The 576,716-nt window shown below is 44.2% G+C and overlaps 5 protein-coding genes and 1 pseudogene across 20 annotated transcripts; 4 read left to right on the plus strand and 2 right to left on the minus strand.

Annotated features, from left to right (window-relative positions):
• The first annotated feature begins 80,568 nt into the window (after nt 1-80,568).
• On the plus strand, nt 80,569-387,226 carry PROM1 (prominin 1). 15 transcript variants are annotated; one of them, XR_005746346.1, is made up of 32 exons: nt 80,570-80,946; nt 118,371-118,769; nt 238,953-239,011; nt 242,504-242,530; nt 246,050-246,255; nt 250,733-250,853; nt 258,871-258,934; nt 263,509-263,598; nt 270,694-270,717; nt 281,399-281,631; nt 281,806-281,880; nt 282,375-282,438; nt 286,454-286,462; nt 288,462-288,621; nt 293,391-293,543; nt 301,268-301,391; nt 309,951-310,054; nt 312,677-312,761; nt 314,978-315,124; nt 317,767-317,838; nt 319,013-319,105; nt 323,084-323,101; nt 323,924-323,977; nt 330,918-330,998; nt 335,330-335,398; nt 351,951-352,043; nt 354,041-354,156; nt 366,961-366,984; nt 367,385-367,453; nt 378,737-378,835; nt 382,189-382,225; nt 386,786-387,226. XR_005746346.1 is itself a non-coding variant. In XM_040335214.1 (31 exons), exons 2-30 carry the CDS (start codon nt 118,553-118,555, stop codon nt 382,205-382,207), a joined length of 2,670 nt encoding a protein of 889 aa, XP_040191148.1. In that variant the 5' UTR covers nt 80,570-80,946; nt 118,371-118,552; the 3' UTR covers nt 382,208-382,225; nt 386,786-387,226. The 15 variants fall into 15 exon arrangements, 4 of the variants coding, with proteins under 4 accessions (XP_040191150.1, XP_040191148.1, XP_040191149.1 ...); XR_005746347.1 differs by having other exon boundaries at nt 118,374-118,769; XR_005746349.1 differs by having other exon boundaries at nt 80,572-80,946; nt 281,399-281,616.
• Nucleotides 85,135-89,693, plus strand: LOC120924330 (protein ALP1-like). The gene is made up of 3 exons (XM_040335218.1): nt 85,135-85,533; nt 85,618-85,719; nt 88,704-89,693. Exons 1-3 carry the CDS (start codon nt 85,319-85,321, stop codon nt 89,581-89,583), a joined length of 1,197 nt encoding a protein of 398 aa, XP_040191152.1. The 5' UTR covers nt 85,135-85,318; the 3' UTR covers nt 89,584-89,693.
• Nucleotides 387,227-396,790: 9,564 nt separating the features above from the next.
• Nucleotides 396,791-425,550, plus strand: FGFBP2 (fibroblast growth factor binding protein 2). The gene is made up of 2 exons (XM_040335219.1): nt 396,791-397,540; nt 425,249-425,550. Exon 1 carries the CDS (start codon nt 396,946-396,948, stop codon nt 397,531-397,533), a length of 588 nt encoding a protein of 195 aa, XP_040191153.1. The 5' UTR covers nt 396,791-396,945; the 3' UTR covers nt 397,534-397,540; nt 425,249-425,550.
• A 40,834-nt stretch (nt 425,551-466,384) lies between these two features.
• FGFBP1 (fibroblast growth factor binding protein 1) lies at nt 466,385-470,175 on the plus strand. 2 transcript variants are annotated; one of them, XM_040335220.1, is made up of 2 exons: nt 466,385-466,483; nt 469,268-470,175. In XM_040335220.1, exon 2 carries the CDS (start codon nt 469,288-469,290, stop codon nt 469,993-469,995), a length of 708 nt encoding a protein of 235 aa, XP_040191154.1. In that variant the 5' UTR covers nt 466,385-466,483; nt 469,268-469,287; the 3' UTR covers nt 469,996-470,175. The 2 variants fall into 2 exon arrangements, with proteins under 2 accessions (XP_040191154.1, XP_040191155.1); XM_040335221.1 differs by having other exon boundaries at nt 466,390-466,486; nt 469,270-470,175.
• Nucleotides 470,176-503,251: 33,076 nt separating this feature from the next.
• LOC120925221 lies at nt 503,252-503,380 on the minus strand (annotated as a pseudogene).
• A 16,357-nt stretch (nt 503,381-519,737) lies between these two features.
• On the minus strand, nt 519,738-559,052 carry CD38 (CD38 molecule). The gene is made up of 8 exons (XM_040335222.1): nt 558,755-559,052; nt 550,886-551,015; nt 547,209-547,344; nt 542,423-542,505; nt 537,065-537,141; nt 535,032-535,124; nt 532,116-532,202; nt 519,738-519,959 (listed from the first exon to the last, which is right to left on the minus strand). Exons 1-8 carry the CDS (start codon nt 558,967-558,969, stop codon nt 519,890-519,892), a joined length of 891 nt encoding a protein of 296 aa, XP_040191156.1. The 5' UTR covers nt 558,970-559,052; the 3' UTR covers nt 519,738-519,889.
• Nucleotides 559,053-576,716: the final 17,664 nt, after the last annotated feature.

Below are 576,716 nucleotides of genomic sequence, written 5' to 3' on the forward strand. Positions count from 1 at the left end.
TCCAGAATATGAGAGTAAGATAAACCTGGAAATAGAAAAGTTTTTTGAAATAAATAAAGATGATGAAACACCGCCGCTATGTAATTGGGAAGCACATAAGTGCTATTTGAGAGGAATCCTTATCTCACTTGGTGCGCACAGAAAGAGTTCTCACAGTGCGAAGCTGGACCGCCTGCTTGGAGAGATCCGAATAGCTGAAAATGAACATAAAATATCGCAAACGGTACATATCGAAGAGAGATTGACATCTCTCCGAGATAAACTAAATTTATTACTTACGGAGAAGGCAAAGGCCAAATTAAGTAGATGTAGGAGGGCGTACTATGAATATGGGAACAAACCAAGCAGGATGCTGGCGAACGCATTGAGAGAAACTAGAGCGAAAAAACATATTGAAAAAATAAAAACACAAAGAGATAAGCTAGTTAGTTCATCGCAACAAATAGCGAAAGCTTTTAAAGAATATTATAGTGGTCTGTACCAATTAGAAACCCAAACCAAACTAGCAAAGACTCAGAGAAGAGAGGAGAGAGTAAAGGAATACCTCAAGGCGTCAGGGTTGCCTAAAATTCCAGAAGAAAGCATTGCCAATATGGAGGGGCCGATTACATTAGAAGAACTTAGGAGTGCATCTAAAGAAATGAAATCGGGTAAATCTCCAGGCCCAGACGGTTATACTTTATTTTATTATAAAACTTTCTACGAAAAACTGGCACCTAAATTTCTGGAGGCCTTCAACTCGTTAAAAGGACAGACGATGCGTAGTGAAACATTAGGGGCACATATAACCATTATACCCAAGGAAGGGAAAGATCCTACTCTATGCCCAACCTATCGACCAATATCTCTACTGAATGTAGATCTGAAGATATTTTCAAAAATAATGGCTAATAGATTACTGCCATATATATCGTCCCTAATACACCCCGATCAGGTGGGTTTCACCCCAGGGCGAGAAGGGAGGGAGAATACACAGAGAGTATTGGGTACTATATATCTGTCACAAATCTATCAGAAGCCAACAGTAATAATATCAACAGACGCAGAGAAGGCTTTTGATAGAGTTGACTGGGGATTTCTAAGAGCTACATTACAACATATTGGGCTGGGGGAAGGGATGCTAAATTGGATAGCTAGCTTATACTCCTGCCCGACGGCTAGGGTGAAGGTAAACGAGGCAATATCTGAATCCTTCCTAATAAAGAATGGAACGAGACAAGGATGCCCACTCTCCCCAATAATTTTTATTCTCATCCTTGAACCGTTTTTGAGAACTGTTCGGGCAAATACAGACATAAGAGGGTTTTGGATAAAAGGAACTGAGTTTAAAGTAGCCGCATTTGCGGATGACTTACTATTCTCAGTAACGGCCCCAGAGCTGTCATTACCAGCTTTGTTGAAGGAGATAGGGGAATATGGAATTCTGTCCAATTTTAAGGTGAACTACAGTAAATCAGAGGCGATGGGAGTAGAAATAAACAGGAAGACACAACAACAATTAGCAGCAAACTTCCCCTTTAGGTGGACAGACTCCCATATACCTTATCTGGGTGCAAAAATACCCAAGAATCTGAATAGAACCTTTGAGTTAAACTTTGTACCCCTGGTGAGACAGATCAAGGCAGATTTTCAAAGATGGGACAAGGAAGTCTTTACATGGTTCGGTAGAATCAATATTATAAAAATGAACATCATGCCAAGATTACTTTATTTATTTCAGACCCTACCTGTAAAGATTCCCTTGGGATTTCTGAGGGATTTAAGAGCTAGATTTGCTAAATTTATCTGGGCAGGAAAATCGGCTAGATTACGTCAAGATATTCTGATGTTACCAAAGGAAAGGGGAGGGGTGGGACTACCAGACCCAATGAGTTATTACGATGCAGCCCATCTAGCAAGTGTGGTAGAATGGTGCGCCCTCCAGAGGACAAAACCGTGGATTCTTTTGGAACAAAAAATCACAAAGATCCCGTTGGAAGGATTGGCATGGATTCAAGAGGCAGATATCCCACAAGAGGTTAAAAAACACCCTACAATAGGTGCCACAATACGAGTTATAAAAAGGAAGTTTAAGAAAACTAAAATTTCGGAACATCTAAGCCCACTTGTACCGGTTTTGGGAAATCCTAGATTTCAATTAGGTCTTACAGATCGTCATTTTAACAATTTAAGACGTTCAGGAATGAGCAGACTAATACATTTTGAGATGGAAAGTCAAGGGATAAGTAGGGGGGACACCGACGAGGCTTCTAGAAGTGAACTGGACCTAATGAGACAAATCCAACTAAAAGCAGCGATTAGAGCATTGAACCCACAAGGCACTCCACCTAGAAAGCTTTCAGGGTTTGAGGAATTATGCTTGAAGGGGGAACCGTTGAGACATGGTTTGTCGACAATGTATAGCATGTTGGTAGATTTAGAAGCCCCGAAAGAATTACCATTTCTACAAGCATGGGAAAGAGATCTGGGGATTAAACTATCAGAGACACAGAAAACAAAGATTTTCTCCTTCACGCATAAGGCCTCGATAGCTACTAGATACCAGGAAGGTGGCTATAAGATCTTAACCAGATGGTACAAAACCCCTGTCGCTCTAAAACGCTTTTTTCCGGATGTTTCAGACTTATGCTGGCGCTGTGGAAAAGAGAAGGGTACAATTTTACACATATTTTGGGAATGTGAAAAATTTAAGGAATTTTGGAAAATGATTGAGGATATGGTAAAAGAAATTACTGAGGTGGAGCTGGGTGATAACCCAGCCTCCTACCTATTATATGACTTTCCAATCTCCACAGTAAAGTTTAAAAATTCCCTTCTTAGACATCTGTTGACGGCAGATTTGTAAAATGATTTATTAAGAATGAAAATAAAATAAAGAATTAAAAAAAAAAAAGAGTCTCCTTTTGAATTTGGCTTAAATTTAATAAAAAGATCTATTTAAATTTGCCAAATTTACCAAAAGTGATAATTAAAGATAAATAGATTTAAAGCCTGGCTCTTGGAGACTTGACCATTAGTCTTTGCAGGGGGTCTGCGCCAACACTGCAAGGGTTAATTGCTTGTTTAATCTAGGGGTGAGTAAAAGAGCTTTCACTTACCTGATCCTCCATTCTTCTGGCAGGGGGTGCTCCCCCTAGCTCCAGCAGTGGACTGTCCCACCACGTCATTATGTCCAGTGCAGGGCTCATCGGTCTTGATGACATCAGGACCTTAGGCTGCTGCAGGGTGGGGGAGAAGACTCTGCAGGGATCAGACGACAGCGTCCCCTAGGTCTAGACCTAGTTTTCATGCTCCTTGGAGTTTTATAGAAAGGCCAGATTGCGCTAGCTTAGCCAAGAGAGGATCTAATCTTGGCTTGTAATTGTAACACTAGCTTTGTTTTCAAGAAGTGTCCGTTATTCAGTGACCTTGAACAAACTATGAATAAATAATAGAATTACAGTGTTTTTTATTTCACAGCTATGTTTGTCGATGGTGGCGATTCTATCTGCTCATTAAGTGAAAAGCCGGACACTTTTGCTGTCATGCAGCACAAAGCTGTTGTAGTAAGTTTATTAAATTGCTCATTTCTGGGGGATCTATTTGTAGCGCTACCCCCGAAGGAGCCGCTGTTTGTTGTTGGGATCGGCAGATTAAGTTACTTTAATGTGGCATAGGGGTGTAGTTGGAGAACAAAGCAGTGAGCGAAGGTCCAGACAGTGAATAAAGGTTTTCCAATGCTTTATTTCCAGGCCAACATCAACATCAAATAGGAAGAAGGTTGATGAAGGAAAGGGAGAACTTTGCGGTATCAGGCCTGGATATGAACCGAGCAGTCCTGCTCTCAGTAGTATCAGATTATGGTTCGTCGCCACTCTAGCCAGAGTGGGTGAAGTGCCCCCGGACAGACCCCTATCATAAGCCTGGCAGCCGAGGTGTCACTTTGGATTGCTGGGAGGAACAGGTCACTCTCACAGGCCTGGCTCTAGGGCCTCTGCCACAGGCCTATTACTTTAAGCGAGCTAACTAGGTGAATGGAGCGAATCCTCCCAGTAGGTTTTAGAATAGGTCACCGGATGACAGCAAAGACGTACCTGTCAGCATTCCGGTCACCAGATCCCCGATTGGTTCATTCAAGCCCTGTTGGACAACCTGCCTCTGGGTTCTCCTCAAGCCGACCCCCCAATCGAGTGCTACCCAGCCTGGGATCCTCTCAATAGAACTGGGGACCCAGCAAGTCACTGGAGTCCCCTTTTACCTCCGGATGAGGTTTTGCGTAGCCTGTAATTTTGGCCAGGTAGGCCGCGCCGGCGGGGTCCATGGATGCGCGCACCCTGAAGGTGGATGCCGCACCTGGAACCAGGACCCCGCGAAGACTGTTGAGCACATGACACCTGTCACAGATATACCCCTCCTCAGCATGCCCCGCGAGGGAAAAACTCCTCTAATTGGCTGCTGGGGAAAACTTACTCTGCCAGAACCCTTTTGGTGCCAACTGCTGGCCAGGGATGGTACCGCATCCCTGGAGCACAGACTGACCCAGTGGACATTGCTGGAATGACAGAAGTCCCAATTTAGCAAATTGTGAATGGGAGCAAAATAACTCTCCCATTCCCCACTAACTTTAGCGTAGTGCCCATACTGAAAGTAAGGGGGGCGCTACATATTAAATGCAATATACTTTGTCCATCTCTGGCTGGCTGAATAAATGAGCCTATGCCAGTCGGCAACAGGAACCAACATCACTATTCGCATTCCACAATACTTATAGATGTCAATGGTCCCAAAACTTAAAGGACACTTCCTTATTTTAAAATTCATAGCTTATACGGCTTCATAAATCCAAATAAAATCTCTCCCTGGAAGCTGAATCTTAGGTATGGCAGTTACATTGGTTCAGCTCCCCTGTGGAAGCTTGAAATCACTGTAGTAGGCACAGCTACAAGAGTGATCTCCATTTGCTTTCGGACCCTGAGACCTGCTGCTTAGTGAACACAGGGTGTTGCTCGCTTGGCATGGTCACCAATCAGAAAACACTTTGAATTTTCTCAATGAATGCAAAGTTTTGTCTGATTGGGCAAGGTAGAAATTGTGACGTCACCTCCCCACTTTGTCCAATCAGAGAATGATTGCATTCATTGAGAAAGTGCAAGGTGTTCTCTGAATGGTCCCCATGCCAAGCGAGCGCTCTCATGTATTCAGTAAGCAGTAGGGTAGCCCCTTTCGGCATAGGACCTGGAAGCTGGCAGAAATCACTGCAGTAGTGGTGCCTAATTCAGTGACTTGCAGCTTTCAAGGGGATCCCACAGGAAGGATCAACAACTATTTTTGCAAATAGCAAACAGATGTAATCAAATACTATCAATTGTATATTTAGTAGACATGTGCATTTGTTTTTGTCCGAATGCATTTTCGTCCGAATTTCGGGTATTTTTGTTATCGTTTTAACAAATGAAAACGAACGTGCAGAATCCGAAATCCGAAATATCCGACATAAAAAAATGCTTTATTTTCGTTGCTACAACAGTTCTATATAGATAGGAGATTCGACATGACGTTGAAAATAGCAATCTGTGTCTATCGAACCTGTGGTCGAATGTGCCTAACCTTAACTCTATTAGTCCAAGATTATTCTACATAGAGAGGAAAGATTCGACATAGAGAGGAAAGATTCGACATTATAGAGACAGTGTTGGGGTAGATAATTTGTCATGAACGACGAAGATTCGACGAAGCAGCGAAAAACATATAAACGTTGAATCTGTCATTGAAGGCTTATGGTGTCGAAAGTTCCGACAAGCAGCTAAACTGTACGACGCCGAAATCGTACATTTCCAGTCAAATGCTCGGCACATAGGCTATAGAAGAATTTGAATGTTGGTTGACTAGTAATAATAATTTATAAATATAATTATTACTAGTGTCATACAACATTAGAATTCTTCTATAGCTTGTAGGTGGAACATTTGACCGGAAATGTACGATTGCTGCGTTGAATGTTTTAGCTGCTCCGTCGAATCTTCTTGGAACATTCGACAGACACCATAAGCCTTCAATGACAGATTTGACCTTAATTCACTCGGATTTTCAGAAAAAAGGCATTTTTTAACAAAACAAAATACATAAAAACGAATTTCGGGAGTAACTAAATTAACCACTTAAGGACCGCCTCCTGCAGATATACGCCGGCAGAATGTCACGGCTGGGCACAAGCACGTACCTATACGTCCTCTTTAAGTGCCCAGCCGTGGGTCACAGGTGCGCGCCCACGACCCAGTCCGCAGCTCAGTGACCGCGGCCCCAATCGCCGCTGGAGTCCCACGATCGGTCCCCGGAGCTGAAGAACGGGGAGAGCTGTGTGTAAACACAGCTTCCCCGTTCTTCACTGTGGTGCTGTCATTGATCGTGTGTTCCCTGATATAGGGAAACACGATCAATGACTTCACACGTCGAGACCGGCCCCCCTACAATTAGAAACACAGATGAGGTCACACTTAACCCCTTCAGCGCCCCCTAGTGGTTAACTCCCAAACTGCAATTGTCATTTTCATGCATTTTTTGCTGTGAAAATTACAATGGTCCCAAAAATGTGTCAAAATTGTCCGATGTGTCCGCCATAATGTCGCAGTCACGAAAAAAATGTCGCCGCCATTAGTAGTAAAAAAAAATAATGAATAAAAATGCAATAAAACTATCCCCTATTTTGTAAACGTTATAAATGTCGCGCAAACCAATCGATAAACGCTTATTGCGATTTTTTTACCAAAAATAGGTAGAAGAATACGTATCGGCCTAAACTGAGGAAATTTTTTTTTATATATATATATATATATATTTTGGGGGATATTTATTATAGCAAAAAGTAAAAAATATAGAATTTTTTTCAAAATTGTCGCTCTATTTTTGTTTATAGTGCAAAAAATGAAAAAAAGCTCTATGTGTGGGAAAAACGGACGCCAATTTTGTTTGGGAGTACGACCGCGCAATTGTCAGTTAAAGCGACGCAGTGCCGAATCGCAAAAACTGGCCAGGTCCTTTACCTGCCTAAAGGTCCGGGTCTTAAGTGGTTAATCAATTTTTCGGACGAAACTAAATATTTCAGTGTGCACATGTCTAATATTTAGCAGACCAAAGGGGATCAAATAAAGTGGAATTGAACTTCAAAACTTTAAAAATACTGACAGGTATTTATTTTTCCCTGTCTGTCTGCCAACATTAATGTGCACTGTCAAAAAAAAGAATATTCCCAGTTCAATTTACCGACCAGCCTGCAAACAACCCAATTGTCCTTATTAACGGTATGCGTTAAAAACAGGGGCTTAAGCCTCGTACACACGATCGGACTTCCATCTGACTTTCCGCGGATTTTTGTGCAAAGGGGCGTTGGCTGTGAACTTGTTCTGCATACACACGGCAAAACATTTTCAGCCAACATTCACCAAACCACATGGTTTTTCAGCTCTTTACTGCCACCGTTTGGGCAACTTCTACTATTGTTGTCTGTTTAGCATTGGTTCGGCGCATGCATGTTTGTACTTTGGATTTTAGTCCGACGGATTTGTGTACACATGATCGGATGATCTGACGGAACACATGTTTTGTCAGAAACTTTGAGAGCATGCATAGCCAACATTTGTCTGTGGAAATTCCGACAACAATTGTCCGATGGAGCATACAGACAGTTGGAATGTCCGATAAAACATGTCCGTCGGACCATTGTTGCCGGGAAATCCGATCGTGTGTATTCGTTTTCACACCTTTGCAAATACATGCGCAAGCTGCAGAGCCACTTCATGACACCCCAGTATTATCTGCAGTCCTAACTGGAAAGCCTCCATAGTAGAAGCACATGCATTATTTGACCATTAAAATAATCTTTGGACTATTTTAGATCATTTTGGTCTGGCGCTCGTTTCTGTATTTCTACAGCTTCACAGAGTGACCTACTAGACACCCTAATACCAATATAAATGGGAAGCTGGAAATTGTTGCATTCGGTGATTTGCAGCAGTGAACAAGCTTTTAAAATAGGTGGGCCCTATAATGAAGAGAATTATAATGCTGATCTCAAAATTTGTAATCTTACAAAGCAAGCGTGAAAGAGAACCTGGTTGATGGAGAGTGTGATGAGGCTGAAGCATTATGGGTGGCACTGCATACAGATGTGCGTAGTTCAAAATTAATCATTGGAGTTTGTTATAAACCACCCAATGTTAATGAGGAGGTGGAGACTCAGCTCCTTGCACAGATGGAAAGGGCTGCAAGGGCTGGGACGGTGATAATAATGGGGGATTTTAACTACCCAGAAATTGACTGGATTAATGGCACTTCTGGGACAGTTAAAGGACAACAATTTAAAAACCTATTGCAGGACAATTTTATGGTGCAGTTTATTGAGGCCCCAACTAGGAATGATGCTCTGTTGGACCTGATAATCTCAAACCATGCAGAGCTTATTACTAGGGGTGCACCGATATATCGGTGCCGAAACATATCGGCCGAAAACAGCTGTTTTGGGCACATGCCGAAACAGCTTTAAAATTGCCGATATGACTAGTGGCTGCAGAGCGGTAAAACACACTGAAATTGTCTTCGCTTTGCTCGCACACAGCCCCGCCTGCTCCTAACCACGCTGTGTTAAACAGAATGCTGTTCTAATGCTAAGATGTTTTCTGTCTATCGCAGCGTGGGGTTAGGAGGAGGGGGGCTGTGCAGCAGAGCGAAGACAGTTTCATCCTACGGGCGGCGGTGAGTTTCTTTTCTAACCGGCGGGTCTCTGTTGCTGGAATTCCTGGACTGCAGGCCAGCGTGTAGAGGGGGAGAGAAATAGAGCACAGCCTGGCATCCAGGAGCCGTCCATCTGCCTATCTGGAGACCATCCCCCGAGTCGGGGCCGCGCTGTATTAAGTAATGTTGGCTCAGGCTGCGGGCTGCTCCAGCTCCTGCACGGGGCTCTCTGCACTCCGCACACACATCCGTACCAAGGCTGAGAGAGACAGCCTATACACAGCAGCACTGTGCCCAGTCCTAGTGCCATCCCTGTGTACTGCTAGAAGGATGGTGGTGGCACCAGGACAGACCTGCTGGATGCTGGATGCTCCTCTTACTGCTGTTACAGGAGATGTATGCTCTCTGCACTTAGTGAATGGGCAGCAGGTTGTGCTCATTGTCTCCTCACCACACTCATACAACATGTTTTTGGAGGTGACAGGGTTAAAAAAGAGAACCTGTCACCTCCAATTGCTATCACAATTGCTAAATTGTTAAAATAAGTAATTAAAACGTAAATAAGAAAAATAATATTAAAAAGAAAATTATACAAAAATAAAAAAAATATACAAAAATAAAAAAAGTAAAACAAGCTACAAAAAAAAAGTGATAAAGTAATAAAAAAAAAAGAAACAAGAGGCGGCAATTCGGGGCACAGTGAGACGGTAATGGGGGGCACAGTGAGGCGGCAATTGGGGGCACAGTCGGCAATTGGGGGCACAGTGAGAGTATGTTTTAACATACAATTATTTTAAAAAAATATGTAATTTTCGGTTTCGGTTTCGGCCTGACATTTTTTTTTATTTCGGTTTCGTTTCGGTTCTGAAATTTCCATTTCGGTGCACCACTACTTATTACTAATGTTCAGATAAAGGAACACCTGGGTAGCAGTGATCATAACATGATTTCATTTAATGTTAACTATAAGCAAGAAATACATACAGGAAATATTAAAACACTAAATTTTAAGAGAGCAAATTTTCCAAGGATGAGGGCTGCTCTCCAGGACTTGGACTGGAAGGGACTATTGACACAGATGAACACAGAACAGAAATGGGAATTTTTCAAAAAGACTGTGTGGAACCTCACTGCAAAGTATGTTCCCATGGGCAATAAGTTTAAAAGGCTAAAAATAAAACCTATGTGGCTCACGGGCAAAGTTAAAAAAGCTATAAACAATAAGAAAGTAGCTTTTAAAAAATATAAAAATGAAGGAACACTGGTGTTGTTTAAATGTTACAAAGAATATAACAGGATATGTAAAAAGGAAATCAAGGATGCAAAAATTCAAAATGAACGACAGATTGCAAAAGATAGTAGGACAAACCCCAAAAAATTCTTTAAATATATTAATAGTAAAAAGGTGAAGTCTGAGCATGTAGGCCCCTTACAAAATAATCTAGAGTGGGTGACTGGGGACAAAGAGAAGGCAAATTTATTAAATGCTTTCTTCAGCTCTGTGTATACAATGGAGCATGGGGGAGCTCATGTCCAAAATGGGGGTGGGAGTGACACAGCCCCAAATCCACAATGGCTCAAAAGTGATATGGTCCAGAAATATTTAGACAGAATAAAGGTGGATAAAGCACCTGGACCAGATGGCATCCACCCACGGATCCTAGGTGAGTTGAGCTCTGTCATTTCAAAGCCACTGTATCTAATATTTAGGGACTCATTAATGACAGGAATAGTACCACTGGATTGGCGTAGAGCCAATGTGGTGCCTATATTTAAAAAGGGAACAAAGTCTTTACCAAGTAACTATAGACCTGTTAGTCTAACTTCTATAGTTGGGAAGATACTGGAACGTTTAATAAAAGACCATATGGATGAGTTCTTGCAGGAAAAAAACTATTTAAGCAGCAGACAACATGGATTCATGAAAGACAGAAGTTGTCAGACAAACCTGATTTCCTTTTATGAAGAGGTAAGTAAAACCCTGGACAGAGGCGTGGCTGTGGACGTGATATATTTGGATTTTGCAAAAGCGTTCGATACAGTTCCGCACACACGGCTCATGTGTAAGGTAAGGTCTACAGGATTGCATATATCAGTTTGTAAATGGATAGAAAATTGGCTGAAAGACAGAATTCAGAGAGTCGTGGTTAATGATTCTTACTCTGAATGGTCCAAGGTTATCAGCGGTGTACCCCAAGGTTCAGTGCTGGGACCCTGACTTTTCAATATATTTATAAATGATATTGGGTCTGAGATCAAAAGTAACATTTCTGTCTTTGCAGATGACACCAAGCTATGCAGTGGAATAACGTCCTTGCAGGATGTCGCCAATTTACAAGCCGACCTCAATGCTCTGTCTAATTGGGCGACTGAGTGGCAGATGAGGTTTAATGTAGATAAATGTAAAGTTCTGCACTTGGGGGCTAAGAATATGCATGCATCATACATACTAGGGGGAGTACAACTGGGGGGATCTGTAGTGGAGAAGGATCTGGGGGTTTTAGTTGATCATAAGCTCAATAATGGCATGCAATGCCAAGCTGCGGTTTCCAAAGCGAGCAAAGTCCTTTCTTGTATTAAGAGAGGTATGGACTCCAGAGACAGATAATTTTGCCCCTGTACAAATCATTAGTAAGACCTCATCTGGAATATGCAGTTCAGTTTTGGGCCCCAGTTCTCAAAAAGGATATCGGAGAACTGGAGAAAGTGCAGAGAAGAGCAACCAAACTGATAAGAGGCATGGAGGAGCTCAGCTATGAGGAAAGATTAGAAGAACTAAATCTATTCACTCTTGAGAAGAGGAGAATTAGGGGGGATATGATCAACATGTACAAATATATAAGAGGTCCATACAGTGTACTTGGTGTTGAGTTATTCACTTTACGGTCAACACTGAGGACAAGGGGGCACTCTTTACGTCTAGAGGAAAAGAGATTTCACCTCCAAATACGGAAAGGTTTTTTCACAGTAAGAGCTGTGAAAATGTGGAACAGACTCCCTCCAGAGGTGGTTCTGGCCAGCTCAGTAGATTGCTTTAAGAAAGGCCTGGATTCTTTCCTAAATGTACATAAAATAACTGAGTACTAAGATTTGTAGGTAAAGTTGAACCAGGGTAAATCCGATTGCCTCTCGGGGGATCAGGAAGGAATTTTTTCCCCTGCTGTAGCAAATTGGATCATGCTCTGCTGGGGTTTTTTGCCTTCCTCTGGATCAACTGTGGGTATGGAGTTGGGTGTATGGGATTGTATTGTGTTTTTTATTTTGTTTGTTTATTTTTTTTGTGGTTGAACTGGATGGACTTGTGTCTTTTTTCAACCTGACTAACTATGTAACTATGTAACTACATAATAACCATAATCTCCTTCTGGAATCGTGTTGAATTAATGGAGCAAGCGTAGACTTTCTCCAAACCTTGGGCTAGATTCAGGTAGGGGCGCGCAATGTTACGGCGGCGTAGCGTATCGTATTTACGCTACACCGCCGTAAATCAGAGAGGCAAGTGCTGTATTCACAAAGCACTTGCCTCCTAAGTTACGGCGGTGTAGCCTAAATGGGGCCGGCGTAAGCGCGCCTAATTCAAATGAGTATGAGGGGGGCGTGTTTTATGTAAATGGGTGGTGACCCGACGTGATTGACGTTTTTTACGAACATATCCCAGTGTGCATTGCTCCAAAGTACGCCGCAAGGACGTATTGGTTTCGACGTGAATGTAAATTACGTCCAGCCCTATTCGCGAACGACTTACGCAAACAACGTAAAAAAAAATTCTATATTCGACGCGGGAACGACGTCCATACTTAACATTGCGTACGCCTCATAGAAGCAGGAGCAACGTTACGCCGGAAAAGCCTTACGCAAACGACGTAAAAAAATTCCGCCGGGCGCACGTACGTTTGTGAATCGGCGTATCTAGGTAATTTGCATATTCTACGCTGAAATCTACGGAAGCGCCCCTAGCGGCCAGCGTAAAATTGCACACAATTATACGCCGGCGTATTCAAGTTACGTCGGCGGAGGAAGCCTATTTTTTAAACGTATCTGCCTTTGAGAATCGGCGTAAAGATACGACGGCACAGATTTGAAATTACGGCGGCGTATCTGGAGATACGCCGCCGTATATTGTTGCTGAATCTAGCCCCTTGTCTTTACTAGTCTGAAGGAAGAGAGCAGCATACTGCCTGGCCTGCAGTTGGAGGCTTCTTACATAGGCATCTCTTTACACACCACCAGGGCCGATCCGCCCTATAGACTCACTATGCAAGCCGCTTAGGGCCCCACAAAGCTGCAGAGGGCCCAAATTACTAGAGGCCCCCCCCCCCCCTGGTGAGAAGTCATTTTCGGCCCCTCACCCCGCTTCTCAACTCGCTGGCTGCATGAGAGAAGAGGTAAAAAGTCAGCAACCCCCACTTCTCACTTAAATGTAAGATGTAATTTCCGACAGCAGAACACCCCCTCCCCCCACTTCTCAATTTTAATCTTTAATGTGACGTGCCACTGTCGGCAATGTCATTTTCGGCAGCCCCCCCCCCCCCACTTCTCAACTTTAATTTGACATGTCATTTTGCTTAGGGCCCCAGGAAGGTCAGGATCGGCACTGCACACCACTGATGGCCAGTTAACATTCAGGTAATCGGGGAAATTCTCAAATGTACTTCTAATCTCTTATCTTTCCATATAACAAACCCAGGGCCGTTCTAAGACATTTGGGGGCCCCAAGCAAAAAAAAAGTGACATTTCAAGTTGAGAAGTGGGGGGGGGGGTTGGCATCTTACCTCTATCCTCCGCCTCACACGCACACGCCGGCATATGTTGGTGTACGCACAGGGGACCCAGCAGGGAGGGCCCTTGCCGCATCGCTGCGTCCTCCTGCAGTCCGGTCGGCCGTGTACCATAACCGCGCGTTACAGGAGATTCAGTTTGCTGTTCCCGGGGCCAGACTGAAAGGAAGTAAACACTCAGTGTGTGCACTTCCTGTCAGTCCGGCCGGGAACAGGAACCTGATTCTCCTGTACCGCGTGGTTATGGTACACGGCCGACCGTACTGCAGGAGGACGCAGCAGTGCGGCAAGGGCCCTCCCTGCTGGGGCCCCTGGCCAGCTCAGGGGCCCCAGGCAAATGCTTGCTTTACCTGTCGGGTTCCGACGGGCCTAAACAAACCAATAGGACAGTGCCAGCACCACCAAAAAAAAAAACTCTGTTTGACTTTGGAAAGTTAAAAGCTAGTCTGAAATTCTTGTTGCTGTTTTGTTTGGGTCCTGTATTTCCCGCAGCTCACCAAAGTGAGTGAGTGATTTTCCAGGAAAGTAACAGATGGTAATAAAACACAGTTGTAGCTCTGTACGAGTAAATTACACTGTAATGGGGCTCGATACAAGCAGAGGTCACTTATGGTCAAAACAGCTAAAACATATTATTACGTCAAATGGAACAGTGGAAGGAGATGGCAGAAATTGCTCTGATACTGGGGTATTCGCATTTCGTGGAATGATAGGACTTTCTTTTATCTGTAATTTCCCTTCATAACGCTGGGGACACAGGGCCATTAGCACATCTCAAAAGACATCTCCGGGGCAATATCCACAATTATACTTAATAAAAATCTATTTACCTATCTCTGCCATTTGTCTTTGCTTGTTTTTTGGAAGAAAAAAAATTCAATTTTAATGACCTGAGGGGAATATATCAAGCATCTATTTGCTGCTGTTTTTGTATATATTGCATTTATCTTAGTACTATTTTTTAATTAGGAAAAAAATAAAAATAAAAAAATAGTCTCGTTGCGCTCATGCTCATCAAACCTTAAATGCGGGAATAAGGATCCATGGTCAGAAGGGACCTCTGACCATGGTATAACAGAGGCTCCAAGTCCAGTCTTGGATCCGGTGGGATGGATCAGGGCAGAATACATCAATCAACACCCTTAGTGAAAGGCCTCGTACACACCATAGGATAGCCAGAGGAAAACGGTCTGAAGGACCTTTGTCTTAGGTTAACCTATGTGGCTGACTGATGGTCCGTCGTGCCTACACACCATCAGTTAAAAAAACGATCGTGTCAGAACCCGGTGACGTAAAACACAACGACGTGTTGAAAAAAACGAAGTTCAATGCTTCCAAGCATGCGTCAACTTGATTCTGAGAATGCGCAGGTTTTTAACTGATGCTTTTGCATACTAACGATCGGTTTTGACCTATCGGTTACCAGTCCATAGGTTAAATTTTAAAGCAAGTTCTCATTTTTTTAACCTAAGGTTAAATAACCTACAGTGGGTGACCGCGATATTGTGTCAATCTCGCTCCCTTTCTCGGCGAGATTGACCACCTGCGAGCCCCATCGCGGGAGCCAGCGCCGAGCTGGCTTGCCGCGATAGAGACAAAGCCGTCATAGAAGCGACGGGGATCCGACTTGGATTCCCGCCAATTCTAGCGTCGGCATTTGGTATGCATTCCTGAGAGGGAGAATTCCACGCCAAATTTTAAATAAAAAAACGGCATGGGTTCCCCCCCCAGGAGCATACCAGGCCCTTGGGTCTGGTATGGGTTGTAGGGAGACCCCCCCTACGCTGAAAAACCGACGTAGGGGGTCCCCCTACAATCCATACCAGACCCGTATCCAAAGCACGCTACCCGGCCGGCCAGGAAGGGAGTGGGGACGAGCGAGCGCCCCCTCCCCGTCCTGAGCCGTACCAGGCTGCATGCCCTCAACATGGGGGGGTCGGGTGCTCTGGGGCAGGGGGCGCACTGCCGGCCCCCCCCACCCCAGAGCACCCTGTCCCCATGTTGATGAGGACAGGGCCCCTTCCCGACAACCCTGGCCGTTGGTTGTCGGGGTATGCGGGCGGGAGGCTTATCGGAATCTGGGAGCCCCCTTTAATAAGGGGGGCCCCAGATACCGGCCCCCCACCCTAAGTGAATGAGTATGGGGTACATCGTACCCCTACCCATTCACCTGCAAGTAAAGTGGTATAAACACAAATAAACAACACAGGGTATTAAAATATTTTATTAGTCTGCTCCGGAGGCCCCCCCTGTCTTCTTTAGCTCTTTTAGCAGGGGAGGCTTCTTCTTCCGCCCTCCGGGGGGGTGTCTTCTGCTTTCCGGGGGTCTTCTCCGCTTTCCGGGGGTCTTCTCCGCTCTGGGGGGTCTTCTTCTATCTTCGCCGCTCTCCGCTCTTGACTCGGCGCACCCCGGTTCTTCCCCCCGCTGTCCGGTGCCTTCTCCTTCAGGGCTAGCCGCCGCTAGTATAGCGGCGGCCAGTACGCTGTTCTGTGACGTCTTCTTCTTCTCTTCTCTTCTTCAGCCTTTTCCCGATGTTGACACGCCGGCTCTTCTCGCTGCAATGACGGGTGCGCGGCTTGCATCGGACTTATATAGGCCTCACAGTCCCATCATGCATCGGTACCTATCCACGTGTATGGGGATAAATAACTCAATATCACCACAATGAGCCTGGCAAGGAAAGAGCTTCCGCTGTACCTGTCAGATGGAGAGGGATCATATAATTCCGCCGTACGAGCCGTCACGTCTGTCCATCGTTAGCCGCCGCAGCTATAAATAGTGTCATTCGGATGCCCGCACATGCGCAGAAGAATGACCAGGCGTAATGACGTCATCGCGACCGTGTCGCATAATGATGACGCATAGCCATCAATAATAAACATAGCGTTGTCCCGAAGGACATGATGTATACTGCACATGGGCACAAAAAAGCACTGACACAAGTCAGATTGCAAAGTATTCAAAGGGAAAATCCAGCAATTGGAGCCAAAGTAACATGCCACATCCAGCAAAAGGACAGACACCGGGCATTATATGGCAAAAATAGTTTCACAAGGGTAATAATAAAAGAAAGACAGTTTGTCTACTTGGACGGAGGACATAAATGATCAATGTCCCTAGAACAGGTAAAAATGCTAGATCAATCAACACACTTTAAATGAAAAATTCAATGACTGGCATATTATTGAAAAAAAATGTACGTAAATGGGCGGGGCCCATGGGCTTGAGCCCAGTCAAGCCCAATGGTAAGTCCGGCCCAGCTGGCAAGGGATTATTTTTTCCTAGGTGCATTATCTTACATTTAGAAACATGGAACTGCAGTCTCCACTGTTTTGACCAATCTTCCAGCAATGCCAAATCATGTTCCATGTTACAGACACCTGCAGGGACATCAACCCTATTACACACTACTGTGCCATCAGCAAAAATAGATCTTACCCAACAAACCTTTAGTTATATCACTTACATATAGATTAAATAGAACATGACCTAGTACAGAGCCTTGTGGTACACCACTAGTTACAGGTCTCTGTTCTGTGTAAACCCCATTTACAACCACACTCTGGTATATATCCTTTAGCCAACTGCATATCCACTAAACCACCCATGGATTAAGTCCTAGCTTGTTCAACTTTTTATTAGATCATTATGTGGTCATATCAACTCATTCCCCAATCGCCTTTTAGGACAGCACTTGGAGAGAGCGCAGCTCCACCCATTATCCCAGGAAACACTGCAGACATTTAAATCCCTCCTCCTCCACCATGCCTTCAGTGGGGGGGGGGGGGGGGCTGGTGTTTAGAAACCTCTGACCCTTCCAGCTCAGGGAAGCAGTGGTCAACTGGAGAGTCCAGTCCTGTGTGCCCAGAGGACGCAGGTCTTTGGCTGGCAGGCAGCCTGGGTGGGAAGCCATGGCTTGAGGCAGTTTCCCACATGTCGGCCCCAGGTCCCAGCTGGTGAGTAACGTTGGTTCTGGTAGGTGGGACTTCTGGCATGGGCATGGTGGCAAAAAAAAAAAAAAAGTCTGAAAAAAAAAGCAATAAAAAAAGATGCCAATCAGTGCCCACAAATGGGCACTGATTGGCAACATGTGTAAATCAGTGCCGCCCCACAGTGTCCATCAGTGCCACACCACAGTGTCCATCAGTGCCACCCCACAGTGCCCATCCATGCCCAGTGCCCACCTATCAGTGCCCATCTGTGCCACCCATAATTATCCATCAGTGCCGCCCATGAGTGCCCATCTGTGCCACCTACGAGTGCCCATCAGTGCCGCCCATGAGTGCCCATCAGTGCCGCCCATGTGTGCCCATCAGTGCCGCCCATGTGTGCCCATCAGTGCCGCCCATGTGTGCCCATCAGTGCCGCCTATGTGTGCCCATCAGTGCCGCCTATGTGTGCCCATCAGTGCCGCCTATGTGTGCAAATCAGTGCCACCTATGTGTGCCCATCAGTGCCGCATACCAGCGCCGCCAATCAGTGCCACCTCATCTGTGCCCGTCAGTACTACCTCATCGGTGCCCATCAGTGCCGCCATATCAGTGCCCGTAATTGAAAGAGAAATCTTACTTATTTACAAAAAAATTAACAGAAAAAAATAAAAACGTAATTTTTTTTCAAAATTTTCAGTCTTTTTTTAGTTGTTGCGCAAAAAAAAAAATCGCAGAGGTGATCAAATTCCACCAAAAGAAAGCTCTATTTGTGGGAAAAAAGGGACGCCAATTTCGTTTGGGTACAGTGTAGCACGACCGCGCAATTGCCATTCAAAGTGCGACAGTGCTGAAAGCTGAAAATTGGCTTGGGCAGGAAGGTGCGTAGGTGCCCTGTATGGAAGTGGTTAAGGAGGAATCTTCACAACAATGTAAAGATTTATTTTCTTCTGTTAAAGAGTTAACAGACACCTTAAAGCGGAGCTCCACCCTAAAGTGGAGTCCCGCTGATCGGCACCCGCCCCCCCTCCGGTGTCATATTTGACACCTTTCAGGGGGAGGGGGGTGCAGATACCTGTCTAAAGACAGGTATTTGCACCCACCTCCGGCCACACGCTACAGGCAAAAGACGGGTTTTTCTTACTTCCCGTCTGTCGCCCGTTGTGTGCTGGGAACACTCGGCTCCCAGCACACAGCGTGTGAGCCAATCAGCGGGCGCAGCGCGACTCGCGCATGCGCCGTAGGGAACCGGGCAGTGAAGCCGGAGCGCTTCACTTCCTGGTTCCCTCAGCGTGGATGGCGGGGGGAGCAGCAGAGAGACGAGCGATCGCTCGTGCTCTGCTGCGGACGGCGCTGGACTCCAGGACAGGTAAGTGTCCTAATATTAAAAGTCAGCAGCTGCAGTATTTGTAGCTGCTGGCTTTTAATATTTTTTTATACTGGCACATCCGCTTTAAGCTCTGTCCACACCTTGTTAGTCAAAAAAAACAGCAACACAAACAAATTCTCAGCAGAGCACATTTTCCAGTTCCCTGGCATACACCTCTAGGTCTGCGTGGGTTAGAGACTCAGGGGAAGAGAGGGAAAGTACTCTAACTTCCATCAAGGATTCCGATGACGAAGTGGAGGAGGATGTCAGTAGAACATCCAGATACAAGCTATACTTAGAGGAAGTGTTTAAAGTGGAGGTTCACCCGGAAATGTTAATTTTTAACATTAGATTGATGCTCATTTTGTGAAGGGGAATCGGGTAGTTTTTTAAAAAACGAAGCAGTACTTACCGTTTTAGAGAGCGATCTTCTCCGCCGCTTCCGGGTATGGTCTTTGGGACTGGGCGTTCCTATTTGATTGACAGTCTTCCGACGGTCGCATCTATTGCGTCACGATTTTCCGAAAGTAGCCGAACGTCGGTGCGCAGGCGCCGTATAGAGCCGCACCGACGATCGGCTTCTTTCGGCTACTCGTGACGCGATGTATGCGACCGTCGGAAGCCTGTCAGAAGACTGTCAATCAAATAGGAACGCCCAGTCCCAAAGACCATACCCGGAAGCGGCGGAGAAGATCGCTCTTTAAAACGGTAAGTACTGCTTCGTTTTTAAAAAAAACTACCCGATTCCCCTAGACAAAATGAGCATCAATCTAATGTTAAAAAAAAATTTTCGGGTGAACTCCCGCTTTAAAGCAATCTATACTACCCTTGAAATTCAGGAGGAGAAAGTTCAGCTCTCCATACATGACAAAATGTATCAAGGTCTGGATGAATCCAAAGGCAGGGTCTTCCCAGCCCATAAGCTTCTTTCAGAAAGGGGTTAAAAAGGAATGGAAAGATCGGGAGAGGGGTCCTTTCTTCTCTAAAACCCTCAGGAGAAGGTACGTTTTCGGAGAGGATGAGGCTTGTGTTTGAAATAAAGGACCCAGGGTGGATGTGGCTTTTTCACAGGTTACTCATCGCACGGATCTCGTGTTCGATGATATGGGCATATTGGACAAAAGGGTGGATTCTCTTCTTAAAAAAAACGTGGGATTCCACATTGTCCAGCCTCAAGCTGGCTATAGCATCCATAGTGGTTGCCAGGAATTTGGAATGCTGGTTGGAGCAGCTAAAAGGTCATGTAGAATTTGGGATCTTCTAGAAAAGGTTTGCTAGAGTCCTTTCCAGTGCTTTTAAAAGCAGTAAAGTATATGGCAAATGCCGCTGCAAAATCAATTAAAATGTCTGCAAGATCCTCAGCATTGGTCAATTCTGCCAAACACGCCATCTGGCTTAAAACGTGGTCTGGTGACTCTGCATCCAAGTAATGCTTGATACTGCTTTCTGGAGATATTCTTTTTGGCCCAGACCTGGAAACGATGCTGGACAGAACAGCCAATAAGAAGCCTTCCCCTCCAAGAAACCTCTTAAAGAAAAATGTTTGTGCTATAAATATGCACTGATTACTGTATAACTGTGACTGGCAGGGAAGGGTTAACACTAGGGGGCGAGGAAGGGGTTAAATGTGTTCCCTACTAGTGATTCTAACTGGGGGGGAAGGGGACTGACTGGGGGGGGTGATCCATCTGTGTCCTTATGTACAAGGGACACAGCATCGGTCTCCTCTCCCTGACAGGACGTGGATCCGTCCTTGTCTGTGTAACGGCCGATCGTGACGCATCGGGCACGCGAGCGCGCCCCCCCAGTGGCCGGAGGAGCCGAGGACGTCAATAGACGTCCTCCCAGCATTTGAGAGCCACCTTGTGGCCGTCATTTGTCTATGGCCCTGGCTCCAAGTAGTTAATAAAGATTTTATTTACAGTTTTATTTTGTGGTGCCAGTAAAGTCCCATTTTTCTCTCCACTATTTTTTTAATTGAGCATGAAGAGGGCCCTTTGGTGGTGGTGGAGTCTGGCCAATCTGACAAAGGATCTCTCTTTGCCTTTCCCACTGAACAAACGTTTGACCACAGATGCAAGCGCATGGGGCTGGGGAGCCCTCTTAGAAGGCTGTACGGCACAGGGGTTTTGGTTAAAGGCAGAGGCCAGGAAGTCATCCAACTGGTGGGAATTGAAGGCCATTTTTTCTAGGTCTCCTGTCTTTTCAGCAAGTTGTCAGGGAGTAGCATGTACAACAGGGGGAAATGAGGAGCAGAGGTCTGTTGGAATTGGCCATGCAGATCTTTACTTGGGCAGAGGAAAACGTGACTTTTCTGACCACGATCCACCTGAAAGGGTCCCAAAACCAACTAGCGCATCTTTTTAACAGAAGAAAGATAGTGGAGTCAGAGTGGAGCCTGAACCAGGAGGTCTTCCTGATGGTTACAGAGGTCTGGGGTCGTCCACAGATCAACGCATTCCTAGTCAAGGAAATGCAAAGACTCCAATATTCTTTTCTCTTCACAGGGAAGATCAGGTCGTTGGGTTCAGGGCTGATCCTAGGCAGGGTGCACCGCACCCAGGCACCTGAGGTGGAGGCGCCGAAGCTCCAATGTGCTCCCCTCCCTCCTCCTTGTCTGTGTCCAGAGGCGGAGCGCATGTAGCGGGTGCTGCGTTTCCCCATCCCGATGGCTCTCTCCGCTGGCAACTGACAAGAGCCCATACCTCCCGCTGTCCCCGGAATCCAGTCTGGGTACCCCAGCGGAGCAGTCTCCTGTCTGCCCCGCCCCCTCTTTGTGTGTCGGCTCTTCTTCCATAGGCGGTGTGATGAGAGGCTTCTGGGTTGGCCGAAACTGCTGCCAATCATCCCATGCACTCCCAGAAATGCTCTCCGAGTGCCACTGCCATTTTTTTCAGGCGATCGCTGCCAGCAGCTATAGCCACCGGCAGTGATCATTCAGTCCTGCCAGCAGGGAAAGCTCCCCGCTGGCAAAACACAATAGCACTATGGGAGGGATTCCCCCATCTGTGTTGATGGGGAAAATCGAGCAATTTTCTTTTCCATCCACCCATTGTGGATGGAAAGAAAATTGCATAATCTATGTGCTGCTAAAGTCCCTAAGGTTGGCCATAGAAGAGTTTTTATTTTTTATTTTTTTTCAATCCGCCAGTGGGCAGATTGAAAAAACAAATGGAACCCCCATCCCCATCTGTCCACATAAAACAAACACTCTAAAGATCACAGTTATTCAGAAATGTAACAGTACCACACCAACAAGTATTGTTAAGTAAAAGTAGTCAAATTTTATTACAATATCCAATAAAAAAATCTCACAGATGGGACTATATTGCAAATGTAGAAAACACTATACAGTAAAGAAAGGGGAACTGTCGGTCTAGGTGAGTGCACTCAGCAATCAGTGTCCTCTCAGAAGCGTGGGTGATGGCAATGCACAAAGCGAAGACCGGAGAAAAGACTGGACAGCCGCACTTCCACGAAATTCTTAAAAAGTTGCTTTTAAGTGTAAAAAATGGAAACAGCACTAGTCATTCGCACACAGTGGGGTGGATAGCTGACGTGTTTCACACTGGGGTATCAGCGCTTAGTCATAGCTCTATACAGTAAAGGGCATTGCCACTCTTGGTTGTAGATGAGTGGGTGTAGCTGAGCTTGAGAGGCATTGCCACCCTTGGTGGTACAAAAAAAGTGGTTATTGCCCCCACCTGTAACTGTTCACTGCAGCAAGGGGCATTGGAAAGCAAACACATAAAAAAAAAACAAAGACATTTTCACGCTCAACTTACCGACCGGCCTGCGACCAACCAAATTGACCTGTCGAGAAGTAAGTGTCAAAGACAGGGGTTTAGTTGCACACATTTACAAATAAATGCATGCGTAAGCCACAGAGCCACGGCAAGGCACCCCATGTTCTGTGGTTGTGTTGTATTGTGAGGCAGTTGATCCAGAGGAAGGCGAAAAACCCCAGCAAAGCATGATTCAATGTACTCCAGCTGGGGAAAAAATTCCTTCCTGATCCCCCGAGAGGCAATCGAATATTTCCTGGATCAGCCCTGTGTGTGGGGTGGGGGCATTATAAGTACGCTGGGCGAGGGGGAGTGAGGGCAGATGAAACTTGGGGGGAAGTTCCACTGGCCACACAACCCTATACCCAGGGTGGTAGCATCCCCTCTTGGTGGTAGATGAGTTCATGTAGGTGGGGGCAACGGGTATTATAATTATGCGGGGCAGGGGGTATTATAAGTACGCTGGGCATGGGGGAGTGAGGGAAGATGAAACTTGGGGGGAAGTTCCACTTGTCACACAACCCTATACCCAGGGTGGTAGCATCCCCTCTTAGTGGTAGATGAGTTCATGTAGGTGGGGGCAACGGGTATTATAAGTAAATGGGGCAGGGGGTATTATAAGTACGCTGGGCATGGGGGAGTGAGGGCAGATAAAACTTGGGGGGAAGTTCCACTGGCCAAATAACCCTATACCCAGGGTGGTAGCATCCCCTCTTGGTGGTAGATGAGTTCATGTAGGTGGGGGCAACGGGTATTATAAGTATGCGGGGCAGGGGGTATTATAAGTACGCTGGGCATGGGGGAGTGAGGGCAGATGAAACTTGGGGGGAAGTTCCACTGGCCACACAACATTATACCCAGGGTGGTAGCATCCCCTCTTGGTGGTAGATGAGTTTATGTAGGTGGGGGCAACGGGTATTATAAGTATATGGGGCAGGGAGTATTATAAGTACGCTGGGCATGGGGGAGTGAGGGCAGATGAAACTTGGGGGGAAGTTCCACTGGCCACACAACCCTATACCCAGGGTGGTAGCATCCCCTCTTGGTGGTAGATAAGTTCATGTAGGTGGGGGCAACGGGTATTATAAGTATGCGGGGCAGGGGGTATCATAAGTACGCTGGGCATGGGGGAGTGAGGGCAGATGAAACTTGGGGGGAAGTTCCACTGGCCACACAACATTATACCCAGGGTGGTAGCATCCCCTCTTGGTGGTAGATGAGTTCATGTAGGTGGGGGCAACGGGTATTATAAGTATATGGGGCAGGGGGTATTATAAGTACGCTGGGCATGGGGGAGTGAGGGCAGATAAAACTTGGGGGGAAGTTCCACTGGCCACACAACCCTATACCCAGGGTGGTAGCATCCCCTCTTGGTGGTAGATGAGTTCATGTAGGTGGGGGCAACGGGTATTATAAGTATATGGAGCAGGGGGTATTATAAGTACGCTGGGCATGGGGGAGTGAGGGCAAATGAAACTTGGGGGGAAGTTCCACTGGCCACACAACCCTATGCCCAGGGTGGTAGCATCCCCTCTTGGTGGTAGATGAGTTCATGTAGGTGGGGGAAAGGGGTATTATAATTATGCGGGGCAGGGGGTATTATAAGTACGCTGGGCATGGGGGAGTGAGGGAAGATGAAACTTGGGGGGAAGTTCCACTGGTCACACAACCCTATACCCAGGGTGGTAGCATCCCCTCTTGGTGGTAGATGAGTTCATGTAGGTGGGGGCAACGGGTATTATAAGTACGCGGGGCAGGGGGTATTATAAGTACGCTGGGCATGGGGGAGTGAGGGCAGATGAAACTTGGGGGGAAGTTCCACTGGCCACACAACATTATACCCAGGGTGGTAGCATCTCCTCTTGCTGGTAGATGAGTTCATGTAGGTGGGGGCAACGGGTATTATAAGTATATGGGGCAGGGAGTATTATAAGTACGCTGGGCATGGGGGAGTGAGGGCAGATGAAACTTGGGGGGAAGTTCCACTGGCCACACAACCCTATACCCAGGGTGGTAGCATCCCCTCTTGGTGGTAGATGAGTTCATGTAGGTGGGGGCAACGGGTATTATAAGTATATGGGGCAGGGGGTATTATAAGTACGCTGGGCATGGGGGAGTGAGGGCAGATGAAACTTGGGGGGAAGTTCCACTGGTCACACAACCCTATACCCAGGGTGGTAGCATCCCCTCTTGGTGGTAGATGAGTTCATGTAGGTGGGGGCAACGGGTATTATAAGTATATGGGGCAGGGGGTATTATAAGTACGCTGGGCATGGGGGAGTGAGGGCAGATGAAACTTGGGGGGAAGTTCCACTGGCCACACAACCCTATACCCAGGGTGGTAGCATCCCCTCTTGGTGGTAGATGAGTTCATGTAGGTGGGGGCAACGGGTATTATAATTATGAGGGGCAGGGGGTATTATAAGTACGCTGGGCATGGGGGAGTGAGGGCAGATGAAACTTGGGGGGAAGTTCCACTGGCCACACAACATTATACCCAGGGTGGTAGCATCCCCTCTTGGTGGTAGATGAGTTCATGTAGGTGGGGGCAACGGGTATTATAAGTATATGGGGCAGGGAGTATTATAAGTACGCTGGGCATGGGGGAGGGAGGGCAGATAAAACTTGGGGGGAAGTTCCACTGGCCACACAACCCTATACCCAGGGTGGTAGCATCCCCTCTTGGTGGTAGATGAGTTCATGTAGGTGGGGGCAACGGGTATTATAAGTATATGGGGCAGGGAGTATTATAAGTACGCTGGGCATGGGGGAGTGAGGGCAGATGAAACTTGGGGGGAAGTTCCACTGGCCACACAACCCTATACCCAGGGTGGTAGCATCCCCTCTTGGTGGTAGATGAGTTCATGTAGGTGGGGGCAACGGGTATTATAAGTATGCGGGGCAGGGGGTATCATAAGTACGCTGGGCATGGGGGAGTGAGGGCAGATGAAACTTGGGGGGAAGTTCCACTGGCCACACAACATTATACCCAGGGTGGTAGCATCCCCTCTTGGTGGTAGATGAGTTCATGTAGGTGGGGGCAACGGGTATTATAAGTATATGGGGCAGGGGGTATTATAAGTACGCTGGGCATGGGGGAGTGAGGGCAGATAAAACTTGGGGGGAAGTTCCACTGGTCACACAACCCTATACCCAGGGTGGTAGCATCCCCTCTTGGTGGTAGATGAGTTCATGTAGGTGGGGGAAAGGGGTATTATAATTATGCGGGGCAGGGGGTATTATAAGTACGCTGGGCATGGGGGAGTGAGGGAAGATGAAACTTGGGGGGAAGTTCCACTGGTCACACAACCCTATACCCAGGGTGGTAGCATCCCCTCTTGGTGGTAGATGAGTTCATGTAGGTGGGGGCAACGGGTATTATAAGTATGCGGGGCAGGGGGTATTATAAGTACGCTGGGCATGGGGGAGTGAGGGCAGATGAAACTTGGGGGGAAGTTCCACTGGCCACACAACATTATACCCAGGGTGGTAGCATCTCCTCTTGCTGGTAGATGAGTTCATGTAGGTGGGGGCAACGGGTATTATAAGTATATGGAGCAGGGGGTATTATAAGTACGCTGGGCATGGGGGAGTGAGGGCAAATGAAACTTGGGGGGAAGTTCCACTGGCCACACAACCCTATGCCCAGGGTGGTAGCATCCCCTCTTGGTGGTAGATGAGTTCATGTAGGTGGGGGAAAGGGGTATTATAATTATGCGGGGCAGGGGGTATTATAAGTACGCTGGGCATGGGGGAGTGAGGGAAGATGAAACTTGGGGGGAAGTTCCACTGGTCACACAACCCTATACCCAGGGTGGTAGCATCCCCTCTTGGTGGTAGATGAGTTCATGTAGGTGGGGGCAACGGGTATTATAAGTACGCGGGGCAGGGGGTATTATAAGTACGCTGGGCATGGGGGAGTGAGGGCAGATGAAACTTGGGGGGAAGTTCCACTGGCCACACAACATTATACCCAGGGTGGTAGCATCTCCTCTTGCTGGTAGATGAGTTCATGTAGGTGGGGGCAACGGGTATTATAAGTATATGGGGCAGGGAGTATTATAAGTACGCTGGGCATGGGGGAGTGAGGGCAGATGAAACTTGGGGGGAAGTTCCACTGGCCACACAACCCTATACCCAGGGTGGTAGCATCCCCTCTTGGTGGTAGATGAGTTCATGTAGGTGGGGGCAACGGGTATTATAAGTATATGGGGCAGGGGGTATTATAAGTACGCTGGGCATGGGGGAGTGAGGGCAGATAAAACTTGGGGGGAAGTTCCACTGGTCACACAACCCTATACCCAGGGTGGTAGCATCCCCTCTTGGTGGTAGATGAGTTCATGTAGGTGGGGGCAACGGGTATTATAAGTATATGGGGCAGGGGGTATTATAAGTACGCTGGGCATGGGGGAGTGAGGGAAGATGAAACTTGGGGGGAAGTTCCACTGGCCACACAACCCTATACCCAGGGTGGTAGCATCCCCTCTTGGTGGTAGATGAGTTCATGTAGGTGGGGGCAACGGGTATTATAATTATGCGGGGCAGGGGGTATTATAAGTACGCTGGGCATGGGGGAGTGAGGGCAGATGAAACTTGGGGGGAAGTTCCACTGGCCACACAACATTATACCCAGGGTGGTAGCATCCCCTCTTGGTGGTAGATGAGTTCATGTAGGTGGGGGCAACGGGTATTATAAGTATATGGGGCAGGGAGTATTATAAGTACGCTGGGCATGGGGGAGTGAGGGCAGATGAAACTTGGGGGGAAGTTCCACTGGCCACACAACCCTATACCCAGGGTGGTAGCATCCCCTCTTGGTGGTAGATGAGTTCATGTAGGTGGGGGCAACGGGTATTATAAGTATATGGGGCAGGGAGTATTATAAGTACGCTGGGCATGGGGGAGTGAGGGCAGATGAAACTTGGGGGGAAGTTCCACTGGCCACACAACCCTATACCCAGGGTGGTAGCATCCCCTCTTGGTGGTAGATGAGTTCATGTAGGTGGGGGCAACGGGTATTATAAGTATGCGGGGCAGGGGGTATCATAAGTACGCTGGGCATGGGGGAGTGAGGGCAGATGAAACTTGGGGGGAAGTTCCACTGGCCACACAACATTATACCCAGGGTGGTAGCATCCCCTCTTGGTGGTAGATGAGTTCATGTAGGTGGGGGCAACGGGTATTATAAGTATATGGGGCAGGGGGTATTATAAGTACGCTGGGCATGGGGGAGTGAGGGCAGATAAAACTTGGGGGGAAGTTCCACTGGTCACACAACCCTATACCCAGGGTGGTAGCATCCCCTCTTGGTGGTAGATGAGTTCATGTAGGTGGGGGAAAGGGGTATTATAATTATGCGGGGCAGGGGGTATTATAAGTACGCTGGGCATGGGGGAGTGAGGGCAGATGAAACTTGGGGGGAAGTTCCACTGGTCACACAACCCTATACCCAGGGTGGTAGCATCCCCTCTTGGTGGTAGATGAGTTCATGTAGGTGGGGGCAACGGGTATTATAAGTATGCGGGGCAGGGGGTATTATAAGTACGCTGGGCATGGGGGAGTGAGGGCAGATGAAACTTGGGGGGAAGTTCCACTGGCCACACAACATTATACCCAGGGTGGTAGCATCTCCTCTTGCTGGTAGATGAGTTCATGTAGGTGGGGGCAACGGGTATTATAAGTATATGGGGCAGGGAGTATTATAAGTACGCTGGGCATGGGGGAGTGAGGGCAGATGAAACTTGGGGGGAAGTTCCACTGGCCACACAACCCTATACCCAGGGTGGTAGCATCCCCTCTTGGTGGTAGATGAGTTCATGTAGGTGGGGGCAACGGGTATTATAAGTATATGGGGCAGGGGGTATTATAAGTACGCTGGGCATGGGGGAGTGAGGGCAGATAAAACTTGGGGGGAAGTTCCACTGGTCACACAACCCTATACCCAGGGTGGTAGCATCCCCTCTTGGTGGTAGATGAGTTCATGTAGGTGGGGGCAACGGGTATTATAAGTATATGGGGCAGGGGGTATTATAAGTACGCTGGGCATGGGGGAGTGAGGGCAGATGAAACTTGGGGGGAAGTTCCACTGGCCACACAACCCTATACCCAGGGTGGTAGCATCCCCTCTTGGTGGTAGATGAGTTCATGTAGGTGGGGGCAACGGGTATTATAATTATGCGGGGCAGGGGGTATTATAAGTACGCTGGGCATGGGGGAGTGAGGGAAGATGAAACTTGGGGGGAAGTTCCACTGGTCACACAACCCTATACCCAGGGTGGTAGCATCCCCTCTTGGTGGTAGATGAGTTCATGTAGGTGGGGGCAACGGGTATTATAAGTATGCGGGGCAGGGGGTATTATAAGTACGCTGGGCATGGGGGAGTGAGGGCAGATGAAACTTGGGGGGAAGTTCCACTGGCCACACAACATTATACCCAGGGTGGTAGCATCTCCTCTTGCTGGTAGATGAGTTCATGTAGGTGGGGGCAACGGGTATTATAAGTATATGGGGCAGGGAGTATTATAAGTACGCTGGGCATGGGGGAGTGAGGGCAGATGAAACTTGGGGGGAAGTTCCACTGGCCACACAACCCTATACCCAGGGTGGTAGCATCCCCTCTTGGTGGTAGATGAGTTCATGTAGGTGGGGGCAACGGGTATTATAAGTATATGGGGCAGGGGGTATTATAAGTACGCTGGGCATGGGGGAGTGAGGGCAGATAAAACTTGGGGGGAAGTTCCACTGGTCACACAACCCTATACCCAGGGTGGTAGCATCCCCTCTTGGTGGTAGATGAGTTCATGTAGGTGGGGGCAACGGGTATTATAAGTATATGGGGCAGGGGGTATTATAAGTACGCTGGGCATGGGGGAGTGAGGGCAGATGAAACTTGGGGGGAAGTTCCACTGGCCACACAACCCTATACCCAGGGTGGTAGCATCCCCTCTTGGTGGTAGATGAGTTCATGTAGGTGGGGGCAACGGGTATTATAATTATGAGGGGCAGGGGGTATTATAAGTACGCTGGGCATGGGGGAGTGAGGGCAGATGAAACTTGGGGGGAAGTTCCACTGGCCACACAACATTATACCCAGGGTGGTAGCATCCCCTCTTGGTGGTAGATGAGTTCATGTAGGTGGGGGCAACGGGTATTATAAGTATATGGGGCAGGGAGTATTATAAGTACGCTGGGCATGGGGGAGTGAGGGCAGATGAAACTTGGGGGGAAGTTCCACTGGCCACACAACCCTATACCCAGGGTGGTAGCATCCCCTCTTGGTGGTAGATGAGTTCATGTAGGTGGGGGGCAACGGGTATTATAAGTATATGGGGCAGGGAGTATTATAAGTACGCTGGGCATGGGGGAGTGAGGGCAGATGAAACTTGGGGGGAAGTTCCACTGGCCACACAACCCTATACCCAGGGTGGTAGCATCCCCTCTTGGTGGTAGATGAGTTCATGTAGGTGGGGGCAACGGGTATTATAAGTATGCGGGGCAGGGGGTATCATAAGTACGCTGGGCATGGGGGAGTGAGGGCAGATGAAACTTGGGGGGAAGTTCCACTGGCCACACAACATTATACCCAGGGTGGTAGCATCCCCTCTTGGTGGTAGATGAGTTCATGTAGGTGGGGGCAACGGGTATTATAAGTATATGGGGCAGGGGGTATTATAAGTACGCTGGGCATGGGGGAGTGAGGGCAGATAAAACTTGGGGGGAAGTTCCACTGGTCACACAACCCTATACCCAGGGTGGTAGCATCCCCTCTTGGTGGTAGATGAGTTCATGTAGGTGGGGGCAACGGGTATTATAAGTATATGGGGCAGGGGGTATTATAAGTACGCTGGGCATGGGGGAGTGAGGGCAGATGAAACTTGGGGGGAAGTTCCACTGGCCACACAACCCTATACCCAGGGTGGTAGCATCCCCTCTTGGTGGTAGATGAGTTCATGTAGGTGGGGGCAACGGGTATTATAATTATGCGGGGCAGGGGGTATTATAAGTACGCTGGGCATGGGGGAGTGAGGGAAGATGAAACTTGGGGGGAAGTTCCACTGGTCACACAACCCTATACCCAGGGTGGTAGATGAGTTCATGTAGGTGGGGGCAACGGGTATTATAAGTATGCGGGGCAGGGGGTATTATAAGTACGCTGGGCATGGGGGAGTGAGGGCAGATGAAACTTGGGGGGAAGTTCCACTGGCCACACAACCCTATACCCAGGGTGGTAGCATCCCCTCTTGGTGGTAGATGAGTTCATGTAGGTGGGGGCAACGGGTATTATAAGTATATGGGGCAGGGAGTATTATAAGTACGCTGGGCATGGGGGAGTGAGGGCAGATGAAACTTGGGGGGAAGTTCCACTGGCCACACAACCCTATACCCAGGGTGGTAGCATCCCCTCTTGGTGGTAGATGAGTTCATGTAGGTGGGGGCAACGGGTATTATAATTATGCGGGGCAGGGGGTATTATAAGTACGCTGGGCATGGGGGAGTGAGGGAAGATGAAACTTGGGGGGAAGTTCCACTGGTCACACAACCCTATACCCAGGGTGGTAGCATCCCCTCTTGGTGGTAGATGAGTTCATGTAGGTGGGGGCAACGGGTATTATAAGTATGCGGGGCAGGGGGTATTATAAGTACGCTGGGCATGGGGGAGTGAGGGCCGATGAAACTTGGGGGGAAGTTCCACTGGCCACACAACCCTATACCCAGGGTGGTAGCATCCCCTCTTGGTGGTAGATGAGTTCATGTAGGTGGGGGCAACGGGAATTATAAGTATATGGGGCAGGGGGTATTATAAGTACGCTGGGCATGGGGGAGTGAGGGCAGATAAAACCTGGGGGGAAGTTCCACTGGTCACACAACCCTATACCCAGGGTGGTAGCATCCCCTCTTGGTGGTAGATGAGTTCATGTAGGTGGGGGCAACGGGTATTATAAGTATGCGGGGCAGGGGGTATTATAAGTACGCTGGGCATGGGGGAGTGAGGGCCGATGAAACTTGGGGGGAAGTTCCACTGGCCACACAACCCTATACCCAGGGTGGTAGCATCCCCTCTTGGTGGTAGATGAGTTCATGTAGGTGGGGGCAACGGGTATTATAATTATGCGGGGCAGGGGGTATTATAAGTACGCTGGGCATGGGGGAGTGAGGGAAGATGAAACTTGGGGGGAAGTTCCACTGGTCACACAACCCTATACCCAGGGTGGTAGCATCCCCTCTTGGTGGTAGATGAGTTCATGTAGGTGGGGGCAACGGGTATTATAAGTATGCGGGGCAGGGGGTATTATAAGTACGCTGGGCATGGGGGAGTGAGGGCAGATGAAACTTGGGGGGAAGTTCCACTGGCCACACAACCCTATACCCAGGGTGGTAGCATCCCCTCTTGGTGGTAGATGAGTTCATGTAGGTGGGGGCAACGGGAATTATAAGTATATGGGGCAGGGGGTATTATAAGTACGCTGGGCATGGGGGAGTGAGGGCAGATAAAACCTGGGGGGAAGTTCCACTGGTCACACAACCCTATACCCAGGGTGGTAGCATCCCCTCTTGGTGGTAGATGAGTTCATGTAGGTGGGGGCAACGGGTATTATAAGTATGCGGGGCAGGGGGTATTATAAGTACGCTGGGCATGGGGGAGTGAGGGCCGATGAAACTTGGGGGGAAGTTCCACTGGTCACACAACCCTATACCCAGGGTGGTAGCATCCCCTCTTGGTGGTAGATGAGTTCATGTAGGTGGGGGCAACGGGTATTATAAGTATGCGGGGCAGGGGGTATTATAAGTACGCTGGGCATGTGGGAGTGAGGGCAGATGAAACTTGGGGGGAAGTTCCACTGACCACACTCACCCCATACCCAGGGTGGTAGAGTCCCCTCTTGGTGGTAGATGAGCGGGTGTATTGGGTTGCGAGGCAGTTGATCCAGAGGAAGGCGAAAGCATGATCCAATGTGCTCCAGCTGGGGAAAAATTCCTTCCTGATCCCCTGAGAGGCAATCGAATATTTCCTGGATCAGCCCTGTGTGTGTGGGGGGGGGGGGGGGCAATTGCAGCCCCACCCTCCGTGGTAGGTGAGTGGAGATGTGGGAGTCAGTGTGTGGAGAGCGGGGAGGAGGGACCATCCCCCGCACAGAGCTCCAGAGGGAGGAGCCAATGTCTAGACTACAGGCGAGTCACGGCGTGTCTGTGTAATCTGCCGCCTCTGCTCAGGCTCTGAGGAACTACAACTCCCAGCAATCTCTGTCCGCATGGGGAACAACAACTCCCAGCATGCACTGTGTAAGTAATGGGGGTTCAGCTCCCAGCCTGGAATAAGATGCTGACGGACTACATATCCCAGCATGATTTTTTTCTAGTGAGATATTACAGATCCCAGTGATCGCTACATACCCCAGTCTGCTCCCCTCCCCCTCCTCAGGGGGAATTGCACCCCCCCAGTCCCGCCACCCCACTCATCTCCCACTGCCCTATACCCCTCCCCCGCAGGCCCGACCGGCCCACCCTTATCCTGGGGGGGAGGAGACCCACCACCCGTGGGAGAGGAGTGTGGGGTGCAATTACCCACGAGGAGGGGGAGGGGAGCAGGCTGCGGTATGTAGAGATTGCTGGGACTTGTAGTACATCTATAGAAAAAAAAATCATGCTGGGATATGTAGTCCTGTAACATCTTATTCCAGGCTGTGAGCTGAAGCCCCGTTACATACACAGTGCATGCTGGGAGTTGTAGTTCCCTATGCGGACAGTGATGGCTGGGAGTTGTAGTTCCTCGGAGCCTGAACAGAGACAGCAGATCCCCGGACACAAGACCCGCCCGTAGTCCGGATAATGGCTCTCCCCTCCGGAGCTCTGTGCTGGAGCTGCTTCCTCTTCTCTGCTCTCCTCAGACTGACGCTGAACCTCCTCCCGCTCGGCTATTTACCAGCTCAAGCCACGCCTACTCCTGACGTCACAGTCTAACGGCTCAAGCTGTTGCGCGTGTCAGATAGAACTAAGTCACGTGTCATGTCCATGTGATGCCAGCGTGAGAAGATTTTTCCTCGCCGCTCTTCCCTTCTCCCGATTGGCTATTTACTGGGCTCAGGTCACGCCCACCCCATCGTGTGGTCACGCCTACTCCCACATGAGCCGTTGTTCTGTCGAGAAGCACTGTCAACATGGAAAATCCGCACAAGTTGGCAAAAATGTCTTCAGTCGCCTCAGCTGTTCTGCTGTTACGTACGGCGCATGCGCAGTTCGTCCCGGGCACTATTCGCTAGCCCGGGCACTTCTCGACAGAACTGACAGGAGCGCTGAATTAGTATTTCTGAATACTTTTATGTACTTGTGGATTTGATACTATCCTTTACCAATCATTAGATAAGTTATTGTAACCCTTTTCATATTCTTTCATACAGGAACACACTAGAGACCGGCTGCTGTCATTGGCTGACATTACATGCTTTAAAAAACTGTTATAAGTGATATTGTTACGCAAGTCTTACAGGCCCTGCCTAGTGCCTCTAACTTAGGGTCCCTTTCGGGTCATAGCGATGCAGGTTGGGGAGGTTGGAGACTTATCTACTCCTGTTGTAGCTGTTCCTACCCAAATGTTCCAATCATTTATGCATGTGCAGAGCGTTCTTCTATGAATTTTATGGGAAGTGTACAAACAATATAAATTTGTGGTTTTCTAATGTATTTTTGGTCCTCAAGACTATTAAGTATATTATATTTATATAATGTTCTATGTAACTATTGTCCAACTGTATCGAATAAATCAATTACATTTTCAAATTATTTGATATTGGGTTTTCCCTGAAGACTGTGTGCTCCATATAAAGTCCCACATGTCTATGTCCATTCTCCGTTCTCCTTCCCCCCCCCCCCCCCCCCCCCCGTTTTTGTAATCTTGTTAGTGCCTCTAAGGTCTCCACCCGCCCCTTCTCACAGGCTCCGCCTACCATCTTTTACATTGCAGGAGTCTTTTTTCGTTCACAAGATTGACATTTCAACTCCTCTACACCCCAACTTGATTAGGTCCGCAAGCCGGTGTCCTGCCAAAAAATCCCCTGTACTGCGCAGTACGAACCACAACGGAGCCGCCGAAAATAGCCGAAGATGTAGAGCTGTGAGTGATCTGTACACAGCGCCTGCGCAATGACGACGAGGGGCGGGTGTATTACTGTTATGTCGTGTAAGGGGCGGGTGTATTACTGTTATGTCATCTAAGGGGTGAGTGTATTACTGTTATGTCATGTAAGGGGCGGGTGTATTACTGTTATGTCATCTAAGGGGCGGACAAGGGGCGGGTGTATTACTGTTATGTCATGTAAGGGGCGGGTGTATTAGGGTCCTTTCACACGGAGCGGACCATTTTTGTGTCCGCTCCGTGTGTCCGCAAAAGCTCAGCGGGGATCATCCTTCATCCCCGCTGAGCTGTCGGCGGATAGGGCGGTCCCCGTACACAGTGCAGAGACCGCCCTGTCTCTGCTCCGCTCTCCCCTATGGGGAATCGGATGCAGTCGGACCGTCTGCATCCGATCCGTTCCGCCGGACGGAAGAAAAAAAGGGTTTTCTTCCGTCCGCAAAACCGGATCCCGACGGACGCGGATGGTCGCGGACGTTAGCGGATGCTCCATCCGCTAACGGACGCGATCCCATAGGAATGTATTACAAGTCCGTAAACGGACTTGTAATAAACGGACGAGCGGAGCGGACATGTGAAAGGGGCCTTACTGTTATATCGTGTAAGGGGCGGGTGTATTAGTGTTATATCGTGTAAGGGGCGGGTGTATTACTGTTATATCGTGTAAGGGGCGGGTGTATTACTGTTATATCATGTAAGGGGCGGGTGTATTACTGTTATATTGTGTAAGGGGCGGGTGTATTACTGTTATGTCATGTAAGGGGCGGACAAGGGGCAGGTGTATTACTGTTATATCGTGTAAGGGGCAGGTGTATTACTGTTATATCGTGTAAGGGGCGGGTGTATTACTGTTATGTCATGTAAGGGGCGGACAAGGGGCAGGTGTATTACTGTTATATCGTGTAAGGGGCGGATGGCTACAGAAGAGGCCGAATTTTAAATTGATGGGCAGAGCTAATAACTTGGGGGTGCTTTTAGCAATAAACTACACGTCTTTGTAGCCATCCGCCCCTCTTACGACATAACAGTAATACACCCTCCCCTCGTCGTCATTGCGCAAGCACCGTGTACAGATCAATCACAGCTCTACATCTTCGGCGGCTCCGTTGGGGTTCGTACTGCGCAAGCACTGCGCCTGCACAGTACAGGGGGGACATTATTAGTCGGGGGGACTTTCATCGGCAGAACACCGGAGCCTGCCCTTTGTGCGCATGCGCTATAGAAGATCGGGAGCTGGAAGGAGCGATGTAGGTTGTGTCTTCTGCGTGCAGTGCGTGTAAGCGCTGATAGGAGACTGACATGGCGGCCAGGAGTGTGCGGGTGCTAGGCCCAAGGCTGGGGGCGCTGCTGAGGATGCAGAGGTCACCTCTGGGGTGAGTAGTAACAGACTGACATCTATCATCTGTATAATATACACCAACTCGGGGCATGCTGGGACCTGTAGTAGTTCTCGGTCATGGATGAAGGGGGTGGTGAAATCCAAATCCCTATCCACTTGCTGGGGTTTAGTTTTTTTTTGTCAGCTGCAGTCACCTTTGGAGGGGCGATCTTCCCATGTGCATCTCTGGTGTCGGCACAGCGCCCCCTCACCCAAGATCTGGTGGACCGGGGTACTGCACAGCTCTTACCTGTGCACACGTGGAGGAGGAGAGTGCATAAAGCGGCCCATGTTCCTCCGGAACCTCGCCCGGTTGAGGGAGTTTATCCCCTGCAGCTTTTCCTTGGTGTTTATTTCTTCTTCTGTTGTGGTGGCTCCTCCTCAATCTGCATTGATGGGCACTGAACAGGCTGCATTGATGACCACAGGTAAGGCTGATGGGCACTGAACAGGCTGCATTGATGGGCACTGAGCAGGCTGCATTCATGGGCACTGAATAGGCTGCATTCATGGGCATTGAACAGGCTGCATTCATGGGCACTGGTAAGGCTGAGCTGATGGGCACTGAACAGACCGCATTGATGGGCACTGAACAGACTGCACTGATGGGCACCGAGCAGGCTGCGATGATGAGCAAGGAGCAGGCTGCGTTGATGGGCAAGGAGCAGGCTGCGTTGATGGGCAAGGAGCAGGCTGCGTTGATGGGCACTGGTGAGGCTGTATCGATGGGCACTGATGAAGCTGAGCAGATGGGCACTGATGAAGCTGACCTGATGGGCACTGATGAAGCTGACCTGATGGGCACTGATGAAGCTGAGCAGATGGGCACTGATGAAGCTGAGCAGATGGGCACTGATGAGGCTGCATTGATGGGCACTGATGAGGCTGCATTGATGGGCACTGATGAGGCTGCATTGATGGGCACTGGCGAGGTGGCACTGATGAAGCTGAGCAGATGGGCACTGGTGAGGCTGAGCTGATGGGTACTGGTGAGGCTGCATTGATGGGCACTGGTGAGGCTGCATTGATGGGCACTGGTGAGGCTGCCTCGAAGGGCACTGATCAGGCTGCATTGATGGGCACTGATCAGGCTGCGCTGATGGGCACTGATCAGGCTGCGCTGATGGGCACTGGTGAGGCTGAGCTGATGGGCACTGGTGAGGCTGAGCTGATGGGCACTGGTGAGGCTGAGCTGATGGGCACTGGTGACGCTGAGCTTCATGGACAAAATGTGAGAAATAACATGTACTTTTTCATTGATTTATTCCATTGGGACTTTTTTATGATTTGCAATAATGTGTTCTTTAACCACTTAAGGACAGAAGGTGTTTTTCAGATTTGGCGTTTACAAGACTAAAACTGTTTTTTTTTTGCTAGAAAATTACTTAAAACCCCCAAACATTATATATATATTTTTCTAACACCCTAGAGAATAAAATGGCGGTCATTGCAATACTTTTTGTCACACCGTATTTGCGCAGCGGTCTTACAAGCGCACTTTTTTTGGAAAAAAATCACTTTTTTGAATTAAAAAATAAGACAACAATAAATTTGGCCCAATTTTTTCATATATTGTGAAAGATAATGTTACGCCGAGTAAAATGATACCCAACATGTCACGCTTAAAAATTGCACCCGCTCGTGGCTTGACGTCAAACTTTTACCCTTAAAAATCTCGATAAGCGACGTTTAAAAAATTCTATACGTTGCATTTTTTGAGCTACAGAGTAGGCCTAGGGCTATAATTATTGCTCTCGCTCTAACGATCGCGGCGATACCTCACTTGTGTGGTTTGAACACCGTTTTCATATGCGTATGCGTTCGCTTCTGCGCGCAAGCTCGTCGGGACGGGGCGCTTTAAACAATTTTGTTTTTGTTTTCTTATTTATTTTCATTGATTTTATAATTTTTAACACTGAAATAAAAAATAAATAAATGTATCACTTTTATTCCTATTACAAGGAATGTAAACATCCCTTGTAATAGAAAAAAGCATGACAGGTCCTCTTAAATATGAGATCTGGGGCCAAAAAGGCCTAAGATCTCATATTTAGACCTAAATGCAAAAAAAAAAAAAAAAAAAAAAAAATGGAAATTTTGCCATTTAAAAAAATGACAACAAAAAAATTGTCTCTTTAAGACGCTGGGCGGGACTGACGTTTTGACGTCACTTCCGCCCAGCAAAGCTATGAGGACGGGTGGGGGCCATCTTGCCCTCACTCGAGTCCTCACAGGCAGCAGCACCCGATCGCCTCCGCCGCTACCGGCGGCGGAGGGCGCGGGAGAGCGGCGGGAGGGGGGGGGCCCTCTCCCGCCACCGATATGCGCCGCGGAGACTGCCCACTGAAGAGATGGATATCTCGGTAAGTGATTAAGGACCGCCTAACGCCAATATACGTTGGCAGAATTGCATGGCTGGGCACAATCACATACCTGTACGTGATTGTTAAATGCCCAGCCGTGGGTCGCCGGCGGGCGCACGCGAACTGGTCCGAAGCTTCGCGGCCGCGTGACCGGTGGACCCGATCGCCGCCAGAGTCCCGCGATCGGTCCCCAGAGCTGAAGAACAGGGAGAGCTGTGTGTAAACACACTTTCCCCGTTCTTCACAGTGGCAATGTCTTTGATCGTCTGTTCCCTGATATAGGGAAACAAGATCAATGACGTCACACGTCCAGCCCCGCCCCCCTACAGTTAAAAACACATATGAGGTCACACTTAACCCCTTCAGCGCTCCCTAGTGGTTAACTCCCAAACTGCAATTGTCATTTTCACAGTAAACAATGCATTTTTAATGCATTTTTTGCTGTGAAAATGACAATGGTCCCAAAAATGTGTCAAAATTGTCCGATGTGTCCGCCATAATGTCGCAATCATGGAAAAAAAACGCTGATCGCCGCCATTAGTAGTAAAAAAATATTTTTTTATAAAAACGCAATAAAACTATCCCCTATTTTGTAAACGCTATAAATTTTGCGCAAACCAATCGATAAACGCTTATTGCGATTTTTTTTAACCAAAAATAGGTAGAAGAATACGTAACGGCCTAAACTGAGGAATTTTTTTATTTTTTTGATATTTTTGGGGGATATTTATTATAGCAAAAAGTAAAAAATATTGAATTTTTTTCAAAATTGTTACATAGTTAGTCAGGCTGAAAAAAGACACAAGTCCATCCAGTCCAACCACAAAAAAAAATAAACAAAATTAGAAACACAGTACAATCCCATACACCCAACTCCATACCCACAGTTGATCCAGAGGAAGGCAAAAAAAAAACAGCAGAGCATGATCCAATTTGCTACAGCAGGGGAAAAAAATCCTTCCTGATCCCCCGAGAGGCAATCGGATTTACCCTGGATCAACTTTACCTACCTATTTGTGAGAAAAAAGGACGCCAATTTTGTTTGGGAGCCACGTTGCACGACCACGCAATTGTGAGTTAAAGCGACGCAGTGCGGAATCGCAAAAAGGAGCCTGGTCCTTTATGTGCATTTTGGTCCGGGTCTTAAGTGGTTAATGGAAATCACTAGCACATGTTAATAAGGAATATTTATATGACAGATTTGGATGCACTGTTATACATATTAAAGGGCCAGCTACACAACCAAAAGTTTTTTTTACACATCGTTTGGATATCATCTTTTTCAGCCCCTGCACCGTAAGAACAACTGGAGAGTCCAGTCCTGTGTGCCCAGAGGATGCGGGTCTTTGGCTGGCAGACAGGGAAGCCACAGCTTGGGGCAGTTTGCCACATGTCTCCCCAGATTCCGGCCAGCGAGTAACGTTGGTTCTGGTAGGTGGGACTTCCGGTGTGGGCATGGTGGCAGTGGTTCCAGCCGCCGGAATTTAAGGGTCAGGTAAAAATGGCAGTGCTTCTGGTCCCCGAAGCGTGGGAACGCTGGGAGGCTTTGTTTAAAGTGGCTGTATTATAAATGAGATGGAGGGTATGTCAGCAGCATTGGCGGAAGTAAGCCACAAGCACCGGCCAGGCCCAGGTAGTTGGGGTACAGTGATTCCCCTATCTTCTCCCTTTGGGCTCTTGGGTATTGGCTGTCCTTCACCCAGGTGTTTGGGGGGAGCCTGCTACTGTAAGGACTGAGGTGACTGCTCTCAGCCTTAGAGTTTGGATAGGTGCTCTGTCTGTATTAATTGCTGGTTCTCTTGGTCACTTCTTTGGTGGTCTTTTCTATGAGGTGGTGGTTGTTTAGTTTACACAGTGTTATGTAGTCTCCCATCTGGTTAGGGTCAGATTGTGACTAGGTTGGTCTTTTTTGTGTTCTGTCTTTAGGTCAAAGCCGCAGTTATGGCTAAAGGCCCTATCCCAGTTCAAAGGAAGTGCCCTTCCTGCAAAAATCCCCTCAGAGATTCATGGCCAAAACCTCTGTGCAAATCCTGCATCTCAGACCTTGTTAAAGGGGTTGTAAAGGATTTGTTTCCCCCTAAATAGCTTCCTTTACCTCAGTGCAATCCTCTTTCACTTACCTCATCCTTCGATTTTGCTTTTAAATGTCCTTATTTCTTCTGAGAAATGCTCACTTCCTGTTATTCTGTCTGTAACTCACCACCGTAATGCAAGGCTTTCTTCCTGGTGTGGAGAAAGCCTCTTGAGGGGGCGAGCAGGAGTGTCAGGACGCCCACTAACACACATCTCCTTTCTCTATCTGCAAAGTAGAGAGTGTCCTGACACTCCTGCTCGCACCCCTCCCCCTCAAGAGGCTTTCTCCACACCAGGGAGAAAGTCTTGCATTACTGTGTGGAGTTACAGACAGAAGAACAGGAAGTGAGCATTTCTCAGAAGAAATAAGGACATTTAAAAGCAAAATCTAAGAATGAGGTAAGTGAAGGAGGACTGCACTAAGGTAAAGGAAGCTATTTAGGGAAGAAAACATTTCCTTTACAACCCCTTTAAGGAGGAATCTTCACAACAATGTAAAAATGTATTTTCTTCTGTTAAAGAGTTAACAGACACCTTAAGCTCTGTCCGCTCCTTGTTAGTCAAAAAAACAGCAACCCAGATTCTCAGCAGAGCACATTTTCCAGTTCCCTGGAGTCCACCTCTAGGTCTGCGCGGGTTAGTGACTCAGGAGAAGAGGGGGAAAGTACTCTACCTTCCTTCAAGGATTCCAATAATGAAGGAGGAGGATGTCAGTAGAACATCCAGATACAAGCTATCCTTAGAGGAAGTGGATGATCTGCTTAAAGCAATCTATACTACCTGCAAAATTCAGGAGGAGAAAGTTCAGCTCTCCATACATGACAAAATGTATCAAGGTCTGGATGAATTCAAACGCAGGGTCTTCCCAGCTCATAAGAAAGGAATGGAAAGATCCAGAAAGGGGTCCTTTCTTCTCTAAAACCCTCAGGAGAAGGTACCCTTTCGAAGATGATGGGGATCGTGTTTGGAATAAAGGACCCAGGGGGGATGTGGCTTTTTCACAGGTTACTCATCGCACGGATCTGGTGTTCGATGATATAGGCATATTGAAAGATGCAATTGACAAAAGGGTAGATTCTATTCTTAAAAAAGGAGCGGGATTCCACCAGCCTCAGGCTTTCTTTAGCATCCATAGTGGTTGCCAGGAATTTGGAATGCTCGTTGGAGCAGCTAAAAGGTCATATGGAATTTGGGATCTTCGAAAAAAGGTTTGCTAGAGTCCTTTCCATTGCTTTTAAAAGCAGTAAAGTATTTGGCAGATGGTGCTGCAAAATCAATTAAAATGTCTGCAAGATCCCCAGCGTTGGTCAATTCTGCCAAACATGCCATCTGGCTTAAAACGTGGTCTGATGGCTCGTCATCTACGATCAAGTAATGCTTGATACTGCTTTCTGGAGATTTTCTTTTCGGCCCAGACCTGGAAACGGTGCTGGACAGAACAGCCAATAGACTTCCCCTCCAAGAAGAAACAGCCTCTTAAGAAAAATGTTTGTGCTGTTCCACAGTCCCAGAGAGGTAGGGATCAGGACCAGAAGAACAGGTGGTCCTCCCAGAGGGGCAAGGGAAGAGGAGGGGTGCTCTCAAACCCCCGCCAAAAACAAATGACAGCCTCCTCCCAGTGGAAGGAAAGTTATCTTCATTACCTCCATAGTGGGAGAAGACAACCCGAGCCCTTTCATCAAGAACATTGTCGCCGAAAGTTCTCCGAAACCCCTTCAAGCTGATTTTTTGTCACCAGTCTTCCAAGGGACAAAGAAAATCCTTCCGCAATAATGTCCCTTTTAGAGTATCTCATACAGCAGACAGTCATAGTTCACGTCCCCAGAGAACAGGAGAGCCACAGGTTTTCCTCACACATTTTTCTGGTCAGGAAACCCTCCAGGAAGTATTCTAAACCTAAAGATTCTGAACAAATCGATCCAGTCTACGTCTCCCCGCGGCTCTATACGCCTGCGCCGTATAGAGCCGACTAGCAGATCTCCATTTCGGCTTCTTTTGGAAACGTTGTGACTCGGACGCGCCTACGCAATACGGTGGGGCAGGGCCTTATCCGCCGGGGGGAGCTTTTGCTGAAAAGACGTCAATTATCTGGGCGACCTCCCAGATGACATGCCTCCTCAGCTTGGAAACGCCTACTCCCACGGGGAGACGTACCCAGAAGCCGGAATGAAAAGATAGATTATAAGGTATGTACAGCATAAAAAAATTAAAATTGCGAACTATACATGTTAGAATTCTAAAGAAGTTGTTCTGAGAAAAATGATATTTGGGTGAACCTCCGCTTGAAGTACTTCTCTTAGGAAAACACTGCTCCAGGCTCCCTCCGGTGCCAGTCATGTCCAAAGTCATTTGGTCACAGGATCTCCTCTGAAGATGACGAGCAGTCGGATCACGTGAGCAAAAGTCTAAAGAATTTATTGAAGAACTACCGGTATATAAATTTATTGAACTACAGCACCCTACATGAATATTCACCCACCATGCAATTTTCCCATCTATAGTGTTACAAGCAGGGCTGGTGCAAAGTTTTTTGACCCCCTAGGCGAAACCTCATTTTGGCGCCCCCTTAGCTCCACCCTCACCCTTCCCTTTGCCCTGCCCATGTATACAGCGGATGTGGCGGGGGTTGAGATTTTTGCCACACCTCTCCCCTATTTCTTCAGCCGTGGTGCGCCGGCCCATCTCTGGCCAGACTGAAGACAAATAGTGCCTGCACTGGCTCGCTTCCTCCAATGGCCTCCACAGTCACCAGATCTCAAGCCAATAGAGCACCCTTGGGATGTGGTGGAACACTAGGTTCGCATCATGGATGTGCAGCCAACAAATCTGCAGCAACTGTGTGATATTATTATGTCAATATGGACCAAAATCTCTGAGAAATATTTCTAACACCTTGTTGAATCTATGCCAGGAAAAATTAAGGCAGTTCTGAGGGCACAAGGGGTCCAACCCAGTACTAGCAAGGTGCAGGGCCATCTTAATAGCATCATGGGCCCCTGGGCAAAGTAATGCTCTGGGGCCCCTACAATGATGACATACAGGTAAACAGACATTAAGTAGGTAGGAGGCAGACTGCCTCCCCTGTATATCCATCACTCTCAGTGCCATCATGGGGCCCCCAATTTTGGGGCAGCGTTAGCTCAAGGACCAGCTGCTTTGGGGAAAGTGCAGGAGCCCCCCATGCAGCTGGGGCCCCTGGGTAGTGCCCAGGTGTGCCCTCTCATTAAGACAGCCCTGGCAAGGTGTACCTGATAAAGAGGCCGGTGAGTGTATAAGCATGTGCTTTATCATAGAGACCAAGGAGCTATTACAATAAATTAGGGATAAGTACTCATCAAAGCTTAGATTATAAACAAATTCCAATGAGGCACTGAAAAGCAGATTTAACCCACCACTTAAAGTACCTAAAAATTCCTCTATCAATAAAGTACTCAAAAAACAAAACAATAAGTACTAGTCTTCTTTTATGCGGTGTGCTGAGCAAGCGCTGTTGGCAGAACATTGATACTCTGTTTCCTCATCTGACGTCACATTTCAACAATTGAAATAGGAAAATATAAGACCCATAGAAAAAAAAAAAAGATATGTGAAATATTATATAAATTGCCAGGTATATTGGTACATTGGTTGAGATAGCACTTATCAAGCCCTGTACACACGATCGGATATCTGATGGAATCTAATCCGATGGATTTTTTCGTCGGATATCCGAGGAAGCTGACTTTCATCAGTCTTGCCTACACACCATCGGTCAAAAATCCGACCGTGTCCAAATGTGGTGACGTAAAACACTACGACGTGCTGAGAAAAAATGAAGTTCAATGGTTCCGAGCATGCGTCGACTTGATTCTGAGCATGCGTGGATTTTTGACCGATGGATTTCTACACAGACGATCGTTTTTTTCTATCCATAGGAAAAATTTAAACATGTTCCATTTTTTTTAACGATGGAAAACAAACCGATGGGGCCAACACACGATCGTTTTGACCGATGAAAACAGTCAATCGGTCTGTTTTCATCGGACAAACCGATCGTGTGTACAGGGCTTTAGGCTTGGGAGATCAGTAGTGTAAACAGGTTGAAAGGTGTTTGGTTAGTTCCTGCAGCCAGTCTAGGCTGGGGAAGGGGTTAAAACATGTTTGACTCAGTTTCCCAGGCTTTTGGTTTTGGCGGGACTTCTACACCGGAAACTGACTGCATGGTGTGAACTAGAGACAACTAGAGCCATTGGAATACATGGAAAACACTGTGCATGCATTTTTAGTGCAGAAAAAATGCACACAAAACTGTTACGGAACTGCGTCTGGTGTGAACTGGCCCTTATACAAAGGGGAACCACTAAGACGGGGTGCGCGGAACCGAGAGCCGGAGTGGATACTGCAGTGCAGGGAGTATGGAGATCTACCTGTGAGTGCAAGATTGGTGCTGAAGATAAAGGCCGTCATGGACAGCGTCCAAGTCATGGACAATGCCCATATGGACTCTCAACTCATGGAGGTATGCCTGGGCCACTACATCATTATAGTTAGGATTAGGGAAAGAACATTGTTTGTTCTGTATGATCATGCTACATTTCTACAATAAAGTTATCTTAACTGTTCTGGTCTAAAGTTATTCAAAGGGGTGCATGCTGGTTCTGGCATATTCCAAAGAACCAGGGTCTGTAAACAAACTATGGGGTATGAAGAAACTCTACTACAGAAGGTTAATTCAGCAAGACTTGGAAGAGTGGTGTAGTTACTATGAGTAATCAGGTGAAGTTAGGGCGTTAGGCGTGGTACCTAGTAAAGTGACAGGTCCTCCGATACGGTAGCAAGTTGGTCGGTGTTCCGGCCCCCTCCCCAGCAAGCCGTCCTCCATAGCAACCAGGAGCAGACTAGTGGTACAGAGAGCTATGACCTGGTCACATGGTACGGGAAAGACAATTACAGTAAGTGAAAGCACACATGAGGTTTGCGCTATGTGCTTGGCGGGACACCATTCTGTTACTGGGGGGTGAGGTAACAAAGGTACACTGGACTGGTAGAGTGGGACTAGGCTGGCTTTGCGTGTCCCTCCTAATGCAAACATATATTATTAACAGTGTGTAGTGACTTGGGACAGATCACTTTTCAGAGGAACTCTGTACTTTATTACTACACACTCTTCACATGACCAAAGTCTCCATGCAAGTGTTATTACAAGTGCATGGGTGAGTGAGAAACTTATATAGCGCTACACATGCGAACTGAATCGCCTCTGGGCGCTTGATTGAGCACTTCTCCTTTGAGCTCAGAAGAGATGAGTTTTGATCTTTCTCCTAAAGGCCAAGTGGTTCTCCTCCAACCGAATGCTGGTTGGTAAAGTGTTCCAAAGTCTGGGGCCTTGGACAGCAAATCTTCTTTCTCCTTTGGACTTGTATCTGGTTTTGGGGATTTGGAGTACATTTTGGTTGGAGGATCGCAGAACACGATTGGGCTTGTAGGCTTTTATTTTTTCGCATAGATATTGGGGGGGGGCATTTCCCCAAATACATTTATGCGTTGAGTGCTTTGAAAGAGATTCTGTCTTTCACTGGTAGCCAGTGAAGGCTTCTCAGTGATGGGGAGATTGATTCCCATGTTTTTTTTTCCCAGTCACAAATCGCGCGGCCGTATTCTGAACGACCTGCAGGCAAGTGATTTGGTACTTTGGGAGTCCAAGGTAGAGGGCATTTGCATAGTCCAGCCTGGAGTTAACAATTGTTCCCACCACGACTGCTACGTCTTCTTTAGGAATAAATGGAATCAGTCTGCGTAGTAAGCGTAGCAGATGGTGCGATCCGCTGACTACTGACCCTATTTGTGCATCCATTGTCATGTAGGTGTCGAAGATGACTCCGAGACTTTTGACTTTGGTGCTGGGGGTGATGATTTTTCCTAGAATGGGTGGAGGTGTCCAGGTTGTTGCTAGTTGATTCTTCCGATTGGCGTGAAACAGGGGAAGTTCTGTTTTCGAAGCCGTTGAGTTTGAGATAACTCTTTGTCATCCAGTTCTCTATCAAAGAGAGGCATTTCTCTAGATTGAGATGATGATCCTTTTTGTTGCAGATGCGAAAATACAATTGTGTGTCATCCGCATAAGAGTGGTAAAGCAGCTTTTGGTGAGGATTTCAAAAAGAGGGCGGAGATAGATATTAAACAGCACCGGCGACAGCGGGGATCCCTGAGGGACTCCGCATGACACGGTTTTCCAAAAAGGAGGAGAACCAGGATAAATCACATTCCGCGACTTTGGCTACTTCAGCTAGCCGAGTCAGCAATAGTTTGTGGTCTACCGTATCAAAAGCTGCGCTAAGGTCCAACAGTACTAGAAGACAAGGTTCTCCTTCTTCTGCGGCATCAAGAGCATCATCCCATATTTTGAGCAATGCTGTTTCCGTCCCGTGCCCTGGACGGAAACCCGATTGATAAGGATCGAGCCAATTATGGGTGTCTAGATGCTGTTGCAGCTGTTGTACCACCACTTTCTCCATTACCTTGGAAAAGACGTTCAGGCCTGTTATGGGACGACGGTGTTCAGGGTCTTTGGGGTCAAGGGTGCGTTTCTTTAAGATGGGTTTGATTATACCTTGTTTCAACAGGGTGGGCACTATTCCTTCCCTGAATGACTGGTTAATCAGCTGCTTGACGGGTGGTGCCAAAATATCGGCACATTCCTTCAGCAGTTTGGTGGGGATAATATCATAGGGCGCTGATGATATTTTTTGTGGCCTCGATGGAGATGGGTTTTAGAGTAAAGATTGTTGATTGGGCCTGGTTCCTGTGGGGATTGGGTGGGCGACTAAGGGGGTATTGAGTGGGGTACTGTTTTGCTGAATGCTTTCACGGATCCTTTCAATTTTGTTAACGAAATGATCCAATTGTTCATTGGAAAATTCTTGGGTATCCGAATTGTGAGCTTCAAGGCAGGCTGGGTTCATGGTCTGACTGACCAACTTGAAGAGTTCGCGGGGACGGTTTAGGGCATTGGTGATGATCTTGGAAAAATATTTTTTTTTGGCTTGGAAAATTTTTGTGGTATTTTTTTGTTATTTCCTTGTAGATGGCGTGGTTTTCGTCTGTAGTGCTTCTTTTCCAAGCTGCTTCCGCTCTTCTGCGTTCTTGCTTAAGGGACGACAGCTGGTCGTTAAACCAACTGGAGTTGTATTTCCGGAAGCAGGTTTTACGTTTGGGAGCTACCAAGTCGGATGACTGCAGTAGGGCTGTGTTAATGGCATCCAGGGTTTCCGTGGCTGATTGATGTGAATGGATTGTTTTTACTTTATTACCTAGTATTGTTTTGAAGCGCTCCGAATGGAGCTTCTTCTGAGATCTCGTCCAGTGCATTGTCACTGGTTTTAGCGTTTTTGTTAAAGGGGTATTTTTGGTAATCATGAATTTGATTACATGGTGGTCTGTCCATGGTAATGGCTCATTTTCCAGAATTTTTACTTCCAGATCTTGTCTGAAAATAAGATCGAGCGTGTGACCAGAAGCATGTGTGGGTCCACATACTAGTTGCTGCAGACCTAGTCCTTCCAAGTGGGTGCAGTAGGCCTGATCCACAACTGGTATAGTTGCAGGAAGCAGCCACAAACAATTCGTATATGGAATAATGCACTCGGGTGGGCATGACTAGCAGCTTCCTCTTGAGGGACAATGCTGCTACGTATCACCATGAAGCTCTGTAGTCCAACAGCAGCACAACTGAGGGGAAGGTGATAACATTCTTTCTTTCAGAACGTCCATTGCAGTGTTGTCACGCATCAACTGGAAGAGACCTAGGCAGGGCCGGTGCTACCTCTAGGCAAACTAGGCAGCCGCCTAGGGCGCACTGCTGCCTAGGGCGCCCGGCCACTGGTGTTTCTACCGTGTTCTCTCTGCAGCAAGCAACTAAGTCTCAGCATCAGTAGGCAGCTTCCGCTTTGTTCGCACATAGTGTCAGAGGCGCAGCGGTGGCAGAGGACTGTGTCTGTGTCCCGTCTTCCGAATGAATGGAAGCAAACAAACATTCATCGATGGGTGCTGTTAGGCTGCATTGATGGGCGCTGACAGGCTGCATTTGATGGGCACTGGTGAGGATGCATTAGATGGGCGCTGATGAAGCTGTATTCATGGCGCTGGTGAGGCTGCATTGATGGGCGCTGGTGAGGCTGCATTTGATGAGTGCTGGTGAGACTGCATTTGTTGTGTGCTGGTGAGGCTGCATTGATGGGTGCTGGTGAGGCTGCATTGATGGGTGCTGGTGAGGCTGCATTTGATGAGTGCTTCATTAAAAAGGTGGGGTATACATGGGCAGGGCAAAAGGGGGTGGAGTCAGGGGGCTACAAAATGAGGTTTCGCCTAAGATGTCAAAAAGCCTTGCACCAGCCCTGGACCTAGGTACAGGAAAACTGTCATGATCAACAGAAATGTTAAATAAAAAATAAATAAAAATAATTTTACATTTTAAAGCAGACTTTCGCTCTCATCATTGACTAATTGTAATCCTTATGTTGCTAGCATTAGTAAATAGATAGCAAAGTATATCATATTTACTTGTTTTAAACTTTTTTTCTTCAGTTACTTCCTGGTTTCCAGGCCTTGACAAATGATGCTATACATCTCAGGAGTCTTCAGGAGCTGAGCTAAGGGCAGATGGATTCCAGGGGATAAATGTTGCATAAATCATTTGCCCTTACTCAAGATGGCCAGAAATGCTAGGGGTGTGGTCAAAGTGATCGCTCAGCAAAATAAAGCATGGAGACGTGGATGGGCGATTTTGCTTTGAATATTAAAAATTAATTAAATTTGCATTTTTATGGTGTTCAGAGGCATTTTTGTTCTGCTTTAACCACTTCAGCCCCGGAGGATTTGACTGCCCAATGACCGGGCCATTTTTTGCGATTCTGCACTGCGTCGCTTTAACTGACAATTGCGCGGTCGTACGACGTGGCTCCCAAACAAAATTAAAGTCCTTTTTCCCACACAAATAGAGATTTATTTTGGTGGTATTCATTCTCCTCTGCGGTTTTAATTATTTTGCGCTATAAACAAAAAAAAAAAAAAGAGTGACGATTTTGAAAAAAGCAATATTTTTTACATTTTGCTTTAATAAATATTCCCAAAACATATGTAAAAAAACAAATTTATTTCCTCTTTTTTGGCCGATACGTATTCTTCTACATATTTTTGGTAAAATGATTTTTTTTTGCAATAAGCGTATATTAATTGGTTTGCGCAAAAGTTATAGGGCTAGATTCACATAGATCAGCGGATCTTTAGATCCGCGTGATCTATGTGATTTAAGATCCGCTGCCGCAAGTTTGAGAGGCAAGTGGGTAATTCACAAACCACTTACCTCCAAACTTGCGGCGGCAGGTCGTAAAACCCCCAGCGGAATTCAAATTCCGCGGCTAGGGGGAGTGTACTATTTAAATCAGCCGATTTAAATGAGCATGCGCCGTCCGCAAAATTTCCTGGCGTGCATTGCTCCCACTGACGTCGCTAGGACGTCAGTGGTTTCGGCGTGAGCGTAACTTGCGGCGCGCGGGTTTCTGAATCGGCGTACGCAAACGACGTAAAAAAAAATTCAAAATCGACGCGGGAACGACGGCTATACTTAACATTGGCTGCGCCTCATAGAAGCAGGGGTAAGTATACGCCGGGAAAACCGCTACGGAAACGTCGTAACAACACTGCGTCGGGTCCGCGTACGTTTGTGAATTTGCGTATCTCGCTGATTTACATATTTCTCAGCGTAAATCAGCGAGAACGCCCCCCGCACCATTTTTAAATTGCAGGTAAGATCCGACGGTGTAATACAGTTACACCTGTCGGATCTTAGGCATATCTATGCGTAACTGATTCTATGAATCAGGCGCATAGATACGACCAGCCGAACTCTGAGATACGACGGTGTATCAGGAGATACACCATCGTATCTCTCTCTGAATCTGGCCCATAGCGTCTACAAACAAACTAGGGGGTAGTTTCTTTTTTTTTTTACTAGTTATTGTGGCGATCTGCGATTTTTATCGTGACTGCGACAATATGGCGGACACATCGGACACTTTTGACTCTGTTTTGAGACCATTGTCATTTAGACAGCGACCAGTTCTATAAAAATGCACCGATTACTGTGTAAATGACACTGACAGGGAATGGGTTAACCACTGGGGGGCGAGGAAGGGGTTAAGTGTGTCCTAGGGAGTGATTCTAACTGTGTGGGGGCAGGGCTTACTGTGACACGACACTGCTCACGATGACAGGGAGCTGTCACTAGGCAGAACAGGGAGATGCCTTGTTTACAATGGCATCCCACGTTCTGCCTCTCTGTGACATGTTCGCGAGCCGCCGGGGAACATCGAGTTTCCACGGCTTCTTAAAGGGGACGTACGGGTACGTCCATTTGCCTACCGCTGCCATCCTGCAGACGTAGGAGAAGACTTTTGGAGGATGGCCTGGTGTCAAGAAGGGCAGCAAAGAAGCCACTTCTCTCCTGGAAAATTATTAGGGACAGACTGATATTCTACAAAAGGTACAGGGATTTAACCCCACAAAGGACCCGGCTTGGTGGACAAGAGGAGAGATTTGGAGTTTTCTGCCGGGAGGAAGGTGAGATACATCAAACATCACACTGGTCTGATGAGACCACAATTGTTTATGGCTTTAGTACCGAATGCTGTGTGTGCAGAAAGCCAACCTTGCTCATCGCTCTCAGATGTAACCTAAATGTCTTAGAATGGCCTAATCAAATGCTAGACATCAATCCAACTGAGATTCTGTGACAAGAACATTGTTATTCATCAACAATCCTCACAGAGCTGGAACACGTTTGCCAAGGAGAATGGCAAGACTCAGATATGCAGAGCTGGTAGAGATTTACCCTAAAAGGCTACGGGCAAATTACGGCTGGACCAAGTATTACCTCTGGGGTCAAATACTTAAATTCTGAATTTGGTTGAATGCAACCAACAAATTCATAAAAAAAAAAAAAAAATTATAATAAAAAAAAAATATACACAGTGGGGTAGATTCAGAGAGCAATTACGCCGGCGTATCCATAGATACGCTGCGTAATTGCTAAGTTGCGCCGGCGTATCTACTTTCTGTATTCAGAAAGCTAGATACGCCGACTTTAGCCTAAGATACGACTGGCATAAGTCTCTTACGCCGTCGTATCTTAGGGTGCATTCTGACGCTGGCCGCTAGGTGGCGCTCCCGTAGTTGTCATCGTAGAGTATGCAAATTACATACTTACGCCGATTCACGAACGTACGTGCGCCCGGCGGTAGTTTTTTACGTCGTTTGCGCAAGTCGTTTTCGTCGGAACGTTGCCAATTTTCAGCTTTCAGCACTCTCACAATTTGAATGACAATTGCGCAGTCATGCAACACTGTACCCAAATGAAATTATCATTTTTTTCACACAAATACAGTAGAGCTTTCTTTTGGTGGTATTTAACCACTTCCCGACTGCTGCACACCGATATACGTCGACACAATGGCAGCAGTGGGCACATGGGCGTACCTGTACGTCCCCTCTAAGAAGCCGCAACAACAGGTCTCTGTGTCCGCGGGCCCCCGCAAACTCGATGTCTGATGACGGCCCGCGATCGTGTCACGGAGAGGCTGAACAGAAAGATGCCTACGTAAACAAGGCACTTCCCTGTTCTGCCTAGTGACATGACAGTGATCCACTGCTCCCTGTCATCAGGAGCAGTGATCTGTCATTTCACTTGTAGCCCATCCCCCTTCAGTTAGAATCACTCCCTAGGACACACTTAAAGGGGTTGTAAAGGATTTTTTTTGCTCAGAAGTTGCTCTATTTCTTCTCTGTTCTGTTCACTTCCTGCTTGTCTGATTGTTACTGACCACCGTGAAGGGAGGCTTTACTGCTGTGGTCAGTAACGTGCTCACCCCCTCCTGGGAACTACATCGTGTGGCAGGACGCTCTCTACGTGTTAGAGACTTCAAGGAGGTGTGAATTATGCATACTGGGAAATATAGTTCTTACATGAACGAGCGATGCAAACCAGGAAGTGAATGAGAGAACAGAAACTAGAACGCCAGAGGTGATATAGATGAAGGAATTTAATAGGTATTTACTCGTTTTTTAACAGAATCATTACACTATTCTGTCTGTCTACCTTGCAGACATTAATTTTAGGCAAACAAATGTTTTCCTTTACAACTCCTTTAACCCCTTCATCGCCCCTTAGTGTTTAACCCCTTCCCTGCCAGTGTCATTTACACAGCAATCAGTGCATTTTTATAGCACTGATCGCGGTATAAATTACAATGGTCCCAAAATAGCGTCAAATGTGTCTGCCATAATGTCGCAGTCACAATAAAAATCGCAGACCGCCTCCATTACTAATAAAAAATGCCATCCCCTAGTTTGTAGAAGCTATAACTTTTGCGCAAACCAATCAATATACGCTTATTGTGATTTTTTTTACCGAAAATATGTAGAAGAATACGTATCGGCCTAAACTGAGCGGAAAAAATATTTTTTGGGGGATATTTATTATAGCAAAAATAATAAAAAATAGATATTTTTCAAAATTGTGTTTTTTTTCCTTCGTTTATAGCACAAAAAATTAAATCCGCAGAGGTGATCAAATACAACCAAAAGAAAGCTCTATTTGTGGGGGGAAAAAAGGACGTCAATTTTGTTCTGGTACAGCGTCGCACGACCGTGCAATTGTCAGTTAAAGCGACGCAGTGCAGTATCACAAAATGTGCTCTGGCCAGGAAAGAGGTAAATTCTTCCAGGGCTGAAGCGGTTAATCGCTGCTAAGTTTTAAATTTTTTGCTAAATACAATTTTGAAAAAACAAAACAAAACTGTTTCATAGTTTGCTATACAATTTTGAAAACATGTAATTTTTCTCCTTCACTGATGTGCGCTGACGAGGCTGCACTGATGGGCACTAATAGGCGGCACTAATGGGCACTGATGGGTGTCACTGAGAGGTGACACTGACTGTTGGCACTGATGGGTGGCACTGATTACTAATGGGTGGCACTGATGGGCACTGGTAGGTGACACTGATAGGCAGCACTGATCGGTGTGCCTACACACCGATGGTGTGTAGGCACATCAGACCAACAGCCGTCCAGGTGGCACAGAACACAGATCATCTGACTCCACCCAAATATATAGGTTCTCCCAAGGGATTCAATAAAACCCCTGCCCATTGGCTGAAATGCCCCATATAGCCATAATCTAACCTTGCGTCGCCCCCGTATTTAGCACCACTAAGTACCCGGCCACTTAGTGGTAGAAGAGAAAAGTGCAACCAGTCCAAACTTAGGGAGAAATCAATGGATGTCTAACAATTAGCCAAGGTGACTATTCCAAGTAAATTTCAAGGAGCAACCCTGACTGAACTCCAGGGTGCTACAGACGTATGAGTGCTGCCAGCATTGCTGCAGAGGTTGAAGGGGTGGGGCCTGTCAGTGCTCAGACCATACACCGAACACTGTATTAAATTGGTCTGCATGGCTGTCGTTCCAAAATGAAGCCTCTTCTAAAGATGATGCCCCAGAAAGTCCACAAACAGTTTGCTGAAGACAAGCAGACTAAGGACATGTATAACTGGAACCTTATCCTGTGGTCTGAATAGACCAAGATAAACTTATTTGGTTTAGATGGTGTAAAGCGTGTGTGGGGGCAACCAGGGGAGAAGTACAAAGACAAGTGTGTCTTGCCTACAGTCAAGCATGGTGGTGGAGTGTCATGGTCTGGGGCTGCATGAGTGCTGCCGGCACTGGGGAGCTACAGTTCATTGAGGGAACCATGAATGCCAACATGTACTGTGACATACTGAAGCAGAGCATGATCCCCTCCCTTCAGAGACTGGACCGCAGGGCAGTATTCCAACATGATAACAACCCCAAACACACCTCCAAGATGACCACTGCCTTGCTAAAGAAGCTGAGGGTAAAGGTGATGGACCGGTCAAGCATGTCTCCAGACCTAAACTCTATTGAGCATCTGTGGGGCATCCTTAAATGGAGCGCAAGGTCTCCAACATCCACCAGCTCTGTGATGTCATCATGGAGGAGTGGAAGAGGATTCCATGGCAACCTGTGAAGCTCTGGGGAACTCCATGCCCAAGAGGGTTAAGGCAGTGCTGGAAAATAAAGGTGGCCATACAGAATATTGACACTTAGGGCCCAATTTGGACATTTTCATTGGGGGTGTACTCACTTTTGTTGCCATCAGTTTAGACATTAAGTGTGTTGAGTTATTTTGAGGGGACAGCAAATTTACACTGTTATACAAGCTTTGCACTCACTAATTTACATTGTAGCAATATGTAATTTCTTCAGTGTTGTCACATGAAAAGATAGAATAAAATATTTACAAAAAGGTGATGGGTGTACTCACTTTTGTGAGATACTGTATACTTAAAGCTGACCTCCAATTAGCCACAATGTACCCTTGCTGTGGTGCCAAACACACTGCAAGGGTTAAATGTTTGTTAAAGGATCACTAAAGGATTTTTTTTTTAGCTAAATAGCTTCCTTTACCTTACTGCAGTCCTGGTTTCATATCCTCATTGTTCATTTTTGCTCTGATGTTGCTATAATCCTTCTCTGTTCTGAACAGTCTGTTTCCTGATGAAAAAAGTCCTGGGAGCTTTCTCTCTGTGGTCACTAATCAAGGAGGTGTGATTACTGTGTATCCAAAACCCCTTAACACCAATCAGTTTTGTTTTCCAAACCATCACTGCCCTGTATTGGCTCTGAGTCTCTGTTCATCACAGAAGCATTAAACCACATGCAAAAACGAAACTGAAACTGTAGGTACATTATATGATTGACTTTTATCTATTTTTAAAAGGAATCAGTTAACTGTTATGTCTCTATACCCTGTAAACCAGGGGTCTTCAAACTACGGCCCTCCAGTTGTTCAGGAACTACAATTCCCATCATGCCTAGTCATGTCTGTGAATGTCAGTGTGTTACAATGCCTCATGGGATGTGTAGTTCTACAACAGCTGGAGGGCCATAGTTTGAGGATCCCTGCTGTAAACAGTCATTTCAGCAAAACATAATATGTTTCCTTTACAACTCCTTTAAGTCTAGGGGGAGGTGAAGTGGCAGTATTGCTTACCTTAACCCTGCTCCAGCCAGCTCTGGTGCCATCCTTCATTGCATGTGAAGAAGGCTAAAGTGAGATGATGACCGATGTGCATTAGAAAAGAGTCTGCATTGGCCTTGTTGTACAGGTCAAAGGAGCTTGCTGCAGACCAGAATAAGGTAAGCATTAGCCCTTATTCATGCGCCCGTAGACCTAACTGCCACTGCAAGAGTAGATTTTGACACTGTACAGGTAGATTTTGGCCAATTCCTGAAATTTAGCATTAAATGTATTTTTAAATGCAATATTTATCCTGGTATCAGCCTCTTGCAGTCCTCTGTACAACAGAGGACTGCATAGGAAAAAGCAAATCAGTTTATGTATTGACAAGACACATACTGACAGGAAGAGAGAGAGAGAAGATTGACAAAGAGATAAGCTCATCACTGCCCTGCTTCTCTTTTCACTGTCCAGTCACAGTCCTTCTGGACCTGGGCTTAGTGGATTGAATGATGCTGGTCATCCGACTGAGGACATCTAGTGGCAGAAAAACAGTACTGCAGGCAAAGTCTCTGGATTAAAGACTATTGCAGCTGTTTTTTGTTTTATTTAATCTTTTAATGACCTAACTGTAAGGTTCTGAAAGAGTACCCCTTTATGTTTTAACTAGAATAAATTTGAAATCATGTATTTGTATGCCTACATAGAGAAGAGAGCAGAAGAATGTGTAGTGGCATTTAACTTAGTTTGATAAGATTGTAGCCTGCAGTTAGCACCATAAACATAACAAGAATGTGTTTGTTGTCAGGAAATACCAGATTACCTGAAGCTAGTGTATCATTACTGAAGACAATAGAATTACCTGCAGGCAAAATAGTATACGTGTTGCTTGAAACCTAACATACTATTGTATTGTGTAAACATTGTGTCCTGCTGTAATTGGTTGCACCGCAGGGGGGTTTCCTAATGATGAATGCATAAATATGCTGTGTGACAAATAAACCAGTGTTAGTTGAAATCCACAATAATCAAGAGTGGCTTTTAATTATCCGATGCGCATCAAAGGTTCTTCCACACACCCAAGAGTCCAACCCGGGTATAGAGGAACACCACCAACCTTACACTAACCATTTCTGTCTTGTCGGTACTCTGATTAAAAACCTGTGGCTATTTGGCACTTTTGTAACCAAATCAAATTTTGTAATTTTCTTGGCTTTTATACGTTTTTGAGGGCAGATCGGTCTTTTTTTGTACCATACTGTAAAATACTGTAATATATTCATTTAAAGGGTTACTAAAGGAATTTTTATTCTTTTAGCTAAATAGCTTCATTTACCTTACTGCAGTCCTGGTTTCATGTCCTCATTGTTAGTTTTTGCTTTGATGTTGCTGTAATTCCTCTCTGTTCTGGACACTTCCTGGTTGTCTGTTTCCTGATCACCACAGTACTGGGAGATTTCTCTCTGTGGTGACTAATCAAGGAGGTGTGATTTCTGTGTGTAAAACGAAACTGGATTGGTGCTGAGGAGTTTTAGACAAAGTATCACTGCACTCTATTGGCTCTCTGTACATCAGAGAACCAGGAAACAACAGCAAAAACGAAACTAAACTGCAGGCACATTATATGATTGTTTTTTTATCTATTTTTAATCATTTTTAAAAGCTATCAGTTAACTATTATGTCTCTATACCCTGTAAACAGTCATTTCAGCTAAAAAAATGTTTTCCTTTAGTGACCCTTTAAGTTTATTATTTAAGCAAATGCTGAGAACACAAGTGAAATCTAGTAAGCTTACTGTATGCCAAGAACTGCTCACATTTTTCCTTTCCTTGCTCTTAGGTTTATCTCCATTTGTTTCTCCTGATGGCTTTGATCTGTTTTTTTTTTTTTTTAACGGGAGCCAATAGAGCAAATCATTTCCTATATGTATCTTTTATTCTCTTTCCCTTTTCTCTACTCTGTCTGTCAAGGTTGTTCTTGTCTATCAATGTTTAATTCCTGGAAGATCTCACGGTGGATCCGAATTCTAATGCTTTGTGACACACACAGGCATGTACTGCAGGGCCATCTTAATATCATCATGGGCCCCTGGGCAAAGTAATGCTCTGGGGCCCCTACAATGATGACAGTGTAGGTAAATAGACATCAAGTAGGTAGGAGGCAGACTGTCTCCCCTGTGCATCTATCACTCTCAGTGCCATCATGGGGCCTCCAATTTTGGGGTGGCGTGGGTTCAAGGACCAGCTTTTTTGGGGATAGTGCAGGGGCCCCCCATGCAGCTGGGGCCCCTGGGCAGTGCCCAGGTGTGCCCTCTCATTAAGACAGCCCTGATGTACTGGCCATAGGGACTACAGGGTGTTTCCCGGTGGGCCGATGGCTCAGTGGGCCGGTTTCAGTGACAGCCTGTCAAAGTAATGGCTGCGCAGCTCGCCCTCCACTTCATGCAGTGATGTGAGAAGGATGAGAAAATTAAAGAGGAGAATAAGTGAAATAATAAAAGAGGTGAGTGAGGACTTCTTATGTTATGCTACTTATGTTTTTTTTGCACAATTGCGTATAGTTTATATACGTTTTTTGTGTTGTTTGCAAACTTAAAGTGGGCCGGTCTGGATGAAGTCCAGGGACAAATTTTGGTCTCAGTCCAGCCCTGGACACACACAGTAGCTGCTAATAAATATGTAAGAACATAAAACTACTATAAAAATAATCCAACTTTCTATATAAGCAGTCATTTAAATAAACGGCATTTCTGTGCCAATCGGTATATTCAAGAAGCAAATTTACACTAAGCATATCACATTCTGCAACAGAAAACTGAGCTGCGTGTTTAAACCCTACATCAGAAGTGAGGGTGAGATGTTCCACCATGTTCATGTCATTATATACGGTATATCTTTTCTAACATTATCTAGTTCTTTCCTTCTTGGGTTTGTAACGCTCAGGCCTCGTACACACGACAGAGTTTCTCGGCAGAATTCGGCGAGAAACTCGGTCAGAGCTGGATTCTGCCGAGAAACTCTGTCGTCTGTACACTTTTGGCCCGATGGAGCCGCCGAGGAACTCGTCGAGAAAATAGAGAACATGTTCTCTATTTTCTCGTTGTTCTATGGGAGAAGGCGGCCCGCCGAGCTCCTCGGCGGCTTCATCCCTGAACTCGACGAGGAACTCGATGTGTTTGGCACGTCGAGTTCCTCTGTCGTGTGTACGAGGCCTCACACCTGAAGGGTCAGCTGGATATGACCCAGGTCTCCTTTTACCTGCTCAGAGGCTTCCAGGGCCAGACACCAGTTCTAATCACACTGACAATCACAGGCTCAGTTTAGGGCAGGGGTGCCAGACTCCACTCCCCTTACATCAGATGTTAAGAGTCTCCCACCCTCCCTTACATCACAGTGCACCCCCTTTACCATGTGCTGCTGCCAGGAAGAATTGGGGTACAGAGTAGGGTGACCACATTTCCAAACTGTCATTCAGGGACACACCCCCTCTCTCACCTTCCCCAAAAAAAGGTAAAGGTGGAGGTGGCGGGTGGAAATGTAGTCACGGGGTTGATGAGGAATTTGGCGGCGGGTTATTTGCCAGGTGAATGTGCTACTTGCCACCAGATGCAGTGCTGCTGTCACTCCCTCTGTATGAGCCACGTGCGTAGAAGGAAAGAAGTGGCGTCACATCTGGAGAGTGAAGATCACACCAGTCCTTGCTGCTTTCCCGCTAGGTGCCGGAGGAGGTGCCGAGGTGGGTGGGGATAGCATTGCTGCACTAGGCGCAGGCCTCGCTCCCAGCCTCACTGTCTGAGAGTAAATTGTCACCGATTGTAAGATGCCAGGCAGCGTTGGCCATGGCAACCAGTTTCCGGAAATGTAGTTAGTAGGGGATGGCTGTGTCCGCTATTTCATTCTGGGACACTGTATTGTCCCAGAATGAAGGTGCCCGGGACTAGACATGTGCACAGCAAAAATTTTCGTTTATTTCTGTTTCGTTTCTGTTAGTTTATCGTGATTCGTAACGAGTTGTAATTTCGTAAGACGTTAGTTATCGTATTCGTACTCTTTAGTATTTTCGTAACACTCTTTTTTCCGTTTCCGTTTTTTTCTGTTAGTTTATTTTTTGTTGAATCGAGATTCGTATTTTCGTTATATTTTGTATTCTGCCGCGTTCGTATTTTTAAAATTATTTTATTCGTTCCTTCGTTTTTACGTTGGGTTAATTATCGTTGTTTTGCTATTCGTATTTACATTATATTTTCCATCATGCTGCGTTCGTATTTTCGTAAGAAATATATTTTCGTTGCTTTATGATCATTCGTATTTTCGTGTCTAATTTCCTTTGATTGTAAAAACGTACTTTTGTAGATTTTATTGCATTCGTAATTCTGTTAGAATACATTTTACGTTTATTCGACACACTACTCGTCGTAATTTTGTAATTCGTACTTTACTGTGATTAACTTGACTGTCTTAGTTAGCAAACACACCCTGTCTAGAATGAAGTCTGACGTAGAAGAAAACTAAAATATGTCAGATATTACAAATACAAATCTAGAAATTAGATGCACTGCAGTCTAACACAGAAAAAGACACAAGGAGCCAGGAGGTAATGAGAAAGAAGCTCATTGGGGGAAGGAACAAACCTCTTCAGAGGAAAGGGACAGCGCTCAGTGACTATTGGTCAATGTCCAGAAATATTTCAGTACTAACGAAAGCTAATTTACATTATTTCGTATTTTCGTTGTTTTCATTTCCGTTTTCCGAAGATTCGTAATTTATTTTTGGTTAGTTTTGATTTTCGTTTTTTATTCTTTGTTCGGCATTTCGCTCGTTTTCTTTTCGGTCTTCGAATATTAGTAAGTTTACATTTTCGTTCATTTTGTTTTTCGTAATTTTTTTTTTTTTTGGGTTCGGTATTTTCGTTGTTTCTATGTTTTCGTTTCTTTCTTCTTTCGTATCTTCGTTGTTTTTCATATTCGTTATTTTGAAAATATCGTTATTCGTTATTAATTGCGCTAAACCGTTCGTTCATTCGTATGTTAACGAATCAACTAAAATAACGAAAATTGACGGAAAACGTATTCGTAACTTAAAAAATTGCACATGCCTACCCGGGACCTGGGACAGACATGTCAATTGCGGGACAGTCTCGGGCAATCCGGGACACGTGGGCACCCTAGTAGAGAGCTGGAAAGCAGAAAGTGCAGGGTCTGGAGGAGGACCAGAGGATGGCTGGAGTGCTGGAATTCTGAGACCAGGGGAGGCAGAGAGGAGACCTCTGGAGACGTCTGAAATTGGCTTTGCATCAACACTCCCTATCCAACCTGATGGAGCTTGAGAGGTCCTGCAAAGAACAATGGGAGAAACTGCCCAAAAATCAGTGTGCCAAGCTTGTAGCATCATACTCAAAGACTGGAGGAAGTAATTGGTGCCAAAGGTGCTTCAACAAAGTATTAAGCAAAGGCTGGGAATACTTAAAGTGTAAGTAAACCCAACTATCGTTTTGAGCTAAGGAAGCTGCCATCTTTGCCTCTGTTTATTCTGCAACTGCCATGATGCTGCACATGTGATCAGTTATGAAACCAGCCATTGGATGATTTGACAGTTTGGTTGAGAGCACAAGCAAATTTGACAGCTAGCATTTCCGGCATGCCGGGAATGTTAACAGTTTTTTTAAACTATCAAATCGATGGGTTTACTTCCACTTTAAGTACATTTTTTTTTTTTATAAATTTGAAATCTTTGCAAATAAACTTCTTTCACGTTGTCATTATGGGGCACTGTTTGTAGAATTTTAAAGGAAAATAATGAATTTAGTCCACTTTGGAATAAAATTGTAAATAACAAAATGTGGAAAAAGTGAGGCACTGAATACTGTCTGAATGTACTGTACCATCTGCCACCTTGGCAGAGAGATTCATAGATATCACCGCACTTGTAGTCCCTCCAGCCCCATAACAGAAGGTGAGAACCTTCATACAGACCTGGGGCTGGGATATAAACAAAGCAAGAACCTGTGCATTGCACCCACAATCATAGTTGCAATGCTCTGCAGTCCTGAACACAAAAATTAAAAAAATGCACTATTTTAGTTTTATCAATGTGGGTGCATTAATCTTTTTTTTTTTTTAAAAGGTGGACTATGCCTTTAACCACTTAACCCCCGGACCATATTGCTGGTCAAAGACCAGAGTACTTTTTGCGATTCGGCACTGCGCCGTATCAACTGACAATTGCGCGGTCGTGCAACGTGGCCCCCAAACAAAATTGGCGTCCTTTTTTCCCACAAATAGAGCTTTCTTTTGGTGGTATTTGATCACCTCTGCGGTTTTTAGTTTTTGCGCTATAAACAAAAATAGAGCGACAATTTAGAAAAAAATGAATATTTTTACTTTTTGCTATAATAAATATCCCCCAAAAATATATAAAAAACAATGTTTTTCCTCAGTTTAGGCCGATACGTATTCTTCTACATATTTTTCGTAAAAAAATCGCAATAAACGTTAATTGATTGGTTTGCGCAAAAGTTATAGCGTTTACAAACTAGGGGGTAGTTTTATGGCATTTTTATTAATATATTTTTTTTTACTAGTAATGGCGGCGATCAGCGATTTTTTTTCGGTACTGCGACATTATGGCGGAAACTTCGGACACTTTTGACACATTTTTGGGACCATTGGCATCTTTATAGTACGATTCACCATTGGTCAGTGCATAGCGGCTTACAAGTGATTGGTCCCACCTGCGGCTTTGAAACTTTAAGTGAGTGCTGGACCCTAATTGGTGGCGGCTGGTGCTCAAAATTTTTGGAGGGGCTTGAAACTAAAAAATAAAAAAACATCTAGCGCAGCCACTGTGCCCATCAAGCGCAGCCACTGTGCCCACCAAGTGCAGCCACTGTGCCCACCAAGCGCAGCCACTGTGCCCATAAATTGCCACTACTGTACCTATCAATTGCCGCCAGTGTGCCCCATCAATTGCCACCAGTGTGCCCCATCAATTGCCACCAGTGTGTTAGGGAAGCAATTTATTCGCTTCTCTAACACAACACTGTGCAAACAGCGAACGCACAGCATTGCTGTTTTCCAATTTGGCTCTAATTAGGGCACCTATTAGAGCCAAAGGCTCTCATCAGGCGCTTAAAAAAAACAAAACGCCGCTGTAATTCAGATGCCTGGCGCCAATGCATGAATCTATCTATTGGTGATAGAGCGGTGCAGGAAAAACGCACCGCCACTGACTCTAATGTAATTATCAATGATTAAGCACATGAGTGTGAAACTCTTTTGCTGACTTTTCATGGGCTGCATACACATGTAGCGCCCCCTTACTTTCAGTATGGGCACTACGCTAAAGTTAGTGGGGAATGGGAGAGTTACCTTGCTCCCATTCTGAATTTGTTATAATTGGGACTTCTGTCACTCCAGAAACGTCCACTGGGTCAGCCTGTGCTCCAGGGATGCAATACCATCCCTGGCCAGCATTTGGCACCAGAGGAGTTCTGGCAGAGCAACTTTCCCTAGCAGCCAATCAGAGAAGTTCTCCCTCGCAAGGCATGCTGGGGAGGGGTATATCTGTGACAGGTGTCATGTGCTAACCGAGTTTCTGGCGGGGTCCCGGTTCCAGGTGCGGCATCCACCTTCAGGGTGCGCGCATCCATGGACCCCGCCAGCGAGGCCCACCAGGCCAGAATTGCAGTCTACATAAACCCTCATCCTGAGGTAAAAAGGGACTCCAGTGACTTACTGGATTCTCGGTTCTATTGAGGGGATCCCAGGCTGGGTGCCGTTCGATTGGGGGGGGGGGGGGTCGGCTTGAGGGGAACCCGGAGGCGGGTTGTCCAACAGGGCTTGAGCGAACCAATCAGGGATCTGGTGACCGGAATGGTGACAGGTACATGCTGCTGTCATCCGGTGACCTATGCTACAAACCTACTGGGAGGATTCGCTCAATCTATCCATCTAGCTCACCTACAGTAGGTGTTTGTGATATTGTGTTTTTAGCACGACAGCATCGCGCTGATTCTCGGCGACATGGTGCCGAGATCTCGCCGACATCTCGCACTCACTGGAATAGTGACAGCACATCCCAGCAAGCGCGTCATAGAAGCGACGGGAGATCCGACTTGGATTCCCGCCAATTCTACACGTGTGCGGCGTTTGTTATGAATCCTGAGAAGTCCCCGCCGGATTTTAAATAAAAATCCGGCATGGGTTCCCCCTCAGGAGCATACCGGGCCCTTAGGTCTGTTATGGGTTGTAAGGAGAGCCCCCCTACGCCGAAAACACGGCGTAGGAGGTCCCCCTACAATCCATACCAGACCCGTATCCAAAGTACGCTACCCGGCCGGCCAGGAAGGGAGTGGGGATGAGCGAGCGCCCCCCCCCCCCCTCCTGAGCCGTACCAGGCTGCATGCCCTCAACATGGGGGGGCTGGGTGCTCTGGGGCAGGGGGGCGCACTGCGGGGCCCCCCCACCCCAGAGCACCCTGTCCCCATGTTGATGAGGACAGGGCCCCTTTCCGACAACCCTGGCCGTTGGTTGTCGGGGTATGCGGGCGGGAGGCTTATCGGAATCTGGGAGCCCCCTTTAATAAGGGGGCCCCCAGATACCGGCCCCCCACCCTAAGTGAATGGATATGGGGTACATCGTACCCCTACCCATTCACCTGGAGGAAAAATGTTAAAGTCAATAAACACAACACAAGAGTTTTTAAAATAATTTATTAGTCTGCTCCGGAGGCCGCCCCCTGTCTTCTTTAGCTCTGTTTACCAGGGGGGGCTTCTTCTTTGACGTCTTCGGGTGGGGGCCGCTCTTCGCCGCCGTCCGGTTCTCTTCCACCACCGGGGGGGTCGCTTTTATAAAAGCGCCCACTCCTCGGCGGGTTTCCTCCGACGTCTTCGGCGGAGGGTGGTGTGCTTCTTCTTCGGCTATCCGGGGGGGTCTTCTTCGGCTATCCGGGGGGTCTTCTTCACTCTCTGGGGGTCTTCTGCTATGTTCGCCGCTCTCCGCTGTTGACTCGGCGCACCCCGGTTCTTCCTCCAGCTGTCCGGTGCCTTCTCCTTCAGCGCTGAACGTCTATCTTCTTCTTCCGTGCTGTGACGTATTCTTCTTCTTCCGGGCTGTGACGTCATCTTCTTCTCTTCTCCAGATGTTGCCGGCTCTTCTTGCTGAAATGATGGATGCGTGGCTTGCATCGGACCTATATAGGCCTCACAGTCCCATCATGCTCTGTACCTACCCATGTGATACCTACCCACGTGAGTAGGTATCACATTGGTAGGTACCAGAGCATGATGGGATTGTGAGGTCTATATAAATCCGATGCAAGCCGCGCACCCGTCATTGCAGCGAGGAAAGGCGACGTGTCAACATCGGGAGAAGAAGAAAAGTGAAGAACATGACATCACAGCACGGAAAAAGAACTCACAGCACGGAAGGAGAAGAAGACGTACAGCACGGAAGAAGAAGGCACCGGACAGCGAGAGGAAGAACCGGGGTGCGCCGAGTCAACAGCGGAGAGCGGCGAACATAGAAGGAGACCCTCTGGAGAGTTGAGAAGACCCCCCGGATAGCGGAGAAGACCCGTCGGGATAGCGGAAGAAGAAGCCCCCCCGCCGAAGACGCCGGAGGAAACCCGCCGGGGGGTGGGGGCTTTTTTAAAAGCGACCCCCCCCCGGCGGTGGAAGAGAACCAGACGGCGGCCCCCACCCACCCGAAGACGTCAAAGAAGAAGCTCCCCCTGGTAAAAGAGCTAATAAAGAAGACAGGGGGAGCCTCCGGAGCAGAAAAATAAATTATTTTAAAAACCCTTTTGTGGTGTGTTTATTAACTTTGACATTTTTCCTACAGGTGAATGGTTAGGGGTACGATGTACCCCATATCCATTCACTTAGGGTGGGGGGCCGGTATCTGGGGGCCCCCTTATTAAAGGGGGCTCCCAGATTCCGATAAGCCTCCCGCCCGCATACCCCGACAACCAACGGCCAGGGTTGTCGGGAAGGGGCCCTGTCCTCATCAACATGGGGACAGGGTGCTCTGAGGTGGGGGGGGGGCCGCAGTGCGCCCCCCTGCCCCAGAGCACCCAACCCCCCCATGTTGAGGGCATGCAGCCTGGTACGGCTCAGGAGGGGCGCTCGCTCGTCCCCACTCCTTTCCTGGCCGGCCGGGTAGCGTGCTTTGGATACGGGTCTGGTATGGATTGTAGGGGGACCTCCTACGCCGTTTTTTCGGCGTAGGGGGGCTCTCCTTACAACCCATAACAGACCTAAGGGCCCGGTATGCTCCTGAGGGGGGAACCCATGCCGGATTTTTATTTAAAATCCGGCGGGGACTTCCCCCTCAGGATTCATAACAAACGCCGCACACGTGTAGAATTGGCGGGAATCCAAGTCGGATCTCCCGTCACTTCTATGACGGCTTTGTCTCTATCGCGGCAAGCCAGCTCGGCGCTGGCTCCCGCGATGGGGCTCGTTGGTGGTCAATCTCGCCGAGAAAGGGAGCGAGATTGACACAATATCGCGTGCACCTACTGTAAAGTAATTGGCCTGTGGCAGAGGCTCTAGAGCCGGGTCTGTGAGAGAGATCTGTTTCCTCCCAGCAAATCCTAAGTGACGCTTTGGCTGCCAGGCTTGTGAGAGGGGTCTGTCCGGGGGCACTTTACCCACTCCAACTAGAGTGGCGACGAATAACAATTTGGTACTCTATTGAGCAAGTACTGCGCAATTAATATCCGGGCCTGATACTGCAAGGTTCTCCCTTTTCTTCATCAACCTGCTCTTCCCACTTGATGTTGGCCGTGTTTGGCCTGGAATAAAGCATTGGAAAACTCTTTATTCACTGTCTGGACTTTCGCTCACTGCTTTGTTATCCACCTGCACTCATACGCCACAATAGGGTAACTAAATATGCCGATCCCAAAAACAAATCAGCGGCTCCTGCGGGGGTAGCGCTACACGCACATCATGTCTTTGCTTTTAATGGGTTTTTAATAAAGATACAGATTTTATTTGCTGGAAGTGCTTCTTTTTCATGTTAGACTTGGTTTGCGGACCAGGCGGGCACCTGGTCCCATACAGCAGCACAGGATCTCACGGGTCACCTCATGAGCGGTCTTCTCTCACTTGCTATAGTGTACAATAAATAAGGCTATGTTTCCACTTGAGGCTAGGGGGGGGGTGATTAAAAAAACATAACCAAGCCCCCCCCCCCCCCCCCCTTCCCCCTCAACTGCTCTACTCTAAGCTGCAAAGGTAGTGGTACACATGCTGTGACATGACAAAAATGATCCCCACCATTGTGATCCATTCAAAGCAGTGGTACAGGTTTTTAGGGGTTAAAACAGGTGGTGAGGAGGCCTGTCAAGTGCCCCCTAAAAAAGTGAACGTAGATTGCTCTTTAGAGGGTGTTGCCTGTGTAAATGAGCATTATTCATGCGATAATGTACAAGCGTTTTGTGTAACTTGCACATTGCGGCGAGAGCCCACCCACCTAGTTCATGCAGAATTTAGTTCCCACGCTGCCTGCACAGGACGTTTTAACCCTTTGCTGCAAAACTTAGGGGTTTATTTACTAATACTGGAGAGTGCAAAATCAGGCTCACTTCTGCATAGAAATATCTTCTAACCTCAGCTTGTTCAATTAGGCTTTGGCAATAAATCCTGGAAGCTCATTGTTTTTTCTGCAGAAGTGAGATTTTGCTTTAGTAACTAAACCCGTAAAGGCCCATACACGCAATCGGATTTTACGTCAATAATTGTCTGATGAACATGTTGTGTCGGATAATCCGACCGTGTGTATGCTCCATACAGTACAACAAATGTTGGCTGTTCATTCTCACCAACTGTCTGACAATAAATCTGTTATGTAGGAATATCCAATTGTGTGTACACAAGTCCGTCGCACTAAAATCCAAAGCACAAACACGCATGCTCTGAACCAATGCTAAACATCAGACAACAATAGCAAAAGTTGCCCAAAGGGTGGCGCTAAAGAGCAGAAAAAACATGTAGGCCCAGATTCTCGTAGAATCGCGCAAAACTGCGGCGGCGTAACGTATGTCATTTACGTTACGCCGCCGCAAGTTTTACAGGCAAGTGCTTTATTCACAAAGAACTTGCCTGTAAAGTTGCGGCGGCGTAGCGTAAATCCCCCGGCGCAAACCCGCCTAATTCAAATGATCCGGGTAGTGGGCGTGGAGCATTTAAATTAGGCGTGTTTCCACGCCGAACGTACTGCGCGTGCGCCGTCCCTAAAATTTCCCGACGTGCATTGCGCTATATGATGTCGCAAGGTTGTCATTGGTTTCGACGTGAACGTAAATGGCGTCCAGCCCCATTCACGGACGACTTACGCAAACGATATTAATTTTTAAATTTCGACGCGGGAACGACAGCCATACTTAACATTGGTTGCCCCTCATATAGCAGGGGCAACTTTACGCATCGCAAATCTAACGTAAACGTTGTATCTTCACTGCGTCGACCGCGCGTACGTTCGGGAATTCGCGTATTTTGCTTATTTGCATACCCGACGGGGAAAATGACGGAGGCGACAGCTAGCGGCGAAAAAAAAATTGCATTTAAGATCCGACAGCGTAAGAGCCTTACGCCTGTCGGATCTAATGGTTATCTATGCGTAACTGATTCTAAGAATCAGGCGCATAGATACGACGGCCCAGATTAGGACTTACGACGGCGCACATTGCGTTGCGCCGTCGTAAGCCCTATGAGAATCTGAGCCGTCGTTTTTTAAATGTTGGATGAAAAAGTTCTGCCATCTGTTCACGGCCAACGCCCTTTGGACAAAAATCCACGGATTTGTCTGATGGAAGTCCGATCGTGTGTATGATCGTTTGTATGAGGCTTTAGTGTTATAAAAATAAAATAAAAATACCAGTCAGAAGAAAACTCAATGCAGATAACATTTACTGCATATACTCGAGTATAAGCCGACTTTTTCAGCACATTTTTTTATGCTAAAAAAGTCCCCGGCTTAATGCCGCGTACACACGATCATTTAAAATGATAGTGTGTGGGCTTCACATCATTTTCGGGTTTTGAAAAACGACAATTTTTTTTTCCCGAACATGCTGCATTTTTTAACGACGTTTTAAACTATGTCGTTTTTCGGGTTGTAAAAAATTATCGTGTGTGGGCTAAAACGGCGTTAATAACCCACGCATGCTCAGAAGCAAGTTATGAGACGGGAGCGCTCGTTCTCGTTCTGGTAAAACTACCGTTCGTAATGGAGTAAGCACATTCATCACGCTGTAACAGACAGAAAAGTGTGAATCGTCTTTTACTAACACGGAATCAGCTACAGCAGCCCCAAGGGTGGCGTCATCAGCATGGAACTTCCCCTTTATAGCGCCGTCCTACGTGTTGTACGTCACCGCGCTTTGCTAGAGCATTTTTTAAAAACGATCGTGTGTGGGCAACGTCGTTTTAATGATGAAGTTGGAAAAAAACATTGTTTTAATGATGATGCTGAAAAACTTCGTTTTTTTTCATGCTGAAAAATGATCGTGTGATCGTGGATTTTTGTCTGAAGGGCGTTGACCGTGAACTTGTTCTGCATACAGACGGCAGAACCTTTTCATACAACATACACCAAATCACGTGATTTTTCAGCTCTTTACCGCTGCCCTTTGGGCAACTTCTGCTATTGTTGTCTGATGTTTAGCATTGGTTCGGAGCATGCGTGTTTCTACTTTGGATTTAGTCCGATCGTGTGTACAGGCCTTTATACTCGGGTGATGGTCTCCCGCTGTGTCATGCAATTGTTTGGAGGCCGTCCACTGTAACAAAGCCTTGTCTCCTCCTCATCCGTGATAGACAGAACACTGATACAATGCTGGAAAACTGAATCAGTGTCCCGTCTATCATGGATAAGGAGGAGGCGGGGCTTTGTTACAGTGAACGGACGCCGAACAGTTGCATGACACAGTGGGAGACTGTAAACAAGGTGAGGCTGCAAGTGGGCACAGTGAGGCTGCGGATGGGCACAGTGAGGCTGCGGATGGGCACAGTGAGGCTGCGGATGGGCACAGTGAGGCTGCGGATGGGCACAGTGAGGCTGCAGATGGGCCAAAGGAGAACTCTGGCCACAACTATCATCACATGCACTTATGACAACCATCCTTGTAGACATGGACTCAGGTTCCCAATGTGGACACTAGGAGCAGAAGCACCGCCAGCACTGACACAGCAGGACTGAAGCGGATTGAATGAACAAACAGGAGTGTGTGGCAGCCCCGATCTCGGCCGCGTGTTAAGAGACATCTGTGCCGGTTTCAGCACAGATGTCAATGTAAATCGCGGTCTGAAATGGCAAAAAGTAAAGCAGATGCGGCGTCACACCGATTAGGACGGTGCCATTGCCGACAATTGCCGGAAAATGCCGCCGATTTGAGATGCGATTTGACATATGAAATCACATCTCAAATCGTACCCAGTGTGAACCTGGGCTTAAGGTAAATTTTAGGGTAAAAAAACATATTTTTTGTTATTTTCAATATAATAAGGGCAAATTATTTAGTCACATCACCCCCTGCCTCCATCCCCCTCTGCGGTGCCACAATCTCCCCCTGCCTCCAATCTCCCCCTGGCCCCCCTGCCTCCACCCCCCTCTGCATTGCCACCAACAACCCCTGTCTCCATGCTCCATCCCCCACCCTCTGCAGTGCCACCATCTCCCCCTGCGGTGCCACAATCTCCCCCTGCCTCCAATCTCCCCCTGCCCCCCCTGCCTCCACCCCCCTCTGCGTTGCCACCAACAACCCCTGTCTCCATCCCCCACCCTCTGCAGTGCCACCATCCCCCTCTGCGGTGCCACCAACACCTCCTGCCTCCAATCACCCCCTGCCTCCCATCCCCCTCTGCGGTGGCACCGATGAAAGAAGAAAATTTATGGACAGCCGCACTCCAGTAAAATGTAAAAGTAAAAAGTTGTGCCTTTTATTCTAGTATGGGGATATGCAATTAGCGGACCTCCAGATGTTGCAGAACTACAAATCCCATGAGGCATAGCCAGACTCTGACAGCCACAAGCATAACACTCAGAGGCAGAAGCATGATGGGACTTGTAGTTTTGCAACAGCTGGAGGTCCGCTAATTGCATATCAGTAAATAAAAACACTACAAGAGCAAAAAAACAGCAAACAGTGGGGTAATAGAGCTGACGCGTTTCACATTGATGGACAATGCATTCACCGCATTCACCATCACCCCCTGCCTCCAATCTCCATGCGCAGTTCCAAGCCAAACCGATCTTGGCTATTTTTACTGGCACATTCCGGGCAACCACGGACATTTACGAACGGGGGAAAAAAGTGTCCGTTTTTACGAACTGTCCATAAAAACCCGGACGGTTGGCAACACTGCGGTGCTCCTACTCCTCCTAGTCCTTTTTCTTATCTCATCTCATGTATAAAATAGAATGTATTAAAAACTTTGTTGGAACAGATCTGTTAAAACACAGAGGCTGCATCCTGTGTCTCTGTTCAGTTCTATTGCATACCAAGTTTTCTTCTCAGTGTCTCATCCAGAGATATCCATAACAGCTTGCAGTATTTGTATATAGTATAAAACATGAAATTAGCATGTATTGCAGAGATGTACTGAATATGTGTTTATTTCCCGAGGACATACACTGTAATCTTGGAAAATGTGTCATTTAGTAAATGTTTGAGTTGTCACAGGAATTGTGCGATTTCAGATGAATTCGCACAATTTCAAAGCCGCATTCTATGTGAACGAGGGCTAACAGAAGACTCATTAGAGCGGCTTCTGTCAATGGTCCTGCTGGAAAACCATTATTCATTCATCTGCTGCAGCCAATGTGGAATTGTTATTGTGGAACCGGTGTTAACCCTTTCATTTCCCCCTCCTCTACATCTTATCTCTGGGTGACCTGTATATTAACCCCTTCATCTTTCATGCTCCCACTGTATGCGCCCTGTACATTAACTCCTTCATCTCCTCCTCCCTCTGTGTATGATCTATACATTAATGTGGAGCTCCACCCAAAAAAAGGGAAGCTCCACTTATTTGCCTCCTCCCCCTCCGCTGCCACATTTGGAACCTTTTGGGGGAGCCGGTACCTGGTTTTCACAGCTACCCACTCCCATATCCGGCTGACTTTGCCATGGCAACCTCAGCTGGGAGTTTAGACCCCCCGCCTTCTTCCTCTGCTACCAGGCCATTCACAAAGTGCAGTACGCTTCACGCATGCGCAGTAGGCAGCCAGCTGAGAAGCCACAAGGTTTCACTGCCGGTTTCTTACCTGAGATGGCGGTGGCAGCACCCAAGAGTCGATTGAAAAATCGGCTGGATTCCTGGACTAGAGTTGCCACCTCATCCCTTTAAAACCAAACACATATGAATTACACAGGTTCTGAGGCTAATTTAATGCAGATAAGGCACCAAGTGAGTTTAATTACCACCTTAATCAGCCACAGAACCTGTGTAATTAACCACTTAAGACCCGGGCAGCTAAAGGACCCAACCCGGCCAGGTTTTGCGATTCGGCACTGCGTCGCTTTAACAGACAATTGCGCGGTCGTGCGACGTGGCTCCCAAACAAAATTGGCATCCTTTTTTCCCCACAAATAGAGCTTTATTTTGGTGGTATTTGATCACCTCTGCGTTTTTTATTTTTTGCGCTATAAACAAAAATAGAGCGCCAATTTTGAAAAAAAATTCAATATTTTTTACTTTTTGCTATAATAAATATCCCCCAAAAATATAAAAAAAAAAAAACATTTTTTTTCCTCAGTTTATGCCGATACGTATTTTTCTACATATTTTTGGTAAAAAAATAAAAAAAAACGCAATAAGCGTTTATCGGTTGGTTTGCGCAAAATTTATAGCGTTTACAAAATAGGGGATAGTTTTATTGCATTTTTAATAATTTTTTTTTTTTACTACTAATGGCGGCGATGAGCGATTTTTTTCATGACTGCGACATTATGGCGGACACTTCGGACAATTTCGACACATTTTTGGGACCATTGTCATTTTCACAGCAAAAAATGCATTGTTTACTGTGAAAATGACGATTGCAGTTTGGGAGTTAACCACAGGGGGCACTGATGGGGTTATGTGTGACCTCATGTGTGTTTACAACTGTAGTGGGGTGTGGCTGTAGGTGTGACGTCATCGATTGTGTCCCCCTATAAAAGGGATCACACGATCGATGACGCCGCCACAGTGAAGAACGGGGAAGCTGTGTTTACACACGGCTCTCCCCGTTCTTCAGTCCCGGGGACCGATCGCGGGACTCCAGCGGACACGGACAGCTGGGTATTAGCACAGGACGTACCTATACGTGCATGTGCCCAGCCGTGCCATTCTGTCGACGTAAATGTGCAGGAGGCGGTCCTTAAGTGGTTAATGTGTGTTCAGTTTTAAAGGGATGAGGTGGCAACCCTATCCTGGACAGGTAAGTGTCCTAATATTAAAAGTCAGCAGCTACAGTATTTGCTGCTGACTTTTCATTTTTCTGAAAGAGCCTTTAATGTATCTAAAGAGGAGCTCCACGTTTGCAAGCTTTGTGTTTTAACCACCTTAAAGTGAATGTAAACCCACTCTCATTCTTTCTAAACTACTGCCATAGTGCTGATCTAGAAGGATATAGATGCCTCCTGTATGTATCCTTACCTGTCATATGCCTCCCCTCTGACTGTTATAAGAACTGAAAAACTGCAGATTCTGTGGGTGGATTTGTTGTCTGGAGCTCGGTGGGTGGAGTCGTGATGTCAGTAGACTCTCCACCCTCCTCTACACTCCCCTTGTCAACATGCATTTTGTCCTGTGTATTACTTACACTGAATTCTGCTATGATCACTAACATCCAGTCAAAATCCAGAAAAGTAACTACATGACTTCAGAAAAGAAGTGGGGGTGGGAATTAAAAAATAATGCCTGTCTCCAGGCTAGTGCATGAGATATGTAAATTCACAGCAAGGGGGCGGAACGGACTAAGATTTTTCTCTGTAAGTCCGTTTTATCTCACTGAACAATAAAAGAGGATTGCTCAAAGCTGGATTAACTCTGTGTGGCAAGACTGGGCACAGATGATAGGAAATCTTTTACTCCACATTGTGACAGCAAAAAATAAATAAAAAAATTCGGGCTTACATCCACTTTAATACCAGCAGGTTTCTTCATTTCCAAAACATTGTGGCAAAAAAATTAGCTCATCTTGGGGGGTCTACTTTTCAAAAAGTGGTAATCTTGGGGGTTCAGTACGCTGCAAGGTGGGGGAGCCGATGTGCGTGGCCGACGCCTGCGATGTCCGACCGGCCACCTGCTGTCGCTCCATAGAGAGCCAGAATGGTGATCTATCAATATAAACAAACAGATCCCCGTTCTGACAGGGGAGTAGAGGGAGATCTGCTGTTCCTAGTGATCAGGAACAGCGATCTTTCTCCTCCTCCAGTCAGTTTTTCGGGGGGGGGGGGGGGTATTTATTATAGCTAAAAGTAAAGAATATCGTTTTTTTTTTCCAAAATTGTCTGTCTTTTTTAGTTTATAGCGCAAAAAAATAAAAAATAAATCGCATAGGTGATCAAATACCACCAAAAGAAAGTTCTATTTGTGGGAAAAAAGGATGTTTGTACAACATGAGTGATAACATAAAATCCTGTTAGCATTATAATTTTTCAGATCCAAGATGCCAGTGCTGATCTCCTCCGAGTCCTAACAATACTAGCTGCCTGTCTCTACTTATAATACATTCGGAGTCACTGATGCTGAACAAGCACGCAAATTAGAAAGTCACAACTTCTGATCTGCAGGTTTGTTCCAAGTCAGTGCCTTGGAAAGCACCAAAGCCATTGGAATAGCCTAACAGCCAGTTAAACTAGCATTTCCAGAAGAAGAAATCAGCAAATGCAGTTCAAGGTTCCTTTCAATAAAGTTTTTATTTAACTTTAAAAAGATATTTAAGCCCTCGTTCACATTGACTGCTGCTTTGAAACCGTGCCACTTAATCTGAAATGGCACAATTTCAAAGCTGCATGTTAGTTGCGACTTTAGGTGCAACTTGGAAACAGCTATGCGGCTCCATGCATGGGCGTCCGCTCCATAGGGCAAGGGGGGGCAATTGATCCCCCCTAGAAAATCGAGAAGGTGTTGAAGAGTCTCGCGGCTGTGGGCTGTCTGAGCAGTCCCGGGCCGGATGTCACACAGACACAGCGAGCAGAGTGAAGCCACCTCCCCCTCCAGTGTTTATGTGTACACAGGGAACCTGCTGTGCCCATGCCGTGTTGATGGCTGATCTGAGGTACTGAATGGGATGGGGGGGGGGGGGGGTCCGTCTGTGCTAAAGGGGGGGTTTGTGCTGAATGGGGGGGTTGTGCTAAAGGGGGGGTCCATCTGTGCTGAATGGAGGGGTCTGTGCTGAAGGGGGGTCCATACATTCTCTAGGCTATATTTATATGGGCATGGAGTGAAGCTGAATTATCTCAAGAGCTATTTCACACTGCCAGCTGGCTGCGTTATCGGTAAAGCGGCGCTTTACCATCGTTTTAGCTGCGCTATTTGGCCGCTAGCAGGGTGCTTTTAACCCCTGCTAGCGTTTGAAGAAAGCGTTAAATGCGACTGTGTATTGCCGCTGCGGAAGCGCCCCCCCCCCCCCTGAAAAAATGTCAGCGGACGCCCATGGCTCCATGCACAGATGTGTATGCAAGTTGCACCCAAAATCGCTAAAGGTAATGCAGGAACTACTTTTCAAATCGGCGTCACACCGATTTAAACAGTGCAATTGCTGGCAATAGGGTATGACTTGGAATGTGAACAAGGGTCTTAAGCCTCCTACACACGATCGGATTATCCGACGGGTATTGTGTGATGGCAGGCTGTTGTAAGAGAATCCAACCATTTTTATGCTCCATCGGACAATTGTTGTCGGATTTTCAGTGGACAAATGTGGGATAACATGCTTTAACCACTTCCATACCAGGCACTTACGCACCTTCCCGCCCAAGCCAATTTTCAGCTTTCAGCACTGTCGCACTTTGAATGGCAATTGCGCGGTCATACAACACTGTACCCAAACAAAATTGGCGTCCTTTTTTCCCCACAAATAGAGCTTTCTTTTGGTGGTATTTGATCACCTCTGCGATTTTTTTTTTTGCGCAACAACTAAAAAAAGACTGAAAATTTTGAAAAAAAAAAGACGTTTTTATTTTTTTCTGTAATTTTTTTTGTAAATAAGTAAGTTTTCTCTTTCAATTACAGGCACTGATATGGCGGCACTGATGGGCACCGATGAGATGGCACTGATGGGCACAGATGAGGTGGCACTTATTGGCGGCGCTGGTATGCGGCACTGATGGGCACTCATAGGCGGCACTGATGGGCACTCATAGGCGGCACTGATGGGCACTCATGGGCGGCACAGATGGGCACTCATGGGCGGCACAGATGGGCACTCATGGGCGGCACAGATGGGCACTCATGGGCGGCACTGATGGATACTTATGGGTGGCACAGATGGGCACTGATAGGTGGGCACTGGGCATGGATGGGCACTGTGGGGTGGCACTGATGGACACTGTGGGGTGGCATTGATGGACACTGTGGGGCAGCACTGATTTATCCATGTTGCCAGTCAGTGCCCATTTGTGGGCACTGATTGGCATCTTTTTTATTTTTTACTGCTTTTTTTAAAAAAATTTCCACTGACTTTCTTTTTGTTGTTGTTGCCCCCTTCTTTTTTTTTTGCCCTTCCCTGGTGGTCCAGTGTGGGCTTCCCTGGTGGTCCAGTGTGGCGATCCGAGGGGGGCTGCGCTGATAAACAATCAGCGCGAACCCCCCCTGTCAGGAGAGCCGCCGATCGGCTCTCCTATACTCGCGTCTGTCAGATGCGAGTGAGGAAGAGCCATCAACGGCTCTTCCTGTTTACATCGTGATCAGCCGTGATTGGACACGGCTGATCACGTGGTAAAGAGCCTCCGCCGGAGGCTCTTTACCGAGATCGGAGATGCAGGGTGTCAGACTGACACCCCGCATCACCGATCGCCGCGCTGCGCGCCCCCACGGGCGCGCGCGGCATGAAATCCTGCAGGACGTCCATGGACGTCCAGTCAGGATTGTGTAACCACTTCCTGGACGTAAATCCCCTATGGACCGGGCGGGAAGTGGTTAAAATTGTCCGCCAACAAATGTGTGATGTCGGATTATCCGATCGTGTGTACACAAGTCCATCGGACAAAACTCAAAAGTACAAACACGCATGCTCAGAAGCAATGCTCACCATAACACAACATTAGCAGAAGTTGCCCAAAGGGTGGTGCTTAAGAGCTGAAAAAACATGTAGTTTCGTGTTTGTTGCCGTTTTTATGCAATACAATTTCCTGGCCAACGCCCTTCGAACAAAAGTCCGATGCTTCGTCCGCAGAAAATCCGATCGTGTGTACGGCTGGATTCACACCTATGCATTTTTAGTGCTTTTTGCATTTTGCAGATTTGCACCACAGAACGTGTTCCATTGGAAACCATGTTAAATGGATTGTAGTACAAATCTTCAAAATGCAAAAAGCACTAAAAATGCATAGGTGTGAATCCAGCCTATGAGGCTTAAGGCCACATCAGTAGAATTTCATTTGAATATTTTCATATTTTAAATATTTGTTTCATTTTCTAATTAGTTGAGTCAAATCAACATTCGTTTTTGACTATAGTGATGAGAAAATTTGAAAGAGCAGGATTGATTTTTTTTCCTCAAACAGATGAAATGAGAATATGGGAATATGGTTTTTGTTCAGGAAAAATCATACATGTTGTAAATAAAATCTGTATTAAGCTGGGCTCACACGAATGCTATTGCAGACATCGCATGCGATTCGCACCGCATTCCTGTTCACATCACAGTTTGTATGGTTGAAATCGCATTCGCTTCGAAATGGTGCAGGACCCTTTTGTTTGTCCGCACTGGAATCAAATCACATGGGTGTTCAGACCCGATTCCATCCGATTCCACAGTTTGCACTGCGTTCTGCGAACCTATTTGGGGGTGTCATCAACTTTATATTGATACCCGTAGCGGTTCACAGAGCTGATTCTGATGCGGTGCCCGCACAGGAATCGCTGGGGTTGCCACATCGCACCAGTGAGAACCTAGCCTTAAAGCGGAGGTCCACCCAAAAGTGGAACTTCCGCTTTAAGCACTCCTCGCCCCCTTACATGCCAGATTTGGCATGTCATTTCTTTGGGGGGGGGGGGGGAGTGGGACTTCCTGTCCCACTTCCTCCTTCGGGCCGCCTAGGCTACTCCTCCTCTCCACCTAGATGACCCCTCCATCTAGGGGATCTTCTGAGGCATGTGACAGGTCCCAGAAGATTGTCTGTCCACTCAGAGAGTGCAGCGTGACTCGCGCATGCGCAGTGCGTGCCTGGCCGTGAAGCCGAAAGCTGTCACGGCCGGGTGCCCACAGTGGCTATGACAGCGCCGGTGGAGAGGAGGGGGGAGGAGCGACGCTCCGGGCGGCCGCATCTCTGGACCGTGGAACAGGTGAGTGTCTGTTTTTGTAGCTGCTGACTTTTAATAAACCTAAAAAGCCTGGAACTCCGCTTTAAGGTGACAACAAGCGGACCAATTGAGTAGGAACTGGCCGAATTTCAATCCATGTGTGGGCAGTGTGGTTCAACAGAAGTCGATCTATGAAGACACAGTGGGGAGGATTCACCTCGGATGTGTAATTGGGGAATCGGCTCAATTTTTCACGTTTTAAACCTGTTGGTTATATGGACTCATCTATGGCCAGTTTTAAATGTCTGGATGAATTTTTACGTGCTTTCAAATGCAAACACAGTAAAACCTTGGATTGCGAGCATAATTCGTTCCGGAAGCATGCTTGTAATCCAAAGCACTTGTATATCAAAGCAAATTTTCCCATAAGAAATAATGGAAACTCAGATGATTCGTTCCACAACCATTTTTTCATAAATCCTTCAGTTTATAGTCCATATAAAAGATTATAACAATGTGATAGGTTGTGTAACTATAAAATGTCCATCCACAAATGGAAGCCTCCACACGGGAATTAGAAGCAAAATCCAGCAGGAGCTACAGAGTATAAAAGAGAAGAGAGGCGCCTCTAAGTGTAGCAATATGGTTACAGCTAATCTAAGTATGCAGACATCCGAGGTAAAGCTGCCACATAGACCATCCCCCGCACCACCGGCTCCTACCGCTGTCAGTCTGCAATTGCGACTGTGAAGACTACCCTGCAGTAGAGCGATCTAAAAGCGAGACTTGAAGAGCTCGTGGAGCGCATCGTGGACGGGACGACGTTGATGGTGTTGCGGAGGATGGTCTATGTGGACAGCTTTACCCCATAGGTGTGCGCAGCCTATTGCATTAGAGTGTGCACCCCAAAGCTCAAACACACACTACCAATCGCTCACTGTGTTCATTCAAACAGTGAAGTGGTCAGTAAATGACATATTTACCGTCCCCTTCCCCCATTCACCCTAAAACATCCCTGCAGCAACAGCTGCCGGGAGAGGAGGGAAGCCAGCAGTGGTGCAGGAGGAAGGGGGAGGGGGCTAAGGCAGTAGGGGAAATCTATGCTGCACAGAGTGATTAGGGTGTGCCTGGGCACACACCTATGGCTTTACCCCGGATGCCTGCATATATAGATGTGCCTGTTTTAATCATCAACCATGTGAGTTATTAAATGTTGTACCTTCATTAAATGTAACCATATTGCTACACTAAGGCCTCGTACACACGACCGAACATGTCCGCTGAAACTGGTCCGTCGGACCAGTTTCCGCAGACATGTTCGGTCGTGTGTACGGCTGACCGGACAATTGTCCGGCGGATCGGACAGGTTTCTAACAGACAAATGTTTCTTAAGGTTCGTACACACGGTCGGACATCCAACAAAATTTCCCTTGGATTTTTGTCCTAATTGATTTGTCCGATCACACCCATAGCATACACACGCTCGGACTTTTCTGCAAAATTTTCTAACACTTTCCTAACATCACATGGTTTTTTTGCTCTTTACCGCCACCCTTTGATTAACTTCTGCTATTGTTGGTTGAGTTTAACATTGGTTCTGAGCATGCGCATTTGTACTTTGTGCTGTACACACGGTCGGACAAGGCACCATCGGACTTTTGTTGCCGGAAAGTTGGTCCGTTCGCAGACCCAACTTTTTGTCCGATGAAACTCAAAAAAGTTGGTCCGATGGAACGTACACACGTTTGGACAAAGGCGAAAAGTTACGGATTTTGAAGTTGGTTGGGCAAAAGTCTGACCGTGTGTACGGGGCTTTAGCGTGCTAAGAAACATGTCCGCTGGAAGCCTGTCCGTCGGACATGTTCGGTCGTCTGTACGACTCACCGGACATGTCCGCTCGGCCGAAAGCCCTCGCATGCGTCAAAGTGATTCGACGCATGCGTGGAAGCATTTACCTTCCAGGGTCGCGCACGTCACCGCGTATCCTGTCCGCGCGGATTTCTGTTTGATGGTGTGTACAACCATCAGACAGAAATCTCAGAGCGGACATGTCTGATGAAAACGGTCCATGGACCGTTTTCATCGGACATGTCCCCTCGTGTGTATGGGGCCTTAGAGGCGCCTTTCCTTTTTTTATACTCAGTTGTGACATGACGCTACTCTTATATCAAGACATTGCTTGTATAGCAAGGCAAAAAAAAAATGTAGCTTGTCTTGCAAAACGCTCTCAAACCAAGGATTTACTGTAGTTGATGCAATGATGGCAAGAAAGAATGTGAACAATTTTTCTACGAACGACCGAAGGAAAATCTAACTGTGTATGGACAACTTTTTACCGATGTCAGTAATTTCACCCGATTCTGTGTTCCAACTTTCCGTCAAGTGAATTCTCACTGGGTAGAGCAACAAGTGTGATCACCTTGTCAGCCCTGCAGAGCTGTCCTTTGAAAGCCCCCTCCTTCCCCAAGGCACTGATTGAGATTCCGCCTGACTCTTCTCTTATAATGCAGAGAGAGTGAGATGAAAATATCCACCTTGCAGCAGCTAACTGCTTTCTGTCTGGCTAAGCTTTGGATGTGGAGCCCCTGAGATCTGGATCATGAATAATGCATGATGGGTGGTCTTACTACAGGAATGAGGACTGTCATTGGGCTGAAGCAAATTGCTTTTCCCTTCGCTGGGTGCTCAATGAGGATGCAGCAGATAGACGACTCACTGCAGGAGAGCGAAGGAACTAAGCGCTGCCACACATGCACCAAGTCCTTGGTGAGTGACCCCAGGGGGCAAGCCATCAATGAAAGCTAGAAAATCCCACCGCACAAGGGGGCTTCACCTCCTACCTTGATATCCTTTCTTCTCCTACAAAGAGAAGCATTGACTGGCAATGGGCAAGGTGTTGCAGGTAAGTCTTCTACTTATCTGCTCTTGACAGTCCATCTCCATGCTCTACACTTTATTGCCCCAAATATCCTGTGTTGTTTCAACAAATGGACTGGAATCTCCAACAAGTCAACATCTAAGGATGTCCTTGCCGAAGGAGTCTGAGTGATGCTTTGATTGACAGCTTGCTCTGCTGTTCAGGAACCACAGGAGGGCTTTGCTGGGACTTGTGGTTCCTCATCAGCCACAGGTTCTCCATGGCACTTGTGGAGGGATTAATGACACAAGGCTGTGCAGTTGGAGGAATGTTAATTAACCCTTTCATCGTCATTCACCAACAATATCCGTGCCTTTGGGAAACGTGTCTTCCCATTAGGTGAGGGATTCTGTAAAATTTTATTTCCATTAATATCATTTCCACGCTTGCTTTGTATCTGACTTTCAGCACAGTGTGTGGGGTGGAAGCTCGGCTGCGAAGGGCTTATAATGACTAGCTGTTCCCATTGAGATTCCAGCTAGCAAGCCAGAGTGTAGGGTGGTCTATGTGTAACTGAGATCCTGACCTGTGCAGTGACCCCCCCCTTCAGGTATATAGTGAACACCTGGATCAAGCACCCTCTGAGCTTGTTCACAATTAACTCCATGGCTGCCAGGCGACAGGGGATTTTTTTCCATTTTAAATCCTAAACCTTTCGAACATTCATAAGACTTTCCCCTGCTGATCCAATAGAATGCATGTCTAAACACAATGGTTTAATTACTAACCTGACCGCTTGGCACAGCAGGTCAACAATGCTCGCTTTCTGCTCTTTCTATGTAAAAGGCTGAATTAAACAATTAAGTCAGGGCTCATGAGCTACAGAAACAATGCTGCTGGTATAATTGTTCACGCTGCTTTAAGGTAACTTGCTTTAACCCCTTTCTGACCATGCTCATAGGCCGTACACACGATCCCAAAATCGGACGGAAAATACCGCTTTCAATGCGATCGTACGATAATCTGATCGTTAGTACAGAGCTTTCAAGAGCCGATCATGACAGTTCATCCGATATTATTATTATTGTATAGTAGGACATGCACGAAAAAATTTCTCGTACAATACCAGATCGTACGATTTTCATTTAAAGTGGTTGTAAACCCTTACAACACACTATATGCTACAGGTAAGCCTATGATAAGGCTTATAGGGTTACTACCCTTGATATCTTCTAAATCCGGACGGTTTAGGAGATATCCCCTGTATTTGCATGTGCTGATGTAATCGGCACATGCGCACTGAAGGAATTTGGGGGCCCCAAGCAACCCCCCCACCCAAGATGGAAAGCCTACGTTAACGCTACACTAATTTTTTTTTCTATTCTTACCTCCCCTTCTTCCCTGTAGGCTGCCACTGTAGCGTGGCCGAGCTCCTCTTCCCCAGTCCCCTATGAGATAATGCCCGGGCCGGGTATCATGCGGTACAGGAGATTCAGTTTCCTGTCTTCCCAGCCAGACTGACAGGAAGTGAGCACCCAGTGTGCACTTCCTGTCATTCCGGCCGGGAACAGGAAACTGAATCTCCTGTACCACATGCGGTACCTGGCCAGACTGACAGGACTCCAGGTGAAAGGAAGAGGAACTCGGCCACGCTACAGCCTGGGAAGGGGAAGTTGGGGGCCCAAGGCCAGCTCGGGGCCCCAAGCAATTGTTTGTTTTGCCTGTCCTGTAGCGACGGGCCTGCGTGTATGTACCATTGGTCTGTTCCGTGCTACACGTCACTTCCGGTCCGACGACGCTGCGTTTAGCTCCATGCTGAGGCGCACGCCGGCTCGAGCAGCGGCTCCTGTTCCTTTGTGGTCTCTCAGGGCGGTAGTTCACACCTCACCATCACTAGCTCCCCTGCTTGCCGAGGATTCCGTTGTGGATGTTGATCGTTGCCATATCCATCTGGACTTTCTAGTGACCCTGGACCAGATTGCCTTATATATATATGCCTCTTACTTCTCATATCATGTGAGTAGCCATTTGGCTGAATGTTATTCATATCCCTATTAAACTTTCAGTGTTACTGCACTTAGATTGGCGCACCTTCTCTTCTTTCTTGTGTATGTGCCACTGCTTTCAGTGACTGTGCCGTTACCGGCGGGTCCTGTGCGGGTGCGACGTCATCGTGGCTCCGGCCAATCACAGCGCCGGAGCTGCGATACCCAGAAGTTTTTCCAGTAAAGACATGTCGGTGGCCGGCGCTGTGTCGGGCAACGCAGCGGGGGGGGCTTCGATCCCAGGTGAGTATTACATAATGAGCTAGTATGCATAGCATACTAGCTCATTATGACGTTGTCTTTCAGGGGGGGGGGGGGGGTGGATTTACAAACCACTTGAACCACTTGCTTACTGGGCACATATACCCCCCTCCTGCCCAGGTGAAATTTCAGCTTCCGGCACTGCGTCGCTTTAACTGACAATTGCGCGGTCGTGCGACGTGGCTCCCAAACAAAATTGGCGTCCTTTTTTTCCCACAAGTAGCGCTTTCTTTTGGTGGTATTTGATCACCTCTGCGGTTTTTATTTTTTGCGCTAAAAAACAAAAAAAGAGCGACAATTTTGAAAAACAATTCAATATTTTTTACTTGTTGCTATAATAAATAGCCCAATTAAAAAAAAAAAATTCTTAGTCTAGGCTGATACGTATTCTTCTACATATTTTTGGTAAGAAAAAAACACAATAAGCGACTGGTTTGCGCAAAAGTTATAGCGCCTACAGAATAGGGGACAGAATTATTATTTTTTGTTATTTTTTTTTTTTACTAGTAATGGCGGCGATCTGCGATTTTTTTTTTTATTGGGACTGCGACATTATGGCGGACACATCGGATACTTTTGACACATTTTTGGCACCATTCACATTTATACTGCGATCAGTGCTATATATATGTACTAATTACTGTATAAATGTGACTGGCATTGAAGGGGTTAACACTAGGGGGTGAGGAAGGGGTTAAATGTGTACCCTGCATAGTGTTTCTAACTGTGGGGGGAGGGGATTGACTGGGGGAGGTGACCGATGCTGTGTCCCTATGTACAAGGGACACAGATCGGTCTCCTCTCTCCCTGACAGGACGTGGAGCTCTGTGTTTACACACACAGATCCACGTCCTTGTCCCTGTAACCGCCGATCGCGGGTGCCTGGCAGACATCGCGGCCACCAGGCAAGCGCATCGGCATCTCAGTGATGCGGCGGGCACGCGCGCCTCCCCCCCCCAGTGGCTGGAGGCCAGAGGCCGTATATAGACGACCACCCGGCAATTAAGATCCACACTGCGGCCGTATAAAGTCGTACGGCCGTCAGGAAGTGGTTAATCAGTACAGTTGTCGTCTGAAAATACAATACAAATACACCACAACACATGACATCACTTCTGATTTTTTAATCTGTCGTACGAGAATTTTTGTAACTTTAGTAAACTCTTTAGGTTCGATATATGACTAGCATGCAAAAAAAAAAACGGACGATTTGTCATGCGATTTTCGGATCGTGTGTACAGGGCATAAGTTTGTGCCTTTTCAACATCAGCAAGAAGTGTCCAAAAGCATGGATTCTCATCATTAGGCTTTTGTGTCGTGTGCTGGTGACTTTGAAGGGTGGGAGACACTAGCTAGGATTGCAGTTGGGACTAGGGTTGCCACCTGTCTGGGATTCACCCGGACAGTTCGGATTTTGAATCATCAATATGCAGACAGGAATGTAGCTCAGAACAGGGCCTGATAGGAGGGTCAGGGGGCACTATGCACGCAGGGATGGACTGGCCATTGGGACTACAGGGAGTTTCCCGGTGGGCCGATGGCTCAGTGGGCTGGCTTCAGTGACAGCGGAGCGCCGCCCCCCCCTCCGCTCCTCTGTCTCTCCCTCCCCGCAGCACTCACCTCCTCTCCCTCCCCGCAGCGCTCACCTGGGGGGACAAAGAAGCAGGGGGAGGACAGAGGAGCATGGGGGAGGGGACAGACAGCTGACTCAACAGCTATGGCCTGGGAGTTTCTCACTTCTGCCTAATCTTGTCCCATAAGGGGGGGGCACCAAACTGATTCCTTGCCCCGGGTGAAATAATGTCTAGCTTCCCCACTGGTACTGCCTATAAGGCTGCATTCACACCTAGGCGTAGGCAATAGCGGCGTTTTCAGGCGTTTTTTTCAGCGTTTTTTTCGGCGTTTTGTCGCGCGAATATGCGCGTATGCGCGCGTATGCGCGCGTTTGCATACAGCGTTTACCGACGTTTTTGTTCCTCGTATTTTTTCTTATAATCCAATAGGAAAAATGATAATCCCTGACATCACTTGTTGCTATCCTAGGATTTTTATTTTCCTCTTCCTGTGTGAATATACCTCTTCCGGGTCATCATTGTGCTTCCCATTCCAAAATGAACGACGATGAGATGGCATGTATGATGGCAGCAGTCACTGCCACCTCGTATATGCTATACCAGGGACAGAGGAGAAGGAAGAGGGCACGGAGATATTGGATCCACCCTGTTATTGCCGGTCGGGAAGAAACAGGACAGTTTTGGGTCCTTTATAAAGATCTCCGAGAGCACGAGGAGAAATTCCTGGACTACACCAGAATGTCTATGAAAAGGTTTGTAAAAATTATCTGTATTCATTGTTTTTGACATTGTACCTTTCCATGTCCACTAAAAAACGTTTTTATTTTTATTAACAGTTTTGATGAGTTGCTAGAACTGCTCAGCGGTAGATTACAGAGGATGGACACCTATTTCCGCAATTCCATACCCCCTGTGGAGCGACTTATCATCACACTGAGGTAAAAAGTTCCAAAATGATGCTCTAGTGCCCATAACAAAATTCTATACTCACCGTATAACTACCTACCCCCTTCCTACTATTCATGACTCGCATCACGGTGCCACCATTACATGACAGACTGTGCCCCATTACATGACAGACTGTGCCCCATTACATGACAGAATGTGCCCCATTACATGACAGACTGTGCCCCATTACATAACAGAATGTGCTCCATTACATGACAGACTGTGCCCCATTACATGTCCTGACCTGACCCATTCAGACTGTGCCCCATTACATGACAGAATGTGCCCCATTACATGACAGACTGTGCCCCATTACATAACAGAATGTGCTCCATTACATGACAGACTGTGCCCCATTACATGTCCTGACCTGACCCATTCAGACTGTGCCCCATTACATGACAGACTGTGCCCCATTACATGTCCTGACCTGACCCATTCAGACTGTGCCCCATTACATGACAGACTGTGCCCCATTACATGACAGACTGTGCCCCATTACATGACAGAATGTGCCCCATTACATGACAGACTGTGCCCCATTACATGTCCTGACCTGACCCATTCAGACTGTGCCCCATTACATGACAGAATGTGCCCCATTACATGACAGACTGTGCCCCATTACATAACAGAATGTGCTCCATTACATAACAGAATGTGCTCCATTACATGACAGACTGTGCCCCATTACATGTCCTGACCTGACCCATTCAGACTGTGCCCCATTACATGACAGACTGTGCCCCATTACATGTCCTGACCTGACCCATTCAGACTGTGCCCCATTACATGACAGACTGTGCCCCATTACATGACAGACTGTGCCCCATTACATGACAGAATGTGCCCCATTACATGACAGACTGTGCCCCATTACATGTCCTGACCTGACCCATTCAGACTGTGCCCCATTACATGACAGAATGTGCCCCATTACATGACAGACTGTGCCCCATTACATAACAGAATGTGCTCCATTACATGACAGACTGTGCCCCATTACATGTCCTGACCTGACCCATTCAGACTGTGCCCCATTACATGACAGACTGTGCCCCATTACATGTCCTGACCTGACCCCATTACATGTCCTGACCTGACCCATTCAGACTGTGCCCTATTACATGACAGACTGTGCCCCATTACATAACAGAATGTGCCCCATTACATGACAGACTGTGCCCCATTACATGTCCTGACCTGACCCATTCAGACTGTGCCCCATTACATGACAGACTGTGCCCCATTACATGTCCTGACCTGACCCATTCAGACCGTGCCCTTACCTTTGCGAATCTTGCCCGTATGTGTCTTCAAAAAGACGTGCCATCTACATCTTCTGTTCCGTGACAGGCGGAACATTCAGCGTCCTATGAGGCACTGTGTTCAGTGTTCGTCCATCACGGGGGCCCTCTCGTCCTCGGACGAGAGGGCCTCCGTGATAGGCATAAAGCAAACACTACAAACACTATTGCATCCATTACCCAATAATATTATATTTGTATATGCATCTAATATTAAAAAACACACGTTTTACAAGGTCCAATTTTTTTTATTTTTTTAGGAAGTATATTATAAACTATATTCATCCTATTTTTATTTTTTTTTATTTTTTGGTCAAAAAACAAACTTTAAGCTAACGTAGCTCATAGAAAACAAATAATTTGACTGCAGTTGAACTAGAGTCTGATAACACAACATTACAGTTTTTGGAAACTTGGGGATTCCCCTGGGTCATCCACCGATATGCCAGCGTCTATGGCTTTGCCAAAACTAGACCAATCAGATCTAGATGTTGTACCATGCGGCCAACGTGATGGTGGTGTTGCTGGTGGTTGTGGTGGTGGTGGTGTTGGTGTAGGTTGAGGATTGTAAGGTGGGAGTGTAGGCAGGTGTGTGTAATCGGAAGGGTATGTCGTGCGAGAAGGGTAAGTAGGAGGTTGTGGAGGTAGATGAAATGTTTGTGAAGTCGTGGGATGGTAGGCAGAAGGTGTCGTCTGTGGGCGTCTGTAAGGTGACATTGTCGAAGTGTGCGTATGCAGGTAAGGCGGATCAGGGAGTGTTGAGGAAGTGTATGCAGAAGGTGGTGTTGGTAGTTGAGGGTGGGTAGAAAGTGTGGGCGTCTGAGTCGGGTAAGGTGGTGCGTGTTGAGGTAGGTGGCTGTGAAAAGGTGGTGCTGTGAAGTGACGAAGTGTTGGTGCTGACAGATGTTGCAGGTGTTGGTTAGCATAGGGGCCATACGGTGGTGGTGGTTCTGGGGATAGGTAGGGTTCTTCAGGTGGAATAAATGTGTTGATGTACCGTATGGTACCTGCCAGCATATCGGCTTGTAGGCTTTTGGGAACCCTGTCCATTAACTCCGCCAAACATTGGGCCGACTTGTTTCCGTATGAAGGGGTATTAGTATTAGTACCCATTCTGTCCTTCATTTCTGACATGATCTGTAGCATCATTGTCACATTGGGGTCTGATTCCGGAGCTTTTCTTTTGGTCCCCCTCGCAGCTACACGCGGCACCGGCCTTGGCGTTGTCTGCAGCTCTCCCAGAGGTGTTGCCGGCGTAGATTGAGATGAACTGGCCAACTGGCTTTCCGGCTCCAGACCCTCCAGTGTCTCATCACACGAATTTCGGCTGCTGTTATCCATCGCGACAGGGGCGGTCGGAGCAGCTTCCTCCCAGCTGTTTTCAGTCCTGAAAATATAAATGAATTATTATAACTTTTGTATACCAATTGCGCTCACTGTCCTTAGTACAGATAATAGTTTACCTCGCCAAACTCAATGAAGGTCTCAAGAATTCCAATTCCTTAGCATGAATGTATTCTTTGATGTGACATGCCGCCGATCCACTCCTGTTACTTGTTACCAGTCTCATGTATCTTGCATAGGCGTCACGAAAGCTCTTCCATTTGTCTTTTATCTGTTTCACTGTCAAAAACAAAATAAAATAATATATATTATTTTCTTTGTAGATATTTATCAACTGGACAGTCTCTTGGAAGTCTACATTATGCCTTCCGTATAGGCAAGTCGACAGCGAGTTATATTATACGTGACACCTGCTCTGCTATATGGGAGGTTCTCCAGGAGGTAGTGTTCAAGAAACCTACTGCACAGGAATGGGCACAGATTGCGGAGGTATTCTGGCAACGCTGCAACTTTCCTAATTGTGTCGGAGCAATAGATGGGAAGCACATTAGGATTGTGAAGCCCATGAGAAGTGGAAGTGAATTCTTCAATTACAAGAAATATTTCTCTTTTGTATTGATGGCTGTAGCAGATGCAAACTACTGTTTTACTTACATAGACATTGGGTCATATGGGAGCAGCGCGGACTCAACCATCTTTGGAAACTCGAACTTTGGTCAAATGCTGCGATCAGATGATCTTGACCTACCACAATGCCGTCCTCTCCCAGGCACAAATGGCCCTCCACTACCAAGTGTTTTTGTGGGTGATGAGGCCTTTTCTTTGGGGACAAACCTCCTGCGGCCTTATTCGGGGCATAGTTTGACAGAGGAGAGAAGGGTATTCAACTACCGCCTAACCCGGGCACGGCGAGTAGTTGAATGCACTTTTGGAATACTTGCCAATAAGTGGCGGCTTCTGCACACTCCCATAGTGTTAAACATGCAGAATGCCGTCACGGCTGTCAAAGCTGCGTGCGCCTTGCACAATTTTGTGAGGCAGCGCGATGGCTTCGATTTCGAAGAACCGGTTACTGAGACTCTGGAAAGAGCTCAGTGGACTGGTGTCCGTGGGAACAGGCAGGGCTCCCATGTACGGGATCAGTATGCCGCATATTTTATGTCTCCTGAAGGACAGGTGCCATGGCAGCTGGATTCCATTTAATTATTAATATTATTCTTTTTTTGTGAGACTGTCAATGCTTGACGTACTTTTTTGAAGAATACATCATATGCTGTTGTAATAAAATAAAATAAAAATATGTTATTAATGTATTAAGAAGTCTCATGTTTGTTTTATTTTGAGGTTTTTTTTAAATCGGTGTCATGGTGTCAGGATGGGAACAATAACTCACAGGTCCTGCCTCAGTGGTAACATAGGGTTGTTGGTTACTAGGAAGGGGAGTATCCCCCCAATGGGGGCACTGTACTGTATACATAACTGATGTACTGATGCACTGATAACAATGATGGTATACTAATCCTCCTAGGTGGAATAGTATACCATCATTGTTATCATTGAATAATACAGTGCAGTGCCCCATTGTTTGTGTCAATGGGGGGCATAGTGCGTCAGGACATTGGAAGGCTAGCAAACGGCCAAATCTGAGGCCCCGTACACACGACCAAACATGTATGCTGAAACTGGTCCGCGGGCCAGTTTCAGCATACATGTTCGGTCGTGTGTGGGCGCGAGCGGGCCGAATTCCAGCAAACATTTGCCCGCCGGGCCTTTTCCCAGCGGGCAAATATTCCTGGACGTGTTTTAAAACCGTCTGCTGGAATCCTGCCCGCTCGCACATGTACGGTCGTCAGTACAGACCTACCGTACATGTCCAGGCGCCCGCTGTCCCTCGCATGCGTCGAATGACTTTGACGCATGCGTGGAAGCCTTTAAATGGCAGGCCCGCCCACGTCTCCGCGTCAACGCCGCGTCATCGTCGCGGCGACGACGTGGACACGCCCCGCGTATTGTTTACGCGCGGACTTCTGTACGATGGTGTGTACAACCATCGTACAGAAGCCCTCTGGCAGACATGTACGGTGAAAACGGTCTGACGGACCGCTTTCACCGTACATGTTTGTTCGTGTGTACCCGGCCTGACACTCGTGCAGCAGCATAGGTTCTTACAAAAGGTGGTGTCACTAGATATTTTATTTAACCACTTCAAGACGGCAGTCAGCACAAATATTATACGGGCACATTTTGTCTCTTGCAGATAGTGACACAGGTCTGTCACCTCCACCAGTCTACCCTCTTCCCACACGGTTAGAACACTATATTGAGGACACATTCCCTTCCTCACCCCCCTAGTATGACTATACAAACATTGAATTTCCAAAAAAAACAAATATAATATCTACTTATGTTCATTTTACTTTTCGCCGGAGTTTACCTTTTTTGTCTTTATTTTCCATTTCGGTCCAGTTAGGATATATCTGAGAGGCAATTTTGTCCCATGCCCTCCTCCGCACTGTTCTCAAACTGTAGGATGGATCCTTGATGTCATACAGGCAGGTGTGCTCCTTCACCATGCTAATAAATTTCTCTGTCTCCAGGACAGAAAGTGTATCACTGAGGTCTGATGCCATGCTTGCTGCTGGGATACTGATAGGCAAAATGGTGATTTTGGGACTTCCTGTTTGAGATTATGTACTTTCTTTTTCATTTTCAGTATTCAAATATGAGCAGCAAAGGCGCAAAAACGCGTGTACATACGCTTGTTGTCGCGCAATACGCGCGTATCCGGCGTTTTACATTGCTTTCAATGGAAAACAAAAAACGCGCTAATACGCGCAAATCGCGCGAATTGCGCGACAAAAAAGGGTCCGGAACTTCTTTTGACTACAGGCGATGCGCGTTAGGCGCATCAGCGTGCAGATGTGAACCGTCCCCATTGACTAACATTGTATTTTGTCCCTCTGGCGTTTGTTCGCGTCGCGCTACATGCGACAAAACGCGAAGGTGTGAATGGGGTCTAAGAGTACCAGTACCAGCCGTTCCACTCTAAGGCCCCGTACACACGACCGAGTTTCTCGTCAGAATTCAGCGAGAAACTCGGTCGGAGCCGGATTCTGCCGAGAAACCCGGTCGTGTGTACACTTTTCAGCGAGGAACCCGTCGAGGAACTCGTCGGGCCGAAAAGAGAACATGTTCTCTATTTTCTCGTTAGTCAATGGGAAAAGTCGGCCCGCCGAGATCCTCGGCGGCTTCAACACTGAACTCGACGAGGAACTCGATGTGTTTGGCACGTCGAGTTCCTCGGTCGTGTGTACGGGGCCTAATAGTAGAACGGCTAGTGGCTAGTAAAGGGGGAGAGGAGGCTTGGGTGGCCGGGGGCTGCGGGAGTTGTCCGGCCACCATGGGAGAGACCTGTCAAAGTGGGCCAGTCTGGATGAAGTCCAGGGCCAAATTTTTGTCCCAGTCCAGCCCTGTATGCACGCCACGTTACTATTCTCTTTGGAGCGCCCAAAGGTGTCCCAGGTCTTTTACAATCTTATAGAGTATGCTTAAAAATTATTTTTTTGCTGTGCGCCACTAAAGTGTTCGGGTTTTGTTTGAAGAAAAAGTGGCAACCCTAGTTGGGACCGAGGGTGCAATTGTTTGAGGACCTCGCTTGTGTGCTTAGGGAGCTTCAACAAGAACTTGTGTTGTCCTCCAAAAAGTATGGGAAGTTGGCATTCAAGGCATATAATAAGATTCACTTATTATATGCCTTGATATGGTAGTCACTACAGTCTTTAGAGGTGGCCAACTTTACTACAAATTGTTCCACTCATTGAAGGAGAATGTTTAAATAGCCTGATTCTTAAGCCTCATACACACCATCGGACTTCTATCAGACTTTTCCATGGATTTTTGTCTGAAGGGCGTTGGCCGTGAACTTGTTCTGCATACACACGGCGGCACAACATTTTCAGCCAACATTCACCAAATCACGTGGTTTTTCAGCTCTTTACCGCCACCCTTTGGGCAACTTCTGCTATTGTTGTCTGATGTTTAGCATTGGTTCTGAGCATGCGTGTTTGTACTTTGGATTTTAGTTGGACAGACTTGTGTACACATGATCAGATAATCTGACGTAAAAGATTTGTTGCCAGACAGTTGGTAAGCATGAACAGCCAACATTTGTTGTCGTTAATTCAGCCAACAATTGTCTGATGAAGCATACACACGGTCTGATTATCCGACACAACACGTCCATCAGACAATTATTAAGAGTACGTGCAGCCTAATTCTAGTCAGAAAGCTTTATGCTTGATTTGCATCTTTGCTATGTTACCACACTTGGGGGTTCATGTGTGTTTTTACACGCGTCGCCATGTGTTGCGTTAGGGCACCCCTTTTATTAGGGTTGTCACCTCATTCCTTTAAAACCGAACACATATGTATGAACTCCACAGGTTCTGTGGCTGATTAAGGTGGTAATTAAACTCACTTGGTGCCTTATCTGCATTAAATTAGCCTCAGAACCTGTGTAATTCATATGTGTTTAGGTTTAAAGGGATGAGGTACCTTTCATTTGAATGGGCCACGCAATGCACAGAAAGTGCACCAAAGAAGAGCATGTAGATTTTTCGTAAAATGCAGTGCACTAATGCATACCTCCCAACTTTTCAACTTCAGAATGAGGGACAAATGAGCATACCCCCCAAAAGAAGTTGTTGAGCGGGGTGCCGCGAGATCGTGGGACAATAACACTGCTCGCAGGACCGCGTGATTTATCATGAATCGCGGGCTATTCCCGCGAAATCCGGGACGGTTGGGAGGTATGCTAATAAGTTACGTTTTATGTATTCTGGCTATGTTTGTGAGACGATCACTGTCAAAAGACAGTGATCGCCAGTTGGAAGTTGGTGGCCATGGCTGCCAGTAAAATCCTGGGCATGAGAATATGCATACTCATGTCCATACTTCTGCAGTGAGGAGCTCCTTGTATACGCACAGTTGGGTAATGTCCTGGGTACAGACGATTGGCTCATACAGGCAGTAGTGTATTTAGGATTTGTGCTGCCCTAGGCCTGACTAAACTTGTGCACCCCCTAATTTAAATATGACCCACCCCTTTCTGTCAAGACCACACCCCTTGCTGTTTAAGACACGCCCTGAAATTTTCGAGTGTGGACACTAGTTCTGGGGGGGGGGGGCAATTCCCTTTATTTGCATAGATTTCTTCTCACTTCCTGTTTGGCTATGGGGCAAGAAGTGAAGGGAAATCTCTGCAATGGGACAGGGATGGTAAAAAATAAACTGACAGGGGCTATAACCCTCCCTTACTCTATCCAAAATGAAAGTGTTGCCTATAGTTCTACTTTAAAGTGGAGTTCCACTCATAAATATAAAAAAATGTCATTAGTCCTTTTACAAATTTTTTTTTTTTTTTTTTTTTGAGATTCCTTCAAAGTGTTGTTGCTAGGCAGAATAGTTAATCTTCCCACTTCCTGCACCTAGGTGCTTAATGCTTCCTAACCTACACCGCACAGACTCCTGGGAATGTAGTGGGTGTAACTTTCCAGGAGTCTGTGCACTCCCCAGTCTCAAAGAATCATGTGACTTGGACAGTACAGGTGCTGAAACCTGATCTGACACTGCTTGTGCAGCACTGAGCATGTGCGAGATTTGCAAGGCTGAAATCCAGGAAGTCATACAGTCTGGCTTCATGATGCCCACACTTAAGATGGCCCCAGTCAATTTCTATTTTATAAAGTGTCTAAATGCTGTAACAACCTAACAAAACGGACCTTAGTTTACAGACTAACTTTACTAGAATACATTAAGCTTGTGTATTACAGGGGTATTTATATTTAAAAAGTGAAATTGTGGCCGGAACTCCGCTTTAAGCACAAATTTCTGATACTTTTATGGGGAGGACTAAGAAGATATAACCATGCCAATGGTGCATTAGAAAACATAAAGCACTGTGAGGAAGGTTTGTGGTCCAGGAGGATAGGACAGTCAAAATTAGAAGCAGCGCCCCCCACAGTTGCGGAATGCCGGTCGCCCACATACCGGAAGCCGTGTGACCGCTTTATGGGGGCACTAGACTAATTTGTCTCTCAGCCCAGTCCGCCCCATAAGACTGGCGCTACACTAACAATGTAGCGCAAGCCGGTGGGGACTCTTTCCGTGCTGCCCCCCTGCAGAGTGCTGCCCTAGGCCTGGGCCTTGTTGGCCTAGTCCAGGATACAGCGTTGCATACAGGTGACAACTTCCTGGCATGCTCGCACGTGTGGCTTTTGGATCTTAGTCCCAACACGCCTGAGCTCATCACTACTTTTGAATTTACTCTCCTTAAAGTTTAGTATTCTATGTCTGAACTCAAAACGGCCCATCTGACATACCTATGACCAGAGCTTTTTTTCTCAGAGAACAGGTGCAGAAACTCCCCCTTTCAGAGTCACCCCTTGTCTCCACCCCCTACTAAGCACCATCCATGGGTTCCAATCCCTTCCCACCTCCAAGTACCGCCCCTTTTAGAGAATACAGAACTAAGTAACATTTGTGGTGCTTAGTAGTTTGCAGTAGCGGTACATCCATAGGGACGCAGGAGCGCCGCCCCCTCTGGCTCGCTCACAGCCAGTAAAATATACAGATTCATACACTGTATGAATCTGTATATTTTCGCCGCTGCCGCCCACTATTCAGCTGGCCGGAAGTTGAGCGCCGGTCAGCTAAATAGCGGCAGCTGACTGGCTGTGTGGAAGTGCCTATCAGGGCCAGCGGCCCTGATAGGCTGTCTGAGTACAGCCCTGAGGCTGTAGTCGGCTTCCTAAAGCTCATCCTCGGGACGTACCGGCCGTACGTCCGAGGATAAGACTGACAGGCGTCTCAGCCAATCAGGTAACCTGATTGGCTGAAGCGTCATCGAGGGCGGGACGAGGGACATCGAGGGACGTAGAAGCCATAAAGGTAAGTGCCAGGGGGGGGGGGGTACTGGGCACAGTGGCTACAAGTGGGGGCACAGTGGCTACAAGTGGGGGCACAGTGGCTACAATTGGGGGCACAATGGCTACAATTGAGGGCACAGTGGCGACAATTGGGGGCACAGTGGCGACAATTGGGGGCACAGTGGCGACAATTGGGGGCACAGTGGCAACAATTGGGGGCACAGTGGCAACAATTGGGGGCACAGTGGCTGTGTTTGATGGCATAGTGGTGACAACTGATGGCACGGCACAGTGGCTGTGTTTTGATGGCATGGCACGGTGGCTGTGTTTTGATGGCATGGCACAGTGGCTGCATTTTGATGGCACAGTGACTGCATTTGATGGCATGGCACAGTGGCTGCATTTTGATGGCACAGTGACTGCATTTGATGGCATGGCACAGTGGTGACAATTGATAGGTACAGTGAGGCTGCAATTGTTTTTTTCTTTTTCGTTTGCGCCCCCCCAAAAATTTTGAGCACCAACCGCCACTGGTAGTTTGTATGGAATTTGTCAATGTTAACAAGTAAAGTAGATCACCTGTAGCCAGCAACAATAGACCCCCCCCCCATCAACAACAGAAGACCCCCAAGAAACAATGGACCGCTTCCAACAATATACCCCCCCCCCCAGCAACAATAGCACCATGGCAACAACAACAGATCTCCACGCAGCCAGCATCAATAGACCCTCCTGCAGCCAGCAACAATTGACCCCCTCTCTTGACAGTAGATCCCTCCTGCCAACAACTGACCCCCCCAGAAACATAAGACCCACCACAGCAACAATAGATCCCCACCAGCAACAATAGCTATCCCCTGCAATAATAGATCCCCTCCAGTGACAATAGATCCCCCAGCAGCCAGTATCTATAGACCATCCAGCATACCCCCCGCACACCTTGCCATTACATACATTGGACCAGATTCTCAAAAGAGTTATGACGGCATATCTACTGATACACCGTCGTATCTCTGTTTTTGGCCCCGGGTATCTATGATTCCTAGACGTATGATTCCTAGAATCATTTAGACATAGATACAGCGTAGATCCGACAGGTGTAAGTCACTTACACTGTCGGATCTTAGATGTAATTCGACGCTGGCCGCTAGGTGGCGTTTACGTTCAGTTCTCATTTGACTATGCAAATGAGCCTGATACGCCGATTCCCGAACGAATTTGCGCCGCGTCGTTTCCGTAAGCGTAAGGTTACCCCTGCTATATGAGGGGTAACCTTACGCCAGTCCGCCGTATGCCATGTTAAGTATGGCGTCGGGTCAGTGTCGTCTTTTTCCATTGGTTACGTCGTTTTACTAACTCGTTCGCGAAATACGACTTTATGTCAATGACGCTCACGTCGGCGTCATTGACGTTTTCCGTCGTGAGCTGGAGCATGCGCACTGGGCTATTTTTCTGCCCGGCGCATGCGCAGTTCGATCGGTGCGGGGGCGCGCTTAATTTGAATACAAGCCGCCCCCTTTGAATTACGCGGCCATACGCCGGGCCATTTACACTACGCCGCCGCAAATTACGGAGCTTGGAGAATACGGCACTTGCTCCAGGAAGTTGTGGCGGCGTAGTGTAAATGGCTTACACTACGCCAACACGAATTCTATTAGAATATGGCCCATTCAGTGTAGGAGGTGCTGGGGGGGAAAAAGCCCTGCCTATGACCCAGGATCCAGTCAGTAAAGTGTCAGCAAAGTTTTAACATTTTTGGCTAAGCAATGTAAAATGTGTTTTTCCGTCATTTGGCAGCTACGGAGATTATTGAATCAGTGTGAATCATTTTTGCATCCAGCTAACAAATGTGAGTTTATCAAATACATCAGGCCACTGGTGGCATATTCCCCAGTCCTGGCTGTGAACGTGTCTGTGCCCAGCAAGGATTTCCTAGGAAATTATACCGTAGAATGTTATTGAATTTGTGTTTTTCTCTAAATAGTAATTTTGCAGCTGGAAATAACAAAAGATTATTGAATTCCATGCAATGTGTTTAGCTCTAAATATACGCATATGGCAACTAACCAGTTCAGCTTTCAACAATCTAAATGACAGCAGACCTATCACTTAGGCATCCCCCATTATCCCACCCACCCTGTTCTGTCAAAAAAGCAAAAAATGTCCTGAATTATCTTCACTATAGAAACCATTGCTATGAGATCCCATTGAAGAGGAGGATCAGCCAGTCTAATATTAGATCCTCTTCCCGGGAGATCAAATGGTAAAATGTGTGGGCTTATGATCAGATGACAAGCTACCAGGGAGTCCCACACATTGATTTCTACACTGAAGGTGTTTCAGGATTTACCTTATCATTTTCAATATGGGAAAACTAGTGGGAATTGTTTTATACTAAATGATGACTTTAAAACAGACCTTCCACTCTTCAATGTCTTGCAATAACCCCCCCCCCCCCCCCCACACAAGTTACACTATTGGATATTAACCATTTGCTTACTGGGCACTTAAACCCCCCTCCTGCCCAGACCGATTTTCATCTTTCAGCGCTGATGCACTTTGAATGACAATTGCGCGGTCATACAACACTGTACCCATTTTTCCCCCACAAATAGAGCTTTCTTTTGGTGGTATTTAATCACCTCTGCGGTTTTTATTTTTTGTTAAAAAAAAATTTAAATACAGTTTTTATTTTTTATTTTTATTATATTTTTTATATTTTGTTATACAATTTTGCAATCGGGTAATTTTTCTCCATTGATGTATGCTGATGAGGCTGCACTGATGGGCTGTACTGGTGGGCACCGATAAGGCAGCACTGGTGGGCACAGATGTGACACTGATGGGTGGCACTGAAGGGCATTGATAGGTGGCACTGGTGGGCACTTAGTGGCACTAAAAGGTGCCACTGGTGGGTGGCAGTGATGGGCACTGGATGGCAGTAATGGGCACTGATGGGCAGTGCTGCTAGGTAGGCATTGATAGGTGGCACTTGTGGGCATTTTCAGGTGCCACTAGCAGGGGGTACTGGCAGGGGTTACTGCTGGCACATGAGGCAGATGTGCCTCCTTCTTCTTGGGACCGATGTCCCTTTCACACAAGCCGGTGATCGCTGACAGCGTGAGGAGAAGAAAAAACGATTACCGGCTTTTGTTTACATCACGTGATCAGCTGTCATTGGCTGACAGCTGATCACGTGGTAAGGTGTTGGGACCGGCCCCTTACTCGGACCCGTGATCACCTGAGTCTCAGTGACTTGGTGATAACGTCTATTGACATCCTCCCAGCATTTTGGCTCCGCACCGTAGCCGTCATTCGGCTATGGCGCGGGCGCCAAGTGGTTAACATTTTTATAATGGGAAAGTACTTTCTTTGTGGGTCACAGACTCACAGCCTTCGCTTTCCCACCCAGATGAGAATGATGTCGTCGTCCCCCCCCCCCCCCCCGAAGCCTGGGATATGTTTGTCACGTATCTCAGGGGGTTTGGTGCAGTCTTTGCTACAAAGAACGCAATCCTTGCCGACGGAAATCTCCGAACCTCGGCCGGCATTCAAGCTCATTCCTTAACAACCCCGTGGATTGGAGGATGTTAAAAAAAGAGCCAGGAGGCTAAACGAGCGTAGCGACTGGCCACTTACCTCAAATTCCACGTCGCCCTGGAGGTTCAGTGATTTCCGTCGGCAAGGATTGCGCCTGCGCAGTCCTTACAGGAACCATTTTGATAGCCAGAACCATAACATCAGATCACCGGCTAGAGAACTCGGGATAACCAGGGAGGCCCGGAACGGAAAAAGACAAAGGAACAAATAGTGGAGGGCCGGGCATGACAAGGTGGAAAGGAGAAGTCGGCAAAGGGTTAAGCTGGAAAGTTGAAGGGGAGGATTCAGGAGTAAAAGTTCTGAAGGGGGAGGAGCTGTATAAAAGGTGGAGGCGGGAGAATTTCAGGAGCAGTTGCGGAGAAATGACAGAAGGAGGCAGTTTCCCACCCACCCTCCCTATTGTTTGTCTTGTGTGTTTTTTCATTTTTTTTCTTTATTTAAGGATCACTGGATTTCAGGTTGTCATGGCAGTGGTGTAACGGCGGTGTCTTTGGTCTTTGATGGTGGCAGAAAACAGATGTGATGGAAGTGGTGGGGGGCTCATCCTCGGTATGGGCCCCTCTGGGGTATTCCAGTGGACGGTGTCTGCTGGAATACGGTATTGGTTGCACTGCGGAAAAGGGGTTGTCTCCGAGTTGGATACGGCTGGAGGCCTGGTATGGTAAAAAGGTCCCGCAGTGTGGTGGTGGAAAATGTTAAGTTCGGGGTGCCGTCAAAGACCAACAAGCTGTGTGTTTAACCACTTCCGGACCGCCGCATGTACATTTACGTCGGCAGAATGGCACGGACAGGCACAATGGCGTACATGTACGTCCCTGCCTAGACGTGGGTCGGGGGTCCGATCGGGACCCCCCTCCGGTACATGCGGCGGTCGGTAACCCGCGGGGAGCGATCCGGGACGACGGCGCGGCTATTCATTTCTAGCTGCCCCCTCGCGATCGCTCCCCGGAGCTGAAGAAGGGGAGAGCCGTATGTAAACACAGCTTCCCCGTGCTTCACTGTGGCGGCGCATCGATCGAGTGATCCCTTTTATAGGGAGACTCGATCGATGACGTCAGTCCTACAGCCACACCCCCATACAGTTGTAAACACACACTAGGTGAACCCTAACTCCTACAGCGCCCCCTGTGGTTAACTCCCAAACTGCAACTGTCATTTTCACAATAAACAATGCAATTTAAATGCATTTTTTGCGGGAGCTGCGGTGGCTCAACGCGATTGGCACTGCGCTGACAAGCCATTCACCTCTGCAGCTAGGGGTTCGGATCCCGGTCTCGGCTACATGTGAATTGAGTTTGGTGGTCTCAGCCCGGCTCCCGGTGGGTGTGCTATGCGAGGTAAAAGCCTGCGCTTAGTACGCCCACCCCCCCCCACAAAAACCACCCCACTTACACGCACTCGAAATTGGGTTAACATGCACGCACTTTGACCACACGGTCTCTCAAAAGCGAGGCGAAGGACTAACGGGGCTGGTTGAGCCGGCTAGATCCTCTCACTCCCTTATAGGGAGTCCCTCTGCCCCGTTGGGCTTCAAAAGCGGAGCAGGTAGGGCGGGCTGTGTGGGAGGACCCCCTCACACACCCGCCATTGCCACCCGGGGCATGGAGAAAGGTGGCAGATTGCCTCTGGGGGAGGCCTGCCTACTCCCAACTCCTGCAGTCCGGCTCCTCTCTCGAGTACACGCACAAAATACACTTAAAAAAAAAAAAAGAAATTAAAAAAAAAAAAATGCATTTTTTGCTGTGAAAATGACAATGGTCCCAAAAATGTGTCAAAATTGTCCGAAGTGTCCGCCATAATGTCGCAGTCACGAAAAAAATCACTGATCGCCGCCATTAGTAGTAAAAAATAAATAAATAAAACTATCCCCTATTTTGTAAACGCTATAAATTTTGCGCAAACCAATCGATAAACGCTTATTGCGATTTTTTTGTTTTTACCAAAAATAGGTAGAAGAATACGTATCGGTCTAAACTGAGGGGAAAAAAATAAAAACCACAGAGGTGATCAAATACCACCGAAAGAAAGCTCTATTTGTGGGGAAAAAAGGACGCCAATTTTGTTTGGAAGCCACGTCGCACGACCGCGCAATTGTCTGTTAAAGCGACGCAGTGCCGAATTTTAAAAACCCCTTGGGTCATTTAGCAGCATATTGGTCCGGTCCTTAAGTGGTTAAAGTTGTCGTTACAAAGGTTATTTGGAAATTATTAAAATACTTTGGTTAATAAAAAGGCTGCCATGGCCATTTATACCCCAAACTCTTGTCTGGTCTTATCATTTGATGGTGGTAGGGGAATGTAAATGTGGGGAGTTGTGGGGTTTAGATGGGTGGTAAGAAGTTGGGGATATTGGACTACTATGTTGACTACACTGGTCATGCAATGTATCTGCTATTTACATACATTAATAGAATACGAGAGATCCTACTCTCCGGCTTCTAGAAATTAAAGCAACAGTCGCCTTCCTCTGGGGACTACCGTCTGCATAATCTGCTGTTCAAAGTCTGCTTTCCTTACCTTTCATCTTTTATCCTATTTCACGGCTGACCTCCGGGACCATCAGTAAAGGCCCGACTCTTTTACAATTTAATGGGGATTTTTAATTGCTAAGTGGGTTACACCAATCCTGTGCTGCTACTTATAAGAACGATTTACATTCACCTCTAATATGTATAGGCAGATAGTAACAGTGGCTTCTCCTGCTATAAAAACAAATCGTCTGTGAGTATATCTTCTGTTGGCTCGCGTCCAGGCAGATTTATCATCCTTATATATGAACAGCTATTTACCTGTCTCTTCATTGTGTCTTTTCAATACGTCGATTGGCAGTAAAGCCAGCGATCAATATCAGGTTTCAGCCCACTAACAATCTGTGCAGTTTGTTTTGCATAGCAATGTGCATTATTGGTCCTTAAAGTTTACGGGTAATGCGCAAAATAGTTGCACTACATAGTTACAGCTGAAGTTTAACCCCTTCGCACCCAAGTGTAAAACAAATCATTTATTATTTTTATCAAAGGAAAACTGGCCCAATTGTTTTTTTTTACATTTAGCTGTATATTATTTTGTTTCTATCATAACCTTCCACCAAAGATAAAGACAAATTTAATTCTCCTACTTCTGATGATTGCAGTGATACCACATATGTGTATGTTAGTTGTTGTTTGTACCCGTAGTAAAGCCCAGAAACAATAGTGTGCATTTTGCTTTTTTATCCTACCTAAAACACACTGACACTGTTATTTTTATTTTTTTTGTATATATTGCAGTCCCGCTATAAGTCGCTGATCAGCACCATTACTAGTAAATAAATAATAAAACATCCATTAATATATCCCATCGTTTTTAAACGCTATAACTTTTGCGCTAACACATCAATATACGCTTATTTTTTTACTAAAAATATGTAGCAGAATACATATTGGACTAAATTGATGAAGAAATTACATTTTATTTTTTTTATTTTTTATTGGATGTGTTTTAAATAGTTGGTCTTTGTTTTTATAGTGCAAAAAAAACTAAAAACTTGAGAGGTGATCAAATACCACCAAAAGAAAGCTCTATTTGTGGGGAAAAAACTACATACATTTTACTTGGGTACAGCGTTGCACAACCATGCAATTGGCAGTTAACCGCTTGAGGACCGCCCACTGTATATATACGTCGGCAGAATGGCATGGACAGGCATTTTAACGTACCGTATTTTCCGGCGTATAAGACGACTGGGCGTATAAGACGACCCCCTTATTTTCCATATTTTGGGATATACTCAGTGGCCCAGATTCAAGAAGCACTTGCGCGGGAGCAAGTGTGATTTGCGCCGCGCAAGTACTGATTTGCTCCCAGGAAAATTTGCGGCTGATTCTGTAAACCAGCTAAGCCTGAAATTCTGCCTTTTTCCCGCGCACGCAGCCTCGCTGCTCCGGCGCAATTCTTGCGCAATTTTGCGCGGGGTGTAACTTGCGCATTCATGTTATTCCCTCAGCTAATATGCAAATTAGGTACTGCCGATGATTCTGAAACATGCGCGTGTGAGGCGCATCTTGCGCTGGAAGCGCGCAAGCTTTTTTCCCCCGTGCAAACTTGCTCCTTCTAAAAGCAGGGGCAAGTTAGCAACAGATGGCCACATGTCAGCTGCAGGAGCACGCAACTTCAGCAGCACCTAGACAGACGAGCTGAACAAGCAGAGCACCCACATTTTCGGGACCTCACATCTGTGCACCAACATGCCAGGGGCAGCTATGGTTCTTGATATTCTATTGACTGAGCCGACTCGTAGGAGGGCACGGGAGAGGATTTACAGAGGGCGCTACAACCTTTTTGATATGAGTGATAATGAGGTGTATTGAATGTTTCGCTTCAGCCCTGAAGTCATCCTTGAGTTGGTAACAATCCTGCAGGATGACATCAGCAGCCCGACCCATCGGGGACAGGCATTGCAGCCACTGGTGAAGGTAGTGGCAACCCTTCATTTTTTGGCAAGTGGCTCATTTCAGCGCCCAGGTGGAATGGTGGCGGGGATGTCCCAATCCAGCATGAGCAGGTGTGTGCACCAAGTGATCCCTGCAATACTCAGACGCATGGGCACACAATTTATAAAACCAACCACGGCTGACCTGCGGCAGAAGGCAATCAGTGATTTTTATGAAATAGCCAGATTCCCACGCACTGTGGGTGCAATAGATTGTACCCATGTGGCACTACGCCCCCCCCCCCCCCGGCACCTCGAGCATATCTACTGCAACAGGAAGCATTGGCATTCGATAAATGTGCAGGTGATTGTGGATGCACATGGCCTCATATGGCATGTCCGTGCCAAACACCCAGGGTCAAGCCATGACAGTTTTATTTACCGACACAGCCCCATCCCAACCGAGTTTGACCAGAACATGTATGGAGACAGCTGGCTGATTGGTGAGTGACATGGGTGTCAGGTATGACTGCCCCCCCCCCATGATGCAGACATCACAAGGGGCACATGCACGACTAACATCCTCCTGTCTTTTACCTTCCAGGTGACGCAGCATATGCCCTGGGACCTCACATGATGACCCCATTTCGTAACCCTCAAACACCAGGAGAGGAAAGATTTAACGAAGCCCATGCACGTACCCGTGCGGTGGTGGAGCGCACATTTGGCATCCTTAAATCTCGATTCAGATGTCTGGATAAATCAGGGGGGACCCTGTTGTATTCACCCAACTTTGTGTGCCAAATCATCGGGGCATGTTGTATTCTCCACAATTTTGCTGAGAGAAGGGGCATGCACATTGAGCTACGCAATGACCTTACCCCAGAACCACGCAATCCCCCCCCCCCAATAAACACTACCGGATCTTCTGAGGGAAGAGCAATCCGGAATGGTCTTGTGGAACGTCTCTTTGCACATTAAACACACCCTGATCTTGTCACAAGTATAATGCATGTATGCACACCACTGTGGTCCCTAGCACACACACGACACATGCACCCCAAATTGGATTAGACCCAACAATACCACATGGTATTAGGGAGCAGCAACGCCGCGTCAAGGCTCCAATTATGTTGCTGTCCATTCATACACCTTTCACATGGCAGAGGGTGACACCCCTTTTCCAGCAGGAGTGCCACCCCCCCCATTCACACACCAGTCACACTGTAGTATACACTCCTCACCGTGTGTAGGGACTACAAATAAATATAAAAGCTCATATTCTGAGCATATAATAAAAAACTAATAGCTCATATTCTGAGCATATAATAAAATAATAGCTCATATTCTGAGCATATAATAATTTTTATAATTATATTCATTTTTTTTTCTTCTTTGGGCCAAGGGTGCCCCGGCTCCGGCTCCTCAATCTCCGTGGTGCGGAGGAGGCATGGGGTGGGGATGGAGGGGGGGGAGGAGCATCAACCCCTACTTCCAGACTCCTCGCAGGTGGTGGCTGCATGCCCTCCATGGCGTTGGCCAGGCGGGCGAGGATGGTGTTGGTCTGGCCCAACATCCGCATTTGGCGGGTGGTGGTGTTCCGCTGATGACGGCGGGTAACTCTCCCCTCCTCCCGCACTGCAGCGGTGTTGGCCTGCACAGCAGCGGTGTTGGCCTCCACCGCAGCTGCCATCCTGCTGACCTCAGCGGTTAATAAAGCGGGGGCGTTCTGCTGAGCCACCAAGCAGGTGACTATGGCCTTGGAGTTGCCACTTAGTTCATCCAGGCTCCGTGAGACATGTTTGTCCCGGTCTGCATGCAGGGTGAGGGCATGCTGCACAGAGGTGGAGGTGGATGCCATGCTGTCCGCCATACGTTTTACATCTCCCACCATGGCCCCTATATGGCGGCTCTGCAGGGCCTGCTCCTCCAGCAGACCCTGACGGAGGCTGGAGGGTATATCCCTGGTTTTGAACAGAGCCTTCCTGGGAGGAGAGGCTCGGGCACGGACAGAGGGAGAAGGGGAGGGGTCCACAATGGAGGGGCTTGCCCTGGAGGGGCTTGCCCTGGAGGGGGATGACGTGCTGGCCGGGGGGGTGGTGGGTTGATCAGGGATGGTGGTATCCTCCTGGAGGGAGCCAGAGTCCTCCTGGATGATGAAAAAGGACTCCTCCTCCAAAACCACTTCCTCCACCATACTTGTCCCCGGTAGGATCTCCTCCTGGACCAGCATTGCCATAATGTCCATGGGGCCTGACTGGACCCCTGGCTCAGGTATGGATGGCGTGGGTCGCCCCGCAGCCGAAGACGGCCCAGCTTCATCATCCTCATCACCACCTGTGGATGACACCAAACAAAAATTTTTTGCTGGTGCAACACACTTCTCACATGTTCACTTCTACCCCCTCCCATGATGTACAGCAGATATGAAACAAAAATAATAGTTCCATGTTCACTTCTACCCCCAAATATGTTCACTTCTACCCCCTCCCATGATGCACAGCAGATATGAAACAAAAATAATAGTTCCATGTTCACTTCTACCCCCAAATATGTTCACTTCTACCCCCTCCCATGATGCACAGCAGATATGAAACAAAAATAATAGTTCCATGTTCACTTCTACCCCCAAATATGTTCACTTCTACCCCCAAATATGTTCACTTCTACCCCCTCCCATGATGCACAGCAGATATGAAACAAAAATAATAGTTCCATGTTCACTTCTACCCCCAAATATGTTCACTTCTACCCCCTCCCATGATGCACAGCAGATATGAAACAAAAATAATAGTTCCATGTTCACTTCTACCCCCTCCCATGATGCACAGCAGATATGAAACAAAAATAATAGTTCCATGTTCACTTCTACCCCCAAATATGTTCACTTCTACCCCCAAATATGTTCACTTCTACCCCCTCCCATGATGCACAGCAGATATGAAACAAAATAACTTACCAGTCCCCAAGTTCCCAACAGTGGAGTCGTACCCTGCAAGTCCCTCCACCTGCTCCTGCACTAGAGTTTGGGCAATAATCTCCTCCTCCTGATTTAGTCGGATCTTACATCGTGGTCCACCTCCCGTGCCACCGGTATGTTTGCGGATAAGAGCCAGTTTCTCCCGGACCCTGCGCCTCATGTCATTTAGTTTTTTCTGGATGTCATCCCAGGAACGCTCTTGATTACCCAGGGCATTGATGTCCAGGGTTATGGCTTCATAGATAGCCCTCCTTTGGGCAACGGTGGTGTTTGGCCGCTGGGCACCATATAGGACTTCTTTATGGCGCTGGAGTGCAGCAATTAGGATGTCCATCTCCGCAGCCACGAAGTTGGCCTTTCTTTTTTTAGTTCCTTTGGGAGGTGCCATCTCTTCAAAATGGGCTAAATTTCCTTGCTCAGGGGGGGTTGGAAAAAGCAGGATGAAATTCAGCAAAGAACCTGCGCAAGTCTGCTCCTATTTATTTGCTCAGTGCAAGCAGCTGAGCAGGATTTGCCCTGAAAGTATGATAGGCGCAGTTTGACGCATGCGCAGACGGAAGCGGCATAACTGCGCATGCGCGCGCCCGGCGCACACCTCTGCTGAGCCGAAAAATGCTCATTTACATAGGGGCACACCCACTTTCACTTGCGCGGCCTTGCGCCCTCAGCTTTGCCTTAAACAGGAGCAAATTAACTGAAGAAACGATTCCTGAATCAGGTGGCAATTTGGCTAAATTGCCCCAGCGCAGAGACATTCAGCTGAGCAGCTCATGTGTAAGTAATGGGCAAATCTACCTGAATCTGGGCCACTGTATAAGACTACCCCCTTCTTACTAGTCTTTCTGGAAGCTGAGGGGTAGCCAGAACCGCTGACAGAAACAGGCTTTTTTCAAATCTCACTGCACTGTGCGATTACATTACATTCCTCACTGTGCCATTACATTGCATGCCCCCACTGTGCCATCACTTGCCCCTCACTGTGCCATCACTTGCCCCTCACTGTGCCATCACTTGCCCCTCACTGTGCCATCACTTGCCCCTCTCTGTGCCATTACTTGCCCCCACTGTGCCTGAACTTGTTGCCCCCACTGTGCCTGAACTTGTTACCCCCCAGTGCAATCACTGCAAACACTCACTTTTTTTGCCGGCGGTGACAGTCTCCGTACTGCGAGCGCGAGCGTCAATGATTTGAAAGCCGCGCCTTCTCTTCAGAGTGTTCTGTGATATCACGGACGTCTTCTCATCTCGTCCGAGGATGAGAAGGCATCTGTGATAGGAGGAACACAGAACAGAGGCGCTGCTGGGAAGATTTGTGTTCCGCCTATCACAGAACACTCTGAAGAGAAGGAGCGTCTTTTAAATCATTGACGCTCGCAGCACGGAGACCGTACCCGGCGTATAAGACGACCCCCGACTTTGGATGCATGTTTTTGCATCCAGAAAGTCATCTTATACGCCGGAAAATACGGTACCTGTATGTGGCTCTTTAAATGCGCGTGTCCGCGGACCGTTTTCATCGGACATGTCTGCTGGGATCATTTGGTCTGATGTGTGTACACACCATCAGACCAAATTCCCCGCGGACAGAATACGCGGTGACGTGGCGGCGACATGCGCGAACCCGGAAGTTCAATGCTTCCACGAATGCGTTGAATCACTTCGACGCATGCGCGGGATTTCGGGCCAGCGTACATGTTCGATGAGTTGTACTAACCATCGGACATGTCCGACGGACGGGTTTCCACCGGACAAGTTTCTTAGCATGCTAAGAAACTTTTGTCCGCTGGAAACCTGTCCGCTAGCCCAGGAATCCGGTCCGCTAGGCCGTACACACGGTCGGACATGTCCGTGGAAACTGGTCCGCGGACCAGTTTCAGCAGACATGTTCGGTCGTGTGTACGAGGCCTAAGAGCTGTGAAAACGTGGAATAGACTCCCTCCAGAGGTGGTTCTGGCCAGCTCAGTAGATTGCTTTAAAAAAAGGCCTGGAATCTTTCCTAAATGTACATATAACTGGGCACTAACATTTATAGGTAAAGTTGATCCGGGGAATATCCGATTGCCTCTCGGGGGATCAGGAAGGAATTTTTTTTGGATCATGCTTTGCTGTGTTTTTTTTTTTTTTGCCTCTGGATCGACTGTAGGCATAGGATTATGTATAGAGGATTTTATAATTTTTTTATAAATGTATTGGTTGAACTAGATGGTCTCTTTTCAACATAACTATGTAAAGGTTCTTTGCACTCTGCTCTGTTCAGTGGTTTTGCTGGTGCTCCTGGCTCATCCTCTTCAGCTAGTGCCCCCAATAGCATGCTACTTGCTATGGGGGCACTGGTGCATGCTCGCTCCTGAGCCCGTTCTCTGCGTCCATAAGACCTACAGAGCCGCGGCTCATCCCCATCCCCACTCTCTCTCCTCATTGGCTCAATAGTTGTGATTGATAGTAGCAGGAGCCCATGGCTCCCGCTGCTGTCTCAGCCAATGAGAAATGAGAGACCTGAGAGAAGCTCAACTCTCTAGCGCATCGCTGGATTTCACTTTAAGAGAATATATTAAACTATAGATTTTACTGGTGACCATAAACCCCCACCAGTTCAAGCATCCCATTACTCACTGGAGTTTTATTTTTAAAAGCTATAAATGGCTGACCCGGTCACTTTAATTTTTAAATTGTCGGATGCATCAGAATCACATGTTCTTGTGGTGTTTGTGTCTATTTATTTTTACTTTTATTTGAATGCACTCTTTTTCACTGTTTCTCTGAGTTCTGTTGGATGTGGTTGTACATACTTTATATAGCTCCAGAAATAAATTAACAAATACATGCATTGAACACACCTTGCAACTATGTATACTTTCCTAAAGAAAAACTGAAACATTTTTTAGAAGCATTGAATCATAAGCTACGTCAGAACTATCATCAAATCTATGTAACCTTGGAGCTCTGAGCTATTATTGCAGAATTCTTTCAGTTGTATATGTAGCAAGGTCCAGGACCTCCAAAGGCCTAATGGTAACCTCCAGAGCCAGGGATAGCTTACATCCATCTTTGTAGAGTGGGTTACAAGGCATGGTGTGTGTGGTGTTTTATTTTTATTTTTTTTAAATAACAAACATGTCATACCTCCACTGTGCAGTTCGTTTTGCACAGAGTGGCCCTGATCCATGTCTTCTGGGGTCCCTCGGCGGCTGTCTCTGGTCCTCCCCGCAATTAGTCACCACAGTCATGCGAGAGCTCGCATGGTGGTCACTAATTGCGGGCGCGCTCTCGTGATACAGCGAGCGGCCATAGCCGCTCACTGTATCACTCGGCCCCGCCCCTCGGCGCGCCGTGTCACTGGATGTGATTGACAGCAGCGCCAGCCAATGGCTGCGCTGCTCTCAATCCATCCGCTCTAGCCAATCAGTGGCCAGGCTGAGCGGTGAAGAGGATCGCCGGACCGCGCGCGGGACTTTCGAGGGGTCAGGTAAGTATAAGGGGGCTGGCAGTATCAGATGTTTTTTCACCTTAATGCATAGATTGCATTAAGGTGAAAAAACATTTTCCTTTACAACTCCTTTAAGTAGATGCAATGAGGATTGGCAGACTCCAAGACTTCTATAGGTAGACAGCTATACAGTGAAGGCCTCCAGCTGGATACCACTTCTGTATAGGTATGACCGCTGTCTCCTATGGCAAAAAATCTTGTAACAGTCACTAACAGTATTGTACTATGATCAAGAAGGTGTGTCCTCTGATCGGGCCTGCAAAGCCCAAGTGTAGGTGAAACCAAGGAACCATGGGCCAAGTCCAGGGCTGGACGCACCCTCGAGGAGGGTCTCTTGCCGTTTGTGCACATCCAGCACAAGCATTCACATATGTTGTGATATCTGAGTCTACGTTTGGCCACCACACATAGCTTCTGGCCTTTTGTTTCATACGTGTGCCCCTGGGATGACCAGTATGTAGCAAGTCCAGAATGTGTCTCCGGAGGGTCTGTGGAATGATCACTCGGTCTCCCCATAAACACAGTTGCAAGCCACAGTTAATTCCATACGCCTACGGAAATAAGGTTCATACTCCTGTGTGACAGTTGCAGGCCAACCGGACCGGACCCAGGAGAGTATTGATTTCAGAAAGGTATCCTTGGTTGTATGGGCTGCTATATCCCCAGAAGACAAGAAGGACAGGCTGGTGTAACGACAACTCTTGACCGGTGGAGAAGAGTCCATGGACCTCCCTGACATAGTGTCCGCATTAGCATTGGCATCATGACCACGATACTGAATTTTGTAGCTGTATGCCCCCAAGAATAAGGCATAGCGTTGGAGGTGGGCCACAGTAGTCTGGGAGATGCCTTTGTCAGGGCTAGATCTGAAGGAGTGGTTTATGGTCCGTCAGTATGGTGAATTCCCTACCATACAGGTAAAGATGAAACTTCTTAATTGCCCATATCAGCGCAAGAGCCTCTTTGTCAATGTGTGAGTAATTGCTTTCTGCTTTTGTCAAAGACCTGAAGGCAAATACCACTGGTTTTTCTGACCCATCTGGTAAGATGTGGGGTAGTACCGCCCCCCAGACCATAGGGTGAGTCATCACAAGCCAAGGTGAAAGGCTTCTGAAGGTCATAGTGCACGAGCATGCGTGACGCCAACAGCTTCCGCTTATAAACTTTAAAAGCATGTTGGCATGCAGCCGACCAGTCCCATCTGGAGTGTTTCTCCAAAAGCTTGTTCAACGGAAACAAGGTGTGTGCCAGATCTGGCAGGAATTTGTGGTAATAGTTCAGCAAGCCAAGGTATGATCGCAGCTGCTGGTTTGGTTGGGGCTGGAGCTTTGACTAAAGCATCAACCTTGGCTTCCGTGGTGTGTATACCCTCTGCATCCACAAGGTGGCCACAAAACTCCAATTTAGACACCATGAATTGGCATTTTGCGAAGTTCACTTTCAGACCCTGTTCTTGGAGTCTCGCCAACACAAGCTCCACATTCTGCTTGTGTTCCTGGTTGGTCCATCCCGTGATGAGCATGTCATCTAGCAGGCACTGCGTGAAAGGAATGTCCGTCAAAATCTCGTCCATTTTTTGTTGCCAAATGGCTGGGGTTGAGGCTACCCCAAACACCATCCCATTATATTCATACAGTCCTTTGTGGGTGTTGATGGTCAGAAACTTGCGGGAAGAAGGATCGACCTCAAACTGTAAATATGCTTGTTTGAGATCAAGCTTGGTGAACTTTTGACCCCCTGCAAGAGAGGCAAAAATGTCATCTACTCTGGGTAGGGGATACTGGTCTATTTCCAGTTGGGAGTTCAGTGCCATGCGGAAATCGCCACAAATGCGCAAGTCCCCATTCGCTTTCTTGACCAGTACAACTGGTGATGCCCACTCGCTGTGCTCTACCTTTGAGATGACACCTTGTTCCTCCAGCCGGCTTAGTTCTGCTTCCACACCTGCTTGGAGTGCGAAGGGTACTGTCCGAGCTTTGAAGAACTTAGGCTGAGCGTTGGGTTTCAGCTTGAGTCTCACACAGTCATGCTTTATTTTTCCCAATTGGTCATCAAAAATCTTTGGGAACCGCTGCTTCAGGGACACCACCAATCCCTCATTATCTCCTAATGGAATTGTAACGATGTTACAGGGACTTATGGCGATGTCTGGCATACCAAAGTGAGCAATCCAGTCTCTCCTAAAGAGAGGGGGTCCCCCATTTTCTAGGATATATAATGGCAGTCTCTTTGTCTGACTCTTGTACAATACCTTTACTTTTGCGTAACCCAGTGGGTGGAGTATCTGCTTTTGAGTATGTCTGTCTGCAGTTTGGTGTTGAGCGCACAATTTTTCGGGTCTGAAGTAGTCTCCGTTGTTTCTGGGTGATAACTGAAACTGCTTGAAACTGTGTCTACATCCATCTTGAGTTTCTTTCTCTCAATGGTTACATCTACAGTCATTGCGGAGGGTGCTGAATGCATATGATGTATGTCTAATCTGTGGAGCACTTCCTCATCCTCTGACTCAGATGATGATGTATATCTTCCCACCATATATGTCTTTGTCTTGGGGTTCAGAGGTTGTTTATCTCGCACCTTCTTGCTACGGCAAACTTGTTTCAGATGGCCTGTCTTAAAGCAATTATGACAGGTCTGATCCTTAAACCGGCAGACTTTTGTGATCATGGTCTGTATTCCCACAACGGTAGCAAACTGACTCCCGGCTTGGTGATGGTCTGTATTTCCAGTTTGCAGTTGGCTTGACTGCTGTTCTCAAAACTTCCTGCTTCACCTCTTCCCTTCTGCCCTGGGGGTTCAATTCCTCTGTATCTTTCACAGCCATTTCCATCACTGAAGCTATCTCAATTGCCTTTGTAAGGGTAAGGTCTTTCTCTGTTAACAGTCTCTTTTGGGTCGTCTCACAATTCAGTCCCATAACAAACTTATCTCTCTGTGCAGTAGGTAGGTACTCCCCAAAAGAACAGGTTAGAGGCTAGTCTGCAAAGGGTGAGCACATAAGCTTTAATCTCTTCACCTGTCTGCTGCTGCCTCTAATAGAAGCAAAATCTTTCTGCAATTTCTAGTGGTTTTCAGCTGGAAGTGATCCTCTAGCAGTGTCGGCAGCTCTGCCAATGTCGTAGTTGCTGGTTTTACAGGGGAAAGGAGATCCCTAAGAGTGTCATGTGTCTTGGCACCAACCACTGTCACAAATGTTGCTACTTGCCTGTTGTCTGGGATGGCATTTGCACTGAAATACTGTTCCAGTCTCTCAACCCAGGAACTCCAGGATGTCTGTTCTCCATCAAACTCACTTAATGTCCTGATTAATGAAATTTCCTGCTGGAATCTGTGAGTGCTTTTATCCAGGTGACAATCCACAATGTCTTTGTCTCTGTCTCTCTCTCTCTCTCTCCCTCTCCCTCTCCCTCTCCCTCTCCCTCTTCCTCTTCCTCTTCGCCACTGTTATATCCTCTGTTGCAAAAGGAAAATTGTTCTAGACAGCCGCACTCCAAAAATAAATTGCTTTTATTTTAAAATAAAAAAACACACAAAAAGCATGCCACAGCAGACGGGGTAAAAACTGACGCGTTTCACACCAAACTTTAGTGCTTATTCATAGCTTAGTAAGCACCCGTGGCTTTGGATCAGGTGAGGAGACTTTCTAAATAGTATCCTAGAGCGGTGATTTCTCTTTTTCGTTATATCCTCTGTGTTGTGAGAGACACAAGACTCTAGTCTGGAACAATGGATGTTTATTTCAGGTCATCTATACACTGCAACATGCATCTCAGGACAGTACATCTTATCAGCTTCTTTACATGTGCTCTTCCAAGATGGCTACTATGCCCCTTGACCCTTGTCATCACTCCTGGGTGAAGCCAGTACATGTGGAACCCTTCAGGTATAACAGGTTTTCATTGTGCACCATTACACCCTTTTAGCCACCGGCGTCCTAACAACCAGTGATGTCATCTGTTGACAAGGATGACATCGGCCATCTGCTTCCTTGTTTGCCCCTCATCACCCCTCTCCGTCAACACTGGGGTCACATTAGCTGAGCAAGGGACCAAAACTGGTATTGACTAGTATTCCAATGTTTCTCTTTTGCCTCAGTGTGCAAAGGTGTCTTTGATTTGGAAGAATAAATCACCTCTAACGTTGGGTGCCCTACATGTATGAATGTTCCTGAATGGGAATAGGATGCCTTATTTTTAAAGGGTGCCTTGACCGGAAAAAGGTTGAGAAACACTGTTCTGTAATAAACATATTGATCATGAAGCAGAGCAAAACATTTTTCTTTTAATAATCTATCAAACTAACAAAACCACATACATTGTAACATCACTAGGGAACCATATACATTGTAACATCACTAGGGAAACAATTATAGTCCTGACTCACTAAACTACAAAGTACAAAAAATGGCTTACAAACATTTTCCTAGGAAACCTAGGCTGTGTACACATACTTTCACCTGCTGAAATGCCAGAATGCAAGCATAGTAAAGTGATGTCAAGGAGAGTTTTACTGGAAGATCATTAGGGGACTTTGATGTAGCTAGGCAGGCCACCTCTGAGGAGCCACAGTAAGCAGGGGTGTCTATCTGACTTCACTGCTACCCTTTTGATAGGGAAATAATTAATATTGTAGAGAAGTGTAAGGCTAGCCATACACGTTTCCATTTCTCTCATCTAGTCCCTGTGGGGCTGAACAAGAGAAATCAATAGATCCTTTCATCCATGTTGTTTTACGTGAATGGAGAAATCTATTGATTTCTCGCATTCAGTCCCTGCCAGCTATTGTACTCTGATAGTTGCTGACACCAGCAATCAACGGGCACCCCGGCAGCTCTTCTTTGATGCTGGATCTAAAAAGCACTTACCCTCACTAGCACTACTGTATGTAAGTGCACATTATACTGTCAACAATTTGTATTTTTATCAAATAAAATAGTGCTGCACTAGGATTTGCCTGGCGCTTCTCTTCACTTTTTGCCTTCCTTTTCCCATAGTGATCGGGTCCCCCAGCCTGCGCTTGAAGTAGCCTTGCTCCCTTTGCAGCAATAGTTTGAGACTCAGAGTTGAAGGGGGCGCACCCTAGAGCTGCACGATTCTGGCTAAAATGAGAATCACGATTTTTTTTTGCTTAGAAGATAGATCAAGATTCTCTCACGATTTGACGTGGCGTAACATCATCTTTCACATTAAAACAAAAAAAAATTGGGCTAACTTTACTGTTTTTTTTTTTTTTTTTTTTTAATTAAAGTGTATTTTTTCCCCAAAAATTGCATTTGAAAGACCCCTGGGCAAATACAGTGTGACATAAAATATTGCAACATTTGCCATTTTATTCCCTAGGGTCTCTGCTAAAAATAGATATAATGTTTGGGGGTTTTAAGTAATTTTCTAGGTAAAATATTGATTTTAACTTAAACAAGTGTCAGAAAAAGATTTAGGCCCGCATCCACGAAGCAGTTACGCTGGCGTAGCTATTGATACGCCGCGTAACTTCTAGGATGCTCCAACGTATCTTTGTTTTGTATCCACAAAACAAGATACGCCTGAAGCTGGACTAGATCTGGCTGACGTACGTCTCACTACGCCGTTGGATCTAAGGTGCATATTTACGCTGGCTGCTAGGTGGCGCTTCCGTTGATTTCCGCGTTGAGTATGCAAATTAGCTAAGTACGCCAATCCACAAACGTACGTCCGCCCGGCGCATTTTTTTTACGTAGTTTACGTAAGGCCTTTTTCGGCGTAAGGTTACCCCTGCTCTATGAGGCGTATGGACGTCGGGCCAGCGTAGAATTTTCCGTTGTGTAAGTCATTTGCGTAAAACGTTCGCGAATAGGGCTTTGCGTAAATTACGTTCACGTCGTCTAGGCATTGAGCGGGCGTAATTTAATTTGAAAATTTGACGGGATACTGAGCATGCGCCGTACGAAAAAAGCGTAATTTACGTGGGGTCAAGCTTATTTTACATAAAACACGCCCCCCTGTTCATTATTTGAATTCCGCGCCCTTACGCCGGGAGATTTACACTACGCCGCCGTAACTTTAGAGGCAAGTGCTTTGTAATACAGCACTTGCCTCTGAAAGTAGCGGCGGCGTAGCGTAACTACGATACGCTACGCCTGCCTAAAAATACGCCGCCCTACGTGGATCTGGCCCTTAGATTTTATGTGGTTAAACTTCCTGTTTTTACACACAGAAGTGTATCCCTTTGATCTAAGAAGGAAGTTAGTTACAATGTTTCATGTTGTTTAAAACTTGGCAGACTGACATTTTTTCTTTACACACAGAAGTTTATCCCTTTGATCTAAGAAGGAAGCATTAGTTACAATGTTTCCTGTTGAAAACTTGGCAGACTGCCTAGATATTTTCTTTTGACAGCTGATAAGTCTCTCCACTTGTTATATGAAAGAATCGCAAACTCTGCATTGGAGATCGTCAGGGGGGTTGAATCGATTCAAGATCACGATTTCTTAACGATTAATTGTGCAGTTCTAGCGCGCCCCTTGGAACTCTACTTTCAACTCGTTTATTTCAGGACTTTTACATTTTGTTTTCTATTCAATTTTTACCTCTACAATATATTTTTATTGTTGCTATTGATGAATCTGTATACGTATGCATGTCCTCCCACAATCGAGCGTTTCAGCGCTGAGCGTTACACCAGTGCTTCGTGTGTGTGTTTTTTCTAATGTTAATTTTTATCCTCACAACTGCCACTCACTGGATATTTTCAGACCATTCTTTGTAAACTCTAGAGATGGTTGAGTGTGAAAATCCTAGTACAGTGGTGATCAACCCTGTCCTCAGGGCCCACTAACAGGCCAGGTTTGCCAGATAACTGAAATACGTCACAGGTGATATCATTTTCTGCTCAGTGATTGCAGTATTCTAGTCTGCATCTTCCCATGGTAATACATAAAATATAGGCATGTGCATTTCGTTTCGTTCCGAATCGAAATTCGGACGAATTTTTCATTATTCGGACATTCGGATGCATACGAATTCCCGAATTGCAATATTAAATAATTTACCGAATCCGAACGAACGTTTTCGATTCCGAATCGAAAACCCGCGGACAAAATTCGATCGGAATTCAAATTTTTTTTTTCGAATTCCGATCGAATTTCGTCTGCGGGTTTTCCGAAAACGGTCGAAATATTTTCGGATTCGACCGGATTTTTCGAAATTCGGTCGAAAACTAACGAGTTCCGAAAACGAATTTAACACATGTAACGAACCTAACTTAACGAAATTAATTAAATAACGAATTAAAACGAAACTAAACAAAATTTTCCCTTTTGCACATGCCTAATAAAATATGGCCTGTTAGTGAGGACAGGGTTGATGAACACTGAACTAGTAGATCAGCAGTTTTTGAAATGCTCAAACTAGTCCATAAGGTGCCAACAACCATGCCATGTTCAAAGTCATGTGATTGTCTGATTAGAAACTTGTGTTAGCAAGCGATTGAACAGGTGTACCTAATAAAGTGGCTAATGAGTTTGTGTATTAGCAATGTGCAGTTTTTATATTTGTCATTTGTAATTTAAAGCTAAACTGGTAATATAAATAAAACATGGGTACATAGACTACCTACCCATTAACTTCTTAGAGGCAGTTGACACTCTGCACTGCCTTTCTTCCAAAATTAACTCTGTATGTGCCTAACACAGCACCCCAAAGTTTGCTCCAGGGAGATTGTGGAAGATACCCGCAGGTCAATCACATTTCTAATAATATATGTGATATGAAAGCTTTGTTTAAAAAAAAATAACAAACATATCATACTTGCCTCCACTGTGAAGCTTGTTTTGCACAGAGTGGCTCCGAACATCCTCTTCTGGGGTCCCTCTGTGGCTCTCGCGGCTCCTCTCTGCATTAGATAACCCCCTAGGAGAAGCTCTCTGCAGAGGGGGTTACCTTGCGAGCGCTCCTGAATCATTAATTTGGCATCCATAGACACAGAGTGTATGACTTGGCCCCGCCCCCCAGAAACCTGCGTCATTGGATTGATGGCTGAGCTGCTATCAGTATATCCAATAAAAGCCAGGACCCCGTGGAGAGAAGGACGGCGGGGACGCGCCGAGCAGAAGAGGGGGCTCAGGTAAGTAAAAGGGGTGGACCAGTGACTGCCAGGTTTTTTTTCACCTTATATGCATAGGATGCATTAAGGTGAAAAAACACGAGCCTTTACAACCCCTTTAACGTCTTACTGAACTAACAGGAATGCACCTACAAGCAACTGTGCAAATTTCCACAATGTTTTGCAAACAGTTTGCATTGGAATTTTTTTATAAAAAAGTCTAAAGAGTACACGTTAATATTGTTTTTCAAATGAGCATCTGTTAAATTACTGCTTTAGACCACTTGAAGAAGCAGAGCTTACAATCTATGTGACATTTACAAATGATTAATTCCTCCTGCTGTTTTATTTATTTTTTTGTAAATATCTGCAGGTTTTGTGTCATTTCTATGTGTATACATTTATTAAATCTTGTTTAGATGCTCTGTTCTCATATGCTGGAAGACGCCTGTTGAGCTGTTCTCTTAATCTATGGACGCTAATACGGTTTTGTTTCCTTTCTTCCTAGCAGTGACCTGTAATATCCTGTCTACTAAATCCCTTCCTACCTCCAAGTGAACAGACGCTCCGATCACACGCAAGGACAAGGATACTGACTGCTCTACTGCACATTGCAACTGACTGTGAGAAGACCCCATCACTTTTTACACCCCTCCAACCATCTCTGAGGCTGATGTGGCTCTAATACAAATGGCTCTTAAACTTTTTGTTATTCTGCTGCTCTGTGGAAGTACTGGTTCTGAAAGACCCCTTTCTTATAACAGTGCCCCAGAGCCTCTGGATTTTGGATTTGTACCCACTGCAACATATGACACCAGTGCTGATCATGAGCCTGGGGCGATAGGCTTACTGTTTCACATAGTCCAAGGATTCCTGTATATTGTACAGCCAAATGCATTCCCTCAAGGTAAGTACAGATTGTTCACTTTCTTATGTTATTCACTTATCAGTGGGTCCTTTTCGGTTTCTTTGTCTTTAAAAATGTAGGTAAAGATCAAATTATCTGCTACAGTAAACCCTAGCAGTCAACCAAAAATCAAATTTTGTGTATTGACTACTCTAAAAAAATGAATTTGGGAATCTCATTGGTTGAAGTAGGTCACTACTATATACACTATAGCATTGCGCTTTGTATTTAATGTTGGTTTTAGCATTAGGGCAGTCAAATATGCATGCAACAGACATCTAAGAATTGTCTTGTAGAATCTATGGCTATAAGTTCAGATCCTGATTTTAAAGACTGTGCTCTTACCCATTGTTTTGCTGGACAGAATGATTTTTCACGCGTTTTTAATTTATCTGTGACTGGTGTAGAAGAGAACAGTTGGAAGTAACCGTAAATGCTTCACCTACTCTATATTACCTAGTAACTTATTTTGATGCGCGATTCAAATTAATGGTATTGGTAAAAATTGAATAAATAAGGGCAAATCTAGGGTTATGCCACTCCAAATTTCCTTTGTGTTGATAAGCTTGTATCAAAGGTTGTCACAATGATTGTCAATACCAAAACATGTCTCGAAACAACTAAAAACTGGTCTTCGAAAACAAGAGCAAAGTGCCATTTGAGGGCCTAGTAAAAAAGAATTATGGGCCAAATCCACAAAGACCCGGCGTAACGGCGAAATTCTAATTTAAGTTACACTGCCTTAAAATTTCTACCTAAGTGCCCGATCCACAAAGCACTTACCTAGAAATTTCTGGCCGTGTAACTTAAATTCCACCGGCACAAGGCGTTCCTCATTTCATGGGGGCGATTCCCATTTAAATGAGGCGCGCTCCCGCGCCGGCCGTACTGCGCATGCTCGTGATGTCATTTTCCCGACGTGCATAGCGCGAAATTACGTTACGCCGGGCTTTGTGGATTGCGACGGGTCAATAAAGTTGCGTCGGGAAAAAAAAAAGATGCGGCGCGAAAAAAAAATTCAAATTCGAAAAAAAAACGCGTCGCTAGACAGAAGGGTCTGCTTTTACATGGTGTACTAACTTTACACCATGTAAAAGCAGCCCTAATTTTGCGTATGCAACTTAATACTTACGGAGAAAAAACGAAGCAGAAAAGCTTTGTGGATCTTCGTAAGTGCTAATTTGCATACCCGAGGCGGCATTTCGACACGAAATGCCCCCAGCGGTGGATGCGGTACTGCATCCTAAGATCCGGCAGTGTAAGTCCCTTACACATGCCGGATCTTCTGCCTAACTATGGAAAACTGATTCTGTGGATCAGTTCCATAGTTAGGACCAGGGATACGACGAAGTAACAGCAATTACTCCGTCGTATCTCTTTTGAGGATTTGGCCCTATGTTCCATAGCTCTGAGAAACACCTGTACTAAAGTTGATAATAGACTGGTCATTAAAGTGCAATCATTTTAAATACGTTTATCAGATAAGAAGGTAGTATATTTTATTTACTAAAAAGTTGGGCAGTGATCCATCCATAGCAGTTCTGGAAAAGCCTTAGGAAAAGGTGAATATGCTTCAGTCTGTAGATCGATATTCAGATCAATACTTGCTGAAAAAGAAATAAAAAAACTACCCAGAATCTCAACACAAGACACATTAATCTAACAACATCAGCCTGTGCCAGTGTTTCAAGAAAACCCCTTAGGACTTTAACCTATGATGAATATTTATCAGTTGTCGTTTACCTATTTGCAACAGATGTTTCATGGACTGGGTGCAGATCGTATCTATGCTGCTTTTAATCTGACCACAAATTTACTAAATATGTAAGGTAATTGCATAACCCTTACATAACTTTATTTAATTCACTTCTTTTTACAGGGGTTTTACTGTAAGTTGTTTTTGTATCTTCCACCCCCCACCCACACTATACGTAACCAGAAGGAGCTGATCCTGTTATAGCTTATGTCTTCTTGGCAGATTAAAAGCCAAATCCGCTGGACATAATACACTCCTGAAGTGCTATTGTTTTTCACTGTTGTGTCTACCTCCCTGTTTCACCAAAATGTGGCACTGCAGGTGGTATCTGGAATTGTGACTCCTAATCCCAAAGAAACCTACTAAAAAGTGGCCAATGCCTTGGTTTGGGTTTTGCATAATTAAAAAGAAAGACCTATTTCATTTGTTTTGAAGATGTAAAGGGTCCTTACTATAAAAAATTGACATATAATAATGAATTGCACCATTAGGCTTAATCACCAATTTTTTTTTCTTACCGGAATTCCACATGCTGTGGAGCCTGCAGTTGGGTAGCTGGATCTCTGCTTAAACATTTTCCATATTATAATTGTAAAGGACGTAGCAGGCAAGCTAGGAAGTCTCAAGTAGAAACACTATATGGCCAAGAGTATTTGGACACCTGATGCCGCGTACAAACGATCATTTTTCGGCTTGTAAAAAACAAAGTTTTTTTAAAATGGAATTTAAAATGACCGTGTGTGTGCTTCACATAATTTTTCGGCTTCTGAAAAACGAAAAAAAAAAAAATTCGAACATGCTTTTATTTTTTAACGATGTTTTAGGCCCCGTACTCACGACCAAACATGTCTGCTGAAACTGGTCCGCGGACCAGTTTCAGCAGACATGTTTGGCCGTGTGTAGGCACGAGCGGACCATTTTCGGGCGGATCGGACAGGTTTCCGCTGGAATCCTGTCCCCCCGACATGTACGGTCGTCTGTACAGACCTACCGTACATGTCCGGCCGCCCGCCATCCCTCGCATGCGTCGAATGACTTTGACGCATGCGTGGAAGCATTTAAAAGGCAGGCCCGCCCACATTGTCGTGGCGACACCGCGTCATCGACGCGGCGACACCGCGGACACGCCCCGCGTATTGTTTACGCGCGGAGTTCTGTTCGATGATGTGTACAGCCATCGAACAGAAGTCCCCGGGCAGACATGTCCGATGAAAACGGTCCGCGGACTGGTTTCATCGGACATGTCTGCTCGTGAGTAAAAGGCCTTAAGCGTTGTCGTTTTTCGGGTTGTAAAAAATGATCGTGTGTGGGCTAAAACAATGTGAAAAACAACGAATGCTCAGAATCAAGTAATGAGACGGGAGCGCTCGTTCTGGTAAAACTACCGTTCGTAATGGAGAAAGCACATTCATCACACTGTAACAGACAGAAAAGCGCAAATCGTCTTTTACTAACACAAAATCAGCTAAAGCAGCCCCAAGGGTGGCGTCATCCGCATGGAACTTCCCCTTTATAGTGACGTCGTACTGTTGTACGTCACAGCGATTTGCTAGAGCATTTTTTTTAAACGATCGTGTGTGGGCAATGTCGTTTTAATGATAAAGTTGGAAAAAACAACGATTTTTCTAGATGCTGAAAATGTTGTTATTACAAGCCGAAAAATGATTGTGTGTACGCGGCATCACTGTCACGCTTACCCCTAATGCGGGTGGTCAGAGACTATAGCTGGCTACTGTGTTCTTCACCTATAGCTGCCCTCTTTTCCATAAGGCAAGCAAGCCTACCGGTACTCCGTTCCCCCACTGAGCAAACTGGTACTTGCGTTTCACAGACAGGCAGAGTGGTTCAACAACGTCCAGGTAAAAGGCAGGCAGATTTCAGAGAATAGTCAATATCAGATCTGAGGTCACACACCGGGAAATTCAATCTAGCAGAGCAGACAAACAAGTAGCTTAGAAAACATGTTACAAATGCAGGATTGGCTAGCTTATATCAGGTTTGGTTTACACCCAGAGTTTGGCCAAAATCAATTACCTTAAGTAAGTTGGACTCGAACATTGGGTGTTAGTTTGTTCTAGAAACCAACCGAACATATGGGGTGTTCACGGGAAATTCCAGTGCTGTGGAACGCTCCATAATGCACTGCGAAATCACAGTGCATTGCTGTATGGTGATTGGCCAAAGCATGCACCTGACCTGCATGGTGTGGCCAATCACGGCACGTTCTGCTGAGGGAGCCATAATTGGCCAAAGGCAGGGTGCATTTGGCCAATCATGGCCCAGGGGGACAAAGTCCATGTCCTACACTATATAAGGCTGCTTACATAGCTGCCGTGTATATAGTGTGTGGACAGAGATAGTTTGAGCTAGATTAGGCAGGCAGGTTAGTTAGAGGCTCTCCCCCCCCCCCTTTTCCTGCGGCCTGCCAGGTTGCATGCTCGTATAAGGGTCTGGTATGGATTTTGGGGGGGGCCCCCCACACCATTTTTTTTTTTTTTACATTTTGGTGTGGACTTCCCGAAGGGCCTGGTAATGGACTAGGGGGGAACCCTTTTAAATGTTTGTTTATGTATATTGCCAGGATCCAACAATACATTACAGCCGCAAGCAATTTTAAATGACAATTCTTTCCTTGTATAAATGTCATTTTGCTGCGGTACTGTTATAATCATGGGAAAGAGGTGCTACTTTACAGACAGACTAAGGGGACCCCACGGGCAGTTATACGGCGGCAGGTTGGCTCCCCTGCGCGAGAGCTTGTAGCTATACGTCGGCTCTCGAATCGGCCACTAGGCGCTCGTCCCTGACTCCCGTGCGCGTGCCCGGCGGGCGCAATTGCCGCCGGGCACCCGCGATTGCTTGTTACAGAGCGAGGACCGGGAGCAGTGTGTGTAAACACACAGCTCCCGGTCCTGTCAGGGGAGAAATGCCTGACCGTCTGTTCATACAATGTATGAACAGCGATCAGTCATTTCCCCTAGTGAGGCCACCCCCCCTACAGTTAGAACACACCCAGGGAACATACTTAACCCCCTCCCCTTCCCTGCCAGTGGTATTTTTATAGTAATCCAATGCATTTTTATAGCACTGATCGCTATAAAAATGCCAATGGTCCCAAAAATGTGTCAAAAGTGTCCGAAGTGTCCGCCATAATGTTGCAGTACCGATCGCTGCCATTACTAGTAAAAAAAAAATATTAATAAAAATGCCATAAAACTACCCCCTATTTTGTAAACGCTATAACTTTTGCGCAAACCAATTAATAAACTTTTTTTTTTTTTAAGAAAAATATGTAGAAGAATACGTAACGGCCTAAACTGAGAAATTGTTTTTTATATATAATTTTTGGGGGATATTTATTATAGCAAAAAGTAAAAAATATTCATTTATTTTCAAAATCGTCGCTCGATTTTTGTTTATAGCGCAAAAACTAAAAACTGCAGAGGTGATCAAATACCACCAAAAGAAAGCTCTATTTGTGGGGAAAAAAGGACGCCAATTTTGTTTGGGAGCCATGTCGTACGACCACGCAATTGTCAGTTAAAACGACGCAGTGCCGAATCGCAAAAAGTGCTCTGGTCTTTGACCAGCAATATGGTGGTTAAGTGGTTAAGCATTATTAAATTTACTGCTCCTGAAAAAAACGTCCATTTTTAAAAACGTTTTTTTTTTACATTGATACATGTCCCCTGGGGCAGGACCCGGGTCCCCAAACACTTTTTATGGCAATAACTTGCATATAATGCCCCGTACACACGATCACTTTTTATCATGAAAAAAAACAACGTTTTTCCAACTTCATCATTAAAAATGATGTTGCCCACACACCATCGTTTTTGAAAAATTATGAACAAAGCGACGGCACTCTAAAGGGGAAGTTCTATTCGCCTTGAGGCTGCTTTTAGCTGGTTACTTGTTAGTAAAAGACGATTCGTGCTTTTTTGTCTGTTACAGCGTGATGAATGTGCTTACTCCATTATGAATGGTAGTTTTACCTCCCGTCTCATAACTTGCTTCTGGGCATGTGCGGGTTTAAAACGTTGTTTTTGCCCACACACGATCATTTTTTACAACACGAAAAATTACATTTTCAAAAATTACATAAAAAATTGAAGCATGTTCGAATTATTTTTTTGTCGTTTTTCAGAAGACAGAAAACGATGTGAAGCCCACACACGATCATTTTAAATGACGTTTTTAAAAATGTCATTTTATTTCATCACAAAAAGTGATCGTATGTACGGGGCATAATGCCGCGTACACACCATCACTTTATGTGATGAAAAAAAATGACGTTTTTAAAAACGTCACTTTAATTGACCGTGTGTGGGGGAAAACGTCGTTTTATGTCTTGTAAAAAACGACAGAAAAAAATTGAAGCATGCTTCAATTTTATGTGTCGTTTTTCAAAAGTGCACTTTTTACTTCACAGAAATTGACCGTGTGTAGCAAAAAACGTCGTTTTCTAAGACGTTTTTTCATCCACGCATGCCCATGTACGGGGCATAAGCCTCTAAAATTGGCACTTTTGATTTTTCACGTTCGTGTCCCATGGACCTTAACGGTCTTCGCATGTTTGCACAATGTTTTTGTCTGTTCACATCTTCTGGTGGGAATGGAATGGGGGGGGGGGGGGGGCGGGGGTTTTTTGGCTAATCCCCCTAGTTGGTACCATATTCAACAAACTATATCTTTATGGACCCAGCTTTGTGTACAGTCAAGTGGTCTTTACCAAAATGTTGTCACAAGGGTGGAGGCCCACAATTGTTTAAAATGTATTTGAATATTGTGAACCAGTGTCTGGTGCAGCTGTGCATTGTAGCCAATCAGCTTCTAACTTTAGCTTGTTCAATTACCGTATTTGCCAGCGTATAAGACGACCCCCTATTTTTCCAGGAAAAATTTTGGTTTTGGGATATACTCGCTGTATAAGACGACCCCCTTCCTACTAGTCTGTCTGGAAGCTGAGTGGTAGCCAGAACAACCGCTGACAGGAACAACCGCTGACAGAAACAGGCTTTTTTCAGCTTTTTTCTAATCTCACTGTGCCATTGCATTACATTACATGCCTCCACTGTGCCATTACATTACATGCCTCCACTGTGCCATTACATGCCTCCACTGTGCCATTACATGCCTCCACTGTGCCATTACATGCCTCCACTGTGCCATTACATGCTTCCACTGTGCCATTACATGCCTCCACTGTGCTATTACGGACCCCACTGTGCCATTGCCGGCCTCAACGATCTCCCTACCTTATTTTGTTTGCAGAGTTTGGGTTTCAGGCTGCGGGCATCCATTATTCAAAAGCAAAGCCTCTGTTCAGTGTTCCGCCTATCATGGATGTCCTCTCGTCCGAGGCCGAGGATGAGAAGGCATCTGTGATTGGCGGAACAATGAACAGAGGCTCTGCTGGGAAAAATTAGTGTTCTGCCTATCACGGAACAGTCTGAGGAGGAGGCGCGGCTTTTGAATAATGAATGCCCGCAGCCTGAATGAGACAGGTACCGGCGTATAAGACGACCCCCGAGTTTTGAGGCATTTTTTTACATCCAAAAGGTCATCTTATACACCGGAAAATACGGTAAGCTTTGACATTGAAACTTGAAAGTTGATTTCTATGCAGAGCTACACCAGATCTGCACGCTCCAGTTTTAGTAAACTTGCCCCATAGTGTATCTCTTCACTAGAGTGCCTGGAAAAAAAAAAATCAGCTGGTGATTCCACCTGGCGTCAGCCTAAAACCTAAAACATTTTAGATAGTTAGAACATTATTACTATATAATAATTATATTGTATTATAATTATTATTTTTTTATGATATCAAATCATCAGCACAGATGAACAGTACTTGCATGTATGACTATTGCACTGGATGTCTATAAATACAAATACATGCCTTGCCTATTTGGTGCTTCAGGCTTCCTTGAAGATACATTTGGAAAAAGTGCAGCACAATTATATACAGCGCACACCTAACCCATTTAATTATTTAAACTCGATACTTGTTTTTAAGGGACACAATATAGTCCGCTGCTAGCTTATGTAATGCATTTACTTGGGAATTAAATTTGTAGCAATGGTTTTACTATGTATATTTAGTAAATGTTCTTGTACCATAATCCATTCAGAAACCGTACAAATAATTTATCAAATACTCCAAGTTTCATTCACAGAAAAGGGATATTTCATGTTCAGGCTGGTGGAATTAATTTGCTAGATAATTAAAAGATGGCTTGTCCGAGCATCCTCTGACAATTCTGAGGAAAGTAGGTCAGTAGAAGGAACCTGTTTTTGAGGCCGAGAAGAACTTCAGGCTACTTTTTATGGAACTTTTTAGAATCTTTTGAGTTCTCTAAGTTCAGGTTCTTTATACAATGTGACACACAAATAAAAAATAAAAAAAGAATGCTTTCGGAAATGGAAGTGCTTAGAATAGTTTATTTATATCAATAAAAAAATGGAAAGTATATGAACAGAAGAGAAATCCAAACTGAATTAATATGGTACACTTGCACACAGTTTTTGAAGGAATGCAGCAGGTAGATTGTTCTAAACATCTTGGAGAACTAACCACAGATCTTCTGTGGATGTAGACTCCCTCAAATCCTACTGTCTTTTCATGTAATCCCAGACAGACTCAGTGGGGTAGATTCAGGTACATTTGCGCAGTTCTTACGGAGGCGCAGCGCACCGTTTTGCCGCTGCGCCTCCGTAAATTACCTGCGCTACGCTTGATTCACGGAGCAGTAGCTCCGTAAATTGCGTGGGCGCTCCTGAAAAATGCCCGGCGTAAGAGCGTGCAATTTAAATGATCCCATAGGGGGCGTGGATCATTTAAATTAGGCGCGTTCCCGTGCCGAACGTAGTGCGCATGCTTCGTCGGGAAACTTTACCGACGTGCATTGCGGTAAATGACTTTGCAAGGACGTCATTTGCTTCAAAGTGAACGTGAATGGTGTCCAGCGCCATTCACGATTCACTTACGCAAACGACGTAATTTTTCAAAAACGCGACGCGGGAACGATGGGTATATGTAGCATTGGCTGCCCCTGCTAATAGCAGGGGCAGCCAATGCCCTTGCTAGCATTGGCAGCTGCCCCTGCTAATAGGGGCAGCCTTACGCAAAAACCGACGTACGCAAACGACGTAAACTGCGTACGCAGGGCTCGCGTAGGGTTGTGAATCGGCGTTAGTATGCAATTTGCATTCTATACGCTGACCACTACGGGAACCACTAGCGGCCATCGTAAGAATGCAGCCTACGATATGACTGGCATAAGAGCCTTATGCTAGTCATATCTTAGGCTGCAGTCGGCGTAACGAGGTTCCTGAATCAGGAGCATTCGAAACGCCGGCGCAAGTAAGCAATTGCGCTGCGTAACTATGGTTACACAGATGCAATTGCTACCTGAATCTACCCCAATGTTGAGATCAGGACTCTGTGGGAGCCAAGCCATCACTTTCAGGCAGGGCTTTTTTTTTTTTTTTTTTAAATAGGTACAGGAACTCAATTACGACCCACCCCCGCCCAGGAGTGTATTATGTACAGAGTGCATAGTTCAGGGAGGGGGTTAAACACAGACTGGAGAGTTTAGGGTGCGCTATTAAATAGTGCAGTTTTCAGAAGTGCGCTGCATACAGAGTGCAGAATTCAGCCTTCTTCCACAGTTGCTTACCTCTGCATCCCCCATCCACATCTCACGTTTACCCCTCTTCAGCTCTGACCTCTGCATGCAACCCCTCTCTACGGCCCCCATAGACTCCCCATCTCCTTAAAAGCTCCAACATCTTCCACATGTCTTATTTTTGTTGTATTAAGCTGAAGCACCCAGCCGGCTCTAGTACCTCCCTGCATACTGTAGTTGGCTTCACCTCTCTCACTTGCGGGGAGATCATCCAGTGGTGATGTTGGCATTTGCACTGCACCCCAGGTACCTGCATCTCCCTTGTGCCCATCCTTCACTCAGTGGGAGCCACTCAGGAGATGAGAGCTGTGGGAGCTGTTGGGAGACAAGCGGTCACTTTTTAAACATAGAAGCTGGACTTTTGTGTTTTCAAGAAATAGTGGTGAGCAGGGAGCAGAGGGCCTGAGACAGAGGTGGAGGAACGGAGTTCCACCAAGTTCCAGCTGAAGAAAAGCCCTGCTTCCAGGATTCCTTGTTCATCTTTACACCGAAAGTTCTTAATGACATTGGCTGTATGTTTGGGGTCGTTGTCCTGCTGCAGAATAAATTTGGGGCAAATCACATGGCGTTGAGCCATAGTTTTACTATCCCTCAACTGCTCACCTAAAGGATAATATGCAGCCAGAGGTGAGATGCTTTGTGGCCACAGCAAATTTAGCTCAGCTTATCAAGTATGACAGACATCACCGCCTGTAAAACTCGCCCTATATGAAGTCAACAGAATCACACTACAATGGTGAGCTAAACCCTTGGCTTAAAGTGATTGTATAGGTTAGTTTAAAAAAATAAATAACGAACATGTCATACTTACCTCCACTGTGCAGTTCGTTTTGCACAGAGTGGCTTCGATCCTGCTGTTCTGGGGTCCCACGGCGACTGTCTCGGCTCCTCCCCACTAAAGCTAACCCCCCTCGGGGAAGCTCTTCCCCCGAGGGGGTTAGCTTGCGGGCGTGCTCCCGTGTCATACACTTGGCGTCCATAGATGCCAAGTGTATGACTCAGTTCCGCCCCCCCGCGGCCGCGTCATTGGATGGGATTGACAGCAGCGGGAGCCAATGGCTGCGCTGCTATCAATATATCCAATCAATGGCCAGACTCAGTGGAGAAGGGGATGCGCACAGCAGGCGAACGGGCTCTAGTAAGATGTTTTTTCACCTTAATGCATAGGATGCATTAAAGCGGTGTTCTGGCCAGGAAAAAAAATATAAAAGCCAGCGGCTACACATACTGCAGCTGCTGGCTTTTTAATAAATGGAAAGTTACCTGTCCTGGAGTCCAGCGATGTCGGCCATTGTGGGTAGGGGAACCTGGCAGTGTAGCCTTTCGACTTCACGCCGAGAACCCTACTGCACATGCATGAGGCCCCGCTCCTCTCCTATTGGCTCGGCGGCCAGGGAGGAAGAGGGAGCCCAGCGGTGACGTGACTGCTCCACGGCAGGGACTCCCAGAAGTGGGAAAGGATACCTGTCATAGACGTACAGGTATGTCATTTTGTACTAAAGGGCCACCTCGTTGCAGTTTATGTATGTGGGGCAGTCCTCAAGCAGTTAAACTGGTAAAAATCTATATGAATAGAAGTTGTAAAAAAGCACTTGTGGGTTTAACGAAAACTTTTTTTTGTATAATTTTTTTTTGTATAAGTGTCCTATGTCTACTAACTTTTTCTAATAGGTGTCCCTCGTTCCCATCTCAAAAAGTTGGGAGGTATGAGTGTACTTCTACTTTTTAAAGGGATAAACCATAAAGTGATTAGCAACTGTTGCTGTGATGTACTGCATGTATTTTTTATGCTGTATGCCAGCATGTTTAAAACGTATCCAATCAGTGTGCCATTCTATCACAGCAGAACAGCATGTATTGTGTATTTTTTTTTTTTTTGTTTTTTTTTATTCAAATTCACTGCTATGTGTTCTGCTATGTGTTCTAATCTTATCCTAGTATACAATTACTATTGTTATGTAATACAGAACTAATACAACTCATCCAAAAGACATGTTTCAAACAATTTACTAAAAAAACAAACTGAAGCTCAGAGTAGAAAGTGCTAAACATACAAGGTATAATAAAAAACAATCTTCAACAATCCGTCCACTGGGAAAGGCTCCTTTCCCAGTGGACGCCTTGTACGGAGAAACGCAGTATCGGGTGGAGCTAAGGACTCTGACGTCATCACACTCCAGCTGGTTCGGTGTGAGTCGCGGCTGGTAGTCTGTTTTTTTGCATTCGTTTTTATCTGGATGTCAGCAACCCGGTATTTTAATAAAGGGTGTCTTTTTTTATTTACTCCACCATGAAGTTTCCTCTTTTTTCATTTTTAATATGCCCAAACCTGCCCTCTAAACGCCTTTACCTATCACTATCCCTGGAGGAGATAGTGTATATTTCCTGGGAGAAAGATCCAGCTGATCCTGAGATAGTTTGAGAGTAGGGATGAGCCGAACATCCCCCCCCCCCCTTCCGTTCGGTTCGAATCTGAACCTTCGAACAGACCGAATTCAAAAGTGCTCATTTTAAAGCCTAATATGCAAGTTATTGTCGTAAAATGTCTTTGAGAACCCGGGTCTTGCCCCAGGGAACATGTATCAATGGAAAAAAAGTTTTAAAAAAGGTTGTTTTTTCTGGAGCAGTGATTTTTTTATGATGCTTAAAAAAAAAAAAAAAAAAATGAAAAATTCCTTTAAATATTGTACCTGCTGGGTGTCTACAGTATGCCTGTGAAGTGGCACGTGTTTAGAACTGTCCCTGCACAAAATGAGATTACTATAAGAAAAAAGTAATTTAAAACTGCTTGCGACTTTAATGTAATGTCTGGTCCCTGCACTATGGATAAAAATCATTGAGAAAAATAGCACAGACACAGACAGTACACACACCAAGTAGCTTTAGGTGCAAACTACAGAGGACAAAGGCAGTACACACACCACGTAGCTTTATGGTGCACACTGCAGAGGACACAGGCAATACACCACGTGAGAATACTGCAGCTAGCACAATCACCTGCCTGCCAGTAAATTAGGAAGAGCTGATCTAGCTAAACTATACAGTGTATAAATATATATACAACACCTGGGATGTATATATATCCTCTACACACTGTAACTTTAACTGACTAGCCTGCCTGCCTGCCTTTGGCCAATTATGGCTCTCCGTTTTTTGCCAGCTGTGATTGGCCAAGCATGCGGGTCATAGTGCATGCTTGGCCAATCATCAGCCAGCAATGCACTGCGATTCCACAGTGAATTATGGGCTGTGAAACGTAACTCGAATTTGGCGCGAACAGCCCAAAACGTTCGTAATTCGATGAACGGTCGAACATACGAACATGAGTGACTCGAATACGAAGCTCATCCCTATTTGAGAGGTGAAAAAGACCGCTAAGAGTGAAGGATTTCTGCTGTGGATCAACCTTCATGTTCGGAGCCTGGTGAATTAACCCTTATATTCTGAGCCCATTTGATCTCCCTAGCAGAGATCCACCTGAGTCGGTAAGCAATTTATCTATCTTTACCTGATGGAAGCATAAACTGAAGATTTGTACCTCTGCTCCTGTGTCCAATCGAATCTTTGCAGTTTTTGTTTTGTGTTTTGTCTTTTCTTCGACTATAAATTGATCGCTCAAGATTATATTGCTGAAAGTGTGCGGCAATTTTTATATATATTGTTTTCATCACTCAAGCTCATATTGTTGTATGTGGGCGGCAATTTTTATATATTCATTTGTGTTTGCACTAGTCACTTTTTTCCATATATCGCCTTTTAATGCGATTTTTTTTTTTTTTTTAGGTTGTGCATTATTTTAATTATTTTACTATTCAAGCTAATTTAATAATTGCAGCACCTTTTTTTGTCATACTTGGAATATTGTCTCAGTGGGGACAAGTATTATTTATTTATATCGTTTTTTCACACAGTCGCAAATTTTTTTTGCACTATTGCACATTTTTTGGGGATAGCGCGGATCAACCATACTACACACTACACTGACCTACCTTATTCCTATACTGACCTGCCACCCTCCTTCCCCCAAGTCTCTGGACGGTCACAATCCCTGGGATCATCATGGATGGTCTTCAGGGTACATTTACTCACTGCTGTGTCAGTGTCACCGCTGGAGCCTAAGCCGGGACTGCATCGCAAATTCTTTCTCATAGCAAAGCGGAAGAGCTCACAGTCTCCTGCCGCAGCGCCCCTTTAAATTTTGCGCCCGGGGCAACCGTCCCGCTGGCCCCCCCACGCTACGCCACTGCCTCCAGGACTTCTCCAGAGCCACCCCTAATCTCTGGACCTCCCTACCCCATTCTGTCCAGCTATTTTCCTCTCCGTCCAATCTCTGAACCATCATCTCTTCAGAGGAGAATCTTATCTGGCCCCCACCTGAAAACAAAACTATTACTTTCCCCTTTAGACTGTAAGCTCTCATGATGCCCTCCCATCCTTGCTGTTGCACAACTTGTTTTCCACATTTTGTCATGTTACAACCAAAAATGTAAAATTTATTTTATTGGGATTTTATGTGATGGATCAACACAAAGTGGCACATAATTGTGAAGTGGAAGGAAATTATGGTTTTTCAATTTTTTTTTACAAATAAAATATCTGAAAAGTGTGGCATGCATATGTATTAGCCCCTTTTATTCTGATACCCCTAACTAAAATCCAGTGGAATCAATTGCCTTCAGAAGTCAATTAGCAAAATAGTAGTATAAATACAGCTGTTCTGTGAAGCCCTCAGAGGTTTGTTAGAGAACCTTAGTGAACAAACAGCATCATGAAGGCCAAGGAACAGGTCAGGGTTAAAGTTGTGGAGAAGTTTAAAGCAGGGTTAGGTTATAAAAAAAAATCCCAAGCTTTGAACATCTCTTGGAAAACTGTTCAATACATCATCTGAAAATGTAAAGAATATGGCACATCTGTGAACCTACCAAGACCAGGACTTGGCCGTCCACCTAAACTGACAGGCAGGGCAAGGAGAGCATTAATCTGAGAAGCAGCCTTCCAATTTGTAACACTGGAGGAGCTTCAGAGATGCACAGCTCAGGTTGGAGAATCTGTCCACAGGTCAACTATTAGTTGTGCACTCCTCAAATCTGCCCTTTATGGAAGAGTGGCAAGAAGAAACACATTGTTGAAAGAAATCCTTAAGAAGTCCTGTTTTGCAGTTGGCGAGAAGCCATGGGGGGGGGGGGGGGGCGCATGGCAAACATGTGGAAGAAGGTGTTCTGGTCAGATGAGATCAAAATTGAACTTTTTGACCTAAAAGAAAAATGCTATGTTTGGCGGAAAACTAACACTATACATCACCCTGAACACACCATCCTCACCATAAATCTTAGAAGAAAACCTGTTAGAGTCTGCAAAAAACTTGAGACTGTGGCGGAGTTTCACCTTCCAGCAGGACCAGTGGCATCTCCAGCTTTCATATTTAGGGGGGGCACATGGGGGGACAGGAAAAAACTATAAAAAGCAATTATATCCTGGGGCCCTTTTCTACCATCCCACAACGGGTCCTTTCACATGTTCTGCAGTGAGCTACCTTCCTACTATACTGGGCCCCCCCATGGTGGCAGAAAACAAGAGATATATGTCACCAGCACACCAAGAAAATATAAGGGTCCAAAGCAGTGGGAGAACTATCAGGGTTGCAAAGGTTGTCTTGCCACCGGGCCCTGGTGTTCTGCCACTGTGGGGTTCCCCAGCAGTCCTGTCCCTGCTATTGACAGCGCTGGTCTGGCATCTGTCTCCTTGGCAGCAGTGGCAGTCTATTAGGACCTAGTGCTGATGACATTATGGGTGCATGCAGGGGAAGGCTGGCACTATTGGTTATAGAGAGCTGAGCCCCCAGCTGGTCACCTAGCAGCAGTAATGCTGTATAACCTTCTCTGTTGACATGCTGAGCGGGATGTGATCCAGGTGATGCTTCCAGTCAGATCTAATAAACACAGTATTAGCATCAAGAGTACAACTATATATATATATATATATATATATATATATATATATATATATATATATATATATATATATATATACTGTATATATTTATATAAAATCAACCATATGTTCAGCAGCCATGTGGGCTCTATGCCTGTAAAGTGTGGGCTTTGATCAATAAAATCACTGATATTTAACACTAGGATTATCACCTGGATTGCATCCCGATCAGCATGTCAGAGAAGGCTCCACTGCTGCTAAGCAACCTGCAGGGAGCTCAACTGTCTACAACCAATAGAGATGGGCTCGGGTGTGTTTGAAATCCCACATGCCCAATCCTGCCAGAAAGCCGACACACCACAGTGCTAATCACAGCCACTGAGACAGTCCTGATCTGTGCAGCTGCGGACCGGTAAATGTCTCACTGCCTGTGATCAGCGCTGTGCAGTGTGGGCTTCCTGGCAGGCTCTGGCATGTGGAATTTTGAACATGCCCAGCCCATCTCTAACAACAAATTGTGCTGGCCCTCCTGTACATCAGCGCCATAAAGTAACCAGCACTGGGTTCCAATGTGCTGCCGCCGCGGGACGGGACACCAACTCTGGTTGTTCCACCACTGGTCCACACTGGGAGGATTCCCCCATCCACCTATAATGTGTAGATGGGGGAATTGGATAATTTCTTTTTTTTTTCATTCAACCTAATAGTTGAATGAAAAAAAAGTGATCAATGTATGGGCTGCCTAAGAGCTAAGACCAGCCATAGACAGTTTAAATCTCCGCTGGTTCAGCAGGAACTGGCTGAGATTTGAACCATTATTGAGCAGATTCTCTTATGATTATCACTAGTGGTTGCTGTATAGCCACTAGTGATAATCACTGTTTGTCGGGAGAATACAATTGCTGGGCAGGAGGGATATTCCCCTGTCAGCACTGTCTGTGTTGATGGGGGAATCGTGCAAGTTTATTTCCTGCAATCTGTGGATGCAGGAAAGAAATTTGCACCATATATATTACCTGCCTAACTGAAAGTGAAAGTAAATTGTGAAGGTCTTGAAAGAACAGGAGAGGGGGAGGGAGACAGATGGGGGGATAGAAGGGATGGAAGGCTAGAATCTCAGGCATCATTCACACACAGACATGCTGCTGATTTTCATATTTCCCGCCCACACATCCCCTCTCTTCAGATACAGCATGCCGGCATAGTGTGGGCGGGACTGGAAGGAGGAGGAGGAGCTGTATTCCTCCCTGCTTGTATGTGAGGAGAGTGGGGGGGTGGCTGGACTCGCTGGGCTGTGAAAGAGTGTCATAGACTGACACTCGGCTCAGCTTTCAGTCACCACTCTCTAAATCTACAGGCTGGTTGTCCTGTCCTAAGGACGGGAGAAATCAGTCTGTTTTTTTAGTAACTGAGATGAAGGCTTGTGTCCCCCGACCCCCCCCACAGTGCTCGTGGAGTCCTTCCTGCAACTCGCTCTTTTCTGTGCCAATGAGGATGCAGGGGAAGGAGCAGATCGGGGCGGCTGTGGTTGTGTGAGCGCTCGCATTATGCAGTGTCAGCGAGCAGAGGGAGGGGGAACGCTCTCCCTCTCAGGAGAGACGGTGTTACTCCTGCGGCGGCCCTAACAAAATACAAATAATGCACATGGTGGGGCACAGCATAATGTTGGGGGGGCCAGGGCCCCCTCTGCCCCCCCCAGGGACGCTATTAAGCAGGACAACGACTTTAAACATACAGCCAGAGCTACAATGGAATGGTTTAGCTCAAATCAAATTCATTTGTTATAATGGCCCAGAATGCTCCCGACCTCAATCCAATTGAGAATCTGTGGCAAGACTTGAAAATTGCTATTCAGACATTCCCCGTCCAATCTGACAGCTTTGTGTCTATTTTGCAGGAAGAATGGGCAAAAAAATCACTCTAGATGTGCAAAGCTGGTGGAGACCTCCCCAAAAAGACTTGCAGCTGTAATTGCCGTGAAAGGAGGTTCTACAAAGTATTGACTCAGGGGGGCTGAATACAAAATGCATGCCATACTTTTCACATATTTATTTGTAGAAACGTTCGAAAACCATTTATCATTTTCCTTCCACTTCATTTATGTTCCACTTTGTGTTGGTCTATCACATAAAATCCTAATAAAATGCTTTCACGTTTTTGTTTGTAACATGACAAAATGTGGAAAATTTTAAGGGGTATGAATACTTTTTAAGGCACTGTATATTAATCCTGTATAATAACATTAATAATACTGTATTATTTATTACACTGACTGGTAGTGCTTTAAAAAGTCATTTGTGCCTCCTCCCTACCAACAATATCTACCTGAACCCAGTCTAACGTACAAATAAGGATTTCTATCTTTCCTCTAAGGTCTGTTGGGTTCCTGGAGTTAACTGGACTGCTGTCTCGTTAATATCTGTCTCAGGGTTTGTATATTGTATTTATACATTGTACATACTGAGAGGAATATAAATTGCCTGGAAAATGATTTACAAATGTAATTCCTACATGGATAATTCTGCTTGTGACATGGGAACATTACATAACATGTATTTATAGAGTGCCTACACATTCCTCCTCCATTCTGCAGTCACTCCTCTGTCATAACAAGTGATTGCTGGGCCAGAACTGCCATTCTGGATTGCTGGCATGTATTCTGCTATAGATCAGTGCTACTGTATGTGTGCTTCACAGGGAGAGATTTGAGTCATGAGATTTAATTAGCTAATCCTTTAATCTTTTTCTCTACCATATGTCAGTCAATTTACACTTGGCACTTACCGGTATGATTATGTTCAGGGCTGCATGCAGTATGTTGTAGAAAGAAATTAACAATTTGTGCAGGATGTGAATTCTTCACTATAGAGAACCAAGAAAATGGAAATGGAAATGAATAGGCCAATAGCATAGCCCAATTCCTGCTTTTGGATATGGAATGATTGGAGCCTTTGAGGCAGATCCAGAGAGAGAGTACGCCGGCGTATCTACTGATACGCCGGTGTACTTTCAAATTACCCGCGTCGTATCTTTAGTTTGAATCCTCAAACCAAGATACGACGGCATCTGGGTTCGATCCAACAGGCGTACGGCTTTGGATCGTAGATGCAATACTTCGGCGTCCGCTGGGTGGAGTTTGGGTGGAGTTTGCGTCGTTTTCCGTGTCGGGTATGCAAATTAGCTTTTTCCGACGATCCACGAACGTACGCGCGGCCGTCGCATTCTCTTACGTCGTCTCTAGTTGGCTTTTTACGGCGTATAGTTAAAGCTGGTATTTTGCGGCGTATAGTTAGATTTGCCATGTTAAGTATGGCTGTTGTTCCCGCGTCGAAATTAGAATTTTTTTTTTTTTGCGTAAGTCGTCCGTGAATAGGGATGGACGTAAGTCACGTCTAAGTTAAAAAAATTACGTTGTTGCGACGTCATTTCGCGCAATGCACGGCGGGAAATTTAGGGATGGCGCATGCGCATTTCATTCGGCACGGGGACGTGCTTCATTTAAATGAAACGCGCCCCCCTACTCCCCGATTTGAATTACGCGCCGAGAGATACACTACGCCGCCGTAACTTACGGCACAAATTCTTTGTGGATTCGAGGAATTCAAAAGTAAGTTACAGCGGCGTAGCGTATCTCACATACACTGCGCCTATCTAAATGTATGTGGATCTGCCCCTTTGTTTCTCTTGTTGTCTATATTCCCATCAGGGAATCTGTTCCTAACTTCCTGTTCAAGTTAGGTTCCTTGCACATTGGGCCGTCTATCTGCAGTCCATTCCTCCAGGCGCTTTAGTGAACTCGTAAGGGACAGGTACAGTAGCCAGCCCCACTGCAAACAGCCTTGGAATTCAGGGACGAGACGATGAGCTGGACATATCTGAGTATCAAATCCAAATCTTATTGAAATCAATGGTAGTCGAATCTGTAAAACTAATATTACCCATTTTCTTGGCTATAAGGTTAGGAATTGTCAAATAGATGGCAAATGGACATGTTCGGGAGCAGCGTTTTTTTTTTACCACATCAATACAGGGAACTTTCACCCCCTTCCTGCCCAGGCCAAGTTTCAGCGCTGTCGCACTGTAAATGACAATTGCGCATGGAACACTGTACCAATATAACATTTTTATACATTTTTTTTAGTGAACAAACCGGATCGTGAAGGCCAAGGAACACACCAGACAGGTCAGGGATAAAGTTGTGGAGAAGTTTAAAGCAGGGTTAGGTTATAAAAAAAATATCCCAAGCTTTGAACATCTCACGGAGCACTGTTCAATCCATCATACAAAAATGGAAAGAGTATGGCACAACTGCAAACCTACCAAGACATGGCCGTCCACCTAAACTTCGAATAAAGAAAAATAAAAAAAGGTAAATCAACATCACTTGAAGTATAGAAAAATACATGACCAACTCACCCTTAATAAAGGGTGGGGTTCCTAGAGCCAGAGTAAGAAATATGCAAAAAATTCAACTAAGGTTCAGGAGGGAGCAGAGTTAAAATGAACGAGCTCCAAAGAGGAAACTTACTGCAGCATATGTATGAGGCAAAATTTTATTAGTACAAAAATTCCAATATGTATAAAAAAAAAAAATGAAGAGCTAAAACCTTCACCACACCAAAGTAAAAACATTTATGATAACCATAGGTGTGCGCACAGGGTGTGCTGTGTGCCTAGGCACACCCTAATCACCCTGTGCAATTCAGATTTCCCTTGCCGAACACCCCTACCCCCCATGGCACCTGAGGCTACAGAGAAAAGCACTGGAGAATCTGTCCTCAGTCCCTTTCTCTGCTATTTCACCCAAGCCCCTCATGGGGGCTCCTAACAAATTATAAAAAATAATAACACACCGTCCACTGCTTTACTGCACATGTGTGTTTGAGCTTTGGGGTGCACACCCTAATGCAATAGGCTGTGCACACCTATGATGATAACGTTGTCAAGAACAAAATAAAAAAATGTGATCTCTAAATTTTTTTGATACATTTTGAAAATGTTGTCTCGTACATATGCTGCTGTAAGTTTCCTCTTTGGAGCCCCTTCATTTGACCTCTAGTCCCTCCTGAACCTTAGTTTAATTTTTGCATATTGTCCACCTAAACTGACAGGCCGGGCAAGGAGAGCAATAATCAGAGAAGCAGCCAAGAGGACCATGGCAACTCTGGAGGAGCTACAGAGATCCACAGCTCCACAGCTCAGGTGGGAGAATCTGTCCACAAGACAACTATTAATCTGTCCTTTATGGAAGAGTGGCAAGAAGAAAGGCATTGTTGAAAGAAAGCCATACGAAGTCCCGTTTGAAGTTTGCGAGAAGCGGGTGCTCTGGTCAGATGAGACCAAAATAAAAAATTTCGGCAAACTGCTATGTGTGGTGAAAAACTAACACTGCTCATCACCCTGATCACACCATCCCCACTGTGAAACATGGTGGTGGCAGTATCATGTTGTGGGGATGCTTTTCTTCAGCAGGGACAGGGAAGCTGGTCAGAGTTGATGGGAAGATCGATGGAGCCAAATGCAGGACAATCTTAGAAGAAAACCTGTTGGAGTCTGCAAAAGAATACACACTGAGGCAGAGGTTCACTTTCCAGCAGGACAACGACCCTAACATACAGCCAGAGCTACAAAGGAAGCACATTCATGTGTTAGAATGGCCCGGTCAAAGTCCAGACCTAAATCCAATTGAGAATCTGTGGCAAGATTTGATAATTGCTGTTCACAGATGATCTTCATCCAAACTGACAAAGTTTGAGCTATTTTACAAAGAAGAATGGGCAAAAATGTCACTCTCCTAGATGTGCAAAGCTGGTAGAGACTTCCTCAAAAAGACCTGCAGCTGTAATTGCAGCGAAAGTTGGTTCTACAAAGTATTGACTGAATACAAATGCACACCACACTTTTCAAATATTTATTTGAAAAAAAAAAATTGAAAACCATTTATCCTTTTCCTTCCACTTCACAATTATGTGCCACTTTCACATAAAATCCCAATAAAATACATTTATGTTTTTGGTTGTAACATGACAATATGTAGATATTTTCTAGGGATATGAATATTTTTCAAGGCACTTTCACACAGACTAAATAATATACAGTACACTGATTTGGGTTGTTTGAAAGAAAATGTAGGAGAATACATTTTGGCTGGGCCATTCTAATGCATGATTAATTTATTATTTAAATATTTATTATTTAAATAATTTATTATTTAAATAATTTATTATTTATTTGCAAAATTTTATTTTAGAAATTAAGAAAAAAATTTTTTTTTTTCAAAATTCTCAGCATTTCTTTTTATAGCCAAACATTTAAAACTCACTGGTAATTAAATGCAACCAAAATAAAGATTTATCTGTCTCAAAAAATTATTAAAAATTTCATTTGGGTATGACTAAGTAATTGTCATTCAAATGTGACAGCACAGAAATCAAAAAATTGGCATTCGCAGGAAGGGGGTAAAAGTATCTGGTATTAAAGTGGTTAAATAATGAACAGCTGGAGAAGTGATGTGGGCGGCCCGACAACTACAGAGGAGCCAGGTGGGCGTGATGTTCAGTGTCGGGGAGGACGGAGGGGGAGTTGAGGATCGCTCAGGTGCTAAAGGATTGATTCCCCCAGGCGGCTCATGTTCGTGTTGTGGGCATTTCAGACGGATGCGGATCGATGTACGAGATTCATGTGGAATGTGAAAATTTCCGGGAGAAACGAATCGTCCAACAACATCACCTGATCAACGAGGCGTTACAGGAAGAGATAAGGTTGATGAACGGCCTGAGGATCTTCACCTCCGTCCCCAGCCAATGACAAGAGACTTTATAGGACCTTTCCATCCCGGACCCTCCCAGAGGATGTCGGGCATTGATGGGTCAACATGACAGAACTTTTTTAGCAGAACACCGCGCCTGCGCACAACTCACCTCTCTGACTTCCTGTATGAATATTAGAATACATTTATGAACTCGATCGTCAGAGTCACTTTATTTTCTTCATGAAAGTGTTTGTTACCCTGACATCCCCTCCCTGATATGTGTCTCCTCCCCCCCCATGTACTGGTATGAAGAAAAGTCTCCTCCCCCTCATCCCCTCCCCCAGCATTCCTCTTCTCACACTGACATAATGAGAGGAGGAGCGCCAATCAGCGGGGTTTCCTCACAGGGGATCAGTGAAAGAGAAAAAATACTTGGGCCCTGTACACACGGCCGGGAATCCTGTCAGTAAAAAAACTTCGGTTTTCCTGACAGGATTCCTGGCAAGCTTTTCTTGCAAAGCCGTGCATACAGACGGCCATTCAATAGAACCGCAGTTCTTCTGAATGGGAAGAACGCGGTGACGTCATCGACTTACGATGAGCCGGCGCTCGTCGCATTTAATGCCACCGCCGCCATTTTGCTACACCCCACACTAACCTTGTATGCTACCGTGCATGCGTCAAAGTCTTATCGAGCATGCGCAGTTTCTTTACAAGGCAGGTACACTCTGCCGGGAATCCCGACAAGATAATAGAGAGCAGGGTTCTCTATTTTCCCGTCGGGATTCCCGGCTGTTTTCCTGATGGGAAAACTGCCAGGGAGCATACACAGGGCCTGGATTCCTGGCCAAATGCACTCCTGGCAGTTTTCCTGCCAGGAAAACCGGTCATGTGTACGAGGCTTTATTTTAAAAAAAAATCAGAAAAACTTTCTTTATTTTATATTTCAATATTTTTTTTCTTTGTTTTATTTTTTATTTTTTTGCAATAAATATGTACAGTTTTGTATAAAACAATAAATAACTAAATAATGAACAGTTTATTTGGACTGCTGAAGGGAATAAGAGCACTTGCAGTCAACATGAACAAGTGTAGTAATACAGACTAAAAACCACCTCAGAGCTCGTGCAGAAATTATCTTTAATTGCCTGTTCCTGGTCAGGCGCAGTTAATTTGTAGCGGAACAATTTTTACCAGGTCTAAATGGGTTTCAAGAAGGAGACAGGATGAAAAAGGGATGAAAGGGCAATGAAGTCTGTTAAATATAAGCAGACTGGTATTGGAGCTCTAGGCGGGAATGTTCATTTACATTGGCATGGAACACTGTTGTCACCATCAAGGAAGCTCGTCATTGGAAAGGAGATGCAGCCACCATGGGAGTGTGGGCATGCAGACGAGAAGTGGCTGGTGAAACTGCTGTCACAGTGATGGTAATGATCAAAATTCTCTCTACAGAAGCCCTGCATAGCAGAAAAATCCGACAGGGGTTCTAATTCTTTACCAGTAAGGCTAAGTTCACATTCATATGAGCACTAGGGATGAGCTTCGAATTCGAGTCGAACTCATGTTCAACTCATGTTCAACTCGAACATTGCCTGTTCGCTGTTCGCCGAACAATTTGGGGTGTTTGCAGCAAGTCTATGGGAGAAATCTAAAGTGCTAATTTTAAAGGCTTATATGCAAGTTATTGTCATAAAAAGTGTTTGGGTACCTGGGTCCTGCCCCAGGGGACATGTATCAATGCAAAAAAAAACGTTTTAAAAAACTGTCATTTTTTCGGGAGCAGTGATTTTAATAATGCTTAAAGTGAAACATTTGAAATTTCGTACCGGGGGGGGGGGGGGGATTATATGCCTGTAAAGCAGCGCTTGTTTGCCGTCCCTGTCCCTGCACAAAGTGTAATTTTTGAAGGAAAAAAAGTCATTTAAAATCACTCACGGCTATAATGAATTGTCGGCTCCCGGGAATACAGAGAAAAGTCATTCATAAAAAGACCGGAGACCGTGAGTGGATTGCCACCACTGGAATCTTTTTTTTTTTTTCATTTTTTTTTAATGAAGGACTTTCCCATCACTGTTGAATTTTGGGGGACCCCCACGCATTATTTTTTTTTGTATAATTGATTTTTCTCTTTATTGCCGGGAGCCGACAATAAAATATATCATTATAGCCGCGAGTAATTTTAAATGACTTTTTTTCCTTCAGAAATGACATTTTGTGCAGGGACAGTTCTAAGCACGGGAAACAAGCGCTGCTTTACAGGCATTCTATACACCCCCACTACCCGGTACGAAATTTGAAGGAATAGTTCACTTTTATTGTTTCACTTTAAGCATTATTAAAATCACTGCTCCCAAAAAAAACGGTCGTTTTTAAAACTTTTTTTTGCATTGATACATATCCCCTGGGGCAGGACCCAGGTCCCCAAACTTTTTAGGACAATTACTTGCATATTAGCCTTTAAAATTAGCACTTTAGATTTCAAATGTTCGAGTCCCATAGACTTTAACGGGGTTCTAAAGTTCACATGAACTTTTGGTCTGTTCGCAGGTTCTGGTGCGAACCGAACGGGGGGGTTTTCGGCTCATCCCTAATGAGCACACAGCGGCTCAAAGCAGTGCATCCCCGTTCAAGGTTTCAGGTCCAATTTCAGCCCAAATTTGTGGGCTGAATTCAGACCTGAAACAGACCAAAAGACACACAGGTCCAGTGGCGGCTGGTGAAGTTTTAGGATGGGGGGGCGCAATACCCCGCCCTTCCACATTTGGTCCCTCCCACTTCTCATAAGCCACACCCCTTATAGAATCCACCACTCCGTCCCCTGTATTCCACTTGCTTCCACTCAATGTCAGGAGTATACAGCTCAGCGTCACAGCACAGAGTATATAGCCCCAGCATCACAAATCATGGTATATAGCGCAGCCTTACAGATCGGTGCAAACAAACTAAAATATGACACTGTTAGTAATGAAGGACTCGAAATGGGCAGGAGATTACCAGAGACTGCAGACATACTGCACAAGATTACCAGAGTTTGCGGACATACTGCAGGAGATTTTCAGAAACTGCGGACATACTGCACAGGATTACCAGAGACTGCAGACATACTACACAAGATTACCAGAGACTGCGGACATACTACACAAGATTACCAGAGACTGCGGACATACTGCAGGAGATTACAAGAGACTGCGGACATACTGCAGGAGATTACCAGAGACTGCAGACATACTGCAAAAGATTACCAGAGACTGCGGACATACTACACAAGATTACCAGAGACTGCGAACATACTGTACTACACAAGATTACCAGAGACTGCGGACATACTGCAGGAGATTACCAGAGACTGCGGACATACTGCAGGAGATTACCAGAGACTGCAGACATACTGCAAAAGATTACCAGAGACTGCGGACATACTGCAGGAGATTACCAGAGACTGCGGACATACTGCAGGAGATTACCAGAGACTGCGGACATACTGCAGGAGATTACCAGAGACTGCGGACATACTGCACAAGATTACCAGAGACTGCGGACATACTGCACAAGATTACCAGAGACTGCAGGAATTACTTGTCCTGCAACTTGGGACTTAAATGTTGCATGACAAGTCGTACCCCATGATTTCCAATGAGAACCGTTCATATCTGTGCGACTTCAAAGTAGTCCCTGCATTACTTTGGTCCCACATTGATGCAACTTGAGGTCCATAGACCTCCAGAATACACAGGCATTGCTTTAAGTCACATCAAAATTGCAGTAGAATTGTGCAACTTTCAGACTGCATTAGCCTGAAAGTCGCAAGATTCTGCCACAATTTTTTGGTGCGATTTTGCAGCGACTTGAAGCAATGCCTATGTATTCTGGAGGTCTATGGACCTCAAGTCACATCAAGGTGGGACAAAAGTAATGCTGGGACTACTTCAAAGTTGCACAGATATGAACAGTTCTCATTGGAAATCATTGGGTCCAACTTATCCTGCAACTTTCCAGTCCCAAGTCGCAGGACAATTTGCAAGCGGGGGGTGGTGTGGTGTTGACGGCCGATATTTTCCCTGCACATTAAGTATAAAAAAAGTTTTTTTTTTAATAACTGGGGGGGGTGGTCTGGTGGGGTAGTGTTACCGGCCGCTATTTGTGCTGTAATGAATTTTTACATAGAAAAGAAATGTTGTTAATAAGTGGGTAAATGAATTATAAAAAAAGCCGGTTATTGAAAAAAACTTTTTTTATAATTCATTTACACACTTATTAACAACATTTCTTTTCTATGTAAAAATTCATTACAGCACAAATAGCGGCCGGTAACACTACCCCACCCGACCACCCCCCCAGTTATTAAAAAAAAAACTTTTTTTATACTTATTGCTAAATTGAATCAAATCTAAAAAATAAACTGTTAATAAGCTTAATATATTTAACTAATATTAAATCTAGAGACAGGCAGGCTTACCTGCTTGGAGACAGGCAGGCTTACCTGTTCCTCGGTCGGGCGCACTGAGCTCGAGCTGTCCCGACGTCACTTCCTGTTTTTCCAGTGACGTCGGAACGAGCACAGAGACGGGCGGGTGCACACAGAAAGTGTATGCACCCGCCCGGCCATAACAATACACTCCATCGCGCCGGAAGCAAGTGGCGCGATGGAGAACGCCACAAAGCCATATTTTTTTTGCCAGTGTAGCGCCGCGTCTGCAATCCCGTGATTGCACAGACGTGGCGCTACTCCTACAGCACTGTGCCCGGCGTCCGGCGCGCGGACACAGTGCACATAAGGCCCTTTTTTGGCATTTTTTTTTCTTAAAGGGACAGATTTAAAAAAAAAATATTTTTTTTTTCTTTACTGACTGGGGGATGGGGGGCGGCGCCCGGGCGCCCCTATGGACGGGCCGCCACTGCGTGCAAATCGCACCGGAGCCGCTGCAGAGATATGTGAACCGGCTCCATAGAGAGCCAGTCACAATCTCCTGCTGTGCGAATCGGATGCGGTGAAAACCACATCCAATTCGCACTAGTGTGAATCCAGCCTTTAAGAAAAAAAAAATAATCTTTGGTTGGACACATAAATTAGATCTGTCAGTTGCAGTCTACTGTGCTGCAACACAAAGCACAAAGCAAAACAGTTCTGGCTTGTGTCCCCGTAATAAATATTTAATCACCCAGAAAGCTGCTATGTGACAAGAGATGTAAAAGAGTTTCTGGCTGCACATAGACAGCGGATAAAATAACAGGGCAAAGACTGTAAATAAACGACTTTCAATTATGTAGTGGCTTCACTTTAATTATTCACACACACGGTTAAATATAGAACTGTGCAGAGGAGGAAAAAAAAACACAATCCTGTCCTATCAGTGTTCTATTAATATACAGACGTGAGCACGCTATTGGAAGAATATGTGTACAGTATACACATTATCAGCACTGCGGAAAAATACATTGTAAGTGTTAAAGTGGTCCTCATGCTGGCACTTAGAAAAGTGGTGGTATGCAGAATTCCACGTTGTATGCTGATTAGTATAAGGGCCTGATCACACCAGGTGCAATGGGTCTGCTTTGGGCGGCTATTCCAGCGGCGTCCCACCGCAGGGCACGGCAAAAATGCCCTGTCTCCTATGTGCCTGGTGTGCTGAAAAAAAAAGTACAGCAGGTCATACTTTTCTTCAACGCAGCACAGGGCAAGGCAATCCACCCCCTTCACAAAGCACAGTGGCAAAAAAACCTTTTTGAAATGTCACTTGTGACTGGGCACTGATTGGCATCACGGGTGGGCACTAGTGGGCATCACTGGTGGGCACTGACAGGCATCACTGATGGGGCTGTACTGATCATTGCACTGATTATCAGTGCAGATGTCCCCACTGACGAAAACAGCTTATTGGCTATCCTCTCCTCATGCTCTGTCAGTGTCAGAGTAGAGGAATACCGATAACTAGTACTGTGATCAGCTGTGATTGGACACAGCTGATCACATGATAAAGAGCCTACATCATAGGCTCTTTACCTTGAGTGATGATGCGGTGTGTCCAAGGGGACACAACACCACCGATCACCATGCCTGGAGGTGTGTAAGAGCAGCTTGTTCTGAAGAACTTTGTATGACGTCCACTCAGAATAATGAAACTCCCTCCCGACCTTCATTCTGCTTTAGGCCGAGTGGGAAGTGGTTAAGACGGTATTAGACCCCAAACATTTATTCTATTACAAACTAAATCTTAGAAATGAAGGCTGCATTAGTTCTCTTTTTAGGCTTTCATTCTTCTGGTGATCGAGCCAGTAAGTCTGTTGTTTTTCAAAAGAACAAGCTGTTCTGCAGATGTATCAGTTTACAGGAATGAGACAAACCATTCACCACTGACAGAGGTGCTTAAAATTGCCTGTTTTAATTCATGTAAAATATTTATCCTAAAAGTAAAAAAAAAAAGTTTGCTGTAACTGCTAATACAGTGTTAGCATTAGTTTGGATAACTTTACACCTAATGATTGGTAAGTTGCAAAGCATTACATTTTGGTTTTAACCACTTGTGGACCACCGCACGGCGTTACATAGTTACATAGTTAGTCAGGTTGAAAAAAGACACAAGTCCATCCAGTTCAACCACAAAAAATAAACAAACAAAATAAAAAACACAGTACAATCCCATACACCCAACTCCATACCCACAGTTGATCCAGAGGAAGGCAAAAAACCCCAGCAGAGCATGATCCAATTTGCTACAGCAGGGGAAAAAATTCCTTCCTGATCCCCCGAGAGGCAATCGGATTTACCCTGGATCAACTTTACCTACAAATCTTAGTACTCAGTTATATTCTGTACATTTAGGAAAGTATCCAGACCTTTCTTAAAGCAATCTACTGAGCTGGCCAGAACCACCTCTGGAGGCAGTCTGTTCCACATTTTCACAGCTCTAGGCGTTAAACCTAGACAGAATGGCACGGCTGGGCACAAGGGCGTTCAGGTAAGTCCCCTTTAAGAACCCAGAGGTGGGTCACGAGCGCGCCATGGTCCGAAGCTCTGTGACCACGCCTGCGGGACCCGTGGACCCAATCGCCGCCGGTGTCCCGCGATCGGGTCACAGAGCTGAAGAACGGGGAGCGGTAAGTGTAAACAAACCTTTCCCCGTTCTTCCTAGTGGCTTGTCAGTGATCGTCTGTTCCCTGTCATAAGGAACGACAATCAGTGACGTCACACGCCCAGCCACGCCCCCCTACAGTAAGAATCACACACTAGGGCACACTTAACCCCTACAGCACCCCCTTCAGGTTAACCCCTTCACTGCCATTGTCATTTTCACAGTAATCTGTGCATTTTTATAGCACTGATCACTGTAAAAATGACAATGGTCCCAAAAATGTGTCAAATGTGTCAGCCACAATGTCGCAGTCATGATAAAAATCGCTGATCGCCGCCATTGGTAATAAAAATGACATAAAACTATCCCCTATTTTGTAGACGCTATAACTTTTGCGCAAACCAATCAATAAACGCTTATTGCAATTTATTTTACCAAAAATATGTAGAAGAATACGTATCGGCCTAAACTGAGGAAATTTTTATATATATATATATATATATATATATATATATATATATATATATATATATATATATATATATATGGAGGGGGGGATATTTATGTAGCGCTACCCCCGCAGGAGCCGCTGTTTGATTCAGGATCGGCTTTCTATGTTACCTTCTTGACTTGGTCTAGGGGTGACTTCTGTGAGTGTGAATAAAGAGCAAATGTCCAGACACAAATTCAGTTTCAAAGCTTTATTCCAAGGCCCAAACTGGCCAACATCAACAAGGCACACGACAGGAACAAGGCTGATGAGTGTAGAGGAACTTAGTATCAGGCCTTCAGATGTTAGAAGAGAGCAAGCCTGCTCTCAGCAATGATGCAGATCACTTCGTCGCCACCCAATCAGGGTGGGTAAAGTGCCCCTCGGACAGGCAGTTATCTCAGGCCTGGCAACCGGAGCGCCACTTGCAAAAAATCACTGGGAGGATACAGGCCTCTGCCACAGGCCTGCCTCAGGGCCTCTGCCACAGGCTGAACAATTTAGGATTTAGGAAATCAGTTTGAGTAGATCCTCCCAGTTAGTTCAATCAATGTCACCCACTGACAGCTTAAGCATACCTGTCATACAGTGCGGCGACTGGATCCCCGGTGGTTCGTCTAGGCCTTCCGGACAACCTCTGGTTCTCGGTTCTCCCGAGCCAATTCCCACCGCACAGCTCCCAGCTTGGGATCCTCTCAGCAACAGTTTGGGACCCAGCAAGCCGCTGGGGTCCCTCTCTAATTAAGGTGCATGATGCACGACCTCGGCATGGCAGGACGCGGTGGCGGGGCCCATGGATGCGCGTACCCTGAAGGTGGGTACCGCACCTCGAACTCGGGCCCCGCAAGAACAACCCACCAAAAACGGCCGCCACAGATATATCCCCCGTCCCAGCATGCCCAACGAGGGAAAAACACCCCTGATTGGCTGCTGAAAGGAGGTGAATCCCCCAGAACCCCTCTAGCGCCAACTGCCGCCCAGGGGTGTCAACGCAGACTGACCTACAGAACAGATTCTGGAATTGGCAGCAGCCTAAATTTCCATAATTCGTGAATGGGAGTGATTAAGCCTCCCATTCCCCACTAATTTTAGTGTAACGCCCGTACTGAAAGTAGGGGGGCGCTACATTTATTGTAGCAAAAATTTTAAAATATGGAATTTTTTTCTAAATTGTCACTCTATTTTTGTTCATAGCGCAAAAACAAAAAAACGCAGAGGTGATCAAATACCACCAAAAAAAAAGCTCTATTTGTGGGGGAAAAAAAGGAAGTCAATTCTGTTTGGAGCCACGTCGCACGATCGCGCAATTGTCAGTTAAAGCGACGCAGTACCGAATCGCAAAAAGGGGCCTGGTACGGGGCTTAAGTGGTTAATAACACTTTAAGGGGCAGTAAAAAAAAACAGGTCCCCAGGCACAAATATAACTAAGCCTAGAGTTTTTGTTTTAATGTTGAGCTCTGGGAAGCTAAACTGATGTCCTTGAGATGTGAGGCACAGACCTTGAGAAGTCGGCCTCCAAGCTGTGCTATTTAGATTTCTCTTTTTTTTTTCTTATGTGCTCTGGGTTGCCTGCATTTTTTATTTTTTAATTCTCACCAAGTAAAACTTTTCTTTTTTGTATTCTTTTGAGCAGCTAATGAATGCCACAGTCCCGAGGTAAATCATTTTTACCAATCGCCCCCGGGCCCTGTTTACACGCCGCCGTCTCGGTCGCTGTGCCTCACAGGCTGTTGCTGTTCCTATGGAAACCAGGTGTATCGTCTCAGTCTGATCATGTTAATCCCAGATTAATTTGTCAGCAGGATGTGAGCGACAAATCAGCAGCTTTGTCTGCCATTTTATCCCAAAAAGCGAGCAATCTGCAAAGAATAGGATTAGGGGAACAAACGCGAGTGCTCGGCGGCTCTTCCAATAATGGCTGAATGTGCTGGTTGCGTTGCTCACTCATGTGAGGCGGGTTAATCATGGTGTGTTGTCTGCTCATTAGAGCATGGCGGCTAGGTTTATTAAGGGAGAACCCCAGACAACATTTAAAGATATACTCCGGGGTAAAAAATAACAATTTGGGGTAATTTGCGTAAAAATAAATGTCTTTTATTGATGCCTGTTGCATGTTTAGCTTCTACTTCACTCAAAGTATTTTAGGCTGAGCATTGGATTGCTTTTCAGAGTACAGCTACAGTGCCTTGAAAAAGTATTCATACCCCTTGAAATTTTCCACATTTTGTCATGCTACAACGAAAAACGTCAATTTTCTTTTATTGGGATTTTATGTGATAAACCAACACAAAGTGGCACATAATTGTGAAGTGGAAGGAAAATGATAAATGGTTTTCAAACGTTTTCACAAATATGTGAAAAGTGTGGCGTGCATTTGTATTCAGCCCCCCTGAGTCAATACTTTGTAGAACCCCGTTTCACTGTAATTACAGCTGCAAGTCTATTTGGGGATGTCTCTCCCAGCTTTGCTCATCTAGAGCAGTGATGGCGAACCTTGGCACCCCAGATGTTCTGGAACTACATTTCCCATGATGCACGTGCACTCTGCAGTGTAGTTAAGCAACATGGGAAATGTAGTTCCAAAACATCTGGGGTGCCAAGGTTCGCCATCACTGATCTAGAGGGTGACATATTTGCCCATTCTTCTTTGCAAAATAGCTCAAGCTCTGTCAGATTGGATGGAGAGCGTCTGTGAACAGCAATTATCAAATCTTGCCACAGATTCTTAATTGGATTTAGGTCTGGACTTTGAGCGGGTCATTTTACCACATGAATATGCTTCCATTGTAGCTCTGGCTGCATGTTTAGGGTCGTTGTCCTGCTGGAAAGTGAACCTTTGCTTTGCAGACTCTAATGCCATTTTTCGGGTTCTAAAAAATTACGTTTTTTTTTAACCACTTAAGGACCGCCTCCTGCACATTTACGTTGGCAGAATGGCACGGCTGGGCACATGCACGTACAGGTAAGTCCTGTGCTAGTACCCAGCTGTGGGTTGCGGGCGCGCGACCGGGTCCGAAGCTCCTGATCGCTTCGGACCCTGATCGCCGCTGGAGTCCCGCGATCGGTCCCCAGAGCTGAAGAACGGGGAGAGCCGTATGTAAACACAGCTTCCCCGTTCTTCACTGTGGCGGCGGCATCGATCGTGTGATCCCTTTTTATAGGGATTCACAATCGATGATGTCACACCTACAGCCACACCTCCCTACAGTTGTAAACACACATGAGGTCACACATAACCCCTTCAGCGCCCCCTTGTGGTTAACACCCAAACTGCAACTGTAATTTTCACAGTAATCAGTGCATTTTAAATGCATTTTTTGCTGTGAAAATGACAATGGTCCCAAAAATGTGTCAAAATTGTCCGAAGTGTCCGCCATAATGTCGCAGTCACGAAAAAAATCGCTGATCACCGCCATTAGTAGTAAAAAAAAAGAATTAATAAAAATGCAATAAAACGATCCCCTATTTTGTAAACGCTATAAATTTTGCTCAAACCAACCGATAAACGCTTATTGCGATTTTTTTTTTTTACTAAAAATAGGTAGAAGAATACGTATCAGCCTAAACTGAGAAAAAAAATGTTTTTTTTATGTATTTTTTGGGGATATTTATTATAGCAAAAAGTAAAAAATATTGAATTTTTTTCAAAATTGTCGCTCTATTTTTGTTTATAGCGCAAAAAATAAAAACCACAGATGTGATCAAATACCACCAAAAGAAAGCTCTATTTGTGGGGAAAAAAGGACGCCAATTGTCGGGTCTTAAGTGGTTAATATCATTAAAAACGATCGTGTGTGGGCTTCATAGCATTTTTCAGGTTCTAAAAAATGGCCAAAAAAAAATCCGAACATGCTCTATTTTTTAACGTTGTCGTTTTTCGGGTTGTAAAAAATGGTCGTGTGTGGGCTTTAACGACGTGAAAAATTTGCGCATGCTCAGAAGCTTGTTCTGGTAAAACTACCGTTCCTAATGGAGTAAGCACATTCATGACGCTGTAACAGGCAGAAAAGCGTGAATCGTCTTTTACTAACACGAAATCAGCTAAAGCAGCCCAAAGGGTGGCGTCATCCGAATGGAACTTCCCCTTTATAGTGCCGTCGTACGTGTTGTACGTTACTGCGCTTTGCTAGAGCATTTTTTTCATGATCGTGTGTAGGCAAGACCGTTTTAATGATCAAGTTGAAAAAACTTTTGTTTTTTCAAGAGCCTGAAAAATTTAGTTTTTTTTACAACCCGAAAAATGATTGTGTGTACGCGGGAAAACAGGTTTTCTTCTAAGATTGCCATGCATTTGGCTCCATCCATCAACTCTGACCAGCTTCCCTGTCCCCGCTGAAGAAAAGCATCCCCACAACATGATGCTGCCACCAACATGTTTCACAGTGGGGATGGTGCATTCAGGGTTATTGCCCACTTTTCTTTGCAAAATAGTCAGATTGGATGGACAGCAATTTTCAAGTCTTGCCACAGATTTCAACTACAGACTCAGTTCACCAAGATGCATTTAACCATTTCAGCCACGGAGGATTTGGCTGTCAAATGACCAGGCCACTTTTTGCGATGCGGCACTATGTCACTTTAACTGACAATTGCGCAGACGTGGCTCACAAACAAAATTTACGTCCTTTTTAAAAAAAAAAAAGCTATTTTTTTTCTCAGTTTAGGCCGATACGTATTCTTCTACATATTTGTGGTAAAAAAATTGCAATAAACGTATATTGCTTGGTTTGCGCAAAAGTTATAGCATCTACAAAATAGGGGGTAGTTTTATGGTATTTTTATTATTATTTTTTTTATAACTTTTGCACGAACCAATCACTATACGCTTATTGCGATTTTATTTTACCAAAAATATGTAAAAGAATCATATCGGCCTAAAATTGGCACTCTATTTTTGTTTATAGCGCAAAAAATAAAAAAACGCAGAGGTGATCAAATACCACCAAAAGAAAGCTCTATTTGTGGGAAAAAAAGGACGTCAATTTTGTTTGGGAGCCACATCGCACGACCGCGCAATTGTCAGTTAAAGCGACGCAGTGCCGAAAGCTGAAATTTCGCCTGGGCAGGAAAGGGGGTATATGTGCCCAGTAAGCAAGTGGTTAAAGTGGATGTCAACCCGATTCATGAAATTTGAGTTGGGCACATCTATCTGTAGTGTTTTCTTATCTCTCCCCAAAGCACTGAGTCCCATGGCTTTCTCCTGCTCTGTTCCGTTATCAGCATAACTTCTCACAAGTTCTCCATCACAGGAGATAAAGCCAGGCTGAAATTTGGATCAGCTAAACTATTCACAGAACAGCTCTGAGAGTCTCTGCCCATGTGGAGTGGGGGAGATGGGGTGGTGTGTGCCTTTCCTCCAATCAGCTGTCTTGCCTTTATGCCCAGACTTCACACTCTGTGATAAACATCGAACATTTGTTGTGTACGCGGCATAACAGTAGTATGCTGCCATGGATAGGCACCAGGAAAGCCACATTTTGATAAGTGTTTGACATCATTTTCCATTTTTTTGTAGTAAGGGAATGTTAAAACCCCTGTCATCTTTATATTGTTATGCTGTCTGTGTCTCTGTTGTGTGTTGTTGCAGATTTTCCCTCATTTTCTGTCAGGTGAAACAATGGTCCCTGTGATAGTAAATGAGAGGAAATCTATATAACAGAGCCCTGAATAGCAGTAAAAGTCTAACAGAGGTTCAAATCCACCCATTCTCTATTCAAAACGAAAAAGATAAAAAAATAAAACTCTGATCGTGTGTACGCTCGTGTAGAATACATGTGTAGCGCTTACCCCCGAAGGAGCCGCTGGATAGAATAGGGATGGCGTGTTACCTTTGTGAGCGTCTAGGGGTAGATGATGATGAGAGCAGCAATGATGGAATGTCCAAACAGCGTGTGTCTTTCTTGTGCTTTTATTTCTGCCCAACACGGCAAACAGTAAAACTTGAGGTAGATAGATCAAAGATGGTTGAGGAGGAATAGCAGATTCAGGCCTAGCAGTCCTGCTTCCAACGACACTTCACTTTCGTCGCCACTCCAGCCGGAGTGGGTATAGTGTACCTGGACAGGCCTCTCACACCGACCTGGCAGCCAGGGTATCACTCGACACTTTTAAGAGGAACCGGTCTCTGCCACAGACCTGGCCTCAGAACTTAGGATATGGAGACTGTTCTCCTCAGTAAACTTCTTCTTGCCTGAATCTTGCCCAGGTAGTTTAAATTAGGTTACCAACTGATAGGTGGCTAACTTCCACCCCTCAGTATCAGGTTACCTTGATCCCCGGTGGATTGTCTAGGCCCTGATGGACCGCCAGCCTCTCATTGGTGCTCCTCAGACGGACTCCCCACCGAACAGCTATCTCGCTTGGGATCTTTTCAGAATTGGGAACCCAGTCGATTACTGGGGCCCCGCCATAGCTTTAAATGCTCCGGGCCAACATGGTCCCGGAAGAAGAAAAAACAAGATGCGCTATATAAAAAAAAAAAATTCTAGAGATCATGACATAAATCAGTGTCCATGAATGATACAAAACGTGAAAAATCAATAAACATAGTCTTTAGACAAGCCATGAAAGTCCTGATCACCAGTGCAGTGAAGGAAACAGAAAAAACAGTCCATAAGTGTTGATCAAAGGCTGCGGTGACGATCCAATAGACAGAAAAACCTCCACCATAAATCAATATATCTGCTTACCAGATATCCAGCGGTCTCTTAATTAAAAGAAGACCCCAGAAGGCGTGTGGGTAAACACTATGGTAGTTGGAATGTAGAAAGGCTGAATATCATGTACACCTCTGTCTCAAGCCAATGGATGGAAAATTGGGATCCCGATTACCATGGAAGACACATAAGGGCCACAATAGTGTAATAACGTAGGTAACATTTATTAAAAAGAAGACAAAAACGCACTTACATATAAACAGTGTAAATAGGCATGTCAAATTTGGAGCTCCGGCCGGAAGCCAACCAAAAAGACCCGTCCAAGTAGGTAGGGAAAGGTGCAATCAACGGGGGGTGATCCGATGCGACACTCGTTCCGCCCGACCGGTTTCACGAAAACTCGCTTCCTCCGTGCCCCATGAGGAAGCGAGTTTTCGCGAAACCGGTGTAAGTGCGTTTTTGTCTTCTTTTTAATAAATGTTACCTACGTTATTACACTATTGTGGCCCTTATGTGTCTTCCATGGTAATCGGGATCCCAATTTTCCATCCATTGGCTTGAGACGGAGGTGTACACCATTCAAACTCCTAACACCTACAATGGAAGTCCCAGGAGGACAGGTAAGCCTGGGACACCTAATGGGGGCGAGGGGATCAGACGGCTCAGCACATCCCCACAATGTAGAAGTGACTGAATCACTTCTATTAAAGCGGAGGTTCATCCTAAAACATGTATATACCATTCCATCAAGCATACTGCCGACATGTACAGTATGCTGGGGTTTTTTTTCCCCGGGTAGTGGCTCCCGCGGGAGTGGGCGTTCCTATTCAGAGACTAAGTGATTGACGTGATGACAAAAGCTTACCACCGGCGCATAATGCGCGTCACCAGTTTCCGAAAGAAGCCAAACTGCGAGTCGGCTCTATACGGCGCCTGTGCACCGACGTTCGGCTTCTTTCGGAAACTGGTGACGCACATTATGCGCCGAGGGGAAGCTTTTGCCATCACGTCAATCACTTAGTCTCTGAATAGGACCGGCCACTCCCGCGGGAGCCACTACCCGGAAGCCGGGGGAAAAATAGCTATATGAGGGTATGTACAGCGAAAAAAAAACAACATACTGTACATGTCGGCAGTATGCTGGATGGAATGGTATATACATGTTTTTAGGGTGAACAATAAGACCCCACATCTCTCCTCCAGGCTCACAAGCATGAAATCGGTGGAAAAAAATCACCGATCACATGCCGACAGCGGCGATTGCGGCTTTGTTTACTTCCGGGTACCGGGCGTGACGTCATAACGTCGCGCCCGGGCCTCCGACGGTCATAGAGATGACTGGTGACCATCAGGTCAACAGTCATCTCTATGCTTTCCAGGCAGCGCCGACCGATTCGCTCTCCAGGCCCCCGATGGCACGGGAGAGCCCGGAGAAGAATCAGATGGCGGCGGGAGGGGAGGGACGTCCCCTCCCGATGCCTAAAGGAACGATCAAGCGGCGGAACTGCCGCTTTGATCGTTCTTATCGTTCAGAGACGGTGATATCTGAATGATGCCTGTAGTTGCAGGCATCATTCAGATATCATGCACAAAGTCGAGAGACATCCTCGGTTGTCAAGAGGTTAATCGGTTAAATCATTATTTTTTTGTATCACTTTTATTCCTATTATAAGGAATGTAAACATCCCTTGTAATAGAAATAAGCATGACAGGTCCCTTTTTTGCAAGATGTGGGGTCGAAAAGATCTAACATTTACACTTACAAAGCAAAAAAGCAAAAATAATTAAATTTTACATTTACCAAAAATAAAATTGGCCCTTTTACAGTGGAGTTCCACAGCCGCTTCCCTACTGTGCAAGCGTGAAGCGCTCTGAGCTTTCTGAATGGCCTGGTGGAGGGGGGCGGAGGAGGGGGGCAGAACTTCCAGCAAGATCTATTGGAAGTGGGGATGGGTACCTGTCAAAAACAGATTCCTGCCCCCCCCCCCTGAAAGGTGCCAAATGTGGGGGTGGGATGCAGATAAGCAGATTTTCCTCTTTTGGGTGGAACTCCGCTTTAAGGCCACCAGGGGGAAGTGATGTCCGATGTCGCTTGGGTCCTCCAAGGGCATAGAGTTGAGTGGGGGCAATCTTGCCCTCACTCGACTTCTTGCCCTTATGTAGAAGAAGCATAGCAAATGGTGTGACCTCAGGGGAAGAAAAGTCTGACCCTACATATGTTATTGCTTGCCTGCTATCCATGCACACTTTAGGTGAGAAGGCTTTAATAATCCCTTAACACCGCTGTATGAGAATTTATTCCTTCTAGAATAGTGCATTACACAGACAAGGTTGAATAGAGAACACCAAAAACCTGACGCTTCCTATACCTCCCGGCTATGACTGTATATAAAGAGCAGAAGAACTGGCCAGATGTAAATAAATTGGAAGACTGCACACATATTATTTCATTGTGCCTAAGCCATTTGTCTGCCAGATGGAGTGTGCTCCAAGTTATCCATGTGAACACTGATCTGCATTGTGTACAAGAGACAGAGTGTGTGCCTGTAACTCCTAACAGTCAGGAGGATTATTCAGCACATACTTACTCTTTTTATTACTAGTATTTATTATGGACTAAGCAATGTCAGATACAATTGATGGCTTATATATTATTGGTATACATCCTAAACCAGGACTCAACAAGTCATGCTTTATTAAGAGAAAGGGTACCACCAAGATAACCAATCATATAACTTAAAAAACTATTTTATGTAGCGGTACCCCCGTAGGAGCTGCTTGAATATTTGTACCTGGGTCTCTCACTGAGTAATCCACAGCCAGTTACACTGTATTTTTATAGTCGGCTGCACACACTAGTCCGCTCGTTATCTTCAATGACCAGTCCAGGGGATGTGTTTTTATGTTTGTAGCGCCCCCTTACTTTCAGTAAGGGCACTACGCTAAAGTTAGTGGGAGAATGAGAGAGATAAGTTGCTCTCATTCTTTTTTTTTTTTTTTTTTTTCAAATAACAATTTTTTATTTTTCAAAAAAATTTCAGTACAGAGTATAGCAGCAGTTCAAGTACAGAAGATGAGCGGAAATACAAAATTCCAGCTAGGTGGGCTTACACCAGTGTTTCTCAATTCCAGTCCTCAGGCCCCCCCAACAGGTCAGGTTTTCAGGATTTCCCTCAGATGGAAAGGCTGTGGTGATTACTAAGGCAGTGAAACTGATCAAATCACCTGTGCAAAATAATGGAAATCCTGAAAACCTGACCTGTTGGGGGGGCCTGAGGACTGGAATTGAGAAACACTGGCTTACACAGTGGCTCCATATCTATGTCTGCTATCAGTGACATGTAACCCAATTGGAGATCTAAAAGAAAGAGTAAAGAAAAGAAGAAATAGGGAAAGAGAGGGGGTGGATGTAAGGAGGGAATGGGGTGAGGAGGGGGGGACAGGGCGGGGAGGGAAGCGAGAAGGAAAAAGGTAAAGAGGAGAAGGGACAGGAGAGACGGGGGGGGGGGGGGGAGGCAGGCAAGATTGTCAGGGTGAGCAGCGTACCTTGGCGGCCTATTGTCGACTCACGGCGGGTCCTCCACCACGTGCCACCTCTCCCAGACCAGATCATGGGCATCCAACCTATCCTGGATCCTAGCCGTCATTTTTTCCATGAGTTCTACATCTTTGACCCTAGCATAGAGGGCTTCTTGTGATGGGGGGGTTGGTTTCTTCCAATGAAGCGCTATCAAGCACCTCGCAGCTGTGGTTATGTGTCTCAGCAGTTTCTTGTAGGGTTTAGCTATGCGAGGGAGGGATAGGCCTAGCAAGAACAGCTTCGGGGAGAAGGGTATGGGCGCCTCCAGGAGGCGAGATAGGAGCTCTTGCGTTTGAGTCCAGAATGGGACAATCAGGGGACACGTCCAGTAGATATGGAACAGTGTGCCCTTGGCTTGGCCACAGCGCCAGCATCGGTCAGAGGTGGAGGGGTAGATCCTATGGAGGACGTCCGGGGTCAGGTACCAAAAGAACAGCACTTTATACATATTTTCCTTATAAAGGGTGCAGATTGAACTCTTGGCCGCCTGCCTCCAAACCGCCCCCCACTCGTCCTCCGAGAGTACCTCCCCCAGCTCCTTCTCCCATCGGAGCATATATGTATGTTTACCTTTGGTTTGTATGGGGTATTCATTAAGGATTTGGTAAATGTCTGATATGAGACCCCTTCGGGCAGTGCCCTCGAGGATGATTCGCTCAAATGGGGTCGGTTTTGAGAAGAGGAGCCGGGGAGCGATTGTTTGGGCGTAGTGCCTGATCTGTAGGTAGCTGAAAAAAGCTTGCCGTGGAATGTCATGCTTGGCTTGGAGATCAGTGAAGGAGTGTAAGGTGCGGGATCTGGGGTCTACTAAATGACCAAAGTGGAATAGGCCTTGTGAAGCCCAGGGCCAGGACATCTGGTGGGTGAGACTGGTCGGTACTTTAGGGTTGTAGAGGAAAGAGGTCAGCAGGGAGCTATCGGACCTAAGTCGACCGTCTCGGGCTAGCCTCCTCCATGTACTTTGAAGCTGCCGCATGGAGCCCAGTAAGCGTCCGGGCTCCACTGCCGCATCCGCGTTCCACAGGAGGTTGTTGGGGTGTATCGGCGCCAGCCAGATCTTTTCCACCTCCGTCCATCTATTGTAAGACTTCTGGGGGAACCATGATGCCACCGCCCGGAGCTGCGAGGCCTGGTAGTATTTGACCAGGTCTGGAAAGGCCAGACCTCCCTCGGCTCGTGATGCCGTCATAACCGAACGTGGGATCCTGTGGCGTTTGTAGTTCCACACGTACCGGAGGAGGTCAGCTTGTAGGGTTCGCAGATGTGCGCAGGGGACCGGGACAGGGAGGGTCTGGAAGAGGCATAGTAGTTTTGGGAGGACAACCATCTTTATTGCCGCTATCCGGCCCAATAGGGATATCTGGTGGGACTTCTATTTGTGGATCAGTGCCCTTATTGAGCTGTATAGGGGGGGGGAAATTGGCTTGGTACAGGGATGCAAAGCTTGGGGTCAATTGGACCCCCAGGTATTTCAGGGAGGTGCGCTCCCAGTGGTACGGGAAGACGGACTGCAGGTGTAGGGCCTCTGGTTCGGGCATATTGATCGGCATGGCCATAGACTTAGACGTATTAGTCTTATATCCCGAGAGGGCCCCGTAGCACTCTAATTCCCTGTGTAAGTTAGGCAGGGAGATGCGGGGGCGCGTTAGTGTCAGGATGATGTCATCGGCAAAGAGGGAGATCTTAAATTCCCTCCCCCTTACTGGGATTCCTCGGATGTCCGGGTTGCCTCGGATCGTCGCTGCTAAGGGCTCGACGCAGAGAGCAAAGAGGAGGGGGGAGAGGGGGCACCCCTGGCGTGTTCCATTAGTAACGGGGAAGGTGGATGAAGTGGCAAAGGGCGTTTTCACCTGCGATATCGGGTTGGTATAGAGGTGCCGGACCGCCCGGAGGAAAGGTCCCCTAAATCCCATATGCCTTAACGTGGCGAGCATGAAGGGCCAGCCAAGGCGGTCAAACGCCTTTTCTGCGTCCAGACTCAGGAGCAAAGACTCCGGTCCCTCCCTGCTCGCCACGTCAATTAGGTCAATCACCTTCCTCGTGTTGTCCCCCGCTTGGCGGAGGGGGACAAAGCCCACCTGGTCTTTATGGACCAGAGAGGGTAAAACTACATTTAGGCGGAGGGAGAGGACCTTTGTGAAGATCTTGAGATCAGAGTTCAGCAGGGCTATCGGCCTGTAGCAGGCGCATAGTGAGGGGTCCTTGTCTGGTTTGGGGATGAGGGTGATGAATGAGCGCTGCATGTCTTGCGGGATGGGGGTCTGCTGTAGGAAGGCATTGAAGAGCTTCGTCATGTGAGGGAGGAGTGTGGGGAGGAAGGTCTTATAGTATTCGTATGGAAACCCGTCAGGGCCTGGGGATTTGTGGGCGGGTAGGGACTTAATGGCCGCGGTCAGTTCCTCTCCTGTAATGGGAGCGTTAAGGGAGGCTAGGTCGTCCGGTTGTAGCCGGGAAATGCCCGCCCGAGTTAGGTATTGTGTCATCCTGTCTAGCAGGTCGGGGGGGGGTGGGTCATGTGGGATTTCTGGCTTGTTATACAGGTCGGCGTAAAATGCTGCGAAGGTATCCGCAATACTCTGTGGGTGTGATATAATATTGCCCGAGCCGTCCTGGACCTGGTGCGGGGTGGACGCAAGCGAGCGGTCTGCTAGTTTCCTCGCCAGTAGCGCCTGTGCCTTGTTACCCTTGTCATAGTATACCTGGCGGAGGCGTACTAGAGCTTTCTCGACTCGACCCAACGCGAGGTCCCGGAGTGTTGAGCGTACCAGGGCGATACGTTTCAGTAGCGTCAGGGAGGGGGAAGACTGTAAGCGAATCTCTAGGGCCCGGAGCTGCGCTTCCGCCTGTTTTCTAGCCGACTCGGCATTCCTCTTAAGGGCCGAGGATATGGCCATGCACCGTCCCCTAATTACCGCCTTGTGGGCGGCCCACAGTGTGGTAGTGGAGACGTCCTGTGTGTCATTTTCGCTGAAGTAAAGTTGCAGGGTGGAGTCTATTTCCATTTTGGAGGGGGTGTGTTTCAGGAGAAAGTCATTCAGGCGCCAGTTATAGGGCCTGCGGGTGGGGGTGTTGAGGTCAATGGTCAGGGTTATGGGGGCATGGTCGGACCAGGAGATGGGCAGGATCTGTGCGGAGTCAGTAACACGTAATGTAGTATTGTTGACTAAGAAGTAATCTATACGTGAGTGCGTATGGTGGGGGGATGAATAGAATGTGAACTGGCGATCCCCTGGGTGAAGCGCCCTCCATGCATCGAATAGCGCATGTTTCCTCGTCAGCTGACGGAAGAGTTTAGAGTCCCGTAGGGCTTTTGTTTGAGAGGCTCGGGGGTTCACCACCAGGCGGTCCCAGGTCGCCGAATGGGGCAAGTTAAAGTCCCCCCCCACTACCAGTAGGTCGTGGGGGGATTTAGCCAGGCGGGTAAGAACCCGGCTTAGAAATCTGTGCTGATGTGCGTTGGGGGCATACAAGGTGCATAAAGTTATGTCCCGAGAGTGCCATGTCCCCCTCAGAATGATGAAGTGGCCCAGGGGGTCGATGTAGGAGTCTGTGCAAGTGAAGGGAGTTCCCCGTTTGATCAGGATTGCGACCCCTGCCCGTTTGCGTGGACTGAAGGCCTGGTATATTAAGGGGAAATACCTGGATGCAAAGGTAAAGGAATCGCCCTTGGAAAAGTGTGACTCCTGTACCATTATAATCTCTGCTCCTGTTTGCCTGAATTCCCTAAGTGCTAGGTGACGTTTTCTGTTAGAGTTAAGCCCGTGTACGTTTAGAGATAGCAACTTAGCCATACTGTGGGTGGAGAGATCGCGGTTTGTACTTAGCTGGAGTTGGTCGAGCTGCATCTGGTTCTGGGAGGGCGAGTGGGGAGACCGCCGGGGCGACGGCAACCAAGGCGTGCTGTCGGGTGCTGCCTGCACGGGAGAGGAGAGAGAGGTGTCTGAAAAGAGAGAAAAGAGTGAGAACAAAGACAAAACATAACACTTCAACAATCAACAATGGGGGCCCGAATGGCCCGAGGGCCCTCAGGTCCCAACAGTTCCTTAAGGACCTCCCGACCAAAAAGTCCGAAAGCATAGGTCGGGGGGGCAGGGGGGTGGCGTGGAGGAACTCCACTGTGGGGGTTAGGGGAATAGGAACTCTTAGGCTATCAGCCATGGGGGGGTCCGTGATCAAAAGGACAGCCTCTTCGACTTCTCATCCGAGATAGGCCCGATGTGTGGCGTAGGGGTAAGGCTAGGGCAACCGGGGGTGAATGGTGGGGTAAGAGCAAAGAAAAAAGCAAAAGTCCAAAAACAGCAATAGGACCGGAGAGTCTCCCGCAGTGTTCGAGGCGGATTTCGTGGCCGGGGCGACCAACTTAGGTGTGCTTGTGCCTGGGGGAGTTGCGGGCAGGGTCCCGGCCCCTGGGACGTTTAGGTGGCGGGACTCTCTGCCAGACTACTGGTGGAGGGGGCGGCGTGGCCACGAGGTCCCAATCCGGCAGCCGGGGGACGGGAATGTCCAGAGTTTTGCAGAAGTCATCCAGGTCTTCTGGGTAGCGTAGGGTGGCTGAGGTCCCCTGGTGGTTGGCGGACAGGCTAAAGGGGAAGCCCCATCGATACACAATGTCCTTGTCTTGCAATGCTCTCATTCTTAATTATGTTAAATTTGGCTGTCGCCAAATCTGGATTGTTCTGTGGGTCAGTCTGTGTTCCAGGGATGTAGTTCCATCTCTGGGCGGCAGGTGGCGCCAGAGAGGTCCAGGCGGAGCAGCTTCTTCTTAGCAACCAATTAGAGGAGGTTTCCCTCGCGGGGCATGCTGGGGAGGAGTATTTCTGTGGCGGAGGCCATTGTTCTGAGTTCTTCGCGGGTTCCTGGTTCCAGGTGCGGCACCCACCTTTAGGGTGTGCGCACATTGCGGGCCCCACCACTATGGCCTACCTGGCCTGGGGTCGCGCGCAACGCAAAGTTCCTGACTCTGGGCCCACCTGGCCTGGAGCCACTGATGCTACTAAGGGGCCCCAGTGACTTACTGGGTCCCCCTCTACTGAAGAGATCCCAGGCTGTATGCCGTTCGGTGGGGGATCGGCTTGAGGAGAACCTAGGGGCAGGTTATCCAAAAGAACTTGAACGAACCATCGGGGATCTGGTGACTGGGACATTGACAGGTACACTTCTACTGTCAACCGGTGACCCTAATGCTATTTACTGGGAGGATTCGCTCAACCAATTAGCTCATCCAAGTACTAGGCCTGTGGAAGAGGTCTCATTAGAGCCAAGTCTGTGGCAGAGACATTTGTATGGAATGGACAAGTCCCTTTGAAGCAGAAGGGACTCAGTGGACTTTGTTTTTTTGAGACACTAGCCAGTGTACCCAGAATGCCGACTAGTGTTGCTCACGAATATTCGCATTGCGAATATTCGACTCGAATATAGCATATTCGAGAAATCGCGCTATATTTCGAAATTCGCGGTGAATATTCGCAATTCCGAATATTCGATTTTTTACAATTTTTTTTTTGAATCAGATCACATCCTAGATATCTCCATCGACGTCTAAAAGCATTGCTGGTATCATTAGAGACCCTGGGCCGAGTAGCTGAAGCGTTCATTGAATTTTCCAGAAAGATCGCAATGCGATTATTCGGCAAACGCAATATCGCGCGATTATTTTCCTCGCCCCGATCTTCCGCATCAGAGCGATTTTTACAGTTTCATTTTTAAAACAGATCACATCCTAGTGATCTCCATAGACGTCTGAAAGCATTGCTGGTATGATTAGAGCCATTGGGCAGAGTAGCTGAAGCGATCATTTTATATTGCCGAATAATCGCAATGCGAATATTCGGCAATAGGAATATTGCGCGATTATTTGCTCCGCCCTTTTGCATCAGAGCCAATCAGAGTTCTCCTTCCACACTCGTCACAGGTTAGCAACCAATAGGAACCTGCCTGCATGGACATTATATAAGCTCACTCCCAGCACCATTTCATTGCAGATTCAGAAGCTTGCTATAGAGTGTGGAGGCTGTTTCTGTGTTCCTGGTTTCCTGGTTTCCTGTGTCTTTGTTCTTGATTGATTTAGATCATCACCAGCATTGCTATTTAGTGATTCCAGTGGATCTTTTCCAGTATATCAACTGCTTTTTTCAAAGCAATAGACCCAAGAGCTTTTTTCAAAGCTACGTTTTGTGCTGTTTTGTGCTGTTTTTTTCATTTGTGTTACTGTTTGATCCTGCAATCCTCCCTGTTCAGTTATATTTGCAAGAGATTTCAGAACACATATTGATCTGAGCTTTATAAAAGAGCTTTTCTAAAAGCTAAGTTTTGTTCATCTTGTGTTACTGTCAGATCTTGCAGGTTCACTGTTCAGTGATATTTGATAGGCATCTCAGTTCAAATTTTGTTTAGTTTTCCCTAAAGAGCTTTTATAAAAGCTAAGTTTTGTGTTCAGTTTAGTTAAATTTTGTGTAGTAAGTGTACACACTGTTAGTGTACATTTATTTCATCTAGCTTAGCTTAGTGTGTGTTTAGTGTCTGTGTTTTGTGTTTAAAAAAAAAAAAAAAAAAAAAAGTTAGTGTTTGTTTAGTGCTTTTTTTTTTTTTCTTTAATTTTGTAGTCCTTGTCTGGTGTACTACTTTTCTTATAGTTTAGTAGCTGTCTGTGTACGTCTTTGTCTGCGTGCCTGTCTTGTAAAAAAAACACAAAAACACATTTTGTTCACATTTTCCCCCCCAATAAAGTTTAACCCCCCCACACACATATCAGCAATTATGAGCGGCATCCGTGGCCGTGGCAGTAGGGGTAGGGGAGTTACTCCCAGTGCTGGATCGCTGCCAGCACGGGGTACCTCTCGTGCCCCTACTAGTGGTAGAGGATCGGGTGCAAGGGGAGTACGCCTGATCCGGGAGTTCTTCCCATCGGGCAGCCGCCCGATATTGCCATCTCAGGCTCAAGTAGTGGTGGACTACATGGGGCACAGCAGTGCCACTGAGTCGTCGGTCCCGACTCACAGTAGTACCACCATTACACCGTTGCCTGTACTACCCCCCCCCAGCCCCCAAGAGTCCAGCATCTTACTGTTCGACAGCGACAGTGATAGGGATCTCTTGGGGGAGGCCATGCATCAGGCAGACCTCCAGCTCTGTCCTGATGGTCAGGACCTTTTTGAAGGGATGGATGAGGAGGATGGGATACCTGCTGGCAGTATCCCAGAGACATCCCTTCAAACTGGTGCTGCTGTTTTGGTGCAGGAAACAGCAGCACCTAGTCAGACCCAGGCGTGGGTGAGGGGACAGCGGAGCCAGGCTAGAGGCTCCATGTCACGTGGTTCCCTCAGACCAACACATCTCAGCCCTTGGTCTGACATCTCTGGGGGCGAAGAGGGTGACCCATCATGGTTGCCATCTGACGCGTCGGCTCACTACGTCAGTGACGACGGGGAAGGTAGGCACCCTGGTGAAACGGTGCGCCAGGTCACCACCAGGGAGACCATCGTCAGGGTCTCCACTGGTGATGGCAGCAGGAGGTGTCAGGAGGAGGAGCAGCAGCAGCAGCAGCAGCAGCAGGCAGCTCCACCTGTGCGCACCGAATCCCAGCAGGTGCAAGTAAGCGTCACCCCATCTGACAGGAGGGCGGTGCTGAAGTCACCTGTCTGGAATTTCTTTACCCTGGTGGCAGACAACCCTACCGTGGCCATCTGCCGGATTTGTAAAGTGAGGGTGAAGAGAGGGAAGTGTTTGGCTCGGGTGGGTACCACAGCCCTGAACCAGCACCTCAGGATAAACCACTGGGCGTTGTATGAGGAGATGAAGCGTGGTGGTGGTAGCAGCGCCACCACCACAAGTGAGCAGGGTACAGCAGCCCCTGCCACATCTTCATCTGTTTCCAGCAGGTCATGCCCCCCCGCTCCCTCTAGTAGAGGTACTGGTACCGGCAGCCAGACCTCTACTTCCACAGCACCCTCCACGTCTGTGTCCCGCACTGCCGTCCGGCGCCAGGCGTCGATTTCAGACGCCTTTGACCGCACCACTCCCTTCCCCCCTGGAGACCGACGTGTGCGTTCCCTCAATGGGCTCCTGGCAAGGGTTATTGCCCAACATCTGCTGCCCTTCAACATAGTTGACAGCAACCCCTTCAGGCAGATGTTGGAGCAGGCCCAACCCCAATGGCGTGTCCCCAGCCGCCATTTCTTTGCCAGGACTGGTGTCCCTGCCCTACACCAGCACATTGTTCAGAATGTAACCCTGTCGCTGGATCACGCTGTCAGCGACAGGGTTCATCTGACAATGGATGGCTGGACCAGCAGGCATGGGCAGGGACGCTACATCAGCTTCACGGCCCATTGGGTTTCCCTCCGAGGCGTCGGTGAGGGATCGTCGGCAACCGATCTTGTGGTGCCGCCCCGGGGTGTCCAGGGGAGAACTGCTGGTCTCCCTCAAGCCACTGTCTCCGCAGCTGCTGAGCCTCCCAGCAAGCGCCCCCGTAGCTACTCAAGTGTGGGGCACGTGCGCTGTCAGGCCGTGCTCCAGCTTGTTAGTTTAGGGGACCGGAGACACACTGCAGAAGAAGTGCTGAAAGCACTTCAAGCTCAGGTCCAGAAGTGGCTGACACCCCGAAGGCTCCAGCCAGGTATGGTTGTCTGCGATAACGGCAGCAACCTACTCGCCGCCCTCCATGCTGGCAGTCTGACGCACGTGCCCTGTCTGGCACATGTCCTCAACCTGGTGGTGCAGAAGTTCCTGCGCACTTATCCAGGGTTGAGTGACATTGTGGCAAAGGCGCGTAGGATTGCCAGCCACTTCAGGCGCTCCCCAACCGCTACCGCGTCCCTGTCCAAATTGCAGCGGAAGTACAATCTGCCCCTTCACAGGCTGATTGTGGACAGTGTGACGCGGTGGAACTCCACCCTCCACATGCTGAAGAGGTTGTGGGAGCAGCAAAGGGCGGTGAGGGAGTACCTGATGGAACTAGGCACTCAGAGGGCTTCACCACAACTCCCTTTCATCGCCTGTGCGGAGTGGGGGCAGATAAACCAGGTCTGCCAAGTGTTGTCCTCCTTCGAGCAGGCGACCAAGATGGTCAGCAGTGAGCAAATTGGCCTCAATAGCGTGCTGCCAATACTGTTCATGCTGGAGAGGACACTAGATCGCCTGCTCGAGGCTGGGGAGAGTGCCTTGGTGGAGCAGGAGGAGTCAGCAATGCTCCACCGAGACCAGGGCCAGGACCAGGAGGAGGAGGAGGAGGAGGAGGAGGATGATGATGAAGAGGAGGAGGAGGTGGTTGCTGGTGTCGTCCCGGAGTCAGGGCCTGGTCAGGAGGGAGAGCCGGTGTTGGGGGCACCGATAGTCCGGGGGTTGGGCATGTCTGAGTTTGACCAGCAGCGCCTCAGGGAAGAAGAGTCGCACCTCATTAACCTGGCCAGCATTGAGGAGTCACAGCGGGCTGTGCTCTTCCCCATGGCTGCCCACATGCTCAGATGCCTCAGGAGGGACCCCCGGGTTAAGACCATCAAGACGAGGGATGATTTCTGGATGGCCACCCTTTTGGATCCCAGGTGCAAGGGGAAACTGGAGCAGTTCATCCCAGCCAGCCGGAGGCAGCACCGGATGGAGGAACTGCAGGCAGCCATTGTCAGACGGTTGGAGCAGGCAACTCCCCGGCCTCCAGTTGTCCCCCCTCATCTCACCCAGCAGGTGGCTGCACCCAGCTGCAGCCGAGCAGGGGACCTAATGGAAGAGATGAGGATGTTCTTCCAAACCGAGCGACCCAGTACCACCACCAGCAGCAGCAGCAGCAGTCACCACCAGCGGCTGGCCCACATGGTGGCAGACTACATGGCGTCCGTCGGTGCTTCTGACAGTATGAGCACCGACGACCCCATGGAGTACTGGGTTGCCAGATTGGACACCTGCCGCGAGCTCGCTCAGTATGCGCTGGAGTTATTGTCTTGCCCCCCCTCCAGCGTACTATCTGAGCGGACATTCAGCGCGGCAGGTGGGGTGGTCACGGACAAGAGGACCCGTCTGTCCACAGAGTCCGTGGACAGACTCACATTCATAAAGATGAATGAGTCCTGGATCGGCGGTGACTTTCTGGCACCCGTCGTCGGTTCAGGGCGCTGAAGGGTCCCTTGCCATGCATTCCCTGATGAAGCCCCGGACCTGATGTATTTACAGTGCTGAATATAACTATTTCAACATCAGAGAAAATCAATGTTAATATTTGGTACAGTAGGCTTTCTTTGCAATTACAGCGGTCAAAAATTTCTTGTAGTTTTACACCAGCTTTGCACACACTGGAGGAGGGATTTTGGCCCACTCCTCCACACAGATCTTCTCTACATCAGTCATGTTTCTGGGCTATCGCTGAGAAACACGGAGTTTGAGCTCCCTCCAAAGATTCTCTATTGGGTTTAGGTCTGGAGACTGGCTAGGCCACGCCAGAACCTTGATATGCTCCTTACAGAGCCAATCCTTGGTTATCCTGGCTGTGTGCTTTGGGTCATTCTCATGTTGGAAGACCCAGCCTCGACCCATCTTCAAAGCTCTAACTCAGGGAAGGAGGTTGTTGCCCAAAATCTTGCAATACATGGCCCCGGTCATCCTCTCCTTAATACAGTGCAGTCACCCTGTCCCATGTGCAGAAAAACACCACCAAAGCATGATGCTACCACCCCCATGCTTCACATTAGGGATGGCGTTCTTGGCATGGTACTCATCATTATTCTTCCTCCGAACACGGTTAGTGAAATTATGATCAAAAAATTATATTATAGTCTCATCTGACCACATGATTTTCTCCCATGACTCCTTTGGATCAGTCAAGACAATTATGTCAGCAGTTATTTCACACCCTATATACTCTTATTAAGACTGCTGTACATCATGGCAACTCCTGCCCATGTGATATGACTCTGTATCAACTACTACTGTTAATACTACTACTGCTGCTTCTGCTGCTGCTGCTGCCCAGTCAAGACACCTATGTCAGCAGTTATTTGACACTCTATATACTCCTATTCCTACTGCTGTTCATCATGGCACCTCCTGCCCATGTGATATGACTCTGTATCAACTACTACTGTTAATACTACTGCTGCTTCTGCTGCTGCTGCCCAGTCAAGACACCTATGTCAGCAGTTATTTGACACTCTATATACTCCTATTCCTACTGCTGTTCATCATGGCACCTCCTGCCCATGTGATATGACTCTGTATCAACTACTACTGTTAATACTACTGCTGCTGCTTCTGCTGCTGCTGCTGCCCAGTCAAGACACCTATGTCAGCAGTTATTTGACACTCTATATACTCCTATTCCTACTGCTGTTCATGATGGCACCTCCTGCCCATGTGATATGACTCTGTATCAACTACTACTGTTAATACTACTGCTGCTTCTGCTGCTGCTGCCCAGTCAAGACACCTATGTCAGCAGTTATTTGACACTCTATATACTCCTATTCCTACTGCTGTTCATCATGGCACCTCCTGCCCATGTGATATGACTCTGTATCAACTACTACTGTTAATACTACTGCTGCTGCTTCTGCTGCTGCTGCTGCCCAGTCAAGACACCTATGTCAGCAGTTATTTGACACTCTATATACTCCTATTCCTACTGCTGTTCATGATGGCACCTCCTGCCCATGTGATATGACTCTGTATCAACTACTACTGTTAATACTACTGCTGCTTCTGCTGCTGCTGCCCAGTCAATACACCTATGTCAGCAGTTATTTGACACTCTATATACTCCTATTCCTACTGCTGTTCATCATGGCACCTCCTGCCCATGTGATATGACTCTGTATCAACTACTACTGTTAATACTACTGCTGCTGCTTCTGCTGCTGCTGCTGCCCAGTCAAGACACCTATGTCAGCAGTTATTTGACACTCTATATACTCCTATTCCTACTGCTGTTCATGATGGCACCTCCTGCCCATGTGATATGACTCTGTATCAACTACTACTGTTAATACTACTGCTGCTTCTGCTGCTGCTGCCCAGTCAATACACCTATGTCAGCAGTTATTTGACACTCTATATACTCCTATTCCTACTGCTGTTCATCATGGCACCTCCTGCCCATGTGATATGACTCTGTATCAACTACTACTGTTAATACTACTGCTGCTTCTGCTGCTGCTGCCCAGTCAAGACACCTATGTCAGCAGTTATTTGACACTCTATATACTCCTATTCCTACTGCTGTTCATGATGGCACCTCCTGCCCATGTGATATGACTCTGTATCAACTACTACTGTTAATACTACTGCTGCTGCTTCTGCTGCTGCTGCTGCCCAGTCAAGACACCTATGTCAGCAGTTATTTGACACTCTATATACTCCTATTCCTACTGCTGTTCATGATGGCACCTCCTGCCCATGTGATATGACTCTGTATCAACTACTACTGTTAATACTACTGCTGCTTCTGCTGCTGCTGCCCAGTCAAGACACCTATGTCAGCAGTTATTTGACACTCTATATACTCCTATTCCTACTGCTGTTCATCATGGCACCTCCTGCCCATGTGATATGACTCTGTATCAACTACTACTGTTAATACTACTGCTGCTGCTTCTGCTGCTGCTGCTGCCCAGTCAAGACACCTATGTCAGCAGTTATTTGACACTCTATATACTCCTATTCCTACTGCTGTTCATGATGGCACCTCCTGCCCATGTGATATGACTCTGTATCAACTACTACTGTTAATACTACTGCTGCTTCTGCTGCTGCTGCCCAGTCAAGACACCTATGTCAGCAGTTATTTGACACTCTATATACTCCTATTCCTACTGCTGTTCATCATGGCACCTCCTGCCCATGTGATATGACTCTGTATCAACTACTACTGTTAATACTACTGCTGCTGCTTCTGCTGCTGCTGCTGCCCAGTCAAGACACCTATGTCAGCAGTTATTTGACACTCTATATACTCCTATTCCTACTGCTGTTCATGATGGCACCTCCTGCCCATGTGATATGACTCTGTATCAACTACTACTGTTAATACTACTGCTGCTTCTGCTGCTGCTGCCCAGTCAATACACCTATGTCAGCAGTTATTTGACACTCTATATACTCCTATTCCTACTGCTGTTCATCATGGCACCTCCTGCCCATGTGATATGACTCTGTATCAACTACTACTGTTAATACTACTGCTGCTGCTTCTGCTGCTGCTGCTGCCCAGTCAAGACACCTATGTCAGCAGTTATTTGACACTCTATATACTCCTATTCCTACTGCTGTTCATGATGGCACCTCCTGCCCATGTGATATGACTCTGTATCAACTACTACTGTTAATACTACTGCTGCTTCTGCTGCTGCTGCCCAGTCAATACACCTATGTCAGCAGTTATTTGACACTCTATATACTCCTATTCCTACTGCTGTTCATCATGGCACCTCCTGCCCATGTGATATGACTCTGTATCAACTACTACTGTTAATACTACTGCTGCTGCTTCTGCTGCTGCTGCTGCCCAGTCAAGACACCTATGTCAGCAGTTATTTGACACTCTATATACTCCTATTCCTACTGCTGTTCATGATGGCACCTCCTGCCCATGTGATATGACTCTGTATCAACTACTACTGTTAATACTACTGCTGCTTCTGCTGCTGCTGCCCAGTCAATACACCTATGTCAGCAGTTATTTGACACTCTATATACTCCTATTCCTACTGCTGTTCATGATGGCACCTCCTGCCCATGTGATATGACTCTGTATCAACTACTACTGTTAATACTACTGCTGCTTCTGCTGCTGCTGCCCAGTCAAGACACCTATGTCAGCAGTTATTTGACACTCTATATACTCCTATTCCTACTGCTGTTCATGATGGCACCTCCTGCCCATGTGATATGACTCTGTATCAACTACTACTGTTAATACTACTGCTGCTGCTTCTGCTGCTGCTGCTGCCCAGTCAAGACACCTATGTCAGCAGTTATTTGACACTCTATATACTCCTATTCCTACTGCTGTTCATGATGGCACCTCCTGCCCATGTGATATGACTCTGTATCAACTACTACTGTTAATACTACTGCTGCTTCTGCTGCTGCTGCCCAGTCAAGACACCTATGTCAGCAGTTATTTGACACTCTATATACTCCTATTCCTACTGCTGTTCATGATGGCACCTCCTGCCCATGTGATATGACTCTGTATCAACTACTACTGTTAATACTACTACTGCTGCTTCTGCTGCCCAGTCAAGACACCTATGTCAGCAGTTATTTCACACCCTATATACTCTTATTAAGACTGCTGTTCATCATGGCACCTCTTGCCCGAGTGATTTGACACTGTATTGTCAATGTCTACTACTACTATTACAGCTCAGTCAAGACACCTGTGTCCCAATTTTTTGGTACACTATTGACTACTATGACCACTACTGATGCTGTAAAGTATTCCCCAAGTGTTTTTATGCTATGTATTACTATTACCACTACTGCTTGTAAATCATGCCTGTGTGATACTTAGTGGGAATGCTTTAATAAGCATTCCTAGTATGGATACCCGTAAATGTATTAATCTTAATTAGTGTGAATGCTTTAATAAACATTTCCAGTATTGATATCCGTAAATTTAGTAATCTTATTATTCCTTAAGTTTTTTGGTTCTGCGTAACTTCGGCATACTTTCAGCTATTGAGACCATTCAACTGTAAAAATGTTCGTCTCGTTCAGCTAATGATGGGACTTCTTCAAGTTTTTTTCTACTTTTTACACTTTTATAAATTTTAAGCTTTTAGACCCTTTTTTTAAACATTGAAGTCAATGAGAACATCCTTTTCCCCTTTGAATTCACATGCCATGCCAAAAGTTTCAGCTACTTCATACTTTCACTTACAGACACTGAAAAAACTTTAAAGCGGTCACAAAATATTTAGCTATCCGGCTATGACTTTTCAGATCGTTATCGTTTACAATTTTTTGGTGAAAACGCAATTTACGTTTTGCGAATTTTTCACAAAAATGCAATAGGTTATAATGTAATCCTATGGAGGGGATTTAGAGTCTGTCATGTGACCTTAACATTGGAGATCTTTGTAATTAAAAATATCTTTACAAAAAGGGGAAACAAATTGGTCTCACGCCCACAAGATCTACTTTTCATACACAATTTTTAGATCAAAACGTAGCTATGCTTGTCTGGTTTATGGCAATGTGACCAATTCTGCGATACGTATTTTAGTTTTAATTATTGGAGCAACAGCCAGAAATTATGTCTCATAGACTCTCATGTGAAATTATCTAAAAAATGTTGCTGCAGAACTCACAAAGACGCTCTTTTCTAAATCGCAGAAATGGCCACATTTTTAAGTTTATCTACATAAATTTCATATCGATGCGTTTACAAGGGCCGTGTATTTCAAACGGTGTAGTCGTTGTATCAATTGCATGTACGTTTGAGGATTTATTAAGCTTTGTTTGGAGGCTTAAATCATGTATTAGATCTGTGAATTAAAAGCGTTTGTAATGTTATTTCTTTCCATAAATAACTTTCCTGACCTCAGTGCAATATTCCTCCTCACTGACCTGGGGGGGAGGGGAAACCTATTGAGGGGGGAGGGGCGACCAGGAAGTCAGCATACTCTATACTTTGCAGATAGAGAAAGAAGCTGTGTGTCCTAAAGATAGTGTAGTGGTTATGGTGAATGTCTTTGGCAAGGGGCTCACCAATTAAGCATTCCCACTCGCATTTTCCTCAGGAAATGCATTGTCTAGTTATATTATATTTTAATACTCCTGCTGCTGCCTCCATGCTGAGTAAAGCTTCATGACCTTTCTGGCACAGCGGATCCACCAACAGCCTCCGCTACAAGCTACCAGACCGGACTACCAGACCGGATCTAAACAGCAAGTGTAACTATAACAATGAACCTTATGTTAAACCCTGTTTTGCGGCATTTATACTGCAACCATTGGGCTGACTGCAAGAGCTCATCTGCATTCTCTCTCTTTCTTGCTCTCCCTCTCTCTCTCTTTGTATATATATATATATATATTGTTGCTTTTGTTATGTTCATTTTTCAACAGTTTATTTTGTGTTCGTCGTGTCTGTGTCGTGTGCTTTAGTTTGTCCTAGGTTAATGTTAAATAAAATAATAGTATAAAATGTTTTTGCTTATTATGAAGTTAAATGTGTTGATGTTGATTTGTTTGATGTGAAGTTAGATGTGTTGAAAAACCTACAACTCTATCTCAAAAAGAAATGAAACATTTCCAAAAAATAAGTTTTTTTAATACAAAAATAAATTTAAATATAGCTCTCAATCCGTTTTTGAATGCGGTGCATTTCCGCAATCTGACCCGATAGCTGCTGCTCTAGCAGAGCATTTTGTTGGTTGAGGTAGCTCATCTTACGCTGGTTCTGAAGGATCTTCTGGTGCGTCTTTTCAATGAGTATATTTTGCCTCTTCAGATCTCTTGATGCTTTTAGGATATAATAAAAAAACATTTGGATTTCAAATAACGTTACCAAATAAATAAATATTTTTTTTTGCTTATTAATCAATCATTATCATGTGTATACACTTGTTATGTGTCTAACACATCCCGGGAGTGCAGAATTATTAGGCAAATGAGTATTTGGACCACATCATCCTCTTTATGCATGTTGTCTTACTCCAAGCTGTATAGGCTCGAAAGCCTACTACAGATTAGGCATATTAGGTAATGTACATCTCTGTAATGAGAAGGTGTGTGGTCTAATGACATCAACACTCTATATCAGGTGTGCATAATTATTAGTCAATTTCCTTTTCTTTGGCAAAATTGACCAAAAGAAGGATTTGACAGACTCTGAAAAGTCCAAAATAGAGAGATATCTAGCAGAGGGATGCAGCACTCTTAAAGTTGCAAAGCTTCTGAAGCGTGATCATCAAACAAAAGAAGCGTGTGGAAAAACAAAGGTGCAAAATAACTGCCCATGAACTGAGAAAAGTTAAGCGTGCAGCTGCCAAGATGCCACTTGCCACAAGATTGGCCATATTTCAGAGCTGCAACATCACTGGGGTGCCCAAAAGCACAAGGTGTGCAATACCCAGAGACATGGCCAAGGTAAGAAAGGCTGAAAGACGATGACCACTGAACAAGACACACAAGCTGCAACGTCAAGACTGTGCCAATAAATATCTCAAGAAAGATTTTTCTAAGGTTTTATGGACTACTGAAATGAGAGTGAGTCTTGATGGGCCAGATGGAAGAGCCCGTGGCTGGATTGGTAAAGGGCAGGGAGCTCCAGTCCGACTCAGACGCCAGCAAGGTGGTGGTGGAGTACTGGTTTGGGCTGGTATCATCAAAGATGAGCTTGTGGGGCCTTTTCGGATTGAGGATGGAGTCAAGCTCAACTCCCAGTCCTACTGCCAGATTATGGAAGAGACCTTCTTCAAGCAGTGGTACAGGAAAAAGTCACCATCCTTCAAGAAAAACATGATTTTCATGCAGGACAATGCTCCATCACACGTGTCAAAGTACTCCACAGCGTGGCTGGCAAGGAAGGGTATTAAATAAAAAAAAGTAATGACATGGCCTCCTTGTTCACCTGATCTGAACCCCATTGAGAACCTGTGGTCCATCATCAAATGTGGGATTTACAAGGAGGGAAAACAGTACACCTCTCTGAACAGTGTCTGGCAGGCTGTGGTTGCTGCTGCACGCAATGTTGATGGTGAACAGATCAAAACACTGACAGAATCCATGGATGTCAGGCTTTTGAGTGTCCTTGCAAAGAAAGGTGGCTATATTGGTCACTGATTTGTTTTTGTTTTGTTTTTAAATGTCAGAAATGTGTATTTGTGAATGTTGAGATGTTATATTGGTTTCACTGTTAAAAATAAATCATTGAAATGGCTATCTATTTATTTTTTGGTTAAGTTGCCTAATAATTCTGCACAGTAATAGTAGTCACCTGCACACACAGATATCCCCCGAAAATAACTAACACTAAAAACAAACTAAAAACTACTTCCAAAAAAATTCAGCTTTGATATTAATGAGTTTTTGGGGTTCATTGAGAACATGGTTGTTGTTCAATAATAAAATGAATCCTCAAAAAATACAACTTGCCTAATAATTATGCACTACCTGTATACTTCTAGCATCAATACCATATTATGGTTATACAATCTGACAGGTGCGCTTTATATGTTGTCCATTTTTATATCTACATTTTGTTGTTGAAATGTTATTAATCATTGTGCACATATTTACCTTCCTGAATGAGGCTCACAGGACCGCTCTCTTCCTCCTGCTCTTCTGCTTGAGAAGTTGGGGTGGTGGGGGGGGGAAGCTCCTCAGCTTGCTCCTCAACAGGAGCTGGGGTTGGGGAGTGGGAGGGCCCTGGCTGCTCCTCCTCATCCATGTCCTCCTCTGCCGCATCCTCCTCTGCCGCATCCTCCTCCTCCTCCTCATCGGCCTGGCGCCTTCTGCGCTTGGCGCGGACAACTGGCATTGGAGCTCCTATAATAACACAATGTTCATATATTATAAAAATGTTTTCTAATGACGTATGCAAATTCTGTGTACTGTGCTGTATTGTATATGAATACAAATTGATTTATATAGACAGTTAACCAATGGGACAATGTTATATTAAAGGGTCTTGTGGGCACTACAGGGGACTGAGCGTGAGCTGGGATGCAACCATGTTAAAATGAGCTGTTTTTGTCTCCTTTGTTTTGTTCAGACCATCTCATGTTAAAAAAAGGGCCTGATGGAGCACACGGGATTACTATAACAACCCCACTCCTAACACAGGAATTTAGTGGTAATCTATATATATAAAACTCAACGTGTGTGTGTGCATAAATGTATGTATGTATGTATGTATGTATGTATGTTCCAGCATCACGTACAAACGGCTAAAGATATTTATATGAAACTTGGCACACAGGTTACTTATATGTCAGCCACAAACATAGGATAGGTGGTTTAAACCTTACCCACCCCCACTTGCCATGGTCGGGGTTTTTCTTTAAAGTCCCATGCAAAGCAATGGGAAAATTATGTTCCCACATAACTTCTGTGTTCCTGTCTGCTGCCCCATGTCTTTTTTCAACAGTACTATGAATACCTTGGCCGGTGGTGATATATGTTAGCACAACATGGCATCTTGGTTAACAACATCTGACCTTACATGAATTACATATGACCTTACATAACTGTCACCAAAGGAGCTGCGGTGGCTCCACGCGATTGCCACTGCACTGACAACTGATTCACCTCTGCAGCTAGGGGTTCGGATCCCGCTCTCGGCTACCTGTGAATTGAGTTTGGTGGTCTCAGCCCCGCCACTGGTGGGTGTGCTATGCGAGGTTGGGTTGGGAGGACCCCCTCACACCCGCCATTGCCAACCGGGGCATGGAGAAAGGTGGCAGATTGCCTCTGGGGGAGGCCTCCCAACTCCTGCAGGCCGGCTCCTCTCTCTTTCGAGTTCACGCACAAAATACACTTTTTTAAAAAAAAACATAACTGTCAACAATAACTTACCTGGATGATATTTAGCCCGAAGACGTCTGACATTACCCATTTGGCGCCTCTTGAGGTCAGACCACTTCTTAACAATGGCCTTGTGGTCATGTTGGCCGCCAAAGTCAGCGATTAGGGCGCTGACCACAGCCCTTTTCTGTGGCTGCCGCCGCAGGTCATCATATCCTGTTTCCAGGAACTTCTGCAAGATGAAGAACAAAGTATATTGTAATACTTCTGTTGACAGCCTTATGGATATATGACGTAAATGTATGCTATTCAACAATTGGAAGCATTCTCGCCTTATTAATCAATGACAGGGGTAACATGAAAGATTTTATATCCTGCCATTTCGGTCGCCACCTTTTTTGCATAAATATAGCAGCCATTATCATTTGCATAATTATGAATATATTATTAACAACACAGGATACACGTATAGGGGAGATATGCGTTGCTAACTCTTTTCCCTGTCAGGAGCCTAACGCCCCGGGGGGTCAGAGACGGGACCTTTTTCGGAGGACCACTGACGTATGTACCAGTCGCAGTTTTTTGTGATGTCACTCTTTAGGTGTGTGCACATTTTTCACTGCATCCGGGTGGAGTTTTTGGGTTGTGTTTTGCACGCCACAGGCTTTTCAACAGGAAAAAAACAGCTGGAGGCAGAATGGTTGCAAAACACTACGTGTTTGTTACTTAACTCTGGGTTTCAAGACCAGTCCACCTCCAGCTGTTGCAAAACTACTACTCCCATCAGCCACGGTCTGTCAGTGCATGCTAAGAATTTTACTTTTGCTGCATTTAGGGTGCCACAGTTTAGAGACCCGTGCATAAAGGCCTGAAAAATGGGGGCCTGCAGAACTTACAATACTAGAAGTGCCAGCATTCCCAGGCATGCTGGAAGTTGTAGTTCTGCAACATCTAAAGGGCAATATGTATTCGAACGTCCTTGGGCCTTGAGGACACTGAAGTCAGGACGTTCGCATACGTCCTATGTCCAAAAAAATTTTAAATTCATTATGCTAAATAACAAGGAAAAGTGCCAATATACACATTTGCCAACCAGGGTGTCTGCAGCTGTCCAGGCATGCTGGGACTTGTAGTTTTGTAAAAGCAGGAGACACATTTTTTGTGAAATACTAATATATGATCATATATACTAACTTTTAAACTAGACTTAAATGCTGGGCTGGGCTGGGACTTGTAGTTTTGTAAAAGCAGGAGACACATTTTTGGTTAAATACTAATATCTGATCATATATACTAACTTTTAAACTAGACTTAAATGCAGTTGAAGATGATGAAATAACAGTGGTCAAAATACTTACACAAATCAGCAACTTTTCCTCAGACTTAGTGAAATTGCTTCCAACCATGTTGCTGTGTGATTGCGCTGCGATCATAAGTTGGAAACTGGCAAGGCTCCAGGAAATGGTCGCGTGTTGTTCGCGTGTTGATTGCGCTGCTTGGACCGAGATGGGTCCATATGGCTTCGGCTGTATGGACCACAGTAACTCTTTTCCCTGTCAGGAGCCTAGGAGCCTAACGCCCCGGGGGGTCAGAGACGGGACCTTTTCGGAGGACCACTGACGTATGCAACCGTCGCAGTTTTTTGTGATGTCACTCTTTAGGTGTGTGCAAATTTTTCCTTGCACCGGGTGGAGTTTTTGGGTTGTGTTTTGCACGCCACAGGCTTTTCAACAGAAAATAACCAGCTGGAGGCAGAATGGTTGCAAAACACTACGGGTTTGTTACCTAACTCTGGGTTTCAAGACCAGTCCACCTCCAGCTGTTGCAAAACTACTACTCCCATCAGCCACGGTCTTTCAGTGCATGCTAAGAATTTTACTTTTGCTGCATCTAGGGTGCCACAGTTTAGAGACCCGTGCATAAAGGCCTGAAAAATGTGGGCCTGCAGAACTTACAATACTAGAAGTGCCAGCATTCCCAGGCATGCTGGAAGTTGTAGTTCTGCAACATCTAAAGGGCAATATGTATTCGAACGTCCTTGGGCCTTGAGGACACTGAAGTCAGGACGTTCGCATACGTCCTATGTCCAAAAAAATTTTAAATTCATTATGCTAAATAACAAGGAAAAGTGCCTAAATACACATTTGCCAACCAGGGTGTCTGCAGCTGTCCAGGCATGCTGGGACTTGTAGTTTTGTAAAAGCAGGAGACACATTTTTGGTTAAATACTAATATCTGATCATATATACTAACTTTTAAACTAGACTTAAATGCAGTTGAAGATGATGAAATAACAGTGGTCAAAATACTTACACAAATCAGCAACTTTTCCTCAGACTTTGAGAAATTGCTTCCCACCATGTTGCTGTAATATTGGGAAACTGGCAAGGCTCCAGGAAATGGTCGCGTGTTGTTCGCGCAATTGCGCATGCGCGATCGAAAAATCGCAATCGCAATATGTATTTTGGTTAAAATATCATACATATTCGATTTCAGAGTGCTGCTACAGCAGTTTTCGAAATATCTGCAATAAATTTCGCATTCGCATGTTGCGATATTTCGATAAAATATCAGGAATATTCTGAGCCAATCAGAGCGCTCCTCCAGCATATCTCGAAATTGCGCAATAAATATCGCATTCGCATGTTGCGATATTTCGATAAAATATCACGAATATTCTGAGCCAATCAGAGCGCTCCTCCAGCATATCTCGAAATTGCGCAATAAATATCGCATTCGCATGTTGCGATATTTCGATAAAATATCACGAATATTCTGAGCCAATCAGAGCGCTCCTCCAGCATATCTCGAAATTGCGCAATAAATATCGCATTCGCATGTTGCGATATTTCGATAAAATATCACGAATATTCTAAGCCAATCAGAGCGCTCCTACCGCAGTTATTAAAAAATCGCAATTATTTTCGCATTCGCAATAGCGAAAAATCGCATTCAATTAATTTCGATAAAATATCACGAATATTCGAATTTAGCGAATATATCTCGAATATTCGAATATATATTCGAGATATATCGCGAAATCGAATATGGCATATTCTGCTCAACACTAATGCCGACTTGTAGGACCAGGAGGGGGATTCCAGCAACACACACTCAGTCTCAGGGATCCCTTTAGGGGGTCAATACTCACAAAATGTCCACGGACAGCTGGTAGCCTCCGTCCAAGTGATGCTCTATACCAGTGACAACAGACCAGGTCCATAGACATCCTTCCACAGTCAGCTTGCACAGGAACCCTGGGTTGTAGCTTTAACCACTTAAGGACCCCTTCACGTTGATATACGTCGGCAGAATGGCACGGCTGGGCACAATCAGGTACCTGTACATGTCTCTTTAAGCCCAGCCGCGAGGGGTCGCAAGTGCGCCGGCGGCGGCGCTCTCACGACCCGGTCCGAAGCCCTGTGACCGCGCCCGCAGACCCTATCGCCGCCGGTGTCCTGTGATCAGTCACTGGAGCTGAAGAACAGGGAGAGGTGAGTGTAAACACACCTTCCCCGTTGTTTATTGTGTCAGTGATCGTCTGTTCCCTGATATAGGGAAAGACGATCACTGATGTCACACGTCCAGCCCCACCCCCTACAGTTAGAAACACATATGACTTCACACTTAACCCCTACAGTGCCCCCTAGTGGTTAACTCCTAAACTGCAATTGTCATTTTCACAGTAAACAATGCATTTTTATAGCACTTTTTGCTGTGAAAATGACAATGGTCTCAAAAATGTGTTAAAATTGTCCGATGTGTCCGCCATAATGTCGCAGTCATGAAAAAAATCGCTGATCGCCGCCATTAGTAGTAAAAAATAAATTATTAATGAAAATGCAATAAAACTATCCCCTATTTTGTAAACTCTATAAATTTTGCCTCAAGGCTTTGGCCTAGATTTCCGGAGAGACACCTCACACAGGCGTCCTCCTGGGTTGAAGAGGCAGTCCAGAGAGAGCGCGCTAAACACGTCGTCCTCCTTAAATTACCTCCCCCAGCAGGCCGTGTATAAAGCATCTCTGTCCCTGTGTGCTCGCATGCAGAAGAGAACGCATACATATAGGTAGATTCAGGTACATTGCCGCAACTTTAAGGCGGCGAAGCTTAAGGCATTTAAGCTACGCCGCCGTAAGTTAGCGAGGCAAGTACATGATTCACAATGTACTTGCCTGCTAAGTTACGGCGGCGTAGCCTAAAGCGGGCGGGCGTAAGGGCGCCTAATTCAAATGTGTGTAAGGGGGCATGTTTTATGTTAATGGGGCTTGACCTTACATTTTTGACGTTTTTTTTTAACTGCGCATGCGCCGGGCGCCTACATTTCCCAGTGTGCATTGCGGCTAAGTACGCCGCACGGGCCTATTGATTTCGACGTGGACGTAAACGACGTAAATCCCTATTCACGGACGACTTACGCAAACGACGTAAAAATTTCGAATTTCGACGCGGGAACAGCGGCCATACTTTAACATTGGCTACGCCACCTAGGGGCATCTTTAACTTTAGGCGGCCTATCTCTTACGTGAACGGCGTAAATGTACTGCGGCGGCCGGGCGTACGTTCGTGAATCGGCGTATCTACTGATTTGCATATTCTACGCCGACCGCAATGGAAGCGACACCTAGCGGCCACCAAAAATATTGCAACCTAAGATAGGACGGCGCAAGCCGTCGTATCTTAGATATGTTTAAGCGTATCTCTGTTTGAGAATACACTTAAACATAGGTCGGCGCAGATTTGTTAGATCTGTAGATAAGCCGGCCTAACTCTTTCTGAATCTAGCTAATAGGTTATACCCACATATGTAAACGGCATTCAAAACAAACATGTGAAGTATGGCCGCGAACGTTAGAGCGAGAGCAATAATTCTAGTGCAAGACCTCTTCTGTAACTCTTTTTTTGTAGCCTATGGAGATTTTTTAAGTACCGAAGTTTGGCGCCATTGCACAAGTCTGCGCAATTTTAAAGCGTGACATGTTAAATATCTATTTACTCTGCATAACATCATCTTTCAAATTATACAGAAAATTGGGCTAACGTTAGTGGGGGGGGGGGGGTTAATTCATGAAAGTGTTTTTTTCCCCCCACAAAATCACGTTTGAAAAATTGATGCACAAATACTGTGTAACATAAAAAATTGCCATAACTACCATTTTATTACCTAGGGTTGCTGCTAAAAAAAAAAAAAACACATATATAATGTTTGGGGGTTCTATGTAATTTTCTAGTAAAAAAAATATGATTTTTACATGTAGGAGCGGAATTGCACAAATGGCTTGGGCTGTAATTGGTTACATATGGCTACCCTCTCATATGTAACCCCAATTCCAAAAAGTTGGGGCGCTGTGTAAAATCTACATATAAACAGAATATAATGATTTGCAAATCTTAACTTCAATTATTTTATTGCTACTAGAAGCACTAATTAAACAGGCATATCTAATTGGTGCATTTTTCAGTTCTTGTTAATCCACTCCAAGATTTGAAAACCACACAGATTATGTTGTATATATTTCTTTGTATTGATATCTAAAAAAGATACTTTAAAAAGGTTATAGTTTCCCTTTAACATCTCCTCAGTCAGTTCTGAAGAGGCGACTTTTCTTGGAAAATAAAGGCCATCAGTTCTTCTAAGAGCACCCATGGGCTAACGGGTTACATCCAATTAGAGGAGTAACACGACATTGGAAAGGAAGCCCTTGAGAGTTACATTGAGCTCTTGTTTGTATCAGGAGTACTTATTGAAAAATCTGCCATTTTTTTCCCTTGAGCGGTGAATGATCCTTTTACTACACGTATGCCTGAGCTCAGCATTACATTTTATCATGCAATGCACATTCGTGGAGCAACAATAATTAGTGATGAAGAGGAGGGGGGATTGGTTCTTTGTACAGAACTATTTAGCAATCTGCGTTCATCACTCCTGCCAAAGCATGGCCTACTCTGAGTTCTTTTGAAAGGGAATGTATAGTCCTTTCAAGGCTTTCTTCTATAGATATACTTGTAAAAGAGAGAAACACGGACTGCACAATTGCAGGACAGTAATACTGTACAGCAGGGGTGCCCAACCTTTAGAAGAGTGAGGGCCAGTTAACCGACTTGGCAGCCGATCACAGGCCATAATGAGCGGAGCAGCCAGATGAAAGGTCCGTGTCCTCTCTGCATATACAGAGCAGACATGGACACAGCCGCTCTACTCTATGGGCCCTCTGATCTGATACGCCCAGATGGAAGGGGGCAGATCCCCTTCTGTTTTTTTGTTTTTTAGTGGGTCTTATTGGAGGAGGCGGGTGTAAACAGACACAAATCTGTTTACATCTACCGCTTCATAGACTGTGAATGGAGTATCCAATTGGGTCCGCCTGAAAAATGGACAGATGGACCTGATCAGATCGATCGTGTGAAAGGGACCTAAGGCTGCTCTCACACTGATGCCCTGTGGTTTACCCGCGCACAGGTGCAGTGCAGTGCACCTGTGGCTTTCCTGCGGGTTAACTGCACTATAGACTTCTATTATGTCTTGCAGGTGTGGTGCATTTTCTGAAGGTGCACCAAACCTGCGGGTAATAACAGATGTCTATGGCTAAGTGCAGGTAGCCTGCAGGTGCAATTCACTGCACCTGAGGATCAGTTTTAAAGCAGCCCAGTGTAGAGAACAGATATGCCCATTGCAGTTTGTTTTTAAGTAAAAACTGATATCAATCTTCTTTATAATATATGTATTTGTTGTTGTAATAAGTTTTCTTATGTTTTATACTTTGTTGTTGTAACTCGTTAAAGTCCCATGGGCTATAAATAGTTGTGGTGTATGATCTCAATCTTCACTTCTTTTTCAGGAATCCTGCAAGTATCCCTTTTTGCTGCTGTCCCCCAGGCGGGTATGGCTGGCTGGCCGCTGCTGTCCCTCAGGCAGGTATGGCTGGCTGGCTGCTGCTGTCCCCCAGGTGGGAATGGCTGGCTGGCTGCTGCTGTCCCCAAGGCGGGTATGGCTGGCTGGCTGCTGTCCCCAAGGCGGGTATGGCTGGCTGGCTGCTGTCCCCAAGGTGGGTATGGCTGGCTGGCTGCTGTCCCCAAGCCAGGTATGGCTGGCTGGCTGCTGTCCCCCAGGCGGGTATGACAGGCTTAGCGCTGTTCCCCAGGTGGGTATGATAGGCTTAGCGCTGTCCCCAGGCAGTTATAGCTGGCTTTCCCCCAGGCAGGTATGGCTGGCTGGCCGCTGCCCCCCAGGTGGGTAGCTGTTGTCCCCCAGGTGGGTATGGCTGTCTGCTGTCCCCCAGGCAGGTATGACTGGCTTTCCCCCAGGCAGGTATGGCTGGCTGGCTGCTGCCCCCCAGGTGGGTATGGCGGGAAGCTGTTGTCCCCCAGGCGGGTATGGCTGTCTGCTGTCCCCCAGGTGGGTATGGCTGGCTGGCCACTGTCCCCCAGGCTGGTATGGCTGGCTGCTGCTGTCCTGCAGTCAGGTATCACAGGCTGGCCGCTGTCCACCAGGTGGGTATCACTGGCTGGCTGCTGTCCCCGGTATCGCTGGCTGCTGCTGTCCCAGACGGAGTGCATTTGGTATCACTCTGCCTGTGACAGGAGCCAGGCGCAATACCTTTAGTATGATCTCTGCTCTCTACTGCAGCCACATGCTTCTTCTACCACTGGCTCCGTTCTTCACATTGATGCTCTGGGATGGCGTGTCGGGAACCTGCAATCTGCTCTTGCTGACCTGTCATCCTAGAGCAGAATTTCACGGGCAAGATCAGATAAGCAGAGCAGAGCTTCCACTTGTGGGTGTAACTCTGCTTTAAATCAGCAATCCCATACAATAATTATAATTATTATCATTACAGAGATTAGAAATATTTTATATAGGGGGGGGTCAGGGAGTGTTGAGAGACACGACTTTCTTTTGATGGTATTATTTCCTAAGAGTTGCTTAATTTGCCATGGCCCAGATTCAGATCTCGTATCTCTAAGGCCGGCCGGTCGTATCTATGCGACTGATTCATAGAATCAGGTTACGCATAGATATGCCTAAGATCCGACAGGTGTAAGTGACTTACACCGTCGGATCTTAGGCTGCAATTCCAGGCCGGCCGCTAGGTGGCGCTTCCGTGTCTTTTACATGTCAAATATGCTAATGAGCATTTACACCGATTCAGAAATGAACGCCCGCCCGTCGTTTTTTTTTTACGACGCTTGCGTTCGGCTTTTTCCGGCGTATAGTTACCCCTGCTATGTGAGGCGTATCCTATGTTAAGTATGGCCGTCGTTCCCGCGCCGAGTTTTGAATTTTTACGTCGCTTGCGTAAGTCGATTCCGAATACGGCCGGACGCAAGTTACGCTCACGCCAAAATCAATGACGTCCTAGCGATGCACTGCACGCTGGGAAATTTAGCCGGCGACGCATGCGCAGTTAAATCAGCGCGGGGACGCGCCTGATTTAAATAGTACACTCCCCCTAGCCGCGGAATTTGAATTCCGCCGGGGGATTTACGATACGCCGCCGCAAGTTTTGAGGTAAGTGCTTTCTGAATACAGCACTAGCCTCTAAAACTTGCGCCGGCGGATCGTAAATCAGATAGATTACGCGGATCTAAAGATCCGCTAATCTATCTGAATCTACCCTCATATGTTTAAATGCAAAACAAAGTAAAAATACTTTTTTTTTTTTTTTCCAGTTTCAGGTATAAGTGTTACTATATAAATATATTCTGACATTTGTTCCATTCGTCATAACGCTAGAATTATGTTTTTGCCATTGTTATCTACAAATTAAATGAAGGTATTTTTAAGCTACTTCGCAGCTTCTTTTGAAGCCCCATTATTTTTAGTACAATATATCTCTTACTACTGAGCCTAAATGACAAATCTAGATGCTTTTACATATATCCTTTATGGTCCTGTCATATTTTAAAGTGGTTGTAAACCTTACAATACACTTTTTACTACAGGTAAGCCTATAATGAAGCCTGCATGGTTTAGGAAATATCCCCTGTATCAGAATGTGCATTGCTTGCGTTGCTTCAGCTGATGTGCGGTTAACGGCGGCTCCCGCGTGAATGACGTCTTCGCGGCTTCGGGCAATCACAGAGCCAGTGCCCGCGATACCCGGAAATAACTCCGGGAGCGATGTCGCAGGCCGGAGCTGTGTACTGGGACCGCTGCGGTGGCTTTGATCTAAGATGAGTATTTCATAATGAGCTAGTATGCTATGCATACTAACTCATTATGCCTTTGTCTTGTAGGTTTTTTTTGTTTTTTGTTTGTTTTTGTGCGTTTGCAACCACTTTAAACAGAAGTTCTTTCACTGATGCTTGGAACAATATATTTAGAAAGGGAAATAATGGGCATAGATACCTCAAGGTGATTTATAAAGGAGAGAAGCACTTACATTTGAATCCAGTGAACTGCTTCGTAGTAGTCTTATGTTTGTTTGTCTGGAGAAGTTATATACTTGTGTTTAGAAGTAAATTACTTATAAAGTATTTTACCTGTTTCTTATTGCAATATCTTTTTGCTTGTACAATTTTTTTTTCGTCTTGCACTATATAAATTACACACTTCAGATGATGTAGCATTTAATATGGTAAAGGTCAGAATTTTCACTGAACCATTCCAGAATATATTGGTTATATTTGTTCCACTTCAACTATCCAGTTAAAGGTAGTGGGCTAGATTCAGATAGGTTAGCGGATCTTTAGATCTAATTTACGATCCGCCGCCGCAAGTTTTTGAGGCAAGTGCTTTATTCAGAAAGCACTTGCCTGTAAACTTGCGGCGGCGTATTGTAAATCCCCTGGCGGAATTCAAATTCCGCGGCTAGGGGGCGTGTAAAATTTAAATCGGGCGCCTCCCCGCGCCGAACGAACTGCGCATGCGCCGTCTGTAAATATTCCCAGCGTGAATTGCTCTAAATGACGTCGCTAGGACGTCATTGGTTTCGACGTGAACGTAAATTACGTCCATCCGTATTAGCGAACGACTTACGCAAACAACGTAAAAAATTCAAAACTCGGCGCGGGAACGACGGCCATACATAACATAGGATACGCCACATATAGCAGGGGTAACTATACGCCGGAAAAAGCCGAACGCAAACGACGTAAAAAAAAGCGCCGGCAGTCGTTCGTTTTTGAATTGGCGTAACTCCTCATTTGCATATTCCTCGCGTATACAAACAGAAGTGCCACCTAGCGGCCAGCGTGGGATTGCAGCCTAAGATCCGATGGTGTAAGTCACTTACACCTGTTGGATCCTAGGGAGATCTATGCGGAACCTGATTCTATGAATCAGGCGCATAGATCTGACCGACGGAACTCAGAGATACGACGGCGTATAAGGAGATACGCCGCCGTATCTCTATCTGAATCTGCCCCAGTGTGTTAACGTGAACCTGACCTGACCCTGTCGCTGTACTATATTTTTCCAATAAAACCATACATGTAAAAGAAAAGTGTGCATACTCATATTTCCCCCCTACATGTGCTGCTAAGCACTGCTCCAATTTTGAGAAATAAACCCTCAAAGTCTGTAGGGAAACCAACACTTCAGGAGTGTGGATCTTTTAGTTCCCTGCAGCTCTCACATGTTCCTCCTGTAGTACCCTCTAGTGTGTGCTAGAAGTAGTGCAGTGTGTTTTAGAAGTAGAGTAGGTACATTTTAGTTTAGCTCAGGGCTAAGCCTGAGCTATGGGATCTGGGTCAGGGCTCAGTGAAGTTCAGGGCTGGGTGACTCATCCTGGCAGCTCATCTGGTGCCTCCTCCTGGTCTAGAAGGTTGGAGAATCTTCTAGAATTAGTGGGTGGAGGTTAGAAGGCACTGCCTTGAATATTTGAGAACTCGGCCAATCCCCAGTAGTCGGCTGGCAGGGGAAAGAGCTTGCCTCATAAATAGACATGAGCCATGCCAGCAGGGGCGATCAGGTGGAAGTTGGATATACAGTGCTGAGGAGGCTGTCTGTGGCCCTCAGGGGTGCTCCTTAGTCAAAGGGGTGTCTTGCCTTGTGCTGGGGTCAGTGCTGGAAGGATCCTGCCATACCAAATGAAAGGAAGGCACGGTAGCAAGAGAGGACAGAGTGAGTAGATCAGTACTGTTGGGGACAAAGAAGGGGGGAGACTGCCACATGTAGCCAGTCTCCCTGAAGACAGCAGTGTGCTTAGGTCTTCATCCTTCCTTGAGAGTCAGCTGGGTGGGCTGGTGTGAGAGTTAACCAGGAGGGCTAGTGAAAGGGGCAGCTGCAGCCAGGTTGGTTACTGCGCTTGAAGTGGTGGTGCTGGGATCAGTAGCCACAGAGGAGAAGTACAAGCTGTTTCACTATATTTTTGCTACACCACAAGGGGCTACACGATCCTGCCATTAAAGAGCTATTGTTAAAATCTGACTGAGAGCCATTCCAGATTATTCTGCAGTGAATCAGCTGGAGCAAGTAAGTGTGTGCAGGAGCAAAGTAAAGGAGACTGTATACAAACTGTATATAGAAAGATGTCCCTGAGGGAGTTGGCATCCCATAACCTCTCATCCCTATCCAAGTTATTAACCCTCAATAAATAACAAAAACAAGGTCAAAGACTGTTCTCTGACTCCTGGGTGCTTGTCAAAATTTAGTGTGCCTGCCTGTGCTGGAGTGGGGGATTCAGTTTATCAGCAGTCCCTACAAGGGTGTGCTTGACCAGTGAGAGCTGCCAGGGAACCAAGAGATCGATATTAATTTCTCAGAACTGCAACAGTGTTCAGTAGTAGTTTGGGCAAACAGTTCGGACTGAGCAAAAGTTTGGCCCAAACATTGACCGTTCGGTGAGCACCAGAATTTGCGGAGCGTTTTGGCAGGATGTTTGCCCGCCAAGCACCCCACAATGCACTGCGTGCTGCACATTGCATTCTAGGACCCTAATTGGATAAAGCCTTGTACCTGACCACTGGTGAGGTGCAAGGCTTTGCAAATTAGGACATAGAGCACGGTTAGAGCCTTGAGTAGACAAAGTGATGATGACTTTATCCAATCACGGTTCAGTGCTCATAGTCCCACCCCACCCCACACTATAAAAGCTTCCTTCCCACAGGAAGCTTTTGCAGTGTGTTGTTGGAGTGGAGATAGAGCATCGCTCAGTTGGCAAATTGTGAGTTGGTGTGTTCAATTATTGTGACTCTAAGGCCCCGTACACACGACCAAACATGTATGCTGAAACTGGTCCGCGGACCAGTTTCAGCATACATGTTCGGTCGTGTGTAGGCGCGAGCGGGCCGAATTCCAGCAAACATTTGCCCGCCGGGCCTTTTCCCAGCAGACAAATATTCCTGGACGTGTTTTAAAACCGTCCGCTGGAATCCTGCCCGCTCGGACATGTACGGTCGTCAGTACAGACCTACCGTACATGTCCGAGCGCCCGCCGTCCCTCGCATGCGTCGAATGACTTTGACGCATGCGTGGAAGCCTTTAAATGGCAGGCCCGCCCACGTCGCCGCGTCATCGCCGCGTCATCGTCGCGGCGACGACGCGGACACGCCCCGCGTATTGTTTACGCGCTGACTTCTGTACGATGGTTAGTACAGCCATCGTACAGAAGCCCTCTGGCAGGCATGTACGGTGAAAACGGTCCTACGGACTGGTTTCATCGTACATGTTTGCCCATGTGTACCGGGCCTAATGCGTACACACGGTCGGAATTTCCTATAACAAATGTTCGATGTGAGTTTGTTGTCGGAAAATCTGACCGTGTCTAGGCTCCATCAACATTTGCTGTTGGAATTTCCGACAACAAATGTTTAAGAGCTCGTTCTCAATTTTTCCGAAAACAAAAGTTCTTGTCGGAAATTTCGATCGTCTGTAGCCAATTCCGATGCACAAAAATCCTACGCATGCTCGGAATCAATTTGACGCATGCTCGGAATCACCGAACTTCATTTTTTTGGCTTGTCGTAGTGTTGTACGTAACCGAGTTCTTGATGTGCGGAATTTCTGACAACGTTTGTGTGATCATGTGTATGCAACACAAGTTTGAGCGAACAATCCGTCGGAAAAGAATCAACAGTTTTGATGTCGGAATTTTCCTATCGTGTGTACGTGGCATAAGTGTAGAGTGTTAGTGTAGTGTTAGTATAGTGTGTCAGTAGAGTTTAGTGTCAGTGTAGTGCAGTGTTTAACACAGCATTACATAACATTTAGTGCTGTATACCCTTTTTTTTGTTTACCTTTTTTTGGTTGCTGCGTGTGTTTTTTTTTAATTCTTAGTCCCCTGCCTGTCCCCTCTTTTTTAAATTGTCAGCTGCAGTTTTTATGACTTTTTCCCCCTTTTTTTTTTTTGAATTGTTATAATTTTTCAATTTCTGGCAGCGTTAGTCCTCAATGTAAAGTGCACCAAACACACGTTTTCCAGTTTTTATTACATTTGGGCAATAAGTTTCCCCCCATCATGTGTGGGAGGCCAACAAGGAGAGGCAGACATTCCCATGCCGCTATGAGTAGGCCAGCATTGTATGTGTCCACAGGCATAGGTGGATGTGGTCCGTACTCAGGCAGGGCACATTTGTCTCTTTAGTGACGTTACCCGTGCTATCCAGTCACAGCATGCAGAGGAGATAATGGAATAGCTTACTATCCTCTATGACCCAAGCCGACACTAGTGAGCAGTCCACAGCAGCTGCCAGAGTGACTTATTCTGCTTCTAGGAGGTTACAGGGTGAAGGCACCCCCAACACCAAAAGACCAATTTTTCCGCAACTGTTTGACAGGGGCATCAAATTAAATATTTTTTACAGCAAGGCTACAGTGAAAGGGAAATCTCCCAGACAGAACACAGACATGGTACGGGTCTTAAACATTTTCTACTCTATATTCAAAACTAAAAATTAGGGCTGTTACTGATTAAAATTTTTGTGTTCGATTAATCGTTTTTTTTTTTTTTAATCGATTAATCAACTAATTTAGATTAATTAACGCACATACAGATACAACTACTTTTAGCTGATCTCCTTGCATTGCAACTCTGCATTAGTCAGTGGTAAATGTGGTATACACTATATACAATCACTCGACACTAGTTGGTTTCCACAATCCATGACTTCCCCCCCCATACCGTAATATCCACATCTGCCCCCATACCGTAATATCCACATCTTCCCCCCATACCGTAATATCCACATCTCCCCCCCATACTGCAACAATATACACATCTGCCCCCCATACTGTAATATACACATCTGCCCCCATGCTGTAATATACACATCTGCCCCCATGCTGTAATATACACATCTGCCCCCATGCTGCAAGAATATACACATCTGCCCCCATACTGCAAGAATATACACATCTGCCCCCATACTGCAAGAATATACACATCTGCCCTCATGCTGAAATATACACATCTGCCCCCATGCTGTAATATACACATCTGCCTCCCATACTGCAAGAATATACACATCTGCCCCCATGTGTACATTACAGCATGGGGACAGATGTGTATATTCTTGCAGTATGGGGGCAGATGTGTATATTCTTGCAGTATGGGGGCAGATGTGTATATTAAAGCATGGGGGAAGATGTGTATATTACAGCATCTGCCCCCATGCTGTAATATACACATCTGCCCCCATGCTTTAATATCCACATCTGTCCCCATGTTTTAATATCCACATCTGTCCCCATACTGCAAGAATACACATACACCGGCTCATAAGTATAAATGAAGCATCTGCCCTCATACTCCAGGAATATATACATCTGCCCCCATAATGTTACTTACCTGACTATACATCAGGCAGGCAGACCCGTCCGCAGAGTAGCTGATGGACACGTGCGGTGCGCAAGGGAAGATGATACAAGCAGGCAGGCGAGTGATGATGACGTCAGCGCGCCGCTACTCAGCTGCCGCCGGGTGGACCAAGATGGCCGTGGCTCCGGAGCTAGGCCGAAGCCGCGGCCTTTCCTATGGGCGAGACCGCGGAGATCACTCCGCGGATCTTCCTCGATCAAATTTTTTTTAATCGATCAAAGAAATTAACGATTAATCGACCAATTAATCGTTAATTTCCGCAGCCCTACTAAAAATAAAAGTTTTGGAATTGCATACACTTTACACATCATTGCAGAAGTAAGCTCTACCTCCAAAATTCAACTGTCAAATTCCAGTGCTTGTACTTCACTAAAGTTCTGGCATTTGACAAGGGTAAAACTTAGATATACAGACCTCTACACATCATGTTACAGCCTGGACTTAAACGTATGGAACATTTTGAAGACCAACACAAGTTTCTGCTTGCCCTTCAGTACTCTTTTTTTTTTGACAAGGTTAGATTCACTTTAAAAATACTTGTACCGCAAAGGCTTGCATTCAGTAAACTTTAGTTTATGAACTGCTCTGACCTTATTACCGCCAAGATCAGGTATCCATTTTATGCCTCACTGACTGCAAAACACTCATATTCCAAAGAAATGGTAGATCTTCTGAAGCCACCAGTTTCTCACTTGATGATTAACTTTGATTTAATGGTCGAAAAATTAAAGAATGCATTCTACCATGACCTATAGTTTAAATAGTTACCTAGTTGGTCAGGTTGAAAAAAACACAAGTCCATCTGGTTTAACCAATAGAAGACGAAAAAATAAATGGAGAACCCCATACACGCAATGCTATACCCACAGTTTATCCGGAGGAAGGCAAAAAAAAACAATAACGTATGGTACAATTTGTTCAAGTAGCGAAAAGAGATTCCAGAATCCAGCCTCAGATTCTTCTCCGCTATTGACTCCCCAAGTTGTTCTCCTAGGATGTATGATGCATGCGTGTTTTAGCCCCCAAGTGCATTTATCAACATTAAACTCCATTTGTCACATAGTTGCCCAATTAGTGCATTGAGGTCAGCTTGTGAGTTGGAGACCTCCTGTAAGAATGTTATTCTAATACATAGCTTGGTGTCATTTGCAAATACTAAAATTGCACTTTTAATCTTTAACTCTATATCATTTATAAATGGGTTAAAAAATGAGGGTCCCAACACTGATACTGCAATAACACAAAAATGAGGGTCTCAACACTGAACCTTGGAGAACACCACTATTAACCTTAACCATTGAGAGTAAGAATCATTAATTGCTACTTTCCGAATACAGTCTTTTTCTATCCATCTATAAACTGAATTTTCTAAGATGTTAACTTACACGCTTTCGAGAAATCCAATATATTATATCCACAGCCACTCCTTTGTCTAAGTTTTTGCTTACTTCCTAGTAAAAATAAATTGGATTTGTTTGACAACTTCGCTCTTTTGTGAATCAGTGCTGATTATTGCTTAAAATATTATTTTCTTACCTAAAAATCTTCTCTTTCTGGCAGTTAAGATTACCATAACGGGAGCATGGAAAACTCCTGTGATAAACCTAGCATTAGTGAAAAATAAAATCTCCTGGATCATGATCAATAATAAAATTAACTAGTATCCTTCGTGACCAACAACATAGCTTTAAAAAGGTCTGGAATCCCTGGATCAGATACCTTCAGTTCTCGTAGGAGGGGCCGGTGGTTTGGAGCGTGGGGATCGATGGTAAATCTTGTTTCTTCTCCTCCTTTTTTATCCTTTTCTTTCATGTAACTTCTGCTATGAGTCATGCCACGTACACACGATCGACATTTCTGACAACAAAACCATGGATTTTTTTTCCGACGGAATGTTGGCTCAAACTTGTGTTGCATGCACACGGTCACACAAATGTTGGCTGAAATTCCCAACGTGAAGAACGCGGTGACGCACAACACTACAACGAGCCGAGAAAAATTAAGTTCAATGATTCTGAGCATGCGTCAAATTGATTACGAGCATGCGTAGGATTTTTGTGCGTTGGAATTGCATACAGACGATTGGAATTTCCGACAAGAACTTTTGTTGTTGGAAAAATTGAGAACCAGCTCTCAAACATTTGTTGTCGGAAATTCCGACAGCAAATATCCGATGGAGCCTACACACGGTTGGAATATCCAACCAAAAGCTCACGTCGAACATTTTTTGTCGGAAATTCTGATCGTGTGTACGATTACAATTTTGACCTGGTCTTTTTTTTTTTTTTTCTGTACATCTAAGAAAGGGCTTTAAGGTTGCTGTTAACCTGGCCTACACTACACTACGCAAATTTGGTCCATCCATGCAGAATTTACTTTGGGACTCCCTCTTTTATTCCTGCTTAGGGACCAGATATGAATATTGCTTCTGAATCATCATATATGTTGATACTTAATTTACTATGCCTATAGTGTACAGATCATCTCGACCGTTTTTATATGTCTTCATCTTGGCCCCTAGGGTGCAGATGGCTGTGGACAGTAGCTATGATATGGTAAAGTTCTATTACAAAAAGAAAAAATTGTTGATTTTGACAATTTTCACTATAATGCCATTGTTTAATATGTACTTGTACTATTTTGTACCTCATTGTTTACTTAAAACTTTTCAATAAAAATCATTGGAAAATAAAAATGTTGTTTTCTAGCAAAAAAAATCTTAAATTCTCGAGTATCTTACCAACTATAGAAGTTAAACTAACTGGTCTGTAGTAACTTCGTAAAGACATTGATCCCTTTTTAATATTAATTAAATTAAAGAGTCTCTAAAAATACTTTTTTTGTAGCTCAATGTACTTTTATCGCCTTACCACCAACATTCTTCTAAAATAATTTAATAATATAATGTAATGATCACCTCTCATTAGACCTTGGCTGCTGTTTAAAAATAAATAAAAATACTAGCCTACTTGCAACAGTCATACAGAGGAACTAAGGGCCAGGAGCCAGTTAACCTGTTAGTATGTGTCAAGATTATGGGAGGAAACCAAAGCCCCCAGAGGAATTCCATATAAACAGTGGCAGAACATCCAGGTCATGTAGATAGTGCCACTTATTGGCAGGATATGAGGCACAGAGCAACTCAAGCACCTAAATACTGTGTGGCGCTACCCCTGTAAGGCATTGTACACCCGATAGGTTAAACAGAGGACAACGATCTGATGGACCGTTTTCATCGGTCAAAACCGATCGTGTGTGGGCCCCATAGGTTATTTAACCATCAGTTTAAAAAAAGCCAACTTGCTTTAAATTTTAACCGATGGATTCCTAACCGATAGGTCAAAACCGATCGTTAGTAGGCACAACCATCGGTTAAAAATCCACGCATGCTCAGAATCAAGTCGACGCATGCTTGGAAGCATTGAACTTCGTTTTTTTCAGCACGTCGTCGTGTTCTGACACGATCGGTTTTTTTAACCGATGGTGTGTAGGCACGACTGACCATCAGTCAGCTTAATCGGTTAACCGATAAAAACGGTCCATCGGTCCGTTCTCATCGGATGGACTGATCGTGTGTACACGGCATTAGGGCTGCTGAATTTAACTGGATTCTTCCCAAACAGTACAAAGGCCACCACTCATTCAAGCAACAGTTTAATTGGTTAATTTTAGGCCACCATGCACAACCTTGGAGGAAATAAAAAAAATCACAAAAAAATCTCCTACAGAGGAATGTCGGTAAGGTTTGCAAAATAAATATGAGCAAACCCGCTGCCTTGACAGATTACATTACCGATAGGCAAGTCTGGCCTTTCAGATAGGCGTTCCCTGTCTGGTTGAAATGCTTACCTGTTTTCATTGTACAGAACTGTTGCAAAATAGAGATTATAATCCTATTTTGTTACTTTGTGTTGTTCCTCTATCTTTTAAATGTGTGCCTTCTGCAGATTTACTATTGGGTTATATTTTCTTCTGCCCAGGAACGGTAAGAATTTTAGCATATTTATTGCAAACTCTTATTTTTACTTTACTTTATTGCAGATTTCTTGTTTTTTACTGATAGTGTTTGCCTGACTGTGTAATGTATCTAAATAAAACAATAATTCTCATGCTTTACAAGACTCTGGTCCGGCCGCACCTAGAGTATGCTGTCCAGTTCTCGGCACCAGTCCTCAGGAAGGATGTACTTAAAATGGCGCGAGTACAAAGAAGGACAACAAAGCTAATAAAGGGTCTGGAGGATATTAGTTATGAGGAAAGGTTGTGAGCACTGAACTTATTCTCTCTGGAGAAGAGACGCTTGAGAGGGGATATGATTTAAATTTACAAATACCATACTGGTGATGGAGCAAAAGAGGTTTAACCTTAAACTATGTAGAGGGTTCTTTACTGTAAAGCCTCGTACACACGCACAGTTTTCTCGGCAAGAACCAGCAAGAAAACTGTTGGCGGAGCTTTCTTGCCGAGTACACCGAGCGTGTGTACGAGGCTTTCAGGTTTCTCGTCAAGAAATCTGCCCAGAATCTCGACGAGAAAAATAGAGAACCTGTTCTCTATTTTCTCATCGTGAGATTCTCAGCAGTGTTTTCCTGCTGAGAAACCCAGGCATGTGTATACTTACCTCTTCATGGAAACCCGCGCATGCTCGAAATGAATTTGACGCATTTGCGGTAACTTCCAAGGAATAGGTAGGGTGAAGCAAGATGGCGGCGACGGCATCGAATGTGACGAGCTCATGCTCGTCGTAGTCGATGATGTCACCGCGTTCGTGCCATTCAAAAGAACGGCGGTTCTTTTGAATGGCCCGTGTGTACACTCGGCCAGCAAGAGTATCTTGCCAAGAATCTTGTCAGGAAAAACAACGTTTTTTTTTCCTGACGAGATTCTGGGCTGCGTGTACAGGGCTTAAGAGCATCAAGGATGTGGAATTTCCTTCCACAGGAGGTGGTCTCAGCAGGGAGCATTGATAGTTTCAAAAAACTATTAGATAAGCACCTGAACGACTACAACATACAGGGATATACAATGTAATACTGACTTATAATCACACACATAGGTTGGACTTGATGTACTTTTGATGGACCTCAACCTTTCAACCTCACCTACTATCTAACCATATGTAACTATGTGTCTGACCTGGAAAGTGGCTCCAAAACAATTATTATTATTTTTAATTTTTTTATTTTAATGAATTGTGTTCATTGTTTTTTGCTTCTCAGTGCTGCTAATCTCCTCCAGCCCTTTTCAGACATTTCCTTTCTACGTGCACTCACTACAATGTTGGCTGCACATTATTGCACTGGACCAAATTACAGATAGTGACAACAATGGACCATGCCTGGTTCATTGCATGGTATGATAAATGTTTTGGAGGCATATTCCAAGTCAGATATATTACACCAGGGGTCCTCAAACTTTTTAAACAGGGGGCCAGTTCACTGTCCCTCAGACCGTTAGAGGGCCGGACTATAAAAAAAACTATGAACAATTTCCTATGCACACTGCACATATGTTATTTTGAGCCCCCCCCTCACTGTCATTTCAGACCATCATTGCAAGACCCCCCTCACCACCATTTCAAATTCAAGCCATCATTTCAAGCCCCCCCCCCCTTCACCATTGCAAGCCCCTCACAATCATTGCAGCCCCTCCCCCTTCATCATTATAAGCCCCTCATTGCAAGCCCCCCCCACAATCATTAATTGCAAACCGATCAAATCATTGCAAGCCCCCCCCACCTCATCATTACATTATCATCATCATCCCCGCATTGCAAGCCCCCCCTCGCCATCATCATTGTAAGCCCCTCATTGCAAGCCTCCCCTCACAATCATTAATTGCAAGCCGATCAAGATCATTGCAAGCCCCCCCAATCATCATTACATCATCATCATCATCAGCCCCTCATTGCAACCCCCCCTCACCTTTGTAAGCCCCCCTCACCATCATAAGCCCCTCATTGCAACCCCCCCTCACCATTGCAAGCCCCCCCACCTTCATCATTACATCATAAGACCCTCATTGCAACCCCCCCTCACCATTGCAAGCCCCCCCCCCACCATCATCATTTCATCATCATCAGCCCCCCCCCCACCATCATCATTACATCATCATTTCATCATCATCAGCCTCCATCACCATCGTAAGCCCCTCACAGCCTTTCTCCTTACTGTGCCAAACTGCTGTCATGATCCCGCTGTGTCACGAAGCTCACAGTGTTGGTAACAGTTTGGGCGCGCTGTGATAAATGTCCTGCCCTCCTCCTCCTAGACCAGCTTGTGTGATAGACAGAACACTGGCTCTATCACACGAGCTAGTCTAGGAGGAGGAGGGCGGGACATTTATCACAGCGTGCCCGAACTGTTAACACTGTGATCTCCGTGACACAGCGGGATCGCTGTGTTACAACCTGCCGTGTAAACGGCGTTGCCTGTCAGGGTCAGGTGGGCCGGTTAAAAGTCCTCCGCGGGCCGCATGTGTCCCGCGGGCCGTAGTTTGAGGACCCCTGTATTACACGTTCAGGAAAACACCATTTATTTTTATTTTTTTCAGTGAAAAATAAGAAATATGCAATAAAGTAAAAATAAGAATCTGCAATAAATATGCTAAAATCCATATAGTTCCTGGGCAGAAGAAACTATAACTCAAATGTAAATCTGCACAAGACATAAATTTAAAACCTAGGAGAACAACACAAAGTAACAAAATAGCATTATAATCTTTATGTATTTTACAGCCGTTCTGCGCAATAAAAAAAGGTAAGCATTTCCACTACACAGGAGATGCCTATCTGGAAGGCCAGGCTTTGCCTCTAGATAAAACAAGACATTTATCTGAAAGCATTTATCGTTAATGTAATCTGCAAAAGCAGTGGGTTTCTTCATATTTATTTTCCAAATCTATTTGGAATCTATTTTTGTTTACACAACCACTTACACACGACCATTTTTAATGATCTAGAAAAAACAACGTTTTTTTCAACCCGATTATTGTTAAGCCTGACTTGCCTACACACGATCGTGAGCAAAAAAAATTCTCGAGCAAAGCGCGATGATGTACAACACGTACGACGGCACTATAAAGGGGAAGTACCATTCGGGTGGCACCACCCTTGGGGCTGCTTTTGCTGATTTTGTGTTAGTAAAAGTTTGGTGAGAGACGATTCGCGCTTTTCAGTCTTCGTGCTTTTGAGTCTGTTACTGCGTGATGAATTTGCTATCTCCATTGCGAACGCTAGTTTTACCAGAACGAGCGCTCCCGTCTCATAACTTTCTTCTGAGCATGCAAGTTTTTTTCACGTCGTTAAGGCCTCGTACACACGATAGGTTAAACAGAGGACAACGGTCTGATGGACTGTTTTCATCGGTCAAAACCGATCGTGTGTGGGCCCCATAGGTTATTTAACCATCGGTTAAAAAAAAGCCAACTTTCTTTAAATTTAACCGATGGATTCCTAACCGATAGGTCAAAACCGATCGTTAGTAGGCACAACCATCGGTTAAAAATCCACGCATGCTCAGAATCAAGTCGACGCATGCTTGGAAGCATAAAACTTCGTTTTTTTTTCAGCACGTCGTTGTGTTTTACGTCACCGCGTTCTGACACAATCGTTCTTTTAACCGATGGTGTGTAGGCGCGACGGACCATCAGTCAGCTTCATCGGTTAACCAATGACAACGGTCCATCAGACCGTTCTCATCGGATGGACTGATCGTGTGTACGAGGCTTTAAGCCTACACACGACCATTTTTTACGACGTTAAAAACAACAACGTGAAAAACAACGCAAGCATGTTCTAAATTTTTTCACGTCGTGCGCAACTACATCGTATCGGGCACAAGTACGTTCGTGAATAGGCGTATCTTGCTCATTTGCATATTCTCGGCGTAAATCCATGTACACGCCCCTAGCGGCCAGCGTAAATATGCAACTAATATACGACGGCGTAGGAGACTTACGCCGGTCGTATCTTAGCAAGATTTAAGCGCATCTCAGTTTGAGAATACACTTAAAGATACGATGGCGCGGATTCGGACTAACGACGGCGTATCTAGTGATACGCCGTCGTAAGTGTTTCTAAATCTAGCTAAATATTTTTTACCTTTTGCTATAATAAATGTAAAAAAAATCGCAATAAGCGTATATTGATTGGTTTGCACAAAAGTTATAGCATTTTTTCTTTAATAGTAATGGTGGCGATCTGCAATTTTTATCATGACTGTGACATTGCGACGGACATATCAGACACTTTGACACTATTTTGGGACCATTCACATTTATACAGCGATCGGTGCTATAAAAACGCACTGGTTACTGTATTATAAATGTGACTGGAAGGGAAGGGGTTAACACTAGGGGGCGATCAAGGGGTTATATGTATATCCTAAGGAGTGATTCTAACTGTGGGGGAGGGGGACTCACAAGGGAAGTAGACTGATCAGTGTTCCTCTGTACTGGGAACACACTATCAGTCCCCTCTCACCTGACAGGACATGGATCTGTTTGTTTACACACACTGTTCCACATCCCTGCTTTGTTGCCGGTAATCGTGGGTGCCCAGTGGACATTGCGGTTGCTGGGCAAGCTCACTGGCTCCCGAGTGACACGGTGGGCGAGCGCGCCCTCTAGACGGCCTGGAAGCCCAGGACGTCATATGACACCCGCACCCAGGATGGGAGATCCCTCCTGTAGACGTCATATGACTATACGTGGGTAGGGAAGTGTTTAAACATGGCATCATTCACTTTGAGCTCCATAAGATGCCCATACAGCATATACTGTAGGGCACACATGTGGAATATTGACCTTTTGCAGAGGGTGCTCCAGCAGAAATTTTTAATGTGCAGTGTTTCTGCGGCAAGTCATACTTTTGCTTCTCCTCTATGATGTAATTACAGAGCTCTAAATAGTCTTGTGGCAGCCTGGAGGAGGGGTCTACAGGGCACCTTACATCATATCCTAATGAATTAGCTAAACCTGCAGTAGTGTATATTCTATGAGAACTCTATTTTTATTGGGAGTGCCACATTGCGGCAAACACATTGGACACTTTTGACAAATGTTTGGGACCATTGGCATTTATACAGCGATCAGTGCTATAAAAATGAACTGATTACTGTGTAAATGTCATTGGCAGGGAAGGGGTCAACACTAGGGGGCGATCAAGGGGTTAAATGTGTTCCCTAGGGAGTGATTCTAACTGTGGGGGGAGGGGACTGACTAGGGAAAGAGACTGAATAGTGTTCCTACATACTGGGAACAGACGGATCGGTCTCCTCTGCCCTGAAAGGATGAGAATTCTCATAATCCAAAACACTCGCATATCAAGGCGAGTTTAACCATAGAAGTCAATGGAAACAAAAATAATTTGTTCCGCATTGACTTCAATGGCATGCGATACCGCATGTGGCCAGAGAGCTTTGGAAACACTCAAAAAAGGCCAGAGGACAGCTCAGCTGACCTCAGAAAACCTCGGAAAGGCTCAGAAACACCTGGGAACTGAGCATTTCCGAACGGCTCCACTCGGCTCTGCTTGGCTCCGGCACCCCTGCACCTCAGGCCAAATGCGGTACTGCACATCCTAATACAGGCCTGCTGATATTTATATTCACAAAGAGTTAGGCCAGCTTATCAGTAGATAAGCCGACCTAACTCAGAATCTACGCCGACTTATGTTTAAGTGTATTCTCAAACAGAGATACGCTTAAACATATCTAAGATACGACGGCTTGCGCCGTCCTATCTTAGGTTGCAATATTGAGGCTGGCCGCTAGGTGGCACTTCCATTGCGGTCGGCGTAGAATATGTAAATTAGTAGATACGCCGATTCACGAACGTACGCCCGGCCGCCGCAGTACATTTACGCCGTTTCCGTAAGGCATTATCAGGCCTAAAGTTATTCCATCTATTAGATGGAATAGTAATGTTAAAGTATGGCCGCCGTTCCCGCTTCGAGATTCGAAATTTTTACGTTGTTTGCGTAAGTTGTCCGCGAATAGCGATTTATGTCGTTTACGTCCACGTCGAAATTAATAGGCCCGTGCGGAGCCGCAATGCACACTGGGAAATGTAGGCGCCCGGCTCATGCGCAGCTAAAAAAAAACGTAAAAAACGTAAAGTCGAACCCCATTAACATAAAACACACCCCCTTACACACATTTGAATTAGGCGCCCTTACGCCCGCCCGCTTTAGGCTACGCCGCCGTAACTTAGCAGGCAAGTACATTGTGAATCATGTACTTGCCTAGCTAACTTACGGCGGCGTAGCATAAACACGCTAAGCTACGCTGCCGCAAGTTTAGGCCAATGTACCTGAATCTACCTATTAGTGTACATTTCTCTTTTTCTTGTGACTATAGGCTGAAGATGCAACAGGAGGTCTTTTAATTGTAACAATAAAAAAAATTCTTATGTGTGTCATTAGACTGATTTGTAATAAACAATAATTTTATATAGTGAATATACATTGATACATGAAATGTAATATTATTTTTTTTTGACAATTATAGGACTTTGTTTCATTCTAGAAATATTGAAGGCACAAAGCAGAACAGCTGGTTTGAAGTTAAGCTCCCTATTAATAGACTGAACAAGTACTGATCTAATCAGGTTATGTCTGGTCAAGCTCCTTTGTATAGTGTGGATGTTCAATAGTCTCTCTAGACAGGGTGTTTTTTGTCCCCCTCCTAGGCTTTGATCTCATTTACACTTGTTATCAGGCAGACATTAGCCTTCACATCTACTGCCCATTATTATACTGTTATGACATCCTAATACTACATGTGTAGTTCATGTGAATAGACATTGGCTTAATTTACAAATGTTTGATGAATAGTGTAGATGTATGACTACTTCATTAGAGTTAACAGTTAAATGATAATTTTATCATCAGACATACAAAGCCTCTGGATCTAGAATTCCATATTAGCCATATACTCTACATACTATGGCATGATACAGATGGTTTCAATAGGGTTGTCCCGATACCACTTTTTTAGGACCGAGTACAAGTACCGATACTTTTTTTCGTGTACTCGCCGATACCGAATACGATACTTTTTTTTAAATGCAGCCACGTGTCCCCAAATGCAGCCTTGTGTCCCCAAATGCAGCCTTGTCCCTTAATTCAGCCATGTCCCTAAATTCAGCCATGTCCCTAAATTCAGCCATGTCCCTAATGCAGCCTTGTGTCCCTAAATTCAGCCATGTCCCTAATGCAGCCTTGTGTCCCTAAATTCAGCCATGTCCCTAATGCAGCCTTGTGTCCCTAAATTCAGCCATGTCCCTAATGCAGCCTTGTGTCCCTAAATTCAGCCATGTCCCTAAATTCAGCTATGTCCCTAAATTCAGCCATGTCCCTAATTCAGCCATGTCCCTAATTCAGCCATGTCCCTAATGCAGCCATGTGTCCCTAAATTCAGCCATGTCCCTAATGCAGCCTTGTGTCCCTAAATTCAGCCATGTCCCTAAATTCAGCCATGTCCCTAAATTCAGCCATGTCCCTAAATTCAGCCATGTCCCTAATGCAGCCTTGTGTCCCCTAAGACAAAGCCAAGTCAATCCCCCCCTCCCCCCGCCGCTGCCGACATCTAGTTACTATCAGTTACTATCAGAAACTTTTTTTTAATTCAATAAATTTTTATTGGATTGTAATAAAACAATTACAAAAATCACATATATCGATGAGATATGCAGAAATAAGAAACATGCATAAAATTTTACAACTTTTAGTCTGGATATCATAAATGGTTTACGAATGGATGTGCAAGCTATTATTGAAAAGAACTCAACAAAATAGAGAAAATCACAGTAACCCTTCAATTATAGTAGGTACCTAAACGTATGCAACATGAAGTTGGATATATATTCAATAAAAGAACATTAAGTCAACTTAGGTATTATCCTGGCTGAAAGATATATCTAGGACTTCAAGACCTCTATATTAAAGTACAAGCGATATCAATAGTCTGAAATGGCAAAGTACCAATGTTTACATGTTGTTTTCATACCAGGACTTCCAAGGGGCCCAGGATATATTATGTGTAGGTAGAGTAAGCAAAGGTATAGCCATCATCCTCTCATATGTGTAATGCAAATTTGTTAAGTCTATAACTTCCAAAATACAGGGTGGAAGTGGATCCTTCCACTTCCTGGTAATTGAAAGCCTGGCAGCCATAAGAAGATGGATAATGGAATTTCTGAGGTTTAATACAAAATTCTCAATACCCAACGAGAGCAAAGCTAAAGCAGGGTTAGGGGTAATCCTAGTGCCTGATAAAGCAGAGATAATTGCAAAGACTTCCGTCCAATATTTCGTAAGTAAAGGGCACCCCCACAGAGTATGGAATAAGTCACCCTTGATTCCGCATAACCTCCAACATTTATCTGAATGTTTGCCACCAAATTTAGATACTACATCTGGCGTATAATACCATCGTAAAGTGATTTTAATTGCTAGTTCCCATAAGGTAGTACATTTAGTAGTTGATTGATTGAATCTGCATGCGGTACGCCATTGGTCATCCGTATAAGATTGACCTAGATCTTTTTCCCACTGTAAATGTGAGGGTTTTTTTGAAAATATTTGTTTGTCTTGGAGCAAATTATAAAAAATGGTGATACCTTTTTTCTTTGGTTCAGGCGAGGAAAGATAAGACCACATTGAGGAGTGGATTAGAATATTTTTTACGGACAGTTTTTGCAACCGGAACACCTTCTCTGCTCCTGTCATTGGACGCAGAGAAGGCGTTTGACAGAGTCAATTGGTCATATCTATCACTTACCCTACAGAAATTTGGCTTTGATGGCTTCATTCTCAAAGCAATTCTAGCCCTTTACTCCAACCCTACGGCACGTGTTTTCAATTCTAACATGCTATCCAAACCTTTCCGTATCACGAATGGTACTAGGCAGGGCTGCCCATTATCCCCCTTAGTATTTAACCTAATGATTGAACCTTTGGCGGAACATATTAGATCTAATCCGGTTGTGTCGGGTATATCTGTTGGCGGCCGTACCCACAAGATTAGCCTATTTGCGGACGATATAATATTACTGCTGTCATCCCCATTTTCTTCTCTTATGGAAGTTCGGAAAATTCTGACCTGGTTTAGTGAAGTTTCTTTCTATAGAGTCAATGACTACAAATCCTATGCCATGGATATAGGTATTGATGCTGTAACGAACAATCTGCTTCAGCACCAGTTCCCTTACTCTTGGGCGGAAGACAGCATTCCGTATCTTGGCGTCCACCTGTCCAGGAACACTAGAACTCTATTTACGCATAATTACATTCCCCTTTAAAAAAAGATTACAAACTGACTTGACAAATTTAGGCAAACATGAGTTTTCCTGGTGGGGTAGAATGTCTGCTTTCAAAATGATGCATCTACCTCAAGTACTTTACTTGTTTAGATGTTTACCAATACCTATCCCCATCCACTTCTTCAAATCCTTACAATCTATCCTTTCTAAGTTCATATGGAAAGGAAAGAAGTCAAGATGTGCCCACTATAAATTAATTAAACATAAGAGGTGGGGGGGAGTGGGATACATTGATTTCCGTGATTACTTCCATTCCTCTATATTATCCCAATTGAAGGAATGGTTCCAAAACTCTCCGACTACATCTTGGGGTCAGATTGAGTCCTCCTATTGCTGTCATGGCCCTGCCAATCTATGGCTGTTTGGCGCACACATAGGGATCAAAATCCCCACGCAACTTCCTCCCACGATGAAGGTATCCATTGCTACCTGGCTCACAGTTTTAAAATCAGTAGACTCTAATATTTCTAATTTCTCTAACCGCGTAGTCCACGCACCATTGAACGCACTAAGGCTAGTTTTGAAACATGTTCCACTAGATCTTTGGGGGAATCACGGTGTTATGTACATCCGTGACCTATATGATGATAAGGGTATGATTAAGCCATTCCAATCCATACAATCTGAATTTGATCTGCCACTATCCTAACTTAATCATTTTTCTCTTATAAAAAACTGTTTGCAAAAACTATCAGAAACTTTGATAGACATGTCACCCGTCGTATCAAAGTGCCTGGGCAAGGGGGAGGGGCTATACCTGACGGTGCGGCGGGGAAACACACAGCTATTCAAATGCAAATGACAGCTGTTGTGTAACCCCAGCGCATAGTAACTAGATGTCGGCAGCGGCGGGGGGGGGATTGACTTTGCTTTGTCTAAGGCGGCAGCGGCAGCAGCTCTCCTCTCCCCCATACGAGGACTGCTCTGCTCCGCTCTCCGCCCCCTCTCCACCCGCACTCCACCCCCTCTCCACCCCCTCTCCACCCGCACTCGGAAAAAAAAAAAAGTATTCTATCTGGCATCGGGAGTATTTGCGCGAGTACAAGTACTAGCGCAAATACTCGGTATCGGTCCCGATACCGATACTAGTATCGGTATCGGGACAACCCTAGATTTCAAGCAAGTCAAGTTGGTGGACAGTAGGAGGCTGGTCCCAGCTTTGTAATCTGTCATGCCCAATAAGAGCATAAAACAAAAGAAATGTAATACACTCAACGATCACTCCATAAACAGCAGAGTGAGTAGAACTGACATGGGCTGAATGATGGGTGTGAATGTTGGGCCATGCAAAGGTTCAAGTGATTATTTTGATGCCAGGTCCATGCTGATTCCTCAGGAAAAAAATAACAATCACCTAATTTCATTCTACCAATTTTTTTCCAACAATTTATTTCAGCTCTGTGCTTTTAGCCATTGCCCGACTCTGTTACACACTAGTAAACTATAAGAATGTAGGGGTATGTTCTAGGGCTGCGGAAATTAACGATTAATTCCTCGATTAATCGTTAATTTCTTTGATTGATCAAAATTATTTTGATCGGTACGATCCGCGGATTGAGCTTCGCTGTCTTGCCCATAGGAAAGGCCGCGGCTTCCGCCTAGCTCGCGGCCATCTTGGTACACCCAGCAGCAGCCTAGTAGCGGCGTGCTGATGTCATTATCACCCGCCTGCTTGTGTCGTCTGCGGGGGGAGATGTGGACATTACAGTATGGGGGGAGATGTGGACATTACAGTATGGGGGAAGATGTGGACATTACAGTATGGGGGGAGATGTGGACATTAAAGTATGGGGGAAGATGTGGACATTACAGTATGGGGGAAGATGTGGATATTACAGTGGGGGGAGATGTGGACATTACAGTATGGGGGGAGATGTGGATATTACAGTATGGGGGAAGATGTGGACATTACAGTATGGGGGGAGATGTGGACATTACAGTATGGGGGGAGATGTGGATATTACAGTGGGGGGAGATGTGAATATTACAGTATGGGGGGGAGATGTGGACATTACAGTATGAGGGGGGATGTGGACATTACAGTAGGGGGAGATGTGGATATTACAGTGGGGGGAGATGTGGACATTACAGTATGGGGGGAGATGTGGATATTACAGTATGGGGGGAGATGTGGATATTACAGGGGGGGGGGGGGGAGATGTGGACATTACAGTGGGGGGAGATGTGGACATTACAGTATGGGGGAAGATGTGGATATTACAGTATGGGGGAAGATGTTTATATTACAGTGGGGGGAGATGTGGACATTACAGTATGGGGGGAGATGTGGACATTACAGTATGGGGGAGATGTGGATATTACAGTATGGGGGAGATGTGGATATTACAGTAGGGGGAGATGTGGATATTACAGTATGGGGGAGATGTGGAAATTACAGTATGGGGGAAGATGTGGATATTACAGTATGGGGGAGATGTGGACATTACAGTATGGGGGAAGATGTGGATATTACAGTAGGGGGAGATGTGGATATTACAGTATGGGGGAGATGTGGAAATTACAGTATGGGGGAAGATGTGGATATTACAGTATGGGGGAAGATGTGGATATTACAGTAGGGGGAGATGTGGATATTACAGTATGGGGGAGATGTGGACATTACAGTATGGGGGGAGATGTGGACATTACAGTATGGGGGGGAGATGTGGATATTACAGTATGGGGGGAGATGTGGATATTACAGTATGGGGGAAGATGTGGATATTACAGTGGGGGGGGGAGATGTGGACATTACAGTATGGGGGGAGATGTGGATATTACAGTATGGGGGGAGATGTGGATATTACAGTATGGGGGAAGATGTGGACATTACAGTGGGGGAAGATGTGGACATTACAGTATGGGGGGATATGTGGACATTACAGTGGGGGGGAGATGTGGATATTACAGTGGGGACTATATATGGTGGTGATCCGAAAAATTATCCGATCAGTCTTACAAGTTTAATAAAAAAAAAATTGAAAACTGTATGTGCGTTTATAATGAATCGAAATTTGTCAACTAATTGATTAAAAAAAAATATTAATTAAATACAAAATTTTAATCAATAACAGCCCTAGTATGTTCCCCTGCCCTAGTTTGCCCCCCCCCCCCTGCCCTATATACAATGGCTGGACATAAAATGGAAAATATCACAACAGTATTCAGAAATTAGATGTGTACAATTTTAGTATTCCAAAAAATGTATGTTTACACTTTATTCAGCTCTCTGCTTTTAGCCAATCCTCTCCCCTGTCTAATTCACAGTTGGAGCAGTGGCTATTGGTGTGCACCAGGCATCCACAGACTAGTAAACAAAAAGTACAAAGGAGTATGTTTACCCACCCTAGTAAGGGTGCTATCTGTCCGTAACAAAATTATCTTCATCTCCTATTGTGCATACCTCCCAACTTTTTGAGATGGGAACAAGGGACAGCTTTTAGCAAAAGTACTTAGGCATAAGACACACCCCTTAAAGAAGAATTATACAAAAAATTATTAGTTAAACCCACAAGTGTGTTTTTTTTTTTTTTTTTTTTACCACTAATATTCCTTTATACTGGCTTTCAAAATTTACAAATGAAACAATTTAGAAATTGGATGAAAGGATTAATACTGGGAAACACGTTTTGAATGGTAAAAAGTGCATTTTATATACAGTATATAGATCAGATCAAAATAAGGGACAAAGAAGAGAGGGACACATGGACTTTATTCCAAATCAGGGACAGTCCCTCCAAATCAGGGATAGTTGGGAGCTATGTATTGTGGGTGATCCTCAGTTAGAATCCCCCCTTATGTGATGGTCAGTAGAGGGAAGTCTCCTAAAACTCTCCTAAAAGTTTGTGGTCAGTGGAAGGAAACCTTCCCTCCTACATTCCTACATTCCTACATTGGTGGTCAGTAGAAGGAAGAATTCTCCTTTATGTTCATTGTCAGTAGAAGGAAACATATTCTCTGTATGTGTGGAGTCAGTAGGAAGAAGAATGCCTCTTAACATGCGTGTTCAATGGAAGACAGAATGCCCCCTTTCGTTGATGGTGAGTAGGGCAAAGAATGCCCCCTTTCGTTGATGGTCAGTAGGGGAAAGAATGCCCCCTGTCGGTTATTAATAGAAGGAAGAATGCTTACTTCCACGCACTAGCTACCCGCTAGCTATCAGTAACTTTAAAGTGATTGTAAAGTAATGAGAAAAAAGTGATGAGCGCAACAGTTTAGAATTAAATAATAAATAAATAAATAATTGTGCAAAGAGCTAAATGTTCCAAAGTCCAATATGTGCAATAATATGAAGCAAAATGGTAATGACAATGTAGTAGTGAAATCTTCGTGTTAAAGTGGAGGTTCACCCGGAAATGTTAATTTTTAACCTTAGATTGATGCTCATTTTGTCTAGGGGAATCGGCTAATTTTTTTTTAAATTGAAGCTGTACTTACCGTTTTAGAGCGCGATCTTCTTCGCCGCTTCCGGGTATGGGCTGCGGGACTGAGCGTTCCTTCTTGATTGACAGTCTTCCGACAGGCTTCCGATGGTCGCATCTATCGCGTCGCGATTTTCCGAAAGTAGCCGAACGTCGGTGCGCAGGCGACCCAATTTTCTTATGAGTCTTCTATACAAGGTTCTTCAAATTTCAGTGCTCACAGAGCGCTTACCTCCTTGCTGATAGTAAATGCCTTTGATAAATCTCCTGGCTTTCCCTGGTGTCCCGTTATGGCTGTGTATTTCTTCCAGCAGCTCCAATAAGAAAACCAAAAGCCGGGTTCTGGAGGTGTATAAAATTACCACAGATGTGTGTCTCAGCATGAGGGTAGACCCGTCAAAAAGAAGAAGAAGAAGAAGCTTCCCATAGCGTAATAAAGTTTTAAAATTGATTTAATAAAAAATTGTAAAAACTCTTACTTAGAGTCAAAGGATCGTATGCCAAACAATGGTGATTGCATTTGCGTCACTTTCATCCATTTAGGTATATCCGGCCCTTACATGTTACGCCACGTCACGTGGCTTCATCAGAGGTGTAAGTAAGTCTAAAGTAATACAGTAAGGGAAAAAAAGAATTTGATCCCCTGCTGATTTTGTAAGTTTGCCCTCTGAGAAAGAAATGATCAGTCTATAATTTTAATGGAAGGTTTATTTTAACAGTGAGAGACAAAATAACAACAAAAATACCTAGAAAAACACTTTTCTTAAAAGTTATAAATTGATTTACATTTAATGAGTGAAATAAGTATTTGATCCCTTCGCAAAACATGACTTTGTACTTGGTGGCAAAACCCTTGTTGGCAATCACAGGTCCGACATTTCTTGTAGTTGGCCACAAGGTTTGCACACATCTCAGGAGGGCTTTTGTCCCACTCCTCTATGCAGATCCTCTCCAGTCTCCAAGTCATTAGGGTTTCGAGGCTGATGTTTGGTAACTCAAACCTTCAGCTTCCTCCTCATATTTTCTATGAGATTAAGGTCTGGAGACTGGCTGGGCCACTTCAGGACCTTAATGTGCTTCCTCTTGAGACATTCCTTTGTTGCCTTGGCTGTGTGTTTTGGGTCATTGTCATGCTGGAATACCCATTCATGACCCATTTTCAATGGTCTGGCTGAGGGAAGGAGGTTCTAAACCAAGATTTGAGGGTACACGGCCCGGCCCATTATCCCTTTTGATGTGGTGAAGTTGTCCTGTCCCCTTAGCAGGAAAACAGTATGTTTCCCCCTCCATGTTTGACAGTGGGAATGGTGTTCTTTGGGTCATAGGCAGCATTTCTCCTTGAGTTGATGCCAAAGAGCTCGATTTTGGTCTCCTCTGACCACAACACTTTCACCCAGTTCTCTTCTGAATCATTCAGATGTTCATTAGCAACCTTCAGACGGGCCTGTACATGTGCTTTCTTGAGCAGGGGGACCTTGCGGGTGCTGCAGGATTTCACTCCTTCACGGCATAGTGTGTTGTTACCAATTGTTTTCTTGGTGACAATGGTCCCAGCTGCCTTGAGATCATTGACAAGAATCTCCCGTGTAGTTCTGGACTGATTCCTCATTGTTCTCCTTATCATTAAAACTCAATGAGTTGAGATCTTGCATGGAGCCCCAGACCAAGGAACATTGACATTTTTTTTGTGTTTCTTCCATTTGTGAATAATCACACAAACTGTTGTCACCCTCTCACCAAGCTACTTGGCGATGGTCTTGTAGCCCATTCCAGCCTTGAGTAGGTCTACAATCTTGTCCCTGACATCCTTAGACCGCTCTTTGGTTTTGGCCATTGTGGAGAGATTGGAATCAAATTGATTGCTTTTGTGGACAGGTGTCTTTTATACAGGTAACAAGCTGAGATTAGGAGCACTCCCTTTAGGAGAGTGCTCCTAATCTCAGCTTGTTAACTGTATAGAAGACACCTGAGAGCCATAAATATTGCTGATTTGATAGGGGATCAAATACTTATTTCAGTAATTACACACAGTCGTGCTCATCAGTTTACATACCCTGGCAGAAGTTTATGATTTCTTGGCCATTTTTCAGAGAATATGAATGATAACAAAATCTTTTCTTTCACTCATGGTTAGTGTTTGGTTGGAGCCATTTATTATTAATCAACTGTGTTTACTCTTTTTAAATCATAATGACAACAGAAACTACCCAAATGATCCTGATCAAAAGGTTTTTTAATACCGTGTATTGCCCCTCTGATGTGTTTCATTCCACCCCCCCCCCCCCACAGGGCTTAATCGTAGAAGTGGTTGATGTGCTGTTAGTACAGCACTGACTGTGGCTCTGCTTCCTGTTACTAAGGGTGCCATCACAAAGCTGATTGCGTCTCTGCGCCATGCTAATAGTGGTGTCAGTACTGTACTGGTTGCGTCCATAGTTAAAGTCAAAGTTGATAAGAGAGGGGGGGGGGTGTTGCCGCCGGCTGCCCCAAAATTACAGTTGCCGTCCGACATTGCAGTATATTTTAGTGGATAAGCAGGGGGAGGCGCAGGGTGATATCTTCTTACCCCAACTCCCGTGCTGCCTCCACTGGCTACTCTTCCTGTGCGGGAAAACTTCCTCTATCGCGGGACTGCGGTAAAAATGTGTCTATGCATGAAAGTCCCACAGAATCTGTGCGGGTTGGGAGGTATGGTTGAGTCTCTGCACCATGTTAACAGTGATGACAGTACAATACTGGTTGCATCTCTGCACCATGTTAATAATGGTGTCAGTACAGTACTGGTGGTGTCAATACAGTACTGGTTGCATCTCTGCACACTGTTTCTGGTTGTGTCAGCACAGAACTGACAGTGTCTCTATGCCATATTGATGGTGGTGTCAGTACAGTACTGATTGTTGCTCTGTGCCCTGTTTCTGGTGGTGTCAGTTGGATACTGATTGTGGCTCTGCACCATGTTTATGGTGGTTTAGAGTATAGTACTGATTTGGGGGAAATTTACTAAAAGTGGAACACTCAGAATCTGGCGCAGCTGTGCACGGCAGCCAATCAGCTTCTAACTTCAGCTTGTTCAGATAACCTTTGACAATAAAACCTAGAAGCTGATTGGTTTCTCTGCAGAGCTGCACCAGATTTTTCACTCTCCAGTTTTAGTAAATCTCCCTCTGCAAATGTACTTCTTGTGGTGTCAGTCTGTTGCTGACAGTTTTTCTGCACAGCTGTTTGGGAATGTGGAGGCTAGAGTTTTTATTCTGTGGAGAAGAGGGTTTGGTGATTACAAGAATTGTCTGCATGGGCATATCTTTGTATGGGGATTAATAATCAATAACATTAGCTGCACCCCCCATTTACAGTAAATTAGCTATGCCTACGTTTTGCCACAGCTAGCTTTGATACGTGATCAAATATGGCTGTTGCTCCCTTCCACCAGGTACATACAGTATATAACAACTACCGTAATTACACATATAATCAAGTCTTTAAATCAATAGTGTATATCAATGCTAATATTTACTTAGAACTGATCTTTAAATGTTTATTTAAAGAAAAAAAAGGATATACATTCCATTTAATGCCATATAAATATATTGAATGTATTCTGATACACAATGTATTTTGTCTTGTGGTGGTGCTGTATGCCCTGAGCGGTGGCCCCTAGGAGAAGATTAGTGCAGCAGAGTGGCACAGTAACTCATGTATAGCCAATGTAACTAAAAACTATTGCTGACCTTGTAGAGTTGCTGAACCATGTACAGGAGGACAGGAAATAAAACCAGAAACGGGGAGCTTCACAGTCACCAGTCTGCCCGGTACACATTTTAATAACAAGCCACGTATTTCAAGAATGGTGATGTTCAGGTTAGGTAAAACCATATTTGTATGTGGGCAGTGTACAGTATGTAAAGTGCTACTTAAATTGCCACTGCTATATAAATACCTGTAATAATAAAAAAGGAACGCCACACTTTATTTTTGCAGTTAAACAGCCCCCTCCTAACCCACAGAGCAGTTTATGTTGAGAGAGTCTAATTGTGTTCCCTGCAAATGTAAAAGTCCTAAATTAATGGGTAATAAATTGGAAACACAATCATAAATGTTATAGCAATCTCCTTGCTATATTACAGTAAATGCACATATTTTTTTGACCAGACCAGCACAGTCCACCACTAAAGCCACCAGGCCCACACATATTCTATCTGCAGCCCCCAGATCCATACAGACCCCCACCACAGCAACAAGACCCAAAAGTGCTCCTTACTAAACAAAAGCCAGCATGACCAGACAGCCACTAGAGTCACACAGACCCACATCACCACTGCAACCACCAAACCCACCTCCACAACCACCAGACCAACATCACTACTGCAACCACCAGACCCACCTTCACAGCCACTAGCAACTGGACTAAAACAAACTTTCCCCCAACAATATCTGGCACAGACTCTCACCACTGCCAACATAGCAACTACCAGACTCACCTCCACAGCCACCAGCAACCATACCCAAACAGACTCCTTCACCCAACAATATCCAGCATATAGTCACTAGAGCTACCAAACCTACACGCTCTCACTACTGCCATCATAGTAACTACCAAACCCACCTATATAGCCAGCACACCCACACAGGACCCCCATTACCATTGAAACCACCAGACCCACTTCCACAACCACCAGACTCACATTGCTTTGCAGCCACTGTTCACCTCCACAGCCACCAGCACCAGGCCCAAACAGACTAAGTCCCAAACAATAGCCAGCATACACAGGCAATTACTATCATTACAGCAACCAGATCTACACAGACCTCGTACTATTATAGTTACCAGATCCACACAGACCTCCTACTATTACAGCCACCAGATCCACGTAGACCAATACAGCCACCAGATCCACACACACTTCCTCACTACCACAGCCTTTACATCTACACCCTCCCCCACAGTCACCAAAAGCACAGACCTCCACCACAACTGCCAGACTCTCCACAGCCACCAGTCATACACCACTGAAGATATCAGAAACACACAGACCCACAATGCAATCTTCATACACATACAGACATTCATACCCAAAGTACTAGAGGCCCCGCCTGGTGAGAAGGCATTTTCGCCCCCCTCACCCCACTTCTAAACTCATTTCCAACAGCAGAACACCCCCTCCCCCCGCTTCTCAACTTTCTTTAATGTGACATGTCACTGTCGTCAGGGCCCCCCCGCTTCTCATTTTTAATGTGCCATGTCATTTTGCTTAGGGCCCCAGGGAGGTCAGGATCGGCACTGCAGACAACCACTGCAGCCACCAAAGGTAAAGCTACCCTGTAATGTGTGTCCAAGGTCTCAGGAGAAAAAGCTAGCTGCACATAAGAGCTGTAGTAAGCACATCTTTAGATGATGTCGGAACAGTGGTGTGGTGGCTATGGTCAGTCTGTAATGTATAACTTAGAAATTAGGTAACCTTACATGATGTAGGTTTACTTTTAAGGCCCATTTACACATTTATATTTCTTTTTACCATGTAATAATGCAAGACATGTTAATGTTCCGGTCCAGTCCTAAATCCAGGGCTTTGCCGTGCCATACACACACACACTCCATTTTACTACTTTCTCAATGGACATACCCACTGTACCACAATGCATTTATGTTTTTGCATACCACAATACACAGATGTGAACCATTAGTGAATTCTAGTGAGCTGGATTTGGAACAATGGTGCAAGTATGGTTTTCTATGCACTAATGGGCATCAACAGTGCATTCATAATGAATGGGCTGCCCTAAAGCAACACTCCTTACTGCACAAAAAGGTGGTAAGTTAAGCTGATGCACTGACACAAAAAAAAAAAATGTGCCCTAAAGAAACAGTAGAGCAAAAATAGTGGCCACAGAGTCAAAACTGAGATTGGTACAATGTTGCAAGTAACTAAACAAATAAAGTAGGTGCTAATCCCCTTAAATGTGCACTTGTGATCCATGTTTAAATGTATGCATTCAAAATTCTGGCATCGATTAATATCATCCAAAGACCATAAATAACATCAACCTATTAGAGTAAAAACATATATCACAAACATTTATATTGAATCAATGATAAAACTTGTGAAGAATGAAAAAATATATAAAATAAAAAATGAAAAAGTAACAAAAATAAGTCCACGAACAGTGGTCCACCACTAGTGATGCTACGAGTGCACTCACCAGAGTCCTAATACCACCAGGACCAGTCAAGCCTTTTTAGATTTTTTGGCCTACAAAGTCCGAAGCCAAATTCACTCCTTCCTTAAACAACCAGCATGGCCTCCTCCAAAACCAAATTTTCCCATGGGCAGATGAGCACCAAACCCAGCTTCTAAGACATGAGTCTTATGCGCTTGTGCAGATATCCTGGATCTGCTAAGCTTTGTAGTCCTCCTTTGTCACTCCTTAACTATTGGGCAGTGGGATGCTTGTACATGGTGTGAATAACTGGCAGAGAAAGATTCACATAGCGTAATTCCGTTTTTGTTATAAAAATCAAATAGTTTAAAACATATCCACTCACATGGTATAGGAAAAAAATAGGCACAAAACCAGAAGCGGAAGTCCACAACAACCTGCGTCCCACCGGCCAGAAATTACGTCACCATCTGTGGTCACCTGAGGCATTTTTCCCCTCCCACAGGGCATTATGAAAGGATATCATTTCTGTAATTTCCAGCCAGTGGGGGTCAGTGACAGGACAAAATCATCTAGAGCCCAGGGAAAACATGCCGAACTGCAAACCCCCCATTAGAAAAAAAATCTCCTAGCACAACATCCCCCCCCCCGCACACCATATCACCTCTTCTAGCACTAAGCCCGAAATCGGACCTCATAGCACAAATTATCTTTGCCCATCCTCCTACCAACACAAATACCACTCCTAGCACACACACAGAACTCACTGTCCCCTCTTAGAACAATTCTTACCCCTTGCTGCCCACAAATTCCCTCCCCTCCTTGCTGTGCCCCCCCCACCTCACATGATACCACAGTGTCCAAGGCAGCTGCTACCCCTGCCCACTTCTTGAGCCGGCCCTAGTGGGGGTCTGAGACAGTTGAAAGACCAAATATAAATGGAAAGCATGTCTTGGATTCATTCCATTAGCGCTTGGGCCAATGTATATATTTTTCCCCTAACATTGGAAAGATTATCCATATCTTCATTTGTGTTCTTTACATCGAAGTATAAAAATAACTTTTAAAATACAGTTTCAGTTGATTTTGGGAGTATCACATTTACCAGTTTGAAGTATTCATTTTTATGCAATAGAGATGGCTCTAAAGAATTGCTATTACTTGACATTCATCAACTGCTACGGTGGGATTCAGCCATCCCAAAATACATATAAGTGGGTCTAAAAAAGTTCTGGTTTCAAATACCAAAGTTTAGTGCTAAAATAACAATAGGCTAGAGGAAGGCCAGTTTATGTTTTACCATCATAATTTCATGATGCTTACCAAAATGACATGGCCTGGCTTGCATTGCCACCTACACCTCACCGTGTCTCCTAGCATTAGACTTTATTTATCAATATGTCTTCGGGAAGGGCTGTGTTGGGCTGTATTTTTCTCCAATAGCTAAAAATATTTTTTTATTCTCAAAGTTTAGAGAAGATTTATATATAACACCTTGATTAATATGGTCCATGTTTTCATATAAAATTTGAATGAGGCTCTTCCTAACCCCATTGAAAATGTAATTAATCTAGTTGCAGCTCAGAATGTCTGTTCCACTGTGTATGCTCTTGCCATCTAGTGGACAAATAGGGAACTGCCCACTGACACACAGAGCCTCTAAAATCACCAGGGACCAGATGTAAACTACACAGTGCACTGTCGTTGCTAGATCAGAAGGTCATGACTGGGGTTCATAATTGGGGGCATACTAGTTAACCACTTAAGCCCCGGACCAATATGCTGCTAAATGCCCAAAGGCGTTTTTACAATTCGGCACTGCGTCGCTTTAACAGACAATTGCGCGGTCGTGCGACGTGGCTCCCAAACAAAATTGGCGTCCTTTTTTCCCCACAAATAGAGCTTTCTTTTGGTGGTATTTGATCGCCTCTGCGGGTTTTTTTTTTTCCGCTATAAACAAAAATAGAGCGACAATTTTGAAAAAAATTTAATATTTTTTACTTTTTGCTGTAATAAATATCCCCCAAAAACATATATAACATTTTTTTTCCCTCAGTTTAGGCCGATACGTATTCTTCTACCTATTTTTGGTAAAAAAAATCGCAATAAGCGTTTATCGATTGGTTTGCGCAAAATTTATAGCGTTTACAAAATAGGGGATCGTTTCATTATTTTTTTTTTTTACTACTAATGGCGGCGATCAGCGTTTTTTTTTCGTGACTGCGGCATTATGGCGGACACTTCGGACAATTTTGACACATTTTTGGGACCATTGTCATTTTCACAGCAAAAAATGCATTTAAATTGCATTGTTTATTGTGAAAATGACAGTTGCAGTTTGGGAGTTAACCACAGGGGGCGCTGTAGGAGTTAGGGTTCACCTAGTGTGTGTTTACAACTGTAGGGGGGTGTGGCTGTAGGACTGACGTCATCGATCGAGTCTCCCTATAAAAGGGATGACTCGATCGATGCAGCCACCACAGTGAAGCACGGGGAAGCGATCACGATAGCCGCGCCGTCGTCCCGGATCGCTCCCCGCGGGAATCCGACCGCCGCATGTAGCGGGGGGGTCCCGATCGGACCCCCGACCCGCGGGAAAGGCAAGGACGTACCTGTACACCCATTTGCCTGTACGTGCCATTCTGTGGACGTACATGTACATGCGGCGGTCGGGAAGTGGTTAAAAGCTGTGTTTCAATTCAAGTACATCTGAGAAACATAGCATTTGATATAAAAAGTCTATGTCTGATCTTCTATAAAAAGAAAAAAATATATCTGTAAGGCAAAGGCATAATGAGCTAGTATGCACTGCATACTAGCTCATTATGAAATACTTACCTTAGAACAAGACGTTGGTATCTAATCCCGGTCTACGCCGAAGGAGCTGACATTTTGCCCTTGGCATGTCTTCCGGGTTCGCGGCTCTAGCGCTGTGAGTGTCTGGAGTCTTCTTCCAGATAAGATCCGCTTGCGTCTGCCGGACCTTCAGCCGGACATTAACAGCGCATGTGCTGCTGACGTCAGCGGCTATATGCAAGCTGTACGGTTTAGGAGGTATTCACCTTGCATACAGCCGCTCATTTTACCTACAGGTAAGCCTTATTGTAGGCTTACCTGTAGGTAAAAATAAAAAAAAATGGGCATACAACCGTTTTAAAAGGATATGCTGCATCTACAGAAACTAGATATTTGCAATGCAGAAAATTGTGTTTGTTTTTGTATTCATTTCACAAATTTTTTTGGTTTTCGTTTTTCGGGTCATTCGTTATGATTTCAATTGGTAAATTTGAAAATCCGAAAATAAGAAAGAAAACCCGAAAATTCAAAAGAATAACTAACAAATAAATAACTATTAAATTATAGATATTGGAATTTCATTTTAAATTTGTCTGTTAGTGAACGTAACGAATATGAGTTTATCCGAAGTTTTGAATTATCCTAAATAACGAATGACGTATTTAAACAAATGGAATGGAACAAATTAATAATAAATAATAACAAGTTTTTATTATTATTGTTATTTATTATTATTATTATTATTAATTAGTTATGTTCCATTCGTTTAGATATGGCATTCGTTATTTTGGATAATTCGTAACCGTAAATTCATATTCGTTACGTTCACAAACAGACAAATTTGAAAGGAAATTCCAATATCTATAATTTAATAGTTAGTAATAGTTAAGTTCATTATTAGTTAGTTTTTATTTCAGATTTTCGGGTTTTTGTATTTTCAAATTTTGGAATTACAAATTTTTGAATATTCAAATTTATGAATATTAAATAAAAATCATTAAATGGGAAATATCAAAATTAACGAATTTGTCAATATTTGTTAAAAAAAAACTAATCTGGAACTAAAAGAATTGCACATGTCTAACAGAAGCTGTGCAATGCAAAGCAGGTCTCATACAGTATAGCAATGACATTTGTATTGCTCAATTAGAGTCAATAAGATTTTGCTAACTTGAATTTGATGTGCACTCCAATCTCTTGGATCTCTTCCCTATTAAATCTGGTTCTTAAAGGGTTAAAGAGCAGTCAAAGGTACCTTAGGCAATGAATCCTTACAATTTCCAAATTGACTTACACTGTCTGCCTCTGCCCCCACTTCCTCAATAATGATACCTGTGTTTTTTGGGGAGATGTTTTTAATGAAATTGGGATTTTTGCGTTAAATACTGAATGCGGTATTTGTTTGATTTAGCAGTAATTACTGCATTATTTAATGCAGTAATTTACCGCATTAAGCTGGTTGCTAAAGAGTGGGCCGGGAAGCCGGCCGCCGCGTCCTTAACCACGGATAAATCAAATGTCAGCGGGTTCCTCACTGACAGCTGAATATAAAAAAAATGCAAACAATTAAAGATGAAAAACAAAAAAAATGTGTGAGGTCAGGAAAGCCATGTTAGACCGGTCCATGCTGTGCTGGGTGGCTCCGCCCCTTACCTATATAAGAACTGTCAAACGGCAGAGCGTGCAGTAGGCGTTTTTTTTTCTTCGGATCAGCGGTGCATGGGCAGTGTGATTGACAATAGATCTACATCGTTGGACACTTTTTTTTTTTAAATAAAGGAATTGTCATACATTGTCTCTGTGTTTTTATTACTTTTTTACACTTTTTTGGTGAATGGGTAGAAGTATGATGTACTCATTCACCCAAGGTGAGTGCTGGGATCTGGGAGCTTCCAGTTTCAGATAAGCCCCCTGCCCGAAGACCCCATCGCCCATGTTGAGGGCATGTGGCCTGGTATGTTTCAGGTGGGGGGCACTCAGTCTGGTATGGATTTTGGGTGGACCCCATTCGTTTTTTTTTTCTTTTTTTAGCGTGGGGTTCCCTTTAAAATCCATACCAGAACAGGGCTTGGTATATATTGGCGGGAGGGCCCCATGCTGTTTTTCTGTTTCTTCATTTTTAATTGTCGACTTTTTTTTTTTTCCACATTCAGCTGTCAGCGGATAATTTGCTGACATATGATGAGTCATCCATTGTTAATGACATGGCGGTCCGCTTCCGGAACGTTCCTTTGCAACCAGCTATTTGTCAAAAAACAATGAATTGGACTTAAAGTATAACTAAAGGCAAAACTTTATTTTTAGTTTTAGACAGAGGGTTGATGGGTTCAAATGCATGTCAGTTTTGATTGTAGTCTGTGCCCCTGTTAAAGCTGCGTTCCGCCCAAAATGGAACTTTGGCTTTAAGGAATTCTGACGCCCTGACATTTGGCATGTCATATTTTTTTGGGGGGGCGGGTACCTAGTTTTGATAGGTACCCAGCTGCCATTTCTGCCCGGAGGCGCCTAGGCAGCCCCTCTCTTCCTGCAATCTTCTGGGACACATTACGTTCAGGATGTGCAGCGCGTCTCGCCCATTCGCAGTGCGCACACGGCTGTAAAGCTGTCACAGCCGGGTGCCCACACTAGTGATGCCGGTGCCGCGGAGAGGAGAGGGAGAGAGCCGAGGCTTTGGGTGGCCGCATCGCTGGACCGTGGGATAGGTGAGTGGGTGTTTATTAAAACGTTTTGTAGCTGCTGACTTTTAATAAACACCAAAACGGCTGGAACGCCACTTTAAGGAGATTCACTCTCTCTATTATCATTTCCTATTTACCATTATCATTGAAAGTGAAGAAAATCCCAAATTTTGGGTTGTCCCCAGAAAAGTAATAGAGGGAAAATCTTCCAATGGTCCTGGGGGGTCCCTAAGGATTTCCCTTAATTTGCAGGGATTTCCTCTCACTTCCTGTTTGGCTATGGGACAGGAAGTAAGGGGAAACCTCCGCAATGGGACACAGATGGCAAAAAAATTAATCTGGCAGATGTTCTAACCCTCCCTTGCTCTATCCAAAATGGAAAAAAGTTTGCCTAAAGTTCTTTTTAATTTGTTTTGCCTACTGATGAGAAGTTTGAATACACCTGTGTGTCTGTTACTGAATGTAATCTATTCTGCCCTGTGTCAGAGTGGGGATTGTCCTCTGGGTGTATATGTGTGTGTGTGTGCCTTTGTTCAAATAAACAGTTCATGTTCCAGCTTTGCACCCAAACGAGTCCTACTCAGTTCTTGGTTGCTGATATGCGGCTATATAATCTATTATCTATATTCAGACTGGAGGAATCGGTATATGACGGAAATGCTCAAGCGGAGTGTGGGAGGTTCTGTTACATTTCACTTTGGGCGGGGGGCTTGTGGAACTCAGCCAAAAGTGACTCCCGTCACACTCCCATGTCCCCCACTGTAATCTTCCAATACGGTGGTGGTTAATAGAAATGAGGATCTGTCATAGGCTCTCATCAAGAGTGCTTAACTATGCCCATCTTTTCCGCTCAGCTGCTCCATTCATAGAAGCTGTTGCTATCGAAAGCTATATAGCAATTTTTACCAACAATGCCATTACTAACCGCTTGAGAAAAGACTACAAAGCCTATTGTTGACACTTATTGAATAAAGCACCACTTCTCTTTGCCTGACAATCCCTGTTGCGGCATTTACATTTGTCTGGAGATTCAGATCTCATGAAGCCCCAGGGAATCCCTTAAGTTGTTGCACAGAGTATTGTGATCGTCTGCCTGCCATTTTTAAAATTTGCTTTAAAACTGAACATTAAAATGTGTCGACAAATTCTGGGGACAGGTCCTTGTTAATATTTGCCACTAGATATTGTAACTATCATGGCATGAATCTATCCATCGCTGCCGCCACACCCTATTCATGTGTCTGGCCACTTTGAGGATGCCGGGTGCATGATTTTTCAGCGGCAGGGGTGTTTTTTTGAAGCACCTGATTAGAGCCATAGGCTCTAATAGGCTTCAAAATAGGGTGGGCTGGGAGCGCAGAGCATTGTGCCATGAGCCCACCCAGGTTTTACAACAGTGAATTAATATTGGCTGTTGTAACACTGATCCTCAATCTGGCCAATCAGAAGCAGGTCTGAAACCCGTTTTATGATTGGCCGAAAAGAGAAGACTCCTGAGGCCTCGTACACATGACCAAACATGTCTGCTGAAACTGGTCCGCAGACCAGTTTCAGCGGACAGATCCGACCGTGTGTACAGCCTAGCCAGCGGACCGAAATCTCCCGCATGCGTCGAATGGATTCGATGCATGCGTGAAAGCATTTTACTTCCTGGTTTGGTGACGTGGCGGCGTCAACGTCACTGCCACGTCACCGCGCTGTCTGTCCGCGGGGATTTTGGTTTGATGGTGTGTACAGCCATCAGACCAAAACATCCGGCGGACCGTTTTCATCGGACTGTCCCGTCGTGTGTACGAGGCATGATAGGCCACCAAGGAGGAGGGAGGAAACGGAAGCTGCCGATGCCCGTGGAGAGCAGAGGAAGGGAAAGCTGTCGCCGCCGACGCTGAGTAAGGGAAGCTGCTGGTGAAGCGCTACATAGATGGAGTAAGTACACCAGACCGACAAGGGCCAATAGCCGCCACTGGGTGTACACTGCAAAGAACAGGATGTTTTTGCGTTGGGTATGGCCGTGTGGTTCTGTTTACAAATGGACAGGAAGTCTGTACAAATCAGTGACAGCCTGTACATGGCTGTTTGCATGTATTCTATTCTATTTTGAGCAGCCTGTGGTTAGGGATGACTGTGTGTCCCTGGATGCAGACAATTCACATCCAAGGGAGCGCTGTGTGCCATTATGTGATTTGCTGCAGACTGTGTCAGCCTGTCACTGATTTGTACATGCCCCAGCTTATCGGAAACACCTGGCTGTGCCCACCATAGGAATATGCTGATCTGGTTGGTGTACAGCCCTAATCATCTGTGTGCATGAGCCCTATGCATGACCTGGAGGGCTTTCTTTTGTTACTTCAAAAAGTGTTGTTTTTCTTTAAATTGAAGGTCTATTTCGTAGCATGTATTTCGACTAGTAAAGAGATAAAAGTACAAGCTCTGACTTCTGATAATAGGAAAGGCATGTCTGTGAGAGGGAGGTTAGGGCTCCCCTTTACCTGGTGGAGAGTTGCTGCTGATCACAGAGATCACCTTGCACACAGTAGAGGTTCTATCCACTGACTAAGCAATGTCACACACTGGGGAATATTACAGAACGTTGTTTCATCCGCAAACATAGACGCCATAGCTTTTTTTATCTTAAGTGCTGCATCCTTAGGAACAAGTGAAGGACAATATCCCACAACTAAACATATGGGTGGTCTATTTTGTTAACACCATTAACCAGTTAAGCCCCGGACCAATATGCAGCCTAAAGACCCAAGGTGTTTTTACAGTTCGGGACTGCGTCGCTTTAACAGACAATTGCGCGGTCGTGCGACGTGGCTCCCAAACAAAATTGGCGTCCTTTTTTCCCCACAAATAGAGATTTCTTTTGGTGGTATTTTATCACATCTGCGGTTTTTAGTTTTTGCGCTATAAACAAAAATTGAGCGACAATTTTGAAAAAAATGCAATATTTTTTACTTTTTGCTGTAATAAATATCCCCCAAAAACATATATAAAAACATTTTTTTTCCTCAGTTTAGGCCGATACGTATTCTTCTACCTATTTTTAGTAAAAAAAATCGCAATAAGCGTTTATCGATTGGTTTGCGCAAAATTTATAGCGTTTACAAAATAGGGGATAGTTTTATTGCATTTTTATAAATTTTTTTTTTTTACTACTAATGGCGGCGATCAGCGTTTTTTTTTCATGACTGCGACATTATGGCGGACACTTCGGACAATTTTGACACATTTTTGGGACCATTGTCATTTTCACAGCAAAAAATGCATTTAAATTGCATTCTTTATTGTGAAAATGACAGTTGCAGTTTGGGAGTTAACCACAGGTGGCGCTGTAGGAGTTAGGGTGCACCTAGTATGTGTTTACAACTGTAGGGGGGTGTGGCTGTAGGAATGACGTCATCGATCGTGTCTTCCCTATAAAGGGAATGACGCGATCGATGCGCCGACACAGTGAAGCACGGGGAAGCCGTGTTTACACACGGCTCTCCCCGTTCTTCAGCTCCGGGGAGCGATCGCGACGGAGCGGCTATAAACAAATAGCCGCGCCGTGGTCCCGGATCGCTCCCCGAGCGGACCCGACCTCCGCATGTAGCGGGGGGGGTCCCGATCGGACCCCCCACCCGCTAATAGGCGAGGACGTACGTGTACGCCCATGTGCCTGTACGTGCCATATAGTGGACGTATATGTACATGCGGGGGTCGGGAACTGGTTAAAGTATATCAATGGCAAAGTTTAAAAACGCATAATCTTTTCTATTTTCATTGTATTTCTATTATTTCTAGCCTACTCTTATGAATGATCTTTAAAGCGAATGTCCGCTGAAAAAAAATATTAAAGCCAGCAGCTACAAATAATACAGCTGCTGACTTTTAATATAATAATAATATAATATAATATAATAATACACATTTTTTAAAAACAAAATTTTTTTTCATGCTGAAAAATGATCGTGTGTACGCAGCATAAGTGTCATCATTTCCCAGGAGGCAATGGGGTCTTAGGACAGGAAGTTGAACCACCTAGGACCAGGAACTAGGCATATTACGAAATCTGCCTAGTAACAGTCAGATAGAAGTGAGTAAAAAAAAATATATTATTTTTTTTTACATTAAAGGCAAGCTGTTAATAGAAAGTTAATTTTTAGGGTGGAACGCTGCTTTAAGGTTGCACTATGTTTCCGTATGAAATTTCCAATAATCTGATTGTTGATATACCAAGTGCTGGTTGCTTGGAGAATGCTTGGAGAATTAAAGAGTAAGCTCAACTTTGTAGGAGAAGACGCTATGATGTTGCTCCCCAGTGCCTTACCTCACCTCCTCTGTAGCTGGAAGTCCTAAAATTATTTCTGAAGCACAGCTCTTCCCTAGACACAGATTGGCAGCGGTAGAGAGAAGGGGAGGAATGCAAATATCCTGAAGTTTGGTTGTTCTATGAAAGGAGAACATCCCATGTGCTTGTACATTGCAAATCTCTGCAGGAAATTGAGGGCTCAGAGCATACATATCTATAGAGATACATAGAATGCTTTCTTTGCTACATCTACTGCTTGCTGTGTTCAAATACTTCTTCAAACACCTCTATCTGCCATCAGGAAAAAAAAAAATGTGAGTTGTTGGAGCTGCTGAGATTTCCAACAGTGCTTCAAGGGAACAGCAGGAGACAGGGAAAAAAGGTTATATTGGTAATTTTGCTTGATTTTCCTGATATACTTAAAATAATTGAAGGTATGTTAAATGTGTACTTATGTGCCCTTCTCATGTTTGTAAAAGGTTTCCTGATAATGCACACTATTGCAGCTAGTTAGTATATATCGTTAGTAGATAAAGCCATTTACAACTCAGCCCCGAGCTCCATCACCAATCTTGTCTCCAAATATCACCCAAACCGTCCTCTCCGCTCCTCTCAAGACCTCCTGCTCTCTATGGCCCCGTACTCACGACCAAACATGTCTGCTGAAACTGGTCCGCAGGCCAGTTTCAGCAGACATGTTTGGTCGTGTGTGGGCGCGAGCGGGCCGAATTCCAGCAAACATTTGCCCGCCGGGCCTTTTCCCAGCGGACAAATATTCCTGGACTTGTTTTAAAACAGTCCGCTGGAATCCTGCCCGCTCGGACATGTACGGTCGTCAGTACAGACCTACCGTACATGTCCAGGCGCCCGCCGTCCCTCGCATGCGTCGAATGACTTCGACGCATGCGTGGAAGCATTTTAAAGGCGGGCCGCCCACGTCGCTGCGTCATTGTCGCGGCGACACCGCGTCATCGACGCGGCGACACCGTGGACACGCCCCGCGTATTGTTTACGCGCGGACTTCTGTACGATGGTGTGTACAACCATCGTACAGAAGCCCTCTGGCAGACATGTATGGTGAAAACGGTCCGACGGACCGCTTTCACCATACATGTTTGGTCGTGAGTACCCGGCCTATCTCTCTTGTCTCAACACACAGCCATTAATGTCTGTCAAAAGTGAGTACACCCCTAAGTGAAAATGTCCAAATTGGGCCCTAAGTGTAGTGTATTTTGTGTGGCCACCATTTTTTCCCCAACACTGCCTTAAAGGGACACTAAAGGCAGAATTGTTTTATTTTTTTTAAATAACAAACATGTTATACTTATCTCTGCTGTCCAGTTCGTTTTGCACAAAGTGACCCAGATCCGTGTCTTCTGGGGTCCCTCGGCGGCTGTCTCGGCTCCTCCTCGCAAAAGCTTTCCACGTTCATGCGAGCTCCCTCGCATGGTGGAAAGCTTTTGCGAGCGCGCTCCTGTGATACATCGGCGGCCATAGCCGCCGACTGTATCACTCGGCCCCGCCCCCCGGTGCGCCGCATCATCCGCTGTGATTGACAGCAGCGCCAGCCAATGGCTGCGCTGCTATCAATCCGCCCAGCCTAGCCAATCAACGGCCAGGCTGGGACCCGAACAAGATGACAAGCACGCGCCCGTGACTTTCAAACGGTGAGGTAAGTAAAACGGGGGCTCGGAGGGGGGGGGGCGCTGCTGGCATAGGATGCATTAAGGTAAAAAAACTTTTACCTTTACAACCCCTTTAACCCTCTTGGGCATGGAGTTCACCAGAGATTCACAGGTTGCCACTGGAGTCCTCTTCCACTCCTTCATTACGACATCACAGAGCTGGTGGATGTTAGAGATCTTGTGCTCCTCCATCTTCCATTTGAGGATGGCCCACAGATGCTCAATAGGGTTTAGGTTTGGAGACATACTTGGTCAGTCCATCACCTTTACCCTCAGCTTTTTTAGCAAGGCAGTGGTCATCTTGGAGGTGTGTTTGGGGTCGTTATCATGTTGGAATACTGCCCTGCAGCCCAGTTTTCAAAGGCAGGGGATCATGCTCTGCTTCAGTATGTCACAGTACATGTTGGCATTCATGATTCCCTCAATGAACTGCAGCTCACCAGTGCCGGCAGCACTCATGCAGCCCCAGACCATGACACTCCCACCACCATGCTTGACTGTAGGCAAGACACACCTGTCTTTGTATCTGAATGCCGCCACACATGCTTGGAACCATCTGAATCAAATAAGTTTATCTTAGTTTTATCAAATCACAGGACGTGGTTCCGGTAATCCATGTCCTTAGTCTGCTTGTCTTCAGCAAACTGTTTGCAGACTTTCTTGTGCATTATAATTAGAAGAGACTTCCTTCTGGAAAGACAGCCACGCAGACCAATTTGATGCAGTGTGCGGCGTATAGTCTGAGCACTGACAGGCTGACCCCACCCCTTCAACATCTGCAGCAATGCTGGCAGCACTCATACATCTATTTCCCAAAGACAACCTCTGGATATGATGCTGAGCACGTGCACTCAACTTCTTTGGTGAACCACGGCGAGGCCTGTTCTGAGTGGAACCTGTCCTGTTAAACCGCTGTATTAGAACCACTAAAATGTTTTCTCTTCTTATATTATTTTAATTTCTTTTTATATATGCATGTGTGAAAAATATGTATCACAATAGTGTTTATTATCCTTACATGAAGTTTTGTCATATATGTTTTTAAAGTATATTTCGACTTGAACCAGACATACAGAGAAAGCTATTGAAACCCAGAGCAGATGCTCCCCCATCCCCCATTGCTCCTTTTTCCCCTTCTCCTCATTTCAATAAAGGGACTCTATGACAAGAAGAACTGTTTTCCAAATAAGGCTCTGCCCCTGAAACCTTGGGCTTGAGATCCCTGTATATGAACTTTGAACGAAGGATACTCTACATGTGCTTCACTCTGCCAAGATCAGACGTCACAGGGGCGTGTAATAAGAAACCACCATGTATGGACTGACCTATCAAATGTGCGAGTGATGTCCTATTGTTTATAAAAAGCCAATAAATGGGTTTGGCCTTCCTGTTGGGCTGAGCTGAAAGGTGAGAGAGATGTAGATTTTCTGGTCCACATATTTCACCTTATAATTTGAATCAAACGGCAGAATGGGTTAGCCCTGAGGTTGGATCATGGGTCAAATCGATATCAGTCTTGACCACCTTGCTGCAGCTCAGTTTCAGGGTCTTGCCAATCTTCTTATAGCCTAGGCCATCTTTATGTAGAGCAACAGTTCTTTGCCATGAGGTGCCATGTTGAACTTCAAGTGACCAGTATGAGAGAGTGAGAGCGATAACACCAAATTTAACACACCTGCTCCCCATTCACACTTGAGACTTTGTAACACTAATGAGTCACATGACACCGGGGAGGGAAAATGGCAAATTGGGCCCAATTTGGATATTTTTACTTAGGGGTGTACTCACTTTTTTGTTGCCAGCAGTTTAGACATTAATAGCTGTGTGTTGAGTTATTTTGAGGGGACAGCAAATTAAAACTGTTCTACAAGCTGTATACTCACTACTTTACATTGTAGCAAAGTGTAATTTCTTCAGTGTTGTCACATGAAAAGATATAATAAAATATTTACAAAAATGTGAGGGGTGTACTCACTTTTGTGGGACACTGTATGTAGGGAGATTTGTTTATTCTCTGTGTATCATCTGAGGCGGTTCCCTTCACTGGGTATATGTGAGGGTTTACATCCACTTTAATCTGAGAGGAGCTGCATCCACTTCACCTGGTGTTCCCTATCACTCTCCTGGCTGTCTTTTGTGCCCCATTAAATGACGGTTGGGCTCCAGTCAGTGCAATAGCTTATTAATTTTCTATGGTAGCATACACATGCAGTGGCTGGGCCAGCACAAGGTGCAGAAAGGACAGTTGCTATATGCTGGTTTTTTATTATAGGAATCCAGGGACGATTTTCGAAATGTTCTACTACTCAGATTTTCTTGCTAATGTTGGAAATAGTTTCTGATAGTTTAATTAGGCGCATTAGAATCATTTCACAGGAGTATACTTGAATGGGAAAAGTAACTAAAAAAAATCCTAAATGAGAGATTAAAATGGGTGATTAGTTTCCTGCTCCCATTCAAGTCCATAGATGAGAAGGGAGGAGATTAATTGCTACTCAGTTATGCTATTGAAAATCTTATTAACTATAATGTGATACAAACAAAGAGTTTATTCATATGAGACATTTCTGAGCTACTACAAATCCGCCATGTAGCTCTAGGCTTAAGGCTGACACGTTTTGGTTCCCAGAAGACTAAATGGATTAGAGAGTGGGGTGGGGTATAACCTGTGTGATTTTGTCACAATTAAAAAACAGAGAGAGGTTTTAATTTTTTTTTTTATGATAACCAAAATGTGTTTTCCATCTTAAAACTAAGGTAGCTTATGGCTCATTTAATTCTACAATTTGCCCCTGTTATAAATATGCAATTCGTTTAGTTCCGAATTAGTTTTTTTAACTAATTTAGACAAATTAGTTCATTTGGAAATATCCGAATAAATGAAAACCCATTTAACAAATTTTTCCGAAAACCCGTTTAACAAATATTCGTATATTCGTAAACTGGAATTCGAAATTCCAAAAACCCGAAAAATTCTAAAATCTGAAATCATAACTAATAATAACTTAACTATTACTAACTATTAAATTATACATATTGGAATTTACTCTCAAATTTGGCTATTAGTGAATTTATCTAATAATCTCTAATGATATCTAATAATATTTATTAAAGTGGAGTTCCACCCAGGAAAACAACATTTGCCCAAAAATCATAAATAAAATTGAAAAAAAAATGTGAAAAAATAAATAAATTTATACTCACCTTAAATACCTGTTGCTATGCGGAAGCCTCTTCCGTAGCCATGGTCTGTCTTCTTCTTCAGCTTCTCCTAGTGAATGGGGCGCGCTGCTTTCTGGGAACTGTGTGTGTTCTCAGAGAGCAGCCGCCCATTCACAAGTCGGCGCGAGACTCGCGCATGCGCAGTAGGAAATGGGTAGTGAAGTTGTAAGGCTTTACTGCCTGTTTCCCCTAGTGTGAATGGCGGCGTGGCACCTGCATCGTTCGTGGGATCGGCATCGGGGGGGCCATCAGTGCGGGCAAGTAGGACAGGTAAGTGTCCTTTTTAAAAGTCCGCAGCTACACTGTTGGTAGCTGCTGACTTTTAAAAAAAAAAAATTGCGGGTGGAATCCCGCTTTAACAAATTAATAATAATAACAAATAAAAAAAATAATAAAAACACTTTTTTATCATTATTATTATTTATTTGTTCCATTCCATTTGTTTAGGTGCGGCATTCGTTATTTCGGATATTTTGTAACTTCGGATAAATTCGTATTCGTTACGTTTGCTAACAGACAAATTTAATAGGAAATCCCAATACCCATAATTTAATAGTTGGTTATTATTAGTTAGTTTTTCTTTCAATTTCTCGAATTTACAAATTTACGAATTGCGTTTATAACGTATGACTCAAAAAACGAAAAAAAAAAAAAAACACACGAATAAAACAAAAACTAACACATTTTTTGGCAGTTATAAAGGCACCAAAATTAGGTTACTTGTAGAAAGCAGCAGTTAGTCACAAGTTAAAGTAATTATTTTTTTGTTAACCACTTCAGGTCCGCCCCATAGCAGTTTTACAGGGCAGAACCTGTTTGATGGATCACCTATACTGTATATATGTGATTCGGTTCTTCCGGGTAGGGGGCGCTCATGCGCGCCACCAGCAGCCCACTCCCGCTGTGATCACATACAGTGAGAGCCTAGTGGCAGGTACCGTGGACTTGATGTCCATCAGCACATGCCGATGATTTAGCAGAGAGGCAGAACTGCAGTCTGCCTATGTAAACAAAGCAGATCGCCATTCTAACACGAGGGAAGGCATGGATCCTGTGTCTATGCAAAGCAGGGACTAGGATCCATGTCTTCCCCTAGTAAAAGCACCTCCCACACTATACTAAAACACAGACTAGGCACACCGTTAACCCTTTGATCATCCCTGATGTTAACCCCTTCACAGCCAGTGTCATTAGTGCAGTGACAGTGCATACTTTTTAGTACTGATCACTGTATTAGGGTCACTGGTCCTCAAAAAAAAGTGTCAGTTAGTGTCAGAATGTTTGCTGCAATATCCCAGTCCTGCTGATCGCCATTTCTAGTTAAAAAAAATTTTTTAAATATCCCATAGTTTGTAGATGCTATAACTTTTGCGCAAACCAATCAATATATGCTTATTCAGTTTTTTTACCAAAAATATGTAGCAGAATACATATTGGCCTAAATATATGAAGACATATTGATTTGTGTGTTGTCATTCTTTTTTTTTTTTTTTATAGTGCAAAAAATAAAACACACTCATCAAATACCGTACCCACAAAAGAAAGCTCTATTTGTGGGGGAAAAAAAGAACATACATTTTATTTGGGTGCATCTTTCCACGACCACATAATTGTCAGTTAAATTAACGCAGTGCCGTATCACAAAAAAAATGGTGTTAGTTAAATATTATATATATTTATGTAATGTGGGGCTCCAAAAAGGAACAATGAAAATAGGAAAAAAAAAGTTACATAGTATTAGCAAAAAAAAAAAAATTCAATAAATAAAAAGGGTGGAGGAAGAAGTTGAGTTAACTAATGCCTGGTAAACACAATGAGATTATGAGACGAATGATCGCACGTTTTTTTTTTTTTTGCATGCTAATCTCATATCGAAACGGAAGAGTTTACTACAGTTATGAAAATTCTCGTACGACAGAATAAAAATTTGGAAGTGATGTAATGTGTTGTAGTGTATTTGTATTGTATTTTCGAACGATGACTGTACTGATTACTATATATACTCGAGTATAAGCCAGGTTTTTCAGCCCTTTTTTTAGGGCTAAAAATACCCCCCTTGGCTTATACTTGAGTCCGTGTACCTAAAATTATTGAGAGGCTGCGGGCATCCATTGTTTAAAACTTGCGGTCTCCTCCTGGTCCCTTCCGTGATAGACGGAACTGTGCTGACAAACATTCTCTCACCCTCGGGTTTCCCAGCAGACACTGTATTCAGTGTTCTGCCAATCATAGACACCTTTTCATCCTTGGACAGGAGGATGTCCGAGATTGGCTGAACACTGAACACAGTGTCTGCTGGGAAACTGAGTCCGAGGATGAGAGAACGTCCGTGATAGGCGGAACTGTGTCTGCTGAGAAACGCCTATCAGGGAAGAGACCAGGAGGAGACCGCAAGTTTTAAACAATGAATTGACAGGCCTGCAGCCTTTCAATTTCAGGTACACTGACAATGGGCACAGTGAGGATGGGCACAGTGAGGTTGCAATGGGCACAGTGAGATGGCAATGGGTACAGTGAGGTTGGCACAGTGAGGTTGTAATGGGGACAGTGAGGCGTGCAAATGGGCATTGTTGACCCTCTTTTCCACTTACAGTAGCTGCTGCATTCTCACCCTAGGCTTATACTCGAGTCAATACGTTTTCCCATTTTTTTGTGGTAAAATTAGGTACCTCGGCTTATATTCGAGTATATATGGTAAACAAAAATTGTATGATCTGGTATCGTACGAGAATTTTTTTGTACATGTCCGATCGGATAATATTGGATGAACTGTTATGATCGGTTCTCGAAAGCTGTGTACTAACAATCAGATTATCATACGATCGCTTCAAAAGCGGTATTTTACGTATGATTTTCTGATCGTGTGTACGGGACTTACGGGTTAATAAGGAGTTTAATCAGAACTACATTTTTGTAGGAACTGACATTTTGTGCAGCTCAAAGGACAATCCTTTGGTTGTCACATATGTACTAATTCTACAACCCTATTTGCAGCCTTCCTTCATACAGAAGCTGCCTAGTTCTTCCAGGACATGCAGGAGGGTCTGACTGCAGGAACATCAGTTTGACAGCAGGGTACCTGGGAGCAGTGACAGCAGGAGAGAGCCCCTACCCGAGGTGGGAGCCCACAGGGTCAATTAACGCGCATTTCTGGTCATACGCCAAAACGTAAAATCCTATATTCATTTCTATATTGTATTTAAATTATTTCTAGACTACTCTTGTTAATCAAAGCGATCTCGAAGTTTGTAAACTTACTTTGTGAAGATCTTCACATATTTTATTCCTTGAATTCTGTGACACGTAGTCACTGTGCCCTGCTTATAGGCAACAGGTTGATGGTTTTATAGCACCAATTTCATGTTCATACTCCAGTTTTACAATATTTTTATATAGTTTCTGTGTCCTTTTACATATCTATGTTTATTACGTGCAAAGATTGTGTGAACTCTGTTCTTCATGTCTTCGATATGCAAAATCAATGAAATTACATTGAACACTTGGGGAACACGTGGAAAAAAAATGTGTTTGTAGGAAACAATATTTTTTTGATTGGTTGCTATTTTATTTATTACAGGTATATAGCACTATGGCCAACAATTGTTTTACTTACAACCCACCATCAAAAGCTCACCAGTCGCCAAAAAAAAAAAAAAAATTAATGTCAGCAGCTACAAATACTGCAGCTGCTGACTTTTAATATTAGGACACTTACCTGTCCTGGGCGCCACCCAAAGCCGATCTGTCCCTCGGCTCTCGGGTGGAGGCACCGCCATCTTTGGTAAGGGAATCAGGAAGTGAAGCCTTGCAGCTTCACTTCCTGGTTCCCTACTGCGCATGCGCGATCCCACTGGTCCCTGCTGGTTTCTGGGACCTGTGTGTCTCCCAGAAGACAGCGGGGGGGGACGAAGTAGGTGGCGGACGTGGTGTAAATAGCCAAGGTGACCTATGCCCGGAAGTGGGAGCAAATACCTGTATTACACAGGTATTCGCTCCCCAATGAAAGGTGCCAAATGTGACACTGGAGGGGGGGAGGAATCCGAAAAGCAGAAGTTCAATTTATGGGTGGCACGCCGCCCAACGCTTTAAACCATTTCCCTTAAAGGGTCACTAAAGGATTTTTTTTTTTTAATAAATAGCTTCCTTTACCTTACTGCAGTACTGGTTTCATGTCCTCATTGTTCGTTTTTGCTTTGATGTTGCTGTAAATCTTCTCTGTTCTGGACACTTCCTGGTTGTCTGTTTCCTGATGACCACAGTACTGGGAGATTTCTCACTGTGGTGACTAATCAAGGAGGTGTGATTACTGTGTGTAAAACGAAACTGGATTGGTGCTGAGGAGTTTTAGACAAAGTATCACTGCTCTCTATTGGCTCACTGCCCTCTATTGGCTCTCTGTACATCAGAGAACCAGCAAACAACAGCAAAACCGAAACTACACTGCAGGTACATTACATGATTGTTTTTTATCTATTTTTAATCATTTTTAAAAGGAATCATTTAACTATTATGTCTCTTGACCCTTTAACATGTTTGTAGTGCAAGAGCCTGCCTGATTGGATACAAATTGAATTGGATGGTTTGGGTCTTCATATGACATCGTTTTGGGGGATCTAAAGTTGAGTGTATAAAAATTGTACAGTCAGTTTATTATATATATGGTGAGACTTGGGTCCAGTTCACACCACATACCGTCCAGTGCATTTTTTCTTTCTGCATAAAAACACATGAAAAGTAGGTTTTCAATGGCATAGTTCACACCAGTTATTGCAGTTCCAGTGTGTTCCAGTTTCAGAAAAAAAAGTAGAACATGCTGCATTTTTCCTGCACTGGACCGTACTGGAATGCTGTAAAACGCATCAAACACGTACTGGAATGCACCGAAAACACACTGGAACACGTGTCCTTATGTAGGGTTAAGAAAAACGAGGAGAAAAAAATGCACTGGGCTGCATCAAAAACACACATGCGGAAAACCATCTGGAACGTATCCGGACTGCGTTTCTATGGTGTGAACTGGCCCTTAGTGTTTTGCTATCATCTTGGTTTAAAAACAGAGCCACTGGAACCTGCTGATTGGTGAGGAGCGAGACAGAACAGAGCTCTACAGAACAAGGCAGAGCTCTGTCCTGTCAGTGGGGATATGCTGGATTTTGTTTTGCTGCAAAGCAGGGAATAAAATCCAGCACATCCCTTAGTAAAAGCACCAGATAGTAAACACAAAAACACTGGTTAGGCACACATTTTACCTTTTGATCGCCCTAGATGTTTAACCTCTTTCCAGCCAGTATCATTAGTGTCATTAGTACAGTGACAGTGCATATTTTTAGCACTGATCACTGTATTAGTATCCTTGGTTCCCACAAAGTGTCAAAAGTGTCAGAGTCAGATTGTCCGCCGCAGTCCCTCTATAAGTCGGTATCACTGCCATTAGTAGTATGACAAATAAATAAATGAAAGTTCCAGTACGTAGACCATTGGTTGTAGACACTATGGGCCAGATTCTCAAAAGAGATACGACGGCGCATCTCCAGATACGCCGTCGTATCTCTGCGTAGCGCCGCCGTATCTATGCGACTGATTCTTAAAATCAGTTACGCATAGATATCCATTAGATCCGACAGGCGTAAGTCTCTTACGCCATCGGATCTTAACTGCAATTTTTTTTTTGCCAGCTAGGTGGCGCTTCCGGCGATTTCACGGTTGAGTATGCAAATTAGCTATATACGCGAATTCCCGAACGTACGCGCGGCCGACGCAGTAAAGTTACGACGTTTACGTTAGGCTTTTCCCGGCGTAAAGTTGCCCCTGGGTCTATGAGGCGCAGCCAATGTTAAGTATGGCCGTCGTTCCCGCGTCGAAAATTAAAAAATTTACGTTGTTTGCGTAAGTCGTCTGTGAATGGGGCCGGATGTCATTTACGTTCACGTCGAAACCAATGACGTCCTTGCGAAGTCATTTGGAGCAATGCACACTGGGATATTTTAGGGACGGTGCATGCGCAGTTCGTTCGGCGCGGGGACTCGCTTCATTTAAATGAAACACGCCCCCTACCCGCCGAATTTGAATTCCGCCGGGTGATTTACGCTACGCCGCCGCAACTTTACAGGCAAGTGCTTTGTGAATAAAGCACTTGCCTGAAAAACTTGTGGCGGCGTAACGTAAATGAGATACGTTACGCCCGCACAATTTTGCGCCCATCTACGTGAATCTGGGCCTCTAACTTTTGTGTAAGCCGAACAATATACACTTATTGGGATTTTTTTTTACCAAAAATGTATGAAAATATTTGATTTTTACATTTAGTTTTTTTTTTTTTTTATATGTTTTATAGCAGAAAGTAAATATATTTGTTTTACAATTGTCTGACATTTTTTGTCTATAGCGCAACCCCCCCCCCCCCCCCCCAAAAAAATAAAAAAACAAAGCTCTGTTTGTTCTGGTCATGAAGGACACTTCTGCAGATCAAGTGGTTATAGTGGTCATAAACCTCAGACATGAAATATAAACAAATATAGTGTGTACTTGTCTCAATTAGAAGTGTAATTTATGTGTGCTGTTTCGTTCCTTTGCTATCAGTATGAGTCACTTCTGACAATTTTTTTCCTGACAACAAGAGAAAAAAGGTGACAGGGGAGGGCTCTCCAGCTGATTGATAGCTTCGGCTCTGTTCCTGTGTGCTGTGTGAAGAGGGGTGTGTCCCTTCCCTCCAATCGGCTCTTACAGCTCTCCTCACTGAGCTCTGCAGTGTGTAACTTCAGCTCCCAGACCCCTGCTTTCTGAAATCTCAGACAATCTTTATAAATTCTGAACTTTGAACAGCTGTAGAGAAGACTGCAGATAGGCAACTTATGTAGGAGGATTTGTTTTATCTCTGTGTATCACCTGAGGCCAGTCACTTTACTGGGTATATGAGAGGGTTTATAACCACTTTAAAGCTTTTTGTTACCCCAAAAGTTCATATTTCTGATATGTGCTTGCTGTACCATATACATGTATGAGAAATTACCCTGTTCTCTTTGTATTGCTTCCTTTATGTGAAATCCCATGTGTTTCTGCTAGTTACCTTGCTTTCCTATTCAAAACTGACCACACTAAGCAGGAAAACACACTGTGGTCAGTTCTCTAGCTATGCTGGGAACCCGGGGTGCTCCAATGATCAGACTTGTCCTGACATGCCTCCGCTGCACAGCCATTCACTGGGAAGCTCAGTTTGATGTTGCTTCTCCTCCCTTCAGCTCTTATGCAGCTGAGAACAGAGGGAATGTGATCACTTATAAAAAATGGAAAAAATATATTTATAAAGTTTTTTTCTAGCTATACAAAAATGTTTTGCCTTTCATTTCTATTTTTAAAAATAATGGGTTGTTTTAGAAGGTGATCGTTTACAATCACTTTAAGTATATGTTAAGTATTTTATTTGATTATGATATCCTTCTGACATTCTTTTAATTTGCACATTTCAGATTTGGTAAGGCGGATAGCAGTACAGAAGTTTGGCCCATCTCGTAGTGACTATCAAAAGGTAATTTTACTGAAGTAATGTAGCAATGTTAAGGTGGCTGTAAACCCACTTTTGAAAAAAAATAAATAAAAAATAACACCTGCAAGACATAAGGCATAAAGCTAGTATGCAAAAATAATACAAAGGGGTATTTCTGTGTTTACACACAGAGCTCCACGTCCCTGCTGTGTTACCGACGATCGCGTGTACCCGGCGGACATCGCGGCCGCCAAGTACATGCATCGGCTTCCCAGCGATGCGCCGGGACAGTGTTTACCCGCTGCGCGCCCCCCAGGGGCGCGCGCGGGTAATGCACTTGAAATGACGTCCAAAGACGTCCAGTTGGCACCTGAGAGCCGCGCTGTTGACGTCTTTTGTCAATAGCGTGGGTCTCAAGTGGTTAAAGCATATAGTCAGAAATCCATTGTCACCAGCACAGAAAGGGATGGGGAATCCAACATTTTGCAGCAAAAAAGAGAGGAAACCTTTCAATGGCAACACATTAGTGTTGAACCAATATCGGTGCCAATCCTAAGCTCTCGTACAAGTGCTTGTACTCATGCAAATGCTCCATTACCTTAAACCGATATCTAATTTGGCCTGCATTGTGGTGTGATTTGAGCACATACAAAAGGAACGAGTTCAAATCTCATGTGATTTGAACAGGAATGCGATGCTGTTCCTGTCTGAATCACATGCAGTTTCCTGCACCGCTCCTGTGTGAACCCAGGCTTATAGAGAACAATGTGCATGGTTCTACCCACTCAAGAACACACTGACCACGTGATAAGAGTTGTCTACTACCTCAGCCAGTCAGTGGGTGCAGAAGATAGGACTGCTAACTCAATAGGTGATTTCTAATTCAGTATATATGAAACCACTCACTGTTAAGTCAAAAATTGGTGCTGGTATATTGTGTAGAGTGGAGGGAGGGCATCAGCACAAATTCTGGAAGTTCTGTATGAAGCTTTTAAAGAGCCTGAGATAGGGATGCATCCAAACCAGTTTTTAAAGCGTTCACACAGAAGCTGTGCAGGAAACCGCATGTGATTCAGACAGGAATCGCACCACAGGGGCGGCCAGTCCATTAGGGGCATATGGGCATCGCCCCCCCTATCCATGTGTTCAGCCCCCTGATCTACTGATCTACATGCAGGGCACTGGATGCATGAATTAGAATCTCGGAGGGGCGGTTTGAAGTAGGTGATTAGAGCCAGAAGCTCTAATAGGCTTCAAAAAAGGGTGGGCTGCGTCCCGATCCCACCCAGTTGTGTGACAATAGTGAATGAATATTCAGTATCGTCACACTGATCCTCCTCCCAGCCAATCAGAACGTGGGTCTTGAGACCGTCACCCGATCTTATTGAATGTCTAGGAGGAGGGAGGAGCCACACGGCAGAAGCCGTCAGGATTCAGATAAAGAGGAGAGGACAGAGGAGCCGCTGCCCACCACCCGTAGGAGCCTGCAACCCACCCGTTGCCCATAAGAACCTGCCTGCTGTCCATAGGAGCCTGCAGCCTGCCTGTAAAAGCCTGCAACCCGGCCGCTGCCCATCGCCCGTAGAAGCCTGCAACCTAGATGGGGTAACGGCCGGGGGGGATGGGGGTGCCTCCGACCAAACAGTGGTTGTTTGCCTCCCCCCCTCCCCTGCGCACCTCATTCCTGTTCAAATGTGATTCTTTGCAGTGCCACTTGAGCCCATTCACTTTGTATAGGCTCAAATTCCAGAGCACCACAGGCTAAAATATGTATTTTGAAATTGGTATTGGCAAGTACTTAACCACTTGCCAACTGCCGCACACGCTTTTACATCAGCAGAATTGCACGGACAGGCAAATGGGCATACAGGTACGTCACTTTAAATTTGCCGCAAGCTCCATGACCGTGCCCGTGGGACCCATGGACTCAATATCCGCCGGTGTCCCACGATCGTTTCACGGAGCTTCAAAACGGGGGGATGCCTGTGTAAACAAGGCATCTCCCTGTTCTGCCTTGTGACAGGACACTGATCGTTTGCTCCTTGTCATCGGGAGCAGCAATCAGTGTCGTGTCACAGTAAGCCCAGCCCCCATACAGTTAGAATCACTCCCTAAGACACACTTAACCCCTTCCTCGCCCCCTAGTGGTTAACCCCTTCCCTGCCAGTGTCATTTACACAGTAATTAGTGCATTTTTTTTATAGTACTGATCGCTGTATAAATGTGAATGGTCCCAAAATGGCATCAAAAGTGTCCACCATAATGTCGCAGTCACGATAAAAATCGCTGATCACCGCCATTACTAGTAAAAAAAAAATATTAATAAAAATGCCATAAAACTATCCCCTATTTTATAGACACTATAACTTTTGCACAAACTAATCAATAAACGCTTATTGCGATATATTTTTTTACATTTTTTTTTACCAAAAATATGTAGAAGAATACGTATCGGCCTAAACTGAGGAATAAAATAGTTGCTGTGTAAAAAGGGATTTCCCTTCACCTTTCAAAGATAGTATTCCATCCAGTTCTGGACCTCAGGAGGGAGATGAGGGAACTGGAGAGAGTCACGAGAAGGGCAACAAAGTTAAATAAAGGGACTGGAGGACCTCAATTACGAGGAATGACTACAAGCACTAAACTTTTTCTCTCTGAAGAAGAGTTGCTTGAGATACAAATATACAAATACCTCAATGGCGATTCTGGCATAGGGAATAAACAATTCACTCTCAGGGAGTGTAGGAAGACACAGGGCCACACAATGGGACTAGAGGAGAAACGGTTTAAAGTGGAAGTAAACCCCCCTATCGTTTTCAGCCAAGGAAGCTGACATCTTTGCCTCTGTTTAATCTACAACTGCCATGATGCTGCACATGTGATCAGTTATGACACTAGCCATTGGATGGTTTGACAGTTTGGTTGAGAGCACAACCAATGAGAGTGTTTTTCATTTCCGGTACGTGACGAAAATGTAACAGTTTTTTGAAACTGGTAAATGGATGGGTTTACTTCTGCATTAACCTTACACTACGTAGGGGGTTTTCACTGTCAGGGCGGTAAGGATGTGGACTTCATTTCCACAATCGGTGGTGTCTGCAGGAAGTATTAGTAGTTTAAAAAACTCTTGGACATGCATCTTAGCAAGCACAGTACAAAGGGATACAGGGAATTATTAGGAACACACACACCTACACAGGTTGAGCTGGGTGGACTGGTGTCTTCATTCAACCTTACCAACTATGTAAGATCTCTTTTCATTTCCTGTTGTGTCTTCAGGATGAGAAATGAAAGGAAATCTCCCCAATAGCAAATAAGACCAAAAAACTGGGATAATAATAATAACCATTACCTATTCAATGCAAAATTTCAGAAAAACATGGCTTTGTCTTCTCAAAAGCCTTTAGTAGTCTATGGAGCATCTTTATTTTAAGAAATTACATGCCGTGTTTTGTTCACTTTTATTTCTTTAATATTATCTGAGACTGTTGCTTCTTCATTCCATGCTTCCCGCATCTGCTGTGACTGGCACAGCCGGAGAATGTTGTCCTGACTTTGCAGGTAATCTTTTCTAGTGACATTGTACACCAGCAGCATTCATTAGTATGTCCGATGCCATCTAGAGCTCTGTCAGTTTGATATTGTTTTGGCTGCAATTGAGATCTTGTGCTATTTGTTTGGAATGTCTGGTCACCCAAGGGAGGTCTGTATAAAACACAATATGCACAGCACGAGCTCAGGCAAGGCATTCTGAGTTATTACTTGTCTGCAATGCCAAAATGTCCACATATTTCACAGTTTTCCTATTTTTATCAAGACCGTTGACTTCCTTATAAAAAAAGGCTATTATGCTGACCCCCTCACTTCAATATTTTTTGGTTATGACCCAAAACAAGATAAGACCAGTTAAAGTTGCTAAACCCAGCACCCTGCATGTGCTATATCTGGTCTCCCACAGTACACAGAACATGGAAATGAAATTATTTCACTAAATACCATTTCTCATCAGCAGTATGTAGCAGTCTTGTGACTTCTATCAGTGTCTGGTTAAAGCGTGTAGGAGGAGTTTTAATTCTCTTCTGACTGTCCATGACTACTGACCCTTTGTCTGGACAGTGCTGATTGGCCCCGTGCTGATTACATGCTGCGCCCTTACATCACGGATCTGTGAGACAAGACCGAATGCAAAGATGATGTGAATATTAAAATTAAAAACAATGTTAGACCAATTACATTATATCACACAAATTGATTCATTATTAAAAACAACATTTTCTCTTTTAACCCTTTTGTTATCAGGCGTTAATGAATCCTAGGCCCAGTCAAAATTTAGCAGTGTCAGTATGCATGGTTAACTTGATAATAACAGTTTGATAATAACAGTTTGATATTTATGGCTATCTAACTATTTGTTTTTTTCCAAGGACCTATAAGGCTTTTATTTTGATACACTATTTAATAAATACCATACTCTGTTTTTTATTATAGGCTGACATAAAATAAAAAAAGTTCACATCATTTTTATAGTGCTGTAATTGTATGTTAACATTACAATATTAAACAGAGGCATAACGCCATCTGCAGGCTGCTGCAGCCTCCGTAATCTGTAACGTTTGTAAGTAAACCTGAGAGCCTGCATGTGATTGTTGTCATAGGGAGCTCCTGTGCACACTGCTAGATGTCAAATGAAGAACATAGATAATGTTTCCTCACCATGGGTCATCAAATTTAGGATAGATAATCTGCTGATTACAGTTAAGAAGAAGTTAAAGCAAAATAATATTTTGGGCATGTAGTAGGCTTAATATATTGTTATCTCCCTTTATTTACTGGTTTTAGTACAATAGCATGGTCTTATGTGTCCACATGTCTTCATACATGTAGGGTGAATGGGTCTCAATGTTAATTTACATGAATGTAAATACTGCCTACAAAAATAAAATTGTGTACATGTACTACCTAGCTACCGAATAAGGTGAGGGGTGGATGCAGTGGTTTGTGCTGGGGAAGCCATAGTGATTGACCAAGAAAATCTAACCTGGCCAATCAAATTTGTATTGAACAGACCCATTGACCAGGATCATGGAGATACCTACAAACACAGCAGTATTTCCTGATCCAGTCTTAAAGGTGGAATAGGGGAATATTCCTGTAAACACATTAATACTGCAAATCATATTTTAGACTGTTACAAAGGCTCCTTTAAAAACATGCCTTTTCGCAGATATAGGTCATGAAGAACACTAAAGGACAAAACTGATTCCAAGACAGAATAATAAAATAATAATTACAATCACCTTAATTTAAACAATGACACAGTACAGAGACAAAATGTCTGGAGAGTGTCCAAATGTCTATTAGAGATTACAGTTCTGCCACTAATTTGTTATACTGCCAATATGAATTATTTTTGACAGTGGTGAATCATTCATGACCTTCTCATCCAGCTGAAGGAGATGTCTGCAGAGCAGGGTGTATGGAGTCCGGGGATGGCTCAATAAAGTTTAAATTAAAGGCTAAAATTACCTGTTGAAATCACTGATTTATTGTGCCTATCAGCTGCAAGAGGCTATAGTACTTCCCTAAGCTGAGATGCAGCTAGACATTATTGGGACCATCACCCGTAGCCAAATCCTCTTTCTTCATCAGTGTGCTTTGTGGGAGGGGGTACGGAGTCCCTCTGTATGTCTGTACAGGCAGTATAAAAGCTCCAATTTGGCGAGGCACTTCTAGACAAAAATCCTTTCCTTCACAGAGCTCAAATGCCAACGAACAGTCTAGTATGCAATAGACGTGTGCATTCGTTTTCGTCTGAATGCATTTTCGTCCGAATTTCAGGTAAAGCACAGAAGAACGAAAAACGAAAGATCAGACATAAATGCTTTATTTTCGTCGAATGTGCCTAACCTTAACTATATTAGTCCAATATTCTTCTACATAAAGAGAAAAGATTCGACATAGAGAGACATGAAGAGTTCTTCTTCTTCTTCTTCTTCTTCTTCTTCTTCTTCTTCTTCTTCTTCTTCTTCTTCTTCTTCTTCTACTTCTTCTTCTTCTCCCTTTCTCCCTTCTTCTTCTTCTCCCTTCTTCTTCTTCTTTCTTCTTCTTTTTCTTCTTCTTCCTTCTTCTTCTTCCTCCTTCTTCTTCTTTCTTCTTTCTTCTTCTTCTTCTTTCTTCTTCTTTCTTCTTCTTCTTTCTTCTTTCTTCTTCTTTCTTCTTCTTCTTTCTTCTTCTTCTTTCTTCTTTCTTCTTCTTTCTTCTTCTTCTTTCTTCTTCTTCTTTCTTCTTTCTTCTTCTTTCTCTTCTTCTTCTTCTTCTTCTTTCTTCTTCTTTCTCTTCTTCTTCTTCTTTCTTCTTCTTTCTTCTTCTTCTTTCTTCTTCTCACTTCTTCTTCTTTCTTCTTCTCCCTTCTTCTTCTTTCTTCTTTCTTCTTCCCCCTTCTTCTTCTTCTTCTCCCTTCGTCTTCCTTCTTTTTCTCCCTTCTTCTTTCTTCTTCTTCTTCTTCTTCTTTCTTCTTTCTTCTCCCTTCTTCTTCTCCCTTCTTCTCCCTTCTTCTTCTTTCTTCTTTCTTCTCCCTTCTTCTTCTCACTTCTTCTTCTTTCTTCTTTCTTCTTCTTCTTTCTTCTTCTTCTCTCTTCTTCTTCTTTCTTCTTCTTCTCTCTTCTTCTTCTTTCTTCTTCTTCTCCCTTCTTCTTCCTTCTTCTTCTTTTTTCTTCGTCTTCTTTTCTTCCTCCTCCTCCGGTCATCACTTGAATGTCTTGTTTCCTGCAATAAAATCCACTTTAAGTTCACTTTAAGTTAAAACATTTATTTAAAAAAAAATGTATGTCATAGAAAGTGTGGTATTATGGAGATTTAGCTTCAATTCCTGCCCAGTAGACATAGCAGGAAACAAGAAGACATCTCTCCAAAGTGATGGAAATGGACTGGCCATTTAACAGAAAGAATCTCCATTTATTATTAACCTACACTAGAGAAATAAATGAGGGAATGTGGTTGCTGCAGGTAGCATTTAGGGTTCTACAAGAATATTTTATACTTGAGATTCATTGTAATTTTGTCATTGTGCTGCTGTTTCAGACAATACACTATGAGATTGGCTTCATTGTGGCCACAGCCCTGGGGGTCCTGTTTTTCCTGCTCATGCCCTTGGTGGGGCTATGCTTCTGCATGTGTCGCTGTTGTGATAACTGTGGCGGGGAGATGCACCAGAGACAAAAGAAGAATGCTGACTGTAAAAGAGGCAGCTTCGCCACCTTCCTGTTCGTGACATCTCTGCTTATAAGGTAAGCTGTGCCTGAACGCTCAGCTAATAAATGCTGGCCGTAGGTGTGATATTAGAATGGAACTGTCAGCGGCCTTACTTATGTAACTCCCCACAAAGCACAAACTATTGGGAAAATACTGAAAAATTATTGTAATTACCTTAAAATATTTATAATAATAAGAGTTACAAAAATCCGACTTGCATACAACTTACAAACGGAGGGTGACAACAGGAAGTGAGAGGATATCTACCCCTAGGAAGATAAATTCACTCCTGTAAGAGTTATCATAGCAAAAAGGTGTCTCCACTGAAGCCTTATCTCCAATCCTTGTTTCCATAACCTAACATTTTCAAAATCCAATTGTCACACAGACAAAGTGAGGTGAAGTCTTCTGAGCAGAACAAACATTAAAGGGGTGTTCTCTTTCCTATGCAATCCAAAAAATGTAAAAACACTTAAAAGAGTTACACTTAAAAAATGTACCTGTTCCCACTTACATACAAATTCAACTTAATGGGGTTGTAAATCCTCATGTTTTTTTCGCCTATGAATTAAGGTGAAAAAACTTGTGGCAGCGACTGTCCCCCCAGCCCACCCGTTTTACTTACCCGAGCCCCGAATTTCTCTCGGTGGAGGCGTGCTATCCCTCTCTCCACGGGGTCTCGGCTGTTGATTGGATAGATTGATAGTGATGAAGATTGACCCCTGACACAATTTCAGGGCGAACCCCATTCTGCCGTTTAACCCAAATCATAATAGTGAAACATGCAGACCAGAGAGAGAAACATCTTCACCTTCCAACGTTCAGCCACAGAGAGAGTGGCTATACTTTTTAATTGGTCTTTTATAAACAGAATGACATCATACATGTGAACACATTTCATTGGCTTAGTCCATATATAGTCCCTTATTACACGCCCCTGTGACGTCTGTTCTTGGCATCGTGGCACATGTTTCAAAGTCTTTGGGGACCATCTTCTTCACTCGATGGGATGGGTCGGAAGGAGGGAGTTTAGGAGTGCGTACAAGGGAGGGATAACAGTTGTCTTCACTTTCCGAAGCCTAGATTTTAACCCTATAATGTCTTCTAAGGAAAGTAACAGCATTGTAGTATATTTTCACACATACATATGTAACATTTGAGTAGCTCAGGAGGAAAGTAATCATAACACAAAAATATTAATTTTAGTACTTCCATCACAATAGCAGCACAGCCATTGGCTCCCGCTGCTGTCAATCAAATGCAATGAAGCAGGTGGCGGGGCGGGACCGAGTCCGGCATTCATGTCTATGGACACAAATGCTGGACTCGGGAGCGCGCCTGCAAGGTTACCCCCCTCCCGGGGCCATTCTGTGCAAAACGAGCTGCACAGTGGAGGTAAGTATGACATGTTTGTTATTTAAAATAAAAATAAAAAAACAAGACTTTACAATCACTTTAAGAACAAACCTACAGATCTCTATCTTATTTGTAACCTGGGGACTGCCTGTTTTAGCATTATACAATATGCAGTACATGACATCTTTAGTACAAGTTTGTGTTTTATGGACAGATTCTCCCACCTGAGATGTGGATCTCTGCAGCTCCTCCAGAATTACCATGGGCCTTCTGGCTGCTTTTCTGATTAACGCTCTTGTTGCCCGGCCTGTCAGTTTAGGTGGATGGCTATGTCTTGGTAGGTTTGCAGTTGTGCCATACTCTTTCCATTTTCGGATGATGGATTGAACAGTGCTCCGTGAAACGTTCAAAGCTTGGGATATTTTTTTATAACCTAACCCTGCTTGAAACTTCTCCACAACTTTATCCCTGACCTGTCTGGTGTGTTCCTTGTCCTTCATGATACTTGTGTGTTCACTAAGGTCCTCTAACAAACCTCTGAGGAATATGGCTATTCCTAATGTGAACGTGAAAAATTGGAAAAATGCAATAACCAATAGGCCATTACATATATGAACAATATATATAACCAAAGATGGATATAATTTGGTTTGACACAAAATATGTCATAAATTATGTGAGAAAGGGATGAAATCAACACAAAATAACAATAAAAAATGCAGTGAAGATCCGTTCAAGATGCAGACAGCACCAGAGGCTGTGTGTCTAAAACATAAATGTGTAAATAACAGGCAACTATGAAAAGTGAAATGCAACAATCTTCATAAAGATGAGTTGCCAAAGTCCAAAGCTATAAGCACTAAACAGTTCATCAATAGATATCCAGATGGAGGGAGAGAGACTTTTCCCAAGTCACGCTGTTCTCGGTACTTCAAGCGATCTATATATACTTGGTGTACTATAGAGAGTGTCACCCAGGAGTGCCTTCACCATTGGGCAGGGGGAGAAATGAATACTCTTACCCTCCGAAGTGGATCCAGCTCACCGTATGGTGGTGGATCACCTGCGCTTATTCACAACAAGGACTTATAGGGACTGGATCTGCAGAACATCTCCTTCTCTCACCTGGAAAAAAGCTTTTTATCAGATCAGCTGTTGTAACGTCAGGATCTGGTATGCTGGAACCAAATGTGCCAAGCTAGGATTCCGCCAAACTTTCCAGTGTCCCAGGTCTTTGGCTCAATTTCACTATTGATGGTTTGTTCCATTCATTCACATTCACAGAGCTACACTTTATATTTTATTGCACTATTACAATTTTTGTCTGATTGTTGTGTTTAGCAGCTATTTTTCTGTTTTTGGCGCAATAATTGATTTTTTAATTTTACACCTCTGAGGGCTACACAGAACAGTTGTATTTATACTGAGATTAAATTACACACAGGTGGACTCTATTTACTAATTAGGTGACTTCTGCAGGCAATTGGTTCCACTAGATTTTAGTTAGTTAAAGGGGTGCTGAATAAAAATGCACACCACACTTTTCAGATATTGTTTGTAAAAAAATTGAAAACCATTTATTATTTTCCTTCCACTTCACAATTATGGGCCACTTTGTGTTGGTCTATCACATAAAATCCCAATAAAATACTGTATTTTCCAGCGTATAAGGCGGCTGGGCACATAAGACGCCCCCATAATATGCAGTTTACAACTGTGGTTTTGTGCTCTACTCACCATATAAGACGACCCCCTTGTGTGACCCCCTTGTGCGGTAATACCGTTCAAAAACGAAGAGGCCACAGCCTGCCGGGTGCTCTGTAAAGCTGTATGTAATTCAGTATGTGCGCCGCTCAGCCAATCTCAGCGGGCGATGCACTCTGTTGATGACTACAGGGCCTGCTTGGATTGGAGTAACAACCTCTGCCAATCCGAGCACGCTACATAATGTAGCCTGCTCGGATTGGCAGAGGTTGTTACTCCAATCCGAGCAGGCTTAGCAGGCTCTAGTCATCAACAGTGCATCGCCCGGTGGGATTGGCTGAGCGGCGCACATACTGAATTACATACAGCTTTACAGAGCACCTGGCGGGTGCAGCGTGACGAATGTGCTATCTCCATTATGAACGCTAGTTTTACCAGACCGAGTGCTTCCGTCTTGTACTTGATTCAGAGCATGTGTGGAATTTTGTGCGTTGGAATTGTCCACACATGATCCGAATTTATGAGAACGGATTTTGTTGTCGGAAATCCCAACAACAAATGTCCGATGGGGCCTACACACGGTCGGAATTTCTGACCAAAAGCTCCCATTGAACATTTGTTGTCGGACATTCTGAGCGTGTGTACACGACATTAGAATTGAAGCTTGAAGCTCAACGCACTGAGCTTATACATCCACCATGCCAAGCCTTGACTGCCCACACTTCCAACAAGCTTCTGCATTGGAGCTATACTACTCAAAATGTTGTTTCCTACTTCCTGCTCCAAATAGCCTTCTGCCATGACATGCATGAAAGGCAGCTGTAGGAACCCCACATTAACGTTTCCACATATTCAACTTATGCAGTCGAATTTGAAACACCACAACATGTTTGCTATGTGTTCCTATTCACACAGCATACCTGGAAAAAAAAAACATACAGTATTTCTAACCTTTTAGATGTTTCTTCGCAATGTTAGAGTGAGCCTGTCCCAAATATGTCCTCCCTAACATACAATGAACAAAGTCTAGTCTCTACACCTTTATTAGGGCATACTGTTAAAATATACAGTACGTAGTTATAATTGAAAATGAAGATTTGCCTGCACAGTACAGACAGGGTTATTATTCGCAAACACCGATGCCTAGTCCCCAAGAATTTTATCTTGCTGCAGGTTCCAGAATAGAGCATCTAAAAAAAGGTAAGCTGATATTTAAAAAATATATATATAAAAATGTTGCTTTGTAAATGGGGATATGTAACAAATATAAAATACGGTAGGTGCTCTATTTTGGCTGCAAAACTGAAAATATCTTTTAAATATGTTTAGCATTTATGATGTAAATGATTTTATGTGCCTTTATTGTCCTGTACTCTAATAATAATAATACAGTAGCAGTTGTAACAAAGTTTATCATTCTGTTTCTTTACTTATGTTAACGTATTTCAACAGTCTTGGAGTGCTCTGTGCTTTTGCTGCAAATCAGAATCTTACTAGCGAGATCCGAGGATCAAAGAAATTGGTGCAAAGCAACTTCAAGGACTTGAAAACCTTGCTAGCGGATACCCCCACGGTACTGTAAAATAATTATACATGTTTTCAGTTGATCTAAGGGATAATTAATAACAGATTCTGACTTGGTGAAAGAAGGTAGAAAATAAGTGCACACATGCTTCTTTGCCCAATGTGTCCAGGCCACTTATTAATAATGTCTAGAGTTGGGCGAACACTTGGAGCCGAGCAAAAGTTTGGCGAACACTAAAATTGACGGGGCGGTCGGCGAGATGTTCAGCCGCCAAGCCCCCACAATGCACTGCGCGCTGCACAGTGCATTCTAAGCCCTGATTGGGCAAAGTTTTGCCCAATCAGAGCACAGTGAATAGCTGGTTGTTAAGGAGAGGGCCAGGAAGTCGGCCGCTGCTTCCTTAACAACGGTTGAGTCATCAGCTGTCAATGGGTTTCCCCGCTGACAGCTGAATGAAAAAAAAAAAACAATGCTGGCAATAAAAAAAGAGGAAAAAAAAACGCATGGGGTCCCCGAAAAATCCATACCAGACCCTTATCCGAGCATGCAGCCCAGAAGGTCAGCAAAGGGGGGGGGGGCAGAACTGGGCACATGCCCTCAACATTGTTGATGGAGCTACATCGGGGGACATTGTTTTTAGTTTTGTTTTTTAATAAAGGAATTGTCAAAAATTGTCTCCTGACTTTATTTCTTTTTGACACTTTTTTTTTTTTTTGGTGAATGGGTAGGGGTACCCCATACTCCATCACATAGGGGGCCAGGATCTGGGGGCCCATATTGTTAAAGGTGGATTGTTAACTTGTTAAAGGGGGCTTCCAGATTCCGATAAAGCCCCCTGCCTGCAGACCCTGACCACCTCAGCCCAGGGTTGTCAGGAAGAAGCCCTTGCCCCCATCAACATGGGTGAACATAAGTGAACAAAATGCAGTGCTACAAAAAATGTGATACACACATCACTGTGAAAAAAAGAAAAAGAAAATACTGGTATGGGATATCCAGTTAATAAAATATAAATAGTGTACAAACCAGAGTAAATTAAATATAATATATAAGTGGAAATAGAATATATGTCAGTACAAATGCGTATAAATCCACAACACACTAAAGTGCTCTAGTGCATGAAAATGCATAAGAATATAAGAATAATAATTATAGACAAAAGTGCATAATGGTGGTATCCAATATGGTCCTTAAAAAAGATAATAACACACAAGTCCATATATGGATAATCCAAAACGCTTCTGTGCATATAGTAATAAGTGACAGCGTTCCAGGGAATGATGCTTAATACAGTTCATAAGTATCACTTGGCCCAGTGGGTGATACAGAATAACATGCCAAGGTGCAATCACACAGGTGCTCCCCTAAGGTAGTGGACGCTCACCTTAGAGCGTGCGACTTTGCAACTAAGCTCAGTCTAAGCACACTTATGAACCCCATCTGGGTTCTATTGATCAATCCTGGGTTCCTGGGCTCCTCAATAGGTGTCTCCAGATGATATAAAAATAAGAGAAACCAGACAGTGCAAATAAAGTTTTGCAACTTTTATTTAAATAAGAGAAATCCCCTGCCGGGGTACATACAAAGAACAGGCACATACGATATCGGTACCGGGATATAATGAACGCCCTCAGTAGCCACAGATTCTCCTGCCGTCCTGTCCCCTCCCCAACGCGTGTTACAGGGAGCATTGTATATTCTTCAGGGGGAAATTTTCACATGTTAGGGGCATGTGGCCCTTCCCGATTTGCCAGGCTGCATGCTTGGATAAGAGTCTATTATGGATTTTGGAGGAAACCTCATGCCGTTTAAAAAAAAAATTGGACGCGAGGTTCCCATTAAAATCCATACCAGACCCAAAGAGCCTGGTATGGATTGGGGGGACCCCTGCGCCCTTTTTTTAAAAAAAACAAACACTTTTGTATTGCTGGCAATTTGAATGTAATTTTTTTTTTCTTCATAAATGTCAGTTTTGCTGCAGCAGGTTCTATATACATTACAAATGCGCTACTTTGCAGGCAGATTAAGGGGACCACCTAGGCACTATATTTAAGGGAATTTTTCATTTTAATTGTTTCACTTTAATCATCATTAAAATCACTGCTCCTGTAAAAACAATCTTTTTAAAACTCGGGGGGCCCCCATACCCTTTTTATGGCCAATAACTTGCATATAAGCCCTTAAAATGGGGATTTTTGATTTTTCTAATTCGGGTCCCATAGAATTTAATGGGAATCAGGATTCAGTTCCGAACTTTGCCGATGTTCGACCAGGGGGTGTTCGAACCCATCTCTAATAATGTTTGGCCTCCATCATCAGCTTGTAATGTGAACACATAAACTTGAGACTAAATTGGTCTTATTCCATATCCATTGCAATGCAAGGGCACATAGAAAGCAGTTGCTTTCTATTAGCTGGATACGCAGTCGTAACTCTGAATCTACACCGTTGTAAATTTAAGCGTATTCTGGAAACCAAATATGCTTAAATTAGGCTAAGATACGAGCGGCGTAAGTCTCCTACGCCATCGTATCTTAGGGTGCATATTTACGCTGGCCGCTAGGTGGCGCTTCCGTTGAGTTCGGCGTAGAATATGCAAATGAGCTAAATACGCCAATTCAGAAACGTACGTGCGCCCGGCGCATTTTTTTACGTTGTTTACGTAAGGCTTTTTCCGGTGTAAAGTTAGTCGAACAAATAGCTGGCCTAGCCAATGTTAAGTATGGCCGTCGTTCCCGCGTCGAAATTTGAAAATTTTACGTCGTTTGCGTAAGTCGTCCGTGAATGGGGCTGGACGTAATTTACGTTCACGTCGAAACCAATACGTCCTTGCGGCGTACTTTGGAGCAATGCACACTGGGATATGTTCGTTAAATGTCAATCACGTCGGGTCACTAGTCATTACCATAAAACACGCCCCCTATTCATCATTTGAATAAGGCACGCTTACGCCGGCCCATTTACGCTACGCCGCCGTAACTTAGGAGGCAAGTGCTTTGTGAATTTTAATGTTGTTTAATTGCGCTGCACTGTTTTATATTATATAGCTTTATTTGGGAATTTTTTATGAATTTGTCCTTAGTGCTGGCTTGCATTTATTAGGTTTTTATTTTTATTTTTTTTCCAGCGCTGAATATTATTTTCTATTTCTATTTGTGAATACAGCACTTGCCTCTCTGACTTACGGCGGCGTAGCGTATATGCGATACGCTACGCCACCTCAAAATTAAGCCACTGTATCTGAATCTAGCTATATGTGTCTGTTTTCATCATACATGTGAGGTGGTATGAACTGCATAAATATGCAGCATGTACGGATTTTTACACAATCCAACTCGCCTCATGGCAGCTTTTTTGTGTGCAGACTGGTGTGAAAGAGCCATGAAGCAGAAGGCAATAGAATTTTGCTGGAGTCACATTTCGAACACATTTTCTTATTTTCTTTTCAAAATCAGAAAGTTCGTTTTTTTTTGTGATCCGATGATGCCACCATTGATTTTCGAAATTTGGCCGACCAAGCCTTTATGTTGCTACAGAAAATAATTTTCATAGCCGGGAATATTCTTTTCTCTCCGGGAATTTTCTTTTCTTGCACATGCGCATTTTTTTTTACATTTCTCGCACGATTTTCCCATCATTGATTAGAAAATCTTTTGTTTTTCAAAAAATTTCCAACATGTCCGATTCCTCAAATTTGATTGCCGCACGAAAATCGGCTGTTTCTGCAGCCCACTAACTGTGCGAAATTTGTACGAAAATTCTTTGCTACGATTTTCGAAAGAAAATTCTTTCAAAATTCGAACCGTGTATGGCCGGGTTAAGTGATATGACTTCCAGCTGCTATGGATTACCTACAAATTACAATTGTGCTTTAACTGCCTTGTTAAACAAACTCGCCTTTGTGAAAAAATATGCCTAGACTATGCACATTAATGTTTTTCCATATTATAAACAAGTAGTAAAATCATGTTGAAACAAGCCGTCCTTCACCTCTGTAACTACAGGCATTGTTGAGAAATTAATCTTCAAATTTCTCAAATCACATCCTGATCCTGAAATCACAGCTCCTCTTCCCTAATGCCGCGTACACACCATCACTTTATGTGATGAAAAAAAATGAAGTTTTTAAAAACGTCACTTTAATTGACTGTGTGTGGGGGAAAACGTCGTTTTATGTCTTGTAAAAAACGACCAAAAAAAATTGAAGCATGCTTCAATTTTATGTGTCGTTTTTCAAAAGTGCACTTTTTACTTCACAGAAATTGACCGTGTGTAGCAAAAAACGTCGTTTTCTAAGACGTTTTTTCATCCACGCATGCCCAGAAGCTACTTATGAAGCAAGCTTCAATGGTAAAACGTGGTGGAACGTAACCTCACTTTGCAAGATCATTGTGAGAAAACGATGGTGTGTAGGCAACTTCGTCTTTGAAAATTTAAGTTTCAAAAACGTCATTTTTTACTTCACAGAAAGTGTCGTTTTTTTTCATCACATAAAGTGATGGTGTGTATGCGGCATTACATTCTATGGAAAGCAGAACCTGTCTTTAGAGTCTCTATTGTGGTCTTTGAGGTGGAATTTCTTCATAGTACTTACACCTAAGGAGTTCAGTGATGGCTTGTTTTAAAGCTCTTTTACTACCAGTTAAAAATACATAAAAAGTGTAATGTCCATAGTCTGGGTACAGATCCACTTTAGTAAAACTGTGAAATTCCACAATCTTAGTAGTGATAATATATTGCAGAGATAAATTGTTTGGAAAATATAGGGGGTGCCGAGGTTCCATCAACGGAAGGGGGAAAAGCATCATTCTATTTAAATCCTAGACATAGATACACAATTGCAAGTCTTGAAATCACCAGCAGGTGTCACTGATATTTAACTTTTGTTGAATATACAATACTTGAGTCCACACTTTTCACAACGTTTCATGTTACTGTATGGGGGGCACAAATGCTGCTTTCTGTTTTATATACTATCGGAACTACTGTGAGAATAGTGAGTAATCTATGAGCAGCATGTAGGCATGGTACAGATCACATAAAATATATTTTTAAAGTAAATTTGTCATAAAAGAAACATTAAGACTGTCATTACTACTCCTTCTAAAAATCCTAGTTGTCTTGCTGCCATACTGATTGATCCTTTTGCTCCAGTACTTTGAGTCACTAACACAAATCAATAGGCAGATTCAGAGTGAGTTACGCCGGCGTATCGGTAGATACGCTGTCGTAACTCTGAATCTGCGCCGTCGTAAATTTAAGCGTATTCTGGAAACCAGATACGCTTAAATTAGGCTAAGATACGAGTGGCGTAAGTCTCCTACGCCGTCGTATCTTAGGGTGCAATTTTTCCGCTGGCCACTAGATACGCCGATTCACGAACGTACGTGCGCCCGTCGCAGTAAAGATACGCTGTTTCCGTAAGAGGTAAAGCTGCCCCTAGATGGCCTAGTCAATGTTAAGTATGGCCATCGTTCCCGCGTCGAAATTTGAAAATTTTACGTCGTTTGCGTAAGTCGTCCGTGAATGGGGCTGGACGTAATTTCCGTTCACGTCGAAACCAATACGTCCTTGCGGCGTACTTTGGAGCAATGCTCACTGGGATATGAACACGGACGGCGCATTTCGCCGTTCGTAAAAAACGTCAATCACGTCGGGTCACCAATAATTTACATAAAACACGCCCCCTCATCCTCATTTAAATTACGCGCGCTTACGCCGGCCCCATTTACGCTACTCCGCCGTAAGTTAGGAGGCAAGTGCTTTGTGAATACAGCACTTGCCTCTCTGACTTACCGCGGCGTAGCGTAAATACGCTACGCCGCCGGAAAGATGCACCGCCGTACCTGAATCTAGGTACAAGTGTGTAAATGTGGACTCCTATCTATCAATCTTTCTTCTTTTTTTTTTCTTTTGACTGTTCTAATCTCCATACTGAGATCAGTGACCAAGTAAGCTAGTGATGGCAAATCTTGGCACCCCAGATGTTTTGGAACTACACTTCCCAGCAGTGAAAATCTAAGAATGGTTCTAACTCTAGTCTAGACCATCCAAGCCATATACTGTATATTGGTTTAACTCCTTCATTACTAATTTGAAAAAAAAAAAAACTTTGTGTTGTGGCCCCCAAAATTTGGCAAAGCAACAGCACTGTTACCAACTTTAGGCTTTTAACGAAATTAAGAAAATGTATTATATTTCATTGTTATTTGGTGAAATGATTTGTGTAGACCTAGGCCCAGATTCTCGTAGAATGGAGTAAAACTACGGCAGCGTAACGTATCTCATTTACGTTACGCCGCCGCAAGTTTTACAGGCAAGTGCTTGATTCACAAAGCACTTGCCTGTAAAGTTGCGGCGGCGTAGCGTAAATCCCCCGGCGCAAGCCCGCCTAATTCAAATGATCCGGGTAGGGGGGCGTGGATCATTTAAATTAGGCGCGTTCCCGCGCCGAACTTACTGCGCATGTGCCGTCCCTAAAATTTCCCGACGTGCATTGCGCGAAATGCCGTCGCAAGGACATCATTGGTTTTGACGTGAACGTAAATGGCGTCCAGCCCCATTCACGGACGACTTACGCAAACGACGTAAATTTTTACATTTCGACGCAGGAACGACGGCCATACTTAACATTGGTTGCCCCTCATATAGCAGGGGCAACTTTACACGTCGCAAATCTAACGTAAACGTTGTATATTCACTGCGTCGACCGCGCATACGTTCGGGAACTCGCGTATTTTGCTAATTTGCATACTCGATCGGGAAAATTACGGAGGCGACACCTAGCGGCGGAAAAAAAAATGGCATTCAAGATCCGACAGCGTAAGAGCCTTATGCCTGTCTGATCTAATGGTTATCTATGCGTAACTGATTCTAAGAATCAGTCGCATAGATATGACGGCCCAGATTAGGACTTACGACGGCGCACATGGCGTTGCGCCGTCGTAAGCCCTTTCAGAATCTGGGCCCTAGTGTTCTGTTGAGGTTTTTAACTCTTCCACACTTGGTAGGGCAGCCACTTACACTTTGGTTTCATGAATGTGTACATACACAATGTTACCAAAAGTATTGGGACGTCTGCCTTTACATGAACATGAACTTTAATGGCATCCCAGTCTTAGTCCATGAAGTTCAATTTGGAGTTAGCCCTCCCTCTTCAGCTATAACAACTTTTCTGGGAAGGATGTCCACAAGGTTTAGGAGTGTGTCTATGGGAATGTTTGACCATTCTTCCAGAAGCGCATTTGTGAAGTCAGGCACTGATGTTGGACAAGAAGGCCTGGCTCACAGTCTCCACTCTAATTCATCCCAAAGGTGTTCTATCGGGTTGAGGTCAGGCCTCTGTGCAGGCCAGTCAAGTTCCTCCACCCCAAACTCGCTCATCCATGTCTTTATGGACCTAACTTTGTGCACTGGTCCAAATCATTTGGTGGAGTGGGGATTATGGTGTGGGGTTGTTTTTCAGGGGTTGGCCCCTTAGTTCCAGTGAAGGGAACTCTTAAGGCGTCAACATACCAAGACATTTTGGACAATTTCATGCTCCCCACTTTGTGGGAACAGTTTGGGGATGGCCCCTTCCTGCACACCAGTACACAAAGCAAGGTCCATAAAGACATTGATGAGCAATTTTGGGGTGGAGGAACTTGACTGGCCTGCACAGAGCCCTGACATCAACCCAAAAGAACACCTTTGGGATGAATTAGAGCGGAGACTGCAAGCCAGGCCTTCTCATCCAACATCAGTGCCTGACCTCACAAATGCGCTTCTGGAAGAATGGTAAAAAATTCCCGTAGACACTCCTAAACCTTGTGGACAGCCTTCCCAGAAGAGTTGAAGCTGTTATAGCTGGAAAGGGTGGGCCAACTCAATATTGAACCCTACAGACTAAGACTGGGGTGCCATTAAAGCTCATGTGTGTTTAAAGGCAGACGTCCCAATACTTTTAGTAATATAGTATGTGATATGGAAAATGAAACCCCAAAAACTTTTATATATATTTTGTTTTTCTATTTTAGTATTATATTTGTTTTCCAAAGCTAATAATTATGATTTTTTTTTTTTTCAGCAAATTGACTATTTATTGGCAAAGTTCAATCTAACCAAGGAGAAAGCCCTATCAGAGCTCAATAGTAAGTAAAGTCCATTGATGTTATCTTGTTTGTTTTTTTGCTATTAAAAATGAACCCCAAAACTAAAATCTAGAATACAGTATTATTACTATAAAATCAGGAGCCTTGAAACCACCCAATGTGATCAGTAAAAGGATAGATACAATGTTGTATTGCTGTTGTGTCTTCCCCTTCTGTTATAATCGGACTACCAGGTTGATAAGGACTGACTCTTAAATAGCACCTGTACGAGAGAAACATTGGGGGTTATTTACGAAAGACAAATCCATATTGCACTACAAGTGAAAAATGCTCTTGAAATTGCACTGAAAATGCACTTGGAAGTTCAGTCGCTGTAAATCTGAGGGGAAGATCTGAAATGAGGGGAGGCTCAAGCTAAAATGCTGATTTTTTTATTTTCCTTGCATGTCCCCCTCGGATCTACAGCGACTGCACTTCCAAGTGCACTTTCAGTGCAATATCAAGTGCACTTTGCATTTGTAGTTTGCACTTGTAGTACAAAGTGGATTTGCCTTTCGTAAATAACCCCCTTTATCTCTTAGAACAGGTTCCCTTCTCTTCAAGGATGGAACTTGGCATTCCGAACTGAACCATTAGCCTCATATTTTCTGTGTTCCTGTTATTTTTTGGTCCAGATTTGAGGCTTTTGCGTATTTTTATCCCAGAAGAAGAGGGAATGCTTTTGGATTTCCTTGAAAATGTAGAGTAGCGTTTCCATCCCTCGTCTTAAATTGGCATTTAAAAACTTGACAAAAGGCTCTAACATTTCCTCGCTCTATTTAACCACTTGTCCACGGGAGGACGTCATATGACGTCCTCGACTTTGTGCGGTGATATCTGAATGATGTCTGCATGATGTCTTCAGCCGCTGATTCTATGCACGATAAGAATGATCAAAGCGGCGGTTCCGCTGCTTGATCATTCTTATAGGCAGCGGGAGGGGACCTCCCCCCTCCCGCCGCCTTACGGTGCTTCTCCGGGCTCTCCCGTGCCATCGGGGGCCCGGAGAGCGAATCGGTCGGCGCTGCCTGGAAAGCATAGAGATGACTGGTGACCAGATGGTCACCAGTCATCTCTATGACCGCCGGAGGCCTGGGTGCGACGTTATGACGTCACGTCCGGTACCCAAAAGTAAACAAAGCGGCTGTCGGCATGTGATCAGTGATTTTTTTTTTCACCGATTTCATGCTTGTAAGCCTGGAGGAGAGATCTGGGGTCTTATTGACCCCACATCTCTCCATAAAGAGGACCTGTCACACTGATTCCTATTACAAGGGATGTTTTAAAAAAAAAAAAATTGTTTAAAAAAAGTGTAAAAATAAAAAAAATTAAGTAAAATAAAATTAAAAATCTTTTTTTTTTTTTCAAAAACTCCCCTGTCCCCGTTATGTCGCGTGCAAAAGCGAACACGCATGCAAGTCCCGCCCACATATGTAAACGCCATTCAAACCCCACATGTCGCGTGCGTTGGAGCATGTGCAACAATTCTAGTACTAGACCTCCTCTGTAACTCGAAAATAGTAACCTGTAAAAAATGTTAGTCACCTATGGAGATTTTTAAGTACCGAAGTTTGGCGCCATTCCATGAGTGTGCGCAATTTTAAAGCGTGACATGTTGGGTATCTATTTACTCGGCGTAACATCATCTTTCACATTATACAAAAAAATTGGGCTAACTTTACTGTTTTGTTATTTTTTTTATTCATGAAACCGTTTTTTTCCCCAAAAAAGGTGTTTGAAAAATTATTGCGCAAATACTGTGTGAGAAAAAAAAGTTGCAATGACCGCCATTTTTTTCCCTAGGGTGTCTGCTAAAAAAATATATAATGTTTGGGGGGTTCTGATTAATTTTCTACCCAAAAAATTGTGATTTTTACATGAAGGAGAGAAGTGCCAAAATAGGCCTGGTGGGCAAGTGGTTAATATGTAATAAAAAGTTATGATTTTTAATCACTATAGCATCAAGGTGTTTTGCTCCAAACTAAAGGGCCATTCACATCACAATGCAGTGCGCTGCAGCTCACGTGTTTCCATGCATGACATGAGATGGGCTAAGATATAAGGCCATAGAAAAATGAATAGGCTACAAGGTACCTCGGTGCTGTTTGCATTTAATCTTGTGGTGCAAGGAATGGTGCATTGTGCTGAACTGTGATACATTGCAGCTTTTTTTAAAGGTGTTTTGGGGTGTCAATCACAGTGAATGGCATTGCAGCACACCAACACTCTGACATGCAAAAAGTGTGAATATGCCCTTAGACTAGGCTCACACTTATGCGAGAATGCGTGTAAATAGAACATGTTTCTGCACCCGCAGGCAAAATGCACTGCTCTTTAGCAGAAGCATGGGCATGCCATTAATTCTTAATCCCACGCATCTGAAAATGCAGCAAATTTCAGGTGCATGAAACCACGTGCAAAATCACCATACAGTAGCTGCATTCATGAAAAGGCGCGGAAACCTTTTTCCTGTGTTTCCCGCAGGTACAGTAACCCTTTCAAACAAATTGGCTGCTGTGTCCACGCAAACGTGGCATGCATGAAATAGCTAGATGTGAACATAGCCTTAGGCTGCATTTACACCTATGCAGTTTTCTTTTGAGTGTTTCTGCCGTGCTTTTTGCGATTTTACTGCACTTTTGCAGCTTTTTTGTTGCGATTTGTATTTAACGTTTTTTTTTATGCTTTTTTTGGAGTTGGGCAGAATAAAATGTGCAAAATGCAAATTGTGTCAAAATTGTGAAAAAAACGCAGTAAAAATGCACTACGTGTATTTCTGCAGCTTCTCTATTGAGATCTGTTGAACAGGGGCCATTAAGCCTCCCCTTTTCATCGCTACCCCCTATTCATGCGTCTGGCCCCTTTGAGAATGCCGGGAGCATGAATTACAGCTGCAGTTTTTTTTTTAAGTACCTGATTAGAGCCAGAGGGACATATTCTGAGTAAGGATACGATGGAGTATCTCAGGATACTCCATCGTAACTCCCTTTTTTGGCCCGTGTATCTATGCGACTAATTCCTAGAATCATTTTCGCATAGATACACTTAAGATCCACCATGTGTAAGTCACTTACACTGTCGGATCCTAAATGTAATTACGCCGGCCGCCGCTAGATGGCGTTTACGTTCAGGTCTCATTTGTTTATGCAAATGAGCCTGATACGCCGATTCCCGAACGGTTTCGCGTCGCGTAACCGTCGCTAACGTTGTTTGCGTAAGCGTAAACTTACCCCTGCTATATGAGGGGTAAGTTTACGCAAGTCCCACGTAGGCCATGTTAAGTATGGCGTCGTGTCCGCGTCGTGTTTTTCCGTCGGCTACGTCGTTTCCCTAAGTCGTTCTCGAATACGACTTTACGTCAATGACGCACACGTCGGCGTCATTGACGTTTTACGCCGAGAACTGGAGCATGCGCACTGGGCTATTTTGAGGCTAATCGGGGGCGCGCTTAATTTAAATAGAAGCCGCCCCCTTGGAGATACGCGTGGCTACGCCAGGCCATTTACACTCCGCCGCCCCAAACTACGGAGCAAGTGTTTGGGGAATACAGCACTTGCTCCTGTAGGTTGGGGCGGCGGAGTGTAAATGGCCTACGCGCCGCCCGCAGGAAATCTAGGAGAATATGGCCCAGAATCTCTAATAGGCTTCAAAATAGGGTGGGCTCCGGACGCAGAGCATTGCACTAGGAGCCCACCCAGGTGTGTGAATATTCACTATTCTAACACTGAATTGCCTCTCCGCCAATCAAGAAGTGCGGGTGTGAGACACATTTCCCTATTGGCCGAAAGGAGAAGTGTTCTGATTGGCCAACAAGGAGGAGAGAGGAGACGGAAACCGCCAAGCAGGGAAGGAGATGCTCGTGATGCACGCAGAGAAGAGCTGGGGAAGCCGCCCGTGGTTAAGGTAAGTACACCAGACAAGCGACTCGACCCGAAAATTACCACCAGCTGCCACTGCTATTAAACCAAAAAAGTACTGTTTAAAAAAGTTCCTACCCCTTTGCAAAAACGCAGAGGCACAAAAATGCATTGATATGAACATGTTTCATGGGAACCAATGCTTACAATAATGTTCTGCGTTTTTTTCAAAAAAGCATGAAAAAAGGCATTGGTGTGAATGAAGCCTTAGAGAATGTCCCCTAATAGTATATGTGAACCCTCGCCTTGTACAACAACCCAGTTTAAAATATAAATGGAAGGCTTTGACTTCTATGGCATGCAATTCCGCATGTGGCCAGAGGTGGGGGGGGGCGCCAGAGAGCCTAGGAAATACTCGGACAGGCCTGGGGGAAAGCTCAGCTGAACTCGGAAAACCCTGGAAAGGTTCGGGAACTGAGTATTTCCGAACGGATCCGATCGGCTCCGGCGCCCCCGCAACTCAGGCCAAATGTGGTATTGCACGCCCCATTAACTTGAATTCTGCTCGTTTTGTGAGACAACACTCGCAAACAGTCAGATTTTTTTTTTAAAGTTGCTCGTTATTCAAAATGCTTGTTAACCGCATTACTCGTAAATCAAGGTTCTACTGTATTCTATTAATAACGACCGACTTATATATGAATCTTTTCTCTCCAGATGTTGGGCCATTATTGGGAGAGCGCGTCCATGAGCAGCTTGGGAAGGAAGTACGGCCAGCTTTTGATTCTGTTCTTAACATGGCAGGAGGTACATTTCCTCTTTATTCTCCCTTTACAGTTTTCTTAGGTTGTGGCATTTGTCGTGCTTCCCCATCTCTCGCTCATTTCTCAATTACAAATTCCTGACGCACAATATTCTGAGCTGAGTGAATAGGGAATTGCGCTTTTATTCCTGCTGACTCGTCTAACCTGATAAAAATTAAAAGAAGTCTTCACTCCCCAGTGATACGGGTAAAGACGTAACTTTATGTAAGCAGCGTGACTCATAGGCCATGCTGTGCTGTATCAGTGAAGTGAACCCACATCATTCTTTTGTGTGTCTATAGGCGTATGTCGTTTTTAATGAGCACACCTGAAACTACAAAGATTTCCATTTATAGAATGTCATACTGAGCAAACTTTTGAAGAACCTGACAGGCACAACTCGGGTTTTATTGAATGGAATTCCTCTCTTTTCATCCTCTTCTGAGTAAAATAAACAAAGTAAAGCCTCGTACACACGATCAGTCCATCCGATGAGAACGGTCTGAAGGACCATTGTCCTAGGTTAACCGATGAAGCTGACTGATGGTCCGTCGCGCCCACACACCATCGGTTAAATAACTGATCGTGTCAGAACGCGGTGACGTAAAACACAACGACGTGCTGAAAAAAAGTTCAATGCTTCCAAGCATGCGTCGACTTGATTCTGAGCATGCGTGGATTTTTAACCGATGGTCGTGCCTACTAACGATCGGTTTTGACCTTTCGGTTAGGAATCCATCGGTTAAATTTAAAGCAAGTTGGCTTTTTTTTAACTGATGGATAAATAACCTATGGGGTCCACACACGATCGGTTTTGACCAATAAAAACAGTCCATCAGACCGTTGTCCTCTGGTTAACCTATCGTGTGTACGAGGCCTAATAGTATAGGAAGGATAGGAATAAAATAGAAAGGGTTCAAGTAGGTCCAAACTCCAAAAATGAAATTTTATCATGTTAATGTAATATCTAAAGGTGTTTTCAATCTTTGTATGTAATAAATAAAAAAAAAAAACCTGATGATTCATTGTTTAGACACCTTCCCGCCATAGTTGCATAACTATTTTGGTTTAAAAAAGACACAAGTCCATCTAGTTCAACCATGAAGGTCATTGTTCAGACACCTCGGAGTGAATTTACTAAAACTGGATAGGCAACATCTAGTGCAGCTCTGCACAAAAACCAATTGGCTTCCAGTTTTTTTTTTTCCGAAGCCTAAAGTGTTACTTAACTCACAACAGTAAAATCCGTCTATATATACACAGTAAAGCATGCTTGTTATACTCACTGTGGAAATTAAGGGGTCTATCCCGTCTTCTCTAATCATCTCCTTCTTCCACTGACTCCAATATATTTCCTGATATTTACAGAGCCAGGGGACAGGCTGCACATGCTCAGTTTGGTGTGTATTGCATGTATTGTATGTTTTCTTGGGAGAGTGCATGTGATCAGCACAGGGCCAATCAGTACTGTCACAGAGGGTCAAGGGTCCTACAGCCTCATAGGACAATCGTGGGAGAATGAAAACTCCTCCTACAAGCTTTAACCAGAGAGTGATAGAAGTCACAAGACTGCTATATACTGCTTATGAGAAAAGGTATTTTAGCAGTTAATAGTTACTAAAATAATTACATTTCCATGTTCTTTGTACCAGATATAGTAAATGTAGGTTCCTGAGTTTAGTAACCATTTAATTAAACAAGCTGAAACTAGAAGCCATGACAATTCTATTGAACCACGCACCCTACTAATATATGAAACCATAAATCAACATAAATACAATTTGATGCAATATCATAAGTGGCCACTAGACATCTCTAGTAGATTAGAGTACCTATATAACCTATGAGATGGCACTTTTTTTTATGGCAATCAAAAGTGCTTAAATGCATACAATTATGCATATAAATGCCTCGCCAGTGGGCATCAAGGTTAAAAAGTGCAGTGTCCAAAAGACTTCCATCAAGTTATTTCTTATAGTGAATACAGTTGTGTTGATCCAGCAAAAAGATAACTATGGATGTTCCTCCACCAACACCTGTCACACAGCCTACTCACCGGATCTATATGACTCCCATTACAGGAGTCACATAAGCAGATTATCTCCCAATGGTCGTCGTAACGATTCAACAAGGGAAGCTCCAAAAACAAGCTGGATCGATCACCCGATCTACGGTCATCAGTATGGCATTGGAAGAAAGAAACCGCTTCCCATAGTGAAATCTGTATGGTTGATTTATAAAATAAGTGTTTTTGACAGGTGGTGAGGAGCAGATATGTTGCCTCCTCACCACCTGATTTAAACCCATGATTGGCGTGCAATGAACGCGATTCCAACATGGTAGTATGGCAATTGGAGGTTTAAATGAGGTATGAGGAGGCGACACTGTTGCCGGTGATCTTTGACTTCTCCCATGTTGTTCAGGTAGATCTCCTCCTTTTTAAGGTTGCCTACCGCTGATTTAGGGTTTGTTCTTTCCAAAAACTCAAAGAGAAAGCAGCTCAGATGGATCTCAGTCGTAAGCAGAATGCTCCTGAAAGCATGCAATATTTTCCCAACTACACAAACCCTAAACGGATGTTCCTATTCAACTGGTTAAAAAACTCACTCCCTGTGGTGGCTGCCATTGGTATCATGTAAAATGGAAACCAATGTGTTTACAACACACATGCCGGGGTGTCCTTTGGAGTGTTCTCTGCATAACACTGCAAATATTCTGGCATAATAGGAGAGGCAGGCCATGTAACTTTGACAAATCATGTGACTGGGCCCTAATCTGCACAGCACTTTTTTTTCCCATGGCAGCATTATTTGACTTTGTAATGTCATGTCAATGGAGCTGAAACTGGAATGGTGGTAGAAATTTCCCTCGATCTGTGTCTCTAAAAAACATCAACTTGCTTTGATTTAAGTTTCCAACAAAAACTCATTACCAGTTGAATCAATGTTGATTGTAGGAGGGAACGGTAAAGTTTGTGTAACGCTACCCGCCACAGGAGCCGCTGGTGAAGGAAAGTATCTCCTACCCTGCACAACAAGGCACACAGCGCTCTGGAGACAACAATCAGTTCTTGCAGCTTTGTTTTTTTTAGGGGTTTTAAACTTGGATAGTGATTAGGGTATTATGGGATGCTCACTTGATCAAAGTAGTAGAACTCTTCAGGGACACAGCTCTATACAGTCCAGTTATATACACTTCTCCTTCTACCTCCAGCACAATTCTTGCTTGTAGAACTATAACTCCCAGGCCCAACTGACACTGTATAGATGGTCTGACAAGAGCAATCAGACCAATAGCAAATGCCCTTTGCAGACAGGGATCGCAGGACCCTTTTGGTAGTGTAGCAAAAAATCCTAGTACTCAGCTGTTCTCCTCTTGTGGCTACTGATCCAAGCACCACCGCTTCAGGCACTACCAGACCACCTGGCTGCAGCTGCCCCTTTCACTAGCCCTCCTGGCTAGGACTCCACAGTCCTCCCAGACTGACTCTACATCCATCCCAGATTTTCAAGCATGACTCTCAGTCCCCTTGACTGTAACACCCACTAGCCCACCTAGCTGTCTTCCTCCCTTGAGATTTGCTGGGCAGTGTTCTCCTGCTTTCCTCCACTTGTTCCCGTGCCTCTGGTCAGGACACCTCTGTGTGTCATAAAGAAGGTCCCTTCCGCACCCGAGCCCAGGCCGTGGTCACCCCAGACTAGACATCTACCCTCAAGGGCCACCAACAGCCCAACTCTCAATCTTCCACCCAAACTCCACTGCCCCAGAGTATTTTAGGGGGTCTTCCTCCTGCCAAACCATCTGTTGGGGATTGGACAGGGCCCTCAGAACACTCCAGGCATCTCCTCCTTACCTTACCTCCACTCCCATTCTTCTGGAAGTAACCACAAGCTCCAAAAGTAGGGGGAGGTATCAGAGATGCTGCCTGTGAGTCATGCAACCCTCCCTGAGTCACTCACCTGACCCAGATTAATAAAACATCACCTAGCCTGACAATTTACCTACACTAACAAAACCTATTCTAGCACACTAGAGGGTGTTGCACTTGTTTTAGAACAAATTTCTCCATGTTAATACATTCTTCTTAAAATGTACAGCATAAGGTCGAAGTATGGGTTCCTGAAGCAGATAGACATATGAAAGGAAATAAGAGCAATGTTTTGTCCATAGCAGAGAGCCAAAACCCCGGGATTTGTGATATTAATAATTTTTATCTCAAATTTAATACTGTGCCGATAGATAAAGCAGGATCTGTAGAGACAGGCCTGTGTGATAAGACCTGATACAATTGTGCTACAGCTAGAGGGCACAAAGTGTACAGCAAAAACACTTACTTACTTGTCCTGTGGCAGCAGAATTAATTTATAGGTGATTTATCCTTGTTTTTTGAGATTTCTTGCTGGAATGAGCTCGGAGTTAGTCATCGCTGCAGCATAATGTCAGCACACAGGAATGTCAATCTGCTTATACCTGGGGTGAAAAGGCAGACATAACAGTAAGCCTGCAGGACAGGAAAGTTTATCCATGGATTCTATTACAAAACTTCCATACTGAAAAAAAAGACTAATAATAGGACTTTTACCTAAACACACTCAAATAACCAAAAGCAAACAATTAGATTTCATCCTCTGCTGACCTGACCCTATTGTCCAGCCGCCATGGGAGAGACCTGTCAAAGTGGGCCAGTCTGGATGAAGTCCAGGGCCAACTTTTTGTCCCAGCCCTGCTGTAAGGTGGAGGCAAAATTCCATTATTCCATATTTAATTCTGTGACTTTAATTGGGATTTACATAAAAGCAAAACTAAGTGAGACCTCAATAGCTACTATAGGTTCCCCTCTGTATACATTACCATTTCTCCTTTTATTGGTTTAATGAATACTCCTTTACAATAACCTCAATAATTCTAGTTAAAATACCTTTTGGTTAGGTTATGTATTCATAAAAAAAAAATTTTTTTACAACATTGAGTATAATTCCCTGAAATATCTTTATATTTCCCTCCTTAAATCTCCTGCACAGCAATAATCAGAATTCGAATAGAATGTTCTGGACTTTTGACCAATTAGGCAGTATTGCATTGCTTGGTTCTGTCAATATAGCACATTTATAATTACTTTGACTTGGAGAAATGATGATCAGCACGTGGAAGACCTCAGGAATGTGATAGTGATAATTTATTCTCCAGTGCCATTGGAGCTACAAAGCTAAAACCGGAATTAGTGTGAACTTTAGAAATTAAACTCTATGCTGAATTAGGCTGATTTTTTACTTGTTGCTCTCCCGCTTACCTTGTTATTGCCTACCAAAAAATAATTATAGTACCCTTTAAATATTCACCTTTTTACCCAGTATTCTCTGCTGCTTCATCCATACTTTCAGATCTAGCTGCTGCTGCTGGGGCGAGGGTCTGAGTAAGGAAAAGCACAAAAAATACAGATCCTGGTCCCTTAAAGCAGATTAAACAGCACAGTGCTTGGGCTTTGTATTCTGCCCCTCTCTGGAAGGCAAACAAAAAAGTTTGAACCTGCAACTTCCTGTATCCCTCTCTCTGCGTTGACCACTAAAAACAGGGGTGCCGAGCCCTGACCACCGTGGTCAGAGTACGTCCCTCCATCATTCGCAGCCAGGCTCATCTGTCCTATCTGCCCCTCACCCCTCCTCCCTTCCTGTTAGCTTCATATCTGTGTCTCTGTCTCTGTCCCCCCTCCTAAAAAATTTGAAATAGTCACTCCAAGCCCCTCTATTACAGATAGACATAGCACACTGTATAAGTCTTTTACAAAAACAAGGCATGCAAATATCTTTTTAGAGAGATCTTCAGGCCGGTCATGTGACTCTCATGCCGGTTTCCAGGGCTACTGCAGGAGGGGTTGAGCAGCCATGTGATCTCTCCGACTGACATCAAAGGGAGATCTTGGCCCATCCTGCAGAAGCCATATATCTGATGTATACAGCAGTCGCAAGTCACGTGACCGGCCTGAAGATGGTTCTAAAACGGTATTTACAATCCTCATTTTTATAAAAGACTAATGCAGTGTGCTATGCATAGCTCTCATAGGGTAGATGGCAGTGCTTTATATATTTCACTTAACAAACACCCTAATACAGGGATGTCAAACTCAATTTCATTGTGGGCCACATTAGCATTATAGCTCCCCCTCAAAGGGCCGTTGTATCTGTAAGACTATATAAATTTACTACAGGCCTTTTTTTTTCTCAGGAAATAGGGGCAATAAATACCAATAGTGCGTTATGTGCAGGGTCCAGGGATATACTGTGTACAGAGTGTAGATTTCAGGAGTGCACTATGTACAGAGTGCAGTTTCAGGGGTGCCCTATGCACAAAGTGCATAGTCCTGGGGTGCGTTACATGCACAGTGCAGAATTCAGGGGTGCACTGTGTACAGAGTGCAGGGTTTAGGGGTGTGCTATGCACAGTGTGCAGGGTTCTACCACCTCTGGCTGAAAAAGACCCCTGGGTATAAGGGCCACGTTGAAAATGGCGTGCATGGTTTGAACCCGGGGTCTTGTGTTTGACACATGTGCCTTAATATATACCCTAAGAGTGAACTTGACCTTGCCTAAAAAGTCACCAAAGTAAAAACAGTACTAAAGTGAAGGTAGCTTGTGTTCGTTTTTAGATCAGTCCATGTAGAGTCTCCTGTATTCTAGGCTGTATACAGGACTCTGGCCTGTCTTCAACTCAAGTCAAGTCTCACTTATCCTAAAGCTAAGTTAATAATGCCTTATTGTTTAAATGACAGAACCTCAGTCGGCATTAGAAGCCCTGGCACTAGACTAGCCATTCTCAACCAGGTCTCTGTGGAACTCTAGGCTGCCTTCAGAGGTTGCTAGGGGTTCCTTGAGTTCTGGCTGATTGACCTTCCATCTGATTGTGCCTTCATAGTTCCAGGTGCATTGCAGCTTGGCAGAGCTATTATCACATCAGCCATACTGTTACTCTTTAGGCAGGTCTGGTAAATTTTAGTCCTTACTATGTTTTTGGATTTGTGTTTTATATATTTGTTTACTGTTACAGTATTTATATATTGTTTACATTTTATATTCTTGGTTTATTTTATTTTCTCAATTTGTAGTCAAAGTGGAAAGGGCAATTAAAGGTAAATTGGCTCTTAAAAAAGGTTATGTGGTGTACAGTAATAGTGGCATATTCCTAGTTGTGCCGTGCTTAGTCTGAGTAATCTGTTCCTTCAGCTAGCTGGTTAAGAGGAGTGTGGTGGTTGTGCTGCAGTGTTTTTGTATGTAATAAAGCATAATTATTATTGTGTATAAGGAATAAATCATTTCTCAGACGCCGTTGCTTTGGTAGAGGTCTGCGGCAATGAAATAACATTCCAGAGCATGTCTACACCGCATGGTTATACCTCCTCCAGAGTCTACTAGGGCTGAGCAGTGGCAAATTTACTTCCATGCCTTCTGCAGAGCAAGTGTGGTGTGGAACCAGTTTAGTCCTTCAGATAAATAACCACTGACACCAGTAATACTTTATCTGTATGTAAGAAGCAGTCATCCCACTATCCCCCAATAAAAGTGGCATTCATGCCACTGACTCCCAATGTAAGGTGGCCCTTCTCCTACTAACCACCAATATTAGGGGACAGAGCACTGACCAATAACAGTGAGGGGCCCTTCTTTCTCTGGCCATCAATGTAAAGGATCACCACTCCCACTGACCTCTAATATAAGAAAAATTAAAGAAAGTGGGGTGCAGAATGATGGTGGGAGGGAAATGTAAGAAATTATATTTTTTTGTGTCAAGTCTAGGAACACCATATATTTATTTTATTATATCTATGGCTTGCTGTTCATGTAGATTTATCAGTTTTCAGTGGGGATTCCCTAAAAATAGATTTCATGCTTTACACAAGGTAACATTTTGATAAAAAGGTTGCTTGGTGATAAATATAACATATAAGTTAAGAATTTAAGGTGCTATATGACCCATTCAGAATTTTTTGGAGGCCCTCAGAGAAGCCGTTTATTAGAAATTACATTTTTTTTAAATTTCCTAACCCTTTGTCCCCATCCATTCAATCAGACATAATATTGTGCAATATTAAACTGAGTAACAAAGAACACTTAGGAGACAGATAACATCTATGTTCAGGTGTTTACCGTGAGAAAGACACTGGACTAGGCTCTTCCAAAAAATATTGCATCCCATCTCCAGACCAATAAAGGCCACTTGGATGTTACATACTACTATTGGACAATGTTCTATAAATACATTATACAAAAGTTTTTTGTTTTTTTTTGATAAATGTACATAGTGTTATGTTTTATGAAAAAACAAAAAACTACTAAATGCCATATTTTAATCCTTAATGTGTTGAAGGTGCAAGTATCCTGGTATAGGGCTGTTTTGTGGGCTTATGAACGTGGGCAGTTTTTAAATTGGTTATGCAACATGGAAATCTACAACTCAATGTCAGGGTATCTTTCTAATCCAAAACTAAAAATAAAAATAGTAATTGGTTGTAAAATAATTAAAATAAATACCTCAGTGTTCCAACCTCAATTCCATTGGAATGCAGTCGAAAAATCGTAGCAGTCAAAATTTACCAAAAAGTATGCATGAGTAAAAATGGGCCAAATATCCATGAATGCATGTATATAACAATGGGCTGAGGTTTTTACTGGCTATTAAATATATAAGTTAATGTTACTGTTAATATTGAAATGTACTATATATGTAAAACTTTGTGTGTTTGGTAAATAAGTCAGTCTCTTTTCTTTATTATGAACTTTGCAAAAATTGGGTCACATTTTAGTAGGCTTCCAAGCATAACTCTAGACATGGTTTTATTGGGGCCTGTTTAAAATGGTTTGCACTGTGGGGGGAAGTGGGGTCCTTCATGCTGCATTTTTGGTTCATTGATCTGCATTTTGTCATGGTGAAACATTAGTTGCTAATACCATAAAAATACAGCTGTCACTAGTAATCCTTAGACCGGTCACATTGCAAGCAAAGCTAGGAAGTTTATGACTCATAAAGTAGGATAGCAGGCACAAGGTAATGCCTAACCACATCCATCGGTATAGTTGATCTTAATAGTCTACAAAATCCATGGGATGTTCCACATCCCACAATGCATTGCTTAGGTCCCAGCCACTAAATGATATTATTTTTCATAAAGTCAGTATTTGTGTAGGAACCTTGGGGAGCTCTGGTGGCACTTTGAGGACTCTTATGCTGCGTACACACGATCGGACATTCCGACAACAAATCCGACGGATGTTGGCTCAAACTTGTCTTGCATAAAATACACACAGTCTCACAAATGTTCTTGGAAATTCCGAGTGCCAAGAACGCGGTCACGTACAACACAAACAACTGCACTATTAAAGGGAAGTTCAATACCAGTTGTGTTAGTAGAAGTTTGGTGAGAGACGATTTGCGCTTTTCAGTCCGTTACAGCGTGACGAATGTGCTATCTCTATTACGAATGCTAGTTTTACCAGACTTTACTTGATTCGGGGCATGCGTGGAATTTTGTGCGTTGGAATTGTCTACACGCGATCAGAATTTACGAAAACTGATTTTGTTGTCGGAAAATCTGAGAACCAGCTCTCAAATTTTTGTTGTTGGAAATTCCGACAACAAATGTCCAATGGGGCCTACACATGGTCGGAATTTCTGACCAAAAGCTCCCATCGAACATTTTCTTTTTGGAAATTCTGAGCGTTTGTACGCGGCATTTCTGTAACCACGATTATGATATGGCTGCAGGAGCAATGTTAGTTTAGATGTTTCACATTAGGGTTATAGAAACTTATAAAACACAACTCCAGTATTCTGTTTATCTGCATACATACTGTATATACATTAATGGCAGGAGTTCTGTAATACCTGAAACTTCTACAACTAATTTATCAGTAATCATTTTTAATTTCTTCATCATATGGGATATGTTATACTAACTGATGAAATGGAAGGGGTTCAGGACAGAATCGATTAACACAACATGCTTGTAATGTACTTCATGCACTGGACTATTAGAAAAGCAATTTTAGGGTCCTAAAATTATACAGCTAAAGCATATAGCACAGGGGGACTCCAATATTAGCACAGTAATAGAAAGTATTTTGTATTAAGTTAGCCCCCATTACAAAGGCTTGAAGACAAAATGAAAAACTCGGCTGTGTGTTTGAACAGTTTTATTTGTCAGCATTTAGAGCAAAGAGTACCAGGCTCCGGGGCTGAATATGAATGTTATAATCTATTATTCATATTAAACAGTGTTATTAAAAACTACAGTGCTCTTACAAGGAAATGACTGACACTGCTACAAGTTTAATTATGTAGGAAGCACTTAGTCTTCTGTATTTGTCTGATGAGATTGATTCACTTTACAAGCAATAACCGCAGCATCTTAGAGCCAGCAATAAATTATACTAAAGACTCTCTTATTCCACAATGGGGTGATAAAGATGATGCATGTGACTGTCCTGAATTAAATGAAGAGGAAACTCTGATCATCGCAGTAAAGCAGAATAGATGTGACAAAGTGTCTACTGAGAGAATTACTCTGTTATTACCATCCTGCTTATGTTCACCATCCTTATAATACAAGGACTTCACTTCATTGCTAATAATTACATATACAGCATGTAGGAAAATAGAAACGATTATTTTTCAGAGTAAGGTATCACAGAGATATGAAGCCTACCTTTGCTGACCTTCTTCTGCAAAGTGCTGATTGCCCATCATGCCAAAAATCTGTGATTTATTTTTCAGTTGTTTACCTAGAACGAGAATGTAGATTATGACTAGGGTATAAAAGGCCTTCCCAAGCTGCCTGGCCACTCCACTCTACTTGCCAACCCTGCTACCAAAAGACACTTTGACACCAGCTGGAATTCAGTGGCAGCACTTACATGGTCTATAATGCTGTACTCCTTAACAGCTATGGTCAGCAATGACTGCTGTGTTTTTGTTACTGTTTCTTTATCGTACATCACAGGACACAGAGTCTTAGTCATTACTAAGTGGGTTATATGTTCCACCATCAGGTGCTGGACACTGGTGTAATCAATTACAACAGGAAGTTCCCTCCCTATATAACCCCTCCCATACTGGGAGCACCTCAGTTTTTTCATCAGTGTCTAAGGTGTTGGTCACAAATGAACATGTGCTCTGAGGAGCTCCACTGGAGGGATCCATGCTGGATTTAAGAAGCCTCCATAAAATCCAGATCCGTCCAAGGTGCTTCATAGCCAAAGTGGACGGTACCCGGGCCTCGGTACGAAGAACGAGGTTTTCCCTATAATGCTTCTCTCTGAGAGCTGGACCCTGGGTTCCAGAACATTGGTCGATACCTAAAACCAAATGTTTTTCTGTTGCCAGGGTGCTATATAGGTGCAGGGGAGAGGTGACCTGCTATGGACCCCAGTCCCTGAAGGTCTGAGACGAAGCCCGCGGTGAGGGGTCAAGGCTGGGCCTCTTGCTTTGCAACACCCTGCAGCGTGGAAAGGTAAGCGGAGGTACCTACGGGACTTGGTCCGTCAGTGAGTCTTCCATGTAGGGGACTATGGGTCCCGCCTATTTTTTATGCTTCTATGCATGGGCAACTTAACCACTATGTCTTTTGAGACAGGATGGCTCTGGCACCCATATACCTCCCCTAGTTGGTCCTAGTCCTCTCCTGAGGGGCTATTGGGTCTTGCCTATAATGCAGGTGTGCCTGGGCAGAGAAGACCACTATGTCTGTTTAGACAGGATGCCTGTAGTACCCATTGATCTCCCCTGGAGAGGGCTTGTACCCCTAAATCCTATGCAATAGGATTGTCATGAGTAGCTGCATGTCTTATCCGTTTTCCAACTCTAAAGGCAGTAAAAAGACATGCCTGGTGTTTCGCTTACCATGCTTTCCAGGAACGGAAGCTCAAGGTTAGCTGATCTATAGTGCAGCTTACTTCCTCCGCTTCAGACTCTGCCACGATGGGGGGGGTCCCTCGTAGGCTGGGTCCACAGCGCTCTTTGGGGGATCCCTCTCTCCCCCCGGATTCCCTACATGCATGTGCGCAAGGGGGGGCATCGTGCAAACGCAGGGCGGCCCCTTCAAAAGGCCCAGACGTCAGAGATCTGTAAAGCCAGGAGGACACAGTAGCTTGGGCACGTAAGCACCTTGTGTGGATTGGATACAGATTCATCTAAGACGCCTACTCAGCATCTAGCTGTCCAGATTAGCAGGCATTATATTGCTAGACTAAGTTCAGCTGTGGATGCACCAGGGTTAAGTTCCTCTGCTTTTGGCTTAGGACTTTTTTTTTTGTCTCCCCGTAAAAGAGGGTTCATGGGTAGGAATATAAAGGGTATCGCCACCAGATTCCAGAATCTGGTGGCCCTTTATCATGCTTGCATGATACTATCCTCCCCTGTAGAGACTTAAGGCAGCTTACAGAATGAGCTTATCAGCCCTGATAGACGTTGAGCCTCCCCCAACATTGCAGTCACTCTGCATATGTTTTGTTGCACTGCATTGCATTTCTGGGTCTTTAAGAGGTTAACTGCTATATTCGCAGCATCCTCACAAGCAGAAAACAGGGTGTGCCCCTTTCCCCCTGCTTTAAATCCTCAAACAGGGTGATTGAAAGACCTGAGGATGAAGGTTCACTACCAGAGGACAGGTAAGACCATGGCCCAGGGGAGGTGGTCAAGCTCCAAGTGAGCCTTATACGTCAGCTTTCTAGAGCTACTGATGAAGCATTTTACTTAAGGTCCTGAAACTTTAGGTTACAGGTTTGTTCTGTCAGAATACAATCTGACAATGCCTCTCTAGTGGTTTACTTGGTTTACCAGGGAGGAGCTTGGCCCTTGCCTATTTGACAATTGTCATTTCATGATTGCAAGATTGGCAGACGATTCGCTGAAACCATCAACAACTGTGTCTGGGAGATTGACCACTACACCCCGACTTTTTTGCTGACCAAATGTCACAGAAACGGTACCCTGTACATAAAAAGGAAATTAACGTCCAGGTTCAACAAGAGATTGAACAGCTTTGTGTTAAGGACAAAGGATCCACCCGCATGTGGGACAGATGTGTTAAGTGATCCTGGGGGACCATTTGTCACTGGTTTATGTGTCTCCCCCCAGTGCCGCAACTTTTGTGACTTCCATGCTACATCAGAGGAGAACAGAAGCTGGCCTAACTACTCCGGCATAGCCTTACTGTGCAGGGATGGCAGAGCTGACCCAGGGTCCCTTACAGCTTGTCCAGGCCTGCTTTGCAGGGTTACATCCTGTCTTGCATACTGGTGTGAAACCAAGGGGTGGCATCCTTGGTAGTATGTGATAGGTAAAATTCTTCCCTTCCTACATTGGAAAGGACGTGGAGCTAGCCTTAAGTTCCATCAAGGATCCGATCTCGGCCTTGTCAATATTTTCAAAGGTCGCTTGTGTCACACTCTTGACCCGGGCCGTTATACAAGGGGTGACGTGTATAAGTCCGCCAGTTAGGTCGCCCTTGGGCTCGGAAGATTGGATCTAGTTTTTTCAGCTTACAGGGTCGGCTCCTTAGGCTGATGCACCATAATTCCCTTCATCCTTCTAAAGAGGGAATTGGTGTTCTTGATTGCGGTTGCATCCGCAAGAAAGTATTGGCAACTTTCTTTGTATAGAGCCATACTTCATTATTTTCTCAAGAAGGGTGATGTTAAATCCTCACCCAAACCTTATTTACTAGAAGGATCTAGTGTTCATTTGAACCCAAGATATTCTTGCCTTCCTTTTTTCAAGACCTTGGTCCGCGGAAGGAAAGGTTATTGCTTTTCTCTCAATAGAGATGAGAGAAGTTTAAAAATCTATCTGAAGGTTTTCAGATATAGAAACCGAACGTTTTGTTTTGCTGCCAGAAGACCCTAGATGTGGGCGGGCAGTGTTCAGATCAGCTATTAAAATGGCTACACGCTCTCTCATTAGAGTAAGAGAGGTCAAGACCAAGGATGAGCTCTGGCGTGTTCGCATGCTACACGTGCAGAGCCCGCCAGGAAGTGTGCACGGCGCTGCGCTAATCACAGCCAGGGAGACATTGTCCCGATGCTTGGCTGCAGAGATCGGGAAATGTCTCCCTGGCTGTGATTAGCGCAGCGCCGTGCACACTTCCTGGCGGGCTCTGCACGTGTAGCATGCGAACACGCCAGAGCTCATCCTTAGTCAAGACCTATCTGAAGCGGCTGCTCGGATACGGAAGACTGATGTTGTTGTGCTACCAGGAGGCCCCAGGAAAGGGCAGGCAGCGTCTAATTCAACTATTGTCAAATGTAGATTCATCAGGTTATTATTCAGGCTTATGGTTATAGAGAGGGCTTCCCCCTGTTTCTTTTGGGGTGCACCCTACCAGGATAGTAAGCACTTCATGCGGGGTGCATTACCAAGCCTTTATGACTCAGATTTGCCAGGCCACAACTTGGTCATTTGTGTTTACGTTCACTAATCCCTATCAGATGAGCGTAAGACGGCAGGAGGATGCAGCCTTTTTTTTTTTGCCACAATATGCTGCAGGCAGCATTAGAGGTCCTCGTGTCTGATGGCAGTCTGCGTTGTTGGTGTCTCCCTCCCCTCAGTAAGCATTGCTTTTGGACATCCCACTTAGTAATGACTAAGACTCTGTGTCCCGTGATGTACGATAAAGAAAATAGGATTTTTATAACAGCTTACCTGTAAAATCCTTTTCTTGGCGTACATCACGGGACACAGAGTTCCCGCCCCTCTTGTCTGGGGATATTGGGACACTTATTGCTTTGCTACAAAAACTGAGGTGCTCCCAGTATGGGAGGGGTTATGCAGGGAGGGTACTTACTGTTCTAATTGATTACACCAGTGTCCAGCACCTGATGGTGGAACATATAACCCACTAAGTAATGACTAAGACTCTGTGTCCTGTGATGTACTCCAAGAAAAGGATTTTACAGTTAAGCTGTTATAAAAATCCTATTTTTTGCCTGGTGCAGCAAATTTCTGTTGGTAATATTGGGTCTTGATTTACATTTATGATTGTGGTAGCCCAATGCTAGGATGGAATAACCCCCCTGGAACTCATGCCACCCCTACCCTGAACTGCTGCAGCCTTCCCCCAATATCCAGCCTGAAAAGAGTATACTCTCTGCTTAAATACACATTGTTAAATAACAATAATTAAAGCGGAGCTCCATCCTATTTTAAAACTGTTGCATAATGACATCACAGCAATGTATTCAGTGATAAACTAAACTTTTTTTTCTTGTGTACCTGTGTTTATGTGCTGTTCCTCTCTGCTTCCTGTCTGTATCCACTGCGGATATGGGTGGGTATTCTGCGGGTATTCGGTCATTACCTGTTAGCCGCACTGTCTCCTGGGAGCTCGTGGCATTGTTCCCAGGAGTCATTGCAGAGGCCTGCTGCGAGTTATCGCGGGATTTCTAAACAGGAAGTGAAGTCTTTTTTATTTGTATTCGTGTGGTTGCCATCACAACGGGGCGGGAACTTCCGACGACCCGCTCGCCGTAAACACTGGGTTTGCGCGGCAAAGAGCGGTGAATGCTCAGAGCACAGCATTTACCGCATCCTGGAAATCAATGTTTGTGGGCTTCACAGGATTGGATTTTATAACATCTTCATTGCAAACGAAAACGGACAGCAGCTGATTTAAAACACCAAAAAAGTGAGTAGTATTTAATGATTGGGAAAGTGTCAAAATGAATAAAAATAAATAAATAAAATATGGTCACCGCACCTCCGCTTTAAGAAAATAACTAATAAATATTGGGAAGTGGTTGTAGCTGATGACTGCTATTGAGCTAATATTTTAGTTTTCAAATATAAAGTATCTTTTTAAGATTCAAATGCCAAACAATTAGCCTTGTGTGTGAAAATATGAATCAAGAGTATTACCAAATACCAGTCCGATGACAGGTACATTAAAGGATTGCTCAGATTTTCTGTACCGTTAAAATATAGCTAAAGGCAAAAAACATTTTTTGGTTTGGGATAGAGTAAGAGGGATTGGAATAACAATCAGGTTTTTTGCTGCTTTCATTAGGTAGATACATCCTCTCTGTTTTTTTCTGTTTATTGTTTTAACCAAGAGTAAACGTGAAAAAAAATCCCCAAATTTTTGGCTGTCACAAAAACAAGAATAAAGGAGAAATATTCCAATGTGGACACTAGGGCCCAGATTCACAGAGAGGTGGGCGCACATTACGCCGCCGTAGCGCAAACGCCGTACGCCACGCCGGCATAGCGCGGAGAGGCAAGCATTGAATTCAGCAAGCCAGTGCTCCCAACGCTGCGCCAGCGTGGTGTAGGATTCAAAGGCGTAGGACGGCGTAGGTGGAAGTGGGTGTGACCCATGCAAATGAGGCGTGACCCCATGCAAATGATGGGCCGAGCGCCAGACAGATACGTTTTGCGAACTGCGCATGCGGCGTGACGTGGACGCATCCCCCTGCGCCTGCTCACAACAACGTCGGAAAAACTGCCTAAACTACGCCGGATCACTTCGTACGGCGTGAACGTAACCTACGCCCAGCCATACACACGTCCAACGTAAAATACGCCGGCTTGTGTTCCCTGGTGCAGACCTGTGCATGTCTGCTGCTGGGTTGCACCTCCTTTATGGGGAATAACTTTACGCCAGACGTACAACTTACGCGCACCTCGCGTAGCCTGCGTTGGGCGCACACAGGTTCGTGAATCGCCGTATTTCCCTCATTTGCATGTTTGAATGGCTAATCAATGGGAGCGGCACCATGCACCCAGCATAAATGTGTGCCCACCCTACGCCGGCATAAGCAAGATACGTTGGCGGGGTGTAGCCTGGCTTTAGGCGCATATCTGTTTGTGGGTCTGGCGCACAGATACAACGTCACACATTTGCACTTACGTCGGCGTAACTTGTTATACGTTGGCGTAAGTGCTTTGTGAATCTGGGCCTATTTCTGCTGACAACCAGGAATTAACCCACTTTGGAAGGATTTCATTTCACTTTCTGTTTTGGCTATGAGACAGGAAGTGAAGGGAAATCTCCCTAATGGGACACAGATGGAAGAAAAAACTAACAGGGATTATGACCCTTCTTTAAGGAGAAGTATGGGCTTTAAAAAACAAAAACAAATTCCATGCTCATCTTTAGCTGTCCCACTGTGGCTCTAAGACCAAGAACTGAGCGTTCACATGACCGGTTTCTGGTCTGCTCCAAATCGAAAACAATGATGGTCAGTCACTGCTCTCTGTTCTACTTCACCAGCACTCCCTGAAGCCTCAGATTGGGAGGGGGCGGTTGCAAATGACTGCAGCTCTCAGCTGCATGCTGAAATGTAGAGCCAGCTGTCAATCAGGCTGCAGGGTTGATCCTCATAATGCTGTTGGGATCCTTTTTGATTCTGGTGCAGCTCTGCCCCACCAGTCAGTTGATAGCAGGCCATAGCCTGCTATCAGCTGACTTTGAGCCATAAGAGGACAAAAGTAAGCGTACTCCTGTTTCTCTCAGTATGGCCAAAAAAAGCTTTGCTCATGCTCTTATACTCAATTCAAAATGAAATAAATTAAAAATTAAAGGCTTTCTCTTCAGTAACTTTGACCTACAAACGTTTTTCTCTTGAGGCTTGATCTAATGAAAGGTTAACAACGAACGAGTCTGCAGGCTAAAAGGTAAGTGAAACTACATTGACTACAGCAACTGACTGTAGGGAACCAATGGCAAATAAAATGCAATTATTGCTGTGGTCAACCCAATCATTATTCTTTAAGAACCATATTTTTCTAAGGTCTAACCCTGATATGTCTGTTTACTTTCCCAGCAATCAAGGAGACCAAAGAAGCTTTAGAGAAGATCAGCGTGTCAGTGGAAGTGCTGCAGGAAGTGATGGACAGGCTAAATGCAAACCTTACAGATGCCAAGATACAGCTGATCAGCACACTGAGTGACCCAGCATGTTCCACTGACATCGCTCTAATTCCTTGCAACAAAATCAAGAATTCCCTCTCACAGCTGCAAGTCAATGCAAATTTCAGCTCGGTAAGAAACATAAAGGTAATAAGAATTTGACAAGTAGTACCTATCTTGTTGGTGGGACTGACTGTTTTGAAAATCCAGGGAAATTCAGGGTTATATTGTAATCAAGGCACTTCTCTCGCATCACTGAACTTAGATTTATAGATGTCCAAGTTTTATTGCAATAATAAAATCCCCATTTGCTTTCCACAGTTACCAGATGTAAGCCGCTATCTTGAAAAATTAAACAATGTTCTCAAAATTGATCTCAGCATTTTGGTGCAAAAGGTAAGCCACATCTGGATTTTTATTAGACTTTAATCTTTGGAAAGGTATTATTTACATTTTTTAGGGAGAGTAACAAAAGAAAGAGAGAGACACAGATGACAATGGTTGGGACGAATAGAGGTGAAGTGCAGATATAAAAAATGCTTTTGTGACAGTGAAGCCAGGTAGGTCAACCATAGCGCTACATTCACATCAAAATGTGTTTTTCATTTAGCGCTGATTTAGTGTAATGCACATTAGGTACACTTTAGATTGAGGTTACTTAATTTTCAAAATGAAATCCAGGGACATCATGGGCCTTTTCCCCTTTGTTCCCTGTTAGTTGAGGGTAGCAGAAGTACCCAGGCCATAGAGGAAATGCAAAGCAATTTCCCACTAGGAAATTCAGTTTAATTTTAAATGTTGAACTTTCAACTAAATTGATATAAGCATTTATCTGCATTTATATATAGACTGCATACATTTTATTTATTTTTTTACTTTTATACCTCTAGGGATATGCCGCTTTCAATAGCACTCCAGAAATGGTGCAGAATCAAACCAGGAACATTGAAGCAGGTTAGTGCTTCTTTTAATGATGAATTTATATTTTTGTAGGACATCCTTGCTTTATTACTGTATATATTAGCCTAAGTTTAATAAACACTCCTAGGGGTACCCAAATTAGCCTTACAAAGCCTGTAGAAACTCTGACATTTCCCACCTTGTCATGCTCTTGGCATAGTCCTATTGGTCAGTGATGTAGCCTATCATATTAATGAGCTAGTAGTAATGTGAGGGGGCTTAACTTAATTGCAATGGAAAAACATGCAAAACATAAAGGACAAATGTGCTTTTATACGCTTGTCCTTTAATTTTTACCCCCCCCCCCCCCATCACCCCCATCCAAATGCAACCTGCTTTGTAAAATACTTACCACCTTCCTCCTCCAGTGACCTTCACTGTAAGGCCCACCGTCCTGCTCCAGTGATCTTCACTATGAGGCTTTGCCTGGTACCACACAGTCTTTGGAGTGAAACCATCCCTGCCTTGTCCTCTTTTCTACACTTGTCCACCATGGCCCCATTCACATCTAAGGCTAAAACATACTCAATGATGCCTCCAGCCATCCAGTAAAGTATGGTTCACCCGTAGGTATGAATGAGACCAGGTCAGGAGTGAAGGTGTAGAAGAGGGAACAGGGTGTACGGAATGAATAAACAAGTGTAGTTTGCTAGAACGGGTATTAAAAAGGGTTTGCACTAATGTTTGTGAGAAGGAAGTATGAATAAAAGAGTTTACTAGTACTTAGAATTTGTGACAAGACCCAAACAGATTTTTTTTAGGAAATCTGGGGGTTTGTTGGGAAGAAAGATGGAAGTGCATGGAGTGAAGCAGGAAATATGAAAGTTTTTAGCCAAAAAGAAATATGCAGGAGGATGTCCTACAATAGAGAGGAATAACCACACTACTCAAGTGTTTCATATGTATCCACAGTTAGTATTTTGTGCTGTTGTTCCCAGGGAACAGAAAAATGTTTTGACCAAAAAAGATTCTGTCACAAAATGTCCTCAAAATTTAAAAAGCTTAGGAGGTTTGTAGCCATCAAGGGTGACACAAAAGAAAATATGGGAAAAGGGAGTAGCCGCTCCAGGTGGGAACACAGATGAATATCCTCTGTTGCAGACAACTCAGGTGCAGGCAATGCACTTAGCAAAGCAGGAACAAAAATTGTTTCTTGACAGCCGCACTCTGAACAAGTTGTAGCCTTTATTAAAAAAAAGGACAGCACTACAAGTCACAGCAACATAAAATAAAACCCAACCTCTGACGCGTTTCGCACTGAAACTAGTGCTTAGTCATAGCTATGACTAAGCACTAGTTTCAGTGCGAAACGCATCAGCAGTCGGGTTTTATTTTATGTTGCTGTAACTTGTAGTGCTGTCCTTTTTTTTTTCAATAAAGGCTACAACTTGTTCAGAGTGCGGCTGTCCAGAAACAATTTTTGTTCCTGCTTTACAAAAGAAAATATCATCTTATGGTAAAAAAAAGCTAGGAGAAGCCGAAATAAAATAAGAACATTATTACCACAAAACAACATTTACAGAGCTTTTTATCCACTAGCATATCGGATCATTATAGTAGCCTACAGGCGAATGAAATTCTGGAGTGATTTTCAGCTTATTGCTTGGTGTTCTGGGTAGGATTTTAAGTAAGACTCACCAGAATCATATTGCACGGGCTTGTAATAACAGCATGCAGCACTTTTATCAGCCATCAAAACTAATATTCTGTTGTTAAGTGTTATGAAGCAGATATTAATTAACTTCTGTACATACTGCCAAAAGCCACAATCACAAAGTTGTAAATCAAGTTATGAAATGTAACTTTCCTCCCTACTAATTAGTGGTTGCTGACATTGTGGTAAATTACAGTAATAGCATTTACAGTTTATATCTGGGATGTTCCATCTGATTGATCTGAACAGGCAGGAGAGCAGATTTTTGTTTGTCTACTGTTACAAATTTGGGATAAAAAGTGAAAGGAAACAGGAATAAAAATATAAGATAATGAGACATTTTCAAATGTTTAAAAAATGGGTGCTTATATTTGAACATATGTACCAATTTTTTTTTATTAAGGAGGAACTCCAAGCTAACTTTTACAACCATTTAAAGGATAAGTTTGTGGTTTCTAAAACAGATGGATTTGGCTTTCAGCCACGCGCCTTGCGTGCCAGAGGCAGTTGTCAATTAGGCAGCTGGGTGGATCCCAACAATATGGTGTGACATCAGCTGACAGCAGGCAATAGCCCGCTGTTGGCTGGTTTTGGGTCACAGGAGAGCAAAAACAAGTGCCCTCTTGTGACCCACAAAAGAAGCATGGCCAAAAAAGCTATTTAAAACATGACAAATGATTCACAGCCCACCATGAGTTACTTAACCCCTTGGCACTGACATTACGCATATATGCGGCCTCTCGCCTAGTGGGTCTTAACACAGAGTGGCTAAATATATGTGGCCCTGTGTAAATGAGAGCTCTCTGCACACTCCCAGCACTGTCGCCAGCGGGGATCGGTAAGCTTCTCTTTAACTTGTATCATAGTACTCCCAGTCCAAGCCTCAGAAGCCTAGTCTGACCTTCGCCTCTGTGTAATGAAGCTGCCTGTTGTGTTTGGCCTCATTGCGGCTGGACATTTCCTGTTCAACACATTATTGGACTATTATTGGACTTTTTGAATCTTGAAATAAATTAGTGGAGCCAAAAAAAAAAGTTTCACTCATAGCCCTCACCCCCCCCCCCCTCCAAAAAAGGGTATTTTCTTCTGCCCAGCCACACTAGTTTATCATTGAAGTATCCACTAGCATATCAGATCATCTTTCCCATTTATTAAAGTTTAACTGTAGCAAAGTGGGACCCTTAGAGCTCTTGTAGACTTTGGTCTAATGCCGCGTACACACGATCGATTTTCCCGTCGGAAAAAGTCAGATGTGTGCTTTTGGACGGGAATTCCGACCGTGTGAATGCTCCATCTGACTTTTTCTGTAGGAATTTCCGCTAGCAAAAGTATGAGTGCAGGTTCTCTATTTTCCAGACGGAAAAAATTCCTAGCGGAAAAAACGTTTGTCTATATGGAATTCCGACGCACAAAAAAAACATGCATGCTCAGAATCAAGCAGAAGAGTCAAACTGCCTATTGAACTCTATTGATCTCGGTTCATCGTACGTGTTGTACGTCACCACATTCTTGATGGGCGGAATTTGGTGTGACCATGTGTATGCAAGACAAGCTTGAGCGAAATTCTGTCGGAAAAAACGATCGTGTGTACGTGGCATTAGAGCAGGATCACACTTTTTTATTAGGGAAACACACATTACCTTGGTGTGATCCTGCCCTTAGTATGTCCTCCTCTAGTGATTGAAACTCTACTTTTGCTATCTTCCCCTAGTGTTTTTCCAGGTCCAGAGTATCCTTTGTTCAGCCTTGGTTTGTCACAGATGATGTAACTTCTGTATGCACAGAGAAGTATCATCACTCCAAGTCCAGGCTCTGGATAGTACACCGCACATGTATGGCAATTGTTAGCAGGAAGCAAAAGAGATTTTATGGCAGAGGATGCCTACAGAGTCTCTGTTGCCATTAAATATATAGAAACAACATTTTTTTATTTTTTTCAAAGAAACAAGCGTTTTAAAGCAGCAACACGCACCAATAAATCAAGCCTCTCTTTTAAGTGACTTTCTAAAAATTTATTTACACCATGTATTCCTTTTAAATTGATAGTGACTAGTTTATAAATGTAGTCTGCAGTTACTAGATAAATATAGATTGCCAGCCATTGAGAATATCTCAGGTCCTGATGGATGTTCATCCTCATGGAGGAAACCACCCTCACCACCATCATCTTCTCCCAGGCATGAGCCTCCCTTTAATAAAAAAATAAAAAGAAATGTGCAAATAAAATTAAGGATAGACACTGAAATGTTTCTAAAATCTTTCTGTGCAAATACTATGTTAAAAATACTAATGCCATGCTTTGTTTTCCATTACTAACAAAATCTTTTTGGACCTGTTTTTGGATTAATATCTCAGCTATTCCTTGTAAGTTCTTCAAGATGATACTGTTCCAGAGGAGCCAACATGTTTTTAATACCGTAAAGTCAGAGCTTTCTGAAGTGAACATTTTATTAATTAACAACTTCTAATTTTCTGTTTCTGGTGTTCAGTAGCGGAATTGCACTGAATTAAAACATCTGTTTAATTGGGCATATCTTAACCAAAGCATACAAATTGTATATATATTTCAGCTTCCAGTATTTAGATGTGGTCTCTGCAATAGTTCTCTATTGTCAGGCTTTTTTCCTTTCTTTTTTACCTGGTGATCCTGGCAGTAATACACTTCCTGGCTGAGGGTGACAACGCTCACTCACTCTACTGTATCTATGGAGGAGCAGCTTTGTCACCTAAGGACAGAATTACAGATTTACCCTCTTCTCTTCTCTGCTCTTCTCTGGTGTTCATTAGTCTTTATACAGTAGATTTACAATGTAACTGTTAAGAGCTGAGCACAGGACGTCATCAGCTAACAAGATACATTTTTTTTTGCAACTATTCAAAAGATATAACAAAATGCTTTCAAATTGTATATTTGTTCGATCAAAAGAGACCAAATGAGAGAAAATTACTCAATATTACTTAATACAATAAATATTTAGTTGTGTTGATAACTTTACTTAATCTATTTGCCAAAAAATACCTTAGTTTACTGTTCCTTAAGCTCCATTAATGGTGCAGAGGTAAATAAATCTATGAGAAATGTTAACAGTTCATGACATGTAGGTCATAATTTTCACAATGTACAGAGAGATTCTGTCCGCACTTAATATTATTTTTTAAAAAAAGTATTTTTTCTCTTTTGCTTGAATTCAATTAATTTAGTAGTTTCCATAATTATAACAATATATCAGCCTCCTATTTGTTCATGTATGTTAGAGGAGTGTACTGTGCATACTATCCTACAAGGATCTGGGCCAAAGATGAAATTATAAAACACAGCTATTTCTTATAAAACAAGTCTCTTTCAAGTCTCAACATCACAGATAGAATATGGATGTTCTTACTTGGAAATAAGTCCCAGGGGCAAAAGTATAAAAAATGCCTTAAATTCCAAAACTTGAAGTCAAAACTGACAGAGAAAAAAAATAATTCATGGAATATTTAATCTTGAAAGAAAACTCTGACTCTACGGCCAAAGATCCATCGGACATCATTTGAGTTTGTGTCATGTGTGATTTGTGGTGTTCATGTTTCACTCTGTGGCTTGTTGTTGTTCCTTTTTTCATCACATCAATTTATTAAATTGTGTAAAACATTGTATGGCCAATTGAAGGCAGAACTGATATTTATTTTCTGGTTGGATGCCTTCCTCATATATTGAAATTTGATTTGATTTGGTTTTGCCTGTTAAAGCCCAGGGAAAGGTAGAACATCTTTTAGGGTTTGTTTTTCCCCTCACCTCTTTTCCTGGGCACAGGGGGTTCGAAGGGCAAGAAATTATGGAATATCTGTCCAAAAGGATAAAAAGAATACAGAATCAAAGATTATTTTTAGTACATTGAGAAAAGATTAGATCCTCATTAAGATTGTTAATGCTTTCTGTCCTGTGGACACCATTTCCCTCTTTTCCCATCCTGGTGTCACAGGGAAAAAAGTATAAATCTTTCCACAGGAGTAACAGAAAGCAATAAACACAAATACTACAAAATAAAGCTGGGCTTTAATAGGCAACACAAAGGCTGCCACCCTAGTACTATCCAGCTTCTTCAATAAGCAGTTGCAAACTGAATTGAGATATTTAAAGTTCATTAACCTACAGGAATGAGGAATCCGCAAATGTTTTTTTGCTGAATCCGTTTCTGGCTAACTGTAATCCTCATTGCTTTTGCACTTGTTTAATAAGTATGTATTTCACTCATAATCTGTCGAGACACATGGGAAATGTAGTTCATAGATACCCATAATCTCCATTTGCCAATAAAAATAGCAATTATAATAGTAGCGAGAGTAACTGTGTATATATATATATTTTTTTTTTTTTCAGATGTTAAGAACGTCTTGGATTCCATTGGAGTAAATATCACACATTTTTCAAAAATGATCCCAATTCTTCATGTCATATCAAACTTGACGTCATACATAACACAGAGTGAGATGTTTGTGCGGGAGTACTACCCTGTAGTTGAACAGTACGACTTTTACAGGTATCACCAACTCTACAGTTAAGGTCCTAAAGCTTAAGGAGCTTAAGGAGCATGTATAGTAAGTTTAAAGTGGTTCTGTCATGAGGGAAGTGAAGGGGTTGTCATTGTAGGCCTTCTTTTGAAAATGCTAGATGCCTGGTTGTGTCTGACTTCGGTCATTCTGAGTCCCTACTCTAGAACAAGCATGCTGTAAATAAGTATCAGAAGAGTGTCAGCACAAAGAATCAGAATGATGGGCAGCAAAGTTAAGCCAGGAACACATGGGCTAAATGTTGGGAGACAGTGGCCGGTTAAAAAAAACAGCTGACATTCAGCTTGTGTGTATGTCGGTCTGTCCGACAGAAGCTGAACATTATTGGTTTGTGCAAAAGTTATAGCGTCTAAAAACCATGGGATATTTTTATGCCATTTTTATTCATTTATTCGTTTTGTTACATGTAAAGGCGGCGATCAGCCATTTTTAGCAGGATTAAATGTGTCCCTAGGGGGTACTTGCTAACTGTGTTGGGGTTGCTGTGACTGGGGGAGCACAGAGATCCATGTTCCTGCTTAGCAGGAATACAAGATCTCTATCTTCTCCCCTGTCAGACTGCCTCTCTAGGGAACGATCACGGGTGGCCAGCTGATTGGCTTCCCCTCTGCCCAATTAGCACGCGTGCCTGCTAGTGGCTATTGCACAAAATGATGTACAGGTAAGTGATTTTGCGCAATAGAGCCATGTATGTTGGGTGGTTGGTAAGTGGTTAAAAAATAATCATTCTCTGTTTTTATTTCAGAATGATAAATGGCCATTTTCTTTTTTTTATTGAATGTCATTTTTTAATAGTACAACTGTATCTGGCAATTATACTATTAAATAGATGGTAGCTTGGCGCTGTCAATGTTTTTTTGCAGGATGATGGCTTTCATTTCTGTTAGTAGAGCTTTCCACTATGTCAAAGATGACCTAGTGATCACATGATCAGAGCCAACTCTGATTGGTTTCCAATCATCTAGATTGAGATCTAGATTGAGATCCAGCAGCCACACAATACATAAACTGCTGCTTCTGAAAGAGAAGAATGTTTAGTAATGTTTCCTGAGCAAAAGAAAAATTGAAGGCCTTAGCTGTTGGTTCTTCAAGGGGAGGACATTTATTAACACATCCACAAATTGACAAATACATTTTCTATGTTTAGTTAACAGTTTAAAGAAATATAATTTATTAAAATCTGTTACTGCCTATAGAATAATTTCTAAATTTGGAAGCATTTACAGTGATGAAATGCGTGAGTGGTATGTTCTCGGGATACCAACATTTAAAATATTTACTGGCTCGAAACCTTTGAACATTTTCTAATACATGGAAACAACTGTTGGTCATAAAGCAAAACCCAGAAAATCCATCTTAAACGGACTAATACTTTGTCTGCATCTAACAGAGCTGCGTTACATTCCTCATATTTTAATATTTCCTGTGATCATTCTTGGAATGTGATTTCATAAACATCTCACACTGGGGCATATATATGCAAATTAATTCACAAATACTTCAAATTCCTGTCAGACCGACTAAAGAGATTGATGTAAATGTCAGGTTTACGAGGCTGGATGATGATAAGGTTTGAGCCCAAGCTTGTTGTATGATATTATTAGACATTTGCTGTATCCCATATGTTAATGTGGATGGTTAGAGGTATTGGTATTTTTTTTATTATTATTCATTTTTTTCATTTAGGTTTTTTGATACAGGTCACCCAAGACAATTGCTTTAGGATGTAAATAATGTACAGTATATCTCACTGAACGCAGTGGAAGAGACCAAAGACTCAAATGTGATAGTGTAAAACTGGGCCTCAAAATCATAGCTCTAAACTATTCCTGTCACTTTAGAAATACTCTCAGAGTATCTTTTACTGGTACTAAGTGTACCGGTCACCTGTTTGCCAGGTCAAAGGAATTATACATACATTTTTTAATTTTTTCCTATTCTTTTCAGTCTTCCTTTTCTTTAAATTATTCCATAATTTCCATTTTCCTATTCTCCTCTTTTCCCTTTTCCCTTTTCCCTTTTATTGTGCTCCCCAGAAATTGATGTTGGATTATAATATTATATTCTCTAACTGTGCACCTCGCCTCAGGAACCCTGCCTGCTACAGGTGGAGTGCAACCAAAAATAAAATTACTCATTTACTAGAAAGCAAAAAAAAAGGTTAGACCTCTGCCAAGTTTTTATTGCAGCTTGTGTTTACTGTGTAGATGAAGATAAAGGGCCAGATTCACAAAAGAGATACGATGGAGTATCTCAGATACACCATCGTATCTCGGATTTTTACTGGTCCTATCTATGCACCTGATTCATAGAATCAGATACGCATAGATAGGGCTGAGATCCGACAGTGTCACACTGTGTTACACTGTCGGATCTTTTTTTTTATTTAAAAATGGCGCCGGGGGCGTTCCCGCTGATTTACACTGAATAATATGTAAATCAGCGAGATACGCGAAATTCACGACTGTACGCGGACCCGACGCGGTGTTCTTACGTCGTTTCCGTAGCGCGGTACCCGTCGTATACTTACCCATGCTAAAAGCAGGGGTAAGTATTGTTAAGTATGGCCGTCGTTCCCGCGTCGATTTTGAAATTCCCTACGTCGTTTGCGTACGCCGATTCACGAACATGCGCGTCGCAAGTCCCGCTCACGTCGCAACCACTGACGTCCTATTGACGTCAGTGGGAGCAATGCACGCCGGGAAATTCCCCGGACGACGCATGCGTATTTAAATCGGCGCGGGAGCGCGCCTGATTTAAATATGACACTCCCCTAGCCGCGGAATTTGAATTCCGCTGGGGGAGTTAGGATCCGCCGTCGCAAGTTTGGAGGTAAGTGTTTTGTGAATTTGACACTTTCCTCACAAACTTGCGAGGGCGGATCTTAAAACACATAGGTTACACGGATCTAAAGATCCGCTAACCTTTGTGAATCTGGCCCAAAAAGTCCAGCACACCCAATCATAGGAATGTGGTGAAATGGCGAATGTTTTTTTTCTAAAATCCAGCTCCACCATGTACCAATATACCATTAATGTACCTTTTCTACAGAAAAATAAAAGCTTCCTTTGATTTTGAGAACAAGGCCTTACCTTAGCCCTTACTGTATTTCTTAGAAAGCTTCATCACTTCCTGATATATAGATTTGGGACAGAGAAACCAGTAAGACACAGGAAGACGTTTGCCCGCCGACCTCATTAGCTCACACATCCTGCACTGACATCATTAAAACTCATACCCTTCTCCCATCAACAATGTTTGCACAGCATCCCTGGCATTTCTCCATGCATGCATTTGCCTGGCTTCCCCAGCATCTCTCCAAACGGGCACTGGCCACATGCAGTCCACAGGTTGGACACCCCTGATGTAGTGCAATCGCCAGCCTGATTGACTACAGAGTGACTAGATAGAAGGTGTGTCCTCCTATTATTATACATTACTCAGATTGTATAGTGTATGGCCACCTTTATACTCCTAAAATTACCTGGTTGCACTTTCAGTGCCATTAATTGTTAACAGCACAACACAGAAGCAAACACACATTTTGCCACATGAAAAAACAGGTGACAAAACACACCATGGCAAAATGTCTCATGAGCTACTTTGCCAAGTGTAACACAGCCCATTGAAATCAATGGGCTGCTCTATGTGTGTCATTGGAAAAATTAGCCCAACAACTTATGATCCTACTACTCTAGGTGTGAATGGGGCCTGAAAGTGAAATTGGTGTGTAAGAAAAATCTATATATCAGGAAGTGATTAAGCTTTCTAAGAAAAAAATGCATTGATTGTATGGTGCCATGGTGTCGTTCATGGACCAAAATCCATTAAAAAAACAAATCCATGCTGAGAAAAATGTGTCCAACTCTGAAGACAAATAGGGGTACAGTACTTACTGTAATTAAGTAGTCACATATAATCAGTCTCTCATGGAGAATGTATCCAATTCTCAGCTACACCTATAGCATGTCTGTAGTCTCTGACCATCTGTATAAGTGTCTGCAGTCTCTGACAATCTTCTGTAGCATTACATAACTGTATACTGTATACTTAATATTATAAGCCATTAGAAGTACAACTCCTTAGGGAAGTAAGGGTCTTGCAGCTGAGAGACCCTAAAACTAGTAAGTTGACTACCACTTCCCTAACTGCAATGGATGCATGTACAAAAAAAGAGAGCAGTGAATTTGTATATTAGCTCGTAGCTGCATTAAATGTTGACTTCCATGCACTGTTTGGTTCTCCTGTCAATCAGTACTTCCATCTTTGCATATGTCTTCTGTTGTACTTGTGCAGATTCATGGTTACATTTTAAATTCACTGGTTTTTGAATTTGTATATTAGCTCGTAGCTGCATTAAATGTTGACTTCCATGCACTGTTTGGTTCTCCTGTCAATCAGTACTTCCATCTTTGCATATGTCTTCTGTTGTACTTGTGCAGATTCATGGTTACATTTTAAATTCACTGGTGTACTGTATCTGCTTTGTAACTGTTTTTTTTTTTAAGAATTTATAACTATAAAAAGAGAATATTAAAAAAAAAAATCAGCATAAATGGCATTTTGGGAGGTTTTCTTTAACTCCTTACAAACTTGGATTGATAGTTAAAGTAGGGATCCTCTGGAAAATTGGATACATTTGGAAGTTTCAGTATAATGACTGCTATGAAGTAAGTGATTGTGACCTGTCTACTGCAAATAAAACCTGTCTGAACTTGACAATGTCCTCTACTTTTAGGTGGTTGGGCTCTCTTGTTCTCTGCTGCATGGTGGCGCTCATTGTAGTCTTCTATTTCCTTGGTTTACTATGTGGCGCCTGTGGTTATGACCAGCATGCATCTCCAACTACTAGAGGCTGCATCTCCAATACCGGGGGCAACTTCCTTATGGCGTGAGTAATCCTTGCATTGTCGGTGGTTTAAGATATTTGAACTTCCAAGTTCGATAGAATGCTTGGTTGAATTGATCTACTGTTGATTTACTATTGTTAATTTTTTTTCTTAACACATTATATAACTCAGAATCTTTAATGTGATAGTGCTCTGAGAGTATTTAGTGGTCTCTTGTTTCCCTGTGTTATGTATGGATGGCAGAAGTTGTGGATCCACATTACTGATCCTTATATGTTGGTTGTCCTTGTTTCTATTCATTGGTAAAAAGTCAATAAACTTTATTTCTGATTTTTAAAAAATATATAAGAAAGTTCTGGTTGGAGGGAATGGAGTAGGTGTATGGGGATGGGACAGACTCTCTAGTTCATCATTCTCCATTACACCTTTCTTTTTGTTTTTCAAGCCAACCTTCTTACTTGATATCTTTGCTACAAGATTGTTAAGGGAATCCATTACCCCCCCCCCCAGGGCCCTAGGAACTAGTCTCCCCACTCGAAAATGTCAGGGTGGGTCTTAAACAGAAAGGGGTGTGGCCTTCATGGGAAGGGGTGGGTCATATTTAAACTAGAGGGTGCAGGAGTTTAGTCAGGCCTAGGGTGGCACAAAACTTAAATACACTACTGCTCTAAATAGTTCATGTTTGGCAGCACTTTCTATGAGCATTGGTAAAGGTTTGCTTGAAGCTTTGCAGAGGTTGGTCAACTATGTACAGATGTGATCTGGCATGTATAATATGGTAAGGCTCCTGCCAGTGAATATAGGTGTCATGGTGACTGACTTGTCCCTGACAGTGACAGTTCAGCTGCTATCCACTCTGCTTCTAAATAAACAGATAAAATCTACATGTCTGTCCCATTTAGGTCATCGTGCTGTGCATACCATGTGTACATGTCTCAGTCTGCCTGACATCTCTGCATCTAATAAATAACTTCACTGCTGCAGGCAAAATCATTAATAGGCTTCTACAATGAAGTGAAGGTATAATTTCACAGCTCTGCTAAAAAGTGCTATTGAATAACCCTACAAACAATACCAATTTCATTTTTAATGTGTTAAAAAAAATCGGTGACCAAGAAAAGCTAGGGTGGATGGTATATACATAGTTACATAGTCCGGTTAAAAAAAAGACACAAGTCCATATAGTTCAACCAATAAAAGGGAAAAAAAATTGTTTTTTTAAAATCCTATATACACAATCCCATACCCACAGTTGAGCCAGAGGAAGGCAAAAAAACCCCCAGCAAAGCATGATCCAATTTGCTCCAGTGGGGGGAAAAATCATTCCTGATCTCCCAAGAGGCAATCAGATATTCCCTGGATTAACTTTACCTATAAATGTTAGTATCCAGTTATATTATGTACCTTTAGGAAATAATCCAGGCCTTTTGTAAAGCAATCTACTGAACTAGCCAGAACCAGCTCTGGAGGGAGTCTATTCTACATTTTCACAGCTCTTACTGTGAAGAAGCTTTTCCGTATTTGGAGATAAAAGTCGAATTTCCTCCAGATGTAAAGAATGCCCCCTTGTCCTCTGTGATGACCTTAAAGTGAATAATTCAACACCAAGTTCACTATATGAACCACTTATGTATTTATACATGTTGATCATATCCCCCCTTAATCTCCTCTTGTCAGGAGAGAATAAATTCAGTTCTGGGGAGGTGTGGCTTGGATGCAGAACGGAATGGCTGTATAACAGCGCTGCTCTGTCCCACCAGGAGAAAACAAACAGCTTACAAGCACAGGAGACCACCGAAACTCATGCCTGATGGCACAGGGAACCTCTGCGGACCAAAAAGAAGTTTAAGCCCCCCGTGCCCCAACAAACGAACCAAGTTCTTCCACTGCACTGTGATGGAGTCCCAAGATGGCGCCGATCTCGAGGACACAGCACAGTCACCGCTGCCCCCCTTACTGCCTGACTCCTCTCCACAAGACCTTATGGAACATTTCCGCTCATCTCCCTATGCAGCTGACAGACAAAAAAGATCTCAATGTTCTAAAATCAATGATGTCAACCCTTCATAAAACCATACAAGCTGAATTCCGCTACTCAGTTTCACATGTTCGTAAAAGAATTGACCAAGTGGAAGAGCGCACAGACCAAATTGAAAGGCAAGTGGAGTACCTATGTTAGTTGACGCTTAACATTAAATTCAGCGGCATACCTGAAGCAGTTAAACATTCAGAGCTGATCCCATTTATTCAACAGCTTTTTATCAAGCTCATACCATCTCTATCCCCATCTGACATATTGATCGAGCACATAGGATCTATTAACCCAAATACCGCCCTGCGGCCCTACCAAGAAGCATGCTAGCTCGCCTACATTTTTTACGCATAAAGGATCAAATTATCAAAATGACCAGGTCCGCATGTATCCTCCCTGATCCCTACTCCAAAATTGCTCTGTTTGCTGACATCTCTGCCACTACTGCACAGATGCAGAAAGAATTATTTCCAATAACTAAGGCGCTGAGAGCCCACAATGTGGGTCCTGGTAACATACCAAAATCAAATTGTGCCCAGGCACTCTCCAAAAGAAGGATACAAACTCCTTCATAACTGGGGTATTCCCATTGCACCCCCTCAACAACAAAATTCCCGGGGGCCCAGCCACCCCAAAATCCAGAATTCCTGGTCCACAGCTGGAAAAATCTAACTTCTAATGAGAATGTTCGCTATGGTTCTCTCCTGACTAGGGATGAGCTTTGTGTTCGAGTCGAACATCGTATGTTCGCTCGTTTACCGAATTGTAAATGTTATGGGCCATTCGTGCCAAATTCGAGTGGCGCGTCACGGCCCATAATTCACTGCGACATCGCAGAGCATTGCTGGCTGATGATTGGCCAAGCATGCACTATGACCCGCATGCTTTGGCCAATCACAGTGCACAAAAAACGGAGAGCCATTATTGGCCAATTATGCCTCAAGGGATTTAGTACACGCCCCACACTATATAAGGCCGCCTGGAAGTCGGCCTTGTGTAGTGTGTTGCCGCGGTGGTTAAAGATAGAGACAGAGAGAGAGAGACGGTGTCATTTCAATTGAGTTAGATAGAGCAGGCAGGCAGGCGAGTCAGTGACAGTTACAGTGCGAAGAGGATATATATGAATCCCAGGTGTTGTGTATATATATATTTATACACAGTATTGAGTTTAGCTAGATCCGTTCCTGTATGCTCTTCCTAATATACTGACAGGCAGGCAGGTGATTGTGCTAGCTGCAGTATTTTCACTTAGTGTACTGTGTCCTTTGCACAGTGTTCACCTAAAGATACGTGAATACAATTTCTGGTATTCTCATATTAATACCACAGGCAGTGATCAGCAAGTATTTTCACTTGGTGTACTGTGTCCTCTGCACAGTGTGCACCTAAAAGCTACGTGAATACAATTGCTGGTGTTCTCATATTAATACCACAGGCGGGGATCTGCAAGTATTGTCAGTATTTGTGCTGCTACATCTCCCTGCAGGCCATTAGTATGTCTGGAAGGACAACAAGGAGAGGCAGAGAGTCACAAGCCAATAAAAGAGGGCAAGCAGGCTCTGCGTCTAGAGGCAACAGTGCTGGTTGTGGACACGGTGCATCCTCATCAGCACGTGGCCGTGGGACACGCTCGTCCTTTTTTCCGGCAGCCGGTCCATGTTGAGCCGCAACATGCCGAACACTTAGTAGAGTGGATGACCAAGCCGTCCTCATCCTCCTCATCCTCTCTCACCCAGGCTCAGGGTACTTTGTCTGGCAAAGCAGCTGCCAATGCGGCCTCTTCCCTCTGCTCAATGGCATCAGTCACTCCTTCCCTAGCCCCACCATGTCCTCCTCAGAACTGTTTGACCACAGTGTTGGGTACATGCTGCAGGAGGATGTGCAGCGTTTTGAAGGCTCCGATGATGGTACCCAGCTAGAGGAAGGCAGTAACGTGAGCCCAGAGAGAGGGGGTGCCCAAGAAGGACAGCAATCTGGCAGTCATGTTCCCCCAGCTGCAGCATACTGCCAGGTTTGCTACAGTGATGAGGAGGGAGGGGATGATGAGGTCACTGACTCCACGTGGGTGCCTGATAGGAGAGAGGAGGAGGAGGCACATCTCCAATGAGGCAGGATGCCCTCCAGGGGCCAGCTTAAGGGCAGCACACCGACTGCATCACACCACAGAGCTCCGTATGTGCAGGGCGCTGCTGTCTCTCCCTGTTATTCCAAAAGTTCTTTGGTGTGGGCCTTTTTTAAGACAAGTGCATCAGATCGCACCACGTATCTCGCGTGGCCAAAATGGGCTTGGGCACCACATGCTTGACAGACATATGTCGACCTGCCATGCAGTTCGTTGGCAAGCGTACCTCAAAGACCCACACCAAAGAACAAAGCGGACCTCTCCTTGCTCCTCATCAGCTGGGATCTCCAACCCCACTGTATCTTCAGTCCTCTCTGATGCCTGTACTGATAGGACTGAAGGTGTAGAATTAGGTGTGTCACAGCCAAGTACTTGCGGGCAATCTACTATCGGTACACCAACGTTAGATTGTACCAGGCAAATTTCCCTGCCCCAGCTGCTGCAGCGCCGAAAGAAGTTCGTTCCCAGCCATCCACATACCCAGAGGTTGAAGTGCTAGCTTAGCTAAATTGGTAGCACTTCAACTGCTGCATTTTCAGTTGGTAGACTCTGCCCACTTCCGTGAGTTTGTGGAATGTGCGGTACCTCAGTGGCAGGTTCCCAAGCGCCGCTTTTTCTCATGGAAGGCAATTCCGGCTCTCTACTGGCATGTGGAAGGCAATGTCCATGCCTCGCTGGACAGGGCGGTCAGTGGTAAGGTGTATATTACCGCTGACTCATGGTCCAGCAGGCATGGACAGGGACGTTGCCTATCTTTCACGGCGCGTTGGGTGACTTTGCTGGCAGCGGGGAAGGATGCAGGACAAGGTACAGTAATGTTGGAGGTTGTTTCACCACCATGCCTCCAAAATGCTACTACTGGTGATTGTGACACAACTATCTCCTCCACCCCCTCATCTTCTTTCTCTGTGGCCTCTTCCTGTGCTGATTTGTCTTGTTCAACAGGGGCATGTAATTACAATTCTTGATTTAATATTTAACAGCACGGCCCATTCCTGCGCCCACCAAGCGTAACTGTGAGGACTTACAGTGTTGTGGCACCAGCACCAGCACCAAAGGCCCAATTTTTCTACCACTGTTCAACAATGGCATGTAATTACAATTCTTGATAAAATAGTTAATTTAGTACCTAGATGTTCATTTATATGAACATTAGTATTTAGTAATAAGTTCTGCATGGTTTGAGATTACCAGGTCCAGCAGAGCATCATTCCTAGTCAGGGCATCTATGAACTGAACCATAAAATTTACTTGTAATAGTCATTTTTGTCCTTTTAACTGTCCCTGCAGTGCTATTACTCCAGTCAATCTCCAGGTCGTAAAAATCTTCCATTATTATCACTGTGCCAGTTCTTGCATTCCTTTCTATCTGTGCAAGGAGCCGAGACTCCAACAACTCATTAATATTGGGTGGCCTATAACAAACTTAAATGATAACCTTTGTAGTATGCACACCCATGTGCAGCTCCACCCATAATGCTTCAGCTCCATCACGCTCTCCATCAACGACGTCCTTTTTCACACTTGCTTTGAGATAATTGCTCATATAGAGACAGACACTGCCACCCCTCTGTTTTACCAGTCTTTACTAAAGAAAGCATAGCCAGGAATATTAATAGCCCAGTCATGTGAAGAATGAAGCCAAGATTCAGCAATACCAATTAATTCATAGTTTTCTTTATTCACCAAAGCTTTCAACTCACCTATTGTGCTTGGCAGACTTCTAGCATTGGTGAACAAACATTTTAATCCATTGTCACATTTTGCACAGGTATTTTGCATATTTTTTATTTTAGTACAAATAGTACTATTTCCAATGTCCACTGGTGCTATAATTCTCAGAAATTGAGGGGCAAGTTTCCAGTGGAGACACTGGTTCCAATGATAGCTGTGTAAAAGGACATTGCCTCAATTTGGGTAGATTTCTTCTCACTTCCATATGATATACTATGTATAGTAGTGTTGCCTGTAGGCGTAACTCACTATAACAATGCCAGTCTGGTTTTCGCTCACAACACTCCACAGAAACTACCCTACTGATACTCACTAATGATTTACTAACTGTTAAAACCAATAGCCATTACTTGATACTCACACTGCTAGGTATTTTGTCTGCCTTTGATCTTGTTGACTACTTCTGTGGCCTCCAAGACTCTGCTCTTTTGTGGTTCTCCTTCCTATCACAGCATTCTATCAGTTGCTTATAATGCTGTCTCCTCCTCTAAACTTGCTCTTTATTTAGTGGTCCCCAAAATCTCTGTCCTCAGACCCCTTTTTTTCTCTATCAATATTTTCTCCCTTGGTTACTTGATAACCTTCCACAGCTTTCAATACCTATGCTGATGATACCCAAATCTACTCATCTACTCTGCACCTCACCCCTTCAGTCTCCTCTTGCATTGCTAATTTACTAACAGACATATCAGTATGGATGGCACACCATTTCCTCAAATGAAATCTTTCCAAAACCTAGATCATAATTTACCATTTGTACCACTTTCCCCTTCCAATTGGAGTGTAAGCTCTCATGAGCTGGGCCCTCTATAGATGAGCTGAGCACATCTATCCCCATATGAAGATGTCTTCTTTTGTTCAATTTCAAAGGATGGAGCAGCTTTGAATACATGAACAATTCCCAACATTCTGATAAGGAGCATGGCCCCCCTATCCCTCTTGTATTGACTTGTATTGTAACTTATCTGTGTCTCTTTATATTGTTAAGTTCTCTTTATATTGTAAAGGTCTGCACAAACTGCTGGTGCTGAATAAAGCATATAAAACAATATTAATAATATTAACTATGTATGATCCAGTGATGTGGAAGCAGACACAGCCCCCATCAGTAGGGATGTGGCTTAAGCGAGTAGAAGACTTGAATAGGATGGAGGACTTGGTTTGGACCTCTCGGCAGAAAAGGGGGGTCTGTAAGGAGACGTGGGTGGAATGGAATCGTTTTAAATACTCAGAGGAGGGGAAAAATCTGATAGACGTAATCTGAATAGAGGGGGAGGTGGAACTGGGGGGTGTGGAGGAGAGGGAGTGGTCTCTTGTTTTTTTTGGGGGGGGAGGGGTGGTTAGAGGGTAAAAAGAATAACTGAAACAGAACGAGATAGATTAAGAGAGGGATAGAAAATTTCTCCTCCCCGGCTCGAGGACAAGAGGAGGCCTCGAGGGGAGGGGGACTAGATATCTAAATGTCTGAATGTGTTTATTTGGTAAACTTAAGGATTAGGAAATGGAGTAATATGAACAGGGATGGGCCAATTACGGTCAATAATATGAAGAAATATGAGACTGTGGCAGAGGCGAGGTTACGAGATGAAGAGAATGTACGAACCGAACCTCTGATAATGTTATTGGTAGATACCTGTAATGTCTGTGCCTCTTTTTCTGTTCTCTGCTTGTTTTAAAATCAAATAAAAGAAAATTTGAAGATATTTGATTCACAAATCTTTAACATAAGGATACGGCTCTCTGATTTATCCATGTGACTCTGAATTTCAAGTCTCATTGAACTTAGCTGAAAATAACTGTCACTTTTATTGAAAATTTGTATAATTATCCCAATGTCTTTTTCTTCTTTAATAATGTCTTTATTTGTTGTTACACAGTGGTGTTGGATTTAGCTTCCTCTTCTCCTGGGTCCTTATGCTCGTTGTAATCATCACATTCCTGGCTGGTGGAAATATTGAAAAGCTGGTATGTGAGCCATTTCAAGACAAGTCTTTGTTTAAGGTGAGAATTATTTTTAATAATATAATCTTGACTTGGGGCCTGAGGGTACTGTGGAGAGTTGGAAAACGGTACAGCAGGAGAGGCGGAGAAAACACTTAATCTACAAAATACATAAAAACTAAAGCAGGGAGATTCTTGCACTGCATATCCTTTCCAGCAAGGAGAACAATGAGTAACACAGAAGTGACATCACCAAATCTCAGTCCAAATCTATGAAGACTATCAGTTAAAGGCAGCAGTGCAGATACACAGCAATAGGGCTGTAGACATTTAAGACATAATACTGTTTAGGCATAATTAACATTTCTATAAGTTACCTAAAAAGTAATAAATCTGGTTCAATCAATAAAGTAAATCTGTAGGCATTGGCCCAGATTCTCTAAAAAACGCCTATCTTTAGGTGGACGTAGCATATCTCAGATACACTACGCCGCCGTAACTTAGAGTGGCAGGTCCCCTATTCAGAAACATCTTCCGCTCTAAGTTACGGCGGCGTAGTGTATCTGATACAGCCTAAGCCCGCCTAATTCAAACTAGGCTGGTAGGGGGCGTGTTGTATGTAAATGTTATGTGACCCCACGTAAATGACGCTTTTGTCGAACGGCGCATGCGCACGTATGCTCAGAATCACATCGAATTTTCAAATTAAATTGCGCCCGCACAATGCCTAGTCGACGTGAACGTAACTTACGTCCAGCCCCATTCACGGACGACTTACGCAAACAATGTAAAACGTGAAAAAATTTGGTTTCCGACGTCCATACCCAACATTGGTACGCCTCATGTACGCCTCATAGAGCAGGGGTAACTTTATGCCCCAAAAATCCTTACGGAAACGACGTGAAACAATGCGCCGGCCGCACGTACGATTGAGAATCGGCGTAAATAGCTCGTTACCATATTCGACGCGTAAATCGACGGAAGCGCCACCTAGCGGCCAGCGTAAATATGCAACTTGGATACGACGGCGTAAGAGACTTACGCCGGTCGGATCTAAGACAAATCTATGCGTAACTGATTCCAAGAATCAGGCGCATAGATACGACGCCTCACACTCAGAGTTACGACGGCGTAACTCCTACGAGAATCTGGGCCATTGTATTTGATCTTGTCTACTGATGTTAACTTGTACTTGTCATTGTTTCACCTCACTAAATTCTTAATTTAAAAAAAAAAAAAACATTATTTAATAGAGCATTGTAAAAATGTTTTTTGGCGTGTGATGTGAGCAATGTCCACATATAATCCATACAAATATGAAGCTTTGGGCAGGAATCTCATTTACCTCTCTTTTTAGATCATGTTGTAGTGCATACCTTCTCAAGCTGTAGCCTGTATAAAAGCCTAGAACTGTCAATCACCAACTTTCACACTGAGCTCCAGGCACCAGTGACCAGCTTGGAATTTTTCTACTACCCAGAATTGCTTAACTGTTATATATTAACCATAGACTTTGTTTCTAATTTAAATTCAAAATACAGTATTTTTATATAGGCTGTTAACTTTCAGGGCCACCAAAAAAAATGATAGGGCTTTTAAAGGACTACCATACTAGCCCTAAAACACTTGCTTTTCTAGTGCCATCAATTTACGCAGCACTTTACATATATCTTGCACATTCACATCAGTCCCTGCCCTCATGTATCTTACAATCTAAGACCCCTAGCTCACATTCATACATGCACATACTAGGGCCAATAAACCTACCAACAGTTCCTATACCTGAATGAGATATTTGACATTTTTGTCCATGCTACATATATAACAAATGCCTCAATTAAAATAACTTTTTAGGTTAAACTATCTATTTATAAATTCCCCTTCAATTCCTGTTGCGTATTTACACCAGGAGACTTTCAGTACCAGTGACAGTAGTCACCAAGACAAACCGAAAGGGCAATCTCCTCATCAGTTAAAAACTGACAGTAGTTCTAGACACATACCACTCAAAAAATACAAAATACATGCACAGGTTTTTAAAAATGACCAATGTATTCATCAGTCTGTAAAACATTCAGAATGGGGCTCAGCTCTCAAGCAGCCACCACTGAGGCCCCGTACACACGGTCGGACAAAACCGATGAGAATGGTCCGACGGACCGTTTTCATTGGTTCACCTCTGAAGTGGCCATACGGCCTGATGTGTGTACACACCTTTAGGTAGATTCAGAGAGATTGACCCAACTTTGCAGCGGCGTAGCTTAGCGTGTTTAGGCTACGCCGCCCTAAGTTAGCGAGGCAAGTACTTGATTCACAAAGTACTTGCCTGCTAAGTTACGGCGGCGTAGCCTAAAGCGGGCGGGCGTAAGGGCGCCTAATTCAAATTTGCCTGAGGGGGCGTGTTTTATGTCAATATGCTTTGACCCGACGTGATTGACGTCTTTTTTAAACTGCGCATGCGCCGGGCACCTACTTTTTCCAGAGTGCATTGCTGCTACGTCCACCGCACGGGCCTATTGATTTCGACGTGGACGTAAATGACGTAAATCCCTATTCACGGACGACTTACGCAAACAACGTAAAAATTTAGAATTTCGACGCGGGAACGGCGGCCATACTTAACATTACTATTCCATCTATTTAATGGAATAACTTTAGGCCTGTAATGCGTTACGTAAACGGCGTAAATGTACTGCGGCGGGCCAGGCGTACGTTCGTGAATAGGCGTATCTACTGATTTACATATTCTACGCCGAACGCAATGGAAGCGCCACCTAGCGGCCAGACTCAATATTGCAACCTAAGATAGGACGGCGCAAGCCGTCGTATCTTAGATATGTTTAAGCGTATCTCTGTTTGAGAATACACTTAAACATAGGTCGGCGCAGATTCTGAGTTAGGTCGGCCGGACCAACTCTACCTGAATCTACCTACATAAGTTCAAAATCCGATCGGGTCAGAACACGGTGACGTAAAACACACGCTGTGCTGAATAAAACGAAGTTCAATGCTTCCAAGCATGCGTCGACTTGATTCTGAGCATGCGCGGGTTTTGAACCGATGCTTTTCTGTACTAACCATCGGTTTGGTCCGATGGGGCAGCGGTCCATCGGTTCGGTTTTGAAGCATGTTTAGAAAGTTTGTACCGAAGGAAAACAGACCGATAGCCTATACACACGGTCGGTTTGGTCCGATGAAAATGAACTTCGGTTCATTCTCATCGGACCAAACCGACCGTGTGTACGGGGCCTTAGTGATTACTACTTTATTTGTGATGTTCATGACTAGGGCATTAAAAAAGACCTGTCTCCCAAACTTCTTCATCATTATTCTTATACACCAATAAATAACTAATAAACAGCCAGCATACAACACAAAGTGTAGTTTAATGGCCCATAGCCTCCCTTTATTAGCAAAAAAATTATAAATAACATAATTCAGTTCGCACACAATTCAAATTGGGTACTTTGAAGGTACTTCCCATGAAATCCCTGTATTTGTGTAACCTCAAAGATTGGCCTCCAGCCATTAGCCTCCAGTCATCAGAGATGATTGCACAATTAACAGCAGATTTAGCACATTAAATAAACAACAAGTTTACTGACACTTAAGCACTCATTGGGGATCCCATAGGGGATGCCTTAAAGAGGAGTTCCACCCAAAAATGGAACTTTCTCTTAACCCACTCCTCTCCCCCTTACAGGCCACATTTGGCATGTAATTTTTTTGGTGGGGGAGTGGGGGCTTCAGGAGAAGGGGACTTCCTGTCCCACTTCCTCCTTCCGCCGAGGGGCTGCAAAGGCGATTATGCCTAATCGCCTTTTGGCAGCCCCTCCCTGTAGGCGATCGCCTAGTACACGTCAGGTCCTAGGCGATCGCCTGTCCAATCAAACAGTGCAGCGCCGGGCCGCGCGCGCATGCGCAGTGCCGCTCGCGCATGCACAGTGGGTGCCCGGCCGTGAAGCCGAAAGCTGTCACGGCCGGGTACCCACAGTGACAATGAAGACGCCGGCCGGGGAGGAGAGGAGCGGACCCCCGGCCGGCGTAGGTAAGTGTCAGTTTATTAAAAGCCAGCAGCTACACTTTTTGTAGCTGCTGACTTTTAATAAACTTAAAAAATGGGTGGAAAACCCCTTTAACTAAGATGGTTCCTACCCAGTTTACATTTTTATCCAAAAAGCAACATACAAGTAATTTCAGACCCCAACAGCTGCTATGACTCAAACAACTGCAAGACCCTACTGTTCTTAACTGCTTTCTTCAAAAAAGGGGAAGATGGGTGGGAAGTTCACCCGGTGGTGACTTTAAACCTAGTCATGTAAGCTCTGCCCCTATGCTTCTGACCATTTTGCTCTGGGCCTCTTCATACAAACCGGTAGAATCAGTTCATATAATTATTAGCCTGAACAACTCAAAAATGATTGCATGACATTGCAGGTTAAAATTAATTTTGTGCACTTCAGATCTGCTTCCGAAAGCAGGCCTTGTTTATCACTGTAAGCCACAATACAGTACGCAGAGCCAGTGCTAACATTCTGTCACAATCAGGGGTCAGGCTGGGAGGCCAGTAACTATAGCTGCAGAAAGGTATCCACAGAAACCAGTAGGATAATACACAAGCAGGTCCCCTGGCAGGTGACATGGTCTCAAAGAGGCATTGTGTGTAAGCAGAGCTTCTGATGGTGGAGATGGGCTTTTCTGCATACTAGTACCAGGTTGTGGTCCTCAGGATCTCCCCACCAGGAGGTGAGTAAGCTAGGATCTGATAGAAGATGTAGCAGGTAGGTATCAAGAAAAAGAGTGGTCCGTAAACAAGCCAGTTGTCAGTAACAAGTGGTTGCAGGTTGGAATCAAGTGGAGGCAAAGTTGAGCAAGATGTTGGTTGGAGAAGAGCACAGTATTCTGGTAAACAGGAAGTGCAAAGGCATGGCTTAAATAGGAAGTGCATATGAGGAGCAAGGAGTTCAAAGGTCACCAGAAACAATATAGAAAGTAAGGTTGTTCAAAGAAACAGACAAGGATCTGTCCAGCATCTCAGGTGGGACAGCAAGAAGCGCTACTGCCAGACCGAACTGAGGCCCTGGGTTCAGATCTGGCTCTATAACATTCAGACCTTCAGGTTCCTACTGAAATATAGTAGGCTAAAAGCAGAAACAGATCTCATTAACCAGATTGGCACAACACATTTTTTCACTGTGCTTTTAGACTTGCCCTTTCATTTTTTTCATAAAAAAAACAGGGACAATGTCAATGTCATGATTTTCTCACTAAACAAAAACCAAAGATTAGACTATGACTATTCTACCATTGACACTACAGTTTTCAGTAGATTATCAGGAATGGTATTTTACTTTTTCTCCTCCAGGGTCCAGAGAATGACAACGCACTTATTCATTTGGTTACCAGAAACACTTTTTTTTATTGGGTTGCCTGGAACATATACTATAATTTTCCACTACATTGGATGGCTGCTGGGAAATGAGAAAGAGTTCCTGCCTAGTCTTAATATATTTATTCCAGCGATAGGAATCCTTATAACGCATACACACGATCGGACATTCCGACAACAAAACCGTGGATTTTTTTCCGACGGATGTTAGCTCAAACTTGTCTTGCATACACACGGTCGCACAAATGTTGTCGGAAATTCAGATCACCAAGAACGGGGTCACGTACAACACATACGACGGCACTATAAAAGGGAAGTTCAATACCAAGTGCGCCACCCTTTGGGCTCCTTCTGCTAATCTTGTGTTAGTAGAAGTCCATTTGCGTCACGCTTTTCAGTCCGTTACAGCGTGATGAATGTGCTATCTCCATTACGAACGCTAGTTTTACCAGACCGATCGCTTCCAACTTGATTCAGAGTAGGAGTGGAATTTTGTGCGTCGGAATTGTCTAAACACACTCAAAATTTTCGAGCGCGCATTTTGTTGTCGCAAAATTTGAGAACCAGCTCTCAAATTTTTGTTGTCGGGAAATTCCGACAGCAAATGTCCGATTGAGCCTACACACGGTCGGAATTTCCGACAACAAGCTCTCATCGAACATTTGTTGTAGGAAATTCCGATCGTGTGTACGTGGTATAACAGTTCAAGATGTCTGTATACATTGGCATCTATTTCCTGCCATTGCACCCAGTCTGGTTTATAAACCATTCATGATCATTGTAGCCTGCTGATATTACTCTGCCGTAACCAGGTCAAAAGTTGCAAATTGCATCATCATTTTACACAACTTGCAGATAAAAGTTAGATCCTATAGTAAAACTGCTGATGTTACATAACAAATAAATATCCTAGCTATCAGTACACAAACCAGCCCTACTGTCTTGTACCATTTGAGAACATGTCAGATACAAAGAAAGTAGTGTTGAGCCACAAAAAGTTTTTAGAAGCCACATTTCATGTGGTGTGTCTTTAATGTTTAGGGTTAGCACATTTCAAGAGAAGGAACATCTTTTCAGACAGCTGCCTTAGGCTGAAACACCAAGAATTTCATATTGCTGTACAGCTAAAAAATGTACAAATAGTTCTTCTAAATACCTGATTCATCCACACCCCTAACAACTTAGATGCAATAGCATAACTTGGAATAAGGAAGGACAGAAATATTTTAAATATGAGCCTTACCGAATGATTCCATAGTCATTTTAAAAGTGAGCTCTAGTTCATATATTTTCTAAGGATTGATTGAACCAATACAACATTCTCTTAAGCTGCAATTACTTTAAAATGACTTCACTGGGCACCTTGTCGCTATAGGCTGGTGTTACTGTCCATCTGTCACAATACTGCCCCTGAGGAGTCGGAAACTTTGGTGTTCCATTATGCTCAAATATCTATACTGCTTAGTATGGAAGGTATTAGTTAGGTGCTAACCATGTCTACAAATACTAATGCAATAGTCATATAGACACCGTGCAATTTAAAATAAAATACGACATGCTTCTAAGGCCTCGTACACACGACCGAACATGTCTGCTGAAACTGGTCTGCGGACCAGTTTCCGCGGACATGTTCGGTCGTCTGTACGGCCGACCGGACCGGATTCCCGGCCTAGCGGACAGGTTTCCAGCGGACAAATGTTTCTTAGCATGCTAAGAAACATGTCCGCTGGAAGCCTGTCCGTCGGACATGTTCGGTCATCTGTACGTCTCACCGGACATGTCTGCTCGGCCGAAAGCCCTCGCATGCGTCGAAGTGATTCGACGCATGCGTGGAAGCATTAACCTTCCAGGGTCGTGCACGTCGCTGCGTCATCATCGCGGCGAGCCACAATACAGTCTGATGTGTGTGTACAGCTATCAGACCAAATGATCCCAGCGGACATGTCCGATGAAAACGGTCCGTGGACCGTTTTCATCGGACAGATCCGGTCGTGTGTACAAGGCCTTAGATGTGAGCCAGTGATGTGAAAGTTTCTTTGAAAATAGAAATATCTAAAAAGAAAAACTGTTCCAAAAAAATGACATAAAATACATTCACTAGCAAGAAGGTGTAGTGATTACACACTGCCATATACGTACTTATCTTGCTTTTTGGCCCATCCAGAATAATGTTTCTTTGGATGGATGATGATCATATACAGACAATATTATCATATAAAAGTAAAACTGCTTTGATGAGATTTACAGTCTTTGTGCTATTTTGTTGAAACAGAAATGTGTTTATATTGGCTTACAAAGCCTAACAAGTTCTTAAAGTTTATGTAAAGGCAAATTGTTTTAATCTTTTTAGTTTGGGACAGAGTGGGGAAGGGTCAAGTTTTAAGTGCTGTCTCCGTACCCACTAGGGAGACTATTGTCATGGAGGGGAAATCCCAAGCATTTTAAATGGTCACCAGAGCAGTTGGTTAGAGAAGTCCTCATTTGGGGACACCTGCTCTGTGACAACTCGCTGACATGAGATTTCACAGTGCTGGGATAAGCTGTATTAACCCATCCTTTGATGCCACAGGCTCTAGACTTGTCCTTATATTACCTGAATCACCAGGCTCTGGGTGATCTGTGATCAGTCCCTCAGCATCATCATGTACAGTGGAGGGCTATTAACCCTGCATTATATGTGGAGAACACGAGCAAGTTACAAGGGCTGAGTGTGCCTTAGGGAAACAGCAGTGCTGGACTGCTTGCATGCATTGAGGCCTCGTACACACGACCGGTTTCCTCGGCAGAATCCGTCAAGAAACTTGGTGGGAGATTTTTTTTGCAGAGGAAACTGGTCGTGTGTACATTTTTCAGCGAGGAAACTGTCTAGGAACTCGATGAGCCAAAAAGAGAGCATGTTCTCGTTTTCCTCGATGGGAATGGAGAAAATTGGCTTGTCGAGTTCCTCGACAAGCCTAACAAGAACTCGACGAGGAAAACAATGTGTTTTCGCCCACCAAGTTCCTTGGTCGTGTGTACGAGGCCTGAGGGAGCCTGCTGTTGAATGTGGTAAGTAATACACCTTATCCCTGCACCCCTAGACACCCCTACCCCCCCCAAAGGTAGATTTTTTTATATAATTTGCAGGGTTCCGCTTTAACATTTATTTTAGAGTATGATAATAGTATGATAATATGGTTGTGTATCGTATCTGATGTGTTGTACTGAACATAATTCTGTGCATTCTGTAGGTTCTGGATACCCCTTATCTGCTGAACTCACAGTGGAAAAATTACTTGTCTGGAGTCTTATACCAAAATGCCAATGTTAATCTTACATTTGAAAAAGTGTACAGGTAGGAATCGATCATGGTGTATGATGACACCCATAGACATAACATTTCTGAGAAACACCAAAAGACATAAGATTGTGGTCTGAAAAAACATGTAATTTTGAGTCTGATATTAATTTGTATCAGAAAGGTTGTTTATCTGAATGATTTCTTTGTTCAGCAATTTTTTTTGCCAGATGTATGAATTATATTAAAACCAGTGAAAATGAAATGTATCTACCAATGTGCATATATAGCAAACTTCACAGTATTGCAACAATGACACCTAATTAGTTCAGTGTTCATTACAAAAATAGAATGATCAAATATATATAATATTCCATGTGCAAAGAAAATGTAAAAAATATGTAAAAGATAGTAAAATTGAGATGTCATGAAAAGAAAAACAAAACAAGAGTCCAATAGCAGTCCTCTTTCAACAACAAAAAAATTTGATGATAGTCCCAGTGATGTCCCAATTAAGAAATACATTTGGTGAGTTTCCACCCGATGGAAGCGGGTCTGATGCGACACATATGGTGGTGGATACCTTACTGTGTTTTTTCTGAATTGGGACTATCACCACATTTTGTTTGTTGATTAAAGAGGACGGCTATTGGACTATCTTTTTACTATCTATTATATATTTGTTACCTTTTCTTTGCACATGGAATATTATATATATTTGATCATTATATTTTTGTATTGAACACTGAACTAATTAGGTATCATTGTTGCGCTATTGTGAATTTTGCTATATAGGCACTTTGGTATATATATAAAATTTTCACTGGTTTTGATTTTTATGGTTGTAAGTAGCAGCATTGGTTGTAATTCTTCTTTTTTATTTGGAGCGCTGGAAATCACTATTATATACAATGAATTATATTACTTGGTTGTTTTTCGATACGAAACCATAGCTAGTATATCTATCTAGCCAAAACCGTTTTCTTTTTGAAAAGAGCGAAACCCCTCTCAGATAATTTTTTTGCCATTTGTGTCTGATTTGTGAGATTTCATTTTACATCCTGTGCTGCAGACACAATAGAAAGTGGAAGTGAGATGAAATATCTTTCAAAAACGAAAAAAATTAGTTTTGGCTCTGGATATATTTTAAGATAATAAAGTGATTTTATATGTGTGTATTGCTTCTAACATTAACACATTAGTTCTGCATTACCTGACAAGGTGTTATGTTTATTTTTTATATGTACAATCATTTTTTGTTATGGAACAATCTTTTGTACAGAGGATAATTTACAAGTCTGGCCTGTCTATAGTTAAGGGATCAGCAAGATTACAAAAAGTAATACTATACCTGGAATGGCAAGGTCGCCCTGCACATACATCACTCGGACACATGTAAAAGAGCATATTCACACCAGTTCAGTTCAGTTGTACTGATCTGCACAGATCAACGTAGGCTTAATGTCAAGGCACACAATAACATTTGTTTTCCCGCTTTCTTGTTCCCACCACAGTGCTGCCTTAAGATGGGTTGCAGGGAGCTCAGCTGAAGTCACAATTGGCCACCACACTGCAGCTTCATTGTGGTATATATGTGGGTTGAATCAAAAAGGGCTGGCAACTCAGATGCTCTTGAATAAAAGTACTTTGTTGGTTACATTGGTACACGTGTACAGGCTATACGGTGACACATTTCGGTTAAGAAGCCTTCATCAAATATGTGGGTAGTTGCAGTGTGGTGTGGTGGCAGTAAACACTCAGAGTCCAGTTGTAATAACAGAACTGCATTGTAATTGAAGTTCAATAAAGCACTACAGGGCGAAAAGACAACCTAACTGGGCACAATCACAGAATATTGCAACGCAGAATAACAGTAGGTCTCGGGTGCACTGACAGGGTCTGTCTCGAGGTATGGAATGCAGCTTGGCCGGTCCGAACCCAAACGGGGAGGATAGCAATTCCCTGCTCTTTCCCTACTCCTCTGGAACCTCTCTGCTGCTAACCTCTCACTATTAGGTGACCTGTCCCTACACTACCCACAAACTAAATGCGCACCAAGCCTAGGAGCCAGGGTCTTAAATAGAGTCTTGCTTACTCAAGATGGCTGCCAGAGTCACATGGGATGCCAGCATCCAATTGGATAGCTCCCACAGTGACCCAGGAAACCATAGAGGAACCATTTTCCTCTTGACTTCCCCTCATCTGCAATGTCGCTGTGGTTGAGTGCCATCTGCAGTGGAGAAAGTAGACTGCACCTGCATACACATAGAAATGAACTCAATGTCAAAGAAATAGGTAAATGATGCCTTGTGTTGTAACACAAAAAAACATTAATCTCCACCGCCTATACACAGCAGACACCAACCCACACATGTAAAGAGACCGTTGATCAGCTGTGGGATTGATTTTGTGAACATATAAGAGCCACAACATATGAGATGACTAGCATTTGGCCTACACCAGCACATAAACAATGTAAGCGCAATACACCTTTAAGACAGAGATATAGGGCAGGAAAAATAGATTACACAAGTTGTATTAAATGTTGCAGATTAAAAATGATAGGAGAAAGTACTACAAATAGAGACACTGTACTCGTGTAAACCAGTTATGAATAATAGCAGAAAGTATCACCTATTATGCCATGGTCTATTGATTTTTTTTTCTTTTTTTACTTAGTGACTGCAAAGACAACAAGGGCATTTTTACTGCACTTCAGGTTGATAATCTTTTTAATCTCAATGAATTTCTCAACATCAGCATGGTAAGAATAATTCTTTTGCTGAATGGTGTGTTTATGTTTTGGCAAGAGTGGGATTCACAAGACATACAATGATTAGGATGTGCAGTTATATTTGTAGCTTACAGTATTTATGTATTTTACTTAAATACTATGATATGTGGAGCAGCACTTTACAGGGATCATTAAATCACTGGCATAAATCCCGGCCCTGGAAGAGCTTGCAGTCTGACACACCCCCTAGTACTAATTTGGGCAGATGCCAATAAAAGGAAGCCTGTGCTGAGAGAAGTACAAAGGTTGCTATTGCTGAACTCTATCTGAAAATACTTATTCCTGATCTGCATAGTTATTCATGCTATTGGTCTAACAATTAGTGAACCTAATGAGTCTTGACATTCAGACAGCTTTCCAGAAAGAGAAGTCAGTCTCCATGTTTCTCTCCCTTCAGGTTTCTTCTAATTTCCAGTATATTTTGCTCCTCCAGCTTGTGGGAAGGATCCCTGGGGAAAATATATAGACTCCTTACAGATTTGCAAGGATTGACCCAAGTATTTTAGCACTAATGTGTTGTGGTATGCCAACATGTGATGGCTAAAAGACTTGAAATGTGAAATGATAAAATGATGAAATGTGTATGATAATCTGCAGTTTAGGTAATGATTGAAGACCACATGGAAAAAAGGTCTTTATAGTGGCAAAAGGGCCTCTAGAATCTCAGGATCTGCACTTTTATTATTAATATTGAATGTAGAGTCTCCAAACAGCAGCTTGTGGGCCAGATGCAGTCTTTTGCTTGCATTTATCATGCGCTTGGGGCACTATTCCTCTCACTGATATGAGGCATTATTCATAGTTAGTTACATAGTTAGTCAGGTTGAAAAAAGACACAATTCCATCCAGTTCAACCATAAAAAATAAAACATAAATACCATACAGTCCCATGTAAACAATTCTATACCCACAGTTGATCCAGAGGAAGGCGAAAAACCCCAGCAGAGCATGGGAAACAATTCCCAGCAGGGGAAACAATTCCTTCCTGATCCCCCGAGAGGCAATCGGATTTTCCCCTGGATTAACTTTACCTTTAAATGTTAGTACCCAGTTATATTATGTACATTTGGGAAAGTATCCAGGCCTATCTTAAAGCAATCGACTCAGCTGGCCAGAACCACCTCTGGAGGGAGTCTATTCCACATTTTCACAGCTCTTGCTGTAAAGAAACCTTTCTGTATTTGGAGGTGAAATCTCTTTTCCTCTAGACGTAAAGAGTGCCCCCTTGTCCTTTGTGTTGTCCGTAAAGTGAATAACTCAACACCAAGTTCACTATATGGACCCCTTATATATTTTGTATTCCTTTCACTGACACCAACAAAATCCTTTCAATGGCATCAACAATGGAGCAATCTTCCTCCCATAGACATCAATGATGGGGTACTATTCCTCATACTAATACCAATGGTAGGACACTATTCCTCATCACATTGGTGTTATGTAACCCCCACTGACCACCAAGCCTGAGGCATTGTTTACTACTACTGATGCTGAGGCATCTTCTACTCCCACTGGCCACAGCATGCCCCCCCTAAAATGTGAAGGACATTAACTGGCCCTTTGTTTAGAAAGTTTGGAGACCCCTGGTGTAGAACACACTCATTTCCTGAGAAGAAGAAAGGAAGGGAACCCAATCTAGCCCTTACCCAATCTATTCAAAGGGCCTTAAGAGGCCTCAAAATGTGATTGTCAGCCCTTATTTGAGACAACAGCCCACACGGTGCACACTTTTCGGGTTGGAGTATATGTTGATATAGATTCAGCACAAAGTTGATATCAGAGGTTTCTTGAATTTCTTAATGTGTTGTGATTTTCCTTTTTTAGCTGATTGCAATTTAAAACATATTACCCCAATGTGTAAATTAGGTAGTCAGATACAAATTCTGAATTATGCAGTCACCTGTACAGGTTTATAGTGTTACGCTGGGTATACCAAGACAAGGATTACAATTAGCTCTTAGACAAATGGTTTCCTAGCTTCTTGTGATCAAATGGTAAAAAAAACTGGGTGGATATAAATGGAAAGTACCTAAATTTCTCAATAAACTGCCTTTTCATTCAGTTTCTACCCAATGTTTGGTTGCTTGAAATACAGATAAATCAGTGATGGATGACCATAGGCTTTGTTCTTCTAAGAATACTGTAACTAGTATTTCATTTTTTTATTTTACATTTTTTTGTTTTAGTATGTAGATGAAATATCAGAACGGATTGACACAATGAACATCAACTTGAACAGCATTGTGTTGCTTGATGATAAAGGAAAACAGAACTTACGGGAATTCAGTGCAACAGGAATTGATGGCATAGACTTTGATGCATTTCTGTCAGAAGTATGTATTGAGTTTGAAACACATTTATACATTCCATATCATATAGTTGGGCTGGGTGTCTGTCATGTTAGTGCAGAATTATTGGAACACTTGCATATTTATAATTGTCGGTGTCTTCATTGCGGATATTTCGCCTAACATTTTTCTGTGTCACTGGGACAGTAAATGAAAAGAAATGTTCCTCATGGGGACACAAACAGCAGTAAAACTGTGTAAAAAGTGGTTGTAATCCTCGGACATAAAATCTGAACCAAGCACCTAATTCTATAGGGCCAGATTGATAAATGAGATACGCCGTCGTATCTCTGTTTCTATCTATGCGACTGATTCATAGAATCAGTTACGCATAGATATCCCTAAGATCCGACAGGTGTAATTGTTTTACACTGTCGGATCTTAAGATGCAATACCGCGGCCGCCGCTGGGGGGAGTTCGCGTCGTAAACCAGCGTCGGGTATGCAAATTAGGAGTTATGGCGATCCCCGATGGTTTTTCACGTTCGCTATGTCGCCGCTAGTCTAGTTTCCCGTCGCAAAATTAGTTTTTTTTTTTGGTGCCTTAACTTTACACAGCAATCCTATTGCTGTATAAAGTATGGCCGTTGTTCCCGCGTCGAAATGTAAAAAATAACGTCGTTTGCGTAAGCCGTTCCGGGTATACGGAATTACGCTACGAGCGTCGCCATTCAAAAAAATTACGTCACTTCGCGCAAAGCACGGCGGGAGTTCGGAAACGGAGCATGCACAGTAGGTCCGGCGCGGGAGCGCGCCTAATTTAAATGGCACACGCCCATTTGAATTGGCCCGCCTTGCGCCAGAGGCCGCCGGCGTAGGTTTTCATTGCAAGTGCTTGGTGAATCAGGCACTTGCGATGAAAAATTGCGGCGGTGTAACGTATCTACGATACGTTACGCCGCCGCTCTTCTATGTGAATCTGACCCATAGTGCTTACTTGACCCTCTCGAAGGCGCTAAGGGGTTTATTTACTAAAGCTGGAGAGTGCAAAATCAGGCTCACTTCTGCAGAGAAACCAATCAGCTTCTAACCTCAGCTTGTTCAATTAAAGCGGTAGTTCACCCCCCCCCCGATACGATTTTACCATCGAGACAGGCATTGTCTCACCCCGGACTCACCTTGTAATCTGACATCGTAGATTTCGGCTCCCGCGGGGAATGGGCGTGCCTATGGAGAGGGAGGATGATTGACGGCCGGCCCTGGCACGTCACTCTCCCCGAAGACAGCCGGAGTAGGTCTCGGCTCTTCACGGCGCCTGCGCACAGGCTATGCGCACGCGTCGTGAAGAGCCAAGCCTATTTCGGCTATTTCCGGAGAAGCGTGACGCGCCAGAGCCGGCCGTCAATCATTCTCCGTCTCCATAGGCACGCCCATTCCCCGGTATCTTCGATCTACGCGTACAAGGTGAGTACGGGGGTAAAAAATTCGGGACAGGCATACTGTAGCTCGCGCTACAATGCCTGATTTTATGGTAAAAGAAAAAAAAAATGTTTTTTTCGTTGATAGGGTGAACCCCCGCTTTAAGCTTTGGCAATAAAACCTGGAAGCTGATTAGTTTCTATGTAGAACTGAGACTTATTTTGCAATCTCCAGCTTTAGTAAATTAACCTCTTAAAGGGGTTGTAAAGGAATTTTTTTTATTTTTTAAAAATAACAAACATGTTATACTTACCTCAACTGTGCAGCTCGTTTTGCACAGAGTGGCTCCGATCCATGTCTTCTGTGGTCACTCGGCGGCTGTCTCTGGTTCTCCCTGCAAGAACTCCACACATTCATGCTCGCTCGCTCAAATGGTGTGTAGTCCTTGCGGGCGCGCTCCCGTGATACAGCCGACGGCCATAGCTGCCAACTGTATCATTCAGCCCCGCCCCCCGGCGCACTGCATCATTGGTTGTAATTGACAGCAGCGCGAGCCAATGGCTGTGCTGCTTCAATCAACCAATGAATGAGCCGGGAAGCCGGCCAAGATGACAGCGTGCTCACAGCACGGGACTTTCGAGGGGTAAGGTAAGTAAACGGGGGGGGGGGGGCTGGGGTGGCCGGTAAAGTCTGAAGTAAAAAAAAAACGTTTACCTTTACAACCCCGTTAAGTGTAATTTCTCTCGGATGTTTTATTCCTTTGCTATGAGCATGAATCACTTATGACAAGTTTTTATTGACACCAAGAGAAAAATAGTGACAGGGCAGGGGGCTCCTGCTGATTGACAGCCTCAGCTCTGCACATGTGTGCTGTGTGAAGGAGGGTGTCTCTTTTTTCTCTCCAATCAGAGCTTTTGTACAGTGTGTAACTGCAGCTCCCACCCCCCTGCTTAGTGAATCCATGAACAACCCTTTTCGTTTCTGAGTTTTACAAGGATGTACAGGACAAATGGCTGCTAATAAACAGGTACAACTTGATTTGTTTCACCTCTGTAAATCTGAGGCCAGTTACTTCACTGTGCATAGATAAGGGTTTACTACCACTTTAAGTTTTGCCTGGGATTCTACTTTTGAAAAGATGTACAATTTCTCAGCAGCCACTGGGTAATAGGAACATTTCTATGAGACCTGATTACACTTAATGAACTGTTATCTTTTTTTAAACATTGCTAAATAAATACAGTATCTGTATTCATCTCTATTTCACAGGTGGGAAAAAGCAGTACAAAAGCTGATCTCTTAGTGTTTGCCAATGAATTGGAAGCAGATGCTGACCTATTGGTGAGTTTGTGTTGGCTTTGCCATGTTTTCTGATTATAAAAGACATATGGGAGTGGATTGGGCTGCACATAGCTATGTAACGCTCCCAGGTGGTGTTCTGTGTATGTGCAATCGTAACCCGAAGTTCTTATGATAGAATAAAGAAAAAGTAACCAGTTAGGCACCTGCATCCATACATTTCCTCCTTCTTGTTCATATGCTTTTATAATGTAGAGTTCATGTCTCTGATGAGAAAAGGGCAAATGAACCTACAAACATTAAGTGCCGGTTCATACTGGGGCAGCACGTCTTGCAGCACGACTCTGCAAGTCGATCCGCACACGACTTCAGAGGCGACTTGCAAAAATGACTTCTGTATTGAAGTCAATGCAAGTCGCCCTGAAGTAATCCCAAAGTCGTACAGGAACAATTTTCTAAGTCGGAGCGACTTGAGTCGCTCATATTAGAACGGTTCCATAGTACAGAACGGAGCGCGCCTTGTTAGGCGGCTAAGTCTAATGGAATTTCCAATAGAATTTTTTTTCTGTTTTCTCTTTCTAAGTCCGTCGGATTTTCCAACGGAAAAAGTCCAATGGGGCATAATCACGGTCGGAAATTCATGCAGCAGATTGGCCTTTACTATAGATTTTACAGTATATCCAATGAGTTTCATAACACAAACTACATCTATATAAATTAACTTATCTAACATTTCAATTTTTTCTTCAAATAACAACCATTTTTTTGTTAATGCTTTCATTATCATAAATGTTCTTTGTATCTGTCAGTAATTTTGATATTTACAATGCTTCATCTAAAGGATCAGTTCCAACAGAACTGGGATTTAAGATATAAAGCCTCGTACACACGCACGGTTTTCTCCGGACGGGATTCCCGCCTGTGTGTACAGGGCTTGAGTGTCAAAAACCTGAAAAAGGTTCTAATCTTTCCCCGTCCTCGGCAGAGAATAAGAACTGTCTACCATTTCATTTATTAAATAAAAGTTTGTTTTACAGGGCAGCTACAATTTATTGTTTATTAACATGTCTTTAATTGCAGCCATTCATTTTATGTCATTTGTGAAAATACCTAGTGGATTAAAACATTGCATTAATATATTTCCTTATTTTTGTCATACTTGCTAAAAATAACTAAATGCCTTTTGTCTCAGAACTTTGTTTCTATTATTTTTTAGCCAAAAGGAGCATTAGGAAATGCTTTAAAAGGACACGCTAATAGTATACGGATGATACATATTCAGCAGATTGTACCGATGGAGCAGACAATGGTAAATCCATATGGATTTTGAGTTTATCTACTACATGCAGATAGTTATATTTTTGCTGTATATCTAACATTTGCAGGTTAGAGATAGTAGTAAAATGTCGTAGTCACTGGTAGTAAAAATTGCCCAGCATCAGTGGGAGGAATAGCCCCCCCCCCCATTATTTGTGTCAGTGGGAGGAATAGTGTTTCATCGTTGGTGTCAGTAAGAGGTATATTGCCTTATGGCTTGTGCCAGTGGGAGGAATAGTTCCCTCATCCTTGATGTCTGTGGGAGGAATAGTGCCCGAAGATTGGTGTTAGTAGTAGGAATAGTTCCCTAATATTAGTATTTGTTTTATAAATACTGCCTCAGCAGTCAGCACTGGTGTCAGTGGGAGAAAAAGTTGCCATATCATTACTGTCAGTGAGAGAAATAGTTTCCCCATCATTACTGTCAGTGGGAGAAATAGTTCCCCCAATGTTGGTGCCAGTGGGAAAAATACTTACCCCCATCATCGGTGCAGTATCTCACAAAAGTCAGTGCACCCTTCACATTTTTGTAAATATTTTATCATATCTTTTTATGTGACAACACTGAAGAAATAACACTTTTCTACAATGTAAAGTAGTGAGTGTACAGCTTGTATAAGTGAAAATGTCCAAATTGGTCCCTGATTAATCATTTTCCCTCCCCAGTGAAATGTGACTCATTAGTGTTACAAGGTCTCAGGTGTGAATGAGGAGCAGGTGTGTTAAATTTGGTGTTATCGCTCTCACTCTCTCATACTGGTCACTGGAAGTTCAGCATGGCACCTTATGGCAAAGAACTCTCTGAGGATCTGAAAAAAGAATTGTTGCTCTACATAAAGTTGGCCTAGGCTATAAGAAGATTGCCAAGACCCTAAAAGTGAGCTGCAGCACGGTGGCCAAGACCATACAGTGGTTTAACAGAACAGGTTCCACTCAGAACAGGCCTTGTCATGGTCTACTAAAAAAGTTGATTGCACGTGCTCGGTGTCATATCCAGAGATTGTCTTTGGGAAATGGACATATGAGTGCTGCCAGCATTGCTGCAGAGGTGGAAGGGGTGGGGGGGGGGGTGCGCCTGTCAGTGCTCAGACCATACGCCACACACTGCATCAAATTTAGTCTGCATGTCTGTCACCCCAGAAGGAAGCCTCTTCTAAAGATGATGCACAAGAAGGCCCACAAACAGTTTGCTGAAGACAAACAGACAAAGGACATAGATTACTGGAACAATGTCCTGTGGTCTGATGAGACCAAGATAAACTTATTTGGTTCAGATGGTGTCAATCGTGTGTGGAAGCAACCAGATGAGGAGTACAAAGACAAGTGTGTTTTGCCTATAGTCAAGCATTGTAGTGGGAGTGTCATGGAAGTGTTATGGTCTGGGGCTGCATGAGTGCTGCCGACACTGGGCTACAGTTAATTGAGGGAACCATAAATGCCAACATGTACTGTGACATACTGAGGCAGAGCATGATACCCTCCCTTCGAAGAATGGGCCGCAGGGCAGTATTCCAACATGATAACGACCCCAAACACACCTCCAAGATGACCACTGCCTTGCTAAAGAAGCTGAGGGTAAAGGTGATGACTGGCCAAGCATTTCTCCAGACCTAAACCCTATTGAGCATCTGTGGGGCATCCTCAAATGGATGGTGGAGGAGCGCAAGGTCTCTAACATCCACCAGCTCAGTGATGTCTTCATGGAGGAGTGGAAGAGGACTGCAGGAGCAACATGTAAAGCTCTGGTGAACTCCATGCCCAAGAGGGTTAAGGTAGTGCTGTAAAATAATGGTGGCCACACAAAATATTGACACTTTGGGCCCAATTTTGTACTCACTTTTGTTGCCAGCGGTTTAGACATTAATGGCTGTGTGTTAAGTTATTTTGGGGGGACAGAAAATGTACACTGTTATACAAGCTGTACATTCGCTACTTTACATTGTAGCAAAGTGTAATTTCTTCAGTGTTGTCACATAAAAATATATAATCAAATATTTACAAAAATGTTAGGGGTGTATTCAGTTTTGTGAGATACTATATCAGTGGGTGGAATACTTCCCCAGTCATAAGTGTCACTGAGAGGAATAGTTCCCCCTTCATTGTTGGGGGTTGCAGAAATATGCCTAATTTTTGGCATTAGTGGGAGGAACTATTTCCCCATTGTTGGTGTCAGTGGGAGAAATTGTTCTCCCTTTACTAGTGTCAGTGGGATAAATGAACAAGAGAATAACTGGGGGCGAGTTGTTGGACTTTTCAGGCACTATTGACTAATAAGAGTATAGTCACACAGAGAATTTTTCTCTAAAAAATTATTACAATTTATTATAACATAAAAGATACAGTACATATTAAAAAGATTGCCATCAGCAGCAAAACTATCTGGCAAACCAACTTAACAGTGCAAGGACCTCCAAAAGTATACCAGGAATATATAGTCAATAGTGCCTGAAAAGTCCAACAACTCGCTCCCAGTTATTCTCTTGTTCATACGTATTGGGACGTAGCACTCTTTTACAATCAAATATGCACATGTACACTACATGTGAGGATATTCTCATCTCTTCCTTTTCAGTGGGATAAATACTTTCCCCATCATTAGTATCAAAGGGAGTAATACTTCCCCCACCACTGGTATCATTGAGAGGAATACTTCCCAAAAAGTGTCACTGAGAGGAATAATTGCCCCTTCACTGTTGTTGGAGGGAGAAATATGCCCCATCGTTCGCATCAGTAGGAGGAATAATTTTTCCATTGTTGGTGTGAGTGGGAGGAATAGTGTGCCATCATTGGTGTTAGTGGGAGAAATTGTTCTACCATCATTGTTATCAGTGGGAGGAGTTGTTTCCAATCATTGGTGGGATTTGGAAGGCCCCCTCAACAACGGTAACTTTGATTATGCTCCAGATCCTACACTCTGTTCTACTTGCTGAATGACATCACAGTCCGAACTTTGCACACATTGCAGTCTGAGAACTATGCACACATTGTGGACCACTACCATAGAAAATCTCATAGTGTTGGCATGTTCTCCATGATTAAGCCCAGAAGGCGGGGCGAAACATGTTGGAGTTGTGGTCTGGATGAATTGAGCTAAGGCTGCTTTTACCTGCTAACCACTTGGGCAGGGTGGGGTGTGCAGCGGCCGGTCTATCTCCTCCTATTTTTTTCCTATAGTATACTTTGGGTCTGGACAGACCTTTCCTGCACCCTCACTAGCCAGCAGCATCCAACTGGTTGGACCTTAATCATTTATCATGGTTCACATGTGGTAGCTTATACCAACCACTTATTTTAAAAGAAATTAGAACCAAAAAAATCTGATATTTTGTTATATGGAAAAAATTACAAGAATTCCAATTGACTGTTGTGGCAAGGAACTTGCCCATTTTCAATTAAACCGGACATTACAGTGGCAATGTATGGACTATTGTTTGTCATGTGATTGATTTCAGTATCATTTTTGACCGATGAAAATGATTGTTGCTCATGTTTGTCAATCAATCTTTCTCCCACATGGTGCTGCCAGCCTTGCTTGGTCTATGGCAATCACTGGCATGGGCAAATCTTTCACCATGTTTTGTTCTTAGTTAATTATCTAGCTGTGTACAGCCACTTTAACATCCCCATAGATTACAGGTGTTGCCAATGCAGCATGTACACTATATTGAAAAGCACATCTCTATTCTGAGAGTTGTATGAGACTTTGTGCACACATCTCAGTTTCTTTCTGGGTGGTAATGGATTCCATAATGAATGGGGTATTGTCACTCAATCCCTGCACTGTGATTGCACCCACTAGGAAATGTGTTGTTGCATTTATACAGGAAATTCCTTAGTTAAGGTTGTAATATGATCAAGTAAGCTTGTATGTTCAATGTTGATATAATATGCTCAGGGCTATGCTATGAACTAGTTTGATTTATTTTTTTAACTTATATCTGTTTTCTATTCCTCCTCCCTGCATTTCAAGAAATATGTTAAAGCTAGGGTAAGCAGCATGATTACTCACCATATTGTATGTGGTCTGAATTGTTGTTTTAGTGCCAATACCAAAGTTTTGTGCCATGTCTGTTTACTACCCTTACTTACCTCCATGCTGGATTCCTATTTTCATCCAGTGGGTGACTTCTTATAACCTCTAGGTGCCTTCATGTTACTAGTGTTCGCCATTTTTCTACCTCTGTCATAATTGCACTATTATAACACAACAAACTACTATACAGTATATAGTTACTAAAATCTGATATAAATGTTATAAACTATACTGACAAAGGTATTGGGATGCCTGCCTTTACACGTACATGAACTTTAATGGCATCCCAGTCTTAGTCCATAGGGTTCAATATTAAATTGGCTCACCCTTTGCAGCTATAACAGCTTCAACTGTTCTAGGAAGGCTGTCCACAAGGTTTAGGATTGTGTCTATTGGAATGTCTGACCATTCTTCTAGAAGCGCATTTGTGAGGTCAGGCACTGATGTTGGATGAGAAGGCCTGGCTTGCAGTCTCCACTCTAAATCATCCCAAAGGTGTTTTATTGGGTTGAGGTCAGGACTCAGTCAAGTTCATGTTCCTCCACACCAAACCTCAAACCTTGTAGACAGCCTTCCCAAAAGAGTTGAAGCTGTTATAGCTGCAAAGGGTGGGCCAACTCAATATTGAACCCTACGGACGAAGACTGGGATGCCATTAAAGTTCATGTGCGTGTAAAGGAATGTGTACCAATACTTTTGACAATATAGTGTACAGTTTATCATTTTTTTTTTATATGTAACCCAAATGTTATGTTGTTGTAAATTTTTATATTTCAGAGTGATTTGACTCAAAGCATTAAGCTGTTAGAGAGGACGTCATTCGACATTGAGGTATGTCGCCAGCAGTTGTGAACATATAAACATTTATTTAAAAAAAAAAAGGTTGGTTTTATAGTGCATGTTATACAGTATATAATGCTATTGTTCTCGTGACCCCTTTATCTATTTTGTTGTAATACTAGCCAAACTACTCAGCTTATCAGCCAATACAGTTTTCTATAGAATAAACCCAATTATGGGGTCCATGCACACTGGCTTAAATATCGCTGCTTCTACAGGAGTTTTGTGTTCTGCCTGTAGAAGCAGTTCAATGTTATCCTATGTTCCATGTTCAGGAGAGGAAGGTTTTTATTATACAGGATTTATATAGCACCGACAGTTTGCACATCGCTTTACAACATTAGGGCAGACTACAATTACAACACAATTCGATACAGGAGGAATCGGAGGGCCCTGCTCGTTAGAGCTTACAGTCTAGGAGGGATGTTTAAGTGATATGAAGGGTAATAACTGTGGGGGATGAGCTGATAAAATTAAAATAAATAAAAGAGAGAAGTTTTTTCCGGGATTGCCTAAAAGTAAATAGATTTGCAGATAGTCTGAGAGATTGGTGTAGGGTATTTCAGAGGATGGGAGAAGCTCAGGAGAATTCCCGGAGGCCAATATGGAAGGAGGCAATGAGGGAGCTAGAGAGCAGGAGGTCTTGGGAGGAATGAAGAGGACAATTGAGTTGGTATTTTGAGACTAGGTTAGTAATGTAGGAAAAGTGATTGTCACTGGCGCAAAAATAAGTTCTAAATAATACTATATTGACCTGCTGCAGTGCTGTATAAACCTTCTATGAGGTTTAGGTGAAAAAATTTGAAAGGTGTTGGTACTGCGCTGGTATATTAATGTGATATCAAAAAAATTTATAAGAAAATTTTTTTTTTTTTTTTTTTGTTTACCCAAAAAAAAATTTTTTTTTTCTATTTGACCCCTATAGTGATATAGTGTTAGATCCAGTATAGTGATGTACGTGATGGGTCAATATAGAAACAGCTCTTGTGAACATATGTACTAGCGTGATGCTATATGCATATGCTGTGCCATCAAAAATAAATAAAAGAATATATAAATAAATAAATATGGCTACCCCAAATGATGTGCTTGTGAAACAATATTCCAAAGTGCTATAAGTGAGTCTATAAACTATTATGAATATACATGCCCAAGTGTGCAAACATATAAATAATGAATAATATTATTAATATATACACATAATAACAAAGTGCGTTGGTGCCAAAAATTAGTTGTTCACAATTCATGTGCATTCATGCTGCAACACGTCCCCAATTATGGGTGAGCGCCAGTTCACAAATTCCAGTCCAAACAGAAAGTGTTGCTGAGTTTAAATCCTGGTGCTATATTTCATGCATACAGGGTGCTGTCACTTCTTCCACCCGACAAAGATAAGTGCTACCACCACCAACTGCTGAAATGAAAACTCACCAGACCCCAGCTGGTAATGTGCCTCAAAAACTTATTCCGTTAAAGTTGGTGAGTCCTCTCAGGATGTTCCTCAATGCCTCAAAGAAACCAAGGGGCTCATCATGGTGAAATACGTTTAAAAATATATTTATTTAAAATTCATAATAAAAAACTACTCACAAGAGAGGTGCTTTAAAACCAGCACCTGGTGTCTTTGGCAGTGTCAGTCTTTTAGACAGCCGCTGACCAGCTTATCGTACGGGTGCGTTCCTGGCTCCTGCTGTACCTGTGGTCTCACTGGTTAAAATTACACTCCCCCTTGCGCTGTCCACATAGCTTCTTACGCGTTTCGCAGTTTTGCGTCTTCAGAAAAGCTTAGGTTAGTAATGTAGCTGGAGGCACAGTTGTGGATGGCTTTGTAACTTATTGTTAGTATTTAGAATTTAATTAGTTGGGTATGTGGCAGCCAATGGAGGGATTGGCAGAGCAGGGTAGCGGACACTGAGCGGTTTGTAAGGTGGATGAGTCTGGCAGAAGCATTCATGATAGACTGAAGGGCAGTTGGTTTATTTAAAGGTAAGCCAATGAGGAGGGAGTTGCAGTAATCAAGGCGAGAGATAACCAGGGAGAGTGAATCAGGAGCTTTGTGGTTTCATTGGTTAGGAAGGGACATAGTTTGGAGATGTTGCGGAGGTTGAAAAGGCAAGCTTTGGAAAGGGATTGGATGTATGGCCAAAAGGAGAGTTCAGAGTCCAGGATAACACCTAGCAACCTGGCATGTGGGGATGGGTGGATGGTTGTGCCATTGCTCTTGACAGAGAAGTCAGGGGAAAAGGCATGTGGGGGAGGAAATATTATTAGTTCAGTTTTGGACAAGTTGAGTTTGAGGAAGTGGTGTGACATTCAGACTGATATGCCTGTTAGTAAGTCAGTGATGCGTGAGGAGACTGATGGAGTAAGTTGAGGGGTGGAGAGATAGATCTATGTGTCATCGGCGTAGCAATGATATTGAAAGCCATGTGAGGCTATCAGCTGACCCAGTGAAGAGGTGTAGATTGAAAATAGGAGAGGTCCAAGAACAGAACCTTGGGTGCCCCCGACGGAGAAGGGGAGAGGAGAGGAGGAAGTAGGATTGTAAGTGACACTGAAGGTCCGTTGTGATAGGTGGGATGAAAGCCACCGAAGAGCGCCATCATGGAGACCGAGGTAGTAACGTTTTTTTGTGAGGAGTGGGTGGTCAACCGTATCAAAGGCAGCCAAAAGGTCCAGAATTAGGAGTACAGAATAGTGTCTGTTGGTTATTGCAGTTAGTAAGTCATTTGTGGGTTTTAGAAGAGCAGTTTCCGTGGAGTGTTGAGGGCAAAATCATGACTGAAGGAGATCAAGAAGGTTATTCTTTACCAGGTGGTCACTCAGTTGGTTGTAGACCAGGCATTCAAGGAGGTTAGAAGTAAAGGGGAGCAAGGAGATAGGGCATAGATTGTTACGATTGGTAGGGTCCAAGGATGGCTTTTTAAGTATGGGGATGGCCAGTGCATGTTTTAGAGCATTGAGGAAGATGCCGGAACAGAGGGAGGGATTGAAGATGTGGGTTAGAGAGTGTAGGATAGATTGAGAGGGTGACCGTAGTATTTGAGAAGGAATAGGATCCAGGGCACAGGTGGTTAGGTGGGCGTTGGAAAGGAGTTTAGCAACTTTGTCTATAGTAGCAGGTTTGAAAAGGGGAGTGTCAATTGTACCTGTTGACATGGGAGATACCTGTGGGGTGGAGATTTCATCACAAATTGTGTCAATCTTATTTTTTAAGTGATTAGCAATCTCCTGGGCAGTGAGTGAGTTATCGGGGGGGAGGCAGTGGATGACGAAATAGAGAGTTGAAGGTAGAGAGGAGTTGACAGGAACTGGATGAGAAGGTGTTAATGAGAGTGTTAAAATAGGTCTGCTTGGCGGAGTCAAGAAATGTATTTGTGGAGAGCAGATTTGTATTGGTTGAAGTCTTTGAGAGACTTAGGCCCCGTACACACGAGAGGATCTATCCGCTGGAATTTATCCGCGGACCGGTTTCAGCGGATAGATCCCCTGGTGTATACGATCCAGCGGATATTTTTCCCCGCGATGGATTTCCAGCGGATCAAAATTTCTTAACATGCTAAGAAATCGATCCGCTGGAATCCAGTCCAACGGATTGATCCGCTGGTCTGTACAGACTCACCGGATAAATCCGTCCGAATCCATCCCCCGCATGCGTTGTAATGATTCGACGCATGCGTGGAAGTCCTTATATCACAGCGTTGCGCACGTCGCCGCGTCATCATCGCGGCGACGGCGCGACACGTCGTATCTCTTTGGTGAATCTGGCCCTATATACCTACAGTTGAACAAATTTTCCTCAATACCAATTAAGTAAAAGAAATAAAGAAATTAAAAATATATGTATGTATATACGTATATATCTCCAGAATGCCTCGTACACGCGATCAGTTTTTCAGACAGGAAAACAGCTCAAAATTGTCTTGCATACACACGGTCACACCGATCTTGGCTGAAATTCCGAACGTCAAGAACGCAGTGACGTACAATGAGCCGAGATCAATGAATTTCAATAGGCATTTCGGCTCTTCTGGTTGATTCTGAGCATGCACATTTTTTTGCGCGTCGGAATTGTATACAGAGGAACGCGATTCGCAATAGGAATTTTTCCTGTCACGGAAATTGAGATCCTGCTCTCGATCTTTTCTTGGCAGGAAAACTGACAGAAAAAGTGTGATGGAGCATACACACGGGCCCAGATTCAAGTAGAATCGCGCAATATTTGCGTGGGCAAAGAGCAAATTTTTTTCTCTGCGCCCACGCAAATATTGCGCTTTGCCCGCGATTCACGGAGCAGTTGCTCCGTAAATTGCGCGGGCAATATGCTAAGCAGCCGGGCGCAAGGCTGCCTAATGTAAATGATCCCGCCGGGGGTGGGAATCATTTAAATTAGGCGCGCTCCCGCGCCGAGCGAACAGCGCATGCTCCGTCGGGAAACTTTCCCGACGTGCATTGCGGCAAATGACGTCGCAAGGACGTCATTTGCTTGTAAGTGAACGTGAATGGCGTCCAGCGCCATTCACAGTTCACTTACGTAAACGACGTTAAATTTGAACGTCGCGAGCGGGAGGCGCAGCTATACTTTAGCATTGGCTGCGCCTGCTATTAGCAGGAGCAACCTTATGCTAAAGGCGCCGTACGGAAACTCCGTACCTTGCGTAGGCAGGGCCCGCGCAACTTTTGTGAATCGGTGGTAGTATGCAATTTGCATACTACACGCCGATCACAAAGGCCGCGCCCCCTAGCGGCCAACGCAAGAATGCAGCCTGGGATGTGAAGGCATAAGGAGGCTTATGTTTATCACATCCTAGGCTGCATTCGGTGTAACGAGGTTCCTGAATCAGGAGCACTCGTTACACCGGAGCAAGTAAGCACTTGCGCCGCCGCGGGCGCAAGTGCTTCTTGAATCTGGGCCACGGTCGGAATTCCTGGCAAAAAGCTCACATCGCACTTTTCTTGGCAGGAAAACTGATCGTGTATATGAGGCATAAGTCTGCATTGCCAATAGAGAGGAAAGGGATTTTTACTGCATGCCAATGGCCATGTATGTGAGGCAGCCATAACCTGTGTCATACTGTGAGTTTGATGCCCCTGTATATGTGTACCTGGTGCCTTAGCAATTCACTGATTAATTTTATTTGTATCTGGAGCCGCTTGTTAAACATGGGCTGTCTACCCTGACAAAACTTGTTGGCAGAACATAAAAGAAAAATACAGACATCATTTGACACATACTAATTCAAAACCTGAGCAGGGAGGGGATTTTATTTCAGTTTATCATCACTGTGATTAAAAATGAAGATCGTCCAACAATTTCACCTTAGATCAAATGATAAATAATACAAAACGAATCATGTAAATCATGTTTATATATGCGTTGTTTTTTTAGAATCCTGTTTAATGCATAAGTGACAGGTGGTTTTTATAGGTGTAGAAAAGATTTTCCTTTAAGTGTACTGATAGTATTGTGGCTTACCAGTCCTTGGATGTGGTGGCTGAATTTTTTTTTTTCCAAAAAAATATATATTTTATTTTGACCTAGTAATACTGTCATTAACACACTTCCTGTCCTAGGGTGGCAACTTGCAGGTATTAGAAATCACAGGGTGCAGTAAAGCCCACATGAAAGTCCCCCCTCCCGAATTACAAAAGTAAAAAAATGTATTATTTTTTCCAATTTTCCACAATGTTTTTTTACTATTTTAAAAATATTTTTTTACAATGTATTTTTTACATATGCATTTTACAAGTACCATATTTTTTTAGGATAGGGAGCTTAAATAAAATATCAGGGGTTTAAACAGACCCCTGACATCTGACCTTTAAGAGAGAGAAAGGAATTGAGGGCACAGATTCTTCAGTTCCTTTCTCTGTAGCCTCAGCTGCACTGAAGATGAATGACCAGGAGACAGATGCTCCTGTTCATTCATAAAATTAAGCATAGTAAGCAAAGTTTACTATGCTCAGTTATGAATGGGCATACTACTATCAGGAAATGGGGCACAAAAGTTGATACTATATATAAAGTCAAAGAGATAATGCATGTGAAGATCCCCTAGATGTGCTGGAAGCCATTTGGAAAGACTGGGTACAATTTAGGATATCAAAGAGATATATGGAAATAATAATTAGGGAGCATGGTGGTAAATAGAGGAGATTTTATGTATATGGATAAAATAGGAGAGGGATCCAGGAGAAATGGGAAGCCAGCAGCAGAGGAAAGCAAGCAACACTGTGGGGGAGGACAAGAGTGGGCCTGGACACACAGAGGGAATCGGATGTGGGCAGCACAGGATGGGAGATCGGTGCAGCGGGATGGGAGGACAATTGCAGAACGATGCACTGTGTCGACGTCTCTCCCTTCAGCAGCTGAAAGCCAGCTGGAGGGAGAGGGGGAGAAACCAGCTTTTAGCTGCTGAAGGGAGAGACACAGACACAGTGCATCATTCTGTAATTCTCCTCCCATCCCACTGCACTGATCTCCTTACTGTCTGGGCCCCCCTTTGTGCCAAGGCCCCCTATAGGAGGCCCAGTGGTACCTCCCTATTGACAGCCCTGACTGTCACTCTAGGGCAGGGAGTGTGTTGGAACTTTGTAACACTGTGTTAGGTCTACACGACACCTCCATTTCTTCTGCAGAGCAGGGTGTTTTGTAGTCAGAGATAGCAGGGAACAATGCTAACTGATAACAGTGCAGAGACAGAGAGCACAGGAATTTATAAGCTCACAAGATTTTTTGCTGGATGAATTACTACTTTCGAATATAAGTAATAAAAAACATTCAATGGTATATTTAACAGACCAAAAGGTAGCAAACATGGGGAAATTTAATATTAGAGTTTAAATACACTAAGATAAATAAGACTGTCTTTGTTTACATCGATCAATACCAGGCTGTCTATATTGATATATATTTTTTTATTTATTCCAGGGAAAGGTGCTTGATGTCATCTCATCCATTGATGCGGCACAAATGCTGATCAACAATAATGCATCTACAATCATTAAGCAGGTAAAATGTTAGATTTATTTAGTCTAATCTGTGGGACTGTGGGAAAAAAACTAGGCCTTGTGAGTCATCAGCTAACAGGACTGAAATGTCACGGGGCACTTCGCACATGTCGGCTTCCCCCCCTATCTCCCCCTTGTCTACCTGTTGATCCTGCCATTACATTCATTTTTTTCTACTTACTGCATATGATATAAATAGGCTAAGCTGTCCAGCAATAGTGACAATTACAGGAGTACTGACAGAGGCTTCCAATGGTCAGATTTCAAGTGTAATTAAAGACCAGAATTATTACTGCTCCTTCAATGGTCAGAAGTTGTGCCGGTATCTTCTACCCAGCTTCTTCAGATGCTAAGCTACCACTGTCTTCATTGTCCGGTGCAGGATGACGTCACTCCTGCGCATGTGCAGAAGTTCAATCATTCCAAAACGCAGGATCTGTGCTGAATTGTAAACTTAGCTGTGAAACACAATGTGCATTTTAAGTAAGACTGCAAGCAGGTAGGTAGATTTATTTTATCGCAAAAGACACGTTGCAATAAAAATCCTGCCTGATCGCAGTTTTAATTCAAATGGTTTAAAGAAAAAAAATGTCTCTGTAACTACTTTAAAAAGTGTTAGTTGGAGGTGGGATTTAATGTGTGTATCTCTTACTTAATGCAGAACTAAACCTTTAGGGCCAGATTCACGTAGGAGAGCGCATCTTTGTGCGGGCGTAACGTATCCTATTTACGTTACGCCTCCACAACTTTGACAGGCAAGTGCAGTATTCACAAAGCAAAGTTGCGGGGCGTAGCGTAAATAGGCCGGCGTAAGCCCGCCTAATTCAAATGTGGAAGATGTGGGCGTGTGTTATGTAAATTTATTGTGACTCCATGTAAATTACGCTTTTTACGAACGATGCATACGCCGCCCATGAAAGTATCCCAGTGCGCATGCTCCAAATTAACCCGCAAAAAGTCAATGCTTTCGACGTGAACATAAATGACGCCCAGCCCTATTCGTGAACGACTTACGCAAACGACGTAAAACGTGAAAAATGTTACGCTGTTCCGACGTCCATACCTAACATTGGTACGCCTCATAGAGCAGGGGTAACTTTACGCCGGAAAAAGCCTTACGTAAACGGCGTATCTGTACTGCGTAAACGGGCGTACGTTCGTGAATAGGCGTATCTAGCTGATGTACATATTTCTAGGCGTAAATCAGCGTACAGGCCCCTAGCGGCCAGCGCAAATATGCAGTTAAGATACGACGGCGTAGGAGACTTACGCTGGTCGTATCTTATACAAATTCTGGCGTATCTGATTCTTTGAATCAGGCGCCAAGATACAACGCCTTAGACTCAGAGATACGACGGCGTATCTGGAGATACGCCGTCGTATCTCCTGCGTGAATCTGGGCCTTAGTATATATAAAAAAAAAAAGCAGGGTTGTTCTTTTTGGTAGAAGTCTCCCATGGCTTCCAGTACTATTTCTATGCTGTCGATACCCATATCTATGTTCATACCCCCAGCCAGAACATTGGAGTTGGTTTACTAAAACTGGAGAATGCAATATCTGGTCCAATCAGCTTCCAGATTTTTTGTCAAAGCTTAATTGAACAAACTGAAAATGGTTACTGTGACGAAACCGCTTGGCACCCCAATAATGTGCTTCTGCCCACTCAGTTTCCCCACCAAACCGTTCCAGCAGACCGAGAGCTAATACCAGGCCGTTTACCCAAGCATCGTACAAAGACGAGATGTTGGGATAAGAACTAAAGGAATCATTGTTTATTAAAACTCAAACACGTACTTTATACCCCACAGGAGGACATTCCCGTCTTGAGGATATTAGCATGACAGTGCAAACTTCAAACACCAATCCAATTAACATCTAACACCTAACAGTGATCTTAATTAATCAGTAATCTAATTAAACAGTAAATTAATCCACAAACCTATAACAACCCACAGTAATTTGGTTACAAGGTGAAGTGGACACAATACTAGCAGACATACAGAAAGAATAGGTGTGTCAATTACCTTTACACCTAGGAGGCACACAATGGGAGAGACACACTTAAAGAGGTTGTAAAGGTAAAAAAATATTTTCCCTAAATAGCTTCCTTTACCTTAGTGCAGTCCTCCTTCACTTACCTCATCCTTCTATTTTTCTTTTAAATGTCCTTATTTCTTCTGAGAAATCCTCAATTCCTGTTCTTCTGTCTGTAACTTCACACAGTAATGCAAGGCTTTCGCCCTGGTGTGGAGAAAGCCTCTTGATGGGGGAGGGGGCGAGCAGGAGGATCAGGACACTCTCTACTTTGCAGATAGAGAAAGGAGCTGTGTGTTAGTGGGCGTCCTGACACTCCTGCTCGCTCCCCCCCCCCTCAAGAGGTTTTCTCCACACCAGGGAGAAAGCCTTGCATTACTGTGTGTAGTTACAGACAGAAGAACATGAAGTGAGGATTTCTCAGACGAAATAAGGACATTTAAATACAAAATCGAAGCATGAGGTAAGTGAAGGACTGCACTAAGGTAAAGGAAGCTATTTAGAGGAAACATTTTTTACCTTTACAACCCCTTTAACCTGCCTGGTGGTATCCCCGAGCGTGACTCGGGGTGGTTTTTTCATGCTGCGATCGGTATCCCCGAGTCACGCTCGGGGTAGCTATGCAGAGTGTGCAGCGGCGCGGCTTACCTGCTCGCAGCATCCACAGACAAGTTACTCACCTTGTCCCTGGATCCTGCGATGTCTCCCCGCTGTGTGAGCGAGCGAGTCCTCCTCGCTCGATTCACAGTGTCCCTGTGTGCCGCCGATCTCCGTTCCCTGCGACGTTACGACGCACGGGGGCGGAGAACGGCTCCGAATTCAAAAAAGTAAATAAACACAATACACACAGTATACTGTAATCTTATAGATTACAGTACTGTATGTAAAAAATACACCCCCCCCCTTGTCCCTAGTGGTCTGCCCAGTGTCCTACATGTACTTTTATATAATAAAAACTATTCTTTCTGCCTGAAAACTGTAGATTGTCCAAAAGTGTCCCTTTATGTCAAAAATGGTTTTAGAGCAGCTAGAAAACAGCGATAATAAATTATAATCACTTGCAGAATTGTGCGATAGCGATTTGTGGGGAAATTCGTCATCAAAAAATAAAAGTAATGACAGCGACAATTCTGCAACTGAGCACATTTCTGTGATTTTGAGTTGATTACATTATTGAATAATTTTTATTATAATTATATTATTATTTGTTATAATTATTTATAATTATTTATTATATTATAATTTATAATTTTGTTTTTAAAAAAAAATCATACCCGGGATGCCTACTAGACTCTTGTTTGGTCAGATTTAAGTGAGTTATTCCTAAAAATTACAGACCTACAGTATAAAACGCCAAATTTCCTTGCAAAATAATTGTACCGCTTTTGGTAAGTAATTCCAGACAGAATCATACCGCCAGGGAGGTTAATAAACACATAACACCATAATAAACAGACTATAGCAGAAGACCCCCAGCTCCTGGTTGCTTGAGCTGATTATATTAGCATCTGCTCTGAGTCTTGCAGTCCGAAGCAATCATTGCTTCAAACCCCAAATATGTATATGGGTCCTCCAGTTCCCAGAGTCTGTGTGTTTTGGGGAAACTACTTAAATCTGAATTAAGACCACTCCAAGGGTCCCCCAGGCACACGCCTCCCAAAGAGAAGTGTCTCTTAAAATCCAGGGCCCATAGTCAGTGGGCAGGAGACTTGCCCCCATTCCCCTCCAAAGGCCCCGTCCCAGCTTGGTCTGTCACAGCAACCATTCACAGCTGCACAAAATTTGCACACACCAGTAAATTCCCCACTTACATCCCACTGTATTTTGACAGCAGGACCCATGCTGACATTCAGGATATCTCTTCGACAGAAGTCGATCACACTATTGAATTCTGTCAAGCAGGGGAGGCCACACACTGATCGACATTCTTCCAGTCCTTGCTGAACCGGTCACATTTTGATCAGTCTTTGGCCTGCTTTATACTAAACAAGCCTAGGCTTATCTGATGTAGTAAAACCTTAGCAGCCTTACTGGCCATACACTTTGCAATCTGTTTAGACAATCTTCTTTAGCCCTACTAACGTAGGAGAGTTTACATTTTAAGATACAAATCAAGTGGATTGCTTAGGTAACGACTACAGGGCTTTGATAGATCTAAAGAAGAATGAATAGAGATAGCGAATGGAAGGTATATAGTCAGCTTACTGATAGTGCCTAAAATACAATAATTTTATCCAGACACAAAAAAAAAGGTTATCATTGCTGCTTTATTTTGGAATTCTTTTTATTTCTCCTAGGAATCTAAAAGATTTATGGACACAGTCATAAGCTATTTTGTGCAGTATGTGCAGTGGGTTAAAGACTCTGTAAGTATTTGTCATGTTCTTGCATGTTGATATTATTAATGTATAGTTCATTTACAATGTGTGTATTGTATGTAAGTGAAATACTAGACATAAAGCAGAAATTTGATCTATTTAGTGCCACTGCAAACCAATCCTTTCACTGAGTGCTGTCAATTGCCACTCTGGGCACATGACTATTGATTATTGTATTATCAATCAAAGTGAAGGGCCAGTTGTGTTTAACCACTTCCTGCCCGGTCAATAGACAATTGACGTCCGGGAAGTGATTGTGAAATCCTGACTGGGCATCTATTGACGTCCTTCAGGATTACATGCCGTGTCTGACACCCTGCATCTCTGATCGGAGATTCTTTTCCACGTGATCAGCCGTGTCCAATCACGGCTGATCACGATGTAAACAGGAAGAGCCGTTGAAGGCTCTTCCTCGCTCGCGTCTGACAGACGCGAGTAGAGGAGAGCCGATCGGCGGCTCTCCTGACAGGGGGGTTCGCGCTGGACCACCAGGGAAGCCCACACTGGACCACCAGGGAAGGGGGCAGTGAAAAAAAATGAGAAAGATGCCAATCAGTGCCCACAAATGGTCACTGACTGGCAACATAGGCACTGGGATAAACAAGTGATGCCCAGTAATGCCCTCAGTGCCACCCCTCAGTGTCCATCAGTGTCACCCCTCAGTGTCCATCAGTGCCACCTCTCAGTGCCCGTCCATGCCCAGTGTCCACCTATCAGTGCCCATCTGTGCCACCCATAAGTACCCATCAGTGCCACCCATAAGTGCTGCCCATGAGTGCCCATCAGTGTCGCCTATGAGTGCCAGTGCCACCTTTGAGTGCCCATCAGTGCCGCCTATGAGTGCCCATCAGTGCCGCATACCAGCGCTGCCTATCAGTGCCGCCTATCAGTGCCACCATATCAGTGCCCGTAATCGAAGAAGAAAACTTGCTTATTTACAAAAAAATAACAGAAACAAATTAAAACATTTTTTCAAGATTTTCTGTCTTTTTTTAGTTGTTGCGCAAAAAAAAAAAATCGCAGAGGTGATCAAATACCACAAAAAGAAAGCTCTATTTGTGGGAATAAAATGATAAAAAAATTGTTTGGGTACAGTGTAGCATGACCGCGCAATTGTCATTCAAAGCTAAAAATTGGCTAAAGGATAAGTTCACCTTTTGTAACATGTTTTATGTTACACCTATATTCAGTGTGTAACATGTTACAAATGTACCGGCCCCCGTACCCCCCGATCCCTTCTCCAACCCCCCCCCCCCCCCACTCGCTGCACAATCTAAAGAAAATGTAGCCGTTCAGGGCTCTCCCTGTCCAGCCACGTCATTTATTCAGTGTTCTGTGAATGAATGGACTACAACTACCAGTAGCTGTTGGCTTGTAGTTCTCAATGAACTACCACAGCGCTGTTAAAGGAGAAGTACAGCCAAAAGTTGTTTGCCTGTACTTCTCATGTGGATCACAAGAGTTCAGTTCGTTGTGCAATCCTGTGACTCATTTGCAGCTGATGTCACAGAAGCAGTCCAGGCTAGGCCAGATGTCCATATGGTCGGGATCCACCCAGATTCCTGGACCGGCACCTGGCTCAGTCTCCCAGCGAGCCGCTGAAAGCCTGAGCCGGTCGCTCCCACCCCCTCCACAGCCCAGGGCTCCAGTGAGCGAGGAGGGGGCAGAGTGGACAGTCTGCAGGAGATCTGCATGGCACCAGCAATCTGCTGATCACTGGTGCAATGCTTTCCAGGCTCTCTTTTAAGAAGTAGAACGCTTAAAGACATTTTACAAATGTTATTTTAAAACATATAAAAAAGGTTGATCTATTCAAAACTGATCACCTGCTAGTTTCCTAAAGTAGTCTACTATCAATGGCTGCATAAATACATTTCTGACATGTAGTGCTCTATTAGATAGATTGCTAGTTAGCTTAGGTAAATTTAGTTCTAGGTACATGATCTGGCACAAAGTTGCCGCCCTAAGGTGGGCAGTCGGGAAGTGGTTAATATAGCTGTAACTTTATTGATAAAATAAGTTCTCTAGTCAGTTGATTTGCCAAGCTGAGATGACGTCAGTCTGCTGCAGGCAAGGAAAAACATTTCCTCAATCATTTTTTTCCTACAGCGATATCACTCAAATTCTGTAACTCTGTAGAAAGTCACCAAGGTAAAGGGCAGCAGCCAGGAGCTGATCTATGTCAGACATTGGTGAACACTGCAAAGAACTACAGAAGCACCAGGATTTACATGCCTGCAGGGGCGGACTGACCATTGAGGGATTCGGGCACTGCCCGAGGGCCCCATGCCACTAGGGGGCCCCATCAGGGTTGCCAGGCTCAGTAAAACCAGGGACTGTATGTAAAAATCAGTGGTTTTTTTACATCTGTCCCTGATATGTCCAAAATCGACATGCTTTTGATGTGAAAATCCTGAGATTTTAGCTGCCCCGCCTCTGCACTGCCTCCTGGCTTGGTGGCCATCTGTAAGCCCAGGGGCCCCATAATCTTCTATTGCCCGGGGGCCCCATGAGTTGTCAGTCCGCCCCTGCATGCCTGTGTCATCTCTAAGCTAGCATCCCGGTTCAGAAGTGAATGCTCACTCTGGATAATGTATGAACAAAGATGGCGCTCTCCTTCTGATAAGAAAAACAGATAAAGGCTTTGTCACTAGTGTGCACTGTGATTACTATAAGAGGTAATACATACCTATGAGTTTTACACTCACAAGTAACTTGGCATTCACTTAAAGGGGAACTAAACTAATTCTAACAACTTTTTTATTTTTATATCTCCCCTTTTTATGCTGCAAAGGAGCACTTCCGGGTTTCCAGCCTAGGCTGGGCTCCGCTACCTCCTAGAATAGCTACGTCACAGCTATCCCAGGAGGCATTGGGGTTGATTTAATAAAATTGGAGAGTGCAAAATCTGGTGGAGCTCTGCATAGAAACCATCAGAATCAGCTTCCAGTTTTATGTCCAAGCTTTCCGGACAAGCTGAAGTTATTAACTGGTTGGCTACCATGTACAGCTGTACCAGATTTTACACACTCCAGTTTTAGTAAATCAACCCCAGTGTGTTACTAAGCTGGCACTTTGCAACATATAGCTTGCGTACAAACGCCACCAGGCAGGATAGTGGCAATTTCTTTATCGTACAACACGGGACACAGAGGGCCATATTCTCAAACAAGTTACGCCGGTGTATCTACTGATACACCGGCGTAAATCGAATTTCCCGCCTGCGTATCATTGTTTTTGTTATACCTGAAGGGTTCCACATGTACTGGCACTTTAAGGCTGGCTCCACCCAGCAGTGATGACAAGGGTCAAGGGGCATAGTAGCCATCTTAGAGAGAGCACATGTAGGAAGCAGAGTGATATGTAATGTCCTGAGATGCATGTTGCAGTGTACAGTCTGTACTGAATAAACATCCATTGTTCCAGCCCAGAGTCTTGTCTCCCTCACAACGCAGAGGATATAACAGTGGCGACGAGGATGGGATTTACAAAGTGTCTATCAGTCTGAGAGAGAGACAAAGACATTGTGGATTGTCACCTGGATAAAAGCAATCCCAGCAGGAAAATGTCATTAATCGGGACATTAAGTGAGTTTGATGGAGAACAGACATCCTGGAGTTCCTGGGATGAGAGACTGGAACAGTATTTCAGTGCAAATGCCATCCCAGACAACAGGCAAGTAGCAGTGTTTCTGACAGTGGTTGGGGCCAAGACATATGACACTCTGAGGGATCTGCTTTCCCCTGTAAAACCAGCAGCTAAGACATTGGCAGAGCTGCTGACACTGCTAGAGGATCACTTCCAGCCTAAACCATTAGAAATTGCAGAAAGATTTCGCTTCTATCAAAGGCAGCAGCAGACAGGTGAAGAGATTAAAGCTTATGTGCTCGCCCTTCGCAGACTAGCCTCGACCTGTTCTTTTGGGGACTACCTACCTACTGCACTGAGAGATAAGTTTGTGATGGGACTGAATTGTGAGTCAACACAAAAGAGACTGTTAACAGAGAAAGACCTTACCCTTACAAAGGCAATTGAGATAGCTTCAGTGATGGAAATGGCTGTGAAAGATACAGAGGAATTGAACCCCCAGAGCAGAAGGGAAGAGGTGAAGCAGGAAGTTTTCAGAACAGCAGTCAAACCAACTGCTGCAAACTGGAAATACAGACCCCCGCCAAGCCGGGAGTCAGCTTGCCACCGTTGTGGGAATACAGACCATGATTACAAAGTCTGCCGGTTTAAGGATCAGACCTGTCATAATTGCGGTAGGACCGGCCATCTGAAACGAGTTTGCCGTAGCAAAAGGGTGCGAGATAAACGACCTCTGAACCCCAAGACTAAGACATATATGGTGGGAAGATATACATCATCATCTGAGTCAGAGGATGAGGCTGTGCTCCACAGGTTAGACATACACCATATGCATTCAGCACCCTCCGCAATGACTGTAGATGTAACCATTGAGGGAAAGAAACTCAGGATGGATGTAGACACAGGAGCAGCAGTTTCAGTTATCACCCAGAAACAATGGAGACAACTTCAGACCCGAAAAACTGTCCGCCCAACACCAATCAAACTGCAGACATACTCAAAGCAGATACTCCACCCACTGGGTTACGCAAAAGTACAGGTATTGTACAAGGGTCAGACAAAGAGACTGCCATTATATATCCTAGAAAATGGGGGACCCCCTCTCTTTGGGAGAGACTGGATTGCTCACTTTGGGATGCCAGACATCGCCATAAGTCCCTGTAACACCGTTACCATTCCATTAGGAGATAATGAGGGATGGGTGGTGTCCCTGAAGCAGCGGTTCCCAAAGATTTTTGATGACCAGTTGGGAAAAATAAAGCATGACTGTGTGAGACTCAAGCTGAAACCCAACGCTCAGCCTAAGTTCTTCAAAGCTCGGACAGTACCTTTCGCACTCCGAGCAGGTGTGGAAGCAGAACTAAGTCGGCTGGAGGAACAAGGTGTCATCTCAAAGGTAGAGCACAGCGAGTGGGCATCACCAGTTGTACCGGTAAAGAAATCGAATGGGGACTTGCGCATTTGTGGCGATTTCCGCATGGCACTGAACTCTCAACTGGAAATAGACCAGTATCCCCTACCCAGAGTAGATGACATTTTTGCCTCTCTTGCAGGAGGTCAAAAGTTCACCAAGCTTGATCTCAAACAAGCATATTTACAGTTTGAGGTCCATCCTTCTTCCCGCAAGTTTCTGACCATCAACACCCACAAGGGACTGTATCAATATAATCGGATGGTGTTTGGGGTAGCCTCTGCCCCAGCCATTTGGCAACGAAAAATGGACGAGATTTTGGCGGACATTCCTTTCACTCAGTGCCTGCTAGATGACATGCTCATTACAGGACGGACCGACCAGGAACACAAGCAGAATGTGGAGCTTGTGTTGGCGAGACTCCAAGAACAGGGTCTGAAAGTGAACTTAGCAAAATGCCAATTCATGGTGCCTAAATTGGAGTTTTGTGGCCACCTTGTGGATGCAGAAGGTATACACACCACGGAAGCCAAGGTTGATGCTTTAGTCAAAGCTCCAGCCCCAACCAACGTCCAGCAGCTGCGATCATACCTTGGCTTGCTGAACTATTACCACAAATTCCTGCCAGATCTGGCACACACCTTGTTTCCGTTGAACAAGCTTTTGGAGAAACACTCCAGATGGGACTGGTCGGCTGCATGCCAACGTGCTTTTGAAGTTTCTAAGCGGAAGCTGTTGGCGTCACGCATGCTCGTGCACTATGACCTCCAGAAGCCTCTCACCTTGGCTTGTGATGCCTCACCCTATGGTCTGGGGGCGGTACTATCCCACATCTTACCAGATGGGTCAGAAAAACCAGTGGCATTTGCCTCCAGGTCTTTGACAAAAGCAGAAAGCAATTACTCACACATTGACAAAGAGGCTCTTGCGCTGATATGGGCAATTAAGAAGTTTCATCTTTACCTGTATGGTAGGGAATTCACCATACTGACGGACCATAAACCACTCCTTCAGATCTTTAGCCCTGACAAAGGCATCTCCCAGACTACTGCGGCCCGCCTCCAACGCTATGCCCTATTCTTGGGGGCATACAGCTACAAAATTCAGTATCGTGGTCATGATGCCAATGCTAATGCGGACGCTATGTCCCGACTGACAGGGAGGTCCATGGACTCTTCTCCACCGGTCAAGAGTTGTCGTTACACCAGCCTGTCCTTCTTGTCTTCTGGGGAGATAGCAGCCCATACAAACAAGGATACCTTTCTGAAAACCATACTCTCCTGGGTACGGTCCGGTTGGCCTGCAACTGTCACACAGGAGTATGAACCTTTTTTCCGTAGGCGTATGGAATTAACTGTGGCTGGCAACTGTGTTTTATGGGGAGACCGAGTGATCATTCCACAGACCCTCCGGAGACACATTCTGGACTTGCTACATACTGGTCATCCCGGGAGCACACGTATGAAACAAAAGGCCAGAGGCTATGTGTGGTGGCCAAACCTAGACTCAGATATCACAACATATGTGAATGCTTGTGCTGGATGTGCACAAACGGCAAGAGACCCTCCTCGAGGGTGCGTCCAGCCCTGGACTTGGCCCACGGTTCCTTGGTTTCGCCTACACTTGGACTTTGCAGGCCCGATCAGAGGACACACCTTCTTGATCATAGTGGACGCCCATTCAAAGTGGCCTGAGGTCATTCCTGTTACTCAGCCAACGACTAAGGCAACGGTTTCCATACTGTTACATCTCGCTGCTACGTTTGGATACCCCAGAGAAATCGTCACAGACAACGGTGCACAATTCACCAGTCAGGAGTTTCAGCGTTTCCTGACTGCCCACAACATCAAGCACAAGTTGACCGCACCTTACCACCCGGCTACAAATGGTCAAGCAGAGCGGTTTGTGCAGACTTTTAAACGCTACTTCAAAGCTACAGTGGCTGCAAGTAAACAACAGTCCCTGTCACCCCAGCAGCTGGACTCCTTCCTTTCTGCTTACAGAAACACACCACATGCAACCACTGGGAAAACTCCAGCAGAACTTCTTCTGGGGCGGCAGCCATGGACTGTTTTGGATATGCTCCGCCCTCAAACAGTCCAGGAACATGTACTACAGTCCCAAGACAAGATGGTCAAACACAATGAGCTCCCCCGATTCACAGCCCAACAAAAGGTATGGGCCCGATCTTATGGGGCTTCCAACACCCGTTGGCTTCCTGCTGTCATTGCAGAGACCTTGGGACCCAAGATGTACAAGGTCCGCCTGGAAGATGGTTCCATTTGCAGACGTCATGCGGACCAACTGCGTCCTCGTTCTCAACTGCCCGAATCCCTGATGCCGGCTGAACCACCAATGTCTCAAGGATCTGCTCCCAGCGAATCAGGATGCACAGAGACTGATGATTGTCGGGACTCTGAACTTTTGAACTCAGCTCCAACAGAGCCCTCCAGCTCTGGTCCGGAGGTCTGTTTACCCTCTGAGCTGGGGGATCCCTTCTTGGCCCCGCCGGTACCCATTCCGGCCAGCCCTGTATCCTCCGGTCCCGAATCGCTGGATGCCCGGCCTCAACGACACTGTCGCCCTCCTGACCGGTTTCAGTTGCAAGAGCGGTTACGAGACTTTCGACGGGGCCGACGGAAGTGATCCGATGACATATTAACCCCGCAAGCTTGAAGTTCCGTAATTCTCCTGTGTTTGGAGGACTGTTATTGGACAGTTATCAGTTAATGTTTTGTGCCTGTTATTGTTTTGTTTTGTTTTTTTTTTTGTTTTTTTTTAGGGATGGATGGAAGGTGTTATACCTGAAGGGTTCCACATGTACTGGCACTTTAAGGCTGGCTCCACCCAGCAGTGATGACAAGGGTCAAGGGGCATAGTAGCCATCTTAGAGAGAGCACATGTAGGAAGCAGAGTGATATGTAATGTCCTGAGATGCATGTTGCAGTGTACAGTCTGTACTGAATAAACATCCATTGTTCCAGCCCAGAGTCTTGTCTCCCTCACAACACAGAGGATATAACAGTTTTGTATTCACAAAACAAGATACGCCGGATTTAGGCTAGGATCCAACTAGTGTAAGTCACTTACACTGTCGGATCCTAAATGTAATTCGCCGCCGGGCGCTAGATGGCGTTTATGTTCAGGTCTCATTTGTTTATGCAAATGAGCCTGATACGCCGATTCCCGAACGAAATCGCGTTGCGTAACCATCGCTTACGTCGTTTGCGTAAGCGTAAGGTTACCCCTGCTATATGAGGGGTAACCTTACGCCAGTCCCACGTATGCCATGTTAAGTATGGCGTCGGGTCCGCGTCGTCTTTTCCCGTCGGGTACGTCGTTTTACTAAGTCGTTCTTGAATACGACTTTACGTCAATGACACACACGTCGGCGTCATTGACGTTTTCCGTTGAGAACTGGAGCATGCGCACTGGGCTTTTTTAAGCCCGGCGCATGCGCAGTTCGAACGGCACGGGGCGCGCTTAATTTAAATACAAGCCGCCCCCTTGGAATTAGGCGGGGATACGCCGGGCCAATTACACTACGCCGCCCCAAACTACGGAACAAGTGTTTGGGGAATACAGCACTTGCTCCTGTAAGTTGGGGCGGTGTAGTGTAAATGGCTTACGTGCCGCAGAAACTACAAGAATCTGGCCCAGAGCCTTTATCTTTACATAATGGGTTAAGGGTCACCAGCGGTGATTGGACACTGGAACAACCAATTGAAGACAGTTACCCTCCATATAATCCCTCCCATCAGGGAAGCACCTCAGTTTTTTCGCCAGTGTCTAAAAGGTGTTGGACACGCAAGGATGTGCTAAGGATAGCTCTGCTAAAGAAGACCCTCTGGGGGCGAAGGAGCTATGCTTTGGGATCCATCCAAGACGCTAATAGTTACGCTGAAACTGGATGGGATCCGGGCCTCAGGGACGAGGCGTCGCCTGTAATGTCTCTCTTTGGAGGACTGGGCTCTGGGGTCCAGCAATTTCGCTACAGCAGCTAAAAGTCCTGGTTAGAGTCTTTTACAAGGCCCAGGGGAGAAGTATCCGTTAAATAGGAGCCCATATCCCTGAAGGTTGGCACAAAAAACCCACCAAGATGGGTGAAGATTGGTGCTGTCTGAATCTTTTTAGCAGAAAAAACCTGCGGCAGGGATAAAGGTAAGAGAAAAGGAATCCCAAGAACAAGCTTAAGGATCCTTTTCAAACTATGAGTAGCGTGTCTTCTCTTCTTAGGCCACTAGAGGAAATAAAGAGCTGAGTTTCACTCACCTCACTCTGTAAGAATGTCAGATCCGTAGGACAAGGCACATTCCTTCCGCTGCAGAGCTCTGCATAAACACGGCCACAGTTCCTCTCCTCCTAAACGCTGAGTACCAGCATGGAATAAGCAGGGGGAGGCTCTCCCTGATCCCTCACAGCCGCCATAATGCCCTAGGTCGCGCACGCACGTTTATCAGCGGGGGGCGGAGGAGGAGGATCTGAGCATGCACAGGCGCGCGCACGGGCGCATGCAAATGGATTCAAAAGATGGTGCTCAAACAGGAGCCATTAGAGGATCGTGGACCCCGGCAGCTTTTCCCTTGGGGACACAGCAGCAGCAGAAGGGGCACGTAAGCTCTAGGTGGTTGGTAGGGCACTACCAAGAGAGACACCCACTCTATGGCATGAAACTGTGTGTTTAAGTTGCATACTTTATGTAGATTACTAAACTGAGCACAGTATATGCACAGTATATGCTGTTGGTACCTCGGCTTGTTGCTTGGTAATATGTCTTCCCTTAGAAAGAATTCAGGGACTAAGAGGGACAAGAAAGCACCAAGGCCTGAGACAGGAGGTTCTAGCCGTACCTGCTCGGTACCTTCCTCCCCTGTAAATCTTGATATACCAATACAGGAGGAGCCATTGCCACTATCAGGAGTAACCATTTCCCCAGTGGCACCTAGGCCTGCATATTTCACTGAGGACACTTTTATCGCAGCCATGGAAAAATTAGAAGGGAAAATCGCTACGCTAATCACAAAGTCCTCACAAGGGGACAAAAAGCGGAGCAGATGTCCTTCGGCGGTTTTAGATCCTCTTTCAGAAAGATCTGAAGAGGAGAAGGATGAGGTAACACCCACAGAGGACAGGGATGAGGAGTCAGACGGATCAGGGATTTCAGAGGAACCCTTTTCTGCTTCCCAGATGCTAAGATCACAGGTACAATGTTATGCTGAAACAGTGCGTACTGCATTCAGGCTGCCCTCTTCGGAGTTAACTGAATCACATGTCTCCTCCCTGGGCTCATTAAAATCCCTGCAGGGTGCATGCTCTTTTACAGTTCATCCTTCATTAGAAAAGGTAATCTACGCAGACTGGTTACATCCAGACAAGCATTTCTCACCTCCAAAGAAGTTTAATATTCTTTATCCTATGGAGGAAGAGTTTTCCAAGAAGTGGAGTCTGCTGTCGGTAGATGCAGCCATTTCTTGTGTAAATAAGAACCTGACTTGTCCAGTGGATAACGTACAGGCATTTAAAGACCCTTCGGAAAAGAAATTGGAGTCTTTATTGAAATCTTCCTTCCTCCTGGCCGGGTCAGTCGCCCAACCTGCTGTAGCAGCAGTAGGCATGTGTCAGCTCCTCAAGGACCAGGCTGAAGGAACTGCCTCCAGAACAAGTCAATTTGTGGGAAATTTTGCCTAAAGCCTTATGTTTTACAATTGATGCGATGAGAGATTGGATTCTGCAAACATCGCGTCTCACACTCCAACTGGTGCATATGCGCAGAATTCTTTGGCTAAAGCATTGGTCTGCAGAGGCACCATGCAAAAAGCTTTTGGCTAGTTACCCCTTCCATGGCGAATGCCTCTTTGGGGAAGATTTGGAGAAATATATCCAAAAGATATCGAGTGGGAAAACCACTCTATTACCAGAGAAGAAGAAAAACAAAAGACCTTGTTTTAAACATTCTCTCTCCCCGCCTCCTGGTAAATCTAACCCCAGCCAGTGGCGACAGCATTTTCAGCCAGCCACAAAGACTAAAAAAGACTAGGCCCAGAAGAACAAGAAGCAGTGGGGTTCAAGGGCTAACAAGCAAAACCCCAAAGCCTCTGCATGAGGAGGTGCCCCCGCTCCGCCGAGTTTTGAGCGACATGGCAGACAGAAATCCAGGATAGATGGGTAGTAACCACAATATCCCTAGGGTACAATCTGGAATTTCAAGTGATCCCACCTTTCGCAGTTAGGAAGCTCAAGGCTTTCCAAGGATCCTTTAAAAAGAGCGTCCTTCTTCAAAGGATGAATCACTTGCTGTCCCATGGGGTGATCACAGAAGTACCCTTAAAGGAGCAAGGTTCAGGGTTTTATTCAAACCTCTTTGTAATCCCAAAGCCAAACGAAGACGTCAGACCCATTCTGGATCTAATGCCGCGTACACACCATCACTTTATGTGATGAAAAAAAACGACACTTTCTGTGAAGTAAAAAATGACGTTTTTGAAACTTCAATTTTGAAAGACGAAGTTGCCTACACACCATCGTTTTCTCACAATGATCTTGCAAAGTGAGGTTACGTTCCACCACGTTTTACCATTGAAGCTCGCTTCATAAGTAGCTTCTGGGCATGCGTGGATGAAAAAACGTCTTAGAAAACGACGTTTTTTGCTACACACGGTCAATTTCTGTGAAGTAAAAAGTGCACTTTTGAAAAACGACACATAAAATTGAAGCATGCTTCAATTTTTTTTGGTCGTTTTTTACAAGACATAAAACGACGTTTTCCCCCACACACAGTCAATTAAAGTGACGTTTTTAAAAACGTAATTTTTTTTCATCACATAAAGTGATGGTGTGTACGGGGCATAAGATCTCTAAATCAGTTTCTGAACATTCGTCATTTCCGAATGGAAACTATTCAATCAGTGGTCGCCACCCTACAAGGCGGAGAATTCATGGCGTCAATAGACATCAAAGACACATACTTACATGTGCCTATCCATCCCGCTCACCAAAGATTTTTAAGGTTTGCAGTAGAACATCGCCACTTCCAGTTTGTGGCTCTGCCCTTTGGTGTGGCTAAAGCACCTCGGGTATTTACAAAGGTACTAGCCCCTCTGTTGGCAAATCTCAGAGCACAAGGCATATCGATAACAGCTTATCTAGACGAACTACTGGTTATAGATCAGTCAGTGGCAAAATTAGATCACGCTGTGCTTACCACTATAAGATACCTGGAGCATTTAGGATGGATTGTAAACTTACAAAAATCCTCTCTACAAGCCCAAAGCCGGGTATTCCTACCAGAACCAAAGATCAAGTCACTAAAGGACCTGATCCACAAGGTGAAGGCAAACAAGAGACAATCTATTCGCCTTTGCATGAGGCTATTGGGGAAGATGGTAGCCTCCTTCGAGGCCGTTCCTTATGCCCAGTGTCACTCAAGACTACTTCAAAACAGTATTCTAACTGCCTGGAACAAGAAGATCCAAGCGCTGGATTTACCCATGCGTCTGTCTCCACAGGTGCGCCAAAGCTTCAGTTGGTTGTTAAAGACCAGAAACTTGCGGAAAGGAAGATCCTTTCTCCCAGTCACCTGGAAGGTGGTGTCTACGTATGCCAGCCTAATAGGCTGGGGGGCAGTATTGGAAGAAGCTTCAGCCCAGGGAACCTGGGTCAAGACCGAAAAAAGCCTGCCCATCAACATACTGGAAATTCGGGCAGTATACTTAGCCCTCAAAACCTGGACAAGCAGGTTACTGGGCCACCCAGTTCAGATTCAATCCGACAATGATACTGCAGTAGCTTACATCAATCACCAAGGAGGCACCCGCAGTCAGGGCGCTCAGGAGGAGGTGAATCATATTTTGACTTGCGCAAAAAAACATACTCCCTGTCTCTCGGCAATTCTCATCCCAGGGGTAGAAAACTGGCAAGCGGACTATCTGAGTCGCCATCAGCTGTCACCAGGAGAGTGGTCTCTCCACCCCAAGATCTTTCAGGCCAGAGATGGGGACCCCGGATATTGACCTGTTGGCTTCCAGATTCAACAGGAAGTTGGACAACTTTGTGTCCAGGACAAGAGATCCTCTGGCCTACGGATCGGATGCTCTGGTGGTCCTGTGGAATCAGTTCTCACTGATCTATGCGCTTCCTCCGATCGCTCTCTTACAAAGGTTACTCTGCTGGATCAAGAAGGAAAGAATTCCTGTAATCTTAGTGGCTCCAAATTGGCTCAGAAGATCTTGGTCGCCGAGATTATAAAGATGGTGGTAGGAGAACACCTTGGAAGCTTCCGCTTCATTACGACCTGCTGTCGCAAGGTCCAGTGTTCCATCCTTCCTTACAAACTCTAAGTTTGACGGTTTGGCTGCTGAGACCCACATTCTGAGGAAACGGGGGATCTTGGGTCAGTGCTTTTAACAATTATTGCCAGAAAGCCAGTTTCCAGACTTATTTACTACAGAGTCTGGAAAGCATATGTTTCATGGTGTGAAACCAACAAATGTAATCCTCAAAGATATGACATAAATAGGATTCTTGCCTTTTGCCAGCTAGGAGTGGATATGAAATTAGCCCTTAGTACCATTAAGGGTCAAATATCAGCTCTATCAGTCTTCTTTCAAAGACCACTGGCATCTCATTCCCTAGTGCAGGCTTTCATTCAGGGGGTACTGCGGATCAATCCGCCAGTTAAGTCTCCCTTGTGCCCATGGGATCTGAATCTAGTATTATCAGTGTTGCAGAAGCAACCCTTTGAGCCTATTCGCCACATTCCGTTGATTCTTTTAAGCAAGAAGTTGGCCTTTTTGATTGCTATCTCTTCGGCTAGAAGAGTATCTGAATTAGCAGCTCTTTCCTGTAAAGAGCCTTATTTAGTTTGTCATAAAGACAAAATTGTGCTTTGACCCCATCCTGCTTTTTTACCTAAGGTGGTGTCGGCTTTTCATTTAAATCAGGACATTGTCCTGCCTTCCTTTTTTCCCGATCCACAGACAGCGGAGGAAAAAGTATTACACTCTCTAGATTTCGTGAGAGCAGTAAAAGCGTATCTGCAGGCAACCGCTCAGATACGTAAAACAGATGTTTTGTTAATTTTGCCAGATGGTCCCAAGAAGGGACAAGCGGCATCAAGATCCACTATCTCCAGGTGGATTTCGACAGACAATTATTTAAGCCTATGATTTAAAGAATAGGACTCCTCCTTTTTCTGTTAAGGCGCACTCTACCAGAGCGATAAGTGCTTCATGGGCAGTGCACTACCTGACTTCGGTGACTCAGATCTGTAAAGCTGCAACTTGGTCCTCAGTCCACACATTTTCCAGATTTTATCAGGTAGCCGTGAAGGGACAGGAGGATACCGCCTTCGGGCGAAGTGTGCTGCAGGCTGTATAAAGCTTCTGGTCCATGGCGGCCGGCTTGATCTTTGTCTCCCCCCCCCTTCATATGGAGCATTACTCTGGGATGTCCCATTATGTAAATATAAAGGCTCTGTGTCCCGTGGTGTACGATAAAGAAAACAGGATTTTTAAAACGGCTTACCTGTAAAATCCTTTTCTTGGAGTACACCACGGGACACAGAGGTCCCCCCTTCTTATGGGAACCTTATTGTTTGCTGATGGGAAGGGTTATATGGAGGGGAACTGTCTTCAATTGTTTGTGCCAGTGTCCAATCACCGCTGGTGACCCTTAACCTATTATGTAAAGATAAAGGCTCTGTGTCCTGTGGTGTACTCCAAGAAAAGGATTTTACAGGTAAGCTGTTTTAAAAATCCTGTTTTTCCCAAAACTGGCAGCATTGTGTGCATGTTCAGAAATCCCCCCGCATGTGCGTCTAAGTGCCACTGGTCTCTGCCAGGTCCTGCAGGGTTGAACGAAAATAAAAATTACATCTCAGGAGGAGTCGCTTTACTAACTATCTGATGTTAGTACAACGATCTCCCCTGCTGTTCTATTGTGTTCTGACAGGGGGACAGCCCTCCCCCCATCAGATCACTCTGGTTAGCGCTCTCAGCCATTGGCTGAAAGTAGTGACCTGGAGCCGATCGGCAGATCTTTCTCAGTCGTGACCCTTTGACAAAAGCCAGCCCAACAGCTGGACTCACACACAAGCTGAATGTCAGACGGCAGCGGGCAGTTCAATAGACACCGGCCGATGCCACCTGATGTTCAGCTTGTGTGTACTAGGCTTTGGGTCTGTACTCACAGTGTCCCCAGGGCTTGAGTGTCTCGCTCTGGTTCAAGCAGGCAAACATCTTTGTAGAACTCCCAGATAAGTTCCTCAGAGGCACCCCTCTTTTTGCTCCCAAATGAGCAGCTGGGACCTGGATGAGCTAGGCAGAATCTGGCACAGAATGGCCATGAAGGGCTTGAAGCCTTCCTGACTGGGAAGCTCTCCTCCTGAAAAAAAACCCTGCTCTAGAGCCCCAAATTATTTATACACTCCCCAAACACTACTTGGACACACCTCCCCAGGGATTGGGCAGAGCTGTATAAATATTCAGGCTTTGACTATTCCACCCACTGGGCTAGATTCAGAGAGAATTTACGCCGGCGTATCTATAGATACGCCGCGTAAATTCAAATCTGCGCCGGCGTATCTTCTTTCTGTATTCAGAAAGCAAGATACGCCGACATTAGCCCAAGATACGACTGGCATAAGTCTCTTACGCCGTCATATCTTATGGTGCATTCTCACTCTACATGCGCCCGGCGGTAGTTTTTTACGTCGTTTGCGTAAGTCGTTTTCGGCGAAACGTTGCTCCTGCTATTAGGAGGCGCAGCCAATGTTAAGTATGGACGTCGTTCCCGCTTCGAAATTTGAATTGTTTGCGTCGTTTGCGTAAGTCGTTCGCGAATAGGGCTGGACGTAATTTACGTTCACGTCAAAACCAATGACGTCCTTGCGACGTCATTTGAAGCAATGCACACTGGGATATGTACACGGACGGCGCATGCGCCGTTCGTCAATCACGTCAATCACGTCAGGTCATCACATATTAGCATAAAACACGCCCCCCTTCCACATTTGAATTACGCGGGCTTACGCCGGCCCCATTTATGCTACGCCGCCGCAACTTACGGAGCAAGTGCTTTGTGAATACAGCACTTGCTCCTGTAAGTTGCGGCGGCATAGCGTAAATACGATACGCTGCGCCGCCGTAAGAAGGGGCGCAGCTACGTGAATCTACCCCACTGTCTTCTGAATATCTCACTATGTTCTGGATATCTCCATAAAACAGGGAAGCAATCAAACTTGCATCCTGCAGAGCCCAGAGCAGAATTTTCTTTTTTATGAAATAACATAATAGAACCTGGGATTCCACAAACTTGTGTAATCCTATTCTGTGTTTCCCATAACACATCATTCATCCAGACTTACTGCAATTTTGTTAAACATGAAAATTAAAGACAACAGTGGCATGCAATACATTGTGAATAGTATGTAGGATACGCGTTACACAAATTCTTTATAATTACAAGACATGTTTGATATCCTCTCTCATTATCCTGATCCACTTATCCTAATCCGTTTCATCTATTTTTTTTTTTTTTTTCCAGATAGCCCTGGATGTTGCTGGATGTAAACCGATAGCAAATGCTATAGACACTGCTGTAGATTTGTTTTTATGCAGCTACATTATTAATTCCGTGGTAGGTTATTTTTTCTTTGTGATCTTTCTCTCATGCACTCGCTTTTTTTCTCTTTCTCTCTTTATCAGCTTTCTATAGCATTTGATAGAGTGGGGAAGGTTTAGAAACCATGCTTTTTTTATTATTATTAGTATTGCAGCTAGTAAGATTTTATTTCACTTCCTGTTCTAGGTAAACCTGCAACACAGGGTCCAAACAGGACAGGAAGTAAAGGGAAAATTCCCATGTGAAAATTATAAAAAAAAAAAACTTTTTAACTCTTTCCCACACTGGTAAAAATAAAAAAGGGTTTTCATTTCTTTTGGTCACTCCATTGAAGAGATTCTCCCTTACGTTTCCTTCCCTACTCTTTTTAAAAGCTGGAGTTGAATTTAAAATAGAATTCCACCTAACTAGCCTTAAAACTTTATCCTCCCCTTCCTACCACCTGTGCTAACTAACCTGTGTAAAAAAATGTCTCTAAACTTACTCATTTTCAGGCCACTTTAGTCCAGTGTCAGCCAGCGTGGCTGCAGGGGAGAGGAGGGAGCGCAAGCAATGGATGGACCATTGAAGCCTATGGGTGACATCAGCCCTCCAAGCTTTACTAGCCATTGTCAGAGAGCTCTCTTCTTTCCCCTGCAGCTGCTGCTGGCTGACACAGGGGAGATCACATCACCGGACTGGAGCAGACTGAAAATAGGTAAGTATGCACACCTTTCTTACACAAGTTATTTAGCATAGGTGTTAGGAGGGGCAGGGGACACTTTCAAGGGTAGTAAGGGGGAATCTAGAATTCCATACATTAATGTTGTATAGCCCTAAAGTAGAAATTTACCAAACAAATTGATAAAAATAATGTTCTTTAGCAAGGAACATACATTCCAAATTAATCATTATGCTACCAAAATTAGTGTGTGTTGCAAATTGCTTCTGGTAATGTTCCTGTTTCTTCTTGCTTAAATCATTAGGTTGTAGGGAGAACAGTGCAAAAATGGAGAGCAACTGAGCATGTGCAGAGCAGGGTGAATTACTGTATTTTACACAGTATAGGCATTTATTTTTAATGTTTTATACCCGCAAAAGGGGCCTGCTGAAGTGATCTAGCAGGACTTAATTTTCTGACTAAAGAAGAACATCACCAGGGTATGGGGAAATTAAAAGTCAGCAGCTACAAGTACTGTCGTTTCTGACTACAGCCCATGCAGTCCTGAGCAGTCTTCCATACAGCTCATTTTCTCAGGGTTTCTCATCTTGGCTGTCATTTCATGATGGCCTCCTACTGTTCATATGAGTAATGCCGCGTACACACCATCACTTTATGTGATGAAAAAAAATGACGTTTTTAAAAACGTCACTTTAATTGACCGTGTGTGGGGGAAAACGTCGTTTTATGTCTTGTAAAAAACGACCAAAAAAAATTGAAGCATGCTTCAATTTTATGTGTCGTTTTTCAAAAGTGCACTTTTTACTTCACAGAAATTGACCGTGTGTAGCAAAAAACGTCGTTTTCTAAGACGTTTTTTCATCCACGCATGCCCAGAAGCAAGCTTCAATGGTAAAACGTGGTGGAACGTAACCTCACTTTGCAAGATCATTGTGAGAAAACGATGGTGTGTAGGCAACTTCGTCTTTGAAAATTGAAGTTTCAAAAACGTCGTTTTTTACTTCACAGAAAGTGTCGTTTTTTTTCATCACATAAAGTGATGGTGTGTACGGGGCATTACAGCGGACTGCACTAAGACTGGTCCTTGGCCTCCTGATTTGTGTTGTGATCCCAGAGGTCTGTGGGCAGGCTGAGGTCATCCTTGCCTAAGTAAGAACGAGCAACTGGAAGTGGGTACAACCAAAAAGGTATTCACTCCCTGAAAAGAAAAATCAAACACTGCGATTTGGTTACAAGATGAGGATAACTTTTATTTTGGGGCGAAGGTCTATTTTATTAAATAAGACATTGCTTTAATGTTAAAATGTTGGTCTCCTTTATAAAATAAGATATATATATCATGTCTCTACAGAACTCATTTTGGTTTGGTTTGGGAGGATCTACAATATTCCTAATTCCTGCCATCATTTTTGCTATCAAGTTATCAAAGTTCTACCGCAGAATGGACACGGAAGATGTTTATGATGAGTAAGTATAAATGCATAAGCATTTATGTAACATCCTTTAATATGTTGGTCTATACAGTCTATACATTTTCCCATCGTTTTACTAAAGAGAAACAATAAGGGAATGTCTCGTCATATTGCTTTGCCATCTCTTAATGTCTATATGTGTCCCACTATGAGTTGTGCATGTGCAGCAGTTGGAGTACACAGATAAAAGAGCTGACCTCAATCTATGGGGAGCTTAAAACATTCATAAGAAATGGGAGATTTTCCTAGCTTGTGACGGAAAATATTAATTATATGAAGACAGGAGGCGAGTATCTTATGCATTATCTTTCTTTTATTAATGCTCACAGCAGAAAAGTGTTTCTAAAAATCTTCAGTGTAAAAAACTAAAACAACTACCACCCCCAGCAGTCCGTACAGTCACTAACCACGCCCCAACGGGGTCTCCATAAAAGGGGGCTGCTTGTGGTGGTTCCTCCTCTTTCTTGCTGCGACACTCCCTTGGGTAGAACGGTTCCAAACGAATTGTAGAGGTGTGATCCTGGAAACTAGACCGGCCGGTCAGCGTCCAGAGTCTTCTGTGAAGAAGCGGAAATCCTCCACTGTGACCCAACATGGATCCAGGAAAACGAGCGATCCCAGCGGTGAAAAGAAACGAAACAGGTCTATGTTTCAACCTATGGACGGATTACATCATCCTTTAAACTGGATACTCCGTCTGCAACGCGCCGGTTGTCCGTCAATAACCTGAGAGGAAGAGAAAAAACAACCGTAATAGGGAGGGTAGGGAGGGAAGATACTCGCCTCCTGTCTTCATATAATTAATATTTTCCGTCACAAGCTAGGAAAATCTCCCATTATATATCAGACAGGAGGCTCATATCTTATGCAAGTTCAAAGCTCATGTAACAACATACCAATGACATAATATATGATAACCTTAAGAGAGGACTGACCTAGAAATGTGATCCCTAGGTCTGAAATAAAATTGGCGGAACGTGGTCTCCGAGGACCAGTCCGTTGCTTTCAATAAATCGTAAAGAGAGCCTCCTGAGACGATCACTTTGGTGGCCATGGCACCTCTGGTGGAATGGGCCCCGAAGAGGGTGACGTCAATCCCCGCCATATCCATGGCGGTCCTAACCCATCGCGCCAAAGAGGCAGACGAGACTGGTAGATGGGGTTTCACATAGGACAGAAGGAGCTGTGAAGAGCCCGAGGGACGCAGAGCAGAGGTCTGAGATTCGTATGTCTGTAGACAACGAACGACGCAGAGAAGTGGGTGATCCGGAAATGATGGGTAGAAAACCGATGTGATGCCGGTTTTCGTCCTGCGTGTAATGGAAAATTCAACTCCCTGTGGTGAGAATTGTCGTCTGGCAATGTCCAGAGCTCTAACGTCTGACACTCTCTTAACGGAGATGAGGCATAGAAGTACTGTTAGTTTAATGGATAACATTTTAAGGGAGAGATCTGAATTGTCCCCCCAACTGGCGAACATATCCAGCACCTTGGAAACATCCCAGGTCGCTTGGTATCTAGGCCTGGGGGGACGTTGGAATTTTGCGCCTCTCAAAAGTCGACACACCAAAGGGTGTCTGCCAATAGGTAGGGAATCTACGGGGTGATGATATGCTGAGATAGCTGACCGGTAAATATTAATAGAGCTATAGGAACTACCTGAGTCAAAGGAGTCAGCCAGGTAGTTAACCACTAGTGACACAGGGGCTTGAATGGGATCAACCTGCCGTTGATCACACCAACAAACCCATCGTCTCCAGGCTGATCGATATGCCGATCTAGTCCCGGGGGCCCAGGCCATGGCGAGGAGGTTCCGAGCCGACTCTGAAAGCACTCTATCAGGGGAAGGGATCCCGATACTAACCACGCGAGGAGTGGAAGGTTGTTCTCGAGAACTAGGGGGTGAGGATCCCCGGTCGGGTTGGTGAGGAGGTGAGGAAGTTGAGGAAGAAGTCTGGGAAAATCTACCGATATTGCTAGCAACCGAGGGAACCAAGGTTGGGTAGGCCACCATGGTGTTAACAGCACCACCGTTGCTCCCAGGTTGGTTATCCGGAGGAGAAGTCTGGATATTATTTGAAAGGGGGGAAAAGCGTAGTGTGTTCCCTCCGGCCAAGGTTGGCGAAGAGCGTCCACTGCATAAGCCTCCGGGTCTGGCCTCCAGCTGAAGAAGCGAGGCAGTTGACGGTTGAGTCGAGAGGCGAATAGATCGAAAGATAGCGGACCCCAAAGCTCTTGCAAGAGGAGAAAGGTTGATCGATCTAGTCTCCAATCGCTGGAATCTCGCAGATATCGAGAGTTCCAGTCGGCCACGGAGTTGAGAGTACCCGGGATGTATTCCGCTATAGGAGTGATGTTGTGGGCCAGACAAAAGTGCCAGAAATCCCTCGCGATATACGCCAAGGTTTTCGATCTGGTGCCTCCCAGGCGGTTGACATATTGCACCGCTGCAACGTTGTCCATGCGGAAAAGGATACAGCGTGCGGGAGAATGAGGCATGAAGCTCTTGAGAGCAAACAGAGCTGCTAGTAGTTCTAGTGCATTGATATGGAGGGATGTCTCTGCTTGCGACCAGGTCCCTCCTGTAGAGGCTACGCCGCACCGAGCGCCCCAGCCCAAGCGACTGGCATCCGACTCTATGATCACATCCGGATTGGGACTGAATATGGTTCTGCCGTTCCACTCGACGGCATGGTGGAGCCACCATTTCAATTCCTCGGTGGTTTCTTGGCAAAGAGGTATCTCGTCCGAATACCCGAGGCCCTGTCTTAGGTGCATGATCTTGAGCCTCTGAAGGGCTCTGTAATGCAGAGGGGCTGGAAATATGGCTTGGATAGAGGCCGCCAGCAGGCCCACCAGCCGGGCCAGAGTACGTAGGGAGAGGCATCCCTTGCGGAGGGCGGCCCGAATCTCCTTGCGGATGAGTGTAAGTTTTACCTTGGGGAGGCTGAGGGTAGAGTGGATGGTGTCCACTGTAAACCCTAAGAACTCCATCTGTCTGGATGGGATGAGAACCGACTTGTCGCGGTTGATTATGAATCCTAGCCTCTGTATGAGTGACATGGTCCATGACATGTGGAGGAGCGCTTGGGGTTTCGAATGGGCCATAATGAGGATGTCGTCCAGATAAATGATCAGACGCACTCCTCTGCTCCTGAGGGCCGCCACCACGGGTTTCATGATTTTGGTGAAACACCATGGGGCGGATGAAAGGCCGAAGGGGAGGCAAGTGAATTGCCACATCCTGCCCTTCCACGGGAACCGCAGCAAATGCTGGGAATCCGGATGTATGGGGACCGTCAGATATGCGTCTTTGAGATCTACTTTCACCAGCCAGTCTCTGGGTTGGAGAAGGTCTCGTAGGAAGTGAATCCCTTCCATTTTGAAGTGACGATATTGGACGTGTTGATTTAAATTTCTGAGGTTGATCACAGGGCGGTAGCCCCCCCCTTTTTTGTGTACCAGAAATAGGTTGCTCATGTAACCCGGGGAAGAAGGGTCTACCTCCATGATGGCTTGCTTGGTAAGCAGGTCCAGCACCTCCCTGTCTATGAGCTTGTTGTTTCGTTTTGAGAAACGAATGGGAGGAGGAATGACATTGAGGAATGGTAGGGTAAGTAATTCTATCCCGAACCCCTCTACAGAATTTAAGATCCACGCGTCTGCCGTAATCGCAGACCAGGCGTGGGTAAAATACCTCAGCCGACCTCCCACTGGAATGTGATCGAGTGTGGTGTAGTGTAAACTCACCGGTATAGGGTCTGGATCGAGGGTATCCGCGTCCCCCACGTCCGCGCCAGGGTCTGCCTCTGGGAGGGAAGAACGGTGCTGGTTGAGCCACCGGAGCGGAGTAGGTTGGAGCCTGGTACTGGTATTGGGCGGAATTTCTACCCTGTGGCCTGTAAAAGTTACCGCGGCCGGCAGAACGGCCTCTACTTCTGCCGGCCCTGTTGAAAACCTTATTGGTTCCCGTGCGTCTCAAAGAGCTTTGCGCTTTGTCTAAGCTGGAGAATAGGCCGACAAATTTGTTAATGTCCTTTATGACTGAATCCCCAAATAGCATGCCCTCGGCCGATGGGCCGGGTTCAGACTCTGCTAGGTGTGAGAGTTGGGGATCCAGGCGCATCAGGATGGACCTGCGCCGTTCTACAGAACATGCCGTATTGGCGGTGCCTGCTAAACATAGGGCTCTTTGCGCCCAACCTCTCAGTTGTGGTAAATCAACTGCTTGTCCCGAGGTTACTGCTTGTTCGGACAAGTTGAGGATTTTGGTCAATGGTCCCATAAGATCCAGGACGCGATCTTGTATTGACCTAAAGGACCTCTCTATGCCCTTCTTTTGAAATTTACCTGTTTTGATCAGGTATTTCGTAAGAACTGGGTCTACCTCCGGGGTAGCCACCACTTTCTTGGGTAACGAGGGTCTGGGGCACTCGGCCCTCAATTTGTTGCGAGCTGTTCTGTCCAGGGATTTCCTGGCCCATAACTCAACATACTGTGCCACATGTGGCAGGGGTGTCCAGTCCCCGGACCGTGGGTGCGTAATCGCGTCCGGGTGGAATAATGGTTCCCCTAAAGCGTCCAGGAGGACATCGTCCTGCGTAGCAGGATTGGCGATTGTGTCAGTCGCCATGGCCCCAGCATCATGAGTGATAGATTGGGAATCTGAAAACTCTGATTCGTCAGAAAGCTCGGCTGATTCCTCCGCGGAGGAATCCTCGTAGGAGTCCGGCTTAGTCCTTCTAGCGGACCTATACCCCTTTTGAGTCTCCCTGGGGTCCAGGGGTCGAGCAGAGTCAGATAGATGCTGGGGACGGTGGCCCGTGGTAGGGGCTACCTGATGCATGCTATTGTCTTCCCCTGCCGGGGAGTCAAGTACCACCAGGGTGTGCTTTCTTTTGTGCAAGACTTTACCCTTTTTTAAAGGTGGTTCGCCGCTCTGAGGCGGTGGTGTAAGTGCCACAGTGGGTTGTAGCGACCAAGCGGCCGGGGTAGTGGAGGCCAGGGCTGCTTGGATGGACATTTGGATAATGTCCTGTAATTGTGAAGCACTTAGGTTATGTGAAGTGCTATTGGGATTACCCTCTCCATGAAGCGATTGAGAGTTATTTTCAGACATTATTAATATAGGTCTGTATTATAAGATTCAACTAGTGCGGATTAGCAGTGGTAATAACTTTAAAATTATGTAAAGTTTATACTGATGCTGTACAGTATCTCAACCTAAAGCATCTACTGTATACAATCAGTATGGTGCTCTCAGGGATTTTAACCTGCAGTAACAAATATCTCCTGTTAGGGATGCTATGTGCTGTCTCTCCTGGCGTGATATAACCTGCTAGGGATGTATTAGACAGGGTGTGAGCGGGAGCGCTATTACCCGGTGATGCAGGGGAAAAAACAGCAGTGTCTCAGGCTCCAACTGTTCTCTCCTTCCGTCGGCGCCGAATGGCGACGGAAGGGAGAGGAGCTTGGGCTGCCCCAGCGGCCCGGGAACGAAGTCTCGCGAGACTTCGGCCGCTGGGTGCTGATTGGAGGAGCGAGCGGAGAAGACGCTCCGCCCCCCCAAACGCGCGCTGACTGCAGTAAGAGCTGAGGGAGACGTGTTCTCCCTCAGAAAAGAGGTGAAATGCCGGGAACGCGGCGGGGAAGGCAGCGGGGTTTGTAGTAATGACGCTGATGTGATAAATATCGGTAAACAACGCGGTCTGAGGAAAAAAATTCTGTCAGACTTACCATCTAGGGAAATAAGACAGTGATAGAGTATCACATGGGAAATAAATTGGTAAAATCACTAGATAGGTATATATATAGTACAATATATAAAAGTGTACATAGAGGGAAGAGAAAGGAACAGGAATGAAAGGATTCCTGCAGTTCCCTAATAACAAACTGACATCAAGTGATGATAACCAAAAATGTACTTATCTGATCCTGTGAGCAGAAAGAAAGAGGAGGAACCACCACAAGCAGCCCCCTTTTATGGAGACCCCGTTGGGGCGTGGTTAGTGACTGTACGGACTGCTGGGGGTGGTAGTTGTTTTAGTTTTTTACACTGAAGATTTTTAGAAACACTTTTCTGCTGTGAGCATTAATAAAAGAAAGATAATGCATAAGATATGAGCCTCCTGTCTGATATATAATTAAAATTCACACCGCAAAAATGCACTTAACAAAAAACTGGTATTATTAAAAAGAGTGCTTTGATCATGTTCTATACACTCTTTAATCCTACATCTGATGTGAGACTTTGAAGTCTGAATAGGTTTCGAGCACCCTTCAGAAAAACACAGGTTAGAACAAATGTGATGGTCTGATGTTACATATATTCAATTAGGCATGATCTGTGTATACCATATTCTCCCCTAGCAGATGGTGTGATATTTCATGGTAACCTTGGAAAGTACCAAAGTTATCAGCTCTCTTTTGTGCATTGATCTTGAATATAAGAGAACAGAGAGTAGATACTGTATAGTACTCATCACAGCAAGTTGTGGCTGGTTCAGGGTAGGATTCTTCAGGAAAAATAAAACTGTAAAAATTTAAGTGAACCAGTAATGGGCAAACTATGGGCAAAATCAAAAGTGACATATATAGTGCAGTCTATCGCTAGCATTAACTGAATCATAGGTGTGCGCAGCCTATTGCATTAGGGTGTGCACCCCAAAGCTCAAACACATACTACCGATCACTCAGGATGAAAGGGAAGGGGCCGGTAAGTTACATATTAACCAGCCCCTTCCCCCACTCATCCTAAAACATCCCTGCAGCAGCAGCCAGAGGGAGAGGAGAGTAGAGAAGCCGGCAGCACTGCAAGGGGAAGGGGGGGGGGGGGCGACCTAGGCAGTAGGCAGGGCTGTCTTTTCCATTGGGCACGCTGGGAAGTTGCCCGGGGGCCCCACTTGCCTGGGGGGCCCCCATCGGCTGCACAGCGACCCCAGTAAAAAATGGTGAGCAGTGGGTCAGAACTGTAGAACTGTATCGTGTCTACAGTCTCTGAGGAAGAGTCTGAAGAGGAGTCAAGAGTGGGAGCGCCGCCGGGATGGGGGTCACAGGAGAAGTCAGACATGAGGAGACAGTAGGATAAAACCAGAGCAGCCAAGCTGGAGCCATCTGACTGAGCAGTGCATGTTGCACCTGAGAGGAGGTCAGTGATAGCGCCGCCAGGCCAGTCTAAGGGGCGGGTGGTTGCTGATGTAAGGGGGGAGTGAATACAAAAATATTAGTGACCCCCCTTACCTTAGTGTATTTACTCTACAAGAGGTGGTCTCTGGTCACCAGAGTGCCCCACACATCAGAGTTCCTGGTGTTCCCCTTTACATCAGAGTCTGCAGGATTCCCCCTTACAGTGCAAGGACCCTGATGTAAGTGGGAACTCTGATGTAAAGAGAAAGCAGTGAACTCTGATATAAGGTGGTCTCTGGTCACCAGAGTCACCCTCCACATCAGAGTTCCCCCTTAAATCATGATCTGCAGTGTTCCCCTTTACATAAGAGTTCCATTTCACTGTAAGGGGGAATCCTGCAGACTCTGATGTAAGAGGAAACTCTGAGCAGGCTGGGTTATAGTAACCTAACTTTCATGTCAATGAAGAAATTTGTAAAACTGTAATTTTAGGTACTTTTTCTACAGTGCCAGTAAAGAAAATGTGGTTCTGCCAGTAAATTTCATGATTTTTGTCAGTAAATTCTCGTGCACGATTGTGTAGACAGGGCCCCAGTGCACTGTATTGCCCGGGGGCCTATAATGCTCTTAAGATGCCACTGGCAGTAGGGGGAATCTGTGCTGCACAGGGTGATTAGGGTGTGCCTGGGCACACCTGGCACATCCTGTGCGCACACCTATGAACTGAATAGTTATTGGGGTTCATTTACTAAAGGTAAATAGACTGTGCACTTTGTAAGTGTAGTTGCTCCAGAGCTTAGTAAATGAGATGAAGCTCTGCTAATTTCCATCATCCAACCATGTGCAAGAAAAAATGCATTTAAAAAAAAAATCCTATGATTGGGTATTCTTTACAAAGTGAAGCTTTACCTCATTTACCAAGCTCTGGAGGGACTGCACTTGCAAATTGCACCGTCAATACGCCTTTAGTAAATCCACCCCTTCGTCTTTCCCCTCTGTATGCTAGTTCTATTACTTTTTGATCGTGACAGTAGCTATGTTTGTCCCAGCACTTATAGCTGTCACTTTTGCTGGACAACTTGGCCTGCATGTAAATGTGGAGGACAATATAAATAAAAGGCATGTAAAATAAATAAAGGAATTCATATTATGAATACTATCATAAGTATGAACCACATACAGTTACCAGAGTTCATTATTTTTCACTATGGTGGTCATTTATAATTTTAATGTACAAATACTAAAAATGTTATACAGGGTGGGCCAAACGTAGGTATACATTACTGACCGCATCATGGCATTTTATTTAAATGTTATTTTTCATTGCCATTTATTTATTATTTCTTTTATTTTACTGGTATTGAGAATGATGAGGTCAAAAGTGGGTATACATTGCTGATCCTGGTCATGTTTAGTCTCATAGGCTGCATACACACGGTCATACTTTTGACCGGGCAAAACTCAGTTGGAATTTCTGATGGAAAAATAGAGAACCTGCTCTCTATCTAAGTCCATCGGAAATTCAGATGGAGAAAGTCCGATGAGGCATACACATGGTCAGAATATCCGATGAAAAGCTCCCATCGGACCTTTTCCATCAGAAATTCCGACCGTGTGTTCGCGGCTTTAGGTGCAACATCCGTAAAACTTGTCCCCAACACTGTGGCACTGTTTAGTCTCTTACATGTTCGAAATGTCCTCCATCAATGTTGCAACATTCCTTGATCCTATCTCCAACACAGTGATACACAATAAAATACAAACTCCATATAGCATTGATGTCCATAAATGTTTGTGAGATGAACTCCTTCATTTCATCCACCATGTGGGGCTTCCTCTTCAAAAAATGTATCATTTACTACACCCCATAAAAGAAGTACATGTTATGTGTTAGGTTGGGTGAATGTGATAGTCATTCATAAATACTCTGTAGCCTAATCCAGCCCTGCCATCAATCTCCATACCTGAAAAGTAAAAGAAATAATAAATACATGAAAATGAAATTCAATGCCATGATCAAATCCGTAACATATACCTACTTTTGGCCTGACTCCAGTTTTCATTTTATTACTAAAGGCTTCACTAAGCCTCATCCCCAGGAGCCAACTCTATACCAAATAGAGAACCTTAGGGCGCACTTGTTGAAAAAAGGCATAGGGGATGTATTAAGCCCTTTGGATAATCTGTGTAAACAGCACAGACTCTTCTTGATAACAGGTAAGCGTAAGCGAACTTACTTTTTAAGCTCCAAAAAAAACAAAACAGGACCAGTGCATTCTGAGGCTTCAGCGCTAGAGCTGTAAAAACACCAGATGCTAGTAAAAGGTGTTAAACACGGTTTAACTAGGCTTAACGCTGTATACACAGCATTTAGCCTCATCCGGCGTGTGTCTACCTCTATTCAAAACCAATCAATGGTTCCCTATGGGAGCCCATTGATTTGAATAAAAGTCACACCAGAAGTCGAATTAAGATGATCTGACTTGCGTGCAACTTGGGTGCTGAGAATCTTGAAGGGGAACCCCGCCAAAATTAAAAACTTTATTTTATTTATTTTTTTGCCTGAGGTTCACCCCAAAATGATACCAGACTCTTTTTTTTTGCGTGGGGGGCCCCCAGATCCATACAGCCCGGCAGGTAAGAAAAGGGGGAAGGACAAACGAGCACCCCCTCCCCCTTCTGGAGCATACCAGGCCACATGCCCTCAACATCGGGGGTTGAGCACTTTGGGTCAAGGGGGTTTTGCCCACCCCAAAGCAACTTGTCCCCATGTTGATGAGGACAAGGGCCTCTTCCTGACAACCCTTGGCATTGGTTGTCGGGGGTCTGCAGGCGAGGGGGGCTTATCGGAATTTGAAAACTGTACCATTTTTTGGGGCGTGGGGGATACCCTTGAAATCTATACCAGACCGAAGGGTCTGGTGTATCGTCTTGATAGGAACCTCATGCAAAAACATTTTTTACATTTTGGCGGGGTTCCCCTTCAAGATTCTCAGCACACGAGTCGCACCGCAAGTCGGATCATCTTTATCCGATATCTGGTGCGACTTCAATTCAAATCAATGGGCTCTCATAGGGAACCATTGATTTTAAAAAGAGGCAGAGAAACGCAGCTAAAAAAGCTAGCGCGGATAAATGTGCATTGACGCAAATGCAAAACACAGATAAAACCGTGCTTTTAAAGCCGTTTTTTTCCTGGCGTCGGTACTAGTTTTACAGTCTGATTTTTAAAACGTCTGTTTGTATGAGGCTTTAAACGTAGGTTGTCTGTTTTGGGATGCAACCACCTGTGTAGACATAGCTGACAGTATTAGTATAGAAGATAGAGTCAAGAATAGACACCCTTGGTGTATCTCTAAGGCCCCGTACACACGAGAGGATCCATCCGCTGGAATTGATCCTCGGACCGGCTCCAGCGGATAGATCCCCTGGTGTGTACAATCCAGCGGATCTGTTTCCGCGGATTTTTATCCCCTGGGATGGATTTCCAGCGGATAAAAATTTGAAGACATGCTTTCAAATCTATCCGCTTGAATCCATCCCAACGGATTGATCCGCTGGTCTGTACAGACTCACCGGATCAATCCGTCCGAATCAATTCCCCGCATGCGTCGTAATGATTCGACGCATGCGTGGAATTCCTTATATGACAGCGTCGCGCACGTCACCGCGTCATCATCGCGGCGACGGCGCGACACGTCATCGCGATGGGATTTCGGCGGGGATTTCGATCCGATGGTGAGTACACTCCATCGGATAAAAATCCTCGCAAATCCTCGAGAGGATTTATCCACGGAAACGGTCCGGTGGACCGTATCCGCGGATAAATCCTCTCGTGTGTACGGGGCCTAAAGCTATTTGCAGTGTTCCAGTTGCTCACTGATTTATATTACTTGGTACTTGCAACTACAGAATATAAATGTCAGGAAAGATATTAGAGGCGTCCAGTTGGTAGGCTGTATTTCTTAAATTAGTTTAAATGCAAATGGTCAGGTTTGACTTAATTTAGACCCTTTTAATGACTTAAAGTAGAACTCCACGGTATCTGGGCACTCCAAACTGAAAGCGCTATTTCATTTGTTTTTAATATTCAAAGCAAACTCACCCATCTATCCATGTTTTAATGCTCTATATTGTTGAAAATCGCTTTGAAATACACCCCCTAGAATTTCTAGCTAGCCCTCTTGAGTAAGAGCAGATGTTAAAACAAGTATTTATAATATACTTTCCTATCTCCTATACTTTCCTATCAATTTACTACTGCTAGCAGCAAAAGGATTACAACTAGTTCATATTGGTTGAAAGAGTTTAGTTTCACTTTACCAAGTCTTCATAAATGGAACAGTATACATCAATACATCTTTTTTTTCTAAGAAAAGCTCCACCTTTCATTGTTCATTAGCATGATGATGTCACCAGTCTACTGCACGCAGGAGGAAGCATTATCTTAGTCCCCTTTCACATGGGGCGGACATCGCCAGAAGTCCACCTGTTCCATGGGGAATCTGTCCGCTGATCCCAACTGAGTAGGTGGAGGGCTTGTTGGTGCCCATTCCGCTTATGCAGAGCAGACAAAGTCCCCTGCCTTCTATGAGCAGTCAGATGTAAACAGACCCCCTATCCATTTACACCCTGTGGTCATTCAATCCACTAGACTAGTAGTGCCAAACCAGTGGCCCAGAGGCCACATGTGGCCTGCGGAGCCCTCTGATGTGACCTGCAACCCCATGCTCTGGGATGGCTGGTTGGCAATTTGAGTCAATACATTTTTGAACACAGCCTAGAGCTGCATAGGCACTAAGATATATATTATTGTCCCATCTCTGAGCCAGCATCTTAGTCTGGGAAGTAGATAGAAATTCTGGATGATGCCTTATCCTAGATGGCATTGTCATTCTATAGAAAAAAAAGTATTGTCAGGGGGAATTTTGTGATCCTTGTGAGAAGAAATGAATACCTGGAAGTGTTACATGTTCACATTAGTTAGCATGTTCCACTTGACATTGAAAATCTATAGTATCTGATGCTAGGTCCACTTAAAGCATACCTTTAGCATTCAACCTACTCGTACCTTATAACCAACTATCTACCAACATTATGTTAGTGATGTCACTATTGCCAAGTGTCCTGTCATACATCTGGAAAGTATGGTGTTTGTAGAGTCTTTTTGGTCATACTTTTTAATCAGGTTGTACACTATATTCCACTGTCAAGCTATAACTAGAACTGTTGATAACCTCGTACAATCCTAACTAGTTTTTCTTCTCTTGCCTACAGTACGTCTGTTTCAGGGACTTGGCATTTCACTTTATGATAACTGTTTTTACCATTGAGCTTCCGCCCCCCATGCTTACGTGTTCTGTTCTTCACACTCAGAGAACCTTTCCCTTTCTACATCGTCCATAATCCTCAAACTTTCCGTTCACAAAAACTGGCTGTTCATACACATTAGGTTAACCTGGGTACTAATGGTGCCGTGGTAATGCGCTGTTTTCTTCCCAAATATGTCCCTGGCACCTAATGTATTAATAATACTTCTAATCTCATCAGTAAGGGTTCCATGTAGCCCACTAAAAAGCACAAACATAATTTTTCTACACAACAATAAATTACTAATTTTATATTTTACTTACTATCATTTTTAAGTAATTTTTCCCTGTTTTATATCTTTTAGTGTTGAAACTGTCCCCATGAAAAAGTAAGCTTTTTTTGCTATTTTCATGTCTTTTTTTTAAGTTTATTTTTTTATAACATTGCCTATGAGGCTATTTGTCTTTTGTAACATTTTTAATGTGTGGGTCTTTGCTTGTAAGTGTAAAAATATTAGACACATTACTTCCGACAGAATGCACACTATTATTGTAGATTCATAATTAATTTTCATTCCAAGTTATTCTTTTTGGTACATTTTTTTAAACATGTATTGCATGTCCCACATTAATCTTTGAACTGAAGCACAATAGTTGTAAACATAAAAGAAATCATATATTTTTTACCATTTAAATTTTCCTCATTTAGTTTTATTTGTTTTTTACTTTTAATTTTTACATTGTCACATTTACTATATTTATTTTTCTCATGCAATTATTTTGTTACAGTATGGAAAATGGTAATAATGGTTATCATAATGAGTATTTGTATGGTATACGCAACCCTATTATGACAAGGTAAAATTTATGTTGGAGTGCATGAATGCATGCTATTCCAGTTTCACCAGAAAGTTATTAAGGCATGCTGTGTTTTATTTATTGATTTTATTTTGCATGGTGAGCTAATTTCTAGAAAACGCAGACAATATTAATATATATAATTTATCCTTGCATGAATGGCTTTGGTTAGGAAATATATTGGGCTTTTTTTAAGATATTTTTGCAGGAAGCTTCAGTCCTACCTAAAATATAATGTGTGTGTGTGTATGCATATCTACCCCCTTGGACTTTTATTGCATCCTGGAATTCAAATGTACCTATAGGGATTTTCGTTCATAATATTAAAGTGGAAAACATTGCTTTCAAAATTATTTACAAATGAATAACAGAAAAGTCATGACTGCACATGCAGTCTGTTAACATTTACAGTATAGTGTTTGCATATGTATTCACTCACCATACATTTTTCTAATTCTATAGAGTTACAATCTGAAATATAAATAGGTTTAATTTGGATTTCTACAATTTCATTTCTACAACATAGTGAACAATTTCAGGGCCAAATGTGTTTCCTTTTTTTTGTGAGACAAAGGGTAATTAAAAAAAAAAAAATTCTTGATGCCTTATTGTTTACCCACCTCATCGGATACTTAGCAGAATTATTTTTAGCTGCAATTATTTTTGCTTTTATGCCGCGTACAGACGATCGGAAGTTCCAACAACTAAACTGTGGATTTTTTTCCGACGGATGTTGGCTCAAACTTGTCTTGCATACACATGGTCGCACAAATGTTGTTGGAAATTCCGAATGCCAAGAACAAGGTGACGTAAAACGGCACTATTAACCTCCCTGGCAGTATTATTCTTTCTGATTTTAGGTGCTGAAAGCGGTACAATTATTTTGCATGGGAATTTGGCGTTTTATATTGTAGGCCTGTAATTCTTAGGAATAACTCCCTTAAATCTGTCCGAACAAGAGTCTAGTAGACATCCTGGGTATGATAAAGTTTGAAACACAAAATCATAAATTATAATATAATAAATAACTAAAATAATTATAACAAATAATAATGTAATTATAATAAAAAATATTCAATAATGTAATCAAATCAAAAATACTGAAATTTGCTCGATTGCAGAATTGTCGCTGTCATTACTTTTATTGTTTGATGACGAATTTCCCCACAAATCGCTATCGCTCAATTCTGCAAGTGATTCTAATTTATTATCGCTGTTTTCTAGCTGGTCTAAAAGCACTTTTGATGTAAAGGGACACTTTTTGGTTGCTATGGACAATCTCCAGTTTCCAAGCAGAAAGAACAGTTTTTATAATATAAAAGTGCATGCAGGACACTGGACTAACCACTAGGGACAAAGGGGGTGTGTAATTATTTGATACAGTACTGTAATCTGTAAGATTACAGTATACTGTATGTATATAGTGTGTTTCACTTTTTGAATTTTGCGCCAAACTCCATCCCTGTGCGTCGTAACGTCGCAGGGAATGGAGCTCGGCACTCGGCACTGTGAATCTATCGAGGAGACACAGCGGAGGAGCTCGCACACACAGCGGGGACACATCGAAGGATCCAGGGACAAGGTAAGTAAATCTCCCTGTATTCTGCAATGCAATCCTGAGTCTGGCTCGGGGATACCGCTTTTGTATTGTAAAATTCACCTCGAGCCAGACTTGGGAATACCGCGAGTATTAGGGAGGTTAAAGGAAAGTTCAATACCAGTCGTGTTAGTAGAAGTTTGATGAGAGACGATTCACTCTTTTCAGCCTTGTGCTTTTCAGTCCGTAATAGTGTGACAAATCTGCTATCTCCACTCTTAACGCTAGTTTTACAAGACCGAGCGCTTACTTCTCGTACTTGATTCAGAGCATGCGTGGAATTTTGTGCGTCAGAATTGTCCACACATGATCGGAAATTACGAGAATGGATTTTGTTGTCAGAAAATTCGAGAACAAGCTCTCAAATTTTTGTTGTCAGAAATGTCTGATGGAGCCTACACACGGTCGGAATTTCTGACAAAAAGCTCACATCGAACATACTTATTTGCAGCTGTATCATACAAATAAATAGTTAAAAAAATCATACATTGTGATTTCTGGATTTTTTTTTTGATTATGTCTCTCACAGTGGACATGCACCTACGATAACAATTTCAGACCCCTCCATGATTTCCAAGTGGGAGAACTTGCAAAATAGCAGGGTGTTCAAATACTTATTTTTAGGGTTGTCCCGATACCGATACTAGTATCGGTATCGGGACCGATTCCGAGTTTTTTCGGCGGTACTCAGACGCCGATACCCTGCCCCCATACACAAATAGAATACTTAACCCCGCCGCCGCCGCCGCCACCGGAGCCGCAAACCACCGCCGCGATCCGCCGCCGTTACGCCGCATCCCCGCTACCGCCGACTGTGTAATATGGGCGGGAACATTACAGCTTTGAATAGCTGTAATGATTGGCGCCGCGCATAGACACTCCCCCTTGCTCGGGGGAACTGTCCAATCCCGAGCGAGGGGGAGTGTCTATACACGCAGTGCGGCTCCAATCATTAAAGCTATTCAAAGCTGTAATGTTCCTGGCCGTAGTACTGTACACAGTCGGCGGTAGCAGGTAAGCGGGCCATGGCTGCATATGGGGGGGAAACATGGCTGGATGGGGGGGGGGGAGACACAAGGCTGGATGGGGGGGAGACACATGGGGGGGAGACAGATGGCTGGATGGGGGGGAGACAGATGGCTGGATGGGGGGGAGACAGATGGCTGGATGGGGGGGAGACACAAGGCTGGATGGGGGGGAGACAGATGGCTGGATGGGGGGGAGACAGATGGCTGGATGGGGGGGAGACAGATGGCTGGATGGGGGGGAGACAGATGGCTGGATGGGGGGGGAGACACATGGCTGGATGGGGGGGAGACACATGGCTGGATGGGGGGGGAGACACATGGCTGGATGGGGGGGAGACACAAGGCTGGATGGGGGGGAGACACATGGCTGGATGGGGGGGGGGGAGACAGATGGCTGGATGGGGGGGAGACAGATGGCTGGATGGGGGGGAGACAGATGGCTGGATGGGGGGGAGACACAAGGCTGGATGGGGGGAGACACAAGGCTGGATGGGGGGAGACAGATGGCTGGATGGGGGGAGACACAAGGCTGGATGGGGGGGAGACACATGGCTGGATGGGGGGAGACAGATAGCTGGATGGGGGGGGAGACACATGGCTGGATGGGGGGGGAGACACATGGCTGGATGGGGGGGGAGACACATGGCTGGATGGGGGGGGAGACACATGGCTGGATGGGGGGGGAGACACATGGCTGGATGGGGGGGGAGACACATGGCTGGATGGGGGGGGGGAGACACATGGCTGGATGGGGGGGAGACACATGGCTGGATGGGGGGGAGACACATGGCTGGATGGGGGGAGACAGATGGCTGGATGGGGGGAGACAGATGGCTGGATGGGGGGGAGACAGATGGCTGGATGGGGGGGAGACAGATGGCTGGATGGGGGGGAGACACATGGCTGGATGGGGGGAGACACAAGGCTGGATGGGGGGGAGACACAAGGCTGGATGGGGGGGAGACACAAGGCTGGATGGGGGGGAGACACATGTCTGGATGGGGGGGAGACACATGGCTGGATGGGGGGGAGACAGATGGCTGGATGGGGGGGAGACAGATGGCTGGATGGGGGGGAGACAGATGGCTGGATGGGGGGGAGACAGATGGCTGGATGGGGGGGAGACAAATGGCTGGATAATGGGGGGACATGGCTGCATATGGGGGGGACATGGCTGGATATGGGGGGGGACATGGCTGCATATATGGGGGGGACATGGCTGGATATGGGGGGGACATGGCTGCATCTGTGGGGGGACATGGCTGCATTTGTGGGGAGACATGGCTGCATTTGGGGACACATTAAAAAAAAGTATCGGTATTCGGTATCGGCGACTACTTGAAAAAAAGTATCGGTACTTGTACTCAGTCCTAAAAAAGTGGTATCGGGACAACCCTACTTATTTTCATCACTGTATATACATAAGCGATGGGCAAGATTGTTTTGTTCCCCAATACACTGTACTATTTTACAGAAAGACCTAAAACTTTCTTCTCACTATTTCACAAAACTCTTCTTGGAGCCTCTGAGTTATAGTTGTCACATAGATATTCTTTGTCCTGTCACAGCTATGGATTAGGTCCATAAAGACATGGATGAGAAAGTTTAGGATGGAGAAACTTGACTGTCCTGCTCAGAGTCCTGACCTCAACCAGATAGAACACCTTTAGGATGAATTCGAGTGGAGACTGTGAGCCAGGGTTTCTCATCCACATCAGTGCCTGACCTCACCAATGCGTTTCTGGAAGAACGGTCAAACATTCCTATTGACCACTCATAAACCTTGTGGACAGCCTTCATATAAGTGTTGAAGCTGTTATAGCTGCAAAGGGTGAGCCATCTCAATATTAAATCCTACAGTCTAAGACTGGGATGTCATTAAAGTTCATGTGTGTGTAAAGGCAGCTGTCACAATACTTTTGATAAGTGGAGGCCAGTGGAATTTTTTTTAAGGGTAACGGCAAACTGTATGCCAACCCACAGTAGGTCAGTAGCACTTACCCCATCACCGGTGGCTTCCCCTGCTCGGCGGCGGCTTTCCCTGCTCAGTGAAGGTGGCCTCCTATTCTCCTGCTCTCCGCGGGTCATCTCGGCGGTGGTGGCTTTCGTTTCCTCCCTCTTATTCGGCGGCCAATCGTGACTCTTATCTTTTCGGCAAATCGGAAAACAGGTCTCACACCCGCTTCCGATTGGCCGGATTTAGGATCAGTGTTTCGACAGCGAATATTCATTCGCTGTTGTAACACACCTGGGTGGGATCACAGCGAATTCTCTGCGAGTCCAGCCCACTCTATTTTGAAGCCTATTAGAGCCTCAGGTGCTTAAAAAAAAAAACTGGTCGCTGTAATTCATACGCCCGGTGCCTTGAAAGGGGCAGGATGCATGAATAGGGGTAGAACAGGGCTATATGGGCAGTCAAGATTGTATTAGACATGTTGCTGGTTCCTGGACCATCCCATAAATATCAGATAGAATTAAAAATCTATGCAGTTTTGTTGTATTATCTACAATGACCTTGATTGCCTGTGTATGTCAGAATGGTACTGTATGTAAGGGATAGAAGTATCTTACCAGTCAGTCACCAATCTTCTCTCACTGGTTTGATACATTTACCCTAGTGAATTTGGATTGGGTTACTGCACATTCTTTCTCTTTGACCTGCGTGTAAATTGTTTTGATCGCTTGATCACGGCAGAAGAGGCCTGTATCATTGACCACCTCTAAAAAAGAATTTTTGTGTGCATGTGTTTCTTCTGAGTTTTTAATATGTGATACGCATAACATTAAAAGCCAAACATACTTAAAAATGGTATTACATGTTTTAATTGGCTATGGGTGAGTTGTTTAGCCTCATGACTTATTTTTGTATAGACTTATATGGTAAAAATATATTTTCAGCTGTGCCTCCCAAGCCAGGTGCCTGAATTACATAGGCTCTAATAGGCCTCAAAAAAGGTGAACAGCGAGCACCATGCTGGGCACTCGCAGATCACTCAGCTGTGTGTTAGGAAAGCAAATGAATATTCGCTTTGCTAACATTGAACCGCCTCTCCGCCAATCAGGTGCTCAGGTCTGTTACCTGTCACCTGATTGGCTGAAACGACAGGCGCTGTGATTGGACGCTGTGATTGGACGCCTATAAGGCATCCAATCACAGTAGAGGACGGGAGGAGCGTGTGGGAGAAGACATCGAGGAAGAGCATGGAGGACACCCTCCGCCATCACCCGCTGCCCCACCGAGATAGGGTAAGTGCCGGGCAGACAGCGGGCAGGCGTGAGAGCACAAGCCACCACTGGCTTCCAGTACCATCTTTATGCTGACGACAACCAAATCTCTCCTCCTCTCCTCCTCACCTCACTCCTTCAGTCTCCTCGTCACATTACTAACCTACTAACTGACATATCAGCATGGATGTCATACCACTTCCTCAAACTCAATCTTTCTACAACTGAGCTTATAATATTCCCCCCAGCCCATGCCCCTCCCCTGATTTCTCTATTGAGATCAATAATGCAACCATTAGTCCCCTCCCTCATGCCAGAATGCTAGGTGTGACCCTGGACTCTGACCTGTCCTTTAAGCCCCAAATCCAATTGCTGTTCAAAAACTTGTAGACCTCACATTCGTAACATCTCCAAATACACCCCTTTTTAACCTTTGAACCCACTAAGCAACTTATTCACTCCCTTGTTATCTCTTTCCTTGACTATTGTAACTCCCTACTCATTGGCCTACCCGCAGGTAATCCCCTCTTCAGTTTATCATGAATGCTGCTGCCAGATTCATCTATCCTAACCAACCGCACAGTGTCTGCCACCCCTCTCTGCAAATCCCTACACTGGTTTTCCACTGCCAAGTTAATAAAATTGAAAACACTAACAATAACATACAAAGCCATGTACAACTCTGCCCTGAGCTACGTCACCAATCTTGTCGCCATATATCACCCAAACCGTAACTCTCCGCTACTCTCAAGACCTCCTGCTCACTAGCACTTGTGTCCTCCTGCCATGCTTTACAAGGACTTTTCCAGAGCCTGTCCCATCCTCTGGAACTCACTAACACCCAATCTGTGCAGCTATCTCCTACACTGTACATTTTTAGGCGATCCCTGAAAATTAATCTCTTTAATGAAGCATATCCCGCATTCAGCTAATAACCAAATCTTCTATCCCTTCAGTTCGTCCCTCACGGTTATTACCCTTTGTTCCACCAGCCCCTACCTATTAGATTGCAAGCTCGCAGGAGCAGGGCCCTCGTAACCCTAATGAACTGAATTGTATTGTTGCTATTTTGTCTTCCTTTATATTGTAAAGTGCTGCGCAAACAGTTGGCGCTGTATAAATCCAGTATAATAATAAAGTTAAAGTAAACCTGTCACAAATCTGGGCAATTTAACCTGAGTATATGTTGAAGGCACATAAACAGGATTTTCCTTCTTTGGAAGCTGTGCATTAAAATGATCAGAGCTATGGGCAACATATATGAGCTTTCCACTTCCCCTTCCACATCCCTAGCTATGCTTTTTGTCTTTTATTTGTCTTTTAATGTCAATTAAAATACATTATTTAGTGGTGTTTGGAGGAGTGGAAGAAGGCAAGTCTAATGCCACGTACACACAATCAGAATTTCCGTCAAGAAATGTTCGATGCAAGCTTTTGGTCGGAAATTCCGACCGTGTGTAGGCCCCATCGGACATTTTCTGTCGGAATTTCCGAAAAGCAAAAATTTGAGAGCTGGTTCTCAAATTTTCAGACGGCAAAAGTTCTTGTCGGAAATTCCGATCGTCTGTTTGCAATTCTGACGCATAAAAATCCTACGCATTCTCGGAATCATTGAACTTAATTTTTCTTGGCTCGTCGTAGTGTTGTACGTCACCGCGTTCTTGACGTTCGGGAACTTCCAACAACATTTGTGTGACCGTGCATATGGAAGACAAGTTTGAGCCAAAATTCAGTCGGAAAAAAATCCATGGTTTTGTTGTCGGAAATTCTGATTGTGTGTGCATGGCATAAGTTTGACTTTCACAAAATGGAGTTGAGATATTTTTAAAACTTCAGCTGCCCAAACTTCTGTTTCTAGTATTTCTGCTTCTACATTTTTGTCTCTGTACAATTTAGGCCTCTTGACAGGTTTACTTTTAGTTATCTATTTAATCCTGCTAAATTATTAACTAAAAATATTGTCTGTGGCTGTGACTCTACAAAAGGAACTTGTGTGTATGATGTATTACTGTAAGCTGCTTTTAAGTAGGGCTGATGCTTCAGAGCATAACTTGATGGAGCATGGAGACTTTAAGTGCCTTATGGTCAAACTCTTTTAAATGAGCCTGTGCTTCTGCTGCTTGTAAAGTCTAATGGAATGACAAAATAATGACAAATTTGCAGAATTATATATTTAATCCACGCTACCGTATAGCTTAGTTTTGTTTTTCTTTTTTTTAAATCATACTACATGATACAACCTATTTAATATTTGTTTAACTTGGTTTTATATTGATAGTTGAAACATTTACATACAGAAAAGCATGAAAATCCTTATTTTCTTTGCTCTAAGTTTAAACATATAAACTGCAGGAATGGGCAATATATTAACATTTGCATACTCTTAGAAAATGTCATACGTGATGTAAAAATCAATAAAAAATTACTTTTATAGTATCAGAAAGAAATGCTGTTTTATTTGGCATCTACATAACCCTATATGTCCTTCATAGGTACAACAAGTTGGCTAGTCCTGGATCTTACATTACATTAATTTTTTATCACACAGTGTAATGTATACAGAAAAAGCAGCAGCTGACTATAAGAATGGTAGCAATTTTGAAATCAGTATTAAGAAACAGGAAATAATTGCAAACTAGTCCCTTCGGAGTCATGGAGAACAATTCACTTATGTTAAAAAAAAAAAATATGAAACTTCTTACAAAATAAAAATACTCAAACTAAAAATACATTTTCCATTAAATTAATATACAAGCCAGCATTATAATAAATTACAAGACATTATTCACAGCATATATCTACCAATATATCAAAGGCATTATTCTTCTGTTGTTTTCAATACAACTTCATACCTGGAGTTTAGCTTTAGCAGACTGATAACACTTTATTTCTCTAATGTAAAGGCTCAATCCTATTGATATTACAGTAAAAAGTATAAAAACTGCGCTCAGAGACTGTAGCGGCTGACACTTCACTAGACGTATAGTGCAAAACATAGAATAAACAATAGTGCAGTGCTTAAAGTGATATGTGGAACTGAAAACAATAAAGACCTTAGTTAAAAAAGATCTCAATAGCATAAATAATAAAGTGAATTAATATATATTTCAATATATCTATGCAGTTGGATTAGATTATAATGACTATTTGAATATTTGGCAATTCAAGTTTAGGTGTGCTTTGTATTGTAGACAGTTCCAGTCCAATGGACCCTCTCTCTCTCTCTCTCTCTCTCTGTGTGTGTGTGTGTGTGTGTGTGTGTGTGTGTGTGTTTTTTTGTTTCACCATTTGTTTTCTTCATTATTTTTGGGGCATTCATATGTAGGTCATATGGATCTATTTGGGACCATTTCATTTAACTTATATTTTTATAAAATGTTATATATATTTTTTTATCTCATTTTTCTAAAATATATAAGTGTAGTTTAGTGAATATTATGCTGGTTAATTTTTCAACTATTCAAACCAGTTGTCAATTTTTCTGACTGGTTCAGTGTAGGTGCCGGTTAGAGTTGATAATGGGGCTTGGAACGCATATCCAGTTCCATTTAGTAACTCCTTTTTATGATGGCCAGATGTTGCGCACTGACGCGCACGATTGAACATCATCTCATATTTTCCCTATTTCCTATTGGAAATTGAGAACGAGCTTTGATTTGCACACCCAAGTGCCATTTTGATTTTTTTTCAAAATCTTTCCAAACGCACACCCAGGCCATGTTGGAGCACCTCGGAATCACAATTCAGGTGATTCTTTTTACCAATTTGGAAGGATATTTTGATTGGACTGTAAGTTTAAATATATCGCAGTGATCAGACACGATGCCCACACCCTAGATGATGTCCATTAGGACGAAACAAGTCAGGTGGTGCTTGTGATGTCATAGCGATCCTTTTTCTCTTTTTTTCCATGGACTTGATGATTGTGTATATATAGTGCTATTTTATGTGGATACATGTAAGTGTACATCTGTTTTTACAAATAAATGTTCTCATACGGTTTTACAGTATGTGTGGTTGCTTGCTGTTTCTTCTATACATGTTTAAGAATTCCTTGCCGGTTTGATGTGGTCCGCAATGTGTCAGGAGCTTGCCTTCTGAAAGTTGCATCCTTCCATCCAACTCTGGGCTAATGGATTTCCCTATCATCTATCTGGGAGTGCTGAATATGACTGGAGTGATTTGCCATAACTGGGTGGTTGACTCAATACATAGTATATGTATATGAGTCAATATTTTCTTGTAAGCGTGTTGACCTCAAAATATAATGGTGGATTATACAGTGATGATGAAGTCTGATTAGATCTAGTCTCTTCACGGGTGACTTCTACTCAACTTATGGGAAACATTTCCTATGATGGACTATTACACTAAGATGTTTTTGACTTGGACTATATATATTATATCACCTGTATATTCTTAACCTTCTATATTGTTTCGTACATACCTTACTTTTCATGCATATAATTTTTATGATTTGCTTGAACTTTCTGCTATTATACACTGACACATTATTCAAAGGACTCAAAAAAGCACCTTGAGATAATTCACTTTATTATTTATGCTATTGAGATCTTTTAACTAAGGTCTTATATTTTTTCCAGTTCCACATATCACTTTGAGCACTGCACTATTGTTTATTCTATTGATATTACAGTTTTGGGTAGATATCAATGGTACAAACCATCATGGCTTTTTTTTATATCTCTCAGTGTTTCAAGATGCAGCATCTTGGTGCTTGAATTCTGAAATCTGCCTACTTGCATTGGACATTATGGATAAGTCCATTTAAAAGACTGTGGCAATCTGGGATGAAGGCAGTTTGGGGAGTTGGGGACTACAGCAAGAAGGTCTCCTTGCTCGTGTACCTGAGATATAACCAGCACCTGCTGATTTGGCCCACTTTCATCTACACATAAGTGCGGTTTCAAACTTGGTGGACTGGCCCATAAGTGCACTTTGCTTTTTACCCTTCACCAGCTCCCCCAGCTAAAGTACACTACTATCTCCAGATGCAAACTTACCTCAATTCCATGGCTATGGCCTCTGAAAAAAAAATTCTGCAAAACCAATGTCTGCTGGGTGCTTCTGCACAGTGGTTTCCCATTGACTTTTATGCACTTCCCATTTCATGAATTACCATCTGTGAACTAGAAGCTAGGAAAAATCATACATTCACCATTGAAAAATTGACAGAGGTTCAAAACCATCCCTTGAGTCCTCAAAATAAAAGAAACGTGTAGCTGAAGTTCGATATGGTATGCCTTGTTGTATCTTGGCAATAGTTTTGTAATGGCAGCATCTCTTGTTTGATTTGTAAAGCTGCATGGGTTTTACTGTTACTGTTTTTACAACATTGATGATTTTTTTTTGCTACATCCTCCCTGGCCTACCTGTAGTGACATTTTTTTTATACCATGGACTTTTAAATAGCTTATCTTCATTTGACACCCTGAGTAGATTCCCTCGAGCCTCTGCCCCACCACGCCAAGATGATTGATGAAAGCCGACCAGTGGTTTGAGAGTGTGGAGGTATCCTAATTGTTCTCTGTCTCTTAACCCATGTTTGCCATGGTTTCGGCTTTCTACCCTGTTCTTCACTCCTAATACATTACCAATCTTTATCTACTGACTGGATTCCTCCAAGATCCTTTAAACACATTGAGGTGGATTTACTAAAACTGGAGAGTGAAAATTCTGGTGCACCAGCCTTTGCACTCTCCAGTTTTAGTAAATCAACCCCATTGTTTTTTTCTGCAATGATCATAAATATTCTCAACAATCACACTTGCACCTCTGTAATGAGAGGCTGCCATTGGTAAACTCTCCTAAAAATGCTAGTTGTCTGACTGCTACGTCTGTCATGCTGATGGTCTTTGGCCTCTGTACTGTGGGGTGATTCACCTGAAACAAGCATCCAGATAAGGAATTCTCATTTTATTATGAGTGTTCCAACTTGCTTGTTTGTTCTAAGTTATGACAATACTAAAAATCAGGGGTTGCTAATAACAGCCAGACACCCAACATTTCCAGTAGGAGATCATTGGTGGCATCCCGCTCATTTATCATGACAATTTTACATAAGAAGACCATCTCTAGTTCATATTTTGTTGGTTCCAAACAATAAGCTAGTGACAAAACCACCTCTTTATAAAATTTGTACATTTGTGCAAATGAAGCAGTAAGAAAAAATTTGATCAGTTACACACCAGATACCCTCTTATTTTTTTATTACATTTTTTAGTATCTGGTATTGAAATTTCCACTAACTTCCTGTCCCTGTGGTACCCCGGTAATTGCTTTGAGCTGAATGTCTGGTTACATGTGCATTCCTCATATACTTCTATGAGGAATCCAATAGAGAGACCTAGTGAATCCTCCAAAGGCGTAAGCGGAGAAACGGGAAGTGTGGGCTTTAATCAGACAATGGAATTAACTTTTATCAACCATATAAAAAAAAAAAATCAACTGCCATTCCAGTCATCTCCATTCCACACTTTAAGGAAATTTTAACATCCACCTTGTAGCAAATTTGGTTCTGCTAAAGTACCGGAATGTTGAGAATCTCTATGGTCATTTGAAAGCTTCTTTGTTAGCCTATGGAACATTTAGATAAAAGATTTATTTTTTAAATGATGCTTTGTCATCAATTACTTTTTGTGATTAAATATTCCTCCTTTTATGGGATAATGTGTATTTACATGGAGCTGTCTGTTTTTCGTCTCTGTTAACTTACAAGCCTCTTTTTGTCCTTCTTCTTGCTTCATAATGTAAATTCTCCAGTAATTAAGATGCTTCTGCTTGCATTTTATGTGACATGAATATAATTCAGCACATGCATGTTTGTTAGTCTTTATTTTGGCTTTTTGTGACAAGACTGCATTTAACAAGATACTATGTGGTAGAAAAAAAAAATATTCGGCATTGGTGACCCGCAAAACTATTAAAACAAAAAAGACGTCTACATGTTTTCCCAAATGGCTATATTGCCTAATACAATTGGAGTTCTAGGTAAATACAACTCTACAATGAAAATAGGACAGTATAGGCCAAATTCACAAAATCCTCATAAGGCTTGGTCATTGAGCCAAATCACACTAAACTAAGCAGGTGTGAGCTGGAAAAAAATCTCTCACAGTTATTACCAGCTTCCTCAGTGGTCCATCAGGTACGAAATACTCATACTTACATTGGTCCAAGCTGGACTTATGTAAGTATGCAACAAAGATTATTCCTGGAGTTTAACTTTAAAAGTCTGCTAAAAAGCAGTTCTCATACAAACTAAAGGCCCTTGGAACAGGTCATTAAGAAGATGTGTTTGCTAAATTAGGTGGTGTTACCACTACTCACAAACTGGAGTCTTCTACCTCTGGCTTGTGACATTTAACTGAATAGGTTGTAATCCATTGCCAAATATAGACAACATACTGCCCTAGGCTCAACTGAATAATGACTTTTTGTACAAGCCTCGACCCTTGTATCATGTGATTATTTTATTAAAAAGCACTGCTAGAAAGATGCATTGGAAACAGTAGGCTGTCAGCACGTTTTCTTCATCCCCTTCCCCTACATTTCTCTTGCCTGGAAAAGTTATCACAGTTTGAAAATGTTGAGGCCTGGTGCTGCCCCTTCTAACTATGCGGCCCAAGACACTGAACCTCAAGTGCCATTATGGTAAATACTACCCTAGTAAAAACACATTATTCGGTATTCAGTAATCACTTTAGTGACTCGACTTTTCCATAATCTTTGAACTGGTCTTTGAACTTGTTTCCATTAAATCAGTTTGATATCAGTTTAGGACACTCCTGTCATTCAGAATTCACTGACTTGTGCATTTGATCTACTGTTGACCACCTCATGACCTGTATTTGACATCCTTCGAATGGGTTTTGCAATCCTGTCGACTTGTACGGGAATGCAAATCCCACTCAAAGTGACAAAAACCCTGTGTACACAATGGTCACTGAGTACCGATGTTCCATCAGATTTGGCAACCCATCAAATTTTGTAACGGAAGTGACGTTCCGCGACGGACATCTTGCTACACCCCCCAGTCTGCCACAGTAAGGATACAGTGAGAAGGCGGCAAGCGGACATCTTTTTACACCTACCAGAGTCTTGCATTCCACACTTTTTTTTACCAGTTAACTGAGCTTATATAGTGTAATACAGTCTTTTGAAATCGAGAGTTCTTATGTTGAAGTTTATAAACAGCGGCAATCGTGCTCATCTCACAGGTTTGATGATCTGACAGAACACCACTGCTTTTAAGATTCAACTTCAAAACAGTCTGACGGATTTAAAAATCCTGTATTTCACTATACAAATTCAGTTTACTCGTAAAAATATGTGTGAAATACACTGGTGGGTGTAAAAAGATGTCCGCTTGCCCCCTTCTCACTGTATCCTTACTGTGGACGACTGTGGGGTATACTCAAATGGCTGTGATAGAAAGTCACTTTCACTATAAAATTTGACAAGGTCGCCCTAATCTGGTGGAACACCTGCACTGTACACACTGCTCTCATTTGATTGCATGTACACTGTGCACTCGCTGCTCATGTGTATGAGCTTTCCTGAAGAAGCTTGTCTGTGTGAACAGAACAAAACTGGACATGAGTGTAAATGAGCTGTAAAACAAGACCAAACTGTTTTCTGTGCTTCCTTATCTGCAGCTGCAATCTTTATCCACTAGTCTGGCGTGTTAGTCTATTCAGTGTATTGCTTGGCTCATGTTTACAGCTACCTGGGACAAATCCCCCTCGACAGACTGACTGAATGTGTCATCCCTTTCAGTGTTCCATCATGTGGAAATGAGCGGTTATCTAATGTTTTTGGTTATTGGTAACATGTTGCTTTACTTTTTTGTTTTTTTCCTGTAGTGCTGTTGAACAGTGGTAGAAGGCAGTAAAGATGACGGTAAGTAGACGTGTACTACAACTTTACAATAATTATTGAATCATTGAGTTTAATACTGAGAATGTGGTACTGACTTTTAGTATTCATTATCTGTTAATAGCTAAAACTTTACATGAATGATGTTTTAGCACAATACCATTATAATCATTACTATTGCCCTGGGGCTGGTGATATAGGGGGGGCTGACAGGATAAAAGCCATGGGCCATTAGATACTCTCATTGTATGGTGCATCCTTCGATGAAGTTTCCAGGCCTTCTCCCGAGATACCAGCCTCTTGCATGGTCCTCTCCAGGATAGGTCCTCCCCTGGCTTTTTTCATCAAGCGGCTTCCACCCTTTAGGACAGACAGCACAGGATCACCTTGAAAGCGCAGGCCCTATTCTGACTACTGGGCCTACTTATACAGATCATAACCCCGGACCAACATGGTCCCTGAGCCAGAATTTCAGGAACACGCATCCCTGGCCAGGTGGGCCACGAGGTGGTGGGACGACAAACCGACGATGACGGTCCAGTGGCGTATGTTCCTTAAGTACCCCTCCCCAGCATGCACAGCAGGACGATCACCCCCACTGATTGGCTGCTGAGGGGGACACCCAATACACCCTGACTCTGCTGCTGCCACCCCCCTTTGGCCTGGAGTGGTAATAACACCCCCAGGCGAACATTGGTGGTTACTCCCAGCACAGCCATGGCTGGAACAGAGGCTAAATTTAGTCAAAATTACACATGTCTGAGTCAACTAACACTCGGACCCCTTCTAAATTTAAAGCAGCGCCTGCCCAACAGGAGCAGTCCGCTACATATATATTAAAGTTACATTTATTTACAGTGAGAAATAGCAAACAACAAACACAACAAACACCGCAAACGTGAACATAAACAAACCCCAAAAGACAAATAACCCCACTAACAAGAGCTGTTGAACCTGAACAACTAAATACATATATATACAGACCAAGCTAGGGACAAGGGTACAAGGCTTGCAAGGATGGGGGGATCACGGAGACAGAACAGAGGGAGGCAGGAGCAAGGCACAGGAGTGCAGACTGGATAGGATAAGCAGCAAGGCAGGGACCAAAATCGTGATGTGCCGGGGGAAGGGAGGAAAAGCCTTAAGTAGCCACTAGGCAGCTGAACACCAATTAGCCTTATTGCAATAGCCTGCTGGGTCCTGGGAGACACTTGTTGGTGAACACTGGAACTTCAGCAAACAGCCCAAAGCAGGATAGTGCCACCAGCAGCTGAACTTAATCCTAAAACAATTAAATCAATGTTTCTTCAGTATGCTCGGGAAAAAAATTGTTGTTGACCTCTCCTTCTGGAAATATCTGTAATGCTGGCTCAATGCCTTTATTCCAAACAAAATAAGTATGCAGAAGCTCTTTAAAGCAGTTGTATACCCTATTTTTACACTTTGACCTACAGGTAAGCCTATAATTAGGCTTACCTGTAGGTAAAAAGAATATCTCCTAAACTATACCCAAAAGACACACATAGGGAAAATGTCTGCTCCTTCAGCGTGGACCGGGTGAGATACCGACACCTCGTTCTAAGGTAAGTATGCAGTGCATACTAACTCATTATGCCTTTTGCCTTACAGGTTTAGAAAAAAATTAAAATCAACGGGTCTACTACCACTTTAATTCCAGGACATCTGACCAGGCTATCAAAATATTAGCAGGCATTCAAGAAACTAGCATTTTCATATAATCAGCAATGATAGCAGTTCAAGATTGTTATAAGTCAACCATATGGCCCTCCCAGACTCCATCAAGCTGGTGTCTTGTCCATGACCATGTTTATGATTTTCATGGATAGGATATCAGCACATTATTATTATTTATAGAAGAAAATGGAGATGCCTTCTCTGCTATTCACGGGATGTCTTCATTTTGCTTTTTTGTCCTGTCCAACTAAAACTCCAAATTCTCCTGATTGTTTCATTGCAGTGTGAGAATGGGCAAAGAAATGTACGGTTGTATTCGTAAGCTAAACCACCAAAAGAATATGTACTTGTAGCAAAATTTTGATTTTGCTTCAGCACCTCTGGGACTATGTTCCCGTTTAGGGTAAGGTTAGGGAGAATGCCCTGGGGAAGAATATTGAGATTAGATATTGCTTTCCTGGAAAAGGGAAGTCTGGACAAGCCTCCTCAACCTGTGACTGTCAGAGGACTTTGCAGTCTGAAAATGAATGGAAAAATGTATAGAAAAATGTTAACTATTCACTGCTATTAACATATCAGCTATTACCTTTTGTACCACCACCCCCTCCCTTTAGAATGTAAGCTCTATAAGCAGGGCCCTCCTGTCCCTTCTGTATTGAACTGTACTGTAATTGTGCTGTCCCCCCCATACATTGTAAAGCACTGTGTAAACTGTTGGCGCTATATAAATCGTGTATAATAATATCAAAGGAATTCTTTAGCCCACTGGGTTGTTCTCTGTAAACTACTGAAAGTCAACTCTTATGCCCCTTTCACACATGCGGACTGCATGTCCGTTTTTTCATCCATCCGTTTACGGATGAAAAAGGGACATACATGTATCCCTATGGAATAGCTGGTGTCAGCGGATGAAAATCCACTGACACCCGATCTCATTGGTGTCCGCAATGCTCCAATTCTCTAGACGGAGGAAAATCCTATTTTTCCATCCGTCTGCAGAGCGAATCGGGTGAACACGGACAGACGGGGAGTGCGGAGATCTGACAGGGCGGTCCCTGCACAGTGTGGCGTGTGTCAGTGTGTGCAGGGATCACCCTGTAATTTCCCGGCTGAGCAACCTGGGGGATCAACAGAGCGATCCCGGCTGAGCAAGCGGATGCATAAGGAACGGATCCTCACGGGATCCGCCTGTGTGAAAGGGCCCTTAAAGTGATATTAAACCCTCAGTTTTTTTTAGCAGTTGAGTATTCCCTTATGGAGTATGCAACTTCTTTATCTATTAATCCTTGTATGTTCCAGTTTAAGTTATTGGACTGCTTCCCCAGGTTTCATGTTTCAGGGATTCTCCTTTCTCTTGCAGTGTCCTATGGAGTCACCCTTGCATGCAAGACTAGAGGTGTGACTCTCAAACACACAGTATTGTAGCTTAAAATGACAAGGCACTCCCTTGCTCCTCCCTTCTCCTCCCCAGTCTGTTCTCCAAGCTAACAGACTGACTAGAGACTGCACTGTCCACTCTTAAAATCACACTAAACCAGATCCCTTTTCTCCAAAAATAATCCATACACATCAACTACCTAATGGACCTGTAATCTATTTTTCATCAAATTCTTTTCCCACTGTGGTGTTCTGCCTCCTTACAATGTCCTCCGTAAACTCCCATTGTGTGCTCTATGCATACTACATATCCCATAGTCCCCAGTCCCTGCTCCACTTCAGGAGCCAGCAAGGGAGGGTGGCTACATTATTTCATACAGTAGGACCATGAGAACAACTGTAACAAGCTTCTAACAGGAAATAGGTTCTCAGCAGCAAAAAAGGATTTTGGAGATATAGAACGGACTGAAAGAAATATAACTTTTTTCTTTTTTTTGAGTCAAGAATACATATTTAAATATGTTTTTTTAAATGGAGTTTAGTGTCACGTTAACGCTTTCCTGTAAAGACTGGAAGTTCAGAGAAGCAACACTGAGGCCTCGTACACACGACCGAGTTTCTCTGTAAAAACCAGCAAGAAACTTGCTGGGTTGTTTTTTTTGCAGAGGAATCCAGTCATGTGTACATTTTTCGATGAGGATGTTATCTTTTTCCTCGCCGGGAATGAAGAAAATTGGCTCGCCGAGTTCCTCGACAGCCTCACAAGGAACTCGACGAGCAAAACGATGTGTTTTGCCCGTCAAGTTCCTCGGCCGTGTGTACGAGGCTTCAGAGAGCAGGAGCCGGTAGCATTGAAAGTTATAAACTGCAAGTGCTGGAATAAACATTTTAACAACGATTTTACTGGGGAATGTTTATTGTATTGTTACTAAAGCGTTAGGCTAAAAAACGATTTACTCTACTTTAAGTGCCATGGTTTAACTTTCAAGTTAAAGTGATTCTAAAGGCAGAAGTTTTTTATCTTAATTCATTAAGATAAAACACCTTCTGTGTGCCGCAGCCCCCCTCAGCCACCTAATATTTACCTAAGCCCTCTCTAAATCCAGCGATGTGCATGACTGCCTTGGACATCCAGGACCCTCCCTCCTGATTGGCTGAGACACAGCATTCGCTCAGCTCGGGTTCCCCCCTAGCAAGCAGCTGGCTGTGGGGGCACTTGACAGGAGGGAGAGGCCAGGAGAGCCAGCGAGAGACTCGAAAAGAGGAGGATCTGGGCTGCTCTGTGCAAAAAACACTGTAACAAAGCAGGTAAGTATAACATGTTTGTTATTTTTAAAGGAGAACAAATGAGAAGTTGAATATCCTCATTTTTTGTTTAGGATTAAAAGTAATATATGTTTCAGGCTTGCACCAGTTTTTATTGATCACTTACCTCTGTTCACTTAGATCATTTAGAAATATATATATAAATACGATGTTCCTCTTATAATTGAATTACCTTTTTACTTCTAGGCATGGTTTCATTCTCTGTGAAGTCATTACACCATTCTGTGCAGAATGTCCACCTTCTGTAATACAGATACCAGGATCCTGCCTAACAGACTTTGCTGAGGATTCAAACTTTCCTTTCAAGAACTATTTTACATGGGCCGTAGGAATAATGTTCACCGCCTGCGACAATACTTTTAATTGTTATGAACACACAAACCCTTCACTGCCAAGAAGTAATGCTATGCATAGCGCAACAGTGGAGTTAATAACAAGTGTTTACACTAGTGCTAATTTTTGTATCAAGAACTTTTGTACTTATACTCACTATTTATTATGGTATATTAGTTTTACATATTCTGTGGAAAAGAACATAAAAGGGGGAGGGGGCTAACTGCATACCATTTCAGTTTGTAAAAAAATTCACTTGTATGGCTGGCAAAAGTAAACATTGTTTAATAATAATCTTGTGTGCTCTGTTTATTCTATGCAGACAATATAATCTTTTGAAATGATGCTGTTTCCAAAGGTGGGACTCTTTGACCCAGGTAGGGCTGAGGGCATGGAGTGATATTGAACATTAAAACCAAACACATTAAACCTTCCGAATACAATATGACACAAATTATTTTCATTGGAGTAATATGGCCAAAGCTTTTATCAAATAACAGGTTAATAACGATAACATGATTTAGACAACAATTCTATAAAAATATACAATTCTGATACAAGCAGGAAAGATGGAATTGGACATGAATTGGACACCCAAAAGGACATGTAAAAAAATGTAAATTATTTATTGAATGAAAAAAAGTACATCATGGAGAGAACATCTGATGGGATCAAGACATGAGCTCCAAAATGTCAATTAAAAGCATATACATGTATAATAGTACAGCCAATATGAATTCATGCGACAATAAAATGATTAACTTATGCACAAAATTCCAACATGTTTCGACCGTTTGAAAGTAGAGATCTTCTTCTGGGGGAGAAATTTACGAGCATAAATAAAGAGATATATACGCATAAATGAGATTTGTTGAAAAACAAACGACAAAAAGGCATACATATACAAGTCTGCTGTATATGCAGTAATTATTGGTAACATTAGTACAAATACGTATATTTACCAGGAATAATGTCGAGAGCTGGGACTAATGGTTGGCCGTAGACCCCATCGCCAGAAGCAGGCCCTCCCAAAGGACCACACGGAAAAAGGGGGGTCAGGTGGAGAAAAAACAGGCTGTGAAGTAAGTGGACCACCCCTAGGCCTACGAGAGGTCGCACTCAATGACCCCACACTGGACAAGGGGGGGGGGGGCGAAAGGCAGACAGGGGAAGGAAGGACGGAGGGAAGCTGGGCCGAGTCAGATGGAAAAGGGAGCGCACACCCAGACAAAGAACAGGCAGCCCTAGAGAAAATGTACAAATAATAAGAAAAATTGCAACTTAGTGTTCAAGAGATGGTCTACAGGTGAACAAGAGAAGCCAGAGATTTGAGAGAAAAAAGGGGGGGTTAATAAGATAACCAGGAATGTGATGAGTGGAAGGTGTAGATGGCCAGTGTGTGTGAGTGCTGGGTTCACATCCAAGCCTCATGCGGCTTGCAGCAGGGGGTCCACTGCGTCCATGTTCTCCATTTCAGGGATGAATCGGGGCTGAATTTTTGCCTGAGTTTCACCCTGAAACTAAACCAAAGATGCACAGGACCTCTTTGCAATCCGCTCTGCAGCCGCCCCAGAGATATGTGAACTGGCTCCATAGAGAGCCAGTCACAATCTCCTGTCATGTGAATTGGGGAACCTAGCCTCAAAGCCACGTCCTTGACGGTGCCACTCAATAACACATTTGTAGTTACCTGTGTTTGTAGTCAGGGCCGATCCGCCCTATAGGCTCACTATGCAAGCCGCTTAGGGCCCGCAAAGCTGCGGAAAGGGCCCCCCAAATTACTAGAGGCCCCCGCCTGGTGAGAAGTCATTTTCGGCCCCTTACCCCGCTTCTCAACTCGCTGGCTGCATGGGAGAAGAGGTAAGAAGTCAGCACCCCTCGCTTCTCACATTAATGTAAGATGTAATTTCCGACAGCAGAAACAACACCCAATCCCCCCGCTTCTCAACTTTAATCTTTAATGTGACATGTCACTGTCGGCAGCGCCCCCCCCTGCTTCTCAACTTTAATGTGACATGTCATTTTGCTTAGGGCCCCAGGGAGGTCAGGATCGGCACTGTTTGTAGTTCATCATCCTGTGCTGTTGATGTTTATTTTTATTACACGGAATGAAGGAGATTGCACTGGAGTGCAGCCATCCAGCTTTGTTTCTTGTGCCACTCAATAACATGTTCCATTGTAAACCCGTACCAGCCACCAGCTATCTACAACTAGCTCAGTGGGTACACACCAATAATTTTATACACCATTATTCACCTGGATTATCCCGTTCCATTGTAAACCCGTACCGGCCACTAGCCATCTACAACCAGCTTGATGGGTACACGCCAGTAATGATTACACCATTATTCATCTGGAATAAACCTTAATAGGTACCGTATTTATCGGCGTATAGTATAACACGCACAGGCTGATAACACGCAACCTAACTTTATATACCCCACAAGTCCACCATTCTCTTTGTATACCTCAGTTTCCCAAACCTTTGCACTTTCAATCATTGCCATATATTTACCAAGAGGATGGGTGGGCCAAATTGCTCACCACACAGTCTGTTCCTCCTTGAGGTTTCTATAAGCTTTGACCACTTCCTCCCTGCTTCCTACATTACATTCTTAAACTATTCCCTGCCCATTCTTAACCCTTTTCCTGCCTTCCGGCCCACCCTGTCATGTGTCCTTTATCCTAAGAGCTCAGGGCAGCCCTTCTGACCACACCCTTTGAAGATTAGGGCGATGAAATGCAATGTTATATATCATTGTAAATAGGGTTGCATACTAATATTGGTATTGGTGCTGATACCGAGCACTTATGATGCTTGGTCCGATACCTGGCAGGAGGCCAGTACACCTGGCGTCCACAGTGTAGCGTGCGGCGGTGGGGGCAGTTACAAGCACCGATCTCCCTGTATAGCTTTTCAGACAGCTACTTCTCCTCCTCTCCCTCCCACGGCTGTCAAGGAGGTCAATGCTTGTAACTGACCCCACAGCTGCACAAATCATCCCTGATTGTCCCTGTGTCCTCCTCCTGTCCCCCTTGTCCTGTATCTGTCAGGATGGAGAGTGGAGGAAGGAGCTGGCATCTCTCATTTACCGGCTTCTTCCTTTTCCGAAAGCACAGAGTCAGTGCCATTCATAACTGAGCTTTATCAGTTATCTCTGACCTGTCCGGTGTGTTCCTTGGCCTTCATGATGCTGTTTATTCACTAAGGTTCTCTAACAAACTTCTAAGGGCTTCACAGAACAGCTGTATTTATACAGAGATTAAATTCCACACAAGTGGATTCTATTAATTAATTTGGTGACTTCTGAAGGCAATTGGTTCCACTAGATTTTAGTTAGGAGTATTATGCCCTGTACACACGATAGGTTAGTCTGATGAAAACGGTCGTACCTACACACCATCAGTTAAAAAAACAATCGTGTCAGAACGCGGTGACGTAAAACACAATGACGTGCTGAAAAAAATGAAGTTCAATGCTTCCAAGCATGCGTCGACTTGATTCTGAGCATGTGTGGATTTTTAACCGATGGACGATCGTTTTTTTTTTCTATAGGTTTTTTATCCATCAGATAATTTTAAAACAAGTTCCTATTTTTTTAACCTATGGATAAATAACCTATGGGGCCCACACACGATCGGTTTGGTCTGATGAAAAAGGTCCACCAGACCGTTTTCATGAGAATAACCTATTGTGTGTATGCAGCATTAGAGTAAAGCCCTGTACACACGATCGGTTCATCCCATATAAACGGTCTGATGGACCGTTTTTATCGGTTAACCGATGAAGCCGGTCTGATGGACCGTTTTCATCGGTTAACCGATGAAGCTGACTGATGGTCAGTCGTGCCTACACACCATCGGTTAAAAAAACGATCGTGTCAGAACGCGGTGACGTAAAACACGACGTGCTGAAAAAAAAACGAAGTTCAATGCTTCCAAGCATGGGTCAACTTGATTCTGAACATGCGTGGATTTTTAACACCAAGATTGCTTTTTTTTAACCTATGGATAAATTACCGATAGGGGGCCCATCGGTTTGGTCTGATGAAAACGGTCCATCAGACCGTTCTCATCGGTTTGACCGATCATGTGTGTACGCGGCATAAAGGGGGCTGAATACAAATGCACAGATATTTATTTGTTAAAAAAATGAAAATTATTTATCTTTTTCCTTCCACTTTATTTATCTATCACATAAAAAACATTTACGTTTTTGTTTGTAACACGGCAAAATGTGCAAAATTTCAAGGGGTATGAATACCTTTTCATACTGAACTGTATGTATGTATATATCAGAACAGAACTGTATGTATATATATATATATATATATATATATATATATATATATATATATATATATATATATATATATACATAAATACACACACACACAGTATATTATATATACAGTACTGTGCAAAAGTTTTAGGCAGTTGTGAAAAATGCAGTAAATTAATAATGCTTTCAGAAATAGAAGTGGTGTTAGTTTTTTTTTTTTTTATAATAATATTTTTTATATCAATTAACAAAATGGAAAGTAAAAAACAGAAAATAAATCAAATCAATGTTTGGTGTGACCACCCTTTGCCTTCAAAATAGCATCAACTCTTGCAGGTGCACTTACACATAGTTCTTGAAGGAACTCTGGAGGTAAGTTGTTCTAAACATCTTGGAGAACTAATCATAGAGCTACTGTGGATGTAGGCTGCCCCAAATCCTTCCGTTTTTTTTATGTAATCCCAGATAGACTCGATGGTGTTGAGACCAGAACTCTACTACTTTACACTGAAGATACTTAATGACATTGGCTGTATGTTTAGGTGTCATTGACCTGCTGAAAAATACATTTGGGGCCAATTACATGCCTCTCTGATGGTATGGCATGATGGATAAGTATCTGCATGTTTTTCTCAGCATTGAGGACAATATTAATCCTGACCAAATGCCCAGCTCCATTTGCAGAAATGCAGCACAAACTTGCGAAGAACCTCCACCAATATTGACTGTTGCCTGCAGACACACATTACTGTACCAAACTCCAGCCCTTCGCAACAAACTGCCGACCTGCTACAGCCATATATTTCAAATTTAGACTCATCAGTCCAGAGCACCTGCTGACATTTTTGGGAATAGTTGAGTCTCTTAGCTTTGTTTTCACATCATATACATGAAAACATAGGCCCTACTTGTGGGCCATTTCTAGGATCCATTTCCAATGTAATTTCATGCTCAGGTAAGTACATCAGAACTGATGCCTTTTGCCGACAATGGAGTCATTCACATAACAGGTAAGCAGTGCCCTTGTGAATACTGCTTTCATAAATTTGTCTTCCTTTGCAGTTCCTTTACTAGAATAACTTTGTTTTTTAAACTACAGTGAAACTGCGCATCAAAAACCACTGGTCCTTTGGGCCCACTGAATACCCGTCAGGCCCCATCCCATGTATTTCCTCCTCTGCTTCTTTTCTAGCTAGTATCTAAAAAAAGATTTGGTGGATCAACACTGGAACTTGGTGTCCTGAACAAGGTACCATCGCTAAAAGACTGTCAGGTGATGTGTGGATGTGGTTCCTGTTCCAGATGTGCCCAGCAGATCATGATGCAAAGGCAGCTGTCTCTTCTGCCTCTGGGTTGTCCTGGTCCTGAATGCAAGATGCGCTATCACCAGGCCTGGACTGGCCATAGGGCAGACCGGGCAAATGCCCGGTGGGCTGCGGCCACCCGCTCCGTGACATGTTGCCGATCAGGCCGCACAGCGGGAGTTAAGCGACGACCGTGGCCTGGACAGGGTTAACACAGGCCGCGGCTGCCGCTTGCCTACCGCTATGCGGCCATAACTGTCAAATCTGGCGGAACTAGCGACTGCATGGGCTGGGCTGTGTGTCTCTCTCACACACAGCTCAGCCTCAGAGCCGCGCTGACAGTTCCGCTCTCCACTCCTCCTCGTCCAGCCATGAGCGTCCGCACAGGTGGGGAGAGCTGCAGGCTGCAGTCCGGAATTTTTCCCCCGCTGGCCCCCCCTCTCCTTCTCATGTCGGCAGCATGAAAAGAGAAGTATTTCCAGCCCGTTCTTCTCCCCTCCCCATTGGCCACAGCGGAGACCAATCACAGAAAACGAGAGGGCATCATGGGAAATGTAGTCCCAGAGATAGGTGGCCCAGTTGTTATCAGTGGGGAGCAGACTACAGTCCCCAGCATGCACTCTGTTGGGGGGAAAGAGAAAACCAGGAAATAGGCTGAGCAACTACTACAGGAGACATGGAAAAAGAAAGAGGACTGTGCTAGGGGAACAAATAGCCCCAGCATCACCAGAGAGTGCCACACTTTACCCTCACCACCAGAGAGCGCCAAGCTGTACCTGCACCACCAGAGAGCGCCACGCTGTACCCGCACCACCAGATAGCGACACGCTGTACCCGCACCACCAGATAGCGACACGCTTTACCCGCACAACACCAGAGAGCGCCACGCTGTACCCGCACAACACCAGAGAGCGCCACGCTGTGCCCACGCCACCAGAGAGCGCCACACTGTGCCCGCGCCACCAGAGAGAGCCACGCTGTGCCTGCGCCACCAGAGAGAGCCACGCTGTGCCTGCGCCACCAGAGAAAGCCACACTGTGCCCGCGCCACCAGAGAGAGCCACACTGTACCCGCGCCAACAGAGAGAGCCACGCTGTACCTGCGCCACCAGAGAGAGCCACGCTGTACCTGCGCCACCAGAAAGAGCCACGCTGTTCCCGCGCCACCAGAGAGAGAACCACGCTGTACCCGCACCACCAGATAGCGACACGCTGTACCCGCACCACCAGATAGCGACACGCTTTACCCGCACAACACCAGAGAGCGCCACGCTGTACCTGCACAACACCAGAGAGCGCCACGCTGTGCCCACGCCACCAGAGAGCGCCACGCTGTGCCTGCACCACCAGAGAGAGCCACGCTGTGCCTGCGCCACCAGAGAGAGCCACGCTGTGCCTGCGCCACCAGAAAGAGCCACACTGTGCCTGCGCCACCAGAGAGAGCCACGCTGTGCCTGCACCACCAGAGAGAGCCACGCTGTACCCGCGCCAACAGAGAGAGCCACGCTGTACCTGCGCCACCAGAGAGAGCCACGCTGTACCTGCGCCACCAGAAAGAGCCACGCTGTACCCGCGCCACCAGAGAGAGAGCCACGCTGTACCCGCACCAGAGAGAGCCACAATGTACCCTCACCACCAGAGCGAGCCATGCTGTACACGCACCACCAGAGAGAGAGCCATGCTGTACCCACACCACCAGAGAGAGAGCCATGCTGTACCCGCACCACCAGAGAGAGAGCCATGCTGTACCCGCACCACCAGAGAGAGAGCCATGCTGTACCCGCACCACCAGAGAGAGCCACGCTGTACCCGCACCACCAGAGAGAGCGCCATGCTGTCCAGCACCACCAGAGAGAGAGCAGGTTAGTGTCACGGGGCAGTGTGGGGACAATAGGAGACAGAGAGTACTAGCATTGTATGGCCAAAATAGGACTGGGACACTGTGATAAAAATGGGACTGCACTGTAAAGGGGCAATGTAATCATAGCAGGGCCCCTTTGCAGTGCAGTCCCCTTTATATCACAGTGTCCCTGCCCATTACAGTGTGGAGGACCGACACCAGCCACCCCCATGAAAGTCGACAACCCCCCCCCCCCCCCCCCAGTGACCGGGCTGCTCAGTCTAAAAATGCCCGGGCCTATTTTTTGTCCCAGTCCGGGCCTGGCTATCACCACCTGATCACAGGGAGCATTCAGGCAAGTGCCAATGGTGGGTATTCAGCTGATTGTACTAACCATCTGATTTACTAAATACTAGTATAGTTAAGCAAACTGAAGCAAAGTTAATATAAATCTCTAGTCATGTAAAGTTGAATTAAAGAACAGAGCTTCTTTTGCACATAGTTAGATGTGTTAAATTATCTTCAAGTCAGGTATTTTGTGTGTACCAGACTCTATATACTATAACTCCAGTTCAACCATCAATTTATTTGATCCAAAGGCAACTAATGGGCTGCAAAGAAAATTTGAAATTTATATGCTGAAGTGAATGGCATGTGATTGGTGGAGAGCTGAGCAGATTTCAACTCGCATCTCCTTACACCAAGGTTTCTCAAATGTATACAATTCTCACTGAGATACATTAAACATTCATAGATAAAATAAATTATTTCCATTATAAGCTAATTAAACGTTTGCTTAATGTCATTTGAAACTTGTCCAACAAATACAAAATACAAATGAAAACCATTATGTCTCTCCATTCCAATTTACTCAACAGTCTTTCAAACAGATTGGCAATGAAATCCAGTACTACTGATACAATACCATAGAATATAAATCTTGATTTGGTGTTCCCAGCACATTGATGTGTTGTGATGTGATTGAAGTGGCTCTAGTGTCTTCAATCAGAATTTGTCACCTTTACATGGAACTACTGCTGGTGCATTCATTTCTGGTCAAAGGGTTAATATCCTACTATTACAGGTCTTATTTAAAGAGTAACACCATTCAGTTACAATTAAGATAATTTGATTCTGCACTGGGTGTTAGCTGCTGTCCAGTACCCTAGCAGAAGATGTGCTTCACCCCTTGGCATGATTCAGCAAGGTCAAAGTATGCCTTTTAGCCAAGCTAATGTTGTCCCCATACGAAAAGGATTTTGATTTATTGATATGTAGAGCACTGTAAGACATATAATTCAATTCTTATTCCTGTTCTTTCCTAGTGAAATAATTGCATAAATATGAGGAAAAAACACAGTCCGGTAACAGTGGTCATGCATATATAAAGCAAGGGTCTCTTGTGTTGTGGTCATGCTGTGAGATAGACCTCTGTCAAAAGACAACGTAAAAAAATAAAACCTAATTCAAACCAATGAGCTTCCAGGTTTTATTACCAGGCTTAATTGAACAAGCTGGGGTTAGAAGCTCATTGGTTTCTATGCAGAAGTGAGCCTAATTTTGCGCTTTCCAGCTTTAGTAAATAAACCCCATTGTGTACTTAAAAGTGGGTTATGCCTGTAAGGCCCCGTACACACGGTCGGACAAAACCGATGTGACTGGTCCGTCGGACCGTTTTCATCGGTTCACCTCCGAAGTGGCCGTACGGCCTGATATGTGTACACACCGTCAGTCCAAAATCCGATCGGGTCAGAACGCGGTGACGTCAAACACACAACGTGCTGAATAAAACGAAGTTCAATGCTTCCAAGCATGCGTCGACTTGATTCTGAGCATGCGCGGGTTTTGAACCAATGCTTTTCTGTACTAACCATCGGTTTGGTCCGATCGGGCAGCGGTCCATCGGTTCGTTTTGAAGCATGTTTTAAAATTTTGGACCGAAGGAAAACAGACCGATAGCCTATACACACGGTCAGTTTGGTCCGATGAAAATGAACTTCGGTTCATTCTCATCGGACCAAACCGACCGTGTGTACGGGGCCTAAGTGGTATGTAGTAATTGTCCCTTACTGTCTAAAAGTTCAAAATCCATTTTGGTTTGAGTTGTCCTTTTACTTTTTATACCATAAGGAAAATCGATTTTCGGTCATTAATGGCTGATTTTAATAACTGACAATGTATTCCTAATATATTGCTACATATTACATATATCTTTACTGCTTTAATAAAATCACTGACCTGCTGAGATTCTAATAAAATTAATAAAAAAAAATAAAAAAAAAGAGCAAGCAGACCCATAACTTTTTACCTATGCTGTCATCTGTTTGACTATTTACAGAATTTGACAAGATGTGTCTTGTTACCATTCTGTGAGATCACATTGGGTCATTAAATAGAGCTTTAAGCTACACATTACAGGCACATTCTTGCTGTGGACAAGCTTCTCTCTTTTTTTCCCCTGAAAACATAAGACTTTTTTTTATCACAGCTATCAGTGTACATCTATCTCTCCCACGAAGCACAGCTCCTCAACCTTAGCACTGGTTTAACTATAAGAAAGGAGAGGCAAGAGAACTACATCCAAATTAATGGCCATGATGTCTGGCACAGTCATTATAACTATGGCAGTTATTTGGGTTGGAACTTTGGCACAGAAACCTGGCACTGAAGTAAAGCTTCCATTTCAGACCAAAAACAGAGATGCATGTATTATGAGCACCAGTGGCACAACTGAAATGAGAGTAAAAATTGAATGTAAAAATCAGGGGAAAAGCTATTTGTGTGAGTTTGCCAGCAAACCGTCTTTCTGCCGGGCATACAACCAAAATCCACAAAGATTCTGGGAACAACTCAGCCAGGATCTAAAGAAGACTGGAAATCCATGTGAGCCTCAAGTGTTTAAGCACAGCATGTGTCCAAAGGCACCTACTCCTTCTCAATTCAGGAAAGTTGACCCCAGTACCAATCAACAAGCTGATACTTCCAAAGCAGAAAAGAAACCCCCACCAACAAAGAAGCCTACCACCAAAAGACCACCTATCACCAAGAAACCAGAGCCTCCAAAGGCCAAACAGCTGGAAGAAGAACCAAACCCAAAAGCTACGAAGATTGCAAAAGATAATTGCAGCTGGTTTTTCCAGACATTCTGCTCCTATATTATTGAGATTTTCTTATAATCTACAGGTAAACTCAAATTAACCTTTTTTTTTATTATTGAATGTGTGTAAAAGTGCCACTATTGTCATTTATTAGGTCTGATGAGCATGTTTACCTATTCCTATTATTAGTTTTCAGTTCTTAAGTGGCAATCGTATATAAGAGGGGAACAGGTAAAAATATAGTCATTACAACAATGAGCAACATACAACACATAACTTTAAGTGTTAAAACAAAGGGGCTATATTTACAAGATGTTAGTGTACACTATAGCATGCAGAAGTGTTAGAGGAGTAATAAGCTTTAATGGAGTTGTGAACTACACATACATTTTGGGGTTGAATTACTAAAACTGGGGCAAAATGTGGTGCAGCTGCATGATAGCCAACAGGTTTCTATCTTCAGCTTGTTCAATTATGATTGACAAAAAAAAACTGGAAGGTGTTTCTGTGCAGAGCTGTATCAGATTTTGCACCCTCCAGTTTTAGTAAATCAAGCCCTTTATGTGTTTACATTTAGAGAGGGTTTTAGGCGTTCGTACACAATGAGAATATGGGTAGTTAAAATGTTGGTGGAGAGTCTAATGGAACTGCGAAGGGTGTTCCAGATTATATGAACACCACAAAAGAAATCTTGCAGAAGGCAAAAAAAGATGGTAATAAGTAAAGAGGTCAGTCTTAAAACATATGTATGGCCAAAACGTTTTTTTTTAATTTAGAGAGGGAAGGATTAGAACCCCTGCCAAGTTTATATTCCTGTCTCTGTTCCAATTAGGTATATTCATCCTCTAGATTTGTCTTGGTAGCCATTGTCACAGAAACAGCAAGTGATTAAAATCCAAAATTCTAGAGTTGTGTACTGACATAGAAAGCAAATTGTCAGATGGGAACACGTGAGAACTGTATACGTGGGAGACTTCCACACTTCTTGTGTCTCTGGGACAGGATTTAAAGGAAAAGTTCCCTAAAAGGATACAAGCAGCAAAATAAATAAATAGCCGACAGAGGTTTTATCCCATGCTCACTCGTTCTAAAAATTGGAAAAAAAAAAAGCTTTGGCTTACATGCACTTTCATGGCCTGATTTGGCAAATCCAATAACTGGCTCTAATATAGAAATTTCCCTTAATTTAGTAACTCCTTACATTTTGAATATTTAGTCTCTAGGTGCTTTTCTCTTTCTTTGAAACACCATTCAGTATTTATCAACCTTCTAAGCATTAAATACACCTTCTTATTTCATTTAATCCACACTTCTTTCACACCTTTCTGGTTTCTGCTGTCATCACAATGTTATTTATAATCCAACTGCAATTGCTATCTATCTATCTATCTATCTATCTATCTATCTATCTATCTATCTATCTATCTATCTATCTATCTATCTATCTATCTATCTATCTATCTATCTATCTATCTATCTATCTATCTATCTATCTATCTATCTATCTATCTATCTATCTATCTATCTATCTATCTATCTATCTAATCTTTTTAAAGCAGCACAATTTAGATGTCTGAATAAAGTACATTAACAATTTTGTCTCAGTGAGGGCTGCTAAAATAAAAAATAACTAATAAACCTAACCCAGTACTGCCCCAGATTAAATTGTCTGTGCACACCCAGCCTTTACACTTTTGGTAGACTGGAACTCAGGAGTGCTATGTCTGTGGAATACTTTTAGATAGCAGTAAAAAAATAAAAATAAAAAAATAACAGTACTTTGTGCTACAGAAAATATTTTTCTAAAATTGCACAGGGCTTCTGTGATCGTTTCAGGTGCAATGGTAATTTAATGTTTGGTTCACATTTTCTGTCATGTAATATTAGATATTAATTAATTCATACTTGCCATTTTTTTTTTGTTTTGTTTTCTTGTTGTACCTAGCAAAATAATTAAATGAATAACTCAGGTTAAAAAAACAAAAAACAAGCAGTCCCTTTTTAACCACCTCCTTCCTCAGCTAACTGACACAAGCAACCCAAAAGAGCCATTACCTACTGACTTTTTTTTTATTATTTTTTTGTTTTTGTTTGTGGCAATATTAGACCACACAGCAGCTATAAAAAGAAAATTATATTGGGTCAATGATTTCATCACTGGTAGGGGAGGTGCCCATTTCGCTATCTATGAGAGGAAATCCTTTAAGCACAATTGTCCCTACATTTCTTATACAAGTTTTGTTTTTTCAAAATTAAGATCAAAAGAGTGTAGAAGATACAACGGCGTATGAGTGTGAGGCGTTGTATCTTGGCGCCTGATTTAAAGAATCAGATACGCCAGAATTTTGCTAAGATACGACCAGCGTAAGTCGCCTACGCCGTCGTATCTTAACTGCATATTTATGCTGGCCGCTAGAGGCGTGTACGCTGATTTACGCCTAGAATATGTAAATCAGCTAGATACGCCAATTCACGAACGTACGCCCGGCCGTCACATTACAGATACGCCGTTTACGTTAGGCTTTTTCCAGGGGAAAAGTTACTTGCTATATGAGGCGCAGCCAATGTTAAGTATGGACGTCGGGCCAGCATCGAATTTTCCATCGATTATGTAAGATTGCGTAAGTCGTTCGCGAATATGGGGCTGTGCGTAATTTACGTTCATGTTGAAAGCATTGGCTTTTTGCGGGTTAATTTGGAGCATGCGCACTGGGATACTTTCACTGGGATACTTGGGATACTTTCACTGGGATACTTTCACGGACGACGCATGCGCATGCGCCGTTCGTAAAATGCGTCATTTACGTGGGGTCACAATACATTAACATAAAACACGCCCACATTTTCCATATTTGAATTAGGCGGGCTTACGCCGGCCTATTTACGCTACGCCGCCGCAACTTTGCTTTGAGAATACTGCACTTGCCTGTCAAAGTTGCGGAGGCGTAGCGTAAATAGGATACGTTACGCCCGCTCAGAAATACGCGCTCCCTACATGAATCTGGCCCTCAGTGTTTAGTAAAGAATGACTCTAATGACACCAGAGGCACCAAGGTGTGACAAGAAGGCACACCAGGAGTGTGCCTTCCAAAGCATTTACGAGGAGGAACACAAGAAGCTTTTATTGCATAATATATATATATATATATATATATATATATATATATATATATATATATATATATATATATACATTATTATGTCTCTTCAGCAAAACCTACAATTCTTTCTGCTCATCTTTTTCTCAATTCAGGGCAAAGTTCCATTTTAGAATGGTCATGCAAACATTTGGCCCAAGAGCACTATCCCTGCAGCCTGCTGAAGGTTTCCTTGTCGGCCCACCTTGAACACACAGAGAAGACCTTTAGCAAGCTGCAAGGAAGGTGCATGTGCATGCAAAATTAAGGTGGCTGTGGGGGCATGCAGGAGGCATGGCCACAGTTGACAGTGACAGGTGATGGGGCAGGCAAAATACTCAGCTGTGGCTTCAGGCACTGACAGGTGGTGAGCAGGCACAATTGTCAATGCAGCCTTAGCTCACAGTTATGGTGGCTAGAGCAGGCCTCTACATGCCAAGACCAAGGCTTTGTGAAGATGTGTCAATCAGTGGCGGCTAGTGCTCCAATTTTTTGGGGGGGGCGCAAACGAATTGCAGCCTCACTGGGCCCATCAATTATCACCACTGTGCCATCAAACGCAGCCACTGTGCCATGCCATCAAAACACAACCACTGTGCCATCAAAACGCAACCACTGTGCCATCAAAATGCAACCACTGTGCCATGCCATCAAACACAGCCACTATGCCATCAATTGTCACCAATTTGCCATGCCATCAATTGTCACCACTGTGCCATCAATTGTCACCACTGTGCCATGCCATCAATTGTTACCACTGTGCCATCAATTGTCACCACTGTGCCATGCCATCAATTGTTACCACTGTGCCATGCCATCAATTGTTACCACTGTGCCATCAATTGTCACCACTGTGCCATGCCATCAATTATTACCACTGTGCCACCAATTGTCACCACTGTGCCCATCAATTGTCACCACTGTGCCCATCAATTGTCACTGTCCAGACATCCATCCACCTCGGAGCTTTACATTATAACCTGCTGGGACTTGTAGTTCTCCATCATCTCCTGGGGCTCAGGTGCATGCAATCCACCATATTTGTTCAGTTTTTCTCACTGCTGGGACTTGTAGTCCCATAGATGGTGAATTGCATGCACCTGAGCCCCAGGAGATGATGGAGAACTACAAGTCCCAGCAGTCTAAATACAATAACAGGCTCCAAGGTGGATGGGTGGGGATCAGGCAGTGCACCGCTGTCCGCTGATGACCTAATGGGGCGATCAATCAAATCAAATCCATTTTGAACTGAATTCTGTGGCTTGGCTGGCTTACCTTAGCAGCGACAGCTTCACTCCGCAGTGTGAACTTCAGAGAAAGTGCCGCGTGACGTCATTTCCGATTTTCGTCTGTAAAACGAATGGCTGGAAGTCACAGTAGTAATGCTCCCGGCGCTCATAGAGAGGCACGGGAAGCATATCAGTGTTTTTCAATGCGCCCATATTCAAGATAAAAGCCCGCAAATGAAGCGCCATGTCTAGATTGTAGTGACGCGGCGCTTCATAGGGCAATGGTGGCCGGTGCTCAATCCCAACCCATTAAAGAATTTTTTTTTTTTTTAAGTTTCTTTCTTAAAGGGGCCCAAAAATTATATATATATATATATATATATATATATATATATATATATATATATATATATATATTTTTGCCTACAGGAGGGGGGGCGGTGCCCGGGCGCACCCTATGGGCGGGCCGCCACTGGTGTCAATTATGCCTTGCCACTTGTGTGAAGATGGCTGGTCAAGCAGGGAGCAGTGTGAAGGTGGTGGACATCTGCTGGGCAGTAAATCAAAGCCAGTGAAGGGGATGGGCAGTGAATTTTAGCTAAAGAAGGTGATGAGCAGTAAATATGAGCCAACAAAGGGGCTGGGCAGTGAATATGAACTGAAGAAAGGTGAAGGACAGTGCATTTGAACTGAAGGAGTGGTGAACAGAGTACAATGTTTATAACCAACAGTTTATCTTTAAATACTTTATCATACTATTTATATACAGTGGGTAAACTGTAGAAAAGATCCCCCTCCCTTTAAAATAATCACATTTTGTTGCTTTGCAGCCTGAAATGAAGACAGACACATATTTTCTTTCATCCAGCTGTACTCACTCAGTGCAACTTAAAACATCCAAGTGAAAGATATAACACTATGGGGTTTATTTTTAAGAAAGGCAAACCCACTTTGCACTACAAGTGCAAACTACAAGTGCAAGATGCACTTGAAATTGCACTGAAAGTGCACTTGGAAGTGCAGTCGCTGTAGATCCGAGGGGGACATGCAAGGAAAATAAAAAACAGCATTTTAGCTTGCACGTGATTGGAAATAATAAAATCAGCAGAGCTTCCCCTTATTTCAGATCTATCCCTCAGATTTACAGCGTCTGCACTTCCAAGTGCACTTTCAGTGCAATTTCAAGTGCACTTTGCACTTGTAGTGCAAAGTGGATTTACCTTTTGTAAAGAACCCCCATGTCAGAAAAACAACAAAAAAAGAAAAGGGATCACCTCCTTGCATCAGTATTTTGTTTAACCACCCTTTGCTTTAATTACAGCCTTTAGTCTGTTGGGATTTGTCTCTACTAACTTTGCACATCTAGACTTTGCAATATTTGCCCACTCGTCTTTGCAGAACTGCTCAAGTCCAGTTAAATTTGATGGTGACCGCTTGTGGACTGCAGTCTTCAAGTCATTCCGAAGATTTTCAGTGGGGTGTAAGTCTGGGCTCTGACTAGGCCATGAAAGGACATTCACATTTTTCTCCTTCAACCACTATATAGTCGTTTTTGCTGTGTGCTTTGGGTCATTGTTATGTTGGATGGTAAACCATCTTGACAACTTTCTGGCAGAAGGCATAAGATTTTCATCAAGAATTTGATGGTATTTTACCCCATCCATTTTTCCTTCTATCCTGACAAGTGCTTCAGTCTCTGCTCTGGAGAAACACTCCCATAACAGGATATTACCACCTCCATGCTTTACTGTAGAAATTGTGTTATTTGGATGGTGAGCTGTATTGGATTTCTGCCAGACACATCTGTCCATAATACCTTTTTGAATGTGGCCTCAGAATCTTTAAAGTGTGTTTTGGAAAAGCTCAGTCATAAAGAGTGGCTTTTATCTTGCACTCCTCTTATACCAGCCACTTTTGTGGAGAATTTGTGATATTGTGGTCACATGCACACAATGACCACTTTTGTCATAAATTCCAGCAACTGCTTCAGAGTTGCTGTGGGTCTCTTGGTAGCCTCTCTAAATAGTTTTCTCCTGGCTCTTTCATGCAATTTAGAACAACATCCTGATCCAGGGAGGGTCTGTGTTATACCAAATACCTTATATTTCTTAATAATAGACTTCACTGTGCCTCTAGGCATTGATATAACTTTTGACAATTTTTTTGTATCCATCTCCCGACTTGAGCCTATCCACAACTTAATCCTGGAGGTCTTTTGACAATTCCTTGTCACCCATACTTAAATGTTTGCTTCAGTTGTCCTACCAGGGAATGAAATGCTTCAGGAAAGCTCTTTTCATGCTGAGCTAATCAAAATGACCACAGCTAATCACAGTTGAAAATAAAATGGCTATGGCTATGTATGCCATTAAGTAGGTGATTAGCTACACCTAATTGAGTAATTTTTAGGAGGGGGGTGGTCCTTTTTCCAACTCAGTAAATCTGTTTTTAAGTTATTTATTTATTAATTACACTTGTATGTTATAAGTTACACTGAGTAAATACAGCTGGATAAAATGAAAACTGTGTCTGTCTTAATTTCATGCTGCAACACATTTAAATGTGATTATTTTAAAGGTAGGTGAATCTTTTCACAAAGCTACAGCTGCTTTAATCAGGTCAAACAACCTAAAACCTTTAAAGAACCCATATGTAAAGCATGTGATCTTATCAGGATTTTTTGGCACTTGGGCCACAGAATGTTTTTTTTTTTTTTTCAGTTATACTTTAAGATAAACATGATGTCAATGTGCACCACTTCTAAATAAGTCTAATGCCGCGTACACACGATCGTTTTTCGGCATGTAAAAAACATTGTTTTTAACCACTTGAGATCCGCGCTATAGACGAAATACGTCCGCAGCGCGGCTCTCAAGTGCCAAGTGGCCGTTTAAACACAGCCTTTTATGTGCATTACCCGCGCGCGCCACTGGGTGGCGCGCGGCGGGTAAAAACTGTCCCGGCGCATCGCCGAAGACCCGATGCGTGTACCTGGCGGCCGCGATGTCCGCCGGGTACACGCGATCGTCGGTGACACGGCAGGTGACAGCAGGGACGTGGAGCTCTGTGTGTAAACACAGAGCTCCACGTCCTGTCAGGGAGAGAGGAGACCGATCTGTGTCTCTTGTACATAGAGACACAGCATCGGTCCCCTCCCCCAGTCACCCCCCTCCCCCCACACAGTTATAACACACCCAGGCTACACAGTTAACCCCTTCCTCACCCCCTAGTGTTAACCCCTTCACTGCCAGTCACATTTATACAGTAATTCGTGCATTTTTATAGCACTGATCGCTGTATAAATGTGAATGGCGCCAAATTTGTGTCAAAAGTGTCCGATATGTCCGCCGCAATATCCCAGTCCCAATAAAAATCGCAGATCGCCGCCATTACTAGTAAAAAAAAAAATAATAAAAAAAATCATAATTCTGTTCCCCATTTTGTAGGCGCTATAACTTTTGCGCAAACCAGTCGCTTATTGCGATTTTTTTTTTTTTTTTTTACAAAAATACGTCGAAAAATACGTATCGGCCTTAACTGAGAAAAAAAATAGTTTTTTAAAACAAAAATTGGGATATTTATTATAGCAACAAGTAAAAAAAATATATATTTTTTTTAAATTGTTGCTCTTTTTTTGTTTATAGCGCAAAAAATAAAAACCGCAGAGGTGATCAAATACCACCAAAAGAAAGCTCTATTTGTGGGGAAAAAAGGACGCCAATTTTGTTTGGGAGCCACGTCGCACGACCCCGCAATTGTCAGTTAAAGCGACGCAGTGCCGGACGCTGAGATTTCGCCTGGGAACGAAGGGGGTTTATGTGCCCAGTAAGCAAGTGGTTAAAAAATGTCATTTAAAACGATCATGTGTGGGCTTCACATCATTTTTCGGGGTTCTGAAAAACGACAAAATTTTTTTGAAGATGCTGCATTTTTTAACAACGTTTTAAGCTATGTCGTTTTTCGGGTTGTAAAAAATGATCGTGTGTGGGCTTAAACGACGTGAAAAACCCGCGCATGTTTAGAATCAAGTTATGAGATGGGATCGCTCGTTCTGGTTAAACTACCGTTCGTAATGGAGTAAGCACATTCATCACGCTGTAACAGACAGAAAAGCGCGAATCATCTTTTACTAACACAAGATCAGCAAAATTGGCCCCAAGGTTGGCGTCATCCGCATGGAACTGCCCCTTTATAGTGCCGTCGTACGTGTTGTACGTCACTGCACTATGCTAGTGCATTTTTTTTTAACGATCGTGTGTGGGCAACGTCGTTTTAATGATGAAGTTGGAAAAAACTTTGTTTTTTCTAGAGGCTGAAAAACATCGTTTTTTACATGCCGAAAAATGATCGTGTGTACGCGGCATAAAAGTGATTTAAAGCTGACCTTTTCTCCAAAACATTAAAAACATATTTGCATGTAGCCCTCTATGTTCAGCAATAGCTTCTTCAAATGTATTTTTTTTTACTTCCGCCTCTCCCAAGGCACTGGTGATGTGGACACCCCCCCCTCCCCCAGCTGCCTCATTTGAGAACTACATAGCTCAGGGGTGCCCAACCAGTGGCCCGGGGGCCACATGTGGCCCACGGAGCGCTCTGATGTGGCCTGTGACCTCCTGTTCTGGGATGGAATAGATTAGAGTAGAATACTGTTATTAAAGGTAAGTGTATTACTAAAATCACAGGGCCAGATCCACAAAAGGGATACGACGGCGTATCTGCTGATACGCCGTCGTATCCGCTGATACGCCGTCGTATCCCTGTTTCTAACTATGCGGCTGATTCATAGAATCAGTTACGCATAGCTAGTCCTAAGATCCGACAGGTGTAATGGACTTACACTGTCCGATCTTAGGATGCAGTACCGCGGCCGCCGCTGGGGGCATTTCTCGTCGTAATCCAGCGTCGGGTATGCAAATTAGCACTTACGGAGATCCACAAAGCTTTTTCCCTTCGTTAAATCGCCGTAAGTGTTAGTTTGCCGTTGCAAAGATAGGGCTACTTTTACAAAGTGTAAAGTTAGTACACCATGTAAAAGTATACCCGTCTTTCCCGCGTCGCTGTCCAAATTTTTTTTACATTTTTTTTTCCGCCGCATCTCTTTTTTACACGTCGCGATTCACAAAACTCGGCGCAACGTAACTTTGCGCAAAGCACGTCGTGAAAATAGCGTCGGGAGCATGCGCAGTACGTCCGGCGCGGGAGCGCGCCTAATTTAAATGGGACTCGCCCCATTTGAATTGGCCCGCCTTGCGCCAGACGGATTTAAGTTACACCGCTGCAAATTTCCAGGTAAGTGCTTTGTGGATCGGGCACTAACTTGTGTAATTTGCGGCGGTGTAACTTAAATCACAAAAGTTACGTTGCGCCCGCTGGTTGTGGATCTGGCCCACAGTGTATATATGGGCATATCTGTTCTGTAGTGGTTACAGGGCCTCTTTTTAAACTGATACACAGGTGCATCAGAGTAAAAACAGCCTTATGCCCCTTTCATCCAGTCATTCTGACCCAATTGGACCCTCTATTCACCTCTAAGTAGAGGCAGATGTAAATGGACTTGTGTCTGTTTACAAATGCCTATCTGCAAAAAAGTGAAAAAAAGTGGGTTCTATAGAGTGAGCTCCGCTCATTGTGGCCCATGACCGGTTACCAAGTCGCTTAAGTGGCCCTCGCCCTTCAAAAGGTTGGGCACCCCTGATATAACTGGTGCCTTCTTGGCAGTTTTCAAAGTTAAACAAAAAAAATAATTGTACTATTTCCTAAGATCTTGCAATAACTCTCAAGCTCTCAGGAATCAGTACATTTTTTTATGGACAGAGGATATAGATGTCATCAGTGGTCCAGTCCAGAAAACTAGGAAGAAGAAGCCAGCCACCACTGATGCTGATATTTTAAGTGGTGAAGCAGACTTTCCAATGGGCTGTTGACAGAGCAATGGACATTGCTTAACATAAACATTCATGACTAAAGCTGGATACACACTATACAATTTTCTGTGGATTCTTTCCTTCAAGTTTACCAAAGCCACATAATAGAAGGTCAAACCTTAAAGGGGTTGTAAAGGAAAAAAATGTTTCCCTAAATAGCTTCCTTTACCTTAGTGCAGTCCTCCTTCACTTACCTCATCCTTCCATTTTGCTTTTAAATGTCCTTATTTCTTCTGAGAAATGCTCACTTCCTGTTCTTCTGTCTGTAACTACACACAGTAATGCGACACTTTCTCCCTGGTGTGGAGAAAGCCTCTTGAGGGAGGAGGGGGCGAGCAGGAGCGTCAGGACGCCCACTAACACACAGCTCCTTTCTCTATCTGCAAAGTAGAGAGTGTTCTGACTTGCCTGCTCGCCCCCTCCCCCCTCAAGAGGCTTTCTCCACACCAGGGAGAAAGCCTTGCATTACGGTGTGTAGTTACAGACAGAAGAACAGGAAGTGAGCATTTCTCAGAAGAAATAAGGACATTTAAAAAAAAAATGAAGGATGAGGTAAGTGAAGGAGGACTGCACTAAGGTAAAGGAAGCTATTTAGGGGAAAAAAACCCTTTACAACCCCTTTAAGAGTTTCAATTTGTATGCAATTGGGCAGGCCCTTGCACTACATGGTTTTGCTAAACCTAAAGGAAATCGGACAACAAAAGTTGTATAGTGTGTATGGGGTCTTAGGCATCCATAGGAATATTGATGTGTTTACTATATTAATTTCATTGAAGTTTGCACTTTATTACAAGCGGGAAGGTGGGGGGAATCCGCTTTAAGCAATGTCAAATTGTATCACTGATGGGGAAGACAGAAATTAGTTGCATCTTTGGATCATATACTGTGTAGTCTCAGCCTTGACACATACAGCAGTGCTGCTCACCTGGCATCTTTCTAATACTTTCTCCAGTGCTGCCTTGTTGGCCCTTATGTACAAGAACTTGCCTGGTTTTGTATTGATGCCGCAGAAATTTATAAAGTCTTCTAGAGCTCCAGGAATCTGGGGCATACTTCTCCCTTCAACAGGAATTCATGTTGAGTCGTGATTTACCCTACCAGCCACGGATGGAGTTGGGAGGAGGGACAACCCTGAAGAATAGGCCTTCAGGCGTCCTGCCGTTTAATGCCTGTCACCCTTGACAGACAAACAAGACTAAGACATGTCTCTGACTTCACAGAGCCCAGAGCTGTACAGAGGAGATAACCACCAGTCCTGGTCTCTGTATGGTGTGAACTCACACACCCAGGGTATCTTCATGGAGCACCAAGGGGACAAGCCACACTGCCACCATATCATAGACATATTTTTGGACTTAGGCTTATTTATCATATTACATCATTTAATTACACTCATACTAATACAGATAAATTCAGTCACAACTTTTTTTTACCTAATGGTATCAAATCATAAGCAGGTCTTATTGCTCATCCCATCTTCAGTTTATCTGAGAGAGGGTATTTTCCCAGCATTTAAAAGAAATTCTGAATATTTTTGTCCTTTTTTTATTTATGATGTTCAGGATTAAAAGATATTATTTTCCATTGCTTATCAAGCAGGTAAACTGTGGGGATTAGAAACAATATACACTTACAGTTGACCCCCCCCCCCCATTTGCAATGATTAAATGCTCATTTAGTTTAGGGGTGCAGGGATAAAAATACTTAGCTACTTCCTGGCTATGGCAGGCTCCCTCAATCCATGCAACAAGTCCAATGCTGCCACCTCCCAAAGGTGCTTTCAGCTTTAGCCGCATGCTTGCTTCCATGATTAATAGCCCTGCATTGTAATTGTAGCGCCTGGTTTCTTTGAGTACTGGTGCCATCTAAATTTAAAGGGAGATCAGAGTGTAGTTAAACTCTGATCCAAATTGTTATGTGCAAAACAGGGTCTCTGTCTCAGCTTGGCTGTGCTGTGGGCTCATTCTGTTGCGCTGGGGTGTTCTTCCCACCCCAGTGCGGTAGGTGGCAGCAGTGAAGTCGAGGTTTGGGTGCTCTTCCCCAGCAGCCATTTAGGAGGGTTGAGCCTCGCTGTGCATGCTGGGGAGGGGTATTTATGGGGCAGACACCATTGGTTCTGGGTCTTCTTCATCCAGTGTGGCACCCACCTTTAGGGTCCCACACCACGGCGCCCCGGCGCTATTGCTTACCTGGCCAGGGCGTGCCTGCCACGCGGTGTTCCTGGTTGCGGGGCCATGTTGGTCCGGAACATCTGAGCAGCGATAAGGACCCAGTGAGCGACTGGGTTCCCACCTTTGAGGATCCCAAGCTATATTGCTGTTCGGTGGGTAGTCCGTCTGAGGAGCACCATTGAGAGGCTGGCGGTCCAAAAGGATCTAGACAAACCACCGGTGATCAAGGTAGCCGGACACTGAAGGATTAATCACCTGTCTGTTCCATATTTTCACAGCTCTTACTGTGAAGAAACCTTTCCGTATTTGGAGATTAAATCTCTTTTCCTTTAGACGTAAAGAGTGCCCCCTTGTCCTCAGTGTTGACCATAAAGTGAATAACTCAACACCATGTGTGGTTTGAACACTGTTTTCATATGCGGGCGCTGCTCACATATGTGTTCGCTTCTGCACGCGAGCTCGGCGGCACAGGGGGCTGCGTTTAAAAAAAAACAATTTTTTCAAAATGTATTTACCTTTTATTTAATTAATTTCTTACACTGTTCTTTAAAAAAAAAAAAAGTGTCAAAAAACATAACCTTATCTCACGCTGTTTAGGCTGGAGTTCCACTTTCAGACTTTAGGCTTTGTCCAGGTTTTATGACAATTGTCATTGTGTTGTGCAATGACAACCAATACAACATAACAACCACAAGCCTAAAAATAAAAATAGTTTTGTTAAATAACCTAAGAATACACCCACTGTAAATGTAATTGGTAAATTTGTGGTGTAATTTTCATCCTCTTCAGGATTATTTCCCAGAGCAATCTGCCTGTTGATTAAATTGCAAGTAGTAGTAATAACATCCATACATTCTGTTGTGTGCCATCACTTAGGCCTCTTGGATATCACTTACGACATATGACACAAAGTGATTTAGCCTCAGCTTGACTTGGTTATGGCCATCGATTCTATGACTTGTTGCAAATAAGGGTAAAAAAAAATCCATAGCCTGGACTTCTAAAGGGGATACAATTGTACGTTTGACACAGCAATATTGATTTTATAACATTGACTTATTAATGAGAGCAAGGTAGTGAATTTTTTCATTCTGAACTGTATTCATGAATTACATCAGTAATTTTGCAACCTCTTTGTTTTATTATACTCATAAATTGAAATATCTCAGTTATACATCAGATTGGATCACTATGAATACATGCAGCATATTTTCCAGTTATTTATGAATGTATACAACATTAATAGATACATTTCAAATCATATGTGTAAAACAGTTTATCAAGGATCTCTATGAAGATATCAGCAAATAGCTTTGGAATGATAAGGTATACTAAGTGCTATGCATGGGCTCCGGTAATTGTCTTTTTTTATAAATGATTGTGCTACAGTAATTGGTAATTTTTATTTTTCCTGTTAGTTTTTGGAGCTTAAATTTGTTATAGTCAGGCTTTTTTTATTAAAGGGGTTGTAAAGGAAAAAATGTTTTCCCCTAAATAGCTTCCTTTACCTTAGTGCAGTCCTCCTTCACTTACCTCATCCTTCCATTTTGCTTTTAAATGTCCTTATTTCTTCTGAGAAATCCTCACTTCCTGTTCTTCTGTCTGTAACTCCACACAGTAATGCGAGGCGTTCTCCCTGGTATGGAGAAAGCCTCTTGAGGGGGAGGGGGCAAGCAGGAGTGTCAGGACGCCCACCAACACACAGCTCCTTTCTCTATCTGCAAAGTAGAGAGTGTCCTGACTTGCCTGCTCGCCCCCTCCCCCCTCAAGAATCTTTCTCCACACTAGGGAGAAAGCCTTACATTACTGCGTGTAGTTACAGACAGAAGAACAAGAAGTAAGCATTTCTCAGAAGAAATAAGGACATTTAAAAGCAAAATCGAAGGATGAGGTAAGTGAAGGTGGACTGCACTAAGGTAAAGGAAGCTATTTAGGGAAAAAAATGTTTTCCTTTACAACCCCTTTAAGGATCGTGTACCAGGGCCATGCAAGCAAGGCAGTGGGTATATGGTGCACTGATATATTCTGTATTGGTCTTGTACAGGCTTATTAGTACAATTGATAGGGAAGTGCTTAGAATGGTTATACAATAGTTCAGTGAATAAAAAGTCCCAAAGTTTGACAAGATGTGTTCAGGATGGCATCGGGGGTAGTGTCCCTTTTCAATAGATGTGAGATATAGTTTTCAGTAGCTGACATCAACTCCTTACGTATCACCATCAACACCACCAAAAACATCATCAGAAGCCTTCGAGACAGCACATCACCAAATTACATAATCTCTACAAAACTCCTGAAAGAATGTACCGATATCTTGGCACCCACCATAACACATCTCGTAAACCAATCATTCAAAGAGGGTATTGTTCCAATTTCCCTCAAGCAAGGCATAATCAAGCCCCTCCTAAAGAAACCTAACCTCGACCCTAAAGACCCAAATCATCGCAAACCGATAACAAGCCTGAACACCATCTCCAAGATTATTGAGAAAGCTGTAGTACAACAGCTACAACTCCATTTGGACACACACAAACTCTTGGACCCATTTCAATCAGGTTTCCGCCCAGGCCATGGCACTGAAACAGCACTTCTCAAAATATGGGATGATGCCCTCGAAGCAGCAGATGACGGAAGAATCATGTCTCCTGGTGCTGCTGAATCTCAGTGCAGCATTCGACACTGTAGACCACAAAACGCTACTTATTCGCCTTAAATAAGTAGCAGTAGTCACAGACGCAGACCTAACTTGGTTCGCATCCTTCCCAGAAAATCGTTCACAGACAGTATAACTAGGAGCCTTCACCTCTGAAACTCGCACAATTTCTTGCGGAGTCCCTCAAGGATCACCCCTGTCACCCATGCTACTCAACATCTACCTTTGCCCACTCCTCAAAATCATCAGTAAACAGGACCTGTGCTACCACTCATACGCTGACGACACTCATATCTACTTCGCATCACTGGAAAAAAAGACCAATATAACGGTCTGGAAAAATGCCTCGCATTAATAGATGATTGGATGACTGAGAGCTCCCTCAAACTCAATGAATCCAAGACAGAACTTCTTCTCCTCCACGCAAACCCGAAAGACAAAAGCTGTGACTTCATGGACACCACCCACCATCTTTGGACAGATGATTACCACAAGCACCAAAGTCAAAAGTCTTGGAGTCATCTTTGACTCTGAAATGTCGATGGATGCACAAATAGGATCAGTAGTCAGCGGATCCCACCATATCCTCCCACTGCTGCATAGACTCATCCTCTTCATCCCAGAAGAAGACATAGCAGTAGTAGTTGGAACTATCATCAATTCTCGGCTCGACTACGCAAACTCCCTCTATATTGGACTACCTAAATACCAGATTTTGCGTCTGCAAGTCGTCCACAACACGGCAGCCAGACTGGTAACGGGGAAAAAACCCTGGGAATCCATCACCCCTTCACTGAGGACCCTTCATTGGCTAACCGTAAAGGATAGGGTCACATTCAAGACCCTCTGTCTTACCCACAAGTGCACACAAGGAAACGCTCCTCAATACTTGTGCGAGAAAATAAAGCACTACACCCCCAATCGCATTCTCCAATCAACCAACCAAAACCTCCTCCACATCCCCAAGTCCCGCTACAAATCAAAGGGAGAACGAAGATTTGCAGTCCAAGGACCACGGCTATGGAACGCTCTGCCCACAAACATCCGCATTGAAGAAAACCATCGGGCCTTCCAGAAAAAAAAAACGTAAGACTCATCTCTTCTGAAGGATAAGGACGACACTGGATGGAAATAAGCGCATTGAGGCGATTCAGTTCGCATTTTTAGAGCTAGTCAAGTTATTCACTCACTCAATCACCAGAGCATATAAAGGGAGCTTTATTTGAGCTATCTCTGCTTGAATGGAACTTCTCTTTATGCTGAGTGCTGCCCCGCACCAGCAGTTTCCTGTCCCTGATCAGCCACTTCTCCAAGGTGTGCCAAAATGATGTGGGTTCCCTTATTTAAGAGGTCCCTTAACCCTAATGGCCATCAAAATCTCTTGAGAGTTCTGCATCCAATCAGACAACTTTCCTTTCTTTTTTTTTTGTTCAATACATTTTTATTGAGAAGATGATAAAATAAAACATGTTGGTGTAAGTTATAAGACATTACCTTTCTGAGACAACTGACCAATACCCTTACAAGATTCCTCTTCCCATATAGTGATGGGACAAGGCTGCCTACAGATTGAAAGACTAACTGTACCTGTCTTCAGCCTGTATATACAGTATATTAGGACAAACAGACTCTGGTGGTGTAAAGGATAGTGTCTAAAGGAGTTTATCTACCACCCAGATTGTGGTGGTATGTCTCAAATTAAGGGCTACACATAGACGGAGGTTGGTAGATCTGGATTTCTGCTATGGTAGGGTCCTGGAATATGGCTAGAAAATGATAAGTGGTTTCCATGACCACCTTAGTCCACTCCAGGTTTTCCAACTAGTGGTGGGACAGGTGGAGGTTGGAAAGTCTTTGTCACTTTGTTCATTTATGGCATAGTGATAAGAGTTTCTTTTTTTTCAAATCAGCTGAATTTTTGTTGAAGTGTTTTCAGTATAAAAAGCACATGTATACCTCAGTTCCTCCCATTCTTCTTCACTTCCTAAATATTCCAGAATCAAAAAGTAAATCCCTGTAACTGGGATTGTTTCCATATTTATATATTTGAGACTGATGCTTAACTCGGTCCCTGAGGATTTTATATTTATTTTATTTGTTTATAGGTATTTCATGCACATTTATTTTGCGTATTTGCATTTTCATTTTGGGATTTGTACACTTATATTTTTGTTTTTTTGTGTACAATTTGGAGAATGCACAATGCACATGTCTTTTGAATATGTTCACTGCCTGTAATACATTTTATTCACTCAATTTATCTTTTAGTCAATTAATCAATTTAGTCAAAAGTTTTCATTTATGACTTAGCAGAGGGCATAAACAGGAAAAAAAAATCAACATTGCCTTTAAGTCAGCATCAATTCTCCTAGGTACACTTAAACACAGTTTTTAGGGCACTCAACGGGTAAGCTATTGCAGATATCTAGGAGACTAACCACAGTTCTACTGTGGATGCAGGCTGTCTCAGTTGCTTCTTTCTTTTCATGTAATCCCAGACAGATTCTACAGACATACCCCACTTATAGTACACAATGGGGTTTATTTACTAAAGCTGGAAAGCGCAAAATCAGGCTCACTTCTGCATAAAAAACAATGAGCTTTCAGGTTTTATTACCAAAGCTTAATTGAACAAGCTGGGGTTAGAAGCTCATTGGTTTCTATGCAGAAGTGATCCTGATTTTGAGCTTTCTAGCATTAGTAAATAAACCCCGTTGTGTAATTAAAAGTGGGGTATGCCTGTATAATTTTACGATCAGGGCTCTGTGGAGGCCATACAAGGACTCCTTGTTCTTCTTTTTGCTCAAGATAGTTCATTATCACTTGGGCTGTATGTTTGGGGTCAATGTCCTACTACAAAAGGATGAATAAGTATCTACCCCTCTAAACAATAAAACAATTAAGACATAAAAGTGTGAAACATTGATTGTCCATGACTATCACCTGTGAATATCAAGAGCATGGATAGTCATTGTCCATTAACCATTAAATCGATAGTTGATTTTTCACAATAAGAGAGTGGATACCCTGCGCTGCCAGGTGTGCGTAAATGGTAGCTGCTGACACGGCTTATTCAAAAAAGCAAAACAACCAAAAAAATACATATGTGTAGCGCTAAAATTAATAAATGAATATCAAAATACCAAAAAATGTGTATAGTAAAAAATAAAACACATATAACATTAATAAATGTTAGACACAAATTGTGTCTAACATTTATTAATGTTATATGTGTTTTATTTTTTACTATACACATTTTTTGGTATTTTGATATTCATTTATTAATTTTAGCGCTACACATACGTACTTTTTTGATTTTTCACAATAGTTTACAAGGTCAAATGATAAACAGAAGAAAAAGGAAAAAACAAATACAGAAATGTTTACACATGATATAAAACTTTGTATGTAAGTAAAATCTCTGATCATATATATATACATTGGAGAGACAAAGGAAAGAGATAGAAATAATAATACTAAATATTGAAAGTAAAGTATTGGGGGTGATGGCGCTGCCTATACCTTACCCCCTAAACCACAAGAGGGCCCCACCTAGGGGATCCAGTAAGAGTGAGCTACTAGCAGAAATTAATATTTATAAAATCAATATATTCAATGTGTAATACTCCACATCAAAACCAAATAAAAAATAATATTAATAAATGAGATAAGTGTGTGAACCTCCACATCAAATACCAATGATCCAAGCAAAATGTGCTTATATGGTGTGATAATAGTAAGAGCCTGCAACAACCTTGTGTATGCAGACCTGCCAATCACACTCCCACCCACAGTGACTGTCTAATTTAACAGCAGCTATTAACAATGAGCTGTGTGCAAATGAAAAAAATAATAGTGGTCAGAAAAAATAAAAATATAAAATATACAATATAGTCCATTTAAAATATAAAATTTTATATTTTTATTTTTTCTGACCACTATATTGTTTTGCATGGACCCGCATCCAAACGCAAGAACAGCGATTTTGCCGCATTTTTACTGTGATTTTGCCGCGATTTGCTGTTTTCGTTTTATTTATTTATTTTTTAACCTGTTTATAGCTGGTTGTTAAAGGAAATGTAAAAAAATTAAACTTGCCGGCTAAAATATCTATCTCCGCCCTCTCTTTGAAATCATCAGTAACCAGCAGTTACTTTACCATTCTTATGCAGATGATACACAACTGTACTTTCGCATCTACAACAAAAAGGATCATTATCTCGGACTAGAGAAATGCCTTACTTTAATAGAAAACTGGATGACGAAGAGTTATCTTAAACTCAACGGCTCAAAAACAGAACTTCTTCTGTTTCACGCCAATCGAAAGAATCATCCCAAAACAACTTGGACACCCCCGCCCATTCTGGGTAAAACCATCACCCCTAGCACCAAAGTCAAAAGTCTTGGAGTCATTTTCGACACCTACATGACAATGGATGCACAAATAGGGTCAGTAGTCAGCGGATCGCACCATCTGCTGCGCCTACTACGCAGACTCATTCCCTTCATCCCAAAAGAAGACATAGCAGTCGTGGTTGGTACAATTATCAACTCCAGACTTGACTATGCTAATGCCCTGTATCTCGGACTCCCTAAATACCAAATCTCTCGTCTGCAAGTCGTTCAAAACACGGCCGCTCGATTGGTAACTGGAAAAAAACCATGGGAATCAATCTCACCTTCTCTGAGATCGCTTCATTGGCCCCAGATCCCGCCCCCCTATGTGAATGGGGGGGCGGGATCTGGAGTGCTCCTATATAGGTATGTTGGTACTATATATAATGAGAGAGTGTATTATTTTACACAGAGACAAAAATAGCATTGTCTTTTTACATTCATTTTTTAAAATTTTAAATATCTACGTAAATTGTGTGTGTATGCTTACATTTGATTTTTGTTATGTTATGTTCTTGTCAAGGGTTAAAATTCTCGGTTTTGATACATCATTTCCTGTTCCCCTCCCCTTCATTAAAATCCTCCCCTTTTTTAGTCTATATAAATAAATTTTCAATTTTGAGTCCTAATGACTGTGACAAAGCCCTGGATAGGGCGAAACGCGTAGTCTGGGACTGTTTTAAAACCCCTCTTTTATTTTGGAAGACCTAAGAAGAACGTCTCTCCGTGGCTGTCATCTCTGTGCTGCGCTCCTAGCAGCTGCAAACACTGAGGCTGGAGCACGTTTGGACACATACAGGAGAGTGTCCAGGAGCCCAGATGCCAGATATTAACTAGGAAGTGACATCAAACGCCATAGTGACGTCCTGGGTAATGTACTCCAATTACAATCAGCACGGTTGTTTTCTATGAATGCAGCTGGAAACAAAATTGCAAAATTTTAACCCTTGAAGCCCTGAAAGATTGTGTGTGTTTTCATGCAGGCACTGGGAAAAATTTTTTGCGTTGTGCTGTATACATTTGTTTATCTTTTCTACATAAAGAACTGGTTCTTCCGAACAAACTGAGATCTACTGAATGTTATTCCTCACAAACATTATGTGGAATTAGAGTGGCAAACCTTTATGAGCGCAGAATTCCTTTTTGTTGTAACTGTATTTTGGTGGTGCTTCTAGGTACCTGGATTTCTGCAGCACGGATCATTTACAGCCCATACGAGGGTCTTAAATATTATATTGGACTATAGTGTTAACCCATAGAGCGCCAGTGAATCTTTTTTGTATCAATGAATGAGTAATTCACTTCACTCCATTCTTTAAAAAAAAGTAGTGTAGTGTTAAAAATGACAGTATACAGTTTTTGACAAGCCTTTTATTAAAAATGTTCTTCTTCTCCACTTCTTTCTCTGGTCTTCCAACATATTCTTTTGCATCTTCATCCTCCGGTCTTCTCCTTCTCCCCTCTCCTTCTCCCCCTGCTCCTTCTTACGCTCTTCTGTCTTCTTTGTCTGGTGCTCTGCCTCCGATTCTGCTGATGTCCCTTCTCCGATTCTGTGTCCCGATGATCTGTCGGCGCCGATGTCCTGCATTACTTAAATAACGGTGGGGGCGTGGCAACTGGATTACGTCATACGGAGGCCACACACCCCTGTGACATCACAGCCCCATCATGCCTCAGGCTGTGATGTCACAAGGGGCGTGGCCTCCAGATGACGTCCCTGCCATTATTTAAGTAATGCAGGACATCAAGACCAACAGATCAGTGGGACACAGCATCGGAATGTGAATGTACCCCATACTCATTCACATAGGGGGGCCAGGATCTGGGGGGCCCCCTTGTTAAAGGGGGCTTCCAGATTCCGATAAGCCCCCCACCCGCAGACCGCGACAACCACCGGGCAAGGATTGTCGGGAAGAGGCCCTTGTCCCCATCAACATGGGGGAAAGGTGCTTTGGGGTGGGGGGCGCAGAGCCGAGGGGAGAGGAGGAAAGCCAGCAGTACTGGGGGGGTGGATGTGGAGGACAGGAATCCCGGGCAGTAGGGGAATTTGGCACTGCATAGAGTGATTAAGGTGCGCCCAGGTACACCTAGTACACCACCTGTGAACACCTAGTACACCACCTGTGAACACCATATTCTATGCATGATATTTAGGGAGATGAAGGATGGGGTGGAGAAGCTGGGGCATCATAGAGAGATTAGAAGCTTTCAGAGAAGGAAGGCTGATGCCCTGTACACACGATCGATTCATCCGATGAAAACGGTCTGATGGATTTTTTCATCAGATATCCGATAAAGCTGACTTTCATCAGTCTTGCCTACACACCATCAGTTAAAAAAACGATCGTGTCAGAACGCGGTGACGTAAAACACGACGTGCTGAGAAAAATTAAGTTCAATGCTTTCAAGCATGCGTCGACTTGATTCTGAGCATGCGTGGATTTTTAACCGATGGACGTGCCCACAGACGATGGTTTTTTTCTATCGGTTAGTTAACCATCAGATCATTTTAAAACAAGTTCCTAGTTTTTTAACCGATAGATATAAAAAAAAACTGGGGCCCACAGACGATCGGTTAGTCTGATGAAAACGGTCCATCAGACCGTTTTTATCAGACAAACCGATCGTGTGTACGCGGCATAAGACATGAAAAAAAGATTGGGGCCTGTGCTAAGGAACTGATTCTTCCTTGAGTAGTTTTCTAGCAAGTTCAAATGCACATTACAAGAAAAAAGGAGAGTCAGCTCCAAAGAAATTAATGGATAATTGTGGATTTCAATTAAGAATGCTGCCGCTCAATCCTAGTGAATCACTAGTGGATAACTAAAGAAAGCAAAAACAGCAGCGCAAATCTAAAGAAATCCTCCAATCTCATGAGAAATCCAAAATCTAATCCTTACAATCAGTGCATGTCAAACCAATTAATAATACCCTATGAATACTATGCTATTACTTCCAATATATATTTAACATATAATGTACATGTATTCTATATATGGAATTAAAGTGAAAATGCAAAAAAGAAAAAACAGGAAAATATATATATGTGTCACAACAATTTTTTTGTGCAACCGAAAAAAGGATTTCTTTGTGCAAAGAAATTTTTAATCATTAGTGGCATTCTCAAATCCCAAATTCAAATATGAATCATAAAAAGGTGCATATATGAATATATTCTCAATCCCAAAGAAAAATAAAATGAAAGTGTCCAACAATTATTATACTCAATAATATAAATCCCAATATATATATATATATATATATATATATATATATATATATATATATATATATATATATATATATATATACACACACAGTATCTCACACAAGTGAGTACACCCCTCACATTTTTGTAAATATTTTATTATATATTTTCATGTGACAACACCGAAGAAATGACACTTTGCTGCAATGTAAAGTAGTGAGTGTAAAGCTTGTATAACAGTGTCAATTATCTGTCCCCTCAAAATAACTCAACACACAGCCATTAATGTCTAAACTGCTGGCAACAAAAGTGAATACACTCCTAAGTGAAAATGTCCAAATTGGGCCAAAGTGTCAATATTTTGTGTGGCCACCATTATTTTCCAGCACTGACTTAACCTTATTGGACATGGAGTTCACCAGAGCTTCACAGGTCGTCACTGGAGTCCTCTTCCACTCCTCCATGATGACATCACGGAGCTGGTGGCGGTTAGAGATCTTGTGCTCCTCCACCTTCCATTTGAGGATACCCCACAGATGCTCCATAGGGTTTAGGTCTGGAGACATGCTTGGCCAGTCCATCAGCTTTAGCCTCAGCTTCTTTAGAAAGGCAGTGGTGGTCTTGGAGATGTGTTTGAAGTCATTATCATGTTGGAATACTGCCCTGCGGCCCAGTCTTCAAAGAGAGGGCATCATGCTTTGCTTCAGTATGCCACAGTACATGTGGCATTCATGGTTCCCCCAATGAACTGTAGCTCCCCAGCTTGACTGTAGGTAAGACACACTTGTCTTTGTACTCCTCACCTGGTTTCCGCCACACACGCTTGACACCATCTGAACCAAATAAGTTTATCTTGGTTTCATCAGACCACAGAACATGGTTCCAGTAATCCATGTCCTTAGTCTGCTTGTCTTCAGCAAACTGTTTACGGGCTTTCTTGTGCATCATCTTTAGAAGAGGCTTCCCTCTGGGATGAAAGTGTGGCTGTGGCTGGTCAGATTATAAACCAGCAAATGCGCAGTGTTATATATTAGGCAGCTCCACTCTCCACTGTGCTGTCTCTGACGTGCCCTCCCTTCAATATCTCTCTTGAATGGGACAACATTTTTTTAGAAGGAAGAGAAAGAGAAAAAGAGGATCTCCATAGGGTAATTTCGTTTTTTTTAATTCTTATTTGTTAAAACTTTTTTAAAAGCACACACATTCATTATCTGTCAGCCCGAAACTAGGGAACAATCGCGTAATGATTACATGATTACATTTATCTGCCCCTGGCTGTAATCCAAAGCCATGAGCCTGATCCCAGCAAAGCCCGATGGTGTCAGCATCCTAGCCCCACCCTACTAGTTTTGATATTCAACGTCCTCACAAAGTGGTAGGGCGCACAACAGCACCACGCCAACTTTATACTAAGACTGAGCCAGCCCACATTTGTTTTAAAGTATCCAATACTGTGCAAACTTTATACAACATAACTATAAATATTCCAATACCTAATTCTAACTATACACATTGTAAGTTTTATTTACTCTTATATTCTTGAATGATGTCAAATATCTACCTTCATTCGTACAAATGCAATATCAAGACACAGGGACTGCATGTCCATTACATGGGAGATCGCAATTAACCCTGTATGGGTCAAACCAAAACCTCCTGCATTTGTAATTATTTGTATATATCTATACAAACCTTATAATTTTAAAACCACAGCATATCCTAAATATGTAATTATTTGTATATATCTATCCGAACCTTATAATTTTAATGCTACAGCGTATCCCTAATAGCCATGTCCTACCTATACTGCAGACCAAACGATACATCTCAAAGATAAATTCCATTCTAAAAGGCACATTGCAACTGAAAAAAAAAAAAATATTTAAAGAAAAAAAACCTGCAGACATGCCTATACTTATCTGCTCTGTGCAATGGTTTTGCACAAAGCAGCCCCGATCCTCTTCTTCTGGGGTCCCCCGCCGGCGCTCCTGGCTCCTCTTCATCGCATGCCCCCACGGAATGCTGCTTTCCATGGGGGCATCTTGAGTCCAATGGCTCCTGCTGCTATCAATCTGTCCAATGAGGAGAGTGACAGCGGCTACTTCTGCGCTCGTGCACATTGCTGGATCAGATGGGTTTAGATAGGAAAAGGGGCGGGAGGTCTGGGGGAAGCTGCAGCACCTTCAATATATATATATATACCGTATATATATACACAAACATTATACATTACATAGATTCGGATGGAGACTTCGAGTTGATTGGTACATTAAGATAATGCTTGAAAAAAATCCAAATCACCAGGTGACATGCATGCATATAGTGCCAGCCCTCCACCGTAAATAGAAGCAGCTTACCAGATGGCAAGCCTTTAACACAATTGGCTATAGCCCAGCCACGGCCTTTGAATCCTCAGCGCACTAGGTTGGAACACTCCGTCACTCAAACAGGATCCCAGGCTCAGGTATTGTGATAAAGGATTGCAATACAGCTCCAAATAAGCTCATCAGCGAAACAATCAGCGCTCAAAACGATCCCCAATGCATGTATCAAAAGATAAAAGAGGGACGCAATAGCGTGATACCGCAAGATAAAGAATTTAATAAAAGCAGTAATGTACTTACAGCATCGCAGTTAAAAACAGCATATAACAGACAAAATTAGTAAAGCCGGCCGGCTTGAAGGAGCCCTCCTCCTTGGCGTGGTGACACTGCTGCCATAGTCTCTTGCTGTGTTAGCGCGGTTTTTCTTTTCTTTATTATACATTACATCACCATTAAAAACATTTTGTAATTTTGTACAGATTAAAAACAAAAGGTATTGAATATTGCATTTTTTTTTTTTTTTTTACAAAATATATTTGCTATACCATACTGTAATGCCCTGTACACACGATCGGTTTGTCTGATGAAAACGGACTGATGGACTGTTTTCATCGGACGAACCGATCGTGTGTGGGCCCCATCAGTTTTTTTCCCATTGTTGGAAAAAAAATAGAACCTGTTTTAAATTTTTCTTATGGTTAAAAAACCGATAGAAAAAAAAACGATCGTCTTTGGGGAAATCCATCGGTCAAAAATCCACGCATGCTCAGAATCAAGTCGACGCATGCTCGGAAGCATTGAACTTCATTTTTCTCTGCACGTCGTTGTGTTTTACGTCACTGCGTTGGACACGATCAGATTTTTAACCGATGGTGTGTAGGCAAGACTGATGAAAGTCAGCTTCATCGGATATCTGATGAAAAAATCCATCGGTTCGTTTTCATCAGACGAACCGATCGTGTGTACAGGGCATAATTCTCAATTAAAAAGAAATGGGCAGTGTGGTATAGAGTCTTCCAACCAATAGTTATTATTTCTCCAACATACATTCAGTATTAATAATACTATGAAAGAATTGATTAATGGTCAGATTAAAATTTCTGTGTAATATACAGTGGGGATCGAAAGTTTGGGCACCCCAGGTAATAATTTGTATTAATGTGCATAACGAAGCCAAGGAAAGATGGAAAAATCTCCAAAAGGCATCAAATTACAGATTAGACATTCTTATATGTAAAAAAAATTTAGATTTTATTTCCATCATTTACACTTTCAAAATTACAGAAAACAAAAAAATGGCGTCTGCAAAAGTTTGGGCACCCTGCAGAGTTAATATATTGTACTGCCCCCTTTGGCAAGTATCTCAGCTTTGCCCATTCTTCCTTACAAAAGTCTTCCAGTTCTTTGAGATATCTGGGCTGTCTGTCACGCACTGCTCTTTTAAGGTCTATCCATAGACTTTCAATTATGTTGAGGTCAGGAGATTGTGAAGGCCATGGCAAAACCTTCAGTTTACGCCTCTTGATGTAATCCCCCATGGATTTTGAGGTGTGTTTAGGATCATTATCCATTTGTAGAAGCTATCCTCTCTTTAACTTCAGCTTTTTCACAGATGGCATCAAGTTACCATCCAAAATTTGCTGAAATTTTATTGAATCCATTTTTCCTTCTACTCGTGAAATGTTCCCTGTGCCACTGGCTGCAATACAACCCCAAAGCATGATTGATCCACCCCCATGCTTAACAGTTGGACAGAGGTTCTTTTCATTAAATTCTGTGCCCTTTCTTCTCCAAACGTACCTTTGCTCATTCCGGCCAAAAAGTTCTATTTTAACCTCATCGGTCCACAGAACTTGTTTCCAAAATGCATCAGGCTTGTCTATATGTTCATTTGCAAAGTTCAAACGCTGATTTTTGTGGTGAGGACGTAGAAGAGGTTTTCTTCTGATGACTCTTCCATGAATACCATATTTGTACAAGTATCTCTTTATAGTGGAATAGTGTACCACAACTCCAGTGTCTGCCAGATCTTTCTGGAGGGATCGTGCAGTCAAACGTGGGTTTTGAATTGCTTTTCTCACAATCCTGCGAGCTGTTCTGTCTGATATTTTTCTTGGTCTTCCAGATCTTGCTTTAACTTCCACTGTTCCTGATGACTGCCATTTCTTAATTACATTCCGAACAGAGGATATTGACATCTGAAAACGCTTTGCTATCTTCTTATAGCCTTCTCCAGCTTTGTGAGCGTCAACTATTTTCAGTTTAAGTTTTCTAGACAACTGCTTAGAAGAACCCATGGTGCTGATTGTTGGGGCAAGGTCAGATGAGTCTGGGCATTTAAAACCTTTGAGATTGATATCACCTGGTCTTCCCAGACGATGATTGAGAACAATCCATGACACTGGCAGGTCTCAGCTTTGCAAAGGGGGCAGTGCATGCTATAAATTCTGTAGGGTGCCCAAACTTTTGCAGACACCATTTTTTTGTTTTCTGTTATTTTGAAAGTGTAAATATGATGGAAATACAATCTTTTTTTTTACATATTATAAGAATGTCTAATCTGTAATTTGATGCCTTTTGGAGATTTTTCCATCTTTCCTTGGCTTCGTTATGCACATTAATACAAAATTTTACCTGGGGTGCCCAAACTTTCGATCCCCACTGTATATGGTAATTTTTACAAATGCATGAACTACAAATAGTGTAAAAAAAATACTTAAACAAACCCAACAATGTCACTTTTAACTTACAGATGACACACAGAAGATGGAGGAATTCCACACAGATGGTTTCCAATGGACTCTACTTGTAAATAGATTTGACATTATTTAGAAATCTACAGAGCTCTTCCTTCTCTAAAGCCACATCTACAGAATCTATAGAACAAAGAACTGTATAATTTGGAGTCTCCTGTGTCCGAAGAACAGAAATTGTATATATATAATATGTATAACATGGTTGAAAGCAATCTCATTGCATTCAATTATTTTTTTTATTTACTTTTATTTTTGCATCATGTTAAGTAATTAATAAAATATCTATGTTTACAATGTATTCACTGGAAATTCAATTGAAGAATATTTTAATGTTTTTTTCATTCATCAGCAGATCTATTTTGCCCCCAGTGAAGGTGTAATGCTGTTTTCTTTTCCTTTTTTTGCACTGAATGGAATAGGGAAGGGTCAAAACATCAGTTTTTGCTGGGGAGAATTATTTCCTGTTTACATTTTAGGTTAGCACTAAACACAATTACATACCAAAAAATAAATAAAAAATAGAGAGGCGATTTTATAAAAATTGTAAGGGGCTATCAACTTTACATAGCCCACCTACAGGCTATTTGAGCTCCCTCAAAATGATTTAACCTCGTTTCCACAACCAATGCAGTCTATATGAAGAATAAGCCCTATCTACTAAAACTCCAGGTTTAAATACTTTTATACTCCAATAAAGAAAAAAGCATCCAAGTGGCGCTAAGACTTTGATGTGAGTTCAAACAAAGCAGTGGGAGGACAAAAACATTTAAAGAGCCCACTGGCTCAGGTTAGGCTACTCCCAACAGACAGGGCTACCCTCCGGTGGGTACTCAGTAGTTTACCAGAAAAAAATATATGGAAGATATGGACTTTATAGGCACCAGATATTAAATTAAATGATTTTATTAAACCACATAAATTCATAGAAAAACATTTATAAAAATATGGGTTAAAATGGTGAGGTCGGATTTCTTACATGATCAAATGACCCAAACCAATCCCATAATAATACGACAGCAGCAGATTGCTTGAAAGGTGGGTGTGATCCAAGGGAAATTGGCAAAGGTCAATGTGACTTGCAAACTCAACATGTTTCATGAAAAATCACTTCCTCAGGAGCTTAGGTAAGTAGTCAAAAAACTGTAGTTACATGCACTGAATTGCAAGAAGTTAATCAATGATTACTTGTCCACCAGTCCTAACAAAGCATCATCCGGATAGCCAAAACCCGAATCATAATAATAAAAAAATATGGCAACTGCTTAGCACAGACTCCTGTTACTATTGTTTAACAAAAAAGGCAACCAGCAAATCATAGGCTTCTAACATGTGAACCAGATGTATTAGTGTCTTTCGCAGACAGAAGGCGCCACCAGCCATGATGGCCTCCTGGATTGATGATATCCGATTCCGGCCCATTGATGATTTTATACGATTTCTCTTCTGTCTGGGAAGGATGATAATACAAACACCAATGAAAGAAGCCCAGACCAAATGATAAATTAATTTTAAACTATTATATTGGTTTACATAAAAACACTCAACGTGTTTTAAGGCCGAGAAGAAACAACTCCCTATTCATCGGGGTTCCAGTTAAAATTTGAAACTTGAATAAACTCAAAACTGGTTTTATATGTGTGAATCTTTGTAGAATAACCTAACTACTGTATTAGGAGAGTTAGTCACCAGCAACATCCACATGAGCAATCAAGATTTTGATCAATAGATCAATTTGGATTCTTTTATCATTTGGTCTGGCGCTCCTTCCATTGGTGTGTTACCTTTATACATGGGGGCCTTGATGTCTTACTCCTTACTGCAACTTAAACTTAAAGGGGTTGTAAAGGTAAAAAAAAATTTCCCTAAATAGCTTCCTTTACTTTAGTGCAGTCCTCCTTCACTTACCTCATCCTTCCATTTTGCTTTTAAATGTCCTGTGTGTTAGTGGGCGTCCTGACACTCCTGCTTGCCCCCTCCACCCTCAAGAGGATTTCTCTACACCAGGGAGAAAGCCTCGCATTACTGTGTGGAGTTACAGACAGAAGAACAGGAAGTGAGGATTTCTCAGAAGAAATAAGGACATTTAAAAGCAAAATCGAAGGATGAGGTAAGTGAAGGAGGACTGCACTAAGGTAAAGGAAGCTATTTAGGGGGAAAAAAAATACCTTTACAACCCCTTCAAATAAAAAGGACCCATTCATACCATGGTGTGTTGTGGTAACACATAAGCAACAATGTGTTTGATTATTTTGTTGCTTCTTAGATATTGTGGTTGGATATTGTTCAGGGACTGGTTTAAAATAAATGTTCCTTCCCAGAGTAAATTTTTTTAAGAAATATCAGCAAAAATAATAATTACATTTTTTTTATGTTTGAATAAATGGTACACAGTGTTTAAATCAATTGTTGTACTGTTGGAAAAGTTCATTTATCTGCAACATTTGAGCTTTATTTTCTTATGCCTTGTACAAACGATCAGTTTTCCCGGTGATCAAAAGTCCGCCAGGAAAACCGAGAACCTGCTCGGTTGCTTTTCCCGTGTACACACGGACGGTTTTCCCGACAGAAAAACTGGCATGAGGCCTCGTACACACGACCGAGAATCTCGTCGTAAAAGAAACGTTGTTTTCCTCGACGAGGTTCTTGTCAAGCTTGACGAGAAACTTGTCAAGCTTTCCTTGCGTACACACTGTCAAGACAAAAATCTCATTCTCAAACGCGGTGACGTACAACACGTACGACGGCACTATAAAGGGGAAGTTTAATTCCACTGGCGCCACCCTTGGGGCTGCTTTTGCTAATCTCTTGTTACTGCGTGTTAAGTAAAAGTTTGGTGAGAGACGATTCACGCTTTTCAGTCTGTTACAGCGTGACGAATGTGCTATCTCCATTACGAACGCTACTTTTACCGAAGGTGCGCTCCCATCTCATACTTTATTCTGAGCATGCGTGGGTTTCTAAGCATACACACAAACGTGTTTCTCGTAAACCAGCCCAACGGGAAACACGACGAGGAAATTGAGACTCCCGACGAGAAAAAAGAGAACATGTTCTCTTTTTTTCTCGTCGAGATCCACGGCAGTTTTCTCTACGAAAAACATACACACAACCGTTTTTCTCGGCAAAAAAGCTCTGCCAGCATTTTTCTTGATGGATTTTGCCGAGGAAAAAGGTCATGTGTACGAGGCCTGACAGCTTTGTTCGGGAAAACTGGCCGTGTGTATGCTCCACTGCAGTGTTTCCCATAGGAAAACTGACAAGCAAAAAAACGCAGAGAATCGCAACGGGAAAAAAGAGAACAAGTTCTCATTTTTTTGCTCGCAGTTTTCCTGTCAGGAAAACTGCTATGGAGCATACACACGGCCGGTTTTCCCGACCAAAAGCAAACATGGCAGTTTTCCCATCGAGAAAACCGATCGTGTGTACGAGGCATTCGTTTCACATTCTTCCCTTTTACCTTGTGGATGAAGAAGCAGTCCTTAGCCTTGGCCCTGCAATACAAATATACTTGACGTGATCATTTCCTATTGAGAAGTAGAAACAGCTCTTTGTATCCTTCAACAAAATAAGATGCTTCTCTCAAAATATCTTTGCTCTCCAACAGAACTATGTCTTTCTTAATGATTAAGGAACATTTAAAATATGAATGTAATATATATTTTCTAAAGAATACAACATAATAGCATTTTTATAACTTCCTGCAATACAAATAACAAATAGTAGCTAGAAACAGGCAAGATAAACATTTATTCTTGTGACAATGTAACAATGTTTCTTTTTACTTTTATTTATTTAGAATACTGTAATTTGCACTTTGTAATATGCACCAATGGTGTATTTTTCTGTGCGCCAAATGCAGGGAAAGCGATACAAGCGTGTTACAGACGTGCTACAAACACGCTACAAACGTGCTTCAAATGTGCTTCAAAAGCACCGCACTTTGTCCCTTTAGGCCAAAAAAGCCAAACCCAAAAACGTTTAGAAAAATGCACGGCAAATGCAGTTCTAAAATGCATGCAAAGCACATTTAAGTGTACGTCAAACTCACGTCAAACGCGCTTCAAATGCATGTTATGTGGAGTTTCTGATGTGAATGGGTCCTTAAGGATTAAAGGGGTTGTAAAGGTTTGATTATGTGTTTTTTCTAAATACTTACCTCCACTGTGCAGGTCGTTTTGCACAGAGTGGCCCCAATCCTGCTGTTCTGGGGTCCCACAGTGGCTGTCTCGGCTCCTCCACGCTAAAGCTAACCCCCTCTGGGAAGTTCTTTCCCGAGGGGGTTAGCTTGCGAGTGGCTCCCGTGTCATACACTTGGCGTCCATAGACGACAAGTGTATGACTCGGTTCCGCCCCCCAGTGGCCGCATCATTGGATGTGATTGACAGCAGCGGGAGCCAATGGCTGTGCTGCTATCAATCTATCCAATCAACGACCAGACTCCGTGGAGAAGAGGACACCGGAGGACGCACACAGCAGCTGAACGGGCTCAGGTAAGTAAAACAGGGGGGGTGGGCCATGACAGCGAGGTGTATTTTCACTTTAATACATAGGATGCAATAAGGTGAAAAAACGCGAACCTTTACAACCCCTTTAAGTATAAGGCTTCATTCACACTTGGCGGACTCCGTCGATACGGAGTCCGCCTGCTCCCGTCGGCTCAGCGGGAGATTAGTCCGCAGATCTCCGCTGAGCCGACGATGACAAGCTCCTCTCTGCTCACTGAGCGGGGAGGGGCTTGTCGGGCACCGCTGTGTCCCTATGGAGTGATCTGATGAAAACGGACAGCATGTCTGTTTTCATCAGATCTTACACGATCTGATCCGCATGGACGGATGGGGACGTGGCCCCCATACGTCTGTTTTTAGCGGATCGGATCGGGTCGGATGTCAGCGGACATGTCTCCGCTGACATCCGACGCTCCATAGCGATGCATGGAGTGGCCGTTCAGGTCCGCCGACAGACGGACCCGAACGGCCAAGTGTGAATGAAGCCTTAGGGCCAAGCAGGAGCCGAGTATTTGACAGAAGTGCTTTCATGTTATTTCTACAGCATGAGGCTGCCCTCTGGTGTTTAATCAAGTAATCATTTTCAACTCTTTACATTACAAACAAGAACACAGTAATAAAAAAAAAAGGCAATTCATCAATTGAAAAAAACACAGCTTATTGTAGATGACATAACACAACACATATAAGTTATATATGTCTCAGCCAGGGGAGTAAAGAATGGATCTGATAACAAAATACTCCTCTTGATAATAAAAGGGAAAAGGTAAAAGCATAAAGGAAAAAAAAATGATTCCTTTTAGACTTCAAGCTTCTTTCTCCATGGCCTGTTTTCTATAGATGTCAAAAAGGATAAAAAAGTGAAAAGATGTCCATAGAGAATGGTATACAGTGCCTTGAAAAAGTATTCATACCCCTTGAAATTGTACACATTTTGTCATGTTACAACCAAAAATCTAAATGTATTTTATTGGGATTTTATGTGATAGACCAACACATAGTGGCACATAATTGTGAAGTAGAAGGAAAATGATAAATGGTTTTCAAAATGTTTTACAAATAAATATGTGAAAAGTGTGGGGTGCATTTGTATTCAGCCCCCTGAATCAATACTTTGTAGAACCCCCTTTCACTGTAATTACAGCTGTAAATCTTTTAGGGGATGTCTCTACCAGCTTTGCACATCTAGAGAGTCACATTTTTCCCCATTCTTCTTCACAAAATAGCTCAAGCTCTGTCAGATTGGATGGAGAGCGTCTGTGAAAAGCAATTTTCAAGTCTTGCCACAGCTTCTTAATTGGATTTAGGTCTGGACTTTTACTGGGCCATTCTAAAATATGAATATGCTTTGATCTAAACCATTCCATTGTAGCTCTGGCTGTATGTTTAGGGTCATTATCCTGCTGGAAGGTAAATCTCTGCCCCAATCTCAAGCCTTTTGCAGACTCTAACAGGTTTTCTTCTAAGATTGCCCTGTATTTGGCTCCATTCATCTTCCCATCAACTCTGACCAGCTTCCCTGTCCCTGCTGAAGAAAAGCATCCCCACAACATGATGTTGCCACCACCATGTTTCACAGTGGGGATGGTGTATTCAGGGTGATGTGCAGTGTTAGTTTTCTGCCACACGTTTTGCTTTTCAGCCAGAAATGTTATTTTGGTCTCATTTGACCAGAACACCTTCTTTCACATGTTTGCTGTGTTTCTGACGTGGTTTCTCACAAACTGCAAACAGGATTTCTTATGGCTTTCTTTAACTGATGGCTTTCTTCTTGCCACTCTTCCATAAAGGCCAGATTTGTGGAGTGCACGACTAATAGTTGTCCTGTGGAGTTACCATGGGCATTTTGGCTGCTTCTCAGATTAATGCTCTCCTTGCCCGGCCTGTCAGTTTAGGTGGACGGCCCTGTCTTGGTAGGTTTTCAGTTGTGCCATACTCTTTCCATTTTTGGATGATAGATTGAACAGTGCTCAGTGAGATGCCCAAAGCTTGGGATATTTTTTTTTATAACCTAACCCTGCTATAAATTTCTTCAAAACCTTTTCCCTGACCTGTCTGATGTGTTCCTTGGCCTTCTTGATACGTTTTTTTCACTAAGGTTCTCTAACAATCCTCTGAGGGCTTCACAGAACAGCTGTATTTATACCGAGATTAAATTACACACAGGTGAACTCTATTAATTAGGTAACTTCTGAAGGCAATTGGTTCCACTAGATTTCAGTTAGGGGTATCGGAGTAAAGGGGACTGACTACAAATACACGCCACACTTTTCAGATATTTTTCTTGTAAACAATTTTGAAAAACATTTATCATTTTTCTTCCACTTCACAATTATGTGCCACTTTGTGTTGGTCTATCGCATAAAATCCCAATAAAATACATTTACGTTTTTGGTTGTAACATGACAGCATGCGTTCCACCAGGGGGTAGTGACATCACCAGAAGGGAGGCATATGATGTCCAGTCACACCTCCGTTTCACCCCCTCCGGGAATCCTTAGGAAGTGCGATGGAAGTGAAGGGTCTTAATTTTTTTTTTGCGCTATAAACAAAAATAGAGCGACAATTTTGAAAAAGATGCAATATTTTTTACTTTTTGCTATAATAAATATCCCCAAAGAATATATAAAAAAAAAATTTTTCCTCAGTTTAGGCCGATACGCATTCTTCTACTTATTTTTGGTAAAAAAAAATCGCAAAAAGTGTTTATCGATTGGTTTGCGCAAAAGTTATAGCGTTTAAAAAATAGGGGATAGTTTTATGGCATTTTTATTAATAATTTTTTTTACTAGTAATGGTGGCGATCAGCGATTTTTTCGTGACTTTGACATTAGGGCGGACACATCGAACACTTTTGACACGTTTTTGGGACCATTGTCAGGCGCTAAGGGGTTAAGTGTGCCCTAAGGGGGTGATTCTTTCTGTAGGGGGGCGTGACTGGACGTGTGACATCACTGATTGCCGTTCCCTATAACAGGGAACAGACGATCAGTGACAAGCCACAGAGAAGAACAGGGAAGGTGTGTTTACACTCACCTCTCCCCATTCTTCAGCCCCTGATCGCGGGACACCGGCGGTGATCGGGTCCGCGGGGGCATGGTCACGGAGTTTCGGACTGGGTTGCAAGCGCGCCGCAACCCATGACTGGGCTCTTAAAGGGCAACGTATCTGTATGTGCCTGGGCCCAGCCGTGCCATTCTGCCGACGAATATCGGCGTTAGGCGGTCCTTAAGTGGTTAACAGCCTTGTTGAGGGGTCTTTGGTGAAATATTAGAGGTCTAAACATATCCCTGATGTCTCACATTTGATACAGAGAAAAAGACTGAAGACTGAAGACAGAGATTCCTCAGTCCCTTTCTCAGCAGCTTCAGTTGCACTGGACAGTGAATGAATTGGAAGTGCTTTGAGGCTCCCTGTTCATTCACAAACTGATGCATAGTAAACACAATTTACTACACTTCAGTGATGAATGGACAGAATGAGTAATCGGTGCTAATCGCTCACTGTGTTCATTCAAGAAAGGCAGGGGATAGTAAATAGGACAATAAGGCAGTACAGCTGTCGGCTCAGCTGGCAGGTTCCTGGGCGCCCCCTATTGGACTGATGGGGCCTGGAGGGCTGGCTGTACTGCCTTACCAGCGGCCCTGCTCTTCACCACTTTATTCATATGCAAAATAAAACCCTTGACTAGAGCAGTCTTTTTCAACCAGGGTGCCTTCAGGTTTCATCAGGAGTGCCTTGGCAACATTTTTAAAAGTTGGCCAAAAAAGTGTATACAAGTAAGCAAGTGGATCAAGACTGCATTTTAGTTACATAAAGTCACAGGTTTTTATTGTGCACCATTAACGGATGAAAAAGGGACATACATTAATCCCTATGAGATTGCGGATGTCAGCGGATGTTCGATCTCATCCGGGTCCGCAATCCTCCGATTCTGCAGACGGAGGAGGAAAACCCTATTTTTTCCATCCGTCTGCGGAACAGATCGGGCGAACACGGACAGACAGTCCATGTTCATCCGATCCCCTCATAGGGCAGAGCGGAGATCTGTGCGGGAACCGCCCTGTCATCCGCCGGCTCAGCGGGGATCAACAGAGCGATCCCCGCTGAGCAAGCTGAGGTTCACGGGGCAGATCATCACTGTTCCGCCGGCGTATCCCTGTTTTTATCTTTGGAACTGATCCACAGAATCAGTTTCCAAGAGATAGACAGAAGATCCGACATGTGTAAGGGACTTACACTGCCGGATCTTAGGATGCAGTACCGCATCCGCCGCTGGGGGAATTTCGTGTCGAAATGCCGCTTCGGGTATGCAAATTAGCACTTACAGAGATCCACGAAGCTTTTCAGCTTCGTTTTTTCTCCGTAAGTATTAAGTTGCATGTGTAAAATTAGGGCTGCTTTTACAAAGTGTAAACTGTTTACACCTTGTAAAAGCAGACCCTTCTTACCCGCGACGCTGTTATTTTTATTTTTTCTATTTTTTTTTTCCCGCTGTATCTTTTTTTTTTCCCGACGCAATTTTTTTGACCCGGCACGATTCACGAAGCTCGGGGTAACAAAATTTTGCGCTATGCACGTCGGAAAAATGATGTCATGAGCATGCGCAGTACATCCGGCGCGGGAGCGCGCCTAATTTAAATGGGACTTGCCCCCATTTGAATAGGAACGCCTTGCGCCGGCGGAATTTAAGTTACACACCTGAAAATTTCTAGGTAAGTGCTTTGTGGATCGGCACTTAGGTAGAAATTTTGCGGCAGTGTAACTTAAATCAGAATATTTAAGTTACGGCGGCTCTTTGTGGATCTGGCCCTATGTTCAGCCAATAGGCTCATTTTAGTTTATATGAATATAACTTGAGTGAATTTGTGGAATTCATCACTGCAGTCACCACTGATGATTTGTGTATCTGAGCTGGAAGTAGTGTGCTGTGGGCTTGTTCATCCAGTTATGTGAGTAGTGCAATTTGTAGCAGGAAATTGCAAATAAAAAAAGAAACACGCTTTATCGGAATGTCAATTATTTGCTTTAAAATTTAAACAACAGCCATGTATTACAGGGCAATTCCAGACTAAACGCGAAAATTTAGAGCTCAATCAGGCTTGGAAATCTCTACATCTGATAAAAAAGTTTTATAAAGTAATGTGATATACCCAAGCCTGCTGTTTTATATCTGCATAGCATAAGACAGCAGAGTCCATGTCCTTGCTATGCTTTCTGAGTTCCCTTTTGATCACTGTTAACCATCTCCATACTGGTTACATGGATTAAGAGGTCTCTATCTGCTGTAAGTCAGTCTAAGTACCACACCATACAGCCTCAAATCAAATAGAATATTCCCATTGCCCATGTTCCTGGAGATGGCATGAAGCAAATGGGTGCTGTAGCAACTACCAGCTGAGAACCGGTATCAACATAAGTCAAAGAATATATATGCTTTCATTTTCTTGGCCACACAGGATCCCCTCATAAAGCATCACATGCCTGATAAAGGGGCCCTGGGCTCGCTGAAATGTCACCATTTACGACGATGATGTGATCAAAAGTCCAACTATCCAGGAATAAGTTAGCTATCAAAGGTGAGTACTCTCCTGCCACTCACTTGCCCAGACTCTTATTGGATTTTGAATGGGTCGAATAAAACTTTGCAACACCCCTCTCTGTGTCCTCCGTTCCTTCCAATAGTGCTTTCACTTCATTGTTTCCACCTCTTCCACAGAAATCTTTATCTCCACATGTAAACATCTCCCAAAAAGTAAAAACTTGTATAGTGCAGTAATTATAAAATGACCCTAAAAAGTTACTATATTGTGTTCACATGTAAATCACCAGTGATAAATGGCATAGAAGAGATGACCCACTCTGCCCCCGCTGTTTGGTGGATAATGTGGCACTTGTTCACATGCTGTGGAGGTGCCCAAAGCTACAGCGCTATTGGGCAGCGGTAGTGGCTACTATAAACAGCATATGGAACCTTCAATTGCCTACTGATCCGAAAATTTGTCTATTGGGGTGGTTAGATGAAGAGCGGTACGGGTCATGTACCTCTACCGCTATCATAAGGGTTTTATTTCTGGCCAGGAAACTTATTGCTAGAAAGTGGCTGTCGGTAGCAGCCCCCACACACATAGAATGGATCACGGCGGTAAATGACTCTCTTGTTAGGGAACAATTTACGTATAAGCATCGGGGTAGTCCGGGGAAGTTTGAGAACATATGGGAGTCCTGGTTAGGTACTCAAGGACTGGCACCACTACGGCTCATATAAAGCAGAATCTATGGAGATAGAGCCGCAGTGACCACTCTACCTAGTTAGATGGCAATAGGAAATAAGGAATCAAGAGGTAAAAGAGAAAGGGACAGCTAATAATGTCCTTAAGAAGACTGTCAAAAGAGATAGGGTGTATAGTGGTGGACCCCTAAAGAGATAACGGCAACAATATAACAGTAATGCCCCTGGATAGATTGAATTTATGACATATAGAAGAATATAAATATGGTGTAATGTTTTTCTGATATTTGAAATAAGTTTTGTAACACATTGGGAAGGTTTTTTTTGGGGGGGGGGAGGGGGGGGGGGGTAAAGGGTAGAAAAATGTTTGTATATGTCTTTTTATATGTATGTCTTGAAAATTTTTCAATAAAAAAGTATCTGATTAAAAAAAAATATCACCAGTGATGCGTGACTTCTCAGCCCTCTTGCTTATCTTCTAACCAAATGGCAGTAAAACTCAATGGGGTTCTACCTTTTTCCTGTCCTATTCAAAAAAAAGATTTCCAGAGTTCTGATTTAATTAGTTAAGCTCTCAACCCTGACTACCCTTCGTGGGCCAGACCATTCAGACTTGAAAAATAACTGTACATAAAGAGGTTGTAAACCCATTCTGTAAACTTGTAACTACAGGTATGCCTATAAGGCCCCGTACTCACGACCAAACATGTCTGCTGAAACTGGTCCGCAGACCAGTTTCAGCAGACATGTTTGGCCGTGTGTTGGCCCGAGCGGACCATTTTCGGGCCGATCGGACAGGTTTCCAGCGGACAACTGTTTCCTGGACTTGCTTTAAAACAGTCCGCTGGAAACCTGTCCGCCCGGACATGTACGGTCGTCTGTACAGACCTACCGTACATGTCCTGCCGCCCGCCATCCCTCGCATGCGTCGAATGACTTTGACGCATGCGTGGAAGCATTTTAAAGGCGGGCCGCCCACGTCGCCGCCTCATTGTCGCGGCGACACCGCGTCATCGACGCGTCGACACCGCGGACACGCCCCGCGTATTGTTTACCCTGTCCCCACTTCCATCGGACCTCACCACGGCGAGGTACGTCGGAAGTTCGGCCCCCTCCTCCTTCCCCTGCTGCCAGGCCAGTAAGAGAGCGCAGCGCACTTCGAGCAGTAGGGACCCCGGCTGCCATCGCTGGATTCCAGGACAGGTAAGTATCCAAATATTAAAAGTCAGCAGCTACAGTATGTGTAATGAGAGGAGGATGTTGTCTATGCCTATCAGAGACCTGCATTGGTCTTGTGGGCACGGTATATAGACGACATCCTCCTCCTATTGAATGGAGATGCGACAGTCTCAGGGACTTATTGGAATTTCTTAACAATAATGATATGGGGTATCATGATGAACTTTGAAGTCAGCAGGGAGGAGGTATATTTCTTGGACTTGAGGATAAAAATGGAATCAGACAAACTAATTACATCAATGTATTTTAAACCCACTGACAGGAATGCTTACATTCCCCTAGACAGCTGTCACCATAAAATTTGGCTAAGAGCGGTTCCAAAAGGACAATATATGAGGTTGAGATCAAATTGCATGAGGGTTGAGGAATCCAGAGAGGCAGTGGGGGATAATAAGGAGCCATTCATACCTTTTATTACAACCTATTCGACACAACATTGATGGATAAAACAACTTATTCAAAAACATTGGCACATTTGGTGCAATGATGAGGTTTTAAGATCCTCCTTACCTCTCAAACCTCAAGTAGTCTTTAGAGGGGTTCCTTCAATAAAAGATAAAATTGCTCCTAGTATTTTGAATCCACCATCAAAACCAACTCCTTTTTTTCAGAATCTCTTGGATTCTATCAGTGTAGGAAATGTCAAGTGTGTGCTATGAATGGCTGTTGACATAGGAACATTTGAGAGATCACAGTCACAGACAAATACATTTTTATTATCAGTGATCTAGAACCTTTCCTTCCCATCCCATCCCTTTTGGAAATTTAGAAAGTTACCTAGAGTATATACCTGTACTTATTTTATTTTTCCTCTGCTCTCTCCCCTACAGATTAGTGCGTGTTTTACAATGGTACATTTTCTTGTTAGCCACTAGATGGAGCTCCACCCTCAGACCTGTTATACTACTGCATAACCCCTATGGCATTTACCAGATGGGGTAGTTTGCTTACCTTATGATGGTTTCCTTATGTATTTTCCTCTATGTACATCATTGGGGCATCGGCACTCCTCAGCCCTGTTATTGATTTAGTTGGGATAGTATTTTAGTTATCAAAGCAAAATTCCCCCTATATGAAATAATGGAAACTCCAGTGAATAGTTCTACAACCATTTACTCATAAATCCTTCAGTTTATAATCCATATAAAAAGATTATAACAATGTGATAGGTTGTGTAACTATAAAACGTCCATCCACAAATGGAAGCCTCCACAAGGGGATTAGAAGCAAAATCCAGCAGGAGATACAGACAGAGGGGCAGATCCACGTACCTCTGCGCCGGGCGCAGCGTATCTAAGATACACTACGTCGCCGTAACTGTGTGCTTTTTTTTCAAATCCTGAAAGAATTCACGCCGTAAGTTACGGCGGCGTAGTGTATCTTTGGCGGCGTAATGGCGCGCCATTCAAATCTCTGTGATGGGGGCGTGTTTTATGTTAATACGGCATATGCTCGAAATTAACCCGGAACAAGCCAATGCTCACGACGGTGACGTCATTCTACGCAAATCCCTATTCGCGAACGACTTACGCAAACGACGTAAAAAAATCAAAATTGTACGCGGGAACGGCGGCCATACTTAACATTGAGTACGCCTCATAACAGCAGCTTTAACTATACGCCGGAAAAAGCCGAACGCAAACGACGTGGATCGCCGTAAATAGCTAATTTGCATACTCGTCGCGGAATTCGACGGACACACCACCTAGCGGCCGCCGAAAAATTACAGCTTAGATCCGACGGCGTACTAAGACGTACGCCTGTCGGATATAGCCGAGATGCCGTCGCATCTTGTTTTGAGGATACAAAACAAAGATACGACGTGGGAACTTTGAAATTACACGGCGTATCAATAGATACGACGGCATAATTTCTTTGTGGATCTGCCCCTGAGTATAAAAGAGAAGAGAGGCGCTTCTAACCATATTGCTACACTTAGAGGCACCTGTTTTCTCTTTTATACACAGTTGTGACATGACGCTACTTGTATATCAAGACATATCAAAATGTATTAAAAAATGTTGCTTGTCTTGCAAAACGCTCTCAAACCAAGTTACTCTCAAACCAAGGTTTTAATGTACTTAATAGATAGAACTATGCATAAATACCATATTATAAGTCCTTTAGATATATTAATGTATGTAGATTTGTCATCTTAATGATGATTTTAATTTTCATTACGATCACGTAGGAGGCGGAGGTCTGACTGTAGGTTGTATTACCCACAAATGGACTATCGCAAAATGGCCGCTAAATTGGGCTACAACGAAATGGCAAGCGGGAATCATGTCCCATTGTTAATCTAGAGCGATGACACTAGACACATCTCTTGATACAGTCAAGAGCGTAGCGACGAAACGTGTCAAGGCGGAGTCCATGAGCCGCTGGGGACAAAGGGCTAAGGAGTTGCAGATGTCTCAGTGATTGTCCAATTTTGTTTTCCAAGCGTTTTACCTGCATGCACCAGGATAGTGCATCTGCAAATGTGAGTTTTATATAGCGTGTTTTTAATAGTCTTTTAAATCGACAAAAAACTATGGGGCAGATCCTCAAAGAAATTACACGGCGTATCTCTTGATACGCCGCGTAATTTCGAATTTTGCTCGTCGTATCTTTGTTTTGGTATCCACAAAACAAGATACGACGGCATCTGTGTTAGATCCGACAGGCGTACGTCTTCGTACGCCGTCGGATCTTAGATGCAATTTTTTGGCGTCCGCTAGGTGGCGTCCACGCCGTAATTCGCGTCGAGTATGCAAATTAGCTATTTTCCAACGATCCACGAACGTACGACCGGCCATCGCATTTTTTTACGTTCTTTCCGTTCGGCTTTTTCCGGCGTATAATTAAAGCTGCTATATGGTGGCATACTCAATGTTAAGTATGGCCGTCGTTTCCGCGTCTTATTTTGAAAATGTTACGCTGTTTGCGTAAGTCGTCCGTGAATGGGGCTGGACACCATTTACGTTCACGTTGAAAACAATGACGTCCTTGCGACGTCATTTGGAGCAATGCACCCTGGGAGTTTTTACGGACGGCGCATGCGCAGTTTGTTCGGCGCAGGGACACGCTTCATTTAAATGAAACACGCCCCCTACCCGCCCAATTTGAATTCCGCCGCGAGAGATACACTACGCCGCCGTAGCTTACGGTGCAAATTCGTTGAGGATTCAAACCAAAGCCAGGTAAGTTACAGCGGCGTATCGTATTTCACATCTGCGCCGGGAGCAGTCTATGTATGTGGATCTGCCCCTATGTTGAGTCTCTTCCTACCCTTATGACTTAACACCGCATAGAATTCCACCTCAAGAGAGATTGGAAGTTCCATTAGGTCAGAGGAACTACAGATTACTGGATTGGTGCCATTAGACCCTTTAGTGGGTCTCCGTGTGAGGTGAGCACATATAGAGACCGGTAGTGAATACTGTGGTGTGCTTAATCACTACAGTTTGGATTATCACTTATGAAGACTTTAGACACGTGCACTATGAAAAGCGATCCACTTTGTATTACATGATCATTCACATTTGAATATGCTAGCAACAGTTATTGCTATATATGGACTCAAATTTCTTTGCTCATTGCTAAGTTTCAGCAACTAGTCAAATGGTTTAGGTTTATATAGTAGCGCAGAAGTACTTTATTATTAATTGTAATACTAACCATTAGTGAAAGAAAAGCTTTTGAATTATCATTTATATTCTCTGAAAAATGGGCAAGAAATAATAAATTCTGCCAGGGTATGTAAGCTTATGAGCACAACTGTATGTCATGCATCTTAGGAGGTCTTGTGGTACTCTACAACACATACGCCATGACGCATCATCAGAAGGCCGGCTGCAAGAATGTGGACGTGGATAACGCGGAAGATGATGGCATGAGACTTGGGTGTGCAGAGGTGGAGCACTAGATCCCTACAATGCTGGATAGCTGGGCATGTGAATATATTTTTTGTGCAATACCCAGTGAAAAAAGGTGAAGGGGGGGGTGGGGGATGAAGTTCCTCTTTAAGAGAATAAAGATATATACAGTATCCCACAAAAGTGAGTACACCCCTCACATTTTTGTAAATATTTTATTATATATTTTCATGTGACAACACTGAAGAAATTACACTTTGCTACAATGTAAAGTAGTGAGTGTACAGCTTGTATAACAGTGTAAATTTGCTGTCCCCTCAAAATAACTCAACACACAGCCATTAATGTCTAAACCGCTGGCAACAAAAGTGAGTACAACTCTAACTGAAAATGTCCAAATTGGGCCCAATTAGCCATTTTTCCTTCCCGGTGTCATGTGACGTGTTAGTGTCACAAGGTCTTAGGTGTGAATGGGGAGCAGGTGTGATAATTTGGTGTTATCGCTCTCACTCTCTCATAGTGATGACTGGAAGTTCAACATGGCACCTCATGGTAAAGAACTCCCAGAAAAAATAATTGTTGCCCTACATAAATATGGCATAGGCTATAAGAAGATGGCCAAGCAGGGCCGATCCTAGGCATTTTTACGCTTTTTTTGTCCTACTTATGTCACCTATGTTAATTTAAAAACAACTATTGTTTTGTAGATAAAAAGTGTACATTTTATTCTATAATTCGTCCTCTCTATTAAAATTACAATTCTTGTACAAAGCATATGTGAAGTTATTTACAAATGAATAATAAAAACAAACAATATGGTTACTTTAACTGAAACCATGTGCAGATCAAAGTTCATTGCTGATCTGCACATGAATAGGACAGAATAAATACAATTTAACCACTTCAGCCCCGGACCATTATGCAGCTAAAGGGGACCTGGCCCCTTTTTGCGATTCGGCACTCCGTCACTTTAACTGACAATTGCGCGGTCGTGCAACGTGGCTCCCAAACAAAATTGGTGTCCTTTTTTTTCCCACAAATAGAGCTTTCTTTTGGTGGTATTTGATCACCTCTGCAGCTTTTATTTTTTGCGCTATAAACAAAAATAGAGCTGAAATTAAAAAAAAACTATATTTTTTACTTTTTGCTATAATAAATATCCCCAAAAAAGATATAAAAAAAAATTCCCTCAGTTTAGGCCAATATGTATTCTTCTACATATTGTCGGTAAAAAAAAAATCGCAATAAGCGTTTATTGATTGGTTTGCGCAAAATTTATAGCGTCTGCCAAATAGGGGATAGTTTTATTTCATTTTTATTAATATTTTTTTTCTAGTAATGGCCAAGATCAGCGATTTTTATCGTTACTGCGACATTATGGCGGACACATTGGACACTTTTGACACTATTTTGGGACCATTGTCATTTTTATAGCGAACAGTGCTATAAAAATGCACTGGTTACTGTAAAAATGACACTGGCAGTGAAGGGGTTAACCAGGAGGGCCCGCTGTAGGGGTTAAGTGTGCCCTAAGGGAGTGATTCTTACAGTGGGGGGGCGTGGCTGTGCGTGTGACATCACTGATCGTCGTTCCCTATGACAGGGAACAGACAATCAGTGACAGCCACACTAGGAAGCACGTTGAGAGGTTTGTTTACACTTACCTTTCCCCGTTCTTCCTCTCTGTGACCCAATCGCGGGACACCAGCGGCGATCGGGTCCGCTGTTCCCGCGGGGACGGTCACGGAGAAGAGGACCGCTCGCGACCCACGGATGGGATCTTAAAGGGGACGTACATACATGTACGCCCTTGTGCCCAGCTGTGCCATTATGTCGACGTATATCGTCGTGCGGTGGTCCTCAAGTGGTTAATAATACTGTTACAATATGACCTCTATCAATAAAGAAGCTTGTTCTGGTGACAACCATATAACAGGGGATTTCCTTTATATACCTTTATTATGTAGAGATTTCCCCTTAGAGCCGGTTCACACTCCCGCGGCACGACTTCGGGGGCGACTCTGCAAAACGACTTCTGTATAGAAGTCAATGCAGGTCGCCCCGAGCCGCACCCGAAGTAGTGGAGGAACATTTTTCTCAGTCGCAGCGACTTGCGTCGCTCCTATTAGAACGGTTCCATTGCGTCGCTCCTATTAGAACGGTTCCATTGCGTCGCTCCTATTAGAACGGTTCCATTGCCGCCTGACGAGTCGCCCCAGTGTGAACCGGCTCTTACTGTCTGTTGTGGAACACTGTGCAGGGAAGGCAAGAAAAAAATAAACAGGGGTATTAATTCTTTCCTACTCTATCCAAAACATTAAGTACATCATTTTAATTTACATAAACTCTAATCGAAAGCCTTTTGGCAGAAGTCTTTGAATCCACAAATGCTGGTCTTTGACATATTACGCTGTATTACTCCTACCAAAGGATCCATTAAGATGAATGGATCAGAACACACTTGTGTGTTAGCGCAATCCTTACCATTACCATACCATATGAAATCCTTCAGGGTGCTAATTCTAGCTGCTCTATTAACCAAATTAAAGTAGTATTAAAAGAGAAGTGTCTTTAGCCCACAGCAGCCTCCCCAGGCTCTGGAAGGATCACCACAATAATGTCAGGATACACCTAGATGAGTAATTGGCAGCTGGCTCAGCCTTTCGGCGCACTGCTGAGAACCTGAGCCAGCCGCTCTAGACTCCTCCCCAGCCTGGTGCTCCAGTGAGCACTAGAGAGGCAGAGCAGAATGTGGTGGCTGACAATCACTGCCCTCTGCTCCAAGCAGATCAAGAACTGAGCAATCAGTGGGTGTTTGACCACTGTGTTCTTGGGCTTAGAGCCGCGGGTGGGCAGCTGTAGCAGGGAGGTGAGTATAGATGTTTGTTTTTTTATTCCCACACTTCTGCTTTAAAGCGGTGGTTCATCCTTAGAGGGCACTTTTTCCCCTTAGATTCCTGCTCGTTTTTACTAGGGGAATCGGCTATTTGTTTTAAAATATGAGCATTACTTACCCGTTTACGAGATGCATCCTCTTCGTCGCTTCCGGGTATGGGCTGCGGGAATGGGCGTTCCTTCTTGATTGACAGTCTTCCGAGAGGCTTCCGACGGTCGCATCCATCGCGTCACGATTTTCCGAAAGAAGCCGAACGTCGGTGCGCAGGCGCAGTATAGAGCCGCACCGACGTTCGGCTTCTTTCGGCTACGAGTGACGCGATGGATGCGACCGTCGGAAGCCTCTCGGAAGACTGTCAATCAAGAAGGAACGCCCGCTCCCGAAGACCCATACCCGGAAGCGACGAAAGAAGATGCATCTCGAAAACGGGTAAGTACAGCTCATATTTTAATACAAATAGCCGATTCCCCTAGACCGAACGAGCAGGAAGCTAAGGGAAAAAAAAAAAAATGGTTGAACTCCCGCTTTAAGCCTTCAACTATTATCCTTGTTTTAATAGTTGCATTTTTAATCTTGGGAAGCAAGCATTGTGCACATCACACATTGAGAAGTGAAACCAGCATTGCAGTTTACAGAGGAGGCTGTGAATCTGAGAATTGGTGGGCAGAGTAGCGCTGGGGTGTACAGCAGAGCTGTCTTATTGCATGAGCACCCCTGGGCACCCTAATAATATTGCTGTACATCGTACTTGCCAACTGTCCCGGATTTGCCGGGACAGTCAAGCTTTTTACTAAGCTGTCCCGGGATGGCACTAGATTTTATTTAAAGCACTGTACTAACAAATATACTGTATTTATTGGCGTATAACACACACCCTAACTTTAAGAGGGAAGTTTCAGGGGAAAAACTTTCCACAGCCCCCTGCGTATAACACGCAGGCACAGTTTACCTTCTATTTTCAGGGTAAAAAAGTGAGTGTTATACGCCAATAAATACAGTGGGCCGGATTCAGAAAAGATACGCCGTCATATCTCTGAGTCCGGCCGTCGTATCTATGCGCCTGATTCATAGAATCAGGATACGCATAGATATCCCTAAGATCCGACAGGTGTAAGTGACTTACACCGTCGGATCTTAGGCTGCAATCTCACGCTGGCCGCTAGGTGGCGCTTCCGTTTGTATACGCAAGGAATATGCAAATGAGCAGTTACGCCGATTCAGAAACGAACGACCGCCCGGCGCTCTTTTTACGTCGTTTGCGTTCGGCTTTTTCCGGCGTATAGTTACCCCTGCGTATCCTATGTTAAGTATGGCCGTCGTTTCCGCTCCGAGTTTTGAATTTTTTACGTCATTTGCGTAAGTCATTCGCGAATACGGATGGACGTAATTTACGTTCACGTCGAAACCAATGACGTCCTAGCGACGTCATTTAGTGCAATGCACGCTGGGAAATTTTATGGACGGCGCATGCGCAGCTCGTTCAGCGCGGGGACGCGCCTGATTTAAATTTTACACGCCCCCTACCCGCGGAATTTGAAATTGAATTTGAATTTCTGAATAAAGCACTTGCCTCAAAAACTTGCGGCGACGTAATGTAAATCAGATAGGTTACGCGGATCTAAAGATCCGCTCACCTATCTGAATCTGGCCCCGTATGTTTCATTCTATTAACTATTTTGTACTTTAATTCTTGAGGGTAGGTGCTTAAATTGGGGCAGGCTGGTGGGGACCCTAGTGCATTACTTTGCCCAGGGGCCCATGATGCTCTTAAGATGGCCCTGGTGTACAGAAGAGGCTGCCAATATTTGTAGCTGTAGTCTAGGGCGAATGCACATAAGGGTGACTCCAGGGAGACCCTGTAAGGCAATGGAGCAACCTCAAAGGCATAAAAAAAATACAGCAACTGATCAAGTACTGTATGTGACCGTTGCTTCCACAATTTATTTATTAGTACAGAGGTTTAATAGCACTTTTTCATTTTTTTTTTTTACGTCACCTCCAGGTGAGTAGCTTGGTTTTATGTGAATGACTTAAAAGCGTAATAAACAATGTGCTGGCTTGTGTGTTCAGCTTATTCATGCTTATCATGGAAATACAAGAAAACCAACAAAGAAACACATTTATATAGCTGCAAATGAATGTAAAAGGGTAAGAGCAATAGCTATTGTGTATTCAACACAAAAAGACACTACAATGTGAACTGCTAAAAATTATTTATTTTTATAAAAAAAAAAAAAAAAAAACACAATTAAAAGTATGAAAATCATTTTCTATTTTCTGAAAATGTGATCATACAAGAATTATGTGGCATTTCCCTAGGGAATTCATAATTTCTAGTGGGAATTGAATAGGAAAACGTATAAATAATAAACGTAGCCATAGCCGGGTGACGTCATTACCGGATACCGGAAGTGAAGTGTCGATCCTATGTACAGTGGTATTGCAGTATCTAAACGACATGCAATCCTGATTTCTTGCTATTGTGAGTGCAATAACCTTAATACATTTTGTTTGCTTGGAATTTACCACACTATGAGAGCTTTCTCTGCATATCTCTGAGTTTGTCCTCGCATGCAAGCAGGACCCCAATCACTTAAAGGGGAATATACCTATTTTTGGAGGAGATAAATAGAAGAGCGTGGCATCAGACCTTTTAGGCACCTCCTAGGAGATCTTCTAATGCACTCTGCGATGTGAGTCATAGTTTAAAGGGTAGCTCCAATTTTGTGGGGGGAAAAAATAGCAAATAAAAAATAATAATATAGCATACACAAATGTGACACAAGTCAAATTGTAGGTAAATGTTATAAAAAAAATACCTTTCCTTTTCAATCTGCAGTGTTGTAAATTTCTGTAAAATGCAATGCAATATGGCTGTGAAAAAATGAATTCAGCGCCAAACAAATAAAATTAAATTAGCTAAAATACAAAAGCTGCACCTCAAAAACAATACTGATTGTGATAAATGAGAAAATATATAGAGGGCGCTAGACCACTCAGTGATACTAATTAATATTAAACAAAGTGATCCTGTGAAAAAAATATATAATTATAGATATATAACTATCTGTATTAACAAGTATATAATAAAGGTAATTGACAAAAAAACATTCGGAAGTGTCTCTGTGTCAAAAAAACATATAGTCCCAATAGTGTGTTCAATCAATGCATCACACATGTATAAACAAATCTTCTTTGTTGGTTTTTCTTTATGTGAAAAAGGAGAGGGAAGCCATCACCACAAATCCAATCTTCTTAAAGCGGTTCTCCACCCTAAAGTGGAGTCCCGCTGATCGGAACCCTCCCCCCTCCGGTGTCACATTTGACACCTTTCAGGGGGGAGGGGGGTGCAGACACCTGTCTAAAGACAGGTATTTGCACCCACTTCCGGCCACACGCTACGGGCGAAAGACGGGCATTCCGTCACATCCCGTCTGTCGCCCGTTGTGTGCTGGGAACACTCGGCTCCCAGCACACAGCGTGTGAGCCAATCGGCGGGCGCAGCGCGACTCGCGCATGCGCCGTAGGGAACCGGGCAGTGAAGCCGCAGCGCTTCACTTCCTGGTTCCCTGAGCGTGGATGGCGGGGGGAGCAGCAGAGAGACGAGCGATCGCTCATGCTCTGCTGCGATCAGCGCTGGACTCCAGGACAGGTAAGTGCCCTAATATTAAAAGTCAGCAGCTGCAGTATTTGTACCTGCTGGCTTTTAATATTTTTTCCCCGTGGCACATCCGCTTTAATCACCCACTAATGGTGTTGAAGCAAAAAGATGCGCTTACCAGAAACATTGGACTATTATAATTAAACAATAGTCTGTTACACTTATGCAGGATTGTGCCTGCATACACATCGGACAGGAAAAACCAAATTAGAACCTCGGTACCAGGGATTCCAGATAGGATATGAAACAACAAAAAGGCAATGGAGATGCCAATAGTGTGATATTGCTAAAAATGTATTAATTATAAAAGTAGAAAAAACAAGGTACAATGGCCAAGGTGGCCTCTTACTTTAAAAGTGCCTACCCGGCACTGGGGCTGCAGGCGTGTTACCGCTACCTTGCGGTGCGGTACGTGTGTGGGTCGTCTGGTGCGGTGCCAGCTCCGTAGCACGGCTCGGCGTCCCAGCTGACAGCTTACACGGGCAGGGAGGCACGTCACGTGATCGGGTCCGCCTCCGACGTACGTTTCGTCAGGTACAACGTCTTCAGGGGGGCGTGCCCGATCACTATTGCATGATGGTATATGTAGTCTCGAGGAGACTACCCATTGGTCCAAATAAAAAGGTAAAAAGGGAGCAGCCGCGGTGCCGTTTAGGCTGCACATTTGGCATAATCATTAAAATATAACAGATGGAACTTTGCAATATGATTTAACAGTACTAGGTGGCCCCAATATTCGCTCTATAAAGCAAAAAAACAACAAAACAAAAGCAAAAAACTGGCCTATCAAATACAAGATCCTGGGGAAAGCTAAAAAATACTGCACTCGCATCCCTCCGGGCGTGCATATCCAATTCCATCCCAGACAATTCTATGTATTGAAAAAACAATCTCGCAGGCTAGAAGTCACTCGATAGTGACTAATGCTAGAAATAGGGCACGCTATTATGTTATATATAGCCAATGAAAAAAACTTCATCTCATTTTGTGTTTTCACAAAATGAGATGAAGTGGGTGCATAGGTTACGTAATGATTAAGACATAGAACTTTCCAGACTCAAGTTTTTCCATAGCAAAGTGTATTAATAATATTTTTGTGTTTATGCAATATTCCATTGATATAGAAAAAGGGGTGGAGATAAGGGCCGTCTAATGTGAGCCACCCTCACTGCGCGTAGCTGGAGAATAAATGTGAACACTAGTGATATTTATAAAATAAATGAATAAATTAATAAATATGCAAGAGCTGCTGCTTTAAAAATTATAGAATCCAAAATAGTTAATATGCAAATACAGTGATACCTATTATAAATAAGGTGCCAAATGTGATATTAAACAGCGCTCAAAAAAATAAGTGAAAATGTAAATCAACAAATATAATATTGGTACAGTGACATAGTGAAAAATAAATAAATAATCCACCCTCTAAGTGAGTCAATATATAAGTGTCCAAAAATCCGTGCAAAAATCGCATCAAAAAATACCAGGTTGGCAAATAAAGTCCATGAACTGTCTAAGTGAACAAAAAATATATATAAATAGTTCATAAATGGAGAGCAAAGGAAAAGAAAAAATCCTTCCCGATCTTCAATAAGTGCTTTCACCACACCACAGTGACTGCGTGCTTCCACCACCCATCAGAAATGCAAACTCACCGCAACAAATGGCCTGACACTTTCGTGTTTAGGCACACAGGCTTGTTAACTGACCCCCTCAGTTTAGTTGATAGAACTCCTTCTTTTCATATAGAGTGGAGCATTCAGTTAAACAGATGGAGATCCGAAGCAAAAAGAAAACTCCAAGATAACAGCCATATGCAAATAAGAAAAAGAGAGCACAATAGTGTGATCAGGCCCGTCGGAACACAACAGGCAAAGCAAGCAACTGCTTGGGGCCCCGAGCTGGCCAGGGGCCCCAGCAGGACGGGCCCTTACCTTGCCGCTGTGCAGCCGCTTAGGGTGCCTATGTTTGTCCCTGGTCCTGTACAGTTTCAATGGAGGACACAGCCTGTCAGCCAGCACAGCCACTGCATTTCCTGGACTGGTTGCTAGGGCCGCACCGCTTGGCGTCTAGTAACCAGTGATGTCACTCACTGTCAGGAGGGAAGCCCTGGCTTACTGCTGCACAACTCTCTGGGGCCCCGCCCCTCCTCGGCGCCCAGTGGCATTTAGCAGGGACTGGTCTTCACTCGTCTCCATGTGATCTGAAGCTTTCCCAGGCAGCTGCACACTGGCTGCTAACTTCTCTCTCTCTCTCTCTCTCTCCCTCCCGCACTCCTTTGGGCATAACAGCAAGTAGAAGAACCGTGCTGGCAGTGAGTAAGTACACTTGATATATCACAGGGATCCAGCCTGTCCCTGACAGATGCCTCTGATCCTTCCCACGCGTTCCCCCTTCCTCTCCCTGTGCTTGATAATGGAGGTGAAGTCCGCTCCAGCCAGCTACTGTCTCTGTCTGATGTTTTTACAATCACTCCACGGTGCCTCTCTGATACTCCCCCGTGCCCCCCCCCCCTCCTCTACTTGGGCTTGATAACAGAGGTCACTGCAATGGCTCGTTTTTAGCCTCACAGACTGCACACCTCCTGTCCCTGCTTTCTCTGCATGCCTGGTTGCTGTGAATCTCCCTCAAACACCACAGTAGAAGAGGGGGAACATTAATGTCTGATTCACACTGCTGCAATGTCAAACATCACATGTGATTCGCACCTCACTGCTGTGCAAATCTCATGTGATGTCTGTGAGTGTTACCCTCTACCACTGGAGTTGTCTGTAGTTGTCTGATTTTTGTGCTGGAGCTATAGAATACTAAAAACTGGCTGTGTTGGAAAGGTTCTGGCTACAAACAGAGTACACAAGTACTGTATATAAGCTGACATGTTGTAACCTATCATTTAAAAAAAAAATGTAATGTAGCGGGCGGGGAGGGGGTGTGTTGTCATATTCTGCTCCCTATCGCAGAATGCTGCGGAAGTCACGTGGCGGCCAACTGCGCATGCGCAATGCGCTCCAACAGCAAATGCGATGCGTTCCACAGGATTTACGACACTACACTCCAGTGAACCCATCACAATTTGTCACACGGAGCGGGGAGAGAGAGAGAGAGACACATTCAGAGCGACAGAGAAATAGAGATATAGAGATACTGAGATACATTCAGAGCGAGAGAGAAATAGAGATATAGAGATACTGAGATACATTCAGAGCGAGAGAGAGATGGCGTACATATATTGTATATAAGGGAAGTAATGCACATAGGGAAGGTAATCACCCCCCTGAGCCCAGGTTCTCTCTCAGTATCTCTATATCTGTATCCCTCTCTCGCTCTGAATGTATCTCTATTTCTCTCTCGCTCTGAATGTGTCTGTGTCTCTCTCTCTCCCCTTGCTCTGTGTATGCTAATATGTCACTTCCGTGACAAATTGTGATGGTTTTACTGAAGGGTAGTGTCGTAAATCCTGTGGAACGCATTGTACTTGCGGTTGGAACGCATGCGCAGTTGTCCGCCACGTGACTTCTGCAGCATTCTACGATAGGCAGCAGAATGTGACAATACAGGGGCCCCCAGGGGGTGGGGCATAAAAAGAACATAGGGAGGGAGGAGGGGGCCGGCGGATGTAAAAAGAACATGGGGGGGTTGGGGGGCCTCCATGTCCATTTTGCTTGGGGCCCCCAAATTCCTTCAAACGGCCCTGAGTGTGATACTGTAACACAACTTTTTAATAACACACTACAAATCTCCCAAAGAATGCACTCACAAAGGTAACTCTTGTTACAAGCAGTGTATAAATCCAAAAACTGACACGGTGTAAAACAAAAAATAAAGATATCCTCCAGGTGAACTAGTGGTCACAGCGGACCAACGAATAGCCCAAGTGTTACTCACAGCCCTTGTGCAGGTGTACTGGAGCCGCTGCTTAGGTAATTGAGCTGGTGGCAGATTAGACCATTCCACGTTCAAGCTTAGAAAGTTAAGGTGTGCGGTTGTGACTTCAGTAATCACTCCCCGACATGTTTCATCGAAATGATTTCTTCATGGGGTTACTTACCAGCTGTCTAGTGCCGCTTTATATAGTTGCCAGGGTCCTCCCTCCCCCCTTGTGTTGATGCGTGCCTACTGATGATAACAAGCTGCAGCTGAGTGGACTTACGTTCCTCCCAGCCATGCTAACATGCAGCTGATCCGCTCATCCAATCAGAGCAGCATCATCGTCATGACGCTGTAGCTGGCATTCTTCCAACGTGGTGGAGGCCCTCAGTGGCGACGTCGGTGTATTACACCACATCCCACTGCCTAGTATCGAATGTAATGTCTAACCCCGATGGTTAAACTGGGGTATGACACTCAACCTGCCTGCAGTGTATTCCATAATGGAGGGATGAAAACCAAATATTGCTGACTGTCAGCTTTTCGGATGTCCCTATGACCACAAGTTACCTCTAGGTCTATGCATACAGAGTATAGCAGTATAAATTCAGAAACACAGAGTACATTGGCTCTCATTATTTAAGCACAAGAGCCAGCCAATTAATGGTGTGTATAGTTATGAATGACATGTATACATATATAAAATATTTATTATATAGCACTCTAAAATCTACAAACACATCTCTAGACAATAAGTGTATATACACAATATAAATGATATTCTAAAAATTGTATATAAAAGAGTTGCAGATATTGTTATCCATATTAAAAATGCATAAAAATATTAGTTAAAAGATATTAATAGGAATAAACAATATATATAAAATAATACATATATTTTTAAAAATGTTAAAATTATTTAAAAACATTATATTAAAATGAATACTGGAAAAAGATAATAAACTGGGCCATGAGCTGTAAATGACATGTGTATAAATATACGTTAGTAAAACAAATAAATGCTCTGGTTTAGACGTAAGTGGGTGTACTACATCATCCCCATATGCATGCACTCATCAAAACTCTGATCATGACGGGTAGCCCAGTTGTTTGGCCCCCTTATATAAACATAGCTCATGATCATCCTATATATGTAAAAACGCATGTCTCAAATCTATTGCTCATAATTTAGGCATTGCTAATGAAGCAATTCACATCCAGTTCTATGTTTAGTCCCCTCGGAAAATGACTTTTTAACAGGAAGATCCATTGAGTTTCGCGCTGCGACAGATCTCTCACCCTATTTTAGCCTCTCCACGAAGGGTACACACAGTCAATACCGCAGAACTGAGCTAACGAGGGGTCTTGGTTATGTTTTTCTTTAAAGTGGACTGACACACTATGATACTCGAAGCCTTTCTTAATATTCGCAAGGTGTTCAGCCACTCGAATCCGCAATAACCGCTTGGTTCTCCCTACATAAAGTAGCCCACAGGGGCACCAGATCAGGTATACTACGTAAGAAGAGTTACAAGTAATAAATTCTTTAATAGAAAAACTCTTCCCATCACTACTCATGACCTGTTGTTTACCCCTGTTACTTGTTCGTACAGTTCTACAGCAGATGCATTTCCTACAGGAGAAAAATCCTTTAAGATCTATTCTAAGGGCCTGTTGGTCTGGGGGATCTAAAATCTTACGAACCACCTTATCACCGAATTTAGGAGCCCTCCTGTAGATGAATCGTGGTTGACTCGGAAGAATTTCGGCAAGGTGTCTGTCCTTACCCAAGATGTGCCAGTGATTTTTAAAAATGGCCTCTACCTCCCTATATTGGGCATGAAACCCAGACAGCAATCCGCATTGGTGTTGATTATTGTTTGGCTCTTCTGCCTTCTTCTCCAAGCATTTATCTCTAGGGATAACAGCAATGTCTTCAATCATAGTATTCAAAGCTGGCTCATCATATCCCTTTTGAACAAATGTATTCTTCCATTGATGAAAAAATGTGTAGAGGGCGCTAGATCACTCAGTGCTAATGAATAGTAAACCAGCGTGCTGGGTGAAAATTTAAATACAATACAATAGACTTCTATTATAAATTGTAAATATAGTAATAATATAATAATAAATTCAAAAAAAGAAGAAGAAAAGTCTTTGTGTTCAAAAAAAGACCCCTCAGAATCTTATAAAAAGTCCCAATAAGTGTTCAATCAAATGCATAACATGTAAAAGAAAAAGAAAAAACAAATCTTCTTTCTTGAGTATTCTTTAAGTGAAAAAAAGGAAGAGGAAAGCCGTCACCAACAAATCCAGTCTTCTTAATCACCCTTAGATTGGTGTTGAAGCAAACAAATGTGCTTACCAGAAATAGTGGACTATTATGGTTAAACAATAGTCTGCTAGACATATGCAGGATTGTGCCTGCATGCACATCGGTCAGGAAATCAATGATAGCCTCAATGCCAGGGATTCCAGATAGGATATAGATGAAAAAAGAAAGGCAATGGAGATGCCAATAGTGTATTATCGCTTAAAATTTATTGTAAATAAAAAACATATGTAAAAAACAAGAGACAAATGGCCTAGATGGCCTCTTACTTCTAAAAGTGCCTACCCGGCACTGGGGCTGCAGGCGTGTCACCGCTACCTTGCGGTGCGGTAAAAAGCAGGGTCGTCTGGTCCGGTGCTAGCTCCGTAGCACGGCTCGGCGTCCCAGCTGACAGCTCGTACAGGCAGGGAGGCACGTCACGTGATCGGGTCCGCCTCCGACGTACGTTTCGTCGGGTACAACGTCTTCACGCCCCCCTGAAGACGTTGTACCCGACGAAACGTACGTCGGAGGCGGACCCGATCACGTGACGTGCCTCCCTGCCTGTACGAGCTGTCAGCTGGGACGCCGAGCCGTGCTACGGAGCTAGCACCGGACCAGACGACCCTGCTTTTTACCGCACCGCAAGGTAGCGGTGACACGCCTGCAGCCCCAGTGCCGGGTAGGCACTTTTAGAAGTAAGAGGCCATCTAGGCCATTTGTCTCTTGTTTTTTACATATGTTTTTTATTTACAATAAATTTTAAGCGATAATACACTATTGGCATCTCCATTGCCTTTCTTTTTTCATCTATATCCTATCTGGAATCCCTGGCATTGAGGCTATCATTGATTTCCTGACCGATGTGCATGCAGGCACAATCCTGCATATGTCTAGCAGACTATTGTTTAACCATAATAGTCCACTATTTCTGGTAAGCACATTTGTTTGCTTCAACACCAATCTAAGGGTGATTAAGAAGACTGGATTTGTTGGTGACGGCTTTCCTCTTCCTTTTTTTCACTTAAAGAATACTCAAGAAAGAAGATTTGTTTTTTCTTTTTCTTTTACATGTTATGCATTTGATTGAACACTTATTGGGACTTTTTATAAGATTCTGAGGGGTCTTTTTTTGAACACAAAGACTTTTCTTCTTCTTTTTTTGAATTTATTATTATATTATTACTATATTTACAATTTATAATAGAAGTCTATTGTATTGTATTTAAATTTTCACCCAGCACGCTGGTTTACTATTCATTAGCACTGAGTGATCTAGCGCCCTCTACACATTTTTTCAATTATCACAATCAGTATTGTTTCTGAGGTGCAGCTTTATTTATATTTTTATTTTCTAAAATTATAATTACTATGTTTTGGCGCTGAATGTTAATTTTACACGATTCTTCCATTGATAACTAGTATATATACTTTTTTAGACACATGTATGCACACATGTGTATGTAATTTTTAACAGGGCCGGTGCAAGGATTTCTGCCTACACAAGCGAAGCTCCATTTATCCCCCCTGGGCCCTGCTCTGCTTCCGCCATTCCTCCCCCCCCCCCCACTCCTTCTTCCATTATGCCCTCCTGCTTTATTAATTATCCACCCGACCCAGTCTCCATTAACCCCCCCTTGCTCCTTCTTCCATCATCCATCCCCCCTGGGCCCTGCTCTGCTTCCACCATTCCTCCCCCCCCACTGTGGGGGGGAGGAATGGCGGAAGCAGAGCAGGGCCCAGGGAGGATGGATCATGGATCATGGAAGAAGGAGCAAAGGGAGTTAATGGAGACTGGGTCGGGTGGATAATTAATAAAGCAGGAGGGCATAATGGAACTGGAAGGAGTGGGGGCCCCACTCCTTCTTCCAGTTCCATTAAGCCCTCCTGCTTTATTAATTATCCACCCGGCCCCGTCTACATTAACCCCCCTTGCTCCTTCTTCGTTCTTCCATCATCCATCATCCATGATCCATCCATTCTTCTTCCCCACGCCACGACCCCACCCTCACCTCCTGTGCGCTTTTCTGCCATCTCAATCTTCCGGCGGCGCGGGACTGGGCACTGTGTCACCCAGCAGCGGAGGTCCGCCCCTTCAGTGACGTCAGACGTCCTCCTGCGCGGAGGAGGACGTCGTCACTGAAGTGCCGTGCAGTTACAGGCCCGGACCCGGCGTCATCCATCACCAGGCAGTAACTGGATTGGCCGTCGCCCGGCCCGAGCGACATTCAGTCAGCTACTGACAGGCGCTGCGGCGCATTAGCACACCGAAGCGGGACACCGGGCGCCGGAGGGCGGCGGCAACTCCGGTCCCCGGACAAAGTATAAAAAAAAAAAAAATAAAATAAAAAAAAAAAAGGTAATTTTTTCGCCCCATCCCAGGCTGCGGACCTGCCCGCCCCAAGCGGCCGCTTGGTCCGCCTGGTGGTTGCGCCGGCCCTGTTTTTAAACATATATTCTTTTACATGATGTGAACTAGCGCTTTGCACGCCTGGAGGGATGTGAAGGTATCCAGCTACCCCCAGTCTGCGCTGTTTATGTTATTAATGTCAGTTTTTTTCATTGGCTATATATAACATAATAGTGTGCCCTATTTCTAGCATTAGTCACTGTCGAGTGACTTCTAGCCTGCGAGATTGTTTTTTCAATACATAGAATTGTCTGGGATGGAATTGGATATGCTTGCCCGGAGGGATGCGAGTGCAGTATTTTTTAGCGTTCCCCGGGATCTTGTATTTGATAGGCCAGTTTTTTGCTTTTGTTTTGTTGTTTTTTTGCTTTATAGAGCGAATATTGGGGCCACCTAGTACTGTTAAATCATATTGCAAAGTTCCATCTGTTATATTTTAATGATTATGCCAAATGTGCAGCCTAAACGGCACCGCGGCTGCTCCCTTTTTACCTTTTTAATTTGGACCAATGGGTAGTCTCCTCGAGACTACATATACCATCATGCAATAGTGATCGGGCATGCCCCCCTGAAGACATTGTACCTGACGAAACGTACGTCGGAGGCGGACCCGATCACGTCACGTGCCTCCCTGCCTGTGTAAGCTGTCAGCTGGGACGCCGAGCCATGCTACGGAGCTGGCACCGCACCAGACGACCCACACACGTACCACACCGCAAGGTAGCGGTGACACGCCTGCAGCCCCAGTGCCGGGTAGGCACTTTAAAGTAAGAGGCCACCTTGGCCATTGTACCTTGTTTTTTCTACTTTTATAATTAATAAACTTTTAGCAATATCACACTATTGGCATCTCCATTGCCTTTTTGTTGTTTCATATCCTATCTGGAATCCCTGGTACCGAGGTTCTAATTTGGTTTTCCTGTCCGATGTGTATGCAGGCACAATCTTGCATAAGTGTAACAGACTATTGTTTAATTATAATAGTCATCTTTTTGCTTCAACACCATTAGTGGGTGATTAAGAAGATTGGATTTGTGGTGATGGCTTTCCTCTCCTTTTTCACATAAAGAAAAACCAACAAAGAAGATTTGTTTATACATGTGTGATGCATTGATTGAACACACTATTGGGACTATATGTTTTTTTGACACAGAGACACTTCCGAATGTTTTTTTGTCAATTACCTTTATTATATACTTGTTAATACAGATAGTTATATATCTATAATTATATTATATTTCTTTCACAGGATCACTTTGTTTAATATTAATTAGTATCACTGAGTGGTCTAGCGCCCTCTATATATTTTCTCACTGCAATATGGCTACCTGGAGGCCCCCCACAAATGTAATTTCCTGTTTGTGTGATTGTATCACCGATTTCCCCAGAAGTCTGCACTAAGATACAAATCAGATTTTGAGCATCCTATGCAACACAAATGTCATTTTTGATAAGATACTCCCAAAGTGAAATTACACCTAAAGGCCTGACCCTGTCACTTTCCTTATTAGAGCCCCGCAGGTAAAGCACCTGATTGATAATTATAAAACCACTCCCATACAGTTTCACTCTTCACATGGACACAGACAAACCAACAGCTATTTCTTTAGAAAAACAAAAGGTAGGACTCTGCTACAAGGTTTATTAAAATCCCTGCAATGTACAATGATCATCCAGAGGGTAATTTTCTTTCTAGGGTTGCATCAATACCGTTTTTTTTGCCAGAGAGTACAAGTACTGATACTTTCAATCAAGTACTCACCGATACCGAGCACCGATATTGCAGTGCAGCTTGAGCCCATACAAAATGAGTGGGTTTAAATCGCACTACAAAGAATTGATTTTGATTTGAACAGGAATGCAGTGTGATTCCTGAAACATTTCCCCTGCTGCTCCTGTGTGAGCCCAGGTTAAAATCACTATGACAAGCCTGGGTTCACCAAGGAGCGGTGGGGGAAACCGCATGCGATTCAGACAGGAATCACACTGCGTTCCTGTTCAAGTCACATGCTATTCTTTGCAGTGCAATTGAGCCCATTCACTTTGTATCTCCTGCAAATGCTTGTGTAAATGCTCAGTATCGACACTGACACAGGTATCGGTGCAACCCTATTTTTGTACTCTTTAAGGTGAGGGCACTGGTTGCACTGAGGTGGAGCATATGTGAAGGTTTTGGTTATTGTTGTGCAGCACTGAAAAAAGATGAACACAAAAAGTTTTATTATGTCACACTTTTTATGTGGCAATTAGTAGAGCACATGAGTTATGTGTCCACTAATTAATATATTTGGTAACACTTGAACTTATGGTGATATAATTCGAGATTTTCCTAGCTTGTGACGGAAAATATTGATTATATGAAGACAGGAGGCGAGTATCTTATGCATTAATCCTTCTTTATTAATGCTCACAGCAGAAGTGTAAAACATCTAACGTATGCAATAAAAGAAAAAACTGATAGAACCACACCTCCCAGCAGTCCCATGGCCTAAACCACTCCCATTCTAGTCTCTATAAATGGACTGCTCTCACTAGAATCTTCCTCTTTCTTTGTGTGAGTACGAGGTGTCATTTCTTAGTCTCCGATTATCGACTCTTCGGCCAGCCGGCCCACGATTTGTAACCGAAGACTTCCAAAGAAGATAGGCTGCAGGTCCCGACTATGCCGACCCACAGTGCCGCGTCGACTTGCTGATTGAACCGAACAGGGGAACATCACCCTAACCATAAGTTAAACGAAAACTCCAGGTAATAGATATGTCAATAGCCTGAAATAAAACCCAAAAACGTGAAAGGGTTGGGAAGGGAGGGAAGATACTCGCCTCCTGTCTTCATATAATCAATATTTTCCGTCACAAGCTAGGAAAATCTCGAATTATACATCAGACAGGAGGCTCATATCTTATGCAAGTTCAAAGCTAACACAGCATATATATATACCAGAGGAAAAAGGCAAGACATTACATAGCAATCAAACATCATAAAACAGACATGGCAACATGATCCTCCGGTCTGAAATAAAAGAGACGGAAGACTGATTCAGAAGACCAATCGGCCGCCATTAACAGATCAGAGAGTGAGCCTCCGGTCGTCATCACGTTGGTAGCCATGGCCCCTCTGGAGGAGTGTGCCCCAAACAGGGTGATGTCTATACCTGCCAGAGCCATGGTGGATCTAACCCAGCGTGCTAGAGTGGCAGTTGTGACCGGGTGATGAGGTCTGACGTAAGATACTAGTAGTTGAGAGGAACCTGGACTTCGTAGGTCCGCAGTGCTCGCTTCGTATGCCTGTAGGCACCTAACCACACAGAGTCGTGGGTGTGTAGGGAAAAAGGGATAGAAAACCGAGTGCAGGCCGGTCTTCGTCCTGCGGACTATCGTGAACTTGACGCCTTGAGGTGAGAATTGGCGCCTTGAGATGTCCAAGGCTCTAACGTCGGAGACGCGTTTTATAGAAATCAGACAAAGCAGGATAGTAAGCTTGAATGACAGCATCTTAACAGACAGCGAATCGTTGTCCTCCCAGCCCGAGAGCATGACAAGGACCCTGGAAACGTCCCAGGTGGACTGATACTTAGGACGCGGGGGTCGTTTGAACCTGATACCTCGCAGGAGTCTGCAGATCAGGGGGTGTTTGCCGACAGGCATGGAATCCACTGGGTAGTGATAGGCCGATATGGCCGACCTGTAAACATTGATGGAACTGTATGCCTTGCCGGAGGAGAAAGAATCCGCCAAGTAGTTCGCAATGACGTTTACAGGGGCACGCAAGGGATCAGCTTGCCGTTGGTCACACCAACGTACCCAGAGTTGCCAGGCTGATCGATATGCCGACCGAGTCCCGGGGGCCCAGGCCATGGCGAGGAGGTCTCTAGCTGAGCTTGAAAGGCCGTCACCCGGGTCCGGCACCCGGAGACCAGCCACGCTAGGAGCGTCAGAGTGCCTTCCTCCACCAGGGGATGAATGCCCTTGGTCGGGTGTGACAGGATACGAGGGAATCGGGGAAGGAGTCTGGGATGGTCGATGATCGAGTCCAGCAGCAGAGGAAACCAGGGTTGAGCTGGCCACCACGGTGTGATCAGAACCACCGTTGCTCTCTGATTGGTAATCTGCAGAAGGACCCTGGGGATCATCGAGAATGGGGGAAACGCATAATGCGTACCCCCTGTCCAAGAGTGGCGGAAAGCGTCCACTGCCGAGGACCCTGGGTCCGGTCTCCAGCTGAAGAAGTGGGGCAGTTGGTGATTGAGGCGAGAGGCGAACAGGTCTATGCCCAAGGGGCCCCAAAGTAAGTTTATCTGGGCGAAAACCGAACGGTCTAAACCCCAATCGCTGGAGTCTACAAGATATCGAGAGTTCCAGTCTGCTACTGTGTTGGAGACCCCCGGGATGTACTCTGCTATAAGAGAGATGTCTCGAGACAGACAGAAGTGCCAAATCTCCGCAGAGATGTCCGCTAGAATCTTGGATCTGGTACCTCCCAGGCGGTTGATGTATTGAACCGCTGAAATATTGTCCATGCGCAATAAGACGCAACAGTTGGTCCGTGTTGCCAAGAAACTCTGAATGGCGAAGAGAGCCGCTGAGAGTTCCAAAGCGTTGATATGTAACAGGGATTCCTCCCTGGACCAGATCCCTCCCGTGGACACCATCCCCAAGCGGGCGCCCCAGCCACGTCGGCTCGCGTCCGACTCTATGACTACGTCCGGGTGTGCATTGAAAATTGTCCGGCCATTCCACTCGGTGGCGTGGCGGAGCCACCAGCGTAACTCGACCTGAGCTTCTGGGGATAGAGACACTTCGTCCGCGTAGCGGAGGCCCCGTCGCAGATGTAGGATTTTCAACCTCTGGAGGGCCCGGTAATGTAAGGGAGCCGGAAAGATGGCCTGAATGGACGCAGCTAATAGGCCGACTATGCGTGCCAGAATGCGTAGGGATAGGGAACCCCTGCGCAGAACCGCCCTGATCTCCTTTCGGATTAGGGCCAACTTCTCGCTGGGAAGTCGAAGGATAGCGAGGTTGGTGTCTATCGAGAAGCCCAGAAATTCCATCTCTTGTGCAGGGACGAGAACCGATTTTTCTCGGTTGATTACGAAACCCAGGGTTTGTAACAGGTCGATGGTCCAGTTCATGTGGCGATACGCCAGACTCTTGGAATAAGTTATTATGAGGAGATCGTCCAGATAAATGATCAGACGAACTCCCCTGCTCCTCAACGATGCCACGACCGGTTTCAGAAGCTTGGTGAAACACCATGGGGCTGAGGACAGGCCGAACGGTAGGCACGTAAATTGCCAGATGCGACCCCACCATCTGAAGCGGAGGAGATGTTGGGAATCCGGATGCATGGGAACTGTGAGGTAGGCGTCCTTTAGGTCCACCTTCACTAACCAGTCCCCGGGGGTGAGTAGATCTCGAAGGCAGTGAATGCCTTCCATCTTGAAATGCCGATAGGCGACATGTTGGTTCAAGTCCCGGAGATTTATGACTGGACGATAACCCCCCCCTTTCTTCTTGACCAGGAAGAGGTTGCTGAGGAAACCCGGTGACGGTGTGACGACTTCGGTGACCGCATGTTTGGCTATCAATTCCCGAAGTTCGGTGTCTATGAGGGTCACATTTTGTTCTGAAAAGTGGATAGGGGGTGGTACTATCCCCAGAGTCGGTGGGGAAACAAGGTCTATTTGGAAACCCGTTACCGTATTCAGAACCCAGGTATCTGCCGTAATCGCAGACCAGGCGTGCGTAAAAAAACATTAGGCGGCCTCCCACCGGTATGAGGGGAAAGGGAATGAGCGTGGTACTCACCGGAATACGGGCGTGAACGAGGGTATCCTCTTTGGCCGCGTCCCCTCCAGGGTCTTCCACGGGGAGGGAAGAAGGGTGCCGGTTGCGCGGTGGTGGTATAGTGGGCGGGAGCCTGAGTATAGTGTGTTTGAGCAGAAGACCTCTGGAAGGGTCTGCCCGTGTTGTATCGGCTGGCAGAACGGCCCCTGCTTCTGCCGGCCCGGGGAAAAACTCTGGTATTGTTGGCTTTTTTCAGGGACGTTTGTGCCTTATCCAGGCTGTTGAACATGCCAACGAACTTATTAATGTCCTTTATTAAGGACTCGCCAAAAAGCATGCCCCCTGCTGAGGGGCCTGGCTCGGACTCCGCTAGATGGGCCAGCTGCGCGTCGAGGCGCATGAGGATTGAGCGCCTGCGCTCGACTGAACAGGCGGTGTTGGCGTTGCCCGTAAGGCATATGGCTCTTTGGGCCCAACCGCGAAGTTGTGTCAGATCAACCCCTTGGCCGGTTGTCGCGGATTGTTCCGCCAAATTCAGGATTTTGGTCAGGGGCCCGAACAGGTCCAGGATGCGATCCTGGATATTTGTAAAGGACCGGTCTATCCCTTTCTTAGGCATTTTTCCTGTCTTAAGCAGGTATTTCATTAGTATGGGGTCCACTGTAGGTGTGACAACCGCCTTCATGGGGATGTGCGGGCGGGGGCACTCCGCTCTAAGTTTATTGCGGTTGGATTTATCTAATGGTTTACGTGCCCAGAGCTCTACATATTGGGACACGTGGGGCAGGGGGGACCAGTCCCCCGAGCGGGGATGGGAAATAGTGTCCGGGTTGAATAGGGGTTCCCCCATGGCGTCTAGTACGTCTTTGCCCTGGTTGTCAGGGTTGGCATCCGGGAGGATTGCCGAAGCCCCCGCATCCTCTTCCTCATAATATTCAGACCCTGAGACATCGGATTTATCCGACTCGGCGGATGAATCGTCGTCCGACTCTATGACGTATGAGTCTGGTTTGGCTCTCTTAGCGGAACCATGCCTTTTTGTTGACTCTCTGAGGCTCAGAGGTTGAAAAGGGTCTGTAGGATGCGTGGGGTGGCAGTCCGTGGAAGGATCTGCTCGCAGCATATTATTAGCTTCCCCTGCCGGGGAGTCATAAACCGTCACCACATTCTTCCTTTTATAGGAAGATTTTCCTTTCTTTGTGGCCGGTTCTGTGCCGAGTGGTACGGGCACAGGGGGATACTTGGATTGGGAAGGTCCAGAAGCGGCAGCCACTGCTAGTGCTGCTTGGACAGACTGATTAATAAGGTCCTGTAATTGGGAAGTACTAAGAAGGTGAGTTGGTTCTAGGACCAATTCCTGCCCTAAGGGGGAGGGGGAACCCTCTTCTGCCATGGTAATGGGAGAGGGAGGCAGCAGTGCAAAGGGGAAAAAAATATATATGGTATTATGTGGCAAGGATCTGTAATACACAGAGTATCTGGTGAGAGTTTAGGGGAAGAAAATGTGGGCACAGGGCAGTGATGGGAATTAAATTCCCAGGAACAAAAAACGTGCTGAGGTGAAAACTATACCAGGCTCTCCCTCCGGTCACCAGCGCTGACTGGCACGCGACGGGAGGAGAGCCTGGGAGCGATTGCGCTCTGGGGGCGAAGTCTCGCGAGACTACGGCCCCCAGGCGTCTATTGGATAATAGGAGTGAGAGAGCCCGCCTCCCGAGTCCAGCACGCGAAGCGATAGGACGGCGGAGGCGGCTCTGCAGGAATAGAGCGAGGCGGAGGATCCGCCTCCTTGGCGACGCGCGCTCGCTCTATAGAGGAGAGAGGAGGGGGAATCTGGCTAAGATGGCGCGCCGCATAGGAGATGAGAAAAAGAAGAGAGAAGGGAGCGTATGGCCGCTGGAGACCGCTGACGATCGCAGCGATCCCAGCGGAGCGGAGGTAAGAATATAGGGGCACAGAAGTGCTAAAGACAGAGGTGGAAAAAGAAAACAGTAAAATAAGGATAAAAAGCTTTGGGGAATAAAAGCTTTGGGTGTCAGAAAGGCAGGGATTTTCTTCAAAATCGCACCAATAATAGACATGTAAATATGAAAAGATAAAATAATAGATGTATCAATATCAATAAAATTCTTTTGGTGATACTTATCTTGTGCTCCGCCGTGAGCAGAAAGAAAGAGGAAGATTCTAGTGAGAGCAGTCCATTTATAGAGACTAGAATGGGAGTGGTTTAGGCCATGGGACTGCTGGGAGGTGTGGTTCTATCAGTTTTTTCTTTTATTGCATACGTTAGATGTTTTACACTTCTGCTGTGAGCATTAAAGCGGATGTGCCACTAAACAAATATATTAAAAGCCAGCAGCTACAGATACTGCAGCTGCTGACTTTTAATATAAGGACACTTACCTGTCCTGGAGTCCAGCGGTGATCGCAGCAGATGACGAGCCGATCGCTCGTCACCCTGCTGCTCCCCCCTCCATCCACGGTGAGGGAACCAGGAAGTGAAGCGCTCCGGCTTCACTGCCCGGTTCCCTACGGCGCATGCGCGAGTCGCGCTGCGCCCGCCGATTGGCTCCCGCTGTGTGCTGGGAGCCGAGTGTTCCCAGCATACAACGGGGGACGGACGGGAAGGGGAAAAAAAACCCGTCCTTTGCCCGTATCGTAGGGCCGGAAGTGGGTGCAGATACCTGTCTGTAGACAGGTGTCTGCACCCCCCTCCCCCCTGAAAGGTGTCAAATGTGACACCGGAGGGGGGGAGGGTGCCGATCAGCGGGACTCCACTTTAGAGTGGAGATCCGCTTTAATAAAGAAGGATTAATGCATAAGATATGAGCCTCCTGTCTGATGTATAATTATTATTACAAAATAATTTCATGTGATTTGTTTTTGTGCACAGCAAGGTTTATGCAGTAGCATGGCACAGCTGTATTCAATAATAGAGCTAATGGGTTGTCACAAGCTCCCATCAAGAGAGCCTGACTATGCCCAGCTTTTCCACCCAGCTACTCCATTCACAGAAACTATACTACAGCTTCTTTGATTGAATCAGGATCTATGAATGGAGGACGATTGGATGATTGAAAGATCCACCCCCTCTATTCATAGATTGTGTATCATAGAAGCTGTAGAACAGCTTCTATGAATGGAGGAGATAGATGGAAAGGATGGGCATAGTCGGGCACTCTTGATGAGTGCCTGCCACAGGTCCCTGCCACACCGGAAAATTAAAGGGAGAGGGAATAGATGGATTAGATTTCAGTTAATGGAGGAGCCAACAGCACAAGGGACACAATGGATTATAAATATCAGCGGTGGTCTGTCCATTTGGGTCGCAGGGGCGCCACCCCCCTAATCCATGCGTTCAGCCCCTACTTTACATGCAGTGTGCCAGATGCATGGATTCTAATGGGAGTTTTTTTTTTTTTTTTAGAAGCACATCATTAGAGCCGTAGGCTTCAAAAAAGGGTGGACTCGGTGCGCAGAGCACTGCACCCCGAGCCCACCCAGTTGTGTGACAATAACAAAATTAATATTCGCTATTGTCTTCTTGATTCTCCTCTAGACCAATCCCGGTTCAGGAAGCAGGTCCTGAGACCCTATTGGCCGAGGAAAGAAAGTGATCCCATTTGGCGCCGTTGAGGAGGAGGAAGGAGATGCAGGTGAAACAGTGCCACCGTGAAGCCGAGGAAGGAGATGCAGAGGCCCACTGCCTGGAGGGAGCCTGCAACCTAGATGGGTTAAGTGTGGGGACCAATTGACCGACCGGGGGGGGGTGCAGGAAATGCAACCCACCAACCACCACTGGTAAGTATTGTCCTTTGCGCTGATAGAAATAATGCATCCATTAGCAATAATCACTGCATGCTCTCCTGACAGGGATGGCTCCCCATATGCAACCCACAGCGGGAGAACACAATAGCTCAGCGGGAGCTATTCCAGGAAATCGTAATGGTCTATGGCTGTCTTTAGGCTTTGAAATACTCCCTTATCGGACATAGATAACCCTTAAGGGAAAACAACGAATTGATTGAACTGAGAAAACAATCTTTAAACTGCACGAAGCACTGCAGGTAAAAATCTTCAAAGAAAACAGAAAACCAGCTCTAATACATTGTCACTATGCTTGTATTACACGTAGTACACTGAAGATGGTGGTGCAAGGACACCAGAGTGAAAGAATTCTAAGCAGTAACCACAAAGCTGGTAATTATGTTGTGAACTATTAGGGGACAAAAGGAAATCCAGCACTACAGATGTCAGGTAGAATATCTCAAGGAATTATACGTAATACGGATTTCTGGCCTAAATCCAGAAGGTGTGTCACACAACATTCTATTGTGAGACTGTGTCGTAATCCATCATATAGGTGTGTCCCCTACACTTTATAAATACCGCTTACTTACAACTAGTAACACATGTGACAAACACAGAAACAGAAGACATCCGAAGAGGAAATCTCTGCATTAAAAGGTAGGCATTGATTTTACTAAATCCATACAAACATTTACTTTTTATCCAATATTTCTGGGTTAGATATGACACATATGGAAATATTTAATATTTAAAAAAATATATATATGTATGTCTATATGTTTTTGCTTTTCCAAAAAAAAATAAAAAAAATCTAAGTAGCCTATCTGCATAGTACTGTAATAAGTATTTGTCTTCTCCAACAACTTGACTGCAGTCCATGCAGTTGTAGATCAGACACTATGTTGAGGAATGCATGTGTTCCTGATGTAGAGGTGCCTAATGTCATGCAGGGGTACTTACCATTTACTACGCCTTTTCCTGTTATAGTATATAACCTCAACTCTAGCCAGTTTTTTGGCAGATGTTAATCACGTACTTTGCATGCTTTTGGACTTTAGGAAATTTCAGGCGTGTAGTTTTGGAACTAACCACGCTACAGAGCTAAAGGGAAAAAAGGTATCCAACATGCCAATGTCCTTTAGCCAGACTCCACATTGTGTATTGCCCTTTGCTGTAATATAAGGTAAGTTAATTTGTCATTCTGGACATATATCTATGATCTTAAAAGCCCAAGAACCCCGGAGAAACGGCCAGAGTTTCCAGTATCAAGCTTAGGTCATTACAAAAGTCTCAACCTTCTACTTAATGTGATCCCTTTATAACAAATTTTTTATCTGCAATAAATTTAGTACACAACGTACAGTTAAATGTGTCACTAGCTACAGTCATTCTGGTAAGTGAAGACAAAATAAACATTCACGTAGAGTCATGCATTTATAATAGGAAATATAAAGTATTTGTATTAGTGTGATGATGTATGTCAAGAAAACTTCACATTTAGATAGAGCCTGGTGGGCTCAGATAACTCTTGGCTTCTTATATGGCTTGGTTACTTAAGCAGTGAGATCTTCCTGCGATAATGACTGACTTAATTTCCATTGATCTGGGCATTTTGGGTGTTCCCATTTTCATTTTGTCATTTTCTGTTACATTTGTCATAATATTAACTATATCAATAAATAACATTAACAAATTGTTAAAATACTAATAAGGATATAGATAATCCAACATTATAGCAAGTGTGCAGATCCAGAAATATAAGTACCGGTAGATGTCTTGCCATTTTTCCAATAGAATTCTAGAATGAGAGAGAGAAGAATCTGTCAAGTTATATAAGTCACCATCATCCACCATGAACTGAAATATTGGTTTTAGTTGGCCTGATGCTTAAAGGGTTTGTTACCCACATGTCTTACTTTATATAATCTGCTCGGTCTCCTAAGGAGACCTGTGTGTGTTGTATAAAAAAAGAAGCTGTATATCCCGTATCTGTGAGTGCTGATCGCGCACATCTCTCCTCTCCCTGTGTGACAGATGCAGCGGAAGGGGCTGAGATTCCCCCACTAACATCAGTCTGAAGGGGAGGAGGAGAGGAGATGAGAGCTGCGGATGACAGAGGCATGCAAACTGACCGCGGTGTCAGGGCTCAGCAGCCATGATTACTGTGGTCAGTTTACATAGGGGAGGGGAGAAACTGGCAGGATCAGCCAGGTTTTTTAGGTGTTACAGGGGTCCAAATGACACAGGACAAGCACTGTGTCATATAACATGCTTTAAAGGAGCAGGATCCTTTTTTTTTCTGGGTTAACATGCGCTTTAAGATAAGTACAAAGAATATAAGGAATACTTATATGTATTAGAATTAGGATAAAGGGGTAAGAGAAAAAAAGAGACTGGCATCCTGGTCTTGGAAGGAAGCACAACCTTACAGATAAGGGCCCTTTCACACGTGCGGACGAACGGACCGTTTATTACAAGTCGGTTTACGGACTTGTAATGTATCCCTATGGGATTGCAGACATTAGCGGATGATGCATCCGCTAACGTCCGTAACGATCCGCGTCCGCAAAGTTCCGCTGTTTCAGACGGAAGAAAACCCTATTTTTCTTCCGTCTGGCGGAACGGATCGGATGAATACGGACAGACGGTCCGTATTCATCCGATTCCCCATAGGGGAGAGCAGAGCAAAGACAGGGCGGTCTCTGCACAGCACTGCAAGGAATCCCCGCTGAGCCAAACGGGCTAACGGAGCGGATCAATACGGATCCGCTCCGTGTGAAAGAGCCCTAACTCTTTAGCACAAAAATTTTGACCTTTTAAAAAATAAAACCTTGGATAAAATTGAGAAAATCTTAAAGATACAAAATATTGTATTAATTTCCAACAAGAAATAAAGGAATAAAGGTTTTCACAGAAAAGAATTTCAAAACCCAAAATATAAGTACAATGTGCATTAATTTATAGCAACCAAACAGTTTGATAGTAAAAGACTTACAAATTAGGTGGTATTGGTTCCCCATACTTTGTTCATTACAAAAAGTATCAATAGTGTTCTAGTTTTTTTTTTTTTTTAAATACCAATATTTATAACGATTTTGTTTCATACATCTTACATCAAAGGAAACTTGCACTGGTGGAATATATAGACTGCCATTAATGACCTCTCTTTCTGAAAATGCTAGTTGTCTGGTTGTCATGCTGATCAAACTGCTTTAATGCTTTTTGAGGTTCTATCTTGGAACAAGACCAATAGTTTGGGTTCCACCCTGTCTGTCTTTAAGACAATTGCAGCAAGAGAATTGAGACTCCTCTGTTTGCCATGAGAGGTTCTAGACTCTTTAACCAGAGGGTTACATTGACAGACCTCAGTAAAGGAGTCTATAAAACATATGTGTTTGGTGTTATGGTAATGTTGTTTCTTTTTACTTTTTTTACTCCAGGAATACCAATAAGTCAGCATGAAGCTGGGGAGAATTGCTTTGCTGGGTGTGACCATCTTACTGGTGACACAGATTCTCACGGTGGATGCAAATAAGCAAAGAGAAGGGAAGAAAGACAGAGAAAAGGCAAATGGAAACCAGAAACAGAGAGGAGCTAACAAAGAAGAGAGAAAGGAATCTCCCTCCAGTCCTGCAGAAAAAGGGAAAGGCTCCAAAGGAGGGAAAGGTTCTCTTCAAGGGAAATTTGTTAGCAAGGAGAAAGCAGACTGTGTGTGGTCCGTGTCTGGTACTGAGACTGTGGCTTTAAATGTTGACTGCACTAAAGAGGGCACTAAAATATCTTGTACCTTTGGTGGAAATCCCTCAGCGTGCCCAAAGTATGCCACAAATGAAAAACCCTACTGGAAACAAATCACTCGGGCACTAAGAAAGCAGAAGAACATTTGCCAGGATCAAAAGGCTGTGTTGAAATCTAAGGAGTGCAAGAAAGGACCACCAGAGGCCCACTTGAGCTACATCATTCCCAGTGTGCCAACAACTGGACCAAGGCATCATAACCATGAAGAACCTAAGCCAACACCCAAGGCCGACACTAACGCAGAAAATGACTGTGTGGAGGATGCAGATGTCCTTGAAAAGCAAAGAATGGCCAAAGAGTATTGTGGGGACTCGTGGCATTCATGGTGCTCCTTGTTCTTTTCAATGGTGCAGGGAAAAACCTGCTAAACCTTTTTCTGTAATTTAAAGCAATGTTTTATTCAAATTTTAATAATGCTGTATGCAGATGTATTTAAAAAATTCAACCCAATGGCCTGCAAAAGAGTTATGTTACACATTTTCAGAATCCTCTATCTAATATGGATTTGTTAAAATACCAGTAAACCGAAATTACAGACCAGTGTGGTATAAGTAAGCTTCTAATAACAATACAAAAAGATAGCACCACTCAGAGCCTCACCAGCTAGGGGGATCAGCCGCAAAAGCCTTGAGGGGTGCATCTGTCACCCAAACACAAGATGAAGAGGGGATTTAGGCCATACTACAGTTCAGATCAGAGCTATGCTGAAAATGTTTATTCTTCCAATCAGAGAATTCAAAACCTGCTTTGATGATGCGCTTCACTTTATGGGCAAAATGACTGCACAATTAAACCCTATAACATGGCAAAATGCATCAGTGGAGGAGCTGAGTTTAGCAGGAGTTGTTTGTTACAAGGCTTTTTACTGAAGCGCTAATCTAAACAGCAGTGTGACTTAAATTGGTGAGACTTGGTGAGACTTTATCTAGGGTTCATATAATGCCAACAATAAAAGGGTATGTCATTTTGTAAATGTTGGTGAACCCAATCAGCCATCAAATCCATTTGTTCTATGGGACTATTTTAGCAAGACTTTTTAGCAAGACAAGTTTTTGACATGCTTCTCCCATATTAACCACTTCCATACAGGGCATTTTCACCCCCTTCCTGCCCAGACCAATTTTTAGTTTTCAGCTCTGTCACACTTTGAATGACAATTACGTGGTCGTGCGACGTGGCTCCCAAACAAAATTGACGCCCTTTTTTTCCCCACAAATAGAGCTTTCTTTTGGTGGTATTTGGAATAGACTTTGGACTTTTAGGATGATGGTACTACTAATTTCTTATTGTTTATACTAAGAGGTTCTCATATTAAATCACTTTGGTGGTATTTGATTACCTCTGCGGTTTTTATTTTTTGCGCTATAAACAAAAGAAGAGCGACAATTTTGAAAAAAAAAACACAATATCTTTTACTTTTTGATTTAATAAATATCATAATTTTTCCTCAGTTTAGACCGATACGTATTCTTCTACATATTTATGGTAAAAAATACAAAAAAAATCGCAATAAGCGTATTTGATCGGTTTGCGCAAAAGTTCTAGCGTCTACAAAATAGGGAATAGAATTATGGCATTTTAATTTTTTTACTAGTAATGGCGGCAATCTACGATTTTTATTGTGACGTGACATTGCGGCGGATATATCGGACACTTTTGACACATTTTTGGGACCATTCACATTTACACAGCGATTAGTGCTATAAAACTGCGCTGATTACTGTACAAATGTGACTGGCAGGGAAGGGGTTAACACTAAGGGGCGCTGAAGGGGTTAAATATGTTCTCTAAAGTGTGTTCTAACTGTAGGGGGAGGGGGGTTCACAAGGGGAGGAGATCGATGTGTGTTCCTCTGTACTGGAAACACACATCGGTCTCCTCACCGCTGACAGGACATGGATCTGTGTGTTTACACACACAGATCCATGGTCCTGCCGTGATTGCGGGACATTGCGGCCGCCGGGCACGCGCACCGGGTCCTGAGCAATGGGGCGTGCCGGGAATGCAAGTACGTCATATGACGTCCACTCTGAAGGACATCATTTGACGTCCACTCTGAAGGACGAAAGGTTCCCGCCGACATCATTTTACTATGACTCGGTAGGGAAGTGGTTAAAGTCGTAAGCCTTGTACACACAATCAGACTTCCAGCAGACTTTTCCGTGGATTTTGGTCCAAAGGGCGTTGGACGTGAACTTGTTCTGCATACACGCGGCACAACATTTTCAGCCAACAAAACTTAAATATGTGTTTTTTTCTGCTCCTTAGCGCCACCCTTTGGGAAGCTTCTGCTAATGTTGTCTTAATGTTTAACAATGGTTCTAAGCATGCGTGTTTGTACTTTGGATTTTAGTTGGATGGACTTGTGTACACATGATTGGATAACAGATTTATTGTCAGACAGTTGTTGAGCATGAATAGCCAACATTTGTTGTCGTTAATTCAGCCAACAGTTGTCTGATGGCGCATACACACAGTCGGATTATCCGACACAACACGTCCATCAGACAATTATGCCCATAAAATCGGATTGTATTTACGGGCCTTAACTCTTCAAGCTGCATTCTCCATTATATAAAATAGAAGATAAACCAACAGGTAGGGCAAGACATCCTCTTCATTCCTCTAGCAGGTGGAAACCTGAGCTAAAAAAGTCTTGCCACGAAACTCCCTGAAACATAGAATACACAGGGCCGATCCGCCCTATAGGCTCACTATGCAAGGCGCTTAGGGCCCCGTCAAGCTGCGGAGGGCACCCGCCTGGTGAGAAGTAATTTTCACCCCCTCACCCCGCTTCTCAACTCGCTGGCTACATGGGAGAAGAGGTAAGAAGTCAGCACCCCCCGCTTCGAGCGTCATTTCCGACAGCAGAACACCCCCTCCCCCCGCTTCTCAGCTTTCTTTAATGTGACATGTCACTGTCATCAGCGCCCCCCCGCTTCTCATTTTTAATGTGCCATGTCATTTTGCTTAGGGCCCCAGGGAGGTCAGGATCGGCACTGAGAATACAGTAAATTGTTTGGTGATAAATGTAAATGATTTGATATAAAGTTTTGAGGGAACATATTTATCTACACACAACTGACTTTTTTCTATTAAATCTTTACAATTAGCCTGAACCAGCAGATTCAAAACAAGTGTTTGCTCCTAGCTGCTCAGCAAAGATTAACATAATGTCAAATATCTCAATACTTTTCACAAAATTGTTACTACTGCTTACAAAATTGTGATGTTTATTATTAGATTGAATATATAAAGAGATATATTTTGTGTTTATTGGCTTTGTAACATTCAGGCTGGAAAAATCCAGTGCTCCTGATGATTTTTCAGTACTGTGTACTTTATAATATTTTATCTGTTACTTTTTTCCATAAACTTTTTTTTTTTAAATAATGATGATTGCTCTTTTTATTTTGTGTTCATTGTAAGTGGTTACCAAAACATGAAGATTTACTTATGGGCTCATCGCGTACAACGAGCATGCGCTTGTCACATTCGATGCCGTTGCCGCCATCTTGCTGCACCCAACCTATGCCTAGGAAGCTACCGCGCATGCGTCAACATCATTTCGAGCATGCGCGGGTTTCCACGGCGACAGGTAAGTATACACACTCTTGGGTTTCTCGGCAGGAAAACACTGTCGAGAATCACAACGAGAAAATAGAGAGCAGGTTCTCTATTTTTCTCGTCGAGATTTTAGGCAGTTTTCTTGACTAGAAACCTGAAAGCCTCATACACACACACGGTATACTCGGCAAGAAAGCTCTGCCAGCAGTTTTCTTGCTGGTTCTTGACTATGTAAACCGAGCGTGTGTACGAGGCTTTAGAGTGAAGCAAACAATTCTGTAGGTATAAAGGGAAACACAGAGGGGCGCCACACTAAGTGCAGCATTAATGATACTCCAATTTATTAAAATCTTTCACTTCAGACAGGTCGGATGAAGAAGCGGAAGCTTCGAAATGCGCTACTGTCCCTTTACATCAACATGGCCTCCTTAGTGATATCATGTCCGGTCCAGTGCCATCTTGCGTTCCACGCTGGTTAATGCAGCGATTGGCCGCTTCCTGCTGTCTTCCACAGACACAGCTCCTCTGCCTAATGCCGCTATTCCAACAGGACCATCCTGGAGAGCCCAAGGACTGTCTAGAATGATTCTATACATGCTTATTTGATCTAAGATATGATCATTAATGCTGCAGTCTGGTGTCCCTGCTCATTTGAGCAAGCAATCAAAAAGGAAGGGTCAGGTGATAAAAACGGTAATAACTGTGGGGGATGAGCTGAGAAAATAAAAGCACAGTTATTAGGTAGGGGCAGGATAGGCATCTTTGAAGAGAGGGTTTTCAGGGATCATCTAAGGGTAGACAGAATAAGAGACAGTCGGTCAGAATTCCATAGGATGGGAGAGTCTTGAGAAAAGTTCTACAACATTGCAATAGCTGTGCACCACACTTAGCTGTACACATGTATCAAGACTCACAGTTTGCCCTGGTCCCCCCCCCCCCCCCCAAGCCTCGGAATTTCTACACCTTATTATTGTCAATATACATAAGAAAAGCATTCAATTGTTTTATGTGTTGATCAGAATGGGATTAGGTTCCAACAATTGGGTTCCAACAAGCGTTGTTTGGTGAGTAATGAGGCGCACTTACTCAGTTGGTTCTGTGAAACTGTAGCAGGAATAGAGAATAACATTCCAATTGGCAAAGTGATAATAATTACATTTACCAAAGTATAATTACAATTTATTTACATTCATCAAATAAATACAGAATAATTTCTGTTACCCATATTTAATGACTGTCATTCAAAACATAGGCCTATGTGTAGAGGTGCTACGGGTGATCTATGGACCAGGAGGATAAGTCAGAGGCCTTCGGCCTGCATCTGTAAACGTGGAGGAGTGGGCTTGGCGCTGGAATCGATATGGCCCAGATGTTCTGTCTGTAGGAGGGGGCTTAGCTGCACATGCTGGTCACACATACTGGGGCAGATTCAGATAGAGATACGACGGCGTATCTCCTGATACGCCGTCGTATCTCTGAGATCCGACGGTCGGATCTATGCGGCTGATTCATAGAACGCCCGCCCGTCCCTTTTCTTTTTAACGTCGTTTACGTTCGGCTTTTTCCGGCGGATAGTTACCCCTGCTATATGCGGCGTATCCTATGTTAAGTATGGCCGTCGTTCCCGCGCCGAGTTTTGAATTTTTACATTGTTTGCGTAAGTCGTTTGCGAATACGGATGGCCGTAATTTACGTTCACGCCGAAACCAATGACGTCCTAGCGACGTCATTTGGAGCAATGCACTCTGGGAAATTTAGCCGGCGGCGCATGCGCAGTTAAATCGGCGCGGGGACGCGCCTGATTTAAATACTACGCTCCCCCTAGTCGCGGAATTTGAATTCCGCCGGGGGATTTACGATACGCCGCCGCAAGTTTTGAGGTAAGTGCTTTCTGAATACAGCACTAGCCTCTCAAACTTGCGCCGGCGGATCGTAAATCAGATAGATTACGCAGATCTAAAGATCCGCTAATCTATCTGAATCTACCCCACTGGGAGTAAATCACCTTGCTTACAATCCCCTACATTTTGCTTTATTGATTGGGCCTTACACATATTTCCCAAAAGCCCTCGCTCTTCGCTGCCTGGATTTTCAGGTGATTTCCAGCTTTCTGGAATTGTAATTAGATTGTTTGTTGGCTAAAAGGTTAAACATTTTATTGCAGGAACTCAAAGATCATTTATCCAGTTCGTTTAACAGAAAAAAAAATGAAAGTTTGCTTTGCTTTTATAGTTTAGTTATTATTATGCTATTCAGTAAAAAGTGCTAAACAGATACATTAAAATTAATAGTTTTGGGTTCAATCACTATCTCCACTAACTCTACTTAGATGGCAAGCTCCAGAAACAAGTTCATTACCAAATACAGTAAGATTAACAATGGTAACTGTTTACATAACATTAAATCAGATTAGAAAATAGGTAACTTGAAGAGGGTAAGATGACAGAATAATCATTAAAACAAAGACTGAAGGCAAAAATTAAATGGCAATGTGTATGTCCCATGTACAAGTAGGTAGAGATATAGTCTCATGCCGCGTACACACGGTCGTTTTATGTGATGAAAAAAAATGACGTTTTTAACCACTTGGGATCCGCCTGCCGTCAATTGACGGCTACAGTGCGGATCCCAATCGCCAAACTGCCGTCAATTGACGTCCGCCCCTTAGGGCGGTCCCCGCGCGCGCTCCAGAGCGCGCTGCGGGGAAAATCTGTGTTGGCCGTGTCCCTCGGACACAGCCAATTACAGATCGCCGCGAACGGCCAATCAGAGTGGCCGTTCGCGAGGCGATCTGTGCGGCCAATGAGAGAGGATCTCATATGTAAACATATGAGATCATCTCTCATTGCCGTTTTACACAGAGACAGCGGTGCTGTCTCTGGAGAGGAGACCGATCTGTGTCTCTTGTACATAGAGACACAGATCGGTCACCCCCCCAGTCACCCCCCCCTCCACCTACAGTTAGAACACTAAGCAGGGATACATTTAACCCCTTCCTCACCCCCTAGTGTTAACCCCTTCAATGCCAGTCACATTTATACTGTAATTAGTGCATATTTATAGCACTGATCGCAGTATAAATGTGAATGGCGCCAAAAATGTGTCCGATGTGTCCGCCATAACGTCGCAGTCCCATTAAAAATCGCAGATCGCCGCCATTTCTAGTAAAAAAAAAATAATTAAAAAAAAATAATTCTGTCCCCTATTTTGTAAGCGCTATAACTTTTGCGCAAACCAGTCGCTTATTGCGATTTTTTTTTTTTTTTTTTACCAAAAATATGTAGAAGAATACGTATCGGCCTAAACTGAGAAAAATAAATGTTTTTTTTTTTTTTAAATTGGGATATTTATTATAGCAAGAAGTAAAAAATATTGTATTTTTTTCAAAATTGTCTCACTTTTTTGTTTATAGCGCAAAAAATAAAAACCGCACAGGCGATCAAATACCACCAAAAGAAAGCTCTACTTGTGGGGAAAAAAGGACGTCAATTTTGTTTGGGAGCCACGTCGCACGACCGCGCAATTGTTAGTTAAAGCGATGCAGTGCCGAAAGCTGAAATTTCACCTGGGCAGGAGGGGGGTATATGTGCCCAGTAAGCAAGTGGTTAAAAACGTCACTTTAATTGACCGTGTGTGGGGGAAAACGTTGTTTTATGTCTTCTAAAAAACTACCAAAAAAAATTGAAGCATGCTTCAATTTTATGTGTCGTTTTTCAAAACGTCAACTTTTACTTCACAGAAATTGACCGTGTGTAGCAAAAACGTTGTTTAAAACGACGTTTTTTCATCCGTGCATGCCCAGAAACTACTTATGAAGCGAGCTTCAATGGTAAAACGTGGTGGAACGTAACCTCGCTTTGCTAGAACATTGTGAGAAAAACGATGGTGTGTAGGCAACTTCGTCTTTGAAAATTGAAGTTTCAAAAACGTCGTTTTTTACTTCTCAGAAAATGTCGTTTTTTTTCATCACATAAAGTGATGGTGTGTATGCGGCATTAGACTTAGTCAATAAAACAACACAAAAAAAGCAAAGCACTGTCCAATTGTTATTCTCCCGTTCTGGTCTGGTTTCAGTAATGCAATATGTAATTAAAGTAGAACTATGGCCTCCCATTAAAAATATGTGCAGCTAAACTTAAAGCGGAGGTCCACTTAAAAAAAAAAATATTAAAAGCCAGCAGCTACAAATACTGCAATACTTTTAATATTAGGGCATTTACCTGTGCAGGGCGCCCAGCGTCTGCCGCCGCCATCCTTGGTAAAGGAATCAGGAAGTGAAGCCTTGCGGCTACACTTCTTGGTTCCGTACTGCGCATGCGCGAGTCGGGCTGCGCGTCCTCACTGGTCCCTACTGTCTTCTGGGACCTGTGTGTATCCCAGAAGACAGCGGGGGGGGGGCAAAGGAGGTGCAGGATATGGCGTAGGTCACCGCTATCACCACGGTGGTCTATGCCAGGAAGTGGGAGCGAATACCTGTATTACACAGGTATCTGCTCCCTCCTCCCCCCTGAAAGGTGCCAAATGTGACACCGGAGAATTCCAAAAAGTGGAAGTTCCATTTTTGGGTGGAACTCCACTTTAAAGTTGTTGCAAAGGTAGAAGGTTTTTACCATAATGCATCCTCTGCATTAAAGGTAAAAAATCTTCTGTGTGCAGCAGCCCCGTCCCTCCTTATACTATACTCACCTGAGCTCGATCCAGCGCTGTGCCCAGGAGTAACATCTCCTGCTGCTGTCAATCACAACCAGTGAGGAAAGAGCTGGGGGTAGGGCCGAGCTACGCTCTGTGTTCCTATGGACACACAGAGTGCAGCTCGAGAGAAAGCACACACAAGCAGCTCGCTATGGGGGCACTCAGAGGGGGAGGAGCCAGGAGCACCAGCGGAGGACCACAGAAGAAGTAGATCTGGGTTGCTCTGACATTGCACAGAGCAGGTAAGCATGACATGTTTTTTATTTAAAAAAAAAAAAATTCCCTTTAGAATCACTTTAATTATTAGTGTATGTGCACTTAATCCCTTCACACTGACAGTACGCAAATATGCGGCCTCTTGGTGGATGGGCCTTGGCACAGAGTGGCTGCATGTTTGCGTATCAAAATGTCCTGTGTGCACCCGACACATTTACAGGCTCCCGATGGCACCTTTGCAGCAAAAGGTGTCCTTCTGAGGACTTTTCTTCCTTGTGAGCTGGAGGGCTGAGAGTTCCAACAATAGCCCCCAAGTAAGCAACCAAAAAGTTTGAGCATGGACTCCAAAACAGCAACTGGGACAACAAGCGTAAGTCCTGCTCAGCAATAAAAGTCCTGGACCATATGTCTGAAGGGCCCCCCAATTTTATTTGAGTAAAGTCTAGTTTTCCTGCTTTAAAATGATACTAAAGCTTTGTTTTAAAAACACAAACATGTCATACTTACCTCTACTGTGCAGCTTGTTTTGCGCAGAGTGGCCCCGATCCTCGTCTTCTGGGGGCCCTTAGCTGCTCTTGCGGCTCCTCCCCACATTAGATAACCCCCAAGGAGAAGCGCTCTACTGAGGGGGTTACCTTGTGGGCGTGCTCCCAAGTTATACACTCCGCCCTGACCCCCGGGTCATTGAATTTGATCGACAGGAGCGGGAGCCAATGGCTGCGCTGCTATCAATCTATCCAATCAAAGCCAGGACTCTGTGGAAAGAAAGATGGCAGGGACGTGCCCACGGAAGTTTGGGGCTTAGGTAAGTAAAACGGGGGGGTTGGGAGGACCGAAACTGCAAGGTGTTTTTTCACCTTAATGCATTAAGGTGAAAAAACACAAAGGTTTACAACCCCTTTAAGCCCCACTACCCGGTCTTGGTAGATGGCACACCCCAAGCTCCACTCCCCCCCAGATGTCCTGGAAGCGGGTCCTGTAGGGTTTTGACACATGCAAGAAGTCCCTAACTAAGTTGTCTTCCCATTAGGACCAAGCAACTTCCCCCTTCACTATGAAATGTCTTGGGACATATGGTTTATCAGAACCCCACTCCAGAGCTGTCCTTTTTTAAATCTCTAGCTGGAAATGAGAGAAGCGAGGCAGCTTCCTTATGTTTCCTCTCCCAGGCGGGACACAGGACTCTGATGACCTAAAAAACAGTTTCTTGGAGGATGACGTCTGGGCTAGGTCTCAGTAATGGGAGACTTTACTGAACTCGGCTTTCCACATAATCCCACTCTAGTTGCAGCTCTCGGGCACTCTTTAGTAGTTTCTCTGCCAAAAACCTCTTTGCCTGAAGAATCAGGGCTGCCGGTTTCCCCTCTCAACCCTCAGGTGTCATCTTCACCCAAGGTGTCCCCCACCCAAGGTGTCCCCCAGTCCCACTCAACTTCAGATAAGCTATGAGATACCCAATCCCCCACTCCTGCTCCAACTCTGTTGTGTCTTTCCGGCATTCCTCCAGCCAGCCAGGATGCCCCTGTCACCTTGATACACAAACCTGAGTGTCTGCGGGTTAATGGTGAAAGTTACTGGTAGTAATCAGCGCAGTGTCAGTCTGATCAGTGGCTTCTTACAGAGAATAATTGTGTCACTTTAAGTATTCTCCCTTCTCAATTTAGTAAGCAAATAAGCTTTCATTTCTTAGAATGCTAGTGGACGGAATTTTTCAAGGTGTCAGTTATTCTGAGAAGGATATATTTCTTATTTGCATTCACAGTGGCTGAAAAGATTGGTGCTTGCTAACAACAAATTCAAGCATTTTTTTGTCTAGTCACTATGCCAGACAATGTCTTCTGTTAGCCCCTTACCCATCTGCACATACAATGACAAGGTCTGGTACAAAATGACAGGCAATCCTAGCTTCCAACCGTCCCTGATTTCCATCAATGTCCCTCTTTGCTCCTCATTTGTCCCTTATTTTGGCCTGATCTATATAGATGTGTATAAAATGCACTTTTTATCTATCAAAACTTGTTTTCCAGCACTTAACCTTTCATGCGGTTTCAAAATGGCTGCATTTGTAAATTCTATAAGCCAATATAAAGGAATTGTAGTGGTAAAAAAAGTACTTGTGCGTTTAACCTATCTTGTTTTTTTTTTGTACAATTCTCCTTTAAGGGGGCGTGATAAGGGGTGTGTCCTATGCCTGCATACTTTTGCTAATAGGTGTCCCTCATTCCCATCTCAAAAAGTTGGGAGGTATGAGCAATGTCCACTGACGTGAGTGGACAGTAAATAAATTATTAGACAAGGGCAGACAGAGAATCCTTAAAAAATATGGCCCAGATTCACAGAGAGCGGGCGCACATTACGCCGCCGTAGCGCAAACAATGTACGCTACGCCAACGCAGCGCAGAGAGGCAAGCATGGAATTCACCAAGCCAGTGCTCCCAACGCTGCACTGGGTTTCGAAGGCGTATGCCGGCGTAGTTGGAAGTGGGCGTGAGCCATGCAAATGAGGCGTGACCCCATGCAAGTGTTGGGCCGAGCGCCAGACAGATACGTATCACGAACTGCGCATGCGCCGAGACGTGGGCGCATCCCCCTGCGCATGCTCACAACCACGTCGGAACAACTGCCTAAACTACGCCGGATCACTGCGTACAGCGTGAATGTAACCTACGCCTAGCCAGACACGTCCAACGTTAAATACGCCAGCTTGTGTTCCCTGGTGCAGACCTTTGTATGTCTGCTGCTGGGTTAGACCTCCTTTATGGGGAATAACTTTACGCCGGACGTACAACTTACGCGCACTGCGTCGGGCGAACGTATGTTCGTGAATCGCCGTATTTCACTAATTTGCATATTTGAATGGCTAATCAATGGGAGCGCCAACATGCGTCCAGCCTAAATGTGCGCCCACCCTACGCCGGCATAGGCAAGTTACGTCGGCGGGATGAAGCCTGTTTTTAGGCGCACCTTAGTTTGTGCGTCCGGCGCACAGATACGACGGCGTACATTTGCACTTACGTCGGCGTATCTTGTTATACGTCGGCAAAAGTGCTTTGTGAATCTGGGCCTATGGGTCTAAAATATTGTTTTAAGTTAACTCTTTTTATGTTACACATAACACAAATGTTATTCACTTTATAATTATCACAAAGGATAAGGGGGCACTCTTTTCAGGTATGGAGGCCAATGAACAGAGTCTTTTTCAGGAAACCCCCCATTCCCAAACATCCCAGATCCTAGATCCCATACCTGTGCTTTGATTTCCAATATTATTTAATGATGATGCTATAAGACACCATTGCTTTGACTCTTTTTCCTGCCCTCTGGAGTGTTGTGTTTACTAAAGTATTCACTGCAAGTTACAGTTCATTGTTCTTCTGTTCTTCAGCATATGAGTACAAGCATCGGAATTTTTTACTACTGTCTCCATTAATGATTGCACGCAAGGTTTGTACTCACTGTTTGCCTTTCAGGCATTCATCTTTGAAGTACAATTCTGTAGAAAAGTCTCGGATGAGTTCCTAAAGAGGACTGTGACCACGCAGTATTTGCTTCGAGAATTAATAAGCTTGTTTTGGCTGGGCGCCTCGGTCAAAATTATTTAATACATTCATGATAGAAACATAACAAATACAAACCCATTTCCCCCAAAAAGTTGGGACACTATGTAAAATCTACATAAAAACAGAATGCTTAAAGGGGTTGTAAAGCCTCGTGTTTTTTTCACCTTAAAGGAACATTAAAGTAACATTTTTTTTTTTTTAACAAACATCTTATACTTACCTCCACTGTGCAGCTCGTTTTGCACACAGTGGCCCCGATCCATGTCTTCTGGGGTCCCTCGGCAGCTGTCTTGGTCCCCCGCCCCCCCCGCAAGAGCTTTCCACCTTTATGCGAGCAAGCTCTAAATTTTCACGTCGTTTTTCACGTCGTAAAAAATGGTCGTGTGTGGGCTTTAACGACGTGAAAAAAACGTGCATGCTCAGAAGCAAGTTATGAGACGGGAGTGCTCGTTCTGGTAAAACTAGCGTTCATCACGCTGTAACAGACTGAAAAGCGTGAATAGTCTCTCACCAAACTTTTACTAACACGGAATCAGCAAAAACAGCCCCAAGGGTGGCGCCATCCAAATGGTACTTCCCCTTCATAGTGCCGTCGTACGTGTTGTACATCACGCGCTTTGCTCGAGCATTTTTTTTTCATGATCGTGTGTAGGCAAGGCAGGCTTAACAAGAATCGGGTTGAAAAAACGTTGTTTTTTCTAGACCAATAAAAATGGTCGTGTGTACGCGGCATAAGACTACATCTCTGGAGTGCTGGAGACTTTCTTTTCGGCTACTGGTTTTGCACAGCACCCTCCTCTGCCATCACTTCAAGCCCCCCTCTAAATCATTCAAATCAGCACCACCATATGCTGTACACAAGAATTTTGTAATAAACAGTAGTAACTGAATAAAAATTTCAGCCAAATCAGGCAGTGTAATACCACCGCCGATACAGATGCTCTGGAGATTAAGGGGGCTGCATCCAGAGTGGCATCACAGACATACACAAGGCCCTGTACCAACTGGTTGGCCAGCCTCACACACTCAGGGGGGAGCTCATGCTCCTCCACTGTCTGGCGCAAAATCTTTGTCCATTCAGTAAGTGTCTGAGACACCAAAGTTGCAGGCAAAATAGGCCGCAACGCAGACCCCAGCATGGTAAACATGGAACGGGTCACAGCTTCGGGACCTCCTATCAGTAGGGTCCTTAAAGGCAGGGGTCCCCTCTACTGGGAGAGTGGTTACCTTATTTAGCCGAGAGACCGGGGGGTCCACGACCGGAGGAGAGGCTCATTTTTTCAAAAGGCTCTCCTCAAAAGGATAACGGACCGCCATGCGCTGAGAGACCACAAAGGAATTCTGCGGCCGTTCCCATTCCTTATCTATGAACTTATTAAAGAAAGTAATATAAGGAAAAACTTTCACAGAGCGTTTAGATCTGTGACCCAAAGGAGACAGACCCCTCTGTTGAAGTCCCAGCTGCATCCTCCAGCTTGAGAGAGTCCCTCACAGCATCAATAAGTGCACTCACAAGTGCCCTGTCTTGCACTGACCCGGACGAGGGATCCTCCTCACTAGGGAGGTCCCAATCCGCATCCTCTGACATACCAGAACCGGGGTCCTGAGCCGCGGCCAGGCCCGAATCCAAGTCAAAGCATTCCCCAGAAAATGGCAGGGGGAGGGGGCGGTTTTTACCCCCCTTACGCTCGCACGCCACTTCCACCCTGGCAACAAATGATTCCAGGACTGCCGACAGCGTATCCATGGGAACCGCAGGTGCAGGAGCACCTTTTTCTGCCTCTGGCAATTTAGGGGAAGAAAGGCCAGATACTGACTCCATATTCACCCACTGACAGCCCTCAGGGACTATGTGAAAAACTCTCAAGAAGTCCACCCTCCTTGCTGAACCGACCGGGGGGTTACCCAGGGGACTCACTACCCAGAGGAAGACTGCTCAGCACCGCTGACCGCCTTCCTTGTATACACAGCGTGTGTGTGAAGAAAGAACTGTGAGGAAAAAACTGTGAGGTGAATAGGCTGTGCGCTGTTAGAAAGCCAGCGCTAGAGGCCAAAATCCACCTCAGATAAAAGGCCAGGACCACAAGAAAATGGTTGCCCGCAATACCGACCTGCGCCACAGCGCGGCCAGGACAAAATGGCCGCCAATGGAAATTATAATAGAGAAAAGCAGGCACACTAAAAATGGCTTTGGCGCTGCAAAAAATGGCGCCTGAGCCCTGCGATGTGGACGAGAAGGCCGTGCAGAGACTTCCCAGGAGACAGACCACCCTTAACAGAAAGCAGACCCTGGCATCCCCACGGTCCCCCACAGGGACCCGGAGTCCCCCCACAGGTACACCCTGGTCGCAGCGGGCCCTAGGGCAGGAGGGGAAAGGGCAACAGGGAGCAGGGAAAGGGAGGGCAGGAGAACCCCTTAATCCCAGGAATGCCCAGCTGTTCCATCCTGCCGAGGCAGGAGGAACCGTACTTACCCGTCCTTGTGAGGACTTGCTGGCACTTCCCTGACAGACCCACAACCGTTGGTACAGAGTAGCTGTCGGCCCAGTCCACTGTGAGTGAGACAACAGCAGCCCAGTCATATGTGGACCCCTGAGCCAGGGCCGCCATCAGGGGGGTACAGGCAGTACACCTGGAAGGGGCCCGAAGGTCCCCAGGGGCCCAGATGGCCTCAGATGGCAACCCCCCTTTTATTTTATTTTTTTATAATTTTTTATATATATATATATATATATATATATATATATATATATATATATATATATATATATTTTTTTTTTTATTAAAGGGCCAATCTATTTTTTTTTTTTTTAGGTTCGGAGGTCCCCAGGGGCCCCGTGGCCCCCATGGCCCCAGACGGCAACCCCCCCCCCTTTTTTTTTATTTATTTTTTCTAAAAAAATATATTTTTTTAATATATGTTTATTTTATTTTTTATTAAAGGGACAATTGTTTTTAGGGGTCTGGAGGTCCCCAGGGGCCCGGACATCCCCAGGGCCCCGGATGACAACCCCCCTTTTTTTTCTAAAAAAAAATATATTTTTTTATATATTTTTTTATTCCTTATATATATATATATATATTTTTTTATAAATGTTTGTTTCTTTTTTTGCCCTGGATGGCAACCCCCCCCCCCCTTTTTTTATAAATGTTTTTTTTTATTATTATTAAAGGGCCCAGAAGTTTTTTTTTTTTTAAAGGGCCCAGAGGTACCGGATGGCAACCCCTTTTTTTTGTAATTTAGTTTTATATATATACCTACATTTATATATATATATTTTATTAAAGGGCCCAGAGGTCCCCCGGGCCCTTTTTTAAAAAGAGGGGTTGGCCTTTTTTAAAAAAAATATATATATATTCTTTATTTCTTTTTTCTTTTTATTAAAGAGCCCAGAGGTCCCCAAGGCCCCGGATGGCTACTCCCCTTTGTTTTATATATATTTTTCTTTATTTCTCCTTTGTTTTGTAAAGGCCCCCCCCCCCCGCTTATCAATTTGCGGCAGCCCCCCGCTTCCTCGATTTCAGGTGGCAGCACCCCGCCCCAGTTCTCTGCTCCAGGGGGCCCATGCCAGAAGCTGTGTAAGGGGCCCCATAATTCCTGATGGCGGCCCTGCCCAGAGCATATGCTCACCGGCCACCCCTGGAGCCATATAGGGTATGTCGTGGCCGAGCCAGCACGTAGCTAAGGTCTGCTCACGCTCGATGGCCAGACTGGGGGGACTACAAGGATCTATAATATCCAGCCTGTCACCCAGCCGGCAGTTGATAGAAGAATCACAAAAATAAAATAAATAATAATTAAAAATCTCTTCAGGGCTCTGGGCCCAGAGGGAGCGACGTCCTTCTCCTCTGCTAGGCAGAAAAAAACTGAGCTGCATGCTGCAGGGTGAGGGGTTATGACTGGAGGGACCGCTCCCCTGGGCAGGGCTGTTCAACTCTGTTATGTTCTGCCTAGTCCTCTCCTATGAACAGGAACATAACCAACTTGTCAAGATTAAGGCCCCTTTCAGACGTCCGTTCCGCCTGTCCGTTCATTACAAGTCCGTTAACGGACTTGTAATGAATCCCTATGGGAACGTGTCCGTAACCCTATTTTTCTTCCGTCCGGCGGAACGGAACTGATGCAGACGGACAGACGGTCCGTCTGCATCCAGTTCCCCAAAGGGGACAGCAGAGCTGAGACAGGGCAGTCCCTGCACTGTGTGCGGGCACCGCCCTATCCGCCGAGAGCTCATCGGGGATCCCCGCTGAGCCGACGGAGCGGACAAAGGAAACTGAAGGGACGTGTGAAAGAGCCCTTAAGGAGCTGTGTTCGTCCATGGACAAAAAGAGAAACTTTTTTTTTCAAAAATGTTTGTCTCTTTTAGTTTGTTTAGCAAAAAATAAAAACCCCAGGAGGTGATCACATACCACCAAAAGAAAGCTCTTTTTGTGGGAAGAAAATGATAAAAAAAAAATAGTTTGGGTACAGTGTAGCATGACCGCACAATTGTCATTCAAAGTGTGACAGCGCTGAAAGCTGAAAATTGGCTTGGGCAGGAAGGGGCGAAAGTGCCTGGTATTGAAGTGGTTAACCAAACTTTTATATCTCCTGTATCCAGGAATTCCTAAAATGACAGGAATTAGGGAGTATTTTTTCCCGCCATTTTGGAGCAGCCATCAATGACAAGGCTGAGGTAAGCTTGTAGTTTCCTTTACACCTGGTAACATAAGGCACAGTGTGCTTGTGTACTGTTTTACTAGATGTCAGTGTTATTGATCAGATACATGAGGGAACACCTCAGTGAGTTGTAGAAGGTTTCCATAGATACTGAATTGTGTACATTGGGTTGTCAGTGAGGCGGTAGTAGATGAAGCACAGAGCGCGATGCGAGGACAGTACACAGCCCCGGGCTCCCTGTTTACCCCTGGCCCCGCCCACACATTCTCCTCAAACTCACAATGTGACTCATCTCAGCGATGACGATATACATCTCTCCCACGGACTCCCGGCTCCGCCCCCTCCTCACACAAGGGCCACACACAGACGAGCTCCTGATATCTCCCCAGCCGGGTCAGCCAATGGCAGCGCAAAGCGCGGTCGGATGTTGCCCGTCTCACACCTGACATGATTTGGCTCGCAGGTTTCCCGGCACTTCCGCCAATTCTCTGCGCTCTGCCTGCCAAGACACCTTCCAGGTGTAGCCAAAGGCTGCTGTGCCCAGCCCTGATACTCCTGTTCTCCTGCCAGAACCCAACACAGGCTGCAACGTGATACGTGCGAGAATTGTCATCACACACTGTGACCTTCCTAAAGAGGCCCTGTCACCTGTCTAATAAGGAGACACTATCACTGGTACCTACATAATAAAGAGGCCCTGTCACTGTCACCTGCCTAATAAAGACACTATCACTGGTACCTACATAATAAAGAGACCCTGTCACTGTACCTGCCTAATAAGGAGACACTATCACTGTTACCTACATAATAAAGAGGCCCTGTCACTGTCACCTGTCTAATAAGGAGACACTATCACTGATACCTACATAATAAAGAGGCCCTGTCACTGTCACCTGCCTATTAAGGAGACACTATCACCGATACCTACATAATAAAGAGGCCCTGTCACTGTCACCTGCCTAATAAAGAGGCCCTGTCACCTACCTAATAAAGAGGCCCTGTCACCTACCTAATAAAGACACCCTGTCACCGTCACCTGTCCATAAAGAGACACTATCACTGGTACCTACATAATAAAGAGACCGTGTCACCTGCCTAATAAAGAGACACTATCACTGTCACCTGTCTAATAAAGAGACACTATCAATGTGTTACCTACATAATAAAGAGACCCTGTCACCTGCCTAATAAAGAGACACTATCACTGTTACCTACATAATAAAGAGACCCTGTCACCTGTCTAATAAAGAGACACTATCACTGTTACCTACATAATAAAGAGACCCTGTCACCTGTCTAATAAAGAGACACTATCACTGTTACCTACATAATAAAGAGACCCTGTCACCTGCCTAATAAAGAGACACTATCACTGTTACCTACATAATAAAGAGACCCTGTCACCTGTCTAATAAAGAGACACTATCACTGTTACCTACATAATAAAGAGACCCTGTCACTGTCACCTGTCTAATAAAGAGACACTATCACCTACCTAATAAAGAGGCCCTGTCACCTACCTAATAAAGAGACACTGTCACTGTGGCCTACCTAATAAAGAGGTCCTGTCACTGTGACCTACCTAATAAAGAGACCCTGTCACTGTGACCTACCTTATAAAGAGACCCTGTCACTGTGACCTACCTAATAAAGAGGCCCTGTTATTGCGACCTACCTAATTAAGAGGTCCTGTCACTGTCACCTACCTAATAAAGAGGTCCTGTCACTATGACCTACCTAATAAAGAGACCCTGTCACTGTGACCTGCCTAATAAAGAGGTCCTGTTATTGTCACCTAAGTAATAAAGAGGCCCTGTCAGTATAACCTACCTGATAAAGAGGCCCTGTCACCTACATGGTAAAGAGGCCCTGTCACTATAACATACCTCCCAACTTTTTGAGATGGGAATGAGGGACACCTATCGGCAAAAGTAAGCAGGCATAGGACACACCCCTTGTCACGCCCCCTTAAAGGAGAATTGTACAAAAAATAAGATTGGTTAGATCCACAAGTGCTTTTTTTACCACTACTATTCCTTTATATTGGCTTTTGGAATTTAGAAATGAAGTCATTTAGAAATCAGATGAAAGGCTTAGCACTGGGAAACACTTTTTGATAGATAAAAATGCATTTTATACACAGCTATATAGATTAGACCAAAATGAGGGACAAATGAGGAGGAATGAGGAACAGAGGGACATTGCTCCAAATCAGGGACAGTCCCTCAAAATCAGGGACAGTTGGGAGCTATGACTATAACCTATCTAAAGAAACCTGTCACTGTGACCTACCCAATAAAAAGGGTCCTGTTATTGGGACCTACCTAATAAAGAGGCCATATCACCTACCTGAAATAGAGGCCCTGTCACTATGACCTACCTGATAAAGAGGCCCTGTCACTATGACCTACCAAAAGAGACCCTGTCACTATGACCAACCTAATAAAAAGGCCCGGTCACTGTGACCTACCTAATAAAAAGGGTCCTGTTATTGTGACCTACCTAATAAAGAGGCCCTATCACCTACCTGAAATAGAGGCCCTGCCACTATGACCTACCTGATAAAGAGGCCCTGTCACTATGACCTACCAAAAGAGACCCTGTCACTGTGACCAACCTAATAAAGAGGCCCGGTCACTGTGACCTACCCAATAAAAAGGGTCCTGTTATTGTGACCTACCTAATAAAGAGGCCCTATCACCTACCTGATATAGAGGCCCTGTCACTATGGCCTACCTAATAAAGAGGTCCTGTCACTGTCACCTACCTAATAAAGAGGCCCTGTCACTGTCACCTACCTAATGCGTCATAGCTATATTGGAAACTGGAAATCGAGAATTGGAAATTGGACTTTATAGGCACAACCATAGAGATTTGTTTAAAATATAACATATTTTTATTCAATAGTGTTAAAACAGCATGTATTGTACATACATATGGTTAAAAAACGTTCTAGTGATTGGCCTAGATAGCACTCATACCACCAGTAATACCTGTTTTTGCCAAATATAAATACGGTTGTTTAAATTGAATATTGAATTCCAAAAGTTGATGCAGTTGTGTGATTGAGGCATAAGATAGTGCTGGCGTGCTGAGATAGTGATGATATCAGGGTATGCAGGCAGGTATTATAGTACCAAACTATGGGCCAGATTCACAAAAGGGATACGACGGCGTATCTCCTGATACGCCATCGTATCCCTGTTTCTATCTATGCGACTGATTCATAGAATCAGTTACGCATTGATATCCATAAGATCCGACAGGTGTAATTGTTTTACACTGTCGGATCTTAGGATGCAGTACCGCGGCCGCCGCTGGGGGGAGTTTGCGTTGTAAACCAGCGTCGGGTATGCAAATTAGGAGTTACGGCGATCCACGACGGATTTTCGCGTTCGCTACGTCGCCGCTAGTCTAGTTTCCCGTCGCAAAGTTAGTCGTCGTTTTGGGTGCCCTAACTTTAGTCAGCAAACGTATTGCTGTCTAAAGTATGGCCGTCGTTCCCGCGTCAAAATTTAAAAATGAACGTCGTTTGCGTAAGCCGTCCGGGAATACGGAATTAGGCTACGCGCGTCGCCGTTCGAAAAAATTACGTCACTGCGCGCAAAGCACAACGGGAATTGCGAAATGGAGCATGCGCAGTAGGTCCGGCGCGGGAGCGCGCCTAATTTAAATGGCACACGCCCATTTGAATTGGCCCGCCTTGCGCCGGACGTATTTGCGATACACCGCCGCAATTTTCCAGGTAAGTGCTTTGTGGATCGGGCACTAAAACTGGAAACTTGCGGCGGTGTATCGTAAACGGGTTACGTTACACCGGCGCTCTTGTATGTGAATCTGGCCCCAAAGTCCCATGGCTATCCAGATGTCTCAATGACAGATGAAAAAGGATATATATACATAACAATCACAGCAATAGCTGACTAGTACACTTGATCTTGGGAGCGGTGGTGGTAACACAGGTATTACTGGTGGTATGAGTGCTATCTAGGTCAATCACTAGAATGTTTTTTAACCATATGTATGTACATGCTGTTTTAACATTATTCAAATAAAAATATATTATATTTTAAACAAATCTCTATGGGTGTGCTTATAAAAAACAATTTCCAATTCTCGATTTCCAGTACCTAATAAAGAGGTCCTGTCACTGTCACCTACCTAATAAAGAGTCCCTGTCATTATGAACTACATAAAGATGCCCTGACACTATTCCCCACCCAAAAAAGAGGCCCTGCCATGATTCACCTACCCAATAAAGAGGCCCTGCCATGATTCACCTACCCAATAAGGAAGCCCTGTCACTATTCCTAACTCAAAAAAGAGGCCCTGTCACTATTCCCTACCTAATAAAGAGGCCCTGTGTAACAAAACATCCCACACTCCGCTTGAGTGCTTTTGTCATATACTGCTTCCTCCCAGTCTGAATATAGATATCAGATATTCCAACCGCTGACAAGCACCAAACAAGACGATATTCGTTTGATTGCTGAACATGGACTCTTTATTAGAACCAAAATACAAGTCTTATATACAGTGGAGGAGGAGGGGGTTCCCCCCTCCTGCTCATATTACTCTAACAATACACCTGTAACCAGAAACCTAATTAACATGAGCTAATTAACTAATCTCTTAAAGCAGCCGATGTGACTCCATGCCCTCCTGAGCATTGTTAGGATTAATCAGGATTTCATTACAGGTCAGATTTGTTGTCACCGAGCTTCACACAGCAGATTATACATTATCATAAGTATAAACACAGGACACCTTCTCACAATAGCAGGAACTCCAGTAGGGGACAGCCTGTCTATTACATTGTACAGAGGCCAATGTGATCAGCTCTCTCAACTAACATGATGAATTCAGAATCAAACAAACCAATAATAGTCTTTACATATATCCTGGGAGATATGGTCGATAAATATTACTGTCTCAGTCACCTTGTGCCAGGATAACACAGGGTGCTTTAGACATAAGAGGTGCATGGGGAGCTGAAACAAAGGTTTCTCAAACTTTCCAAGGGATTCTGGGTTCCACAGGCCCTCTCCTCACACCCTGTCACCATGACCTGCCTAATAAAGGGGCCCTGTCACTATGACCTATCTAATAAATAGACCCTGTCACTATGACCTACCTAATAAAGGGGCTCTGTCACTATGCCCTGTCTAATAAAGAGACCCTGTCACTATGACCTGCCTAATAAAGGGGCTCTGTCACTATGCCCTGTCTAATAAAGAGACCCTGTCACTATGACCTACCTAATAAGTAGGCCCTGTCACCACACTGCACTATGCAAGATCAATCCTGACCTCTATTAGTTGTATTCATCAGCTGTCTCCCATAAAATAGGGGGATTTATTTCAGGTACTTATATAGCATCATCCACTTATGCAGCGCTTTACATTTATATTGTACATTCACATCAGTCCCTGCCCTCAAGGAGTCTTACAATCTAAGGTCCCTAATCCACATTTTAGGCCAATTTAGACAGGATGTAATTAACGTACCAGCATGTTCCCAGGGGAAACCCACACAAGCAGAACATGCAGGCATGTAGTGTCATGGTTGGGATTCAATCTGAGTGCTACTAGGTGGAAGTGCTAACCACTACACCACTGTGCTGTCACAGGGATCTCACTTGATCAGTGAGTTCCAGGTGTTCACAGAGCTTCAGACTGACCCCGGGATTAAAAAAGGCCTGCCCAAATTCAAAAAGCCCAGCCGCCGGTTTCGATAGCTTTAGGGCAAAAATCCCAATGAGTGTATATTAATTGGTTTGTGCAAAAATTATAGCTTTATATACAAACTATAGTATATATACTGGACTTTATGCAGCTATAGACACTATACCGCAATGGCGGTGATCAGCGACTTATAGTGGGACTGTGATAGGATGGCGGGCAGTCTGGCACTAACAGACACTATCTGGGAGGCTCACAAACTTACACTGACATCACTATTGACACTAATACCATAGCTCCCAACTGTCCCTAATTTCAAGAGACTGTCCCTAATTTGGAACAATGGGGCCAGATTCTGGTACCTGCGGCGCAGCGTAACGTAACCCGTTTACGTTACACCGCCGCAAGTTTTCAGTGTTAGTGCCCGATCCACAAAGCACTTACCTGGAAACTTGCGGCGGTGTATCGTAAACACGTCCAGCGCAAGGCGGCCCAATTCAAATGGGGCGGGTACCATTTAAATTAGGCGCGCTCCCGCGCCGGACGTACTGCGCATGCTCCGGGGGCAAGTTTCCCGACGTGCTTTGCGCGAAATTACGACGCGCCGACGTGTTGAGAATCGCGACGTGCGTAACGTACTTACGCCGGGAAAACAAAAAAATTCAAAAGCGACGCGGGAAAGACGGGCATACTTTAACATGGTGGAGTAATTTTCCACCATGTTAATAGCAGCCCTATCTTTGCGACGGGAATCTAAAACTTTCGACGACGTAACGACGGGAAAAAACTTTGTGGATCGCCGTAACTGCTAATTTGCATACCCGACGCTGGTTTACGACGCAAACTCCCCCCAGCTGCGGCCGCGGTACTGCATGCTAAGATCCGACAGTGTAAAACAATTACACCTGTCGGATCTTAGGGCTATCTATGCGTAACTGATTCTATGAATCAGTCGCATAGATACTCTGAGAGATACGACGGAGTATCTGAGATACTCCGTCGTATCTCCTTTGTGAATCTGGCCCAAGGTCCCTCTTTCCGCTTCATTTGTCCCTCATTTTGGTCTGATCTATATACTTGTAAATAAAATGCACTTTTTATCTTTCAAAAAGTGTTTCCTAGTGCTAAACCTTTCACCCAATTTCTAAATAGCTGCATTTGTAATTTCCAAAAGGCAGCATAAAGGAATAGTAGTGGTGAAAAAAAGCACTTATGGGTTTATGTTATCAGTTTTTTTCATAGCTTCTGTACTCTGAGCCTCCAGGCCAGATCCACTGTGGACTTCCTCCAAACTGCTTCCAGCTACTTCAAAGAATAGGCCCCCAGTTCTCCCTGAGCTGGGACCTTGATAAACTTCAGTGAACTTAGACTAAGTGACCCAGAGGGCCACAGCCCCCAGGCTGGGTCTTCTCCACACAGGACATAGACCCTGCTGTTCCAGGTCCCAGCCTATTTATACACACCTCTGCCCCCTTCTGGTCACTCTTCCATGTCAGTTGGATTGGAGCTGTATGAATATGCACTCTTCCAATCCGCTAAATTCTAGAACTCACTAAAAATCAAGGGGAAGCATTTTAACCTGCAACCAGCAAAACCCAGAACAGCCAAAAGCAATCAAACTTCACTCAACTAGCTACAGAGGAGGCAAAAACCAAATTTGCCTTAATCCTACTAGCAACCTAACTAGGAGGGTTCTCCAATAGCATGCCACAACTATGTGCATTGCACACAGTTGTGGGGTGCTTGCAGAGCACCCCCATTTGCTTGAATCGGTTGCACTTAGCAGGCATTGCGTCCCCTAAAACAGACAGGTATAATTCTGCAGGGTTTTACCACCCTTCAACCACTAGGCAAACAAGCCTTTTAGAAATGTGGCTAAAGAAGTTCTTGGCTCTTTTTTCTAAAACATACTGCACCAAGCCGCATGGTGCTGTGACACTCTACCACCACTCTACCACCACTCTACCTCTACTATTTTGACTCCAACTTTAAGATCCGTAAGGCACATCCAGATATTCGGCTGATGGATACAACTGCGTCGCTTTAACTGATAATTACGCGGTCGTGCAACATTGCGCTATAAACCAAAAAATACTATTTTGAAAAAAGCACAATATTTTGTACTTTTTTCTATAATAAATATCCCCATTTTTTTTCCAAAAAGCAATTTTTTAATCAGTATAATGACGGTGGCATCTGGGCAAGTGGTTAACCCATGATGTTCTGGATGATTTCATTTTTGATATACACAATACATATATGTTCTTCGTCTTTATGGGTGGAGCATAACATATAAGCCACAGATCTGGAACCGGCAAGTCCCTGAAGAAGATCTGCATTTTGTTTTTCCAAAACGCGTGGGTAATTTTGGGCTTTTCCTTGCAGCTGGTTTCCTTTTCTGTTCCCAATATTTGTGTTTGTTGCGTATATCCCCATGTTCATGTTATTATATATTATCAATGTGCAATAAATTTTGAATACTTTCTTACTATGAAACTGTTTGTGGCCTGGTTTAAAGTCCCAATCTGAGGAATTCATGTTCTGACTCTGTGACACCGTGCAGTTTGGTGCATGCGAAAACGTGGCATGTTTGCCAATGCTTAGGGGTGTCATTAAAAATTAATAAATGGCCTCCCCATGTGTCTGCAAAAGTCCAGCGTGTAACATTGCGCTATAAACCAAAAAAGACTATTTTGAAAAAAGCACAATATTTTGTACTTTTTTCTATAATAAATATCCCCATTTTTTTTTTCCAAAAAGCTATTTTTTAATCAGTATAATAACGGTGGCATGTGGGCAAGTGGTTAACCCATGATGTTCTGTATGATTTCATTTTTGATATACACAATACATATATGTTCTTTGTCTTTATGGGTGGAGCATCAACATTTAGCATATAAGCCACAGATCTGGAACCGGCAAGCCCTCTGTCCCTGAAGAAGATCTGCATTTTGTTTTTCCAAAACGCGTGGGTAATTTTGGGCTTTTCCTTGCAGCTGGTTTCATTTTCTGTTCCCAATATTTGTGTTTGTTGCGTATATCCCCATGTTCATGTTGTTATATATTATCAATGTGCAATACATTTTGAATACTTTCTTACTATGAAACTGTTTGTGGCCTGGCTTAAAGTCCCAATCTGAGGAATTCATGTTCTGACTCTGTGACACCATGCAGTTTGGTGCATGCGAAAACGTGGCATGTTTGCCAATGCTTAGGGGTGTCATTAAAAATTAATAAATGGCCTCCCCATGTGTCTGCAAAAGTGCAGCGTGTTTTTTCTGTGGGTTGGGAACGTACAGCATTTTGTGTGTGTTCCTCACCCACACATATGTGAACCTATTCTTAAGTGGTACTAAAGTCTCCTCTCATTTATAGCCACATGTGATCAGTAGGGATAAGCTCAGGCAATGTCGGATTTATAAGGGGGTAGAAGGGGCAACTGCCCTGGCCCCCCTTACAAAAGGGGCTCCCCTTGATACAAAAATATATAAAACAATATAAAATAATACATTAAAAATGTAAATTAAAATATATATAATAGTAAAAAATGACTTTCATTTATCAGATTGATATTTTATTAAAGGTAATATGCCTGCCATCATCTGTAAAAGGTTTTACTCTGGATTGGTATATTGTATTACTAGTGACGATGTAACGAACGCGAAAACCGTCGTGGATCGCCGTAAATGCTCATTAGCATACCCGACGCAGGAAAACGACGCGAACTCCACCCAGCGGCGGCCGAAGTATTGCAGCCTAAGATCCGAAGGCGTACAAAGCCGTAAGCCTGACGGATCTTAGCCAAAAGCCGTCGTATCTTGTTTGTGGATCACAAATTAAGATACGACGCGGAATTGCACTTTACAAGTAATCCAACCTCCAGCACAACATGAATCAGCTGATTGGTCTGAAAGATTTACTGGGAGTTGACCTTTTGTCACATTAGACCTTTAATGAATTAACAAATCATGCCGAATTCATTTGTTATTTTCATTATAATTTCTTTCGTATTAGTTTAAAAAAAAATCTTCGGACATTTGGATGCATCTGAATGTCCAAAAGATGCAAAATTTGGCCGAATTTTGATTTGTTAGGAAAACAAGCTGCACATGTCTAGTCACCATCTTAGCTTCTGTTTCGATCTGCTGTTGCCTTGGTTCTGTATACAGTATGTGATCAGCTATCCATCCAACAACAGCCATATAAAGTGGAACTAAACCCTCCTACCCTTTAGAGCCAAGGAAGCTGCCATCTTGCCCTTTGTTTGATATGCAGTTGCCATGGTTATGCATTAGTGATCACTTATGACCACCGCTAGGAAATATGTGTGTACTATCTGCTGCAGAACCACAGTGAATGTTTAATATAGAGATAGTAGAGAAAACAAGTGACTTTATTTTAACCACTTAACCCCCGGACCATATTGCTGGTCAAAGACCAGAGCACTTTTTGCGATTCGGTACTGCGTCGCTATAACTTACAATTGCGTGGTTGTGCGACGTGGCTCCCAAACAAAATTGGCGTCCTTTTTTCCCCACAAATAGAGCTTTCTTTTGGTGGTATTTGATCACCTCTGCGGTTTTTAGTTTTTGCGCTATAAACAAAAATAGAGCGACAATTTTGAAAAAATTTATATTTTTTACTTTTTGCTATAATAAATATCCCCCAAAAATATATAAAAAAAACTTTTTTTTTCCTCAGTTTAGACTGATACGTATTCTTCTACATATTTTCCGTAAAAAAAAATCGCAATAAGCATTTATTGATTGGTTTGCGCAAAAGTTATAGCGTTTACAAAAAAGGGGGTATTTTTATGGCATTTTTATTAATATTTTTTTTTTTTACTAGTAATGGCGGCGATCAGCGATTTTTTTTTTTTGGTACTGCGACATTATGGCAGACACTTCGGACACTTTTGACACATTTTTGGGACCATTGGCATTTTTATAGCGATCAGTGCTATAAAAATGCATTGGATTACTATAAAAATGCCACTGGCAGTGAAGGGGTCAACACTAGGGGGCGGGGAAGGGGTTAAGTATGTGTTCTAACTGTAGAGGGGGGTGGACTTACATGGGGAAATTATTGATCTTCTGTTCATACATTGTATGAACAGAAGATCAGCATTTCTCTCCCTGACAGAACCGGGAGCTGTGTGTTTTTGCTAGTTGTCAAAAAGACCAGGGGCTTCAGCCCGAAGGCCGGTGGTGGCACCGTGGGGGGATCCGGGGTGGTCATTTTGCGGGTGTTTTTTGCAGGGAGGTGGCGTTGTGTGACGGGAGGTAAGCCCACTTGCTGCTTTCTGCCTGGCCTACCAGTGCTGCCCATCAATGATAGGCACTAAACTCACCTACCTGACACACTGACCATTACACCGACCTCACCTACTTGTACACTGATGGGCAGAAGAGACATATATGCACTGACCTCATCACACCAAAGCACATTACTCCTCTGCCAAAGTCACTCATGTAAAAAAATACACACAAAGGGCCAAATCCTCAGCCAGGCGGCGTAACTTAACTTTCAGCAGTTAAGTTACACTGACTTAAAGTTTCTACCTAAGTGCCTGATCCACAAAGCACTTACCTAGAAATTTCAGGCCGTGTAACTTAAGTGCCGCCGTCGCAAGGCGGTCCTCCTCTCCGGGGGGCGTTTAAAATTTAAATGAGGCGCGCTCCCGCGCCGGCCGTACTGCACATGCGTGTGACGTAATTTTCCCGACGTGCAGCGCGCGAACGTAATTGACGCCGGGCGGCTTTGTGGATTGCGACGGGACACTAAAGTTGCGACGGGTGAAAAAAATATACGCGCCCGGGAAAACAAATAATTATAAAAAAAAATGACAGCGTCACTCAGCATGCATTCCTGAGAGGGAGAACTCCATGCCAATTTTCAAAGAAAAAACCGGCATGGGTTCCCCCCCCCAGGAGCATACCAGGCCCTTAGGTCTGGTATGGGCTGTAAGGAGACCCCCCCACGCCGAAAAATCGACGTAGGGGGTCCCCCTACAATCCATACCAGACCCGTATCCAAAGCACGCTACCCGGCCGGTCAGGAATGGGAGTGGGGACGAGCGAGCGCCCCCCCCCCTCCTGAGCCGTGCCAGGCCGCATGCCCTCAACATGGGGGGGTTGGGTGCTCTGGGGCAGGGGGGCGCACTGCGGGCCCCCCCACCCCAGAGCACCCTGTCCCCATGTTGATGAGGACAGGACCTCTTCCCGACAACCCTTGCCGTTGGTTGTCGGGGTCTGCGGGCGGGGGCTTATCGGAATCTGGGAGTCCCCTCAAATAAGGGGGCCCCCAGATACCGGCCCCCCACCCTAAGTGAATGGATATGGGGTACATCGTACCCCTACCCATTCACCTGTAGGCAAAAAGTAAAAGTTAGTAAACACACAACACAAGGGTTTTTAAAATAATTTATTATTCTGCTCCGGAGGCCCCCCCTGTCTTCTTTATTAGCTCTATTACCAGGGGGGGCTTCTTCTTCCACTCTCCGGGGGTCTTCTTCCACTCTCCGGGGGTCTTCTTCCACTCTCCAGGGGGGGGTTTCTTCTTCCGCTCTCCAGGGGGGGCTTCTCCGCTCTCCGGGGGTCTTCTTCTCTCTTCGCCGCTCTCCGCTGTTGACTCGGCGAACCCCGGTTCTTCTCCAGCTGTCCGGTGCCTTCTTCTTCAGCGCTGGCTGCCTGCTATCTTTGTGTGTTAGCTCAATTAGTAACAGGCAGCCAGCGCGGTCTTCTGTGACGTCAGGTTCTTCTTCTCCCCTCTTCCGATGTTGCCTCGTCGCCTCTTGTCACTGTAATGATGGAAGCGCGCCTTGCATCCCATTTATATAGGCATCACCGTCCCATCATGCTCCGGCAGGTACCCACGTGGTGGGTGCCTACCCACGTGCACCCACCACGTGGGTACCTACCGGAGCATGATGGGACGGTGATGCCTATATAAATGGGATGCAAGGCGCGCTTCCATCATTACAGTGACAAGAGGCGACGAGGCAACATCGGAAGAGGGGAGAAGAAGAACCTGACGTCACAGAAGACCGCGCTGGCTGCCTGTTACTAATTGAGCTAACACACAAAGATAGCAGGCAGCCAGCGCTGAAGAAGAAGGCACCGGACAGCTGGAGAAGAACCGGGGTTCGCCGAGTCAACAGCGGAGAGCGGCGAAGAGAGAAGAAGACCCCCGGAGAGCGGAGAAGCTCCCCCCCCCGGAGAGCGGAAGAAGAAACCCCCCCCGGAGAGTGGAAGAAGACCCCCGGAGAGTGGAAGAAGACCCCCGGAGAGTGGAAGAAGAAGCCCCCCCTGGTAATAGAGCTAATAAAGAAGACAGGGGGGGCCTCCGGAGCAGAATAATAAATTATTTTAAAAACCCTTGTGTTGTGTGTTTACTAACTTGTACTTTTTGCCTCCAGGTGAATGGGTAGGGGTACGATGTACCCCATATCCATTCACTTAGGGTGGGGGGCCGGTATCTGGGGGCCCCCTTATTTGAGGGGACTCTCAGATTCCGATAAGCCCCCGCCCGCAGACCCCGACAACCAACGGCCAGGGTTGTCGGGAAGAGGTCCTGTCCTTATCAACATGGGGACAGGGTGCTCTGGGGTGGGGGGGCCCGCAGTGCGCCCCCCTGCCCCAGAGCACCCAACCCCCCCATGTTGAGGGCATGCGGCCTGGTACGGCTCAGGAGGGGGGGGCGCTCGCTCGTCCCCACTCCCATTCCTGGCCGGCCGGGTAGCGTGCTATGGATTGTAGGGGGACCACCTACGTCGATTTTTCGGCGGAGGGGGGGTCTCCTTACAACCCATAACAGACCTAAGGGCCTGGTATGCTCCTGGGGGGGAACCCATGCCAGTTTTGATTTTACAAATTGCCGTGGAGTTCTCCCTCGGGAATGCATACCAAATGCCGTCGCTTGAATGTGCTTTTACATGGTGTTACTAACTTTAGACCATGTAAAAGCAGCCCTAGTTTTACACTTGGCAAACTAAAACTTACGGCGAAAAAAAACGAAGCACAAAAGCTTTGTGGATCGCCCTAAGTGCTAATTTGCATACCAGAAGAGGCATTTCGACTCGAAATGCCCCCAGTGGCGGATGCGGTACTGCATCCTAAGATCCGGCAGTGTAAGTCCCTTACAGATGTCGGATCTTCTGCCTAACTTTGGAAAACTGCTTCTGAGGATCAGTTCCAAAGTTAGAACCAGAGATACGACGGCTTACGCCGGAGTATCTCTTTTGTGGATTTGGCCCCAAATTTCTTAATAAGTTGTATTTTTTTTTTACTTAAAAGAAAGTTATTATCAAAATCCAATACAAACAGATGCAATGCAGGTTACAGACATCACTTCACTACTTAAAAGTGCAAGGTACTCACTGATGTGAAATACACATCTGTTTAAAATATTAAACTCCAAAAATACCCATAAAATGCAGGCGAGGTAACACACATCAATTCACTACTAGAAGGGATACAGCCAGGAATCGGTAACAAAACTAGCCTAATCAGTTTGTGTATAGACCATACACCTTTAGTTTCTGCCATTTAGCCATTGAATCACTTGTTTGGAGGCAGGGGGTGATGGAGGCAGGGGGAGATTGGAGGCAGGGGGAGATTGGAGGCAGGGGGTGATTGGAGGCAGGGGGAGATTGGAGGCAGGGGGAGATTGGAGGCAGGGGGAGATTGGAGGCACCGCAGAGGGTGATGGAGGCAGGGGACGATTGAGGCAAGGGGGTGATTGGAGGCAGGTGGCCTGGGAGAAATTAGAGGCAGAGGGAGATTGTGGCACTGCAGAGGGGGGTGAAGGCAGGGGGTGTTGGTGGCAAAGGGGGGTGGAGGCAGGGGGTGATGTGACTACCGGTAAATAATTTGCCCTTATTATATCGAAAATAACAAAAATATGTTTTTTTTACCTTAATATGCCCAGCGTACTTGTTTGTAGCCTAAATACTGAAATTTGCACCTAAAAATTTAATTTAGTAACTTTTGTGAAATGCCAGTAAAAACGTGGCTGCGCCAGTAAATTTCGGGTGTCGTGCCGGTAAATTTCAATTTGGTAGGTTGACAACACTGACTGTAGTGGATTTCTGTTAAGACAATGCTTCCACATTGAATAAATGTGATGTCATGAGTACTGCCATATCATTTCCTCCAGGTATGTAGGCTAGGAGAGAGCTTTGTCTAGCATCTCCCCGCAGCAGTAGATCACTGTTATAGTGATCTATTGCTGGCTGATTGTAGTCAGCAGTAGATCACTATTAGAATTGATCTGCTACTACATAGCTTCATGGGGTGGGGGGTAAGTTGTTACTAAAGACCAGATCCAGACCCAATGCTGACATAAGTAAATGTAATATATTTCAAATTTTTAGCAAATGCAGATTTTTTAATAAGTTGCCATTTTGCTAATGTGTGCCTTGGTCAACTAATATATTTTGCAGAAAATATATGATGGTATGAAAAATGCGCTGGAAAAAATTAAAGGAAAATTAAAAAATTTTTTTTTTAAATGTAAAACTATGCATATCCAGATTTGCTACCAAACTAAAACCATCTCATTCCTGAAAACACTGTAAAGTTAGGGTAAATGCAAAACCTAAATGGTATAACATGGGAGTCAAAACACCACCAACCATGATTTCAGGGGGTTTGAGGAGAAATATGGTTTAGAGTGTTCACTCTTCTGGCCTAGCTAGCTGGCTCACCTCAGGCTGGCTGCTGGCTGCGTTTAATACTCAGTTCTGAACTGCGGCGCGTGGCCGACACTGTAGCCTCCTTGTCCCTGCAGTGCTCGGGTGTCCTTCTCTCCCGGAGTCACGCTGCCTGGCTGGCCGCCGTCCACGCCAATCCTGGGATCGCGGGCGGGACCGTGTCTGTGACGTCGATGGATGCTCACTCAAGGCTCGCACAGGCATGCACAGCACTTGACGTATCCCCGCTCATGCGCAGTGCAGCGCCGCAGTTTTTCAGGGGATTTGCCAATTCGGGGCTACTAATGTTAAAGTAAATGGCAGAGACTCTGGGCTTTTCGGGGTCCCATTCGGGGCTCCAGCCCGCCAAGCCCCGCCCTCCCGACACCCCTGGGAACAGCTGATCTCTTTCTCCTCCCCATGTCAGAACGGGGATCTGTCTGTTTACATTGACAGATCCCTGTTCTGGCTCACTTTCCCACGATCCCAGGTAGCCGATGGTTATCGCAGCCGCCCGCCACGTGCATGGCACACACGTGTCTGATATGTCTCTTAAAGGAGCCGATGTACAGCAATGGCGATTCATGGGAAGGTGCTGACCTGCCACAGTATAATGACGGCAGCTGGTCGGCAAGTGGTTAAACACCTGAAATGGCTTCTACTGTCCCATATGACACTGTACTCCTGAAACATCCAACATCACTTTGACTTTCCAGTCTGCATGCTTATCCCAAGGCTATGACTCAGACATTACAGCCCGGGAAAGTAGCATTTTCCAATAGAAGTCATCAGTGGCAGCCTCCATATTTGTCTCAGTTCAAGTTTCCTTTAATAAGAAGAAATGCTGCCTACGGGAACTCACTTAAACCGAACTGTCATAATTAAATCCAGGATTAAAGAGAATTGACAAAGGTTTTGTATACATCTTTTGCTAATATTTTCTTCCCAGAAGTCTTAATAAAAATAAAGTGGCAATGGTTTCTTGTGTGAACATGCATTTACCGTACAGGGTGGTGTGGCTCTTAAGGGTTTTTTTCCCCGCTTTTAACAGTAAAAAGGAGACATTCATGTTTAAGCCTGTCTGTAGATCAACATGAGTAAAAGAGGATCTTCCATGACTAGAAAAAAAAACCATTGTAACTGATAACTTATAAAAAAAATATTATAATAAAAATGCCATCAATCTATCCCCTTTTTTATAGACGCTATAACTTTTGCGCAAAACAATCAATATAAGCTTATTGCAATTTTTTTTAACAAAAATATGTAGAAGAATACATATCGCTCTAAACTGAGGAAGAAATTCTTTTTTTTGGAGGGAGTTATTATAGCAAAAAGTAAAAAAAATATAGTTTTTTTTCAAAATTGTCGCACTTTTTTTTTCCGGAAATACTATCCGCTCCTCCCGGTAAAAAGAGGAACAAAGGTTCTCTCCAGAACAACTGACTGGGGCAGATACCACCAAATCCAGGCCAAAGGCCAGGCACCCGGCCTCCTGGTTTCGACCTCATGCCTCTCTGTCCCGATCAGAAGGCTTTCACCTCCACGCCAACAGGCTTAGCGTCCGCCGACTGCCATCCCTTTCCCTCTGCCCAGGTACTGGGGACAGTCAGCTTAGCACCACCTATTGGCAACTGATAAGAACAGATACTACACTTGATCTTAGCCAGAAGGCCGAGAAGCATATGACAGGTACTTTAGTTGAGTAATAGTACTTGCGTATGAGAGGCAATATAGCTCAGGTAATTATAGTAGCATACTTGAGGTGAATATTGTAGATATAATACTATTGCATATGAGAGGCAGTATAGCTCAGGTAAATATAGTTGCAGACATGAGCTGTAGTTATAGATGTAGCAATCCACACATATGAGAGGCAATTATAGCTGTAGTAATTAGAGTAGCATACATGAGGTAAATATTGCTATAATGATTTAGAGGTAGCTGTGCCTTTAAGGTACTCCTTTGCAATAAGCTTTAGCACATTAGTATCTCCCAGAAGATATAGTAATATCCACACGGTATTTGTAATACTACAATTGTTATAGATGAAACATTAGCATTAGATCTTCCAATAGAACTACAAGTGAAGGAATGACTACTTATCCGTTTGTAGATATCTATGCAGGAGATAGAATGTCCATGGTGCAAGATGTTCATGGCATAAAGGCAGTTCCCAGCAATGCAGTTGTTGTAGGAAGTCTTAGCAGCAAAGTAGTAGTTGTTTCCTGGAGCGGTGTTCCGGCAAAGGGAGCAAAGGCAGCAGCAAGGTTGAGCTGACAGGCTAGGCCTGAGAGGCTACAGCTGACAATAATAGTGCATTGCAGTAATTCAAACAGGGCGCCGTGTACGGCTCACTACCACGTTCTGCGCTGGAACTCAGGGCGGCGGCGGGCGATGACGTCATCGCACGAGCGCCGTATGCATTCCAGCATGGAACGCATTACGGTGCTGAAAGCGCCAATCTATAGTAAAGGAAACAGGTGCGCAAAGCGCCTGTTACAGGCACTCACAGAGCTCTCTCCTAATCGCAAACTATAGGAAGTAAGTGTACTTTCAAAGTAAAGTCAGACGCAGAAGGGAATATCAACAAATACAAAGCCAGACTAGTTGCCAAGGGTTTCTCCTTTAAGTTCGGTGAAGATTACGATGAAACATTTGCTCTCGACATAAAACACTCCACCATCGGAGCGCTTCTTAGCATTGCAGCTAGGGAGGGCATGCAAGTCAAACACCTAGACAGTAAAACTGCTTTCCTATATGGAGACATTAAGGAAGATCTCTACAAGGAGCAACCACCAGGGTTTGAGCAAAGAGACAACCTTGTGTGTAAACTTTCGAAGAGCATCTACAGTCTTAAGCAATCTACAAGGATGTGGAATGAGAAATATATACATAAAACTATGTTTCAGAAATAAAGAACTGATAATTGGCATGTGCGTATGTATTCACCCCCTTTGTTATGAAGCCCATAAAGAGCTCTGGTGCAACCAATTACCTTCAGAAGTCACAGAATTGGTGAAATAATGTCCACCTGTGTGCAATCTAAGTGACACATGATCTGTCATTACATATAGGCCTCGTACACATGGCCGAGTTTCTCGGCAAAAACCAGCAAGAAGCTTGCTGGTTTATTTTTTTGGCCGAGGAAACCGGTCGTGTGTACACTTTTCAACGAGGAAACCGCCGAGGATCTCATCGGGCCAAAAAGAAAGCATGTCTTCTTTTTCCCCGACGACAAGGGGAAAAGTTGGCTCGCCGAGATCCTTGGCGGCTTCACAAGGAACTCGACGAGCAAAATGATGTGTTTTGCCCGTCGAGTTTCTCGGTCGTGTGTACGAGGCCATACACACCTTTTTGAAAGGCCCTAGAGGCTAATGCCGCGTACACACGATCAGTCCATCCGATGAGAACGGACCGATATACATTATACATTCACATCGGCCCCTACCCTCAAGGAGCTTACAATCTAAGGTCCCTAACTCACATTCATATACTAGGTCCAATTTAGACTTAAGCCAATTAACCTCATTACATAGCTCATAGGACGTACCCCCTACTTTTGCAGACTACAGCACTGTGCACCACTGGGCACATTGATATCAGCACAATGGTACTCTTTGCAGTCTGGTACCCGATGCCCCTTTTTGCAATCCAGCAGCATATATTAGGAGGAGTGGCCCATCTTTGCAGGTAAGTGCAAAATCCCGAGCTAGAGTACATTCCAAAACCCCCTGCTTCAGAAAGCAGAGACGGCAGACACAATTACATGCCATGGCAGGACAGGCTTCAGTGGACGGGGCAAATCAATAATTATAAAAAAAATATGGCAACCCCCCCTTTCTTTTTTTTATTATTATTTTTTTTGGAATGGGTCGGGAGGTCCCCAGGGCCCTGGATGGCACCCCCCCCTTTTTTTATTTATTTCTAAAAAAAAAATGTAATATATATATATATATATATACATATATATATATATATATATATATATATATATGTATATATATATATATATTATTAAAGGGCCCAGAGGTCCCCAGGGGTCCGGAGGTCCCCAGGGCCCCATGTGGCAAACCTCCTTTTTTTTATAAATATTTTTTTTTTATATATATCTTTTTTTATTTATTTTTTATTAAAGGGCCCAGAGGTTTCTTTTTTTTTTTTTTTTTTTTTATTAAAAGGCCAAGAGGTCCTCATGGTCCCGGATGGCAACCCCCCTTTTTTTTGTAATTTTTTTAATAAAGGGCCCAGAGGTCCCCAGGATGGCAGATTTTGTGTCGCTGTGCACTAGTTAAAAGCATACAATACAAACAATAGTTATATTTGACAATCCAATATAAGCTTACTTGAAAAATCTCCTTTCATGTTGTGAAATCTACATGTCTGCTGGCCATTTCTTTCCACAACTTCCTGGCATGCTTTTCAGCATCTCCTCTGCTGTTTAGTGTAAAATAAGAAGCCGCACATCGAGACAGACCCGCTGTAATGTGGTATATTGCAACGTCAGCCTCAGTGGCAGCTGTTGCTCAAATTGTTTTTTGGGGGGGGGGGATGCAAACAAACTGAAAAAAATAATTAATTGCAGCTACTGTGCCCATCAAATGCCACCACTGTGCCCATCAAATGCAGCCACTGTGCCCATCAAATGCAGCCACTGTGCCATCAAACACAGCCAGTGTGCTTATCAATTGCCGCTACTGTGCCCATCAATTGCTGACACTGTGCCCATAAATTGCCGATACTGTGCCCCATCCAATGCTGCCAGTGTGCTCATCAATTGCCGCTACTGTGCCCTATCAGATGCTGCCAATGTGCCCATCAATTGCCGCTACTGTGCCCCATCAATTGCCGCTACTGTGCCCCATCAGATGCTGCCAGTGTGCCCATCAATTGCCGCTACTGTGCCCCATCAGATGCTGCCAGTGTGCCCATCAATTGCCGCTACTGTGCCCCATCAGATGCTGCCCGGCACGTAAAAGGCTTGCAGCGAGTCAGCGGTGGTCTCCTGCACGTTCTTCTTCCGTCCTCTCTCAGGCATCCAATCACAGCACTTGACATTTCAGCCAATCAGGTGACAGGTAACAGACCCGGCAACCTGATTGGCTGAGAGGCAGTTCAGTGTTAGCAAAGCGAATTCCTTCACTTTGCTAACACACAGCTTAGTGAACAGCGAACGCCCAGCATGACGCCCGCTGTTCACATTTTTGGGCGCCTATTAGAGGCTATGACTCTATTCGGGTGCTTCCAAAAAACACCTATTAGAAATTGATAATTGAAACACAATATAAATATATATAATTCTACATATTGACCATACATAGATACGCTTTAACGTTGTTACAGAGCACAATACGAAACAAACTTAAAGCAGAACTTCACCCTAGAGGGGTAGTTCCTCTTTATGTCCCCCTCCTCTTCTATTTCTGGCACTTTTTGTTATGGGGGGGGGGGGGTACATGATAGGTACCCACTCTTTCTTCTGGTTGAATTGCTGCAGCGATCCACCGAAAGTTCTTCTCCTCCCTCGTCTAACTTCACCCCCCCTCCTCAAAACCTTCTGAGACGCATCACAGGTCCCAGAAGGCTGCAGGACCGTTCACAAAGCACAGCACAGATTTGGAGCCACAAGGAATGCCCACAGTAAATATGCCGGCTCCAGGCACCCAAAGACCAACAAAGAACTGGTTTGGGTGATCACAGCATTGCAGCACTAGTTAGGCGTGTGTATTTTTATTAAGCTACAAATACTGTAGCTGCTGAGTTGAATTTTTTTTCCGAACAGGGCGAAGAACTGCTTTAAGGGCATATTTATAAAGAGGTGAATCTAACATTCACCAGACATTTGCTGCAGGGAGAATCTTCCAGGTCCATGCATTTTAAATGACAATAATTGGTGAAAATCACATTCACTGCTTTGTAAATACGCTTCCTAGTGTCACCAAAGCAATTCCAGGTTTAACATTAAAGAGAAACTGCACTCTGCTCACATAATTTGTAATAAAAACATCTTTGCCATTCTGAAGCTTCCCTCCAACCACTTTGCATATTATTTTATATATACTGTGATTCTGTACTTGCTGCAAAAATCTCCCTCCATTGAGTCTGGCTGCAGCCATTTTAACTGTGGGCAGCTGAAGCTGCTGCCTGTTCACTTCCTGGATTTACACAGAGGCACACCTCCAGCTCTGCAGCTCTCATTGGCCCTCTTATGACTCATCCCCCCCTCCCTTCCTGGCAAACTCTCACGTGTGTTAGAGAAAGAGCTGTGCATGATGTCATAAGCCTAGGCTAATGACCAGACAAGAAACAGGAAGTGGGCTGTATAAGGTATTTACTGGCATTAAAAAAAAATGTTTTATTATCCAAAGTTATAACAACAAGGGCAGAAGATTTAATAGATGGAAAGATGAAAAAATGACAAAAGTTCTGCTTTAAAAAGGTACATTTTACCTTTTATTCATAATAAAATGAACTCATTGATTGTATCTTACTAACGTAGTGTGGGCTGTAGATGTTAAAATAATTTCAGGGATTCCTTGAGACCTTTTATATTGAATGTCGATTGTCCAAGAACATGAGTGGGGTGTGAAAAGTCAACATGAGCTGAAAGTTACTAGCTACTACTGGTCTATACTATGACCTTGTCTATACTATGACCTTGTCTATACTATGACCTTGTCTATACTATGACCTTGTCTATACTATGACCTGGTCTATACTATGACCTTGTCTATACTATGACCTTGTCTATACTATGACCCGGTCTATACTATGACCCTGTCTATACTATGACCTTGTCTATACTATGACCCTGTCTATACTATGACATGGTCTATACTATGACCTTGTCTATACTATGACCTTGTCTATACTATGACCTGGTCTATACTATGACCTTGTCTATACTATGACCTGGTCTATACTATGACCTTGTCTATACTATGGCCTTGTCTATACTATGACCTTGTCTATACTATGACCTTGTCTATACTATGACCTGGTCTATACTATGACCTTGTCTATACTATGGCCTTGTCTATACTATGACATGGTCTATACTATGACCTTGTCTATACTATGACCTTGTCTATACTATGACCTGGTCTATACTATGACCTTGTCTATACTATGACCTTGTCTATACTATGACCTTGTCTATACTATGACCTTGTCTATACTATGACCTGGTCTATACTATGACCTTGTCTATACTATGACCTTGTCTATACTATGACCTGGTCTATACTATGACCTTGTCTATACTATGGCCTTGTCTATACTATGACCTTGTCTATACTATGGCCTTGTCTATACTATGACATTGTCTATACTATGACCTTGTCTATACTATGGCCTTGTCTATACTATGACCTTGTCTATACTATGACCTTGTCTATACTATGACCTTGTCTATACTATGACCTTGTCTATACTATGACCTTGTCTATATTATGACCTTGTCTATACTATGACCTGGATAACGGGAAACCTTCATAGACTTACCTGCTCGGGGTTTTCATTGTTAGTAGAAGTTGAGCTGTAGTGCATCTGGCTGATCTACTACCCTTGTTGGCAGTATTCTGTTCTGTAAAGCACAACTGTTGAGACATGTGAGATAGCAAGCTGGGTGTTGTAATCCAGCCTACTGCAAGTATTCAGGTATCTCTCACAAACAGGGAGAGAAAGTTGCACAACAAAGGATCATGTAACATGATGCAGCAGACCCATGCAGCAGCATGCTAAAGATTCTGGTTACACGTAACATAAACTGAGTTATAGCATCTCATGGAGAGCGTTAGCAGTTTGGTAATTGATTTCAATTGCTGCCAGTAATTTCTATTTATGTTCACAATTTCAGTTGTTATTGTAACATTCATATGAAAGCAATTTTAGTGCTGACACTCCTATTTAACTTGTTTGCTGTTCCGCATTTTTTTTATGTTATTTTATTCAAAGACTTTTACATTTTATGCTTCAGAATAACTGAGTTAAATCTAATTACGGTAAATGTCAACCAGAGAATGTATTGTTTTCTGTCAATTTATTCTACAACAACTGTTATTACAGAAATTCTCTAAGCACTCCTCCCCCTATTATGCACTCCTCCCCCCTATTAAGCACTCCTCCCCCCTATTATGCACTCCTCCCCCCTATTATGCCACATTTGGGCCGAGAGCCCCTAATCGGTAAGCCTGTCAGTACATTGTTTACACTGATGATCCGGGCACTGATTATCAGTGCAGCCCCATCAGTGCTCATCAGTGCTGCCCATCTGTGCCTCCTAATCAGTGCTGCCTATGAGTGTCCAATGTCCATCAGTGCCGCCTATCTCAGTGCAACCTCATCAGTGCAATCTCATCAGTGCCAACTATCAGTGCCCTCAGTGCTGCCTATCAGTGCCTCCCCATCAGTGCACATCAGTGTCTCCTTATCATTGCACATCAGTGTCTCCTCGTCAGTGCAGTCTATCAGTGCCAATCAGTGCTGCCTATCAGTGTCCAATGTCTATCAGTGCAACCTCATCAGTGCCAACTATTAGTGCCCATCAGTGCTGCCTATCACTGCCTCCTAACAGACACATCAGTGTCTCCTCATCATTGCACATCAGTATCTCCTCATTAGTGCCATCTATCAGTGCCTATCAGTGCTGCCTCACCAGTGCAGCCTCATCAGTGTAACCTCATTATTGCCTCCTCATCAGTACCGCCTATCAGTGCCCATCGGTGCTGTCTATCAATGCCTCCCCGCCAGTGCATATCAGTGGGGGTTATTTACGAAAGGCAAATCCACTTTGCACTACAAGTACACTTGAAAGTGCAGTCACTGTAGATCGCTGTAGATCTGAGGGGAGGCTCTGAAATTAGACAAAGCTCTGCTGATTTTATCATCCAATCATGTGCAAGCAAAAATGCTGTTTTTTATTTTTCTTGCATGTCCCCCTCAGATCTACAGTGACTGCACTTGAAAGTGCACTTGTAGTGCAAAGTGGTTTTGCCTTTGTTAAATAACCCCCAGTGTCTCCTCATCAGTGCTGCCCATCAGTGCAGCATCACCAGTCTAACCTCATCAGTGCCACCTATTAGTGCCCATCAGTGCTGTCTATCAGTGTCTCCCCATCAGTGTACATCAGTGTCTCCTCATCAGTGCACATAAATCTCTCCTCATCAGTGCCGTCTATCAGTGCCTATAAGTGTCGCCTATCAGTGTCGCCTCATCAGTGCTCATCAGTGCAGCCTTATCAGCGCAAATCAGGAAAGGAGAAAAATTACTTATTTGCAACGTTTTAACAGAAACAAAGAAAAACGTTTTTTTTTGTTTTTTTTGGGGGGGGGGGGGGGGTTCTGTCTTTTTTCATTTGATAAGTAAAAAATAAAAAAAACAGTTGTGAAGCAAAAGAAAGCTCTATCTGTCTTGAAAAAATTAATACGTTTCACTTGGGTACAGTGCGGCATATCCGCGCAATTGTCACTCAAAGTGCAACAGCTGGAAATTGGCCTGGGCAGGAAGGGGGAGAAAGTGCCTGGTATTGAAGTGGTTAAATACTATTATAGCCAAAAATGCAGATATTTACATGTGTGCAAAAATAATGGAAGAATTGCTCTCGAGGGAAACTGGTAAGCCTGTATCTCTATTGAGGAATTCTCCTTCATCTCTTGTGAGGACAGGAAGTGATGGGAAATCTCTCCAATGGGGGTCACAGACAAATATACAGTTGGAGCTTGTCCCCACTTTATCCAAAACGATACAAACAATCAGGGAACTTGGGATTTACAAGCCAGAGGTTGGTATGTGACAGTCGGAGGTTCTAACACGGGATTAGATTTGCTGCATTCTGGTCAGGACAAGTTTTATAACTTTGTATACTGATCGTTCTGTGTCATCAACACTTCCCCGACATTTCCTTTTCCACAAACATAAAAGCTGGAATATGATAATTAGGTGACATATAAATGATAACTAGTATGTTAGAACATGCGTGTTTGTACAAGCAGACAGCTTTAAAGTTTTCCGGTTGCCTAAAACTCTGAAAAGCATACGGGGGGGAGGGGTGGGTCATATTCTGGGGAAGCTCTGCATAGGAACCTGCTCACATTGCTGCACATTATGGGTTTGATGTAACAAAACTAGAGAGTGCAAAATCTGGTGAAGCTTTAGCTTGTTCAACTAAGCTTTGACAAAAAAGCTGTTCGGTTTCTATGCAGAGCTTCCCCAGATTTTGCACTCTCCAGTTTTAGTAAATCTCCCCCTGTATGTCTACCATAACCTATAATAGAAAGAACGCTCCAGGAAAAGACGTATTTGCATTACCATTCATCTGATTGCATAGTTACTCAGTACACAGTGGAATCTGTAGCTTTGTTTGCAGGCGCAGTGTAAATATAGACTGTTTTCATTACCAACGGTTGTATGGCATGTGATGGCCACGCAACAGGATCTGCCTAAGGGAGACGCTTCAGCACCTCCCTTGCTGGACAGCGGGACTGAACCTACAGCCAGCCAAAGGCGTCTAGACATGAGACAGATCCTTTCTGAACTCTACTATGTTTGCATTAATGTATCAATAATATAATGTTATGTTGAGACTTGATTAAGCACAACTGACAGCATTGTATAATGTGCTGTTGCAATTTGTTAAAGCAGTATTAAAGATGATGTATGTAAACCCAACATTTCCTATTCTCAGAGAATAGATGCAGGAACTCCCCCTTCTAAATCACTTCTTGTCTCCACCTCCTACCCACCTCTGAGCACCATCCCTTGTCTCCACCCCCTACACACCTCTGAGCACCATCCCTTGGTTCCACCCCCTACACACCTCTGAGCACCATCCCTTGGTTCCACCCCCTACACACCTCTGAGCACCATCCATTGTCTCCACCCCCAACCCACCTCTGAGCACCATCCCTTGTCTCCAACCCACCTCTGAGCACCATCCCTTGTCTCCAACCCACCTCTGAGCACCATCCCTTGGTTCCACCCCCTAGCCACCTCTGAGCACCATTCCTTGTCTCCGCCCCCTACCCACCTCTGAGCACCATCCCTTGGTTCCACCCCCTACACACCTCTGAGCACCATCCCTTGGTTTCACCCCCTACACACCTCTGAGCACCATCCATTGTCTCCACCCCCTACCCACCTCTGATCACCATCCCTTGGTTACACCCCCTACACACCTCTGAGCACCATCCCTTGTCTCCACCCCCTACCCACCTCTGAGCACCATCCCTTGGTTCCACCCCCTACACACCTCTGAGCACCATCCCTTGGTTCCACCCCCTACACACCTCTGAGCACCATCCCTTGGTTCCACCCCCTACACACCTATGAGCACCATCCCTTGGTTCCACCCCCTACACACCTCTGAGCACCATCCCTTGGTTCTACCCCCTACACACCTCTGAGCACCATCCCTTGGTTCTACCCCCTACACACCTCTGAGCACCATCCCCTGTCTCCACCCACTACTCACCTCTGAGCACCATCCCTTATCTCCACCCCCCTACCCATCTCCCAGTACCGCCCCTTCTAGAGAATACAGAACCAAGAATTATTTTGTGGTGCTAAGTAAAGTTGAGCGAACCCGAACTGTAAAGTTCGGGTTCGGTACGGACTTTGGGTTTTTCCCGAACCCGGACCCGAACCCGAATAATTGGAAAAAGTTTGGGTCCGGGATCGGAGTTCGGGAAAAAAAATGCGCGGAGGTCCCCGCAAATTCAATAACCAGACCCTTTAGGTCTGGTATGGATATTAAGGGGAACCCCGCCGTCAATTTAAAAAAAAATGACGTGCGGTTCCACCTAAATATCCATAACCAGACCCGTTATCCGAGCAAGTTGACCTGGCCGGCCGCAGAAAAGAGGGGGGGACAGAGTGCGGCCCCCCCTCTCCTGAACCGCACCAGGCCCCGTGCCCTCAACATGGTGAGGATGTCCCCATGTTGATGGGGACAAGGGTCTCATCCCCACAACCCTTGCCCGGTGGTTGTGGGGGTATGTGGGCGGGAGGCTTATCAGAATCTGGAAGACCCCTTTAACAAAGGGGACCCCCAGATCCTGACCCCCCCCCCCTGTGTGAAATGGTAATGGGGTACACTGTACCCCTACCATTTCACGAAGGAAGTGTAAAGTCTTGTAAAAAAAAAAACACACACACCGTAGAATAAAGTCCTTTATTAATAAAAAATAAAAAAACTCCAGCGGTGATAATCCACTTGTTCCCGGCTTCCTGCTCCAATGTTGTCCTGATCCAGCGATGGCTGCGGGTGATCTCCAGCGATGAGAAGATCCATCCATCCGGAGCGCAGCATCGCCGACCTCCTCTCATCGCTGGACACAGCCCAGCCAATGACGCACTGAAGCTGTGACATTACTTATATAGAGGAGGCAGGGCCACCCGTCACGTGACCCCGCCCCCTCTGACGTACCCTCTGCTACGTCACTGGGGAAGCCCAGGAAGAGGGAAGACTCTGGGCTTCCCCAGTGACGTAGCAGAGGGTACGTCAGAGGGGGCGGGGTCACGTGACGGGTGGCCCTGCCTCCTCTATATAAGTAATGTCACAGCTTCAGTGCGTCATTGGCTGGGCTGTGTCCAGCGATGAGAGGAGGTCGGCGATGCTGCGCTCCGGATGGATGGATCTTCTCATCGCTGGAGCGGAGATCACCCATCGCTGGATCTTCTCATCGTTGGAGATCACCCGCACTCGTCGCTGGATCAGGACAACATTGGAGCAGGAAGCCGGGAACGAGTGGATTATCACCGCTGGAGTTTTTTTCTTTTTTATTAATAAAGGACTTTATTCTACGGTGTCAGTGTGTTTTTTTTTACAAGACTTTACACTTCCTTCGTGAAATGGTAGGGGTACAGTGTACCCCATTACCATTTCACACAGGGGGGGGTCAGGATGTGGGGGTCCCCTTTGTTAAAGGGGTCTTCCAGATTCTGATAAGCCTCCCGCCCGCATACCCCCACAACCACCGGGCAAGGGTTGTGGGGATGAGACCCTTGTCCCCATCAACATGGGGACATCCTCCCCATGTTGAGGGCATGTGGCCTGGTGCGGTTCAGGAGAGGGGGGGCGCACTCTGTCCCTCCCTCTTTTCTGCGGCCGGCCAGGTCAACGTGCTCGGATAACGGGTCTGGTTATGGATATTTAGGGGGAACCGCACGTCATTTTTTTTTTTTTAATTGACGGCGGGGTTCCCCTAATATCCATACCAGACCTGAAGGGTCTGGTTATTGAATTTGCGGGGACCTCTGCGCATTTTTTTTTTTCTAAAAGTCTGTGTCCCATTGACTACAATGGGGTTCGGAGTTCGGGTAAGTTAATTAAAGCGAGACTTCGCCCTATAAACCCCCATACACACTATACAATTTTTGTCAGATTTCTTTCAGACTTACCAAAACCATGTAGTGCAAGAGCCTGCCTGATTGCATACAAACTGAAACTCCTAAGGTTTGACCTCATATTATATGGGTTTGGTAAATTTGAAGGAAAAAATCTACAGAAATTTGGATAGTGTATATCCGGCTTTAAAGCTAAGTTCCACTTTATTTTCTCCTCCCCCATCCATATCACTTTTGGAAAAAAAATTGGGGGAGCCTATCACGTAGACTCTTTACCATGTGATCAGCTGTGTCCAATCACAGCTGATTACAGTGTAAATAGGATTTGCTGGTTATCGGCTTTCCTCTGCTCACTCACTGACAGAGCATGTTAAGAGAGGAAAGCCGATAAGTGGCTTTGCTCAAAGGGGGATCAACATTGCTAATCAGTTTAGCCCCATCAGCGATGCCAATCAGTGCCCACCAGTGATGCCATCAGGGCCCATCAGTGATGCCTGTCAGTGCCCATCAGTGCTGCCTGTTAATGCCGCCTATCAGTGCACATCTGTGCCACCTATCAGTGCCCATCATTGCCACATATCAGTGCCCATCAGTGCTGCATATCAGTGCCGCCTATCAGTGCCGATCAGTGCTGCATATCAGTGCCCATCATTGCCACCTATTAGTGCTGCATATCAGTGCCCATCATTGTCATCTGTCAGTGCCCATTAGTGCTGCATCTCAGTGCTGTCTGTCAGTGCCATCTATCAGTGCCCATCAGTTCATCCTATCAGTGCTGCATATCAGTGTGACCTGTCAGTGCCCATCAGTGCTGAATATTAGTGCCTTCTCATCACAGCCCATCAGGCTGTCATTACCTCATCAGTTCAGCTTATCAGTGCCTGTCAGTGCAGCCTCATCAGGAGAAAAAATACTTATTCATAAAATCTTATTACAGAAACTAAGTAAAACATTTTTTTTTTTTTATTACAACTGTCATTCAAAGTGTGAGAGCGCTGAAAGCTGAAAATATGCCTGGGCAGGAAGGGGGTAAAAGTGCCCAGTATTGAAGTGGTTAAACTCTCAGATACAGCTGTGAAGAAATTGACAGGCAGGACAGTTTTAATCAGCAAGAACAGGAGAAAATGTACAAATGCAACATAAAACGGTGTAAATTCCTCCTTGTATGCACTATGCTGGCTCCAGGGTTTTCAAGGCTGAATCAAGGCTTTGCTTTTACTATAATCCAGAAAAAACTTTCCAACTGGATCCTTGCATATTCTGGTAGGTTTGTGTTTATATTCAGGTGCAATAAACAAGTGGATTGTTTCGGTACAACTCTTTTTGGTATCCTAGATAAGCATTTATTCTTTACCTTAGGAAAGCCTTCAAAAGTTTGAAAAACTTTATTACTTTTTCTGTTTAAAAATATCAAATTGTTTCATTCACACAAAAAAAAGTTAGAGGAAGAAATCTTTGCATTGTCTGCCATCTAGTGGATATATTGCATATTGCAGCAGTCTAGAACATTTGAATTCATATACAATGGGCTTTTTTTTTTCCGGGTGGTGTATGTTATAAAATTCCAGCCCAAATTTTTTTTTTTTTAATAAAGTGGTGACGAGTTAAAACCTCTGTCAGAATTTTACTTTTTGTGTGTGAAGATTTTGTGTAAATTCTTCTTCTTTTCCTGTCACTATAAAGAAACAGGGACAGGGAAGCACAGATATAGCACAACATTGTGAGAAATAATAACCTACCTACTACATTGAAGATGTGTTATTGTCATATCTGTGTCCACATTGGAGAGATTTCCAGTAACTTCCTGTCCTGACTTGTAAATACAAATCTGTGAGTGCTCCTTGTGCAGGAACCGCCTGTAGTTAAGATGATGAAAATAAAGCTGCAGCTCAGGGGTGGCTAAATAAGTGGCCTGGGTGGTATTTTTCTAGGGAAGCTTATGTCAGAAGCCTAGGGAGGGGGGGAAAGGTTTGTTCTCACGTGCAATTGCCCTTGCTGCCCCTCTGAAAAGCAATCTGCAGTAGATCACCTTTCAGAGGGAGATGATAGGTGGAGAGGAGGCGATATATTGCTACCTCACTGCCTGTTTTACCCTAAAAGGTTCAAACAATCGCACCTTAACCATGTGCATTGCACGCAGTTGCAGGGAAGGTACAGCTCAGCCACTTACACATAATGAGTTGTGTTCAGTGGCAGTACTGCCCACCAAATGACATGCAGTTTATTTTTTGGCTTCAGCAGGTGCACAACCGCAATCGGCAGAATTCTCCACTTTAGGTGGGCAGTCAACGGTTGGTAAAACTGCTGCCTGCTTTTACTACCCTGGCCACAGGTGTGAATAAGCCCTTAGTGTAATTTTCACTGCATTTTAGCACCACAAACCAGCAACACTATTTTATTAATTTCAGATATTCAAAGCAAAAATCCCACATCCATCCATGTCTTTATGTTTTATTTTGCTGAGAAATCACTTTGAAAAACAACCCCCTAGAATTTTCTGTCCTTGGCTATCTAGAGGAAGGACAAATGATTCATGTAGCATTTACTTCCTGAAATCCATCTGCCCTTATCACAAGCATGTAGGCAGGAGAGTGTGCTTAACTGAGAAAACCCCTCCTCCTTTCCCTCCTAATGTGCCTAGGCAAGGAACCAGAAATCAACTGAAGATAGAGATATCTATCTATCTATCTATCTATCTATCTATCTATCTATCTATCTATCTATATATATATATATATATATACATATATCTATATATATATACATATATCTATATATATATATATATATATACCGTATTTATTGGCGTATACCGCGCACTTTTTCCCCCTGAAATAAGGGGGAAAATCACGGGTGCGCGCTATACGCCAATAGCATACCTCGGAGGGGAAGGAGGGGGACGAGCTCCCACAGAAATCACAGAGCCGTCATCTCCTCTCGGCTGGCACGTCACACACGCACAATCCCGCCTCCGCCACCTGCATTGGACCTGTCTGTCACAGGAGATGGTTCAATGCCGATGGCTGAGGCCGGACTGTGCGTGTGTGACGTGACAGCCGAGTGGAGATGACGGCTCGGTGATCCGGCAGGCGCTCGTCCCCCTCCTTCCCCTCCGAGGTATGCCATTTCAGAATGGTTTTAGAAAGACAGATTACTACTACTACCGTATATTGTGTATTGCCTGTGAGGTGACTAGGTTACTACTTGTGAATACCATCAGATCAGATTGCATATACAGCCAAATGAACTAAAGGAAGGACACCCTTCCTGCAATGCAGGCATCTTCTGGATTTGTTTATCTGTAGCAAAAGCCAAACGAATGCAAAGCTAATGCAGGGCATTCATTAAAAAATAGCAGAATGCTCTGCTTAAGAGGAGTATGAAAGCATCCTGTATTAAACGTTGTTTGTAAAAAAAATGTTCTACTAGTTGAAAATAATATAAAAGCACAGTTTATTAATGTGTAAATGTTAAAAAAGTTACAGTTCACCACAAAAAGTAACTGCACCCCCTTAGGAATTCAGCAAAAAAAAAATACTTATTAATGCATTTTCTATATGCTACAGGATCTGCTCTCTGAGTTGCTTGCTGTACATTGCTGCTTATCTTATTTTTAATTGTAACTGCATTTACTATTTGGACTAAAAAAATTAGTTTTTCCAGAAAATTCCCTCTTAAAATTGGGGTGTGCGTTATACTCCGGCACACCTTATACGCCGATAAATAAGGTATATATAAAAAAAAGTGTAAAACAAGTAAATATGATACACTTTCCTATTTATTTACTAATGCTAGCAGTATGAGGATTTAAAATAATCAATGTTGATTGGGAGAGTGAAGTTCCCCTTTAAGGGCTCATTCATACAAGGTGCTCTGAATTGCAGTGATCAGCAAAGATCGACAAGGAAATGCTTGGAAAATCTCAGAAATACTCAGTTCCCGAGCCTTTTAGAGGTTTTCCGAGTTCAGCCAAGGTGTCCTCTGGCCTTTTTGAGTGATTCTGAGGCTCTCTTGTGCCCCCCTCCCACCTCTGGCCACATGCGGTATTGCATGCTATTGAAGTCAATGCGTAACAAATTATTTTAGTTTCCAATGACTTCAATGGGGAAATTCGCTTTGATATGCGAGTACTTTGGATTACGAGCATTCTACTAGAACGTTAATAATCTGAAGTTCCACTGTAATGTTTTAAATAAGTAAACAGTGCCATGTGTTGTAACACCACATTACGCTGCCTTTCACATGCCATACCAGCTTTCATGCGTTATATCGAGCATAAGGACTTGTTTACACCTGCTTTGCTCTCTGAAGAGCAACCCCTGTTCAGGTTGCTCTTCAGAGAGCATTTGACAGGCAGTGAGAAGGCATTGTGTTGCCTCCTCACAGCCTGTCTTAACCCCCTTTATATCAGACAACCATGTGCGTTGTGTGAAATTAAGGGGTGGTTGCAGCATGGCCCCATTCACGTGAGTGGGTCGTGCTTGGTGGGCAGTACTGCCGGCGAGCGCGGCGGGGGGTAAAATTCAGACTGTGAAACCTCTGCAGCAAAAGGGGGAGCGCCCCCAATCGTAGGTGTAAATGACCTCTAATGTGTGTGGACTGCTGTGAACAAGTTTTAAAATCACAATTGTGTTTTAAATCCTTACAGAGGTTCTAATCTTTCTTCATTCTATATGAAACTAAAACATGGAGCTTGAGATTGGCTTTAAGAAAATGCACTCTTCCACACACGCTCTTTTTATTGCAGAAATATGATTATGTCATGTTCTGTATCCTGTAACAAATATGTAAGATATTGTATATGGCTCCCACTGCTGGCAGACTGAGGAATTGCTTATATAAGGATTCATTTTAGTGAATACTGCATTGGTTGCAGGCACGATGGTTGGGGTTCTCCACACACTGCAAAGCTGTTACCGGCCTGTAGGGAAAAGACAAAATACAATGTTAGATGTCCCAGAATGGGATACATATCATTAACTGTAAATGCGTTGTCTGCCAACAAATTGGTCTGATGTTAAATCAGTTAACTTTTTTTAAAACAATGTATAATTATCAATGGCCATAGAATGACTACTCTTATTTAGGTCATGTGTGATTATATTTGCTATTGTTATTATAGGTTGTCATTGCTGATATTATCAGGAAACTTAAAGTGAGCAGGATAATTAAAAACGGAATACTTATAATATGTTGCCTGACTTTGGGCCAGATTCACAGAGAAATACGTTACGCTGCGGCGGCGTAACGTATCCCATTTACGTTACACCGCCGCAAGTTTACAGCGTAAGTGCCTGATTCACAAAGCACTTACCTGTAAACTTGCGGCGGTGTAACGTAAATCCGCTCGGCGCAAGCCTGCCTAATTCAAATGGGGCGGGCACCATTTAAATTAGGCGTGTTCCCGCGCCGAACGTACTGCGCATGCTCCGTCCATAAAATTACCTGACGTGCATTGCGCTAAATGACGTCGCGAGAACGTCATTGGTTTCGACGTTAACGTAAATGGCGTCCAGCGCCATTCACGGACGACTTACGCAAACGACGTGATTTTTCAAATTTCGATGCGGGAACGACGGCCATACTTAACATTGGCTAGTCCACCTAGAGGGCAGCCTTAGTTTTACGCGGCGTATCTCGACGGAAACAACGTAAAGTTAGAGCGACGGGTAAAGCGTACGTTCGTGAATCGCCGTAACTAGTCATTTGCATATTCTACGCCGATCGCAATGGAATCGCCACCTAGCGGCCGGCCTAGAATTGCATCCTAAGATCCGACGGTGTAAGTCAATTACACCTGTCGGATCTTAGGGCTATCTATGCGTAACTGATTCTATGAATCAGGCGCATAGATACGACAATCGTATCTCAGAGATACGACATCGTATCTCTTCTGTGAATCTGGCCCTATGTTCTTTACCCAGTTAGTCAACTGTTTGCCCCATTTCCCCTACAAATAAGCCCACAGTATGGGCGCAGAAAGGAAGGTAGATAAAGTCCATAGGCAGCTGTTATAGTCCCATAAAATCCTAAGCTTTATGTAGACACTTGTGTCAGCCTTCTGTAGAGTTAGTGAGCATTAATATTCAGGAACAGAGGAGGAGGGGAGAAAGCACAATTTAAGTGCAGCAACTCCTGCACTTATAGTAGATGGAGCTTTATTCTCTTCCTCTGTGCCTACGAATAAGCCTAATTGAGGTGAAATGCGTCAGTGGGTGTGGCCAACAGGTGGGTACGGTCTTAGGAAGCTGGCTTGGCCAAATGAAGACTTACTGGGTGACAGTATCAGTGAGCAGCTCTGATTTATATTCCTGGTGTCTTGTGGAGCATGCTCTTTTAGGCTGGACATCTTGCAGACTGTCAAACCAGCATTAACCATGTGACGAGATCCTTTCTCGCCCGGTTCTGCTCTCCCGACACTCCTCTGCTACCAGTGAGTCAGCTTTCAGATTGCAGCGTCTGATGGTCCAGTCATCCAAGGTTCCGGGGTCCGAACTACAGCTATGTGCCATTCAGACCCATTAAGAACAAACACCAGGCAGGCTGTATGTAAGTTCAAGCAGGACTCTTTATTTTCAAATACACAGCACACTTTTATACAGAATTTGGAACATCCCACTCCCAACAACCGCTTTCCTATTGGTCAATTGTAAAGTATGCAGTCTTCACTCAAGTCCTCCTTGACCATGCAAATGAGGACTTGAAATAGTCAACAGGGATTGGTCCAATAGCTTGGATAGAAAGACTTGTGTATTGAGACAGAAGCCCCAGGGGGTAATCAATGTACACAATAACCCGGTCTACTTAATTACTACCTCTGAGAGGTTACATTGCTTTAGACAATAGAATGCTAATTCAATGCTCCTGACAGGAGGCTTCTGACCTTTAGAACAGTACAAAGGCACTTAGCATAAACACTTACATCTTCAGACGGGCTGTCTCCGACAGAAGACACCCACACCTGATGATAATCACAAAGGCTTTAAACAGGCTTATCACATAATGGTAATGTCTCAATATAGCTCAGTAACCACTCCATTACTCCAAGGTCCATGACATTACTTCCCCTGGGAAACAGTCCAACAGCCGCAGTGGGACCCAAACGGGTCAACTCGAGGATGTTGGAAAAGTAGCCTTAAGGTTCCAGGACTGTCTGCCGGGATAAACCATCCGCATTCCCATTTTGAGGCCCTGGCCGATATTGTATGGTGGAATTGTACGGTTGCAAAGCCAGGCTCCACCGTAGTAATCGCCCGTTCTCTCCCGCCACCCGGTTAAGCCATATTAAAGGATTGTGGTCCGTCATGACGGTAAAAGAGCGTCCATACACGTAGGGCTGCAATTTCTTTAACGCCCAGACTAAGGCCAAACACTCCTTTTCCACAGCAGCATATCCAACTTCCCGGGGTAACAACTTGCGGCTGAGATACGCCACCGGGTGCTCTTTTCCGTCATCACCAACTTGGCTTAGTACAGCTCCCAGTCCGAACATGGAGGCATCTGTATGGACGACAAAGCGTTTGTTAGGATCAGGTGCCGCCAGTATGGGAGCTTGCGTTAGGGCGGTTTTTAACTGACGAAATGCTGTCTCGCACTCCGGGGACCACAGGACCTGTTTAGGGAGAGTCTTTTTGGTCAGGTCCGTTAGGGGTTTGGCTATGTCACTATAGTGGGGTACAAACTTCCTGTAGTACCCTGCTGTCCCTAAAAATGCAAGTACCTGGGTCTTGGTTCTGGGAACCGGCCAATTTAGGACGGCCTCTATTTTTGCAGGTTCTGGCCTCTGCTTCCCACATCCCACTCTATGTCCCAGATATTGCACTTCAGACATCCCGATGTTACATTTGTCTGGCTTGAGGGTCAGGTTTGCGGCTCGGATCCTATCCAGCACTATTCCCAGGTGTCTAAGATGTTCCTCCCAGGTCTGGCTATAGATTGCGATGTCGTCAAGATAGGCACATGCAAAATCTTGCAGACCATCGAGGAGTTCATCTATCATCCGCTGGAAGGTAGCCGGAGCATTCTTCATCCCAAATGGCATCACCAGAAACTGGTAAAGGCCAAACGGGGTGATGAAGGCCAACTTCGGAATTGCTTCCGCGTCCAAGGGAATCTGCCAGTAGCCCTTACACAAGTCAATAGTCGTCAGATACTGTCCCTGAGCTATTTTGTCCAGCAATTCGTCCACTCGGGGCATAGGGTAGGCATCTGTCACAGTACAGTCATTCAGTCGCCTATAGTCCACACAAAATCGGGTCGTGCCATCCCGTTTTGGGACTAATACTACAGGGGACGCCCAGGGGCTTGCTGAGGGTTCGATCACCCCTAACTCAAGCATTTCCCTAATCTCCGCTCTCATCCCTTCTTGCACTGCTCCGGGAATCCTATAGGCTGGCTGTCTCAGGGGCTTCTGCCCAGGAGTCTCTACCTTGTGCACAGCTATGTGAGTGTACCCAGGGAGTGCCGAGAACATCTCCTGTCGGTCCTGGAGTAATTCTCTGGCCTGTTCTCGTTTTTGGGATCCTAATCCGTCTCCTAGCCGTATATCCTCCACCCCCCCGGAACAGTTACTGATTTCGGGAAGCTCCAGCATCGGTAGATATTCAGAGTCCCCGGTGGCCGGAGCGCATATGGCGGCTACTGCCTCCGCCCTTTCATTAAAGGCCTTCATCATATTAATGTGGAACGTCCTCTTGATTTTTGTGTCGGCACAGCTGGCAACCACGTAGGTGGTATCGCACAGCTGTTTTACCACCTGATAGGGACCCTGCCAGGAGGCCTGTAATTTATTTTGCTTCAGGGGTTTTAGTACCAGGACTTTCTGTCCGATATAAAAGGTGCGATTTCGCGCAGCCCGATCATACCAAACCTTCTGCTGATTCTGGGCCGATTGCATATTCTCATGGACTAGATCAGTAAGGTCACGCAGTCGCTCCCTGAGTTCCAAGACATAACTAAGGATGGGGAGGCCTTCCGGATCCTCTACCCCCTCCCACTGGGCCCTCACTAAGTCTAAGGGCCCCCTAACCCTTCGCCCATATAACAGCTCAAATGGGGAAAACCCTGTGGACTCTTGGGGTACCTCTCTGTATGCAAACAGTAGATGGGGAAGGTATTTCTCCCAATCCTTCCTACTCTCCACGAAAGACCGAAGCAGCTGCTTCAGGGTCCCGTTAAATCTCTCACACAGCCCATTAGTCTGAGGGTGGTAGGGGGAGCTTTGGAGGGGTTTAATCCCACAGAGACGCCAAACCTGTTGCGTCAGCTCAGCTGTGAACTGGGTACCCTGATCGGACAATATCTCCTGGGGAAACCCTACCCTAGTGAATACCCGCAGTAAGGCATCTGCTACTGTATCTGCCTGGATATTGGATAAGGGAATGGCCTCCGGGTAGCGGGTGGCGTAATCCACCACCGTAAGAATATACTTCTTCCCGGTGGCACTGGGGCGGGCCAGTGGGCCTATAATATCTACGGCTATGCGGCTAAAGGGTTCTCTAATAATCGGCAGGGGTTGCAGCGAGGCTTTTGGGTGATCCCCTGTCTTCCCTATTTTCTGACAAGTCTCACAGGTCCGGCAGTATTCTCGCACCTCAGCATGTAGTCTGGGCCAGAAGAAAGCATGAGACAACCGACTCCGGGTCTTGGCTATCCCTAAATGTCCGGCCAAGGGGATGTCATGAGCCAGTCGTAATAGCTCCCGTCTGTATTTCTGGGGTACAACTAGCTGTTTGTGGGGGCCCTGTCGCTTCCCAGTGCCCATTCCCTCAGTGTAACGATAAAGGAACCCCCCCTCCCACTCTATTCTGTCTTCCCCCAACCCACCTGGATCCTTGCCCGCCCTGTCCCGATAACCAGCTAAAGTTGGGTCACTCTGAGTCTCCTGCCTAACGTCAGAGGGCGAATCCCAGGACACAGTGTTGTCAAGTCGGGGTAACGTAGGAGGATTTGGTCTTACCTGGGTCCCCATAGAAGTGGAGTTGCCTTGAAGTCGGCTCTGACGTCTGGTGGTCACGGCCATGGCGGCCTCTGGGGCATATGAGGAAGTTAAATGGCCCAAATCGTTCCCCAAAAGTACTTCTGCAGGTAACTCGCGTAGTAATCCCACTCGCACATGTCGCTCCCCTGAGCCCCAATCCAAGAGGACTTGGGCGGTGGATAAACGTAGCACCTTGCCCCCTGCTACCCTGACTGCAACAGTCTGGCCAGTCCGGGCTGACTGGGGAATCATGTGAGGCTGGATGAGGGTAATCGTAGCCCCGGAATCGCGGAGTCCCTGGGCTGGCTGCCCATTTACCCATACTGCCTGGCGATGGTGCTGTCGATTATCTCCTGCAGCAGCTTGGACAGGATCCACTTCGAAAAGTTCGCCGCACTCTTCCTGAACATCTCGATGGTTGGGCTCATTCTGGAAGCAATGAGCCGCTGGTCTAGATGGATGATTAGTCTCTCGATACCTTGTGGATTGGGTAGGGCAAAATCGTTGCAGATGACCGGTTTGGTTGCAGGTATAGCACTTAGGTCCGGTAGGAGGGTTGGGTCGGGCTGGGGGTCTAGAGGCGGACCACTGAGGTACTGAAGTTGGCTTAGAGGCTGGTAAACTGGGCCGAGATAGTGGATAGCGCTCGTTTTCGCCTGACCTTCGAGAGTCCAGATATTCATCGGCCAAAGTAGCCGCTTGCTGTACCGTCTGTGGTTGCTTATCTCGCACCCAATCCTGTACTACCGGAGGGGTGTGATTAAAGAACTGTTCTAATAGTACTAGCTGGGTGATGTCCTCTATGGTATGAGCGTGGCTTCCCTGGAACCAGCTCTTAAGGTCCCGCTGCAGACGATGTGCCCACTCCACGTATGTTGTGTTGGTTTGTTTCCGGGATTCTCGAAACTTAATCCGGCTGGCTTCGGGTGTAATGGCAAATCGGGCTAGCAAAGCTTCTTTTACCCGGTCATAGTCTTTAGCGTCCTCGTCCTCCATGGCCCGATATGCATCCGCAGCCCTGCCAGTTAAATTACTCGCCAGTAAGACGACCCAATCTTGGGACAGTACTTCATGTATCTGGCATAGTCTCTCAAAGTCCTGCAGGAATGCTTCAATTTCCTCCTCTCCTTCCTTAAATAGTTTGAACGCCCGAAAGGGCAACTTACGGAAAGTCGCTGCATCTTTAGGCGTTTTCTCTGATTGCCGTATTTCTGCCATTCTTTGCTCATGTTGCCGCTCTCGTTCTCTCTCTTGTCGCTCTCGTTCTTTCTCTTGTCGCTCTAGTTCTTTCTCTTGTCGCTCATCCTGCAGCTTGATGTCTCTAATGGCATTCTGTATGGCGGTCTCTGATGGGTTAGCACCATATAATGCCAACCGCTCTCGAACTCGTTGCTGAAACAAGTCTTCAACTGACCGGGGTCCTGCATCACCATCCCTCTGGTCCATCTCGGCTAGCTCACTGATCAGGGTGGCCTTGTTCTTTGTCCCACCGGTCCCTCCACGGATCTCAAGTAAGTCTTTCAGCGTAGCTCTCTTGCATGCTGCATAGCTGGTCATTTACTGTGGTGGTTTGGAGTTGTCCCAGTAACTGGAGAGAAAATCCCACCGCTGCCAACCAATGTGACGAGATCCTTTCTCGCCCGGTTCTGCTCTCCCGACACTCCTCTGCTACCAGTGAGTCAGCTTTCAGATTGCAGCGTCTGATGGTCCAGTCATCCAAGGTTCCGGGGTCCGAACTACAGCTATGTGCCATTCAGACCCATTAAGAACAAACACCAGGCAGGCTGTATGTAAGTTCAAGCAGGACTCTTTATTTTCAAATACACAGCACACTTTTATACAGAATTTGGAACATCCCACTCCCAACAACCGCTTTCCTATTGGTCAATTGTAAAGTATGCAGTCTTCACTCAAGTCCTCCTTGACCATGCAAATGAGGACTTGAAATAGTCAACAGGGATTGGTCCAATAGCTTGGATAGAAAGACTTGTGTATTGAGACAGAAGCCCCAGGGGGTAATCAATGTACACAATAACCCGGTCTACTTAATTACTACCTCTGAGAGGTTACATTGCTTTAGACAATAGAATGCTAATTCAATGCTCCTGACAGGAGGCTTCTGACCTTTAGAACAGTACAAAGGCACTTAGCATAAACACTTACATCTTCAGACGGGCTGTCTCCGACAGAAGACACCCACACCTGATGATAATCACAAAGGCTTTAAACAGGCTTATCACATAATGGTAATGTCTCAATATAGCTCAGTAACCACTCCATTACTCCAAGGTCCATGACAAACCACTTAACCCCCGGACCATATTGCTGCCCAAAGACCAGAGCACTTTTTGCTATTCAGCACTGCGTCGCTTTAACTGACAATTGCGCGGTCGTGCGACGTGGCTCCCAAACAAAATTGGCGTCCTTTTTTCCCCACAAATAGAGCTTTCTTTTGGTGGTATTTGATCACCTCTGCGGTTTTTATTTTTTGCGCTATAAACAAAAATAGAGCGACAATTTTGAAAAAAATGAATATTTTTTACTTTTTGCTGTAATAAATATCCCCCAAAAATATATAAAAAACATTTTTTTTCCTCAGTTTAGGACAATACGTATTCTTCTAAAAAATTGCAATAAGCGTTTATTGATTGGTTTGCCCAAAAGTTATAGCGTTTACAAAATAGGGGGTATTTTTATGTCATTTTTATTAATATATTTTTTTTACTAGTAATGGCGGCGATCAGCGATTTTTTTTTTCGGTACTGCGACATTATGGCGGACACTTCAGACACTTTTGACACATTTTTGGGACCATTGGCATTTTTATAGCGATCAGTGCTATAAAAATGCATTGGATTACTATAAAAATGCCACTGGCAGTGAAGGGGTTAACACTAGGGGGCGGGGAAGGGGTTAAGTATGTTCCCTGGGTGTGTTCTTACTGTTGGGGGGGGGGGTGGCCTCACTAGGGGAAATCACTGATCTTCTGTTCATACATTGTATGAACAGATGAGCAGCGTTTCCCCCCCTGACAGGACCGGGAGCTGTGTGTTTACACACACAGCTCCCGTTCCCCGCTCTGTAACGAGCAATAGCGGATGCCCGGCGGCGATCGCGCCCTTGGGCACCCGCACGGGAGACACGAACGAGCGGGGGGGGCTCGCGTACGCGCCCCTAGTGGCCACTAAAAGAGCCGACGTATAGCTACGGGCTCTCGCCCAGGAGAGCCGGCCTGCCGCCGTAGAATGACGGCGGCTGGTCGGCAACTAGTCAAAGCGGAACTAAACCTTCCGATCCTTTTCGGCCAAGGAAGCTGACATCATAGTCTCTGATTGATCTGCAACTGCCATGGTGCTGCATATGTGATCAGAATAGTGATCAAAAAGATCACCATTAAATTCAGTTATGTGCTTGATATGATAAATATAGTATATGTATCATGGATCTGTTATTATACTGTTTCTATAAGTCCCCTGCAAGCAGTACAGGAGAAACAGAGAAGAAGCAGTGTTTGGGCCAACCTAGTTCTGCTATGGTCAGAGTGCAGTCATTATAACACCGGGTGCTTTCTGACATTAAGAGAAGCCAAAAAGCAAGCTGTAATACAGGGGTGCCCAACCAGTGGCCCGGGGGCCACATGTGGCCCACGGAGCCCTCTGATGTGGCCCGTGACCTCCTGTTCTGGGATGGAATAGAATAGAGTACCGTTATTAAAGGTAAGTTTATTACTAAAATCACAATGTATATATGGGCATTTCTGTTCTGCAATGGGCACTGGGCTGCTTTCAAACTGATCCGCAGGTGCAGAGCAGTGCATCTGCGGGTTACCTGCACTGAGCCATAGGCCCCTTTGACATGGTCAGTCCGACCCAATTGGATCCTCCATTCACCTCTAAGGAATAGCAGATGTAAATGGACTTGTGTCCATTTACAAACGCCTATCTCCAATCCGATCCGCGAAACAAAAAAAAGGTAGAGTGGGCTCTATAGAGCTGAGTGGCCTGCCATCCACTCGCTCCGCTCATTGTGGCCCGCGACCGGTTACCAAGTGGCTTAGGTGGCACTCGCTCCTCAAAAGGTTGGACACCTCTTCTGTAATGGTTGTAAACATTAAACATTAAATATGAACAAAGCATATCCCTCTATAGTGTGAAAAAAAAATATTGACTTTAAGGGTCGTAGCTCGGAGACCTGGGGTCACAGAGACCCCAAATTTGTGCGGTAGGTATCTGAAGTCATAGTGATGACCTCATCAGTCTGATATTTCTCTATTTCTATTCAATCAGAAGGGTGGGGGTGAGCCAAAGGCCGAAATGTATTGCTTAACATCGAGTATTTTCCATTGCTATATAATATGGCTATGGCAAGCCAAAAAGCAAGCTGTAGTGGTTGTAAACATGACAGACATGAAATATGAACAAAGCATATCCCTCTATAGTGTGTACTTGTCTCAATTAAAAGCACTAAGTGTCATGCAGCTTCCTTCCTCTGCTATCAGCATGAATCACTTCTGAGAAGTTTTCCTGACACCAAGAGAAAAGAGGTGACAGGGGAGGGATCTCCAGCTGATTGTCAGCCTCAGCTCTGTGTGCTGTGTGAAGAGGGGGATGTGTCCCTTTCCTCCAATCAGCTCTCAGAGCTCTCCTCACTGAGCTCTGCAGAGTGTGACTTCAGCTCTATGTCACCTTTATTTCTGAACTCTCAGGCCGCGTACACACCATCGGTCCAAACCGATGAAAACGGACCAAAGTTCAGTTTCATCGGTCCAAACCGTCCGTGTGTACGGCCCATCGGTCTTTTGTCCTTGGGACAAAAGTTAAAGAACTTGCTTTAAAATCGAACCGATGGACCGCTGATCGATAGGTCCAAACCGATGGTTAGTACACAAAAGCATCGGTTCAAAACCCACGCATGCTCAGAATCAAGTCGACGCATGCTTGGAAGCATTGAACTTCTTTTTTTCAGCACGTCGTGTGTTTTACGTCACCACGTTCTGACCCGATCGGTTTTTGGAACGATGGTGTGTACGCACATCAGACCATCGGTCTGCTTCAGCGGTGAACCGATGAAAACGGTCCGTCGGACCATTCTCATCGGATGGATTGACCGTGTCTACGCGTTCTCAGACAAATTTATAAATTCTGAACATTGAATGGCTGTCGATAAAAGAAGACTGTAAATAAACAGGTACAACGTATGTAGGAGGATTTTATTTTTCTCTGTGTACCACCTGAGGGTAGTCCCTTTAATGGGTATATGTACAGGTTTACAACCACTTAAACTTTGTAGATGATTTGCCTTTACTATACAGTTGGCAGGCTGGGGTGAGCCAAAGTTAAAGCAGTATTGCTCTATTTTATTAGCGGTTTTCCATTACTTTACAGTTGGTAGACTGGGGCGAACCAAAGACCAAGCCATATTGTTTAACTTCATTGGTAATTCCTGATTACTATACAGTTGGCAGTCTGGGGTGAGCCATACCTCCCAACTGTCCCTGATTTTGAGGGACTGTCCCTGATTTGGAGCAATGTCTCTCTGTCCCTCATTCTCCCCATTTGTCCCTCATTTTGGTCTGATCTTTATAGATGTATATAAAATGAACTTTTTATCTATCAAAAAGTATTTCCCAGTGCTAAGCCTTTCATCTGATTTCTAAATTGCTGCGTTTGTAAATTCCAAAAGCCAATATAAAGAAATAGTAGTGGTAAAAAAAGCATTGTGGGTTTAACCAATCTTCTTTTTTTTTTGTACAATTCTCCTTTAAGGAGGGTGTGGCAAGGGGGGTGTCTTATGCCTACATACTTTTGCTGATAGGTGTCCCTCATTCCTATCTCAGAAAGTTGGGAGGTATGGGTGAGCCAATGACCAAGTTGCATTGCTGGAAACAAAGAATATCACTGACTTGGCTATTTGGTTTGGCAGGGGTGTCAGGATCACAAGATTGGTTGAACAGAATTACAGTTCTTTTTGGCTGTTAAGACAATTCTCAAGTTTGTATTCCCAGTGTAAGTTTAGCCATTTGCTTGGAGCTCTGCAGTAAGAAGCCAAGGACAAAATGGTATACAGTAAATCCTTGGTTTGAGAGTAACTTGGTTTGAGAGCGTTTTGCAAGACAAGCAAACAACTGAGTATAAAAATAGAAGAGAGGCGCCTCTAAGTGTAGCAATATGGTTGCATTTAATGAAGGTACAATATTTAGAAACTCACATGGTTGATTATTGAAACAGACACATCTAAGTATGCAGGCATCTGGGGTAAAGCTTTCCACATAGACCATCCTCCTCACCACCATCAACGTTGTCCCTTCCACACTGCACTTCATGAGCGGTTCAAGTCTCGCTTTCAGATCGCTCTACTGCAGGGTAGTCCTTCCGGTCACAATTGCAGACTGACAGCGGTAAGAGCCGGCATTGCAGTGGATGGTCTATGTAGACAGCGTTACCCCGGATGCCTGCACACTTCGATTAGCTGTAACCATACTGCTACACTTAGGCCCCGTACACACGTCCGAGGAACTCATCGTTTTGCTCGTCGAGTTCTGTGTGAAGCCGCCGAGGATGTCGGCGAGCCAACTTTCCTCATTGAACAACGAGGAAATAGAGAACATGTTCTCTATTTGGCTCGACGAGGAACTCGTCGGCTTCCTCGGCCGAAAGTGTACACACGGCCGGGTTTCTCGGCAGAATTCAGCTCCGATCGAGTTTCTGGCAGAATTCTGCCGAGAAACTCGCTCGTGTGTATGGGGCCTTAGAGGCGCCTCTCTTCTCTTTTATACTCTGTGACTCCTGCTGGATTTTGCTTCTAATCCCCTTGTGGAGGCTGCCATTTGTGGATGGACATTTTATCACATTGCTATAATCATTTTATATGGACTATAAACTGAATGATATATATATATATATATATATATATATATATATATATATATATATATATATATATATATATATATATATATATATATATGGTTGTGGAACGATGCATCTGAGTTTCCATTATTTCTTATGGGAAAATTTGCTTTGATATACAAGTGCTTTGGATTACAAGCATGCTTCCGGAACAAACTATGCTCGCAGTCCAAGGTTTTACTGTACTTACCTATAGTTGTCAATGCAGGAATACGTCAGGTTGTGCTCTTCAATGTAATGTTGAAGCTCTAGCAGTGACTCACTGTTGCAGGAATTTCTGAAATATAAAATAGCTTTTTAGTATAATTTACATTTATACATCCAGGCAAAGAGATATAAACATACATTGGTAAAATATCTTCTCTATATCTGTGATGGAAAATGGTTGGTATGCAAGGGAATATATACCCAGAACATAATCATTAAAGCAGAGGTTCACCCAAAAAAACAAGTATATAACATTACATTCAGTATACCTCAAACATGTACAGTATGCCGTTTTTTTTGGGGGGGGGGTGTACATTCGGTATTATCGGTATTTTCCTCCCGGCTACTGTGTACTCGCTTCCGCGGGTGCACAATGTCATCTGGGACTTTGACCAAATGATTGACGTGCCTGAGAAAAACTCCCCCCGGCGGATAAGGCGCGTCACGACTTTCCGAAAGTAGCCGAACCGCGAGTCGGCTGTATACGGTGCCTGTGCACCGACTAGGAGCCGTGTAGAGCTGACTGTGCAGGTGCCGTATAGAGCCGACTCGCGGTTCGGCTACTTTCGGAAAGTCGTGACGCGCCTAATCCGCCGGGGGAGGTTTTGTTTCACACAGATGTGTACGGGCACATGCCCAGCGGTCCGCTCTCATGCACTGCATTAACATATACTAATGTGTGTTATGTTAAAGGGGTTGTAAAGGTACAATTTTTTTTTCCTAAATAGCTTCCTTTACCTTAGTGCAGTCCTCCTTCACTTACCTCATCCTTCCATTTTGCTTTTAAATGTCCTTATTTCTTCTGAGAAATCCTCACTTCCTGTTCTTCTGTCTGTAACTCCACACAGTAATGTGAGGCTTTCTCCCCGGTGTGGAGTGTTGTGCTCGCCCCCTGCCTTGGACTACATACAGGAGAGTCAGGACGCTCTCTACGTTGCAGAGAGAGAAAGAAGCTGTGTGTTAGTGGGCGTCCTGACTCTCCTGTAGTCCAAGGCAGGGGGCGAGCACAACACTCCACACCGGGGAGAAAGCCTCACATTACTGTGTGGAGTTACAGACAGAAGAACAGGAAGTGAGGATTTCTCAGAAGAAATAAGGACATTTAAAAGCAAAATCGAAGGATGAGGTAAGTGAAGGAGGACTGCACTAAGGTAAAGGAAGCTATTTAGGGAAAAAAATGTACCTTTACAACCTCTTTAACAATGAATGACACACAACATGTTAATGGGTGCATTGCCGTGAAATTGGGGCATTTGTTACTGCAGTGCCCAACAAGGAAAGATGCTTTTGGGCCCCAATTTGGAAGACATTTCCTGACACAGTTGACTTTTTGACTGAAATTAAAGTGATTGTAAACCTCAGACATGAAATATGAAAAAAAAAAAAAACGATATCCCTCTATAGTGTGTGCTTGTCTCTATCAAGAGCACTAAGTGTCATTTCTGTCTGCTGCTTTGTTCCTTTGCTATGAGCATGAATCACTTCTGACAAGTTTTCCTGACACCAAGAGAAAAAAAGTGACAGGGGAGGGACCTCCAGCTGATTGACAGTATCAGCTCTGTGTCCTGTTCCTCCAATCAGCTCTCAGAGCTCTCCTCACTGAGCTCTGCAGCGTGCAACTTCAGCTCTCCGTCCACTTTTTCTGAACGCTTAGACAGCTTTAGAGATTTTGGACTTTGAAGGAATGTAGAGAAGAGAACACTGCAGATAAACATGTACAACTTATGTAGGGGGATTTATTTAATTTCTGTGTATATGTAAGGATTTACAACCACTTTAAGGACAGTAGAAATCTGCCTTTTTTGGGTAAAGCAGACCTTCAACCTCATGTATCATTTTCCATGACTTTCCTCCTCCCCCCTTACACTATTGGATATTATTATTATTTTTGGTAGGGGGTGTATAAAGTACCTATTCAGTAGGTGGACAAGGCAGATTTTTTTTTTGACTGGGCTATTTTTGTTAAGTGATAGCTGCAATGGATGCCAGAGGGCAAACTGAGTTGTGCCTACATATTTGACTGCAAACTTATGTCGATGGCCAGCTTTAGCGCACATCCAGGCTTTATATATACACTATATTGTCAAAAGTACTGGGACACCTGCCTTTACATGCACATAAACTTTAATGACATCCCAGTCTTAGTCCATAGGGTTCAATATTGAGTTGTCCCACCCTTTGCAGCTATAGCAGCTTCAACTCTTCTGGGAAGGCTGTCCACAAGGTTTAGGAGAATGAATGTTTAAGGCATGGGTCCTCAAACTATGGCCGTCCAGGTGTTCAGGAACTACAATTCCCATCATGCTCAGTCATGTCTGTGAATGTCAGAGGTTTACAATGCCTCATGGGATTTGTAGTTCCGCAACAGTTGGAGGGCCGTAGTTTGAGGATCCCTGGTTTAAGGGAATGTTTGACCATTCTTCCAGAAGCACATTTGTGCTTCTGAACAAACTTGACTGACCTGCACGGAGTCCTTACCTCTACCCGATAGAACACCTTTGGGATGAATTAGAGTGGAGACTTTGAGGCAGGCCTTCTCGTCCACCATCAGTGCCTGACCTCACAAATGCACTTCTGGAAGAATGGTCAAACATTCCCTTAGACACACTCCTAAACCTTGTGGAAAGCCTTCCCAGAGGAGTTGAAGCTGTTATAGCTGCAAAGGTTGGGCCAACTCAATATTGAGCCCTACGGACGAACACTGGGATGCCATTAAAGTTCATGTACGTGTAAAGGCAGGCGTCCCAATACTTTTGACAACATAGTGTATATATATATATATATATATAATTATATATATATATATATATATATATATAATTTATTTATTTTTCTTGGATTTATACATCTTTTAGAAAACAATGTGAAAATGTTTTTATTGTGAGTACATTTGCCTTACTTGTCTTGTCCTTCAATATCATCAATTACCCAAAGCTTCACGTTAGATACTGTATTTGGATTCATACTTGGTATCTCCACTGTCCTTAAAATACTGGGAGAAAAAAAAGAGAACAAACATCTAGGTAAGCATTTAAAAGGTGAAAAACATCTCTATGACAAAACTATAAAAATACATAATTTCTCCTGATTTGCAGAGCAATGTGCCTGTTCTGGGTTTACTTTCCGCCTACTTGGTGCCATTTCTGATAGAATTCAGTTCACTATTTTTGTTCTGGCCTAACAGCAGTGTTTTTCAACCAGGGTCCAGTGCCATCCTGGTGTGCTGTTTTGGCTTGCCAGGGGTGCCGCGCTGGATCTGCTATTTTCGCATATAGTCCGGTGTTTTCATAGTGCAGGTTGGTCAGCCATAATCACCATTAAAAAAACGCATGTCGCTAATCCAGGGCAGGTGGCTCTGATGTGAAAGGGGAGATAAGGACTCTGACATGAGGGGGGTGAAGATTCTGATATAAAGGGTAGGAAGGCTAAGGACTCTGATGTGAAAAGGGGGTGACGACACACTCCGATGTGAAAGGGGGGGCTGAGGACTCTGATGTGAGGGGAGGTGAGGACTATGGGCCGGATTCTCAGAAGAGATACGACGGTGTATCTCAGGAAACACCGTCGTATCTCTGTTTTTGGCCCCGGGTATCTATGCGTATGATTCCTACGGTGTAGATCCGACAGGTGTATGTCACTTACACCGTCGGATCTTAGATGTAATTCGACGCTGGCCGCTAGGTGGCGTTTACGTTCAGTTCTCATTTGACTATGCAAATGAGCCTGATATGCCGATTCCCGAACGATTTCCGAACGAATTTGCGCCGCGTCGTCGTTGTTTACATCGTTTCCGTAAGCATAAGGTTACCCCTGCTATATGAGGGGTAACCTTACGCCAGTCCGCCGTATGCCATGTTAAGTATGGAGTCGGGTCAGCGTCGTCTTTTTCCGTCGGTTACGTCGTTTTACAAAGTCGTCCGTGAATACGACTTTACGTCAATGACGCTCACGTCGGCGTCATTGATGTTTTCCGTCGTGAGCTGGAGCATGCGCACTAGGCTATTTTTCTGCCCGGCGCATGCGCAGTTCGATCGGCGCGGGGGCACGCTTAATTTGAATACAAGCCGCCCCCTTTGAATTACGCGGCCATACGCCGCGCCATTTACACTACGCCGCCGCAAATTACGGAGCAAGTGCTTGGAGAATACGGCACTTGCTCCAGTAAGTTGCGGTGGCGTGGTGTAAATGGCTTACACTACGCCGCCGCCGATTCTATGAGAATCTGGCCCTATGTTCTGAATGGGGGAAGTCTAAGGACTCAGGTTGTGAGCATGCCTATGTGGGGCGGATTCCCCCTGCTACCTGGTCCCCTATGTAATTTACTGGCCGTGTATGTAACTGAAGCATAGATAACTGTGATATATATATATATATATATATATATATATATATATACACACACACACACACGTTTGAGTGTTTGAGCTTTGGGGTGCACACCCTAATGCTATAGGCTTTACACATATATGGTGAGGACATTGATATGAAGGGGGGGCTAAGGTCTCTAATGTGGTGGGGGTGAGGACTTTGTTCTGAATGGGGAAGTCTAAAGACTCTAATGTGGAAGGGGGGGGATGAGGACAATGGCATGCTCACAGTGTGTGGGGGAGATTCCCCCTGCTTCCTGAGTCCCTATGTAATAAACTGGCCGTGTACGTAACTGAAGCATAGGAAATTGTGTTGTATATACACACACACGGTTGTGTGTTTGAGCTTTGGGGTGCACACCCTAATGCTATAGGCTTCACACATATATGGTGAGGACATTAATATGAAGGGGGGGCTAAGAACTCTGATGTGAAAAGGGGGGACACAGGCTCCGATGTGAGGGGGGGGGGGCTGAGGGCTCTCAGGAAAGAAGGAAGTGGGGATGTGAATGTGGTATTAAGAATGAGTATTTTCCATACACTGGAAGAGAAAATAACTCAACACCTTTCTGTTCTGGCGATTGCACCATCTGTAGAACCATTCAGCATGACATTTACTGTCCCACAAGATGCTTTAGCAAACTAGAAAGAAAACAAGAAAAATATGAATGAGTCAGAATGATCAAGCATAATAGACTTAGAATATCACTGCATTTTCTGTAGGTTATACAGTAAAACAAATCGAAATAATTCTCCCAACATAAATAGAACTTATCTTGATCAGGTTAGAACTTTCGGTACAAATGTCTTATATTCACTTCCATATTAATGATGGATCGTTTTTCAGAGATTTTTGACAGGTGGGGAGGTGATGTGTAACCCTCCTCAGCACCTGTTTTAACACTGTAACACTGTAAAGCTTGCAACATCGTGCCGCAACTGTGGTTGCAGGGTGGTTGCGACCTGGCCCCAGTCACTGCCTGCTAAATTTCAACAGGGGGTGTAACTTTTTCTGCAGTCAAAAGCATCACGGCCACAGTAAGGCCTCGTACACACGACCGAGAAACTCGTCGGGCGAGACACATCGTTTTCCTCGACGAGTTCCTTCTTAGGCTTGTCGAGGAACTCGACAAGATTGCTTTGCGTACACACGGTCAAGACAAAATCTCCTCGTTCTCAAACACGGTGACGTACAACACATACAATGGCAGGGGAAGTTCGATTCCACTGGCACAACCCTTGGGGCTGCTTTTGCTAATCTCATGTTACTGCGTGTTAAGTAAAAGTTTGGTCAGAGACGATTTGCACTTTTCAGTCTGTTACAGCGTGAAAAATGTGTTATCTCCATTACAAATGCTACTTTTACTCCCGTCTCATACTTTATTCTGAGCATGCGCGGGTTTTTTTAGCATACACACGCTCGAGTTTCTCGTCGAAAACCAGCCCGACGCGGAACACGACAAGGAAATTGTGATTCCCGTCGAGGAAAAAGAGAACTTGTTCTCTTTTTTTCTTGTTGAGTTCCTCGACAGTTTCCTTGATGAAAAACGTACACACGACCGTTTTCCTAGGCAAAAAAGCTCTGCCACCAATTTTCTTGATGGATTCTGTCGAGTTTCTCGGTCGTGTGTACGAGGCCTAAGTGTACATCCCTGTCCAGCTGCAGCTCAGCTTTATAAAATATTAGAAGATGCGTGTACATTTAGAGCAGTGGTCTCCAAAATGCAACCCTTTTCTTGTCTTTATCCAGCCCTTGAGGCATTGTTCCTCCCACTGACACCAACGATTAAGTGCCGTGCCTTCCACTTGCACCAATGACAGGGCACTATTCCTCCCACTGACATCAAAGATAGGGTGCTATTCCTGCCCCCCTATACCTACAATACCATTGATGGAGCATCATTTCTCCTACTGACCACAGGAGCTATGCCAGTTGTTTTTACTCCCACTGACTATCAAGCCTGAGCCAATGGTTTCTCCCACTGATGCTTAAAGCGGATGTGCCATGGGGAAAAAATATTAAAAGCCAGCAGCTACAAATACTGCAGCTGCTGACTTTTAATATTAGGACACTTACCTGTCCTGGAGTCCAGCGCTGATCGCAGCAGAGCACGAGCGATCGCTCGTCTCTCTGCTGCTCCCCCCGCCATCCACGCTGAGGGAACCAGGAAGTGAAGCGCTGCGGCTTCACTGCCCGGTTCCCTACGGCACATGCGCGAGTCGCGCTGCGCCCGCCGATTGGCTCACACGCTGTGTGCTGGGAGCCGAGTGTTCCCAGCACACAACGGGCGACAGACGGGAAGTCAGAAAAACCCGTCTTTTGCCCGTAGCGTGTGGCCGGAAGTGGGTGCAGATACCTGTCTTTAGACAGGTATCTGCACCCCCCTCCCCCCTGAAAGGTGTCAAATGTGACACCGGAGGGGGGAGGGTTCCGATCAGCGGGACTCCACTTTAGGGTGGAGAACCGCTTTAAGCATTTTCTACTCCCACTGGTCACAGTCTGACAACCTCCCCCCACCTATAAGGACTTTATGTACTTTATTTTAGAAACCAAATTATCCTTTAAAACCACTTCAAAATATAATGTATCGATGCATTCAGACTACAAGAAAAAGGTACCTGGCCGCACACATGATTAGCAGACTTGTAGCTAAAATAGTTTCAGCTCGTTCGCCACCAATAGAAGAACCTCTCCTAATGCATTTCCCATATGGAGCTTAACCCCTTCCCATCTAAGGGTAAGCTCCATATGGGTAGAAGATTGTAAGCTCTAGCGAGCAGGGCCCTCTCATTCTTCTTGTACCAAATTGTAATGTAATTGTAATGTCTGCCTTCTTTTTGTTAAGCGCTGTGCAAACTGTTGGCGCTATCGAAATCCTGTAAAATATTGATGATAATAATAATAATAAGGGTAAAACAAATGTTAATGCCTAAGCACAATTTTGCCACTTTGACATGTGTTAATAAAACTGTACATATCGTCGCAACTACTACTTTGTGTATCCAAGTGGATTACACCTTGAGCACCTTGACAAATTGAGCTTTCATTTGGTGGTAAATGGTAATGAATATCTCCTAAAAAAAAATTATTAGCAAAGGAAAACTGGGCCAAAATAGTGAATTTTTGTATTTATTTTTTAATTGTAGCTGTATATCTCTTTCCATTACCATAATTTACCATCAAAGAACAGCCCAAAATAAATTCTGCTCCTGACGATTGCATCAATAATACCACATATGTTAGTTGTTGTTTGTAACTGTAGTATGGCCCAGAAACAATGGTGCACATTTTGCTTTTTTTTTTTATAATCCTGCCTAAAACACACTGGGCCAGATTCACAAAAGAGATACGACGGCGTATCTCCTAATACGCCGTCGTATCTCTGAGAGTATCTATGCGGCTGATTCATAGAATCAGTTACGCATAGATAGCCCCAAGATCCAACAGGTGTAATTGACTTACACCGTCGGATCTTAGGATGCAATACTTCGGCCGCCGCTGGGTGGAGTTCGCGTCGTTTTCCAGCGTCGGGTATGCAAATTAGCTTTTACGGCGATCCACGAAGGTACGCGCGTTCGTTACGTCGTCGCTAGTCGGTTTTTCCCGTCGCAAAGTTAGGCCTGCTTTTTCATGGCTTAACTTTAGACGAGCCATGTTAAAGTATGGCCGTCGTTCCTGGGTCGAATTTCAAATGTTTCATCTTTTTTGCTTAAGACATCCGGGAATACGAAAGTATATTACGCACGTCGCCATTCAAAAAACACGTCGGGGCGCCGTAATTTCACGCAATGCATGTCGGGAAATTTCCTAACGGAGCATGCGCAGAACGTTCGGCGCGGGAACGCGCCTAATTTAAATGGTACACGCCCCATTTGAATAAGGCGGGCTTGCGCCGGATGTCTTTACGTTATTCCGCCGCAAGTTTATACTCAAGTGCTTTGTGAATCAAGCACTTTTCGAGGAAAACTAGCGGCGGTGTAACTTAAAGACGATACGTTACGCCGCCGCAGTTCTCTATAATTCTGGCCCACTGACAATAATTTAAAAAAACATTTAAAAAAAATTCGACCCAAAATATTTTGAATGCGACCTTTGACCCCAACCTTGATCGTTGAACCTGACCTTCACCCTAACACTAACCCTGGCAAACCTTGATTTTCTTTTTTGCACGCCTTTTTTTACTTACAGCTTAGATACAATGTATCTTCCTCTCCATTCAGAAGAGGACGTAAACACAAGGAGGGGCTCACAGTGACTGATCACTGTGATAGTGAATCAGAGGCTATCACAGTAATCAGGTGGCCCAGAAACATGAGTCCTGGGTCTCAATCGTTAGAACGGGACTCAGGGCTCTCAATAACTCCCAAAAGAGAATGATATGCCTATATGAGGCCCCACGGAAAAAGACCCACTTCCGTGAGGCCACATATATATGTACAGTCGGCAGGAAGGGATTAATCATGATTAAGCCCCACATGGGTGAAATGCATCAGGGGGGTTCTTCTACGGGTAAAGAACTGTGGGCCAGATTCTCGTAGAATGGCGTATCTATGCGGCGGCGTAACGTATCCGATTTACGTTACGCCGCCGCAAGTTTTTCAGGCAAGTGCTTTATTCACAAAGCACTTGCCTGTAAAGTTGCGGCGGCGTAGCGTAAATCACGCGGCGGAATTCAAATTCGGCGGGTAGGGGGCGTGTATCATTTAAATTAAGTGCGTCCCCGCGCCGAACGAACTGCGCATGCGCCGTCCCTAAAATATCCCAGTGTGCATTGCTCCAAATGACATCGCAAGGACGTAATTGGTTTTGACGTGAAAGTAAATGACGTCCAGCCCCATTCACGGACGACTTACGCAAACGATGTAACTTTTTAAAATTTCGACGCGGGAACGACTGCCATACTTAACATTGTTGCGCCGCACGTAGGCCACCATATAGCAGGGGCAACACTGCCACCGATGCCACCGCGCTGTGTGAGCGGGCGGGACCTCGCTCGATTCACACAGCGTCCTCCTGTGCCGCCGATCTCCGTTCCCTGCGACGTTACGACGCACAGGAGCGGAGAACGGCGCCAAATTCAAAAACGTAAACAAACACATTACATACAGTATACTGTAATCTTATAGAAACCCCCCCCCCCCCTTGTCCCTAGTGGTCTGCCCAGTGCCCTACATGTCATTTTATATAATAAAAACCTTTCTTTCTCCCTGAAAACTGTAGATTGTCCATAGCAACCAAAAGTGTCCCTTTATGTCAAAAATAGTTTTAGAGCAGCTAAAAAACAGCGATAATAAATTATAATCACTTGCAGAATTGTGCGATAGCGATTTGTGGGGAAATACGTCATCAAAAAAATTAAAAAAATTACAGCGACAATTCTGCAACTGAGCAAATTTCAGTGATTTTGATTTGATTACATTATTGAATAATTTTTATTATAATTATATTATTATTTGTTATAATTATTTATTATATTATAATTTATAATTTTGTTTTTAAAAAAATGTCATACCCGGGATGCCTATTAGAATCTTGTTTGGTCAGATTTAAGTGAGTTATTTCTAAAAATTACAGGCCTACAATATAAAACACCAAATTTCCTTGCAAATAATGGTACCGCTTTCAGCACCTTTTTTCTGAAAGAATCATACCGCCAGGGAGGTTAATCATAGACCCCTATGTTTAAGCCCCACATGGGCAAATGCATAAGGGGGGTTCTTTTATGAGTGGAGAACGACGATGAAGCCAATTATCATACTTTTAGTTTTTTGTTTGCTGATCCTGTGTGCAGCCGGGCGCCATTTTCTTGTAGTCTAAGATGAGTCTAAGGAGCCTTATATCGTATATTTCCTTCTGGAGCATTAGAGCGATACTGTTTTTTAGTTTAGCCTACATTAGTATAGATTCAGTCATTACACGTACAGTAGCAGAGGCCATCTTCCAGAAAGAGGATTGAGAATTGTTGGTACATTCATTCCATGCAGGACACACTTTAAAGTTCATCCCTGAAATAAATCATATAAATACATATAAATACATAAGAGGCATATATATACTAATTTATGTCGCCATATCAAGTGTTGAAGCAGGCAGAGACAGCGCTGTGCTTTTTTTTTTACACCATTCTATCACTCATGACCTTTTGTTTGGTGATCTCTCCTATGTGGTACAAAGATTTCTACAGGTCTAAAATGGAAAGACATACATCTGCTCTGCTGGAGAATCTCTGTGATCAAGACAATGCCTAAGGATGGCCATACAGGGTGAAGGAAAGAACATTAATCGATTTCTTCATCCACAAATTAGAGGTGAATGGGGGAATCGCTTATATGGAGCTATTGTATTCTGAAGACGTTTTTTGTAATGAAGCATTGCATCAGGCAGGGCACGGCAGAGGCGGCTCTAGGCTTTGTGAGGCCTTAGGCAAAACTTGACATGGGGCCCCACTCACACCCATGATGGGAAAAATCATTCAAGGACAAGAGCCTTTTCCCCACAAACCTGGCCAGTGGTTGTGGGGGTCTGCGGGCAGAGGGCTTATCGGAATCTGGAAGCCCCCTTTCACAAGGTGGCCCCCAGATCCTGCTCTTTAATAACTAAGGGGCGGGGGCCACCCTGTGATGTCACCTGGTGAATCCGCGAGTTGTGACATCATTGACTGAGGGCATGCTGGGTTATTGACATCACAAAGGGTGGTGTCACAGATATTTACTGATTGTTAGGGACGATGGCAGCCCCGCTCCTGATTTAGGGCTCTTAACGCTGCCTGAGCACATTAGCGTTAAGGTCCCTTGTCCCTCAAAACTGGGGTAATGCATTGGGTAAGTTAGGCGTCCACGAGGCCCCTGTGAGTGTGAGGCCTTAGGCGGCCGCCTAATTTGCCTAATTAAAGAGCCACCTCTGGGGCACGGTATCTGACATTATAATGTTTTCACATATGCACGCTGGTTACTGATGCCGATAGCGTCCATTTTGTATATCGCAAGTATTATTTTAATGTTTGCTGATTTTACACAAAAACTTTTTTTGAAAGCATGTACACTAAGATTAAATAGCATTTTATAAACAATATCACGCTATGTGCAGTGTGCTTTCTTTTTAATTATATGGTCCATGCGGGAAGATGTGTAGCGATTTGAGCAGGGCCACCTTTAAGGCAGGGCAAAAGAGGCATCTGCTCTGGGCCCCATCATTGTTGTGGGGCCCAAAGCAGCTGGCTCATACCTGCCAACTATCCTAGTTCAAATGTCCTTGTCCCTTGAAGTTTTAGTCCTGTGCTGTGTCCCGGTATCTCAGTGTGAAGTTCTGTTACTAATGCCATTACTAATGCTGCTCAGCTCTGCCTATTGACTCACCTGCAGACCCTGCGTTTACATGTAAATAGCGGTGGCATTAATATGTAAATAGCCGCAGGTCAGCTGCATTGATATGTAAATAGAGGCAGCATTCATATGTATATCATGCCCCCCATAGGTCATATCCACCATCACTTCTGCTGAATGCTGCCCACTGGGGAGGTAAAGGGGCATGCTTGAAAGTCCTGCCCACAACTGTGATCATTAAGCCTGACATCAGCCTGTTCTGCAAAGGTAAGCAAATTGGAAGTGGAACTCTATTTCAAAATAACATGGTGCCACAGCACCGTAAATTGTGGTGCATGTGAATACGCACATCTCAGCAGATGCGTGAGGGTGTGAGTAACAATTAATGGCATTGCTGTGTATCTGCTAAAGGGCAGCATATTTCTGTGGTGTCAGGAAAGTTATTTTGCATACGTTCTTTTCATTACATTGGGGCTTGGTGTACAATCCTTTCATTCACACTAGTGGCCAGTGTGAAGGTCCCCCTTACGTTGGAGGTCAGTTTAAACCCCTTCGTACATTAGTGGTCAGTGTAAATACCCATTGCGTTAGTGGTCAGTGTGAATTCCCATTACATTGATGGCCAGTGTAGAAACTCCTCTTTATATTGGTAATCGGTAAAAAAATCAAAACTTAAATTTTTGCCCAGGGTCCAATCAATATTAAAGACGGCCCTGATTGGGTAGAATACAGTAAGTGCAGTTACCCTGGGACAGGAAGTGTGTTATGCCTCGTACACACGTCCGGGGAACTCGACGGGCGAAACACATCGTTTTCCTTGTCTAGTTCCTTGTTAGGCTGTTGAGGAACTCGACAAGGCAAGTTTCTCCATTCCCGTCGAGGAAAAAGAAGACATGCTCTCTTTTTGGCTCGACGGGATCCTCGGCAAAAAAAAATCGTGTCGTGTGTACGAGGCCTGAGGCATCTTTCACATTAATGGTATTGCTTACCGCGCCTCTAAACTGCAGTGGAGTACAGTTGCTTTTCGGAGGGCAGTAAAGCAGTGGCTATCACCTCCTGAATGCCTGTTTTTTTTGTTTTTTTTATTGCTGAAAGGCAATTTTACATTGCAGGACCGTGCAGCAACTGAGTGTTCGGCACTTTGCCCTTGCAGTGTGACCCCATTGAACTCAATCAGTGAGTTTGTCAGGCCACTGAGAAGCAAAGTATTGCGGTCACAGTATATGTACAGCCCTATCTGATTGTATTGTTACAATTCCGGTGGGTGGCTGGGGTGGGGGGGGGTGGTCAGTAGATCCACGGCTCATCTGCCTGTTTAATGCCTAATTCTAAAATAACCCTTCCTGGTGAGTCCACCAGATGTAAATGAAGGTAATAAAATAAAAGACTGAAAAATAAATAAATGCAGCCACCACATCTAAGGACTGGAGAGCTGCTATATTAAAAAAAAAAGATTTTTCTTGGGTTTAGATAGTCTTTAATTAATTTTATTCCCCCTTTTCTTTATTGATTCTCCTCCCTGACCCCGTGTGGTCCTATTACCAAAGTGCCAATGTTGTCACAGGGACAGAGTGAAGATTCCCTTAACTCCCAGCACCTTTTTTTATCCTGCCTCTAAACACCCCTGCATGTCAGGCCTCGTACAGACGACCCAACATGTCCGATGAAAACGGTCCGCGGACCGTTTTCATCGGACATGTCCCCTGGGATCATTTGGTCTGATGGCTGTACACACCATCAGACCAAATTCCGCGCGGACAGAATACGCGGTGACGACGCAGTGACGAATGCTTCCACGCATGCGTCGAATCACTTTGACGCGATGCGCGGGTTCTCGGGCCAGCGGACATGTCCGATGAGTCGTACTGACCATTGGACATGTCCGGCGGACAGGCTTCCAGCGGACATGTTAGCATGCTAAGAAACAGTTGTCCGCTGGAAACCTGTCCGGTCGGCCGGAAAATTGTCCGGTCGGCCCTACACACGACCGAACATGTCTGCTGAAACTGGTCCGACGGACCAGTTTCAGCGGACATGTTCGGTCGTGTGTACGAGGCCTCAGTCTACCATATTTGCCGGTGTATAAAGCGACCGGTCGTATAAGACGACCCCCTAATTTTACATTTTTTTAAGATTTTTTGCCTGTACTCACTGTATAAGACGACTCCCCTTCCGAGGCTTCCAACGCTTCATATTTCTTCCTTTTGGAGCCATATTCTTCTCCCTTCTTGCTGAAGCTGGAGCCATATTGTTCTTCCTTCTTGCTGGAGCTGGAGCCAATCACAGCGAGCGATGTATTTTATTAATGAATACAAAGCCTGCTTGGATTGGCAGAGGCTGTAACATCATCAGCCCACACCTCTCTGACTCTCAAAGCCAATCCAAGCAGGCTACTGTATGTAGCCTGCTCAGATTGGAAGAGGTTGTTACTCCAATCTGAGAAGGCTCTGTATTCATTTAAATACGTCGCTCAACGGGATTGGCTAAGCGATATATACTGTATGTAGCCGAAGTTACATACATTATTACCGCACATCCAGCAGGCATCCAAGCACCTGACCCGGCGTAAAAGATGACCCCTGTTTTTTGGCCATTTTTTTTACGTGTAAAAGGTAGTCTTTTACGCCAGCAAATACAGTATGTGTCCATGTACACAAATGCCCCGTACACACGACCAGGTTTTCCGACAGGAAAACTGCAAGGAGAGCTTTTGGCCGGGAATCCTTGCCGTGTGTATACTCCATCGCAGTTTTTCCAAAGGGAAAACTGCCGGAATCGGCCGGCAAAAAAAAGAGAACCAGCTCTCTTTTTTCCCGTCGGGATTCCCAGGGGACTTTTTCCTGGGGGAAAACGGAAATTTCTGGCAGTTTTCCTGTGGAGGAAAAAGACCGATGGAGCATACACACAGTTGGGATTCCAGAGGAAAAGCTCTCATCTGAGTTTTCCTGGTGGGAAAACCGAACGTGTGTACCGGTAAAATAGTAGAGAGCAGGATCTCGGTTTTCCCCTCAGGATTTCCGACGGACCTTTTGCCGTCAGGAATCCCGAGCGTGTGTACAGGGCAATAGGCTTTTATAGAGGTTTAGAGGCAGGATAAACTCCACAGCCAGGAGCAGCGGCGTTTTGGCAGAAGAAAGCTTAATGCCTGTAGATGCATCTAAATGTACAATAACCTTTAGCACTTGACCGTTAATTCATTTCAATGGCCAGTATAATTTATTATTCAATGAAATTAATTAACGCCCTTGAGGCCTGTAAACACGCCTAAACACGTTACACACTTTTACATTAGTCAGGCATTTTTTTCTGCCAAACCGTCCTGAGTGCACAAGGCCTTACTTTATGTAGATGGATGAATATACGTGTTTTAATCACTAAAGGCTTACCTGGACTAGCAGTCTTCCCACACCACATAAGGCCATTGAATATGAAGCCTAGGAAAGTGTCCTCCAAGGTCATAAAACTTTCGGTGGCTTTTGTATAGCGATGAACCAGATCATTTGTTCTACTCCACAGAAGACTCTTAAATAAAAACATAATACATTCAGTTACTGGAGAAATACTGAGCACTATCATTCTACATGTACAATATACTTGAATGTACAGTGCTATGTGATTACACTATAGTTTCTAATGATAGGGCTGAATAGTACTCATCTGCTCCTGTATTCTGTACAGTATAATCACATTTTATGTCTTTCCACTCTATTTGGTGTTAATGTACTGTATACTAGTCTGTTTCAAAGGGGCGTGTGCCATTTAAATTAGGCGTGCTCCCGCGCCTGACCTACTGCGCATGCTCCGTTTTGAAATTCCTGCCGTGCTTTGCGCGAAGTGACGTAATTTTTTCGAACGGCGACGTGCGTAGCGTAGTTTCGTATTCCCGGACGTCTTACACAAGAAAAAAATGTTTTCAATTTCAACGCGGGAACGACGGCCATACTTTATACAGCCCATACGTGGGCTGTGTAAAGTTAGGGCAGGTAAAACGACGACTAAAATTGCAACGGGAAACTAGACTAGCGACGACGTACCGAACGCGAAAAACCGTTGTGGATCGCCGTAACTGCTAATTTGCATACCCGACGCTGGAATACGACGCAAACTCCACCCAGCGGCGGCCGCGGTATTGCATCCTAAGATCCGACAGTGTAAAACAATTACACCTGTCGGATCTAAGAGCTATCTATGCGTAACTGATTCTATGAATCAGTCGCATAGATACTCTGAGAGATACGACGGAGTATCTGAGATATTCCGTCGTATATCTGCTGTGAATCTGGCCCATTGTTCCAGCTTGGAAATCCAATGGAGACACTAGTTCTGGTGACCTGGGGGTCTCCAAGGAATTCCCTAAATTTGCAGGGATTTCTTCTCACTTCCTGTTTGGCTATGGGACAGGAAATGAAGGGAAATCTCCACAGTGGGACACAGATGGCGAAAAAAAATAATATGACGGGTTATAACCCTTATGGCCCATACACACGTGCCAAAAAGCGGACCAAAAATATCACTTTTGATGCAATCATACGATAATCGGTTCGTTAGTACATAGTTTGAGAGTTGATCACGACAGTTCATCCAATATTATTCGATCGCACAAGCACGAAAACTGATCTCGTACTATACCAGATCATACGATTTTCGTTTAGTCAGTACAGTTGTCGTCTGAAATTACAATACAAATACATTACAACACTAGACATCACTTCCGAATTTTCGTGACTTTAGTAACCTATTTAATTTCTACTTGCGAGTGCGACTAGTAGGCAAAAAAAAGTCTGATTTTCGGATCGTGTGTACAGGGCATTAATCTTTTCAAGATCTCCTCAAAAAGTTTTGCATATAGTTCTACTTTATTGTTGGTCATGCACAACTGGGATTCTGTGTGATTCCTGCTGCAAAATTCAAGCCGTGAGTGGCCCTTTCTACAAACTTTGATCTGGGCAGAAAATTATTGCAGTGATTGCAGCCAGGGGCGGACTGACAACTCATGGGGGCCCCCGGGCAATAGGAGATTATGGGGCCCCCGGGCAATAGGAAATTATGGGGCCCCCAGGCAATAGGAAATTATGGGGCCCCTAGGCAATAGATTATAGGGCCACACAGTATACACACACATGGGTAGATTCAGATACATTGGAGTATCTATACGCGCGGTGTAACGTATCTCAGATACGTTACGCCGCCGTAATTTAGGGCGCAAGTTCCGTATTCAGAAAGAACTTGCGCCCTATGTTACGGCGGCGTAACGTATGTGGTCCGGCGTAAGCCCGCGTAATTCAAATGTGGATGGTGTGGGCGTGTTTTATTTTAGTTTACTGTGACCCCACGTATCTAACGTATTTTACGAACGGCACATGCGCCGTTCGTGAAAAAATCCCAGTGCGCATGCTCGAAATTCCGCCGCAAATCGTCATTGCTTTCGACGTGAACGTAAATTACGTCCAGCCCTATTCGCAAACGACTTACGCAAACAACATAAAATTTTCAAAACTCGACGCGGGAACGACGTCCATACTTAACATAGGATACGCCTCATATAGCAGGGGTATCTATACGCCGGAAAAAGCCTAACGTAAACGACGTAAAAAAATGCGCCGGGCAAACGTATGTTTCTGAATCGGCGTATCTACCTAATTTGCATATTCAACGCGTAAATATACGGAAGCGCCACTAAGATACCACGGCGTAAGAGACTTAGTCAAATCTATGAGTAACTGATTCTATGAATCAGGCGCATAGATACGACGCCGCACACTCAGAGATACGACGGCGTATCTGGAGATACGCTGTCGTATCTCTTACCTGAATCTACCCCACAGTATACATACACACAGAATACACATACACACACTGAAAAGGTACTGGAGAGGTGGGGCAGCTATAATCTTGGGATTTTTAGACCAAAAGGATGTCGGTAAGGAACATTTTAGGGACAGATGTAAAAAAACATAATTTACATACTGTGCCTTGTTTTACTGAGGCTGGCAACCCTGATGGGGCCCCCTACTGGCATGGGGCCCTCGGGCAGTGCCCGAGTGCCCACATGGTCAGTCCGCCCCTGATTGCAGCTAATCAAACACAGTCACTGTTCAGGTATTTTGACAGCAGTGGGAAAAGTGTCTGTCACAGCACAATACTGTCAAGGAGATTCCTTAATTTACCCTGTTTAGCGGGAATGGGAAAATCCTTTGATGATCAAAAGGAATCTTAATGCGTTTGCCTAGCCTTGGGCTGAGTTCATACAGGCACTGGAAGCAGATGATTGTCCAACGCTTGTATTTTTCAGGCTCTGTTCAGTCTGCACTGGAAATACTTGTTTGCATAACACAGTCCATGTCTCAGCCCTGATTCATATTGATGCTACTTTGAAATCGCGCTACTTCACTTGAAGTAGCGCGATTTTAAAGTAGCAAGGTCAGCGCGATTTTTAGGTGCTACTTGATAGACATCTGTGTGGCTTCATACATAGATGTCTATTGAAGTCCACCTGAAATCGGCAAAAGTAGTGCAGGAACTACTTTTGCAAATCGGCGTGGCACCACAAAATCAGTGTCGCACCAATTGGAACAGTGCCATTGCCGCCAATAGGGTGCGACTTGTCATGCAATTTGATCTCTCAAATCGCATGACAAATCGCTCCAAACTGACTGATTGAAGGAGAAGGTTCAGTATAAGCTTTCAGACCCCACAGTCATAGTGCAACATGTGTAATTAATCTTTCCAATCTTGTGTGGGTTTATGCATACCTCCCAACATTTTGAGATGGGAATGAGGGACACCTACTAGCAAATGTATGTTGGTATAGGAGACGCCCTCCTGCCACACCTCCTTAAAGGAGAATAAACCAAAAAAAGTTAATTCAATACACAATTTTTTTTTTTACCACTACTATTCTTTTATATTGCCATTTAAAATTTACAAATGTAGCAACTTAGAATTTGGATGAAAGGAAAACACAAGGACAGAGTGACATTGCTCGAAATCAGGGACAGTCCCTCGAAATCAGGGACAGTTAGGAGATATGGTTTATGAGATGATTAAATATGTAAATGATTACCTTATCACATGGGACTTTTTGTCCTGTCACTTGGGCTAGTTTTTGGTAGTCTTCCTCTGTGATTTTGCATGGATCTTTCCTAAATACTGCATCTGTTAGTTCTTGCCATATTCTATTGCAGTCCTTCACCCTTTGGGAAAAAAATTAAACCAATGACTTTTTGCTTTTGTATACAGACTACACATGATCATTTTGCCAATGTCTACTATGCCATTGTGATACTATTGTGGGGTAGATTTACTGAAACTGGAGCACTCCGAATTTGGTGTAGCTGTACATGGAAGCCAATCAGCTTCTAACTTCACTTAGTTCAATTAGGATTTGACAATAAAACCGTGGAAGCTGATTGGTTTCTATGCAGAGCTGCACCAGAATCTGCACCAGTTTTAGTAAATAACCCCCACTGTGCTTATTACCACAAATGTGATGTGCAAGTGTTATTTCAGCTTTCATTTTTTTTAAATAAACCAAGCAGTTTACACTAGCCCCCTTTTTTTGTGATGAACATATTCATTACGTGCCGAGGATTGGAGAGCTGAAAACAATATCTGCATGCGACCAACAGGCTGAACTAAAAATCACTTTTTGTCCTACTTTTTATTAACCCCCCTGGCGGTATTCCCGAGTCTGACTCTGGGTTAGATTTTCATGCTGCGATTGGTAACCCCGAGTCAGACTCGGGCTCGCCTCGCTGAATCCACAGGCAGTGTTTACTTACCTTCTCCTGGATCCAGCGATGCCACCGCGCTGTGTGAGTGAGCGGGTGCTCGCTCGATTCACACAGTGCCTCTGTGTGCCACCGATCTCCGTTCCCTCCGTTACGACGCACAGGGGCGGAGAACGGCGCCAAATTCAAAAAGGTAAACAAACACATTACATACAGCATACTGTAATCTTATAGATTACAGTACTGTATGTAAAAAATACACACCCCCCTTGTCCCTAGTGGTCTGCCCAGTGCCCTACATGTTCTTTTATATAATAAAAACTGTTCTTTCTGCCTGCAAACTGTAGATTGTCCATAGCAACCAAAAGTGTCCCTTTATGTCAAAAATGGTTGTAGAGCAGCTAGAAAACAGCGATAATAAATTATAATCACTTTCAGAATTGTGCGATAGCGATTTGTGGGGAAATTCGTCATAAAAAAATAAAAGTAATGACAGCGACAATTCTGCAACTGAGCAAATTTCAGTGATTTTGAGTTGATTACATTATTGAATAATTGTTATTATAATTATATTATTATTTGTTATAATTATTTATAATTATTTATTATATTATAATTTATAATTTTGTTTTTAAAAAAAATGTCATACCCGGGATGCCTACTAGACTCTTGTTTGGTCAGATTTAAGTGAGTTATTCCTAAAAATTACGGGCCTACAGTATAAAACGCCAAATTTCCTTGCAAAATAATTGTACCGCTTTCAGCACCTAAAATCTGAAATAATCATACCGCCAGGGAGGTTAATGAGGTCTGTGTTACAAGGTGAGGAGACATCTTCAATGAGTGGTGGTGGTCACTGTGGTCCAGGCTGTTTTGCACATGTTTGTATACAATGAAGAATTGCTGAAGTTCACAGATTATTTGCCAGATCAAAATTTGCTTAAAGCGGGAGTTCACCCGAAAAAAAATTTTTAACAGTAGATTGAGGCTCATTTTGTCAAGGGGAATCGGGTATTTTTTTTTAAATCGAAGCAGTACTTACCGTTTTAGAGAGCGATCTTCTCCGCCGCTTCTGGGTATGGTCTTCGGGACTGGGCGTTCCTACTTGATTGACAGGCTTCCGACAGGCTTCCGACGGTCGCATACATCCGCGTCACGAGTAGCCGAAAGAAGCCGAACGTCGGTGCGGCTCTATACGGCGCCTGCGCACTGACGTTCAGCTACTTTCGGAAAATCGTGACGCGATGTATGCGACCGTCGGAAGCCTGTCGGAACCCTGTCAATCAAGTAGGAACGCCCAGTCCCGTAGCCCATACCCGGAAGCGGCGGAGAAGATGCATCTCTAAAACGGTAAGTACTGCTTCGATTGTAAAAAAAACACCCGATTCCCCTTGACAAAACGAGCCTAAATCTAATGTTTAAAAAAAAAGTTTTTTGGGTGAACCTCCACTTTAAAGATAGACCATAGCTCCTTTGTCACAGACCATAGCTCCTTCATTACAGTATTTGACTGACAGCAGCAGGAACCAATGTCTCCCACTGCCTCAGCAAAGACTGAGAGTGAGGAGAGTCACTACAGATGGGCACAGTGCTGGACTGAGTGAGGAAAGTGTTAGGGTGGTCAGGTGGCGATACATAAACATTTGTTACCATAACGCAGGGAATGCATTAAGGTAAAAAATGTTTAGGCTTTACAACCACTTTAAGCACAACAAAGCACTTTGAAATTCAGGAATCTGCTTAGCCACACCATCATTGATCTTTTAAATGACACCAAACTACCATTAATTATGAAGCTTTGACAGGTTAATAGTAAGGTATGAACATAAATGTTAAATATGTTTCTTCTTAAATCTAACTCTGTGGTTCAAATACCAAGGTCACGGTGTCCATTCTGCCCACATGTGACAGTAGCTGCCCGAAACCTGACATCATTATCTTATCTGTAAGGCCCCGTACACACGGTCGGACAAAACCGATGAGAATGGTCCGACGGACCATTTTCATCGGTTCACCGCTGAAGTGGCCTGATGGTCTGATGTGTGTACACACCATCAGTTCAAAATCCGATCGGGTCAGAACGCGGCGACGTAAAACACACGACGTGCTGAAAAAAACGAAGTTCAATGCTTCCAAGAATGCGTCGACTTGATTCTGAGCATGCGCGGGTTTTGAACCGATGCTTTTCTGTACTAACCATCGGTTTGGTCCGATCGGGCAGCGGTCCATCGGTTCGATTTTGAAGCATGTTTTGAAATTTTGGACCGAAGGAAAACAGACCGATGGCCTATACACACGATCGGTTTGGTCCGACCGTGTGTACGGGGCCCTAGGAATAACTCACTTAAATCTGTCCAAACAAGAGTCTAGTAGACATCCCAGGTATAATAAAATTTTAAACACAAAATCATAAATTATAATATAATAAATACATATAAATAATTATAACAATATAATAATAATAAAAATTATTACTTTTAATTTTTTTATGACGAATTTTCCTACAAATCACTATCGCTCAATTCTGCAAGTGATTCTAATTTATTATCGCTGTTTTTTAGCTGGTCTAAAACCACTTTTGACATAAAGGGACACTTTTTGGTTGCTATGGACAATCTCCAGTTTCCAGGCAGGATGAACAGTTTATATTATATAAAAGTACATGTAGGACACTGGGCAGACCACAAGGGACAAAGGGGGTGCGTATTTATTTCATACAGTACTGCAATCTATAAGATTACTGTATGTATTGTGTTTATTTACTTTTTTAAATTTGGCGCCGATCTCCGCCCCCGTGCGGCGTAACGTCGCAGGGAACGGAGCCCGGCGGCACTCAGCATTGTGAATCGAGCGAGGAGGACACCGCTAGATCACACAGCGGGGAGGCATCGCAGGATCCAGGGGCAAGGTAAGTAACTTGTGCCTGTGGACACTGCAATGCGGTCCCGAGTCTGGCTCAGGGTTTTAACGCTTTTGGTCCTGAAATTCCACCCCGAGCCAGACTCGGGAATTACCGCTCAGGGGGTTACAACACAAAAAACGAATATTATATATATTACCATTTATTAATACTTGGCTCAATGATATTAAGGTCAGGAGACTGAGATGGCCACTCCAGAACCTTCACTTTATTCTGCTGTAGCCAATGACAGGTCGACTTGGCCTTGTGTTTTGGATTATTGTCTTGTTTGAATGTCCAAGTACGTCCCATGCGCAGCTTCCTGGCTGATGAATGCAAATGTTCCTCCTGTATCTTTTGATAACATACTGCATTCATCTTGCGTGCCTTTGTAGCTCACACATCCCCAAAAAATCTGCGATCCACCTCTGTGTTTCACAGTAGGAATGGTGTACCTTTCATCATAGGCTTTGTTACTTGTGGCATTTGTGTAGTTATGGCTTTCTTCTGGCGACTCGACCATGCAGCCCATTTTCTTCAAGTGCCTTCTTATTGTGCATCTTGAAACAGCCAAACCACATGTTTTCAGAGAGTCCTGTATTTTACCTGAAGTTATTTGTGGGTTTTTCTTTGCATCCCAAACTATTTTCCTGGCAGTTGTTTCTGAAATTTTAGTTGGTCTACCTGACCATGGTTTGGTTCCAACAGAACCCCTTATTTTCCACTTCTTGATTAGAGTTTGAACACTGCGGATTGGCATTCTCAATTCCTTGGATATCGTTTTATTTCCTGTTTTATACAGTTTAACTACCTTTTTCCGCAGATCCTTTGACAATTATTTTGCTTTCCCCCTGACTCAGAATCCAGAAAACGTCAGTGCAGCACTGGATGAAAGATACAAGGGTCTGTCAGGGGTCCAGAAACTCACTGACCTTTTATACACACACTAATTACAAGCAAACAAGTCACAGGTGAGGATGGTTACCTTTATTTGCCATTCAAACCCCTTTTTGTGTCTACTTGTGTGCATGTGATCAGGCCAAAATCAGCAGAGTATAAAAACTTTTGATCAGGGTAATTTGGGTAGTTTCTGTTGTCATTATGATTTAAAAAGAGTAAACATAGTTGATTAATAATAAATGGCTTCAGGGAAACACTAACCATAAGTGAAAAGTTTTTGTGTTATCATTCATATTCTCTGAAAAATGGCCAAGAAATCATAAATTTTGCCAGAGTATGTAAACTTATGAGCATAATTCTACCTGGCTGATCCTGCCAGTTTCTACCCTCCCCTCTCTGTGCTGACTCCCATCAGGGCTGCTAAGCCCTGACACCGGAGTCATCCGTACGTGCCTCCGTCATCCGCACGCAGCCTGCTCTCCTGTGTCTGTGTCTACCTCTGTCCTCTCCACTTCCTCTCCCCCTCCTTTAAATGACTAAGTTCCCCGATCCTCCCCTCCTGCTCTAAAAACCTGTTTTTTTGTAGGCTGATGTCAGCAGGGGTTTTCCAGCACTACCCCCTGCAGCTATCACTTTGCTTTGGGAGAGGAAACAAGCAGACAGTCAGCTGAGCGCCAATTGTCGCACTGATGTAAGCTGTTATACCCAGGGCCGATCCGCCCTATAGGCTCACTATGCAAGCCGCTTAGGGCCCCGCAAAGCTGGGGAGGGGCCCCCCCAATTACTAGATGCCCCGCCTGGTGATCAGTCATTTTCGGCCCCTCACCCCGCTTCTCAACTCACTGGCTGCATGGGAGAAGAGGTAAAAAGTCAGCACCCCCCCCCCCCCCGCTTCTCACTTTAGTGTAAGATGTCACTTCCGACAGCAAAACACCCCGTCCCCTCGCTTCTCAACTTTAATCCTTAACGTGACATGTCACTGTCGGCAGCTTAGGGCCCCAGGGAGGTCAGGATTGGCACTGGTTATACCACATATTTTTTTAAATGACATGCACTGCAAAGCTTAATGTTCTATATCAGAGGGAACTGTAGAATTTTTACCCTAACAAACACTTTAATTGTACAAGCTAAAGCTACTATGCAGAGCTGCACCAGATTCTGTGTCTCCTCCAATGTCTCAGTGGGAAAATCTCCCCCAACGTCTCAGTGGAAAGAATTTCTCTATCCACCTTAATTGTGTGGATGAAGTAATACGCTGTCTGAAAGAAAAAAAGATCCAGCTATGGCCAGCCTAAGCCCCCATTCACTCCTGAGCTTCAATGCACGACATCAGATTTCAGTGTTATTCACATCTGAGCAATGTGCTGTCACTCAATGGTCAGAAGAAAAAAACAGCAACTTTTTTTGAGCATGATCGTCTATATTTGGCCTCAGTAGGATCCATTGGGGATTTTAAAATGTGCCAAAAAAAAAAAAAACACACACGGAGTTAGTTACTAAAATCTGGTGCAGCTTCCCATAGAAATGAATCAGCTTCCAGTTTTATTACCAAACCTTAAGCTGAACAAGCTGAAGTTGATTGGTTAGGCTGCTTTCACACTGGGGCAGGGGGGGCGTTGGCATCGCTTTTCGGCCGCTAACCCCTGCTAGCAGCCGAGGGAAGGGTTAAAAGCTGCCTAAGCGCTTTGCAGGCGCTTCAGCAGCTGTGCCAACTGATTTCAATGGCAGGGGCGGTTTTGGAGCAGTGTACACCGCTCCCGCACCGCCCCAAAAGATGTAGCTTGCCCCCCCCCCCCTCCCGCAGTCACACAAAAAAATAAAAAAAACAGGCCCTTTAAGAACTGTTATTCGGCTAAAATGTTATTTTTACATTTTAACCGCAGTTCCGGCGGCCGTCTATAGAGGGCGCTGCAGCGCCACCCCCTCTCGCAAATAACATACATTCGTGCATAATTGCACGGATGTATGTTATTGTTGGTTGCCAGCTGCCTGGTCTATTCAGATAACCAGACATAGGGCGCCGGTTACCTGAACTGCCTATCAAAGCCAGCGGCTCTCATAGGCTTTCCAAGTACAGCTCTCGGATGTCTATTCTCGGAACACAGACCCCCTGCGTTCCTTGAAAAAGACTGACGGCCGTTTCAGCCAATCAGGTTCCCGGATTCTGGTTATCAGGAACCTGATTGGCTGAAGCGTCACCAAGCGGGACAAGACATCAAGGGAGGACATGGAAGCTTCAGGTAAGTTCATTTTACAGGGAAAGGGGCGACAATGGGCACAGAGAGCGGCAAAAGGGACAGAAAGCGGCAAAGGGCACAGTGGCATCAATAAAAGGGCACAGACAGCACAGTGACAACAATGGGCACAGAGGCGACAAAGGGCACAGCACAGTGACAACAATGGGCACAGAGGCGACAAAGGGCACAGCACAGTGACAACAATGGGCACAGAGGCGACAATTAAAGGGCACAGCACAGTGACATGCACAGTGGCAACAATGGGCACAGTGGTGACAATTAGCACAGTGGCTGCGTTTGATGGCATTGCACAGTGGTGACAATTAATGGCACAGCGGCTGCGTTTAATAGCATGGCACAGTGGTGACAATTGATGGCACAGTGACTGCGTTTGATGGGATGGCACAGTGGTGACAATTGATGGCACAGTGACTGCGTTTGATGGGATGGCACAGTGGTGACAATTGATGGCACAGCGGCTGCGTTTAATGGCATGGCACAGTGGTGACAATTGATGGCACAGCGGCTGCGTTTAATAGCATGGCACAGTGGTGACAATTGATGGCACAGTGACTGCGTTTAATGGCATGGCACAGTGGTGACAATTGATGGCACAGCGGCTGTGTTTGATAGGCACAGTGAGGCTACAATTTTTTTCTTTTTTTTCATTTGCGCCCCCCCAAAAATTTTGACCACCAGCCGCCACTGCTGCAAACGCACCACCCCCGTGTGAAAGCACTTGGGCTTTCACACTGGGGCTGCAGAAGAGGCTGCTTACAGGTGTTTTCAGGTGCTATTTTTAGCGCAAAGACCGCTTGTAAAATGCTTCAGTGTGAAAGTAGACACCCAGATTCTGAGTGCAACAGTTTTAGTAAATCTCCCCCACAATGCTCATATTTTTCCATGATTTTGTGCCTCAAAATCACTCCTCCTAGTAACTAGCTTTCCATTGTTTTAAAAAAACTCCACTGAAGCCTGAAAATGCCAAAAAAACGTGCTCACGCTCAAGTGCGAATCCATTGCAAAGAACAATAGATAATTCACCTTGTTGCCTTTCACCTAAGAAATAATATCTATTTCAGTTTTTGGTGCTCTGACCCTCTAACAATAAATCACATTAGTATTAATAATAATATTACTATTACAATATTGTATATGGAACTCACCCAGTGGCTGGATACAAGGACAAGTAGTGGTAGCACCGTCCTACAACAATGTTTCTCAGATTCAGCGTGGTTCCTGGCCCAGTGTACATTTTGTTTGGTATTTTGGTATTACGTTGTGCCTCAGCATCACCAAAACAGGATGCAAGAATTACAATTGCTAGAGCAAGTATACTCTTTCTCCATAGGAGCCTGCTCATCCTCTCTTGTGTATTCATACTAAGGCTCTAATTGGGATTGCAGCTTTCGAATGTGCTACCCACGCCTGTATGAACAGTCAGACAAGTCAGCGAGCGGCTGCTGCTGAATTTATATTCTGTTTGGTCCTCCCTCCCACTCCTGTTTACAGCTTATACAGACAGGTCTTTTGTAAAAAATGTGAAAGGGCATACTCTCTCGGCATAACAAGAAGTTTCTAAAAGGAGAAAAAAAAATTTAAATAACCAACAAATGTTATTTTCCCTAGGCTCACTACTTAAACTTTTCACAGCGATTACCCACAGATTACAGCCATTTTCTTTTTTTTATAATTACAGTTGACACTAAATGACCACTTAATTCTGTCACGCTATGCAGAAGTCAGAGGCCAAAGGTTCTCCTCGAATGCAGAGTTGACAGGTTATTGGCAGGTGTTAGTGTCCTCTAATTCCTATGGTGGGAGGACGGAGATACAGATACAGACCCAGAGAATACAGAATGAAAGTACACTTGTTTGGAGCAGCATTGTCTCCAGGTTGCGCCAATATTGGTATGAAGTACCTGGCCAATAAAAATGAAAGGGATTGCCCATCAGCAGCAAATTTTCTTAACCTCCCTGGCGGTATGATTCTTTCAGAAAAAAGGTGCTGAAAGCGGTACCATTATTTGCAAGGAAATTTGGCGTTTTATACTGTAGGCCTGTAATTTTTAGAAATAACTCACTTAAATCTGACCAAACAAGATTCTAATAGGCATCCCGGGTATGACATTTTTTTTAAAAACAAAATTATAAATTCTAATATAATAAATAATTATAAATTATAACAAATAATAATATAATTATAATAAAAATTATTCAATAATGTAATCAAATCAAAATCACTGAAATTTGCTCAGTTGCAGAATTGTCGCTATCATTATTATTATTTTTTTTATGACGAATTTCCCCACAAATCGCTATCGCACAATTCTGCAAGTGATTATAATTTATTATCGCTGTTTTTTAGCTGCTCTAAAACTATTTTTGACATAAAGGGACACTTTTGGTTGCTATGGACAATCTACAGTTTCCAGGCAGAAAGAACAGTTTTTATTATATAAAAGTACATGTAGGGCACTGGGCAGACCACTAGGGACAAAGGGGGTGTGTATTTTTTACATACAGTACTGTAATCTATAAGATTACAGTATACAGTATGTAATGTGTTTGTTTACCTTTTTGAATTTGGCGCCGTTCTCCGCTCCCGTGCGTCGTAACGTCGCAGGGAACGGAGATCGGCGGCACAGGAGGACGCTGTGTGAATCAAGCGAGGTCCCGCTCGCTCACACAGCACGGTGGCATCGCTGGATCCAGGGACAAGGTAAGTAAACACTGTCTGTGGATGCTGCGAGGCGAGCCCGAGTCTGACTCGGGGTTACCGCTCGCAGCATGAAAATCTAACCCCGAGTCAGACTCGGGAATACCGCCAGGCAGGTTAAGAAAAACTTCTACGTAGATGATGGTCTTATAAGTTTAGAGTCCTCAGAATCTGCAATCAAACTAGTGAAAGAAAGCCAAAAGTTATGCGCAAGAGGAAACCTGCGCCTTCACAAATTCATCTCAAACAACAGAGAGGTACTGAAATCCATCAGTGACTCTGAACGTGCATCAACAATGAAGAATATAGATCTCAATTATGATCATCTTCCAGTTCACAATGTACTTGGATTGGGATGGAATGTAGAGAATGACGAGTTCTTGTTTGAAACATCCTTGAAAGAAAAATTTGCAACTAGACGTACCATTCATCCGCAGTGGCTTCTATATATGATCCATTGGGATTCTTGGCACCAGTAATCCTCAAAGCAAGAGAAATACTATAATGCCGCGTACACACCATCACTTTATGTGATGAAAAAAAACGACGTTTTTAAAAACGTAAATTAAAATGACCGTGTGTGGGGAAAACGTCGTTTTATGTCTTGTGAAAAACGACAAAAAAAATTTAAGCATGCTTTAAAACAACGTTTTTAAACCCGCGCATTCTCAGAAGCAAGTTAGGACGCGAGTTTGAATGGAACAGAGTGCCTAACCACGCTTTGCTAGAGCTTTTGGAAAAAACGATGGTGTGTATGCTACATCGTTTTAGAAAATGAAGTTTGAAATCACATAAAACGTCGTTTTTTTCTATCACAAAAAACGACCGTCTGTACGCGGCATGAGAATTATGTAGACGAAAGTTGGGATGGGATGAACCCATACGTGAAGATTTGAGGCCAAGGTGGGAGACTTGGATAAAAGACTTGCAAAGATTGAGAGAAGTCCGGATACCTAGATGTTTTGTACCTCATGATTTCTGAGATTACAAGAAAATAGAACTTCATCACTTTTCAGACGCCAGTAGTTATGGTTATGGACAGTGCTCCTACATCAGAGTGAAAGAAGGAAAAATGCACTGTGCCCTGGTTATGGGAAAGACCAAAGTCGCACCTACCCGTATTCAGACAATACCAAGACTTGAACTGACAGCAGCTGTTGTTTCAGCATCAGTAAGCAAGTTTCTGAGAGAAGAATTTGTTAGATATAATCTTTCAGGGGCTAAACAAAGTACAAGCAGAACAGTCTGTTGTTTCTCTGTGGAAAATCTGCGACATGAGCAGGAACTCTTTTATTACTTATAAGGCATAGACAAAAACATGAACTCACAAACGTAACACTGCCATCTAGTGATCATACAATATAGTAGGCACACATGCAATGACATATAATGGTTGTTGCTCATTAAATACAAACCTTGTATGCTAACACCCCCACTCAACAACTACTATCTATGTCAATCCCATTTCTGATCTAAGATCAACAAATCTGTTTCTAGCTAGTGGCTTTGTCAAAGCATCAGCAATCATTTTTTCTGACTCACAATACACAAGTTCAATCACTTTCTGATCAACTAAGTCATGAATGTAATGATGTCTGACATCGTTGTGCTTGGTTCTTCCATTAATCTTCTCACTTGTTGCAAGTTTAATGCAACCCTGATTGTCCTCAAATAAGACGGTAGGTTCTGATGTTGCTTCTCCAAGATCCTTGAGTAATTGCTGTAACCACACAACTTCTTGACTGGCATAAGCTGCAGATATGTATTCGGCTTCTGTAGAGGACAATGCCACTGACATCTGTTTCTTGCTGGACCATGATATAGGACTGTCTCCCAATTTTAATAAGTAACCACTTGTGGATTTGCGTGTGCTGTGATCACCTGCCCAATCGGAGTCCACATATCCCACGAGGTTTAAATCACCACTTGCTGACAGTTTCAAATGTAAGTCTTTTGTCTGTTTCAGATATCTCATAACTCTTTCGATCGCATTCCAGTCTCTTTGACGTGGTTTATCAACTCGCCTGCAAAGAAGAGACATGCTGGCTGCAATGTCTGGACGTGTAGTGGTTGCAATGTAGAGAAGTGCCCCCACTGCTTGTCTGTATTGTTCATTGGATGTGAGAAGATCATCTTCTCCTTCTAACTTTGGATAGGCTGTATCCATAGGTGTGCTTGCTCCTTTCGCCTCTGTCATGTTGAATTGCTGAAGAATAGATTCAATTTTTGCACTCTGATTCAACAGGAAACTTCCATCTTTCTCACGCTGGATGTCAATTCCAAGATAATATGTCACTTCACCTAGGTCTTTAGTTTCAAAGTGCTCGTTGAATACTCCTGTTAACTTTGCAATTTCATTGTTGTTTTTGTGAGCAATGATCAGGTCATCTACATAAATTAGCAGATACATCCACTCAGTGTCTACTTGTTTAGCATATAGGCACGGATCAGCTTTGCTTCTTGTAAATCCTTCATTTAGTAGAACTTGATTAATCTTCAGGTTCCATGCTCGAGCTGATTGTTTAAGGCCATAAAGAGATTTATTCAACTTGCAGACAAGATGCTCTTGTCCCCTTTTCAAATATCCTTCTGGCTGTGACATGTAAATTTCTTCTTCAATATCACCATTAAGAAAAGCTGTCTTAATATCGTGATGTTTCACAATCATTGTACGCATGGCAGCCACTGTCATCAGTGTTCTGAAAGTACTTTGTTTAGCAACTGGAGCAAAAGTAGCATCATAGTCCTCACCAAACTTCTGTGAGTAACCTTTAGCAACCAGCCTTGCCTTGTACCGACAGACTTTCCCTTCAGAGTTACATTTGGTTTTAAAAACCCATTTACATCCTATGGCATGTTTACCTTGAGGTAGCTCTGAAAGTGTCCATGTCTGGAGATCTTCGAGTGATGTAATTTCTTCATCAGCGGCTTTATTCCATACTTGTTTCTCATGCATTGGCAGTTTCTGCATCTCTTTCCATGAACCTGGTTCAGTTTGAACAGCTCTGCGAGCTATGTAAGATAAACGTTCAGCTGGAACACCTTTATTGATTCTGGTTGATTTTCTGACTGAAGGTATTTCTGGTTCAGATTCAGGTTTTGATTCTTCTGCAGTAATTTCTATTTCTGTATCACTTTCCTTATTTTCTTGAGTGATGGATGTTGATTCTTTCTCAGTTTGAATAGTTTGTGTCTGTGGTTCAAACTTTGAGCACAAAGAAGTTTCATCAATAATCACACTTCTGCTGACTGTTACCTTGTTCGTGTCTTGATGTAAAATCCTGTATCCTTTTTGAGATTCACTGTACCCCACAAGTACACCTTCTTTTGCACATGCATCCCATTTTGTACGTTTTTCTTTTGGAATGTGTACATAGGCTTTACTTCCAAAAATCCTGATGTGTCTTAAATCTGGTTTCCTTTTGTTCCACAGTTCATATGGAGTTTTTGTTGTTGCTTTTCCCGGCAAGCGATTTTGAAGATAACATGCAGTTGTGATAGCTTCTCCCCAGTATGTAGTTGGCATATCAGCATCAAATAGCATGCTCCTCCCACTTTCACACAGTGTGCGGTTCATTCTCTCTGCAACTCCATTTTGCTCCGGGTTATATGGAACTGTTGTCTGGAACATAATTCCATGCTTCCTGAGAATGGCTTGTGTTTTACCACTTGTATATTCTGAGCCATTATCTGTTCGTAGTACTCTGGGCATTCCGCCAAAATTATTATTTACTTGAGCGAGATACTCTTCTAATTTCTCTGGCACTTCATCCTTATTGTGAAGTAGAAATACTGTGGTATATCTGGAGTAATCATCAATGAAGGTCAGGAAGTATTTTTTCTTTCCTGGAGTCATAGTTTTCATTGGACCACAAAGATCTGAATGTATTAAGTCCAGAGGTTTTTGAGCTTTGCTGTTGGTCTGCTTGGGAAAAGGTGTCCTTGCCATTTTTCCTTTAATACAGCTGGTACAAATCATTATGTGATCACATGGATTAATCTTAATACCACTTGCATAGTTATTCTCAACTATTTTCTTTATTGTATCAGAATTTCTGTGCCCCAATCGTCTGTGCCAAGTGTGGATGCAGTTTGAATGTTTATCCTCTTTGGCTATTTTAACCATTTCACTGCAGTTCAACTGATATAGTTCATCTATGATTTTAGCCTTTGCAAGCAAGCAATCCCCTTTTGTTATGACACAACTGTCACCCTGAAATGTGACTACATTGCCTTGGTTATATAAAAAATATCAGAATTTATCCGAAGATAGTACTGATCCAAGCGCTCTATGGATATAGTGTGATATCTACTGAGATATGTGAAGTGGTAGTTTTTGGCAGAATAGCAGCTATTATAAAAGAAATGCTAGAAATTAGGAAAGGTGTCTCTATATGGAAACACTAACAGCGCTTAGGTAAAAGAAAAAATTCTAAAATTACCCCTCTGCTTATGGTGATAGATATTCACCCTTGGTGAGAGCAATTGTCACTCCAAATCAATCATATACCATGAGTGAAAAAGAAGAGCACAAAACCTCACTGAAATGATAATGGTTGAAATTGCAAAAGAAACGATGATACAAAGTCCATTTACCAAAAAAACGCATTAGCATAAAAAAGTCTCTAAAATCATGGTAATTCCTGTGCGTTGTTATACTCCTGAAGTGTCCACACAAAGATCTTCACATACAGGTCTCCCTTAGGAGTTCTACTCACCAGATGCCTATGGTGTAATCAGCCTTGAGAACTCCTGTGATCCTGCTGGGCTCCTTCAAATGGTATGCCTAGGATGTATCCTGGAAGACTCTAAATATCTTTCCTCCTATTACCAGCGTCTCTCGGTGGAGTGGATGGGTAATCAAGGGCAGAGTATGATCATGGAAAATAAGCATAGGAAAGAAACATAGTGTGATACTGCTTTTTATTCAAACCAAGCCCCTCACAAAATGTTATGCTTACAATGTAATAGAAAAATACAGGCACATCAGATGTTAGGACTATTAGCTCACGTAGCTATGTTGCTTGTCAGCTCAGCTCCAGCTGACAAGTTGCTCGTTCTATACAACTGCTGTCTGTATGGGTGTAGACTCGTCGTGTAGCCACGCCCTAAAAGGGCAGCAGTTGTAAACCCATACAGACAGCAGTTGTATAGAACGAGCAACTTGTCAGCTGGAGCTGAGCTGACAAGCAACATAGCTACGTGAGCTAATAGTCCTAACATCTGATGTGCCTGTATTTTTCTATTACATTGTAAGCATAACATTTTGTGAGGGGCTTGGTTTGAATAAAAAGCAGTATCACACTATGTTTCTTTCCTATGCTTATTTTCCATGATCATACTCTGCCCTTGATTACCCATCCCCTCCACCGAGAGACGCTGGTAATAGGAGGAAAGATATTTAGAGTCTTCCAGGATACATCCTAGGCATACCATTTGAAGGAGCCCAGCAGGATCACAGGAGTTCTCAAGGCTGATTACACCATAGGCATCTGGTGAGTAGAACTCCTAAGGGAGACCTGTATGTGAAGATCTTTGTGTGGACACTTCAGGAGTATAACAACGCACAGGAATTACCATGATTTTAGAGACTTTTTTATGCTAATGCGTTTTTTTGGTAAATGGACTTTGTATCATCGTTTCTTTTGCAATTTCAACCATTATCATTTCAGTGAGGTTTTGTGCTCTTCTTTTTCACTCATGGTATATGATTGATTTGGAGTGACAATTGCTCTCACCAAGGGTGAACATTGCCTTGGTTAGTGAGTTTCTTTACTGACAAAAGGTTGCTTTCAAGATCTGGCACATACAGAACATTCCTCATATGGATCTTTTTAGTGATATCTGGAGAGATAGGACAGTATAGAAAGCCATCTCCTATTCCCACTGATTTCATGAATTGTCCATTAGCTGTAGTTATCCCTTCTGTTTTGCTTTCATCAAGCTGAGCGAAGAAACTTTGGTCATTTGTCATGTGACTTGTAGCACCTGAGTCCACACACCATGCTTGCACAGAGGTGACACCATTTTTGGATCCGAATGCATACTCCTTTGTTTCTATGACATTCTTAGCTTGTTGCAATGCACTTTGTTTTTGCATTCTAGCTTTCCAGATTCTACAATCTGCTTTTAGGTGTACTGGTTTCTTGCACACAAAGCATTCCCGCTTTTCTAGCTGCACGTTACTGTGTTTATTTTTGTATTTCGTCTTTAAATCCGTCTCTGAACACACACTCACATTACTCATGCTTTCAGTTTTGCGCTTGTATTCATCCGCAAGCTTGCCTTTAACATATTCTAGTGTTAGATCATCATCTGGACGTGCATCTAGTGCTGTTACAAGTGTCTCATAACTTTCAGGAAGTCCACTTAATAATAGCGCTGCAACATGGAAATCCTTTATCTCTTCTCCAATCCCTCGCAGTCTCTCCACCATCTCTAAGGTCTGTCTTATATAGTCCTGCATGTCCTGGTCTTTCTGTAGCTTAGTCTGATAGAGCTTTCTGATTAAATACAGTTTATTGCTGAGATTAACTCTTCCATGTGCTTTCTGTAACTCTTCCCACATGTCTTTAGCAGTCTGACAGTTACATATATGTATGATTTGATCATCATCTATGCACAGGGAGATTGTGCTCTGCGCTTTCTGATCTCTGTCTAACCACTCCTCTGTGGGCTGTGCAGGTCTTTGTTAATTTATACATTTCCACGTACCTTCTCTTATAAGCAGCATTTTCATCTTGAATTTCCAAGATTGGTAGTTCTGATTCGTCAGATTTGCAATGGAGAACTTTGCTAAGGGGATGGCAGCAGCCATTTCTGCTGTTTGTCTTTCTGTTGCTGTCTTCTGCACTCAATTGCTTTAGCTCACTGTATCTGGCTATATCCAGGGGTAATCTGTATTATATCCTGGGCTTCTGTAACATGTCCTGGGCCCATAACCTGTTAGATATAATCTTTCAGGGGCTAAACAAAGTACAAGCAGAACAGTCTGTTGTTTATCTGTGGAAAATCTGCGACACGAGCAGGAACTCTTTTATTACTTATAAAGCATAGACAAAAACATGAACTCACAAACGTAACACTGCCATCTAGTGATCATACAATATAGTAGGCACACATGCAATGACATATAATGGTTGTTGCTCATTAAATACAAACCTTGTATGCTAACAGAATTAAGCCTCGTACACACGTAAATGAAACGTCGTTTTCCTCGACAAGGTTCTTGTCAGGCTTGTCAAGAATCTTGTCAAGCTTTCTTTGCTTACACACTGTCGAGTTAAAATCTTGTCATTCTCAAACGCAGTGACGTACAACACGTACGACGGAACTATAAAGGGGAAGTTCGATTCCACTGGCACAACCCTTGGGGCTGCTTTTGCTAATCTCATGTTACTGCGTGTTAAGTAAAAGTTTGGTAAGAGACGATTCTCGCTTTTCAGTCTGTTATGCCCCGTACACATTTTCTGTGAAGTAAAAAATGACGTTTTTGAAACTTCAATTTTCAAAGACGAAGTTGCCTACACACCATCGTTTTTCTCACAATGTTCTAGCAAAGCGAGGTTACGTTCTCACCACTTTTTCCATTGAAGCTCGCTTCATAAGTAGCTTCTGGGCATGCGCGGGTGAAAAAACGTTGTTTTAAACGACGTTTTTTACTACACACGGTCAATTTCTGTGAAATAAAAGTTGACGTTTTGAAAAACGACACATAAAATTGAAGCATGCTTCAATTTTTTTTTGGTCGTTTTTTAGAAGACATAAAACGAAGTTTTCCCCCACACACGGTCAATTAACCACTTGCCGACCGCTCACCGCCGTTCTACGTCGGCAAGTTGGCTCTGCTGGGCGAGAGCACGTAGTATAACGTCCTCTCTCTCAGCCGCCACTAGGGGCGCTGGCGCGCGCCGCCGACTCCCGTGCGTGTGCCCGGCGGGCGCGATCGCCGCCGGGCACACGCGACCGCTCGTTACAGAGCGGGGACCGGGAGCTGTGTGTGTAAACACCCAGCTCCCGGTCCTGTCAGCGGGGGAAACACTGATCTTCTGTTCATACAATGTATGAACAGAGGATCAGTGTTTCCCCTAGTGAGGCCACCCCCCCCCCCCCCACTGTAAGAACACACAAGGGACATACTTAACCCCTTCCCCGCCCCCTAGTGTTAACCCCTTCACTGCCAGTGGCATTTTTATAGTAATCCAATGCATTTTTATAGCACTGATCGCTATAAAAATGCCAATGGTCCCAAAAATGTGTCAAAAGTGTCCGAAGTGTCCGCCATAATGTCGCAATACCGAAAAAAAATCGCTGATCGCCGCCATTACTAGTAAAAAAAAATATATTAATAAAAATGACATAAAAATACCCCCTATTTTGTAAACGCTATAACTTTTGCGCAAACCAATCAATAAACGCTTATTGCGATTTTTTTTTTTTACGAAAAATAGGTAGAAGAATACGTATCGGCCTAAACTGAGGAAAAAAAATGTTTTTTTATATATTTTTGGGGGATATTTATTATAGCAAAAAGTAAAAAATATTAATTTTTTTCAAAATTGTCACTCTATTTTTGTTTATAGTGCAAAAAATAAAAACGCAGAGGTGATCAAATACCACCAAAAGAAAGCTCTATTTGTGGGGAAAAAAGGACGCCAATTTTGTTTGGGAGCCACGTCGCAGGACCGTGCAATTGTCTGTTAAAGCGACGCAGTCCCGAATCGCAAAAAGTACTCTGGTCTTTGGGCAGCAATATGGTCCGGGGGTTAAGTGGTTAAAGTGACGTTTTTAAAAACGTCATTTTTTTTCATCACATAAAGTGATGGTGTGTGTACGGGGCATGACAGCGTGATGAATGTGCTATCTCCATTACGAACGCTACTTTTACCGAAGGTGCGCTCCCGTCTCATACTTTATTCTGAGCATGCGCGGGTTTCTAAACATACACACGAACGTGTTTCTCGTCGTAAACCAGCCCGACGAGTAACACGACGAGGAAATTAAGATTCCCGACGAGAAAAAAGAGAACATGTTCTCTTTTTTTCTCGTCGAGATCCACGACAGTTTTCTCGACAAAAAACATACACACGACCGTTTTTCTTGGCAAAAATGCTCTGCCAGAATTTTTCTTGATGGATTTTGCAGAGGAAAATGGTCGTGTGTACGAGGCCTCATATATGTTCCTATTGTTAATAGTGTGATTAGAAATGTATACTAAATAGTTATGTGTTCACTTGTAGTTCCACCAAACAAACAGCAAATTTCAATTCCAAACAAACGTGCTATCAAACATCACAGCAAATGGTCAAACAAGCAAGTGTGCTATCAAACTGCAATAGCAAATGTGCTGTCAAACTGCAAACAGCAATATAGAGCGAATACAACTATTGATTAAGCCTCAGAGAGATCATAAAGTGTTTAAATAACTTTGGGGCAGATCCACAGAGAGAGTACGCCGGCGTATCTACTGATACGCCGGCGTACTTTCAAATGGCTGCTGGGAAGAAGCGGCTCCGCCTGGATCCCTCTGGCTCCACCTGCCGTCCAGAGATGAGACCGTATCTCTGGACGCACAGACTGACCCACAGGACAATCCAGAATTTGGCGACAGCCAAATTTAAACAAAATTTAGAATGAGAGCAACTTACCTCTCTCATTCTCCCAATAAATTTAGCGTAGTGCCCTTACTGAAAGTAAAGGGGGCGCTACATAAAGGTTCGTTTTTTATTTTCTAAATAGGTTCCTTTAAGCTAGTGCATTGTTGGTTCACTAACCTTTTCTTTCAATTTCCCTTCTAAATGTTTTTTTTCTTTGTCTGAATTTCTCACTTCCTGTTTCTCCTCAGTAAGCTGTTCTAGCTGACTAACCCCCAGCCAGAACGGCTCGGATGATGAGGGCAAGCTTATTGAGGAGAAACAGGAAGTGAGAAATTCAGACTAAGAAAAAAAACATTTAGAAGGGAAATCGAAGGAAAAGATAAGTGAGCCAACAATGCACTAGCTTAAAGTAACCTATTTAGAAAATAAAAAACAAACCTTTACAACCCCTTTAATCAGCCCCAGCTTTGGCAGGTACACTTTTACAGTCATTTCTAACACAGGGACATTTTTATTCTTATAGTCACACCACCAACACATGGACATATATTTCCTTCCAGTGACACCACTGGTGCAGGAATATTTTTTCTTTCCAGTCACACCAACGATACAGGCATAATTTTTTCCTTCACTACTGATAGCCCCATATTTATCTTCAGGACAGTATGTGCACTGCTAATAAACTCTTTAGCTTGTTGTGGTGTGTCAAATACTATTGGCAATATTTGAGGTCATGCAACCACCATTGCATATATTTCAGCTCAGCGCTGTGAGCACCACTATAATGCCTCGGAATTTCCGATGAAAAAAGTCAGACGGAATTTTTTCAACGGATATACTAACCATGTGTAGGAACCATAGGGCTTTTTTCCATCGGAGTTTAGAAACAGAACATGTTTTATTTTTTTCCGAAAAAATGTAATCCTATTGGAAATTCCGATCGTCTGTGTGGAACTCAGAGGGAGAAAAATCCATGAATGCTCAGAATAAATTGGGAAACGGGAGCGCACGTTCTGGTAAAACTAGCGTTCGTAATGAAGATAGCATATTCGTCATGCTGCAAATTATTGCATAGTTTAATGTAGCGCATTCTTTTCTTCTTTCTAATGCTAGAATAATGTTATTTTTTGCTGCTGATATTTACACAGAGTTCTGACCAACGTGTTTCTTGTAATCTCATGAATATTCGTATTTGATTTTAAAGCCAGATCTCAAAAATATATATTTTTTTGTGATTTGAATCAAGATCTCCTATTTTTTGGTGGGGTTTAATATTTTCTTGTGATCTCCATTTTTATTTTATGGTCAAATCCCCACAACAACATTATCTTGTTTTTTTTTTTTACCTCAAGGAGGTTGGTTGGTGTCCCTTGTTAATTTGACATTGTATTCATGAAATGTACCTGCCTACTCACAAACAAACTGTCCTTTTTAAGAAAAACACATAGGCAAGTATTTAAAGCAAATCAAATATCCATTTCTTCTGGTTCAAAAATAAAGAGGAAGGGCAACGATGGAGAAATGTGTGCAGCCTTTGGACCCCAAGGCAGACATGAAATGTGTTGGAAAAAAAAAAAAATAACTTGAGGTGTCCATAGAATAGGAAGCACAATCTGGTCCCCAAATCACAGAAATCAGGAGCAGTAGCAGAAGATGTATATGTACCCAGGCTGTGGTACTACAACAGACTGCATCTTCTGGCAGACCAGACTGAAGCCAGGGAATCACTTTCTAGACTTCCCTCCACGGCTCCCTGCAGCGTTCCCTCCATGCCTCCGTGCAGGCTGTGGCTCTGGTAGTGGAATTGTGGCAGGAGGAGGAGGAGAAGGATAGGCGAGATCACATAGATGGGTGGTCTCTGTCAGCTGTCCCCTCACCACCTTCTGAAGGGCCATAGAAAAAATCTCCCTCACAGAGGATACATTGGCCCTCCTCCACTTTCTGTAGCCTAGTGGCTAGATAGCAGCCATAGGCCTTTTCAGGGTTGGCGGGGCTCTCATAATCTCACTTGCATGCATCCCTTATGAGTCTCAGGGATTCCTCCTCCACCTGACTCACCTTCCTGATCGTGTGTACAGGGCATTAGTGCCATCCGCACTCTACCTGGTAAGGAAAGTGCAATTTGGCATCTTTTCCCTGGAGCTGGATGAGCTTGTCCCAACACTGATTAGTCTTCAGTTCTGGTGCTTTTTAGCTGGACTCCGGGTACAAAAAAAATAATTACCTACATATAGCCACAAAGGATAGAAATCAACTTTTTGTGCAGCAAATGCATGTAGTAGATTTGTATGTACCGTATTTGCCGGCGTATAAGACGACTTTTTAACCCATGAAATTCTTCTTAAAAGTCGGGGAGCGTCTTATACGCCGGTAACCTAACATGCAGACTTTTAGTCAGACTGCGGCCGTCCATTTTTCAAAAGCCGCGCCTCCTCCTTCTGCTGTTCCGTGATAGGCGGAACACTCAGCTTCCCAGCAGAGCCTCTGTTCAGTGTTCCACCTATCATGGATGCCCTCTCGTCCTCGGTCTCGGACGAGAGGGCATTCGTGATAGGCGGAACACTGAACACAGTGTCTGCTGGGAAGCTGAGTGTTCCGCCTATCACGGAACAGCACGAGTAGGAGGCGCGGCTTTTGAATCTGACAGATTCTGCATGGCAGGGATAAGGTAAGGGATCCTCGAGACATGCAATGGCACAGTGACTGACATCCCCGCTCCCCAGCTGATCCCGTACACAGGCACTGCAGATTCGATTGGGACTCCCCGCACCGAGCGGCCTGCAAACAACCAGATAGAGCCTACATTCAGCGCTTGCAGTCCTAGTGCCGGGTAGGCACCCACTAAAGTAAGGGGCCAATCAGCCATTTCTGTTTTTTACATTTTAAATAAAGCAATAATGAGCTCTCTTTTGTTTTTTGATGGATTCCCGGGATATCATTGGCCCAAAACATCATAACAGTCTGAATAGTTGGTGTGGTGTGCAGGCACTTAAACCTGCTCAAGCTCAGCAGACCTTTCTTTTTAATTAAAGAGGTCCACACTTTCCAGTAAGAGCATAACTTGACCAGAGCACATCGGGTGAAGCTTTAACAGATGGTGGTGGCTGCAATATCACTAATTTTTCATCGCATGATTACCAATTTATTTTCCTTGAGAAGATCACTTTAAATGGACTGCTTTTTGTAGTGTGTTTCCAAAGACACTTAACCATCCATTTACTTTATTGTTCTACTCTCACAATCTAATTGTGATCATTATTTTGGTATATAATTCACAGCACCTGTTTTATATTGATTAATTTATTTTTCATTATTGATATATAGCACATGTTGTTTTTGTCACTGGAGTGTTTATTATATTTAATTTATCACGCTTACCGTTGGGTCCCTCATAGTGAGGGTGTCCTAACAGCTAGTTAATCATCCCTCTAGCGCCCTCTTCCACACATTTATCCAATGGCACAGTGAGGTATGCAGTGACAAAGTGAGGCATGTAATGTTTGCACAGTGAGGTATGCAGTGACACAGTGAGGCATGTAATGGTGGCACAGTGAGGCATGTAATAGTGGCACAGTCTGGCATGTAATGGTGGCACAGTCTGGCATGTAATGGCACAGGGAGGCATGTAATGGCACAGTGAGGCATGTAATGGTGGCACAGTGAGGCATGTAATGGTGGCACAGTCTGGCATGTAATGGCACAGTGAGGCATGTAATAGTGGCACAGTGAGGCATGTAATGGTGGCACAATCTGGCATGTAATGGTGGCACAGTCTGGCATGTAATGGCACAGTGAGGCATGTAATGGTGGCACAGTGAGGCATGTAATGGTGGCACAGTGAGGCATGTAATGGTGGCACTATCTGGCATGTAATGGTTGCACAGTCTGGCATGTAATGGCACAGTGAGGCATGTAATGGCACAGTGAGGTGAGGCGAGGCATGACTAGTAGGAAGGGGGTCGTCTTATACAGTGAGTATATCCCAAAACCAACATTTTAGCTGGAAAATTAGGGGGTCGTCTTATATGCCGGCAAATACGGTAGATGCATGTAGACAATATTTGCTAATTCTGGAGTTCAGCTTTATTGTAACTAATGAGTAATGGGTTTAGAAATGCAACAGACCCAGATGTGCGTTATAATTGCTATGTACTTGACATAGTTATGTTCTGTCTGCAAATGTACAAACAGTCTGTAGAAAAATGTAAATGTTATCTATAAAGTTCCTGGAAAATGTCCATGAAAAAAATAAATATTTATTATCCCTGCATCTAATCAGTAATAGCAACCCCCACTGTTTTCATCATATCCAGGCATGATGAAATATTGAAAATATACTTGGGGCCTCCTAAATTGTAGGGGTCATTATTTAGCACAACTTTTTATTGGGTAACTCACTAGCTGCACTACACAAGAAGCCTTGTTGATGGGCTGCAAGAAATCACCAGAACATAACAAAGACTAAACAATAACCCTCCCAAGGACAGAATCCATCTCAAAGATACAATCATGAAAACCAGCAATGTTTCCCCATCAACAGGCAATTTTATATTTAGTGTAAAAAAGCTACCAGCTGAATACTATAAATGTCCATAAAGTGAACTGGTGCTTGAAAATCACTCCAGTGACAAGGTTCCAACTGCTGCAATCCTAAACCTCCAGGTCCGCACACTTTCTACAAGATCAATCGACCTCTAGGTTATAGGAGGTCAAAGCACTTAAATAAGAATGAATCCCAGAAGCTCCAGCAAGCTTCACCTTCATAACCTAGAATTAATATTGTAGCTCTCTAAAAAATGATTCATATGTCACCATAAAGATAAGAAAGACAGGGAAGAGTCCTAATAGAGCAGTACCATTAAAATCAATAATGGTTTATTACGTGTAGCACTACCCCCGAAGGAGCTGCTGGTTTAGTTTTTTGGTTTTGCACGTTACCTCTAAGTTCATTGTCTAGGGAAGAAAGTCTTTAGTAATTGCAATATCCACACAAGATGTAAAAACTTCAACTGTTTGGTTTTATTTTTGTTGCATAAACTTGTGAAGGAAGCAGAGAGTATAGAGAAGGTGAAGGGGAAGGTAAGCAGTGGAGGAAGCGATCGATGGAGAACCTGTCTGGGGAACACCGAGCAAGCAGGACTGTTTCCAGTACCAGTTAACCCTGAATCCGCTGTGATGCAATTGCCTATATGCTTCAGTCTAATGCTCTCCCTGCTAACTTAATGCTGTGGGTTACAGGTAACAGGTGTTTCATGTGTGATTCATCTCTCTCTGTAAAGACTGTTCATATGTTAAATAAGGCTAGCTTTTGAAAGGCCTTTAATTGTGTGACAACGCTGTCTACAACCTAGTGATTCTCAGAGGTGTTAATAGGTGTCAAACTGGAAGCAGACGAAACGTCTGCTTAGGAAACTCAAGTGTGTGAAGGTGGTTTGTTGTGTAAGGAATGTGCAGTGATTAGACATGATAATTGTCGGTCGGTGCCGACCTGTCTAGAATGTTTTAGTAATTAGCCTTCGTGTGTGATTGGGGGGGGTGGAGATTTCATTGTTGCTTCAATGTCTTGGACTGTATAAAAAGCTGAGAAGAAAAACCATTAAAGTCTGTCTTGTTCAAGCAGTAAGCTTGTCTCATGTGTGGCTTTCTGGGCGATTCCAGGGATATCCCTCCTCGTGGAATATTGGGGTGATTTTCGTTATGGGAAGAAGGGAACGTTGACGGGGATATCATACCGATACCGTCACAATTGGTTGGTAGCAGTGGGATTTTCCCTTCTATTCCCCTTCACACCCGGATTCCAAGCAGACACTGGAAGAACTACTGGAAGTTCGTGGAAGGATTGCTAGCAACAAAACCAAGCGGGTCATCATAGCAGAATCAATGGAGATAGACCAGGAGGACGGGATTGCAGCAACGCCAGCAGTACAAGAGATGGAGACACCAGTGATTCAGGAGGAGGAATCGCCAGCCAACAAGCTAATGAGAGAGAAGCTAGCGTGGTTCGGCCCGAACCCAGCGGCGGATGTGGTGCTGAAAGTGATGGACCTGTTAGTAAACGCAGAACTACAGAAGGATAAACAAATAAGAGACGCAGAGCTACAGTTAAAACTGGCAGCAGTCCAACAAGCAGCCGCACATTCTCCAAACAGTGAGTACAGCACAGCAGACGCAAGGAAGATTCCGTTTAGCGCTTTTAAAGCTTTTGATGAAAAGGACTGTGAGATTGATAACTTCCTGGCGGATTTTGAGCGACAATGTAACCTGCACCGAATAGCTAGAGGAGAGTGGGTTGCAATATTGTCAGGCAAACTGTCAGGCAAAGCTTCTGATGCTTTCCGTACCGTGCCAGATCAGGATATCCATAGCTACGCCCGGGTTAAAGAAGCGCTCCTGGCTCGTTATGCAGTAACCCCAGAGTCCCACCGACAGAAGTTCAGGGACTCACGCAAAACCACGAAAGACTCTTATGCGGAATGGGCATGCCAGTTGTCCCGGTCGGCCTCTAACTGGGCTAACAGCAGCCAGGCCACCACCGCAGAGGACATTTTGCAACTAATGCTCCTGGAGCAATTTTACAATCACATCCAGACGGACGTCAAAGACTGGGTGAGAGATCGCAGGCCCATGACTCTACCAGAGGCCGCTAAGTTGGCGGATGAATATGCAGATACTCGCAAGACGAACCAGGTCACACCACAGGAACAACCTCTACCACAAACGGTGCCCTCACACCCACCAACCGCTAGATACCAACCTCCTAACAGACCGGTGACATCTAGCCCTCGCTATCCACGCCAGGAGGGCAACGAACAA

This window comes from Rana temporaria, chromosome 1 (assembly GCF_905171775.1).
Source record: "Rana temporaria chromosome 1, aRanTem1.1, whole genome shotgun sequence".
In the NCBI taxonomy this organism is placed as follows: Eukaryota; Metazoa; Chordata; class Amphibia; order Anura; family Ranidae; genus Rana; species Rana temporaria.

What these genes read in the sequence shown, in the direction of transcription:
- PROM1 (XM_040335214.1), top strand. Translation starts at nt 118,553, where the DNA reads ATGGCTCTTAAACTTTTTGTTATTCTGCTGCTCTGTGGAAGTACTGGT. An exon ending in GCCAAATGCATTCCCTCAAG is followed by an intron (nt 118,770 to 238,952) that starts GTAAGTACAGAT and finishes TGCACATTTCAG; the next exon opens with ATTTGGTAAGGCGGATAGCA. An exon ending in AGCCCTATCAGAGCTCAATA is followed by an intron (nt 258,935 to 263,508) that starts GTAAGTAAAGTC and finishes TTTTCTCTCCAG; the next exon opens with ATGTTGGGCCATTATTGGGA.
- FGFBP2 (XM_040335219.1), top strand. Translation starts at nt 396,946, where the DNA reads ATGGCCATGATGTCTGGCACAGTCATTATAACTATGGCAGTTATTTGG.
- LOC120924330 (XM_040335218.1), top strand. Translation starts at nt 85,319, where the DNA reads ATGAACGACGATGAGATGGCATGTATGATGGCAGCAGTCACTGCCACC. An exon ending in ACCAGAATGTCTATGAAAAG is followed by an intron (nt 85,534 to 85,617) that starts GTTTGTAAAAAT and finishes TTTTATTAACAG; the next exon opens with TTTTGATGAGTTGCTAGAAC. An exon ending in CGACTTATCATCACACTGAG is followed by an intron (nt 85,720 to 88,703) that starts GTAAAAAGTTCC and finishes TTTTCTTTGTAG; the next exon opens with ATATTTATCAACTGGACAGT.
- FGFBP1 (XM_040335220.1), top strand. Translation starts at nt 469,288, where the DNA reads ATGAAGCTGGGGAGAATTGCTTTGCTGGGTGTGACCATCTTACTGGTG.
- CD38 (XM_040335222.1), bottom strand. Translation starts at nt 558,969, where the DNA reads ATGAATACACAAGAGAGGATGAGCAGGCTCCTATGGAGAAAGAGTATA. An exon ending in TCCTTGTATCCAGCCACTGG is followed by an intron (nt 551,016 to 558,754) that starts GTGAGTTCCATA and finishes TTTTTCCCAAAG; the next exon opens with GGTGAAGGACTGCAATAGAA. An exon ending in GATATTGAAGGACAAGACAA is followed by an intron (nt 532,203 to 535,031) that starts GTAAGGCAAATG and finishes TTTATATTTCAG; the next exon opens with AAATTCCTGCAACAGTGAGT.